A 576716-nucleotide genomic window follows, 5' to 3' on the forward strand; every position below is an offset into this window, starting at 1 on the left:
AGGGTTCTTGTCCAACTGGGAGAGGGAGACGACGAGTTGCGTGTCGTCGGCATAATTAACTATTTTTATCCCATAGCGGGTAACCACGTCCTCCAACGGGGCCATGTATACATTAAACAGGGTGGGACTGAGCGAGGACCCCTGGGGCACACCACGCGTGAGCGGGAGGGGGTCTGATCGGGAGTTACCGTCCCACACCTGAAATGAGCGTCCCGTGAGGAAGGATTTGATCCAAGCATGTGCGGTGTCCACAACTCCTGCCTTAGCCAGTCGGTGGAGCAGAACACGGTGGTCCACAGTGTCGAATGCGGCACTGAGGTCCAGGAGGATCACTGCCACTGATCCTCCTGAGTCCAGGATACACCTAGCCTCCTCGATGACGGAGAGGAGAGCGGTGTCTGTGCCATGGCCTGGCCGGAATCCGGTTTGTGACTGCCGTAGTATTTTATTCGACTCGAGGAATTGGGAGAGTCGCACATTGACCAGTTTCTCCGCCAGTTTGCTGAGACAGGGGAGAAGCGAAATGGGTCTGTAATTGGCCAAGTCGTCCGGGTTGAGGTTGGATTTTTTCAGCAGGGCCTTGACGACTGCGCCCTTCCAGGAGGAAGGCACTATGCCTTGGGCCAGGGAGGTGTTTATGAGATCCCTAATGATAGGTGAGGTGCTGCGAGACACCGTTTTTAAGAATCTGACGGGTGCTGGGTCCAGGGGGGATCCACTTCTCATTCTGGCCAGCGTGTTAGTAACCTCATCGAGGGAGACTTCTCTAAAGGAGGACAGCCGCGGGCTGGTAGAGTGGGCGTCAAACTCCACCGGGATGGGGGGGCTGATAGGGGGGAGGGATTCCAAGATCCGCGTGATTTTGGAGTCAAAGAATGAGGCTAAGTCCTTACATCTGTCCGGTGGGGGGGGAGAGGCTGCGGGAGCAGAGGGGATGTTGAGTAGTTCCTTAACTATCAGAAAGGATTCCTTAGTAGAGTTGGACGCGTTTTTAATTCTATTATCATAAAAGGAGGACTTGGCTAGTTTGATGGCCGATTTATAGCGTCTGACTGCTGTGTTGTAAGTGTCTTTTTTACTATGCAGCCAGTCTTTCCTCCACGATCTTTCCGCTTTTTTACATTCCTTGCGGAGGTCACGGAGTTCCGGGGTGTACCAAGGGGCATGGCCTATTGGCCTGTCTTTGATCTCCCGGTTTTTTAGGGGAATGAGGCTATCAAGGGAGGCGTGGAGCCAGCCTCTTACTTGGGTGTCGGCCTCGGACGGGTCAGTCGAAAGGCTCGGGGTAGAAGATTCCAGCGCTGTAGCCCAGTCCCCAGTTGAGAGTTTGGCCCACGATCTGTTCATGGAGAAGGTGGGGGCTTTATGGGGTTTCCTGATAGCACCAGGAATGTTGAAAGTGACAACAAAGTTGTCCGTCCATGGGAGAGGTTTGGAGTTGGTGAATTGGAGGGAAGGGATGTTTGAGAACACCGGGTCGAGGAGATGTCCTTTGACATGTGTAGGACCTGAGTTGGCCAGAAGAATGTCGTGGGACGCTAGGTCGTTGATGAGGTCGACGGCGCCTGTGTCCAATGGGTCATCAAAGTGAATGTTGAGGTCCCCAGTTAGGATAAAGTTTGATGAGAGGTGGGCTGAGGAGGACACAATTTCTAGAAGGGAGGCTGCGAAGGGGGCGGAGTGGCCCGGAGGCCGGTAAACCAGAAGGCCTGAGAGGGAGCTGGTTGGAGTAAGCTGAAAGGTGAAGAGACAGCTCTCTGCGTCCGGGGTTGTTGTTGTGTTAATACGTCCGGATAGGTGTTCCCTGAAAATGATGGCGATTCCACCTCCTCTACCTAAAGGGCGAGGTTGGGACAGGATGATAAAGCCGGGAGGGGAGAGCCGCTACCATGTCAGCATTGGAATGGCCCGTAATCCAGGTTTCTGTCAGGAAGAGTATGTCCAGGTTTAGGTCTTCAATCAGGTGATTAATCTGCAGGGCATGCTTCGGGAGCGATCTGCAATTGATTGTCGCCATTTTGATGACCGGCGATGGGATCGGGGATTTGGGGAGATGAAGCATCATCGGTTTGCAGATGGTGCAGCTGACGTAGGGGGTGTTAGGGTCATGCTGGCCGTGGCATGCACTGGTTTTCTTGGGTCTGAGGCTGAGTAGCTCCTTGCGGGAGTAGCTCAATTTTGTGGATGACGAACCTGGCATAGAGTCTGGCCCTAGGCCCGGTCGTGCGCGGACGGGCGCAGACGGGCTTGCCTTAGGCGCGCCTTCGGCGCGCAGACGGCGCTCCCGCTGCGCTCGTCCGCTGCGCGTCCTATGGTTGCACATTTTATGGGTGGGGAAAGGGGCGTGGCCTCACTTCCTCGCCGGGAATGGCGGTGCAATGCCGATTTTTCGATCGTTTGGGTCGGTGCAGCGAAGGAGTCGCTGTTCAGGGGCGTCTCTACCCGCTGGAGGAGCTATCAGCTGGGTGAGTGCAGAGTTAAAATCACAACAGGATTATGGGTGACACACAAGTGAAAAGTACAATTTTTAAAAATGAGCGTCTCCCGGCTTCCGCCTCAGGAGATTAGCAGTTTCTGGCTTGTTGTCGCTGATAGCAGCGCTTAAATAGTGTGGCGGGTGGGCGTGGCCTCAAAGTGGGCGTGGCCTCACTTCCTCGCCGGGAATGGCGGTGCAATGCCGATTTTTCGATCGTTTGGGTCGGTGCAGCGAAGGAGTCGCTGTTCAGGGGCGTCTCTACCCGCTGGAGGAGCTATCAGCTGGGTGAGTGCAGAGTTAAAATCACAGCAGGATTATGGGTGACACACAAGTGAAAAGTACAATTTTTAAAAATGAGCGTCTCCCGGCTTCCGCCTCAGGAGATTAGCAGTTTAGCAGTTTCTGCTAATTTGGAGGGTAGAGTTGGATGGTGGATTTGGATGTAGGATTTGGATTTGGAGGGTGGAGATGGAGATGGAGATGGAGGGTGGAGTTGGAGGGTGGAGTTGGCTTTTGATTTGGAGGGTGGAGTTGGAGTTGGAGGGTGGAGTTGGAGGGTGGATTTGGAGGGTGGAGTTGGAGGGTGGATTTGGAGGGATGATTTGAAGGGTGGAGTTGGAGGGATGATTTGGAGGGTGGAGTTGGAAGGATGATTTGAAGGGTGGAGTTGGAGGGTGGAGTTGGGGGTGGAGTTGGATTTGGAGGGTGGATTTGGAGGGTAGAGTTGGATGGTGGATTTGGATTTGGATGTAGGATTTGGATGGTGGAGTTGGAGGGTGGCGTTAGAGGGTAGAGTTGGAGGGTGGAGTTGCATTTTGAGTTTGAGGGTGGAGTTGGAGTTGGAGGGTGGAGTTGGAGTTGGAGGGTGGGGTTGGAGGCTGGATTTGGATTTGGAGGGTGGAGTTGGAGGGTGGAGCTGGAGGGTGGATTTGGAGGGTGGAGTTGGAGGGTGGAGTGAGTTGGAGGGTGGATTTGGAGGGTTGTTTTGCAGGTGGAGTTGGAGTTGGAGGGTGGAGTTGGAGGGTGGAGTTGGAGGATGGAGTTGGATGGAGGAGTTGGAGTTGGAGGGTGGAGTTTGAGTGTGGAGTTGGAGTTGGAGGGTGGAGTTGGATGGTGGATTTGTATTTGGATGTAGGATTTGGAGTTGGATGGTGTTTTTGGATGGTGGAGTTTGATGGTGGAGTTGGAGTTGGATGGTGGATTTGGAGGGTGGAGTTGGATGGTGGAGTTTGAGGGTGGATTTGGAGGTTGTGGTTGAATTTTGAGGGTGTATTTGGATTTGGTTTTTGAGGTTGGATTTGGATGGTGGAGTTTGAGGGTGGATTTGGAGGGTGGATTTGCAGGGTGGATTTGGAGGCTGGAGTTGGAGGCTGGAGTTGGAGGCTGGCGTTGGAGGCTGGAGTTGGAGGCAGGAGTTGGAGGCTGGAGTTGGAGGCTGGAGTTGGAGGCTGGAGTTGGAGGCTGGAGTTGGAGGCTGGAGTTGGATTTGGAGGGTGGAGTTGAATTTGGAGGTTGGATTTGGATTTGGAGGGTAGAGTTGGATGGTGGATTTGGATGTAGGATTTTGATTTGGATGGTGTAGTTGGAGGGTGTAGTTGGAGGGTGGAGTTGGAGGGTGGAGTTGGCTTTTGATTTGGAGGGTGGAGTTGGAGTTAGAGGGTGGAGTTGGAGAGTGGAGTTGTAGGGTGGATTTGGAGGGTGGAGTTGCATGTTGAGTTTGAGGGCGGAGTTGGAGGGTGGAGTTGGAGGGTGGAGTTGGAGTTGGAGTGTGGAGTTGGAGGCTGGATTTGGAGGGTGGAGTTGAAGGGTGGAGTTGGATGGTGGATTTGGATGGTGGATTTGGAGGGTGGATTTGGAGGGCGGAGTTGGAGGGTGGATTTGGAGGGATGATTTGGAGGGTGGAGTTGGGGGGATGATTTCGAGGGTGCAGTTTGAGGGTGGATTTGGAGGCTGGAGTTGGAGGCTGGAGTTGGAGGCTGGAGTTGGATTTGGAGGGTGTAGTTGGATTTGGAGGGTGGAGTTGGGAATGGATTTGGAGGGAGGATTTTGAGGGTGGATTTTGAGGGTGGATTTTGAGGGTGTAGTTAGAGTGTGGATTTTGAGGGTGGATTTAGAGGGTGGAGTTGGAGGGTGGAGTTGGAGGGTGGATTTGGAGTTGGAGGGTGGAGTTGGAGGGTGGATTTGGAGGGTGGAGTTGGATGTGGAGTTGGAGTTGGAGGGTGGAGTTGGAGGGTGGCGTTGGAGTTGGAGGGTGGAGTTGGAGGGTGGAGTTGTAGGGTGGATTTGGAGGGTGGAGTTCCATGTTGAGTTTGAGAGCGGAGTTGGATGGAGTTGGAGGGTGGAGTTAGAGTTGGAGTGTGGAGTTGGAGGCTGGATTTGGAGGGTGGAGTTGGAGGGTGGAGTTGGATGGCGGATTTTGAGGGTGGATTTGGAGGGCGGAGTTGGAGGGTGGAGTTGGAGGGATGATTTGGAGGGTGGAGTTGGAGGGATGAGTTGGAGGGTGGAGTTGGAGGGTGGAGTTGGAGGGTGGAGTTGGAGGGTGGAGTTGGGAGGTGGAGTTGGATTTGGAGGGTAGAGTTGGATGGTGGATTTGGATTTGGATGTAGGATTTAGATGGTGGAGTTGGAGGGTGGAGTTGGAGGGTGGAGGATGGTGTTGGATGGTGGGTTTGGATGGTGGAGTTGGAGGGTGGAGTTGGAGGGTAGAGTTGGATGGTGGATTTGTATTTGGATGTAGGATTTGGAGTTGGATGGTGTTTTTGGGTGGTGGAGTTTGATGGTGGAGTTGGAGTTGGATGGTGGATTTGGAGGGTGGAGTTGTATGGTGGAGTTTGAGGGTGTATTTGGATTTTGAGGGTGGATTTGGATTTTGAGGGTGTATTTTAATTTGGTTTTTGAGGGTGGATTTGGAGGGTGGAGTTTGAGGGTGGAGTTTGAGGGTGGGGTTGGAGGGTGGATTTTGAGGGTGGATTTAGAGGGTGTAGTTGTAGGGTGGAGTTGGAGGGTGAATTTGGATATGGAGTTGGAGGGTGGAGTTGGAGGGTGGATTAGGAGGGTGGAGTTGGATGTGGAGTTGGAGGGTGGAGTTGGAGTGTGGCGTTGGAGTTGGAAGGTGGAGTTTGAGGTTGTAGTTGTAGTTGGAGGGTGGAGTTGGAGGGTGGAGTTGGAGGGTGGAGTTGGAGGGTGGAGTGGGAGGGTGGAGTGGGAGTCTGTAGTTGTAGTTTGCAGGTGGATTTGGAGGGTGGATTTGGAGGCTGGGGTTGTAGTTGTAGGGTGGATTGGTAGGGTGTATTTGGATGTTGGAGTTGGAGGGTGGAGTTGGATGGTGGAGTTGGAGGGTGGAGTTGGATGGTGTATTTGGAGGGTGGTGTTGGAGGGTAGATTTGTAGTTGGAGGGTGGAGTTGGAATGTGGACTTGGAGTGTTGAGTTGGAATGTGGATTTGGAGTGTTGAGTTGGAGGGTGTAGTTGGATGGTGGAATTAGAGGGTGTAGTTGGAGGGTGGATTTAGAGGGGGTAGTAGTACTTGGATTGTGGATTTGGATGGTGGATTTGGAGGGTGGATTTTGAGGGTGGAGTTGGAGTGTGGAGTTGGAGGGTCGTTTTGGAGTGTGGAGTTGGAGGGTGGATTAGGAGGGAGGGTTTGGAGGGTGGAGTTGGAGGGTGGTGTTGGAGGGTTGTTTTGGAGTTCGAGGGTGGAGTTTGATCGAGTGGTGGCGGATCGAGTGGTGGCGGATCGAGTGTTGGCAGATCTATTGGTGGCGGATCGAGTGGTGGGCGGGTAGAGTGGTGGGCGGGTAGAGTGGTGGGTGGGTAGAGTGGTGGCGCTAGAGTGGTGGCGCTAGAGTGGTGGCGCTAGAGTGTGGGCGCATAGAGTGGTGGTGCATAGGGAGGTGGCGGATAGAGTGGTGGCGGATAGAGAGGTGGCGGAGAGAGTGGTGGCGGATAGAGTGGTAGAGTGTTGGTGGAGAGAGTGGTAGAGTGGTGGCGGTAGAAGGCTGTACTGTGTGTGAGAGAGAGAGTGCGTGTGTGAGAGAGAGAGTGTGTGTGAGAGAGAGAGTGTGTGTCTGAGAGAGAGAGAGAGAGTGTGTGTGAGAGAGAGAGTGTGTGTGTGTGTGTGAGAGAGTGTGTGTGTGTGAGAGAGTGTGTGTGTGAGAGAGAATGTGAGAGAGAGAGTGTGAGAGAGAATGATAGTGTGAGAGAGAGTGTGAGAGACAGAGTGTGTAAGAGAGAGAGTGTGTAAGAGAGAGAGTGTGTAAGAGAGAGTGTGTAAGAGAGAGAGTGTGTAGTCGAGAGAGTGTGTAGGAGAGAGTGTGTGAGTGAGGTGGAGAGAGAGAGTGAGGTAGTGAGGTAGAGAGAGAGAGTGAGGTAGTGAGGTAGTGAGATAGAGAGAGAGTGGGGGAGTGAGGTAGTGAGATAGAGAGAGAGTGAGGTAGTGAGGTAGTGAGATAGAGAGAGTGAGGTTGTGAGGTAGTGAGAGAGAGAGTGAGGTAGATAGAGAGTGAGGTAGTGAGGTAGTGAGAGAGAGTGAGGAAGAGTGAGGTTGTGAGGTAGTGAGATAGAGAGAGAGAGTGAGGTAGTGAGAGAGCGAGAGAGAGAGAGTCAGGTAGTGAGAGAGAGAGAGTGAGGTAGTGAGAGAGAGAGTGAGGTAGTGAGCGATAGAAAGAGATAGTGAGGTAGTGCGATAGAGAGGTAGTGAGATAGTGAGAGAGTGAGGTAGTGAGATAGAGAGAGTGAGGTAGAGAGAGTGAGGTAGTGATAGAGAGAGTGAGGTAGTGAGAGAGAGAGAGAGAGAGAGTGAGGTAGAGAGAGAGAGAGAGAGAGAGAGAGAGAGAGAGAGAGAAAGAGATTGAGTTAGTGAGGTAGTGAGATAGAGAGAGTGAGGTAGGCTGAACGAGATAGAGAGAGAGTGAGGTAGTGAGAGAGAGAGAGAGAGAGAGTGAGATAGTGAGGTAGTGAGGGAGAGTGAGGTTGTGATGTAGTGAGAGAGAGAGAGTGAGTTAGTGAGGTAGATAGAGTGAGGTAGTGAGAGAGAGAGAGAGGTAGTGAGAGAGAGTGAGGTAGTGAGGGAGAGTGAGGTTGTGAGGTAGTGAGATAGAGAGAGAGAGTGAGGTAGTGAGAGAGAGAGTGAGGTAGTGAGAGAGAGAGTGAGGTAGTGAGAGAGAGAGTGGGGTAGTGAGCAATAGAGAGAGATAGTGAGGTATTGAGATAGGGAGGTAGTGAGGTAGTGAGATAGTGAGGTAGTGAGGTAGTGAGATAGTGAGATAGAGAGAGTGAGGTAGGCCGAACGAGATAGAGAGAGAGTGAGGTAGTGAGAGAGAGAGGGAGGCAGTGAGGTAGTGAGGGAGAGTGAGGTTGTGAGAGCGAGAGAGTGAGTTAGGGAGGTAGATAGAGAGAGTGAGGTAGTGAGAGTGAGGTAGTGATAGAGAGAGTGAGGTAGTGAGAGAGAGTGAGTTAGTGAGGTAGATAGAGAGAGTGAGGTAGTGAGAGAGAGAGAGAGGGAGTGAGGTAGTGAGAGAGAGTGAGGTAGTGAGGGAGAGTGAGGTTGTGAGGTAGTGAGAGAGAGAGTGAGTTAGGGAGGTAGATAAACAGAGTGAGGTAGTGAGGTAGTGAGAGTGAGGTGGTGATAGAGAGAGTGAGGTAGATAGAGAGAGTGAGGTAGTGAGAGAGAGAGAGTGAGGTGGTGAGGGAGAGTGAGGTAGTGAGGGAGAGTGAGGTTGTGAGGTAGTGAGATAGAGAGAGAGAGAGAGTGAGGTGGTGAGAGAGAGAGTGAGGTAGAGAGAGAGAGAGTGAGATAGTGAGAGAGAGAGTGAGGTAGATGGCAGGCATGTTTAAATAAAGTTACTGGGGTCTGACCTTAACAAAGGAGGCGAATGTATTCTCTTGGAACACGGAAAATGTTAAATATATACTTTTATAAATGTTTTAAATTGTGATTTTAAGTAAAAAAATAGATTGAGCTGAGAGAGTACCGTCTGTTCCTCAGGCTGACTCGTCGTTCTTTTGAAAGTTGAACAAGCTGCTTTTGAAGGACAGGCAACGCTGGGAGGAGGGCTGATTCTGAGGAGCACGTGAAGTGGCTGGTGGGAAATGTCATGCCTCTCGAAGTACAAACTCTGGCATTGCGCAGAGGGGGGCGGGGGAGAGCATTCCTTTGAAGTGTGAAGCTCTCGGCATTGCTGTGGCAGGTCTGATGCAATGATGCGAGGCGGCTCGGGGAGCAAATGGCAAGCGCGTGCACGGGCACATGCACTGTGCGTAATCCGCCTGCCAAAGCCCTCCTGGTAAGCTTTCCTGTTGCATCTCTATATGTCTCGACATCTGCAATGCGCAAGCGCATTGGCAAAGGTCGAGACCTAAAAAATTAATGCTTCAATCAGGCCACACAAAAGAAGATTTTGAGGTGCTGACAGAAATTCTTTGGAACAGTTTAGGTTATTATGATGGGTTTGTAGACATTTTTACTTTCCTTTTTGATTAATAGTGTTTTGAGGCAGCAATAGCAATGCAATTTCACTACAGTACCAGTTTATAAAAGTTACGATGCAACCGCTTAGCTTCACACAGAGGAATGAAAAATAATAAGCCGAGCAGAATTACCTTTGCATTTTGGTCGTAGATCAGTCCCATTCATCAAATACATGGCAGGCCCAGTCGTTGTGCACCCTCTGGGCGGTCAGACTTATCGACCTCCACTCCTGGGTAGTATGGAGTTAGAGAGGGATATGATGCTGGAAAGACTGGCACAGTTATCAAGCCATATCATACATGAAGGTACTCACAGAGATCTAAGAGCTATCCTGGCTGAAGAAGAGTGACATACCCTGAAACCGGTCCCAGGATGCTTGTTTCCGGTCCAGGGAGGACCTGGCCTGGCAGTTTGGCCTGGACTGTTCCCATTAGCATATGGCTGGGTCTAAACTGGGGTGGTGTAGTGGGCAAAAGAATGATGGATTTAATCCAGATCTTTTGACTGGGGAGAATGTTTGCATTGCCAGCATTCCGTCCATCATTTGTTTGCTGTAAAACATGCAAAAGTCGCAACCAATGGCGGTGACTCATTCTTCCAAACCCTAGCTACATCGCGCTTAGCCAATATGAGGCGCAGAAACAGCAAATGGCGCTTATATCTATTGCCACCCAATCCCTCGGCTATATGAAGCCTAAACAATCAAGGCAAAAGGTGAATATCCCATCCCAGGACCGCCGAGAGGCACGCAGCAACCACTCTCCAAAACTGCGATATGGACGCATACTGCCATGTTGTGTGGAAGAAGTTGCCCTCAGCTGCCCCACAGCCCAGGCATCTAGGGGACGCTATCAGCCCCGCCCGCCATATCCTACACCCGGTGAACTATACTCGATGCAGGTATTTGAATTGGATCAGCCGCAAGCGGGCAGCTATCACTGCACCACGTGGGGATTCGAGCGCCTCCACCCAGTCATCCTCGTCAAGGGGTCCCAGGTCCAACTGCCAGGCCTCCTGTGTTTTATGTAGTGTAGGGGGGGTGTTATTTATGAGCGTGCGATAAATCTTAGTTACTTTGTGATCCCCTAGGTCTCCCATAAAGATCTTGGCCTCGATGGGATTGAATTCAGTTATGGCATCTTGTTGCGTCAAATATGGGGAGAGGGCATGTCGTAGTTGTAAATACCTGTAAAATTGTGTATGGGGCCTATTGAATTCTGTCCGAAGTTCTTGATAACACTTCAGGCAACCTTCATGCATAACTGCACCCACTGTATCAATACCAATGGACTCTGAAACCCGGATAGCTGTATCACTTGGGATAACTGACCATTGTTCCACACGGGGGTTTCCCTCGTCAGTTTATCCCACCAGCCCATCTCACGCAGCGCCCGTTTCCACCTGAATATTTTCTATCCATCTTTCTATACTGTTGATTATTTGCTCCGTCTTCCTATATGCACATTAATTTAGCCAATAATTCTTAACTTCTATCTTCCATGCTTTATTTCCTTCTTCTCTCGTGCATCTCTCTTTGATTCCTCATTTTGTCCGTTTGCATTTTAATTTGATTCTTTCCAACTTCCCCTTGTATTTCTTATTCAAATTTCATTAATATCCTTTCTCGTTCTCTATTAACTAGCTTGTCCCCTTTCTAATCTGTATGTCCCATGTCATTCTCTTAACTTGCAGAAGTTATTTATGAGCTTCTTTCTGAGAAGCTACAGGTCTCAACTCATGGTTTAGGGGACCCATGAAGAACAAATCATTTAATGAGACAAAACTTCAGTCGCCCAGTTGAAACCCCCGCTTGACATGCCACTCAAAGCAGAGAGGGTCAATAACGAACAGTTAAATCACTCAATGTGAGACACCTGAAACAGCCCAGTGGAAATTCCTGCTCAAGCTGCTAGACTGCGGGCTTCATCACTTTTCCAATGGTTACACAGAATTTTGATTCTGATTTTTACTGAGAGTTTGTGACTGTTGGTTAGCGGGTGTTTAATGAAGAGACTTGTAAATGTTTCAGGCAAGTTAACTGTTTAACAGAGAAGTTACTTAGGAATGCTTCATAGGAGGCATGTTTTGACTGTTCCACAAAATATTTTAACGGTTCAGTGTTCGAACTATTTACAGATATTGACTGACATCGGGATAGCCTTACACTATATGACAAGTTTTGTTGACTGTCTTGTGGTAAGATTTGACATGAATTTAGAGTGTTTCATGCGGTTTGTATCTGATGGGTTTTGTCCTTTTTTTTTAATAAAGTCTGTGACAGTTTTGTTTTGTGTCCCCTTCACAGAGAGTTGTTATCATTTGAAATAGTGGTTGGTTCCCTTGTGTTTTAAACCCTTTTGCATATGGTGCGCAGAGTTGATTTGTGGTTATTTTACGGTAGCTGTTAATGTGGGGTCTTAAGTAAAACAAGTGACTCATTCAGAACGTAGTTGCCACCTTCCTTAGAGGCAAATACTGGTCATTTGATAGTTTTAAAATTCTGGAAGGGCTAAGAGCTGGGAATTAATCCTGCATGATTTTGTGGAAAACTCTTTGTATTCTTTTTAGGTCTCGGCTAGCCGCGCGGAAGCGCGTCTCCGCCGAGAACCTTTTGTCGGCGTGTGTGCTTCCCAGGAGACAATCCTGGCCGCGCACATCGCCTTGGAGGCGATTTCAAACTGACACGCGCATGCGAACGAGCGCTGTGGCCAGGCGCTGTCTCCTGGGAAGCTCAAAACACCATACACGCATGCGCATACACACACTGACACACACACAAGCGCCCACGCACGAACATACATACAGAGACACCCACCCCCCGCACACATACACACACGCGCGCACACACACGAGTGCACCCCCGCTCTCCCCCGCCGTCGCACACATGCATACACACACAAGCACACACACACACAAGTGCACCGAGCCCCCCCCCCGCCCTTTTCAACTTACCAGGTCAATTTTGAGGGACTCCGCTCTCCTTCTGGCGTCGTGAGACGCTTTCACTCCGCCTGCCTTCTCTTCCGGTCCGGACGCAGCCCCGCCCCCGTCACAGGCGACTTTGCCTGACTTCCGGTGAGGCTGCGTAGAAAATAATGCTGGGCTCGTGAGTAACAGTGACTTCCTTGTTTATGTTATTGTTTGGGAACATCTGTCTTGTACAGGAGAACAATAGCCTTGGATTGTAACAGCCATCTTGTGGTAGGTATACATTGTACTGAGTCTATCTTAGAGCTTGAGGGGGTGGGGTGGAGGGAGGCACAAGAGATGTGTTCATGTTTAAATGTTGTGTTGTTACTAACTTTTTCAGTATTGATGCCGTGACTATGAAATTGCCAATACAAACTTACACTTAAAAAAATATAAATTGTGAACGAACCTCAATGCAATGTTTGTATTATTCGATGACATTTCTCTTTAAAGAGAATGTGCTTAATGCTTCCTCTCTCTCGTGCCGATGTATTTTGTCACGGGTAGGCATGTCCATGTGCACAATGTCCCTGGACTCGACCCTTCCCCGTGGCGCCCTGTCAAACACGCGCTTATAGGCTGGTCTCGAGCCATCACAGAGTCTGTTTATGGTTTCTCATTACCATGTTCGTATTTCCCATTTTGGTTTAACATTGTAAAGCACTTCACTGGCCGCTGAATTTCGCACGGATTTATTTTGCCGTTTCGTGAGGCTGATGTGTATTTCAGTGCCTAGTTTACAGGTGGATTTATTTTCAGTTTGCTGTTTTATGGATGCATGAAGTCTGTGCTGCAACTGGAACAGAATGACTGTGGGGAACCTAAAATAGGGGCACTGCGGAGGTGGAGTTAAGCTAGGCAAGGAAGAGTGGGAAGAGATGCATTCTGTGTTAGGCAACCTAGCGTCTAATGTCTGTACTTATATATGAATTATTTTTATATACTCTGCTCCAAAGGAAACTGGCAATTAGAAAAGCAATATTAAACTGTCCTGGCATATTTTACTTTCTCATAAAGACCACATTTGACAAAACCCATAACTTTGCTCAACATAAATACTCATGCCGGATATAAATAAACTTGAATACAGATGTGAGCATACAAAAGTAAAAAAAGAAGCACTACATGCATACATAAATGTATACCTCCGCAGATTAACTGATAAACTGCCTCATTGTTCCTTTTATCCACTGCTCCATCTGGGGATGAGATGTGTAATTCCTTACAACTGTGCCGAGCCCAAAAACAACCTATTGAAAATGAATGAATTACCTGTCAACTATGAAAATGTCGAGAGTCCAGTCCATAATGTGGCAATATGAACACCTCTAGTTAACAATGCAGCACATCGACACAAACAGGAGGAAATAGCCCCATCAACCCCCTGCTGCCAACCAGCTGCTCAGTAAAATTCACACAATGCGTGTGAGGGACTGCCATGATTGCCGAGGGCAGCCTGGGTCTCTGTATCGGGGACAGTGGCGGGGGAAGCTGCTGGCACCAGCCAAGAACGCTGTTCCCAAGCAATACTACCTACCGGAACGGGAACCTGCGCGTTCCCACAGCATTCGAGCGCTGGACGTGTGTCCGCTTTAGTCTGATTCACACAAAGTCAGCTAATTCCGGAAATGGTAGGCGCACGCTGACGCCGTGTAGATGGTCAGATGGCCTCATTTCATGGTGAACTATCCAGTTGACAGGGGCTCTCTAAAGGAAATTACGACTTTCATAGTGAGGAGGGGGCCCATTTCTCCTGTTAGCGCTGCGCCAAGAAATCCTACAAGTGGGGAAGAAGATGTGGCCTAATGGCCAGGGCTGCCCACTTCAGAGCTGGGGAAACAGGTTCGAGTTTTGGCGACGGCTCAACATCCTGTGATTCTGAGTGAATCACTTAATCTCCCTGTGCCTACTAAAAAAAGCATTGGCATAGCCAATAGGTCTCGCCTTTGGGACCTTATAAGTGTTTAGCCTGAGCTATTGGTTTTGCCAATGTGTTTAGGGTATGTTGTAGAGCAGTATGGCTGCTGTGCAGCATGTTGAAAAGGTACAATAAAAAAGAGTTATAATCTTTTTTGTTACCTTATATATACCATGTACAACTGGACGTCCCTCCTAGAAAATCAGAGTTAACATAAAAAATGTGTTCTAGCGTTTTTGTTCTTTTCTGAATGCAAGCAGTGTAAAAATACAAGTTATCCAGTCGAAAGGATGGCCATGAAGCTCTGCCCTTGTTGAGGGTCAAACACAAAAAGAGGACTGACCCAAAGCCCACAATATGTATATATCTGAATTTACTTGAGACCGTAGGTCTTTGACAACAAACAACAAAAGCTGCCTTACGCACGACCTTAAAAGGAAAGTATGGAGTGGGATTGGGATTTCTACGAGTATGCAACACACGCTCAGGAAAGGATTCTACCAAAGTTTGTGGGTCTCATTCTTAAGCAAATGAATAAATCTGCATACAAAAATTTATTACATCACGTGTCTGTACAGTTAGTTATTTTGAAAATTCTCAGCACTAATGAGCGCTGTTCATGCCTTGGAGAGCCTTGCTCTGTCTCTGCTGCACCTTGATGTGCAGAGAGCATGACTTACCATGTGCAGTGAAACATTGCCTGAATTATGGTGGTAGCGTGTGTGAGGTGAGGTGTACATTATACAGGTTATGGTGTACAGATAATTCCAAACTCTTTAGTATTTTCCGTTTTCTGAAATGTCCTTTGTTTAGAGATTTCAATTTGTTATATTGAACTAAATACGCAGGCCCATGCCCCTTTCTTTCAGTGTTTTATTACTTTGCTTTTCTGTGGAATTCGCCGCTCTAAGTAGCAGACATCTGATAATGCTGGTGTTTTGTAAATATGCGGCGCTGCAAGCAGCATTCTAGTGAAAAATGGGACTGTTATCATTGGTAATATAAATAATTCCATACGTAGAAATACAAGCATTTGCAATGCAATAGGTCTCGCATTTTCCGCGAGTTTGAGCTATTGGCATTGGAAATGACAATGCCTTTTATTTATGTTTTGGTTTTTAAAACATAAATAAAAGGCATTGTCATTTACAATGCCAATAGCTCAAACTTGTATTTAAAAGCAGTCCCAGCTCGAGGCGCACATGCACTCCTGTGTTGTGAGTGCCTCCCGGGTTACATGCGCTCTGACACTATGGAGTCTCAAGGCGAGAGCGGCATGTCCTGTGCCCTGCCCCAGCACAGTCAGTGTGTGTTTGTGTGTATGTGATGTGAGAGTGTGTGTGTATGGGTGTGTGAGAAAGCGCAAGAGAGTATGTGTCTGTGTGCATACCCAGAGGCGCACACTGCACCAGTGAACGCGCCTCTCCTTTTAAATATCCCCGCACAGAGCGAGAGCAGAAATCACGGAATTGTATGCAAGTTTACTTCTATTCTGGTCATGCACTGACTGCTCCGTCAGCATTTTTTTTAAAACGCATCTGTTGTGCAGGCTGTACGACAAACCCGATTTGCTAACAAGCAGTAGAGCAAAAATGCTTACCTTAGCTTACAAGATCACGACCCGCGTTTGTTTTCGGCATTCGCACATTTTAACGTGGTATTAAATTTAGAAGCAGATAGCTCCTTCCTTTCAACATACTGCTGCGTGATGCTGCTGGGTGCTAGGAGACGGCAGACAGGCGGTAAGTCTGCACAAATCAATTGTTAACGCATCCACAAATAACTATTGTAGCAATCGCAGTATGGCGCACTTTACTTTCAAACATATTCATCTAAAGCGCAGCATACCACCACTGCTACAAAAATAAATACACATTTTTTTGGCCTACAATTTATAGACTTTTGGTGCAATTGGTGTTGCAATATTAAGCAATGCCAATAGCTCAAACTTAATTAACCCGAGACCTATTGCATTGTAAATGCTTGTTTAAACATGTCAAGCTAGCCAATGCTTCCTTGAGTAACCGTTTAGGGGTAGTTTAAACAGCTCATAAATACAGTTGCATAGACATCTTGTTCACTTGATGTATTAAGTTTATATTTTCAAGCGGGAAACATACCAGTTATTAGTTATTATAAATTGTCCCCATTTTCTTTTAGATCTTGCATGCGCTCTGGCTTGTGAGAGATACTGTATGCAATCAAGGGGCTTGCAGCCCGCTCACTGCTTTCCATTGGTTGGATTAATAGTCACTATCATTTTCTTTCTTCTTATTGGTAAGTATATGCGTGCTTCACTTCCTCTTAATGCATTTCTTTCTTCTCTGATGCACGGACCTAGTACTAATTAATTCAGTTTCCTACCGCTGATCCTGCTCAGATTAAGGTACTTTTTTCCATTTTGCATCCCCTTCATTGTTGATTCATCCCTCCCCCGTCGTTGCTTGCCCATCTTCTAACCCTCTTCAAAGCTTGATCTGCCCAGTACCCTCTCCCTCATCGCTGCTTGCCCTGTCTCGATGCTTGTTTGCTCGATGCATAAATTGACTAGAATTTTAACTTTTGATATGAAACTGTAAACTTTTTTTTTACTTTCCCTTCATTGTTGCTTCTTCCCTCCTCTGTCCTTGCTTGCCCGCCTCCTCCCTCTTCGCTGCTTGATCCACCACACACTATGCCCCTAATCGCTGCTTACCCCCTTCTTGCTTGCCCCGTCTCACAACCCCATCGCTGCCTGTTTAATAAGTTGACTAGAATTCTTATTCTCAATACAACTCGGTTTATTTGTGTTAATTACCCATTGTTGCATGCCCGTCCACGAACCCCCTCCTGCTTCGCTGGTGGCTCGTCCTTACACTCCCTCCCTCATTACTGGTTGCCCCCTCAATCCATCATTGCTTGCCCTATCTCGCTCCCCTTGTCGCTGCCTGTTCAATAAGTTGACTAGAATTTGTATTTACTGGCCCATGAACTGCTAAAACAAGCATTGGCAAAGCCAATAGTCTCACCTATGTGAGAGCTATTGGTTTGGTCAATATGTTTAGTCGTTTTGTACAGCAGTGTGACTTCTGTACAGCATGGCTAAAAGTTATGGAAAAACAGCGCTGTGCTGCATTATAGCACTATGAAAAAAGCACTTAGATACGGTTAGCGCCGGCTGAGTTATAACTTTTTTTCTTTCAGCCGTGCTCCTATACTTCATGCCTAAAAGACACTAAATAGCTCTTGTATAGGCGAGACCTATTGGCTTTGCCAATGCGTGTTTCTTTATACCTGGATATAATCATTCACCAGCTATGTCAAGAAACTTGCAAGGGGGCAACCATATTGCATAGAGGGGGCGAGTGTCTATTTCACGTGAATATACTTCTTTTACACAGGAATTGTATTTACTTCACATGCCCCAAAGGATTGTAAAATGTGCAAGGTGGGTGTAATTGACACATATATTGCGACGTTCGTCGTGGCCCTGAGGAGCAGTGAAGTTTGATAGGTCTACTGCTGGGACGACCAAACAGATTCAGACCACACGTTAATGCTGGTGTGGGCCGGAAGACCATGAGCGATCTTCGCCTGTTAATTTATCACCTCTGGCTACGCCTGGCCAGGGCATGATGCATTGTATGTGAGCCCTTCCGGGCCATGACTCCGAGTTCTACTCTCGCGGGACTTGGGTCACTACATCCCTTCCCAAATCGGTATCAAACTAAAACATTAATAAAAAGTTCAACAAAGTTTCTGAGTCTTTGGCTGGGTGTTGGGTTCGGTCTTAGGTTGTAGCGCCCAGGGTTGAGTCAGCACCTTGTGCCAGAGTCCAGCAGGGGCGTCCCAGTCGGGGCTCCATGCCCGTCAGACGTGGATGAGGATGGTTCGACGCTTCCTCCTGCCCTTGTTCCGGTGGGTGGGTAGATAGGTTTTCCTCAACCCAGGCTCTTCCTGCTTCGTTGTCTCCATAAGTAATCGCTTCCTGTTCTTGATAGTTGACTTTATGGAACCATGATATGTTCCTGGTGACCACTTCGGTTCCACGCTTGGCAGTGATGGCGGTTCCATTCATTTACTCGCTGTACTGTCCAGGTCCCTGGCTCATAGGTCGTCCTGAACTTCCCACCTAGACGGCAGTTCCGGATCAGCACGGAACTCCTGAGGGTGATGACCCGTGGTTTGGCACTCCTCCTACCGCTGGCCCGTTCGTTGTTTTGGGCTCGTCGCAATTGAGCGTCAACTGGCTTACAGGGAGGTGGAGCCAAGGTTTCAGACACTGTGATGGTATCACGTCAATGCCCAGCAAGCATCAAGGACCACGGGACCTTTGGGTCGTACAATGCGGGGTGTTGCGGTACTCCCGCAGGAACTGTTGCAAAGTTATTTCCGGGTTGGTTTGCTCTGATGTGGCAATACGTAGGATTTTGTTCAGTGTGTGCATAAAGCGCTCTGCTTCCCTGTTTGCCTGTGACCATTGCAGGGTAATTCGGTGGTGACGTATGCCCAGTGATGCAAGCAAGTCTTTGAACTCACCCCCTTGAAATGGCGGGCCATTGTCTGTTTTTAACTCGTTTGGTAGGCCAAACAGTGCAAACGTTTTTTCAAGCACCAGTGCGATGTGTGAGAATGACGTGGAGTTTAATACTTCAACCACCGGATATTTAGAGTAGCTGTCAACGATTACTGCTGTCACTCTCCCATCCGGGAGGCTCCCAAAATCGAGGATTACTCTTGACCAGGGCACGGAGGGGTGTTCTTCCATGATTATTGGTACTGGTGGTTCTTGGCTGCTCGTGAGCTAGTAGGGGCGGCAGTTTTGTACTAGGGTATATATGGCTGCTTCTAACCACACCTTCTCCTACATGCGTAACTTCATCCGCACCGTCCCTTGGCGGCCTTCATAGGCTAGTGCGGTTACTCTTTCCTGGAGGCTCGGTGAGATCATGATTGAGGATCCCTTAGCACTAGGCCTTCCTCTGCCGTGCTCAGCTCATCTCGCACTCTCCACAACTTTTCGAGGCATGATCTCTAAGACTCGCACCTGCCGTTGGTATCCCGTAGGAAGTTTTCCCATGATCCTTTGTGAATTGATCTTTGGTAAGAACTGGGTTGTCTGCTCTAATGTCTTTGGTGCTAAGGGTGCGGGGGCACGCTCCTTTTGACACCATGTCAACGTGTTCCTCTGTTTGCATTTTGCTGTCAGCATCCTCCTTTCGTGGGTCTGGCGGGTGCCAATAGAGGAAATCTGCTGGATTATTTACCCCTGCGCGATACACCAGATCCATGCGGTAGTGCTGCAGTTGTATCGCCCATCTCTCGATCCTCCGTGGTGAATGCAGGGCGGTGCCTCAGAAGAGTGCGACGAGTGATTGATGATCTGTGACTATCCGAAACGGGTGCCCACTGATGTATAGGTGGAAATGGTTGCATGCCCATTTAATCGCCAGCGCCTCACGTTCGATTTGTGAGTAGCTCGCCTCTGTGGCTGTGAGAGCTTTACTTGCGAATGTGAGAGGCGCCCACTTGCCTGGCTCCATCTCCTGCATGAGGACAGCTCCGAGGCCTACAGGACTTGCGTCAATCAGCAGCTCCGTGGCTCATGTGGCGTTGAAGTAAACAATCGTGGTCTTACTGAGCAGAGTCTCTTTGACTTCCTCCTCTTCTTCTTGACCGCACCTCCATATTGCGTCTTTCTTGGTGAGGGCTCGCAAGGGTTCGGCTATGGTTGCTAGGTTGAGTATAAACCACCCACAGTACGTGGCCATCTCCAGGAAGCTCCTCACTTCCGATACTGTGGTGGGTGCTGGTGCTTGGTGTATGGCATCTCATTTCCACGGGTCCACTTGGATTCCGTATTGGCTGAAGGCATATCCGAAGAATTCTACAGAATTATGAAAAAACAGACACTTGTTCTTATGCAGTGTTATGCCGTGGTCTGACAGCCGTCGGAGGGTTGCGCGAAGGTGCCGGTGATGTTCATCAATGGTTGAGGAATTGAGCAGACTGTCGTTTCTGACATTTAGTACTCCTTGGAGACCGGACAAGAATTCCCTGACAGCATCTTGGAATATTTTGGCGGCCAACGAGATCCCAAAGTTTAGCTTTTTACATCGGCACAGTCCAATATGAGTTGAGAAGGTTATTATATACCGGCTTTCTTCGGCTAGTTTTAGTTGCTGATATCCTGCGTTCAAGTCTAACTTGGAGAACCACGAGATCCGTTTAGGTCGGCTATTATGTCATCAACCGTTGGTGTGATGTGCTGTTCTCGTTTGATTGGGTAGGCGCATGTCTATCCATAGTCTTATTTTGCCAGGAGGTTTGGGTTTTTCAGCTATAACCAAACTATTGGTATCAAACTAAAACATTAATAAAAAGTTCAACAAGGTTTCTGAGTCGTTGGCTGGGTGTTGGGTTCAGTCTTAGGTTGTAGTGCCCAGGGTTGAGTTGGCACCTTGTGCCAGAGTCTAACAGGGGCGTCCCAGTCGTGGCACGGTGCCTGTCGGACATGGATGAGGATGGTTCGACGCTTCCTCCTGCCCTCTTTCCTGTGGGTAGGTATATAGGTTTTCCTCAACCCAGGCTCCTCCTGCTTCGTTGTCTCCATAAGTAGTCGCTTTCTGTTATTGATAGTTGACTTTATGGAACCATGATATGTTCCTGGTGACCACTTCGGTTCCACGCTTGGCAGTGATGGCGGTTACATTCATTTACTCGCCGTACTGTCCAGGTCCCTGGCTCATAGGTCGTTCTGAAATTCCCACCTGGGCGGCGATTCTGGATCAACACAGAACTCTTGGGGGCGATGACCCGTGGTTTGACACTCCTCCTACGGCTGGCCCATTTGTTGTTTTGGGCTTGTCGTAATTGAGCGTCAACAAGCTCATAGGGAGGTGGAGCCCAGGTTTCAAACACCGTGATGGTATCACGCCAATGCCCAGAAAGCATCAAGGACCACAGGGACCTTTGGATCATACAATGCGGGGTGTCGAGATACTCCCGCAGGAACTGTTCCAAAGCTACTTCTGGGTCGGTTTGCTCTGATGTGGCAATGCGTAGGATTTTGTTTTGTGTGCACATAAAGCGCTCCGCTTTCCCATTTGCTTGTGGCCATTGCGGGGTAATTCAGTGGTGACGTATGCCCAGTGATGCAAGAAAGTCTTTGAACTCGCCCCCTTGAAATGGCGGGCCATTGTCTGTTTTTAACTCGTTTGGTAGGCCAAGCAGTGCAAAACTTTTTTCAAGCACCGGTGCAATGTGTGAGAATGACGTGGAGTTTACTACTTCAACCACCGGATATTTGGAGTAGCTGTCAACGATTACTGCTGTCACTCTCCCCTCCGGGAGGCTCCCAAAATCAAGGTTTACTCTTGACCAGGGCACGGAGGGGGGGTTCTTCCATGATTATTGGTACTGATGGTTCTTGGCTGCTCGTGAGCTGGCAAGGGCGGTAGTTTTGTACTAGGGTATATACGGCCACTTCTAGCCACAGAAACCACACCTTCTCCCACATGCGTGACTTCATCCGCACCGTCCCTTGGCGGCCCTCATGGGCTTGTGCGGTTACTCTTTCCTGGAGGCTCAGTGGGACAACATTTCGGGATCCGCTTAGCACAGAGGTCTTCAAACTTTTTTGCTCTGAGCCCCCCTAAGGAAAATGTTTTGAAGTCGGGCCGCCCTCCAAAACTTTATGGCAAGACTTGGGCGAGCGGAAGTGGTTAAGCTGAGCAAAGCCGAATGTGGGGCTCTCATGTGTTATGAAGCCAAGGGTGCGACAGTGACCAAGGTGCCTGCTACCTGAAAGAAATGTAATTGGGTGCAATTGGTTAATCACCAAATGTAAGCCTGCTTGGAACCCAGTGTAAGCCTTTATTGATGGAGTCACTGGAAGTTTCATGATGACAAGTGACATAAAGGTGTTGGATTCTGGATAGTATAATTTTAATGGATACTTATAGAAAGGCTTGCACTAGGTACAGTCTGATTACCTATTACTAAAGACATGCTTAGAAAGCCCTCATTTTCTCATAAACACTAAACCCAGAGCCACTGGAATTGTAGGATTCTGTGGCGTTTTTCACATAATTATGGATTTTCCACCTTTGCCACATAAACCATCACCTGGTGCAGAAGCTGCAGATTTTTAGAAATAAAATATATCTAGCTCAAAAGGATCAGAAGTTACTAAAATGTGGTGCAGTGTTCCCACTTAGTGGAATGCCCTTCACAAAGGTTAACTGGCCACCTTTCACCTGCTTATTTCTGTATTTGTTAAACTGGTACTAATGAGGTAAATTATTTGACTAAATAGTATTATTTATAAAAAGTACAAAATAATGAAATAATAGTGTCAGAAAATATGCCGCATTACGTGCATTTTCTTCTTGTCTAGTTTTGTCAAAACTGCAGCATAATTTGGTGCTCCCCTGTCACTTAATTACCGTAGCTGTGACTAAACCATTCTGCAGCACCATATCTTATACTGTGTATACAGTTTTAAAATAATGATTTACATATTCACATTCTCAGTGCTTTATGTTAGAGGAGGGGACCTGTAACACTATATATACACATACATTCCCTTTTCCCCACTGCGCCCACCAGGATTCAATTCGGTGACTGTTTGACCTCACACCGACCTCTGCAATTGCATTAACAAATTGAGGTCTCATAAGTATTAATTATTCTTCATTTCAGATGTGTGTTATTTTATCTGCACTTACCTCCAAATGAAAAAGCAGAACAAAATAGTTAAAAAAATGTTGTTCTTTTTAATCGTGTCTTTGAGCCTGCCTTGCACTTCAGCTGCTGTTTGTAAATGAAGACAGCTTGGAAACGCAGTAAATCAACAAATTCGTGCTTCCAGGCTATCTTCATTTACAACTTCTTACTGAGGCATTCGCGCCCCCCTGGGAACAATGCCACGGCCCCCCCAGGGGGGCGCGCCCCACAATTTGAAGACCTCTGCCTTAGCACTAGGCCTTCCTCTGCAGTGCTCAGCTCGTCTCGCACTCTCCACAACTTTTCAAGGCATGATCGCTCAGATTAGCACCAGCTGTTGGCATCCCATAGGAAGTTTTCCCACAATCCTTTGTGTATTGATCCTATCACTTTGGTAATAACTGGGTCATCTTTGGTTGCTGCTTTAATATCTTCGGTGGTAAGGGTGCGGGGCACGCTCCTTTTGACACCATGTTAACGTATTCCTCTGTTTCCATTTCGCTGTCAGTATCCTCCTTTCGTGGGTCTGGCGGGTGCCGAGAGAGGAAATCTGCTGGATTCTTTGCCCCTGAGCGATACTCCAGATTCATCTGGTAGTGCTGCAGTTGTATTGCCCATCTCTCGATCCTCGGTGGTGAATGCAGGGCGGTGCCTCAGAAGAGTGTGACGAGTGGTTGATGATCTGTGACTATCCGAAACGGGTGCCCACTGACGTATAGGTAGAAATGGTTGCATGCCCATTTAATCGCCTGCGCCTCACGTTCGATTTGTGAATACCTCGCCTCTGTGGCTGTGAGAGCTTTACTTGAGAACGTGAGGGGCGCCCACTTGCACGACTCCACCTCCTGCATGAGGACAGCTCCGAAGCCTACAGGACTTGCGTCAACCAGCAGCTCCGTGGCTCATGTGGCGTTGAAGTAAACCATTGTGGTCTTACTGAGCAGAGTCTCTTTGACTTTCTCCTCTTCTTCTTGACTGCACCTCCATATTGCGTCTTTCTTGATGAGGGCTCGCAAGGGTTCGGCTATGGTTGCCAGGTTGAGTATGAACCGCCCACAGGATGTGGCCATCCCCAGGAAGTTCCTCACTTCAGATACTGTGAAGGGTGCCGGTGCTTGGTGTATGGCATGGCATTTCCGTGGTTCCCCTTGGATTCCGTATCGGCTGAAGGCATATCCGAAGAATTCTACAGAATTATGAAAGAACAGACACTTGTTCTTATGCAGTGTTATGCCGTGGTCTGAAAGCCGCCGGAGGGTTGCGCGAAGGTGCCGGTGATGTTCATCAATGGTCGAGGAATGGATCAGAATGTGGTCTCTGACATTTAGTACTCCTTGGAGACCGGACAAGACTTCCCTGACAACATCTTGGAATATTTCGGTGGCTGACGAGATCCCAAAGTTTAGCTGTTTATATCGGCACAGTATTTATCAAAAAGGGGGGAAGAGGCTATGGATAGGGCTTTTCTAATAGGCCCAGCGTACTTACCCAAATAACAGTGGACCAAAGGAGTGGTACACAGTTCCTAGGTGAAGTAATAGTCACCTAAAACCACCTAGACGGGGAGTGTCTGATGGAGAAAGTGAAACAGGGGTTGTGTCAATAGAGGAGGAGGGGAATTCCTCCTTGTGGAACTAGGGCTCTCACACACCCAGCAAGCTAGGTGTCATGCTTCATCATTTGAGCCTGCTCCTCGTTGGGCCGGCGCTGCAATGCCCAACGGGCACCCTTAAAGGGGCTCTTTTTCGGAGATCTTTTGTTCCTTGCCGTAAGGGTGCAGTGGGGGTGAGGGGGCCTAGTCTGATGTAGATGTAGGTGTAGTGGATTAAATAGGTTAAGGATTACTCGGTGATACTTTATTCATATGGGTACCTTACGTAGGGTAAAAAATAGAAGGAGGGTAGTGTGTTCTCTGTGTTAGGTGCAGGAACCTCTACTCTACTCCTTAGTGGCCGACATGTTTCTCGCCATAATGTTGTCTAGGGGAGATCTAAGGCGATTCTTCAGGACCGTGCAAAAAGGTAAGTGAAAAAATAATAACTATCTACAAAATGGCGTGGAAAGTATAGGAGTTATACTTGCCGCCTTCAAAATACACCTAGGGCAGTCCTCCTAGGGGAATGAGACCACCTAAAGTGGGGAAAGGATTGGCCTCATCTGATGCAGCGGTGTAGAGACACGCAACAGTAGTGTCCCTGTTCCGAAGTTCGGAACTGCTTTCACGACCTACCCCTACCGCTGCTCCTCAGGGTCCCGCGCAGTCCCATATGAGTTGAGAAGGTTGTTATATACCGGCTTTCTTCTGCTAGCTTTAGTTGCTGATATCCTGCGTTCAAGTCTAACTTGGAGAACCACGAGATCCATTTAGGTCGGCTTTTAGGTCATCGACCGTTGGTGTGATGTGCCTTTCTCGTTTGATTGGGTAGGTGCATGTCTATGCATAGTCTTATTTTGCCTGTCTGTTTGGGTTTTTCAGCTATAACCATGGCGAGGCCCAGGGTGTCAGGCCAGTGACCTTTTCAATCACCCCTTGTTGTTCTAGATTGCTTAGCTCTTGTTCTATTAGAGGTCACAAGTGGAAGGGGATATGTCTGTGACGAAGCGCTACTAGTTTATTGCTCTGTCAATGTGTAACATGACTGGCAGTCTCTTCAGGCATCCTAGTCCTGTGAAGAGATGTGGGAACATCTCAAGAATTTCCTCTGTTTGTAGTGCTTTAACTGTGTGGGTGAAGGTGACTAAACCCAGATCTTCTGCTGTGTGACTACCTACCAGGATGTCAGCTTTTCTGTTGACCACGTGGAATGTTGTGGTAATCTCTTGGTCTGTGGGCTTTACACGGATGGTCATTTTGCCTTTCAGGGGTAGAGGTGTTTGGCTCCCATATGTTAGTATTTTGACGTGGGATGGAGTTAACTAGGGTCGTGGTCTTATTTGTTTGTACTACTGGTTGCCCATCACATTAATGGATGCGAAGGTGTCAATGAGAGCTGTTACACAGGATCCTGCAATGTCTATGACGCATGTGGGTTGCGGATGTTGCTTGCATTTTAGGTCACTGGTGAATGTTATGAGGTAGCACTAATTTTCTTCCTCAGTGGAGGAGTCTTCCAGGCGGTGCCATTGTTGTGTCTTGACCGACATGGAGATCTCCGAGTCTTCGAGCAATAATTGCCTCACTGACCTGGATGGTGGTCTTCCTCTCGTTCCTCAGTCCACCTCTGCATGCGATTGCAAAGTGGTTGTGGGTGCCACACTCTGAACATGTTCGCCCTTGTGCTGGGCCTTCATTTGGGGGGTGCTCGTCTCGGCCGCATATCCACACGGTGGCCCTGGTGTGATCTTTGTCTGTTGTCTGCCTCGGTTCCCTCTGCCTTGCGCCCGTAGTGTGTCTGCTCATTCTGTTTTAATGGCGACTGGTTTCTCTGGTTGCTGAGTGATGCCAATGTTCATCTCTGTCGCCCTCGCGTCTGATAAGTCATGTGATTGCGCCATGCCGAGGATGTCTTCCTGCGGGATCTCGGGTTGGCGGAGGACGAGGGTACCAAGTGTCTTGTTCCGGCACCCAGCGGTGTAACACAGGCCCCTGCAGCCCCGGCGGTGCGGGGGGGTCTCACCCTCCAGGGGGCTCCGTCAGCACCACACTTCTGCTGGGGAGCTCTAGATTGAGTCCGGAGGGGGGCCCTTCACATACCCTGCAGGGGGGCCCCCTCAAGGTTCGTTACGCCACTGCCGGCACCCTTGTGTGACTTGTGCTGAGGTGCCGGGTTTTTAGGAACCCGGTGGTGACCGGGGATAACACCCGAAGACCTCTGAGTTCTCCCTTGTTCCAGACCACAGAAACAATGAGTCTTCTAGTCGCAGTCAGAGATCAAGTTTTATTGGTAGCTACCAAGTAACACGTGTCCTAGAAGCACGACAAACACGGACTGGGAGACGCTCCACTTATACTTAACTGAAGTATTTGAAGATCGGTGACGTCGCTAGAAGACTCGTCTATCGTTTCGCTCTACCAAGGATCACTGGGTCCAAAACAAGGCGATAGTCAGGGCAGCAGTCCTTCGTAGCCGTCGGGACGCGGGGAACCTCGCAGCAAAGACCTTCGGAACCACGTCGACATACAGGGGTCGCTGAAGTGGCTGGCCGTCCTCCGGAATTTTCACACGAAGCTCCTCACGAACATCTGGCTTGGACCGTCGCCGCTTGATATCGCCCGAGTTGGGCGCCAACTGAGGTGCCGGGTTTTTAGGAACCCGGTGGTGCCAGGGGATAACACCCGAAGACCTCTGAGTTCTCCCTTGTTCCGGACCACAGAAACAATGAGTCTTCTAGTCGCAGTCAGAGATCAAGTTTTATTGGTAGCTACCAAGTAACACGTGTCCTAGAAGCACGACAAACACGGGTCATGTATTCTCAGGAGACTGTTCGTGTTCGTTTTTACAGAACCAGCCTTCTCCTTTTATACAGAAATAATGGCTTCGAGCAAGAATTCTTGAGTTTATGATATGGCTATAAACATATTTCTGCAATAATACAAAGTGCGGAGTCATGTAAGCAAGCCCACATTTTAGATGTCCAGTTCGTGATGGATTACCCAGCAAGATCCGGGACTCCCATCAGATATCGATGAAACACCAATAAAGGCAGGTACCACCCAGTCATAAAACTGGCCATAAACAAGGAATATGGACAGGTGCATGTTTGTAGAAAGCATGTTCTGTATGGGGTGAATGGTTTGTGGAATGTTATGCATTGATGCTATCGTATTCGGCCACTGGGCGAGGAGCTGCCCAAACAGGTTTGGCTTAAGGCCATGGAGTCAGTTGGGACAGGTCAGGGGGAAGTCAGGGAAGGTGGACGTGTCCCTTTGGATCAAGCTCGACCTTTAATTGACTTAACATGAGGGCAAGACGTAAGATGGATGCCGTTCACAAAATGGAGTCTAAGGGATTGGGACGGAAACTACGATTTAGGGGTGTTGGCAACCCTCGATTGTGACGCAAATACATAGGAATGATGTCCTAATCATTATCGGTTCATGGACACCAAAATCGTCATGGTACGTTGATATTTTGTGACACGGGTATTGGACCTCGATATTGGGATAACAACAGGGTCCAGATTTTCAGAACCACAGTGCTCTTACTTTTTTGTTCTGATCGTCAGCCGTGCATGTGCTGGCTACCTCCCTCAGACATGTATGAAATACGTCCATAGATTCTCCTTCCCTTTGGCGCGCTTGTCGAAGTTTGAATCTTTCATAGTCTGGGTTTAGTTGTGGGTCAAAGTGTGCATCAAGAGCCCTGATGGCGGCATTATAATCTTTGGCAGCCCCTGTGTTTGGCAGGTGTGCAAATAGTTTGTATATTTCTTCCCCTGCAAAATGTAATAACAGGGACTTTTTTACGGTGTCATAGGTCTCTTGCGTTGCTGTGAAATAGTGATTCAGAAGGTCAATCCAGATCTTCCACCTTGGGGAGGCAGTGGCAGGATCTACCAGCTCGCTGAAGGGGGCTAGATGGTTAATTTGTATGCTGTGTGGTCGGTTGTATAGGCGGGTGGCCAGCTTGCTGAGCGGGTGGCAGAGCCTGGTGTGGGCCTGCTTGTTGCGCGCTGTTTGTCATTCTTTACTATGCCTGTTTTCTCCTTTTGGCAGGGAGTGGCCTGGTCTCCTTCCTGCTGGGTTGAGATTGAATTTCCCCAAGACTGTGGCTAGACGCTTATCTGTGGTAGGTGTTTCAACTGTGTTTCTTGCTTGGAGGTGTGGTACCATTCCCAGGGCCTGCTATGTTGTGCTTGTCTGGTGGAAGTTGCTGGGCACTGAGCGCTGACTGAGGGAACGTGTGCGAGGGCTCGGTGAAGTGGGTGGGCCGCTGTACTTATGCAGACCTCCGCGCGGACGCCGTGGAGGAACCAGCCGTTGATGGGCCCGGCGTACATTGATTTCTGCACCAAGGGAACCTACTGCTGGGTGGCCAAAACAGATTCAGACCACACGTGAATGCTGGTGTGGGCCGGAAGACCATGAGTGATCTTCGCCTGTTAATTTATTACCATTGGCCACGCCTGGCCAAAGCATGATACATTGTATGTGAGCCCTTCCAGGCCATGCCTCAGAGTTCCACTCTTGCGGGACTCAGGTCACTACAACATAAACTTTTTGCATCTTTCATACCAGCACTGTGACGATTACAGCAGTCAGCTTTCAATTCAGAAATCAGGAATGCGAGTTTTTATTTGTATTTATAAACCCTTACTTGAATATATATATGTCTAGATATTTTTCTTTTGCAGGACAAGAGCAACAAAATTGCAACAAAAATCCCCACACAAAAAAACTGTCCTGCTGTGGCCGCAGTTAATTATGAGTGTCTTGGTGAAGTGCAACCCCAGCATATACCTATTTACACAAGTACCTCAAGTACAAGTAGTTACAAATGTATCACACATGGCTAATGATCACACCTCATAAACTCCCAACACCAGGGCACCAGATTTTATCTGAGGCCCTAATTATCCCATCAGACCACCGGGCACACATAATTAAAGTCCTATGATCGACCCGATTAAATATAATATGTGCTTTCCATATTGCAATTACAATATGCTTGATATACATCGCGCTGCCCACGTTCTCTTCTGACTTTATCACAGGAAATACATTTAAATAAATAAGGAGATACCACCAAAATATGCATGCACACAATACATTCAGATTCCTGGGGGTATCGGAATAGGAATCTGAATTTACCGGGGTTGATAAATACTACCACACCCATATCCGTATTCTGGTCCTAATTCGGACCCAGCCAGAGCTCCTGTGCCGAGGGAAGGTGTGGCACCGTGACGGGGGGGGCTGCATAAATCAAGCATCGCGCCCCCTCAACTGTCGCCTGTAGACGTGGCAGCTCCTCTTACGAAAGTTCTAGAATCCCCCCGAGCTTTGCTCGTTTCCCACTCAACAAAACTTCCTCATCAGTACTTTCCACGGAGGACACGGATTGGTCGAAAAGCCCTCCTTGGTCCCACCCGAGTGCAGCGATTGGTGAGGGAAGGTGCTAGCTCCCACCTCTTGACTAGAGGTGAATGGTGTTGGCGTAGCGGAATTCCTCGGGTTGTACGCTACAGTTACGTATATGTTTATAGAATGTCTCTGTGAAAATGTAATTGGCTCCTATATCTAGCAATCGATTTTGGACAGTTGGGATTGGGCCTCGGTAAAAACAGGGAGTAATCATAACGTAATAAGAGGCTTCTCAGACCTCCAAATAGGCGAGGGATGGAAAAACGTTTACCACGCCCTCTCCGTTTTGATTGGTTGTAAGGGAGCAGAGGGACGAGCGTCTAGACAAACAGGAGTAGTGGGCCGGTTCCTGTAGGTGGGATCTTATTTGGGCCCGCCTATTCTCCCGTGCGATTGGCGTAATTGGGGCTAAGTCTGGTTCTTATTGGCGAAGAGGCGTGCTAGGCTCAACCGGTGGGCGGGTCGTGTCTCTGCCCCGTATTCCCCAGGCCTCAGATTTTAGTCTTTTCAGTGCCCGATATTAGAGACGCCTGACCCCGCAGTGATGGCTCGACCAGCCCCGGCGCTGCCCGTTCTCCTGCTGCTGACGCTGCTGGGAGCCACGAAGGGAGAAGGCCCGGAGCCAGAGTCAGTGAATCTTGGTAAGTAAGAGTGGGGGTCTGACCATCCTTGAAGTTGACTGTCCAAGCGGGTAGGAGGTGGGGGGTTTAACTGACCAACTGGCAGTGACCGGCTGCCACAAGGGGGTTGCTGGTCAAGATTGAGACTGCCAAGGTGGCGCTTTCTTCGGAGCAGCTGACAAAAGCAAATTGGGGTGACTTTGTATTGTCAGCTGGGGTGACTTTGTATTGTCAGCTCGGGTGACTGTATTGTCAGCTGGGGTGACTTTGTATTGTCAGCTGGGGTGACTTTGTATTATCAGCTGGGGTGACTTTGTATTGTCAAGCTGGGGTGACTTTGTATTATCAGCTGGGGTGACTTTGTATTGCCAAGCTGGGGTGACTTTGTATTGTCAAGCTGGGGTGACTTTGTATTGTCAGCTGGGGTGACTTTGTATTGTCAAGCTGGGGTGACTGTATTGTCAGCTGGGGTGACTTAGTATTGTCAGCTGGGGTGACTTTGTATTGTCAGCTGGGGTGACTTTGTAATGTCAGCTGGGGTGACTTTGTATTGTCAGCTGGGGTGACTTTGTATTATCAGCTGGGGTGACTTTGTATTGCCAAGCTGGGGTGACTTTGTATTGCCAAGCTGGGGTGACTTTGTATTGTCAGCTGGGGTGACTGTATTGTCAGCTGGGGTGATTGTAATGTCAGCTGGGGTGACTTTGTATTGTCAGCTGGGGTGACTTTGTATTGTCAAGCTGGGGTGACTTTGTATTGTCAAGCTGGGGTGACTTTGTATTGTCAGCTGGGGTAACTGTATTGTCAGCTGGGGTGATTGTAATGTCAGCTGGGGTGACTTGCTCGGGTCATGGGGTGATGATCGACAGGCCGTGTGAGAAACTAAGTTATATTTGTGCAGAGTGTGTCTGTGACTGATCAAGTGGGCTCGCTGTCCATGGAAGGAGGAGCACAGGGTATCTTTGGGAGACTCCTTGCCCCAGAGTACACGTTTGCTGATGGGGAGTGCCAGCACTCTCCTATTAAACTATAGGAGAAATGCTGAGAGGTGCCAGTACATGCCCTTCTAAATGAAAGAAGTGCAGGTACTGAGTACCTGCCCACTTAAAGCGCTGCCAACCTACACACTTTAAAGGTCGATGTGAGAGGAGGTGGTCTAGGGAGCGAGACAGCGGCATGCATCCCACTGAGAGTCGAAGAGACAGCCCAGGCATGGAGTGAGATGCGCAGACAGCCGGGGACTATCTTGAGGGAGGGGGAGATGGCAGACGCCCTATGCATGGAGGAAGCTTTGCGTGAGCAGTGTTGGAGAGAGCAGACGTCATTGGGAGGGAGAGAACTACATCTCTCAAGGAGGATGGGAGAAGGGACGGAGTTTAGGATGGTTCGAGAAAGGGAGAGCGAGCTAAAGAGAGCAGCCGGCCTAGCGTCGAGCACTGTATAGGGAGTCTAGGCAGAGACAAAACTAAGCATTGCATGAAAAGAGGAATGTGGCTACCGGCATTCTGAAAATAAAGAGAGCAGGAAAGTTCGGTCTAAAAAAGTGAAAGCGGGGGAGGGGTAGCGTGAAGCCTGCGTCGCCTTATGTAGAAAGTGCCCATGACCATATTAAACAAATACATGCTAATTATCCAGTCGGTGCTTGGCCTAAACACCTGGAGGCATCCCGACCGCCTGAGCCTATATTGGACATTCCTGCCCCCGGGGCCACGGAATTCTAAATCAAATAAAGAGGCGGGCAGTTGCTGCCAGCTACCCTAGAGGACGAGAGGGCTGAGCACCACAGCACAGAGGGACGAGGGAGAGGTGGGGAGAGATAATTAAGCACTTCATAAGGAAAGAGAAGTCGGGAGTCCGCTGGCAACCCTCGAGCTAAGGAATGTAGGGGCGAGAGAGCAGAGAGCCCATGGCAGGGGAGAGGGCCAGAGAGCGCACACGCAGCTACTCCAGGGGGTTAAGCACTGTATCTCACCGTGGGAAGTGAGAGAATTAAGCATCACGTTTGGGAGGGATGAGAGAGGAGACAACCAACTGTGCTCTTGCGCGAATGGTCTAATGTTAGGATTTTTGCGTAACACACACAATACAATTGGCGGAACAGAAATCCCAATGACGCCTACCCTCTGTCCTATGCAGCGAGATAACTAGGGAGCACCAGATGGGGAGAAACTTACAGCTAGCTACCCTAGGAGCTAAACATTGTAACCCTATGGCTCCAGGCAGTACACACTGTAGGCAGCCAGAGAGCCATGCATCAAATGGAGAAAGAGAAGCGGTGACAGCTCTCCTAAAGAGCTAAGCATTGTTTGAAACCCCATGGGGCGAAAGAGGTTCACACCCTATGGAGTGAACAGACTGCCAGCTACCCCAAAGGAGTGGGCGAGCTAAACACCAGATGGGGAGAGAGAACAGCTAGCCAGGTACTGTAAGAAGACAGCACTGTTTGAACCTGGGAGTCTTCTCAATGCCCAGGGTGACATGCTGGCCATGTGGTGGCCAGGGAGGGTCATTTAAAGTCCTCTTGCATGTGGACCCCTTCATGACCACAAACCGTTAGACCTCTTCACCAACCTTGAGGTCCTTGCAGTTTGCCCTGTTCAGGCCTTTACACAAGTCACAGCAAGGTTTTACAGGTACCAGGATGGCAACACTTCTTAACATACACCATAGGCTTTCTAAACCCCCCCGCCTTTAAGCCTCTATCTGACTTTGGCTGTTTGTGAACTCCACCACCCTCCTACCAGACAATCATAGCAGAAGGAATTCTTCAGTTTCTATCATCGTTAGTGGCTGCCTGCCTCTGTGCCAAGATGGAACGCATACTGTACTTCGCCACCTTTGTCCCCATCATTGAAGGCACCATTCCACTAATGTGGGTCACAGTTCTGCAAGCACCACTGACATGCTGGACCTCTGGGGTAACAATCCAACCTTTTCATGGTCCTACTACTAAGGCCATCACTCTTGCCTTGCATCTCCGTCACTGCTTGCACTGGTGGTAATTAATCTGCTGGCGCAATATTGCCATCTTGGCAAATGGTTGTTGGAGCTGCTTCCATCCCAAACCCTTCTGAGGTGCACCCTGTTGCAGGTGCATCCTGTTCCAGCTGCATGGGAAGTTGGTAGCGGAAGGGAATGGAAATAGAGTGCAGCAGGTAGATTTTTTTAGAGCCGTTGAGCTGGAGACAGAGCCACACTTCCAGTGCCTCACCACACAGAAACATGAAGGCCCTTTCTGCATCTCCTGCTTCCAGACACCCCACTGATGCAAGAGCATATCACCAACAGCAAGGATTCTTAATCTGGACAGACATTCAGTGGGCTTATTTCTCTATCAGAGCAGTAAGTGGGGATATGTGGGCAGAGCCATCCACAGAGACGGAAAGGCATACTGATTTTGTTGGAATAGCGTACAGCATGATTTAATTTCTTCTATGACCTTTTACGAGCAGAAACATCAATAGTTGTGAGAAACTTTAGTGGAGCTTTAAGGTGCATTTTATATGGTCTTCCGCCCGCTCTTTTTTACGATGATTATGTGGCGGGTACGTATACTTTCGTGTGAATATTTCATTTGCAGTGCATGTGGTATTGGTTATGTTGGCTTTATTGTAGAAGGGCATGCTTGCTCTTATTTTGTCTCAACATATAATAAACTTTTACCTATTATCAGATTTACATGCTGTATCCCAGAACTCTGCCAGTGGTGGTACGGGGAACTGTGGGTTTCAGTGTTGCTCTACATCTCATGAAGGAAGTTAATCGAGATATGTGGACCACCGTCCAAGAAACACGTATCTCCTTTGCTTTTATTTGTGTACCCGTGGATCTGTAGGAAGGTGGCTTAATCAGAGTGGATGTGATTGGTACTGTTTAAAGTTTTTTCAGGTGCTAGCTGGGCCCTGCTCCTTTTGTTGGTGACGCATAGAAACTTTAAGGTAATTTTGGCCTGCAACAAAAGCCATTGATGACTTATGAGTTGGAGGGAGGGGGAGTGCCCAGTAGGGTGTCTGCTGTGGTCTACTGGAAAAACAAACATTGGCAAAACAATAGTGTAGAAATGGTATCACCTATAGTATTGATTTTGGTTTGATTGTATTCAAATATGTGTTTTTAGAAAACTTCAGAAGTACAAAAAATGCGGTTTATTTGTGCTTTCCTTATTCTGAAATATTTGAGAAGTTCATTTACAGACATTTAAATTTTGTTGTGTGCTAGAAAAAAGTATTTCCTTTCACCCCATTATGTAAATGTAAATGTAATGTAAATGTGTTGGACTTGTAAAGCGCACAGCTGCCCGTAAGCGTCCCGGCGCTGAAGACCGCTGGGGAACCCGTCCTGGCTTTCCCTGTGAGATGGTCCCTTCTGGGTATCTCCAAGGTGAAACCAGGCATCCCCGGCGTTTGTGAGGGGCCGTTGTGGAGATGAGGCAAGCTTAATGCCCAGAGTTGCCGAGTGTGATCCCTGGTTAGAGTAGGCACCGAGGTGAGAATTGTCAAGTCCGCTGACCCTGGTCCACGACCCTGCCGCGTCGGTAATTGAACCCTGGTCCCAGGCTGTTCTCAGCTTCCGGGTCTGCTGCCTCTAACCAGTGAGCCACACCACTCCACAGGCTGTTTGCTCAGCCTACATAGAGAAAATGCAGAGTGTGTATGACTGGTTTGGTCAGCCCCAGTGGGCCGACCCAACAGTTCGGGCCCAAGGCATTGGGCAAGCCACTTGTCCCGACCCGCCCACTCACCCGCCCGCCCCAACCAAGCATACCCTTCTGCTTTCTTGCAGCGCGAGAAGCAGAACCATAAAATGTTTTTTAAAATACCATTTTATGTTTCTGCTTCTTGCTTTGCGAAAAAACAGTGGGCGACGCTCCTCTGCCCTAATGCAGGAGCCGCCCCTGCTTTTAACACCACTTTTAGGAATTCCTTGCGTTTACCTCAAGATGGTTTCACGAAATGCCAAACAAACAGGCTGTGAGACTAGAGCTGGGAAAATAAAATTGTGGCACACGCATGTTGACCCTCCTCACCCCTGACCCACGAGTGTGAGGAGTAAACTTGTACACTATATCTCGTTTGTCACCAAGCGGCTTCTCTGAGCCCACCCTATCCATTCCGCCCTCGAGCAGCCCCGATAAAATGCGCCACAAACAGTAAATACAACCCCTGGCGGCTTCACCTGTCTTCTCAATTCAGTACAAATTACTACATTGGCCCGACAAGTTAGGCAAGAGTTGCCAAGGTAAATACCCAGAGGGGCTGCGACCGAGGCTGTTCCTTGGCGGTGCCTTGCCCGTTCCCTGCAGACACTCACCCCGCCGCCGTCACCCATGCGGTGTGTGTCTCCAGGGGTCGGCCATGTATACTCTCCCCACCCCGCGAGGGCAGGTGCCCCTCCCTCAGGGACTCGTGTCTGGGGCTCTCATTGCCCCGCCCGTGCCCCCACTTACAGGGGGAATTAAGCAGGTGCTCCAAGCCTTTCAGCTGCTGCCCCCAGACCTCCATGAAGCCCGTAAACACCAGTTTTTGTGTCTTTTCAGTTGTCTCGGACGAGTATACCCCCCCACCCCCAAGACTGCTACAGAATAAACCCCGTTAAATACTCTTGTGCACACTCCAGCCCTACTAGTGCTCCCAGGTACTGCCACATACTTACCCCCTTGAACCCCAAGGGGTCCCAGTGTGCCCATTGAATACTCCAGGCCCTGATGCATACTCCACTACATTTAAAACTTTCAGGAATGGGTAATACTTCTCGTTCTAGAGTACTCTCAGGTACTCTAACGTACTCTGCTCCAGAGATTCATAGTGCTGTCCTTTGAGTACTCTGACACCGTTGCATAATCTGCCCTATCGCATACTCTGAGGTGCATACTCCAACACAAGTACTCGAAGGCACCGCACCGGTGCATGCTGCTCTCCATTTAATACTCTCGGGCATTGTTACATACTCCTGCCCAGTGAATACTCTCTGGCATTGCTATGTAGTTCTCCCCATTGATAAACTGAGGCATGTTTCAAACTACTAAGTACTCCGAGTCTTGGCACATACTCCAACCCATTGAGTACCCAGGGGCATCGGGTTCATATTCCTCCTCTGTGAATACTCCCCGGCACTGGTACACACTCTGCCCCTTTAAATACTCTACTGTGCCAGTACATACTAGGCACCATTATATACTCGGCCTATTGAATACTTCAAGGAACTCATACGTACTCCGCCACATTGAATGTTCTCAGGCACTGGTACATACTCTGTTCCATTTAATACTCTGAGACAGCATCACACTCAGCCCACTCAGTAATCTAGGACACCAGAACGCCTTCCTCGCCATTGAAAACTCAGAGGCACCGTTACATTTCAGATGTCAGTTTTTTATTGTGTATGCTCCATATAATGTTACAGTACAGATGAGCTAATGAAAAGTATCAAGTACAACTCACAATAGTGAAAACCACAATGGCAGGATCCCGAGTGTGTGCGTCTCTCTCTCTCTCTCATTGGACATGCCCGGGCACTGGGGCCTACTTGAACCCACCGGATACACTGTAGCACCATTACATACTTCAATGCCTGCCCATTGAATACTCTCAGATGCTAATAGATTATTGAGCGCACTCTGGCACTGCCACATACTCCTGCCCATTGAATACTCTCAGATGCTAATAGATTATTGAGCGCACTCTGGCACTGCTACATACTCCTGCCCATTGAATACTCTCAGATGCTAATAGATTATTGAGCGCACTCTGGCACTGCTACATACTCCTGCCCATTGAATACTCTCAGATGCCAGTAGATTATTGAGCGCACTCTGGCACTGCTACATACTCCTGCCCATTGAATACTCTCAGATGCCAGTCGATTATTGAGCGCACTCTGGTACTGCCACATACTCCTGCCCATTGAATACTCTCTAATGCCAGTAGATTATTGAGCGCTCTCAGGCACTGCTACATACTCCTGCCCATTGAATACTCTCTAATGCCAGTAGATTATTGAGCGCACCCTGGCACTGCTACATACTCCTGCCCATTGAATACTCTCAGATGCCAGTAGATTATTGAGCGCACTCTGGCACTGCCACATACTCCTGCCCATTGAATACTCTCTAATGCCAGTAGATTATTGAGCGCACTCTGGCACTGCTACATACTCCTGCCCATTGAATACTCTCTAATGCCAGTAGATTATTGAGCGCACTCTGGCACTGCTACATACTCCTGCCCATTGAATACTCTCAGATGCCAGTAGATTATTGAGCGCACTCTGGCACTGCCACATACTCCTGCCCATTGAATACTCTCTAATGCCAGTAGATTATTGAGCGCTCTCAGGCACTGCTACATACTCCGGCCCATTGAATACTCTCAGATGCTAATAGATTATTGAGCGCACTCTGGCACTGCCACATACTCCTGCCCATTGAATACTCTCTAATGCCAGTAGATTATTGAGCGCTCTCAGGCACTGCTACATACTCCTGCCCATTGAATACTCTCAGATGCTAATAGATTATTGAGCGCACTCTGGCACTGCCACATACTCCTGCCCATTGAATACTCTCTAATGCCAGTAGATTATTGAGCGCTCTCAGGCACTGCTACATACTCCTGCCCATTGAATACTCTTAGATCGCAGTAGATTAAGCGTTCTCTGGCACTGCTACACACACATCGGCCAATTGAATACTCTCAGATGCCATTAGATTATTGAGCGCTGTCGGGCACTTCTACATACTCCTGCCCATTTAATACTCTCAGATCGCAGTAGATTAAGTGTTCTCGGGCACTGCTACACACTCCTGCCCACTGAATACTCTCAGATGCTAATAGATTATTGAGCGGTCTCGGGCACAGCTACATACTCCTGCCCATTGAATACTCTCAGATGCTAGTAGATTATTGAGCGCTGTCGGGCACTTCTACATACTCCTGCCCATTGAATACTCTCAGAACTCAGTAGATTAAGCGCTCTCGGGCGCTGCTATACACACATCTGCCCACTGAATACTCTCAGATGCCAGTAGATTATTGATTGATCTCGGGCACTACTGCACAACCCCTGCCCATTGAATACTCTCAGATGCTGTAGAATATTGACTGCACTCTGGCACTGCTACACACTCCTGCCCATTGAATACTCTCAGATGCTAATAGATTATTGAGCGCACTCTGGCACTGCTACATACTCCTGCCCATTGAATACTCTCAGATGCTAATAGATTATTGAGCGCACTCTGGCACTGCTACATACTCCTGCCCATTGAATACTCTCTAATGCCAGTAGATTATTGAGCGCACTCTGGCACTGCTACATACTCCTGCCCATTGAATACTCTCAGATGCCAGTCGATTATTGAGGGCACTCTGGTACTGCCACATACTCCTGCCCATTGAATACTCTCTAATGCCAGTAGATTATTGAGCGCTCTCAGGCACTGCTACATACTCCTGCCCATTGAATACTCTCTAATGCCAGTAGATTATTGAGCGCACCCTGGCACTGCTACATACTCCTGCCCATTGAATACTCTCAGATGCCAGTAGATTATTGAGCGCACTCTGGCACTGCCACATACTCCTGCCCATTGAATACTCTCTAATGCCAGTAGATTATTGAGCGCACTCTGGCACTGCTACATACTCCTGCCCATTGAATACTCTCTAATGCCAGTAGATTATTGAGCGCACTCTGGCACTGCTACATACTCCTGCCCATTGAATACTCTCAGATGCCGGTAGATTATTGAGCGCACTCTGGCACTGCCACATACTCCTGCCCATTGAATACTCTCTAATGCCAGTAGATTATTGAGCGCTCTCAGGCACTGCTACATACTCCGGCCCATTGAATACTCTCAGATGCTAATAGATTATTGAGCGCACTCTGGCACTGCCACATACTCCTGCCCATTGAATACTCTCTAATGCCAGTAGATTATTGAGCGCTCTCAGGCACTGCTACATACTCCTGCCCATTGAATACTCTCAGATGCTAATAGATTATTGAGCGCACTCTGGCACTGCCACATACTCCTGCCCATTGAATACTCTCTAATGCCAGTAGATTATTGAGCGCTCTCAGGCACTGCTACATACTCCTGCCCATTGAATACTCTTAGATCGCAGTAGATTAAGCGTTCTCTGGCACTGCTACACACACATCGGCCAATTGAATACTCTCAGATGCCATTAGATTATTGAGCGCTGTCGGGCACTTCTACATACTCCTGCCCATTTAATACTCTCAGATCGCAGTAGATTAAGTGTTCTCGGGCACTGCTACACACTCCTGCCCACTGAATACTCTCAGATGCTAATAGATTATTGAGCGGTCTCGGGCACAGCTACATACTCCTGCCCATTGAATACTCTCAGATGCTAGTAGATTATTGAGCGCTGTCGGGCACTTCTACATACTCCTGCCCATTGAATACTCTCAGAACTCAGTAGATTAAGCGCTCTCGGGCGCTGCTATACACACATCTGCCCACTGAATACTCTCAGATGCCAGTAGATTATTGATTGATCTCGGGCACTACTGCACAACCCCTGCCCGTTGAATACTCTCAGATGCTGTAGAATATTGACTGCACTCTGGCACTGCTGCACACTCCTGCCCACAGAATACTCTCAGATGCCAGTAGATTATTGATTGATCTCGGGCACTACTGCACAACCCCTGCCCATTGAATACTCTCAGATGCTGTAGAATATTGACTGCACTCTGGCACTTCTAAACACTCCTACCCACGGAATACTCTCAGATGCTAATAGATTATTGAGCGGTCTCGGGCACTGCTACAAACTCGTGCCCATTGAATACTCTCAGATGCTGTAGAATATTGAAGGCACTCTGGCACTGCTACACACTCCTGCCCACGGAATACTCTCAGATGCTAGTAGATTATTGAGCGCTGTCGGGCACTTCTGCATACTCCTGCCCATTGAATATACTCTGATACCAGTAGATTATTGAGCGCTCTTAGGCACTGCTACAAACGCCTACCCACGGAATACTCTCAGATGCCAGTAGATTATTAAGCGCTGTCGGGCACTGCCACATACTCCTGCCCATTGAATACTCTCTAATGCCAGTAGATTATTGAGCGCTCTCAGGCACTGCTACATACTCCTGACCATTGAATACTCTCTGATGCCAGTAGATTATTGAGCGCACTCTGGCACTGCTACATACTCCTGCCCATTGAATACTCTCAGAACTCAGTAGATTAAGCGCTCTCGGGCGCTGCTATACACACATCTGCCCACTGAATACTCTCAGATGCCAGTAGATTATTGATTGATCTCGGGCACTACTGCACAACCCCTGCCCATTGAATACTCTCAGATGCTGTAGAATATTGACTGCACTCTGGCACTGCTACACACTCCTGCCCACGGAATACTCTCAGATGCTAGTAGATTATTGAGCGCTGTCGGGCACTTCTGCATACTCCTGCCCATTGAATATACTCTGATACCAGTAGATTATTGAGCGCTCTTAGCCACTGCTACAAACGCCTACCCACGGAATACTCTCAGATGCCAGTAGATTATTAAGCGCTGTCGGGCACTGCCACATACTCCTGCCCATTGAATACTCTCTAATGCCAGTAGATTATTGAGCGCTCTCAGGCACTGCTACATACTCCTGACCATTGAATACTCTCTGATGCCAGTAGATTATTGAGCGCTCTCAGGCACTGCTACATACTCCTGCCCATTGAATACTCTCTAATGCCAGTAGATTATTGAGCGCTCTCAGGCACTGCTACATACTCATGCCCATTGAATATACTCTGATACCAGTAGATTATTGAGCGCTCTTAGGCACTGCTACAAACGCCTACCCACGGAATACTCCCAGATGCCAGTAGATTATTAAGCGCTGTCGGGCACTGCCACATACTCCTGCCCATTGAATACTCTCTAATGCCAGTAGATTATTGAGCGCTCTCAGGCACTGCTACATACTCCTGACCATTGAATACTCTCTGATGCCAGTAGATTATTGAGCGCTCTCGGGCACTGCTACACACTCCTGCTCACAGAATACTCTCAGATGCTAGTAGATTATTGAGCGCAGTCGGCACTTCTGCATACTCCTGCCCATTGAATATACTCTGATACCAGTAGATTATTGACCGCACTCTGGCACTGCTATAAACGCCTGCCCACGGAATACTCTCAGATGCCAGTAGATTATTGAGCGCTGTCGGGCACTGCCACATACTCCTGCCCATTGAATACTCTCTAATGCCAGTAGATTATTGAGCGCTCTCAGGCACTGCGACATACTCCTGCCCATTGAATACTCTCTGGTGCCAGTAGATTATTGACTGCACTCTGGCACTGCTATAAACGCCTGCCCACGGAATACTCTCAGATGCCAGTAGATTATTGAGCACTGTCGGGCACTGCCACATACTCATGCCCATTGAGTACTCTCTAATGCCAGTAGATTATTGAGCTCTCTCAGGCACTGCTACACACACATCTGCCCATTGAATACTCTCATAAACTGTAGATTATTGACCGCACTCTGGCACTGCTACATACCCCTGCCCACAGAATACTCTAAGATGCTAGTAGATTATTGATCGCTGTCGGGCACGTCTACATACTCCTGGCCATTGAATACACTCTGATGCCAGTAGATTATTGAGCGCTCTCAGGCACTGCTACAAACGCCTACCCACGGAATCCTCTCAGATGCCAGTAGATTATTAAGCACTGTCGGGCACTGCCACATACTCCTGCCCATTGAATACTCTCTAATGCCAGTAGATTATTGAGCGCTCTCGGGCACTGCTACATTCTCCTGCCCATTGAATACTTTCAGATCGCAGTAGATTAAACGCTCTCGGGCACTGCTACACACTCCTGCCCACTGAATACTCTCAGATGCCAGGAGATTATTAAACGCTTTCGGGCACTGCTACATACTCCTGCCCATTGAATACTCTCAGATGCCAGTGAATTATTGCACGCTCTCGGGCACTGCTACATACTCCTGCTCACTGAATACACTTAGAAGCCAGTAGGTTATTGATCACTCCCAGGCACAGCTACAAACGCCTGCCAATTGAGTACTCCCAGATGATTTTTCACACTCCAACACACCGGCTACTCCCACTCCCATGTAAATGCTGCAAGCACCGGAAATGGCTCTCCAGCTGTGGCAGCTGCTGCGGATTACTTGTCGAGGGCTTTGTCAGAATGGAAACAAAAGTTTTTCTTTCAAATGGATCCTATGTTTCGACCACAAGCACATTTGTATTTGCATGTTTCTGTCTTGACATCTGTCCCCTGTTCCTTTTGCATGTGACGTCAGTATTGCAGGGAGTGGATGGCCATAGTCCAGTCGTGGTCCTGGGCACTCAGTCTCCTGGAAACAGCACCTTGTGATTAACGGAGGGGTGGCATTGATTGCTGCCAAGATGGCTGCCCGGTGAGGAGCTCCGTCCGGGAGCTCCGGGTCAGTGTTTCCTGTTTTGGCCCTTAAACCCCTCTTTCCCGGAACTTTCTAAGGTTTCCGGACAGCGGACTCGTAGAGGACTTTGCCGATGCCCTGTGGAGCCGCTGGGTTCTGATATTGGCGAGTCTGGCCCGGGTCTCTCCCGAGGCCATCTCCTACCCAAGAACTTTGAACATGATGGCCGCGGGGAGGGAGATCTGAAACCTGGCTCCTGGGATCGGGCTCACTTCAGCAGAGATTGCCCACTTGAATACCGCCTACCAAAACCCAACCCGCCCGCAACACATCGCAACGCTACTCACTGACGAGAAGAGGCCGGAGACGGCTTCGAGGCAGTCTGCAGTGCCGGGCATAATTCGTCCTACGGCTCCACCAAAATGGCGGCCAGCGCGATGCCCACACGATCGGAAGCTGCTCCCGGGAGGTAGGGTTGCCGGCTGCTCGCTGATTCCTAGCAGAGCCTCCCGCTAACATTTCTGGGCGGGGGGGCGCATAACTGGCCCCTAGTGCGGCGGCGGCTCCCCCTCGCACCACCCTCCTTGCAACTTCGCTGGACCTAAGATGGCGGCCGCCAGTGACTGCAGAGTGAAGATTGGAGCCACGCGGGGCCTGCTCTTAACCTGCCTGGGCTTCCTGTGGTCTCCCCCTTTGATTTCCTCGCCTGATTCCTGGTTGTCCCCCAGATTGGGACTGTGTTCTTTACAGGGCCCAGCAATACCTGCCTGACCTGCCTTCAGCCCCGAACAGCCTTCGGTAGAGCAACCTCCAAGGGGTGGGCCGTGCTTTGGGGGACCCTGGCCCTCGCGCCCCACAACACCAGTGATTGCTATTGTATGGCACAGGACTCCTGATCAGACCCACTACCCCTGTCGGGCGCCTGCTGCCCGTGGTTGAGTCCGGTCACCGATACACTGCGAAGACCTGAGGATCCTTTTGCCACTGGATTGTTTTGGTTTTTACTGAAACTTATTTCTATCCAAGTTTGGTTCCCTGGCTCACATCTGCAATCATAGACCACAGACTCTCATGGACTTCTTTACCTTTTCTTTTATCCTGGTCGACATTTTACTGCTGCTCTCGGCCGTTTTTCTCCGGACCCCGACCCGCCATCTTGTCCATTCCCTCGTCTTGTACCCTTCTCCCTCGTTTCCCCCTTGACGATCCTCAAATGTGTCTGCCCTTTTCTGTGTACTCTCTACCACTCCTACATGACTCTTAGAGTATATCCGTTCGTAGCCCTTCCTTATGTATATAGAGATAACTCTAATCACTAGTATATGCGGTAGACCTTTGTACTATCTACCATTCCTATGTGACTCTTAGAGTATATCCATTCGTATCCCTTCCCTATGTATATAGAGATAACTCTAATCACTAGTATATGTAGTAGACCGCTGTGCTCTCTACCATTCCTGTGACCCTTAGAGTACTTCCAGTCATATCCCTTCCCTATGTATATAGAGATATCTCTAATCACTAGTATATGCAGTAGACCGTTGTGCTCTCTACCATTCCTATGTGACTCTTAGAGTATATCCATTTGTATCCCTTCCCTATTTATATAGAGATAACTCTAATCACTAGTATATGCAGTAGACCTTTGTACTCTCTACCATTCCTATGTGACTCTTAGAGTATATCCATTTGTATCCCTTCCTTATGTATATAGAGATAACTCTAATCACTAGTATATGCAGTAGACCTTTGTACTTTTTACCATTCCTATGTGACTCTTAGAGTATATCCAGTCATATCCCTTCCCTATGTATATAGAGATAACTCTAATCACTAGTATATGCAGTAGACCGTTGTGCTCTCTACCATTCCTATGTGACTCTTAGAGTATATCCATTTGTATCCCTTCCCTATGTATATAGAGATAACTCTAATCACTAGTTTATGCGGTTGACCTTTGTACTACCTACCATTCCTATGTGACTCTTAGAGTATATCCATTTGTATCTCCTCCTTGTGTGACTTTACATCTTGTACATTTGCAATTTTTTCTGTTTGTATCCTTTATGTAACGCATGTAATCCTAAGTCCTTATGTTCTCAACTGGTTCTTATGTAAAGCGCTCTGACACCTTCGGGTAAAGTTCGCGCTATATAAAATCGCATAAATAAATAAATAAAAATAAATGTCATTACTCGATCCACGGGCAGCAGTTGTGTTTAGCTCTTGTAGGGTGGCCAGTCTCCCTTCACCCTCCTTGTCCCAGGTAACACCTTTGTTTGAAGGCACAGCTCTTAGCAGAGTGCTCGGCTTGAGTAACATCTGCCAATGAGAGGAGCATTGGTCTAGGGGTTTAGAGGCCTGAGTTGCACAGCTATGACCCTCTTTTGTCCTCCCCACCCTGGGAGGGCAGCGACTGCGAGTGGGCAATGGTTGGGAAGATACATCTATCCAATTCTTTACCGACTCCTAGGTATTTCCAGACCAAGAAGGAGCAGTTTTCTTTCGGTAGGGCTGAGGCAGTAGATGTTACACTTCAGAGTGTCAAACAAAAGTATGGTTTGGCAGCTGTTCACACAGTGAGACGCATTATTTACTAGTAAATGAATTGAACTCTGAAACAGCCTAAATGGGGGCTTTACCGCCTGACTCAGAGCTGATGGTTCTAAATGGGGGCTTTGCCACCTGGCTCATAGATGATGGTTCTAAATGGGGGCTTTACCCCCTGGCTCAGAGCTGATGGTTCTAAATGGGGGCTTTACCGCCTGGCTCAGAGCTGATGGTTCTAAATGGGGGCTTTACCGCCTGGTTCAGAGCTGATGGTTTTAAATGGGGGCTTTACAGCCTGGCTCAGAGTTGATGGTTCTAAATGGGGGCTTTACCCCCTGGCTCAGAGCTGATGGTTCTAAATGGGGGATTTACCCCCTGGCTCAGAGCTGATGGTTCTAAATGGGGGCTTTACCCCCTGGCTCAGAGCTGATGGTTCTAAATGTGGGATTTACCGCCTGGCTCAGAGCTGATGGTTTAAATGGGGGCTTTACCGCCTGGCTCAGAGCTGATGGTTCTAAATGGGGGCTTTACCGCCTGGCTCAGAGCTGATGGTTCTAAATGGGGGCTTTACCGCCTGGCTCAGAGCTGATGGTTCTAAATGGGGGCTTTACCACCTGGCTCATAGATGATGGTTCTAAATGGGGGCTTTACCCCCTGGCTCAGAGCTGATGGTTCTAAATGGGGGCTTTACCGCCTGGCTCAGAGCTGACGGTTCTAAATGGGGGCTTTACCGCCTGGCTCAGAGCTGATGGTTTTAAATGGGGGCTTTACAGCCTGGCTCAGAGTTGATGGTTCTAAATGGGGGCTTTACCCCCTTGCTCAGAGCTGATGGTTCTAAATGGGGGCTTTACCGCCTGGCTCAGAGCTGATGGTTCTAAATTGGGGCTTTACCGCCTGGCTCAGAGCTGATTGTTCTAAATGGGGGCTTTACCGCCTGGCTCAGAGCTGATTGTTCTAAATGGGGGCTTTACCGCCTGGCTCAGAGCTGATGGTTCTAAATGGGGGCTTTACCGCCTGGCTCAGAGTTGATAGTTCTAAATGGGGGCTTTACAGCCTGGCTCAGAGTTGATGGTTCTAAATGGGGGCTTTACCCCCTTGCTCAGAGCTGATGGTTCTAAATGGGGGCTTTACCGCCTGGCTCAGAGCTGATGGTTCTAAATGGGGGCTTTACCGCCTGGCTCAGAGCTGATGGTTCTAAATTGGGGCTTTACCGCCTGGCTCAGAGCTGATTGTTCTAAATGGGGGCTTTACCGCCTGGCTCAGAGCTGATGGTTCAAAGTGGGGGCTTTACCGCCTGGCTCAGAGCTGATGGTTCTAAATGGGGGCTTTACCCCCTGGCTCAGAGCTAATGGTTCTAAATGGGGGCTTTACCGCCTGGCTCAGAGTTGATGGTTCTAAATGGAGGCTTTACCGCCTGGCTCAGAGCTGATGGTTCTAAATGGGGGCTTTACCGCCTGGCTCAGAGCTGATGGTTTTAAATGGGGGCTTTACAGCCTGGCTCAGAGTTGATGGTTCTAAATGGGGGCTTTACCCCCTGGCTCAGAGCTGATGGTTCTAAATGGGGGCTTTACCGCCTGGCTCAGAGCTGATGGTTCTAAATGGGGGCTTTACCACCTGGCTCATAGATGATGGTTCTAAATGGGGGCTTTACCGCCTGGCTCAGAGCTGATGGTTCTAAATGGGGGCTTTACCACCTGGCTCATAGATGATGGTTCTAAATGGGGGCTTTACCGCCTGGCTCAGAGCTGATTGTTCTAAATGGGGGCTTTACTGCCTGGCTCAGAGCTGATGGTTCTAAATTGGGGCTTTACCGCCTGGCTCAGAGCTGATGGTTCTAAATGGGGGCTTTACCGCCTGGCTCAGAGCTGATGGTTCTAAATGGGGGCTTTACCACCTGGCTCATAGATGATGGTTCTAAATGGGGGCTTTACCCCCTGGCTCAGAGCTGATGGTTCTAAATGGGGGCTTTACCGCCTGGCTCAGAGCTGATGGTTTTAAATGGGGGCTTTACAGCCTGGCTCAGAGTTGATGGTTCTAAATGGGGGCTTTACCCCCTGGCTCAGAGCTGATGGTTCTAAATGGGGGCTTTACCGCCTGGCTCAGAGCTGATGGTTCTAAATGGGGGCTTTACCACCTGGCTCATAGATGATGGTTCTAAATGGGGGCTTTACCGCCTGGCTCAGAGCTGATTGTTCTAAATGGGGGCTTTACCGCCTGGCTCAGAGCTGATGGTTCTAAATTGGGGCTTTACCGCCTGGCTCAGAGCTGATGGTTCTAAATGGGGGCTTTACCGCCTGGCTCAGAGCTGATGGTTCTAAATGGGGGCTTTACCACCTGGCTCATAGATGATGGTTCTAAATGGGGGCTTTACCCCCTGGCTCAGAGCTGATGGTTCTAAATGGGGGCTTTACCGCCTGGCTCAGAGCTGATGGTTCTAAATGGGGGCTTTACCACCTGGCTCATAGATGATGGTTCTAAATGGGGGCTTTACCCCCTGGCTCAGAGCTGATGGTTCTAAATGGGGGCTTTACCGCCTGGCTCAGAGCTGATGGTTCTAAATGGGGGCTTTACCGCCTGGCTCAGAGCTGATGGTTTTAAATGGGGGCTTTACAGCCTGGCTCAGAGTTGATGGTTCTAAATGGGGGCTTTACCCCCTTGCTCAGAGCTGATGGTTCTAAATGGGGGCTTTACCGCCTGGCTCAGAGCTGATGGTTCTAAATTGGGGCTTTACCGCCTGGCTCAGAGCTGATTGTTCTAAATGGGGGCTTTACCGCCTGGCTCAGAGCTGATTGTTCTAAATGGGGGCTTTACCGCCTGGCTCAGAGCTGATGGTTCTAAATGGGGGCTTTACCGCCTGGCTCAGAGTTGATAGTTCTAAATGGGGGCTTTACAGCCTGGCTCAGAGTTGATGGTTCTAAATGGGGGCTTTACCCCCTTGCTCAGAGCTGATGGTTCTAAATGGGGGCTTTACCGCCTGGCTCAGAGCTGATGGTTCTAAATGGGGGCTTTACCGCCTGGCTCAGAGCTGATGGTTCTAAATTGGGGCTTTACCGCCTGGCTCAGAGCTGATTGTTCTAAATGGGGGCTTTACCGCCTGGCTCAGAGCTGATGGTTCAAAGTGGGGGCTTTACCGCCTGGCTCAGAGCTGATGGTTCTAAATGGGGGCTTTACCCCCTGGCTCAGAGCTAATGGTTCTAAATGGGGGCTTTACCGCCTGGCTCATAGATGATGGTTCTAAATGGGGGCTTTACCCCCTGGCTCAGAGCTGATGGTTCTAAATGGGGGCTTTACCGCCTGGCTCAGAGCTGATGGTTCTAAATGGGGTCTTTACCGCCTGGCTCAGAGCTGATGGTTTTAAATGGGGGCTTTACAGCCTGGCTCAGAGTTGATGGTTCTAAATGGGGGCTTTACCCCCTTGCTCAGAGCTGATGGTTCTAAATGGGGGCTTTACCGCCTGGCTCAGAGCTGATGGTTCTAAATTGGGGCTTTACCGCCTGGCTCAGAGCTGATTGTTCTAAATGGGGGCTTTACCGCCTGGCTCAGAGCTGATTGTTCTAAATGGGGGCTTTACCGCCTGGCTCAGAGCTGATGGTTCTAAATGGGGGCTTTACCGCCTGGCTCAGAGTTGATAGTTCTAAATGGGGGCTTTACAGCCTGGCTCAGAGTTGATGGTTCTAAATGGGGGCTTTACCCCCTTGCTCAGAGCTGATGGTTCTAAATGGGGGCTTTACCGCCTGGCTCAGAGCTGATGGTTCTAAATGGGGGCTTTACCGCCTGGCTCAGAGCTGATAGTTCTAAATTGGGGCTTTACCGCCTGGCTCAGAGCTGATTGTTCTAAATGGGGGCTTTACCGCCTGGCTCAGAGCTGATGGTTCAAAGTGGGGGCTTTACCGCCTGGCTCAGAGCTGATGGTTCTAAATGGGGGCTTTACCCCCTGGCTCAGAGCTAATGGTTCTAAATGGGGGCTTTACCGCCTGGCTCAGAGGTGATGGTTCTAAATGGGGGCTTTACCGCCTGGCTCAGAGCTGATGGTTCTAAATGGGGGCTTTACCGCCTGGCTCAGAGCTGATGGTTCAAAATGGGGGCTTTACCGCCTGGCTCAGAGCTGATGGTTCAAAATGGGGGCTTTACCGCCTGGCTCAGAGCTGATGGTTCAAAATGGGGGCTTTACCCCCTGGCTCAGAGCGGATGGTTCTAAATGTGGGCTTTACCGCCTGGCTCAGAGCTGATGTTCTAAATGGGGTCTTTACCGCCTGGCTCAGAGCTGATGGTTCTAAATGGGGGCTTTACCCCCTGGCTCAGAGCTGATGGTTCTAAATGGGGCTTTACCGCCTGGCTCAGAGCTGATGGTTCAAAATGGGGGCTTTACTGCCTGGCTCAGAGCTGATGGTTCTAAATGGGGGCTTTACCGCCTGGCTCAGAGCTGATGGTTCTTACCAGTGGCTTCATCAACCTCCTTTTTGGATGCATCCTCCATACAGGGGACCAAGTAAAGCAGATGAGGGTCGGGTGGGTGTCATCAGACATGCAGGAGCAAGGAACGTTTTTCCGAAGTGGATGCCCAGGAAAGGATTAAATTACAGAAACAATAATGCTGCTTGTTGTTCCATCAGAAATGCCTTCCGGCAGGAGGAAACAGTGAGGGTATGCTAGGGTATAACAAGGTGGCAACTGGATCGGGCACTTGTGGCTCGCGGCACAGGCTGTTGACCAGCAGTGACGGCCTGAGGTCTTAGTTCGATGGAGTGCAATGGGCTGAGACATCAAGCCATCACTGCTGGTCAACTGTGTGTGCAGCGAACTTGCCCAGTTTAAAAAACATGTTCCTCCTGCTTTTAACACTGGTTCAGTGCTGTCCATTTAATAGCAACAGTGTTTAAAGCAGGAGGAACATATTTTTAAACTGGGCAAGTGAGTACAAGTGAATGGATCTTGCACAGTGTTCAGGTGAAATCTTAACCTCGAAACATGTATCCAAATTGGACCACATAAGACACATGGGCGCCTCCTCCACGTGGGCAGAGGAGTGCCGCCTCACTGCTTTCTCGCAGTGCAAGTAGCAGAAACATAAAATGGTATTATGAATACCATTTTATGTTTCTGCTTCTCGCACTGCGAGAAAGCCGTAGGGTTTGGTTGGGGGCGGGCGGGTGGGCGGCCCTGTTACAGGCAGGGGAGAAGTGACTTGGCCACTGTTGTGGGCGCTGACAGTTTGGTCGGCCCCAGGGCCGACCAAACCAGTCATAGGCACTCTCCTGTTTTCTCCATGTAGTCTGAATGCAGCCTGCATGGAGAAAACGACCTTCCCATAGATGCCTGTGCGGTCGGCTTCCCAGCCAATCACAGCGCTGCAATTGCAGCTTCGTGATTGGCTTAGGGGAGGAGAAGAAGGCTGCAGGAGAAGTAGGCTGTCTGCGAGGAGCAGAGAGGGAAGACGCGACGCGGGAACGGTGGTGAATATAAGTTTTAATTATATTTTTTTTTTATTAAACCCCTTGCTTGGCGGTTTGAGCTGGACTGTTCGCATGAGGAACAGGGCAAGACTGATTTGCATATGACTAGGCCCAAACTGGGTGGTTTGGTGAGCAAAAGAACGATCGATTTAACCCAGATCTCTTGACTAGGGATGAATGCTTGATTTACTCTGCATTCAGTCCATAATTTTTTGCTGTAGCACTGCATTTGTTTTGCAGCATGCCCTAAAACTGAGATCTGAGGTGGCTATACAAAGCTCAATATTGTATATCAGCCTGAGCTTCACCTATTGGACGAATGCAATATAGCAAAAACATCTTAGTTATATAAGAAAGTCAAAGAACAGTATCAACCTTCATGATGTCCATTGCTCAGAAGCAGCGAAGCATGGGTTATAGATTTCCTAGTGCCAGGATACCCTCCCGGATTGTGCATAATATGTTAAGTTACTGGTTCGGTACGTACATTGACACCAAACCTTCTGGCGACTGGCCATGGATGGTCCAAGGCTCTTATGCGACTGGCATAGTCTTTTTTGGCTCTGCGGCCCAGAGCTTGTATTGGGTGAAGAGTAGTGGAGACCACTTAATGTTTTCATCTACAAGTCTTGCAGGCGAGTGGGGAGAATGAACAATCCAAGGAAGGGGTGGGTACACTGGATAACTTGTTGACTTTGCTACTGCCAGCAAATTTGCGCCATTTTACTCATTGCTACACCATTATGCGCTTTGGACATGTTCTGGCAGAAATAGTCCAAGGAAGAACATGGTGGAGGCAGTGCTGTTATGAGTACTGCGTAATGAGGGCAGGCATGGTCCAGTGGTCAGCTGATGGCTCTCAGTTCTTCATATTGGCAGTCCTTGATACACTGTCGTAGTCCAATATGAGGGCCATCAATGAGCAGGACCACTTTCAGCTTTGCACACGGCTACTCACTAAATCATCCATATTCCCAGCTTTCTAGTGTTAAACATCACCAGGATGGTGAATGGTGGGCAATGTCTGTATGGTCGCAAGATCTGGTGGCATTGGGTGGAATAAATGGTATGGTGTCCCTGGGAGAAATATGGCCCTCCAGAGCTGCTGCTGGGGCTGACGGTAGGGCTGGGTGTGCATGAGGGCAGGGATGGTTTAGCCTGCAGAGATATAGCTACTGCTGGATACATTGGAAAAGTGCATCTCGCAGGCAACAGCCAGTTAAGGACATGGCCAATCCATCTTGGACATTCGTTAATGCGACTTTCATGATAAAATAGGAGTTTGTCTCTTTCATTCAGTGACTGTTGTCAAGATGGGGAATGTTCTTTTCAGGATACAACACAAAGGAGTAGCTGCCTGGCATCACCCTGGTGAGGAGCTAGTTGGTATATCTAAAGCACACTTTAAGAGGGGGTTGTGATTCTTCTGTCGAAAGGCTTGAAAGATTGTGCCGGGGAGTATGTGTTTGCAAGTAACCTCCAGGCCCTGTGGCGGAAGAAAATAGGAAAAAAATGAACATGGATTTCTGCTCTTGCTATGAGAGTTTTGGTGGGTGAGGGGCTGGCCGGAGTAGGGACTGGCCTGCTGGTGGTCCAGACCAACTGGCCCTACCATAGTTGCCCATGGGGTGCAGCTGGGTCATCCATGGGTACCCCGAGCAGGAATGGTGTCTTGGAGCTCTCTGGTTCCATTCACTTGTAAGTAAGTGATGCTGATATGTTACACATTGATGTACTGTTAGAAGAATGTCAAATAGGGCAAAACAGACTTTTTCTGGCCATCGGAACCTTCCCTGGGTGGATGTAAATATAAATCTGATCATGTCCTAAAGAATTCTGGAAAGAAATGACATGTAAACCCTGCCATGATTGTTGTTTGATTCAAAGTAAAGACAGCTACGGCCTGCTGTGAATACCGGCACATTTTTGTTTGACTTTTTTTTAGGGTATGTGTTTTTTTTTTTATGTCAGCTGGGTACCGGAGTGAGCGCACTATGCACTCCTTCCTCTGCAGTCATTCACTGTACATTTGCATGTGGTCACAATAGGGACACACCAGGCCTTTCAGGCTTCGGTAGTTTACTGTCCTGTGTTCGTATTGCTGATTTGTTGACTCTTGTGCTGTTAGTGAAGTTTTTTTTATGATCTGCTTTGTATAACTATTCTGGCTCACAGTAATGTCATGTTGTGTCATTTGTGTTGAGCGCTGCGAAGAGGCGTGAAGTCTCCCTGCAGAAAGCGCGCCAAAGTGTGTGTTCAAACGGTGATCCCTCGGACTGGGCACTCTCCAGAGTCCCACCATGGAGAGGTGTCCCGTGCATGTTTTAAGCCCGGTAGAGCGGGTTTACAGGGCGAGGGCTGGGCAGGGGCGTCCTCTGTGCTGACACACACACGGGGCGGAAGCGAGTCTGAGATGTGGGAACAGGAAGTGGCTGTGCGTGTTGGACACGCTCTCGGAAGGCCTGCCAAGGATGGAGATCGCTTGTCTCTGGGGGAACACTCCGCAGCTGAAGGAAAGCTGGGCCTCGGCTTCTTCCCACACACTAGCAGTATCACTCTGTGACTACTGCAGCTGCTGCAAGCCTCGGGGGCACCGACTGCTGCTGAGAAAAGAACGCGTCCACCGACCCCACGCTTGCTCTGCTTTACGAATAAGCGCGTAGAAGCGACACATGTGGTGTACACTGGTTTCTAAAACCAGGAAGAGATGTGTGTGACAGTGAAGTTTGAGCTTTCCTGTAGTAATGCTCCTGTGCGTGTACCTTCTCTGTAACCCGTAATAGAAGTACACTTTCAGGGGTCTGGGGTACGGGTCTGTGGGAGATTGGGGTGTCAGCCTGACAGCAGCAGAATTCTCGGGGTTTCATGACCGAGAAGGTCATTCACGGCAGTTTTTTTCTTTCCAGTCTGGGATTTGTAGTGCTGCCAATCCCATTGTAGAGTCAGGACTGCAAGTCCCATAATGCACGATGCAAAGAAAAAACCTGCTCTAGATGAGCCACTCACGCATGGAACACGGAACTTGAGAGGTCTGTGAGTGGTCTGTCGGCGTGGAGAGTGGACGCTATTAAGAGAAAGGCGAACCAGCGGTGCCACCTTAGTTTACTGGCACGGTGAGTGGACGCAGGGAGGAGAAAGTGCATTTAGAGGGCATATCCGCATGCTGAACGAGTGGATACCTGCTTGGTTGATGTGCAGGCCTTCTTGATGGGTGCTTATATAGGGCGAGCAAATGCCATGCTTTAACAGGATGTGCCAACATGATCTGTAGACTGGGCAAATGGATACCAGCTTGGTGTATGGTGTAAGTGGATGACACCTTGGTTCAAGGGTAGGTTGTACCATTGCAGGCTTAGTTGTCCGATTAGTTGACGGGATGGTCATTGGGATCCCAACTCAATGCCAGCAGTTGAAATGCAGGTAGAGGCTATGTACATGGTCACTGGGCTGGACCTGGGATTAACACCATCGTTGATGTGCAGGCCCAGTTGATGCCTGAGTGACTGAATACCAGCTGCCAATGGGTGAAGTAGGGTACTGTGAGTGCGGCGGTGGTTGATGGACTGGTCTGTAGAATTTCTGCTTGGCATGCTGATCGTTGATGGGCAAGATCTGTGCACAATGGCCCAGCTGAGGGGATTTCTGCTTAGTTGGCATGCAGGAGTGAGTGCCAGTCAGGGGCGGCTCCTCCACAATGGCGAAGGAGTGTCGTCCCACTGGCTCTAAGCCAGCAGGTGAAAAATAGAATGATGTTCTATCCTCTTTTTATTTTTCATTTGCCTGCTCTGAGCCAGCCTATGCAGGGAGGGCAGGACTGCTGTATGGGAGGGGGGAGGAGGAGTGCTGTGTGCACTTTTAAGTGCACATGTGTGTTTGGCCGGCCGCCTCAGGCCGGCAAAACACACATGCAAAGTTGGATTTCTCCAACTCGGTTGAATTGAACAACCAAGCTGGAGAAACCCCACAAACTCCCTGAGCGGAGCGTTTTTTCAGCCCGCTCAGGCCAATCCCAGCGCTGCTCACATAGCACGAGAACAGCAAGGGGATTCTACAGGGAGTCTGTCCCAGTGTCTGCTGGGAGCAGGAAGAGCACAGGAGGCGGGGGGCGGCCGCAGCTTAAAGTAAATACTGTAAAAAATATATATATTAACCTCCCCATCCCCTGTGCTCCCCTCCCCTGCACTCCTTCCACCTGCCCCACCTCCTTTGTTTATGGCGGCCGCCATTGGTATCAGCTTGGTAGATGGGCAAGAACAGTGCATACCAGGCAGCTGGGCAGTGGGTGAACAGACTAAGGCGGCAAGTGGATGCTTGCTTGGTGATCTCTGACTGTGATAAAATGATGATAATTCAGGCCTCAAAAAATCATAAAAACGTTACTAGACCTGCGGCTCTAGTGACTTGAATAATCTAGTTGACCTATCTGTAATGTACTTTACCCATAAACTGGCCTCACGATGTCATCCTTTCAGTAAAGCATTTCTCTGTTCTAAAAAAATCTTATTTGGTTTGATTTAATAGACTAAACGTGTGCTCCATGCATAATAAGAATCTAGCCCCCTTATAGGGTACACATGACCCCTGACTTGTCTCTTAGTTCGCTAATAGCATCCCCATCAAGGCAGGGACAGTAATGTTTCTCAGTTCACCTTAAAAACTCGCTTTTAATAAATATATTACTAAAGCATGAAGTAGTAGTGTTCTGTCATTTACAGACAGCATATGTTCCATTGGACTGGCCAAACGTTCCCACTAATGTGCAGTTTTACTTCTAAATCTGTACAGTGTATACACAATCTGGCCCGTAACGAGGGGGAGACCCCATTGTGTTGTAACTTGAGTGGGATCCTGTTTCTTGTGTTAGGTATGTACTGGATTGTCCTTGATACTAGTACCCTTTTCTAACAAAACAAGCTGGAGAAAAGGCATACAAGTGGATATGGTGTTTGTGTGTATGTGCCCGCTATGTGTGTACAATGTATGATCTAAGAATGTAGGGAATCGTGATCCCTGGTCTTGAAGAAAGTAGTGAACCCCGTGTGGGGCCATTGGCTGAAACATGTCGACCTATTAGATGCAGGAATCATGAAGACTCTGAGGCATCAAACACATTTTTTAATCATCGTGTTACCTTCATATTTAAATAAAGGTATCTTCTTAGTGAGGGTACTTGATATTTTTAACTTGTATCTTTATGTGGGTCGTACTCCTCTATAGAGGCTCCCAGTTACCTCTTTGGTGAAGCCGACCCATCACTAGAGAATGCGGTGGTGAGGTAGGATGGCCGATGGTGAAGCATGGCTCACAGGGGGTGTGTGACTCAGGCCATAAGAGTTTTGATTAGGGTCCTACATTGACCACATAAAGGAATAATTAAGGTCTTGAGGTCTCACAAAAATGGTGAATCTCCCAATATGGACATGTCTGTGTCTTATTTGCCTTACCATGTTTTGTGGTATATGTTAAGCCTCCACCCCCTGGGAGCTCTTGGTTTTTATCCTGGATCTCACCCCTTGGATGGTGTGCCTTTCGTCACTCTACCATGGGTGTTTCTGTGTGAACAGTGGGCCCAGGACTCTCTCCCCGCACAACTTGAGTCCTGTGCCTCTCCACTGAGGTATGCACAGTTCGGACTAATGACTCGTATTGAAGGCCTCTGTGCACTGGGTGTCCTAGTGTGTCTGAACCTTGGCTATGAGTGTGAACAGCGGGAAGTCGAGGACCCCTCCTCTACCCACACCTCACCTTAGGTCTTGTGCCTCTCCGCTGAGGTATGCACAGGTAGAACTGATGATTCATAATGCAGGCCTCTGCACAATGCGGGTCATAGTGTGCCTGAACCGTAGGTATGAGTGTGAACAGCGGGAGGTCAAGGACACCTCTCCCACCTCACCTTGGGTCTTGTGTCTCTCCGCTGAGATATGCACAGGGAGGTCTGATGCCTCGTATGGCTGGCCTCTGCACAATGGTCGCCATAGGTTTGTGTGTGATCAGAAACCCCCTCGCCTGTGGAGCAGCAGTGTCTGAGGGCCAGGCTATGACTAGCACCCTAAGGCTGCTGTATGTCCAGCATCCAACAATAAATATACTTCTTAAAAGACACCTATGCTAGTAATACACATAGGTTGTTTAAGCCATTGAAACAACATAGAAAGGGCTGTTCCTGCCACCCACCTCCCCCTCCTCCTCTCCATAGGTATTGTAAAAGTTGTTCCAAATAGATTAGGATTAAAAGTGAATGTACACGTTTTTGTATTTTATTTATGAAATAGTAACATATAGTGAATAGACTTTATTACGTGCTGAAACGAAATTATGAAATTATTTTACCTCCCTGTTTTCATATTGTAGGGGATACATGACGTATAACTTATGCAAACTGTCCTTGTAGCAATGCTTACTACCTTATTTATCTTCTCACTACGTACTGTTTTGGAGTAGATGACCACTAAAGCAAATTAAAGGGATCTTAAGCTATCTGCCCAGGATTACACAATGTAGTCAAGTGAGGATGCCAGGAATGTGCACAGTATCTCACTGTACAGAAGTGACAGAGTTCACCGGCTGAGGTGGCTGAAGTTTATCATCAGTCTCCTGAAAAAATTTTAAATTCACAAAGTATTGTGCCTGCCTGAGGTGCAGTCCTTGCAGCTGTGACTCAGAAGGGATGTTCACTTAGGAGCAGAGTTGTCCTACTGTAGTTTAATTTGGATATTTCCTTTTTAGGGTCTGGCCACAGGCAGTTTTAGCTGTCTGGCTAGACCCTCGTGTCACCACAACCTTCTGTAAACAGAAAGGGACTTTGGGACATTCCTCTTGAGCCATTGGCTGTAGAGTTTGAAGTGCTGCTTTCAAGCCTTCCTACGCCTGTAAGTAGGTCTGGCTTTAAAATGCTAATCCATCCAAAGCCGAGCATGTACACGCACGTGCATGCTTGTAGTACCAACATGTAGTACTGCCACTGCCTGTGCTCGTGGTGTTTGGCTCCACAGCAGTTTCAGTAATGCAGGGCTCTGTTTTATTGGACATCTGTTCCCTAACTTGGGATTTCAGAAGTGATAGATGCACAGCTTTGAGTTCTTGTTCAACATGTTCCAGTAAATGGAAGACTAATTAGATCTTCCTATGCGTTTGACCGATTATTTAGCGCACACTGGACTGTCTGTTATCTTGCTTCCCCGTTTCTCCCACGATGCCTCTCTCTTGCAGCTATAGGTGTACACAAAAAATGATAGTTTGTATTTGAATTAGAATGTGTCCAATTTCTGAACACGTAAGCTGATGTTTGAGCAAAAAGGGGCGAATTTCCAAAATTATATTTAGATTGGAGATAAATCATGCAGAGTTGGGGAGACGTCTTGCTAATATTAATACCTTGGTGGCAGTGAAATTGCAGCTATGGCTGTTATCTACTACCTGTGTAGAGGCATTGCACATTGATTCATCCTTTTAGGTTTAGTCTGTGCTTACGAAATCTATTGTAATGAAAAAATAAATCCTAAAAATGGCTTAGACCCTGCCCATTACTTTCATTTGGCTGACTCCCACCTTGCTCACGGTTCCTGTCTTCCTTATGGTCAGCAGATTCTCCTACCCTCCGAATTCTCCTAGGTTTCAGAGTCTTAGTCCAAGCCGTGGAGCTTGGACCATGTACGTTGCTTCCTGTGGCCAATGGCCTTTCACTGACCGCAGGTGTGCCTTTTTAAAAATTGTACATCCTGATTATTCCTCTCTCACTGGCTTTCTCTGTTACCTCTCTTTTAACCTCACACATTTCCCCCCTGGGTGCATCTCCTTCTGACTTGGTGTGCAGGAGGGGTGGGAGGATCCCCCTCCACCAAATAGCTTGGTGCAACCTAGGGATGTCTCTTCCAATGCGGTGGAGTGAGGAGCCTGGAGACATTATGGTGCCTTATCAGGATGGACGCTCCCCATCCATAACATTTTAGAATACCTGCGTCCTCCTATGCTTACTAACTGTCAACAAAGAGACTCACAAAACACTATATGTGAGGATGCGACTAGAGGGGAGCTACTCAAAATAAATAGCCTTATGCAGCTATCTTCCAGGTGTCTAGTAAGTACTCCAGGGCCACTGCAGTTTCTGAAGCGCCCCTCTGACCAGTTGTGCTTTTCAAGTTGGGGCGACTTCAAAGAGAAGCCTTTGAAGTGCACAGAGACCCTACCCTGGCTCCAGACTCACTACAGAGGGGTATGCAGTCTTTTGTATGTGGACAGGTCACAGCCTATTCAGGTTTAAGTGAGGCAGTACTCCGCTCCACCTCCCCTGCCTCCCACCACCCCATCATGTCAGTGGCCCATTAAGGCCCATCAAGTCACACCTATGCTCCCATTGTGTTGGCTGTTTAGAGGGAATGCACAAAGCCCAGCTGTCACCCACACCCCCCAGGCATGCCTTCAGAGACCGGCAGCAGACACCAAATGGCTAAAGTAAGAAAATGCCAACTTCTTCTAAAAGTAAAAACAAAAACAATTGTTTGTCTTTACTTTCTAAAGGTGCCATTTTTAGAATTATAATTTTAAATCCGACTTCATCATAAATTATGATTTTAAATTTTGATTCTTGAGACACCAAAATTGGGGTCCAGTCTCTTCCCAATTGGAAATTTCACTTCTCGATGGTGACCTTGCCCTACAGCTTCCTACTGAGACTTATTGGACCGCTCGACTTGCCGCTTATTTAATCTGCAATGCGCTTCAACCTATGCAACCATTATTTATAAACTGCATGGCCATATTTGAGTGGTATTGCCCATTGTGTATCATTATTTCATGATTCCAAGATGATTACTGTTTTTGGAAGCATTTATGTTGCCTCCTGGATAAGTACATCAGTGATACACTATACACTTTAGCATTCAAAGATGGGTGACCAGTGTGATATGTACTGAGTGACCATCTTAGAATGATATTTTGCTAAATGTATCATTGTTTTTACTGCTCCAAGATTGCCTACATTAAACGTGGCAACAATGTTGGAATGTACAGTAATAATACACTGTGTATACAATACCAATGCAAGATGCTGTCTGCTTCAATGTTTAATTTTATTTTTGAATTTTAATCATGTGCTCAACAAATTTAGATTGTCATTTTTTTCTACTTTATTTTAATTTATTGTTGTATGCTTTATAGGTCTCGCATATGCAGCGCTTGTACTGTCTCTTCAAGACATGCAATATTCAGGATATGGGCATGAAGCTCCGCCCACCTTTCGGCCATCTTGTTAATAGGCTTCTGTCACTGTCCTTTCTAAATGGTGGCTTTTCATTAATCAATAGGCTTAGTAGTCCCTCCTTAGTACCGCCTTTTCTCTTTGTTTAATTTTCCATGAGGACACCCTCTGTTACACGTGTTGTTACTCCGTATGTTTTAATTACAGCCTCCGAGATTTTCTTACATGGCTTTCTCCTGCCTGATGTTGCAGGCAGTACACGTTCTCCCGCAACACCTTTTTATAATGTACCCAGCTCTGCACTGCTTGGCTAACATAATGGCAGTCCGCCTTTATTTTGTTATTTGCTGCTTCAAATGCAGCTGCATGCCTTTTTTTCTATTTATTTACTTTTGTAAGCCACGCTTTCGCCTTAAACATTTTAAGCTAAAGCGCGGGGTCCACGATTGCTTCAAAAGTGAAGAAATAGAAAAATCATTTTTTTTCTATATCTTTACTTTCGAAGCAATTGCAGTGCCTACACTTTAGCTTAAGGGGCTAGATGTAGGTAAACTACATTTACCGATTCTAAAATACCGAATTTTACCGATTCGGTATTTTAGAATGAGTAAATGCTATGTAGGTAATTACTCGGTAAGTATTACTGAATCGGTGCGATTCGGTATTTACCCAATCGGTAAATACCGATTCGATAATTCCCATTCATTCCTGTGGGCCTGTAGGCCCATAGACGTCACAGGAAGTACACCAAAGGTGGGACGTTGATGCCCACCTGGGGTACGGAAAAAAAAGAAAAGACTACGATTCCGGACCCAACCACTAGACCGCGGAATAATGCACAGCATAGTGAATCCAGAAAGATCTTTACGCTGCAAAACTACACCGACAGGTAAGAAACTATTCGTTTCGGCCTTTACCGACCGGTATTAGAGTTGCTACATCTGGCCCATGATGTTTGAAGCTAAAGTGTGAGAGTCGTTATTGATTTGTAATGCAGTAGCCCTCGCATAACTGAAAGTTTGAAATATTGGCGTTTCATTATTATTAGCAGTGCCAATAGCTCAAACTTTCACTAATGTGAGAACCTATTGCATTGCAAATGTTTGTTAAGTTTGTGTGTCTCTCTTATTGTGACTGGTTAATGCAGTAATGAGTCAATTGGTGTATAAATGGATGAGTGACGGACTGAAGAGGCACTTTGAGTTTTAAGCCAGATTTATTGGCATTGGGAATGGGTATTGCTTACGCTGTCTTTAAAAACAGGGAGCAACCTGTATGCAAATCAGCCTTGCTCCAGTATGAACAGTTCAATCACCAAATCTACTTTGAGCAGGGACAAAAGCATCCCAGACCGGTGTCAGCTTTTCATGGTTTTCATAGATTGAGTGCTGCGGCCCAGTGAATTGTAAGTCCCATGTGCGGGCATACCTGTGGCGCTTAGGACGTCACAGTGAGGAACACAAAAGGGTAACAGATGGAATGCCTGAAGTAACCTCAAATACGCGTAATTAGTCAGCCTCATTCCAACCCAAAGGCTTGATTTGGTTGTCTGTTTTCTCCTTGCACCATTACAGCCAGAGAGCTGGATATAAATCAATACATCGGATTCTAAACTGCGAACAGATGTCCCACAATCAGGGTGGCTCCCGGGATTCCCACGGCTCCTTTACTATCAAGCTGCTGGGTCCCGGTGATTTCTACAATTCTTATATTTGGCCGCGCCTTCGGCAGTGGCCGCAGTTCTGTGCATCTAGGAGTGGGCGGCCATGGCTTAGCTCAGCTGCCACCTGTAAAGCGCTGTGCAGGAACCAGCTCCCATCAACATCAGACGCGCCCCGAGTCCCTGAACAGCTTCAGGAAGACGCTCAAGACCTCACTCCCCCCTCCCCCCTTTATTGGCTAGTCACCCTCACAGGTGAGTAGCGCGCTTACAATTGCCCTGATGATTGATTGACTGTGCTATCTCGCACATCATGTAGGTTCGTTAAAAATGTCAAGACACTACAACTCCCACAAAACACTGAGAAGAGGACAGTCCTGGTTGGAAGGTGTTTGTCCTTGCGAGGTGCCCTGGTCACCCCAGCTGTGGCAGCTGCTGTTTACCCTCTTGTCGTGGGAGGTTTGTTCACGACACCAGGGCGCGATGTGTACTTTGGTTGAAAGCGCTTGGATGCAGCTGCGCACAGGCGGTGTGGCCCTCGGAAGCCTTGCACCCGGAGACGCCCGCCGGCCCTAAAATGAAGCCCCGAGAACGCCCTGCGGGCCCGAAAGAGGGCGCAGCCGGCGCTGGGCAACCTTCTGCTCTCTAGTAATTCTTGACCTGGGCACAGGATGGATTTGAACGCGATGTGTGTGTTTTCCTCGGGGCGCGGGCCTCTCTGGGTGAATGGCCGCAGTCAGCGAACAGAGAGGCGCTATGTTAGGAACGTGTAAAATATTTCGGATGTTGTATAAGAGGCCTGTGAGTCTCCGAGCTCGTCCTCGCGGCCCCAGAGACGGGAGTGTGAGCCCGGGCGCACAACAGAGCCGGCACTGTGAGGGAGGTGGATGTTGGCGCGGGGTTGTTTGCAGCAGGCGCTGTCCGAAGATGGCGGCCCTGGCCCTGTGTCCAGGCCTCCAGCCGGTGAGGTGATTGAATCCCAGTGCACGTGGGCGAGGCTGGAGGTCAAGGGAGGCCGCGAGAGTCAGTGCCTGGAGAAGAAGACCCTTCCTTCACTTGAGCTGCGCGCAGTCCAGCAGTTCTCCCAGACCTCTGCTGCGTGTGACTCTGGGCCTGGTGTCAAGAGCGACTCAGCATTTCATCACAGCCCTCGTGCTTTGGAGAAGAGGCCCCTTCCTTCAGTCCAGCAGTGCCTCCAGACCTCTGGTACGTGGAACTGGGCCTGATGTCAAGAGCGCAGCAGCGACTCAGCATTTCAACACAGCCCTCGGTGCCAGGTGGCCAGCGAGTTATGCTGAAAGAGCATCACATGATTGTTTGGACTTCCTGGTCATATCTGTAGCGTTCTAGTGTTTCTCGGGTCTCGGCCGAGACCCGGAAACACCACCACACAATGTATCACCTTCTGGCCAGGCGTGGCCAGAAGGCTTTAAATAAACGGACGGTCGTCGCTCGTGGCTTCCGGTCCAACCATCCAGCTAACTGTGTGCGTGTGTCATTCTGTTGTCCGATTATCCCCAGGCCCACTTACCGGTTTGCTCAAGGTGTCCCCAGCTCCCCTACACTGGCGACGAGGGTGGTGCGAGGCTGCGTGGTGGCCTGAACCCGGACTGCGGAGCGGGGATATCGCTGACGGACCCGGCGTGGTCCTGTCGCCGCGTGGTGCCTGCCGTTTTCTCTTCGGCGGAGCGGTGGCTGGCGGCGTGGTGTCCGGTAAGCAGCGTGAGCTGAGCTGCGTGGGGACCGGAGTGCACTGGGAGGCCGCAGGAGAGAGCAGAGTGATCCCGGCTGCCGCTGCACGAGGTGTGCGCATGCGCGGTGCCGCTGAGGCCGCGCTCTGGGAGGAAGCACGTGGGGAGGCCCCGGCTGTGACAAGAGGCAGTGCAGTGTTCGGGTGGCAGCGATGTGGAGCGCCGCGGAGGGTGTACGGCGCTGTGTGACGGCGTGAAGTGCCAAGCAGACCCTGCATATATAAAGAAAAAAATAAAAAAAAAAATAAGACTGAAATCAACAAGCACTGGCTAGTGCAAATCGAAACTGCACAAGATACACAAATAAAAGGGGCAGTGTATTCACGCAAGCGGTGGTTAAAGGAGTAAAGGGGTCAGAAAATTGAGTGGAGGCAAACAGGGAGGAACATTGGTCATTTGGACTGTGGTGGAGCATAACACCCAGCAGGGCACAACATGCCTGACCAACCCGGTGCAGCCAATGCGGGTGGAGCACAGCAAGCAGTTGCCCCTGCACAGGGAGTGGGGCCAGCAGGTCAGCAGGTGGTAGGGGCTGTGGTCCAGCAATCACCCCATGCCCAAATAAACCCCATTCCTCCATTCAGTGAGTTAATAGACCCCGGCACAGCAGCGATACGCTGGGGGGTGTGGCTAAGTCGCCTGAACAACTACTTCACAGCGACGAGGGAAAAGGACAATGAGGTTAAGAGATCTCTGTTGTTACATTTTGGTGGAGATGAACTGTACAAGCTATTTTTACACTTGCCTAATACGGGAGCAGCTACAGACTATGATGGTGCCGTCCAAGCACTAAATGTGCACTTTGATCCGCAGTTGAACCCCCATTTTGAAAGATTCAAATTCAGACAGTCAAGGCAAAGGGAAGGGGAATCTATGGATGCGTTCTATGCACGGCTGAGGGAGCTCCTAAGCACATGCCCGGATGACGATCAGGATAAGGAGGTAACGGCGCAGCTCATACAGGGGTGCAGAAACAAACACCTAAGAACATTGATATTAAGGCAGCCACGCATAACACTGGACGAAATACTACTGCTAGCCCGGTCACACGAGCTATCGGACGTGCGAGCCGCAGCGATGGAGTCAGCCATCAATCCGTCAACCAGCTCGGAGGTAACAGTCAAGACCGAGAGGGTCGATGCAGTACGGATGTCTAACCGAGGGAGCAGAGGAAGATGGCCGACCAGGACACAGAGGCGATCACAATGTGGCTCCTGTGGATATGAAGAGCACAATCGAGACAGCTGCCCAGCACGTGGCAAAACGTGTGACAAGTGTGGAGGAAGTAACCACTTTGCTAGTGTGTGCAGAGGAGGGGCAAGAGGATCATCTCGAGGACGAAGACCGGAAGGAAAGAAATCAATAACTAAGGCAGTTCGGCAGCTGGCAGTAGAGGACACGAGAGACGATCACTCGATAAGAGGGAACAGAACACCAGCTCGTCACCCGACACGTCTGGATGACTCATCAACAGAAGATGAGGAGGAATGTTACTACGTCTCCTTTGTGAATGAGCTCAAACGGCGTCGTCGGCCCCAACCAAAGTGCCAGATCAAGATTGATGGGTCGGCGGTAACAGGAGTTATAGACACCGGAGCAACGATAAATGTAATGGGCATCCAACATTACAATGCATTGAGACCAAAACCCCAGCTAGTACCGTCAAAAGCACGAATCCTCACCTATGGAAGCACGATGCCACTACCAGTAAAAGGGAAGATGACAGTGCAAGTCAGAGCAGAGGATCAGGAACTAACGACGACATTTCATGTGATTGACAGGGAAGCAGACCTGTTAGTCGGCAGTCACACGGCAGAAGACCTCAAGTTAATTGTCTTTGCGAACGCAGTCAAAGAACTACATACGGAAGAAATCCTCCAGTTATTCCCGTCACTGTTCCAAGGATTAGGGACCATCAAGAGGCCCCCAGTCAAACTGCATATTGACAAGGCGATCCAACCAATTGCTTTACGGCACAGAAGGATACCGTTTCATCTTCGGGCGGCAGTGGAGAAAGAGTTAGCCAAGCTAGAGGAACAAGGAGTAATTGAAAAAGTGTCGGGACCAACGCCATGGGTGTCACCGATGGTGATTGCCGAGAAACCGAAACAACCAGGGCAGATTCGGATATGTATAGACATGAGGATGCCGAACAAAGCAATTAAAAGAGAGAGACATCTTACCCCTACAGTAGATGACATATTGACTGACTTGAATGGAGCGCAATGGTTCTCCAAATTAGATCTCAATGCGGGGTATCATCAGTTGAAGTTGGCGGAAGAAAGCCGATACATCACAACGTTTTCCACACATCTGGGCCTGAGAAGGTATAAGAGGCTCAATTTTGGAATCACGTCAGCCGCTGAAATATTTCAGAACACTATCAGAGAAATTCTATCAGGACTCAGCGGAGTACTAAATGTCAGCGATGACATACTCATCCATGCCAAGACCAGCGAGGAACATCATCGAAGATTAAAGGCGACACTGAGAAGACTGGCGGAGTTTGGCGTCACGCTGCATAAAGAGAAATGTCAGTTTTTCAAGCAGTCGATAGAATTCTTTGGGTACGTGTTCGGAACGGAAGGAGTGAGAGTTGATCCCCGGAAGTCGACTGCCATTAAAAATGCTCCAGCACCGACAACTGCGTCGGAAGTGAGAAGCTTCATGGGGATGGCGCAATACTGCGCCAGGTTTATACCACAACTTGCTACTATAGCTGAACCACTGCGAAACCTGACGAAAAAAGAGAACCCGTGGAAGTGGTCACAGACGGAAGAGGATGCGTTCAACAAGATCAAGGCAGCGCTGCAGGACAGCACGACGATGGCATACTTTGACACCGCACGTCAAACGGAAATACTGGTGGATGCCAGCCCAGTAGGACTAGGGGCGTTATTGACACAAGAAGCAGAACCTGGAGTATGGGTGCCATTGGCGTTTGCAAGCAAAGCCCTCACAGCTACAGAGGCTAGATACTCACAGATCGAGAGAGAAGCGTTAGCTGTGAAGTGGGCGTGTAATCACTTTCACTTGTACATCACGGGACAGCCATTCAGAATGATCACCGATCATCAGCCCCTAGTACCGCTGTTCAAAGGTACGGCTCCACATCCCCCGCCAAGAATCGAGAGATGGGCAATTCAGGTTCAACACTATCAAATGGATTTGATTTATAGACCCGGAGCCAAGAATCCGGCAGACTTTTTGTCAAGACATCCCCAGATCGAAAGTAGTGAGAAAGTGGATCAGGAAACAAAGACAGAGGACTATGTAGACATGGTAGCCCAGCTGTCGTGCCCCCAAGCCCTAGCACCTGAAGAAATTGTGGGTCAGTATGCCGAAGATGCGGTCATCATGAGAGTCCAGGCCGCTATGGACACTGGGTCGTGGGAAAATTTCCTGAGGAACGTGAGTAACTGGGACGAAACGGATCGGAATCGGCTGTCCCAATTCTGGAAGATACACCATGAGCTAAGCAGAGCGAGTAATGGTCTAATACTGAGAGGAATGAGAGTAGTGATTCCCCGCACTCTTCAAGATAGAGCGACAAGATTAGCTCATGAAGGACATCAAGGTACGAAACGGATGAAGGCTAGAATGCGCGAGAAGGTGTGGTTTCCTTACATGGAAGACAAAGTGGATGACCTGGTAAAGAACTGTCGTGCCTGTCAACTAACCAGTCTTCAAGAAGTGCCGGCGCCCATCGTAACGGAGGAACCGCCCCCAGCACCCTGGACTTGGGTCAGTCTAGATTTTGGGAGCTTCCCGGATGGGAGAGTGACAGTAGTATTGGTTGACAGTTACACTAAATACCCAGTGGTAGAAGTTGCTCAATCCACAAGTTTCATGAACATACAACCGATACTTAGTAAGGTATTTGCGATGTTTGGTATCCCGCAGGTACTGAAAACAGATAATGGACCCCCATTTCAAGGACATGAGTTCAGAGAATTTCTGCAAGGTCTAGGGATAACACATAGGAGAATCACACCCCAATGGCCTCAAGCCAACGGGGAGGCAGAGCGTTTCATGAGGACTGTGAATAAGACTCTGAGAATTGCGCTTGTAGAGGGGACTGATCCCGAAGCAGCATTGCAACTATTCCTGAGGGAATACCGGAGCACCCCACATGGTACCACCCAGAGATCTCCGTGGGCACTAATGTTTGTAGGGCACAGACATGATTTGTTGCCAACAGCGGAGAACTGGAAGCAAGCGCCATACTCGCCAGAGTTGACTCACAATAGGAGGAGGATTACGAACGAGAAGGCAAGCAACAAGAGGAGGGCGCGGGATAGAACCTTGGCGCCAGGTGATGAAGTGCTAGTGAGAACGCGTCGCCCCGGAGGAAAGTTTAGGACTCCCTGGTTTAACGACTCTCTCCGGGCTGAGAAATCTAACTGTAAAAAACTGGAGCGCAGATGGCGTTCCAACTATGACCCCTCCCATAAAATTGAATACAAGTCCGCCCTTAAAATGTATCATGCGGCCTGCGATACTGCCAGAGCTGACTTTGCGAACAGCACCATTCTAACAGCGCAAAATAGACCCAAAGCCCTATTCAAAATAGTCAAGGAGCTCTCGGGTGCTTCTTCGGTTCCCAAGGATCCCTGTTTAGACACTGCTCAGTGTAATGTCTTAGCCAACTTCTTTCTCGCAAAAATTGATAAGATTTATGCTGCTTTTGACCTCACCTCTGCCTCCTCCACTCACTCTGCTCAAGATTCATGTAACTCCTCGCCTGATATCATCCCCGGTTCACTGCTCACTGCCTCCCCACTTCTTGCTTGGGATCCGATCTCCCCTGCGCTGCTAAATAAGTATCTTCAAGACATCAAATCTGGTTCCCCCATGGACCCTATGCCCCCTCAAATTTTGCGCTCCTTGGACCCAGTTTCCCTTCACATTATTTTAGATGTCTTGAATGCTTCCCTGACAGAAGCGACGGTTCCAAACGAATGGAAACACGCAATGGTGGTCCCTCTATTAAAAAAGGCAAATGCAGACCCAGACAACCCCTCCAATTTTCGCCCTATTTCTTTGCTCCCTTGCTTTTCCAAGATTTTGGAGAAACATGTTAATTTTTTACTTAACTCCTTTGTCGAATCCTCCAATTTTCTTCATGGCTCCCAATCCGGGTTCCGGGCGGGTTTTTCCACGGAAACCACCCTTCTGGGCGTGTCAGAGACCATCAGGCGCCAAGTGGATAAGGGGGAGACGGTGGCACTCATTCTGCTTGATTTGAGTGCAGCATTCGACACCGTCTCCCATTCCATCTTACTGTCCACGCTGGAGGGAGTTGGCGTCGGTGGTACCGCCCTGGCCTGGATTGCTAATTTTCTTTCTGACCGCACGTTCCAAGTTTTTTCCTCCACTTCTGTTTCATCTGTTTTTTCCTCCACTCACGGTGTCCCCCAAGGGTCTATTCTTAGTCCCCTTTTCTTTAACCTGTATGTGAGGCCGCTTGCTTTTTTAGCGGAACAGGCTGGCCTCACAATTTATTCGTATGCCGATGACACTCAAGTCATCTACTCCCTCTCTACCAATAAAAATCTCCCCTCGTCTTCTCTTAAATCCGGGCTAAAACAAATATCGGATTGGATGCTGAAGCACAAGTTAAAATTAAATGGGGACAAGACAGAACTCCTCCTGTTTGGCCCAGACACCTCACTCTGGGGCCCACACCATTGGCCATCGGAGATGGGTCCTGTACCCAATCCATCAGAGTCTGCACGCAATCTTGGGGTGCTCTTTGATAGCCAGCTTACCTTCAAGCAGCACGCTGTGAAAGTCTCCGCCACCTGTACCACCATCATCAGGTGGCTAAGAAAAATCACATGGATGCTACCGGCGGACACCTTGAGGACTGTAGTCCAGGCTCTTGTCATCTCCCGCCTGGACTATGGGAACATCCTTCTCTTGGGCGCCGCAAAGGAGGTTACCAGGAAGTACCAGGTGGTGCAGAATATGGCAGTTCGCCTCATCTGCCACCTCCCTGCTAGATCCCCGGTTACTCCCCATATGCGGAAATTGCACTGGTTGCGTATCGAGAACAGAGTTAAGTTTAAAGCACTCTGCTATATGCATAAAATCATGACTGGTAAGGCCCCCCATTATCTGTCTGCCTTAGTGCACCATTACGTTCCTCCCCGGACACTCAGGTCTTCTACGCAGAACAAGTACATGATTCCTCGCACCAACAGAGCCAAAATGGGGGGACGTTCGTTTGCCCTATTGGCCCCTTCCTTATGGAATGCCCTGCCTCAACTGTTGCGCTCCGAATCTTGCTTCCTTACTTTCCGTAAGGGAATTAAAACCTGGCTTTTTAACTCCTGATCCCCATTGTTTATTATTTTCTCTTACTTTCTCTGACCGCCTAGTCTGCCTCAGCGCCGGGAAACCTTCGGGTAGCTGCGCGCTTAACAAATGTAATTATAAATAAATAAAAATAAAATAAATATGAAGTGGAGCCATGGACAGTCAAAGCTACGAAAGGTACAGCCGTGACTGCACAGAAAAATGGTGAAGAAATCACCAGGAATGTGTCTTGGTTTAAACGAATTCCCTCCAGTGACAGTAATGAAGGAAATGATGACCCTGCGACTGAGTCGAACAACCAATCAGACGACGGCCAGAAATCTTGTGATGGGGAGGATAATACCACCAGTCCACCATCCCCAGATACGAGAGCGCCCAGTCCTAAGGTCACCCGCGGACGAAGCTACCACCATCTCAGACCAAACCCCAGACCGAATCGGATGCTGGCGGACTTTGTGTGTTGACTCTGCAATGCTGAAGAAAAGAACATTCAGTTGAAATCTGACTTGGTCAGGGATGTAGCGTTCTAGTGTTTCTCGGGTCTCGGCCGAGACCCGGAAACACCACCACACAATGTATCACCTTCTGGCCAGGCGTGGCCAGAAGGCTTTAAATAAACGGACGGTCGTCGCTCGTGGCTTCCGGTCCAACCATCCAGCTAACTGTGTGCGTGTGTCATTCTGTTGTCCGATTATCCCCAGGCCCACTTACCGGTTTGCTCAAGGTGTCCCCAGCTCCCCTACAATATCTGTTCGTTCAATTTGGAGGAAACATTTCTCCCAATGAGGTTGTTTGTTGTGCAACAGGCGGAAGTTTAATCAACACTAAACCACTCGACAGCATTATATAATTGTGCAAATCACTAACTTTCCCCTTGTTTTACTTCCCTGATTTACCCCTGAAGCTATGAGCACTTGGAAACAAGCTCCCGCGCAAAGGACATAAATAACTGAATATTTACTGTCGGAATTTAAGACAGGAAACTCAATGCTAGCTTCATCAGACACTGTAACTTCGAGACCAGTCTCTTGCACTGGTGGTGCCGCCGAGGCGTGGGCTGTAAGACGGAAGGTGTGTGTGTGTGTGTGTGTTTATTTATTTTTATATTTTACCACTTACGATAACAAGCACCCATATAATGGGCCTGGGGTTGTGACAGAGCACATTGGAGGCTACAGCGCCATGGGATTCTGAACTCAGTGTTCAAGTTCGGGTATTTGTATAGCGCACTGCTCACCCAGAGGGTCTCAAGGCGCTTGGGGAAGGGGTACATTATTTGTCAAATAGCCAGGTTTTAAGATCTTTTCTGAAGGAGATGTGGTTTTGAGTAAGGCGGAGGTGAGTGGGGAGTGAGTTCCAGGTCTTGGCGGCAAGGAAGGAGAAGGATCTGCCGCCCATGGTGGATTTTCGGATGCGCGGGACAGCGGCAAGGGCTTGATTGGACGATCTTAGTTGGCGGGGGGGTTTGTAGAAGGACAGGCGAGTGTTGAGGCATTCGGGTCCTAGATTGTAGAGGGCCTTGTGTGCGTGGGTGAGAAGGCGGAATGTAATTCTTTTGTTGACGGGAAGCCAGTGGAGGTCTTTAAGGTGTCCGGTGATGTGATCTTGGCGAGGGAACTCAGACACTTAGAAGAGGCCGGCCTGGGGGTGTGACCAGAGCACAAACGGTCCACAGTGGGCCTGCCATTGAGTCCGCAGACTGGAGCACAGACGAGGATATAGTGGCCAGCCTAGTGTTGTGGCCACAGGCCAGAGCACAGATGACCATACACTGGCCAGCCTGGTGTTGGCTTTATGTGCACGAACACAAATGCAGCGAGGGCTGGTCTTTTTCTGATAACTAAAAGATGATTGGCACAATAATCAAAGACCATGAGGAGATTCTTGCACGAGTACGCCCTCTAAACGATCAAAACTTGAGGCTCCATTGAAGGATTTTAACCAGCATCATATACTCATCTCTCTTTCAGGAAAGCCCTGAAAACACACCTGTATGTTAAACCACCCTGCTGATCTGGCTTGAGCCCACGCGAAATAAGTTTCCAGTCATAAGCGCTACGAGGCCTCCGGGTAGATAGCGCTATACAAGTGTAGTTTCATTCATTCATTAAAGGGATGATGATGATCATTTACAGTAGAGGATCCTTTGGGATATGTGAAAACGTCTGGAGGTTTATACTTGAGACAAATGGAGATTTCCTAAAAAAACGTGTTGGAGAAGAGATTTCTGTTAATTAGTCCTGAAGAAGGTGGTTATTATAAAGTGTTTTCACCGAAACACGTCAACTACATTTGAATACATGATCTGCGGTGCACTGGTAGTCCCTATATATTAACCTGAATCATGGAGACTTAGGGACAACAAATTGTAGAAGTATGACTTTGGAAAGACCAAATCTATGGTACTTGAATATGCTTCCATCGCTATTTAGCATATGTGTATGTGTTGCTGATGTGTATATTTTTATATACATATGTGCTTCTAAATGATAATCTTTAGTTACCAACACTAAAAATCCTATGTGTTTTTCTACTTTCTGTGGTATTTTTCTATTTGTTGTGGTATTCAGCAGTGGTTGCTTTTGAATGGGTAAAAGTAGTCTGAATGATTGCAGTTTTAAATTGAGCCCTGAGGAGCTTTCAGCTGTTTGTATACACAACCGTATCCTCTTGGTATGTGGGGTTTACTTGCTTTTACCAAGTCTACTGTTGTGACCACAGCACAGGCGAGCATACGGTGGCCGGCCCGGGGTTGTGACCACAGGCCTGAGCACAGACGAGCATACAGTGGTCGGCCTGGTGGTGTGACCACAGGCCTGAGCACAGATAAGAATACAGTGGCCGGCCTGGTGGTGTAACCACAGGCCTGAGCACAGACAAGCATACAGTGGTCGGCCTGGTGGTGTGACCACAGGCCTGAGCACAGACGAGCATACAGTGACCAGCTTGGTGGTGTGACCATAGGCCTGAGCACAGATGAGAATACAGTGGCCGGCCTGGTGGTGTAACCACCGGCCTGAGCACAGACAAGCATACAGTGGTCAGCCTGGTGGTGTGACCATAGGCCTGAGCACAGACGAGCATACAGTGACCAGCTTGGTGGTGTGACCATAGGCCTGAGCACAGATGAGAATACAGTGGCCGGACTGGTGGTGTAACCACAGGCCTGAGCACAGACAAGCATACAGTGGTCGGCCTGGTGGTGTAACCACAGGCCTGAGCACAGACGAGCATACAGTGGTCGGCCTGGTGGTGTAAACACAGGCCTGAGCACAGACGAACATACAGTGGCCAGCTTGGTGGTGTGACCATAGGCCTGAGCACAGATGAGATGGTCCATGGCTGCTCTTCAATTAAAGGGGTTGTGCTTGGAGAAGAGCATGAGGGCAGTGAATGGCAGGACACGCTCAGATAAGCAGGGAGAATTAATGTTTAACAACGGAAGATTTGGTAGTCGTATCAGCTACATTATAGTTGATGTGGAGATGTGGCCGGTTATATCAGATATGGTGATAGTGAGTAGGCCGGAAAGCGACCATAACCCCTTGATTTTGACATTCAATGATAGTAGCTTTAGTGGTTTTCCCCTAAGTGAAGTAGCAACAGTTCAGGAGAGGGTGATTATTTGTAATGACCAAAGAAGGGTCAGGTGGCCTAAGATAGTTACTAATGAAAGGACTCAGTCCGATATTCGGAATATGGTCTTAGGCTCCATGTCAAAACTTAATGGCTGTGTAACACAAGTGGACCTTAATGATCAAATTCTAGGTATCCACAATGAGCTTTTTGGGGGCCTCAAAAAGTATTTTATTAAATGCCTTTCAAATAATAAGGATAAAGTGCTGAGACCCAGTTCATGGTTTAACAATGTTTGTAAGCAGGCCCAACAAGCCCTCGTGGTAGCTATTAAATCCAGATCTCCTGATACTATTAAAAGCTGTAGGGCAAGTTATAAAGCAGCACAGTTCGATGCAAAGAAATCGTGGGATGAAGACCGCTGGAGGGAGTTGCTACAGGCATGTGATGGTCGCAACATGACCCAATTTTGGCACCTTCTCAAATGGGGGAAGTGCCCGCAACTACAGAAACCCACTAACCATGTTGAGCCTCCGCATTGGGTCAGCTACTTTGAAAACCAATTTAAGATGCTGGATGGGAATGCCAAGGTTGTTCTGCCCCCTAGATGTGATGCTCCGTTGGTATTTACACACAGTGAGGTTGAGTCCGTGTTGAAAATGATTCCAAGTGGAAAAGCCCCTGGGCCCGACAGCATCCCTGCAGACCTTTTTAAGCACGAGCCTGCTATATCGGCCCCATATATCATGTACTAGCTAATACCCTAGCTAGTGGCGCATCGGTCCCAGATTCTTGGTTCGGAGCGGAGATCTTACCGATCTATAAGAAAGGCGACCGCTCTGCTCCGGCCAATTATCGTACGATTAGCCTAATAGACGCGTTGCAGAAAATATTTGCCCGCCTAGTACTCGGGAGAATCCAGAGTTGTATGACCGAAGAAGATATCTTAACCCCCCTCCAGGCACGCTTTCGGTCACATTGAGGGACCCTGGATCAGGCCTTCCGTTTTGTACTCTTGTATTGGAAAGAGGTATTTTTTGGGGGGGACATGCTCTTTGCGGCCTTTGTAGATCTAAGATCCGCTTTCGACCTTGTGCCAAGGGCAAAATTATGGGAAGTACTCTTGAGGCAGGGGATGCCTAAGGAGCTGGTTGCAATTTTAGTCAAACTTCATGAGCGTACCTATGCACAGGTCTGCTGGGGTAAACCTGGGGAGGTAACCGATAGGTTTGAGGTAGGCAAAGGAGTCAGACAGGGGTGCGTGTTGGCTCCCACCTTATTTTCTTTATTTATTAATGGCGTGGTCCATTATTTTGCTAATCACCGACTGACGCCCCAATGCTCGCTGGCATGAAAGTCCCACTGCTCACGTTCGCGGACGTCACGCTGCTTATATCCAAGACGAGACAGGGATTACAACTAGCACTGTCTCGTTTTGAGGTGTTTTGCCGCGAACATGAGCTGGAGGTCAATGTGGGAAAAACCAAGTTTATGGTGCTCCATGGGTCTAGGCCGGTTAGAGCAAGAGTCTTTATGGGTGGTGATCTCCTGGAGCAAACATCAGTTTTAACGTATCTGGGAGTTACCGATTGTGACAAAATGAGCTGGAAGCAAAACTAAGAGGGTCTCGTCCCAGTTAGGCAGTTCCTTGACAGCAACCTTCCTTGACATTAAGGACGATCCCCGCCTGGAAGAGTACTAGGAAACTATTACAAAGCCACTAGATCGTAAACTGTACCACCAGTTTAGAGTAGGCTCACTACCTCTACACTAGTTAACCAGTAGATGGAATCCTGCTAGCAGTGATAAATGTGTATTTTGTATAGATCACATCGAAACCACCGATCACTTTTTATTTGTCTGTCCTGCATACCACCAACCTAGGCATGTATGGATTAAACCTGTGTGTAGGCTTATGGGCACAAGCTCGGCACAGGTGGCAAGTAGAATTTTGAGGAATGACACTACTAAAGTAATTGTAATCAGCGTTGCAAAATTTCTGAGCTGGGCATGGGTCCTTCAGTTAAAAAAGTTAGGGCCCAGCTTATAGGCTGAGTGATGTTATGGTTACCGGACCCAGGGAGTTAGAGTTAGTGGAGCACAATAGTAGGTTTTGTGGCTCATATTGAGATTCTAAACCAGATTGTTTTTAAATATGTCTAAGTCTATTGCCTATTGTACATTTAATCCTATTTTTAGCTTATTTTAAATATTTAAGTGCCAGTGTAGTTCTGGTTTTTAGAAAGACTTTTGTATATGTTGTTATTTATGCTGTTTGGATTATGAATTATTGTTTTAGAATGTCTTTTATGATGAAGAATCGCAATAAAGACTTTTTTGACTTGAATACAGTGGTCAGCCTAGTGGTGTAACCACAGGCCTGAGCACAGACGAGCATACAGTGGCCGGCCTGGTGGTGTAACCACAGGCCTGACACAGACGAGCATACAGTGGCCAGCCTGGTGGTGTAACCACAGGCCTGACACAGACGAGCATACAGTGGCCGGCCTGGTGGTGTAACCACAGGCCTGACACAGACGAGCATACAGTGGCCAGCTTGGTGGTGTGACCATAGGCCTGAGCACAGACGAGCATACAGTGGCCGGCCTGGTGGTGTAACCACAGACCTGAGCACAGACGAGCATACAGTGGCCAGCTTGGAGGTGTGACCATAGGCCTGAGCACAGACGAGCATACAGTGGCCGGCCGGGTGTTGTGACCACAGGCTTGAGAACAGACAAGCATACAGTGGCCCACCTGGTGTTGTGACCACAGGCCTGAGCACAGACGAGAATACAGTGGCCAGCCCGGTGTTGTGACCACAGGTCTTAGTACAGACGAGCATACAGTGGCCAGCTTGGTGGTGTGACCATAGGCCTGAGCACAGACGAGAATACAGTGGCCAGCTTGGTGGTGTGACCATAGGCCTGAGCACAGACGAGAATACAGTGGCCAGCTTGGTGGTGTGACCATAGGCTTGAGCACAGACAAGCATACATTGGCCAGCTTGGTGGTGTGACCATAGGCCTGTGCACAGACGGGAATACAGTGGCCAGCCCGGTGTTGTGACCACAGGCTTGAGCACAGACGAGCATACAGTGGCCAGCTTGGTGGTGTGACCATAGGCCTGAGCACATACGAGCATACAGTGGCCGGCCTGGTGTTGTGACCACAGGCCTGAGCCCATACGAGCATACAGTGGCCGGCCTGGTGGTGTAACCACAGACCTGAGCACAGACGAGCATACAGTGGCCAGCTTGGAGGTGTGACCATAGGCCTGAGCACAGACGAGCATACAGTGGCCGGCCGGGTGTTGTGACCACAGGCTTGAGAACAGACAAGCATACAGTGGCCCACCTGGTGTTGTGACCACAGGCCTGAGCACAGACGAGAATACAGTGGCCAGCCCGGTGTTGTGACCACAGGTCTGAGTACAGACGAGCATACAGTGGCCAGCTTGGTGGTGTGACCATAGGCCTGAGCACAGACGAGAATACAGTGGCCAGCTTGGTGGTGTGACCATAGGCCTGAGCACAGACGAGAATACAGTGGCCAGCTTGGTGGTGTGACCATAGGCTTGAGCACAGACAAGCATACAGTGGCCATCTTGGTGGTGTGACCATAAGCCTGAGCACAGACGAGCATACAGTGGCCGGCCTGGTGTGGTGGCGTAACCACGGGCCATATCACAGACAAGCGTAGAATGGCTTAATGTTTTGGTGACCACATCGTCAGTGCCCTGGCTAGCGTGGTGCAAGATTTGTTTGACTAGACGTTTTGCTTTCTTTCTACCTAGATGTGGAATAGCAAGGGTGCCTTGGGTCCTATTGCTAGCAAGAAAAAATGCCCTGTTACCCCCACTGTTGAGTAGTAAAATCTAGCCACAATTGTTGCGTATTGGGCCACTGAACCCGGCCAAGACCCTCCATAATAATAGATGCCTACACCTGCTTGCAGGCCCTGATGATAGATGCCCCCTGCCCCACATCTACTTGCTTGCTGCCCGCGCCATTCAACTGATGGATGTCCCCTGCCCCACATCTGCTTATCTCCATCTCGCTCTGTTCCACTGATCGATGCCCCCTGCACACATCTGCTTGCCTCCAGCCAGTGGCGGTGCGTCCATTGGGGCGTTCGGGCGTTGCCCCACCAACCAATGCGCACCGCCATCAGAAACTTCACCAGCCGCAATAGGGGAAAATGGGGGTGGGTCTATATCTGATCGGGTAACTGGCGCGCATGTTTGCTTTCGGGCTGGTCATTTTTCTGACCAGCCCGAACATGCGCAGTAGCCTCCCCCTTGGGAGACCGAGGGTTGCCTCATGCCGCAGCCCCCGGTCTCCGAATGGGGCAGGGAGTTACGCTGCTCCACAGCCAATCCTAGCGCTGCTGGAGCAGTGTCACGTCACTGCATCAGTATGGCTGAGAGAGTGATGTCGGACTCGTGGCTGAACGGACCTGAAGGGCGCAAACAGGACCTCGGGTGCCTGCTCGTTGCGTGGTCAGGAGAGCCAGCCTTGTTGCTGATCGGAGGAGGGGGCTACTACCTGCAGTCACTGGCCTCACTGACATGCAGCAGCAGATGTCGGCTGCGAGTGTTTAGCTCGTTGCAAAGGCACTTGAAAACAGCCAGAGGAGCGTCCTTGGAAAGACAAGTGTAGATGTGCAGTGTTAAAAAAAAAAGCGTTTGCGATCTGAAGAGTATCTCTGGCCCATCATGTGGCTGCTGTCTGGTTGCAGCATGTTTCTAAAAAAGAATCGGCAGTCCTAAAAGGTATTCATGGACAAACTCAAAAGTGGAAGCAAGCCGGTATTTCAAGAGCTGTATTTTTGGCACCACTAAGACAGAGCGGACGTTATTTATGTTCCTGGATAGGCCCTGTCGGAGCAGCTTTAAAATATGGCACGCTCTGTTTCATGGGAGAGCGCCACGCAGAGCAGGTTTGTTTCTTTTGTTTCTTTTATTGGATGGACGGCAAGTCAAACTCATGTCATTTTTAATCTCTGTGTGTGGATGCATGAATGAATGATGTATGGATGCAGGGTGGGTGGGTGGATGGATGGGTGGATGCATGAATGATGTATGGATGGATGCATGCATGATGGGTGGATGCATGATGGATGGGTGGATGGATGGGTGGGTGCATGAATGAATGATGTATGGATGCAGGATGGGTGGGTGGATGTATGTATGAATGATGTATGGATGCATGCATGCATGATGGGTGGATGCATGATGGATGGATGGGTGGATGCATGAATGAATGATGTATGGATGCATGAATGAATGATGTATGGATGCAGGGTGGGTGGGTGGATAGATGGGTGGATGCATGAATGATGTATGGATGCATGAATGAATGATGTATGGATGCAGGGTGGGTGGGTGGATAGATGGGTGGATGCATGAATGATGTATGGATGGTTGCAAGGTGGTTCGGGCTCGCTCGTTGCGCTCGATCGCTTCGGTGCAATATGCAAATTAGTTTACGCCCCACCACTTTCAAATGTCACCAGCCGCCCCTGCCTCCAGCCTTCACTGTTCTACTGATGATAGATGCCCCCTGCCCCACATCTGCTTGCCTCAGCCCGCTTCGTTCCACTGATGAGAGATGCCCCCTGCCACATCTGCTTGCCTCAGCCCGCTTCGTTCCACTGATGAGAGATGCCCTCTGCCCACATCTGCTTGCCTCCATTGTTCGATGTTCCCCTGATGAGAGATGCCCCCTGCCCACGTCTGCTTGCCTCCTGCCCGCTCTGTCAAACGCCTCGCCCTCCTCTCCATTGGTCCCCCTCGTCTCAGCACCTGCGAGTCTGTCACCGAGCTCCGACCCTACCTCTGTATTGATGGGGGCCCGCTGCATGCCGCGACGGGCTGCGCTGCCACCCTGGGGCGTCTGTGGAGGTGCAGGAATGTGGCAGCCACGAGCAGGGGCTGCCCCTGGAATGCGCCCTGTGGGCGAGAAGCCGAGCGTCTGCCTGGGCTGGGAAGAGGGGGGTGGGGGGCATACCAGTACTCGGATCCCCACTCAGCCCCATCCCGTTTTAAAAAATAATTTACCAGCATTTCAACGCCCCCTGGGCTCATGCCCCGAATTCAGAAGCGCCCAGGGCAGACATGAGTTACTGGTTACGTTGGAGCTCGTTCGTGTATATCGGACCACGTGAGCTGTACGAGGTGCTTGCTTCTGGTGGGGGCTTTGGGTTGAGTTGTGTTCGTGGACTGGCCCACGGCGTGGGGTCAGGTTGTGATCTGTAGTCCCACTGTCGTTGGTTTCTTGAGTACATGGCGTGCTCTTCGGCGCCCACCTTTCCCTGTCTGTGTTGGGTCGGGGGCACCTGTCCCTGCCTCTTTGTCTTGAATGATGACTCAGTCTCACAAGTAACCCGTGTTTCTCTCCGAGTGTCGGTTTCCTTGTTTATACTGCCCCCTTCTTGGGGGATGTGGTCTGCGCCGGTGTCAGCATGTTTCCCTCCCTGCAGTGTCAGGGTTTATTTTCCGATTTTATTTATTATTTATTTATGCGTTTTTATATAGCGCGGACTTTACCCGAAGGTGTCAGAGCGCTTCACAATAGGAACACAACTGATACATGAGAACATTACAAGTGAGCAAAATACAAAAGCAAACGTTACATTAAATGAAGCAAAAATGGCAATCGTGAGCCAACAAAATACAAGAGGTAGCAAACGGTGCATTACAAAAGTAACAAGCATTTACAATGCAACGGTTTCGCCTTTGGAGAAGTTAGAGCTATTGGCATTGTAAATGACAAAATTTGTATTTATGTGTTGGTTTTGAAAACAGATAAATAAATGGCATTGTCATTTACATTGCCAATAGCTTAATCTCTCGCAAATGTGAGAACTATTGTACCCTACGGACGAGCTCAGCAGACGGCAATTACTACCACCCACACACACACCCAGAGCCAGACACACACGCCCAGAGCCAGACACACACGCCCAGAGCCAGACACACACGCCCAGAGCCAGACACACACGCCCAGAGCCAGCCACACCCCCCCAGAGCCAGCCACACACACTCAGAGCCAGCCACACACACTCAGAGCCAGCCACACACACTCAGAGCCAGCCACACACACTCAGAGCCACACACACACCCAGAGCCCCACACACACCCAGAGCCCCCCCCCCACACACACAACCAGAGCAGTCACATACACACACCCACTGGAGCAGTCACACACACACACACTGGAGCAGTCACACACACACACACACACACACTGGAGCAGTCACATACACACACACACACACTCTGGAGCAGTCACAAACACACACACACACACACACACACACTCTGGAGCAGTCACATACACACACACCCTGGAGCAGTCACACACACACACACACACACCCAGGAGCAGTCACACACACACACCCAGGAGCAGTCACACACACACTCTGGAGCAGTCACATGCACGCACACACTGGAGCAGTCACACACGAACACACACACACTGGAGCAGTCACACACGAACACACACACACTGGAGCAGTCACATATACACACACACACACACACACACTCTGGAGCAGTCACATACACACACTCTGGAGCAGTCACATACACACACACACACACACACACACACACTCTGGAGCAGTCACATACACACACACACACACACACACTCTGGAGCAGTCACATACACACACCCTGGAGCAGTCACACACACACACACCCAGGAGCAGTCACACACACACACACACACACACTCTGGAGCAGTCACATACACACACTCTGGAGCAGTCACATACACACACAAACACTCTGGAGCAGTCACATACACACACACACACTCTGGAGCAGTCACATACACACACCCTGGAGCAGTCACACACACACACACACCCAGGAGCAGTCACACACACACACACACACACACACTCTGGAGCAGTCACATGCACGCACACACTGGAGCAGTCACACACGCACACACTGGAGCAGTCACACACGCACACACTCGGGTTCACTCATGCGTAGACAGCGGGTGAGATCGTTGGTGTTTTCAAATATAGAAGAATGGGCAAAATGGAAGACTTTACTGAATGTGAATCTTTCCTAGTACTGATAAGATCCGTGAAATGTGTTTCCCTTCACTTAGAATTTCCTGCTCATTTCTTTTGCAAGCTCACGCTCAGACTTCCATCTTCTCGAGGTTGACACACTGACTGCCATAAACTAGATAATAATAGCAGCATTCGTTAGGTCTAGTGCTTATAGAAATAGTAGAAGTGCTATATAAAAAACATGAAAGTAGTGTGGTCACACAGCGGAGAAGGTGGACTGTGTGCATCGATGGGCTGGCGCTACCAGTACAGGATGAGCTACAGGACAAATTGCAGGCACCTAGTAAAGCGCACATCTAGAGAAGAACTTTAAATGAGTTTGTGACTTAGGGCGGATACTAAAAGGGAACGGGCGCCCGAGGGAAAATTCATGTGAGACGAGTACTTACACAGTGTTTATTTCTGATAGATACATCTGCCGTGTGGATTCTTCACCTTGTGAATACCCCTTGCGTCAGCAACATTCGGAAATTCTTTTTTCGTAGCCTCGCGCCGACGTGGACTCCTGACGTCATAGAGACACGACCTCGCTCGCGACTCCGCTGACGTCACCGACGCCTATAACAGGCCCACGCCGGCGTGATGACATCAGTTCCCTTTTTTCCGCGTCGTCGACGCTAACGGTTTCGGGATACTCTGTAGCCTTAGTACATTGTTACTTCGTTTCTTCGATTCTCTATTCTCAGATATTTCTGTTCTGTTGTCATGTCGACAAAGAAGACCGGGTTTAAGCCTTGCAGAGAATGCGGGAAGATGATGTCCGTTACGGACCCTCACCAAGACTGTATCTGGTGTTTAAGCTCGGATCATGACGTCGAGGATTGTTCATCTTGTCAAAAGATGAATCCGAAGGCTCTTCGTGAGAGGGAATCTAAACTTCTTGTTGCCAAACTTAAAGCAAGTAAGGTTAAAAGATCCTCAAAGCATCCGAAGAAGTCGAGGTCGAGATCCAGGTCAAGGTCTCGAGAGGCGTCGGCCTCGAAGTCATCATCTGGTCATGCTTCCGGTTCCCACAAGAAGCATAAGAAGAGGAGACACGGATCACGTCATCATTCCAGATCAAAGTCTCCCAAAAGGATGAAGTCGAAGGTGATTCCTCCTCATGAGCCGGTAGGTGAGGCTTCACCTTCGGAGTCGGTGGTCCATTCTCCGACTCCTGTTCCAGATCCGACTCCGTCTCCGGCTCCGTCTCCGGCTCCATCTCCGGCTCCGGAAGACGCCGATGGAGTTCCTGTTGAGGAAGGGGCTTCGAATCCTGTTGAGGAAACAGATTCTAATGTACCTCGTGGTCAGCCTGAGCATCCACCATTCCCGACTCCAGGTCAGGACCCTTCTGCGTTTTTAAACGCGATGTATGGTGTTTTCTCGAGGTCGTGGTACCCCTCTGGAGCACCTTCGGGTCCCATGGGTCCAATGGCTTTCAATTTGGGTGTTCCACACTCGTATGCTCCGGCACCCTTCATGCCGTATATGCCGGCTCCGACTCCGTTGTGGCAGTACCAAGCTCCACCGAGGTCGACGCCGGTGTCGACGCCGGCTCGGCCGAAGTCGACGACTCCGGTCCCGGCGTCACCGACTCCCTTGGATTCTATGGGGCAGCCTTCCAAGCCCTCGGATTCGATTCCGAAGTCGGCTCCGGCGCCGTCGAATTCGGCGTTGGATTCGACTGCACTTCGAGTCAAAATGAGGTCTCGTAGAGAGGCTCAACAGCTTCTGGAGGAGCAGAGAGTTAATGATTCATCTTCTGAGGTGGAAGAAGGTGAATTGGAAGGGGATTGTTTCGAAGACCTGGCGGATGCTAGTGGTCTTGAGTTTTCACCGGAGTGGTCTTTGCCTTCTGGACCTGATGCTCCCTCCAGAGATGTCCAACCTTATCATGTTGTCATGAAGAAGGCAGCAGGACTTTTAGGTCTGACTTTGCCCTCTGTCGAGTTTAAATCGAATTTGTTGACAGAGGTTCTCCATTCTCCTAGTTCATCAGTGAAACCTTTGCTCCCATTTAACGATGCCTTAAAGGATCCTATAATGGAAGTTTGGAAAAAGCCTTTTTCTGCTCCTGCAGTTGCAAAAAGTGTGGCTAGGAGGTATAGAGTGGCTCCTGAGGATCCTGCTTTCTTATCTTCGCATCCTTCCCCTGAAAGTTTGGTAATTCAGGCCGCTTGCTCTAAGAAGTCTGTTGGGGCTTTTCCGCAGGTGCCTGGCGACAAAGAGGCAAAGAAACAAGATCAGGTCGCGAAGAAGATTTTTTCTTCGTCCAGCATGGCTTTGAAGTCTTCTAACGCCACTTGCCTCATGGGAAGGTACATCCATGCTCTTATGGACTCTATAAGTTCTTTGGTCCCTAAGGTTCCTGAAGCTAGTAGAAAGGACTTTGAAGAGGCTTTATCTGACACTCAGGCAGCGGCTCGTCAGGTCATCCAAAGTGGACTTGATACAACAGATTCTGTGGCAAGAATTATGGGCACGGCGGTTGCCACGAGGCGTTCAGCCTGGTTGAAGTCATCTGACTTCTCAGCTGATGTGCAGTCTGCATTATTGGATTTGCCTTTCGATGGCGAGGGGCTTTTTGGAAAGAAGGCAGACGCGGCCTTGGAGAGATTCAAGGACAGCAGGGCAACTGCTAGATCTCTGGGCCTTCAGGTCAGGGGTTCTACGACCAGGAAGTTTAGAGGGTTTGGTCGCTCTTCCTTTCGGTCGTATAGACCCGCTCAGCAGCAGCAGCAACAACAGCAGCAGCAGAATACCTTGTATAGGTCTTACAGAGGGAAACAGAGATCACGTCAGGTCTCTTCCTCCTCCACCTCCTCCAACCCCCCAGCCACAGAAAAGCAGCCCTAGATCCGCCATTCAGGATCATGTGGGTCCAGTGGGGGGCCGGCTTACCTACTTTCTACGAGATTGGGAATCGGTTACATCAGATCTTTGGGTTCTCAATCTCGTAGAAAATGGGTATGCCCTTCCCTTTCGGGAATTCCCTCCCAATTACCCTCCTTGCCAGGGATATTGCTCAGAGGAACATCTGTTACTCCTACAGGAGGAAGTCCAAACACTTTTGAGAAAAGGTGCGATAGAGGTGGTTCCAGAGCAGGAAAGGGGTCAGGGATGCTACTCCCGGTATTTCCTGATTCCCAAGAAGGATGGCAGGCTTCGTCCGATCCTGGATCTCAGGATCTTGAATTTTTATCTGAAGCAGGAGAAATTCAAGATGCTCACCCTTGCTCAGGTTCTTCAGGCTCTGCTGGAAGAAGACTGGATGGTGTCACTCGACTTGCAGGATGCGTACTTTCACATCCCAATCCTGAAGTCGCACAGGAGGTATCAAGTCAAGTCAAAAAGCTTTATTTCGATAAAAATTCATTATCATAAAAGCAGAACAGCATAAAAAATTACAATTTAAGTTTTACTTTTAAAAAGAAGAATTCTGTATCTCTGGTCCAAGCAAAAAGTTTCTAGAATTAGTTGCTCAGTATTGCATAGCCAGTTAATTTTAAAATAATGAAAAGTTAAAACATTGCTAGAGTATTTTTTTCTAAAAAGAATTAAACAGATTGTTTTAGCTTTTTGGCTCGGATAGCCCAAGCCCAAGATAAAAATTTGGCTAGGGCACACACATAGGGTACATAACTGTCCGAAACAAGAATCCTAATTGCCACATCATGGCTCCTAGTTCCCAGCTGACGGCACAGGAGGTATCTCCGTTTTACGGTTGGGTCACAACATTACCAGTTTGCGGTCCTTCCGTTTGGACTTACTACTGCACCTCGGGTCTTCACCAAGGTGATGGCAGTGGTGGCGGCGCATCTCAGAAGATCGGGGATTCCGGTATTCCCGTATCTGGACGATTGGCTGATCAAAGCGGAGTCGTCAGAGGTTGTGCTTCATCATCTGCAGGAGACAACCCAGTTGTTGTACAGGTTGGGTTTTTCAATAAATGTACCCAAGTCTCACCTGGTGCCCTCCCAGCGCAACCTGTTCATAGGTGCAGTACTGGACACAACCGTATGTCGTGCATTCCCTCCCCCTCAAAGGATTCGCGACATACGGGAGACGATTCCTTTATTTTACAATGGAGCGGTTGTTCCAGTCCTGAAGGTCCTTCGCCTGCTCGGTCTGATGGCTTCATGCATTCTGTTGGTCAACCATGCACGCTGGCACATGAGGGCGCTCCAGTGGTGCCTCCGCAAGCAGTGGTATCAGCACAGCGGAGATCTCAGGGAGTCAGTGAGGATCTCCAGAGAAGCTGCAGCGGATCTGTATTGGTGGGGCGTGGAAGGCAATCTGTCCCAAGGAAAGCCTTTTCAACTTCCCCCATCGGTGGCCACGGTGATATCGGATGCATCCACTCTCGGGTGGGGTGCTCATCTGGGGGATCTGGAGGTCAAGGGCCTTTGGTCTCCAGAGGAAAGGTTGCTTCACATCAACCTTCTAGAATTGCGGGCGATACGTTTGGCGCTCAAGGCCTTCCTCCCTTCCCTTCGCGGTCAGTCTGTTCAGGTCCTAACGGACAACACGACCGCGATGTGGTACATCAACAAGCAGGGAGGAGTGGGGTCGCAGTGTCTCTGCAGAGAGGCTCTGCGTCTCTGGTCCTGGGCTCAGGACCATCAGATTTGTCTAATGGCGAATCATCTGGCCGGGGTGTTGAACGTTCGTGCAGACAGTCTCATTCGGCAGTTCTCTGCCGACCACGAGTGGAGGCTTCACCCGGAGGTGGTTCACGACATCTTTCGATGTGGGGGACTCCTCGGGTGGACCTGTTCGCCACTCACGAGAATGCGCACTGCCTGTCTTTCTGCAGTCTCCAGTATCCGATGCAAGGAGCCTTGGGGGATGCGTTTCAGTTGAGTTGGAAAGGTCAACTCCTTTACGCGTTTCCCCCCATACCCTTGATTCCTCGGGTTCTGAGGAAGATTCGCCTAGACCGGGCCCAAGTCATATTGGTCGCCCCGGATTGGCCAAGAAGGGTGTGGTATACAGATCTTCTCCACCTCTCCTCTCACCCGCCGCTCCGTCTCCCTCACAGGGCAGACCTCCTCTCTCAGATGGAGGGGCAGGTTCTACACCCCCACCTCCAGACATTGCACCTTCATGCCTGGAGATTGAGCGGGGCAACCTGATTTCCTTTTCCCTCCCGCCTGACGTTGTGGATGTCATCTTGTCAGCCAGGCGTGACTCCACTAAGTCCGTCTATTCTTATAGATGGGCGAAATTTGTCTCGTGGTGTGGGGAAAGGTCTATTGATCCTTTGAAGGCCCATTTATCTCACGTTCTCCAGTTTGCCCTTTCTCTGGCGCAACAGGGTCTTGCCGTTGCTACAGTGAAGGGCTATCTTTCTGCGCTGTCAGCTTTTCTCTGTTTGCCTGACCAGCCTTCTCTTTTTAAGTCACCTGTGGTTTTAAGGTTCTTAAAGGGCCTTATTAATAAGTTTCCTCCTGTCCCTTTTATTGTGCCTCAGTGGGACTTGAATCTGGTCTTGACCTTTTTGATGGGTGCTCCTTTCGAGCCTCTCCACAAATGTCCCTTGAGGCTTCTTACCCTTAAAACAGTTTTCCTCGTTGCAATAACCTCGGCAAGGAGGGTAAGCGAGCTTCAAGCTCTTTGTCACAAGCCCCCTTTCTTGTCCATACATGCTGATCGAATGGTTCTCAGGACCAGGGCTGCTTTTCTGCCTAAGGTGGTAACTCCCTTCCACCTAGGACAGTCCATTACTTTACCTTCCTTCTATCCTCCCCCTCACCCTTCTAAGGAGGAAGAGAGACTGCACCGTCTGGACCCTAAGAGGGCGGTGTCCTTTTACTTGGACAGATCCAAGGACTTTCGTTTGGAGGACCAGCTCTTCGTTGGATTTGCTGGCTGCAAGAAAGGAAGAGCGGTCCATAAAAGAACTTTATCGAGATGGATCGTCCTCTGCATAAAGATCTGCTACTCTTTGGCCGGTAAGGAACCACCAGAGGGTATAAGGGCTCATTCAACTAGAGCTAAATCTTCGACCTCTGCATTGGCTAGAGGTGTGCCTGTTGAGGATATTTGTAGAGCGGCAACTTGGTCTTCCCTCCACACTTTCGCGAAGCATTACTGCTTGGATTCCGAGGTGAGGAGGGACGGTCATTTTGCACGCTCTGTCCTTCAGGATTTCCTGGTCTAGAAGAGTGGACGCCCTCCTCCGGGAGTGGGGACTGCTGTGGGACTCTATTCACAAGGTGAGGAATCCACACGGCAGATGTATCTATCAGAAGAACAAGTTACTTACCTTCGGTAACGCTTTTTCTGGTAGATACTATATCTGCCTGTGGATTCCTCACTGACCCACCCGCCTCCCCGTTGTCCACTCTTCTTTGCCAGAGTTACTGTATTGTAATGTATATATATTTTGTTGTCAAGGAAATGTTACAATTTCTTTCCTGCTTTTGCTTAACACTGTGTGTTTTGCCTTGATTATTGTGTACTATGTATACTTGTATATTTCTACTGTCATTGGTCCGTCCGTGTGCCTCGATGGCACGGAAAAAAGGGCGGAACAGATGTCATCACGCCGGCGTGGGCCTGTTATAGGCGTCGGTGACGTCCGCGGAGTCGCGAGCGAGGTCGTGTCTCTATGACGTCAGGAGTCCACGTCGGCGCGAGGCTACGAAAAAAGAATTTCCGAATGTTGCTGACGCAAGGGGTATTCACAAGGTGAGGAATCCACAGGCAGATATAGTATCTACCAGAAAAAGCGTTACCGAAGGTAAGTAACTTGTTCTTTACAAACGTTTTTCTCTAGATTACCAGTTTACCACCCTCTTTTCACGTCTTTTCTTAAACCGTGCGAAGCGCCTAAACTTACAAATCTTGATAAAAGCCTGGCACGCAGGGGCCATATTACTCAGTCATGCTCGAGGGCCCCCTGCATCGCCTTAAGTGACATCATCGATTTGTCAAATAAATCCGGTGGATGAAACGCTCACTGCGACATCTTCGCGCAACCTGCAGCCCACAGACTTAAATCACAGCGAGACTGTCAGTCTAACATTCTTCTTCCAAAAGTGGACATGATCGTTCACTTCAGTAACAGCAACACTTTTGACATGCAGTGCTACGAAACTCCAGTTTTGTATTTCCAAACGCTACCCTACATTTTCTTAAAGCTTCACTAGGCGCCGACACCGTAGAACACCGTTCATCCGCTTTAAAAAAAAAAAAAATTCTTTACAACTACTCCCTCAATACGGCATGTGCCCCACGTCACGTGCACTGCGCGGGAATCGCCGTCACCCAATAATTGTTCAAGGGGCAAGGCTTTACTCAATTTTACTCGAAAAGCAGGGATGGATAATGAAGGGAAAGTCCTCTGGAATGCGACTACTCTGCAAGTAGTAAGAAACCACAAACTTCTATCGACGCTCCGCGGTGAACCCCACAATGCTGCAGAAATGACATCAGGGGAGCTAGGGAGGGACAGTGTACACCGGGCGGGAGTCATTACATTGCAACAGACTTTCGGACAGCGGGAGGCACACGGACAGCGGGAGGGGGGCGGGCAGGCACACAGACAGCGGGAGGGGGCGGGAACGGGGACACGAACAGCGGGGGGGCAGGAACGGGAAGACGGACAGCGGGAGGGGGGTGCGGGAACACACGGAAAGCACTCACCTGGACCTGGACTTCCTCCGGCGGCGGTCGGCCGCGGAATGACGAAAATAAACCTCGACGAACAGAAAAATAAACCCCGCCCACCGCCGCACTGACGTGTCCAAAGGGGCAGGATTAGTAAAAATGGCCGGAACGCCCCCGAATCTACTCCGCAATTGACGGACAGATCTCTGTTCCAATGGCTAGCCTCCATTTATGGAGCTAGCCAATGGGAAACAGAGGCGGGACGAACATCCATACTGTTAACAAAAGTTTTCGCCTGGGCGGAGCACTGCGTGCTACGGCCAGGTCGAAACCTAAAAAGGAGGAAAAAGTGACGTGTGCAGGTTACAAAAGTGTACAAAATAAACATAGAGGTATAATACTGCAATATATGGAGGACACTCAAGCACAAGAACAGGCACTGGTAGCACTTGTGCAGGTATCGAAAACAAACAAATGTAAGAGGTAGAAAACAGTGTGTTACAAGAGAAAGTGACGGGTGCATGTTACACACGAGTCCCAAACACATGTAGAAGGATAATACTGCAATAAATGGCAGACTCTCAAACCACAAGAACACACTGGGAAGACACTTCCATAGTCATGTAAAGTAAATTTTTCAATAATTGAAGGGCTTCCTTCAGATAATAGAGAGGGCATGGATTACATTTGGAAGTGTCTTTGAAGGAGGAGAACTTTGAGGTCAGTTTTGAAGGCTTGGGAGGAAGTGGTGGTCCGGAGCTGAGGCGGAAGTGAGTTCCAGATTCTCACTGCGCTGCCTGAAAAGGATTGGTATTCCGAACAACAGTTCAGGAGACAAATAATAAATCACAATGTCAAAAACAATACATTTCGATTTATAGAAAAAAGGCAGAAAATGAAGAGAAAAAGAGAAAGAAGGAATAAAAGGCAGGGAGACACAGAATAAAAACTGTCAACAAAGAATTAAAAAAGTTATCACAAATTCATTATAAATAGTGCGCTCAGAAGAATAAGGGCTGGTTTATACAACAATACATAACATACAAACAAAACCAAACATGTGGCAAACAATAAATATGTTCCAAAGAAAGGTACAACATATACAAAACTCATGTGTCCACTACAATTTATGAGCCACAGATACGTCGACGGCGTTTCAACGGCTGTTAAAAGTTGCGGTCATCATCAGGACAGGAATAATTCATAGAGCGACAAAGTTATTTAAAATCCAGGCCAAAGCTATCACGTTCTAATCACGTATGCTTACAGAAACTCCACGGTTGATATATTAAAAAGTGATTGCAACATCCCAAAAGAATTTTTTTTAGGGGGATTATAACTTGAATACTTCGTATAAAATATGTCAGGAGAAAAAGGAATTCAGTCCTCCTTCGGGGGCTTTTCAATCAGGAGCCCGTCTTAACGACCAGCGGCAGGTCTGAAAAATCCTGCGGCGTGGTTACTTCAATGGAAAATTCGAATTTGTGATAACTTTTTTAATTCTTTGTTGACAGTTTTTATTCTGTGTCTCCCTGCCTTTTATTCCTTCTTTCTCTTTTTCTCTTCATTTTCTGCCTTTTTTCTATAAATCGAAATTTATTGTTTTTGACATTGATTTATTATTTGTCTCCTGAACTGTTGTTCGGAATACCTATTTACTGCCCCTGGTTCAGGTTGGTGGGTTGCCTCTGTGGTTGTGAATGAAAAGGATTGGGCCATCGATCTTTCGCTCTTGAAAGTGGGAGGTTCAAGCAGTAGATTTTCCGCATTTCGTGATGGTCTACTCTAGAGCCTCCAGAGAGTTTCAGTTTATTCGCCAGGTAGCGCGAAGAGGAGGAGTGCAAGGCTTTGTGGGTGATGCAGGCAGTCTTGTAGATAGCTCTAGCCTCGATGGGAAGCCAGCGGAGGGAGGATAACATGGGAGTGATGTGGTCGCTTCTTTTGGCCCCATAAATGAAACGAGCTGCTGAATGTAGAACAGACTTAAGGGGGGATAGGTGGGATTTGGGGAGGCCAGTCAGAAGAGAATTGCAGTAGTCCAGTCTGGAGAGGACCAGCGATTGGACCAGGGTTTTAAGGTCATGCTCCGGGAAGAAGCGACGAATCCCCCAAAGAAGGCGCAGTTGGTATCGGGCAGACTTTGCAATTGAATTAATGTGGGAGAGTAGATTGAGTTTTGTGTCGAGTATGACACCAAGGGATTTTGCGCTGTCGACAATGATGGGTTTATTGTTCAGCAGATTAATCTGGTCCATCCCTGATTGAACCGGGGGAGGAGAAAGTGAGGAGGAGAGGAGGAGGAATTCAGTTTTGGAGGGGTTCAGAATCAGTTGATGTGTTGACATCCAGTTATGAATGGAGTCGAGGGTAGAGCTTAGGACAGAGAGATCGTGAGTGGAGGCAACCTTGAGGTAGATTTGAGTGTTGTCAGCGTAGAGATGATAGTTGACCCCAGATTTACTTAGGAGATTTCCCAGAGGTTCCAAATAGAGATTGAACAATGTGGGTGCAAGAATAGAGCCTTGGGGAACACCTCGACCCACCGCCAAAGGAGGTGAAAGACTGTCCGCTATTTTGATAATGATAATTTGGGATCTATCAGAAAGGAAAGAAGCAAACCATTTAAGCACAGTCCCCTCCATGCCCATTCTCTGTTGAAGAGTGTTGGAAACCGGCTATTTCGGGTAGGCTAAAGCTGACGCCAAAGCCAGGCCGAAACCACCATTCCAGTCAGGGCAAGGGAGTCACACGCCAAGATAACCCCTGCTCACCCTCTAGGTAGCATGGCGCGAGCAGTCTAGGCTAAACTCGGAGGCGATGTGTAAAGCATTTGCGTCAGCGCACGACAGCAACAACATTCTAGGCACACCACAAAAGAGACTCCACACAAGGTTATATTAAAATAACTTTTGTATTGTCAAAACATATCAGATAGAAATCACACATGTACATTGTGCCAACTGGCACGGCAATATTCACAAGGGATTATTTACAAGACAGGGCCACAAGGGCCACTGTCTGAATCAACACTTTGCAGATATAGAAATACTTGTCAGAAATTAGAATAAAAGTATATACACTTCACTGTAACACAAAGTAACAGTTATAGATCACATCCAGTAACTACTGGGGACAGGTAAGTACCACCTACGCAACCCTAAACCCCTTAGGAGACTGTCGCGCAGGGGACCAGGACCTCACTAGGACCACCTGTACTAAAAGAACAACCACCTAAGTATCACACAGCATTTAGGGGTCTAAGAAAGAACACATTACCCATGATGTATGAAACACATTCAGAGGAGTAGTAAAGGAAAACCACCTAAGTATCACACAGCGTTTAGGGGTCTAAGAAAGAACACATTACCCATGATGCATAGATATACATTCAGAGGAGTAGTAAAGAGAAACACATAATGTATAAACCTACACATTCAGCGGTGTTAAGAATAAAGCACATGATGCAATAAAATTACATTCAGAGGTACCAGAATAATACAGTAGCGCAAACGTCACATGATGTCTAAAACATTCAGAGGTGCAGGAATAACACATAATGCAAGAAAATACATTCAGAGGTGCAGTAACCATACAATTGCGCAAAACCTCCATAAGCCACCCCCTGTGGCAGTCCCTAGGCCAACTGGCCTTGTTGGGGCTAGAACGCCCTGAGTCTCAATGTCAGGGCCTAAACGATGCAGGGGCCCACTACTTGCTGGGCCCCTGGGAACACTCACAAGGGCCTAAACGCTGCAGCTGGCACTAAGTGCTGCGCAGCTGGGAAGGCCGGGCACCACTGTGCCCTCGCTGTCCCACACAGGGACTCTCCTGAAATTGCGCCTAAACGGTGCAGCTGCCCACTAATTGCTGGGCAGCTGGAGAATCATCAACACTGCGCCAGGGCCCTGACTGGCCCTCAGGCGCAAACTGCGCCACGCTGGAGCCCCACAGGCTCTACAACCAGCTAGGTCCACGTAGGAGCCACACAGGCTCTGGTATTACACACGCCCAACGTTGGAGCCACACAGGCTCTGGGCATCACATGCCCCTCATGAGGGAGCCACACAGGCTCTGCAGGCAATGCCCCCTCCTGTTGGAGCCACACAGGCTCTGCGTCACGTTGGGGCGACCCGCTGCCAACCGGGGCCGCCCTTGAAGCCCTCGGGGCTTCCTACTGACGATACACGCGCTCGCACTACTGGGGGCGGGGAGTCCCTCTCGGGGGACTCAGAACACAATGCCCCACGATGCAACCGCTGGGCTGGCCGCCCAATGCCCCATAGCCTTTCTGGGGCTTCATCCTACGTTGGGGCGACCCGCTGCCAACTGGGGCCGCCCTTCCCGTACCACCATCTCTGCGTGGGAGCGGTCCACTGCCATTCGGGACCGCTCTGGACCTTGTGCCCCCCACCGGCACCGCCAGCAGCATCACGGAGCCCCCCAGCCCTCTCACTCACCGGGCTGTCTTCGGCGGGGCTCCTCTGCTGGGCTCTCCTTCGCCGGCGCTGCTCTCGCCGCCTCTTCTCCTCGGGGCTCCCTCAGCCGAGAGGAGCCCCGCAAACGGCCGCCATCTCCCGCGCCTTCTCCTTTCTTCTCCCCGGACTGCGGGGGCGGGTCTTCCGGCCGGCCGCGCCGAGATTGGCCGGCCGGCCGACCACTTCCGGGTCGCTGCGGGCCGCACAGCGGCCCTCCTCCTTAGGCAGGCAGGCGGGGGCGGATTCCTTTTACGGGCCAGATGCCGGGTGGGCACCGGCCATGGGAAATAAAGAGCTTCCAAGCGCTAGGGAAAATGAGCAGAGCGCTACCAGCGCTATAATCGAAAATAAAGCGCTCCTAAGCGCTATTGTCCCAGCAAAGCGCTCACAGGCGCTAAAGAGGAGAAACACAGCGCTCCCAGCACTAGAAGGGCAATAAAGCGCTCTCTCAGCGCTAGATGCAGATGAAGCGCTCCCTCAGCGCTACAGGGACAAGTCCAGCAAAGTCCTTCAGGGGATACAGCAAAGTCCCTCCAGGGTAAAGCAAAGTCCCCCATCCTTCCAGGACAGGCAGAGGGGTCCCCCAGAAGTCCAGGCATCCAGGGGCTGGGCAGCGCCCGCCCCTGGTAGATTCCAGTCCGAAGTAAGAACAAGACAAGAACCTTTTGGAAGGGGCACAGCCCCTTCTTCTACACAGAAAAGGCTTTGAAGTCTTTTGAAGTCTTTGTGTAAGCGAGCCCTAAGCCCTGGGTGTATCTGGTTTCCCTCTCCTGTCAGCCTCAGGTCAGAGGTGACAGTGGGTTATCAGGAGGGAGAGCCATCAGGGGTGGGCCGACAGGCACAGCCTGGTTCCACCAGACGCTCTTTCCTCCCCTCCCTAACAGCAGATGGGGGCCTTTCATCTACGGCTGACTCAGACCCCCTCCTCCAGGGCCCTGCAGACCCCGTCCTACTCACCAGACAGTCCATCCACCAGCAGGCCCAGGCATTCCTGGGCCAGGCCCATCAGCCAATCACGTGCCAGCAGACTCACGACACAAATATGCCAACTTCTAAAAGTGGCGCGTCTGGACTAGACACAGCCATGCCGCATATACCATTATGCAGCATTCACTCTCACGAGTTCACACATATCAAACTCAACCCTGCACTCCCCACGCATCAGGAATCTACCATGGGCATACATATTCCCCATTCATTCCTATGGGAGGGCAGGTCGCTCACTACATATACACAGAGAGCACACGCACTTTACACTGTACCACAGTGAAAAAGTGCGCAGAGGCCTAAAATCACCAATCCAGGTTCCAAAAACAGGCTAGGAAAAAGCAAAAAGTCACGGGGTGAACCTGCCCAAAGGACCGGGTCCAACACATCCCCCTTCCAGCCAAAACGCAGGGTAGACTAATCACTACACTGATGGCCTTCACTGCTTTGGGCGACAAAAACCACGGACACGGGCCTGCACGGCAGGGCCACCTTCCAGTTTTTTCGCCACTCTGAACCCACATAGATTTCCCTCAACAACAGCTCTCTGGCACCACTAGGATACCCCACTGGTACACACTAGTCATCCACAGCCAGGACCAGGCCCTAGGCCATCCAAATGTCACAGGTCCTAACCAATCCACAGAGTGGGGGCAGAAGCCCCTGGCACACAATAGCCAATCTCCACTCTCTCTCTCAGGGTAGCTACACTACCACTGATCCTACAACCTAGGGACCACACCCTCAGGCTGACTAGAGGTCATGGCAAGAATGCCCGATCCTACCTCTACTCCACCAATGTTAGAACTGGGGGTCTCTAGTTGGCAGAGGTAAGTACCTTAGACCAAGTAGGGACCCTTGCTTCCAGTCAGGGTGAAGGAATAACCCTCACAGGGAAGCACTCACCAGAACACAACTCTCCTACCAGATCAGGACCTCACTCCGTCACTGGTCTACCACCAGGAAACTATTTCACTTCTGAGGTACAAAGCACACAGCACAGTCCCTCTTCAAGCAGGTGGGGGGACACAGCACACAGCAAAGTCCCCTTTCCTCTACCTTAGTGGAAACAACAAACTGCAGGCGGGCCCCAGAACACACAGCAAGGGCAGCCCCCTCGGTCTCTTCAGCTGATTCACTTTGGTAGAGTTCCTCTTGACCTAGAAGTTTCCTAATCTCCCAACCTAGGATTTACACCCTTAAGTTTCACCGGGGTCAGAAGTACACCGTCCTTCTGCACCCCCTTCCAGTTCCATGATTACAGGCCTAGTATGTCTCAGGCTAGACAAAGCACACGCCAGCGGCGTATCAGCGACACACTCTCCTCCCACCGGGGTCAGAAGTAAGGACACCGTCCCTCTGCACCCCCCTCCAGAGTTCTGCACCCTCCCACCTGGGAGCGGTACCCCTGGAAGCCAACAACCGGTCAGGACACCGACTACAGATGCCCTTCCCTCCAGGTCAGGCTGAACCTGAACCTGGCCTCCCCCCCTCCTCGGGGAACAACCTCCAGAGGCCCCAAAAAAATGGTCAAGCACTCTAGACGGTCAAATGCTCAGCGAACCAGGACTTCTGCACCTTCCACTCAGGAGCGGTACTGCCCAACACTAGGACCGCCGGAGTTCTGGTTACAGACACTCCCCGTCCTCTAGACCCAGGAAGATCCTCTTCAAATGACTTGTAAGTACAGCCTAGGCCCCTGACCTGGCGCTCCCTTAGGGAACCCTCCAGGCCCTGAGACAGGGTTTCGGGCCAACGTGGGACACCCCGTCCCACACTCACTCCACCTCCACCGAGACAGGACGCGAGCCCCTAAACCCCTACCATACTTATGGGACCTAGCTGGGCTACACATGAACCTCTTCACCTACACAGGATCATCAGATACACAAGCCACTAGTGTTAGAATCACTCCCTAATGTCTCTGCACGACATCCAGCACACCGCCAGACATCCACCTCACGTGCAAGCTCCTTAAAAAAACTCACACAACTCCTCCAGTTCAACACAGCACTCATCCACACATTCCCCCTCCAGACTGGTGAGACAGTTCCTCACTGCCTCTGACTCTCAACCTGTCACCCTCTTACTGAGCACCAGGCACCATACTCTGGGAAATGGGAATAGGAAATCGCGCACTGGACACATTTACGCTGCCACCACTGGATCCTACCATGCTGGGGAACCCAGACACACACACACTACACTCAGGGAATAACCACCCTCCTGAGCAAGCAATTTCTCCTCCACACTCCCTCTCTTCCATCTACCCACACAGGGACAGGAATAGGGATTGGACTCTGGACCCAGCAAGGGATTCCTAACCTATGGGAACCTCCCCTATCTACTGGCGTCCCGCCCTGTCATTTTCTCTCATCTGCCACTAAACATAAAGCGCAGGAACACCATCTGAAAATGACACTTTTGAGGAAAAACAAAATCAGAAACAATAATCCCAAATATGTGACTATCTGAAAAACGCAGAGTTTTTGTAATGTAGCCAGCTGTCGCTATGGCACTGGGCAAACGCAAGTCCAAATCCACACCGCTGACCCACCAATGTTAGAAACCGGCTATTTCGGGTAGGCTAAGGCTGACGCCAAAGCCAGGCCGAAACCACCATTCCAGTCAGGGCAAGGAAGTCACACGCCAAGATAACCCCTGCTCACCCTCTAGGTAGCATGGCGCGAGCAGTCTAGGCTAAACTCGGAGGCGATGTGTAAAGCATTTGCGTCAGCGCACGACAGCAACAACATTCTAGGCACACCACAAAAGAGACTCCACACAAGGTTATATTAAAATAACTTTTGTATTGTCAAAACATATCAGATAGAAATCACACATGTACATTGTGCCAACTGGCACGGCAATATTCACAAGGGATTATTTACAAGACAGGGCCACATGGGCCACTGTCTGAATCAACACTTTGCAGATATAGAAATACTTGTCAGAAATTAGAATAAAAGTATATAAACTTCACTGTAACACAAAGTAACAGTTATAGATCACATCCAGTAACTACTGGGGACAGGTAAGTACCACCTACGCAACCCTAAACCCCTTAGGAGACTGTCGCGCAGGGGACCAGGACCTCACTAGGACCACCTGTACTAAAAGAACAACCCCCTAAGTATCACACAGCATTTAGGGGTCTAAGAAAGAACACATTACCCATGATGTATGAAACACATTCAGAGGAGTAGTAAAGGAAAACCACCTAGGTATCACACAGCGTTTAGGGGTCTAAGAAAGAACACATTACCCATGATGCATAGATATACATTCAGAGGAGTAGTAAAGAGAAACACATAATGTATAAACCTACACATTCAGCGGTGTTAAGAATAAAGCACATGATGCAATAAAATTACATTCAGAGGTACCAGAATAATACAGTAGCGCAAACGTCACATGATGTCTAAAACATTCAGAGGTGCAGGAATAACACATAATGCAAGAAAATACATTCAGAGGTGCAGTAACCATACAATTGCGCAAAACCTCCATAAGCCACCCCCTGTGGCAGTCCCTAGGCCAACTGGCCTTGTTGGGGCTAGAACGCCCTGAGTCTCAATGTCAGGGCCTAAACGATGCAGGGGCCCACTACTTGCTGGGCCCCTGGGAACACTCACAAGGGCCTAAACGCTGCAGCTGGCACTAAGTGCTGCGCAGCTGGGAAGGCCGGGCACCACTGTGCCCTCGCTGTCCCACACAGGGACTCTCTCCTGAAATTGCGCCTAAACGGTGCAGCTGCCCACTAATTGCTGGGCAGCTGGAGAATCATCAACACTGCGCCAGGGCCCTCACTGGCCCTCAGGCGCAAACTGCGCCACGCTGGAGCCCCACAGGCTCTACAACCAGCTAGGTCCACGTTGGAGCCACACAGGCTCTGGTATTACACACGCCCAACGTTGGAGCCACACAGGCTCTGGGCATCACATGCCCCTCATGAGGGAGCCACACAGGCTCTGCGTCACGTTGGGGCGACCCGCTGCCAACCGGGGCCGCCCTTGAAGCCCTCGGGGCTTCCTAATGACGATACACGCGCTCGCACTACTGGGGGCGGGGAGTCCCTCTCGGGGGACTCAGAACACAATGCCCCACGATGCGACCGCTGGGCTGGCCGCCCAATGCCCCATAGCCTTTCTGGGGCTTCATCCTACGTTGGGGCGACCCGCTGCCAACTGGGGCCGCCCTTCCCGTACCACCATCTCTGCGTGGGAGCGGTCCACTGCCATTCGGGACCGCTCTGGACCTTGTGCCCCCCACCGGCACCGCCAGCAGCATCACGGTGCCCCCCAGCCCTCTCACTCACCGGGCTGTCTTCGGCGGGGCTCCTCTGCTGGGCTCTCCTTCGCCGGCGCTGCTCTCGCCGCCTCTTCTCCTCGGGGCTCCCTCAGCCGAGAGGAGCCCCGCAAACGGCCGCCATCTCCCGCGCCTTCTCCTTTCTTCTCCCCGGACTGCGGGGGCGGGTCTTCCGGCCGGCCGCGCTGAGATTGGCCGGCCGGCCGACCACTTCCGGGTCGCTGCGGGCAGCGCAGCGGCCCTCCTCCTTAGGCAGGCAGGCGGGGGCGGATTCCTTTTACGGGCCAGATGCCGGGTGGGCACCGGCCATGGGAAATAAAGAGCTTCCAAGCGCTAGGGAAAATGAGCAGAGCGCTACCAGCGCTATAATCGAAAATAAAGCGCTCCTAAGCGCTATTGTCCCAGCAAAGCGCTCACAGGCGCTAAAGAGGAGAAACACAGCGCTCCCAGCGCTAGAAGGGCAATAAAGTGCTCTCTCAGCGCTAGATGCAGATGAAGCGCTCCCTCAGCGCTAGAGGGACAAGTCCAGCAAAGTCCTTCAGGGGATACAGCAAAGTCCCTCCAGGGTAAAGCAAAGTCCCCCATCCTTCCAGGACAGGCAGAGGGGTCCCCCAGAAGTCCAGGCATCCAGGGGCTGGGCAGCGCCCGCCCCTGGTAGATTCCAGTCCGAAGTAAGAACAAGACAAGAACCTTTTGGAAGGGGCACAGCCCCTTCTTCTACACAGAAAAGGCTTTGAAGTCTTTTTCAAAACGGTATTTATTAAAAGTTCAAGCAGATCAAGTGTACAGCACCCCAAGAGCAGGGGAACACGACAAGATGCAAAGTACAGTAGAAAATACGTATGGCTCAAACTTTCGATTAACCCCTACCCGCCCCTGTAACCCCCCCCACAATCCCAACAGTACCAACTACCCACCCCTAATCCCACCCTAACCCGATGCACGTGATCACAATTAGCTGCAGAAGACAAGAGAAAACACGCCAGGTGTCTTGGAGCTATCTTGGCCCCGAGGCATTCAGTCATCAGGCAGACCATCATCCGTTACAGTGGGAGGATCTAATGTCAGGTCTCTGTAGTCTGCCCACCGCTTCCAGATCTTGTAATGTTTCCGAGGGCAGCCCCTGGCCTCAAATACCGGCTTTTCCAGCCCCATGAGGAAGTCTAAGCCCGCCTTCCAGGCGCCAAGTGGGGGGGCACGGTCACTCTTCCAGGCCCTCGCCAGGTCTCTCTTGGCCACAACAAGGCCCAACAGAAGGAGATGGCGCTTATAGACGTTACCACCCACTTGTTCGAGGACATGAAGAAGACCCAACCTAGGTGTACGAGGTAGCTCCCACCCCAGCACCTCCGACAGGCAGTCCCACACCCCACCCCAGAACCGGACCAGGCCCACACACGACCACACAGTATGCACCAATGTGCCCCTCTCGGCCGACAGCGCAGGCAATCCGGGGAAGCAATAAGGCCCGCCCTCCACAGTCTCTCCCTGGTGTAATAGGCCCGATGTAGGTATTTAAATTGTATGAATCTCAACCGCACTGCAATAGCCGCACCCCGGGGGGATTCCAGCGCCTCTCTCCAATCATCCTCATCCAGCGGTCCAACATCCACCTCCCAGGCGGCCTTCAACGACACCAGAGAAGAGGAGCAGTGAGTGACCAGCGATTGGTAGATTTTCGAGACTTTTTTATCCCCAAGGTCACCCATGAACAGCTTAGCCTCGACGGGGCTGAAGTCTGGAAGCTGGTCCAGCTCCACTAGGCTCGGCGCCAGCGCATGACGAAGCTGTAGGTACTTAAAAAACTGGGTCTTGGGCATCGCAAACTCACCGCTGAGCACTTCAAAGGACTTAAGGGTAGTTCCGGTAAGTACGTGACCAAGCGACGAGATCCCTATGGAGTCCCAGCCACCAAACCCTTGCAAAGAAGCCAGCGCCGGGAGCCGCCCGTTATGCCACAGCGGAGTTTCGGCCGTCAGCCGTCCCCACCAACCCATTCGACGTAGTGCCTGCCTCCAAATCAGGAAGACCACTTGTGTCGCATGCGGCAGCGACTTCCGCCGCCCCGCTGAATACAAGAGGGTATGGAGCGTGGCATCACCCATCAGAAAATGTTCCAGGGCATACGCTGGGTCATCGCGGCCACCGTACCACCACTCATTCAAGACCAGCAAATGAGAGGCTTGATAATAGGACAATATGTCAGACGTCGCGAGGCCTCCACAGTACGTGGACAAAAAGCAGGTCCGCAGTGCCACCCTAGAAGCACCCCCAGCCCACAAAAACCGGCCTAATAGGGAGTTCACACGCCGGAACCACTGTGGGTCCACTCTGTATGGATGGTTCTGTAATTGGTACAGTAGTCTAGGGAGGGCCACCATCTTAAAAATAGCAGATCTGCCATAGATATTCAGAGGCATGCGTGACCATGTCTTAACGTCGGATTGAACCCTGTCCCACACCGGTTGTATGTTACGCTCCCAGGCAACAGCGGCAGACTCCGACAGGAAGACTCCGAGATACTTCAGGCCACCAACCGCCACCTGCAGTTCCACCGCCCAAGGAGACACTTCGCGTCGGCCCCCCAGCATCCAGAGGGTCGATTTGCGAGGGTTAAGGTACAGTCCCGAGACCTCCCCAAACACACGCATTATCTCCAAGATACGCGGACCCGAACGATCCAGGTCCGTCAAAAAGAAAAGAACATCATCCGCATACAGTGCGATCCTGTCCGTGAGGCTCGCACTCCACACAAAGCCACGAAGCTGTGCATCAATGCGCACCCAGGCCGCCAGCGGCTCCATGACTAGCGCAAAGAGATATGGGGACAGGGGGCACCCCTGCCGGGTCCCCCTAGCAATCGGGAATTTCTCCGAAATGGCGCCCGAGACACGCACCGAGGCTGTGATGTCGGTGTACAGCAGTCGGACATACGAGACAAAGACTGGGCCTAAGTTGAGACGCGGCAACAGAGCAAAGAGGTATGCCCAACTGACAGAATCAAACGCTCTGTCGATGTCCGCCAGTAAGAGCGCCGCCCGCTCCCCAGTCGCCCCTATCGCACCAATCGCCACCTGCGCCCGTCTGATGTTGTGCCTTGTCGCCCTGCCCGGCATAAAGCCCGCTTGATCCGGGTGGACCAGATCCGTCACATACGGGAGAAGGCGATTCGCCAACGCCTTAGCCAATAATTTGGCCTCAAAATTAATAAGAGAAATCGGGCGATACGACTCGTGTCTGTCAGGGGGCCTGCCCGGTTTCAGGAACACCACTATTTCAGCCTGACGCCAGTCGGCCGGCAAGCAACCAACCTCTCGCGCCGCCTCCAAAGCCCTCCGATAGTGTGGTCCCAGCTGCAAATGAAATTTCTTGAAAAATTCACTAGGGAAGCCACTCGGTCCCGGCGCCTTGCCTGTGTTAAGCTGTCCCAGCGCGTCGCCCAGTTCCTCCGCCGACAGGGGAAGGTCAAGGGCTGTCCTAGCCTCCTCCGACAACGCCCGGGGGGGCAGGTCAGCTATGAATTTGTCAATCGCCTCCGGTGGGAGACAATCACGCGAAGCGTACTGTACCCTATAATAGTCGGCAAAACTCGCCGCAAGCGCAGCAGGGTCCGTCATAGCAATCCCCTCCCTGTCCGTAAGTCCCGGCAGAGAGATCGGCTGTAGAGTTCGCTGACACAGGCGGTGGAGCATAGTGCACGATTTGTCACCCCACTGGTACACCCGACTGCGCGTGGCCAGCCAGGCCTGACGAGCCTCGTCCAGCAGGATCGAAGCATAGGAACGCTGCGCCTGAAGAAGTAGCCGAAGCGCCACATCCCCTGCATTGTCACCACACTGTCCTTCCAAAGTTCTCACCGCCGCCGCAGCCGCCACAGTGGCCTCCCGACGCCCCCGACGGGCAGCAGCACACCAGGCGATGTCCACACCCCGCAGCGTGGGTTTCATGGCCTCCCAGACCGTCACACTGTCCATGCCGTTGGTCAAATTCTCCCGCCAATATTGGGCTATCGCACCGCGCAAGTGGGTCGTATATTCTGCCCGTTGGAGATGCCACGAGGACATCCGCCAACGGAACGGCTGATGGGGTTTACACAGTGCAATCTGCACTGCGACCGGGGAATGATCTGACAATCCACGAGGCTGGATCACGGCCTGCTGCACCCTATCGAGGAAGGCCCCGGGGACAAACACACAGTCTATCCGGGAAAAGGAGCCATGCACCGCCGACACAAACGTGTACTCACGCGTCCTGGCATGCAGATGTCGCCATGCATCCACCCAACCGAGCCCATCACTCATAGCTCTCAGACGCGTAGGGGCAGGCGCCCCCGCGGCCACTTGCAGTCTCCGCCTGTCCAGAGTCAAATCCATTACATCATTCCAGTCACCCCCTATGACAGCTAGGCAGTCCGGAATATCGGCCCACAATTCAAACAGGCGCTCCGCTAGAGACCACTGCAGGGGAGGGGGAGCATACACACTGCCGAACACCACAGGTTCCACTCCAATCATGCCCTTGACAAACACAAACCGACCCTGGGGATCAAGCCAATGGCGCTCGTGAACATAAGATAAGCGTCGATGGATAAGGACAGCCGCCCCTCTCGACCCCCTGGTAAAACCTGCATGGAACACCTGGGTATAACCAAAACGTTGTAGACTCAGCACCTTCGTTCCTAACATGTGTGTTTCTTGCAGCAACATGACATCTGCCGAGTCCCTCTTACCCCAGCGCAGCACTGCCCCCCTTTTAATTTTGTCCAGCATGCCCCTGACATTCCAGCTGAGAATCCTCATGGAGCCACTAACAGGCGCCGCTCCTGAAGAATCACCCATAGTCTCGGTGGGAGAGCATCTGGAAATCCCCGGACCCAGCCCAAGCACCCAGTAGTACAAAAACCACAGCAGCAAAGATCACGTGCATCCCCAACCAACCACCCCGCATCCCCCCCCACCCGAACACCCACACAACATCCTCAACAACCAAACCCCTGCCTATCCCCCCTCCCCCACCCCTATACCTCAGGAAACAGTGAAGTACCTGTCGCGGCATAAAGAGCCCCGGGCCCAAAACAGAGCGCCCAAAGCCCCCCAGGCCAATGGATCCCCTCACACACCCCAACTATCAGTACCTCCCCTTGGGGCCCCCCTCGAACATGGGAGGAATGGGCCGCCCATGGGTCAGCACCCCGAACCCCGTTACGCACATGTGGTCCACCGCATAAGCGCAGCGGGACAGAACAACCTTAAACAACACGCCCACCCCCTGTGGGACCAGCCACGGCCCAGGCCACCCTACACCACACACCAGCCCATCAACCAGTAGTGTCACCCCTACGGCCACCAGCCCAGGCTAGAAACGAAGGACATGCATGAGACAGGAGAGGGCCCTACAACCCTCAGGACCCAGTCCCAGACTGAGCAGTGTCTGACTGTGCACCATCCAGTAGGCCACCCCCGGATCGGGAGCGTCGTCGCGACCTAGACTTCCGGCGTCTCCTGCTCCCGTTGGAAGATTCGCCCCTCTCCGGCGATGACCCACGCGATGCTCCGGAGTTCAGGCCCGGCTGGGCATTCGGACGGATCCTGACAGTCTCATCTGTCCATTGAAAAACCGCCTCCGGAGTGTCAAAGAAGTGGGTCTTGGAATGAAACACAACACGCAGACGTGCAGGGTACAACAGCGAATACTGAATTTTCAGTCCACGCAACTTGGCTTTCGCATCCTGGAAGGATCGGCGCTGCTGCTGCACCAGCCTGGTATAGTCCGGAAAGATCATTATCCTGTGACCCTCAAACGATAAGTCCTCCTTTGCCCTTGCTTCCCTAAGGATCACATCCCGGTCATGAAAATTGAGGATCTTAGCGATGACCGGACGCGGTCGCTCCCCCGCCGGTGGCTTCTGCGCCAAGGCTCTATGGGCACGCTCCACCACAAAGCAGCGTGATAAAGCGTCCGGGGGAAGCCAGCTCTCCAACCAGTGCGCCAAGAATGAATCCATGGACCCCTTCTCACAATCCTCCGGAAAGCCCACAAAGCGCAGATTATTCCTTCGCGCCCTCCCCTCCGCATCCTCGACACGGAGCGCCAGCCCTTTTTGGATCCTGGCCATGTCTTCCACCTTCTTTTTCAGGGCCACCACATCGTCCTCCACTCCAGTAATCCGAGTCTCGGTTTCGGTGATGCGGGCCACAGCATTGCGGAGATCCTGGCGCAGCAGCATGACATCGGCGCCAACAGCCCCAATCTTGGCATCAAGCATGTCTCTGGACTGCGTAATGGCGGCCATCAGGGCCGCATTATCAGGACCTGCGCCCTGGCCCCCACCGGAAGCCCCGGATCCTCCACTGGGCCCCGTGAATTTATCAATTGTCCCTTGCTTGGCGGACCCAGTGCCGCCCCCTCCTCTCGTCATGGTTAGCGGCAAGGAAAATGGCCACACTGCCCCAGTGGTGGGCCCCTCGTTGACAGCAATGCAGTAGGTATGGCCACGCAGGGGGGCCAGGGAAACTCCGTCGGGGATCAGATGCCGTCTCCAGTGAGCACCCCCAGCACACCAACACCGCAGCCCAGCTCCAGGCGGCAAGCCCCAGCGGGAATGCCTGGCAGGATAGTCACGGCACTAGGGAAGGGCTTCCAGGATCTCAGACTGGACCTTACCCAGAACCCACGAGCCGGGACGCGCAGAGGAAGGTCTCAGGAATCGGGGACGTCCAGCCCCGACGACCGCCCGGCCACTCCACACCCCACCCGAGTCACAAAGCAGCGGCCAATGCAGAGCAGACACTCCGGACCACCGGAGGAGAGGAGGAGGGGGGGGGGGCACTCACAGTTCGTCTCAGGCTACCTGTAGGAGACCTCCACGTACATCCGGGCAGCAGGCTTGTCCCTCCAGGCACCATCCAAGTCCGACGCGGCGTGTAGAGCACTAGGACTCCATCTGCTCCGGGCCCACTTCTCAGTCCAGGAGCCAGGGAAGGCACCACCCGGCCAAGGCCCACCAAATTCGAGGCCCCGGCGTCCCCAGGGCCAGGCAGGCAGCAAGGACACTCCAGCGCCCCAGAAACCGAGGTAGGATCCAGCGGGGACTCCCTCCGTCGTCTCACCGGCCCCAATCAGTCCAGGGAGCAGGGCCGAGGAGTCGCGCCTCAGAGCGCACGCTATGTGGAGATTACCAGGCCACCGGGCAACGGGGCGCGATCCACGACCAAGTCCCTCAGGGTCCCTCCGGATGATGCCAGCGGTCACCGCTCACAACAGGTGCCGTACCGACCCCAGGAGCCAGCCTCCACGACCCCCAGTCACGCAGACACAGACCGGCCCGGGGTCGCAAAACTCGAGGCCCCGGTCCCTCGGGGTCCACACAGGCCGCGGCGCCCCCAGACCGCCCCAGGAGCACCCCAGGGGCAGCCTCCGAAGACTCAGGCACTCCCAGCGGTCCCCGTGGGCTCCGGCGCCGATGCTGCTGGGTGAGGGTTCCCCCGACCGGCTCAACCACTGGCCGACGGTCTCGGGTCTCGAAAATCGAGGCCCCGGCTCCACTCGTGGGCAGTAGGCCGCGTCGCGTCGCCAGCAAGTGCGGGTCGCCGGAGCAGCTGATGAAGCGGGGCGGCACACCGGACAGGTCACGGTGCCACCCGGAACACTGCTAGCTCAGGTAGGGCAGTTTGCGGGGCTCGGGGGCCAGGATAATAGTCGGATAACGTGTGGGCCGGCGGGAGCTCCTCTAAGCTGCGACCGCCATCGATGCCCTCCAAGCCACGCCCCCCGGCTTTGAAGTCTTTTGAAGTCTTTGTGTAAGCGAGCCCTAAGCCCTGGGTGTATCTGGTTTCCCTCTCCTGTCAGCCTCAGGTCAGAGGTGACCGTGGGTTATCAGGAGGGAGAGCCATCAGGGGTGGGCCGACAGGCACAGCCTGGTTCCACCAGACGCTCTTTCCTCCCCTCCCTAACAGCAGATGGGGGCCTTTCATCTACGGCTGACTCAGACCCCCTCCTCCAGGGCCCTGCAGACCCCGTCCTACTCACCAGACAGTCCATCCACCAGCAGGCCCAGGCATTCCTGGGCCAGGCCCATCAGCCAATCACGTGCCAGCAGACTCACGACACAAATATGCCAACTTCTAAAAGTGGCGCTTCTGGACTAGACACATCCATGCCGCATATACCATTATGCAGCATTCACTCTCACGAGTTCACACATATCAAACTCAACCCTGCACTCCCCACGCATCAGGAATCTACCATGGGCATACATATTCCCCATTCATTCCTATGGGAGGGCAGGTCGCTCACTACATATACACAGAGAGCACACGCACTTTACACTGTACCACAGTGAAAAAGTGCGCAGAGGCCTAAAATCACCAATCCAGGTTCCAAAAACAGGCTAGGAAAAAGCAAAAAGTCACGGGGTGAACCTGCCCAAAGGACCGGGTCCAACAAAGAGTGTTGAGGAGGGTGTTGTGATTAACAGTGTCAAAGGCTGCCGAAAGGTCAAGGAGAATTAGAAGACAAGACCCCCCCGATTCTAGTATTCGCAGCGCGTCATCGATCACTTGCAGCAGGGCAGTTTCAGTGCTGCAGTTTTGGATGAAGCCGGACTGAAAATTGTCAAGAAGATCATTGTCCTTGATATGACGAGAGAGTTGTTTCGCAACACATCTTTCTGTGATCTTTGCAAGAAAGGGTAAGTTAGTGATGGGGCGGAAGTTGTTGAGGTCATTCGCATCCGCAGTGGGTTTTTTAAGCAGAGGGGTGACCTGCCCAGTTTTGAAGGGAACAGGAAGGTAGCCTTGACAGAGGGAGAGGTTGACCAGAGTGGTCCAATAGGGAAGAGAAAGGGTGTAGAAGTCAATGGCAATGGCACTAGGGATGGAGTCGAGCGAGTGGTTGGAGGGCTTTGTTTCGAGGATGCACTTGAGGAGGACATCTTCAGAGATGGGGTCGAAGTTCTGCCAGATGGCTAGTGATTTGCGCTCCTCTGGAGGGGTAGGATGAGCGACCTGAACCACAAGTGATTTCACTTTTTCGTCAAAGAACACAGCGAAATCAGCAGCTTTCTTTGTAGAATACTCCAATTTGGAGGTTGGGGGAGAGTAGTTAGAATTCTTGATGAGATCAAATAGTTTTTTGGGTCTATTTTTGGCTGATTCAAGGAGGGTTCTGAAGTGTGATGCTTTCCCAAGGAAGATGTGCTTGTGGTACTTGGATCTTGCTGAACGAAGCGTGGCCAAATTATCGGTGGAGGGTGCTTGCCTCCATTGTTTCTCCAGGAGTCTTAGGTGCTTCCTTTCTTCATATAGGGATTTGCTGAACCAGGGTGCTGAGGAAATGGGCCTTTTCTTTTTGCTTTGGAGAGGAGCGACGCTATTGATCTCGACTGCAAGGACTGAGAGGCATTGTGAGGTGAGATCGTCAATATCTAGGTTCGGGTCTAGCCTTGGAAGTGACAGCAAAGCTGATTCCCAGAGGGAAACAGTATCAATATTTTTAGCGTCACGGAACCAGGCGGTAGCCCTCTTAGGTTGGCCAAGAGTAGTAGAGTGTGCTAGGAGAAGAGAGAATGGAATGAGGAGGTGGTCAGACCAGTCTACGTGAATAGGGGTAGCGATAGAAAGCATGCCTGCTTTAGAAATAACAAGGTCCAGGATTGAGCCCTTAGAGTGTGTTGATTCTGTGCAGTGTTGGGTAAGATCGTTTGTAGAGAGGAAGGAGGCCAGCAAGTTCGCGGAAGAGTCTTGCAGGGAGCCCCAGTGGAGATTGACGTCACCCACAAAGGTCTAATTGTCACTTTGTGCGTATTGGTCGCTGATGAAGTCAGTGAGTTCCTCCATAAACGAAGGGCCGCTGCCAGGTGGGCGGTATATGACATGGAATCTAAGGGGTGAGCGGTGGTGTAGTTGAAGCTCAAGAGATAGACATTCAAAAGTGCGGAAGGTGCTGATGGGAAAAGCCTTGAGTTGAAGGGAGTTTCTAAAGATGAATGTGTCTTCGACCCTCTGACCGCGTCATTATCACCCCGACAGTCTCCTTAGCTGCCTCCCTGTCTGGGTGTCGGGGCCCGTGCGATGGTGGGTCGTGTTATTTCCCTTCATATCCCAGTCGTAGAGTCTGTGTTAATATTTCCCTGTCCCACGGTGTCCTTGCTCCAGCGTGTTACTATGTTTTCTAATACTTGTGTGTCAGAGCCAGTGTTTCGTTCCCAGTCTGTGACTGTCTCACATTTGTGAATGCCCCTTCTGATACCTGTGTCTCGGAGCCAGTGTTCCTTTCCTTGTCTGTGACTGTCTCACATCTGTGACCATGTCTTCTAATACCTGAGTCTCGGAGCCAGTGTTTTGTTCCCTGTCTGTTCCCGTATCTTGTAATAGCTGTCTCAGAGCCAGTGTTTCTTTCCCTGTCTAAGACCATCTCACGTCTGTGACCTTTTCTTCTAATACCTGTGTCTCAGAGCCAGTGTTACGTTCCCTGTCTGTGACAACCTCACGGTCTGTGGCCGTGTCTTTAATACCTGTGTCGCAGAACCAGTGTTTCATTCCCTGTCTGTGACCGCCTCGCGGTCTGTGACCTGTCTTCTAATATTTGTATCTCAGAGCCAGTGTTTCTTTCCGTCTGTCATCGTCTCACGTCTGTGACCGTGTCTTCTATTACATGTGTCTCTGAGCCAGTGTTTTGTTCCCTGTCTGTGACCGTGTCTTCTAATACGTGCCTCAGAGCTAGTGTTTCTTTCCCTGTCTGTGACCGTCTCACATCTGTGTCTTCTAATGTCTGTGTCTCAGAGCCAGTGTTTCATTCCCTGTCTGTGACCATCTCACATCTGTGACTGTCTTCTAATACCTGTGTCTCAGGGCCAGTGTTTCGGTCCCTGTCTGTTACCGTGTCTTCTAAATACCTGTGTTTCAGAGCCAGTGTTTCGTTCCCTGTCTGTTACCGCCTCATGGTCTGTGACCGTGTCTTCTAATACCTGTGCCTTAGAGCTAGTGTTTCGTTCCCTGTCTGTGACCGCCTCAAGGTCTGTGACCGTGTCTTCTAATACCTGTGCCTTAGAGCTAGTGTTTCGATCCCTGTCTGTGACCGCCTCAAGGTCTGTGACCGTGTCTTCTAATAACTGTTTCTCAAAGCCAGTGTTTCGTTCCCTGTCTGTGATGTCTCACATCTGTGACTGTGTCTTCTAAACATGTGTCTCAGAGGCAGTGTTTCTATCCCTATCTGTGACCACCTCACTGATGTGACCGTGTCTTCCATTAGGTGTGTGACAATGGGAATTTCTACCCCATAAGCATTGGAATGGATTAGGGATAGGTGCAGTTCACTGGGACACTGTTCATGCTGTTTCCACTAAATATCAAAAATGCCCCCAACCTGATGAGCTTCCGGAGGCTCGTAAAGACATGGCTGTTCGATCAGTGAACTCTACTATTGTGGTCCTGCTAGCTCACACATGCGCCGAGACACCTTAGGGTAATTGTTTGCGCAATAAAAATCTCAAAAAAAAAAAAATATAAATAGTTGAGTTCCACAATTTGTAGCAAAAGTTGTGCAGACTTCAGGTGATGTTTCCTCACCTATGGGAAACTGTTTTCCATGCAGGTACCAGCCCTGGTCACATAACACTCCTTTGAGTACTTTGTGGAGCCCTTCCTTCCTTGGTCATGAAGAACTTTGAACTGAAACAAAGTGGGCTTGTTTTATCCCATTTCATACACATTTTTTGGAGTATTGTTTTCAGAGTTGTCGCCGTACGTTACAGAATGTGTCTCGGAGTCAATGTTTGCTTTGCCTTGTCTCCATGTCCCTGGGTTTGTGTCTTCCTGTAACTGTATTTCTGTGTCAGTGTTTGCATTGCCTTCTTCTCGTGCCTCAGTTCCAGTGCTTGCGATCTTGTCTTCATGTATCTTAGTGTCAGGATTTGCTGTGCCCTTACGCATGTGTCACTGTCCTAGTGTCTGTGACTGTCTCCGTGTCACTGTCCTATATTCTGTGGCTGTACCTTCATGTGTCCTGTTTTAGATTCATACTTCCTCTTTCATTCCTGTTGCATGGTGTAACAGCGTGGGTGGCAGGCAGTAGCCACATGGAAGCTTGGCTTGGAGTGGGCTCGAGGGACCGAAGAGGACCCCGAGCTTAGCCAGCACCAGGCATCTAGCTCGAGCCTTCAGTGAGCTGCACACTTCATATGCACTAGATTTATTAGTGTCAAAATAGTGTCGGATGCTTTCATTTTGCTGCGGCATCATCTCCCATTCAGTTGCACCTCTCGACATTCTGATGAATTTGCACATAGTTCTTCAGATGCACCTGCGAATTCACCTCAAATACTTATTCTTGCTTGGTGAGTTCCTCAAATACTGATTCTTGCATGGTGAGTTCCTCAAATTCACCTCAAATACAGATTCTTGCTTAGTGAGTTCCTCAAATTCACCTCAAATACAGATTCTTGCTTAGTGAGTTCCTCAAATTCACCTCGAATACAGATTCTTGCTTAGTGAGTTCCTCAAATTCACCTCGAATACAGATTCTTGCTTAGTGAGTTCCTCAAATTCACCTCAAATACAGATTCTTGCTTAGTGAGTTCCTCAAATTCACCTCAAATACAGATTCTTGCTTAGTGAGTTCCTCAAATACAGATTCTTGCTTAGTGAGTTCCTCAAATTCACCTCAAATACAGATTCTTGCTTAGTGAGTTCCTCAAATTCACCTCGAATACAGATTCTTGCTTAGTGAGTTCCTCAAATTCACTTCAAATGCAGATTTTTGTCTTTTGGAGTAGTGAATTTCTCAAATCATTTTAACACTAGCTATTTCAGCTCAGGAATCGCTAAAAAAATAGTTAAAATAGCTCCCACAATAGCAATCCTTTTGTAGAGCTACAGCTACTATTGGGAACAACGTAATAAATTCCAAATCATCTAATTTGAAGAAATTTTAAACTACTTCTGGATTCAGATTAAACAAACATCGGAGAGTAATAATACTTGGATGAAAACAGTTGTGTTAATTTCACATCGTTTGGTGAATGGCGACTTCTTAAGGTCTCTGACAGAAGACACTTTTGTTCAAATTCACTACAAATACTGATTCCTGTGTTTTCATCTTGGAAGTTCCTGGATTCACCGTAAACTTTGCTGTATCAGCTCAGATATCACTCTATAGATAGTGTTAAATAAGACTTTGTTAGTACTCTTAATGACGGAATTAGTCATTTTCGTCAGCTTTACTTCAAATACAATCTATTTTTTTCACCAAAGTAAATTCATGAAATTATACTAAATTCAGTTATTCAGCCTAAATAGCACCCCAGAGACGGTTACATTAACTCTCACAGTAAGGATCCTCATGTAATGCAACTGGTGCTATGTAAAGCGCTCTGATACCCGATTCGGGTCAAGTTCGCGCTATAAAAAACTGTAAAATAAAAAATAAAATAAAATTAAAAAAATTGGTTAGGCTGCTATAAGGAGAAACTGCTTATTTATTTGGAATAAAAAAAATTATGAATGAATAAATGGTGGGACATATAAAGCACACAGCTACTGCTAAAGTGTCCTGGTGCTAGACTCGAGACAGGTAGACCGACTTAGACCATGAACAGTTGGGTTTTCAGATGTTTACGAAAGGTATTAATATCCTGGATACTTCTCAGGGATTCCAATGTCTTGTTGCTGGTACTGAGCAGGCAGAGCCGACCCATTTTTTCCCCGTTTGGTGTGAGGGCTACACAGCAGAAAAGATAAGTGAGATCTCAGGGATCTATTAAGACAGTAGGGGATCATTCCGTCCTGAGTGTATTTAGGGCCAGTCCTGTAGAAGGCTGCATGTGCTATTGTAAGTCCTTTAAAGATAGCTCTCTTCTTCACTGGCAGCCAATGTAAATGGTTGCGGTAGTGAGATAATGAGGAGTATTTAGGCAGGTTAAACAGGAGGTGTATGGCCATTACTGTAATATTTGAAGTTTTTTTATCAGGTAATCCGGCAAATAGAGGTACAGGATATTAGTGTAGTAAAGTCTCAACAGAATCAGAGCTTGGACCACGGTTTTCTGAGCATCCCAGGCAGAACATTTTAAAATGCCTTTCAACATCTTGAAATCCAGCAAGAGGCTTTAATTATAGCTGAGATCTGGGGGCTTGAAGGATAGTTTAGCATCTATAAGAACTCCCAGGTTCCTGGTCGTTTCAGTAGGGGGGTTATCGAGGAGGCAGTACTGTTGGTGGGCCAGCCAGTGGACCAGCCTAGCAGAGGATTATTACCAAATAATTGAATCTCTGTTTTATTAGGGTTGCAGTGTAGGGCATTGGCCCCCAGCCATCCCATTACAGCTGATACGCAGTGTTTATTGTAGGTCAATGAGATTTGTGTGCCATCCGCATATGAGATAACACAGATGCCAAAAGAGTCCATAAGATGCGCTAGTGGGGTCATCTAGATGTTGAATAGTGTGGGGCTCAGGGCAGGGCCCTGAGGCACTCCATACTTACGTTTTTAGCATCAAAGTGGTAGAGTTTAAGCCAAACTGCCTGTTCCCCATCTTCCAGAAAGGAACTCCAACAGGTCCATGCCTTCCTCTCTACTCCAATACAGTCTTCCTGTCTCCTGACGGGCACGGTCTTGCTAAAAGCCTGTTGAATATTAAAAGCCGTCTCTGGGCTTCTCTTTGACAGCTGCTGTTGTTTGTTCTTTGTTGTCTGTGGCACTCTAGCCTCGGGTTGGTAATTGTTCGCTGGACAACCAGGCACCTACGCAGTTGTGACGTGACACATCTGTCTCCTTTGCTTTTATCTGCCGCAGTAAACATCGGGGAGTGGTTTCTGTTGCGCATTGCACTTGCTCGAAGTGAGCCTGCACCCAGTGCAATGCGGTGAGCCCGCTCACTGTCACCAACTCCCCTACCCTATGCTCCCCGCTGAGCCTGTGTTTTGACACCGAAGGCATCGAGGTGCCGGCTGTTTGTGTGTAAAATGAAGGCTCGCTCGCTTCCTTTAACAAGCACAAAACAAGCACGGCCGCGGAAGTGAAAGCGATATATATTAGTAACCTGATCCACAACCAGCTGCCAGCCTTCTCGCCCCTGCTCGCTCCCGAGACCCAAAGGCAATGGGAGTGAACGTTTAGAGGAAAGGCGGGACATGCACCCGTCTTTGGCCATTTGTGTGCTTTCATTATTGAAAGCCACACGCAAAGGCCAATGGAATGTGTGGGAGGAGTCCGACCCACACGGAGAAGTCTCTGGGAAGTCTGGAGTGATTCCAAGGGGCCCTCTCCTAGGGCAGCGTGTGTGTGCTGTGCTAGGCTTGATCTAAAAAACAACTTTGTTGTTCCAGTATATCAGATCCACCATTTTCAGCTCATTGACCTTCTTTCACGAAAACACCATATCCTGTTCTGCAACCTCTTTGTGTACCCTCCATGGAGTAGTTGATGCACTGGTGTGTATGTGGTGCATTGGAAGATGTGAAATTGGTTCTGTTGAGGTCTTGGTTGTCCATCTGGCCTAAATAGTTTTCCTTTGCGTATTTAGTGCATTGTATGCAGTTTGGTGATTTGTGGCATGCGTCCCGTTCCTGGTTTCCTGAAAGCATGCTGGAGGGCTCTCTGATGATGTGTTCCGAGAGTGTTGCGGCATGCGCAGATTTGGAGCGGGCCGTTTTATTTTTAAGTTTAAGGATGCAGATTTTTACAGTAAACACCCGCCGTTAATAGAAAATTTTCGCTATAAACAGTGGTGTAGAAAAGGACACAGGGGAGTGGAAAGAACCATTATTTAGCTTTACACTCGTACATGCACACATACATTCTGGGTGAAAAAAGATATGATGGATACATTTGATTATATGTGGTTTCGTTTCTTACCTGTGCATGATAAATTTGACAATTATTATGGTGTTATTTTCCAAATGTACTTTTTGTAGGTAAACACATGCCTACTTTGGAAGAGCAGGCGGATAGCGTATGATGGGGCTTAATATGGGGCTGTTGTCATGCAAAGGCCTGTGATACTGCACCCAGTGCTGGACGTGACGTCATGTTCTGCACTCCTGTAGAAGTCCGGGGGTGGTGCACCCAGTGCTGGGCGTGATAGGGCTCAAACGTGTTGCTGACCTCCTACAGAAGCCCAGTGTGCTGCACCCAGTGCGGGCGTCATAGGGCTCAAACATGGTGCTGCCATCCTATAGAAGCACAAAGTGCTACACCCAGTGCTGGGCGTGGTAGGGCTCAAACATTTTGCTGCCATCCTACAGAAGGCCAGGGTATTGCACCCAGTGCTGGGCATCATAAGGCTCAAACATGGGGCTCTGCGCTCCTGCAGAAGGCCGGAATATTGCACCAAGTGCTACCTGTGGTAGGCCTTAAAAATGGTGCTGCTGCACTTAGTGCTGAGTTTGATATGGCTGAAACCTTGTGTCCTGTGCTCCTGATAAAGCTCTGGGTGCTGCACCACGTGCTGGTCGGTATAGTGCTCAAACCTGGTTTCCTGTGTTCCTGCAGAAGGCCAGGATACTGCACGCAGTGCCTGGCGTGATATTGCTCGAGCGTGGTGCTGCCATTCTGCAGAAGGCCAGGATGCTGCACCCAGTGCAGGGGTGATAGGGCTCAAACGTGGTGTCTTGCACTCCTGCAAAAGGCCAGGATATTGCACCCAGTGCTGGATGTGATATGGCTCAAACGTGGTACTTCTCTCTTGCAGAAGGCCAGTAGGGATGTGTTAGTGTTCAAATATAGTGCTCCTCTCCTGTAGAAGGCCAGTATGCTGCACCAGTGATAGACGTAATAGGGCTCAAATGTGGTGCTGCCCTCCTGCAGAAGGCCAGGATGGTTCACCCAGTGCTGGGTGTGATTGGGCCCAAATGTGATGCTGTCCTCAAGCTGAAGACCAGGATGCTGCACACAGTGCTGGGCGTGATAGGGCTCAAACATGGTGTTCTGTGCTCCTCCCAGGATGCTGAACTCCGTGCTGGCTGTGATAGGGCTCAAACGTGGTGCTGCCCTCTTGCAGAACGACTGGGAGGAGCGAACTCTACTAAGTGAAAAGCTACGAGGTACCTTTTGGAGTATGTGTGACTATAAAGGACATCATTCCCCTCCTTGACCAGGAAGCCGGTATCCCCTAAAATCTAGGGTTAATAGATCTACACCCCAACTCAAGTAGGACTGACCTGGGTTTATTCAGTTTTTTAGCACTAAACAAATCAGCAATGTGGCAGCTTTAGTGTATTTTGGGATCCTTGGTCCTGAAGAATGCCCCAGTCCCGTTGTGGCTACACAGTAGGGCAGAAACACGTTACCCTAAAGAGAACCGGTTTGAGCTATTGTCCTTCGTATATGATGTCGCCTTGGTTTTTAACATACCTGTAGTCCCCATTTAATAAAGGTAATACACTGTGGAAACACAAGGTATTTTTAATGCCTCAATCTGGATCCTGTCTTTGTCGAGTAGCTTTTTATCGAAGAACTACCTCCTGGCATTGCCTGATCAGGGTGGGTGGTGAGAGGGTACCAATGATGAAGCGTGACACAAATATGTGTGTGAGGTTTCCTTTTCCATAAGAATGGACTTCCCTTCCCTTGGGACTTATACAGCAAGTCTGTGACTTCCAAATTGGACTTTCACTTGTTTTCCCAAATAGGAAAACAGTCAATTATCTTCCGCCTACAGTTATACTCCCTTCTTATTATTAGTGGTTGATGTGTGTCTCAGGGGGACATGCAGTAGCTTGACCGCCACCCTCCTGTCCCCCCTCCCCCCCCGACCCCCCCATCCACTCCACTTGTAAGTTATGAGTTCTAACCATGGCATTAGGTTTTGCATCTGCAGACCTTGCAAGAGCAGGTCAAGTTGTCATTGATTCCAGTTCTGCTGAAGTGTTCCTGAAATGGACTGGATAGGCGCCTGTTGGCAATTAAATGGGGGTCTCTGAAAATGGTCTTCAGTTTCAAGGCCACGGAACATTGGTTTTAAGTCTGTAATTTATGATTATTGTGATGATATTTGGACCGCTCAACACCTTGATAATTTATTTATTTTTTAAGTTGGGTATATTTTCTTCCCCATATGTATTTGGGTACCTCCTCTGCTAAGAGGACATGCGAGGGACAGTGAGTGTTTTATCCCTTGTCTTCAGATTAGCATCATGTGATGCGTTTTTCCCATAATGTCCATGACTTTGAAAGCTTAGTCGTGTCTTTGTTGGAGTCAGTAACAGGTAGCGAGGACCGGGCTGTTTGTCTTGTAAGACTAGCATCCCAGCATCGATCTGTGTATTAAACCGGAAGCTGTCAGTGTGCAGCCCACAGCATAGGGAGCGCTGGGCGTGTCCTTTATTTAGGTGGTGAGCGGCTCCATCTCACGTAGTGCTTCTGCAGCGCTTACGGCACTCGAGCTCTGCCCACCTCAAATGTCGGACTTTCTATCAAAGTTTTATCCATAGGATCATCTCATTTGCTGTCATTGCTGAACTAGAAAAGTTGCAATTGTCATTGATTAGAGTGTGTAAACCTAAGATTTGCTCGAGTGTTACCCAATGTTTTTTGAAAATCACAAAAGTATTTACTACTTCAGGCCCAGCATTATATCTTTGACTAGGCGAAGTACCGTCCAGGCCAACCGGCAGTCAGTAGAAGCAGCTTCTGGCACATGGTTTGCTTTCATTGAAGCTCATCAGAGAAGCACGCTGGCCTAGACACAGTGGGGCACACTGTGTAAGCCCAGACCATGTGCTCACAGGCTTAGAGTGCAACGTAATTTATACAAAACTAAGTTGTGAAACTGACTACTCCCCTGTCTTTAGCTGGCGAACTGGTCCTTTCCACAGCATGTACAACATGAGTGATGGGCTGTGCCCCCCTCTTTCGACATTTGTAAGCTGCCAAGATTTTTCATTCCTAAGCAGCTTTCCTGTACATTCATCATGCCTGAGCTTTCAGTATTTAATACTTTTAAATCCACTGGGTCAATGACTTGCTACTTGTGCAAAGTGAATAAAATCTGTTCATCTGAAACCTGGATTTAATAGGTTTCTGTTCTAGGCACTACAAATCAATTTTGTTATTCTTATGCATCCTGTGTTTTTGCTGGGGCGTCGAGGCAATGGTTACATTGCTGTACAACGTATTAATGCCAGAGTACTGGGGCAAGCTGTGATTGCTCTCCATATGAAGATGCTGTTAAGTCTCTGCTCTGTCCACCTGACTGATGCTGCAGTCACAAAATCTCCTGGAGACGCATTCTCTTTTGCTAGCTATCAAGCGTTGCCTAAATGTTTTGTCTGAGGAGTGGACTCCTCCTTGCTTCAAGTAACTTGACCAGCAGCTCGGAGCCCCTTGCTTTTTCCCTAATTGTATTGCTTTTTAAAGCAGGTCGCATTAGTAATAATGTTTCCGACTATGAGAATGAGATTTTGGCATGTGTTTGTGTGGCATATTTACCACAAAGATGAGAGGGGGCAGCCTAAGTGGAATAGTTAAAGTAGGACTAGCACAGGCTCCTTGTCACTGTCGAGATGCTGAACTGGCAGCTTGTGGCAGACAAAAAGACTAGGTTAGGGCAGGGATGAACTGCGTAGCTAAACTGGTGGTTTAACTGCACCATCTCGCGTAGAACACTGACTGTGCTGGCTCTCATGGATGGGGACAGTGCAGGTAACTGGAGGGTTAAGACAGGTTGGAGGATGTGTGGGCAGGGTGAGATGTTGTCCATAAATTGACTTGCGCTGGCCACTGTGAGCCCCAACATGTACCATGAATTCATACTCTGTTATGTTAGTCAGTTAAACTTCCAACCTGCCCTAAAGCAGATGCAAAATAATTGATTTGCGACTCATGCCATGCCGTGTACAAGCATTCGATTCTTGATCGAATACTCACTCGCTCTGTCAAGCCTTCCAGATACTTGGGTAGTATTATTCAGTGACCAGCCAAATCCCACCGTGAACATTTTGTCGGCCAATCCATCGTCAGATGAAGTCCTGTCCTCTTGATACTTTGATTTGGCCTGACTTGTTGAATCTTTACCTCTTGCTCTCCCAAGCCGGTACACTTGTTTGTATGCCTATGAGCAAATATCTGTATCTTTCCTCTTTCGGCTTTTCTGCCTTTACTACAAAGCGATCTGCATTGTAGGACTTCACTTCCCAACCAATATATTCAAATATTACTTACCACACTTCACAGCTGTCAGGAACCAGATTATCATCATTCCTCTGATCTCTGCTCAGGGCATCAATTTCACCACTAATGCTGTTGGGTTTCGGAGTAGTGCGCTACTTGCAGAAAAGTGTTTTGACGCCTCGTCAGGGATAGTAAACACTATATACATACAATTGCAATTCTGCGAGAACGCCTTTATATATATATATATATATATATATATATATATATATATATATATATATATATATAGATATATATATATATATAATCAAAACAAAACCCTTTCAGGCATATATATATATATATACAATTCTGTGAGAACGCCTTTATATATATATATATATATATATATATATATATATATATATATATATATATATATATATATACATATTTATATATATATATATAAAATTAAAGATGTAGCTTTTTAAAAAAAACAACTGTGTGCTGTTCTGGGAATCCTTTGTCAATGCCGAATCCACCACCACCGCTAGTCTGAATTCAATGTCCTCACAAAAATATTCTTGGATTAAGACTGTTTTGAGAAGCAGCAACCAGGACCTTAACAGAACCCCTGGTGCACAATCTGATTCTTACCATCTTCGGAGATGATTTAGCCAGCACACCTGAAGACAACAGTTGCCGTTACAATCAATGGTTGCTCTCAGATTCATGCATATGAGGAGAGCAGTTAGCTGAGGAGTGCTTCTCTACCACAAAGTAAAATGTGATTCATCCCAGTCCATGGATAGCCAATGAGCTGCCTACATTCCAGAGGGCCACAATGAAATCATGAAGCTACAAAGTAAACCCGAAGTGCCACAGCCTACCGCTGTCCACCAAAAATATCCCAACTCCTTTATTAATGTACATGACTAGGCAGAGGTGTTGTTGCTCGGCAGTTTAAAGAAGCATGCTCTCGCCTTATAGAAAAGAGGCCCATGGCTGATGCTCTTGTACCAGTTTCAGAACTACTGCAAATATTCATTTCTCATCCATGTTTCCAGAGCCGTATGCTACACTGAATAATTTCCTTGAACTCCTAAATACTTTAGGTACACTTAAATTTAGTTTCACCCATTATCTGGCAGAGAACTGCTACTGTAAAGGAGACTGTGGTCTGTGGGAATCATCAACAAGGATGAATGTGCACTGTTAATACTGCTGGACCTCTCAATAGCGCACCCACGGCTGCCTACAACGGTTAGTGTATAGATTCAGTGTACAGAGTATATGACGCAGAGTTAGTCAAGCATTATCTACTGCCTTCATTTTTAATGTTTAGACTCCTTTCTGTGATGCCCGAGAGAACCAGGGATCTAATTTCATATCTGTGCATAGGATATACATCTTTGGTTGTCTGTCTGTCCCCTCAGAACATCCACTATAGTATCTTGGAAGCCTATTACGTGAACCAGTCTAGGATGAATGCGTATAAATCCTCTCTGAATATAAGAAAGAAATTGTTGTTTTCAGTGGTGCTGGGCTATGAAATCGCGCCAGCTGTTGCAAATACTCAGTGGTGTGGAATTTAATAAAATATCTACTTGTCCATGGGGCAGGTTGCTTCATAAATCTACTTGTCCTGTAACAAAATTCACTTGTCCCTGTGGTGCCATGTAGTGCAGCAATAAATCATGGCAGCAGTCTCATTATATAGGAGCCCAGATATAGCCTCTCGGATTATGCCAGGGCTCATACCATAGTAGTGTTTGAATACTTGCAACCCCCTTATGTTGTTACGTTTCCGCAGATCTACATACTGGGGCTGAAGGTAGTGGTAAGCAATAGTTAAAAGGGGTTAGAATGCCCTTTTGAGTCTGTGCAAACCTGCAAACTTGCATGTTTTAAGGGGTTTCAACAACTCTTCTGTAATCTTTTCCTATGCTAAGAAATGTTGGAAATTTACTCCTGACAACGGCAGACGTAAACCATCCAGAGTTGGGAAAAAAGTGGTTGGAGGGAAAGCAAACTTGCAAACACTTAGATTTGTGCATGAGCAAATATACACATGCATATTTGTTCATGCTAAAATGCAGGTCACAAATATTTTCTAGGAGTACTATTTCTTGTCCTACTTCTGAAAATTCTTGGAAATTCACGAACGCCATATAGCTGCACTTAATGCAAGGGACATACACCATGGGTGCACTTTTGAGACTTCCTTTAATAAGTGGGCCCCTAATTTGGTCTGGCGTTGACCGTGACCTTTTGTGTTTATTAAAATTCTGTCTCTCTCTCTGTATCGGCTGGCTTCACTGTGAGTGACTACATTTTGCTCTTTATCGAGGAGCATATTGCCACACAACGTAGTTTTGTATAGTGTCAGTACTTACTGTGGCAGTGTGTGCTTTTTGAGACCAAAAAACAATTATTGCTTTTGCCAATGTTTGTTATAATGGTTAGGGACCGGCAGCTCCCACACGGATATGGTTTTACAAAAACCATACAAATAAAGTAGATATACTAACAAAACTAAAAAGCTGACCACCAATTCCAGACCTACTGGCTTTACCAGTGCTTGTTTATTTTTGTTTCCCATAATCTTATTGAAATCGATTACACTGATTTTCCATTATGAATATTTTTGGGAAATATTAGCATGCACCAACACGTTACTAAATGATGCTGCAAAGAAATGGTACCTGAAATTTTACCGTAGTTTAGCTAAATGTTTTTTTTTCCTGATTCCATTTTTTAATGAACATTTTATTTTGAAAGCAAAGAATTATCAATCTTGTTTTTAAGCTTCTGCAAATATCTGCATCAAATCAGAGAGTGTTCTGGGAGAAATATACATAGCCTCATATTGCTAAACTTTGAAAAAGTGTGTACACATTTTTATACTGGAATCGCTGCTAGTAGTGCAGTCGTAGTTTACAACATTTACTTAAAGCGCTCACCCTAATAATAAAGGCTTTCAATTAATGAACCATAAATACAAGTTTGAACAGCATTAACATATAGGCAAAAATATTACTGCCATAACGTGGTACAGCAAGCTGGCAGCCAAAGGGTTTGTGCTGCAAGGGGTTCGGCCTACATGTCCCAAGGACAAAATACACATGAAAACTTGTTGCCCTTGACCCCAAACAATATATCCACATCCCTGCATACTGTTATTTGATTAAATTAATTACCTTTTCACTCTGCTTTAAATTGGTGTTTTGTGGCTTTAATTGAGGATCTAGCATTTGAATCTATTTAACATCGGGTTTGGCATGAATTGTGTTTTTCACTTGGGCTATGATAGTTTCCTTTTTGAAGCACGCACACTTCTCAGGCAGACAACCTTTTGCAGGTATTGGAACACCGTTCTTAGTTTAATTCAAGGCTGTTGGACTTGACTGTTCCCACAGGAGGTGATGCATCTACATGAGCATTGGGTTTTCGTATACCTCCTGTGGTCCGGCAGTCAGCATTTTATTGACTCAGTGACTTCCAGGTACCATCCAAAGCTGTCCCGTGTGACCACTCTGCTATGAGAGTTCCCACTGTTCATTCGGCCCCCTCTACTGACCTTAAAAGGGTAAGCTCATCTTCGGAGCTTTTGATTCTTGGAGCTACACTTTGGGGGGGCACGCCTGAAGAATCAATGCAAGGAAACCCTTTGTGGCACTTGCCTTTTCAAAAGCACCTGTTGTGTGCACAATCCTCTGGGATCTGACCCGGATACCTTGGAAGCGCTGCCTTTTAATGTGCCAGAATGAGGGAGGGACTGCTGGGAAGCTTGGTGTGTTGTTTGATCGCCTTACAGGTAGTGTTGCCGAAAGGCCTTTATCTTCGAGCAGGCATTGTCTGTCCCTCTGACTGGCTTCCACTACCCTCAGTGTTAGCTCTATAGTCACTTTAGGATGATAGAGTGAGTGCCTGCCTATATCTGGTTGAACCCTCTTAGATGTGTCCATCTGTTGTTGCATCAGTCACTGTATGAGGTCATGCTGTGTTGGATGTGGTGCTGGAACAAGTTTCAGAGTGTGGGCACTGCCATCAATTTTACATCACTGAAAGCATAAAGATTGTGAAAAATCCAAGCATCACACAAAAATACAAGTGTAGCAAATGAGGCACTTCAGTTCAGCACGAGTGTGGTAGGGTCAGTAGCTGGTGGTATACTTTGAAGCAGACTTTCACAAACATATTACTAAAGCATGGTGTGGTAATGCACGGTCATTTGCAGACACATTTTCCATTGAAATTGTCACTAAATTTACACAGTATAGCGGATAAGATTATACAGTGCGCAAATAATAATGTATGGAAATTGCATTTCAGTGAATATTTATCATTTGCTCAATGCCAAGTAAGGTATTTTCCTTTTGATCTTATTAACATCTTTTTTTACATCACAGTTCAGAGAAAGTGCTTCATTTCAGCTTTCGTAACTGCTGATATATTTTGAAATATTTGCACATTTCATTTACAGGCATTTAACTTTTGTTGTGCATTAGAAAATATTGACATCCTATATATAGCCTTTCTTTTCGCAGTCTCTCTACCCCAGGAAGACTATCAGTTAAACAGTTCATGTTGCAAAATACTCTCACTCCACAGTCCCAGAAAGAGAAGTAAAAACCAATTCCCAATGGTAAAAGAATAAGCAGTAATTTGCCAAAATATATAATTTGACATTTGAATTTTGTGACGAGATAAAAAAGCTAAATCTGAAGGCATCTTTATTGTTTATTCACCTTCTGAACTCCATCGTGGTTAACTTCTAGCACCCATGGCTGTTGCTATGGGAGGGAACACTTTGAATAGCCCTCAAATTGTAAGTGTGTGTTAGATCTTGACCCCCTCAAGAGGAGTCTAGTGTGATAGTCCAAAAACTGTGTGTAGTATGGTACAGGTTCTTTTCTTGGTGATCACTGCCCTGTGCTGTTACGTGCATTGTCGTAGCTAAGGTGCTAGGGGCCTTGGTGCAAGCAAGGAAATTGTCCTCATTGCCTACTACAACCCTTTGAGTGGCCCTCTCAGACCCCTGACCCGGTGCCACTGCACTCGCAGCACTGATGATAGTGGTGTCCCATGGCAATCTGTGCACGTGCACGAAGGGGTTTAGAAAGGTTTCTCTTGCGAGAGACACATGTATAGTGAGGAGGTCAAGGGTCATTCCTTGGAAGGTTAGGCAGGAGCATGTGTGCTTTGATGGGGCAGAAGCATCTTTGATGGAAGGCCCAGCCTGTGATGGGGATAAAAAAATCTGGCTCTTGGGGGTCACAAACTGTTCTCAAGCAGTGGAATCATTGCCACATTGGGCTGCATGTGTTGAGTGCACAGTCTGACATCTTTGCCCCTGTCCTAGAGAGCTCTCCTTGCTGTGAGGTCTAGTGCCAGGCTGAGCCCCCGCTCCAGAGGTTTCACAGTTTCTTGTCCAGGCCCCTGGCTGTCATGGAAGAGGTTGAGGAGAGAGAAGTCTCCTGCCCTGTCATTTTAGGTTGTCTTTGCCGCGCCTCCAGACGGGCCTCTACTTGGCATCTGAATGCTCTTTGATCATTTGGTTTTTCATTCATTTTCCGTCATTTGAGCTCGTTATTTTTTAACCTGCCTCGCTGGCCTCAGGAAGCTGAGTGCAGAGAGACAGGGGCCCCTCTGTGCGAGCTCCTCTCACACCACCCCTTTGACACTAGTTAATGTAACATTCCTCACACATGCCACGAAATATTCCTCCGCCATGCTGGCATTCCTCGCACTTGCCACGTAACATCCCTCCGTCATGCTGACATTCCTCGCACGTGGCACGTCACACAAGGGTAGCGCTTTCACCGTCGCGCGCTCGCTGGCCTATCACATCCGGTTCACGCTGGCATCCCTCGTGCGCGCTGCCATAACACCAGGCAGCCTTATTCAGGACGGACACTCTAACCTGCTGTCTCCTTTGTCCCCACAGAGAAGCTGCTTGTCCTCACAGCCGCCACCGAGGAGACCGAGGGCTACCAGCGCTTCCTGCGGACCGCCAAGTTCTTCAACTACACGGTCAAGGTGCGTCCACGCCGGCTGATGCAGCCTCTCGCGAGACTCCTGTTGTGTCTGTACTGTACTGCATTAGAAAGCGGGGGTGGGGCGGGATTCACGGCAGCTGTGCGCATAGTTGCTGTAAAGGGGAATCAAAAATTTGCTAGCATTCGCGACAAGAATTTTCAATTCTATTAAGGACACGGAGGCGAGGATTATGCTTCTCAATCTTTACTGCATAAAACACAGCAGCCAATGAAAATGTATATTTTCAGTAAACATTAACCACAAAACTTCATTACCCATGAACACCCATGAGTATAGGCACGCCCCCACAGTCCATAAGAACCCCTTGCGTGCTCCCATCATCCTCTTTCTTTGAGGCGAAACAAGTCCAACAAAACTTGAACGGTCACAATCCTCCAACGTGGAAGAACATCATCAGGCAGAACATCCTGAACTCCGGAGTCGATCAGTCCGACTTCTTGTCAGATCCTGAAATAAAGGAAATAACACCACCGTAATCCTTGCATAAAAGGGTGGGTAAGCTTAATACATACAGTACATTAAGCCGGGTGGGATAATCCTCGCCTCCGTGTCCTTAATAGAATTGAAAATTCTTGTCGCGAATGCTAGCAAATTTTTGATTCTATTACAGGACCGGAGGCTTCAGATTATGCTAGTTTAACGCAGATTAAATACCACAGAAGTAATATCTCCCACCGGCTTGTAATATAACGTCTTAAACGTTGAATCAGAGGACCAATCTGCACAATGCATAATATCTTGGATACTGGATCCTAAACCATATGACTTGGACGCCATCGCGCCTCTAACTGAATGAGCACCAAAAACATTTGTATCAACACCTGCTTCCTTCATAATGAACCGAAGCCATCTAGCAATAGTGGCAGCCGCCACTGGTTTAAAGGGCTTTTGAATAGCAATCAATAATTGTGAACAGCCCTGCGGCCGCAAGGCCTTTGTACATTCCTCGTAGGTCTTCAAACAATGGACCACACATAGTTTTTCATTGTCAGGAAAAGCATTATAAGATATATGTCTAGACATTGTTTTAGTACGACCTGTAATATGAAAAGAGACCCCTTCCGGGGTAAACACTCTACCTGTAACGTCGAGCGCTCTGACGTCTGAAGATCTTCTGCAAGAGGATAGACAAAGCAACATGGCTAATTTAGCCCACAATTGCTTCCTGGACAGGAGAGAATTAACCGGCCATCTGTCGAGCAAAGAAATCACAACTGAGACATCCCACAAACCCGTATACTTGGGTTTGGGAGGGTTAGCCACCCTGATGCCTTTCAACAACTTACAAACAACCGGATGCATGCCTACTGGTTTACCATCCACCAGGGCATGCCCCGCCAAGATGGCTGAGCGAAAGTTGTTGACCGAACGATACGCTAGGCCACCCGCCACCTTCTCGGATAGAAAGTTCAAAACTTGGGGTAACTCTGCCCCCACGGGATCCAGACGTCGTCCCACGCACCAATCCACCCAGTTCTTCCAGGCAGCGGAGTATCGCTTCCTGGTGGAAGGTGCCCAAGCCTGCTTGATAAAGTCTGCAGTCTTGTCCGAAATTCCTGGCATTTGCCACTGTTCCCTGAAAGCCTCCATGCCATCAGGGATAACCTGCCCTCCAACAGCAACGGGTGCTGTTCCTGACGAGGGCCCTGCAACAACCACTTCAAATCCGGCAGCAGCCGGGGGCGGTCGCAGCTCCACTGCAACAACTTGGGAAACCACGCTTGTGATGTCCACCACGGAGTCACCATGACAATCTCCGCCGCTTGCCGTATCACATGAGTCATTACTCTGGGAATCAACAGGAAGGGGGGAAATGCATATTGGGTCCCCACCGACCAATCCTGGAGAACCGCGTCCGTTGCCGCCGCCATCGGATCCGGTCTCCAGCTGAAGAACCGGGGAAGCTGATATGTCAACCTGGATGCGAACAGGTCCGTCCGAAACGGACCCCAAACTGCCTGCAACCAGAGGAAGACCTGGGGAAGCAGCTTCCAGTCGCTGTAATCCCTCAAGTGTCTGGAATGCCAGTCCGCCACTTGGTTGGCCTGACCCGGTATGTACTCCGCTATGACTGATATCTGGTTCTGCAGACAGTAATGCCAAAACTCTTTGGCCATTTGGACAAGAAGAGACGACCTCGTGCCGCCCAACTTGTTGATATACCTCACTGCGGACACATTGTCCATTCGCAGGAGGATGCAACATGATGTCTGCTTCGGGGATAACGTGCGGACCGCGAACGATCCTGCCAGTAACTCCAAACAGTTTATGTGAAGTTCGAGATCCTGTGACGACCACCTGCCGCCTGTGGAAACATCTCCACAGCGCGCGCCCCAGCCCCATCTGCTGGCGTCCGACTCGATTATCACATCTGGTCGCGACCCGAAGATCGCCCTGCCGTTCCAGGCATCCACGTGGCCTAGCCACCATTGGAGTTCGTGCCGAACCTCGTCCGTAAGCGGAACCGAGTCCGTATACGAGAGACCCTTCTGAAGATGTCTGATCTTCAGCCGTTGGAGGGCTCTGTAGTGTAAAGGACCTGGAAATATCGCCTGGATAGATGACGCCAGGACTCCTACAATCCTGGCCAGGGTCCTGAGCGTGACCGAATGACTGTCCAGCAATTTCGTGATCTCTTTCTTCAGCTCCCTCAATTTCGCCTGCGGAAGACGCAGCTGTGCCGTGAGGGAGTTGATCGTGAACCCCAGAAAATCCATCACCTGAGACGGGACCATCACGGATTTCTTCAGATTGATCACAAATCCTAAGCGGTGCAACAGTGAAGTAGTCATGGTCAGCTGTTGCTGCAAGACCGACCTGTCCTGTGCCATGATCAGGACGTCGTCTAGATAAATGATCAGACGCACTCCCCTCTCTCTGAGAAAGGCGACCACTGGTTTCATGACCTTGGTGAAGCACCAGGGAGCCGAGGAGAGACCGAAAGGGAGGGCCAGGTACTCGTACCAACGGCCGTCCCAAAGAAATTGCAGGAACCTGCGATGTGGCGGAAAAATCGGAATAGAAAGATACGCATCTTTCAAGTCCAACCGCACCATCCAGTCTCCTTCCTGCAACAAGTCTGCTAACATGTGAATACCCTCCATTTTGAAATGGTTGTATAGCAGATACTGATTGAACTCTTTGAGGTTGAGCACTAGTCTGTTGCCACCACCTTTCTTTTGAACGATAAAAACATTGCTGGAGAAGCCGCGAGGACTTCGCTGACACTGAGCTATCGCGCCCTTCCTCAGCAAATCTGCCACCTCTGCGTCTATGAAACTGTGATCTAGTTGGGAAAAACGGAGAGGGGGCGGAGGGGACGCTTGCGCCGGGTGAGAATAGAATTCCAGATGGAACCCCTGAATGGTCTGCAAAACCCAAGCATCCTGAGTCAACATCTGCCAGTGTACAAGACAATGCTGTGTGCGACCCCCCAAAGGAAGAAGAGACACATCCATGACACTCACCGGAACTTTGGTGGGCCTTGAAATTCGCCCTGTTGTTTCCCGACTGGAAACGGCCTCTGTTGAATCCTTTTCTGGAAGGGTAGAAGGTGCCTCCGCGGGTTGAGTCCCACTCGCCCCGGCCTCGTCCAAAATCACCTCTCTGGGAGCCTCTCTGGAAGCCTCGGCCTGACGAGCGACCCCCGCCTCGCCCGGCCCTGTTGAAAACACCCTGCGTGAGTGCTCGCTTGATCCCACTCTGGGCCTTGTCTAATGCGGTGAAGGTACCAACATATTTGGTGACATCCTTAACGAAGCGGTCACCGAAGAGACAACCACCAGCCAGAGGACCCGGCTCCGCCTCCGCCAGCTCTGTCAAATTGCCATCCATGCGTAACAGCAAGGACTTGCGCCTCTCCGAAGAGACTGCGCAGTTCGCGTTGCCCAGAAAGCAAATCGCGCGCTGAGTCCATTCAGCCAAGATGTCAGGGTCTACAGGAGTCGCCCCTTCCTTGGCCGCAAGGGCCATCTCCAAGATCTTGGCCAGGGGCCCAATGACGTCAAGCATCTTGTCCTGACAGCCCCGCCAGGCCCAGTCAAGCCCTCTTTTGGGATCTTTTGAAAACTTTTTCAAGAAGGTCAGCATACTGGCGTCAATCTCCGGAGTGTCGGCAACACTGTCCGGTATATCTGGACGTGGGCACTCCGACCGCAGCCGGTTGCGTACCTCCCTCGTGAAGCTCTTGCGGAGGTGATCGTGAATATACTCTGAAACCTCCGTAGGCGGGACCCAGTCCGAAGAGCGAGGGTGGATTATGTCCGAAGGGTCAAAATGGAAGGCCCTGGGTGTCTTGACCTCCTCCGCCTTGGAGGCCGGCTTAGCTTTCTTAGGGGGTAGAGGCTGCTCCTCCGACGAATCAGTGCCCGTACTGGTATCAGTGTAGGAAGAGGTGGTATCTGTGTCCACCACTACTTGGCGCTTACTCTTCGCCTTGCCCCCAGATCGTGGCTGGGTAGGAACGTCTCGATCCTGCAAGGAAGCCATGGACTGGGCGTGAGGCCACAAGTGGCGGTCGTCCGAAACTGCAGTAGAAGTAGAGGGAGTAGGTCGTTTCTGCTTCTTATGCTTGCCATAGCCGTGGCGCTTGGCAAAGCCCTCTAATTGCTTTTTAATGGGGCGTAGGGCCACTGCAAGTGCTTGCTGCACGGTCTGGGGGACTTTCGCGTCCATGGCTCTATTCACGGAAGCCTGGACCGAGGCATCCAGTGCTTCCACAATATTATCCTCCAGGACTGCATCCTGCTGTCCCTCTGACGTCTCCTCCCCTTCTGCCTGTTCCTCATCTGGGTACTTAGCCCAATTTTCCATGGTGCTACTTGTTCAACAAGGGAATAAACCCTGGCAGAAATGGGGGTGGTGGGGGGGGTCAGCCCACTGCACACAAACAATAAACCTGGAAACTATACCCAAACCCCCTCAGCAATGCTGTATCCAATAGGGCCAGTGACCCAGGTCCACAAAATACAGCGAGCGTGTGCACACTCAGGACCTCGTTTTCTTACTGCCAGGGCAGGCGGTCAGACGAGAGGCTAGCCGGTGTGTGAAAACGCGCAAAACGCGCGTTCCTGTCAGCCTGGGAGACGTGCCGAGGCGCGCCGCCCAAAACGCTACCAAATCCTACTAAAAGGAAGCCCAAATGGTCAGCGTTTTTGGGCGCGCGCGTCGGCCGTGAGCCACCCGGCCTGTACGCAGGGCGTATGAGGGAGCCTCTGCGCGCCCTCAGGCTGCCGGTAACGGGCCCATCTGCGAGACGCGGCGGCCCCTCGCCGGTCAAAGACCGTGACGATCGCGCCGAAGCGCACACGCTCCCCAGCGGAAGCTGCCCCAGTAAAGACGGCCCCACAGCGAACGCGCAGAGAGGTGAGAGCACCCTTCGCGCGTATTCGCCAAAACAGAGAATAAACACCGATTAACACACCACCAGAGATCACACCTGCGTCCTCAATCAGGGAGCGGACTGAGCCGCTGTAATCAAAACAATAGCAAACACATAAGCTAGTAGAATGAACTCCCAAAGCACCCCCAACAGGCAAGCAGAGTGAGGGAACAGGGAAGGTGCACTTAACTCTGGCTTGTGAGCAGCAAAGAAAGAGGATGATGGGAGCACGCAAGGGGTTCTTATGGACTGTGGGGGCGTGCCTATACACAACCTCAACATAATCTCCTACGCCAACGACACCCAGCTGATCCTCTCCCTGACCAACGACCCCGCCACCGCCAGAGCCAACCTGCACGAAGGGATGAGAGATGTAGCCGAATGGATGACGACCAGCCGCCTGAAACTGAACTCGGACAAGACGGAGGTCCTCATCCTGGGCTCCTCGCCCTCCGCCTGGGACGACTCCTGGTGGCCCCCCGCCCTGGGCACCGCACCCAAACCGACGGACCACGCACGCAACCTGGGCTTCATCCTGGACTCCTCCCTCTCCATGACCAGACAAGTAAACGCCGTCTCCTCGTCTTGCTTCAACATCCTGCGCATGCTACGTAAGATCTTCCGGTGGATCCCCACCGAGACGCGGCAGACGGTCACCCAGGCCCTCGTCACCAGCCGACTGGACTACGGCAACGCCCTCTACGCCGGAACCACGGCCAAGCTCCAGAAGAGACTCCAGCGGATCCAGAACGCCTCGGCCAGACTCATCCTCGACATCCCCCGACGCAACCACATCTCCGGACACCTGAGAGATCTGCACTGGCTACCGGTCAACAAGAGAATCACCTTCCGTCTCCTCACCCACGCGCACAAAGCCCTACACGACCAAGGCCCGAGCTACCTCAACAACCGGATCAACTTCTACACTCCCAAGCGCCTCCTCAGATCAACCAACCACGCCCTCGCCGCCGTCCCCCGCATCCGAAGAGCGACTACAGGAGGAAGGTCCTTCTCCTACCTGGCCGCCAAGACCTGGAACTCACTCCCGACCGACCTGCGCCTGACCCAAGACCACCTCTCCTTCAGGAAGAAGCTCAAGACCTGGCTGTTCGAGCAGTAACGGCACCCCCCCCCCCACCCAGCGCCTTGAGACCCTACGGGTGAGTAGTGCGCTCTATAAATGACCTGATTGATTGATTGATTGGGTGTTCATGGGTAATGAAGTTTTGTGGTTAATGTTTACTGAAAATATACATTTTCATTGGCTGCTGTGTTTTATGCAGTAAAGATTGAGAAGCATAATCTGAAGCCTCCGGTCCTGTAATAGAATCGTATTGTGTCTAGCCATACCTGTCATTAGGCAGAGCGTGTAGGGGGTGGCTACACCGGCTCTTTGGGGCCAAGTCTTCCCTTGGGTTGTAATATTGGGCTCAACCAGTGCTTTAAATCGGCAGGTACTGTCCGGTACGTAGTACCAGCACTTTTTTTTTATTTTGAGGAGGAGAGTACCGTCACTTCTCAAGAGAAATGCAATACCTTTAATTGGAGCGTAAAAAATACACAAAAAGATAAAAAGAAAACAGATCACATAATCCAAAATCACCAGTGATTAGATACATATAGGGGTACAATGGCACAGATCCAAAAGGAACTGACCCAATATGCAGCGACTTTACAACTTACAGTCTATGACAGGGAAATGTACAGTCAGACAAATCCTCATAAACGGGAAGCAATATCGGCATATCTACAATTCCCCAGAGCGCAATAGTATTGATAGGGATAGAATCTTTACTGGTTCCAAGAGCTCATCACCTAGTGGAGCGCGCATAGCATGGCTAGTCCTAAAGAAATGAAATCGCGTTAGCACAGAAGGCACAGCTGTTCCAGAGCTTACCTCCTCCTATTTAGGTACCTGCCCGTTTTTAAATAGATCACCCATTTTATGTATTCGTAAACTGTTCAGCGAACAAAGAGTCCCTCGCTCTGAGCTGAGAGTGAACCACTGACACCACTTAACTCGCAAATGGGCCGAAATAAGTGAGCGCTGGCATGCATCTTAAGGAGTACATGCCAGGTATGAACTATAGAGTTTACCGAGTCAAGAACACCGCAGCGTCTGATAGGCGATTTAGTAAACAAGCATTTGCAATGCAATAAGTCTCGCATTAGGAAAGTTTGAGCTATTGGTCTTGTAAATGACAATTTTTTAATTTGTGTTGGTTTTAAAAATAGCTAAATTAATAGATTTGTCATTTACAATGCCAGTAGTTATAGCTTTTGTAAATGTGACACCTATAGCATTTGTAATGCAACATGTTTTGTATTTACGAGACTTAGATGTATTGATATTACAAATAACAATGGCTTTTCATTTTTTAAAATAATTAATACTTAAAGAAAAGTGATTGTAATTTATAATGTCAATAGCTTAAACTTTTGTAAATAACTTTTGTGAAGATTATGTTCAGTGTATATTATTGTGACGAAAATTCAAGAACAGAAGCGAAATATTAACATCTTTTTGTGACATTTGTAATAAAGCTTGAAACATTGAGAGAACATATTTGAACCAGTTGTTGTTGAATGGTTGCACAAATTGATGCTGTGATGGCGCGAAGTGATGTTGTGGTGGCGACGAGTGATGCTGTGGCGCTCAGTGATGCTGTGGTAGCGCATAGTGATGTTGTGGTGCCCCTGAGTGATGCTGTGGAGGCCGTGAGTGATGCTGTGGAGGCCGTGAGTGATGCTGTGGAGGCCGTGAGGGATGCTGTGGAGGCCGCGAGTGATGCTGTGGAGGCCGCAAGTGATGCTGTGGAGGCCTTGACTGATGCTGTGGAGGCCCTGAGTGATGCTGTGGAGGCCCTGAGTGATGCTGTGGAGGCCCTGAGTGATGCTGTGGAGGCCCTGAGTGATGCTGTGGAGGCCCTGAGTGAATCTGTGGAGGCGCTGAGTGGTGCTGTGGAGGTGCTGAGTGGTGCTGTGGTGGTGCTGAGTGGTGCTGTGGTGGTGCTGAGTGGTGCTGTGGTGGTGCTGAGTGGTGCTGTGGTGGTGCTGAGTGATAATGTGGTGGTGCTGAGTGATAATGTGGTGGTGCTGAGTGGTGCTGTGGTGGTGCTGAGTGGTGCTGTGGTGGTTCTGAGTGATGCTGTGGTGGTGCTGAGTGGTGCCGAGTGATGCTGGGGTGGTGCCGAGTGATGCTGTGGTGGTGCCGAGTGGTGCTGTGGTGGTGCCGAGTGATGCTGTGGTGGTGCTGAGTGATGCTGTGGTGGTGCTGAGTGGTGCTGTGGTGGTGCTGAGTGATGCTGTGGTGGTGCTGAGTGGTGCTGTGGTGGTGCTGAGTGGTGCTGTGGTGGTGCTGAGTGATAATATGTTGGTGCTGAGTGGTGCTGTGGTGGTGCTGAGTGGTGCTGTGGTGGTCCTGAGTGATAATGTGGTGGTGTCTTATTGCCAGAAAAATTTCACAGAGGTGAAGTAACAGCTTACTCTCATCCATTATTAAAAACTGCCACGTCCAAATATGGGCAGGAAATAAAGCCTTTCACGCAGACCAGCCTCATCTCATCGTGCATGGTTAAGAATGCATGTTAGCACGTAAAGCAATACTACACTGACGTGCTGTGTAGAGTGAAAAGGCCTCAGAAAGTGCTTATAACTCATACAACATAGACTCATGACATGAATATCACGGTCAGTGCTGCATTTATATCCAGGTGCCACATGTCAGCCCGTTCAATAACAGTTCCCATGACATGTTACTTTCAGCGCATAGAAGCCTCGGCATTCATGCGCTCTATAAATACATGACTTGCTTACTTACATGTGAGATTAAATGACTTGTGCCGAGGTGCATATTCATAAAACCGCACAATCTAGCTTGTCGGAAAAGAGACGCTCCATTTACTGATGCCATCCCATGCAAAAAAACAAAACATGTTTGTTACAAAGCATTACTGAGGTACAACTATAAGCTTGATGCTGGAATCCACTGCAGTGCCACGTTGCTAATGTATAGAGTGTTAGTGTGTCATGCGAAAAGTTGTGGATGGCCACGATTGAGAGCTCTGAACTCCGTGCAAATGTTTACAGTGACTGTTAGTTGTAGTAAAAGGGCCAGTAATACATGCTTATCCAGATGCAAGGAGAACAAGAACATTGCCGAAAGAAAACAAGAACATCGCCGAAAGAAATAATGAAAAGCAGCCGGGAAATGCGCATTCCTTTGTACTGTGAAGCAGGGGGCGGGGGAGCAGATCCCTTTGAAGTGAAGCTCGCGGCCGTGAAAGTGAAAGCGGGATGTAATTAGGGGGGGAGGAGAAGTCAGGCCGAGCGCGCACTGCGCACGCTGAGAAAGCAACAGATGCCTGTGGGAGGGAGGCTGATGGCTTTGATGTGGACGCGCTTTCTGCACGAGTGCACCACACGAACTGTCCAAAATCCGCAATGGTTTAAGACCTTGGTTTGCCCACTATACTCTCGTGTATTATCCCTTGCGGGATATAATAGTTGAAACCTAAAAAGCGTGGTAAGGGGTCCAGGCTAGCCGCCACCTTTTCAATCTGGAGGTGAGGTAAATCATACAGGCCATGAACCCAACAATGGGCATGCGAAGCCTGCGCTATCCTGTAATAAAGTTCTAAATCTGGAGCTCCCAGACCGCCCGCAGCATATGGCAAAGTGAGGATATCTAAAGCTATTCGCGGAGTCTTGCCCACCACAGCCAGCCTATTCATCAGAACATATGCTGAGGCACCACCTGCCTCCAAAGTTCATAAGTATAGGCAGCAGGGACGTTACATCATAGTCTCCCTTGTCTCTCTCACCTGAGCTGTCTGAGGGATCATGGGGGTGAACTGTGGATTTTGACATGGGCAGGTTCATAGTAAAGGACAGGCTGCCTCGGAGTTCGATTGCAAGTTTTTTTTAAATACCTGCAGCTGTGTGATTGGTTATGGTCTAATCAAGGTCCACTGGGAAGTGTCTTTGACGGGCAGGTCTTTGTAATAGTTAAGAAGAGATTATCTACAGTGGAAGCCATTTTTAAAGAAATGCTTGAGTCAGTTCTCACTTGGGTTTCGGCTGGGGTTTTCCTTGAGAGGGAAGAGCTTATTCAATTATGTCCTAAATTCACACTCTTCTGCAGGGCACGGATATTATCAGAACCCAATTTGCTATTTTTTTGGCTGTACCACACACCAGTGCTTTTAAATAGCTGGCTCCCCAAAGCTAGTATGAATCGTAACAGATGTCAGCTTCACCCAAAACGCTGGAATTTTCAAAGCTGGGTGAATTATTGACTCAAAGGCTGAAGCCAGAAGTGGATGGGAAGCTACATTTGTTGACCAATACCGTGCTATGGAACTGGTGCACCTAGAACTGGCTGCATTCTGTCTGTTGGGGTCCTTGGTGCCATGTGTGCTAGCTAATAGGAGGAAGGCCTCAACACCTCCCTCCACCGGCGCATGGCACGACAGATGTAAACAAGAAGACGGCCAGAAAAGATGGCACTATTGTAGAGTGGGTGCAACTGATACATAGACACCACATGGCAATGTGTGACTATAATTGCCAGCTCGTGATGGCCTTTAATCGTTAGTGACTTTTATCGGGGTGATGCCTTGATTACACACAGCACATGTCACCATGAATGCTAAGCTCATATGAGCTGATGGAGCTTACTATATTTGATACATAAATTGCTGTCTGTGTTGGATTATCATGCCATTTTTAATTATGCCTTTAGCTTTTGTTTTCTGTTTTTGCAATCCGTGATTAAATTATGACAAACTTGTCTTGTCTGCCGATGGTGGGTGAGATTAAGGGGAAAGGTGGTAACTACATTACTTACTGTAAACTTTTGGTGTTAACATTTGTAATCTCCGTTTACCTCGTGAGACAGAGGTGCCAGCAGAGAACCCTCTGTTCTGATAGATACATCTGCCGTGTGGATTCCTCACCTTGTGAATATCCTCTTGCGTCAGCAACATTCGGAAATTCTTTTCGTAGCCTCGCGCCGACGTGGACTTGGACGTCATAGAGACACGGCATCGCACGCGACTCCGCTGACGTCACCGACGCCTATAATAGGCCCACGCCGGCGTGATGACATCAGTTCCCTTTTTTCCGCGTCGTCGACGCTAACGGTTGTCCGAAATCTCAGTAGCCAACTGGTACTTTGTTGCCTTTTTGTTGCAATTTTCTGGTTCTTTGTATCCTGTCTCTTCGACGATGTCTTCAAAGAAGACCGGCTTCAAGCCCTGCAGGGAGTGCGGTAAAATGATGTCTATTACCGACCCGCACAATGACTGCATCTGGTGTTTAAGTTCTGACCATGATGTAGATGGTTGTTCCTCATGTCGGAAGATGAACCCGAAGGCCCCGAGGGAAAGAGAGACCAAACTCCTGGTGGCAAAGCTAAAGGCTGGAAAAGAGAAATCGTCGAGATCTCGTTCTCGAAGGGCGAGGTCGAGGACGAAGTCGAGGTCTGGATCTCGAGAAGGATCATCTTTGAGGTCGGTTTCGGATCATGCTTCGAAGTCGAAGAAGAAGCATAAGAAGAGGAGACATGAGTCACGACGTCGTTCCGGTAAGGAGTCGGGCTCGAGGTCGAGGTCACCGAAGAAGGTACGTTCTAAGGTGGTTACTCTAGATGTCTCTGAACCTGAAGGTGTGGCCTCACCTTCGGAGTCGCGTGTACAATCTCCGACTCCGGCTCCGAATCCGTCTCCGGCGCCGTCCCGAGAAGAGAAAGAGGTTCAGGAGGATGTGGATTCCGCACCTGTCGAGGAGCCGAATCCGAACACTCCTCAAGACCAGCCTGAAGGTTTTCAGCCGCCCTTTCCAACCCCAGGCCAGGACCCATCAGCGTTTCTGAACGCTATGTATGGCGTCTTCTCAAGCGCATGGTACCCCTCTGGTGCACCTTCGGGTCCCATGGGTCCTCTGGCTTTCAATTTAGGAGTTCCTCACTCCTATCCTCCTGCTCCGTTTATGCCTTATATGCCGGCTCCGACGCCGCCTTGGCAGTTTCCGGCTCTGCCGAGACCGTCGACGCCGATTCCGACGTCGCCCGCTCCAATTCGTCCTCGAGGACATCCCACTGAACCATCGGATTCGATACCGACGTCGATCCCGAATCCGTCGGAGCCGATGGTGGATCCGGCTGCGAAGCGTGTGAAAGAGAGGTCCAGAAGGAGGCTCAACGCCTTTTGGAGGAGCGAAGGTACTTGGATTCACATTCTGATGTGGAAGAAGGTGAATTGGAGGAGGACTGTTTTGAGGAGTTGGCTGACGCAGGAAGCCTGGATTTCTCTCCAGAGTGGGAGTTGCCCTCAGGCTCTGGTACTCCTTCTAAGGATGTACAACCTTACCATTTGGTTATGAGGAAGGCTGCTGATCTTCTTCAGTTAACCTTGCCAACTGTGGAATTTAAATCCAATATTCTCACTGAGGTTTTGCATTCTCCAAATTCAGTGGTGGAACCTTTGCTTCCATTTAATGATGCCTTGACGGAACCCATTTTAGAGGTGTGGAAGAAACCACTATCAGCTCCTGCGGTTTCTAAGAGTGTGGCGAGAAGGTACAGGGTTGCACCTGAGGACCCTGCTTTTTTGACCTCTCATCCTTCGCCGTAGAGCTTGGTCATTCAAGCAGCCTGTTCTAAAAAGAATGTAAGTGCCTTTCTCCAGGTTCCATGTGAAAAGGAGGCAAAGAAACAGGATCAGGTTGCTAAAAAGACCTTCTCCTCTGCAAGTATGGCATTGAAGTCGACAAATGCCACTTGTCTGATGGGGAGATATGTACATTCCCTTATGGATTCTTTGCGTGTTCTTGCTCCTAAGGTTCCTGATGCCAACAGGAAGGACTTTGAGGAGGTGATCTCAGATGCACAAGCAGCAGCTCGCCAAGTTATACAAAGTGGTCTGGACACTGCGGAATCTGTGGCGCGTGGAGAGATTGCATGTAACATTCCTAGGCAATAATAACAATGAAATAAGAGAAAGGTTGTATAGAAAATGGACATACAAAAATACACTATGAAAAAGCTTATGTTTTAATGTACATTTAAGTTATAATCATAATTCATAAAAACAAGTTACACAATAATTATTACACTAAAAAAGGTTAAAACATTATAATCTGAGACAATAATTAGACAACTTAAAAACATGTAATCATATAGTGGCAATTAGTAACTCGACGCGCGTTTCGGCGTTAGAAAAACGCCTTCTTCAGGAGCCACAAATGATGCTGAAATATATAGAAAAATAAAAGACCATATCAAATTTTATTCTAACAAATTATAATTAATCAATTGCATTTCACATAATTGCATGTTCATTAACTAAGAAAACATCTCCTTAGTAAACAACCTTTCTTCACAATTATTCTAATATACATGTTTTATACATATAAACCAGTACAAGGTATAACATTATTTTGGAGCAGCCACATTATTAATTCATATAGTGGAGGGAGAATTATTAATTCAATGATAGGTGGTAATGAACTTATTACAATGTTTCAGACCAGATAGAAATCCAACAGTACTAGGAAATTATTAGGCTTGTTCGTGCTCACCTTATATAAAGATTAGTTGTATAAAATAGCAATTTTTCTGATACTGACACAGATGTGTCCCACTAAGCCGTATTTCCAAAATAATGCGTTTTACATCTAAAGGATACAAACGGAACACATATTTAATTTTAAATGTTCCATAGTAATCTCTCAAATCCGTCGTATCAAATCCTATCTAGAGTGAACCTTACTTACCTAACCAAGCGTAGTAGCTAAGTCACTCAAGGGGGTTCGAATGTTCAAGTTTATTTGAAATGGAATAAAACGTTGCACGATTTAAAATATGATGTGGTCACAGCTTTTATCGTGTTGTTGCAAGATATAGGATATTATATCTATCAACCTAAAATAATAACGTATACATTTACTCAAAAGGAATAAAATAGAATAAGTATAGAAAAAAGTCATTAGTTATGCTTTTTAATGAAACACATCTAACTAGCATGCGGAGTCTACAGATACTTAGAGTTTACCGTTTTCCTACCCTACGGTTTAAACAATTATTTAGGTTGCGTCCATGTTATAATAATTTATAAATGTGGGGCATTATCTATCACAAACTAATATGCCCGTCTCTACACTGACACAGATAAAAGAGTAATGTTTGTAGCTAGAACGATATTTTCCAATAAACTGCGTTCCAATGTGCACCTTAATATTAGTCAATCCCGATTCGATGGTGGCTACCTTTCTTAATATCGGCAATACGCGACAATTAAAACATGCGAGCCAAATACAACAACGATCTGAAGGTTAATGCGCCCTTCTATTGGCTACACATAGAAGTGCATTCTAAATATTAGAAACACTTACCGAGCGCATAGCCGCTTATATCGTGTAGAGGCGTTTAAACGGAGATTTCCTGTTAACAGTTAACTCTTTATAAGATGACCCATCTAGACGAAACTGAAATTAGGAAAATTAGTCTTAAAAACTAGAGTGATTCGTAAACTATTCAAGTAATGCAGTTTAACCAAACTGCAACGTTGTCTACTCCAATTCGGTCCAACGGGTAGAGGCTCACCTTAATTACGGCAAAATGCGGCGGAAAAACGGCGTCCAAACCAAGGATAGTTGTTGGCGCCAGACGGCTCAAAACGGATGTAACAAACGAGCAAACGTCCGGTACGGTGTTTAAATAGCCGGTACATACACGTCACTTGAGTCAGCACCTGAAAGCTCTTAAAGGTATATTAACCCATAAGCAAGATTGTAGCTAGACCTTTTTCTACTAGCCTAGAAAGCTTAATAGACAGCTAATATGGATGATAGAGACGTGTGAAAGGTATCGAGGCTACCTATATCATAGAAAAATAAACTAATTGAAGAAAAATTAAAATTAAATAATCAGATCAGAATGTTTATACATTAAAGACTCTGTGGCGCGTATCATGGGCACTGCTGTCGCCACTAGAAGGTCAGCTTGGCTAAAATCCTCGGACTTTTCAGCGGATGTTCAAGCGACTTTATTAGATCTTCCTTTTGATGGGTCTGGCCTCTTTGGGAAGAAGGCTGATGCAGCCCGTGAGAGATTTAAAGACAGTAGGGCAACCGCTAAATCTTTAGGTCTTCAGATAAGAGGCTCTTCGACCAACAAGAGATTCAGGGGTTTTGGTCGCTCTTCCTTTCGAAATTACCGACAAGGTCAACAGCAGCAGCAACAACAGCAGCAGCAGCAAAATTCCATTTACAGATCATACAGGGGAAAGCAGAGGGCACGTCCTCGTGGACGTCAAGCCTCCTCCTCCTCCACTTCCTCCAACCCCCCTGTCCCAGAAAAGCAGTCCTAGATCCGCCATTCAGGATCATGTGGGTCCGGTGGGGGGTCGGCTTACCCATTTTCTACAGGATTGGGAATCGGTTACATCAGATCTTTGGGTTCTCAATCTTGTAGAAAATGGGTATGCCCTTCCCTTTCGGGAATTCCCTCCCAATTACCCGCCTTGCCAAGGTTTTTGCACCGAGGAACATCTGTTGCTTCTACAGGAGGAAGTGCAGACTCTGTTAAGAAAGGGTGCGATAGAGGTGGTCCCAGAGCAGGAAAGGGGTCAGGGATGCTACTCCCGGTATTTCCTGATTCCCAAGAAAGATGGCAGACTTCGTCCAATCCTGGATCTCAGGATCTTGAATCTCTATCTGAAGCAGGAGAAATTCAAGATGCTCACCCTTGCTCAGGTTCTTCAAGCACTGCTAGAAGAAGACTGGATGGTGTCACTCGACTTGCAGGATGCGTACTTTCACATCCCAATCCTGAAGTCGCACAGGAGGTATCTCCGTTTTACGGTGGGATCGCAGCACTATCAGTTTGCGGTCCTTCCGTTTGGACTTACTACTGCGCCTCGAGTCTTTACCAAGGTGATGGCGGTGGTGGCAGCACATCTCAGAAGGTCGGGGATTCCAGTATTCACTTATTTGGACGACTGGCTGATCAAAGCAGAGTCGTCGGAGAGAGTGCTCCATCATCTGCGGGAGACAACCCAGTTGTTGTACAGGTTGGGTTTTTCGATAAATGTACCCAAGTCTCACCTGGTGCCCTCCCAGCACAACCTGTTCATAGGTGCCGTACTGGACACTACTGTATGTCGTGCATTCCCTCCTCCTCAAAGGATTCGCGACATACAGGAAATGATTCCTTTATTTTACAATGGAGCGGTCGTTCCAGTCCTGAAGGTCCTTCGCCTGCTCGGTCTGATGGCTTCATGCATTCTGTTGGTCAACCATGCACGCTGGCACATGAGGGCGCTCCAGTGGTGCCTCCGCAGGCAGTGGTATCAACACAACGGAGATCTCAGGGAGTCAGTGAGGATCTCCAGAGAAGCTGCGGCGGATCTGTCTTACTGGGAAGGGACCATGCACACGAATCCGGCAGCACGCTGAAAATGCCCGTTACTTACTGAAGAATTTCTGATGGTCCCATAATACCACAACATTTGAATATACAAAAAAACCAAACAAGACGCTACTGGGGATATATCAGATTACCCTTGATATTATCCTTGCGACACAGATGGGAACACCGTTAAATGCTGTACATTAGAGGAAAAAACTGAGAAGTCAGACTAAATACTAAAGGAACTAGGAGAGAGGATTTTGAATGTGCTTTCATTGATGTATCTCTGTTCAAGCGACGCAAGCTCTATTTAATACAGCTCAACTGACCTTAGAGCCCTGAAGAAGTCACAGTGGTGACGAAACGCGTTGGCTGCTAGCAATTTTTTGAATCTTCAACATGCTTGTTCATGAATAAAAAGTCCTCCTTCACAACTCTCAAGACTTGGACCTCACTTCTTCTTGGAAAGCGTTTATCCTGTATATTAGTAAATACTATTGCATATTTTAGCAAGAAATATAATTTATGTATAATTTTCCTTGTGCGGGTCTCTTTGTTATTCTCATTGTATGTGATGTTCTGCATCACGTTTAAGGGGGTGTTTACGGGTCACGCCCTCGACCTACACGCACAGGCTTTTGAGTACTAGATACAAGACGAAATATAGTGGAATAGTGTGCAGGCAGTAAATAGCTCTGACCCAATCTTGTTGTGTTATTTGGGCGTGGAAGGCAACCTGTCTCAGGGGAAGCCTTTTCAGCTGCCTCCTCCGGTGGCCACAGTAATATCGGATGCATCCACTCTAGGGTGGGGTGCTCATCTGGGGGATCTGGAGGTCAAGGGTCTTTGGTCTCCAGAGGAAAGGTTGTTTCACAGCAACCTTCTAGAATTGCGGGCGATACGTTTGGCGCTCAAGGCCTTCCTCCCTTCCCTTCGCGGTTGTTCGGTCCAGGTCCTGACGGACAACACGACCGCAATGTGGTACATCAACAAACAGGGAGGAGTGGGGTCGCAGTGTCTCTGCAGAGAGGCTCTGCGCCTCTGGTCCTGGGTTCAGGACCATCAGATTTGTCTGATGGCAAATCATCTGGCCGGGGTTCTGAACGTTCGTGCAGACAGTCTCAGTCGGCAATTTTCAGCCGCCACGAGTGGAGGCTTCACCCAGAGGTTGTTCGTCACGTCTTTCGGACGTGGGGGACTTCTCAGGTGGACCTGTTCGCCACTCGCGAGAATGCTCACTGCCTGTCATTCTGCAGTCTCCAGTATCCGTTGCAGGGAGCCTTGGGGGACGCGTTTCAGTTGAGTTGGGGAAATCAACTCCTTTACGCGTTTCCCCCCCATACCTTTGATTCCTCAGGTTCTGAGGAAGATTCGCCAAGACCGGGCCCAAGTCATATTGGTCGCCCCGGACTGGCTAAGAAGGGTGTGGTATACAGATCTTCTCCACCTCTCCTCTCACCCGCCGCACCGTCTCCCTCTCAGGGTAGACCTCCTCTCTCAGATGGAGGGGCAGGTTCTACACCCCCACCTCCAGACATTGCACCTTCATGCCTGGAGATTGAACGGGGCAACCTGAATTCCTTTTCTCTCCCGCCTGATGTGGTGGATGTCATCTTGTCAGCCAGGCGTGACTCCACTAAGTCCATCTATTCTTATAGATGGTCAAAATTTGTTACTTGGTGTGGAGGGAATTCTATTGACCCTTTGAGAGCCCATTTGTCTGATGTTCTCCAGTTTGCCCTTTCTTTGGCACGGCAAGGGCTTGCTGTTGCCACAGTGAAGGGTTATCTTTCTGCGCTGTCGGCATTTCTCTGTTTGCCTGACCAGCCATCTCTTTTTAAGTCGCCTGTAGTTTTACGGTTTTTGAAGGGCCTCACAAATAAGTTCCCTCCTACTCCTTTTATTGTGCCTCAATGGGACTTAAATCTTGTCTTGACCTTTTTGATGGGTGCTCCCTTTGAGCCTCTTCACAAATGTCCTTTGAGGCTTTTGACTCTTAAGGCAGTCTTCCTCGTTGCAATAACCTCTGCAAGGAGGGTAAGTGAGCTTCAGGCTCTTAGTTCCAAGCCCCCTTTCTTGACCATTCATGCTGATCGAATGGTTCTTAGGACCAGGGCTGCTTTTCTTCCAGAGGTGGTTACTCCTTTCCACCTTGGTCAATCCATTACCCTCCCTACCTTTTATCCTCCCCCACACGCTTCCAAGGAGGAGGAGAGGTTACACCGTCTGGACCCTAAGAGGGCGGTGTCTTTTTACTTGGACAGAACTAAAGACTGTCGTTTGGATGATCAGCTCTTCGTTGGGTTTGCTGGCTGCAAAAGAGGAAGAGCGGTCCACAAAAGAACCTTGTCAAGATGGATCGTACTATGTATAAAGATCTGCTACTCTTTGGCCGGTAAGGAACCACCAGAGGGTATAAAGGCTCATTCTAAAAGGGCTAAGTCTTCAACCTCGGCATTGGCTAGAGGTGTTCCTGTAGAGGATATTTGCAGAGCCGCGACTTGGTCTTCCCTCCACACTTTCGCGAAGCATTACTGCTTGGATTCCGAGGTGAGGAGGGACGGCCACTTCGCGCGCTCTGTCCTCCAGGATTTCCTGGTTTAGAAGAGTGGACACCCTCCTCCGGGAGTGGGGACTGCTTTGGGACTCTATTCACAAGGTGAGGAATCCACACGGCAGATGTATCTATCAGAAGAACAAGTTACTTACCGTCGGTAACGCTTTTTCTGATAGATACAATATCGGCCTGTGGATTCCTTACTGTAATGTAATGTATATTTATTTTGTTGTCAAGGAAATGTTTCAATTGCTTTCCTGCATTTGCTTTACACTGTGTGTTTTGCCTTGACTATTGTGTACTGTGTATAATTTGTATATATCTACTGTCATTGGTCGGTCCGTGTGCCTCGAAGGCACGGAAAAAAGGGCGGAACTTATGTCATCACGCCGGGGCGGGCCTATTATAGGCGTCGGTGACGTCAGCGGAGTAGCGTGCGATGCCGTGTCTCTATGACGTCCAAGTCCACGTCGGCGCAAGGCTACGAAAAGAATTTCCGAATGTTGCTGACGCAAGGGGATATTCACAAGGTGAGGAATCCACAGGCAGATATTGTATCTACCAGAAAAAGCGTTACCGAAGGTAAGTAACTTGTTCATCTGTTAATCGCCCTTTACCTCATGTGAAGGAGGTGCAGCCAGAGAATCCTCTTATTTGTACATAACCCTTCACCTTGGGTGGTGGAGTTGCTACAAGAGAACACTCATAACAGCTGTTAATCTACGTTTACCTCTTATGACGAAGGTGCCACTAGAGAACCCTCTTATCTGTTAATCGCCCTTCACCTCATGTGGGGGAGATATGCCACTAGTGAACCCTCTTCACACCTATTAATTGCCATCTACATTGTGTGGCGGAGGTGCCACCAGAGAACCCTCTTATCTGTTAATCGCCCTTTACCTCATGTGATGGAGGTGCCACCAGTGAACCTTCTAATTTGAAGGAGACCACCGGATCTGATAGAGACATCCAGCCGCAGATTCCTTAATTTAGAATATCCCCAGGCGTCAGACTGGATCCGGAAATGTTTTGCAGCAGAACCTCTGCTTGCCGGGGGACGGCGCCACACGACCCCGCCCAGATGTCGTCCACGTACGTGACGTCAGCGAGGTCATATAAGTCCCTCCCGGTGCGCTGACGTCAGTTTCCTTCCTTTCCGCGTGCAACGCGGATCCAGAGTGAGCGGTTTCTCTGGCCTGTTTTCAGGCCTCCTTTTCGACGCTTCACATCAGGAACAGTGTGCAATGCCTTCAGGCTTTAACACTTGTAATTCCTGTTCGCAGCAGATGTCCGCGACCGACCTGCATCTTATTTGTATGTAGTATCTGAAAGAGACACGTTAGTGATAGATTCCTTACCTTAGAATATCCCCAGGCGTCCGACTGGATCCGGAAATTTTTGCGTAGCAATACCCCTGCGCGTCAGTAGGCGTCGTCTGCGGCGCCGCGTCCGTCGTCGGCGTCGTTAGTGCCGGAATGACGTCATCGGAGTACTTAGACGCCGCCCATGCTCGCTGACGTCAGTTCTTCTTTTTTCCGCACCAGCTAGCGCAGATCCGGAGAAGCTCTACCCCTAGTCATTTTTTGACTAAACTTTTTGATCTTTTTCGATCCTTTCTTTCTTGAGTCCTCGACTCTATCGGTGCCGGTAGGGATGCCCGGGTTCAAGCCCTGTTCGAAGTGCGACCGACTAATGTCGGTTACGGACCCCCATCGCCGGTGCCTGAAGTGCTTAGGCCTCGACCACGACGACCGCACCTGCTCCGACTGCCGGGCCCTGACGTCGAAGGCTAGGCGGGAGCGGTCCCGCAAGCGGCTCGAGCTCCGGCAGTCGGCCCCGTGCCGTTCCAGGTCCCTGTCCCACGGGAGGTCGAGGGACCGGTCGCGGGGTCGGAGTCCTCGCAGCTCCGGGAGTGGACATCGGTCGTCGGGATCCAAGTCCTCAGGTAAGAGGCATGAGAGGTCGGAGCGGCATCATCGCTCCTCCGACCCACCCCGACGCTCGCACGATGCGGCCGGGGGTTCGGGCGACACCGCCCACGCGGCTCCGCGAGAGTCGCCGCCTGCCCCACACCTTCGGGTCCCTGGGCACGGCGCGACGCCGGAGGAGGTCGAGCGGTACCTCATGGCCATGAAGTCCCTCCCTCCTCGGCCGGGCCCCACGGCGCCTCCGGGCCCAGCGGTCCCGGCTGGAGGCCCTAGCGGGTCGGGCGCTTCGGCCCCGACGCCGCCGGGTGCTTCGGCCCCGGCGCCGCCGGCGACTTCGGTCCCGGCGCCGCGGGACCTCACCGGACCCGCTTCCGGATCCGGGTCGTCGCCGGTCGACCTCACAACCTCACCGGCGCCATTGTGGACGCAGTCCCCAATCTTCCCTTCGGTCCGACTCTGGCGCCGGAACGGATGGTGCTGGCACCGCCCCTGACAGGAAACCCTTTGTCCAGGCCTCCCTCGCTGGAAGGACTCCCAGCAGCAGGAGGTCAGACTCGTGTCTCAGTGGCAGCATCCATTTTGTGGAGCTGAGGCTGTGTTTAACTTTAACCGGGGTTACAGCTACCAACATGTCTTCTCCCTCTAGAGGGGTGGAAGGCTACCCCCGTCGCCAGAACTGGCGAGGGGGTAGTATTCCAAAGCGTATGACACCTTACACGACATGTTTAGATAATGTCAAACCAAAGTTACCATAACCGCGAGAATTATAAGGCACTTAAAAGTATATGGTCTGACGCTATCATGGGAACGGCTAAGGGATAGATCCCGAAGGCCGCAGACAGGCTCAGCTCATGCCAGAGCACCATCTCACACGATTCCAAGCACTCTGCCTTCAGGATTGTTAAGGCCTGCCATAGGAGTGACTGATAGGAGATCTGTGTGCCCATTTTAGGTTTAGATATAGGTATACTATATCTAAAGCAGGGGTGATTACACCACCTTGCCCCAGCTGTCAAGCAGCCAGTTGTGTCTGTTTTGGATGGCCAGCCAGGGGTGGCATAATACATGCTGCAGCCCCTGGTAGGCCCTGTGTGCACCTATGCCCTGGGTACCTAAGGTACACTGTACAGGGGCTGATAAGGTGACTCAGTATCCAATTAGGTATGTACCTAGGGTACATGGAATCCATTTTACAGAGAGAGCAGTGGGCCTGGGGTCCTGAATAGCAGGGCCCCAGGTCAACTAAGTCGAAAAACCAGCAAAACACCAGGCAAAAAGTTGGGGGCAACCATAGTCAGATATCCACCTTCCTACACCGAAGTCTCGGCGGGAGCGCCGTATGAAGCTTCTCTTGGCACGACTGTCCTGGTCGGAGTCGTCTCGTCCCCGGCCTCTTTATTGCCGGCAGGTCCCTCTACTGTCCGGTTCCGCCGTCGATCGTTCTCTGGGGCCCGGGCCGTCGCTCACCACTTGGTAAGTTGAGGCGCATGTCGCCGAGGTCTTCGACCTCCCTTTCTTCTGTTGTCAGGGGCACTGGTTTCCGGAACATTGCGGACATGCGCTCCTGACAGTCGCCCCCCCCCCCATCTGCCCTTTCCGGGTTTGGGGGTGACTCGGGCCCAAATGGAGGCATATGCCACATCTTTGCAGGCATCCCTTGGGTTCTCTCCCGTTCCTGGGACGTCCTCGGGCCTCCACTTCTTGTGGGATCCTCGACGGACTCGCCGGTGGGTTCACCCCCGGTGCCAATTGAGCCTTTGCCCCCCAGGAACGTCAGAGATGTGGTGTCGATAGGGCGCGGGCTGGTTGGGTCCCCCGCTATGGTCCATATGGAGTCGTCAGGGTGTGGCCCAGCTGGGTCTCCCTTTACGATCCAAGGTGCTTCTGCCACGCCGCGTATCCCCACTGGGCTCCCAGTGGCGTCGCAGGTGGTGGCCAGTGCTCATAGCCCTGCCTTGAGCACACCCCGGCCTTCAGGGTAGGCGGCTGCCTTTCCGGAGCCGGGGTCGACGCTGTTTCGGCACCATAGGCTCGCCTCCCCGGCTCCGCTTCCGCTTCTTTCTCTGGAGTCGGAGCCTGTCATGGTTGAGGCAGAGGCGGTGCCGGAGCGGCGCCGAAAGCTTGCCTCTCCGGTACCCTCTCCGTCTTCGGAAGGGGGGCTTGTCGTGGTTTCGGCGCCGACGGCGCAGATTCGGCCCCGGATGCATCCGAGTCGGTGACCGACGAGGCACGATCGGCAACAGCACACGTCGTTTTGGCTCCGTGTTGATGCCAGGTTGTGGACTCTTCTCTGGAGGCCTCTGGAGAGAGTTCAGCATCGCCCTCATGTCCGCGACGCTGGAGGTATTCTTGCCAGTGCCCCCCTTGGAATTTGTGGAGCCTCCTCAGGAGCTCCCAGATCCGGCAGGCTCTTCGCCTCCCCAGGAGCCCCATCAGGATCCTCATTCTTCAATGGGGCTCCCTTCCATGGGGCATTGGTCACACCCTCAGTGTCTTGGGAGGGTCAGCTTACAACTCGCCCCCACTGATGAGCTGTTGTCCCCTCCGCGGAGGGCTACCAAGGCTAGTGTGGCTTTTCTGAGAGTGGTCTCATTGGCCACTCGCATTTTAAACATGCAACCCCCTTCTGCCCCCTTGTCTGTGGACCCCTTGAGGTCCTTCACCGTGGGTCCGGTAATGTGGAGCCGCTTCTCCCCTTTGAGGCTTCCCTTTATAATGCACTTTTGGGTACCTGGGTTCGGCCTGCTTCAGGTGACCCGGTGGCTCGTTCAGTTTTCCACTGCCACCGCCCAGCTCCACATGATCCTGTTTGTCTTTTTGTGCACCCTGATGCACAGGGGTTTGTTTTACAGACTGCCTTTCCTTCCCTGCCCCCATTAACGCTTCCTCCCTCTCGGGAGTCCAGATGGCTTGAGTCATGGGGTAGGAACATCTTTGCATCCACTAGTGCAGCCCTTCGGTCTTAAAATACATTGTGTATTTTGGCTCGGGCTACCTCTGCCCTGTGGGACTTTGTTTTCTGCCACCTCTGAAGGTGCTCGCATTGATCTCCTTCACCTCCTCCGGGATGTCTGCGACCTTCCCGAATTCACAATCCACTCAGCCTTAGATACTGCGGATTTTTTAGGCTGCGCATTGGCGGGTTCTATTGCCTGGAGGCGTTATGCTTGGTTGTGAGATAACATCTTCCCTGAAAATATCTGGGAGCGACTGGTTGACTTACCCTTTGATGGGGTTTTGCTGTTTGATGCTCACACCGAAGTGGCGGTTCACCGGCTCCTTGCAGGGTTTCGTCCTCCCACTTAGGTCTTCTTAGGCCACTCTTCCATGGTGGTACTTTTTCAGTTCACATCCTTTAGATGCGCTCTGTGTTTAACATGGGCAGTGAGCCTTACGTCTTCTTTTTCTGTGGTCAAGGGTAATTACCCTTTCATTGGCATCCCTTGGATGCTTTTTGCTTTGAGCTGACTGTTGGCCTGCTGTGGCAGTGTTCCACAGGTTACTGTGTCTGGTCCTCTGACTGTGGTATTGAGCCGGTGGCTCAGCTCGGTAATGTCATAGGGCTCGGAACTCATGTTCACGGGTTCGGTTAGTTACTGCGCTCTATTGGCTTGGCTTTATTGCCTTGCATACTCCATGTGGGGTAATTGTATGCTATTATATACCTCTGCTTAACTCACCCGGCCCTGGATTGCCTGGGGGCTCCATGTGTCCCTTGGTGGTCCGTTGTACGGTGTTCTCTGTTTTTCCCTGGTGTCATCTTCTATACGCCATGGGTTATCCTTCCTGTTGCCTGTTCAACCTCCTTGGGAGGTTTTATGATCTCCTCTTCTAAGCAGCACCTGCCTGCCCTTACTGTGCTAGGTATGATCCGGTATGGACCTGTTTCATGCTCCTGGCTAGTTCTGCCTCTACATGTTTATATGTTATACATTTATGTATACATGCCGGTTGCCATGGTATTCCTCTTTCTGCGTCGCCACCTCTTTCGAGGCTGCGAGGTCTGGACCTATGTCTCCATGTGTGTGGGAGCTTTCTGAGTTGTTTGCACGTTGCCCATAGAGTTTCTCCTTGCTTCCACTCACTGGGGTGATTTCCCAGTTTGGCAAATGCTCCCTTTTTGGTGTTCGATACTGTACTTGTCTTTCTGGAGTGTTTGGTCTCGGACTCTGACACTCTTTCCACGATTCTTTCCAACTTGCCTCCTACTATTGTAAAAGCTACGCCTGCGGGACAGCTCTTCTGCTGGCAGTGGTCCTTGGCTACTACCTGCAAGTCTATCTTGTGGGTTGTTTCTCACATTGGCATTATACTGCCCTGTTGTGCACTCTTATACTTTTTTGTGTCCGCCCCTTTAAGGCCTCTATGGCCGTTTGCCTGCTGCATGTTTCTACCTGCTTCAGCTGGTTTAAAACTGCTGCTATTCACCCCTGTTTTTCCTTTTTGGGATTGGGTGTGCACTTGGTGTGTTTCTTGTCCTCCCTGCTATTCCCAACACATTGCTCGGGTTCTAGCTCTTGCCTTTGGGCTCTTGGCACCGGCTCCTTCAGCCTTCCTTCTATAGGCTAGTCTGTTAGGCTCTGGTTGCTTCTCTTCAGGTTCGACCATGGGTCGGTGTAATCAATCAATCAATCAGAGTACTTGTAAAGCGCGCTACCCGTGAGGGTCTCATGGCACTGTGGGGGTGGGGGGGGGGGCTACTGCTACTGCTCGAAGAGCCAGGTCTTGAGGAGTCTTCTGAAGGCGAGTAGGTCTTGGGTCTGGCATATGTGGGTAGGGAGGTTGTTCCAGGTCTTGTCGGCGAGGTAGGAGAAGGATCTGCCGCCGGAGGTCGTACGTTGGATGCGGGGGACAGCGGCGAGGGCGAGGCTGGCGGAGTGGAGCTGGCGGGTGGGGGTGTAGAAGCTTGAGTTTGCTGTTCAGGTAGGCTGGTCCGGGTTGTGGAGTGCTTTGTGTGCGTGGGTGTGGAGATTGAAGGTGATCCTCTTGTCGACGGGGAGCCAGTGTAGGTCTCTCAGGTGGGGGGTGATGTGGCTGCGGCGGGGGACGTTGACGATCAGTCGGGAGGAGGCACTTTGGATGCGTTGTAGTCGTCGTAGGTATTTGGCTGGGATTCCTGCGTAGAATGCGTTGCCGTAGTCCAGTCTTGTGCTGACGAGGGCCTGTGTCACCGTTCTTCTTGTTTCGGTCGGGATCCACTTGTAGATCCTGCGGAGGGTGTTGTAGCAGGAGGAGGAGATAGCGTTGAGCTGCTTAGACATGGAGAGGGAGGAGTCGAGGATGAATCCTAGGTTGTGTGCATGGTCAGTGGGTGTTGGTGCTGTTCCCAGTGTGGTCGGCCACCAGGAGTCATCCCAAGCTGAGGGGATGGGTCCGAGGATGAGGACCTCCGTCTTGTCCGAGTTCAGCTTCAGACGGCTGCTCCTCATACAGTCGGCGACGGCCTTCATTCCCTCGTGGAGGTTGGATTTGGCGGTGTTTGGGTCCTTCGTGAGAGAGAGGATGAGCTGGGTGTCGTCGGCATAGGAGATGATGTTGAGGTTGTGATGGCGGGCCACTTGTGCGAGGGGGGCCATGTAGACGTTGAACAGCGTCGGGCTGAGAGATGAGCCCTGGGGGACGCCGCAGATGATGTCGGTGGCTTCGGATCGGAAGGGTGGGAGGCGGATGCTCTGGGTTCTGTCGGAGAGATAGGACATGGTCCAGTCAAGAGCCTTCTCTTGGATTCCGGCTTCTAGGAGGCGTGTCTTTAGAGTGCGATGGCAGGCCGTGTCGAAGGCGGCTGACAGGTCCAGGAGGATGAGGGCTGATGTTTCACCGTTGTCTAGTTGGCGCCTGATGTCGTCTGTGGCGGCGATGAGGGCTGTCTCGGTGCTGTGGTTTCGTCTGAATCCGGACTGGGACGGGTCCAAGATGTTGTTGTCTTCCAGGTGGTGGGCCAATTGCATGTTGACGATTTTCTCGATGACCTTTGCCGGGAACGGGAGCAGGGAGATGGGCCGGAAGTTTTTGAGGTCCTTGGGGTCTGCCTTGGGCTTCTTGAGGAGGGCGTTGATTTCGGCGTGCTTCCAGCTTTCCGGAAATGTTGCTGTTTTGAAGGAGATGTTGATGACCTTCCGTAGTTGGGGTGCGATGGCTGCATCTGCTTTGTTGAATAAGTGGTGTGGGCACGGGTCTGACTGAGATCCTGAGTGGATGGAGTTCATGACCATGCGTGTCTCGTCGTCGTTGACGTTGGACCCGGAGGTCAGGTGGTTGGCGCTGGTAGTGTTCACAAGGGAGGTGGAGTCTGGCGTAGTCGGGGTGGTCGTGGTGTTGAAGCTGTTGTGGATGTCAGCGATCTTGCGGTGGAAGAAGATGGCTAGTGAGTCACACAGTTCTTGGGAGGGCGGGATGTCGTAGGCGTTAGTGCTGGGGTTGGAGAGTTCCTTTACGATGCTGAAGAGCTCCTTGCTGTCGTGTGCGTTGTTCTCCAAGCGGTCTTTGAAGGAGGATCTCTTGGCTAATCTGATGAGGTGGTGATGTCTGTGGTTGGCGTCCTTGTGGGCTGCAAGGTTGTCCGGTGTGCGTTCGTGGAGCCATATCTTCTCCAGTTTCCGGGATGCGCGTTTGGAGGTCTGGAGCTCGTCGGTGAACCAGGTGGCTCTCTTGCTGGCGTGGCTGGTGGAGGTTTCTTGAGCGGGGCGAGGGTGTTGGCGCAGTCGTCGATCCACTGTCTGAGGGTGCATGCTGCGGCGTATGGGTTGGTGGGGTTGGCGGGTGGGTTCTGGGCGAGGGTGCTGATCAGCTGGTCTTCGGTGACTTTGCTCCAGCAGCGGCGAGGCAGCTGTTGGGTGCGGTGGTGCATGGTTGGTTTCTTGAAGGTGAAATGGATGCAGTGGTGGTCGGTCCAGTGGAGTTCGGTGGTGTGGTCGAAGGCGACGTAGGTGCCTGTGGAGAAGACGGGTTCCAGCGTGTGGCCGGCGGCGTGCGTGGGTGCGGTGACGAGTTGTCTGAGGCCAAGGTTGGCGAGGTTGTCGATGAGGGTGGCGGAGTTGGCGTCGTTGTTGTTCTCGAGGTGGAAGTTCAGGTCCCTGAGGAGGATATAGTCCGTGGAGGCGAGTGCGTGGATGCTGGCGAGGTCGGCGATGGAGTCGCTAAACTGAGCCCGGGGTCCGGGGGGTCTGTACTCATCGTGTGCCATTTAGCGGAGAGTGGTCCATCTTCCTCTCTTTCTCTTTCTCTCTTTCTTTGTTAGGGTACCTGGCTCATGCCGTTCTACCTGTCATTTTTATACGGGTATGGTCTAGCGCTATTCTGGCATTTCTAGGATGTCTACCATCCCGTTATTTCTGCTCTTCTGAGCTGCTTGGGTTGCTGTCTGGCTGTTCCGCCACAGCCTCCCCCTTTAACCGTCACTCTGTTGCCGGATCAGATGCTTGGTGCTTTCTGTTATCTCTCGCAGACCCACCTCCCCTTTGAGGTATTACTGTGGTATCTATTCTTAGTTAAGGAATCTGCGGCTAGATGTCTCTATCAGATGTACGAGTTACTTACATTCGGTAACCATGTATCTGGTAGAGACGTTGTCTAGCGGCAGATTCCTTAACGCCCACCCAGCCTCCCCGTTCTGCGAGGACCTTGCCGAGTGGTGTTCTCCACTGGCCTCTTCAGTTACCATTGGGTTATCTCTCAAGTGAGTTCAGATTGTTGCACCCCCCTGAGTGTTTCCATATACAGTTAACTTCTGCTGAGGGGCTTCTTTCCTGTAATATGGTGCCTTTTGAGTCACGAGGAGATTCGTTTTCCTCTCCAGTTACCTTCCCTTCCTTCCGTCTTCTCTATTAACTCGGGGTCCTGGTCTCCTCTTGGTCATCCTCTTTGGGGGGTCGGTTGTGCTCTGTTTCTAACCTCCTTTATTATAGGGGAAAGGCCAGTCTTTTCATACCTTCCTACAGTGGACTGTTCTTCTTTCTGTGCTCCGTCTTACTTGACGGCACAGTTCTACATGGCAATATCAGTCTATTTCTGTCTGTTGAGATGTTCTTCCCTTGTTGCACTCGGGAAGGGTCTTCACTTTGCTTGCGGGGCTCTTTCACACAGCTTTTCACTTGTAGACAGTGCCTAATTCTGTCTTTTATGATGGTGTCTTGCACCATCCTTCTCCTTTATCCACAGATTGTTTGCATCCCTTGCACACTGTTCCCACACTTTCACAGTTTTTTGTTGGTGGCTCCGCGTTGTGTAGCGGAAAAGTTTCTCCGAAGAAAACTGACATCAGTGCGCCGGGAGGGACTTATATGACCTCGCTGACGTCACGTACATGGACGATGTAAGGGTGGAGTCGTGTGGCGCTGTCCCCCGGCGCGAAGAGGTGCTGCTGCAAAACATTTCCAGATCCAGTCTGACGCCTGGGGATATTTTAAGTTAAGGAATCTGGGGCTAGACAACGTCTCTATCAGATACATCATTCCCGAAGGTAAGTAACTCGCACTTATAGATTCCTTACCTTAGAATGACCACCAGGCGTCAGACTGGATCTGGAGAAAATTTTTATTAGCAGTACGCCTGCGCGTTGATAGGTGGTGTCGGTCAACTCTGTGTTTATCGTCGGCGTCATGGTCGCCGGAACAACGTCGTGGTGTCTACTTAGACGCCGCCCCTGCGCACCGACGTCATGTTCTTTCTTCTTCCACGCCAGTCAGCGCAGATCTGGCGAAAGCGTGCCCCTTTGTCGCTTTTTGACTAACCTTTATGACTTTTGTCAACGTCTTTTTGAGTCTATCGACTCCTGGTAGCCCTAGGGATTTCTCAGCGTCGGACCGGCTTCAAGCCTTGTGACTCCTGTCACAAATTGATGTCCGTCACGGATCTACACCTCGTATGCCTCTGGTGTCTGGAGCGCGACCATGACCCGAAATGGTCGTGCTCTGACTGACAGGCCATGAATCTTAATTCTTTGCGGGAGCGGTCCCGAAAGCTCTTGGAGGCCCAGCAGTCCACTTCATGCTGTTCGAGCTCCAGGTTGAGGGGAAGGTCACTGGACCGGTCGTGGAGCCATCACCATTCGTCATCGAAGTCTTCGCACTCCTCGGGTAAGTCGAAGAACTAGAAGAAGGCGAAGAAGCATAGTCGCTCTTCGCCTTCTCCCTGTCCGTCGGCTGACGTGACGCTGGACCCGGAGCATCATCGCTCTCCGGCACCCTCATCTGAGCCCCGTGGCCCGGCTCCGTGCTTCCCTCTCTTTCCCGGAGTCAGGGCGTCCCCTACCCAGCTTCGCCAGTTTAACGAAGCGCTACATAGCATCTTTGGGCAGCCTGACTCCGCAGGTGCGCCTTTGGGCCCCATGGACTCGGCTGAGGGCCCTAGGCCTTTGATGCCGACGGCTCCGGCGCCGCAGGGCTCCCATGGATCCCGGCCTAGGTACAGATTACTGTTGGTCGACCTCACGGTACCTTCCTCGGCGCCGATTCCAGTCACGACGCCCCCGATGCCGGATGTGCCCCCAACCGGCGTTGACCCCAGCCTGACCCTTGATATAAACACAACGCCGGACTGACGTCGACCGACGTCCGTACTGACGTCGGAGGGTACTTTTGTCCCACTGTAAATTCCTGGCGTTCCCACTGTAAATTCCTGGCGTTCCCTACCACCCTGAGCAAGAGGAGGGTGAGGAAGACTGGGAGGGGTCTGTTGACCCTCTAGCAGACCAACTTTAGGAGCCGGACTGGCGAGAGGAGTTGGGTGATGCCAGTGGTCTTTATACCTCCCCAGACTTTGGTATTCTTTCTCACACCCCTACTGTGGCTATGGAGAAGGGAGCTTCCTACGCCTTGGGCCCGTGCTTCCTACGGTGGCTGTCTGGACTAACGTCCTGACTAAGGTCCTTCAGCCGGCAGCAACTTCTTGAGAGCCCCAGCTGCCTTTTAATGAGGCCCTCACTGACATCCTTCTGGGCACTTGGTCAAAGTCCAGCACAGGGGCCCCTATGGACAGGATGATACGCCAACGCCCGGCAGCGGGCGACCCACTTTTCCTCTCCCAACACCGTACCCCAGAGAGCTTGGTGGTCCAAGCCTCATCATCAAAGGGCGCATTTCCTACTGCTCATCTTGATAGGGAATCCAAGAGGTTGGACCATCTTGGGAAGAAGATGTTTTCTTCTGCCAGCTTAGGACTGCGGTCAGTGAACACCGCATGTCTCTTGGGCTGTTACACACACACACACTGTGTGGGATATGGTTGTGCAAGTGCTGCTGCAGTGCCCAGAGGAGGCCCGGGCCGTGCTCATCCGCGCTGTTGCTGCGGGTCAAGACGCAGCAAAGTTCACCATCCGGTGTGGGCCGGATACCGCCGACTCGCTGGATAGAACGGTTTCCACGTCGGTAGCCCTGAGACGCTATGCCTGGTTGAGAACGTCTGGCTTCTCGGGGGATGTCCAATCTACACTTTTGGACATGCCCTTTGATGGCCATCGCCTGTTTGGTGACAAGGCAGACAATGCGATCAAGCGTTTCAAGGACTCTAGGGCTATGGCCAGGTCCTTCGGCCTCGCAGCAACTTCTCGCCCCATGCAGTTTGTCTTTAGCCCCTTTCGTGGCTACGGAAGGGGTGCCCCACCATGTTCCACCCAGAGCCACAAGGCAGCGCAAGCTACTCAGCCTCTGCGTGGCCGGGGACGTGGGACCCAGCATTGTGGGTTTGGGGGCCAGCGGGCGGACTAGTCCACCAACGCCCCCCCCTGCAGCAGCCTCCAAGCCTTCTTAGTCTGACTTTTCAGGGCGACCAGTTACCAGTGGGCAGCAGGATCCTCTATTACCTCCCCCACTGGCACAAAGTCACGTTGAACAGATGGGTTTTGCAGATATTCCGAAGGGGTTACTCCCTCCCCTTCAAGACAACCCCTCTCTCCATGCCACCAACACTCCATCCCATGTCGGAGGATCATTTGCCCCTTCTCCTCCAGGAAGTTACGGCTCTTATGGCCAAGGGAGCTATCGAACGTGTCCCTGTGCCAGAAGTAGGTTGTGGTGGCTACTTCCTGGTACCCCAGAAGGACACAGGCCTGCGTCCTATCTTAGACCTCTGGGACGTCAACCGCTTCCTCTGGAAGGAGAAGTTCAAGATGTTAACCTTGGCTCAGGTCTTGTGTGCCCTCGACCCTGGAGACTGGATGGTAGCATTGGACTTGCAGGACGCTTACTTTCACATCCCTGTCTTGTCTTCCCACCGGCGTTACCTACGGTTCACGGTAGGTCACAAGCATTTTCAGTTTTCTGTGCTCCCCTTTGGCCTTACCACTGCCCCTCTGGTGTTCATGAAAGTGTTGGCGGTGGTCGCAGCTCATCTACGTAGATCAGGGGTTCCAGTCTTCCCCCTATCTCAACGACTGGCTGTTGAAGGCTGGCTTGCCACAGGCTGTCGTCTCCCACCTCCAGACTACGGCGGACATCCTGCATTCGCTGGGGTTCACAGTCAATGTGCCGAAGTTGCACCTCATTCAATCCCAGAAGCTCTTTTTCATCGGAGCGGTTCTGCACACAGCGCAGTTTTGGGTCTATCCTCCCAAGCAGCGAGTCCGGGATATTCGGGCTATGATACCAATGTTTCAGTCTCTATCCTGGATTTCGGTGAATGACTCTAAGGCTGCTGGGCCTCATGGCCTCCTGCATGTGGATCATGCCAGATGGCATATGAGGGCTCTGCAGTGGGCCATGAAGTTCCAGTGGACCCAGCACCAGGGGAATCTTTCCGATGTCGTCCAGATCTCGGAGGGAACTGCAAGTCAGTTGCAGTGGTGGCTCACGAACCAGGACTGGGTCAACGGTAGATCTCTCTCCCTTCCCCAACCAGAGTTCACAGTAGTGATGGATGCATCACTCCTGGGATGGGGCGGCCATATGGGAGAGGAGGAGATCAGATGCCTCTGGTCTCCGGCGGAGTCTGGGCCCCACATCAACCTTCTGGAGCTCTGGGTGATTCGTCTTACACTGAAGGCATTCCTTCCTGCTGTTAAAGGAAGTGTAGTGCAGGTGTTCACAGACAACACCACCACCATGTGGTACTGCAACAAACAGGGCGAGGTGGGGTCGTGGACCCTAAGTGAAGAGGCTCTTCGCCTTTGACATGGCTGAAAAATCAGGGCATATCTCTGGTCGTTCAACACCTGGCAGGTTCCCTGAACGCCAGGGCAGACAAACTCAGCCGCTGGTGCATGATGGATCACAAATGGCGTCTTCACTCAGAGGTGGTGCAAGGTCTCTTTCAGCAGTGGGGAGAGCCTTGGTTAGATCTATTCACCACCGAAGTGTCAGCAGTTCTGCATATCGGAGTTTCCAAGGTGGCACTCGCTTGGCGACGCCTTTCGTCACAAGTGGAATTGCGGCCTCCTGTACGCCTTTCCGCCTATACCACTTTTGCCCAGAGTGCTGAAGAAGATCAAGCACGACCGGGCCCAACCCATTCTTGTGGCTCCGGACTGGGCACGAAGAGTCTGGTACCCCAAGGTCTTGAGCATGGCCATCGATCCTCCGATGAGACTGCCTTTTTGGGAGGATCTTCTGTCGCAGCAGTAGTGTATGGTCCTCCGCCCATACCTGTCCAGCCGCCACCTCCTTGTGTGGAGATTGGGCAGCGACAGTTGACAGCTTTCGCCCTTCCTCCCGAAGTCTATAATGTCATCTTGGCAGCCAGGCATCCCTCCACTAAAGCGATATACGCATGTAGATGGAACAAATTTGTGGCATGTTGCACAGCAAAGACTGTGGATCCCCTTTCTGCCCCTCTTTCAGATGTTCTCCTCTTCATTCTTTTTTTGGCCCAGCAGGGCTCTGCTCTGGGCACTCTTAAAGGCCAGCTTTCGTCCATTCGGCCTTTCTTTGCCTTCCTGATCAGCCTTTTCTATTCAAGTCCCCTGTTGTTAACAGATTTCTAAAGGGCATTACTCATCTCTTTCCTCTTTCTCCTTTCGTAATGCCCCAGTGGGACTTGAATCTTGTCCTTACTTATCTTGTGTGTGCTCCCTTTGAGCCCCTACATAATTGTCCTCTTCATCTCCTTACTTCGAAGACTGCCTTCTTGCTAGCCATCACCTCTGCTCGAAGGGTGGGCGAGCTTCAAGCGTTCTCTTCCGAACCTCCCTTTCTTGCAGTCCATCCGGACAAAGTGGTCCTACGTACTAGGCCCTCTTTTCTGTCCAAAGTGGTTACCTCTTTCCACATAGGTCAGACCATCACATTGCCCACCTTCTTCCCGCCTCCACACCCTTCCAAAGAGGAGGAGAGACTCCACCATCTGGACCCAAAACGTGCAATGTCTTTCTATCTTGACTGCACTAAAGACTTCTGAGTGGACGATCAACTATGTTATAATCAAAAGAGAGAGTAAGGGATTGTCCACTAACAAGTGAGACCAGGATAACTCCTATTCCCCTGAGGCGAATATTTTTGAAACAAAAGAAGGAGTATCCCCTACAGAATATAAGAAAAATAGTCTGGAGGGTAGACTTTTTGGCAAATAAGGAAAAAATTTATCCTTTTATTTAAAACCCCTCACTCACCAGCCTAGCGGTGACATGCTTCATCATCGGGGTCCACCCTGGTGGCCTAGGGTCACCAGGGTGTGCTTCGACACCTGAACTACAGTGGAGCGGGTTGACATGTTTCTACCAAGGGGCTAGTGCCCGGTATTCCTCAGGACCAAAAAACAGGAAGACGGAAGGTGTGGGCCCCCTAAAAGGCACACCCTATCCTGATCCCCTGTAGACCCACTTGCAAGTTGCTAGGGGTGTATGTGCTCAACTGAATAAGTGAGCAAACAGTAAAAAGTGAAAAAGAGACTTAAATAAGAGCTCTTAGGTGCTTCATCGGGCAGGGCGTAGGCTCTTCACAGCAGGAAAACATATTAGTTGGCTGGTGAAGCGGTTAAACTGTAACCTACTGCCATGGTTACCTTCCGTGTTCCTGTTTTTTGGTCCTGAGGAATACCGGGCACTAGCCCCTTGGTAGAAACATGTCGACCAATACACACCAACACATATAGAGATGACTCGGTCGTAACTTGCCTACCAGCATCTCGCCACTATTTACTTTTTAACATTGTTCAGTTGCTCCACAATAAAGTGATATTTTTGAGTTAAACCAGGACAATTTTTAACATATTTTTCTTTGCACTTACAGTCACAACCCGCTCCACTGTAGTTCAGGTGTCGAAGCACACCCTGGTGACGCTAGGCCACCAGGGTGGACCCCGATGAGGAAGCATGTCACCGCTAGGCTGGTGAGTGAGGGGTTTTAAATAAAAGGATAAATTTTTTCCTTATTTGCCAAAAAGTCTACCCTCCAGACTATTTTTCTTATATTCTGTAGGGGATACTCCTTCTTTTGTTTCAAAAATGGACGATCAACTAGTCATGGATTATGTAGGCGCCAAGAAAGGTCGGGTAGTGCACTAACGTACCATCTCTCGATGGGTCATCCTATGCGTTAAGATCTGCTATTCTTTGGCTAAAAAGAAACCTCCAGTTGGACTGCTCCCCTTCTCTACCAAGGCGACGACAGCCACTATTGCTTTGGGACGTGGAGTTCCCTTACTTGACATCTGCCAGACAGCCACGTGGGCTTCTTTGCACAAGTTTACAAAGCATTACTGCCTGGACAACCAAGTCCGGAGAGACAGCTTTTTTGGCCGTTCTCCTGGACTTCCTGGTGTGACCTTGGTTCGCAGACCCACCTCAGGGGTTTGTATTGCTAGGGTATCTATTCTAAGTTAAGGAATTTATAACTAATGGTCTCTTTCAGATGAAAAAGTTACTCACCTTCAGTAAAGTTAGTTATAGACTCCTTACCGCCCCACCCATCCTCTCCGTTTTGCAAACTGACTTCTAGGGATAGGAACTCCCTTACAGGGCCTTAGTTTTGTGCACCAGTGGATAGTATCTTGCATGGCTCTGCACGTCTGGCTTGGAACGTCGTGTCAGAACTGACTTCAGCGCACAGGGGCGGCCTCTAAGTAGTCACCACAACGTCATCCCGGCGACCACAATGCCGACGACTGATACAGAGTCGACCGACGCCACCCACCGATGCACAGGAGTACTGCTAAGAAAAAATGTCTCTGGATCCAGTCTGACCCCTGTGGGTAATTCTAAGGTAAGGAATCTATAACTAATGTATGTCTCTTACAGATACATTGAGGTGCTGCCAGAGAACCCTCTTATCTGTTAATCTCAGTTTACCTCATGTGATGGAGGTGCCACCAGAGAGTCCTCTGAACAGCTGTTAATTGTCCTTTAACTTTGTGTGGGGAAGGTGCCACCAGAGAGCCCTCTGCGCCGTGACTTCAGCTACCATCTGTAGGAGAGTGGGGTCTGCAATCCTATGGTCACCCCAGATTTTTGCTTTTTGCTTCACTGGTTTACGGCTTTCCCTGGCTGTGGGCCTGCTAAGAAGACCCACAGCCTAGCTGTTCTCTCTCTAAATTGACTTCCATGTACTTTAGGTGCATTTACCAATTGGTACTGGGCCACCTTATCAGTCCCTGTACAGTGTACCTTAGGTACCCAGGGCATAGGTGTACCCAGGGCCTACCAGGGGCTGAAGCATGTATTATGCCACCCCTGGCTGGCCATCTAAACAGACACAACTGGCTGGTAAGACAGCTGGGGCAAGGTGGTGTATCACCCTTTGCTATAGATATAGTATACCTATATCTAACCCCAAAATGGACACATATATTCCTATCAGTCACTCCTATGGCAGGCCTTATCAATCCTGAAGGCAGAGTGCTTGGAATTATGTGAGATGGTGCTCTAGCATGAGCTGAGCCTGTCTACAGCTTGCGGAACCAAGTCCTTATAGCTGTTCCATGATAACGCTATACCATATACTCTTAAGTGCATTATAATCCTCACGGTTGAATGCTAACTCTGGTATAACATTATCAAAACATGTCGAGTAAGGTGTCATACGAATTGGAATACTACCCCCTCGCCAAATATGGCGACGGGGGTAGCATTCCACCCTTCTAGAGGGACACGACATGTATGTAACTGTGAACCCCGGTTAAAGTTAACGCGAGCCTCAGCATCACAAAATGGATGCTGCCACCACAGACACAAGTCTGACCTCCTGCTGCTGGGAGTCCTTCCAGTGAGGGAGGCCTGGACAAAGGGTTTCCTGCCTTGGGAGGTGCTAGCACCACCCCAGACAGGATTTTGTGTATTGAGGTAGGGAGGCCTGAAAGGAATGAGACTTGCCTGGGGCACACAAGGTGCCCTGTGCATACACCGGTTCAAACCAGTTGCTGGGGCACTCCAGCCCCAGCTCTGGCGCGAAACCAGACAAAGGATAGTGAGTGTAACCACCCCCCTTCCTGGTCCCACCCATGGGAGGGACCTAGTCACTAGTGCAGCCCCCTTTAGGAGAATAAAGGTAGGAGCTGGTCCCATTCCAAATTAGATTATCCTGAACTACTCTACAAGAAGAAACTCCGGACTTAGACGTTCTGCTCCACAGAAGACTGAAGAATCTCCCTTGTGGGCAAGGAGTGTCCACCATCAAGCGTCCTAGCGGTTCACTTTGTCGTCCTTCCTGCCGGAACCAGACCTCAGAGCCCGACGAGACCCGGATTCCCAGACCTCTCCGACCTCTACCCACATCTGCAGCACAGCTGAGACCCGTGGGTGCGACGAGACACGTGGGACCGGCCATCTTGAAGAAACTGCACTTCGCTTCCAGCACGACTTCAGAGGCATCCTTGAGAAAGTGCTTTGGGGATTGAGAAGCCCCAGCCCCGAGCAGCTCCTGCACCAAAGACCAGCCCTCCAGCATCCACGAGATCTGCGTGGGGCCCTTTTGCTTGATTGCTGCTCGACGCGTTGTCTGGTCACTTGCCGGCTGGCTAGTGGCCTCCTAGACGACGATCCTTGAAATCTTCACTGCTGGCCTGGTTGCTCCAGACTGGCCCTTGCTTCCTTCCAAAAGAGAAGTACCCCGGACCCTCCTGGTCCGCACCAGACGCCATTTCCACTCACCGCGTGGGTTGCCTTTGCCAAGGCCTGTTGACTCCAAATCCGGATCCGACACCGCCGACAGCGAAAGCCTGCGTGGGACAGCTCGTGCCTCCATCCTGGTCGTCAAAGACACCTCCTGGTCCACGTGGCTGCAGAGACAAGCGTCCACTCTTCACCTGATCGCGACGACAGCATCTGGTTCCTTCCTGGTTCCACACCGGTCACTGGCTAGTGACTTTGAACACTGTCCCCTCTGCTTTCAGGTCCTCTTCTTCCTCGATCCACCCTTGGATCGCACCGGACATCTTCCTCCTGGTCGCCTGCAGCATCTTTCTTCAAGGCACCATAGACTTCGACGCGGAAACCCGACACACTTTGACACCTATGCACCCGCAGCCCGTGGGTGAGGTAACGAGCATTTCGGGGCTCAAGGGTAGATTAACTCTCCTAGTGTCCAGATCTCCAGTCGTTTCAGTCCTAGATAGTAAAGACTGTCTGTACTTACCTTTTTTTCGTAAACTGTACTGTCCATTGACTTTGTTCCGCATCTCGCGTGTGAGTTCACACTCTGCACACGCGTCCCGTGGGCCTCCTATTACTTACCTGAGGTTAGGATAGTGTAGTCCCAGCGAACCTACAGCCTCTGGACAGCTCTATTCCTTCTATCGATTTCCTTATACCATTTACTAAGTATATGGTTTGTCGTGCCCCTAGGGCACCATTGTAATTTTATGCAACTTATCGTATTTTTCCTAAGAGATTTTCCTGTGCTTAGCCCTCTGATCTCATAAAGAGTTCAGAGGTGTTTGTTATTAATAAAATATATTGTTTATTTTCATAACAACCTGTGTGGTGTCCTTTCATCTGGTATTCCAGGGGTTATATGTGGTAAAACAGCTGGCTTCACATGCCAAAAGAGTTTAGCCTAAGACTGCTTTGTCCAGACTACCATTAGGATAGCTGGTCTATAAGGTTGACTTACAACCAATCACCATAAGGGTTGTTTGGACTGATACAAGGTGATCACTAGAACTAGTGAGCATCATATATCAGGCCAACTTCTCACACCATCCCCCAGCCCAGGGTACATTTTTCAATCCTAGACCTCATGCTGAGGAGGCGGTAAGCTGCAGTTCGCTCGTAATCCCCAAAGCAGACCAGGCAGACGCTGCAGCATGAATGAAGAGGACAAATACTGGCCGTAAAGCAGAAGAAAGAGGTGCTGAATTAGAGGACTAGTGTCGCAGGATGGACCAAGAGCAGCAGGTGCTGGAGATGTCCGTACCTGTTACCTTCAACTCACCCTCTTGACCTGCATCACTGCCTCGGGGTCAGACAAAACATGCGGTACCTTCAGAGAGGAGTCAGAGGAGAGGGTAAAACATGCAGTACCTTCAGAGGAGGTAGAGGAGACGTTAACATACGCGGTACCTTCAGAGGAGGCAAAGGAGAGGTTAACGCACCCAGCACCTTCAGTGGAGGCAGAGGAAAGGGTAACACACAGTACCTTTAGAGAGAAGGCAGAGGAGAGGGTAACACACACGCTACCTTCAGAGGATAGGTTAACACATGCAGTACCTTCAGAGCGGAGGGCAGAGGATTGGGTAATGCATGTGGTACCTTCAGAGGAGGCAGAGGAGAGGGTAACTCATGCAGTACTTTCAGAGGAGGCAGAGGAGAGGGTAACGCCTGCGGTACCTTCAGAGGAGGCAGGGGAGAGGGTAACGCATGCAGTACCTTTAGAGAGGAGGCAGAGGAGAGGGTAACACACGTGGTACCGTCAGAGGAGAGGGTAACACACGCTGTACTTTCAAAGGAGGCAGAGGAGAGGGTAACACGCGGTGTCTTCAGCGAGGAGGACAGAGGAGAGAGTAACACATGCGGTACCTTAAGAGGAGGCAGAGGAGAGGGTAACATGCAGTACCTTCAGAGGAGAGGGTAACACACGCGACGCCTTCAGGGACGAGGTAGAGGAGCGGGTGAGCTAAGATGTAGATGTTAGCTCCAGCACCTGTGACCTTGAACTCACCCTCATGACCTTCATCACTGCCTCAGGTTCAGACAACACACACAGGACCTTCAGAGGAGAGGGTAAGGCACGCAGTTCCTTGGGAGAATAGGCAGAGGAGAGGGTGTCCTGCAGCTAAGATTGAATTGTCGATACAAAAGGGGATGATGGACGGAGCGTTTGTACAAATCAAACACTCACCCCAGTCAACTGATCTAGGTTTAATCCATCACCATTCTTTAGTTCACTCAGCCACCCCAGTTCAGACATGGCTATATGCAAATCAGTCTGACCCTGTGCCTCCTGGGAACAGTCCAGCCCGAACTGCCAAGCCATGTCTTCCCTGGACCGGAAATAAGCATCCTGGGACCGGTTTCGGATTCATAATCCTCATCAGCCAGGCTATCTTGAATCCAGTGGCCAAGTGAGCAAGGGACTCACGTCTGAGCATACCCTGCCAACTTAGGGCGAACAAAGCGATACAAAAGGGGATGATGGACGGAGCGTTTGTACAAATCAAACACTCACCCCAGTCAACTGATCTAGGTTTAATCCATCACCATTCTTTAGTTCACTGAGCCACCCCAGTTGAGACATGGCTATATGCAAATCAGTCTGACCCTGTGCCTCCTTGGAACAGTCCAGCCCGAACTGCCAAGCCATGTCTTCCCTGGACCGGAAACAAGCATCCTGGGACCGGTTTCGGATTCATAATCCTCATCAGCCAGGCTATCTTGAATCAAGTGGCCAAGTGAACAAGGGACTCACGTCTGAGCATACCCTGCCACACTTAGGGCGAACAAAGCGATACAAAAGGGGATGATGTACGGAGCATTTGTACAAATCAAACACTCACCCCCAGTCAACTGATCTGGGTTTAATCCATCACCATTCTTTAGTTCACTCAGCCACCCCAGTTCAGACATGGCCATATGCAAATCAGTCTGACCCTGTGCCTCCTGGGAACAGTCCAGCCCGAACTGCCAAGCCATATCTTCCCTGGACCGGAAACAAGCATCCTGGGACCGGTTTCGGATTCATAATCCTCATCAGCCAGGCTATCTTGAATCCAGTGGCCAAATGAACAAGAGACTGACGTCTGAGCATACCCTGCCACACTTAGGGCGAACAAAGCGATACAAAAGGGGATGATGGACGGAGCGTTTGTACAAATCAAACACTCACCCCCAGTCAACTGATCTGGGTTTAATCCATCACCATTCTTTAGTTCACTCAGCCACCCCAGTTATTAATCCGAAACCGGTCCCAGGATGCTTGTTTCCGGTCCAGGGAAGACCTGGTTTTGCAGTTCGGGCGGGACTGTTCCCATAAGGCACAGGGTCAGACTGATTTGCATATGGCCATGTCTGAACTGGGGTGGCTGAGTGAACTAAAGAATGGTGATGGATTAAACCCAGATCAGTTGACTGGGGGTGAGTGTTTGATTTGTTCAAACGCTCCGTCCATCATCCCCTTTTGTATCGCTTTGTTCGCCCTAAGTGTGGCAGGGTATGCTCAGACGTGAGTCCCTTGTTCACTTGGCCACTGGATTCAAGATAGCCTGGCTGATGAGGATTATGAATCCGAAACCTGTCCCAGGATGCTTGTTTCCGGTCCAGGGAAGACGTGGCTTGGCAGTTCGGGCTGGACTGTTCCCATAACGCACAGGGTCAGACTGATTTGCATATGGCCATGTCTGATCTGGGGTGGCTGAGTGAACTAAAGAATGGTGATGGATTAAACCCAGATCAGTTGACTGGGGGTGCATGTTTGATTTGTTCAAACGCTCCGTCCATCATCCCCTTTTGTATCGATAAGATTGAATTGTCAGCACCTGTGACCTTGAGTCCTCTCATGACCTGCATCACTGCTTCTGGTTCAGACAACATACGCGGTACCTTCAGAGAGGAGGGCATGGGAGAGGGTGTCCTGAGCTAAGATGGAGAGGTCAGCACCAGCACCTGTGACCTTCAACTCATCCTCATGATCTACATCTCACAACAGAAGATCTAATCCTAGTTAAGTTCAAGGCCCTGAACCACAACACAACAAGAGAAATGACAATAGCAACATGGAAACCCAGCAGGATAGCCCAAATGATTATGACAGAAAAGGCCCAATTTGCGAAATGGGGGAATCAATGTACATGAACCCGAAGAGGAAAAAGATCCACACATGCTAACTGGCAGACCCAGCAACAGAAAAACATAGTCGCAGAGAAAGTCCATTTTAAGAGGCACAACTGAAATTGCCTATCCTAAACCATTCTCCAACTCGGGAATACATTTATCGCTCTGCAACAGGTCGTAAACTCATTAAATGAGGAAAAGGTGAGTTGTACACATATGATCAGGATGGAGCAGTAACAACCCTGTCGGGGCAGCCATCAAACTGCTCCTAGCACAAAGATTCAATGGGCCTGTGAGTAGAACAAACCAGATCATAAAAATAATTTCATGAAATGTTTATGGGCTGAAAACCACCCTACAGAACAGAGCCGCCTTTGAATTTTTACAGACTGGGGACCTGCTGTGTCTTCAGGAAACCTGGCTACTTGCCCCTTTGTTTATACCAGGATTCAAGGAATTTAAACACCGATCAAAAAAGTATGATGTATTCGGAACGCCACCAGGAGGCCTATCCATATACGTAATCTTGGGTAAAAATATAACATCAGCAAAATCCCCAATAAGCTCGGACATGGTCCATGCATTACACTTGGAAGCCCTAAAACTGAATGGGTGCCCAATAACGATCCTACTTTTGAACAGTACTTCAAATGCAAAGACAGCCCGAGACATGGCAAGATGAGGGAACTGGTCGACACACTGGAAGAACTGTTCAGCAACTACCTGAATTGTGGGATAATAATGGTCGGCAACTTCAACACTCACAACTTGGGAATAGAAACAGAAACCCTACCACCTAGGGACTGCGCAGGTAATTTGCTTAATACATCCCTAAGCACTTACAGACTGAGGTCTGTACAAGAGGCATAAGTCGCTAACTTCACTACAATTAAAGATTGCGAGGGAAAACCCAAATCAACCATTGATCACATTTGTATGAGCTACTGCCTTCAAGAACAAGTGGTAGAAACTAGTACAGCAGACCAGCCATTTCCTCCCACTGTTCACAGCTATTTCCCTGCAAACGGTTAGCCTTAAACACATTATTCCCCAGGGCGCATCTAATGGGGAGGAAATACACACGCCCCTAAGTCGACTAAAGTGGAATAAAATCAACACGTCTGGCCTGGCAGCCTGGAAAAACAATTGGCCAATACTCAACATTGACTACATTGAGGGGAACATACCCGCAAAATGGTCAAAACCGGTGCCGGAGTTGTACCACCTTCTGCTAGGCACAAAACCAACCATCGGTCAGAATCCAAAGAAAGGGTGTGCTGCCAATATCAGCCAAGGTGTAAAAAAAAATTCAACTAAGCAAGAAGGCATTGAGACAAGCCAACCGCAACTACAAATGTGCGCGATATTAAGCAGGATTCCAAAAACGGCTAACAGCCAGGAACACTCCTAGAAGAAACATGGAACTTCTAAAGGCAACAAAAAGATTCCCCATGGCTGCACATCCACAGTTTTTAATGCCAAATAGACCAGCAGAATTTTAGCTATACATCAACATGCTGTCCGGGCACGGCATGACCGGCGAAACGGAGTTACAAGTCACACATGGATCAACCATATGAAAACACTCTAATGCAAGTCTTCTTACAATACCCTTCCAGACTATCAATAACGATCATTTACAAGCACCAGCCCGCACAATGTCACTGGTAACAAAATCGGGGCAAATCAATAATCACAGAAGAAACAAGCGAACCTCTTGTTGTGCACAACCATGTGCTAATAATATTAAAGAACATCAGAAGCAACAGAGACCCGGGGTCCAACGGCCCACCTGGACACCTATTCAAAGAATACCACGTATTCTGGGCAACTGTATTCACCCCGTTATACAAGTTATGTGTGATTACCTCAACAATCCTCAAAGCCTAGAAAGGTTCCCTACTACAACCAATCCATAAAAAAAAGGTGACACTGGAGATCCAACCAACTACAGGATGATAGCCCTTATGGATATCGAGGCAAAGGCATATGCAAGTCTTCTCATACAGGTTCTACAAAACTGGGCTAATGAGGATGGAATACTACCAGTCTACCAATCTATCTTCAGGGCGGGAGCATCAACATTGGATAACATTCTAACTCTAGCCTACCTGATAGAATAGTCCACCCTGGAAAAACAGCGCCCCCTTTTTGCTTGCTTCATTGACTACTCTTCAGCGTTTGACTGTGTCAATAGGAATTTACTCTGGCAAAATTATAAAACTGGGGGATCCCCAACTCCGCTGCTCTACGCCATCATTGCCCTCTACACCAGAACCTGGGCACGCGTCAAACTAAACCGGAACACAGAAACAAAGAAGGTATATATGGACCGAGGGCTGAAACAAGGTTGCGTATTGGCACCTTTATTTTTTAACTTATATACTGCTTACAGCTTTACGGTTAGCATCCAAAATTGGGCGGACCAGACTGTTTAATGCAGTATGCTGATGACATCGTCTTAATGGACCACACGAAGACTGGCCTGCAAAGATCACTGGACGCATTAAGTACCTACAATGATGCAAATGAATGACAGCAAATGCTAGTAAAACAAAGGTAGTGATCTTTGGAAAATGTTACCAAACTCAAATATCAATGGAAAATGGGTAAACTGAAAATAAGTACAACAACTAAGTATAATTATCTGGGGGTTCGGATCACGACAATGGCAAGCCGGCAGCACATATTGCATCTATAGAATCAAAAGCCAAGGCTGTGACGTACGCCCTCTGCAAACTCAACTCCAAATTGTGCAGCCTGACAACCGAGCCAATCCGAAAGGTTATAAATGCCAAGTTACTTCCCTCAATTTCCTAAGGGCAATTAGTCTTTGCTGTGGCACTAATTAACATCATGGAATCTGCCAATTGCCGAGCATTTAAACAGATTTTCCTGATACCTGCCCATGCCCGGAATGCTTTAATACGGCTGGAATTTGGTATGAGCAAACAATCCTACGAACACTGGGCAATCGATCATCGGTTATTACTGAAATACATGTACAGACCACCCAAACACAATGAAAGCAACCCTGAAAGAAATTTTCACAAAAGGCAAATATCCTTGGGCAGACGCCCTGTCTCCTGCCCTCACTGAACTGCACCTTGATTTGTCCAATTGGGGTTATTTTATTCATCAATCGGTATCTCTAAAAAACATTTTAAGGAAACAAGATTGTTATCCAAGCGAGCTAACTTGGGGGTCATAGAGTTCTTTAGCAGCAACATCGGGATTTTAGCCAGCTCCTACGAGGACAAACTGGGGCAGTCATCTCTTGAATCAGCTCTGAACAAATCAATACTAAAGCAAATTCTGTCAGTCAGACTAATGGTCATGCCAATAAAAGACATAAACATTCGCTGGAAATCCCTTGAGGGGGTCACCTCTTGCAGATTGTGTCATCAGTACGAGGAGTCTTTGGCCCTCCTTGTTTGTATCTGCCTCAACTGAGTCACGGAAGCTACACTTTATTACAACCTTTGTTTTAAAATACGGCATCCTTACCTGCCTCTCGCTGGCAATGCATCCGCAAGGATGCATTTGTCCAGCTGGAGACCAATAGCGATCAGTTTGGGGGGAAGGACGGACCAGAGGGTGCACGAGCTTTTCTTGCTGGATTCGTATGCGCGAACGCGCACGTCGCCTCCGTCCACGCGTGTGCACACAGCCAGCCACCACACGCGCGCTGCTTACTTTCACTTTACATCCCCCCACCAGTCATCGGATCTTTTTACACATGCATGCATACATACACACAGACACACGCGCGCACACACAGACACACTCGCACACACACACACACACACGCGCGCGCGCATGTCCCTCCCCCCCCCCCCCTCCCTCACACCCCACTCACCGAGTTCTTTTCGTGTGTCCCTCTCTCCTTGGGCAGGCAGCGGCAGGCAGCGGGTTATCCTCAGCAGCAGGCGGGGCTCTCCACGAGCACGGGAGCCCCGCTAGCTGACACGCAAATCTTCCGGCAATCTTCCGGCTGACGGGCACAGGAGCGCTTCAGCACAGGAGCGCGGGGTAGGCTCCCGTCTGCTTCCTGTCTTTTTTGCGGCCCCGCCCCCGTCCCAACACAGGTTGCCTGGCTTCCTGTACAAGCCGGGCTGCGGCGGTGAGTTTTTATTGTACTTGTTTTTCTTGCTTTTAGTTGATAGAGGTGTAATCCTAACGGGTTCTGAGATGCCCATTAAAAAAAAAAAAAGGTTTTGTTCATTTTGCCTTGTGATTTGCAATGATAGACTGGCCGTAATTGGGAGGCGTCTTCAAAACTCAACCAGTAACTTGTGGACTCTTAGACCATACGTTCAAGCTATGATCGTGTTTATTTACTTTTTAACATTTTGTGATGCTTCTAGGCCCCTCTGATAACTTTTTGCTGATTGGCCTATTTGTTTGTGAATATATTTTTAGTTGCTTTATAAAGTATTAATTACCTTCAACTTTCCTACGTAATGCTCATACCTGACTTTGGAACAGCAAAGTGTTTGACTAGCCTCTGTGCGTGGATTTGGGAGATTCAATTCCAGATAGTCTATATTAGAAGAAGGGCAGTTCTCTTCAGGGGTTCAACGTGCAAGCGAAGACATTGGAGATTAAGCCTAATTTGTGGTGGGACCCTATGGCGCTTTGTGCTAGTTGGACTCCTCAGATGTTTTCCAGCTTGTGTGGTAAATAAATAATTAATTACCGGTACTATTTTTCTATGCATTAACTTAAAACAGATAGCTCAATAAATAAGAGGCAGGATCCGTGGAATCTGAGTCGAACAGGCTTTAATTAGATGGCTCGAGCCTAAAGACCATGAAGTGGCATGCAATGGAATGGAATGGCAGCTGCAACGTTTCATTAACATTACATAGTATATATAGTAAAACAGGATAATTGCATTACATACAGTAGGCGTAACAAGTGACAAACGTAAGATAAGAACATATGGGTGTACAAAGAAGGCGTGCACAGGGCGTGCACGGAGACATGTGATGAAAACGTCACAGAAGTGTCATAAATGGGTGGATACATGGAGGGGGCTGTGGAAAAGTAAATTTTGCCATGTTCTGTGTCCCTACGCCTCATCCATCATATGTTATGTGTGCATGACCAATATGCATATGTTACTCCCCATGTCCGATTAATGACGCAATTACAGTTGTGTCCACCTCTAGTATGCTAGTTTCCAGTCCTCGTGAATACTACGAATATCAGGCCTATGTAAAGCTATGTTGCCACGTTTCCCAGTGTGCACGTTATTTCATTGTAAAGTCCCCGTTTCTAGGCCTCAAAAGGGCCTGGACACCAGATTCAGCTCCTGTCTCCTGAAGCCTCGCTGAGGAGCGATACAGCCCCCACCTGTATCCTCGACCCTTCACCTACTTCCTGCCTCGCAGTGCCCGGCCCAGCCTGGCTCAGTCTCTGAGTCTGCCAAAACTATGTTATGATTCCAGTTATCAGTTCAGTCCTCCTCCTCTGCATTCCTAAGCTACTGAACTGCATCAATAGTTTCCGTCATTGTCTAGCCTTCACGTCTCTACGTTAGAGAAATACTGCATTTAATGGTCATTTAATATTCTTCATCACGCACTACATGTAGAATAATGCATGGTCCAGTCTTAGAATCAAGTTAGCCTTTCCCCTTCTGACTTCTAGTTTATATCAACATGTTCTCTAAACATCAGATACTAGATAGGGTTTAGGTACATGTCGCTCCGACCCTCCAGACTTCAGTCTCTGCTCCTAGCACAGAGTTCATAGCCCCCAGCTTCTCCTAGTGATACGTCATTGCTAGTTTGCGCGCACCACTAGGTTAGAGGTCCCGGCTCCTTAGGTAGCCCCCTCCATGGTTTCCGCCCCATTCATGACATATTCTGTTACGTCTGCACCACATGTCTATGTATACGCCCAGTTACACCTCTTTTTACCCTTATCTTTCGCGACTGCTACGCGTCACCCCTTCTGCTCCACCCACTGCTACGCCTACTGCAATGTAATGCTATGTGTTTGCGTTATGTATATATGCTCATGTATTGTTATTAAAAGGCAGCGCGCTCATCCCAGATCCAGCCCCAGCAGCTGCTGGGCCCTGTCATCCTATTCCTATGCAGGTTGTCCTGATCCTGTCCTTATGCTGTATTAAACCTGCAAAACTCCTACTACCTCGAATCTTGACTCTTATTTATTGAGCTATCTGTTATGATATATGTCTAGTCAAAAATAGGGTATTATTTATTTATTTACCACATAATGGCGCCCGAATAGGGACTTGCCCTTTCCCCACGCGTCGGCGAAGCCACGCCGACCCCCTGACCCTCTGCAGTCGTGACGGAACTCTTCTGCGCAGTGGCAGATATTTCTGCTCAAGTATCCCTCAGGCCCACGGAGGAGACGGAGGAGGCGGTCCAGCATCCAGACGAGACGGTGGAGGAACGCGGCGAGTCCCGACCAGAGCCCAAGCCAAGAGTCCAAGGTCCGAGGTATCCGGAGGTCCACCCGTAACTGAAGTCCGAAGTCCGAAGTTCGTCGTCCGTCGTCGTAGCAGTCCAGTCCAGTCTGAGGCTTTCCGTTCTTGCTGCCCGGTGAGTACCGTTACTGGGTACTCTGGTATCTAGACAGGGTCAATCTAATTGACTCTGGTCTGTGGGTTGGTGGTACACAGTCCCACAAACGAAGTGTCCACTTCGGTGGATGCGGGTCCTGACGTGTCTCTTTATGAGACCGGTAAGTTTCGTACTGTTTCAGCAGTGCATCTAGTTTCTGTTCTAGTCAGTTTCTGTTCTCGAGAAAATTTATGTGTTCTGTTCTCAGTATTTCCAGGTAGTATTCTGTTCGAACTGTTATTTTAAATGTTTTTCATGTATTTTAATGTCGTGGTATGAATGGGGAATAAGTATCGTGTTCATTGTGTATTGTATTGTGTCTAGATTACAGTTCAGTCATGCCCATATTTTCCAAGTTACGTCAGTTAAAAACTAGAAAGGGTCTGCTGGAAGCAGCAGTTCCCGTCCCGCCGAGGGACAGTCCAGGTCACTTTATGTATCAGAAACATGGCATAAGCGCCATATTGTATCTAGATTTATGGGTAGAGTATACCAAACAGTTAGAAGAAAAGTATAGATGGCCCGTATCGGGTACATGGGATGCCGAATGCATCATGCGAGTAGAAGAAGCATTATGGAAAAAGAAAGCCAGACAGTCACAGAAAGATGCCATCGAGTTATGGCGCAAAGAAGCTCATAAAAGAACCGAAAAAGAAATCAGAAAGTCAGAATTAAGTAGAGAATCCTTAGAGCGAGCCCAAGAAAAAGAATTAATCGAGATAGGTGAACAAGTCAAAGCCGAACAGTCAGACAGACAGAGGCATGCCCTTATTAAGGGTATGTACCCTCTTCTTGCCGAGGGCTTGCCAAAAGCGACCCCAGAGGCATCCAGTAATTTCCCGCCACCATTAGTTCCGACCACGCTACGTCACAAACAGACCGCAGCTGATATTTTCATTTCGTCCTATCTGGACGACACAGTCCCTGAATATGCAAATCCTGTTCGCGCTCCGCCAGTCCCAGTAAATCAGGCACATCCTGCTTCTCCAGACACCGGGGCACCCCATGCAGTACCTGCTACGGTACCCCCGGTCCAGCCAGCATTTCAATTTCCCGCTCCGCCACGAAGAATATCAGTCGACGATTCTAGTCTAGGGGCCGCAGGAGGAGGTCCTCCTCAAACCCCGCCGCCACGCAAGCGTTTATCAGCACTCGAATTACATGCTCAAGCATCACAGCGTACTCCCAAGAGTAATAAGTCTGTTGCAGAAATCAGGCAAGCCCTTGGCGAATGTGCCTATGACCCAGTCCCAGGCGAGAATAATATGGTTTTATATTCAGTACGCATAAGGAGGGTGACCGAGTATCTAGTCACCCTACCCAATATGAAAGAAGATCTAGACAGAATATATCGTTTCATCCGTACAGGGGATGATCCAGAAAGTATTAGTGATGCCATGTCTCAAAGGAAAGCTGAGATCCAGCGTATGATATTAAAGTTTTTAATTAACTGTCTAATAAGAGAACAAGATTACCCGTCTAAAGATCCGGCCGAAATGAAAACCCTGACAAAGTGGAGTGATAATATAGCCGAGGGTAAGCACAATACCATTAGTGCCATGGAGAGTATGTACAAGAAAATCCGTAGAGAAATAATAAAGATACACGAACAACGTAAAGCAGCACAAGTAAGCGAGAAAGGAGAGGTAGAGGACGAGAATACCGCCAGGATAGCGTATGTAGGATCTAGATTTCCAGATCGCCATTTACGCCTAGAACACAAGTCAATTTTCCATCATTCAGCACCAGAACAAGGTTCCCTAGAACAAGTGTTCCAAGCTACCGATCACATTCTGAAATCACGAATCGGTTACAGTGAATTAAGTACCATGCATGAACAAGAACTAGCCCGATCAGCAGTCCGATGGATTACTGATTCTACCACTTTTCCAGACGGAATAGTGGCACAAATGTTTCTGAAATTGCCCCCAGCCGAGCAACGACTGGTGGGTATGTATATGATCCAGCACCTCATTACTTTGTATGAGGGTCAACACTCTGATCCAGGTCCGTTACACGATGTCCTGAACGAGTTACTCCAGTATAGATGGAAAGGTTTAGGTACCGATTTAATTAGCGTCATTCTAGAGCAGCGCCACAAATATAGAACGTTTCTGAACCCGCATTTTGTTCATGTCTCACCCCCAGAAAGTAAACTATTTTACATGGAGAGACAGAACCCGTTACGAGAAGTGCATCCAGTTAAGACAGAGGACGGTGAAATGCAACGAGTGTTTGTTTACACCCCGATTACAAAGATGGAACTCCTCGAAATGAAGAAATTAATTCCCTGTCATGACAAAGATCCAGCAGGGTTCCATAGAGAATTAAAAGACATGCTCCGTATGGGAGAATACACTTACCCAGATATCATTAAAATGTTAAAGGTCCTGTTGCCCGCAGGGGTGTATGAAAAGCGAAAGGAAAAAGAATGGGAGGTAGGAGAGAAAAAGATCGATTGGGCAGTTCTAGAAGCTGAAGACAAGGCACGAGTACCAGGTACCGGTCTAGGAGAGAAATGTAAAGAATTACCAGAATTATTAATACAAGTTCTACCCAGATTATTGACAACTAGAAAAGAAGACTGGGATGCAATCTCAGCCTGTAAACAGAAGCAAGATGAGGATATTAGTGATTTTTATTCTAGATTTGAGAAATGCTTTAGCATCAATAGTGGCCTCAAGACAAGTAGTGAGTCATACCCTCACCTTTTTGTTACTAAATTAGTCGAGAATTCAAGCCCACAAATTAAAAATCGAGTTTTAAAAGTCGAAAGTACCTGGCAAGCTAATACTCCGTCCCAGATGCTCCAGATGCTCCAGTACCACCAGAATAGAATCAGGGAAGAGCAAGAACACGAGAGAAAACGTATGAAAGACACGAAAATGAAAGTACTAGTTGCACAATCCGTTCCTCAGGACAGTCAGAAGAGGGGTCCGCATCAAGCCAGTCATCCTGCGGCTCCCGTTAAAGGGAACTGCAACTATTGTAAACAGCCAGGTCATTTTGTAAATGAGTGTGCAGTTCTGAAACACAATATAGCTACTGGTAAGACAAAAGAAAGACCACGTCCGCCTAGACAAGAACAAGTTTCACAGATTCCTCAGCTACAGAATGCACCACAGACAGTTACAGCACCGCAGCCTATTGCTGCAACACAGCACGTTACATCGCAGATGTACCAGTATGCACAGTCTGAGTATCCAGAATATCAGCAGTATTCATGAAACAGCCTAGAGAGGGAGGTAGGCTTGCCTCTCATCGAGATACCTGTAGATCAAGAAGGTCCCTATGTTCACAGTCGAGTATTAGGGAAAGACAGAACGTTTTTGATTGATACAGGGGCAAGTAGGACCACAATTAGTCATGCCGAAGTTCCAGGGGCTCCGCTCTCAGGCTCAAGAAATGTTTCCCTTGGATTTTCAGGAAAGCCTATCGTAAATGAGATTTCAAAGCCAGTTACTCTAGAAGTAGGTCCATTGTCCCGTACTACTGATCTGTTACTTACTAAATCATGTCCAGAAAATCTATTAGGCATTAAAACACTGAAAGAGTTAGGTGCAGTTATATGCTGTTCCCCAGAGGGAATACGATTGTTCCTACGTGACTTTAAGGGTCACTATGTATTACGAGATTTTGATTCAAGACTGTCTAATGTTCCACAGCATTTATGGGCGCAAGGTCCAACTGATGTAGGTTATATGCAAATCACACCCTATCGTGTGACTCTCAAACCAGGTGTAGTGTTACCACGAATCAGACAGTACAGATTGCCACCCGAGGCTGTAGCAGCCTTATCCAAAATTATTGACGAGCTCATCGCTCAAGGAGTAGTTGTAGAAACTGACTCCAATGTATGTAACTCTCCGATCATTCCAGTCATGAAACGTACTGATCCTAATGCACCCCCAGTATATCGATTAGTGATTGATTTACGAGAGCTTAATAAATGTATTATTCCGCAGTACCCAGTTGTCCCAGACATCTCTTCCCTATTGACAGCCATTGATTCCGAAGCCATGTTCTTCACTGTCATAGACCTCAAGAACGCATTTTTTAGTGTTCCCATCCATCCAGACAGCCAGTTCCTTTTCGGATTTTGTTTAAATGGAAGGAGCTATATGTTTACACGAGCTCCTCAAGGTTTCACAGAAAGTCCTAGTATTTACAGTCAAGCACTTAAGAGACAACTTGATAACATTCACATGCCAACTGACACTGCCCTGCTCCAGTATGTCGATGATCTACTGATCACAGCCCGTTCTGAACGTGACTGCGAGCGAGCATCCCTTACAGTTTTGTATTTCCTAGCCGAGATGGGGCACAAGGTGTCCCCTTCTAAGCTTCAATTCTGTGTCCAGCAAGTGATCTACTTAGGACACTTACTGTCCAAGAGGGGTAGGCAGTTGACACCAGACCGCATCCAGTTGATAGCGAGTCTTCCTCAGCCCAAGACCCAGAAGGAGGTACGTGCTTTTATCGGCCTTACTTCTTATTGCAGACAATGGATTCCTCAGTATGCATTTCTAGCCAAGCCACTGATACGGTTAACGACACAGGAGGCAGCCGTATCGACTGTCCTCCCTTGGACATCTGAACATACACTGAGTTTCAACGAGTTAAAGAAAGCTTTATGCCAAGCTCCAGTTCTAGCGACACCGAACTACAGTAAGCCTTTTACACTTTTTGTCACTGAACGTGAAGGTACAGCATTATCTGTTCTTACACAAGATCAAGCAGGACAATACAAGCCTTGTGCTTATTTTTCTAGCACATTAGATCCTGTAGCCCAGGCTCTGCCTGCGTGCCTCAAGTCAGTTGCAGCCACAGCACTAGCTATCAGACAAAGTGATTCCATAGTCTTAGGACATACCTTGACAGTACAAGTTCCACATTCCGTGGAAGTTCTTTTAAACCGAACACAAACTCAGCACTTGACAATTGCACGTTTAACAGGTTACGAATTGACACTGTTCCAGCCACACATAGATATCAGACGCTGCAACGTCCTGAACCCTGCTACACTGTTACCATCAGCTAATTCAAATTCTGCCACACATGACTGTGTGGAAGTAGTTAACATTACGACAAAGCCAAGACAAGATCTGACAGATATTCCGTTACCAGATCCCGACCTGACACTTTATGTGGATGGTTCATGTATGAGAACAAGTACAGGAGAACTAGTTGCCGCGTATGCAGTGACTACTGACACCGAAGTTATTGAGACACACCGTATTGACACCCTGTCCGCTCAAGCAGCAGAGCTAGTTGCTCTGACACAAGCCTGCATACACGCCAAGAACCTGAAAGTTAATGTTTACACAGATTCACGCTACGCATTTGGAGTTGTACACGACTTCGGAGTGCTCTGGCAGGAGAGAGGTTTCATGACTTCTCATGGAACCAAGATTCAGCATGGTCTCCTTATTCAAGCTCTGTTAGATGCCATACGTTTACCGACATCTATCGCTATCATGAAATGCAAAGCACATACGAAAGTTACTGACATTATTTCCCAAGGTAACGATCTAGCAGATCGCACAGCCAAGCTTACAGCACAGACTCCAGACATTCAAGTTAACATGACACATACTCCAGATCTGACTACATGCATGACAGTTAAGGACCCTACACAAGATGTCATAGATATCCAGTTACATGCTACTCCCGATGAAATCAAGAAATGGTCCGAACAAGGAGGGGTCCAGACAGATCAAGGATGGGTAACGAAGGGTAGAGCCACATGGTTTCTCCCCGACTCTATGGTTCAAGTCATCATTAATACCGCACATAGTCCAGCACATTTAGGAGAAAAAGCTATGTTAGATAGTATCCAGAACATTTGGTTTAACAAGCATTTACGAGCTGCAGCCAAGCAGAAAGTCCGTACCTGTATGATATGTTGTCAGTTTAATCCAGGTAAAAGTGTCCCGGTGGAACAAGGTGGATTCCAGCCCCCTGACCACCCTTTTGAAGTCCTCCAGATGGATTATATTCAGATGGAGCGATGTCGAGGTTTCAAGTATGTCCTTGTAGTTGTATGCGCTTTGTCCAGATGGACAGAAGCATATCCAGTCCCAGATTACACAGCCGCGACCACTGCCAAGCAGTTGGTTCGTGAGTTTTTCCCTCGATATGGACTCCCTAGAGTCGTATATTCTGATAACGGTCAGCCATTCTCATCCGAACTCATGAAGCATGTTTCCCTGTTGTTAGGGTACCAGTGGAAGTTCCATTGTGTACGCCATCCTGAAGCAGCTGGTCTAGTCGAGAGACATAATCAGACTCTGAAAATCCGAATTGCCAAAGTATGCAAAGAAAAAGGTGTGGACTGGCTAGTAGCTCTGCCAGTTGCTTTATTTTATATGCGCATGGTCGCACATTCCAGATCAGGTCTGTCTCCGTATGAGGTCGTTTTCGGCCGCCCCCCAAATATGTGGGGTACTCCTAGACCCCGAAGTATTACTGATGTTTCATGTAATATGCTGACAGATTACCTAGCTTCCTTGATGTCTGCCCTCAACTCATGTCGTTCACAGGTTGCCGCCGCATTTCCAGACAATACCGAGGTGGCACCGCATGAAATCGCTCCAGGATCCATGGTGATGGTCCGTAACTTCGACAGATCAAGTCCGCTGGAGCCACGTTGGAAGGAGCCCCGTCAGGTCCTCCTCACCACCCGTACAGCCGTGAAGTTGGAAGGACGCAAGGGCTGGGTGCACCTTTCTCATGTTAAACTTTTTAAAGGACTGAAACCCGTCTTTAAGAACATTTCCCAGGATTCGAAGGGTTGCCAAAATATTGCTCTCAAGGACTGTCCCGCAAAAGACATTGCTACAACCCCTCCCCTGTTAGAGAAAACTCCGCAACAGGAGTATAAACAGAAACTACGGTCTAGTAAAATAAGTCAGTCAGTTTGATTGTCTAAGTCCTCCCCTAGGTGAAACGGTTAGACTGTTTCTGACATGTATAAAATAGACCCCCATAGTGAGAGAGTCAGTCAAAACTCAATTCGATGTATCGTTTTTCTATGTTTCATATTATTTCTCAGCATTATGATTTCCTGCACTAGTTACGCATTTTATCTGTGTTTTCCAGTTCCTCATGTAAATAAGTCTTCTAATGCTACAGTAGAGCACACGTTTAGTGATCTGCCTCCTCACGAGCTGTCTTACCGCCTCGCTATGCGTAATAACTCATTTATCCGCATGTTGCATTATTCACATCAAACCAGCAATGCCACTAATTGTTGGGTGTGTGGTCGACTCCCCCCTTTCCAGACCCCAAAGGGAGTTCTGCCACTTTTTCCTTATCCATTTTCACATAATGGTTCGTGTGGAGCATGGTCCACGTTAACGTCATCCTCAACAGATATGTCTTTTCTTAACAGTACATGTTTCCCAGACAAGCAAGGTCTCCCTCACCGAACAGGTTTAGATCTAGAAAATGAAGCGTATAATTTAGGTAATTATTCGTCGAATTTCATGGTCCTGAATGTTCAGTCTGATACTACTCCAGACTTACCCGCTATTTCAGTACTACCCGTCAAAGGCGAATTATGTGTCCGAAATAATGGTTCCATACATGTAGGACATAGTGATTGTACTACTGTTGTCAAGTATAGTGACAGTGGGAAATCTATTTTCAAAGCTTCACGTCATTCATATTTTATTTGTGGTCAGACCGCATATATTCGTCTGCCCCTCGATTGGGAGGGAACCTGTTACATTGCCTTCCTACTGCCACCTGTTTTTCTAGCCCCACCTGACTACCATAGGAATTCCTTCCTAGTACATACTAGACACAAGAGAAACCTCCCGATTGTCGATTATACTGAAACTGCTGCAGAGCAATTCATTGATATTGATAAAGGTGTTTTCCCTTATTTAGGCACAGTTGTAAATAGTAAGCTAATTCGTAGATTAACAAGAACCCTCGAAGCTGTAGTAAGTGAGACTGCCTCCGCTCTAGGTAATTTAACTGAAGAGCAATCTGCTATGAGATTTGTCGTTTTACAGAATCGTCTCGTCCTTGACGTCATACTGGCCGATAGGGGCGGGGCCTGTAGAGTCATCGGATCTAGTTGCTGCATTTTCATTCCAAATAACGCGCCGTCTGTTTATTCAGCTATAACCAGACTCCATAAAATTGCCCATCTGTTACACCAGGATCCAGGCACCTGGACATGGTCCGGTTGGTTCTGGAATATAATTTCTGCATGGGGATGGAAAATATTGTCCTTTCTAGGTATTGCAGTAGCGATCATATTCAGCTGCTGCCTCTGTATACAATGTGGCCCTGCGATTTGCGGCATTTGTGCTACCTCTTGTATTCCTAGTCCCAAGCCCCGTTCTAAATCCCGTTCCAGGATAATTCGAGACGAGCAAATGATACTGTATGAAATGATAGATGGTATCATGAATATTGATGTTTCCTGATGGAAACGTAGTGACAAGGAGGGAATGTGGAAAAGTAAATTTTGCCATGTTCTGTGTCCCTACGCCTCATCCATCATATGTTATGTGTGCATGACCAATATGCATATGTTACTCCCCATGTCCGATTAATGACGCAATTACAGTTGTGTCCACCTCTAGTATGCTAGTTTCCAGTCCTCGTGAATACTACGAATATCAGGCCTATGTAAAGCTATGTTGCCACGTTTCCCAGTGTGCACGTTATTTCATTGTAAAGTCCCCGTTTCTAGGCCTCAAAAGGGCCTGGACACCAGATTCAGCTCCTGTCTCCTGAAGCCTCGCTGAGGAGCGATACAGCCCCCACCTGTATCCTCGACCCTTCACTTACTTCCTGCCTCGCAGTGCCCGGCCCAGCCTGGCTCAGTCTCTGAGTCTGCCAAAACTATGTTATGATTCCAGTTATCAGTTCAGTCCTCCTCCTCTGCATTCCTAAGCTACTGAACTGCATCAATAGTTTCCGTCATTGTCTAGCCTTCACGTCTCTACGTTAGAGAAATACTGCATTTAATGGTCATTTAATATTCTTCATCACGCACTACATGTAGAATAATGCATGGTCCAGTCTTAGAATCAAGTTAGCCTTTCCCCTTCTGACTTCTAGTTTATATCAACATGTTCTCTAAACATCAGATACTAGATAGGGTTTAGGTACATGTCGCTCCGACCCTCCAGACTTCAGTCTCTGCTCCTAGCACAGAGTTCATAGCCCCCAGCTTCTCCTAGTGATACGTCATTGCTAGTTTGCGCGCACCACTAGGTTAGAGGTCCCGGCTCCTTAGGTAGCCCCCTCCATGGTTTCCGCCCCATTCATGACATATTCTGTTACGTCTGCACCACATGTCTATGTATACGCCCAGTTACACCTCTTTTTACCCTTATCTTTCGCGACTGCTACGCGTCACCCCTTCTGCTCCACCCACTGCTACGCCTACTGCAATGTAATGCTATGTGTTTGCGTTATGTATATATGCTCATGTATTGTTATTAAAAGGCAGCGCGCTCATCCCAGATCCAGCCCCAGCAGCTGCTGGGCCCTGTCATCCTATTCCTATGCAGGTTGTCCTGATCCTGTCCTTATGCTGTATTAAACCTGCAAAACTCCTACTACCTCGAATCTTGACTCTTATTTATTGAGCTATCTGTTATGATATATGTCTAGTCAAAAATAGGGTATTATTTATTTATTTACCACAGGGCTACCTGGGCAGCTGGAACCTTTAACCTACTGGTGCGCGCAAACGGGCCATGACGTGTAACTGGGGAGAGCTGGGGGCTCTGACTTCTGCACTAGAAGAGGAGACTGAAGTCTGGGATGTCAGGACGACATGTACCTATAGCATATCTGGTATCTCGTGTTTGGAGTACATGTTGATTGAATCTAAAAGTTATCCGGGCAAAGGCTACTTGACACTAAGGCTGGTGCATGCATATATTCTACATGTATTGCGTGTGCTATGAATCTTCTATGGATACTAATTCAGTAATTCTCTTGCATGGAGACAGGAAGACTAGACTATAGCTGAAGATGTTTATGCGGTTCGTTAGCTTAGGAATGTGAAGCCGGGGAGCTGAACTGATAACTAGAGGCATAACATATTCTTGGCAGACAGGCAGGCAGGCCAGGCCGGGCACCGCGCTGTTTGGCAGAAAGTAAGCGAAGGGTCAGGGATGCGGGAGGGGCTGTATCGCTCCTCGGAGTGGTTTCAGGAGACTGGAGCTCGAATCTGGCGTTCGGGCCCTAAGAGGCCTAGAAACGGGGACAACTCGATGAATTAACGTGCACAATATAAAACGTTGGCAACATAGGCCTAATACTCGTTGCTTTCACGAGGACTGGATAACTGGCATACTAACGTTGGACACAACAATAATTGCGTCTTTATTCGATCAAGAGGGATATATGCATATCGATCATGCACATATAACATATAATGGGGAACACGTAGGGACACATGACAAGGCAAAATTCAATTTTCCTCACTTGATTGGATGGCTGAGAGTTTTTTTCAATAGTGAATTGGGGAAGTTGTCTTCATACGAGGGGGCTTTGAGGCGAATGAGTTCTACATGGTCTGAAATTAGAGCTTTGAAGGAGGTCTGTTTTTGTCACTCACGGGTACTGTAGGTTAGCGATGCCATTCTTCATGGAGTGGTCTTAGCGTCTAGTCAGTGTACACCACATAAAGGGACTGTAGTGTTGTGGTGTATTTAGGGATAAAATAAGGCAGGAGACCCTCATGGGCTCATAGTATTTGCTGTTTTGTGGTTTATAGATGGGTATGTGCAGATTCAGCAGGTTGACTCGTTTGTTGAAGTTTTCATGGCACTGGTGTATGAACGGTTCTGTTTTCTTGGGTGCTTGGGTTGAATGTAGTAGTAAACCTATGTTGTGTAACTAAAAGTTTACGGTGATGAGCCGTTCCTTTCTGAGAATCGCTTCTTAGTTGTTAGGACTCCAAACGTGGGGCATAGAGGGGAAAGACTATTAAGTCATGAAACAAGGTGGATACCTGTTCATTTGTAGTTTTATTGAACATTCTTCCCTACTAGTTTGGCACCACGGATGTGATCTAGTGCCGGTTCCTTACTGTTATGTTAATAGTAAGCCACGAAGGCAGCTTGCTAGCTAATAAAGGACAGTATACTGATGTGTCTTACTGATGTTGGACTGTAACAGCATTTAGTTTTTTCGTTGTCCATGCCCATATTCAGTGTCTAAACTAGTACTGAACAGCTATACCCACTTCTAGGGGTATAGACTCGTGCCTGACAGTTGATGAGTAACCCTTCTTTCGAGATGACAGTCTTACCTAAGGGGAAATGCCTCCTTCATGTCCGGAACAAATGCCACCCACACTGTTCCCACTTCATTGTTTGGCCTAAATTTTGTTACATTCAAAAGATTCCTGTCCAGCCGGACAGCATAATATAGATCTAATCTTATTTCTATATTTATTCTTGGTTCTTGTTATGGTCCACTGTGTTAATAGCATATTGATACCCAAGGTCCCTGACCAATCCTATTGGGTTCCCTTGTCTTTAAATAATACACCCACTCTGAACTGAGCAGTCCACAAGACAACCCTACTCTGTCATGGGGTCGATAAGAGACCTAATCTACTTTACGCTTCTCTCTTGGCTAAGTGCAATGGGCAATTTGTATGGTTGAAATGAAACACAAGTTTTCATGGTGGGTAAACTTTAGAAAGTTAGAACCTGTCAGCTTTTCGGGTGCTAAGAGAACAGTACAGCCGACTGGGTCTAGTTATGCCTGCTAAGTTTGACGCTTTGCACAACTTCTCTCGATAAAAAAGCCAAAGTATGTGTGTATCTATTCCGACCGTTCAACGACTCTAACAACAAATGCTCCAAACACTTATTCTGGTGATTTCAAGATCCAGATACGAGCTTAATCATAATGGCAGCCGGTCATTCATTTGCATTGCACATTTCTCAGGGATCCTTTGTGCTGTCCCGGACAGAATAAAATGAAGTCTTGGTCGTATACCATCAGGTGGGTAGGTAAGTCAATCAATCGGGGTTTATAGAGCGCGCTAAGGTCTGAAGGCGGGGGGGGGGGGAAGGGGTGGGAAGCTCCGGCTCAGTCGTTTTTGGGTCTCGCTGGTAATGCATCCAAAGGATGCATGTGTCCAGCTGGAGACGTATAGTTATCGGTCTGGGGGGAAGGACGACAAGAGGGTGTACGAGCTTTTTTCCTAGATTCGCGTGCGCGAACGCGCACGTTCCGTCCTGCGCCGCGCCGTGCACTTCCCTCCCATACTCCCAGCCTAACGCGCATGCATGCACACAGACACACACACGCGCGCACATGCACTTACACAGACACGCAGGCACCCAGACAGGCAACACCCCCACAGTCACACACACACACGCATACACACAGACTCCAAGACACATACACACACGCACGCATGCTCACACACATACACAGCCCGCCGCCGCACGCGCGCGCGCACACACACATGTCCCCCGCCCTCGCAGCCCAGCAAGAAGGCGAAGCCCCACTCACCGGCAGCAGGACTCTTCCTCCCTTCTTCGGCACCGGGGCGGGCGCAGGGTAGGCTCCTGCCTGCTCCGGTGCTCCAAACAATCGCAGCTCTTCCGTGGGAGGCGGGGTAGGCTCCCGCCCTCCTACTTCCTGTTTCCGGTTTCCCGCCCGGCCTGCCTGACTTCCTGGTCGCAGGCCGGCGGCGTTGCGTGGACTTGGTGGAGTCGAGTTTACTGAAAATTCAACATGCACCTTTGTTGTTGCTTCGTTCCTTCTATTCATTGTTTTTGTGTTTTGGTGTCCTTCCCAGCAGAGAAGAGAGCTTACTATTGCATTGCATTTTCAAGACCTGGATTTGATTAGTATGGCCTGTAGCATGTGCCTTACTGGAGTTTGGCCTCTATCTTCGTGTATCTTCTTGAATCTCCTAGATTTCTTTGGGCTGGGATTCAGTAAGGATTTTCAACGTTTTATAAGATAAAATTGCTCAAATAATTGGGAACATCCCTGCAGAAAGCCAAAATTCTAAACTTGGAGGTTTTCGTAAGGGTACGTTAGCAGATGCTTTAAAGGATTTGGTTTCAGGAACCCCTTACTCAAACTGTAGGGATTTTTGAATTGGGCCTGTTGCTCCTCTTCCAAACATCATAGCTACTTTGATTCCTACTAACTTTTTCTCCCTCACTCTAGTACAAGATTGGTCTTTTTCCAGGATATTTGCAATAATAGAAGCATCTGCCTCCATCTTCTCAACAGGCAAACTGTCCTCAATCTCCATTGTACGCCTGACGAGTAAAGCATGGGTTTTTTGTTGTTTCTCTCCAAATGAGAAGCAATGTAATCTGTAACTCCATGTGGGGCCTTCACTTGGGGAATTCTCACCAATCTTCACTTCTTCTATCAATCAATCAATCAATCAAAGACATTTATAGAGCGCACTACTTACCCGGAGGGTCTCAAGGCGCTTGGGGGGGGGGGGGTGCTGCTACTGCTCGAACAGCCAGGTCTTTCTATTCCACTACATCCACTGATGCTACTTATAAAGCTTACTCTCTGTGCTTTACCAAGAAGCTTGTTCCTTTATTTTTCAAATGTTTCCTTTTTTAGATGCTTCCGTTGCGCTTCTGGGATGCCATCTAAGTCATGTAAATACAAAACATATTGCATTACAAATGCTATAGGTATCACATTTGCGAAAGTTATAACTATTGGCATTGTAAATGGCAAAGCTATTAATTTAGCTATTTAAAAAAAAAAAAACATAAATAAAAACTTTGCCATTTACAATACCAATAGCTCAAACTTTTCTAATGCGAGACCCATTGCATTGCAAATGCTTGTTAACTTAGAGATCCCCATGGAACTGGCCAGATTAGCGAAATTTGCACGTCAATTTAAAAAACTTGTAAGCAAAGATTGAGCCTTGGTCTGAAGGCAGAACACAGGCCCAAATCAGAAAGCATATATCAAATTTTATGGATTCCTATTTTTTGCCCTATGTAACTGTTTGAAATGTATTAAATGAAACGATACAATGTTGTTTTTATTAATGACCACAGAAAGTGCGCGGAAGAACACACGATGCGCGGTCTTTTGTAACAATTTGTATCAATTGAAACAATAAATGTATTTACATATACCTGCATCACTTCCCCTGGTTCAGACAACACATGAGGTACCTTCAGAGAGGAGGCAGAAGAGAGGGTAACATATGTGGCACCTTCGGAGAGGAGGACAGAAGAGAGGGTAACACATGCGGAACCTTCAGAGAGGAGGACAGAAGAGAGAGTAACACATGCGGTACCTTCAGAGAGGAGGGCAGAAGAGAGGGTAACACATGCGGTACCTTCAGAGAGGAGGCAGAAGAGAGGGTAACACATGCCGTACCTTCAGAGAGGAGGCAGAAGAGAGGGTAACATATGTGGCACCTTCAGAGAGGAGGACAGAAGAGAGGATAACACATGCGGTACCTTCAGAGAGGAGGACAGAAGAGAGAGTAACACATGCGGTACCTTCAGAGAGGAGGGCAGAAGAGAGGTTACCACGTGCGGTACCTTCAGAGAGGAGGCAGAGGAGAGGGTGACACATGCGGTACCTTCAGAGAGGAGGCAGAAGAGAGGGTAACATATGTGGTACCTTCAGAGAGGAGGACAGAAGAGAGGGTAACACATGCGGTACCTTCAGAGAGGAGGACAGAAGAGAGAGTAACACATGCGGTACCTTCAGAGAGGAGGGCAGAAGAGAGGGTAACACATGTGGTACCTTCAGAGAGGAGGACAGAAGAGAGGGTAACACATGCGGTACCTTCAGAGAGGAGGGCAGAAGAGAGAGTAACACATGCGGTACCATCAGAGAGGAGGGCAGAAGAGAGGGTAACACATGCGGTACCTTCAGAGAGGAGGACAGAAGAGAGAGTAACACATGCGGTAACTTCAGAGAGGAGGACAGAAGAGAGAGTAACACATGCAGTACCTTCAGAGAGGAGGGCAGAAGAGAGGGTAACACATGTAGTACCTTCAGAGAGGAGGGCAGAGGAGAGAGTGTCCTGCAACTAAAATGGAGATGTCAGCACCAGCACATGTGACCTTGAACTCTCCCTCATGACCTGCATCACTGCCTCCGGTTCAGACAACACACACGGGTCCTTCAGAGAGGAGGGCAGAAGAGAGGTTAACACATGCGGTACCTTCAGAGAGGAGGCAGAAGAGAGGGTAACACATGCAGTACCTTCAGAGAGGAGGCAGAGGACAGGGTGACACATGCGGTACATTCAGAGAGGAGGCAGAGGAGAGGGTAACACATGCTGTACCTTCAGAGAGGAGGGCAGAAGAGAGGTTACCACATGCGGTACCTTCAGAGAGAAGGGCAGAAGAGAGGGTAACACATGCGGTACCTTCAGAGAGGAGGCAGAGGAGAGGGTAACACATGCTGTACCTTCAGAGAGGAGGGCAGAAGAGAGGGTAACACATGCGGTACCTTCAGAGAGGAGGCAGAGGAGAGGGTGACACATGCGGTACCTTCAGAGAGAAGGGCAGAAGATAGGGTAACACATGCGGTACCTTCAGAGAGGAGGCAGAAGAGAGGGTAACACATGCGGTACCTTCAGAGAGGAGGACAGAAGAGAGAGTAACACATGCGGTACCTTCAGAGAGGAGGCAGAAGAGAAGGTAACACATGCGGTACCTTCAGAGAGGAGGGCAGAAGAGAGGGTAACACATGCGGTACCTTCAGAGAGGAGGGCAGAAGAGAGGGTAACCCATGCGGTACCTTCAGAGAGGAGGCAGAAGAGAGGGTAGCACATGCGGTACCTTCAGAGAGGAGGGCAGAAGAGAGGGTAACACATGCGGTACCTTCAGAGAGGAGGCAGAGGAGAGGGTAACACATGCTGTACCTTCAGAGAGGAGGGCAGAAGAGAGGGTAACACATGCGGTACCTTCAGAGAGGAGGGCAGAAGAGAGGGTAACACATGCCGTACCTTCAGAGAGGAGGGCAGAAGAGAGGGTAACACATGCCGTACCTTCAGAGAGGAGGACAGAAGAGAGGGTAACACATGCGGTACCTTCAGAGAGGAGGCAGAGGAGAGGGTGACACATGCGGTACCTTCAGAGAGAAGGGCAGAATAGAGGGTAACACATGCGGTACCTTCAGAGAGGAGGCAGAGGAGAGGTTGACACATGCGGTACATTCAGAGAGGAGGCAGAGGAGAGGGTAACACATGCTGTACCTTCAGAGAGGAGGGCAGAAGAGAGGTTACCACATGCGGTACCTTCAAAGAGAAGGGCAGAAGAGAGGGTAACACATGCGGTACCTTCAGAGAGAAGGGCAGAAGAGAGGGTAACACATGCGGTACCTTCAGAGAGGAGGCAGAGGAGAGGGTGACACATGCGGTACCTTCAGAGAGAAGGGCAGAAGAGAGGGTAACACATGCAGTACCTTCAGAGAGGAGGCAGAGGAGAGGGTGACACATGCGGTACATTCAGAGAGGAGGCAGAGGAGAGGGTAACACATGCTGTACCTTCAGAGAGGAGGGCAGAAGAGAGGTTACCACATGCGGTACCTTCAGAGAGAAGGGCAGAAGAGAGGGTAACACATGCGGTACCTTCATAGAGGAGGCAGAGGAGAGGGTAACACATGCTGTACCTTCAGAGAGGAGGGCAGAAGAGAGGGTAACACATGCGGTACCTTCAGAGAGGAGGCAGAGGAGAGGGTGACACATGCGGTACCTTCAGAGAGAAGGGCAGAAGAGAGGGTAACACATGCGGTACCTTCAGAGAGGAGGCAGAAGAGAGGGTAACACATGCGGTACCTTCAGAGAGGAGGACAGAAGAGAGAGTAACACATGCGGTACCTTCAGAGCGGAGGACAGAAGAGAGAGTAACACATGCGGTACCTTCAGAGAGGAGGCAGAAGAGAGGGTAACACATGCGGTACCTTCAGAGAGGAGGGCAGAAGAGAGGGTAACACATGAGGTACCTTCAGAGAGGAGGGCAGAAGAGAGGGTAACACATGCGGTACCTTCAGAGAGGAGGCAGAAGAGAGGGTAGCACATGCGGTACCTTCAGAGAGGCAGAGGAGAGGGTAACACATGCTGTACCTTCAGAGAGGAGGGCAGAAGAGAGGGTAACACGGTACCTTCAGAGAGGAGGGCAGAAGAGAGGGTAACACATGCCGTACCTTCAGAGAGGAGGGCAGAAGAGAGGGTAACACATGCCGTACCTTCAGAGAGGAGGGCAGAAGAGAGGGTAACACATCAGGTACCTTCAGAGATGAGGCAGAAGAGAGGGTAACACATGTGGTACCTTCAGAGAGGAGGCAGAGGAGAGGGTGACACATACGGTACCTTCAGAGAGAAGGGCAGAATAGAGGGTGACACATGCGGTACCTTCAGAGAGAAGGGCAGAATAGAGGGTAACACATGCGGTACCTTCAGAGAGGAGGCAGAGGAGAGGGTGACACATGCGGTACATTCAGAGATGAGGCAGAGGAGAGGGTAACACATGCCGTACCTTCAGAGAGGAGGCAGAAGAGAGGGTAACACATGCGGTACCTTCAGAGAGAAGGGCAGAAGAGAGGGTAACACATGCGGTACCTTCAGAGAGGAGGCAGAAGAGAGGGTAACACATGCGGTACCTTCAGAGAGGAGGACAGAAGAGAGAGTAACACATGCGGTACCTTCAGAGAGGAGGCAGAAGAGAGGGTAGCACATGCGGTACCTTCAGAGAGGAGGCAGAAGAGAGGGTAACACATGCGGTACCTTCAGAGAGGAGGGCAGAAGAGAGGGTAACACATGCGGTACCTTCAGAGAGGAGGGCAGAAGAGAGGGTAACACATGCGGTACCTTCAGAGAGGAGGGCAGAAGAGAGGGTAACACATGCGGTACCTTCAGAGAGGAGGGCAGTAGAGAGGGTAACACATGCGGTACCTTCAGAGAGGAGGCAGAGGAGAGGGTAACACATGCGGTACCTTCAGAGAGGAGGGCAGAAGAGAGGGTAACACATGCGGTACCTTCAGAGAGGAGGCAGAGGAGAGGGTAACACATGCGGTACCTTCAGAGAGGAGGGCAGAAGAGAGGGTAACACATGCGGTACCTTCAGAGAGGAGGGCAGAAGAGAGGGTAACACATGCGGTACCTTCAGAGAGGAGGGCAGAAGAGAGGGTAACACATGCGGTACCTTCAGAGAGGAGGCAGAGGAGAGGGTAACACATGCGGTACCTTCAGAGAGGAGGGCAGAAGAGAGGGTAACACATGCGGTACCTTCAGAGAGGAGGCAGAAGAGAGGGTAACACATGCGGTACCTTCAGAGAGGAGGCAGAGGAGAGGGTAACACATGCTGTACCTTCAGAGAGGAGGGCAGAAGAGAGGGTAACACATGCGGTACCTTCAGAGAGGAGGCAGAGGAGAGGGTGACACATGCGGTACCTTCAGAGAGAAGGGCAGAATAGAGGGTGACACATGCGGTACCTTCAGAGAGGAGGGCAGAAGAGAGGTTACCACATGCGGTACCTTCAGAGAGGAGGGCAGAAGAGAGGTTACCACATGCGGTACCTTCAGAGAGGAGGCAGAAGAGAGGGTAACACATGCGGTACCTTCAGAGAGAAGGGCAGAAGAGAGGGTAACACATGCGGTACCTTCAGAGAGGAGGCAGAGGAGAGGGTGACACATGCGGTACCTTCAGAGAGGAGGCAGAGGAGAGGGTAACACATGCGGTACCTTCAGAGAGGAGGGCTGAAGAGAGGTTACCACATGCGGTACCTTCAGAGAGGAGGCAGAAGAGAGGGTAACACATGCGGTACCTTCAGAGAGAAGGGCAGAAGAGAGGGTAACACATGCGGTACCTTCAGAGAGGAGGCAGAGGAGAGGGTGACACATGCGGTACCTTCAGAGAGGAGGCAGAGGAGAGGGTAACACATGCGGTACCTTCAGAGAGGAGGGCAGAAGAGAGGTTACCACATGCGGTACCTTCAGAGAGGAGGCAGAAGAGAGGGTAACACATGCGGTACCTTCAGAGAGAAGGGCAGAAGAGAGGGTAACACATGCGGTACCTTCAGAGAGGAGGCAGAGGAGAGGGTGACACATGCGGTACCTTCAGAGAGGAGGCAGAGGAGAGAGTGACACATGCGGTACCTTCAGAGAGAAGGGCAGAATAGAGGGTGACACATGCGGTACCTTCAGAGAGAAGGGCAGAATAGAGGGTAACACATGCGGTACCTTCAGAGAGGAGGCAGAGGAGAGGGTGACACATGCGGTACATTCAGAGAGGAGAGCAGAAGAGAGGTTACCGCATGCGGTACCTTCAGAGAGGAGGCAGAAGAGAGGGTAACACATGCGGTACCTTCAGAGAGGAGGGCAGAAGAGAGGGTAACACATGCGGTACCTTCAGAGAGGAGGCAGAGGAGAGGGTGACACATGCGGTACCTTCAGAGAGAAGGGCAGAATAGAGGGTGACACATGCGGTACCTTCAGAGAGAAGGGCAGAATAGAGGGTAACACATGCGGTACCTTCAGAGAGGAGGCAGAGGAGAGGGTGACACATGCAGTACATTCAGAGAGGAGGCAGAGGAGAGGGTAACACATGCCGTACCTTCAGAGAGGAGGCAGAAGAGAGGGTAACACATGCGGTACCTTCAGAGAGGAGGCAGAAGAGAGGGTAACACATGCGGTACCTTCAGAGAGAAGGGCAGAAGAGAGGGTAACACATGCGGTACCTTCAGAGAGGAGGCAGAAGAGAGGGTAACACATGCGGTACCTTCAGAGAGGAGGACAGAAGAGAGAGTAACACATGCGGTACCTTCAGAGAGGAGGCAGAAGAGAGAGTAGCACATGCGGTACCTTCAGAGAGGAGGCAGAAGAGAGGGTAACACATGCGGTACCTTCAGAGAGGAGGGCAGAAGAGAGGGTAACACATGCGGTACCTTCAGAGAGGAGGGCAGAAGAGAGGGTAACACATGCAGTACCTTCAGAGAGGAGGGCAGTAGAGAGGGTAACACATGCGGTACCTTCAGAGAGGAGGCAGAGGAGAGGGTAACACATGCGGTACCTTCAGAGAGGAGGGCAGAAGAGAGGGTAACACATGCGGTACCTTCAGAGAGGAGGCAGAGGAGAGGGTAACACATGCGGTACCTTCAGAGAGGAGGGCAGAAGAGAGGGTAACACATGCGGTACCTTCAGAGAGGAGGGCAGAAGAGAGGGTAACACATGCGGTACCTTCAGAGAGGAGGGCAGAAGAGACAGAGGGTAACACATGCTGTACCTTCAGAGAGGAGGGCAGAAGAGAGGGTAACACATGCGGTACCTTCAGAGAGGAGGCAGAGGAGAGGGTGACACATGCGGTACCTTCAGAGAGAAGGGCAGAATAGAGGGTGACACATGCGGTACCTTCAGAGAGAAGGGCAGAATAGAGGGTAACACATGCGGTACCTTCAGAGAGGAGGCAGAGGAGAGGGTGACACATGCGGTACATTCAGAGAGGAGGCAGAGGAGAGGGTAACACATGCCGTACCTTCAGAGAGGAGGCAGAGGAGAGGGTAACACATGCGGTACCTTCAGAGAGGAGGGCAGAAGAGAGGTTACCACATGCGGTACCTTCAGAGAGGAGGGCAGAAGAGAGGTTACCACATGCGGTACCTTCAGAGAGGAGGCAGAAGAGAGGGTAACACATGCGGTACCTTCAGAGAGAAGGGCAGAAGAGAGGGTAACACATGCGGTACCTTCAGAGAGGAGGCAGAGGAGAGGGTGACACATGCGGTACCTTCAGAGAGGAGGCAGAGGAGAGGGTAACACATGCGGTACCTTCAGAGAGGAGGGCAGAAGAGAGGTTACCACATGCGGTACCTTCAGAGAGGAGGCAGAAGAGAGGGTAACACATGCGGTACCTTCAGAGAGAAGGGCAGAAGAGAGGGTAACACATGCGGTACCTTCAGAGAGGAGGCAGAGGAGAGGGTGACACATGCGGTACCTTCAGAGAGGAGGCAGAGGAGAGGGTGACACATGCGGTACCTTCAGAGAGAAGAGCAGAATAGAGGGTGACACATGCGGTACCTTCAGAGAGAAGGGCAGAATAGAGGGTAACACATGCGGTACCTTCAGAGAGGAGGCAGAGGAGAGGGTAACACATGCGGTACCTTCAGAGAGGAGGGCAGAAGAGAGGGTAACACATGTGGTACCTTCAGAGAGGAGGACAGAATAGAGAGTAACACATGCGGTACCTTCAGAGAGGAGGCAGAGGAGAGGGTGACACATGCGGTACATTCAGAGAGGAGGCAGAGGAGAGGGTAACACATGCCGTACCTTCAGAGAGGAGGGCAGAAGAGAGGGTAACACATGCGGTACCTTCAGAGAGGATTCAGAGGAGAGGGTGACACATGCGGTACCTTCAGAGAGGAGGCAGAGGAGAGGGTAACACATGCGGTACCTTCAGAGAGGAGGCAGAGGAGAGGGTGACACATGCGGTACCTTCAGAGATGAGGCAGAAGAGAGAGTAACACATGCGGTACCTTCAGAGAGGAGGCAGAGGAGAGGGTGACACATGCGGTACCTTCAGAGAGAAGGGCAGAATAGAGGGTGACACATGCGGTACCTTCAGAGAGGAGGCAGAGGAGAGGGTGACACATGCGGTACCTTCAGAGAGGAGGCAGAGGAGAGGGTGACACATGCGGTACCTTCAGAGATGAGGCAGAAGAGAGAGTAACACATGCGGTACCTTCAGAGAGGAGGCAGAGGAGAGGGTGACACATGCGGTACCTTCAGAGAGAAGGGCAGAATAGAGGGTGACACATGCGGTACCTTCAGAGAGGAGGCAGAGGAGAGGGTGACACATGCGGTACCTTCAGAGAGGAGGCAGAGGAGAGGGTAACACATGCCGTACCTTCAGAGAGGAGGCAGAAGAGAGGGTGACACATGCGGTACCTTCAGAGAGGAGGCAGAGGAGAGGGTGACACATGCGGTACCTTCAGAGAGGAGGCAGAGGAGAGGGTAACACATGCCGTACCTTCAGAGAGGAGGCAGAAGAGAGGGTGACACATGCGGTACCTTCAGAGAGGAGGCAGAGGAGAGGGTGACACATGCGGTACCTTCAGAGAGGAGGCAGAGGAGAGGGTGACACATGCGGTACCTTCAGAGAGGAGGCAGAGGAGAGGGTGACACATGCGGTACCTTCAGAGAGAAGGGCAGAATAGAGGGTGACACATGCGGTACCTTCAGAGAGGAGGCAGAAGAGAGGGTGACACATGCGGTACCTTCAGAGAGGAGGCAGAGGAGAGGGTGACACATGCGGTACCTTCAGAGAGGAGGCAGAGGAGAGGGTAACACATGCCGTACCTTCAGAGAGGAGGCAGAAGAGAGGGTGACACATGCGGTACCTTCAGAGAGGAGGCAGAGGAGAGGGTGACACATGCGGTACCTTCAGAGAGGAGGCAGAGGAGAGGGTGACACATGCGGTACCTTCAGAGAGGAGGCAGAGGAGAGGGTGACACATGCGGTACCTTCAGAGATGAGGCAGAAGAGAGAGTAACACATGCGGTACCTTCAGAGAGGAGGCAGAGGAGAGGGTGACACATGCGGTACCTTCAGAGAGAAGGGCAGAATAGAGGGTGACACATGCGGTACCTTCAGAGAGAAGGGCAGAATAGAGGGTGACACATGCGGTACCTTCAGAGAGGAGGCAGAGGAGAGGGTGACACATGCGGTACCTTCAGAGAGGAGGCAGAGGAGAGGGTAACACATGCCGTACCTTCAGAGAGGAGGCAGAAGAGAGGGTGACACATGCGGTACCTTCAGAGAGGAGGCAGAGGAGAGGGTGACACATGCGGTACCTTCAGAGAGGAGGCAGAGGAGAGGGTAACACATGCCGTACCTTCAGAGAGGAGGCAGAAGAGAGGGTGACACATGCGGTACCTTCAGAGAGGAGGCAGAGGAGAGGGTGACACATGCGGTACCTTCAGAGAGGAGGCAGAGGAGAGGGTGACACATGCGGTACCTTCAGAGAGGAGGCAGAAGAGAGGGTGAGCTAAGATGGAGATGTCTGAGAGGAAGGAACGTAAGAATTTAGGGAGAGGTGCGAGGGGACACGGGAAAGGAATTAAATAAACCTGGATAGACCAGGAGGAGGGAGACAGAACCAGGGCCGGAAGTGACGGTGAGGAGGAGGAGGAGGAGGAAGATGATGATGATAATGATGATGGTACAATTACAAAACAAAGGTGCGGTGATCGGATTGAGGTGGTGGGAAGGAAGGGTGATAGTAAAGTGGCAGAGTTTAGAGTAGGGCAACTGGAGGTGACGATGGAGAAAGATTTAGTAATATAAAGCAGAAAGCTACCTGGGGAGGGGATGAGAGTGAAGAAGGATGAAAGCCAAGACTGGGAGTACCAGAGGTCTGAGGATGAGGGCAGGTTGGAAATAAAGAGGGAAAGGGCAGGTTGTATGGAGAGCGATAGAGGTAAAGAGAGCACGGGAGGTGGTCTGCAGCAGCGGAAATGGAGTAAAGCTGGCGAGAGCTGCAGTGCAAGGAATGGGGAAGGAAGTAAAGATTGTTCACGGGGCAGAAACCACAGGAATGAAACTGGCAGAGGAAGTAAGGATGGGAAGAGTGCAGGAGAAGGGGCAGAAGAGAGAGAGATGGAGTAGTTATTTTTATCATTTTTCTCAGAGTGCATCTGGTTCCACGAGCAGTGATGTGTGGCCGGGTCAGCCAGTCCGGGTCACTGCACTGGTCTGGGCGGTGGGAAAGCGTTGCTGCTCTTGCCACCAGCTTAGAAAGTGCTATCCGCACACTCAAAAGCAATGAGGTCCAAGTCAGTTGGAGTTCAGGTTGAAACTGATAGGACGTCCCAAAGGCTGCCTATCTGACGCACTGAGGGCGGTGCAGGTCTAAGGCACTTGCTCCGTTGCAGGGTAGAGTTCCCTCTTCTATGTGTCTGAAACCCAAGTCTTTCCTATAGGAATGAGCCAGCTGACCCAGTATTCCTCTTTTGAAAGCAGTCCTACCGTCAGAGGACCTGAGAGCTTGGCAGGCTTCCGTTCTCACGAAGGGGCGTACTGGGACACTGACGTGCCCATTGCCAGTGTCTCATCGGAGACGGAGTGGATATCACAGCCTTCACTTGTGACTTTTTCAGTCACTTAGGAGTTTGAAATGGGACATGCAGTCCAATGCAAAGATAAACCGGGGGGGGGGGGGGGGAATAATTTGCAAAGCCATTTGGCACCGGTTAACGTTGATGTGGTCATCTGACTTATATGTGCATAAATGTATTGTATTTTATTTTTATTTGGGTCATTTATAAAGCGCACTGTCCCTCCGCGGGTATCCTGGTGCTGTATTACGCATCTACAGGCACATCATGTTGGAAAGGAAGTGTGTTAGTTATCTTCAGCAGCATGGCCAGTGAAGTGTTTTGAGCATGTTCTACTAGTTTCAGAAGATCCATGTTTTAAGTCTCTTCCTGAAGTGTAATAGTTCCCCCGACTGACTCACGGTTATTGGGAGTTCTTTTCATAATCGAGCTGCCTCGGTCATGAATGCTCTTCCTTCAAATCTGGTTTTGTTGAACCTGGACAAGCTTGCCAGATTGACTGATGAGGACCCTAGATTTCTTTTGGGGGCATGCCAGTTACATCTATTTTGTAGGGGAGCCGGCGCAAGGCCATGGCGTGCCTTAAACACAATACAGAGTGATTTAAACAGTATTCTCTGTACCAAAAGGAGCTAATGGAGTGCCTTCAGGGATTGGGATGCAGAGGACCTGCGAGGTCTATTAAGGGCCAACTTGGCTGCCACCGTTTGTACTCTCTGTAATCTCTTGATGAGGGAGTTTGGACCTCCTAATAGCAGGGCGTTGCAATAATCCAACTGGCTCAGGATTACACTTCTACCACTAAAGCTCTGGACGAAATGGGGCGCATTGTGAGTATCTTAAGCAATGCTCTGAATGGCCAATGCATATTTAAAAGGGTAGGCAAGTGGTCTTGCAGTTGACCTTCTGACTGCCGATGAATGTAGACCATGTTTTTATTAATTCCAAGTTTACCAGTTTTCCACTGCAGCGTACCATTTTCTTGCAGGCATGTCATACTCCTACCAGTAGCTAGTGGGCTTTGCAGGGTGGAATACCATTTCGGTGTAAATAGTTTGTTACCTAATTGTGGGTATTTAACTAAATCTTAATATGTTATTAAATTAATACTTTGTGCAAATGCATTTTGTTTTTTGGAAATTCTTTTTTATAATAAGTGCAATCAATTAGGTGATTTAAATAAAATGAATACAAAAATGCTAGAGTCCTTCGGTTTCCTCAATATATAAAGTAAGCAATTTTATGTAATAATTGCCGTTTTGTGAATAACGAAATTCAGTAAATAAAGCAAACTATTCCCTTAAGACTTGATAACTACCAAAGACCAGAGCTCAGGGACGCATCTACTTACTAATAATAGCAATGTATTTATTCATTTAAATGACCTCTGCGCACTTCAAGAATCGGGGCTCAGTATTTTATTGAAGGGCTTGGGCCCACCACACTGGCCTCGGGGGGAGGGGGTGGGGGGTGCTTAGGAGATGGGCGAGTGATATTTTGTCTGATGGAGGGGATACAATTGATATTTTATCGATTGATGATTTATCCGTCATTAAATGCTCCTTGCAGAATACTTCAGTGTTTCAGAACAGAAAGACGATTGTAAGCGAGATGAAGTTAAGAAGTGTAAGACAGTAAGCAAGAGGAAAACTGGTAAAATAGCAACTAGTATGCCGCATTCCAGTTACAGCGATTTAGAGGAAATGCGCGGTTTCCTCTCTTCATTGTACAACAGGACTGCATGCGTTGCTGCATGCCATAATCAGTAGGTTGCTGAAAGAGGCTTAGCTCAATCAGGTCTGCAGCTGATAGACTCGTTGAGTCAGCCTTCATCAAAAAGCAATCTGTGGCGAAGAAGGCTCAAGCCAGGTCTGCTGGGACCATCTTCGCTTCCTTCTGTACTTGAAAGGCGCTGCTATTTGAGTGCTGTTGTAAGGCTGGTATATCCCTCTGTCCACCTCTTCCAAGGATTTCCCACCGGCTCCCTAGTTGAATGAAGATGTGGTTGACACTGCTATAGTTTGTGGGTTGGTTTGTAGCTGTGAAGACCAGTACACTCTGGGTTTAGTGCATACTATCAAGGTTAGCCGATGTGCCAAAGGCAGCCAATGTAAAGTTTGGAGAGCCGTAGTGCTGTGCTTTTACAGGCCCACAGATGGTTTTGTATGAGCTGAAATTGTTTAATGTCTTCTTCCGGACAACTGTGTACTTGCTGCTTCAATTGCCGAAGCATAACAGAACCAGCAAGCAAAGTCCACTTTGTGAAGGAAGCGTAACCTTATTGTGGTTCAGTTTATGAAGATGGAGGTGTGTGCTCCTCGTCACAGCATTCACTTGTGGTGGACAATGATGACTCGGTGGACAATTCACTCTTTAAGCTGGCCATGAAATCTACTAATTTATATCCTAGAACTACGACTTTGAATGAGGGGGACGATGGGTGGTGCATGCTGAGCACTGATTTCATCTGAATAGCCAATGCCCAGGTTCAAGGGATCCCTATGCTTTGCTGATTGCTGTCGTGAATGTCCTAGAATTGGACGTTGTGAGATTGTGGGTATGGAGGGACTGGTTTTGTATTGACCTGATAGAAATTAGAATTTACTTGGATGCTCTTTCTGGAGATCCATTGATACCAGGCAGCATTCTCATACTGTACTGATTTGCGCCAGACAGGTTAAGGATTCCTATCTTCCAAAAAGTGTATACCGCCATTAGCATAGCAAGCCAGTACGCAACATGGGCTGTCATTTCAGCCAGGTGCCCCAAACCCATACTGTTTCGAAGTATTTTCCAGCGACTTCCCAGCATGGTTTCTAATGCAGACCCATGTGTTCGGGATTTGAAAGTGAATGTGAGACAACAGACATAAACACAACAATTTACATACGCACCACATTATTTCCATGTGAGGATCTCTGCTTTGGACGCTGTTGAGTGAAGTGTGATTGGCACAGAGTTTTCAGCATAAATCAGGAAAGGGAATCCGTTCACTTGGTGAGCTTGAAAACAAAAACATAAAATAGTATGTATTGCAGTGAACACCTATACAAATCTGGTTGTAAGAATGCATGGATGAGGGTACAGAGGAGGTTCTTAGTAAGGGATAAATCTACTTTATGCTGAGTTTGTCCTTCTTTAATTTGTGCTTGTTGCATTCGTGGGTCGAAACCTCTTCATGCTGGGCTTGTTCGGGGCCCCTTTCTCATATTTTCTTCGTGTGGATTGTTCTTTTGGCCTGGTCCAGAATTGGCATCATCTTTGGTTGGTCAGTGGATGATGGAAAATTGGGCTTGCTGGCTAGGGGCATTTTAGGCATGGTATGCCGGCCTGTTACCAGCATTAGTCCTAGTCTTCCGATTGCTTGTTTAAACAACTATTTCCAAGAGGTTGCTTAAGAGCATGTTTTTAGGTGTGGCCCTATCAGATGATTTTTTAGAGTTCTGGAGCCGTAGTCTTGTTCTTGGATGAATTACTACTGCGTTTTTGTCACCTGAAATTGTGTTGGCAATTTCTGCATGTGTTGGTCAACCTGATGTCCCTGGTTGGAATGCTGTCTGGATCCAGTTCCTATGAATGACCTGCCCCTTAGTGGATCCAGTTCCTATGAATGACCTGCCCCTTAGATCTGTACTTCTATGTAGTATAGGCCTAATGTAGGTTTATTGGGAGACTTGGGGCTGTAGACTGTTGCAGTAGTCCAGAGGTGCTTTAATCAGACCTCTTCTCATAATGCACATGGCAATTGGTGTAAAAATGCACCTTGTTGGTTTTTCCTCTTCTGACTTTGGTGATGGGTGATTCCGAGTGTTGTTGGCCCTCAAACTGTTCTAGACTTGGCCTCGGTGATGCCCGCCATCAGAATTAATTTTGGAGCCATTCAGAATAGCTGCCCTCGTCCAATAGCTGTTATGTTTCAGACACTTAGTGTTTGGGTCTAGATGCCCAGCATTCATTTCACGATCTTGGTTTTGACCACAGGCCTCTGAAATAGAAGCTAATGCTGCTTTCTAATAAACACAGATGGGCACAGGGAATTAAAAAAAATCTTGATCTTCATTAATAATCATAAACACACCATGTATTTACCCACAAAAGGATCCTCGAACACAGAAGGCAAATCTCCTCCAATTAACCACTCCCACAGTTAACTGCTAGACGCTAACCTCCTCAAAGAAGAGACAGTGTGGATTTGGTGTTGCCATCCCCTTCGCTTCATTCAGAATAGGGTTTTCCTACCCTGGTGACTCTCACTGCTCTCCTTCATCCAGTGGTGCTGGCTATTCCTTGGCAAAGATTGATGTCTGCTGGACTCTATTTGAGGGCAATCACCATCTTGAGCAGAAGGAACTACTGGTGTTGCCTTTGATTCTCTTCTCTGGGAGTCCATTGAGACAAGTGAACAAAGAGTAGATGAACTGCTTCATGATTGGCTGAAGCATTTCTATGATAAAAAAGGTTACTCTGGTTGGGTCAAGCTTTCCATTTGTGGCCCCTATGTGGGAAACATCTGGGACTTCTGGGCCAAGTAAAGAACAGATTATCTTGACAACGAGGAGCCCTGCATACTTTTATTGGCTAGACCTATTGACAGGAGCTAAACCTTTGCTATCTACATCATTTCCTGTTGGGCAAAGGCCTGAATTCTTGACACTTCTTACTTCCATGACCTGTGGGAAGCAAGAAGCCTGACCTCACTGTAAGGAAATGAGCTGCCCCTGGAGGATGTGCAACGTGGCCTAGCTTGCAGTTGTTGTGCGTAGAGGACTTCTCAAGGCACTGAGGCAGCCCATGAGCCACATCATCTGTTGCAGGATATGTAGAGATGCTTCCTGCCCTGTACAGTTGCAGTGATTTACTAGTCCACACTTGACCAAGATGGCCCTAGAAAATTATTGCCTTCACACACCAGGCTTGGTATTTGTCCCACCGCCTAGAGCCACAAGATGCCTGCAGCCCACCCAGCCTGGAGGAAGCAAGACCACATAAAAGAACCACCTAGCTCATGGCTCTGTGTGGTCTCTGCTTCTCCTTCTACCATTGTAACAGTAGTGTGTCCCTAGTACTGGTGATAAAAACCAGAACTCACATACTTAATACTGTCCACTGTTTCACTCCGTGCCCCAAGAAAAGATTTCATATGTGCCACATCTGTACACTTGCCTGAATAATCCTACACTCCTTATTCCACTGCCCTGTGTTTGGGAGAGATAGCCCTACAATTATAATGCATACTTTGGACCTTCAGCCTGTCCGTCCTTCCCCTACCTGCTCTGCACCAGCTCATACCAAGAGGAATAATAGTCCATGTAAATCCTGACACACTACATATGGAATTAGATATGGTATATACCGCACTTACTTATAGTAGTTTCAGTAATAAATCTTTCCTGAACATTCATTCACTTTTGATACCCTGTTATTGCTGTTTGACTCCGTATTTCTACAGTGAAGTGCCGTTCAATATTTTACAGTGTTTAGGTCTTTTTAAATTGTAATGCTACAGTCTCGTTTGTTTTTGCACCTATAACCGAGAAGGAAAGCACATCTCAAACCCTAGGCTTCACCTTCCTGGGCCTAGCACATTAAGGGATTCTGTTTACTTGAGTGGATCCTGTTTGTACACTTGGCTCACTTAAAGTAACATTTGTTTCCTTGTAGACTCTTGGCCTGGGAGAGGATTGGAAAGGTGGAGACGTGGCTCGCACTGTGGGAGGCGGCCAGAAGGTGCGCTGGTTGAAACAGGAGCTGAAGAAGCACGAGGACCAGGAGGATCTCCTCATACTGTTTGTGGACAGGTGAGTCTTTGTTTCTTTCTCCCCAATACGATTACTTAATGAAGCAATAATGGTTGATTGATGGAAGAGAGAAGGAAGGAAGCATTGTATTGTAATTGCTTTATGTAGCGTTTACTGTCTTTGATTAGGCACTAAAGTGCTTTATGGTGGGTAGCACCATATTCCGTAATCCAATGGTACAGTGGTTATTAATTATTATTGTAGATTTGTTGGTAATTGGGGTAGTCCTGTGCTTTCATGAAACTGAAGCTTTTTCACCAGTTTCTAGCAGTGGATTAAGTTAATAGGAGGTAAGTCTACCTATTTGAGTAAGTTCATGCAAGTGGAAAAAATGGGTTAAGTAAATAAGGCAGAAGAGTTTAGATATTGTGAGACAGTAGCCAGATGTTACACAGAAGGAGAGATTGTGATTTATGTGAGTGGAAGTCTAGATAGGTTGGAAGAGGTTAGGAATTAGAGACATTGGTTACTTTATGATTTGCAATGAGGTTATGATTTACTGAAATATAGTAGAGACTAAGGCGGCAGACGTGATGGACTAGGGTGCACTCAGAGGCATTAATGCCGGCAGAGGACAGAAGTGTACCATAAATAATTTTATTAGACGGGTCATTGCTCCTTCTGTGCTACCTTCTCACGGTCTCTAACCCTTGATTCTACACCATCCTCACTAGAATATATCCCCATCCCAAGTATCACTCCATGTAGGTTTCATGTCCAACGAGTGGAAAGTATGGGCACCACCAATGAGCAGACTGTGTAGGTGTCTGTAGTGAGTGTATTGGAAAGGAATCTCCCAACATGAGGACTGTATAGGTGCCATCAATGAGTGGGCAGTGTAGGAGTCTGCAGTGAATAGATAATAGCGGTGCTTCTAATAGACTACTAGCTGCAGATTCCTCACCCTTTGAGGATTCCAGTGCGTCAGACTGGATCCCGAAACTTTTCAGCAGTACCTCAAATTGAGTGTTACTGAAGGTAAGTAACTTGTTCTTTCCAGCAAGTCGAAGGTATAGGTGCATTTAGCAAGTGTACAGAGTAGGTAGGTGCCTCCTAATGAATGTATAGTATAGGTGTCTACAAGGAATGGATAACGTAGATGCCTTCCGTGACTGGACTGTAAAGGTGCCTCCAGAGACAGGAACACACAGAAAAAAGGGAGGTCCCCTGACTAATCCAATGTGGGACGAGGGGCAAAATACACAGAAAGTTAAAGACTCCCAATCAGAAAAAGGCTAATGTCCACAAACTAAACACAAACATATGAATTACAATGGATTAGGATAATCATATAAAATGCCCAATAGATTAAAATAAATGCTCCACTGTGAAAAACAACATAAAAAATATGGAAACAGAAAAACAAAGAGAAATGTAACTAACACATTAAAATATCTTCTTCATTTTATTCAGGTACAATATACACATAATCTCATATATATCAGAGACACAATAAATAAAATCACAATAAAATCACATTTGCTTGTACAGTTATGACATTCGAGACCAACTGGAATAGTATGGATATCACTTCTCACGACTGGTTCCTTAACCAACTTTATATAATCATTTGAAAAGTTTCAAGAAACCAACAAGAGACGGCGGTCCACATATGGAGCAGGGAGACCGGATCCTTTTCAAATGATTATATAAAGTTTCTTTACAGGAGGACATCCCTTGTATCCTATATGCCGTTCATATAAGCTGAATTGAAAGTGGGCCGGCGGCTATAGAGATTGGTTGCCTCATTTTAATTGTGCCAACCTCGGACCTCTTATTAAATACCGGTGGCTCCAACGTACAATGTGGGACCCTTATTGTCACGATCTGAGGTTAAGGAACCAGTCGTAAGAAGTGATATCCATACTATTCCAGTTGGTTCCCGATGAATGTAACGTTTGAAACCTTAATCAAGATTCGCACTTGGTATCTTGTGAATGAATTTTAGTTTGAGAATTTGTCCTGAGAAAGGTGTTTTTATTCCTAAAATACGAAATGCTGCGTCGACTTCTACTTCTCGAATGTCATAACTGTACGAGCAAATGTGATTTTATTGTGATTTTATTTATTGTGTCTCTGATATATATGAGATTCTGTGTATATTGTACCTGAATAAAATGAAGAAGATATTTTAATGTATTAGTTAAATTTCTCTTTGTTTTTCTGTTTCCATATTTTTTATGTTGTTTTTCACAGTGGAGCATTTATTTTAATCTATTGGGCATTTTATATGATTATCCTAATTCATTGTAATTCATATGTTTGTGTTTAGTTTGTGGACATTAGCCTTTTTCTGATTGGGAGTCTTTAACTTTCTGTGCCTCCAGAGACAGGACAGTGGCAGTGCCTCCAGAGGTCCGGCGCCTTGGCAGTGCTGGGAGCCTTCTGGCGCCTTAGCAGTGCCGGAAGCTTTCCGGCGGCTGGGCAGTGCCGGGATCCTTCCGGCCCCTGGGAAGTGCCAGGATCCTTCTGGCGCCTTGGCTGTGCCGGGATCCTTCCGGCCCCTCGGAAGTGCCAGGATCCTTCTGGCGCCTTGGCTGTGCCGGGATCCTTCTGGCGCCTTGGCTGTGCCGGGATCCTTCCGGCGCCTGGGCAGTGCCAGGATCCTTCCGGCGCCTGGGCTGTGCTGGGAGCCTCCACTGAATGGATACTCTCTAGATGCCTTCTGTGAGGGGCCCGTATCTGTGCCCGCTGGTTTGTCTCAAGGTAATGGAGAGGTGCTTGTATTCAACAGAGGGGAAGGGCTGCTCCCAGGTTCTTGGTTTTTAGAAACCTCCTTCATAGTTTGTGAGTTCATATTGAGAGCCCTTTAGTTAGGGTTTGCTTCCTTTAGATTCGTTCACCATGTAGTCTATAAGTATGACCGAGAGTCCACTGCGACACACTAGCAAGGATTACCAGCGGTTGCATGTCAACACCCAATCCAAAGAGATGCTTTTCACCATTACATGCTTTGTGTAAGGGCGAAGGTTCTCTTTAGGCAGTACAACTTCCGTGTCCAATATAACCCTGCAGTAAAGTTGGCTGCCCATTGGTCCCTTTTCCTTTTGAAAAGGGCAGTACTTTGGTTGTCTCAGACTTCTGGGCCAAACAAAGTGTGTGGGATAAATGCACGCTCCCTTGAATCCCCAAGATTCGGCAGAACCGGCGACCATTCACTGCTTTGGGTAGGACTTTTTTTGATTCCAGATATTTTCGTGTTTTTTGTGACAAGTAAGTCAGCAGTTGGTGCTTTAGCCCACAGGGGTGACAAGCCTTGCACCCACGCCCATTGGAACAGGTGAGCAGACATATCATAGCAAGGCTGATTTATTGTATAATTTTTTATCTAACACTTGTGTGTCATTGTCTGGAGATTTAAAGGGCTCTTTAAACAATCTAAGATAAACAGTCACTCTAGTTGGATTAGGAGCATAGTCCTAGGATAACCTTAACCAGAGATCATTGTTATTGAAAACATGCTATGGAAAGGCAAAAATGGAACACCTGGGTCACAGGAATGTGCTAGTAACTTATGGGTCGCTGTTTGTTTTTATTTTCTTGTTAAAAAAAAATTGGTGAACATAGAACTTTCCTCTGAAAAACAAAACCATGATTGAGGGGGATGCTTAAAATAATCTCAGCTTCTGTTATAACTCTTGGCTGCACTCCGGTCCTGCAGTGTTTGCTCACTATGCCACGATAAACAAGGTACCAAGCATATGGATATCAATCTATTTCAGTCACAACTGATAAACTTCATGCACTCTGCACAAGAACCAGAGCAACTCTACACATGTCAGCCTTGTTGGGTCTCTGTGAGGTGCAGCCTGAGTCCAAGGTTGTAGCAGGTTGCTAGGGGGCCTATATCTGAACATACCTGTTGCACTGAAAAACCCCAAAGATGTTGGACAGAATACTTGAATTACTCTCAGCCACTGGTAATCACTCTGGGCTGCATTCAATTCAACCCTTTTATCACTCATTGTGGCACTTCAGACATAGACCTATGCAAATCAGTCCCAGCTGTATTTAAGTTTCTAACCCTTGCCAGCTCATTGAGCAAGGTATTTCTGCTTGTCATCGCCACCTCAGCTAAGTCCAGTCTCCAAAGAGAGTAATGAGGTGATTTAGATGAAGTACAATAGAATTGTGGTCCTGGGACATCAGTAGTAAACGACTGTACTCACACAAGATACTGCCCACTATCTCCGGATTAATTGAGAATCTCAAGCGGAAGCCTGGCATCTCCCAGTTGTTTATAGGTTTGGGATGGACATGAACGAAATATGCATAGATACCTGGAGTAATGAGTGAGTGTCCTGAAAATGACTCCAGGGGGTAGAAGAGTTGAATGAATACCTCAAGCCTGTAGAGTTCAGCATCTTTCAGTTTTCAGAACACACACAGTCGTCTTATGGTGATTATCAGTAAGATAAAAAATAGGATATTGTGTATTAATCAGTCTTTGGAAGAAGAACAGGCATTAGCAAAGATAGTAGTTCTAACGCTGGCTAGCTGCAATGTAAAAAAAATAATGTTTTTTTGTTTTTGTTTGCAAAGAGATACAACGCGCAAAAAAAAGTGTTGCCCAGCGACTTTTTCACTGAAGTGCACTCATTAAGAGACGGTTGCGCACTTGTAACAAGGCAGATTTCTACTGGTCAGGGTACAATACAACCAATGGATGTAGTGGGCTGACCTGATGCCCAATGCTATGTGTTTTGTGGGTAGAAGTGAAATGTGAATGGCCCTTGAACAGACCAGTGAATGGAAGCCTTTGGAATGTATATAAATATTTTTATTATAATTGTTTTATAAACCTAAGGAGGTAATTAGACTACCGTTGTCTCTTGACCAGACCTAAACATGCAGAAGTGATTTCTTGTGTGTAAGAATCCTATTCAGGATTGTGCAGCTATTGAGCTTTACTTCTCCATCTGCAATCTGTTGTCTGACTTGAGTAGCATTCCTTAAGGCCAAGAGGTCCACCAATTCAGGCCTTAAAACCAGTTGTGGTGACTGCATTTAACACATCTTTAGGCTCACTCTTTGCGGTGTACAAAGGCCAGTTTAGGGCTTGTTAAATGCTAGTATTCTTGGCAGAGCAGTGAAACGGGTACTCCAGGATTTCCATAGGAGTCTGCTTGCAACTGTACCAGCCTCTGCTTTATAATCCATTTAAATCCTTACATAAAGTCATCTGGTCCCCTTCTAATATTCTTTTACTGGAGGACAACAACCACAACTGATGAACGTCTTCATTACAACTCCATTCTTCCAACCTCTACTTTCTGCAACACTCCACATCCCTTTCCATACAGGCTGCCCACAATTCAGCACACTTTTCCAACTGAACTGGTTGACAAGAGTAGCCACACACTTTCTTTGTCAGCCCTTCCCTCTTTATGCTTTTTAGTCGGAATGCGTTTTCGGTTCCTTTGCATCGCAGAGGCCTGTGTCGTTGTAGGGGTTTTCGGCATAATGGATCCAATCTAGCTGTGGTCAGTAACCCTGTTTTGCATTTTTAATGTTTTGTTTACATATTTGTGAACATTCAATGCTATTTTGATTTCTCTTTGTTTCTTCTAGCTATGACGTCATCTTTGCGGCCAGTCCGACTGAACTGATCTGGAAATTCTTGCAGTTCAACCAAAAGGTCATCTTTTCAGCAGAGGGTTTCTGTTGGCCGGAGTGGTCACTGGCAGAAAAATATCCCCCTGTTAACTTTGGGAAGCGCTTTCTGAACTCTGGAGGTAACTGATGCATCTGGTATTTGGGTCTTACCTTGGTTCTTGAGCATGGTTGCATGTTTCTTGAGCCGTGTGGCAAAGTTTGATTGAATGGGGATTCCTCTCCAGTACTTTTGCCTCTGGGTGTTAGAACAACCTTTTTAATGTGAAAAATTATTCCACTATTACCCCCTAATTCTCTGTTTCGCTGTACTTGTGTTAAACCAAGACATAGCCATGGGATTTGCGCCTTAATATAGAAAATGTGATTAAAGAATGGGGTTGACAAAAAAATTGTACTGACAAATGAGATTAACGAAGGTGACATGGCCCTGCTGATGGGATTTATAAGTAAAAAGGGCTGCTTAAAAGATTTATAGAGTGGTATCGCAAGGGGTGCACAGGAGGAGGAAAAGGAAGGCCGAATAGGATAAGCAGAAAAGAGAATAGAGGAAGGGCAGCAAAAAAGGTTAAAGGGGGTTGGTGAGAGCCGGGACCTAAAGAGTGAAGGGCAAATTAGATTATCGTACATGGCTAGAAAGGGAGTGGGATTCTGAGAAGAATGAGGATGCGATTAGGAGAATGCACATAAGATAAACTGAGGGATCTTATGGGAGAAGGGAGGAATAGAAAAGTTAGGGAAACACCAAGGGAGACTGGTGATGGCAAAGTCAGAGTGAAAGAGGAAAAAACAGGACACTTTCAGTTTTGAGACTCGCCCTTTATTAAGTAGACCTCAGTAGAGGATATCTTGTAAATAGACTGTCACTTTATTAGAGATTATTAAAAAAAAAAAATAGGGTCCAGAACAATAAACGTGGGGGTAATGGCCATGCCTACCCACCCCCACATTATTCTTGTTCCCTCTGTTCCGTACTTGTTAGTGGAATCCTAGAAGTGGAGTTAAGCTGTAGCCCACTCATGCCTCAGCGGTCATTTAGTGAGGAAGCAGTTGCAGTAAGATTATCATTTAAATCAATTCCCAATACTGAAGGGTGGGGGCATGTTATGGGTTTGTAAGTTATCCACAGGGATGCAAAGAAGGCTCCTAAGAATGTCAACTATGTGTATGTGCTTGAGCTCCAGAAAAGGAGCTTGCACACTCGCCTTACCTGATCACTAGACGGATGAGTTGATCATTGTGAGCATTGTTTTGTGCCTCTTATCTTTAAAACCCTATTGTTTTCACTTTACTTGGTCCTAGGGTTTATTGGTTATGCTCCATACATCAGCAACATTGTTCAGCAGTGGAAGTATAAGGATGATGATGATGACCAACTCTTCTATACCAAAGTCTACCTTGATCCCGTCCTACGGGTGAGTAACAGAACTCGTTGCTTGTTTTTTGGAGCGCATAGTGTTACTGTATATAGTCCTCTTTTGTTCCTTTTATTCTTCATTGTACTACAGGTTCCAGTTGTGAAATTCCTGACTCATTTTGAACTACAGCCATGAAAGCACTTTAGTCCTGGCACCAAAGTCTCCCCTTCAGTTGGTCTGAATGTAAACTGTTTGTAATTTACTTTTCATCAACTCTCTGTGCAATCAGATAGCCCTATTTTAACCCCTGCTTATTTGTAACTCCTCTTTGGTTGTGTTTCTGAATCTTGAAATTGCAGATTTTTGGGGATTCTTTTATTTGTTTTTTACACCCTTCTCATTTAGATTCTAAAATGTAAATGTACACCTGTCTGTATAATATATATCCCTGCACATTTCTCACCTTAAGAATACTGGAGTTTATATGCCATTCCCCAACACTTGACTCCTCATCAGAGAAGATCCCAATGCTGAAAAAGATAAGACTGCAGTTTCTGTGCTATCAATCAATGTAGCGCAGGTTGAGGCATTCTTGCTGGCAATGTTGGTAGTTCCTCAATGTTTTCTGACGAAAGGGACTAGTGTAGGAACACATGTGAGGTCTAATTTAAAGTGTGTCTGATAAGACTTTTGGCCAAACAAGAACCTAAGAGCTTATTAATTTTTTTAATGGGTCGAGGTGATATCTTTTCCTCTTTGATTTTAAATACGTTTTGATCCTTCTACAAAAAAATCACAAAAGCTTACGAAAATGTGGCAAACCGCCATAAGTAATGCAATGAGTTTCACTGACTGAATTAAAATGTGCCAAACACGACCCGAGTGTCACAATAAAACCAAGCATTTGCAATGCAATGGGTCTTGCAGTTATGCAAGTTTGAGCTTTGACATTGCAAATAACAATGACTTTTATTTTTGTTTTTGTTTTAAAAACATAAATAAAAGGCATTGTCATTTACAATGCCAATAGCTTAAACTTGCGTAACTGCAAGACCTATTGCATTGCAAATGCTTGTTTGGATATGCCTCCGGACTAACCCCGACATGGCAGTTTTTGGAGGCACTATGAGAGATCTTCTTTGCACCGAGAGCATCACATCGCTCCCATGGATCCAATCTATAAAATGCCTGTTACTACTTAAACTTCCTTGGCATTTGGCTCTGCACTGACACATTAAATGCCAGGGACTGCTTTGTAGTTAAGACTAGAATATGTAAATCTATTGAGACCTAGAACCTGGAGCCCTTTCTATTCTCGTCCAGAGGCAATATGCATCTCTCCAGTACAAAAAGCCTTGTCTGGAGTCTAGGGGAATGATTCAGATCTCAGAGGATCGGTTACTCCGGCACAGTGGTGACGGATATCCTGTCCGTCGAAATATAATCCCATAGGTTACAATGGGATTTATACTTTGGCGGACGGGATATCCGGCACCTCATTCAAGCCCCCAGTATCCTTCCATACCGGATCACTTTACGGTAGCCTTAGATTAGGACTTCTGCCTGTTGGTGACAGGTTGTAAAAGCGGTAATGCCACATCTCGATCTAGAGCCTGCCTGTGTAAGGTTGATGGGAATTAAACTAGGTTACCATTTTCACTAGTCTGTTACACAAGAAAGAGGAGTTTTGCTATTATTAGGGCTTTTAATGTAAGATCTATGAGGAAGCCTTGTGCGCCCTGTTATTCAGCTGATATTCCTAATATCTTTTTAGAATTTTCACATACCGACTGAAAAGTCAACAGTTGTAAAATAAAGTTATTAATTTCTAAATTGCAAATTTGAAACACTCGTACAGAAAGTAGATTTGAATCGCTTCTGGCAGTGTTTGAAAAGTTCTGTACTGAATTCAAACTTGTTAACATTCGTTAGTCAAGTGTATCAATAATATTATTTGTGTTTTAAATGTTCTTTTGATTGCTTTACATATGCTGTTGGATTGATGCAATGGTTTTATGTCATTATAATCCAAATAAACCAAAAAAAGTATATGAGAAATTGATTATGTTCTGTACCATCCGTAAAACCAAAAGTCTTTTCTACCAAGAAAGAATAGAAAACTCCACGAGCTCCAGTAAGGAATCTTTTATCATTTTAAAAGAACTCCTCAAAGTCCCTGACCCGGGACCCAGAGATCCCCCAGACCCTAAAACTGATGAGGAGAAATGCCACAAGCTAGCGGAATTCTTCAAGGAGAAAATCCAAATGATCCTCGACTCCATTCCATCCACGACTTCGAGCGAGGGAAAAGATACAAGCACACCTCTCACCCCCCCATGTCTCACTTCCTGGGAACAGGTGACAGCTAAAGAAGTAGAAGACACGATGCAAGTCATCAAAAGCGGATCACCCAGAGATCCTGCCCCTTTACGTATCCTCAAAAGGGTAGCACCCACGATCACCCCCCTCCTCACCGACCTTATCAATAACTCTCTCCAATCAGGAGTTGTCCCCCCCAGCTGGAAATCGGCAGTTGTCAAGGCATTACTAAAAAAACCTTCCCTTGACCCTGCCGACCTGGCAAACTACAGACCTATTTCCCTCCTCCCGGGAACGAGTAAAATCGCGGAAAAACTGGTGAACAGGAAGCTTTCACAATTTTTGGAGAACAACAACTGTCTTAAAAGCTCACAGACGGGATTCCGCCCCGGGCAAGGTACCGACATCGCCCTTCTCATGGCAGTGGAGGAGGCCAGAGCACTTTTAGACGAAGGGGGATCAGTGGCAGTGATCCTCCTCGATCTTAGCGCGGCCTTCGACACCGTCAACCATCAGCTCCTTATCCAACGACTTAGGAGCGTCGGCGTCGGAGGAATGGCTTTGTCCTGGATAGCGTCCTTTCTGAGTCAGCGCTCCTTTCAAATCTGGGAGAATAACACCTGCTCCTCCGACATCCCCCTCCAATGTGGCGTGCCTCAGGGCTCCTCCCTGAGCCCCACATTATTTAACATCTACATGTCCCCCTTGGAGGAGGTTGTAATTCCGTTCGGAGTGAGCATCGTCAGCTATGCGGACGACACCCAGTTAGTGGTATCCCTCTCGCACCCTAAACAACAACCTGCAGACCTTTACAACTGTCTCACGCAGATACAAGGGTGGATGAACAGATCGTCTCTGAAGCTCAACGGAGCAAAGACTGACATTCTCCTCCTTGGTCAGAAGGGACCCACTTCACTCCAAAACATCTGGCCCCCCTGCTTAGGCCCTCTCCCGGATTCGAAACCAGAGGTGAAGAGCCTGGGCGTCTGGCTCGACAAAGAGCTATCATTCACAACACAGGCACAAAAGGTTGCCGGGATGTGTTTTGGGCTGCTCAGGTCAATTCGGAAGATCCTGCCCTTACTCCCTCTCAACTCCCAAAAACTTCTGATTCAAGGCCTGATTCTCTCCAGGCTGGACTTTAGCAACTCCATTTATCTTGGGGCCCCGGAGGCAACCCTGAACAAACTTCAAAGGGTCCAAAACACAGCAGCCCGGATCCTCACTAACACCCCCGCCAGAGTCTCGGCCAAACCAGCTCTGAAGCGCCTCCATTGGCTCCCGGTGAGAGAACGGGTAAAGTTCAAAGCCCTCTGCCTGGCACACAGGCTGACCCAAAATACTGGCCCCTCAGGACTAAAAAAATTTATCAAATCCTATAAAGCCCCCAGATCCCTCCGATCCGATCAGGAACATCTAATCGTCATCCCTAGAGTCAGAAAGGCTCGAACTGGAGGCAGGCGCTTCTCGGTCCATACCGCACGCCTCTGGAATGCCCTCCCTTACCATCTGAGAACTGAACCTATCTACTTAAGGTTCAGGAAGCTACTGAAAACTCACCTCTTCCCTTAAACTTCCCTCTCCCCCCCGCTGACCCGCCAGGGGTACTGATCCTAGCGCTGGGATACCCACGGGTGACTACGCGCTCTATAAAATTAAATAATAATAATAATAATAATAATAACTTTAGCCATAGTCTCCCTTATTATTCTGTTTATATGCCAGGCCTAGTGCTCTTGTAATGTATGTATTTCCGCTCTGCAGCAGCCTCACATTGAAGCTTTTTTACCGCTGTGTGTAATGCTCCTTGTATGTTCTCGTCTTTTCTCTTGATTTTATGAACAAACACGTTTTGCTTCTGTCTCTTACTTGGGTTTGTTCCTTGTCCTATTGATAGTACAAGACTGCTTCACCCCTTGTGGCGAGGTCCTTGTTATGATATTCAAAATATAAAAATGTACAGAGTAAGACCTTGATGATGAGGTTCATGTGTGGTCTAGGCAGGCAGGACATCCACCAAAGCGCTGTATTTTATCAGTGAGAACAAATGTCCTGGGGCGGTTTTGGAAGCCAGGACATCCAACAAACTGCTGTGGTCCAGCAGCCGGAAGGGATTTTCTGAGGTGGCTTTGGCAGCTAGAAGTTCCACCGAAGCACTTTACTCTAGCAGTAACAAGGTTTTCTCTGAGTACTTTCAGCAGCTAGGACGTCCACAAAGCACTTTATCCTAGCAGTAACAAGATTTTCTCTGAGTACTTTCAGCAGCCAGGACATCAACAAAGCACATTACTCAAGCAGTAAGTAAAGATTTTCTGGAGCTAAATTGGCAGCCAGGACAGCCACTAAAGTGCTTTACTGAATCGGTAAGAAGAGATTTTCAGAGCTGGTCCTGGCAACCGGGACATTCACCAAAGCGTTTTACTTTAATGATATCAAGAAGTTCTCTCTGAGTGCTTTCAGCAGCCTGCACATCCACCAGAAGCGCTTTACTCCAGTGGTAATAAAATGTATTCTTGGGGGATATCGGAGCCAGGGCAGCCAGTAAAGTGCTTTACTCTAGCAGTAGGAAGAGATTCCCTGACGTAATGTTGATGCCCCTTCCCACACCTAGGAATAGAAAAATAAAATGAGAATAACCTTCAATTATTATCATTTTATTTTTCCTCTTCACTGCTCTCAAAGCAGAGGGGCGGCACTCCTCCACCTTAGCGGAGGAGCCGCCACTGTCATTAACACCCTCACTACATTTAATATTAAAGAATGAAAAATAATTTAAGCTACGGTTGCCTTTTAAAAAACATGCAAGAGACATTTTAGGATGATAGCTGATTACACCTGCTTGGGATCAGGCATTTTAGGGGACACGAAAATAGGAGCTACATGTTTCCCCTTTTTTTGAGAATGCCCAAAGTCTTGTTTGCTTGGCTTCCTCTTGGGCAGTTCTTTCATATGAACTGCCAGGCCTAAGGCAATCAATGGTCACTCAAAATGTATATGTACAACTGAGGTGAATAATGTTCTACCCTTTTTGTGGACACTTGCATGTGCCTACTTACATTTTGCGCATGTGTATCTCAACTTCTGCCTAGAATATTTTGATTGGTAATTTATTCTCAAGAGCTGGAAGTGGGAGAGAAATGGGCGTAATAAGTTACCACCTTTGACACTCTGTCTACTCTCAGCCAAGCGTTCTGCAATAAAATGGCTATTTTCTTTTAAAGCAAGGTTCACTTGATCTATAACGACCTCATCAACACCCAAGCTAGCGCGCTTAGCATTAACAGCACAGCGCAGCAGGATAAGACTGGGCCTGCTCAGTTAGTCCATTTTCGGTCACTCTCCCAGAAAGAGGTTAATATTCTCATTCTATCTATAAAGTCTGGCTCCGCTAATTACCCTTGCCTGCCATCAAGTATGCATTTAACATCTCGCCAAATCAGTGCTCAGTTAACCCCTCTCTTAAATCAAGTTATAGAGTCCGGCATTTACCCCGCCGTATGGAAAAGAGCTTGCATCAGGCTGATCCTGAAAAAGCCTGCCCTTGACCCCACTGATACAAAAAACTATTGTCTAATCTCAGGGTTGCCAATGGCAGCCAAGATTCTGGAAAAAGCGGTGAACAAGGAGCGAACCCTATATCTCAAAGCCAGTAATCTGCTCAATCCGACACTGCACGGTTTTAGGCCATGCCACTCCACAGAGACGGCCGTGATAATGGCGACAGAGGAGGTATGGAAAGTGATGGACAAGGGTGGCAGAGCCGTCCTCGTTCTCTTAGACCGATCTGCAGCATTTGACACCGTGAACCACACGGTGTTATTGCAGCGGCTGAAGGACGTGGGAATCGAGGAAACGGCTTTGGCCCTCCTCTCCTCCTTCCTAACAGCCAGGGAGCAGAATATAGTCTGGGACAACATGCAGTCCGACACCTTCCATCGCCCGTGTGGAGTGCTGCAGGGTTCCGCTCTGTCCCCCATGCTTTTCAACGTTTGTCACCCCTCTGGCCAACCTTGTTAGAAAGCACGGATTCTCATTGGTCTCTCATGCCGATGACTCACAGCTCATAATATCGGTTGCAGAACAACCACTGATCTTGGCCAACAGCTTCCACGCCTGTCTGGCAGATATTATGAGCTGGATGAGCCAACACTTTCTTAACATTAACACGGAGAAAACCGAGGTACTGGAGTTTGGGAAAGGTCCCTCACTATGGAATAAAACCTGGTGGCCAATACAGGCAGGTTATTGCCCCTCCCCCACCACCAAGGTTGGGAACCTTGGTGTGATCTTTGACAATTAACTCAACTTTTCAACCCAGGTAAACCGGCTAACCTCCTCCTGTTTCTACTTATTGCAAAGTCTTCGTAAGATCTTACCACTTATCTCACAGGAGCTTCAAAAAACGGTTGTGGTGGGGCTCTTCCTCTCAAAACTAGTCTATTGCAAGGCCTTGTTTACAGGTATTGACATGTCGCAGAAAATCAAACTTCAGTCTCTGCAAAATAAGGCGGCTTGACTACTGCTGAACATACTAAAGGCTCACCCCACCTCGGCAGCCATAAGGTCACTTCACTGGCTCCTTATTCAGCAACGAGTCGAATTCAAGTCCCTCTGTATGGTACACAAAGCTCTTTATGGAGCCGGGTCAGCTGAGATCCAAAGGCTGTTCTCATGGTACTCTCCCTCCAGAACCCTCAGATCCTCTAGCTTGGGCCTTGTTAACATCCCGAAAATACGAAGAGCTAAGTGGGGTAGCTGGAGCTTATCGTACTGCGTGACAAACCTCTGGAACCAAATTCCGATCAGCTTGCGACTTCAACACAATCGGATGCTTTTCAGAAAATCGCTGAAGACCCGGTTTCCTGGTAAACTAAACCTCTGAGGCTACAGCATAGCTCTTCCCTGCTCACACTCAGCGCCATGACGCCTCCGCATTCGAGCGCTTTAGAAGCTACTATCCTATCCTATCCCTACTCCCATCCCCCCGAATATACCAGTGGTCTTTTTGGCAGCCAAGTTAAACTTATGGAACTGAGGCAGGTAGGCAAAGTTACCTCTTGATTGCTCAGGTGGCTGTGCATTCGTCTGAGATACTTTTTCCAATGTTTGCACAGACATTGTAGGGGCACTTTCCTTAACATTTGTGGACCGTGCCTGTGAAAGTTTATTGTATATACTTAATAAGGGCGTCTAGATCACCCTTTTTTTACTACACTTACGCATGTAAATAGGCAGTCAGATTTATTGAATGTCTTTTTAGAAGCAGTGTCTCATCTCACCACTGATAACATATTTCTTTTTCCGTCCTTCAGGAAAAATACAGCATTACTTTGGATCACAGGGCGAGAATCTTTCAGAACTTGAACGGTGCAATTGGTAAGTGTATGAATGTTTTAAAAACAATTCTCCATCTCCTCCCTAACTGAAAACCATTCATACTCAGTAGGAAAAGAACTGCTTATGAAAGAAAATGTGATCTGAGTTACCAAAATGTATTTTCCTACTCCAGAAACTGCTGGTTGCTTTGTAGTCTTTCCTCTACTTAAAGTATAGGAGAGTTGCATGGATGGCTACTAACAACATTGTCGTTGTGCTGTTCCTAGTGTTGCCAGATTATTCAATGTCAACCAGACACCGTGCTTCCAGTCTTTGTGATCCAGTTACCAAATGAATATTTGGTCAGTTGTGTTCTTGGCTGGGGTCATTTGAACCAACTGGTCAACACCAGAAATGTATAATTTGTTAAAGGAAAGCCAGGGGCTTGAAGAGGGTGTCCAGGTATATGGAATTGTCTTGTATTGTATAAGCCATTCTCCACATTTTTGTTGCTCAAAGTGACCTCCTTGTACCATTTCACACCCAAAAAGTGGCAGGGCAGCACTTCCAGAATGGATGATGGACCAGACACCAGATCAGATTTAATACTGCACTGAGGGGCTTTTTGGTATGGGTCGTAATTGGCAGGAAGATTTTCACTCTACAATTGCAGGGACCTATAAAGATTACAAACTAAACTCTCCTTTCTTAAGTGTGGGTTATTTAGTACTCTTGGGTTTGTATTTGTTTATTATGAGCAGTGTTGAGATGGGAATGTCCCCTGCATGGTATGCAGGCATGTACCACTGGTCTGAAAGACCCAACTGCATGTGAAACACATCCTCACTATTTGTTGGCCCTGCACACACACTGTGTATTCACTGTGGCCTATACCTGTCCAAGGAAATGATAGGAGGAGTGGTGGCCCCAAAAGAAAACAGAGGGTGGACTGGCGGGAAAGCCTCAGAAGTGCAGTGTCCTTTCCTTAATACTATAAACATTGAATTCAGACAGACAGGAATGAGGCCTCAATTAGTAATGAATCCTTGAAGGTTTTCTTTTTTAAATCTTTTTTGAATCATTATAATTTAAAAACCATCTCTTGAATTGGAGTAGTCATTAAAATCATGGACTTAAGTTTGTGTGAACAACAAAGACAAAGCCAACATGTGTTTCATGACATAAGTCCCTAGGGCTTCGAGAATATTTCGGATTCGGACATCTGGTAATCCTCCCTCTAATGCTGAATTTCAAGCATTAACAGCCATATAGGGATTACAGTCAAGATCCTGTCGAATAGTTTTTAGGTAGTCAAACAACCAAGTGTAAAGGTATGATAACCTCAGCAAAGAGGCATGATCATGTACTGCATCTATCCCGGATTCATCACATAGAGGTGTGGTGGCAGTGTATCAAATTTTGTGAATTCGTAATCCTGGCTAGACATTTTTCCTGTGTCCGAGAGAAATGCAGTCTACTGAACATACTTGTATAAAGTTCAGCTTTAGTGTGATCTCCAGTACCTTGTGCTGACAATCTATGTATGTGTTGAGTCCGTGTGTACATAATATATATTGTGCTATTACACAACAGTGAGACTGTTAGCACTGAGAGTAAAGGTACTAGGACCAGTGGGATCCATTGTGGATGGCACTAGCGATAGCACGGTATAGATAGAGCTTCCCTGGACAGCGGATGTGTATAAACAGCATTCCTGCGACTGAAAGATGATGAAACGGCTACCATTCAAAATTCAATTCAATCCTTTGAGCAAGGGGCTTCTAATTACATTATCCTGACCACTGCTATTTGGTGGATGGATAAGGAGAATTATATGCCAACAGTTACTGCTGAAGGTGAGGAGGATTACCTACCTTTTGTCTTTCCTTGAAGGCACCTGGTTGTCATCAGCCCTTCTGAAGTAGCCGAGCCTTCTCACATCATTTAAAAATATATCTTGTTCGAGGCATGTGGGCTGCTGAATTCATATCTGTGCATAGAGCGCCGCCTAGTGTTAGGTCCGGATGATTGCACATTATTGTCCTGGAAGAGTCTTCGAAGTATCACGAGATAGGTGGCTCCTCCCTTGGACTACAGTGCGCATGGGCATCCTCAGATTTGTTTTTTTTCCGCCATTGGGTTCGGATGTGCCAGCACTCCAAGTTCGTAATCAACAAAAACTTTTCTAAAGGCCAAAAGGCCTTCGGATCCGTCGGTATTGTTAAGCGTTCGGTACTGATACACTTTTTAAACATCTGTTGCACTCCGGTCGTCGAATCGGGCCATGAGGCCTTCTCGACACCACGTGGACCGACCGTCGATGGAACGAAGTCCATTCAAATACTGCCCGCAGTGCAACTCCAAGTTCCTGCACACAGATAAGCATCCAGTGTGCAACAAATGCCTATCTCCAGATCACAATGAAGATAGTTGCCTAGCCTGTGCCCAGTTCCGGTCGAAAAAGACTATCCGGAATCGACAGGCAGCGAGGCAAGAAATGCAGAGTTCGGCGCCAGAGCCCGATAATATCTTCGACGATGAGGAAGACCTAGCCAGCGCCGAAGACTCGGATCAAGACGAAGAACAATACTCGGAGCGCGACTCCGAATATTACCTCGAAGAGGAGGAACAAATCGTCAATCTCTAGGAATATGATCAAGACATCGTAGCTGTCGGAGACGACTCCGATGACGACGAGGGGCGAACCGTGAGTACACCGCCCCATATAGACACTACACCAATATCAGAGACTCAGGTCGAGGCATCGCCAACAGGCCTTAGCCAATATCAACATTCTCGTTCTATAGCCCCACCATACCGCCCGGCTAAGAACATACAAAAAGAGCCCTCTGAGACACGACATACGACACCGGTTCCATCGAAACCGAAACTCGTCGACAACACCGTCTTCGGTCCGAACGTCGTCGAACCGAAGGTGATTAAGCCAAAGGGCGTCGACCCAAATGCCACAGTTCCAATACAACCTTCGAAGCCAAAGACCGTCGAGACGACATCGAAGACAAAAGCCGTCGAGCTCGAAGTCAAAAGCCGCAGAGTCAACCTCGAGGCCAAAGCACGTCGAATCGACCCCCAAAACAAAGAACGTCGAATCGAGCAAATCAGGCTCAACTATCGACAAAGGGAAAAAAACGGTCGACGAAAGCAAAAGGCCTACGCCCAAAACAAATGTCGAACTGAAAGTGAAACCTAAGGTGGACCAAAGCAAATCAGTCGAGACGAAGCCCATCGATCCGAAAAGGGGCATCGAGCCAAAACCGCAGGCTCCGAAAACACCTCTACCGCATAAAGACACTGCCGAACCGACCAAACCGCTCGGTCCGAAGAAGGTGCTAAAGCCTGCCAAAGACGTCCAACCGACAAAAGCTGTCGAAAAACATCAAAAACCGATCCAACCACCGAAATCAGTCGAACCCATTAAAGGCATCGACCCGAAAAAAGTCAAACCAAAGGCTACGGCACCAAGACCAAAAACTGTGGAAGAAGAGATTATCCATCCAGACCCCTCCACAGAAGACCAGTCAAAACTATATATTGACCCAAAAACTGGTAAAGTGACTGTTTACACAAAAAAGAAAAGACCTCTGCCAACTGAAGACTTTTCTAGAATTCCACTCAAGAAAAAGAGAGACTGTGCTACCTCTCCTATACTTTTTGAACCTATCACTCCAGCTATGCCTATTACTCCACATGCCTCAAACTCACCTGCACGCTCTGACTACAACCCAGATGAAGATCAGGATGCAGATGTGGGGTTTGGTTATCCACAAAACCCATATGGAGACCCCAACTCACAACCATGGGGTGGGGGAGGAGAACCAGACACTGAAGGGACTCTGCCCATTACAGACCCTGCAGTATATACAACTAACCCATCACCCACATAAGATACAGTGGCCTTTAACTCTCTACTAAATAGAGCAGCAAGCTACCGTAATGTAGATATGCATTCTGATGCTATTGAAGAAGATTTTCTCTTTGATACATTAACAACATCTGAGAGACATGTAAAAACACTCCCCATGTTAAAGGGCGTCTTAAAGCACGCAAATGACATCTTTAAGGAGACTGCTAGGGCACGGGTCATAAACCCTAGAATCGAACAGAAATATAGGGCTGCACCTATAGATCCTACATACATCAAGGGGCAACTACCCCTAGACTCCCTAGTGGTATCCAACGCACTTAAGCGTGCAAATTCACAGACTACTGGAGAGGCTGCTCCTCCAGACAAGGAGTCTTGCACCGTCCAATGTCACAGGACCATATAACGCTGCTAATGCAGGAGGTCACCAGTATGCTTCAAAAGGGGGCCATAGAACCAGTCCCACTACAACATCAAGGAACAGGATTATACTCACTATACTTCCTTATTCCAAAGAAAGACAGGTCTCTCAGACCAATATTGGACCTCAGGCCCCTCAACCTGTACATCTTGTCAGAGCATTTTCACATGCTCACTCTCCAGCAAGACTTACCATTGCTTCGCCTGGGAGACTTCCTAGCAACTCTAGACCTCAAGGACGCATACTTTCATATACCAATACACCCTGCTCACAGAAAGTATCTAAGGTTCACCATTCAAGGACCGCACTACCAGTTCAAAGTCCTACCATTTGGTGTCACAACAGCTCCACGAGTGTTCACCAAATGTCTAGCTACAGTGGCGGCACATCTCAGGAGGCAACACATCCATGTGTACCCATATCTGGACGATTGGCTAATACACGCGCCATCAGCCCAGCTATGTGCCGACCACATGTCAAAGACCATCCATCTCCTGCACAGTTTAGGCTTCTCGCTAAACTACCCAAAATCACATCTGCAACCCTCCCACGTCCAACAGTACCTGGGAGCAACAATAGATACACTGGCAGCAAAAGCATATCCCAATGCAGCACGGATCAACGGATTGCAAACGTTGATCCAAAGGTTCAGACCCCAACACTCATTACCAGCTCGAGTGTTTATGCAACTAATAGGCATGATGGCCTCGTGCATACTCATAGTCCCTCATGCCAGGCTACATATGCGTCCGCTCCAAGAGTGCCTAGCAAGGCAGTGGAACCAGTCTCAGGGGCGATTACAGGACCTAGTGTTGGTGACCAGTCGGGAGTACAACTCTCTGCATTGGTGGAATCCACAAAACCTTTGCAAAGGACGACTGTTCCAAGAGCCTGTCCCACAAATAGTGTTAACCGCGGATGCATCCCTACTAGGCTGGGGAGCCCATGTCCTACACTACACTGTACAGGGACTCTGGACTGTACAACAAAACAAAATGCACATCAACCTACTGGAGTTGATGGCCATCTTTCTAGCCCTAAAAGCTTTCAAGACACACTTATGCAACAAAGCTGTGTTGATCCGGACGGACAACATGACAGCGATGTATTACATTAAAAAACAGGGAGGAACACACTTACCACAGCTGTCGCACCTAGCTCAAGCAATGTGGAAATGGGCCATTCAGAGGAACATGTTTCTCATGGCGGAGCACCTCCCAGGCAAAGACAATCAAGTTGCCGACCTGCTCAGCAGGCACAGCCAACAGATGCACAAATGGGAAATTCACCCCAGGGTGCTCCAACCATTCTTCCGGAAGTGGGGACACCCGGAGATAGATCTGTTTGCCACAAGCGAAAACGCAAAATGCCAGTACTTTGCCGCCAGGTTCCCACATCCGCAGTCGCAGGGCAATGCGATTTGGATGAACTGGTCAGGCAAATTTGCGTACGCTTTTCCCCCAGCTCCGTTAATACCGCTAGTGGCACGCAAAATGCGCCAACATTCGCTGACGCTGATCCTAGTTGCTCCCACATGGGCGAGGCAACCATGATACACAACGTTCCTAGAACTGTCAGTGGTGCCTCATCAAAGACTGCGACTCACACTCAATCTTCTCACTCAGAGCCATGAAGAAATCCAACACCCAGACCGGCAACAGCTGAACCTGGCGATCTGGCTCCTGAAATCCTAGAGTTTGGATACCTAAACTTGCCCCCAGACTGCATGAATATTATCAAAGAGGCAAGAAAACCCACTACCAGAGCATGTTATGCAGCTAAGTGGAAACGTTTTGTCATTTACTGTAGTAACAAGGACATTAACCCACTTGATGCTTCTACTCAAAACATCATTTGCTATCTCTTGCACCTGCAATGTTGCAATTTAGCCTATTTATCCATCAGGATACATTTGGCGGCGTTAGCAGCATATCTTCAAAACAGGCAACACCTTTCACTATTTAGGGTGCCAGCAATTAAAGCGTTTATGGAAGGAATTAAACGCGTAATTCCTCCAAGACACCCACCTTCACCCGTCTGGAATCTGAACATTGTTTTAACCAGACTTATGGTGCCACCTTTTGAACCACTACACTCATGCGAACTACAATTTCTTACTTGGAAGGTGGCTTTCCTTATTGTCATTACTTCGCTTCAAAGAGTTAGCGAGCTGCAAGCTCTAACTATTCAAGAGCCATTCATTCAAGTACATGCAAATAGAGTAGTTCTCAGAACAAACCCTAAATTCATGCCAAAGGTGGTATCCCATTTCCATATAAATCAAACCATAGAACTGCCAATGTTCTTTCAAAATCCACAGATAGTAGCTGAAAGGGCCTTGCATACTCTAGATGTCAAGAGAGCTCTGCTATACTATATAGATAGAACTAAGGCATTTCGAAAGACAAAACAGTTGTTTGTTGCTTTCTCACCGCAACACAAAGGCAACCCCATTTCAAAATCAGGTATAGCCAGATGGATCGTTAAGTGCATCCAAATATGTTACTTAAAGGCAAAACGCACCTTAACAGTTCCCCCTAGGGGGCATTCCACATGCAAGCTAGGGGCATCCATGGCTTTCCTGGGAAATATTCCTTTACACGAAATTTGTAGAGCAGCCACATGGTCAACCACACATACATTTACCAAACACTATTGTGTAAATGTACATTCAAAACAGCAAGCTGCTGTAGGACAGGCTGTTCTCAAAACTCTTTTCCAGACTGCTGCAGCTGACACAGGTAGCCACCGCTAGAGGAGATACTGCTATACATTCTATGCACAGATATGAATTCAGCAGTCCACATGCCTCGAACGGAATATGCTACTTACCAGTATGCATCTGTTCTTGGCATGTAGGGCTGCTGACATTCATATTGCCCACCCGCCTCCCCGGTGCCTGTCGCAGCTGCAGCATTCACTCTTTGCATGGACATCTCTTACTGTACTATACTCCATCTCTGCCACAATGGCGAAAAACAATCTGAGGATGGAGAGGATGCCCATGCGCACTGTAGTTCAAGGGAGGAGCCACCTATCTCGTGATACTTCGAAGACTCTTCCAGGACAACAATGTGCAATCATCCGGACCCAACACTAGGCGGCGATCTATGCACAGATATGAATGTCAGCAGCCCTACATGCCAAGAACAGATGCATACTGGTAAGTAGCATATTCCTTATTGTCTTTTTTAAACATTTACATTCAATAGAATTTCAGAGAACCAAAGGTAACAGGAAAGAGAGCGTCAACACAGAAGTATTCACAGCAATTAGATGTCTGGGTCATCCAACGTAATATTCAGGAAGAACCCATAAACGAAGCCGCACTCGCTCCGTGGATTAAGGAATGGCTGTTAGTAATGTGGAGTGAGGGGGGCCACCTGTGTCCGACAGGGACAAGGCTAGGCACCTATACAGCATGCTGTTTTATATGGACACACGGGTAGGTGATGGTGAGGCAGTGGGTTGAGGGGTCCTCCATGGGGTCATTCGTGTTTGACAGAGCAGCTTGGAGTTCGATCCGCAGATTATTCCAGTTGGCCGAAGTGGGGTATTTATGTATGCCCCTCACCTCCTGTCTGTGCACAGCTAAATTCTCGGCTCTGGTCCCCATAGAGTATCCCCATTTAGAAATCGTAGTGGAAACCGGTGACTTCCATCTGCAAGTGATCAGACACCTAGCAAGCAGAAGACCTAAATTAATAAAACGAGAAGTCAACCTATTTTTCTTGGTTTACGAAACGTGGTCAAAAGAAGAAAATCTCCCACGTATGCAATCAAGTGTGTCCTGTCCATCTTACCAGGCAAGCGGCGACACCTGCCAGGACTGGTGAAAGTATGGCACACTCAGAACATGTTTAAGAAGTCTGCATCAGGTAAGTAGCGGGGACATGCTGCGTCTGTACGGTGAAAAAAGTGTTTATCTTGTGAAGAGTGAGGTAGGCCCTGTGTGTTCTGTAGTACTATTGTATGAGCCTGAATCGGGAATTGCAGGACACCAGGGCAGGGTATGCCAGTATGGAGCGCCATTCATTGTCTGTGCAGGGGCGGTCAGATTCGGTCTCCCAGTGGAGATGCAAGGACATGGCGCTGCATGTGCCCCAAAGGACCTGGCAAGCAAGCATGTTAAGTGGCAGCCATTTCCCAGGGTATGCAGGTATTGGATGGTGATATGCATTTAATGTTCCTGCTGCAGGTCCCCCCAGTGTATGCTTAATGCCCTTATGAGGGAATTAAAGCTTAGAAATTGGTCTGGAGTGAGCCCATCATTGACTATTGGGTTATCCCGGGGGAGGAGAGTACTTTCACTATACAGGTTGCCTATTGAGTGAAGTCCCACCTTATGCCAGGGGTCACCTCTGTCAAGGAAGTGACTGAAATCTCACGTGGTGTGCCCAGGACAGCCAGCGCCAGAGCGATGGCAGCACTGCTTTAGTGAGAAGAAGACCACGTCTTCTTGTGCACTCTCACTTGTCTGTTTGTTCACGAGGGTCGAGTTTTTTTTTGATTCTACACCTTTTCTAATTTGTTGCAATAGAGGGCAAAATAAGAAGGCCCATTATATTTAGTAGAAGTTCCATATTAGCCTACCACTCTCTTATCTTCCTCAAAATAGACCTTTCCAATTCTCACCTCTTTAACTGCAGAGAATCACCAAGCGATTGCTCCTCTTCGTTCGCGGGTAAAGGAAACCCAGAAGAACAACTCAGGTTTAAATAATGCTACGTGTCTTCGGATTGGTTATCCAGGCCTATTCTTGCTTTGCAACATTTACATGTGCTGACTCTGCCTCTAATGAACCAGGAAGTTATTATTTTTGTAGGTTTTTGTAGATTTACATGTGCTGACTTTGCCGCTAATGAACCAGGAAGTTATTCTTTTTGTAGGTAGATTTTATTATTATTTTAACCCGGAAATACTGATACCGGGATTTCTGACTCTCTTTGATTGTGTACAGATATTTTAATTTTATCGAAGAATGTTTTGAAGTAGACATAGAACATCCTTGGTATCACGCAAGCATAAAATGGACATTTCACAATTGAGCTAAGGAACCAATTGCAAAACTACGACAAGGGTTCCAATAATGATCCTACCTTCTGGGACAATTAGTCTGCCAGGGGGTGGGACTCTATTTTTGTGTATTTTTGGAAGGGTATACAACATTGGTATTCTAGGTTTATCTGCGTTCGAAAAGTCTGCCTCATGTTTGGTAATCCAATCCTGGATTAATGCATCCTCCATCATTGATTTGATCTTAGTTGTTAATCACAGGGTGGGGTCGGTTTCCAAGATTTCATAACAGCTCCATCCGATAAAAGGTGTTGACCATGATTCTGTCCATAACCACTATAGCTCCCCCTTTGCCTGCTGGTTTAATAACCAGCTCAGTATTCTTTTTCAGAGTCTCAAGGGCACGGGTTTCATTCCTATTGAGGTTATGGAAGACCTTATTGGTGTTGCATCCAATGTCATCCACCTCCTTGAGGACTGCCTGCTCAAATGTCAATACCTTGCATGGTAAAGACGTTGATGGAGGAACAAAGGTAGATTTATTCCTTAGTCCTGCATTTTGATCTCCTTGTATGGAGATATCCTAATATTTAAACAAGGCCTGTAAGTTAATATGACTAAATAATTGTTCCAGTTCTGTGCGTAAGGTGAACAGATGACTTCTGAGAATGGGGACAAACCCCGGTCCTTTGGATAATACCTCAATTTCAGTTTCTGTAAGGGTGGTTGAAGTCAGGTTCACTACTATGGTGGATCCTTGCTCGTAGGTGGAGTTGGTTCCTTTCCTTTGCTCCTAATGATCATCTGGGTTGGTCGCTTCAATGTCCTGCCGAGTGGCTAATGTATTTAAATGCCTGGGTGTCTGCTTGTGGACTTTTTGTCTCTCTCTCCTTCTGTATGAAAAAGGGGGGCCCTGGTTGAACGGAAACCTTTGCTGCATTGGTGGAAACGGTTGGGGCCAGTACCCAAAGGGCATCATGGGTAGGCTACTTGATGGATCTGGTAGTATGCTCTAGGTGGACCGCTTGACCCACCCTCATAACTGCTTCTACTACTTCTGTCATCTCCTAGCTGAACATCCAGTCTAAGGGTGTGGGTTTGTATCTAGATAGACATCTCTGGGGTAGAGGAGTTTGAGGTTCTTCATAGTGTTTGTCAGTTGTATATGGAAACACCTTCTCATGGCTGAATTTTTGTGCATCCTTCCTTAGTTTAGTAAGTTTGGATTTTGTCAATTACTCCCTATTCTGAGATTGATCTGTGTTAATCTCGTCCAATTTCCTTTTAAATACAGAAATATGTACGGAGGACATAAGGTTATTCTCGCTGGTTTGAATTTCAATAAGTAGTAAATCTGCTATTTTCTTAGCTGTCAATAATCGGTACCAGCAGTCTTTTGTACATTTCCAAGCTATAAATGACCAGTTTTTCTGAATTACTTGTTTTTCAAAAATTTGCGGGGCTCAATAGTGACAATCCTCTAGGACCAGCATTCTTCCTCCGATATTCAGTCATAAATGCTCCATGTAATAAAGCTCTTATCTGTTCCTTTTTAATGGCAGTCAATGGCTCCCAATCGTTTCTCCCCATAAAGGTTTGTGAAATCAGTTTCTGATCAAAGGGATGGGCCCGGGAATTTCTGCTATTGCGGCCTCATCAAATGATAACTCATTACCTCCCTCCATTGTGACCACAGAGTAACATATCTCCATGTTCTGGGGTTAACCAAGGGTTCAGTATAGTCAGTGTAGAATCTCTCTTAGATTCTCCCAACTTTAGACTCTGTCTCAGTGTGTAGTATGCCTCAATATGTTCCCACAACCAACGGCTGTACTCCCATCCAAACTAGCAACCCTGGAGGATATCCAAGGTAGGGAACTAGAGGCTATGGGGCCTCAAGGGTGAGCTGGCCTCCAAACACAATGTCTTTAACACAGCAAAGCCACCCGAGATTATTTTTTGCTTATCATATATCCCTTCGGTTTCTACCTCAAACAATCTACTACTGGACATGCACATAAATGTTATGGGATGTCCTCACACAGCACCAAGTGGCATGCTTCATCATGGGTCTCCCAACGCTCTCCAAAAACCCGGTTTGATGGAGCGCGGGCCTACACCTGAAATCAGTGGGCCACTGCCCGATGTCCATTATCTGCCAACAACCATAATAAGTAGATGTGCAATTCACTCTCTTGCGTCACATCACTTCCACCTCTCCCGCATGTGCAGCTGATGCAGGTCACTCCTCTGGGTCCAGCCACCTTCTGAAGGTCCTCAAGTCCTCATATATACTTTAACCATGTTCCAGGCCTTCTCCATTTGAGGTCCATACGCTGGGGCCTAAAATTAACCTCCTCCTGCTCAACACCCAACATACCAGCATAGTCTTCCATGCCCCTTCTAATCAGTTGGCTCCTTTCTGGTACTGAAAACTGTAAATAATGCAAAATTTAAAGTGTTTCTTAAGTGCTTGTCCTCTCCATACACTCATTTCTATTTGTGACATCACAATTTCCATAATTGTTGCGTACATAAGCAGTTGTGTCCTGTTGTACGTTCAGTAGGTATGAACAGCTCGTCTTATAGAAATGCGGTTTGTTCTCCCACAAATATGCGAATAATGAATTTAGTGTCCAGGAAGAGTGCAAGGCAGCAGTGACAACTTCTCTCATGGTGCTTCAGAAGCACAAATGTAGTCTGCTGTGAAGGCCCAACACAAAAAGGTGAGGAGGAGAACCAAGGCCTTTCCACGCCGCTGAGGTAAAGAGCACCGACGCACACCTCTGAAGGGCAGGAGAAAGTGTGGGGTGGGATGTGCTTCAACTGAGTGTCTTATGCTACAAGAGCAAACCTTAAACCCATGGGAACCTGGGCACATAATGATTCTTACAAAACCGTGGTTCTCATTGGTAAGCAAACATGATAGACCATCACGCTTGCTCCTTAACACAAAAGGTTGTTTATCCACATTTTGTTTCCAACATAGGCCATTCAGAGGTCTCATCGTCCCCAAAGTCCTGATGAGGCCCTCACACCCGGACACAGGGATTGTAACACCATTGTCAATATTAAGTAACAAACACCCCATCAAGTATTGCCAATAGACTATTATAAACTCAGAAGCTGTTTCTTATAAAAACACACAAACCCTTTTTTGTCTCGCAACTGATTTGTTGTTAATGTCAGTGTTGGTTGTATGTTTCCCCCCAGGGGACACAATGCACTTTTTTTAGACTTTGTGTTAAGTTCTGTTACATGTTAAGATGTGTTAGGGAGCAAGTGTGATTGGCTTTAACGTTTGCTTGATACTGCATTGATTGCATTAGGTGATTTCTTTTTTTTATATTTATAAACCACTGTAGAGTGGAACACTCAAAAGGCTGTAATGTGCAGTTGACACCCAGTGGTTTCTCAGGACCTCTGACCACGGCCATGCCCTGTTGCTACTGAAGTCATTTGAAATTGAACAGGTGACGCATACATCAGCGCAAGCAGCTGCTGCCCTCGACTGCTCCTAGCCCAGTGCCAAGTTGTCGAGCCACACAGAACAGCATCAAATGTGTATGTTTTATTTGTTAGTAAACAGTGTCTGCTTTCTGTGTTTCTTATATGTATCCCTCCGGTTCTTTTTAGATGAAGTGGTCTTGAAATTTGAAAAAGCACGCGTAAGAGCAAGGAACGTGGCCTACGACACTCTCCCGGTCATCATCCACGGAAATGGGCCCACTAAAGTAAGTGAAGCCTTCCAACACCAAAAACAGTTTGCTAACACAATGTCCAAAGTGAAGCAGATGGGCCTAACCGCCTCGCAGGACGAAAAGCTGCATCATAGATCTAGAAAGGTACTGTCCATCTCACCACAGGCAACCAATCACAGTTCAGAGCCGCTAGAGAAGAAGTCTTACTGTCTGAGATGGGTAGATAAATACGCATGGGCCTCATTGAATAACCTGCGACAGCACCGAGGCCACCTCCATGCAGACTGTCCCATGCCTTCAATCCTATTTTTTTTCACTGTCTGTATATGCATGCAAATAATCTGGTGGGTTAGGTAAAGAAACAGTAAAATGATGTTGCATGCAGGGCAGAGCATGAGAGGGATGAGATGTGGGCAAGCAGAAGAACTGCTGATCATGGAACTTGGAAGCCTGAGTTTTAATCCCGGCTTTTGCATTTAACCAAACACTCACCGGCCTTCTGGGCAGTTACCTTTTATGTCTCTGTACCCTATTGAAACTTGTGGAACTGAACTACAAAAAGCATGCTGTCGGCCTTTATTCCAATAGTTCCTCCCCCCTCTCTCTTGCTACCTTTCTCATCACATCCTGGCTTCTGTGGTCCGGTCACAAACAGAGCCCCCCACAGTGTACGGTTGTATGGTCAGCTTGACATGCTAATACTGGAATACAATGTTTTCTTTATTTGTCTGTTGGTCCTGGGAGTCTGGGCTGTACAGGGCCAGATTTGCAGGACTTCATTGCAAGGCGTGTAATGTTCAGTAGGAGTACAGCATATGAACTAATTGCTTGACTTGCTAAACAATGGATTTTGAATTTATCAAGTTCGACCAAGGCTGCAATTTCTGGTCAAGGGTGAAATGTTTTGTCCAGCAGTTTCCCAAAAAAAGGACTCCTACTTGAGCATATAAAGCTTCAGGTGTATGTTGCCAGTCCTTCGGCGTGGCTCTTTTGTGCTTGTGTTTAATAGTATGCGTCAGTGCACTGAGTTTATTTGACAGACAATGGTCTAGAACGGTTGCCCCACCCTCCTACCAACCCCTATCTGGAGGGGTCTGTCCCTCAGTTTTATCACCTGAGCGTCTGTGGAAACTGCAGTGTTCCAGACAGGTACTCCTGTATTTCAGAGATGCGTCATTTCCAAGCAGTGTCTATCCAAAAGCAAATTAGTTGCCTCTTTGTATAGTCTTTTGTTCCTTATTGTCTGTATTTTTTGCATGTAAAAGCATCAATATGCAGCCTTATATTGTATTAAGTTTGTATTGTTTCATTTGTATTATGGCGTAGCCAGACGAGGGAAAACATGTGACTGCTGAACTATGTATGCACCATACCATTTGGCGGTCAATTGTGCACCAATATTTATAGATGGCCGGGCAGCACAGAAGCTAAACCAAGGCAGATAGTATACGGTGCAGCACACGCAATGTCAGATTTGACTGGGCACACCTATGTGGACATATCACAGAGCAGCAACATGTCCTGATTTGATGCATATAAATTGGAGTGTGAAAAGACCTCCTACATGGGTCTCACATGCCTGTGCACAGTAATGTGTATATATATCTTAGTGTCTGACACGGGATGTTCAAATAGACCAGATACACAGACGTATACAGACTATGGCATGTGATATATCCAGTTATACCAGGTTCGCTGATATGTACAGCTCACAGGTCTGCAACTGCACGTCTTATTTAACTGACTTTACCAATGCATACAGATAGCAGTTTAACACATGAAAAACGCCTTTAGATCAGCCATGCCTGCATCTAGACATCACAGCACGCAATGTCCACTGGCATCAAGGGTTGGAGTCTGCAGGTTGATATTTGATTTGCGTGTCGGAAGGAGCCTCACTCCAGACAAAAGGCAGTTTTGGGTAATATTTGGCATCAGTCTCTCATATTTGCTTCCAGGGAACTTCATCATTCTTGTGTTGTGCCACCGATACCTTCTCTGGAGTTTTTACATTGCCACCTCTGTGCCTCCCAAGCTTTTTGTGGTTAATCCTTTTGAAACTACAATGACTCTGGCCATTTATGTTGCGTTGTTTCACACTAAAAGTGGTAACACTCAGTCATCGAACTGCTCTTCCTGATCCTCTTGGTTCTTCCGAACTTAGTCAAAATATAGGAATAGTTCAAAGTTTCTGCAACAATTGTTAAATCTCTGATTGATTAAAGATTTGCTTCATTTCATGTGTTCACGTTTATTTCGTTCTTTTGTGTTATACTTATTTTTACTACAAGATCTGTTTCAATATCCAATTCAATTAAAAATAATTTATCTGACCAAAGGAAAATGAATTTTATAATGATCTCAATCAATATAATACTAATATCAAATTCCCAAAGATGACTAGAAAACCACTGATGTTAATTCAATGAGAGTATACCCTTTTTAATAAGAAATTCACTATTGCAAATCTGTCGAAATGTACTGCTTGAAACACCAGTTTGGATCTAAGAACTGTGCATTAAAGAGGAATGATCAAAGGATTACCATGTAATCAGAAACAAATGTACAAGAACATTTTATCAGAAGAAGCAACATTTAAGAAAAACAAACTAATTTATTCAACGATATCCAGAGAGAGGGTACAATGATAAGACTCTAGAAAACAAAAAGAGCAATGATAAAATCGGAATGCAAGGAGCCTGTTAGACCTCACAAGAAGTCGCCTATATAGCAAAATATTCTACAGCTTCTAAAAAAAAGTCTAAGAAATTGCTCTGCATTACTCGGAAATTAAGTCTTAAGACATTGTTTTTCAGAAATGAGGTCTTAAGACATTGTTTTACTTTACTCGGAAATGATCAAGCAAGACAAGAAAATAAAAGAGCCCTTTCCAGTACAAAAATGTAAATACAAGACAGCGAAACCTTATGGTGAAATTAATACAAGAGGAATGAGTAAAAACAAATCTGGGTGTAACAAACAACAAACTTTGACTAAGAGGAATATAGGAAAATATCCCTGATAGACTTGTAACTATTTAATATTGTATAATAAGGGAATACTATAAAAGAAAATTCCTGCATATCAAAATGATCGAAAATAAGTCTAGTTTAACTGGGATTGTTATTTTGTGGTACATGTTATTAAATTCCCTTGTGTACCATAGTGTGTAGGACAAATAACTCTTGGGGCAACAAACATGGTGGTACAAACACAAATCAAACATCAGATTCCTAACAGACTGTTAGACCTGTCTGGCCCTTTGCGTAGTCCCTCCAATTTATTATTTATTTTGTTCCCTTTTTGCCCCTCATAACCTTATTCATTTTTGTGTCCACTAGATTTTTCAAGGTGTTGGTCTAGGGGATAGGTGCTCTTTCGCCCTCATAGTTTTTCACCTCAGGCCTAGAAGCCTTTCCTGACAGGAATTTCTTTGGAGTCACAAAATGGTGGCTACCAACTGTCACAACTGACATACCTGGAACCTGTCCCATAGGATAGAGTAGGGCATTCCAGAACCTTCTGGTCCCTTCTGGACCTCTGAGGGTCAGCCTATATAAGGCGGAATGCTGGTCAGCCATTTTGTCTTACCAGAGAGAGTCAGCTGGAGGACAGGCTGTAGCAGAAGGTGGGGGTAGGATAGTCAAAGGGTTGACCTCCTAGTCGAAGGACGCTGCCTTATTGATTCACCACCCTTCCTCCCCTGGGTTACGTGACTTGTTCCCGCTGCGTAGGATTACAGGAGACCCTGGGCGCCTGACCAACCCCTAGCCTTGAAGTACGGGGGTGTGAGAAGGAGAAGGAGACTGCGGCGCTGTGTAGCGCAGTCCTCTGCCTAGTTGGAAAGACTTTAGAAAGACTCTTGCTGAGTGTTGCTAAGAAGAAGAAGGGTTAATCTTTGTGGCCCCCTCGATTAGCTCCTCAACTGAATTCTGCCCGTGGTTGCCCGTGATTTCCCCTGGCGACATAGTTAACCGGAATCCCTTCTCCTACCTGTAGTGGCAGACTGCTGACTGTGAAGAGCAGCTGACTAAGTGGGGAGGACGGGGTCCGGGTGATTGGAGCAGCGGGCACTGAGGGAGCAGAAGCGGAAAGAAAGCGATCTTGCCTATTTCTGAGCCAGCGTGAGGTGACCAGCGCAAGCCTGGTGGCGTGGCCGCCGGTTCTGAAAGGAGAGGAGTGGAGGAATAGTGAGGTAATCGTTCCCCTGGGTTGCGCAGCCCTGGTGGGATTTCCACCAGTCCCGGAGTGGGTGGAGCGGAAGGGGAGGCGCCGTCGGAAGAGCGCGGCCTCCAGTGGGGAGACACTGCACCCCCGCGCATGCCCGGTGGAGCTGACTGACTCTGAGAGGCGGAGTCGGCCGGAACAGAGGACGCGGTTCGGAGCGGCTCCTGTCAGCGGAGGCGAGCCCCTGTCTGCACCAGCCCGGAGATCGAGTGGCTGGGTAGGTGGGAAGCGCACAGTTGTTCCTTGAAAGAGGGGAAAAGTCATTGCCGTTCCTTACCGCGCCAGCACTGGGATCGAGTAGCTGGCTGGGCGGGAGGTAGCGGATCAAGCCGCTGCCGGTTGGAACTCAGGTGGAGCCCTCCTGACCGCTTAGCCCCCTTGAGACTTTGGCCTTATAGTCTCTACTGGAAAGTAAGGAGAGTGTGGGATGGGGGGAAGACTAATCGCCCCAAGGGACTGAGAAGTGGTACTCCATAGGAAATCTTCCTGTGTGGGGAAAAGTTAATCCTTGTGCATGAGCACGTATTCCAGTCCTACTGTCCGTTTTTCCCCTCCCGACTAGGATCCAGTAACTGAGTATTGACACAATGAGGTAATCCTCGTGAAGTTAAGATCCAGGAAAGAACAGCCACTGAACCCGAATCTGGGGGGGTTAGAGCTAACCGTTAAAGTAGTGTGAAAAGTAATTCTTGACTAGGAAATGTAAAGTCCTTTTTGGGGTTACAGCCGCATATGTAAATCTAATGTATCTACTGCCATTCTCCACTGGCTGTGTACATTTCTTTTTGGTTAAAGGAGGGGTGAGGTTGATGTTGGATCCTGAGTAAACGTGTGAAACCTTTTTCGAGGAGTGTCGTCGCTGCTCGCAGGGAACTACTGTAAAGTGACATAATTTGGCAACTTTGAAAATCTTAATAATTTCATGAGTAAATGTAATGTACTGAACTGTGATTTCTGAAGACAAGAGAGCAGAGAATATTTTTATAAAACAGCTCGTATTTTTCCAAATATTGGTGTAGCGTCATTTTTGAGTGGAATTGTATTGAGTTACCGCTGGGTGGTGTGCAACCTTTACACATGTGCCTCTATTTAGTGACTGTCTTACCCTAGGCCAGGCTACCCTAGGTGACCTGACAACTCTAGGTCCAACATATTGGTGTCTAGCGGTGGGATATTGACTGTGGTTGCAACTACTCTGCGGTAATTGAGTGTAATCCACTAACCTACACCTGGAGTTTTCTCCTAGCGGCCCTCCTAATTTTTATTTTTGCTTTTTCCAAATTTATTCCTGAAGGTGGAGGTAGCTTCAGGTTGCCCTTGCAACTCTATTCTTTTTGTGTGCTTAACCTTGTGTTGCCTGTTGCAAAATGGAATTTGCACTAGAAAAACTGGACACTTATTCATTGGCCCAGCTAAAAGATTTCTGTCAACAATTGGGAGTGTTCTTTAAGCGTGGTGCCAAGAAGGGGGAACTCCAGACTAGTTTGAGGGCTTGGGTGGAAGCGCGCAATGAGGGGGGAACGGTGGAAGAGGAGGAATCGGACAGAGGTACTGTCATTGATAGGACTGCGGAATGTCCCCCGGGGGTGGGTGAGATGTCAATCAGCCCCAAGGCAACCTCACGGGAGGGCAGCAGTGTGTCATCGAGAGGGTTGTCAGAAACCGAGTTAGCTGACAGGAGAGAGGATAGACTGTTAAGGTGGGAAATAGCAAAAATGGAGTTGGAAGAAAAGAGGGAGGGGAGGAGATTAGAACAGGAGAAGGAAGAGCGGAGAATGGCTCATGAATTCAAACTAAAAGAGTTAGAACTCCAGGCCCTGCAACGGGGACTCTTTCCAATTCCAAATGGTGGCAGCGAAACCAGAGAACCAACCAGGGAGTCCAGACCCTACCTACCTAAGGATATAATTGCCAGCTATAGTCAGGGAGATGACATAGCCAAGTGGCTGGCAGCCTTTGAGGTCTCCTTAAGAGCCCATGGGATCCAGGAGAAGCACTGGGGGGGTGGGTTGTACAAGTACATGCCTCCTACCGGTAGGGACACTTTGCTAGCCTTAGATCCGGAGGAGCAGACCAACTACCCCACCATGAAGCTAGCATTGATCAGGAAGTTTGGATTAACCTCAGAAAAGTATCGCCAGAAGTTCAGGGGAGCCACAAGTTAAGCACCCAGAACTGGGTGGACTTCCTAGATTATGCGAGGAAGGCATTGGAGGGCTGGGTACAGGGCAGTGAGGTGAAGGATTATGAGGGGTTGTATAATCTTTTTTTGAAAGAGCATCTACTCGAGAAATGTTTTCCCGAGCTGCGCCAACACCTGGTGGACAGCAAGCTGACTAATCCCCGGAAGCTTGCAGAGGAGGCGGACATCTGGGCAAGTACCCGGGTGTCCTCAAAGGGGACTGGAGGGGATTCCCAAAAGGCCGGACAGGGCGCCCCTCAGAAGAAGGAGGGGGAGATAAAAAGCGGGAGTTCTCTAAAGGTCCCCAAAACAGTTTCCAGGGAAAGGGAACAGGTTTCACCCCTAAGGCTAACCCGCCCAGAAACCCTCATCCTGGCCAAAGCCAGCAGCCAAGGGTTGTCCACTGCTTCGAGTCTGGTGGTGTTGGACATTATAAGGGAGATGTCAGATGCCCAAAGAGACCACCCCCTCCCACCGGAGGAAAAGCCCCGGGAGTAGCTAGTGTAGCGCTCGGGGAGGAGTTGCCCTTAGATAAGGGGGGTGAGTGGGCGGGTGTCACCTTAGTGTCCCTGGGAGAACGGGAGATGGTTCCTAAGATCCAGGTGCCCCCAAATACTGCTAAGTATGGTCAATGGATCACCATCAATGGCCAGAGAGGGGAGGCTCTGAGAGATACAGGAGCCAGTATGACTATGGTGAGAAGTCAACTGGTGTCTCCAGAGCAGGTGGTTCCCAATGTACTCCACCCCGCCGCGATGGCTGACGGCAGAATGGGCCACTATCCCGTGGCTGAGGTTCCCTTTGAGTGGGAAGGGGTTGCAGGTTCACTTCGAGTTGCCGTAAGCCCTGCCGTGCCAGTTGATTGTCTGCTGGGGAATGATATGGAGCACAACCCTTGGAGAGAGGTGGAATACCGGACGCACTCTGCGATGCTGGGTACACCTGACTGGGCCTGTGTGGGCACAAGGTCTGCGACTGCCCGGAGAGGGAGTTCGCTTGGGTTGGAGCCTGGAACAAAGGCCCAACCCGCTGCCAAAAAGGGACAGACCCGAAGACAGGAAGAGCCTGCTTCGGCTTCCACTCCCCATGTGACAGATCGGCCACCTGCGGTGGTGGACCAGGAGTCCGTGGAGGGGGAAGTAGTCTCTCTGGAGGACCTACCCATCCCTGCTGAGTGGCATGTGGAGGGGGGGCCTACTAGAGAGGAATTCTGTAAGGGGCAGAGGGAGTGCCCTACCCTGGAGGGACTGAGGCGACAGGCTGAAGCCCAGGCAGCAGGTGATGTTACGGGACACTACCATATTTACTGGGAGGATGGACTCCTCTACAGTGAACCCAAGGTACCCTTACCTGGTTCATCAAGGGCCTTGGTAGTCCCGCAACAATACCGAGCCTTTCTGCTGGAATTGGCTCATGCAATACCCTTGACAGGACACTTAGGTCAGGACAAGACCTTTGCTCGGCTTGTCCCCCACTTTTACTGGCCTCAGATGAAAGTGGCGTCCAACACTTACTGTCGGACATGTGTATCCTGCCAGGCCAGTGGGAAAACAGGGGTGAAGCTGAAAGCTCCCCTGGAACCACTTCCAGTCGTTAGCACCCCCTTTGAAAGGGTGGGCATCGACATTGTAGGGCCATTGGATCCACCAACAACAGCTGGTCACAGGTTCATCCTGGTTCTGGTGGATCATGCCACACGGTACCCAGAGGCAATTCCTCTGAGGACTGTCACTGCACCTGTGGTGGCTAGGGCCCTGATGGGGATCTTTACCCGAGTGGGTTTTCCCAAGGAAGTTGTGTCCGACAGGGGGACCAACTTTATGTCAGCGTACATGCGGGCAATGTGGAAGGAGTGTGGAGTGACCTACCGGTTCACCACTCCCTATCACCCCCAGTCCAATGGACTGGTCGAGAGGTTCAACAAGACCTTGAAGGGCATGATCAGAAGTCTGCCTGAAAGTCTGCGGAGGAAATGGGACGTCCTCTTACCCTGTTTGCTATTCTCCTACAGGGAAGTGCCACAGAAGGGAGTGGGCTTCAGCCCCTTCGAACTTCTGTATGGGCACCCTGTACGCGGTCCTCTCCGCCTGGTGAAGGATGGTTGGGAAAAGTCTCCCAGGAAACCCCCCCGGGATGTGGTGAGCTACATGCTGGCCTTCAGGAGCCAAATGGCGAAGTTGTGGAAGCAAGCTTCTGACAACTTGGAGGCCAGCCAGGCAGTCATGAAAGAGTGGTATGACCACAATGCTCACCAGGTGGAATTGGAGCCTGGCCAACAAGTGTGGGTGATGGAGCCTGGAGAGCTTAGTGCCCTCCAGGATCGCTGGACAGGCCCCTTTGAGGTGTTGGAGAAGAAGGGTAAGGCCACATACCTGGTGGACCTTAAGACCCCACGACAGCCCCTACGGGTGCTTCATGCCAACCGACTCAAACCCCACCATGAGAGGCCCGAGGTCATCTTAATGATGGTGACTGATGGGGGAGAGGAAGCGGAAAGTGAACCTCTCCCAGACTTGTTCTCGTCTCAAGAAAAGAATGGGTCAGTGGACGGAGTGATTCTCTCTCCCACCCTAACTCCTGAACAGCGGGAAGACTGTCGCCAGATACTGGAGCAGTACTCTACGTTGTTCTCCCTTGTCCCGGGAAGGACTCACCTGTGTACCCATGATGTGGACACAGGGGACAGCCCACCAGTGAAGTCAAAGACCTACCGGCTGTCCGACAAGGTGAAGGCTAGCATCCATGGAGAGGTTGCCAAGATGCTAGAGCTAGGAGTTATAGAACCTTCCAACAGCCCCTGGTCCAGCCCGGTGGTGCTAGTGCCAAAAGCCGCTCCACCAGGCACCACGCCAGAACTGAGGTTCTGTGTGGATTACCGGGGACTGAACTCAGTTACAAAAACTGATGCCCATCCGATCCCTAGGGCGGATGAGTTAATTGACCTGCTAGGAGCTGCCCAATACCTAAGTACCTTTGACCTCACTTCAGGGTACTGGCAGATCTCCTTGACAGATGGAGCAAAGGAAAGGTCAGCCTTCTCCACGCCTGAGGGACACTTCCAATTTTGTGTGATGCCCTTTGGGCTCAAAAACGCCCCTGCCACTTTTCAGCGGCTGGTGAATCAGGTCCTCTCCGGAATGGAGGGTTTCTCCGCTGCCTATCTGGATGACATTGCTGTCTTCAGTAGCAGTTGGGAGGACCATTTGCAACATTTGCAAGCAGTTCTCCAGACCCTGAAACAAGCTGGATTGACAATCAAGGCCAGCAAATGTCAGATTGGGCAGGGTTCGGTTGTGTACCTTGGACACTTGGTGGGCAGGGGGACAGTGCAGCCCCTGCAGGCAAAGATTGAGGCAATCATGGCCTGGGAACCCCCCAAGACACAGACTGAGGTCCGAGCTTTCCTGGGTCTCACAGGCTACTACCGTCGCTTTGTGAAGGGGTATGGCACTATTGTAGCGCCCCTCACAGAGCTCACCTCAAAGAAACAACCTCGACGGGTAGTTTGGACGGAGGCTTGTCAGCAAGCCTTTGTAAAGTTAAAGCAGGCAATGTGTGCAGCACCGGTCCTGAGGGCCCCAGACTTCTCCAAGGAGTTCATTGTCCAGACAGATGCATCAGAACATGGCATTGGGGCAGTGTTATCGCAACTGAATGAAGAGGGCCTGGATCAGCCTGTGGTTTTCCTATCTAGGAGACTGCTTCCCCGGGAACAGAAGTGGAGTGCAATTGAGAGGGAAGCTTTTGCGGTGGTGTGGGCTCTGAAGAAGCTGCGGCCATACCTGTTTGGCTCACACTTCCTGGTTCAGACTGACCACCGACCCCTTCGTTGGCTAATGCAGATGAAGGGGGAGAATCCCAAGTTGCTGAGATGGTCCATCTCCCTACAGGGAATGGACTTCCGGGTGGAACATCGGCCTGGAGTGGACCATGCCAATGCAGACGGTCTCTCCAGGTATTTCCGCCTTAGTGATGAGGACTCCCAAGGGGTTGGGTAGCTCTCCCCACTTTCAGCTGGGGGGGGACGCGTGTTAGACCTGTCTGGCCCTTTGCGTATTCCCTCCAATTTATTATTTATTTTGTTCCCTTTTTGCCCCTCATAACCTTATTCATTTTTGTGTCCACTAGATTTTTCAAGGTGTTGGTCTAGGGGATAGGTGCTCTTTCGCCCTCATAGTTTTTCACCTCAGGCCTAGAGGCCTTTCCTGACAGAAATTTCTTTGGAGTCACAAAATGGTGGCTACCAACTGTCACAACTGACATACCTGGAACCTGTCCCATAGGATAGAGTAGGGCATTCCAGAACCTTCTGGTCCCTTCTGGACCTCTGAGGGTCAGCCTATATAAGGCGGAATGCTGGTCAGCCATTTTGTCTTACCAGAGAGAGTCAGCTGGAGGACAGGCTGTAGCAGAAGGTGGGGGTAGGATAGTCAAAGGGTTGACCTCCTAGTCTAAGGACGCTGCCTTATTGATTCACCACCCTTCCTCCCCTGGGTTACGTGACTTGTTCCCGCTGCGTAGGATTACAGGAGACCCTGGGCGCCTGACCAACCCATAGCCTTGAAGTACAGGGGTGTGAGAAGGAGAAGGAGACTGCGGCGCTGTGTCGCGCAGTCCTCTGCCTAGTTGGAAAGACTTTAGAAAGACTCTTGCTGAGTGTTGCTAAGAAGAAGAAGGGTTAATCTTTGTGGCCCCCTCGATTAGCTCCTCAACTGAATTCTGCCCGTGGTTGCCCGTGATTTCCCCTGGGGACATAGTTAACCGGAATCCCTTCTCCTACCTGTAGTGGCAGACTGCTGACTGTGAAGAGCAGCTGACTAAGTGGGGAGGACGGGGTCCGGGTGATTGGAGCAGCGGGCACTGAGGGAGCAGAAGTGGAAAGAAAGCGATCTTGCCTATTTCTGAGCCAGCGTGAGGTGACCAGCGCAAGCCTGGTGGCGTGGCCGCCGGTTCTGAAAGGAGAGGAGTGGAGGAATAGTGAGGTAATCGTTCCCCTGGGTTGCGCAGCCCTGGTGGGATTTCCACCGGTCCCGGAGTGGGTGGAGCGGAAGGGGAGGCGCCGTCGGAAGAGCGCGGCCTCCAGTGGGGAGACACTGCACCCCCGCGCATGCCCGGTGGAGCTGACTGACTCTGAGAGGCGGAGTCGGCCGGACTAATCGCCCCAAAGGCCTGAGAAGTGGTACTCCATAGGAAATCTTCCTGTGTGGGGAAAAGTTAATCCTTGTGCATGAGCACGTATTCCAGTCCTACTGTCCGTTTTTCCCCTCCCGACTAGGATCCAGTAACTGAGTATTGACACAATGAGGTAATCCTCGTGAAGTTAAGATCCAGGAAAGAACAGCCACTGAACCCGAATCTGGGGGGGTTAGAGCTAACCGTTAAAGTAGTGTGAAAAGTAATTCTTGACTAGGAAATGTAAAGTCCTTTTTGGGGTTACAGCCGCATATGTAAATCTAATGTATCTATTGCCATTCTCCACTGGCTGTGTACATTTCTTTTTGGTTAAAGGAGGGGTGACTTTGATGTTGGATCCTGAGTAAACGTGTGAAACCTTTTTCGAGGAGTGTCGTCACTGCTCGCAGGGAACTACTGTAAAGTGACATAATTTGGCAACTTTGAAAATCTTAATAATTTCATGAGTAAATGTAATGTGCTGAACTGTGATTTCTGAAGACAAGAGAGCAGAGAATATTTATATAAAACAGCTCGTATTTTTCCAAATATTGGTGTAGCGTCATTTTTGAGTGGAATTGTATTGAGTTACCGCTGGGTGGTGTGCAACCTTTACACATGTGCCTCTATTTAGTGACTGGCTTACCCTAGGCCAGGCTACCCTAGGTGACCTGACAACTCTAGGTCCAACACAGACCATCACAGATTGGCAGACATTGTGATGAGCAATGTGATAAGATAGCACAGATTCAATTTCAGATAATAGATCAAGTACCACAATTTACCAACAACAGTATCCAGAGGATCATCAATATTAAGCAGATAAGGTCTCTGAATAACTGGACATGTTGACTCCTAGGCTGTCTTAATGAAACAGAACGTCTTCCAAGTTATTTTATTTTAAATAGGACAATTGATACATTATTGAACATGAGGAAAATCTACATGAAATGAAGAATGTTTTCTTTCACATGAAACAAAGAAAGGAATAAATGCATAAGAATTGAGTGAAATATTTTAATTAGGTAGGAATTAAATGAAACTTCTCATACTTGAATTTAGAATATTATACAAACACATACATAGGATCTGAAAAACATTAAGAAATATTTGACAAGAAGGGGTATTACACTAGATGAACAAAAGTTTGGAAGATTGATATTCTTTTTACTTTTTGTTGAAGATGGAGAAATACTCTATATGTAGAGAGATGTGATTGCTAACTAAGACAGACAATCAGTGAAAAAGCCAATAGGTCTCGCCTATATCAGATCTATTGTTTTTAAGTCAGGTTGCAGAGAAGCGTGCGCTGTGGGCAACATGGCTCAAAGGCAAGAAATGCAAAGAGCTATGACACGGTCGGTGTTGCCCACATGATTGAGGTTTTTTAAGTCAGGTTGCACAGTAGCCCACACTGCTGTGCAATATGTTAAAAAAAAAAAGCAGGGGGAAACGGAGACCAACACAAGGGGTTAGGGGCAGGGAACAACAATAACCAGCAGCAATAGGAGGGGGAGGGTGGAAAAGAAAATAAGATAGGTGCGGAAAAGGAGGAGGGAGCACGGGGTTGGGAGAAGAAATAGTACCTCAATCACAGTGGGAGCAGCGAACAGGCACTAATTAAGTTGAATAGATCGTGACTTGGTCCATGCTCCAAAGAAAGGAATGGAAGTGAGGTTTGGCCTCCGCTGGCCAGTTGGGAGGCTGTAATGAAGAGTGGGCAGTCTCCAAGCCCTTTATTGTAAACAATAGTGCCTGCTGTCCACACAACCTAAAGAGGCAGATTGCTTCCAACTGTTCTTTGGCCCTCCGATATTAGATCTCTGCAGAGCTCCAACAGAAGAGGCAGACAGTAAAAGGCAGGTGGCTTCTAAGGCTCTGCACACATCAACTTCAACTGAAGGCTTGCACAGCTTTATTATAGATTATATTCGTCAACAGTGTGGTTGTTGCTAATCTGAGACGAGGCACCAAACTAGTATTTTTTTCCAATAGGAAACGTTTATTCTTATACACAAGTGTAATTTACGGAATGAACGTCACCTGTCCTGCTTTCCCATCGCCCCCAGATTTCATTTCTTTTTTTACCCTTTAGCTAGGATCATATGCGAGATGAATGAGTGGTCCCAAAAACTGCATTACCCTCCAGTTTTCCCTGAATGATGAATGGAGCTCGGTAGAAATAACTGTAACAACGGATGTGCATTAAAAGTGACATTCGTTCAAAGCGAAGGTTTGGTCCTGAACTCACATGCAACCATGGTAAGGAAACCGCTACAGAATGGGGAACGCAAATAGGAAAAACAATTATTCACAGTCACATTAAATTATTTCTGTCCCTTATCCAAATGAGTATACTGAGTTCCCTTCCCCCTTTTCCTGGTCCTCACCATAGGAGAAACTGCATTCATGATTATGCCACCATGACCACCCATGCTTGCATCTGTCCCACTCAACGTGTCTGGTTGATCTCTGTGCCCTTTTTGCAGGTGTTCAAGCCTTCCAAGCTCCCCTGTCTGTACCTGCCTCCTAGAATAGACCGCGCTTTTAAGATTCTCCTAAAACTTAGAGGATGGACATAGAAACACGCCCAAATAGAAATGTACTAATCTAAGTCAAGTCGATGAATACTTGAGGCAAGTGTTTGGATGGCAGGGACCCTTACTGTACTTTCAGCTACCGGGTAGACTAAAAGCGCCAGCGTATCAGTGCACATTTGTGAAATATTTTCCAAGCAGACCACAGACTAAGATCTTGAACAGATATAATACTGCCAACGCTGGTCTACTGTATGATGGCAATACTACTAATTGGGCCATCAAATTCTCCAGAGCAGGCAGTTGAATTTACCTACAGGTCACATTTTAACAAAAGCTGTGCGGCCAGCGCCTTACAGTCAAGAACTATATTGCCAAAGATTGTTATTTCAACAGTATTATGCAGTACTCTGTCCCTGATTCAGGCTTGGGTGTGTTTGTATCACACTCTGATTCATTTAAATACTAAACCCACTAGGTACCAGCATCATAAGGTGTAGAATTAAAATCTTAATTTAAAATCTAACTAGGCACAATAAATTATGCAAAGGACTTTCTCATCCCCATTGAACACACAACATTACTGCAAACAAATATGGAACGTGGATAGGCAAAAGCAATGGATAAGGCATCTTGTTATAAATAATAAATAGCGTTTGGTATTACTTGTGTGACTGTACGCGTTGCCCCAACAGTCAGAGAAACAAAATGCCACAATGAAGTAACATCTTGGGCTACAATAATATGGGAGGTGGGGCAATTCCCCTTTCCAGAGCAGACTGCATCCGCAGAGTTAACGTGTACCGTCTCAAAAAGAAGAATGTTATGAAAAAGAGTGAACAAATATGACATCTGAGTTTTAAGTGTTTTATCTTAAAATACATTCACCGCTAAATATTACACAGTAGTTACTTCTGACAAAGGGTGAGTTTTTTTATTGCATCTTTAAGAAAGTGTATGTATGTGTACAACTTTAACGGTAAACACACAAGCTGTAAGCCCAACATGTCCGAAGAGCAAAATAAAACCAGCATCTGCACTGTAACAGGTCTCGCATTGCTGTGAGTTTGAGCTATTGTCATTGTAAATGACAATGCCTTTTGTTTTGGTTTTCAAAACATAATAAAAGGCATTGTCATTTACAATGACAATAGCTTAAACCCTTACAAGTACAAGACCTATTGCATTCCAAATGATTGAAGGCATCGCTGAGTTGCCCCTTTCTGTCTCCCAATGCCTCTGAAGAGCTCCCCGTTTGCTATGAGTTAAACAAGCCGGTTGTAACCACTGCACACAAGAGACTCTCCTGCCCTTTTGCAGTAAGAGAAACTCATTAAAGAAAATAGTGCTTACAAACTAAAGAAGACATACCGTGTAACAACCTAAGTGAAAGGGCCAGGCCTCATGGGAGGTTACAAATGAAGACAAAGCGGTACTAAGGAGGGACAAACATGCCTAATAACGAATCAGAAGCCAGCATTTCCGAAGGACAATGACACAAGCCAAGGACAAATATGAGCAGAGAGTGGGCAGGCTTTAAGTACATACTCCAATACAGCATGGCACGCAGAGCAGCTAACGCGTTGCCCAGGCTCGACCTAAAAAGGAAAATGCGACAGAGAATAGTAAATAGCAGTGTCTCTATTGACAGGTTAAAGCATATGAACAGAACACACTTCATGATTCAAAGAAGATAAAAATCAGCAATTAAATTGTTGCCATTTGAGCAAAGTGAATGCATCAAAGAACACGTTTCCTCTTATGTAGCATATGCAACCGAACAAAAGGGCTACTTGGTGTCCTAGCATCAAACGCTAATGACAAGGTAAATGGAACCATGTGGCCCTCCTCAAAACGCAATGGTCTTGGGCAGCCCATCCAAGCAGTGGCAAAGCATTAGAAGTAGATGAAAAACAATGTCTGAAGTGCACTGAACCCCAGTCCACTCTCCATCTGTACGCTTTTGTGTTACTTTTTTAAAGAATTGGTAACATGAGGTATTCCAAAAAGCTAAAGATCTCTATAACCAAACCTAAACCTCAATGGCATTAGCCAGTTACTTAAAATGCCAACAATTCCAATGGCTGCTCTTCTATTTGTATAAAGATGGTATGATTGTGTGTTAACACCATGGCTACTTATTTCATTAAGAAGATATGTGGAGTGCTGTGACATTGTGTCAATGTGACATCAGATTAACATTTTACAATTGGTCTACAATCTCGGCTGTGATGAGACTTTAATAAACCTGTAGATTGGTTGTTAATAAATCACATGTGACATCCGGAAGAAACACACCCTGGAACTTATCTTTTTAAACAGCTAAAACATTGAAGCGATTTAAAATGTTAATTTTTTATCCTAAGCCATAACCTTACCAAATAGGAATCTATCAGCCCCAATAATGCATAAATGAACATTATCAAGCTTAAAATAAATGACACTAAGTCTGGATTCAGCAACATATGTTTTGAGAAATATCCGTGAGATACTAGAGGAGAGAGATTCTAGATTCTAGATTTAGAATCTGCATTTTACATTCAGTAGAGAACCCTGAACCTAGGGTGTGGGCAATATGAGGTCAGGAAGGTGATGACATGACCAACAACCATTGGAATAGCCAATAGGCCTTTGGGGACCTTCTAAATGTTTAGCTTTACAGCACATTATCCTGGGTGCTGTGCCGCCAGGGATTGAAGAGCCATACAAATACTACACACTGGGTCATGCAGTGTGATTCCGGAATGCATGCTTTCCTTAGGAAACATTTATAGACACGTCTCAAGGCTTTTTAATGCACAGACAGAAAGACAAGCGCCTCGGTGCAAGTCAACAGCACTCTAACATTCTGTGTGAGACTGCATAATTAGAGTATTGAACAGCCTATGAAAGAAAGCAATGAGGTACTTCCAATGTCTGAGACATCACATCCCTCCTCCCCCAGACCTCTATTTACCAGGCACCCTTCTCTAGAGTTTTTTCATTGAAAACACTGATCACACCATCCGTTTACCAGATCTACTACAGATTGTGTGCATCATGGTCAACCAACACCAAATATCAAAGGGTTTGCCGTTGTTAGAATACTGTGTCCTAAATGGTATCTAGAAAAACAAATTCCCATTGGAATTAATTGACAATCTAACCCAGTGGAAGTATATTGTTTTCATATTTAATATTTAGGCACAATATTTAAGTCAGGCAAGGTTTCTGCATAACATTATGATAACCAGCTGTGTGCGTTTTTAATATAGGAGATAATGCATCCACTGGCACTGATGCACTAAGTCTAAAAGGCGCATTTACATACTCAACTGCTGTATGGAAATATTACCAAGATTACTAACCGTGATTTACTATCGCACACCCACAGATCATCCAAACCCCTAAGAATTACAAAATGGACCACTAAGTGGAAGGTTACAAGGGCAAGGCCAAACATTCACCATCTAGGGCTGCAGGCTGACTAAGACAGCAGACTAGAGAACAAAGGCCAGGTCAACCCAGAGTACCCTTCTCTTCTGGAGTGGGCTCATGGTGTGGCTGTGCGGTCTGTATGGAACACTGGCAGAAAAGAGAATCGATGTGGGAAGCAACTTGTGAACTGCTGCACATTTGTAATCCCAACACACAACAACAGAGTGCGACTGGCAAGCACAACCCTTGTGTTAACTATGATTCAAAGCTAGAACTGCAAACACACTACCAGCGTTAAACCTCGCCATGCCAGGCCATGAATCACCAGCTCAACAGCCTCAAAACGGATTTAGAATTTACACTTTTTTGTGACAATATATGGAATTCCTGGAGTCTTAATCATAGTCTCTGTTTTGTACTTTGATATTGAATTAGATTACATGATCGCCAATAATATAGAAATGTAATTACACACAGGTAAAAATCTTATAAAATTAGCACCTGTATTTGGATGTCTACTGTTGCCAGACAGGCTCTTTTACATGTCAGGGAGAGTGAAAGAGCGAATACCTCAGTGGCAGACAACCCAGACTGCCGATAATTCATTCTAAATGTGAATGTGGACTGGTTTCCAGTACAATTTTCCAGCAAGGGCTGATTGGTATTATGATGGGGGTTTGGAGGGGGGATATAATACCTACTCTGAATAGGTGGCAATGCTTCATGCATACAAAGACAACATGGACAATGGGAGGGGGCGAGAAGAAAGGCAACAGAAAGTACGTTTGGCGGGGGGAGGAAGAAAGTCAACACGAACAACGTAAGGGAGGCAGGAACATAGGGAAGAGAACAACTGGAGAGGGCGGGAGCAAAGTGATCACAGACTATGGAAGCGGGGGTGGCAGCAAAGTGAAACACAACCGGAAAGTTACTAAACAAGCCGAGGCAAAAGAATTCGTAGTACACGGACCAAAAAATATGGCCCATATGGAAATGATCCATGTAGCAGGGGCAGTCACCATGGTGGGAACTGAGCAGCCACAAAATGGGACAACAGTACTCTATTCACCAACGAAAACTATGGTATTTGTAACGGCGGACCAAGCAACCAGTGAAAAGCGATGGGTGTGTAGTGGGTATGTTCAAACTCCCATGAGGGATTATAGCATGCCTCGCAGAGCAGCACATGCTGGAGTTCTGGACTTTTTGGTTCCGTCCAGAGGTGTCAGGGATAACACCCGAAGACCCCGGAGTTCTACCTGTCTCGGTGCACAAATAAACAGAAACACGGGCTTCTCGATGGTGGCGTCAAAGACCAAAGGTTTATTACTGCAGGGACACAGAAGTCACAGAAACTACACACGGGCAGTGTCTAGGAGCCTGTTCGATTTGTACAACGAGGGTTGCTCCTTATATATTGAATATTGGGCTTCAGGCAAAATTCTTTACATGTTAGCACGTTCCAAAACCTTTGTATCTTAAACAATAAATATTTGGCGTTGCACAGGAATCGTCAGCAATATCTGATGCCAAAACATTACGAACGAGGGGTTCCCACTATTCCATCATAATCCCATGTCAACTTTTCATTCAAGACCCGGACCGCCTCATTGTAAATTTCGTTACCTCCCCCTAATAAAGGCCCAGAAGGAAAGGAGCAGAGCCAGATGCAGAAGATAGAAAAGTAGGATAAGAGATGTTTGTGGGTCGTAAATGGGCAAGGCTACCAGATTCGGCCGCCTAATCATGATCAGGCCAACGAACACGAGAACCAGTATAGCAGGACTGGCCTCAGGCAGTGGAGGCAACTTCTGTCGAGTCATGCGGCCATGGCGTGTTCTGTTCTAAGGTGCACGTGTCGCTAGCAAGGTGAATCTCCGGCTAAAGCCTACGTGTCCTTAGGTGCTAGAGGTCACTGCGTGTCCATTATCTACGTGAGGGCAAGAAACACAAAATGGCTTCCGTGATCTAAGATGGATGCCATGGGTAGATCAGAAATGTGTTCATAACAGGAGTGCTCTTGCTCGTAGCATAGCGAAAACACCAGGATATGCTAAATGGATCATTTGCGGTTCACTGATACCAAAATTATGTATTTACGACAATGTTGAAAACACGGGTTCAAATTGTCACGGAACCTCAGACCCTCCTTTTGCCCTTACGTAGGCAATTACTCTATGTCCGAGTCTATCTCTATGCTCATCAGGTTAGTGACATGTTGTTGCATCATCATTCTTTCTCGCGCCTTTTCTCCGAACGCAGGTGGTTTTCTGAAACATGTTGCAGCACAAAGACTACACAAAGCGGGACCACACCGGATAATCAGGCAGCATGAGAACAGAAATACTAGGATGACACCAATGACCATCAGAACCTTCCATCCCCACGCTGATACCAGAGTCCAAAACCACTCCATGAAGGACCAGTTTCCCTTGTCTACGTGTATAGAGTCGGAAATCTTGTGTAGCTTAGAGATCGCTTCATAGACTGTTGGAGCATTATTGGGAATAAAAACACAGCAGCTTGATTGGATCATTCTGCATACCCCACCTCGATCGGCAAGTATTACGTCTAGAACCATACGGTTCTGCAACGTCATGAGACGATCCGCCTGAAGCTCAGCTGTCAAGTTACTAAGGGCACCAGCAGTTTCTGTAATAGTGGATTCAACTACCCGTGTTAGCTGACGTAGATTTCTACTATTGGCCATAGGCCCCCAAAACGGAAGGAAACCTTTGAAGAAGTCTCCAGCTTCCTGACCAGCGGTATCTTCCTTGCTGAAGACACCTCTTGCTACTCTGGTCTTGTGATAATCTGAAGAAGCAGTGTATGTCGGAGGCAACAATCGAGCAATATAACATGAACCTGAGAAGTCAGCAGGCAGCCATGTATATGCTCTGTCATGACAGATGAAGTAAGTACCCCTAGCAGTAAGGAAGGCAGGGGAAGAGTTAGACGGAAACACGTAAGTCTCAACGCACTCACTCCTCCCTAGCTGAGCTCTCGGATTTCTCCCATTTCCTTGCAAACAGACCTGACCTCGGTGAGGCACGACCCAGACTGGAGTGGAGCTTTTACGCTTGCTTTCTCCCAAACTAAGGCGATACTCTGTAGAGTTCCAACTCAAATATACCCGTAATTCATCTCTAGGGTAAGATGGAGTATTATTGACGTCTTTAATCATGTCAATAATTCCCTGGACTAAAGCTTTGTTGGCTGAGTTGTATTTAGTGGAACGTGGTGGACGCGGAGGATAGGTCTCAAGGGCATAGGCAAAGATGGTCTGAAAGGCCTGAAATGATCCATTATAGCTGAAAGGCAAGACTAGATAGGGAATGCCTTTATCCATAGTGTGGGGTATCAAGCCACACACCCAGCAGTCTGTAGTATTAACTACCAGTTGGTGTTGATGCAAGAGCTGTACAAATGTATTGTTAATAAATTCTGAGCGTCGAGTTTGTTCGTGTTCAGGAAACGAGTGAAAAGAATGCATAGAAGAAACAGTAGAAGTAGCAGGATCAAGGGGAGGTACTGTAGTTACCGGCATAAAAATCAAATGCGCACCAAAGACGATTCCACCCACCAACGTTATCAAAACAATTAAAAACGTAACTGCACATTGCATTAGAAAGCATTTGCTGTGAAGTATTCTGTACAGTCTATTTCTGCGAACATAAATTACATTCTGTCGTTGCAGCTCAGGAAGCTCCATCTTCTACAATCCGCTCGCGACCACTGATGATGTGTACGTAGATGAAAATGCCTCTATCAGCCCTGGGAGTTCCCAGAACTAACAGAAAGATCGACCTTGTGTCTGACCCCCGCAGATTCAACTAGGCACACAGCCACGACCCTACGGCTACCCAGACGGCAAGGCAATTTTTAAAAAAACAAAACAATAGCAAACTTCCTGGCTGGAGGCAATGTATCAAAAAAAAAATTCAAATGTGAAAATAGGCAGTTTCCTGCTTTATTTGTCCATATTGCGAGATCGTAAATTGTATCTCAGTTTTGCAGGAGCTGTCTGATCTGGAAACAATGTATTTTCAGCCGACGTTGCAATGTTCACGTTCGCAGATGGCAAATGTTCTGGGTTCAAAAGAGCAATTTCAGGAGGGGAGCCAGAGTTTGATGTATCAGTGATCAGTTCTGTATCGCTAAAAGGGATGAAACTGGGTATTTGTTCTGCTTCAGAGGCACCGATTCCTTTCTTCACCCAGTTGTCGTAAGGAAGTGGCAGGGGCACACGTTTGACGTGTGTCGTGTGTATCCAATTCTTCCGTCCGGCCACACGAATAGCAGTTCTCGTCGTCAATAACACCTGGAAGGGGCCAACGAATCTGGGCTGAAGATTTTTCGTTCTTGCTAAATTTCTAATGACGACTTGATCCCCAGGTTTCAGCTGATGACCTGGACTCTCCGGTGGCTTTGGCAATGCATCGAAAACCTGTTGGTGAATAAGGCTCAATTTAGCAGTCAAGTCGAAAAGGTAATCAATCAACATTGGATATTCCAGCTGTCTAAATTCTTTTGGCCTAGGCACCCCCCAAACATTGGCGGGACGACCAAAAACTATTTCGTATGGACTAAGCCCTACTCTAGAATGTACAGTTGCTCTTGTTGATAGAATGTACAGTTGCTCTTGTTGATAACAAAGCCAAGGGTAGTGCATCTGGCCAGGACAAACCTGTGGATGCCTGTATTTTAGCGAGTTTCAGCTTGAGGGTGCCATTGTAACCCTCAACTAAACCAGCAGACTGGGGATGGTTCGCACTGTGGAACTTTTGTTTAATCCCTAAACCGGCACACACACTCTGCATAACTTTCCCTACGAACTCACTTCCGTTATCTGACCATACAATCCGTGGCATGCCATACCTAGGGAAGTATTCCTTGAGAAGAATTTTGGCAGTGGACAAAGCAGTATTGTCCTTCAGTGGATATGCTTCGATCCATCTGGAGAAAGCACAAACTACCACTAGGACGTACTTTAGATTGTTGCAACGATCCATGTGAATGAAGTCTAACTGAATCACTTCAAAGGGGCAAGAAGGAGGAGCGAAGTGACCTGCAGGTGTGGGGATTCCCTTGCCAGGATTATGCATCAGGCATACCATACAATTTCTCACCACTCTCTCTGCACACTTACTAATCCCATCATTCTTCCAGACTGAAGCCAACATCTTACAAATCCCTTTAGAACTGATATGCGCTGCTCCATGTGCCATCGTTACTACTGCAAGCACATACGCATCAGGCAACATCCAACGCTGTTGTTCCGACAAGTCAATCCAACACCCACTCGAGTCCAATTTACCCGTGCTCTCTTTCCATGCAAGTTTTTCCTCCTCAGTCGCCTCTTTCTGAATTTCTTTCACGCTTTCCACTGTGTCCTCACACATTCCAGACTCAGAAATCCATCTTGCAGACTTTGCAACATACATTCTACTCATCATATTTCTAGCTGTCTGTTTAGCAGTCTCATCAGCAAAAGCATTCCCACGACCAACGTCATCCGTGATTGCTTTATGAGCGCTGCACTTCACAATCGCAACTTCAGTCGGCAAGGTTAGAGATTCCAACAAGTCATTAACTAGCTGACCATGTTGAATCTTAGTCCCATGGGACGTAATGAAACCTCTCTCTTTCCACAAACGGCCAACACTATGGGCCACGCCGAACGCGTACTGACTATCTGTGAACACATTCACTCTCTTTCCCTTAGCTAAAACACACGCTCTCGTTAGCGCAATTAATTCCGCAGCTTGGGCAGAATTCTGACTCACTCTTGCAGTCTCCACAATCGTACTCAAAGTCGTTACTGCATAGGCAGCAGTTACATCACCATTCTCCAATTTAAAACAAGACCCATCAACATACAACGTGCCATCCGGATCTGACAACGGAGTGTCTTTAAGATCAATTCGTCCTTTTGTCTCTTCCTCGGTTCTAAAGCAACAGTCATGTGGTTCGGAATCACTCGACTCTTGACTAGTCGGCAACAATGTTGCTGGATTCAATACATTGCATCTTTTGATCTGAATATGACTCGCTAGCAGTGTCAGCTCATAGCCAGATAATCTAGCACTGGTAAGGTGTTGCGTCTTAGTTCGGTTCATGAGTGTGTCCACAGCATGAGGAACCATAACCACTAGCATGTTGTTCATGACCAAACCAGCAGATTGTCGAATGGAAGCCGCAGCTGCCGCTGTAGCTCTCAAACAACTAGGCAACGCTCTAGCTACCGGATCTAATATTGATGAAAAATACGCACAAGGGCGTTGTTTATCACCAAATTTCTGTGTCAGAACACTCAACGCGCAACCTTCTCTCTCGTGAACATAGAGCGTAAATGGCTTACTGTAGTCAGGAGTACCCAACACAGGAGCTGAACACAGTGCATTTCGTAACTCAGAAAAACTCTCCTGACATTCAGCAGACCATGGCACTGGACTCGGAACATTTTTCCCAGTCAAAGCTACCAACGGTTTTGCCAAAAGAGAAAAATTTGGGATCCACTGCCTACAGTATGAGGTAATACCTAAAAAGGCACGTACTTCTCTCTGTGTGCTAGGAACATTCATCTGTGTAATTGCTTTTATTCTCTCTGGGGTCAACTTCCTTCCCTCCTTTGACAAGAGATGACCTAGGTAGGTCACTTCTTGGCAACAATATTGCATTTTCGAAGGTGACACCCTGTGATTCAAATTAGACAAATGATGCAATAACGAAATTGTAGCTGTTTTGCAAGTTTCCTTGTCATCGGCAGCTACTAGAAGATCATCTACATACTGCACTAAAGCAGAACCAGGAGGAAGTACAAAGGAATCTAACTGACTTTTTAATGCCTGACTGTAAATGGACGGACTCTCACAATACCCTTGTGGAGCACGTTTAAACCTGAAGCTTCGACCTCCTAAAGAGAAGCCGAAAATATCCCTGCTTTCCTTGGCTATCGGAATGCTGAAAAAGGCATTCTTCAAGTCGATAACTGAAAACCATGTGGCTGTAGCAGGAATCAACGTTAACAATGCAGTTATGTCTGGAACTACCGGGAACTGTGGAATCACAATCTTGTTAACCTCCCTAAGATCTATGACAAACCTATATACTGGAGGTTTTGAAGGATCTGTACGTTTCAGAATTGGCAAGACAGGACTGTTACAGACATTCCCTCTAGTTTCTTCTACTACACCTTTCTCGATCAAATCTTGCACAATTAATAAAAGTGCGCGTTCACCTTCACTAGAGATTCTGTATTGTGGAATTCGTGGAAATTTTACATTCGCTTTTAAAGTAACTACATATGGTGGGATTTCTAAAAGACCTACATCATTAGGACCAGTCGCCCAAAGAGTATCAGGGAGAGAACGCAGCTCTGGTGGGAGTGCATCCATCGACAAGTACATTGGAGAGGTGATTCTTTTACCCAACGTAAGCTGTACTCCTTCCGGAGAGCAGTACAATGTCGCATATAGGCGTTTTAACAAGTCTAAACCAAGCAGATTTTCATTACAACCTGTCGTCAAAATCAAGGGAGCTTTCAATTGACGGGGTCCAACAGAAATAGACAAAGGACCAGATACGGGGTTGTAAACAGGGGCGCCTGAAAAACCTACTGAAACATTTGTTAAGCCAGACAAAGGTGCGCCAGGGAGTTTCTCATGTATGATAGAACTTTTTGCTGCACCAGTATCCAACAGAAACGGTTCGACTACACCTGATGCTGCTACTGCGACATAAGGCCCACTCTGATCTACTGGAACTGATACTACTCCCTCTCTTTGTCCTTGGCTGTCCTAGTACTCTTTTTGCTGAAACCCTTCATCAGTTTCACAATAGTCTTCAACATGATACTGCTGAGATCTATTTTGCTGGGCAGACTGACTATTTCGCTGATCAAAATGGTTAGAAGGGCGATCGTTCGTTTGTGGAGGCATAGCACCTCGTCCTCGACCCCTAGAATTTTGCATATAACCACCACGACCTCTCTGAGCTGCCGCAGCATTATTCTGCGCTAAGACTGGACACTCACTCTTATAATGGCCTTCCTTCTTACAGTATGCACACTGGTTCCACTGGTATTGCGGTCTCTGAGAACCATAATCTGTCCTTTGATATGAACCTTGCTGCGTATTAGTCTGATTCGTGCGAGGCGGATATGCTTGCTGTAAAAGAACTTTAGTTTTTAAATCTTTTGTCTTCTTCTCTGATTTTTCCTTCTCCTCTTTATCCCTATTTTCATAGTACTGGGCAGTCGCAAGTATTTGCGCAGTCGTAGAGACAGCCCACGCACTCTCGGAATCTTTCAATTTATTACTAAGTTCGGGCAACAAATTGTGTACAAATTTATCGACGAATAGTCTCTGTACTCCTTCTGTGCTCATATCCTGACCACTATGATCCACAAAAGTCTCTTCGAACCTTGTGAAAAAGTCGGAAACACTTTCGTCCTTCTTTTGCCTGCATGCGGACAACTTGTCCCAGTTAACGCGCAATGCCGGCATCAGAGTCTTCATTAATTCAATTATTCTACCGGGTAAATTAGCAATTAGAGGTTCGGGTTTGGAACCACCTATTTGCTGACCATCCGCTGCAATTATAGCTGCCCAATCACCACCTAGGGCAACTGGATGATTCTCTTTACGAATTTTAGCCCAAATTGGTTGCGGAACTACATTCCCAAATAACATGTCAATGTCCGCTAGATTCATCACACAAGCCTCAACTGTCTGTGCTAACTCCTTGTAATATCCGGCTGGATTTTTACGCGGATCAGGCAAGGCCTGCTTTACTGCTAATACTTCAGCTCGTTTCCACGGAATGTGTATCCACACTCTCTGGAATTGGGCCGGAGCGGCAACAATACCATTCGGTACATCAGCTTGCACAGCTTTGCGCCAAATTGGAGGAACCTCCCTCATTGGATATTGGCGATTCTGCTTCGTACTACGTTTTTCTAACTCCCTCGGTGAACGAAGGGATGGGTCATTCCTATAACTTAAAATCAGGTCCATCGCTTCTTTTATATTTTGACCAACTATCATACCTGCAGCAAACTCTTTCTGAACATTAATTAATTCTTCTAGATTTGATTCAGAGTCATCCTCTTCCAATTCCTTACGTAAAAGGAAGCACATTTCATCGAACACATATCGTTGTGTCGGTTCTTTCCATTGCATAAATGTATCTAATACATCGCTAGTACTATATCTTCCACTTTTTAAAATCCATCTAAGAGCTGTGGAATCTAATATTCCTCGTTCTTCAGTACTGGGAAGCTGACTACGTCTCTGCACAAAATCAGAGGTAGGAGTCTTAATCAGAGTTTTATAGAAGGGAGATAGAATATTAGAGACAGAATCAGTGATTCTCTGACGAACAGAAAGCGGAGTCATAACACTAGCAGAAGCAGAGAATAAAGTAGCAGTTGGGACAGATAGAACAGGAACAGTAGGAGTAGCGGGCAAAGTAGCCTGTGAACTAGCAGGTGTAAGCGATACAGGTATAGGTAAAGAAGCCGGCAACCCTGGAAGAGGGGGTGCCGAAGGAACATTAATATTGACCACGGGAGGTACAGGAGCTTGATTCAGGGGAGCAGGAGCACCAGGTTGTCCAGCAACCGGTAATTGAACATTCGGTAAAGGTGGAGCCGTAGCACCCTGTGCATACGGTGGGGGTGACCGTAACAAGTAAGACAACAGAGGATCGTTTTCAGGGTCCTCTACTATCTTAGCTGAACTTGATGGCAAGGCAGGATAGCACTTGTCTATCGCTAAATTACGCTCTCTGTTGGCCACCTCCATTGCTTTCTCAGACTCGTTGAGTTGCAGCTGCTTAGCAGACTGTTCTAAAGTCAACTCTTGCTCTTTCTGTTCTTTCTTCAACTTTTTAATTTCTCTCTGTTTAGATTCTTTTCGCCAATAACGAAGAGAATCAAACATTGCCGGCCGGGCTTTCTTCTTGAACAATTTAGTTTCTAAATTATCAAGAACTTGGGGTTCAAAACTACCATGCAGTGGCCAACTAAGGACACCGTCTTTCTGCGTATATCGGACCCATACCTCATTATAAGATATAGGACCCACTCCAAACTTACAATACAGATCATAAAGAGGAGTCCCAATCGGAGGAACCAGACATGAGTCCTCTAACCGGGAATCACTGTTGCAACCAAAACACGACAACATACAATTTTTCCGACTTACCATTTTATAACCCGGAACACAGAACAAACAAAAACACGAACAAAGGTGCGCACCCGAACCAAGAACTTAGGCCTACCAAAGCGAACAAATGTATCGATACCCAAACTAAACCAAATGATTATCGTAACTAGAACAACCAGTGATAATCTTACGAAACCAAACCAAACCAGGAACTAAAAAAGGATTTTATCCTAACAGGAACAACCCTTACGAAGTAACCAACTAGCAACCACTTAATACTTAACTGAGGCACTGAAGACGTCACCAAGGAGAAACCCGTCTCGTCTCGCCGTACTAAGGACTGCACCTCGGGTCCAAGACAGGGCGACGGTCAAGGCAACGGACCACTGCAGCCGTCTGAACGGGAACCCTCGTGGAAGAGAACGTCGGGCCACTTTTGCGATATGCCGGGATCGATGAAGTGGGGCGCCTCCCTCAGGAATCTTCACACGAAGCTTCTCGAACTCTTCAGGCTTTTGGACCGGTACCGAATGACGTCGCCCCACGTTGGGCGCCAATTGGAGTTCTGGACTTTTTGGTTCCGTCCAGAGGTGTCAGGGATAACACCCGAAGACCCCGGAGTTCTACCTGTCTCGGTGCACAAATAAACAGAAACACGGGCTTCTCGATGGTGGCGTCAAAGACCAAAGGTTTATTACTGCAGGGACACAGAAGTCACAGAAACTACACACGGGCAGTGTCTAGGAGCCTGTTCGATTTGTACAACGAGGGTTGCTCCTTATATATTGAATATTGGGCTTCAGGCAAAATTCTTTACATGTTAGCACGTTCCAAAACCTTTGTATCTTAAACAATAAATATTTGGCGTTGCACAGGAATCGTCAGCAATATCTGATGCCAAAACATTACGAACGAGGGGTTCCCACTATTCCATCATAATCCCATGTCAACTTTTCATTCAAGACCCGGACCGCCTCATTGTAAATTTCGTTACCTCCCCCTAATAAAGGCCCAGAAGGAAAGGAGCAGAGCCAGATGCAGAAGATAGAAAAGTAGGATAAGAGATGTTTGTGGGTCGTAAATGGGCAAGGCTACCAGATTCGGCCGCCTAATCATGATCAGGCCAACGAACACGAGAACCAGTATAGCAGGACTGGCCTCAGGCAGTGGAGGCAACTTCTGTCGAGTCATGCGGCCATGGCGTGTTCTGTTCTAAGGTGCACGTGTCGCTAGCAAGGTGAATCTCCGGCTAAAGCCTACGTGTCCTTAGGTGCTAGAGGTCACTGCGTGTCCATTGTCTACGTGAGGGCAAGAAACACAAAATGGCTTCCGTGATCTAAGATGGATGCCATGGGTAGATCAGAAATGTGTTCATAACAGGAGTGCTCTTGCTCGTAGCATAGCGAAAACACCAGGATATGCTAAATGGATCATTTGCGGTTCACTGATACCAAAATTATGTATTTACGACAATGTTGAAAACACGGGTTCAAATTGTCACGGAACCTCAATGCGCGCTACCTCTAAGCTCGACCTAAAAACGATATCCTCACTAGAGATGAAACTAGTAAAATCAGGTAGTTATGAAGCTTTTCTACTCTTGCCTACAGAAAGTGAGCTAAGCCTTTAAAATGAACATTATGCTGGAAATGCTTCCAGGTGAAAATCACAAACGATGCTTCCATAATGAAGAAAACTGGGAACAGGTTATAAAAAGACTCACTTCAAAGACTTCCAAAAACCAGCAAAGTATTGTGATTGTATAATTAGACTGTTGGTAATACATTGAAGAAATGTGTGATGGGTTGTTGTTTAGAGGTAAACAATGAAAGAATGCCCGTTTCTTGCAAGAAAGTAAATGTATTCTGTTGAGCTTTAGCTATCACGTACTTGGAGCGAGAAGATATGAACAGATAATTATCCTTGATGACTGACATTTTCCGAAATACATGGATTATTGAAATGTCCAGCATAGTAAAACCAGTGTAATATAAAAGCATACAATAATTATGAACATATGAAATAAAGTGAATGTTGAATCAATCAGTGATTTAAGGGATAAAAAAAAACTTGCAATTTTTAACACTAATTTTCGATTTTCTTTAAGTTTGAGGGGACAAAAGTTGTTCAGCCAGACAACTTTGGAAAACATTTAACTCTTCTAGTTATTTGGATTGAGATACCCTTGTGGTTTGGCTATATAGAGTTTGGATGTGCTTTTTCAATTCTGAATAATATTGGATTATGATTAGTTTGCGATTGGAGTAGGAAAAGCTTGACTATGCATTTATACTTGTGAATAATATTAAATTATGATGCCCTTGCGGTTGGAGTAGGAAGAGCTTGGATTTGCATCTACCAGTTGTAAATAATATTGCATTGCGATACTATTGTAGTTGGGGTAGGAAGGTCTTGGATATGCATCTGCTTTTGTGAATCATACTGGATTATGATACCAATGCAGTGGTGGTAGACAGAGTTCGGATATGTGTCTGTAGTTTTCAGTAATATTGGATTACAATACCCTTGTGGTTGGAGTAGAAAGAGCTGGGCCATGCATCTCCAAATTTTTTTTTTCAGAACAACATTTTATTAGATTTTGGTAGTTGATAGACTACAAAGAAACACCGCTCCCTAAGAGTCAGAGAGGCAGTGTGCACATAACAGTATCGTTTTCAAACATATTCAATCAACTTTCCCCCAGTATCCCACCCTCCATAGTCCCACCCGGTGCCCACCCTCCACCCCGCACGGTGTCTACATTGTCCAACTAGAGGAGCCTAGCAATCTCAATAGCTGCGTGTGGACCAGTTCACCCATAGTCAGTATGTACGCTATCTGCGTCGGCGGCTCGTGGCGCTGGGGGGGGTCCAGCAGAAGGCCCCTGTAGTCCGCCCATCTCTTCCAGATCTGAAAATGTTTTTTGGGACAACCCCTGGCCTCAAATATCGGACGTTCTAGCCCCATGTTAAAGTCCATGCCCCGTTTCCACACCTCCAACAACGGGGCTCTAGGAGCCTTCCAGGCCCGGGCTATATCTCTTTTTGCCACTGTGAGGCCCAGGAGAAGCAGATGACGTTTGTATATATTTCCCCCCACTTGTTCCATGACATGGAGGAGACCCAATTTCGGCGAGCGGGGGAGCTCCCAGCCCAGCACCTCCTCTAGGCAATCCCACACTCCGGTCCAGAATCTCTGCAGTTTCACACACTCCCACACCGTATGGAAAAAGGAGCCTGTTGCACTTCCACACCTCAGGCACTCCGGGGAGGCTATTAGCCCCGCCTTCCACAGTCGTTCCCTCGTATAGTACGCCCTATGTAGGTACTTAAACTGAATGAAGCACAAGCGCACCGCAATCGCTGCTCCCCTAGGGGCCTCCAGGGCTTCTCTCCAGTCCTCTTCTTCCAAGCTCCCCACCTCTCCCTCCCAGACCGACCGCAAATTATCAAGGGAAGGGGAGCAGTGGGTAACTAGCGTTTGATATATGTTAGATATTTTTTTGGTTTCTAATTCCCCCATGAATAACTTAGCTTCCAGGGGGCTGAACTCTGGCAAAGAAGTCAAGCCCGCTATTGCAGGGGTCAGGGCGTGTCGGAGCTGTAAGTATCTAAAGAATTGAGATTGGGGCATACCATATTCATCCCGCAGAGCCTGAAAGGACTTAAGGACCGGGCCCTTCATGACGTGGCCCAGCGCCGAGACGCCGATAGCATCCCAGCCATCAAAACCTAGCAGGGAAGCCAGAGCCGGCAACCTCCCATTGTGCCACAGCGGGGTCTCCCCCGTCAGTCTGTTCCACCATCCCATACGTCGGAGCGCGTCGCGCCACACCCGGAAGACTGTCTGAGTGACCACTGGGAGCCTTTTCCGGAGGACCGCCGAGTATAAGATTGTATGGAGCGTGTTTGGGTCCATTAGATATCTCTCTAGAGCATAGGTCGGGTCGCCCCGATCCCCGTACCACCATTCGTTGAGGACCAGTAGGTGGGACGCTTGATAATAGGACTGGACATCGGACGTGGCCAGCCCCCCACAGTAGGTCGAGAGGAAGCAGGTGCGGAGTGCCACCCTCACTGCCCCCCCCAGTCCACAAGAACCGACCCAATGCCGAGTTCACTTGTCTAAACCACTGCGGTGAAATAGGGTACGGGTGGTTTTGAAGCTGGTACAGAATACGGGGTAGAGCTACCATCTTAAAGATGGCCGAGCGTCCATAGACATTCAAGGGCATTCTGGACCAAATTTGCATGTCCGACCGTATTCTATCCCACACGGGTAGCACATTGCGGGACCACGACACCCCCGGCACATCTGTCAAAAAGACGCCTAGATATGTAAGGCCTCCCGCCGCCTCTTGAAGGGCCGAAGCCCAAGGACCTAGGACTCCGTTGTCCCCCAGGACCCACAATATCGATTTCTGCACATTTAGCGTGAGACCAGACACCTCGCCGAAGATACGCATTATATCAAGGACCCTAGGACCCGATCTGTTCAGGTTCGTAAGAAAGAAAAGAACATCATCGGCATAAAGCGCGATTCTGTCGGACGGACCCCCCACCCATTCCACGCCGCGCAGCTGCGCGTCTATCCTCACCCAAGCCGCCAGCGGCTCCATTGCCAGGGCAAAAAGGTAAGGCGAAAGAGGGCATCCCTGCCGGGTACCTCGGCCTATAAGGAATGAGCTGGAGACTGCCCCCGCCACCCTCTCCGCCGCCGTCAGGTCTGTATATAGTAAATGAATGTAGGACAGGAAACGCGGGCCCAGATTGAGACGGAGAAGAAGCGCCCGTAGATACGACCAACTCAGTGAGTCGAATGCCCTATCTATATCTGCAAGCAGAAGGGCCGCCGGGATGTCTGCCGCCCGCGCCGCCTCCACCACTAACTGCGCGCGTCGAATGTTATGCCTCGTCGCTCTGTGGGGCATGAAGCTGGCTTGGTCCGGATGGACCAAGTCCGTGATGTAGGGGAGAAGGCGGTTTGCTAATGCCTTTGCTAAGATTTTCGCTTCAAAGTTAGGCAATGAGATCGGACGGTACGACTCAGGGCGTTCCGGCGGCATCCCAGGCTTGCAAAAGACCACCACCTCTGCGTGTCGCCAGTCTGCCGGCAGCCTCCCACAGTCCCTGGCCGCCTCCAGAGCCTTCCTGTAGCGCATCCCTAATTGGAGATGAAACGTTTTCATAAATTCGCATGGGAAGCCGTTAGGCCCAGGGGCCTTCCCAGGATTCAGCTCACCCAGAGCCTCTCCCAGCTCCTCAGCCGACAACGGGAGGTCCAGTTGGGCACGACCTTCATCCGAGAGCGCCCGGGGCGGGAGATCCGCTAGAAATCTGTCGACCTCTTCCGCCGTGAGGGACTCCCGGGGGGCGTATTGTGTCGCATAATATTGAGCAAAGGTCTCAGCCAGGGCCTCAGGGGCCGTTATAGGGTCACCCGTTTCGTCTCGGAGTCCCGGCAGGGACTGGGCCTGAAAGGTATTTTGGCACAGTCTGTACAGCATCGTGCTGGATTTGTCCCCCCATTGATAAATTCTACTCTGTGTAGCCAGCCAGAATTGACGGGCCTCATCTAACAATAAGGAGGCGTATGTCTGCTGAAGATAAAGTAACTGCCCCACTGCCTCGCCGCTCCCCTCCGACGTACATTCCGCCTCTCGGCTATGAACCTGGCTTGCCGCCTCGGCGATGGCCATCCTGCGGGCCCTACGATTCGCTGCGCACCACGCAATGTCTACGCCACGAAGCACCGGCTTCAGGGCTTCCCACAGGGTCATGGCATCAGTATCCGGGCCATCATTCTCTGTCAAGTAATGCGCTATAGCCTCCCTCATGTGTGAATGGTAGTCATTGCGTTGTAGATGCCACGTGGAGAGGCGCCAACGAAACTGCTGTCGCTTCGTACCGAAGAGCAGCGTCAACGATACCGGGGAGTGATCCGACAGACCCCTCGGAAGTATGGAGGTAGAGTCCACCCTCCCTATCCAGGGCCGAGGGAGGAAGAGGTAGTCAAGGCGAGAAAAGGATTTATGGACTGCAGAGACAAACGTGAATTCGCGACTACATGCATGCTGATATCGCCAGGCGTCCACCCAACCCATCCCCTGCACCATTCTGCTCAATTTGGTGGTGGCCTCAGGCAACTGACCCCCCCCGGGCCTATAGCGGTCCAGCCTCCCATTCATCACGTCATTCCAGTCACCGCCCACTATCGTCAAAGCATGTGGGACTTCAGCCCAAACATCAAACAGTCGTTCTATCAGGGCTTCTTGCAGCGGGGGTGGAGCATACACACTGCCGAACACCATGGGCTCATCTCCCACCGTTCCCTTGACCAACGCAAACCTGCCATGCACATCCAGCCATTGTGTCTCGTGCGTATACGGTACTCTACGGTGTATCAAAATTGCAACACCTCTGGACCCCCTTGCAAACCCAGCATGGAACACCTGTTCATATCCGTATCTACGTAGGCTAAGGGCTTTGGTGCCCATAAGGTGCGTCTCTTGTAGAAGTAGTACATCCGCCTTTTCTTTCTTCCCCATTCGTAAAACCGCACTGTTGTAATGTAACATACCTTGTTCATCCTCCCTGTGCTTTCCCCCTGCTGTCCTACTTGGCCCTTGATGATGTCATTGGAATGTTGGGTGGCTTAATGAGCAAGCAGTTGTCAGTTGGCTTGAAGGGCTGAGCAGTGGAACTGCTCCTGGTGGGGTCTCCTGTCTATCTCTTCACAATCCCAAGATCTGAAGATGAAATAAAGTTATGATCCTAAATATACATACAGACTATGGATCTTTCTTCATTGTAACACTGGCGACGTTGTAAAAGAACCTGCGTGCTACTTATATGGATTTGGACTTTGGACTTTCAAGAAACTAAAGGATTTTGAACTTGGTTTTGAATTTAAAGAAACCTGGCACCGCAAAGACCCCACCAGTGACCATGTCATCGGTCGCCCTATTCATGTAAGTGCCAGTTTCTATGTCTTTGACAGTACTGCTTTCCTGTAACTTACTATGAGCTGTTTGGAAAGATGGAAAACTATATTTAATGCTGAGGATGATGTGAAAACAGCGTGTAGTTTTCATTACTTGCCTGCTTCACCTACCGGATTTATCAGCCCTTGTTTGAGTACACAAAGCGAATCTGGAGTTTGACTCTCTGTTTAAAAATTTGATGATCTGCCTGCAATTTTTGACCCTGTAACTGACGTGTGGAGTGACGATAAGAAAACTAACTTCTTGTCATGTTTTGGATGTCTGCAGGACCATCAGAACCAAACCTCTATGCCATCGCAATGTTTTAACTGCCAATTACTGTTTAATCGCTTCGCAATTGTTTTGGCTGATTTATGTATAGAACAGTTTATTTGAAAGGTCGTGCTGCCACCTACTGAATTCAATGAACATTTTATTCGCTGGAAATGACAAACGAGTGTTTATTTTGGAAGGGATTATGACTAAAATTTGTAGTTTAGATAACCACTCCTGTGCTAATGGTTGACATGTCATGGATATGAGCACGAAATAATTGTCATCGTTTTCACTTTTAAATGATTTTCAAGCGTAGAAATGGGCACGAAGAAATTGTCATTGTTTTCACTTTAATACTTTTCAAACGTGGAAATGGGCACGGAGGAATTATCATCGTTTTCACATATAATGCTTTTGAAATATTAACGGTTATACTTACAGTTACTGAGCACGCCTCCTCCTCGCGCTACTTTCACTGGCTCTAACTCCTCTCGCGCTGCTCTGTTTTGCCCACACTCAACCATTGTTTCCTTGGCCTCACGCATCACGCTCTATTACCCTTCGTTCTTCATGACTTGCCGGTTTTGCGCTATGACGTCACCACGCATAGTTGTCATATGCACTTCATCTTGGTTTCTATAGTTACCGGCTCAACGTAGGAAGCGAGATTAAAGCATCTAATATTTTTTGATCGGCAGAAATGAATTCTTTTTGGCAGAAGCGACATGTAGCTCATTTTATGGATTTGCTTATAACGATTTGCAGCACACTTCTGGTGAGGTACTTCACTTGAACTTTTCAAAAGGTACTGTTTACTTGTTTCTCAACACTGTTGTGGAATAGCTCGGGAGCATGAATCGAGCTCCGGTGTTTGAGACTATTTATGGGCCAGGATGGTCAACACTTGTGAAAGAGAATGTTTTCTTAATTTCGGAAATGCTCAAGTTTAATATTGTTGGGAAGCATCGCAATTCTTTATGTGCATTGTTGTTGCAGACAATTCTCAATTTTATTTCTTTCTTTTGTTTTTGTGCTGTGCATGAAGTGGTTGTAAGATCTTTCTTTATCCTGCCGTTTTTGTTTATGTATGGAAAAGGGAAGTGTGTGTGCGTGTGTGGTGCCTGTGGTGTATGCGAAAGTGTTAGTACATATGTTTAAGGTTATTGTATGCTGCATGTTGTTGTGCGGTAAGTGTTGGACTGTGCATGACGGGTACGCACAAGAGAAGTAGATACTTTTTGTAGCTTCTCTCATTTGCTTCTGGTTTTACCCTTTGGATTTGGTTTTTACCTCCTATGAGGTGTGGTATTTAAGGTTTTGCTTGAGAGTCTGGAAGTTTTGTACTCTCATTTGGTTGTGGGTAACCTAGTTGGTTGCCCCATAGGCAATGTGCCGTTTTCTTGGTTGTGGGTGACAACATAAGTATGTCACCCCATTAGTTTTTCTAGGTTTTGTCGAGAGTCAGGGTGTTCTGTGCTCTCATTTGGGTTGTGGGTAACCTAGTTGGTTGCCCCATTGGCTATGTGCCGTTTTCTTGGTTGTGGGTGACAACTTAAGTATGTCACCCCATTAGTCTTTCATGGTTTTTGGGAGGTGTTTTCCCCAAAGGGTGGTAATTTGCCCTACATAATATGTTTTTAGGTTTTTGGGAGGTGTTTTTCCCAATAGGGAGGTGATTTGCCCTTACAATTTGTTTCTGTGTTTTTGGGAGGTATGTTTTCCCAATAGGGGTGTGATTTGCCCTTTACAGAAGTGTTTCTCCTAAATTTTGTATTTTCCTATGGGAAGGAGGTGGGGTGAGTATGGTTTGCCTCCGTTGTTGGGTCTGTAAAATCTAGTCCCTGTCTTCATTTAAATGTGTTTGGAGTGTTGGAAGATTTAGTTCTTTGTTGCTGAATCGCTGTGTTATTTGGCTCTTTGGTTCTTAATCTTCTTTACATTCTCTTTGTGCTTTTTCATCTTCGCACTTTTACTTTCTTGTGAATTATTTTGCTTGTGTACTTATAATTCATTTATTGATTTTGATAAAAGGGGGATGTGTTGTAATGTAACATACCTTGTTCATCCTCCCTGTGCTTTCCCCCGGCTGTCCTACTTGGCCCTTGATGATGTCATTGGAATGTTGGGTGGCTTAATGAGCAAGCAGTTGTCAGTTGGCTTGAAGGGCTGAGCAGTGGAACTGCTCCTGGTGGGGTCTCCTGTCTATCTCTTCACAATCCCAAGATCTGAAGATGAAATAAAGTTATGATCCTAAATATACATACAGACTATGGATCTTTCTTCATTGTAACACGCACCCCTTTTAATTTTGTCAAGCATCCCTCTCACATTCCAGCTCAAAATGCGTAGTGAAGCTCGCAGGGGGTCCGCCCCCTGTCCATCAGCCGCCATCAACAGGCCAGAGCTTCAATCTGTCGGGCATCAGAGGCCACACACACAAACATACAATCCTCCAGGCTCCCGTATACACCGTGCATAAACTAGTCCTACCAACCCCCTCAACACCTCCCCTATCCCCCCCAACCCCCACCCACCACCCCCCACCCACCACCCCGCCAACCCTCCCCTGCCCTAAACTGTGCCAACAACCCCCCCTCCAACCCCCCACCCCATACCTCAGCAACTTTGAAGTACCTGTCGCGGTGCAGGCGATCTCGATTCTCCAAAGGGAGGCCCGAGACCCACTACGCCAATGGATCCCACCCAACTACCCACTAAGTGTCGAACAACCCCCCACCCTACACGTGGGAACGAATTCCGGGAGTAGGCCCGCTCTCTCATGAGCGTCTCCCGACCCATGATCCACCCACAAACAGTCATTCATATAGTTACAGTGCACATGGCATGTCCGTGATCAGCATCTGCCCTTCCGTCGCCGTCATGGTGCTTCATCAACCCCTCGGGCCCGCAACATTAGCCAAGGACAATGCGGTAGAAGCTCTCAAGACTTCAAGGGGGAAGAGTCCGCCGCTTCAGCTTCCTCCGCCGTCTCTTCCTGGGGAGGTGGGCGCTTCTGGGAGCGCGACCTCCAGTTGCTCCTGCTGCGTGATCTGCGAGGCGTCTTCTGGGGCCCCGTCGTGGATGACGAATCCGAGCCCCTCCTCGGAGGGGTATGCACCTTGACACGCACCGTTTCGTCTGTCCACTCAAACACTTCCTCAGGAGAGTTAAAAAATTGGGTGCGAGATTGAAAGACCACTCTCAGGCGGGCCGGATAGAGCAGGGCATATGGAATTTTCAGTTCTCGCAGGCGTGCTTTTGCTGCAGTGAAGGATTGCCTTTGCTGTTGGACCAGTTTGGTGTAGTCCGGAAAAATCATGATTTTATGATTGTCAAACATGAGAGGGTCCTTGGCGCGAGCTTGTCGTAAGATGGTGTCCCTATCATGATAGTTGAGCAGTTTAGCGATCACAGAACGGGGACGGGCGCCCGTAGGTGGCTTCGGAAGAAGTGCACGATGTGCCCGCTCTATGACGAAGCAGCGCGACAGGGAGTCCGGTGGAAGCCATCCCTCTAGCCACTGAGTCAGAAAGGCCTCCGTGTTTCCCTTCTCACAGTCCTCCGGAAAGCCCACAAAGCACAAGTTGTTCCGTCTGGCCCGTCCTTCCGCGTCTTCCACCCGCAGCGCGAGACCCTTTTGGATCCCCTCCATGGCGGCCACCTTCTTCTTGAGGATCACTACGTCGTCTTCTACCTCCGTGATCCTGGTTTCAGTTTCGGTGATACGGGCGACCGCGTTGCGCAGATCCTGTCGAAGCAGGGTTACATCGGCTCCGACCGCCCCTATCTTTGCATCCAGCATGTCCCTCGATTGCGTAATTGCGGCCATCAGTGCCGCATTATCTGGTCCTGAGCCCTGGTGACCTCCGGGGGCCCCGGCACCCCCACTCGGCCCTGCGAATTTATCAATTGGGCCCTGCTTTGACGTGCCCCCGCTGTTGCCTCCTCTCGTCCTTGCGCACGCGGGGCACTACGACCGTCTGCAAGGGAAGCCGGGGCTCAGAGGCAGCCCCCACCGGCCACGTACTGTCCAAGGACCGGCGCCCCCAACTGGCCCGAATTGGTCCGTGGTACCACTCTTACTCAGTCCAGGTTACTGTGCCAATGGAGTTGTGCCTCGCCACCATACACCCAAGAGTCAAGCTAATGTATCGGGGCAACGTGTTTGAAGTAGCGTGTCAATAGGGGGCCATCCCCTCTGCCCCAGGGGCCACCGGAGGCGGCTCAGGCCTCCCACCGCGCCTCCTTGTGCAAAGTCCACGGCGCCCTCGGGGTCCCGCCGCCAGCTAATTATCACACAGCCGCTCGTGGGGATTTCTCCTCCCAGCCAGTATCTCTCCCTGCGGTCCGGCACGACCGCCGAGCTATGGGACGCACGCCACAGGCACTCCGGCACCCAGGCCCCAGAGAGCCAGTTTCAAAATCGTTGGATGAAGCAGAGAGGGGGGTGGGGAAGGGAGGCGAAAGTGCGGCCGTCCCCTAATGCTCCAAGACCTCCGTGCCCTGCGGCCCGAAATCACCGCCGAATAGGACCGGGTGCGGCCACAGGAGCTTCCCCTCCCCCACCAGGCCGTACACCACACGGCCACCCCTTACCTCGCCACAGTCGCTGGCCGGGCTCCGGTCTCGCCTCCTGCAAGCCGCCGATCACGCTCCTGCACTGGCCGTTCAGCCCCTGGGAGAATCAGCTAATCCCCGGCGGCAGCTCCACAGCTCTCGCGGTGGGGGCGGCACCTCTCGCCACTGCGCTCCCGGCATCTCCTCACTTCCGGGCGGGCCGCCCTCAAAGCTAGTCCCCGGCGTCTGAGCTCGGTGCAGGCCTCACTACCGTCTCGGCTCCACGCGGCTGTAGGAGGCCGAAATTAAGCCGCCGGGGCTCCCAAATCGCCGTCGGGGCGTCCCCTCCAGTGCCTGCGGACAGCCACACACTTTTGGGCGGATTCGGGTCGGGACTACGCAGGATATCTTGAAGGATATCTAATCGGCGGGACGGAGCTCGCTCAAGCCACGTCCGCCATGCTTGCCGTCTTGGTCACGCCATGCATCTCCAATTTTGAATATCAGATTAAGATACCCATTAGACTTACATCTCCAGCTGTGATTAACATTGGACAATGATGCCTCTATGGCGGAAGTAGAAAGAGCTTGGGTATGATCTCCAGTAGTGAATGATATTGGATAACGATACCCTTGCAGTTGTGGTAGAAAGACTTCGGATATGCGGCTCCAGTTTTCTATAATACTGGATTAGAATATACCCCTTTAGTTGGAGTAGGAAATGCTTGGATACGTATCTCCTGTTGTGGATAGTACTGATTTACTGTAACCTTGTAGTTGGGGGAGGAAGTTCTTGAATATGCCGCTTCAATTGTGAATGGTACTGGATTACGATACCCTTGTGTTTGGAGTGGAAAGAGCTTGGATAAGCAACTTCAAATATGAATAATATTGGGTTATGATACCCTTGTGGTTTGGATATTGAGTATTCAGATATACATCTCCGATTGGAAATAATATGAACTAAGCTTGAGTGTGTAGAAAAAATAGAAATCTCAATCGGGATTAGGACGTCCCAGGTAATTGCAGTTTCTTTGTCTCCTGTAACTCTGCCGGGAGTTGAGCCCAGCTTCAGTCTGGCACTGCAGTGTGATTGCGCTTCCGTCATTTCCAACCGGTGACGGAAGCAGATCTTTGGTGTCTACTTTTATTACGGTCTCACTTGTAATCCAGAAAACAGATGCAAGGCTGTTGTAATCCGTGTGGCAAAACTTGCATTTGTGTGGCGCACATGAAGTCTGATTAGCCTGGGTGCACCGTTTTGTACAGAGGGTGGCGCAGACCAATGGCTCTCCAGTTGGACCAGGTAGGCCGAGGTGTATCTGCTTGGACTGGATACACTGATGTATGTAGATTGCATTAGACTGGAAGAGCACAAGCATTATATGTATCCATTATGCATGCCTATAAAGTGCTGTGTTCACCCCCAATGAAGGTCTCTCAACGCTTTTCAGTATGATCTCAAAGCCATGAGATTTCTCAAGAGGCCAGCGGGTGAAGCTTGCCTGTCCTGTCACCTAGCCACGTGCTCAGGTGTTTGTGAAACGCCAGCAGGTTGTTTTCTATCTTCAGAAAAGGCTGAAGGGTGTTCCAGAGCTTAGAACCAGGCGCTGAGACTCTACTGTTCCCTCTGGTCTATATGGATGCCGGTATAGCAAACACCAACCTGTCGTTGGGACTCGTGCGACTCTGGGCGATGGAGGGAAAACTATTAGCCAAAAAACGAGGACATTGTGGCAGATCCAGTCTAAATGTCCGCTTGCCTGCTGATGGGTAGCCAGTACAGCGTTTTGAATATGTGTGGACACGGACTTCACGAAAAGTCCTACACCAATCAGATTCCAGAAATTAAAATGCGAGTAAATCTAGCCTTTCATGCCCACCCAAAATAGATCTGGGCTGGCGCAGCTAAGAAAGCATTTTAAGATGAAAAAAAACAGTTGTTGTCACCAGCTCAGGCGGGAAACCAAAAAAGTAGGTGTGGGCGGAACTTGTAGAGTTTCATTCCATGGACTTGCATAAAAATTCAGCTGAGTTCTGCCAACGGGTGGAAAATATGTACTTTGGGCTGCAAGTTAGCCAAGTAGCGGAAACTCCCCATGCAGTGTGCATGAGCGCACAGCCATTCAAGTTGATTTTGCTGCCCCTTGAGTAGATAATCTACTCGAGCAGCAGCAAATCTACTCGAGAAGCAGTCCACTGACCGTGACCGCCCGCGTTATAAAATGGTGCTAGCGGATGCCAAATCACGCTCGCGCTTGTATTTCTGAAGCCTTGCGGGTACAAAAAATTCCTCCATGGGGCGATTAGCAGAATTTTGCCGGAACTCCAAATTCTGCCAATTTCCACCCCTATTAAAAAGCTCAGGGCAGATGTTCAGATGACCCAGTGCCGCCAAGTACTCCGGAAGGACCCTGCACGTCTGGATGGTGCAGGGTGATGATCACATGCACCAGCTGTCACCAGAGCTCAAAGTCCCCAGTTTTTACACCAAAAAAAAACAATCAAGGGCCACATCCAGCAGCACATTGTTCAGGTGTCTGCAGTTGTAGCTGGTCGCTGGCTGATAAGGTAACTCAGGTGGTTTATGCCCCTTCTGCTGACATCTTTGTGCAGCAGTGCAACCCGCACATCATCAATTTAAGCTAGATAGCTCCTACTACGATGAAGAATGTATTGACAGGGGGACAGGATTTGGAGGCAATGTGTTTTCTTCCCTTAAACGCATAGGTTCCAGTGTCATCAAGGGACCCCTGAGGTTAATACACCTGTTTCAGAGATGCACGTGTCACAAGCTTCAGTTCCTAATAAGCCCAGTGAGTTAACGCATCTGCCCTAGAATTGTAGGAGTAATTTGCAGGTCACGGATTAAAATCCCAGCAGACGCCTCATAAACTCACTGAAACGGAGAGTACGGTGCCTGTTACGCATATCACTACTGAGAGGCAACGAGCAGCGCTTTCAAGGGTTTTATAAAAACTGTTTATTATACTGTGCGAGTGCGAGGCCTTGAAAAAAAGCCCTGGTTATGTCGCTGCGGGAATATTCATCAGTAAAAATAAGGAGGGTGTGGTTTACAGAAGCGTATACACACACACACACACACACACACATTGAAGGATACGCAGGGCTTTAAGTTGGGGAAAAAAACTGGTGGTGCTCTAAAAGGGGTGTGGCAAATTTCTTAAAGGGGTGTGGCATATCCACGTAGGGGGCGTGGTCGAAATCAAGATAACTAGCATTGTGTGCAGGCCATCAGACTCACCGCAGGAGGTAGAGCCAGCATTGTGGCAGGCAGGCACAGCCCTATTGAGACCCAGGTGCTACTCCTCCCATTACTCTACATGCAGATGGGTCTATTCAGCCTTGTGCTGACTCAATCTGAAAGAAATAGGTTAGTATTAGATTCCTTACCTTAGAATATCCCCAGGCGTCAGACTGGATCCGGAAATTTTTGCGTAGCAATACCCTTGCGCGTCGGTAGGCGTCGTCTGCGGCTCCGTGTCCGTCGTCGGCATTATGGGCGCCGGAATGACGTCGCCGGAGTACTTAGACGCCGCCCTCGTGCGCTGACGTCAGTTCTTCTTTTTTCCGCGCCAGCAAGCGCCGATCCGGAAAAAGTGGTACCCTTAGTCAATTTTTAACTAAACTTTTTCGTTCATTTTTGATCTATTTCGAAGTCTGTACAACTCCGACGGTGCCGGTAGGGATGCCCGGGTTCAAACCCTGCGCCGACTGCGACCGACTGATGTCGGTCACCGACCCCCATCACGGGTGTCTTCATTGCCTGGCCTCGACCACGACGACAAGGCCTGTTTCGACTGTCGAGCCCTGACGTCTAAGGCTAGGCGGGAGCGGTCCCGCAAGCGGCTCGAGCTCCGGCAGTCGGCCCCGCGCCGCTCGAGGTCCCGGTCCGCGAGGAGGTCGAGGGACCGGTCGCGGGGTCGGAGCCACCATGGCTCCGGGAGTCATCCGCGGTCTTCAGGCTCCTCAGGTAAGCATAAGAAGTCGAAGAGACGTCATCGCTTTTCCGACTCCCTCCGACGCTGATGGGAGATTTCTACTTCTATGACCCGGCCCCATCCTTTGGTCCTGAGTATCAGGAGATGGGTGGTGAGGGGGATTGGGAGGGATCTGAAGACCCTCTGGCACGGGAGTGTCAGTCTTACCAGGACTGGTCAGGAGAGCTAGGGAACGCCAGTGGTCTGGATACCTCGCCAGACATTGGCTTTGTCTCTCCTCCCACCGTGGCTACTGAGGAGGGGGCTGCTTATAGTGTGGTGTTGACACGGGCAGCCAAAGCCTTACACCTTGAGCTCCCCGTCGCGGCCGTAAAGACTAACCTCCTCACTGAGGTCCTTAAACCACAGTCAAGCTCGGCCGAGCCCCTGCTGCCGGTTAATGAGACCTTGTCTGACGTTCTTCTGGGCACCTGGTCCAGGCCCGCTACAGGTCAGCCTGTAGATAGGAACGTGGCCAGACGCCACCGCCCGGCTCCGGGCGACCCTGCTTTCCTGTCCACCAAGCCCACCCCCGAGAGCCTGGTCATCCAGGCCTCTAACTCCCAGACCGCATTCCCGGCGCCCCCCCCCCGATTGGGAATCCAAGAGGTATGAGCAGTACGGGAAGAAGATATTCTCGTCCGTCATTTTGGGATTGCGGTCAGTCAACACCGCATGCCTCTTGGGCCGCTACACCCACTCTCTGTGGGACACGGTTGTGGACGTGCTGCCACAATGTCCGGAGGAGGTCCGGATTAAACTTGCCCAAGCCCTTGCGGAGCGTCGAGATGCGACACGGTACTCCATCCGGTGTGGGCTGGACACCACGGACTCACTGGGCAGAGCGATGGCAACGACGGTGGCGATTCGTCGCCACGCCTGGTTGAGGTCCGCCAATCTAGCGCCGAGACACCCAAGGGTAATTGTTCGCGCTCTATAAATGTCAGAAAATAAATAAATAAATAAACTTCTCGGCTGATGTCCAGAACACTCTTATGGACATGCCGTTTGATGGCCGTCGCCTCTTTGGCGACAAGGCAGACCATGCGCTTGAGCGCTTTAAGGACTCCTCTCGGCCCCGTGCCAGCAAATGGGTGCTTTTTGCTCCTTTCGTGGCCAAGGAAGGGGCGCCCCCACACAAGCTGCCAGCCACGCACCGCAGTCTAATATCCAACGTGGTGGCGGCCGTGGAATCCGCCGTGGTGGCGGTCGGGGACAACGGTGCGGCCAGTCCACACCTGCCCCTGCAGCATCCGCCTCAAAACCTTCCTAGTCCGAGCTTTCAGGCCCATGTGATGCCAGTGGGGGGGCAGGGTTCGCCATCATCACCTCCACTGCGCACTATTACATCGGACAGGTGGGTGCTGCAAATCGTCCGAAGGGGCTACTCCCTCCCCTTCAAGGCGACCCCTCCAGCCATGCCACCGCAGTACCACCGCGTGTCGGGGGATCACTTGACACTTCTCAGAGAGGAAGTTACGGCCCTCTTGGCCAAGGGGTCATCGAGCACGTTCCTGGGCCAGAAGTAGGGTGTGGTTGTTACTCCCACTACTTTCTGGTACCCAAGAAGGGTATAGGGGGCCTACGCCCTATCTTGGACCTGCGGAACGTCAACGGCTTCCTCCAGCAGGAGACGTTCAAGATGCTGACATTAGCTCAGGTCCTAGCTGCCCTGGACCCGGGAGACTGGATGGTAGCGTTGGACTTGCAGGACGCTTATTTTCATATCCCTGTCCTGCCGGCCCACCGGCATTACCTGCGGTTCAGGGTAGGCCACGAGCACTTTCAGTTTACCGTGCTCCCCTTCGGCCTTACCAGCGCCCCACGGGTGTTCACGAAAGTGATGGTGGTGGTCGCAGCTCATCTGCGCAGGTTATGGGTCTCAGTCTTCCTCTACCTCGACGACTGGTTGTTGAATGCGGGCTCGCCCCAGGCAGTCGTCCGCCACCTCCAGACTACGGCCGACCTCCTGCACCTGCTGGGGTTCTCCATCAATGTGCCGAAGTCACACCTGTGTCCCTCTCAGAAGCTCCTCTTCATTGGAGCGGTTCTAGACTCGGCGCAGTTTCGGGTTTATCCTCCCGAACAGCGGGTTCGGGATATTCAGGCTCTGATTCCGATCTTTCAGCCTTTATCCCGAGTCTCGGTCAGGTTGACGCTGCGGCTTCTGGGGCTGATGGCCTCCTGCATCCTTCTGGTGCATCACGCCCGGTGGCGGATGCGGGCTCTGCAGTGGGACCTGAAGTTTCAGTGGGCCCATCATCAGGGCAACTTGGCCGACCATGTCTTGATCTCGGAGGGCACTGCACAACAGTTGCAGTGGTGGCTCACGGACCGCGATTGGGTCAGCGGCGATCCCTCTACCTACCCCAACCGGAGCACGTAGTTGTGACGGACGCGTCCCTCCCAGGGCTGGGGGGGCCACATGAGAGAGGCGGAGATCAGAGGCCTCTGGTCTCCGGCGGAGTACCAGCTCCACATCAACCTTCTGGAGCTGCGGGCGTTCTGGCTTGCACTGAAGACATTCCTCCCCTCTGTCCGGGGGAGTGTAGTGCAGGTGTTCACGGACAACACCACCGCCATGTGGTACTGCAACAAACATGGCGGGGTGGGGTCGTGGAACCTATGCCAGGAGGCCCTGCGCCTCTGGCAGTGGCTGGAACATCAGGGCGTGACCCTGGTGGTTCCACACCTGGCAGGTTCTCTTAACGCCAGGGCGGACGAACTCAGCCGTCGGTGCATGATGGATCACAAATGGCGTCTGAACTCGGACGTGGCGCAAGGCCTCTTTCAGCAGTGGGGAGAGCCTTGGTAAGATCGATTCGCCACCGAAGAGAACGCGCAATGTCATCAGCTCTGCGCGTTGGAATTTCCAAGGCGGCATTCGCTCGGCTACGCTTTTCGTCGCGAGTGGAGCTGCGGTCTGTTGAACGCCTTTCCGCCTATACCACTTCTGCCCAGAGTGCTGAAGAAGATCAGGCGCGACCGGGCCCAAGTTATCCTTGTGGCTCCAGACCTGGCACGAAGGTACTGGTATCCATAGCTACTCAGTATGTCTGTCGATCCCCCGCTTCGTCTGCCTCTTCAGGAGGACCTTCTGTTGCAGCAGCAGGGGACGGTCCTCCACCCGAACCTGTCCAGTCTCCACCTCCATGCTTGGAGATTGAGCGGCGACAGTTAAGGCCATTTGACTTGCCTCCTATAGTTTGTACTGTGATTCTGGCAGCCAGGCGTCCCTCCACAAAGTCGGTATACGCCTGCAGGTGGAACAAATTTGTGGCATGGTGCACAGCAAAGGCTGTGGATCCTCTCTCTGCACCCCTTTCTGAGGTTCTCCTCTTCCTTCTTTCTCTTGCCCAGCAGGGCTCTGCTCTGGGCACTATCAAGGGCTACCTTTCTGCCCTTTCAGCCTTCTTGAGGCTACCTGATCAGCCACCTTTGTTCAAGTCCCCCATTGTAAATAGGTTTTTGAAGGGCATCACACACATGTTTCCTCCTGTTCCATTTGTGATGCCCCAGTGGGACTTGAACCTTGTTCTTACTTTTTTAATGTGCGCTCCATTCGAGCCACTACATAACTGTCTTCTCCGCCTTCTTACTCTGAAGACTGCTTTCCTGGTTGCCATCACCTCTGCCAGGAGGGTGAGTGAGCTCCAGGCTCTTTCCTCTAAACCTCCCTTCCCTTCTGTCCATCCGGACAAAATTGTGTTGCGGACAAGACCCTCTTTCCTGCCCAAGGTAGTCACAGCCTTCCACATCGGGCAGTCCATCACTTTGCCCACCTTCTTTCAGCCTCCGCATCCCTCGAAAGAGGAAGAGAGGCTCCGCCGTCTGGACCCAAAACGTGCACTCTCCTTCTATTTGGATCGCACTCGCCAGTTCCGGGTGGATGACCAACTCTTCGTTGGTTACGTAGGCGCTAAGAAAAGTCGGGCGGTGCACAAGCGGACCATCTCTCGGTGGGTCATCTTGTGCATCAAAGTATGCTACTCCTTGGCTAAAAAGGAGCCTCCTGTTGGGCTGAGGGCCCATTCCACTCAGGCCACGGTGGATACTACTGCCCTGGGCCGGGGAGTCCCCTTGCAGGACATATGTCAGGCAGCTACGTGGGCCTCGCTGCACACGTTTGCAAGACACTACTGCCTGGACAGCCAAGTCCGGAGGGATGGCTTCTTTGGCCGTTCCGTCCTCCAGGACTTTCTGGTGTGATTATTGGTTCGCAGACCCACCACCGGGGTTGGTATTGCTGGGGTATCTATTCTAAGGTAAGGAATCTAATACTAACCTGTTTCTTTCTGATGCACAAGTTACTTACCTTCGGTAACGATATATCTGTAAGAAACAGTAGTTAGTATTAGATTCCTTACCGACTCACCCATCCTCCCCGTTCTGCGAACCGATATCTAGGGTTAAGGTCATCCCCTTTCAGGGCCCTAGTTTCATGGCACCAGTGTTGGTTTTTATCATGGCTCTGCGTTTCTGGCGCGGAAAAGCTGTGTATAAGAACTGACGTCAGCGCCCGAGGGCGGCGTCTAAGTACTCCGGCGACGTCATTCCGACGCCCACGACGCCGACGGCGGATGCGGAGCCGCAGACAACGCCTACCGACGCGCAAGGGTAGTGCTACGCAAAAATTTCCGGATCCAGTCTGATGCCTGGGGATATTCTAATGTAAGGAATCTAATACTAACTACTGTTTCTTACATACATATATTTACCGAATGTAAGTAACTTGTGCGTCAGCCTCCTGGAGCCGCCCCAGCCCCTGTCACTCACAAACCAGACAGTCAATACACAACCAGGCAGAGGCACACAGAAAGGTTGAACAGGAAAATAGCCACTTTCTAAACGTGCTATTTCCAAACTTAGAATTTAAAAAACATCTTCACTAAAGGATGTGTTATTAAATTCTGAGTTCAGGTATACCAGATTCCATATGTCTATCTTGCCGATATGGGAAGATATGCAGGTAAACATGTTACACAACATTCCCCATGTTATCCTGTGGGCAAGATAGCCTTTCAATAATGAAAACGAAATTGGCAGTATTTCACTATCAAGACATGTTACCCACACTAGTAACACCAAAAAAAAACCTGACGTCTGGTCACCCTGCCTTTGACCTGCGAAAATAGAGCCCCCTAGAGCCCTCTTTCGAGGCCCCCCCAAAAAACTGGGGGGTCTCAGACCCCCCCCCCCCCACACTTAAAGCCCTGAGCATACGGTAAAAACTAGAAACAATCCAGCAAACGTTTTACAAGGCTTTTCCTCGACTAATAAAATAATTTTTTGTTTCATTGACCTCGGAAGGATGACACGCTGTTTGCTCCCAATGGAATTCCAACGTGCGACCCGCAGGTTGCACACAGATGTCGGAAGTAAGGTGCATTAGCCCGATGAGCTGTCTCAGCTGAGGTGTGAGCCTGTATATTGCGGGTGTTTGGCGTCTGCAATGGGTGCATTCCTTCACTGAGCTGTCTGTCCCGCTGGTATTAGATCGTGTGATCTGCCAGCGACACTCCGATATGTTCAGCAGGCGCATGGCTCCGCTGAGCTGTCTGCGATGCACCATTTGGGCACGCTGTGCTAAAGAGCCTGTTCTTTCATGGCGGTGGGCGTGGGGACAGGCGGTATGAGGTGGTGGCTTATGGGAGAAAGCTCCAGACACTTCCAGAAGAGCGCTTCCAGCTGTGATGACAAAGCCGCGAGGAGGGAGACCCTGGAATCCTTTCCAGATGTCTGCAGTAGGCAGCGCCAGCCCTGTACCGCGGCTCCCCTCCCAGCCTCGCCTGCAGCGACAGCCAGGGCCCGGGGCCAGGCTCGCAGCTGCCTCCCACCCCCGGCCCTTCTAGCACATTCCTTGCCGCCTCGGTCCATCTAGCACATTCCTTGCCGCCGTGGTTGCGGTGTATTATCCGGTACCGTGCGTTGCTCCGGTGTCCTGATGTTTGCAGGCGGGTTTGCAGGCCCCGTGCTTGTAGACTCTCCGGGGCTCCGGTTCTTGCTGCTGTTTTTGTTTATTTTAAGCCCAAAGGCCGCGTTTTTCCTCTGCAGCGCACTGCTGTGTCCGGCATTCGGGGTTTTCAGCAGTCCTGGCACAATGCGTAAAATGTTATTCCCCCCTGTGGTGCTTCTGATGCACAGAAATAATTTGTTGAGCCTTCTGCTGTTATGTGATGCCTTCTGGTGTGCGGGGCTCGCAGCCCACGCAGTTAATTAACCCTTTGTGGGTTCTCCGCGAAGCGCTCATTGTAGCGAGTGGACTGGGTGGGATCCCTAGGACTGGCTGGTGGTGAGGCCAGCCTCTGTGCCGTGAAGTGCGGCGTTAATATTGGCTTAAAAAGGCTGACTATTGGTTTGGCCGGAAGCCACTATTCAGAGGCGCAACTAGTTACAAGAGACAAATTTCGGGGGGGGGGGGGGGGGGGGGGGGGGAGCTAGTAAAAATTTCGAGGGGGGGGGGCTGATTCTTCCAGCAATGTGCAGAGTGGAGATGCAGGGGCTCTAAGAAGGGGTGAAAACACAACAAAGCCTCGTTAGCAGGTAAATGGTCTTTTAAAGACCTGTGAAGTACTCGGGTACACGGCTGTGTGTGTGCCCGGGGAGCGGTCTCAGCCCGGGCGGACACGCACAAGGTGGGGGCCTTTGAGCCCAATGGGTGTTGCGTGCCTGCCACTCTTCCACCCTATCGAACTGCCCGTCGGCCAACCCTTTTTTTAGTTCTAAATCTGCCTGGTGTATTCTTAAAACAAAGGCTCCATTGTCTGGTTCACGACTCTCATGAGACAGGTTTTCACCACAACCCTGCCAGAGCTGGGTATCCGACAACACACATTTTAGGTACGGTGTGGTCCAGTTCACTTTAAAAAGTTCCTGCCACCTGCTTCGTACTGTTGTTTCCTTCAGCGCCACTTCTAAGACTAGCCTACCAGAAGCGCGAGACGACCGGCCTGCCTTGCGCGTACCTCAAGGATGGTTCCCATGTTTGGCAGTGTGACTGTTAACCGGATTCACATGCTGTTCATTCCATCATCTACCGGTTGACTCCGGAATTCTCTCTTGTAGGGGATTTTGTGGCTGGCATCGAACATATGATGTCCTGTCCATCCCCTCTGACACTCTGTCCATCCCCTCTGCCAATCTGTCCATCCCCCTGACAATCTGTCCATCCCCCCTGCCAATCTGTCCATCCCCTCTGCCAATCTGTCCATGCCCCGCCAATCTGTCGATCTCCCCAGCCAATCTGTCTATGCCCTCTGACAATCTGTCTATCCCCTCGGACAATCTGTCCATCCCCCCTGACAATCAGACTCGTGCTCTAGAAGCCCTTCTGCGGGGTCGCTATCTTCAAGGTATTTTTTCTACCTTTGGGGCTGACTACACAGCCAGGAAGCCACTCTAGTTGGCACAGAAGAAAGGAAAAGTTTCTAGCAGGAGGTTTTTTTCCCTTCTGAAAACTATAAACCACGTGAACAACTGGACTAAGTCAGTGTTACCACTTCCCCAGCCAAGGCATCTTGCTCGACTGGAGTAGGTCAAGGAAACCACAACCCTGGCAATGACACCAGAAGGACATTGTAATCACAGACAAGCATGACCTATTGCCCTGACTGGACATTGTCAGAGTAATCACGACGACCGCAATTGCACAAGTCCAAAAGTGTCATGACCACTTTAAACATTCTGACCTGTCCACACGCATGCCTTGCCTCGATTCCACATGGTCATTATAGCCAAAATATCAGTCACATGTAACAAAATGGTTACTTACCTGTAAGGGTAGTTTTGAAGCTTGAAGAATTTTCTGGATTCACATGCTGTGCGTTATTTCAATATCTAGTGGTTAGGTATGGAACTCTCCTCTTGAATAGTAGTCTTTTTTTTCCTTTCCCCCTATTTTAGGTCTCGCCTGAGCCAGCGCATGCGCCTGATTTGGCGAGACATTTAGTGAGTGTGCTTTAAAAAGAGACCGCCGCTTTTTGCGTGGCATAGAGCATGCGGTTACGCGTACGTTTACGAGCAGAGACGCCATCTGGCTTTCCTCTCTCGTCTGGTGCGCGCACACAACTCGCCAGACGTGGCGCAGCAGCTGCTTTTACAAGCAGAGCCCCCGCGCGCGTACACCACTCACGTGCTTTTTAAAATTTTCTTTTAGCGCGCGCTCACACAACTTCTGGGCTTGTTTACGTTTTCGAGAAAGTCTAGTCCAACAGCAGCACCCGGTTTGGCTCCCAGTTTGTGCTGCAGCCCTTTTCTTATGTGTATAGACGAGCACGTGTCTCTTGCTCCTCTATGCTCCCTGATGTGCCTCACCCTATACTCGTCACAGATATACCTCATCGATGAGTGGCACCGCCGACGAGCCTCACCTCAAACTCCTCGTGATGTGCCCCACTTTGAACTCCTCACAGAAGCGACTCTCCATGAGTTTTTCACTCCGTTAGAGCTGCGCCCACAATGGGTTAACTTCCACCTCACAGACGTGCCTCACCTTTAGCTCCTCACCTTCGCTTCATCACAAAAGTGCCTAATTTAGAGCTGCGCACACCATGGCCTCGCGCTGTGCTCCTCCCACAAGTGCCTCCTATTGAGTTCCGCCCAGAGGAGCCTCACTTTGAGTTCTTCACAGAAGTGCCTCACTTGAAGCACCACACACAATGACGTCACATGGTGCTCCTGACAGAAGCGTGCTGTCGACCCTGTACCCCAGTACCTCACCTGACTTGTTGCCTTCCTCATACCTGCAGTGTGCACATTTACACATATGCATATCATATGCCAAGCTCCATACTGGCCATGTCCTTTTCCTGGTGGGGTGGGGATGGGGTTGGAGGGGATGGGCGGAGGTCTTGGACTCTCGTTTACTAGATCTCTGGCCGTCCCCAAATACATCCTTTCATTACCACGTTTCCAGGTTGTGCACCTGCTCCACGGTCTTTCAGTCCCACTTGTTTCACCTGTGGCTGGAGCTTTCGAAACCCCCGAGTTAACTTACTGCGTTTGTCCTGCGTGGACTTATCATTCACCTGTTCTTGGCCCACTAAGCCTTGAACCCCTGATTTACTTGCTGTTCGATCTCCTGGACCAATCGGTTCTTCTGCTGCTGGTGTAGCCTGGGTCTCTCTGCGTTCAGTGTTTACTGGTTACTCATGATATACGGGCCCACCCGTTCTCTTGCTGCTCGGCACCCCGAGCCCACCCTTTTACCATCTCACACTCCCTTGGGCGTCTCTTGCACCATTGTTTGTGCATCATGCGCCCGCTGTCTATCTGCTGCTTGCAATCCCCACTTGTTAACCATGTGTTCGCGCTCTGTGGCTTACACCACCCTCACCACTGCGCTATGTCATAGGTCACGGCTGTCCTAATTCCATGTTACAGGCTCCTCATCGTTAGCTGCTTCCACCCCTGTTAAAATCAGGTCCCCGAGCCCTGCCAGGTGCGTTTCAAGCAATATGCATTTTACACTCAATGAAAACTTTTCTTCTTTACATTGGTTCTGGAAAGTGTGAAATTCTTTCCCTGTTACATTATTTTGTAACTCTGTTAACTTACCACTACTAGGATCGTTCACTTCAGCTTGTTTTGTGCTTGAGGGCCCAAGAGGACTCCAAGCTGATCCGGAGCCAGGCTAACCGGTGCATAAGCTAAGCTCAAGGCTTCAATGGTTCGCCCTACTCTAGACAATACATGTGGTGCAATCAAGAGACTGAACATTTTTTTCACCGCAGTTTACACAGTTTTTCCTTAATGCTGGTCTGCATTTTCTCCTTCTGCTGTTTTTACCTTGTGACAGTTTTTGGGTGAAAGACTTATGAAAACAATAAGTTAACTTGGAAAGCTCCACATTTCTGAAAAGTAGACACAATTCTGAGTTCAGCCTGCCTGGGGTCATTTGTGTTGCTCGCGCATTGTTTTCCCATAGAAACTAATCGTTGAAATAAAAAATAGGGAAATTAATTTATGCACCTAAAACCGATCTACAAAAGTGACATAACAATTACAACCATCAAACTCTTCCGGTTGCACAGAAACTTAGTGATTTTTGGTTGGCCATAAACACACTATACCCAGAGCTATTAACTAAGCTACAGCTTATAGTGATTTGTTTACATTGTGTTTCGAACATGCATCAAATCATAAGGTAAAATCTAATTAATAAATGATGGGTGTGAAGGAAAGCTATGCATTTTTGAAATATGGCCAATAATCTGAGTTTACAAATAGGTGTTATTAGTACCACTCTAAAGTTAAGGTATCGATAATATCAGGTGTTTCTGAGGTCATTTTACAAACCACCTTCTTTCTTGCATGCTGACTTGCATTTGGAAGAAAAATGTAAATACATTTGGTAGATAACAAATGTCCTATTATACCTAGGCCCCGATGTAGGTAAAATAGATTTACCGATTTTAAATTACCGAATCATACCGATTCGGTAATTAAAAATCGGTAAATCTAAGGGGTCGAGATGTAGGAACATCCAGATGTTCCTGCTACCGAATCGGTAAAAATCGGTATTTACCGATTCAGTAAATACCGACCGGTAATGTCCCATTCATTCCTATGGGCTTTGAAGCCCATAGGAATGAATGGGGCATTACCGGTCGGTATTTACAGATTCGGTAAATACCGATTTTGACAAGGGTGCAGGGGGTGTCACCTTGACACCCTCTAGCACCCCCAAAAAAGATTCGGGGGCCATGTGGCAGGCATACCTGCCCTAAGGGCAGGTCTGCCTGTCATATGGCACAGGTGTGCATGCACACATGTGCATGCACACCGGAATCGGTTTTTTACCATGAAGTTGGATTTCATGGTAAAATACCGATTCTGTAAGGCTTGTGGGACTCAGAAGAGTCCCACCTACATCTCATTGTTACCGAATCGGTAAAAAATACCGATTCGGTATTTTACAGATTCGGTAAATTTACCGATCGGTAAATTTTCCGAATCTGTAAAATACCTGGACCTACATACCATTTTGTGAATCTCGGTCGGTAACGGCCGAAAATACCGATTTTCGTCCGTTACCGACCGACCTACATCCGGCCCCGAGTTCCCAAACTTCTGATAAAAAATGGTGCCCCATATGTGCAAGTACGCCTATTGCATGGGAAAGGCAGCTTTTTCACAATCTGAAGACTGTTAACTAACTTTTTGTTGGCACCGAAATATAGCAGCACAATTCCATAGTCTAGCCTAGTGATGTTCGAAGACTGCACAGTGATTCTTTGAGTTGAGAAAGGTCGGAGTCAGATCATTACCCTCAAACATTTGAGTAGACCAAAGCGCAATCTTATTCATTTGGTGGTCCAGAGTGAGCTTAGGACCTAGTCAGTTCACCAGTTATCATTTACTGAGCGAACTATAACTTGTGCCCCCAGCATGCACTGCTTATGAACTCACATATCACATTATTCATGACATGTTCAATGATATCACTTTTGGCATCTCAAATGACATCATTGATGACAGCATTGATGACATGTTCACAAACACACCCAAACAAGCACACTTACTTTGGGGAACTCCACGACTTTCTAAAAGGTAAAGTTGACAACAGCATATGAGGCCATAGGCATTTTGCAGCAGACTTCGAAACAGGAAACCGCCTATAAAAATAGTTTTCATGCAAGAAGGTATCCCTTCCTGCATGAAAACAATCCTGCCTTTAATGCAGGTACCCTTGCACCACTGTGTGCGTGTGCCTGAGTTGACGATAGGCTGCACTGTGGGCACCAGCGCAAGTGGAGGACAATAATCTGCCATAACTCAATAGATATGGAGCATTTCTGCCCTCTCCCTTTCATGCAGTGCAGCACAGCAAGGTGTCTTGCTGCATTGCTTGCATGGAAAAGTCACAAATCCGGCCTCCGAGTATTGCTGCGAAGCTCTGGTTCAGGTGTTCAGGTGGCTTCTGGTATTAGGGGGTACTAAAATATAGCAAGAGTAATAACAAACATAGACAAGCATTTGCAATACAACAGGTCTCGCATTTACGCAAGTTTGAGATATTGGCATTGTAAATGACAATGCCTTTTATTTATGTTTTGGTTTTTGTAACATAAATAAAACGCATTGTTATTTACTATGCCAGTAGCTTAAACTCGCGTAAATGCGAGACCTATTGCATTGCAAATGCTTGTTTGTTGTCGGGTGTTGATGGTCCTCACCATTTCATGCTTAATCCAGTCTCTCCTGACGTCAGACTCCATCCTTTGAAGTCTCCATGCGTTGTCACCTTTTTCAGATTCCTTTTTTCCCGGCGATAGTCTGTTTAATGGCCTGTGGGCTTCCTCTCAGGGGCAGCTCGTCCTCCCGTTCTGAACCACCTATGGAACAGCTCACTGATCACTGGCATCTTCCTGAAACAGGCAATGCTTCTAACTCTCTTGAAAAAGCCCAATGCTGACCCGGCAGAACCCAATAAGTACCGCCCAATCTCTCTCCTTCCAGTAACGGCTAAGATGCTGGAAAAATTGGTTCAACTTCATCTAAGCAAATTCATTCACAAATGCGGCACGTTACATGAAACGCAGTCCGGTTTTTGTGCAGGATTCAGCACAGAGACAGCTCTGCTGGAGGTGGCTGAGTCTTTAAGAAAGGCGGTGGACGGGGGAGCATCAGCCATGCTGGTGCTGCTGGACTTTTTCACTGGCTTCGATACGGTGGATCACTCGATTCTACTGGCCAGACTCTAATATGCGGGGATGGAAGGGACAGCGCTGGCTTGGAATGAGTCTTATCTTCGTGACCGCACACAAAGAGTCACTCTCCATCCTCTTAAGTTAGAAGCCAAACCTTTATGCTGTGGGGTCCCACAGGGATCGGCACTGAGCCCTCTACTGTTCAACGTCTATCTGGCTCCACTTTTTTCCGCTCATTGCGAAATGGGGAATAAAAAACATTTCCTATGCAGTTGACACTCAGATGTTTTTTTCCTTAAAGGACCAATCTGCTACTTTCTTCGCCAGATTTACGGGATGCCTGAGAGATATCTTCTGCTAGATGAATAACAGCAAATAAAAGCTGAATGCAGAGAAAACGGAGGTCCACCCCACCGGCCGCAGGACTATGGTGGCCGGAGGAAATGGGGCTCCCCCTCCCCAACCCCTCCCTTAATCGTGGCAAAAAACTTGGGAGTAAAATGCGAATCCAACATGACTTTCTCAACCTAAGTATGCGTTGTGAGAAGTTGGCCTGGCATATGCTGTCCACTATTCTAGTGGGCACCTTGCACCAGTCCAAAGGACCTTTATTGATGGTAGGTTTAAAGACAACCTTTATAGAAAGCTATCCTAGTGGTAGCTTTGGAGAGCAGCCTTCAGGCTAAGTCTTGAAGGAATATAAAGCAGCTTGTTTTACCAGTCAGACCCCCAAGGATATAGCGGCATGGATTCGCAAATTTAGCGGCATAAATATGGAAATTTAGCGGCACAAATATGGAAATTTAGCAGCATTTTTGCGGCACTTTATTTTACTCATAATCATTCATTTTCAGCCTTAAATCAATGGAAACTGTTTTAGCAGAGTATTCCACTTTGAATAGGCAACCTGGAATATGGAATCGAAGAAGCAGCCCACAGGCAGGTGAAGGCTGTTATCCCTTGGAATTGCAATTCTTCATCAGAAATCGCGAAATCCTGGAGGGTCTGTTTATTGGCTCTTCCAGAGAGGACGAAAGTTGCTGTTGTCATTTGAATTATACATTTGTGTTAGTTTGTCATTTCCTCTTAACTCACTTCAGAAGAAAAAAACTGCTACAGATAAATATTTTAGGTGAAAACCTTTAGATAGAAAATATCGTGTTTGTCTGGGTGCGCTTTGCAATCGATACTTCAATAAAAATAATGTAGTTGGTAACATTGGAATTATGTGATATGGTGAATAAATAGTTGAGAGTTGTATCGAATATATTGAAAGTAATTTGGATAAGGATAGGTAGTTTGCTTATGAATTGGTCAATGAATACTGCATAGATTAGTAGAAATAGTGTGTGTGTGTGAGAGGATTTTTTTTAAATAAAAGCAATCATCATTGACATATAAATACATTAATAACACACACTTGGAAATATTTAAATCTCCTACTGCCCCTAAGCAAACTGTTCACTATTCAGTAACCTGGGATCTGCTCTTAGCCATCTAAATACATGCATCACAAGTACATTCCCGAAAGCCCTGTACCAGGCCAGCCACATTGCATACATTTTTGTGTGATGATCCAATGTCAGTTAAAGTATGGTTCTGGATTGACGTAGGAAGGGGTCAATTTTGGGTGGGATTCAAAGGCAGGGGTCATGATCAAAGGGACGTATAAGTAACCTTTTAGACCAGAAACAAATATAACCCACTAATTTGACTACATGGAAAAAGGCGTCCTCCAAATTGTTTACAATGTCCTACTAACTTCACAATTATGCTATACAAATACAGATATCATAGGGCAATCCTAGCATCTCTACTCATACTGTCCCAACAGGTTTTCAAATTGCTTTCCTACAAAAATCTGATACCATTTATATGCTAAGACTTAGGCTTCAATATGAGAAGTCGTGGCTTCCTCACTTACTCAAACTTTGTAGAAGTGGACCTGTGGCTAAAGTTTTATACCTCCGTTGCATGTATGTTTAATGGAACAATCTGGTTGCATTCCCACGTTGACACATTTAATTTGAAATCTCTACAAAAAATCGTCCTCTCTCACCTCCGTTGAGGTAGTCCTGGTAACAGAATCAATACTCAGTCTTTCTGCACGTTGCCAATCGTCCTCTCTCACCTCCGTTGAATTAGGTGGTGGTCTTGGTAACGTAATCAATACTCAGTCTTTCTGCACATTACCAACTCCGTTTCGGAAAAGCAGGCTTTCCAGAACTGTTGCCTTGTGCAGCCCCGAGTGTCTCCACTGGGACTATGCGTTATAGTCGGGCAGTGCTCAAGGGGCCTCATCAGAGGTCAGAGCACCAGGGTGCCAGTGTCGTAACCTCTCTTCCTGCTGCTCCTTCCTGAGCACCACAACATACAAGTGGCACGTCCAGAAAATACAGCTTCTGCCCATTGCATCGCTGGCTGAGGCCTGCGCCCCATCTGTAATCGTCCTGCCGGTGGTGGGCCACAGAGAGGAAGGAAAGATCCAAAAACGCTGGTGCTGATAGATAAGAAGTGATCTCCCTTTACAGAGGTCGAATGTAATGTAACAGGTGTCCTGGTAATCCTTTTCTCGTGTAAACGCTGATGAGGCAGAACCTTAGCTCAGACTCCTTTTCAGACCCCCCAGGATATAGCGGCTTTTGTAAAAATTCCGCGATTTCTACAAAAGTGCCGATTTCGCTGGCACTTTTGTAAAAATCGCGGCATTTTTACAAAAGTGCCGATTTTGCGGCAAACCGCGAAATCGCGAAATCCTGGAGGGTCTGACCAGTCTATAATCTCGTGAATGACCAAATGAAAGGAGAACCACACCAGGTATGTATATATATATATATATATATATATATATATATATATATATAACATATAACATATATGTATTTATTCTAAACACATCCCTCTAGTCTCTTTTTGAGACTAGAGCCAACAGTACATTCAGTAAACTTAATTAGCACACAGTAAATTAGCACAATATACGTTGAGCCTTAGGGGCGTACCAAACCATATATTAAGAAAGTGGTATAAGAACCACGACTGACATAGAGACCAGACTTAGAGCCTTTAGAACCGCTGGGGCCACCAGGAACCACCCAAGGTAGTGACATAGGTGACCCATGGGGGACACATGCAGTGTCTGAACACAGCCTCGAATCACCATTAACTTCTATGGGGAAAGTCACATTTGGAATTTTAAAGATTAAAGACACTTAGAAGAGTACTTGGAGCAAACCCCTTTAGAACTAGGAGGTTCTAGAGTCAACACCCACGGAGCACTGGAGTACTCTAGTTACCTCACCCAGGGAAGCTGGGTGCATAAGTGTCTTTTCGTGTCGGGTTTCGTCATCTATTTCAATGGCGATCTGCTGCAAAGTGCTGCTGGCGACCAAGTGGAAAGTGTCCGGGTGGATCCAAGCCTGGATCAAGGAAGAGAAAAACCTGAAAGCAGAGGGGACAGAGTCTGGGTCAATTTCCAGTGACCAGGAAGGTGATGAGCAGATGCCCACCGATGTCGGGTGCTTGCAGGTGAAGAAGGTGAAGCTTGACTCTTCAGCCACGAGGATCAGGAGGCATTGACGACGACCAGGTGCTGGATTCGAGCTGTCTCACAAAGGATGTCAAGTGCTGCGGTGTCGGTTTCCGGATTGGACCCAACAAGCCTTGGCAACAGCAACCAACGCAGAAAGCAGATATTGGCTTCGGTGCAGAACAGCAAGGTCTGATGGACTCGCCACTCGGTGGGGAGTCAGGTCACATCTGGATCAAACAGGGAAGCCCAAAAGAAAGAAGAGTTACCTTCGTGGGGACCCACCAGTCGACGGACCAGGGATTGCGAAGGGGCCTCGAGTGGAAATGCTAGAAGTGGGCTCACGGAACACTCGTGGAGTGTAGTCCCACAATCTTCGGTGCAGATGGTGCTCAGGGCTTGAACTACAAGTAGCCTAATGCACAACTTCGGGAAAGCTCAGGAAGTTGATGCACTAGCAAATGTGCACAGGTTCCAGGTGTTCCGGTCCCACGTCACTCGTGAGGCTGCGGGTCTCAGCTTTGCTGGGATTTCGGGTCGGCCTCTGAGAAGTCTGGAAGTCTGTGTCCTGAGTCGCAAATACTTCGGAGTCCGGTGGCAGCTTCGAAAATGCAGACCGGCAAGATGCTTCTTTGGTGCCTGTTTGAACAGGGGAGTCACTCCTTGACCCCAAGGGAGATTCTTCCGTCATCTAGTCTTGTAGAATGTCGAAGTTCCAGGATTCAGCGTCAGAGTTTCGTCCAGGTATAATCTAAAGTCCTGTTACCAGGGGTCCCTTACTTATACTGAAGAAAGGGGTTGGACATACTCTGGGGACCCACCTATGGGAAGATCTGGGAAGAGGGGTGGCTGCACCCCTTTCCCTTTGTCCAGTTACGCGCCAGAGCAGGGGCTGAGTGACCCTGCAACCGGGATGAACTGGGGTATGCACAGGGACACCAAGTGTGCCCCCAGCACTGTGTAAAAAGCATTCTCTGAATGCACCCACCCAGCCCCAATACACTCAAGCCTGTCTGGGAGGTGGTTACACCTCCCTGTGACAGGAAACCTATTGTCCAGGCCTCCCCTGCCGGAGTTTCGTCCAGCAGCAGGAGGTCAGACCTGTGTCTGTGGCTGCAGCATCCCTTTTGTAATGCTAGGATTATTTTAAACTATTACCGGTTATGTTAGTGTGTACATGTCTCTCCCTCTAGAAGGGTGGAATTCTTCCCCCGCTGCCAGGACTGGCGGGGGAGTAGGAATCCAAAGTGTTTGACACCAACACAACATGTTTCCATGCAGCCATTCCAAAGTTAGCATTTACAGCGAGGTTATAATGCACTCAAGAGTATATGGTCTGGCTGCATCACAGAACAGCCTCAGAGAATAGGCTCTGAAAGCTGCAGAGGGGCCCAGCTCATGCTTGGGCACCCTCTCACACAGAACCAAGCACTCTGCCTTCAGGATTGATAAGGCCTGCCATAGGAGTGACTTATAGGTTTATATGTGTCAGTGATTAAAGGTAGATATAGGTAACTATATCTTAGGGGTGCATGCACCACCTTACCCAGGCTGCAGTTGTAGACCTGTGGTGCCATTTTGGAAGGCTTCCCAGGGGTGGCATAATACATGCTTCAGCCCCTGGTAGGCTTCTGGGGTACCTATGCCCTTATTTCATAAGGTACCATATACTAGGGACTCACAAGGGTAATCCAGTAACCAATCTGGAGTGTACCTAAAGTACATACAATCATTTTAGAGAGGAAACAGCTAGTCTGGGGTCCTGGTTAGCAGGGACCCAGCCAGACTAAAGTCGAGAAAGAGTGAAACACCAGCAAAAAGTGGGGGTAACCATAGTAAGCAGATCCTACTCTCCTACAAAGCGCTGCGAGGCCTCAGGGTAGTTACTCGCTATATAAGTTTAATTTTCATTTCATTTCACATGTGTCACTGCTTCCTCTTGCTTCGTCATAATGAGAAGTCAGAGGAAATGTTTTCACGTACTTCCATAGAGCTGCCGCGGATCCGTTGTCCACGCAACTATGACATCAAGGCTGGACTATGCGAATAGTCTCTATCTAGGGCTGCCGGCATATCTGATCAAGAGATTGCAGATGGTGCAAAATGCGGCTGAGAGATTAATCAGTAGAGTACCTTTCAGACAACACATCTCTCCACACATTAAACCGCTCCACTGGTTGCCTGTAGCAAAACAAATAGAATTCAAGGCCCTTACGGTAGCCTTTAGAGCCCTAAGAGGTAGCTGTCCCAGTTACATAAGGAAACGTATTGGCCCTTATCAACAAAAACGTTCCCTAAGATCTAACGACTGGAATCTGCTGTGCGTACCTCAATTTGCGAAGTCACGCATTGGAGCAAGATCTTTTACAGTAGTGAGGACCAGACAATGGAACTCCCTCCCGAATAAACTTCACCATATCCAATCTGATCTGGAGTTCAGGAAAGCGCTAAAGACATAGCTATTCAGCCAAGTCTAGATTCCCTCCACTCTATCTCCATTGCTTGACTGCGTTAGCGCCGGGACACCTTTTACGAGGTAGCTGTCGTGCTTTATAAAATGTATTATTATTATTTGAGTTGCGGAGTGTCAACCCACAAAAAAAAAAAGACCCAAGCCAGAGCTGAAAAATTAAATGGTAATAAAGTTTAGGTATTACCATTTTTTTTTCACCGACCAACCCGTCCCAAACTGAGTGTCAGGACGGAGTAGCCACTGATGCTGGATGGCAGCTGGGAGCTCTGTCCTGAAGTTTAAAATGTGCATGTCTCTTTCCCGGCCATCTTGCGACGGAAAAGCAGACCTGCGCAGTTTAAACCTCTGTAGCCCAGCTATCTAAGAGAGTGTTTCGTTCTTCCCCTGCATGTCCTGGCTTTGCTAATCTCAAGCCCTCCGTGTTTTCGGTTTGAATTCTGTGCAGTTTTGTGGTATCAGCCTTGTGGTCTCTCAGCAACCAGAGATTGCACACCCACTGTTTGCTAAGATACAGAAGGAGATTGGTCCATGTTGTCCGTGGTCACTGAGGGCCAAAGCTCGTAATAGACCGTTGGCCAGGATGCAGCCGGAGATGGGTCGATGTTGCCCATGGTTACTGTGGCCAAAGCTCGTAACAGGTTGTTGGCCAGGACACAGCGGAGCTGGGTCCATGAAACCCATAGTCACTGATGGCCAAAACTTCTAATAGGCTGTTCGCTAGGATAAAGTCGGAGATGAGTCCATGTTGTAAATAACAAGAAATAAACTAGGAGGTCTTAATTAAATGAAGGAAAACGACCACAATAAGTTGACCAACACTTCTATCACAACTAACGGTGAGGGTCCATCAGTGATGAAAGAGTCCTATCAGCCCACCCATTTGGCGGAACCTCGTCATCTAGGACCTTATCAGCAGGTGTTCATCTGGCCAAGCTCAGTTGTATTTGCTCGGTGCCAACAGTTCCCATGCTGAAAGAAGATGAGTCCTCACTGCGAGTGGTACTGATAGGGTGCAGTGCTCAAGAAAAAAGTGCATAATTAAAATGGCGGTCAGGGTAGAAAAAATTATTTAATGGTATCTCCCTGGACGCCAGGTTAAAACAGATGTGGCAACAGTGTGAAAATATCATTGTCAAGGAAGCATCTATAAATAGGCCAACATGTTTCTGCCTTTCGTGTATCGTTTTACAGGCATTCGTCAGGGCCAAGCTGTGAAAATAGGCTACTGCAACATCTAATTAAATTCTCATTATGGAAAATTTAAAGAAAACAAAACAAGCTATAAAGCATGGTATGGGATGGTAAGTCTTAGTCGTGTGGCTGAGTCAGCCACCCTACCGTCTCCGATCTGGCCACCATGCAAGGTACAATCCTTTCCTGGAAAATATAATGACAGAGAAAGACAGAACACACTGATATCGCATCCATTGTACAATTGTGAATATCAACATGTTGTGAAAGTCAAAATTCTAGTGGTCTGCAAACACTTCTACTGACTGCACTAACGGGAGCCAGACTATATCATGACTAAAGGAAAGTCAAAAACTAGATAATCTAGTGAATCAAGTAATTTTGAAAAAGGATAACAACTCACCCAACTCTGTGTGGGAGTCAAGCCTCACCTCACCCGGCAACGGCTCGGATAGAGAGGCCCCGCTCTACGAGACATACAGAGAAAGACAATTTTGGCAATCATAAATGTCATACTCAATGTATCTGTTGTGGTGTAAACACACCCACATAAAACTTGGTTTTAACTCTGACCGATTTATAAACCCAAACTAAACAATGGCGCGAAAAAGGCAAGGGAGTCATTCGACTGGGACATCAAATGTAACGTGCCTCAGATCTAAGTTAAAGCTGATAAAAAGCTCTTTGCAAATGCCATTTAATCGCTACAAATCTATCAAGCAGGTTTTCTTAACTTGATTGCAAATTCAGCTAAGAGTTGCTACAAGTCTATCAAGCAGATTTACTTAACTTGATTGTAAGTTCAGCTAAGGGGAGAAGGGAGTGAAAAGCTCTCCTCTTCCTCTTCCGCTTTTTTTAGAATACAAAGTGGTTGTAAAATGCAGGGAAATTTCTTATTTATGCTCATCTGAGCAGCTAGTGTAGTCAGCAAGAAGTCAATAACCCTGCATACCTGATACTAACACCAGGACTAAGACCAGAGATGCCAAAAAGGATTCCCTTACCTGTCCGTCGGTACCTCGGTGTGGGTTCCAGAACCGAAAGGGAGGCGCCGACGGACAGGAGGCCGGAAGTATATATACCCACGTTGATTGGGTGATTGATAGTTAGTAGTCTACACCTGTGGGAAGACGGATGCGTCTGCGACGCGTATCTACGTCTCCCGGCTCGGCGTAGAAGCAGTGTAGCCGCACATTTATGATTGCCAAAATTGTCTTTCTCTGTATGTCTCGTAGAGCGGGGCCTCTCTATCCGAGCCGTTGCCGGGTGAGGTGAGGCTTGACTCCCACTCAGAGTTGGGTGAGTTGTTATCCTTTTTCAAAATTACTTGATTCACTAGATTATCTAGTTTTTGACTTTCCTTTAGTCATGATATAGTCTGGCTCCCGTTAGTGCAGTCAGTAGAAGTGTTTGCAGACCACTAGAATTTTGACTTTCACAACATGTTGATATTCACAATTGTACAATGGATGCGATATCAGTGTGTTCTGTCTTTCTCTGTCATTATATTTTCCAGGAAAGGATTGTACCTTGCATGGTGGCCAGATCGGAGACGGTAGGGTGGCTGACTCAGCCACACGACTAAGACTTACCATCCCATACCATGCTTTATAGCTTGTTTTGTTTTCTTTAAATTTTCCATAATGAGAATTTAATTAGATGTTGCAGTAGCCTATTTTCACAGCTTGGCCCTGACGAATGCCTGTAAAACGATACACGAAAGGCAGAAACATGTTGGCCTATTTATAGATGCTTCCTTGACAGTGATATTTTCACACTGTTGCCACATCTGTTTTAACCTGGCGTCCAGGGAGATACCATTAAATAATTTTTTCTACCCTGACCGCCATTTTAATTATGCACTTTTTTCTTGAGCACTGCACCCTATCAGTACCACTCGCAGTGAGGACTCATCTTCTTTCAGCATGGGAACTGTTGGCACCGAGCAAATACAACTGAGCTTGGCCAGATGAACACCTGCTGATAAGGTCCTAGATGACGAGGTTCCGCCAAATGGGTGGGCTGATAGGACTCTCATCACTGATGGACCCTCACCGTTAGTTGTGATAGAAGTGTTGGTCAACTTATTGTGGTCGTTTTCCTTCATTTAATTAAGACCTCCTAGTTTATTTCTTGTTATTTACGTTCTCAGTAGGGGTTTTTGACTAGGCGAGGTCGGTAAATATTGTCCCCTTGACCCTCAAAATACAGTTGTTTCTTCATGAGTCCATGTTGCCCACGGTCACTCTTGGCCAAAGCTCGTAATAGGCCGTTGGCCAGGATACAGCTGGAGATGGGTCCATGTTTCCCACAGTCACTCATGGCCAAAGCTCGTAATAGGCTGTTTGCTAGGATACAGCGGAGATGGTTCCTTGTTGCCCACGGTCACTGATGGCCAAAGCTTGTAGTAGGCTGTTCGCTAGGATGCAGCTGAAGATGGGTCCACATTGCCCATGGTCACTGAGGGCCAAAGCTCGTAATAGGCTGTTTGCTAGGATACAGCGGAGATGGGTCCATGTTGCCAACGGACACTGATGGCCAAAGCTCGTAATAGGCTGTTTGCTAAGATGCAGCCAGAGATGGGTCCATGTTGTCCATGGGGCATCAGCAAGTGTGATACTTACCAGACGTGTGTGGGCTCAATTCGCACTAGCAGGGGTACAAGCTGTGCGCTGGCCCTGGCACGTAAGCTGAGCCCTGCCCCACTTGCACCCATCCAGTGGTGGTTCTTCCGCCCGACAGACTCACGGCCGAGCCTTGCTTCCATTGTAAAGGCTTCATAGCGGGTGTACAGCGGCCCACTCACCAGGTGCTGTCGCCCGGGGTACGGATCCCGGCTCTTTCCCATTGGCGCCGCTTTGGAGCTATGTCCTTACCTATTACGTCATTACAAACAATGGGCAAACCCAAATAATCCGTAGGACCTGGGTAGTGTATGAAAAGAGACACAAGTGGTCCAAACGGAAAAGAACAATTCTTCAAGAGAACTACTTAACGACTTTGTTAGGACTTATTTAAAACCAAGCAAAAGCAAACAAAATAGATTTAGATTTAAATTTTTCATTATTATATTTTAGCAATTTGGTATTAAGTTGAAAGATTAATTGCATAAAAACTTTGAATGCAATTAAAGAACACTTTTGAGCAGTTGCGCCAAGATAGGTGCAAGTGGAAAGGTGGTGGATGAAGTGCTCGTGAATTAGATAAAGAAGAATGAGCGGAACAGTTAGAAACCATTCTCTAGATGTATCTAAGTCTAGAACCTCTCTGAGAATTGTTAACACATTTCATATAATCCATATTGAGTTATTGATTTCACATTGTTGTCTAAACACTTGATAACCCGGGTCTAGGGTAAAGGCCAATACCACCCACCGTAACTCTGATCTCCCTCTCCCTTCCCTGCCCCACATTCTCCTGGACCCCAAGCTACCTAACTCTCTTCTTAAAAATAATGCCGAATGGCTTAACTTCCAGCCAGTCACTGAAAGAGACGTCTTCAACATCATCACCAAACTTGAGCCTTCCTCCCACTCCAAAGACCCACTCCCCTCCAATCTTGTCCAAAACCTCAAACACATCATCACCCCTTCCTGGACCGCGATTATCAACACCTCCCTTGCCACCGGCTGTGTCCCCTCTTCCTTGCAACTTGGACAAATCACCCCCATTATCAAAAATCACTGGCGGACCCAAATGACCTCCACAATCTCCGTCCCATCTCCAACCTTCCCCTTCTCTCTAAAGCCCTGGAAAAATGCGTACTTCTCCAACTAGACAGACACATTGAACACTTTAACTTACTTGACCCCTTCCAATCTGGCTTTAGGAGAGGATGCAGTACGGAAACCGCCATGCTCAATATTGTAGACGACATCCACCACTCACTCGACAATGGCGAATCTAGACTTCTGATCCTCTTAGATCTCTCCGCAGCGTTTGATACTGTTAATCACTCTGCTCCACTTAATGTTCTTAGAGATAGATTCGGCCTAAATGGTATGACACACAAATGGTTTGTCTCTTACCTTCAACACCGCACTCAACAAATCAAAGTCCATAACTGCCTATCTAACCCTACCCCCACCTCCTTAGGAGTTCCGCAAGGATCTATCCTCTCTCCCTCTCTTTAACCTCTTCATGGAACCCCTTACACTTATTCTCAAACAAGCCGGGATCAACTACCATCTCTACACCGGCGACACCCAACTCTACTATAAGATTAAAACTCATGCCGACATCATTCACCTCAACAACACCCTCATCAAGATTCAAGCCTGGTTCCACATGAACCACCTGAAACTTAACCCCCAAAAAAAAAAAATTATTCTTTTTTCCCCAAAAAACAACCAGCTCCCCATTCAGAACTGGATCACAGACCTTAATGCCCTCAACTGCTCCTTATCCCTGCCCGCCTCAGTCAAATCACTAGGGATCTCCCTTGACAACCTCCTCATCCTCAAGGTCCACATCGACAATTCTGCCAAAGGGGCCATCTTCACTTTCCGCCACCTTAAGAAAATCAAGCCCTTCATCCCAAGAGACGACTTCAAACTAGCTGTCCAATCCCTTGTCCTCTCTCGAATTGACTACGGCAATGCCATTCTTACTGGAATTCCCAAGATCCACCTAGCACCTCTAAAATATGTTCTCTACCTTGCAGCAAGGCTTATCATTGACTGCAAACGATGCGACCACATTTCCCCTGCCCTCAAAACCCTTAAATGGCTCCCCATTGAAGGTAGGTCCACTTACAAAACGGCCTGCATTACACAGAAAACTCTCCATCAGAACACACCATCCTACCTCACTAACAAACTTAGTAAAGCCGGCTGCTCCCGATCCCTGAGAAGCACTAACTCCTTCCTTCTTATCCCCCCCTACTGAAAAAGAAAACCACTCAGTCTCGATCCTTTTCCGGCAATGCTCCCTGCATATGGAATGCCCTTCCCACTAACCTTTGATGCAATCCTTCCTATTCTAGCTTCAAAAAAGAACTCAAACTACATCTCCTCAATAAATACTGGGGACCCTAACCCCTTTCTGCTCCCCTACACCAGCCACTTCTGTCCGACCGTAGATGCTTCCGCGCCCCCCCTCCCCCCGTGACCAGCCCTACCCGTCCTTCCTCTCATCACATCCCCTCCCTGTCTACCACCCTCGTATTCCCCTGCACCCCCGTCCGTCGTCAACCCTCAGCCCTCATCATCCCTCTCCAACCCCCTACACTTACTGCCCTGCCCTCCCTTTCCTTATCAACTTAACTGACCACTATCTTCCCTTTCCTGACTGCCCTATTTTCCCAGCGCTCTTCTTAATCTTGTGCCTTATGTAATTATAATTATCACTTTCTCCACAGTATGATGTTTTTTGTCTTCCCATATTTATCTTCCTGAAGTCCCCCATATGTTGACTTATATGTTGTGTATATACTATACTGTTATGTTTTTGGGGTCCCTGTTTTTTTGACCGTCTAGCTCACAAAATGTAAAGCGCTCTGATGCCCCCGGGTCCAGCCAGCGCTATATAAAACCTCTAAAATAAAAAATAAAGAAAGGGGTCTTCTTCAGGGCAGAAATGGGAGCTGCCTCTGAGGCCTCAGAGGTTGCTCCACTTCCGACATATCTACCATACTCGCATGTACTGCAACTTCGTTAAGTAGTTTATCTTGAAGAATTGTTATTTCCCTTGCCTATTACGTGGCAGCCGAGCCCTCGGAGCCCCCGGACGGTGCATACTTTGATACAAGTTGGTCTACTGTCTCTGACTGAGACCTTTCCAGCTGCAGCTCCGCCCGTTCATCTTTTATATGTGTTTAACCCTGGAGCCGTTTCTACAGCCTGCAGCTAGCGATTAACGTCTTCCTTCCAAAGCTCGGAGAATAGCGCCACCTAGCGGAAATATTAGAGGTCGGTGAGACCAAAAGGGATGCAGTCCAACAACGCATGTTTGTGCGCCCTCTGCTTGCCTTTTTAGGGCTCGCCTGCTGATGCGCTTCAGCGCATAGCTGGCGAAGCTCTATAGGGGCTTATCCAGTGTTTATCCACTGGCGATTCCACTGGCGATTCCTTCAAGTGCATGTGCTTTTTAGGTCATTGCGCTTGCGCAAGCCCTAAAAAGCGCGTGCACAATGCCACCAGCCGCCTGCCTGCCTGCCTCGCATTACCACATCAAAGGCAGCCCTCCGAGCGCATTTCTCACCCCCTAATTACTCACGGCCGGCCGGCAGGCACATCAAAGGCTGCTGCTGCCGTGACTCGCATTTCTCCTCCCTCCTCCCCTATCACTGCCCAGGCCGGCCGTACTTTCTCTTTACAAGGGCGCCCATTCCTGAATCACTTGAAATCTCTCCACATTATTTGCATTTTGTTAATTAAAAAAATTAACTTCAACACAGCGTTGCACATTTTTCTCGACTTCGGAAGGATGAGTCCCAATCTCATTTGTACAAAGTGTTGTAATGGGATTATTGGAGAGTTAGAGAAACGTGCTCACAAGTTACATTTTTATGCAAATCATCTGAGTAAATAAACAATAGCATGGTGCCGTTTGCGTCCTTGACTTGATCTGGTTTTTATTTTTATTTTGCTATTATTCTCACAAAGGCTAAGAAGGTCTGCCTACTTTAGTATTAAGTGCTATACGTCGCATAAGCAACAGCTAACCATTCACTCACCCACGCAACGCCACTCACCCATGCAACGCCACTCACCCACGCAACGCCACTCACCCACGCAACGCCACTCACCCACGCAACGCCACTCACACACGCAACGCCACTCACACACGCAACGCCACTCACACTCGCAACGCCACTCACACACGCAACGCCACTCACACACGCAACGCCACTCACACACGCAACGCCACACACGCAACGCCACACACACACGCAACGCCACTCACACATGCAACGCCACTCACACATGCAACGCCACTCAGCCACGCAACGCCACTCAGCCACGCAACGCCACTCAGCCACGCAACGCCACTCAGCCACGCAACGCCACTCAGCCACGCAACGCCACTCAGCCACGCAACGCCACTCAGCCACGCAACGCCACTCAGCCACGCAACGCCACTCACACACGCAACGCCACTCACACACGCAACGCCACTCACACACGCAACGCCACTCACACACGCAACGCCACTCACACACGCAACGCCACACACACATGCAACGCCACTCACACATGCAACGCCACTCACACATGCAACGCCACTCACACACGCAACGCCACTCACACACGCAACGCCACTCAACCACGCAACGCCACTCACCCACGCAACGCCACTCTCCCACGCAACGCCACTCACCCACGCAACGCCACTCACCCACGCAACGCCACTCACCCACGCAACGCCACTCACCCACGCAACGCCACTCACCCACGCAACGCCACTCACCCACGCAACGCCACTCACCCACGCAACGCCACTCACCCACGCAACGCCACACACACACGCAACGCCACACACACGCAACGCCACACACACGCAACGCCACTCACACACGCAACGCCACTCACACACGCAACGCCACTCACACACGCAACGCCACTCACCCACGCAACGCCACTCACCCACGCAACGCCACTCACCCACGCAACGCCACTCACCCACGCAACGCCACTCACCCACGCAACGCCACTCACCCACGCAACGCCACTCACCCACGCAACGCCACTCACCCACGCAACGCCACTCACCCACGCAACGCCACTCACCCACGCAACGCCACTCACCCACGCAACGCCACTCACCCACGCAACGCCACACACACACGCAACGCCACACACACACACACGCAACGCCACACACACACGCAACGCCACACACCCACGCAACGCCACTCACCCACGCAACGCCACACACCCACGCAACGCCACTCACCCACGCAACGCCACTCACCCACGCAACGCCACTCACCCACGCAACGCCACTCAGCCACGCAACGCCGCTCAGCCAAGCAACGCCGCTCAGCCACGCAACGCCGCTCAGCCACGCAACGCCGCTCAGCCACGCAACGCCACTCACCCACGCAACGCCACTCACCCACGCAACGCCACTCATCCACGCAACGCCACTCATCCACGCAACGCCACTCATCTATATGCAAAACGAAAAATGTCAAACTCTTCTATTGCGAGACCTATTGCATTTTCAATGCTTGTTTATATGGTTTATTTATTTTATGCGTTTTTGTATAGCGCGTACTTTACACGAAGGTGTCAGAGCGCTTCACAATAGGAACAGAACTGATAAATGAGGAGAACATTACAAGTGAACAAATTACAAAAGCAACCGTTAAGTTACATGAGGCAAAAATGACAATTGTGAGCAAACAAAATACAAGAGGTAGCAAACGGTGCATTACAGGAGGAAAAAGTGACATATGTGCAGGTTACAAAAGCGTACAAAGTACAAGTAGAGGTATAGTGCTGCAATATATGGCAGACACTCAAACACAAAAACAAATGTTACGTAGGCAGTGGTGGCACTTGTGCAAGAATCTAAAGCAAACAAAATGTAAGAGGTAGCAAATAGTGTGTTACAAGAGAAAAGTGGCTTGTGCATGTTACAAACGAGTACCAAACAGAGGTAGAAGGATAATACTGCAATAAATGGCAGAACACACTGGGAAGGCACTTCCATAGTCATGGAGAAAAGGATTCTCTATAATGGAGGGTCTTCCTTCAGATAATAGAGAGGGTGTGAATTACATTTGGAAGTGTCTTTGAAGGAGGAGAACTTTGAGGTCAGTTTTGAAGGCCTGGGAGGAGGTGGTGGTCCAGAGCTGAGGCAGAAGGGAGTTCCAGATTCACACTGCGTTGCCTGAAAAGGATTGGGCCATCGATCTTTCCTTGAATAATGCCCCCAAGTCCCAGAGCAAGGAGCCCCATGGCAGATTGCTGCGTCGCGGTGCCAGTGTTCTGAGCTCCGAAGAAGGACCTTCCTGTTGGTGCAGTGGGGCACTCGTGGGGTGGCCGTCAGTACGGCTGATGCTGTTGACCGATGCACAGAGGCCGGGGTAAAGTAGTGCGCGTGACCCTGCTGGGCTAATTAAAGTCCATTGCTGATTGAGAGGCAAGCATTCTGTGCTGATTGAGAGGCAAGCATTCTGAGAAGGCAGGTTAATAAAGAGGTAGGAACAGGGCTTTAAGTGGGATGAAAAACCTGGGAGGTCTTTCAAAGGGGCGTGGTCAATGTAATTAAGGGCGTGGCTTAAAACCACATAAAATAAAAATCTCTTCTTAGCATAGTGTGCCCCCCACCCCCTTCCCCACACCCCACTGGTATTTTGCTGTTTGGTATTTTGCTATTTCTGTCATTGCATCCAGATCGTAACGTCATACCTACAACAAATAAGAGCTATTGGGCTTTGTCAATGGTTGTTAGATGCATAAGATAAATAAGCAGCAACTATAGCTTGCTATATAATAATGAAAAAACTTCCACTTATAGCCCTGGTGACATTACAACAATGTTGCTGCTCCTCATTTTCAAGAAGAAAAGGGCAATACATAGAGAAAATTACTCTCTTTAATGGATTTCCCTTCCCCCTACACGCTCACCTGGCATGACGTCATGCCGTAAGGTCTCCACTAGTGAGAAGTGAGCAGTGTGAGCAGCGCCCATCGATGTGCCTACTGTCACTGCAGTCCAGAAAAAAAAGGACCGCCTGTGCCAGGGCTCAAAACAGAGCCCGATAGAGACCTGTTTCAAGGCCCCCTTTAAAAAACTGCTGATGTTCAGCACCGTTGAGACCCGGACCACTTAAAGCCCTGGGTAGAAAGGTAGTGTAGGAGTTCAGTTCCATCTGAAGAGGATGTGCGAGGGAATTGTCCCGATGGTAGGTGGGATAGCATTTCAGGTTTTAAGGGCGGCGCCAAAGAAGGATTGCTTTAGAGTTCTTGGGGATAAACCATTCAGGATGCCTGTGTTGTTTCTCCCATGGCTATTCCGGGTTCTGGGGATATTTTGGCTCCAATGTACAGCCTTTGTTTTCGCAGGTGGTAAATTGTGTGGGGGTGGGGGACAGGGTGAAGCCTGGTCTGAGGGTGGCAGGGGTCCAGGCAGGCTCGCCTGTGGCTGAGGCAGTGCTCCGTGATGCAGGAAGGGGTCAGGTGGGGTGCCGCCTGTGTCTGCCCGCAGCCTCTGCCCTGGCATTGAGTGGGTTTACCTGGGCTTGCATCTGGTAAAACCTGGCCCCTTGTCGCATCTGGTAATTTGACGCGAGAGAACAGCGGGCCATATGGGTAGCATTCTTTTAATAGTGCCTCACACTCCTAGGGTTACTGAATGGCCGAGATCCCATCTGTTCCCTGCTTAGAGCAGAGTCAAGTCACAAAGGGGGTCACAGGGGTGGTTGTTGGACCTCATAAGATGCTGCAGCGCTCAGTTTCACAGTTCCCAGTCATCATACAGACAAAGGACTCCCAGTTTAAAGATGCTCAGTGCTATTTCTGCTGTGAAATGGACCGTAGTGCACACAGAGTCTAAACTGGATGGCGTGGACCCTGAAACCTTGTCTCTTTCTTCCACAGCTGCAGTTAAACTACCTGGGCAACTATGTGCCGAATGCCTGGACGTATGAGGGCGGCTGCGAGATCTGCGGCGACGGGCTGTTGGATATGTCCGGAGTGGAGGTATGAGTAGCGGATGGGTGGACTCCCACTCACAGTGTGGAAGCGGCTCAGAGTCCTAGTGCATGCCTTCATCCACCCTGCTTGGTTTCTTACTTACGCCACCACTGCATTTTCCAATGGAACCCTGTGTAACATCCTAGCTAGGGCCAACCTGCCTTCCGTGCTTTTTCATACCATACACTGGTGCAAGGGTGGCTCCCACACTACCCCTGGCAATACCGTACACTGCCTCATCCTGCCCGGAGGTATCTCTGCATGCCACACACTGCAGTACTGGATGTACACATGGCCAGGGAATCATAACATCAACTGGTACATTGCAAATCAGGCCTCATTGTCAATGTATATAAACACACACCAATACTGCACAATGGCCTTGCTTGCTAACGTGCTGCAAACCTGTGCATCGTCCCAGCTTGAGTAAACATGGGTCACCTGTTACGCTTTGCAGACCTCCACCTCCACCTCACATCACTGATCTTTGATACCTGAGAGCCCCTTCCGGGTTGTAATTACCATCCCCATCATCACATTAAGTGATGGGCAGCCCATTGCAACTGGGCATTAAGCTCTAGTTGGTCATTAGCAGCCATCTCAAAGTTGATTCACAGACCCATACAAATGATAATGAAGCTGCCAACCCCACCCCTCCCCGCAGGAGTGCTAGCAAGTCCGGCATCACCCTACTTCTAGTTCATCTTGCGGCTGGTGACTATGATGTCCATTTGGGGCCCTTGTTTTCTTTGGAAGGTGGGAGAGAAAGAGGGGGGGACAGCTACTGACTGAACAAGTGTGTTATTATTTGGTCCTGTGTAGTGACCAGTCTTTCTTTGCTCTCTTGTTGCAGGAGGACATGCTTCCCCAGGTGCTCTTTGGGGTCTTCATTGAGCAGCCCACGCCGTTCTTGCCCGAGTTCCTGGAACGGCTCATGACCCTGGACTACCCACCCAGCAAACTGCAACTCTTCATTCACAACAGTGTAGGTATCTGGTGGGCGGCTTCATCTTCGGCACCTTAACTTGTATCAGGTCATATAATACGGCCCTTCCAAACGACTGAGCATTGAGAGCCATGAAACCTGTTACTGATCCATGCCATCGAAGAATTGTGAATCTCGAGGTGTGCTGTTCCTAGCAGAAGGAAGGAAAATGGGTTTGGAGACCCAAATGGAAAGGGGAATATCTCCTGTAAGGAGCAAGGGCCCTCACACACCCCGGGTGGTGTCATGCTTCATCATAGGGCAGCTCCTCGTTGGGCCGGCACTGCAATGCCCAACGGGCCCCACAGGGGGGCTCTTTGCCGGAGATCTTTTCCCCATGGTTTTAGCCGTAGATAAAGTGGGTGTGTGTGGGAACCGTGTTGTATGTACAAGAGTGAGTAGAGTATGGGGTGGATACGTTTAAAAATAACTGAGAACTAGCTGTATTAACTTTATTTAGCTGGTTTCATGTCATGATTAAAACCTGTGATATTTGCATAAAGAGATTATAATGGTCTCATCAAGTGTTATGAGTCAGGATAATGGTCAACATGTTTCATGCCCTATGTGTCATAAGGATCGTGGCATTTCATCAGGACCTAGATACCCTACTTGCTACTCATAGATGGGTGGCACTTATATATGTGTAAAGAAATTATAACCATACCCTCACCAAAATTCACCAACTGCAACAAGGTTCCTACGGAGTAGGGACCATAGTTACTGGGGAAAGGGCCGGTGCTCCGGAGTTTCGGGACGCTCACTGGGGTTATGACCCACTCATCAGTGGTGGTTGCACTCCGTGACTGACCTACCCTCCGTGGATCAGGAGTCCTGTGACTCTGGAGCTCTGGCCCGTCCCCACTGTAACTACGTTCCCTACTCAAGAGGAGGAGTGCTGGTGTCCAGAGGGTTAGTGGAAATTCAGTCGTGATTGAGGTAGGCTGGTCCTAGGTCGTGGAGGGCTTTGTAGGTGTGCGTGAGGATCTTGAATTGGCATCTCTTCTAGATGGGGAGCCAGTGGGGGTCTCTCAGGGGGTGGGGGGCAATGTGGGTTCGTTTGGGGAGGTTAAGGATAAACATCTTTTTCTTTAGATCCTGCCATGAATTATCACTGGTCCCCTGACATTGAGGGATAATTCATCACAGGCAGTGAATCAGTCAAGTTGATGCAGTGCAGGATAGGCAGGGTTGCTGGTAAGTAACTGATACTGCATGCAGTGTTACGTAGAATGATGCACGTGCTGTCATGAAATATACCCTGCTGCCTTACAAGGTGAGATCATTCATAATATCTTCTGAATCAGTAGAAGGGACCAAGGTGGATAACCAATGTTAAAGATCAGAACCGCCATCCTACCTGTCTGATACCTTCTGGCCTACGACTGATGCTCCATGAAGATCTCCCCATGATTTGTCTTCTATTTGTTGTCCGGGCCCGACCTCTGGCTAGTAGTGTAATGTGGATTATAGTCTCCGCAGGGGCCACAGGCCAGAAGCAACACTCATTCATGTTTATTTCAGACATATAAAAATTAATCCATAAAGCATAGAAATATAACAAAGAAATACAATTAGACATCTAAAAATGTATGTACAGTTCCAAAGAAGCACTGAGTGTTGCCCGAAATTGACTCTGACAGCAACACAATGGAGCACAAGAACCTAATGCTGTTTGAAAGATAAAATGAAGACCATGTTAACATCCTACAATCTCTGCCAATTTCTTCTTTTTCTAGCTCTCGTTTACGCTCCATGGATTGTTGGCCCTATTACACATCCACTGTTCCTGTATGTTCCGCATTGAGGAATTCTCAAGAGTATAACATCTGCCTTTCTCATAGTATTTTGGCGAGAGGTGCATCGAAAATTAAGAACCCCACTGTAATCATCGCAGACACCAGTGTCAGTTACTATGAAGACCGCGCCACTTTACAGAGAGAGTAAAAAAGCTGAATGTCGTCAGAAAAAAAATATATGGTACTTCCACCACCACACTAACGACAGTTTATGCTACTAGTCTCTGGGTACATTATGCAAGAGAAAACATGGAGGGCCTTAAATCCTTCACAGAAGATCTACAGGGACACAATAGGCAGGATTTTGACAAGATGGTGCATGATGCTAATCTTGTCCTAAATCAAGTAATCAGTGGCGCTACTGATTCGGCAGAGCTAGCAACATGTGACTGTTTCCATAGCCTTACTCTGCATCTCTCTTCCTGGTTACGCTTGACCTCCTTAAAACTTGATACACAACCGAAAATTCTGATTGTTGCATTTTCAGCTCTTCATTGTTCAGGAGACACACTGATGAAGTAATGCTGAGGAAGAAGGATGAGGCTGAGACCCTAAAAGCAGTGGGTTTTGTTGAGAAGAAGAAATTCTTCAAGTTACACTTAGGCCCAGAGACCTCTGTTATTATCCTTGGAGGGTTCAGTCCCATCGCTGATCCCATTAACCACACCAACAACCTTATCAACAGTGCCAAAATACCCTTAGCAAAAGAGAGGATCTAAGGGCAAATCATCTCCAATTCAGCCACCCAATTCTTCAGGGCGATAGCTCACCAGTGGTCACCGATAACTTCTACCTTCTTCCTTGTCCGGTAACCACTCCAGTAGGAGGAGCAATATTGAGGCACTGGGTAGAGTGTGGTAGGATTGTAAATGGGTACTCATGGTTGTAACGAATGGGTACTCTCAACGTTTCAAGGCCCCTTCACTGCCTAATTTACCAAAATCTGCTTCAAAACCCCAATTACAATGCAAGAGTAACTGGGACGACAAACTATGCATGTCAATGACTGCAAGGCAGTTTCTTACGTGGTGGAGCAAGAGGGCAAATCTACTTCAAGGAGTCCCTTTCCAACAGGAATATCCAACTCTAATTATTGCGACTTGCTTCTCTTTCAGGATGATGCGCTTACCCATGAGCTCCGTCTGTACACGGCAATCGATCAGAGAGGGAGACCCCTTCACATCCGTTCCCAAGGGCCCATGGTACTGCACCGAGCCTGCAAGGTTTTCCTAACATCTTTGACAATGGGAAACATTCTTATTCAAATAGGCAACAGGACCACCATGCACTACCCAAACAAGCACGGGTAATGCGATCCAGCCCTATATCACTGGATTTGCAGAGGATCTGGTTGTGGGCCATGGCCAGGCGCCTTTCAGTGAAGGCAATACAGTTACCAGGAAGACAGAACCAAGCCTGCTTTATGAGGAAATCATAAATGAGGCCTAGACAAAATTCTTAATCAAATCTTTGTAGACAGGAGCTTTCTAAAGGTGTCTTCGCAACATTTCAAAACAAAAAAGGCCAAGCTTTTCGCTTCCAGAACCAGGTTCATTGGGTTGTGGTAAATAAATAATTAATTACCGGTACTATTTTTCTATGCATTCAATAAAACAGATAGCTCAATAAATAAGAGGCAGGATCCGGGATATCTGAGTTTAACAGGCTTTAATCAGGCATAAGGGAAGGGACAGGATCGGAACAGCCTGAAATAGAATGGCACGAGTGGCAGCTGCAACGTCTCATTAACAGTACATAGTATATATAGGAAAACATTATAATTGCATTGATTACAGTAGGCGTAACAAGTGACAAACGTAAGATAAGAATACATGGGCGGAAAAAGAAGGCGTGTACAAAGACATGTGATGAGAACGTCACAGAAGTGTCATAAATGGGTGGATACATGGAGGGGGCTACCTGGGCAGCTGGAACCTTTAACCTAGTGGTGCGCGCAAACGGACCATGACGTGTAACTGGGGAGAGCTGGGGGGCTCTGACTTCTGCACTAGAAGAGGAGACGAAAGTCTGAGATTTCAGGACGACATGTACCTATAGCATATCTGGTATCTTGTGTTTGGAGTACATGTTGATAGAATCTAAAAGTTATCAGGGCAAAGGCTACTTGACACTAAGGCTGGTGCATGCATATATTCTACATGTATTGCGTGTGCTGTGAATCTTCTATGGATATTAATTCAGTAATTCACTTGCATGGAGACAGGAAGACTAGACTATAGCTGAAGCTGTTTATGCGGTTCGTTAACTTAGGAATGTGAAGACGAAGAGCTGAACTGATAACTAGAGGCATAACATATTCTTGGCAGACAGGCAGGCAGAGCCAGGCCGGGCACCACGCTGCGCGGCAGGAAGTAAGTGAAGGGTCAGGGATGCAGGTGGGGGCTGCATCGCTCCTCGGAGTGAATTCAGGAGACTGGAGCTTGAATCTGGTGTTCAGGCCCTTTGAGGCCTGGAAACGGGGACAATGCGGTGAATTAACGTGCACAATGTAAAACGTTGGCAACATAGGCCTAATACTCGTTGCTTTCACGAGAACTGGAAACTGGCATACTAACGTTGGACACAACTACAATTGCGTCTTTAATCGATCATAGGGGGATATATGCATATCGATCATGCACATATAACATAGGATGGGGAACACGTAGGCACATATGACAAGGCAAAATTCAATTTTCCTCATTCCCTCCTTGTGCCCTACGTTTCCATCAGGAAACATCAATATTCATGATACCATCTATCTGTTCATAGAGCATCATTTGCTCGTCTCGAATTGTCTTGGAACGGGACTTTGGACTTGGAATACAAGAGGTAGCACACAAGCCGCAAATCGCAGGGCCACATTGTAAACATAGGCAACAACTGAATATGATCATTACTACTATACCTAAGAATGACAATACTTTCCATCCCCAGGCAGATATTATACTCCAGAGCCAACCGGACCATGTCCAGGTGCCTGGATTCTGGTGTAACTGATGGGCTATTTTATGAAGTCTGGTTATAGCTGAATAAACAGACGGTGCGTTATTAGGAATGAAAATGCAGCAACTAGATCCGATGACTCTACAAGCTCCTCCCCTATCGGCCAGTATGACGTCAAGGACGAGACGATTTTGGAGCACGACAAATCTCATAGCAGATTGCTCTTCAGTTAAGTTACCTAGAGCGGAAGTAGTCTCATTCACTACTGCTTCAAGAGTTCTGGTTAGCCTACGTATTAACTTACTATTCTGGACAGGACCTATGAAGAAAAAGAAACCTTTATTGAAGTCTTGATACTGTTCTAATGCAGTTTCAGTTTGATCGACAATTGGGGACTCGGTCTCCCTTCTATGTCTAACGTGTACTAGATGTGTGTTTCTGTGATAATCGGATGGGGCTAGGAAAACTGGTGGCAGTAGGAAAGCAATGTAACATGTTCCATCCCAATCTTGGGGCAGACGTACATATGCGGTCTGACCACATACAAAATACGAATGACGTGAGGCTTTGAAAGTAGATTTCCCACTGTCACTATACTCGACCACAGTAGTACAATCACTATGTCCTACATGTACTGAACCATTCTTTCTGACACATAATTCGCCTTTCACTGGTAGAACTGTAATAGCAGGCAAATCTGGAGTAGTCTCGGACTGAACATTCAAAACCATGAAATTCGAGGAATAATTACCTAGATCATATACTTCATTTTCTAGATCTAACCCTGTTCTATGGGAAAGACCTTCTTTGTCTGGGAAACATGTTCTATTCAGAAGGGACATATCGTTTGAGGATGACGTTAACGTGGACCATGCTCCACACGAACCATTGTGTGAAAATGGATAAGGAAAGAGTGGCAGAACTCCCTTCGGTGTCTGGAAAGGGGGGAGTCGACCACACACCCAACAATTAGTGGCATTGCTGGTCTGGTGTGAATAGTGTAACATTCGGATAAAAGTATTGTTGCGCATGGCAAGACGATAGGATAACTCGTGAGGAGGCAGTTCACTAAAAGTGTGCTCTACTGTAACATTAGAAAACATATGTACATGTGAATCAATAGGAGGAAAATAGATATATAAAACATAACTTATGCCTGTAATCGTAAGACTCAGAAATAACAAAAGTAATAGAGTAATAATGCATCGACTTAGAAGATTCTTTCGATAACGTATTCTCTTAGAGTTTCGACTAACTCTCTCACTATGCGGGTCTATCTCATACATGTCAGGAACCTGTCTAACCGTTTCACCCGAGAGGGACTTAGACAATTAAACTGGCTGACTTACTAGACCGTAATTTTTCTTTATACTCCTGCTGCGGAGTTTTCTCTAACAGGGGAAGTTTAGAGTCAGTATCTGGGCAGTCCTTAAGAACGGGGCAGTCCTTGAAAAAAGTCTTTGGGTGGAGTCCATGAAATCGCTTCACATGACTGGAATGCAGCCACCCTTTACGACCCTCGACCTTGATTGCCGTCCTTGTTGTCATCAGAACGAGTCTTGGTTCTTTCCATCGGGGCTGCAGCGGACTTGAACGATCAAAATTTCTAACCAGAACGAGGTCGCCTGGTATGACCTTGTGCGGTTTCACTTGGGTGTTGTCTGGAAAAGCAGCGGCGACCTGTGAACGACAAGAGAGTAGTGCAGACATCAAGGAAGCCAGGTAATCTGTCAGCATATTACTGTCAACATCTGTAATTGTACGTGGTCTAGGTGTACCCCACATGTTTGGGGGACGACCAAAAACTACCTCATAAGGAGACAGACCTGAACGGGAGTGAGCGACCATTCTCATGTAAAAAAGGGCGACTGGCAGTGCTACCATCCAATCTACGCCTTTCTCTGCTCATACCTTGGCAATGCGGATTTTCAGGGTCTGATTATGTCTCTCTACGAGGCCAGCTGCCTCGGGATGTCGTACACAATGGAACTTCCACTGGTACCCTAACAGAAGAGATACTTGTTTCATGAGTTCGGATGAGAATGGCTGGCCGTTATCTGAATACACGACCCTAGGTAAACCATAGCGGGGGAAAAACTCACGAACCAACTGCCTGGCAGTGGTCGCGGCAGTGTAATCTGGGACTGGATATGCTTCTGTCCATCTGGACAAAGCGCATACAACTACGAGGACATACTTGAAACCTCGACATCGATCCATCTGAATATAATCCATCTGGAGGACTTCAAAAGGGTGGTCAGGAGGATGGAATCCACCTTGTTCCACCGGGACACCTTTACCTGGATTGAACTGACAACAGATCATGCAGGTACGCACTTTCTGCTTGGCTGCTGCTCGTAAATGCTTGTTAAACCAAAGGTTCTGAATACTGTCTAACATGGCTTTTTCTCCTAAGTGTGCTGGACTATGTGCGGTGTTAATAATGACTTGAACCATAGAGTCGGGGAGAAACCAAGTGGCTTTTCCCTTCGTCAACCATCCCTGATCTGTCTGGACCCCTCCTTGTTCAGACCATTTCTTGATTTCGTCTGGGGTAGCATGTAACTGTATATCTAGTACGTCTTGTGTAGGGTCCTTAACTGTCATACAAGTCGTCTGAACTGGAACGTCTGTCTGTGTCGTGTTAACTGGAATGTCTGGAGTCTGAGCTGTAAGCTTGGCTGTTCGATCTGCCAGGTCGTTACCCTGGGAAATGATGTCAGTGACTTTCGTATGTGCCTTGCACTTCATGATAGCGATAGCTGTCGGTAAATGTATTGCATCTAACAGAGCTTGAATGAGGGGGCCATGCTGAATCTTGGTTCCATGAGAAGTCATGAAACCTCTTTCTTGCCAGAGTACTCCAAAGTCGTGTACGACTCCGAATGCATAACGTAAATCTGTGTATATATTTACTTTCAGGTTCTTAGCTCGTATGCAGGCTTGAGTCAGAGCGACGAGCTCTGCTGCTTGAGCAGACAGGGTGTCAATACGATGTGTTTCTATAACTTCAGTTTCAGTAGTCACTGCATACGCGGCTACTAGTTCTCCTATACTTGTCCTCATACATGAACCATCCACATAAAGTGTCAGGTCTGGATCAGGTAATGCAATGTCTGTCAAGTCTTGTCTTGGCTTTGTCATGGTGTTAACAACTTCCACACAGTCATGTGTGGCAGGATTCGAAGTAACTGAGGGTAACAGTGTAGCGGGATTTAAAATGTTGCAGCGTCTGATTTCTATGTGTGGCTGAAACAATGTCAGTTCATAACCTGTTAATCGTGCAATTGTCAAGTGCTGTGTCTGTGTTCGGTTTAAAAGAACTTCCACGGAGTGTGGAACTTGTACTGTCAGGGAGTGTCCTAACACTATGGAATCACTTTGTCTGATAGCTAGAGCTGTGGCTGCAACGGACTTGAGGCACGCAGGCAGAGCCTGGGCCACCGGATCTAATGTGCTAGAGAAATAAGCACAGGGCTTGTATTGTCCTGCTTGATCTTGTGTGAGAACAGATAATGCAGTACCATCACGTTCAGTGACAAAAAGTGTAAAAGGCTTACTGTAGTTTGGTGTTGCTAGAACAGGTGCTTGGCATAAAGCTTTCTTTAACTCATTAAAAACAAGTGTATGTTCCTGGGTCCAAGGGAGGACAGTCGATGTGGCTGCCTCCTGTGTCGTTAACTGTATCAGTGGCTTGGCTAGATATGCATACTGAGGAATCCATTGTCTGCAGTAAGAAGTGAGGCCGATAAAAGCTCGTACCTCCTTCTGTGTCTTGGGCTGTGGAAGATGTGCTATTAACTGGATACGGTCTGGTGTCAACTGCCTACCCCACTTGGACAGTAAGTGTCCAAGGTAGACCACTTGCTGGACACAGAATTGCAGTTTCGAAGGGGACACCTTGTGCCCCATCTCGGCTAGAAAATACAAGACTGTAAGTGACGCACGTTCGCAGTCACGTTCAGAACGGGCTGTGATCAATAGATCATCGACATACTGGAGTAGGGCAGTGTCAGTCGGCATATGAATATTGTCTAGTTGTCTTTTAAGTGCTTGACTGTAAATGCTAGGACTTTCTGTGAAACCTTGAGGAGCTCGTGTGAATTTATAGCTCCTTCCATTTAAACAGAATCCGAAAAGGAATTGGCTGTCTGGATGAATGGGAACACTAAAGAATGCGTTCTTGAGATCTATAACAGTAAAAAACGTAGCTTCGGAATCAATGGCAGTCAATAGGGAAGAAATATCTGGAACCACTGGGTACTGGGGTATGATACATTTATTAAGTTCTCGAAGGTCAATCACTAATCGATAAACTGGAGGTGCATTGGGATCAGTACGTTTTAAATTCGGAATGATAGGAGAATTACATACATTGGAGTCAGTTTCTACAACTACTCCTTGAGCAATGAGCTCGTCAATAATTTTTGATAAGGCTGCTACAGCCTCAGGTGGCAATTTGTACTGTCGGATTCGTGGTAATACAACACCTTGCTTCAGAGTGACACGATAGGGTGTAATGTGCATACAACCTACATCAGTTGGACCTTGCGCCCATAAATGCTGTGGTACATTCAATAATCTTGGATCAAAATCACGTAACACATAATGACCTTTAAAATCTCGTAAGAACAGTCTCACTCCTTCTGGGGAGCAGCATATAACTGCTCCTAATTCTTTCAGTGTCTTTATGCCTAGTAAATTTTCTGGACATGATTTCGTGAGTAACAAGTCTGTAGTTCGGGACAATGGACCGACTTCTAGGGTAACTGGTTTCGATATTTCATTAACAATAGGCTTTCCTGAAAATCCAAGGGAAACATTTCTAGAGCCTGAGAGTGGAGCCCCTGGAACCTCGTCATGACTGATGGTAGTCCTACTTGCCCCTGTATCAATCAGAAACTTTCTGTCTTTCCCTAATACTTGACTGTATACATAGGGACCCTCTTGATCTACAGGAATCTCGATGAGAGGCAAGCCAACCTCCCTCTCTAGGCTGTTTCATGAATACGGCTGATAATCTGGATACTCTGACTGTGCATACTGGTACATCTGCTGGGTAACGTGTTGTGTGGCAGCGATAGGCTGCGGTACTGTAACTGTCTGTTGTGCGTTCTGCGGTGGCTGGGAAGTCTGTGAAACTTGTTCTTGTCTAGGTGGACGTGGTCTCTCTTTTGTCTTACCAGTAGCTATGTTGTGTTTCAGAACTGCACATTCGTTTATATAATGACCTGGCTGTTTACAGTAATTGCATGTCCCTTTAACAGGAGCTGTAGAATGACTAGCTTGACTCGGACCCCTCTTCTGACTGTCTTGTGGAACAGACTGTGCAACTAGTACTTTCATTTTCGTGTCTTTCATACGTCTTCTTTCATGTTCCTGCTCCTCCCTGATTCTGTTCTGGTGGTATTGTAGCATCTGGAGCATTTGTGACGGAGTATTAGCTTGCCAGGTACTTTCGACCTTCAGTACTCGATTTTTAACTTGTGGTAAAGAATTCTCAACTAGTTTGGTAACAAAAAGATGTGGATACGATTCACTACTTGTTTTCAGACCACTATTAATAATGAAACATTTCTCAAATCTAGAATAAAAATCACTAGTATCTTCGTCTTGTTTCTGTTTACAGGCTGAGATAGCATCCCAGTCTTCCTTTTTCGTGGCTAGTAATCTTGGCAAGACTTGTATTAACAATTCGGGCAATGCTTTAGCTTTATCCCCAAGACCGGTACCTGGAACTCGTGTGTTATCTTCAGTCTCTAAGGCGGTCCAATCTATCTTTTTCTCTCCCACCTCCCATTCTTTTTCTTTGAGTTTTTCATATATGCCCGCAGGCAACAGGACCTTTAACATTTTAATGATATCAGGATACGTGTATTCTCCCATACGGAGCATGTCCTTTAATTCACGATGGAACCCTGCTGGATCCTTATCGTGACAGGGTATTAACTTTTTCATTTCTAGAAGTTCTATTTTCGTGATAGGGGTGTAAACAAATACTCGTTCTAGATCACCCCCCTCTCCCTTAACTGGATGAACTTCTCGCAACGGATTCTGTCTGTCTATGTAGAATGATTTTCTTTCTGGGGGTGGAACAGGAACAAAATTGTGAGACAACGGACCATCCCGTTGTCAAAATGGTAATGTTCAGCACCCTTTCACTGTGAACCCGCTATGGTTCTCTTCAGGTAAATCCATAAACAATAATAATCCAATTCACTGTTTTTGTTTCAAGATTCTCATATTTATTGATTTCATTTCATCATTTTGATTATTTGCGTTATTTTCACGACATTTGGTATTGACATTTCCCATTTACCCAATGCATTTCGGGTCTATAGTGACCCTTCTTCCGGGGTCTCTGTCAGAAAAATCAAGAAAACTGCAATCAATGTCACAGCCATCTCAGTGTGTACAACTGTTATTTAAGTAAACATTTTAGCATTCTAGTGCATGCAAAAATTCTGCGTCTTCACAAATTATATAACATTCAACCCTAGCCCATTAGGTGAATGCCTCACAGTAATACGCTCTGTATCTTAAGGGATTACGTCCCCGAAAACGACCGTCAAAATTGAATCAAGTTACCAACTCAACTCTAAAAGTGTTCTGTTAAACACTGTGTCCAGCCTGATGTACTTGCTCTAAATAAAGAATAAGCAAACAAAAAATCCAAAAGTTTCTAGCGCATAACAAACAAACATCCTACTCTTCGTTCTTACTTACTCGGAAATGTGCCTGTCTTCAGATTTTCAAAATATCGACCAATCCGCTACTAGCTCACATAGGAGGAACGACTTTAAGCTGCGTGCTGCACTGTGATTGGATACACAAGCGGTCACGTGACCGCCATCACGGACTCGATATCAGCCCTCATCTAATTCAAAAACTGGTTAATGCGTGTAGTTCACTGAATGTAATAAGGCTAAACAGTCTAAAGGGTTGGTCTCTCAAAGTGAAAATACGGAGATTACGATGTATTTATGAATTACTAACTGCTGTACGCGCTATATCACAAACTATATGTGTATGTTCATAACACACTCTAATGAACAGGAACAAAATGTGGATTCAGGAACGTTCTGTATTTGTGGCGCTGTTCTAAAATGACACTAATTAAATCGGTACCTAGACCTTTCCATCTGTTTAGGAGTAACTCGTTCAGTACATCATACAAAGGACCTGGATCAGAATGCTGATCCTCATACAGTGTAATGAGGTGCTGGATCATATACATACCCACCAGACGCTGCTCGGCTGGGGGCAGTTTCAGAAACGTTTGGGCCACTATTTCATCTGGAAACGTGGCAGAATCACTAGTCCATCGAACAGCTGATCGGGCTAGTTCTTGTTCATGCATGGTACTAAGTTCACTATAACCTATTCGTAGTTTCAGAATTTTATCAGTAACCTGGAATACTTGTTCAAGAGAACACTGTTCTGGTACAGGAGGAGGAAAAGCTTTCTTGTAATCTAAACGTGAATGTCGGTCGGAAAGTCTAGTTCTACCTACATACGCTATTCTGTCGGGATTCTCGCTGTCTACCTCTTCACTTGAAGAGTCATTCTCTTTCTCGGTTGCTCTTTTTGCTTCCTCCTTCTGGTGTATACTTATAATTTCCTTACGAATTTTCCTGTACATACTTTCTATACTACCTTGTGTCTTGTGTTTTCCCTCGGCTATATTGTCACTCCACCTAGTCAGGGCTTTCATCTCGTCTTTGTCTTTATCAGGATAGTCCTGTTCTCTTATTAAACAGTTAATCATAAATTGCAAAATCATACTTTGAATCTCGACCTTTCTGTGTGCCATAGCTTCGTGAATACTTTCTGAATGCTCCCCTGTACGGATAAAATGATATATTCTGTCTAGATGTTCTTTCATGTCAGGCAGGGAGGCCAAAAAGTTGGCAACCCTTCTTAAACGTACTGAGTATAATATCATGTGACCTTCGCCTGGAACTGAATCATATATGCAGTCAGTAAGGTGTCGCTTGAGTTCTGCGTATGTAGTCACTTTTGGCGTACGCTGTAACGCTGCGTCTCTCAGCGTCATTCGTTTTACTTGAGGCGGGGTGGTAGGAGCACCTCCCCCCGCTGCTCCTGAACTGGAATCGTCAGTTAATACTGAACGTGCTGGTAAAGTAACTGGCAAGACACGTGGTGTGGACTGGTCCGGGGGTACTGGCACATTAACGGGATCCCCGGGACCAGTGGCTGGAGGAACAGGAATTACATTATTAACAGGGTGCTGGGGGTGAGCAGGCGGAATAGGATTTGCATATTCTGGGACTGTATCGTCCAAATAGGACGAAAGAAAAATTTCAGCTGCAGTCGGTTTATGACGTAGCTTAATCGGGACCAATGGTGGCGGTAAATTACAGGGTGCTTCCGGGGTTGCCTTCGGCAAGCCCTCGGCAAGAAGAGGATACATACCTTTAATAAGGGCATTTCTCTGTCTGTCTGACTGTTCTGCTCTAACTCGTTCACCTTCTTCTAGAAGTTCCCTTTCTTGGGCTTTTTCTGAGGATTCCCTACTTAATTCTGCTTTTCTGAATTCTTTTTCGGTTCTCCTATGAGATTCTTTGCGCCATAACTCGATGGCATCTTTCTGGGACTGTCTGGCTTTATTTTTCCATAATGCTTCTTCTACTCGCATGATGCACTCGGCATCCCATGTACCTGATACAGGCCATCTATATTTCTCTTCAAGATTCTTTGTATAAACCACCATAAGTCTAGGTATAATATGGCATCTAAGCCATGCTTGTGATACATAAAATGTCCAGGACTGTCCCTAGGAGGGACAGGAACTGCTTCTTCGAGTAACCCTTTTCTGGTTTTTATCTGACGTAACTTTGAAAACAGAGGCATTTCGGAGTTGTACTTGAACTGAACACAATACACAATAATCACAGTAATGAAATGGCAAACAAATCACTCATACCACGACATAGAAATACATTAATAACAGTTCGAACAGAATGATACACTGAAAACATAACACTTGAATTTCTCGAGAACGGACTTACTAGAATTACTGGATGCACTGCTAAAACAGTACAGAACATACCGGTCTCATAAAGAGACACGTCATACCGTATCCACCTAGGTGAATACTTCGGACTGGATCTGTGTACCCAAACCCATCGGACCAGGGACAAACTAATGAACCTGTCTAGATACTTCCCCCGCAACGGTACTCACCGGGAAGCAGAATTGAAGGCCTCGGACTGGACTGGACTGCTACGACGTCTGGTTACTACGCATGCGCTTCGAACTTCGGACTTCAGAAACAGGTGGGCCTCCGGATACCTCGGACCTTGCTCTCTCGGCTTGGGCTCTGGTCGGGACGAACCGCATTCCTCACCGCCTCGTCTGGATGCCGGACCGCAGTCTCCGTCTCCTCCGTGGGCCTGAGGGAGACTTGATGAAGCAGAAATATCTGCACGTGCACGGTAGAGTTCCGTCACGGCTGCAGAAGGGTCAGGGGGCCTGCGTTACATCGCCGGCGCGTGGGGAAGGGGCTCGTTCCTATTCGGGCGCCATTATGTGGTAAATAAATAATTAATTACCGGTACTATTTTTCTATGCATTCAATAAAACAGATAGCTCAATAAATAAGAGGCAGGATCCGGGATATCTGAGTTTAACAGGCTTTAATCAGGCATAAGGGAAGGGACAGGATCGGAACAGCCTGAAATAGAATGGCACGAGTGGCAGCTGCAACGTCTCATTAACAGTACATAGTATATATAGGAAAACATTATAATTGCATTGAATACAGTAGGCGTAACAAGTGACAAACGTAAGATAAGAATACATGGGCGTAAAAAGAAGGCGTGTACAAAGACATGTGATGAGAACGTCACAGAAGTGTCATAAATGGGTGGATACATGGAGGGGGCTACCTGGGCAGCTGGAACCTTTAACCTAGTGGTGCGCGCAAACGGACCATGACGTGTAACTGGGGAGAGCTGGGGGGCTCTGACTTCTGCACTAGAAGAGGAGACGAAAGTCTGAGATTTCAGGACGACATGTACCTATAGCATATCTGGTATCTTGTGTTTGGAGTACATGTTGATAGAATCTAAAAGTTATCAGGGCAAAGGCTACTTGACACTAAGGCTGGTGCATGCATATATTCTACATGTATTGCGTGTGCTGTGAATCTTCTATGGATATTAATTCAGTAATTCACTTGCATGGAGACAGGAAGACTAGACTATAGCTGAAGCTGTTTATGCGGTTCGTTAACTTAGGAATGTGAAGACGAAGAGCTGAACTGATAACTAGAGGCATAACATATTCTTGGCAGGCAGGCAGAGCCAGGCCGGGCACCGCGCTGCGCGGCAGGAAGTAAGTGAAGGGTCAGGGATGCAGGTGGGGGCTGCATCGCTCCTCGGAGTGAATTCAGGAGACTGGAGCTTGAATCTGGTGTTCAGGCCCTTTGAGGCCTGGAAACGGGGACAATGCGGTGAATTAACGTGCACAATGTAAAACGTTGGCAACATAGGCCTAATACTCGTTGCTTTCACGAGAACTGGAAACTGGCATACTAACGTTGGACACAACTACAATTGCGTCTTTAATCGATCATAGGGGGATATATGCATATCGATCATGCACATATAACATAGGATGGGGAACACGTAGGCACATATGACAAGGCAAAATTCAATTTTCCTCAGGGTAGTGCCTTTTCAATGAACTTAATGTCTGTCCACCGATTCCATTGACGCCCACAGTCACTCTGAAACTCCAGAATTGCCAAGCAGTGATCCTTGTTGCTCCAGATTGACAGAGGCAGCAGATGGATCCAAATCTTAAACACGTCTTTCAAACCAGACATAAGGTTGCCATGCAAACTGAGCCTGGGGACCAGATCACAGTGTCGGTTATTCCAGCTGAGCTGCACATTCCTGAAGTTGGCAGCATGGCTACTGAGATCAGACAGGCATCTGAGTCTTCCAAAGTAATGCATGAATATATATTCTGAAAGAAGCCAAAAATCCTACCGACTAGGGCTTGATGTTACTCAAATGGGAGAAGTTTTGCTTATGGTGCACAATCTGGTCACCCACCAAGAGGATGTCATTCTTCCAAACCTTTTTTGTCTGGCTCACTAAGAGCTGCAGTTCTCTTCTATTAAAGTACATCTCAGTGCTATTTCAGCTTACAGGAAAGGTACAAATCGGTCTTCTTTATAAAAAACTCTTGTCATCAAAGACTTTTTAGAAGGAGTGAAGAACGTTTATCCTCTTGTATTGAGAACAGTTACTCCTTGAGAGTTCAATTCGATTTTATCTGAATTGACAGGCCTGTTTTGTGAACCAATTCTACAGATGTAATTGCCGCTTCTTTCCTGGAAGACCTCCTTTTGAATAGTTATAACCTTAGCTTGTAGAGGACGTGAAATTCAAGCCCTCTCATCTATTGGGCCTTCTACTGTTTTTATTCAAATAGGGTGGTGATGACACCTCACTCTTCCTTGCTCCTGAATGTAGTATCAGAGGTCTGTTGCACCCAGTCCATCACTCTTCCAGTATTCTTTGGCGACTGAATTCTTTAACGCTCTCTGGACATTAGAAAAGTTCTTTATTCCTATATAGAGGAAAGCAAGTCTATACAACTCCTAATTTAGGATGTCCACTGGACTGCATGCTTTATAACTTGTCTCCCGGCTCTACTACTGTCATCTGTTTTCTTATTGGCCAACTCCAGGGCCAGCTCACCCTAACCTCCTATGTACTTATTTTCTTAGCGAGTGGCACCAGATGAGACACTAGAAGCGTTATACAGGCTATAATGTACATTTGACCTAACAATACCTGTGCCTCCTATTTGTACCTCTTCTGTTCCCTTTTATACGTCTCTCACAACTACCTCAGCGAACGTCCACATACTTGTACTTCACCGAACTCCATATGTTATCCATATTGTTCTGTTCTTTCTTTTCATACTTATTGTAATTCATTGTTGATTGTTGATCACCAACTGTACCGTACTTCACAACTGGTGATATGAAACCTTATATACATACACAAATATGGTATTCTGACGATATGTACCATTGGTCCATCACTTTCAATTGGACTTTGGAGCATACTCTCTGTATTCTCTAACTCTAACCCTTTACTATTTTGACATTGCTTAAGTTCCTCCCAATATCCTCCATTCCCAACACACTTTGTTACTTTAAAAACAAACCTTTTGGACTGCTTGTTGATTAACCATGGATGGTGCATATTCTCTGCTACGTACCACACACAGGTGTTTCTTGTAAATATGATGTGTACCCAAATCATTGGATTCCCGTTTCCCATCCCCCAAACAGTGATCCCTTTTCTGCCCAATGCACACCGCATAACTTTCTACCCTGACTAATTCCAACAGTCTTCAGAAAGCCCCAGGTCTGCACGCTGGAAAGGGCGAAAACACATTGGCTGATGTGTTTTCTTTGAAACCTGTCTCGGCCTTCGAGCCAGCAAACTTTATTTGACAATAAAGCTGTGGTTTTGGAACACAACAATGTTGCATCAGATATATGTGGCTCCTTGCGAAGTATGATCAGAGGTATTACTAATCTGATTGGACCGCTAATTTTCTTAATGACAACTCTTAATTAACAATAGTCACATTTGCCAAGGTTAGGCCACGTCAAAACCGTTCATTCCTTGTTGGATTGTGGCCTGTATTCCCATGTTATCAACTGGCAAATAAACCTGTACCAGGGAGACACAGCGCACATTCTACTAGAGGGAATTAGCTGCAGCAGTCTAGCTGCTAAACCTGAATCTTTCAGATATATGTAGAGTGGCTGCTTGGAAAACAGTCCACACTTGAACATGGCGCTATGTCCTCGATTTAGATATGAACGCCAACCCTAGTTTTGGTCATTCTGCTCTGAGGAACCTGTATAGTAAATCTCGATATTGAGGTTCCTGCAGATTTTTTTTCTCCTTTTAGATATAGTTGTTACTACACATGTCCTAGACTAGAGCATTGAGGACTGTAAGTTTAAAAAAAAAATTTTATACTGTAAGGACTGTAAGGTTTTTAAAAAAAAAACTTTATGCTAAAGTTAATAACTATCAATGAAAATCCTACAATGTAGAAGAAGTGGTCCCCTGTTGTTCTGCATTCTGCAAATCTTCCTTGAAGTCATGAACGGCCCGGCCTTCTCCTGGGCTTCTTTTTGATCATCTGGAATAAAAAGCTTGGAAATACATTCCTATTCAGGACTATTCACTTAAGAAAGAACTGAGTGTGAGGCAACTGCCATAAACAAGACATAATGGGCAGTGGAAGCTACTAGAGCCTCAAAAGGACCAGATACTTTTTCAACTCTTAGAACTTTTCCTCATTACTTAGTCATGTACTCAACAGTTTCTATTATATGTGCTGCAATGTAGTTTTGAGAAGGATTTTTAAATATTTTCAGCAAACTAAAGTTTTTGCCTGTGATGGGTGTTCCACAACCTTTTCTACTTATGGATAATATACATATACGCTGAGGTGAATTATTCTAATTTCTATTACTTCAGCACCGGGACTTAAAGTAAGAAGTATTCTAATATTACTGTAATCCCCTCCTTTGCACTCTGATCTAATATTCGTAATTTTTTTCTTTTCTTTTGTTTCAGGAGGTCTACCATGAACCACACATCCAGGCCTTCTGGGAAAGACATAAGCATAAATTTCCCAGCATTAAAATGGTTGGGCCAGAGGAGGCGTTGACCCAGGGGGAGGCTCGTGACATGGCAATGTAAGTACGACTGTTATCTGGATGGTGGCAGAAGTGTTACCATATTAGGTGGAAGTATGGGAGATCATACGTTTCTCCATTGCTTCGGTGAGGTTGGGGAAGGGCCAGGAGTGAGGCCCTACACTGAAAACTATCAGAAAGATGCAGAGAAGTGTGGCTTTCAACCCAACACAACCCGAAAGAGGGCCTAGTAGGCCTCTGTGTCTTCTTAGATGGCGATGAAGCATGTCACCAAGGAGTGTCTGGAGTCTTTGTGGAGCGCCTTGGTGGAGACGAGGCATTGTACAGCGGAGCATCCGGCAGTGGTTCAAGGATAGACTTTTACAATATCGGTTTGTGGCGATGCGACGTTAAACAGAAAAGACACGATATCAAGGAACTGCTATGAGAAGTGTAATTAAAGATCGAAACAGGCATTACCTCCTTAAAGACCGTGCAGTAAGCCTGTGAGAAGGCAAGTGACGAACAAACCTGACTGATATGCTGGAGTTTTCGACAATGAAGAATACCAACCAGAGAAGAGCCGGGCATGCGGCTTGCTGCAGAGAAGAGTGTTTGTTTGTTCGAGATGCCAAACGCTGCGATGTCCATGGTACCATGTCCTAAACCATGATTATCCAGCTGATATTGCAACTGCCTGGTTGTAAACTACATAAGTGATTTAGTCTTGTGTGTGCTTCTGTGGTACTACATAATCTTCTGTCATCTTTTTATATCCTCTAACCAGCTAAATTCTTCTATCACTCATTTCTTCAGGAGTATTTTTGGCACAAGGAAAATAAATGTACATTAATTTCTTTCACTCAGTAACCTTTGTCCTGATATTATTGTACCAAGGCGCTGGGCCAGAGCACAGAGGAATTCTGCTTATAGATTTCATTCAGCGTCAATTCTGGATGTAGTGTCTGAAGTCAACGGTCAGTGCTGCCAATGGCCCAGAGGAAGCGGTGGTCCAGAAGCCTGTCTCTGTGGGTCCAAAGCGACTGAACGCCCCTTGTGGGTGGAAGCTCCGAGTGGTGTGAGGGGGAAGAGAAACTGTATTTGTGACCTGTTGAGTCGACAGAAGGTCTTCAATCTCAAGGTTGGAGTCAGAACTCTCTTTGGAGGATAAAGCCTCCTGGTAGGTGACCGCAGGCTCAGGATGATGTTCTCCCTCGAGGTCCTGGGTGCAGAAGAGGTCTGGGGTATCTTTGCCACTCCTGCGTGACATCTCGAGTCTACGGGCCTGGCGGTTTCGAAGAGTCTTTTTTGACCGGGTGACCAGCATGCATCGAAATAGACCTTGTAGTGCTTAGGTGAGAGGCAAATATTACAGACTAGGTGGAGATCGACCCAGGAGTGTTTCGATGACACTGAGAGAAGTATCAAAAAGATATCCGTTCCACTGCAGGTGACGCATGGTGAGAGCGGACCAAATGGAAGGGAATGAGGCCCCAACGAGCGCGGCCCCACCATGGTCTGGAGTCAACCGGAGACAACAAGGAGAAATGTCCTGGACCGAACTGAAGACGTCAACCCTATATGAGAGAAAGGGAAATGCAATTGAATACAATGCAAATGGAGTGAGAGGACCGTGAAAGATCGAACAGAACACAACCGCGTCGATCTGAAACACAGGAGCACATGTCCGAACCAGACGGTGGAAAGAAAACAATCTAACAATGTGCATTGCAAGCAAGAGGTGGAGTGCCAGTACCTCATGGCTCGAAAAGAATTATTCGAAGAAAAACAAACAGCTGTACATACCCCTGCCATCTAGTGTTGGGCACACATCCGGGCCCAACACTAGATGGCAGGGGTATGCACAGCATGTCAATCTGAAACAAAGAGATGCTTACAACGTAAGAAATTGATACTGATATGAGGGATTGTCATATGTCTTCTGAAATCTTTATAATCTCAATAGTGACTATTCATTTGAGTTGTGTATCGAAGGGAGTGGATTTGCAGAGGATCCCTTTTGGAATCGGGACCTGAATTATTTAATTCGAAACTTGACAAGGCTCAGAGTTTGTAAAAAGACTGTGTTTGTCTCCGCATATTACGTCAGTGTGCAAGATCATATGTACCTAAGACAGGAAATTCACTTTTCTCTAGAAGACAGGAAACACACTTTTCTCTAGAAGACAGGAAATTAACGTTTCTCCAGAAGACAGTTCTAGATGTAAGATCCTTTCTAAAAATCCATACAAACGCCTCCCTTTTTTTAGCAGCAACAATGGCAGGTTGACTATTTGAGTGGTCTGTACCCAAACGTGTTTAGCGTCTTCTCTATCAAATCTCCTGCTGCCCTCGATCCTTGTGATGTGGTGAGGGCTGAGGGGGGGAGATGTTACGGTGTTCATCACCCACCTGACACTTGAGGAGATGTAACTGTGCAATGCTTCATTTAGAGAAGAATGTGTCCTCCAGATGGACCCCCTCTTTAAGATCTTGTCTTCAGTACTTGCATAAGTTACAAAGTTCTACCTTGTCCTGTGACACAGCAGGCCTTTCCCCGGTGCCTTTGCCCGTTCAAGGGCAAAGAGTCTGCCACATTGGCATAGAAAAGAAGATTTCATAGGCTGGCTATTGGCAGTGTGAACAGTGGTTCAGTGGCAGGGCCTCCAGCCTGTAATTGAGACCCTTAAAGTTTTTGTTTACAGTGTGGGCCTAGATCGATTGTTACTCTAATGCAAGTGATTTAGATTAACTATATGTAGTGCCTATAAAGACAAAATGAGTTAAATATGTGGAAATTATTTTATTTTCTGGACACAGCAGCTAACATTTTCTCATCAACATTACTTGTTGTTTGCAGGGACATCTGTCGCCAGGATACCACGTGTGATTTTTACTTTAGTGTAGACGCAGAGGTTGTCATCACAAACCCAGATATCCTGAAGGTCCTTATAGCGGAGAACCGGTAAGTGCTGTCTGATGCTTTACAGCATGAAAACTGCTGTGTTTGCATACCTTTGTAGGAGTTCAAACAAAAAGTATAACTAAGATTGCAACACTAGTTGTGTGTGTTTTTTAAAAATTGTATTGGGCAGGTAATATCGTGAGATGCAGCTCGTGTTGGAAGTCTGCATATATTTGTAAAATGGTGAATGTTTGAATTGAAACTTGAATATTTGTATACTTCAAAGATGGCTTACTTGAATGTGATGGAATTGGCCATCTAGTGTAAGCTGTAGGCAGACTAGAGAGACCATGGCATGGATGGGACACCTGCAGTGCTTAATTTGAGCCAGTGGTTTCCGGTGCTCCACACCGGCACTTAATTGTCAACACCGGCACATATTACAGTCTGCCACATGGTGGCGATGTTTCTCTAATTTAGAAACCGTTGTTTTCAATTAAATATACATTACAATGACCAATACCTGCTGCTTAAGCCATTCCTATAGCTTTGGGGACCTAGAATAGTCTGAATTGTCACACTTGCAGAAGGGTGATGGTTAGTAGTTGTGTTGGTAGTGTCATTGGCAATGCTGGCAGGGACAATGGGTGGTGCAAGCTGCAGTGGCCTCCTGAGGAGGGCCCTGGCACATATCCTTTTACAAATTAAGCATTGGGCACATGGAAGGCGTCAGGAAATGACAGAACCCAATTAGGGGTAGAGGGTTGTGAAAGGAACAATCCTCAGATGTGGGTCTTTTCTGTAGTTGTGACAAGACCTGCCAGCTTTTAGTGTCTGCATTCATTTAAGGAAGAAAGAGACCCGGAGAGGAACTTTTTAAACTTCCTTCTGGTCTGTGCACTGGTCAGTGTTTACACTGTGGGTAAGTGAAAAGCTCATATATTACAGCTACTTGGCTATTCCTTGATTCAGACCCGAGAAGGTCCAATATTCCTAGAGCGCTTGAAAACTGTACTGAGTTAAGACCAAGTTTGGGGCATTGATGGAGGCTTTTAAAAGCAAACAAATGAGCCAGGCTCCTTTTAGCTTTACTTAAAAAAAAAAAGATGGAGTGAGGAGCATCATGCCACGGAGCATCCAGCGCAGCGACTGTGAGGCGTTTCCCGTCAACACCTAAAAGACACCATTGTTAATGATCTTTTGTTTTTGTTCAATCTTTCCTCTCCCTACAGGAAGGTTATTGCACCAATGATTTCACGACACGGGAAGCTGTGGTCCAACTTCTGGGGTGCTTTGAGCCCGGAGGGATATTATGCGCGCTCAGAGGATTACGTTGATATCGTGCAAGGCAAGCGCCTGTAAGTCTTTTTTCTTTCTTTTTTCTTCTTCTGTGTCATGCATAGCCTGGGCTTTTTTCTTTTTCCTATATCCCTGTAAGAACCCATATGTTGTAAAAATAATGACACTATTTCTTTGGCCCATCAAACGAGGATAAACCAGACCACACAGGTCCCTTTTTGAGACATGAGCAATAGAAGCAGACAAGGCAGCCATACATAAACCCATCACTGGCCAATATGACTTGGTCAGTACTGTTATATGTTTACCAGGCTGTAATGCACTACAGTGATGCCAGGTGTTATTAAACCCGCATCCCAGATAGAGCTCTGTTGAAGACTTCTCTTTTCAGTAGTGTAGACTCCCATGTGGGAAATGCAATGATCTGATCTTTATGGTGCTGCACATTCAAGTACCATGAAGTGGCCATTGTTAGTCCTTACTCGCCTACAGGACTTTTAATGCGTAAAGACACCCACCAGCTCACATCACAGTGCTTTTTTTATGCATTTCGCTTCAGACTTACTGGTTATACCTGAAGAAGGAACTGTGTGGTTTCCAAATCGGATGTACCTTTGCACTTGCATTTTTGTTTGCTATTTCAGGGCAGCCATTTTATATAGTAACATTGTTTTTAAAAGTCTATTCTGTGAAGTGAAGGATAAACTAAACATCCTGTTCAGCGGTCTCTGATTTATTTTGGCTACTGCCAGGCGGGCATTGGTGATAATTCGCAAATCACCAGTGTGTGTTTCTCTCTTCCATCTTGCCTTAGTGGTGTGTGGAATGTTCCGTACATCACACACGTGTACCTGATCAGAGGAGTGACCCTCAGACAAGAGCTGCAGGAGAAGAATATTTTCACCACGGAGCTGATGGACCCGGACATGGCTTTTTGTAGGAACGTGCGTGAAAAGGTGAGTGCCACGAAGCTCTGAGAGAGTTTTTGCTGCTTTCTAAAGGACCACATCTTTTTTTTGACAGATCTGTCCCAGTTTTCAGGCAAGAACTGGGTAAGATCTCGAAATGGCGAGATCTGCTGAATGTTCTAAGACCCCAAATCTTTATCCTATATAGAACAAACTGGCTTGATTCCAAAATAGGGCTTGCATCAAGGCTTGGTGAAGCTACAGTTGTCTGCGCATATACATTTTTTTCTGTCTTTCTTGAGTAAATCATTATGAACTTTGAGGCAAGCATGCGCGGTATTGCTTATGACAAGACATAAGTGAAGCCTTCTGGACAAGGTAGGAGAAGCCAGTAAGTATTTGCCCTTCTTGACCGCCATAAGTATTTCAGGCCAGACAACTAGGAACATAGTTGTAGAAAACAAGTGGGCACTTTGTGGTTGTCGGTCTTTGACTTTCAGGTCAAGATAAAGGAACCTGAGCCCTTCCTCTACACAGGATACCACTATGAGCTGAGTTGGTTCCTTTATTCGCTAATGCTTCTTACCGGAAGTCAAATCAGCTGATAGGGTATCCAGGCACTTGCAGGTCCAGGAGGCTTATTCGAACAGCCAGGTCTTGAAGGCCATTTGGAATACCGGAAGTGAGATAATTGACTGGGGGTGCGTGGGGAGGCTGTTCCAGGTCTTTGCTGCAATGTGGGAGAAGGTGCGTCCTCCACTTCTGCTTCGGTAGATGCGGGGAGTGTGGGTAAATGAAAGGGAGGCAGAGTATAGTCTTCTCGACGGTTGGTGGAAGTTCCGGCAGTGGTTAATGTAGGCAGGTCCTTGGTTGTGTAGAGCATTGTGTGCGTGGGTCAGCAGGTTGAATTGGCATCTCTTCTGTACAGGGAGTCAGTGGAGTTTCCTGAGGTGGGGGTGTGATGTGAATTCGTCGGGGAAGGCTGAGGATGAGTCTGGTTGCGTCATTCTGTATGGTTGGAAGTTTCTGTAGGAGGTGTGCGGTGATTTCTACGTAGAGGGCATTGCCGTAGTCCAGTCGGCTGGTGATGAGGGCTTCTGTCAAGGTGCATCTCGCGTGAAGGTGCTGCCATTTAAAGATCTCATGTAGCATGCTCAGAGTGGGGAAGCAGGCGGAAGAGACAGTGTTGATCTGTGATTTCATGGTGAGCCTGTTGTCTATGATGATTCGAAGGTTTCTGGCGTGGTTGGAGGGAGAGGGTGTGGGTCCTATGTCTGGTGGCCACCAGGAGTCATTCCATGTGCTGCTGCTGTTACAAAGTTCAGTACTTCCGCCTTGTCTGTGTTCAGCTGCAGGCATTTGTGGAAGCTGATTCTGGTGGTGGCGGGGTTGTCTGTGAGTGAGAGGATGAGTTGGGTGTCTGCGTAGGAAATTATGTTGAGACCACGGGTTCTGACGATGTTGGCCAGTGGGGGTTATATATGGGTTGAAGAGCATGGGGCTGAGGGGTAAGCCTTAGGAGACACCACATGTGATCTTCTTGGGTTCAGAGGTGAAAGGTGGGAGGTTGATCCTCTGGGTTCTTCCGATGAGGAAGGAGATGATCAATCTGAGCATGTCCCCTTGGAAGCGGTGTAGTCTTTCCATAAGTGTTTGGTGAGATACTGTGTTGAAGGCTGCCGAGAGGGCCAGAAGGATCAAAGCTGCTTTTTGTCCTCGGTCGTGAAGGGTTTTAATGTCGTTGGTGATTGCTGCTGAAGCCGGATTGGGAGGCATCTACTAGCTAATTCTGCTCCAGGTGTGTCATGAGTTGATTCTTGATGATCCTTTCTAGTACCTTCGCTGGGAATGGGAGCAGGGCGATTGGCCAGTAGTTTTTGAGTTTGCTGAGATCGGCGGAGGGTTTTGTGAGTAGTGGTCTGACTTTGGTGTGTTTTTAGGCATCGGCAAATGTTGCGGTGGTGATAGAGGTGTTGAGTAGGGTGGGGAGTTCCTGGCCTATCCTTTGGTTTCCAAGGTTGAAGATGTGGTGCGGGCATGGATCTTTGGGGGTTCCTGTGTGGATGGATTTCATGGTGGAGGTGTTGTCCTGGGTCGAGAGGATATTCCAGGTGGTCAGTGTGTAGTTTTTGTTGGTTACGGTGGTGGCGTATCTTTCAAGGAAGTCCGTAGGTATGGGTTGGGGATCGAACTTGCATATGCAAGTTGGTGTTTTTGTTCAGGTGGTGTCTGTGGTGTGTTTGGGGTAAGGCGGGTCGGTGGGCTGGTGTGTGTGCAGTGGCAGGTGGCGTGGCAGTGGGTGCAGGTGAAAGGTCGTATCGTGAAGCGTGGGTCAGCGCGGTGGCAGTTTGTTGCAGTGTCATGGGTGTAGCACTCAACAATGGTGTATCTTCATGTGGCGGGAGGGCCAGGGGTTGTGGCCTTGGGCGTGGTCCACGCACGGACAAGCGCAGACGGGCTTGCCTTTGGCACCCAGCAGCGTGGTCTCACTGTGGTCTGCATTGAGTAGGTCCTGGGGTGGGTGGGGCTCTGTTGGCGGGAAGAACGGTTAGTGGAAAACCCAGTCTGGAAAACCTCAGCGGGAAAACTAGGGCAGCTGCGGTGTCCCTAGATCAGTCTGGAACAAGCAGGAACTGGAGGCCACATGTGATTTATCACCATCAAAAGATGGCGAATTGCATTCTCCACATCGGGTTCTAACTGTGTAAAATGGAGCTCATTTTACACATTCATTGATTCATGCAGTGAACCCTTAATTTGTTGAGCAATCTTAAGGCACACACATTCCTGTTTTTCATGGCTTCACTATCCTATCCAAAAACGTATTGTCCATGTAGGAGCCCTATGTTGTCAGTATACCTGTGCATGATCCATACGCTTTTATCTGCTTCGGTTACCATTATTGTACCTTGTAAACGTGCACGATGGTGACTGCAACGTTTAAAGGTGGTGCATTCTACATTGATTGTATGTTCCCTAACTTCAGGAAGCCAATGTTTATTCTACAGTCTACATGTTGTTAAGTCTGTCCTTCCGGGTCTGGATATTCCCTCTGATGAAATAAGACTTGGTACCGGCAATAGTGTTTTGTTTCTTTCTTTTCCCTTTCAGGGAATCTTCATGTACATCACTAACCAAGAGGAATTTGGAAGGATTGTATCAGCTGCCCGATATAACATTACCCGGCTCCACAACGACCTGTGGCAAATAATTGAAAACCCCATGGTGAGTGCTGGTCACAAGGCCTTATGAAGAGAAGAGACCTAAGTTATAAGGAGTTTAGGAGTAGGGTTTCGAGGGGGGGGGGTCATTTGCTGAGTGTAAGAATATAGTAGGAACTGAAGTAAGGTAGGTGTTTGCTTGAATTCTATAGACTCAAGGTTAGACAAGGGAAGATGGTGTCAGAGCTGTGGAAGAGTCATTTTGCAGCTAGAAACATTTTGTTCCTTGTCTCTCAACCTGGACCTCTCCTTCCTGGCATTGCAATTCCTGCATCACCGCGGAATCTAGGAGCTGGATAGTACAGGCTATTCAAAGGACCTATTCATGGCAAATGGAACTTTGGAGGTTAAGCCAAGATCTCTTTCAACTAGAGGGAAGCGGCAACCTTAGCTTTTGTAATGTATCCATTAATGATATTTGGTAAGCAGCGACATGGACATCAACACATGCATCTGCACGGCATTCGCGTCTGGTCATTGCAGCATCAGAGGAATCTGAAGCAGAACAGCAATGTCAAGGAATCGGTTTACCACTACTCGTAAAAAAAGCAACTAAAAAAAACTCCACTAAAGAGAAGAAACACTGCAAAATCTGCACAGCATGTGAATCTAGGAGAGCTTCCTGGCTGCAAAAGAACATTTACTTACCTGTAACAATTGTTTTGCAGCTTGAAACAATTCAAAATTCCCATGTAGCCCAGGTTCAATTGTAACTGCCCTGAATCTCCATGGTAGGATGAAGAGAAGTTAAAGACGAAAATATGTACAAAGATATATATGAAGGAGAAGATTTGGTCTAACGACTCAAACGGGTGCCTTTGGGGCCTGGGGACCAACGTTTGGATCCTGTCCTCAGTGCTAGACTCAATATTGTGTGAGCATTGGCAGATCACTTAATCTCCCTCTGCATGAATGTGTTTGTATAATCCCCACTTGATGTACACAGTCTTGTAGATTGTCTCCCTACCCCTCACGTGATCTACAGTGCTCTGTTTCTTCACAGCTAGGTTTGCTGTATATAAATACCAATACATATATACATTCTTACATTAAAAAAGGGTCAAATAGAAGTCCGGTCTTGGGGCATTGTAGACTTATGGTGGACGTCATTGTGAGTCACACTGTCTCCACACTGGTCGACGCCCAAAGTTAATAAAAACATTACAATTAAACATAGTTACTCAACCACTAGATGGTGCAATAATGCCAGCATGTAAATCTCGAAGAGGTTTAAGCTGCAAAACCATTGTTCCAGGTGAGTAACTGGTTTCATGGATGGGAACGGTACATTTAGGGAAAGCAGTGTTAATGTGAAGAAAATGGTTGTACTATGGCAAGACCAGAGTCGCGGCAAGGACTTATCATGCCAGGAAAGAGATATCCAGGTTGAGGGCAGGGTAAAAGGGGTGCCTGAATAATAGAGCCACACTCAAAATAAAAAGATAACGTTCAGTTATTATCATTTTCTTTTTTCTTTTGCACTGCTCCCAGAGCAGTGGGGCGTTGCTCCTCTGCCTTAGCGAATGAGCCGCTGTTGCACACGAGCACTATTTTACGGGCATGTGAGTTGTACTACAAGGCGAGAAGCTGATGAAAGCATGTAAAATATATCTTTATAATTTTTGTTTTCACAGGACTGGAAAGAGAAATACATTCATGAGAACTACTCCAAGATATTTGACAGCAATTATTTCGAACAGGTAAAGAACATGCATTTTTATTTGCAGCCTTGTAGGATGTCTGCCGTGGGTGCTGGTGTACGAATGAACTGTTTCGCAGTTGTTGGCTAATCTCTTGCACAGAGGCGTGTAAATGTCTTTATTTGTATGCTTGCTGATCTCGTTTCAGGGTAGTATATTCAGTGTTAAATAGAAACCGTAGCAAACTATTAACATTGTTACATGATTTTTTGTCATTGTTTTCGGAATAACCAGTGCACTTCTGTAGAAGAAATGCTCAATTAAATTTCTTACCAAACTGCAGGGAACGTTAAGCAGCTATGAGAGTGGGGTGCAGAGCTACAGGGAGAGGTGGCTGGAAGTGCACCAACATATCACTGAATTAATAACAGAAAGGGGGTTAGGTAGGAGGAGCAAGTAAACTTAAATCCAAATCTAGTTATTCATCATGGATATGTTCAGTAAATTCAAAAATAATGAACCTTGGAACGTTGTTAATAAAAGGTCTTATTTGTGTATCACTTGAAAACAGCCAGTCAAAAATTTAATATGTGCTGTTTTTATGTATTCTCCTGTTTCTATTCTAAAAGGAAATAGAAGATAGCCTTATTTAAAGTAAATTAAGTCTGTCACTTTAAGACATTTGAGCTGTAGAGATGTGTAGTGACAGCCTCACTAGATTTGATTTTACATGGAAGGAAAATCGCTGTTGTGTCCACACACGGGCTATTTGTTTTGTTCTTGTCCTGCATTGTCTCTGCCTCAGAATGCCCTTTGAGAGAATTATAATTGGGCATACTTAAATAAAAAGAAAAACACTCTGTTGGTCAAAAGAACATTCCCAAGAGTTGGGTTCCTTATGCAATGACATCACACTTTTAGGGTTCTATGTGAAATTGACAAAAAGACAAACTTTAGGAAAGAGGTTTTGTTGACCCTTTTTTGTCAAATCGGTTTTCATAAATGTTTCACCTTGAATGGCATTCACCAGGTTGACAAAACCAAACTAGTCATGTTGGTAAAAATTCTAAAGACTTCTATTTTCTTCCCGCTCCTCCAAACCTTTGATTTTCATTTAAGGGGGATTACCACACTGTAGCTCAGCATTTTAAACCCCACAGCTCTTAAAGTGTCCCACTTCGTCCCCCATTTACCCTTTGTGCCATTGAGTTCTTTAGAAAAAAAAAGAATAATACCACGAAGGTGGGTGCGGTATACCTTACTCCCATTTCACATCCTCCCACCTCCCCAACACCACCGTCTTACTCTCTATACTGCCAGTTATGTCTCTGAAACAGCGCTACCTCTTGTCTCTTTGAGACATCTTTCACCAAAAATTATAGTGTGCAACTGTCACCTCCCAAGAGGACAGGTTTTAAACCTGGTAAGGACTGTCACAAGCTAATATCTTTGACAGGCCATCATTTAGTTTTCCTATGGTGCATGGGGTCGAGACACGAGGCCAAGGCCTGCAGTGACTGAGTGTCGATGAACCTGAAGGCCATATGAGAAACTCTGTCGCCAAGCAACAGAAAACTTCTCCTCGAGTTCGGTCCAAGGCTAATGGTCGGTCTCAGATTTGTTCCTGGTCCAGCAGTCAAGCCTGAGGTTGTTCGTTATTGCACTCTAAATCTTCAGGTTAGTCGAAGAAAAAATGTAATAAATCCAAGTGGTCTCTGGCCCTTCCTGACACTCATGCACTCCTTATAAGGCAAGGGTGTCACCATACTTCCAAATCTCGTTTCTGAAGGCAGTCGACCCGAAGCCTATCCTGAAACTTGCCAAGGCCCAACCAGAGTATGTGAAAGAGACATTTAGTTCTAGATTCCTTACCTTCGAATTACCCCCAGGTGTCAGGCTGGAGCTGGAGAATTTTTGCTTAGTAGTACCCCTACGCGTCGGTGGGTGGCGTATGTCAACTCCGCGTGGTTGCCAGTATGACTTCATGGTGCCTACTTAGACACCACCCCTGCGCTCTGACATCAGTTCTTTCTTTTTCCACGCCAGCCTAGCGCAGATTCGGAGAGAGCTACCCCTTACTCACTTTTCGACTAAACGTTTTCGATGTTTTGTCAACTTCTTTTTCTAGGCTTCGACGCCTGGTGCGTGAGGGATGTCCCAACGCCAGACCAGGTCCAAGCCTTCAACGCCTGTCACAAGCTGACAGACCCGCACCTCGTGTGCCTTTGGTGTCTGTCCCTTGACTCGAAGTCGTGCTCTGACTGCTGGGCCATAAATCCAAAGTCTTTGCAGGAGCGGTCCCGAAAGCTCTTGGAGGCCTGGCCTGTGTTGCTCCCGGTCTTGTTCGAGAGGAAGGTCTCAAGGCTGCTCCCGGAATCCCCACACCCGTCGCACTCTAAGTCTTCAAGGTCTTCTGGTATGTCAAAGCTCAAAAGGAGGCGAAGAAGTACCGGCGCTCTTCGCTTTCTCCCTGTCGGTCGGCTGACGTGTCGCGGGACCCGGAGCGTCGTTGCTCTAAGGCTCCGTCTCCAGTGCCTCCTTCACGGACGACTCTGTGCCTCCCCCCCCATTTCCGGGAGCCAGAGCGTCCCCTGCCCAACTTTGAAATTTCTATGAGGCCCTCCATCTTATCTTTGGGCAGCCTGACTCTGCATGTCCTATGATAGAACCCATCTTTTTGGGGGAAAGGCAGATTCGGCCCTTGTGAGGTTCAAGGAATCCTAAGCTACGGCCAGATCCTTGGGCCTCTCCTCTCCTCCAAGTGGCCAGCTTACCTTTTGCCCCTTTCGAGGCAACGGAAGGGGTTCCCAGCCGCATCAGCCCTATCCCAGCCACCGCCCTGCGGGGGTTGCCCAAGCTGTGCGGGGACGTGGGCACGGTTCATTCCGACCTAGGAATGGAAGTCAGATGTCATCAACCACCCTGCCCTCGGCAGCGGCAGCCTCCAATCACTCCTAGTCTGAATCTACAAGACCACACCACTCCAGTTGGCTGTAGTGTCCGTCATCATCTCTACTCTGGAGATCCATAACATCGGACAAGTGGGTCTTGCAGATCATTCAGGAGGGCTATTCTCTGCCTTTCCTTTCTTTTCTTCCTCCCATTCTGCCAAATCAGGAATGGCTGATGGATGATTATCTGAAATTGCCCCAGGAGGAAGTTACAGCTCTCTTGGCCAACGGAGCTATAGAAAGGGTCCCCGTTGTAGAAGTAGGCAGTGGCTGTTATTCCTGCCACTTTCTGATTCAGAAGAAGAACAAAGGGTTGCGGCCCACTTGAGGTCTTCGGACCGTCCATCTCTTCTTCAAGAAAGAGAAGTTCAAGATGCTCACTGTAGCTCAGGTCTTGTTTGCCCTAGACCAAGATGACTGGATGGTAGCATTGGACCTGCAGGATGCGTATTTTAACATACGCATCCTACCGGGCCACAGGCGTTACCTGCGGTTCAAGGTAGGCGGCAAGCACTCTCACTTTACCGTCCTCCCCTTCGGCCTTATCAGTGCCCCTCGGGTGTTCACCAAGGTGATGGCAGTGGTCGCAGCTCATTTGCACAGGTTAGGGGTGTCAGTCTTCCCCTACTTCGACGACTGGCTGTTGAAGGCGTCCTCACCCCAGGCTGTCATCTCCCACCTTCAGACTACGGCAGACCTCCTGCATTCGCAGTGCAGTTTGGGGCCTATCCTCCCGAGCAGCGAGTCCAGGATATTCAGGTTAGGATTCCGATGTTTCAGCCTCTATCCTGGATTTTGGTGAGACTGACTCTGAGGCTGTTGGGCCTCACGGCCTCCTGCATCCTGTTGGTAAAGCATGCCAGGTGGCCTATGCAGGCTTTACAGTGAGACCTGAAGTTCCTGTGGACACAGCATTGAGGAAATCTCACCAACATGGTGCAGATCTCAGAAGGAACTGCAAGAGATCTGCAGTGGTGGTTCACGAACTGCGATTGGGTCAACGACAGACCCCTCTCCCTTCCCCACCAGATCTCACGGTCGTGACAGATGCATCACTTCTGGGATTGGGAAGCCATATGGGAGAGGTGGCGATCAGGGGACACTGGTCTCCGGCAGAGTAAGGGCTCCACAATTTGTTGGAGCTTCGGGTGCTTAAATTGGGTTTAAAAGAATTTCTTCGCTCTGTCAAGGGGAAGTTAGTGCAGGTGTTCACGAACAACACAACCGCTATGTGGTACTGCACCAAACAGGGCAGGGTGGGGTTGTGGACCCTTGGTCAAGAGGCCCTGCATCTCTGGACATGGCTGGAACAGCAGGGCATTACCCTGTTGGTTCAACACATGACAGGTTCTCTGAATGCCAGGGCAGACAAACTCAACCGTCGATGCCTATCGGATCAGGAATGGCGTCTCCAGTCGGAGGTGGCGAAAGGTCTCTTTCAGCAGTAGGGAGACCCTTGGTTAGATTTGTTCGCCTCCGAAGAGAATGCGCAGTGTCAGCAATACTGTGCTCTGGAGTTTCCTAGGCGACTATCGCTCAGCGACCCTTTTCGCCGCGAGGGGAGCTCAGGCCTGCTGTACGACTTTCCGCCCATACCACTCCTGCCCAGGGTTCTGAAGAATATCAGGAGCAACCGGGCCCAAGTCATCCTTGTGACTTCGGACTGTGCAAGGAGAGTTTGGTATCCAGAGATTCAGAAGATGAGTATTGATCCTCTGATCAGGCTGCCCCTTCGGAAGGATCTTCTGTCGCAGCAGTGGATGGTTCTCCATCGAACCTGTCAACTCTGTGCCTCCATGCGTGGTGATTGATCGGCGGCAGTTTATGGCTTTTGATCTTCCTCCCGAAATCTGTAAACTTATTTTGGCGGCCAGGCGGTCCTCCACTAAGACAGTATACACCTGCTGTTGGCAGAAATGTGTATTATACTGTACATAAAGGTCTATTGACCCTCTTTCTGATCCTCTTTCCACTGTTCTTTTATTCATTCTAGCCCATGCCCAACATAGCTTTGCTTTGGGAACTTTCAAGGGTTATCTTTCTGCTCTGTCTGCTTTTTTGTGGCTGCCAGACCAACCCTCTCTCGTCAAGTCTCCAACTGTAAATAGGTTTTTAAAGGGGCTGGCACACTTGTTTCCGCTCACGCCCTTTGTTATGCCGCAGTGGGACCGTCATTTTTTTCTTACTTATGTGCGCTCCCTTTGAGCCTTTACACAACTGTCCCCTCTGGCTGCTTACCATCAAGACAGCCTTTTTAGAGGTGATTACATCTGCCCGGAGGATGAGTGAGTTGCAGGCGTTGTCTTGTACACCCCCGACTTGATGTCTTTTCTGGACAAAGTGGTGCTGTGCACCTGTGCTTTTTTACCTAAAGTTGTGAACCCAATCCATATGGGTCAATCAATCACGCTGCCCACCTTCTTTGCTCCCCTGCATCCCTCTAAGGAAGAGGAGCGTCTCCACCGACTGCACCCAAAAAGAGCGTTGTTTCTACCTTCAACGTACAAAAGAGTTCCTGGTGGAAGACCAACTGTTTGTGCGGTATGTGGGTGCTAAGAAGGGGAGAGGAGTGCAGTGCAGAAAAGGACCATCTGTTGCTGGGTCTTACTCTGCATTAAGATCTGCTATATCCTGGCCAAGAAGCAGCCCTCTGAGGAATTAAGGGCCCATTCCATCAGGGGAAAGGCTGCGACTACAGCCTAGGCTCAGGGTGTCCCAGTCCTTGACATTTGTCAGGTGGCAACGTGGGCTTCCTTGCACATGTTTGCCAAGCACTACTCCCTGGACAGTCGAGTCCGAAGGGATGGGCATTTTGCCCATTTGGTCCTGCAAGACTTCCTAGTGTAAGGGATTGGTCCGCAACCCACCCCGGGATGGTATGGCTTGGGTATGTAATTCAAAGGTAATGAATCAGCAGCTAGAAGTCTCTATCAGATGAACATGTTACTTACCTTTGGTAATGCATTATCTGGTAGAGACTCTATCTAGCTGCAGATTCCTTACAGGCTCACCCATGCCTCCCTCCTTTGCATACTGATTGTGTTAGGGCTAGGATCACTCCCCTTTTTCAGGGCAATAGTTTTGCACACGACTACCTCAGTTACTTCTTGACTCTGGACTTCTGGTGTGGAAAAAAACAAAAGGTACTGACGTCCGTGTGCCTGGGTGGCGCCTAAATAGGTACTGCGACGTCATAACCAACGCCGACGTCACGCTGAGCCGAATGGAACCAGCCGACTGCCACACATGCGCTCCGCAAAAGTTTCCAGATCCAACCTGACACCTGGGAAATTCAAAGGTAAGGAAACTGCAGCTAGATAGTCTCTCTCAGGTAATGCGTTACCGAAGGTAAGTAACTTGCTCTTTAATAGATGCATAGGCAAGGACATCCTGCTGAACGAAGAGATGGAGGTGACCATAGTGCCACAGACAGGCTGTCAGTGAGTCTAAGGTGGCAAGGCTAATTGTAAGGTCCGACAGGAAAGAAGGATGGATTTGGCCTTTTATACCCACAAGCTCACGTTCAGCATCAAGTCACAAGAATAAAATGGACTTTCCTTTGACTGTCTTGCAGATACTTTAGTATGCATGTAAAGTGCATATCTCAACCCAGGGGTATATGTGTGCCCGCGCACTCCCCTGTATGCTCTCTGCATGTTTCTACAAGTCACTCTTTGATTTGCAGTGTTCTGACCTGTGTTTTTTTCTATTTTTCCTGTGTTAGCCCTGCCCCGATGTTTACTGGTTTCCCATCTTCACAGAGAAGATGTGCGACGAACTGGTGGAAGAAGTGGAGCACTTTGGACAGTGGTCTGGCGGGAAGAATGAGGTGAGTACAGATGATACAAGGTGATGGAAGCCCTCTAATTGATAATGGATGACAGCTTTTGTTAAATCCACGCTTTCATTTTCCAATACCTTTACATATGTAAACTAATCTTCACAAGCTCCCACACCACTCTTTCTTTGCTCCTGCCAGTTCGTATGTCTGTTGATGGAGCCGGAGAAACTATCTAAGTGTCCTTATTGCCTCAGGTTGACGTTTAGCATCCTGTACAGATGTGTTACCCAGTGGATGACGTGCCGATGTTTGGTGCATTGGAAAAGTCCATGCAATATTTAAAGATGCCTCTAAATTCTGTATTTATCTTGCCACATTTGCAGCACTTCAGTGACAGAGGTCAAATGTCAGGCTGTCTTTAGACAATTTGCTGCTTATGTTTTTAGGTTTCGCCTGGCGATCCGCTGCGCAGCAGCGTTCGCGCAGGCAAATTCTTTTGAGAACAGGGTATGTGACTTTGTCCCGCCTCTCTGTTCCATTGGCTAGCTCCATAAATGGAGGCTAGCCATTGGAAGAGAGAGGCGTCCGTCATTGTCCGAGGCGATTCATGGCCGTTCCGCAGATTCTTTCCCTCTCCGCAACGTCATGAAGACGTGGCCACTGTGGGCGTGTACTTTTTTTTTTTTTTTTTTTACACCGATGTTTGTCTTCATTATTAACTTTGTCCCTGTCCTGCGTGGCTGTATCCTGACCACCTTCGCGCTGTCTGTCCCCCCTCCCACTATCCTTGTCTTTGTTCCCGCCCCCCCCTCGCAGATCACTTTTCCAGCTCTTCCAGGCCCCTCGTTGTTTCTTGATGACAACGCTTCCCTTAGGTGTCCGCCGGAGGGGAAGGGGGGTCATGCAGCTCCTCCGGCGGCTGTGCGGGCCTCTGGGCCGGAGTGGAGGGAGGTCGCCAACAGAGAGGAGTTGCCGCATCAGAGCGTCGGCAGAGCACGGCGGTGACCGGGGAATTCTGTGGTGAGTGCAGCAGTGCGGAGCTCGCTTGCACCCGATCCTCTGCCCCCCCCCTCTCCTACCGGCACCCCACGGCCATATAATTACTTCTGTTGATGTATATTGTGCTCCGAGGTTGCCTGGGCATTCACCCCGTGATTACATAACCCCGTTTCCTGGCTGTTGAACCTTCACTGGCATTCAACACTGTTAATCTGTTTTGTCTCTTGTCTGACCCCTTCAACTGCCAGCTCGCTGATTTCAACACGTTGAAATCCCGGTTCCTTCCATTCTTGCTTTGAGGAGTCGCTGCTCTGTGGCGGAGCTCGCTTGCACCCGATCCTCTGCCCCCACCCCTCCTACCGGCACCCCACAGCCGTATAATTACTTCTGTTGACGTATATTGTGCTCCGAGGTTGCCTGGGCATTCACCCCGTGATTACATAACCCCGTTTCCTGGCTGTTGAACCTTCACTGGCATTCAACACTGTTAATCTGTTTTGTCTCTTGTCTGACCCTTTCAACTGCCAGCTCGCTGATTTCAACACGTTTAAATCCCGGTTCCTTCCATACTTGCTTTGAGGATTCGCTGCTCTGTGGAAGTCTCTGGCTGCCTCTCCCCTCCACCTTTAATAAATCTTGACATCTCATTTTTCACTCTGCTTGGATGAAATGTCATCTCTAAACCAATTATCCTTTGCTAAAATAGCCCTTTGCCCTTGTTTGAGATTTGATTAGCTTCTGCTTAACTCACAATTGCTTGAAGTGAGTGCGAGGAAGCTGCACTGAGATGCAATAAAGCAAATTCAAAATGCTAGGGTAATAACAAGCATGCTTCCTGCAGATGCACCAGGATTAATCCTACTAGTTGGGACTCTGATATTACAAAAACAAGAACCTGCCGTTTTCTGAAGACTCAGGTTTCTGCGCCTGTCATTCACACTCAGAGCTGCAGGGATGGTGCAGTTCTGAGACTGTTCTCTGTGTGATTAAAGAATGCCAACAAGACGTCAAAAACCTCCTTTTCATACAGTGTACAAAACCACAAAAAAGGCTGTGTTGCACGCTGCAGACAATTTAAAGGAAAGCAAAGGGCAGCCAAGCAGGCACTAAAGCAAAATTTACAAGCCTGTAATAAATATTGCATGAACTAAAATGTTCAATCTCATCACATCCAGTCCAGGAGAAAAGACTGCACATGACTGAGCATGAGCACAGCTGTGCTGATGGCTCCCACAATTCGGGAGCACGTCTTTCAAATGCTGTATGATGTCACTGTACTATTTCATTCTTAACAGTAGTAGTACACATAGCTGCCAAGATTGAATTTTATTGGTGTGATGGAGTAGTCTCAGTGTGTGTGTGTGTGTGGGGCTCTGTGTGTGTGTGTGGGGCCTTTCTGTGCGTGTGTGTGTGTGGGGCTCTCTGTGCGTGTGTGTGGGGGGGCTCTCTGCGTGTGTGTGGGGGGCGCTGTGTTGTGTGTGTGGGGGGCGCTGTGTGTGTGTGGGGGGGCGCTGTGTGTGTGTGGCTCTGTGTGGGGGGCTTTCTGTGTGAGTCTCTGTGTGTGAGTCTATGTGTGTGTGTGTGTGTGTGTGGGTGCAAATGCAATAGGTCTCGCATTTGCAAGAGATTAAGCTATTGGCATTGTAAATGGCAATGCCATTTATTTATCTGTTTTTAAAACCAACACATAAATACAAAATTTTTCATTTACAATGCCTATAGCTCTAACATTTACAAAGGCGAAACCGTTGCATTGTAAATGCTTGTTTAACATGGGGATTGATGTTTACAAACTCCTCTCGCTCTGCAGTTCGAGAAAGAAAAGTAGAGTGAATTATGTGACAATTGTTCACTCACTTGTTATGAGAGGGAAGGCTGCAGGATGTCCATTTTTTTAACACACAACAAACAAACAGTAAATACCTGTAAATGAACTGTACACATTCAACAGTTAGGAAAGAAAACATTAAACCCACTTCTTTGTAATTCTGATGTGTGATGGAAACCAACATTTGAATAGGATTAAAACAAGTCAAGACACCTTACTTGATGGAGCACAAATGATAAATATTCACTGAATCCCGATTTCCACACATTATTATTGTGTGCAGTATAGTTTTATAATTAAAAGTGTATATCTGTGCAAATGTAATGCCCATTTCAATGAAAATGTATTGTCTGAATGTGACGGCGTGCTACCACACAGTGCTTAAATTACATTAAAAATATGCCCGCCTCATTGCCCATTAGAGCTGGGTAAGTCAAGAAATGTTGTCGTTATAAAAATTAGGTTGTGGTGCTAAGTTCCCAGTTCACATTGGGTTTCTCAGGCAGTGGGAAAATATTGTGTGGATGATGCCAAAAGGTGCAACCCTTCCAGAGGAGTAGGAGAGTAAAGAACCATCTTTTGAATTGTCTCGTCTGCATTGTAACGGAAGGGCAGGCTGGAAAAACCCAATCGGAGAGTCAGAATTTATTAAATGACCTCCTGGAATGCAACAAAGCAGAGCCAAAAAATAGGACTTTATAGGCCCAGAACTGCTTAACCCCTTTCAAGTTTCTTGAACTAAAACCCATATTTTAGACATTGTTGACTTTGGCTCAGAGGAGTCCTGATGCACACTTAGAAGACATTCACAAGCTCCTGCCAGCAGCCAATAGCAATAGTAATATACGCTGAAAACTGATATGTGTACAAGTCGCACATCTTCTGAGCGATCGTGATCAGGAAGCAGACCGACTGACCCTGCCGTCAGATCTGCAAGAATGGGTGATTCAAGAGGCAACCGATTGTTGTCCAAAACGTGGACATTGTCCAAAGTATACCTCCTGGTTGGGCGCTGTGAAGCAGCTCCCAGGCGATGATCTTCAAGCCCAAGCTCATAAGCGATGTGGAATGACTACGGTTACTCTGCCCCCACTCCCCCCAAACCACATATGGTTCTCAAATCTAATACATTTGGCAGTGGAACCTTATTGGACATTGCCGCTGCCAGAAGATCTTCCTTCTTATGGCAGGATCGGATCAGACCCTGTACCTGAAGCTCTGTCCTGTCATCAATACTGCAACCTCATAGCAGATACGCTCTATATAATTAACGCTCCTATAGAACCTCATACTCGAAACAGGGCAGGAGCAAATCTATGAAGTTCTTTAATTTGGGGCCCTGAAAGTAACAATGACCTGTAGGTTTGCTTCTTTAGGTAAAATGTCATACAAACTCGTTTTCTGTATTCAACAAGGTTTCCTTGTCAGTGGACTTAAAAGTGCCTGCCAGAGGAAATATTTCAAGCTAGTAGCTACCGAACTAAGTTGTGTTCCTCTTTTTTGGGTCGAGGACTGACGGCTGGCTTGCCAGCCGGAAGTCGGAGAATTATTGATGTTCAGTACGGCAGTTTAACCCGCCTCTCTGCTCTGTCACTCCTCCATTGGCTGGCTTCCTAAACGGAGGCCAGCCATTGGAGGAGAGAGGTGTCCCTCTAAAGAAGCTCCGTCTCTTTCGGATTCGGGGGCGGTCTCGCTCTGTTGGTTTCTCTTTTAATCCACGCCCCCGAATCCGTGACTTCTAAATCTTCTAAATCTTCTAAATCTTTCGTAGATTCTCTGCAAGGACCGGCCTGGACTGTGTTCCTTCTGACACCAGGTATTATACTGCTATCCTCGCCACATTTGTATTCCTTGCTAGTAATGATCGACAATTTCGCAGACCGGGAGGAGGGCTCTTGCTCAGTCTTTAATACTTTGTTGAGCGTGTATCTCGCTAACAGTCAGCTCTTCGGCGCCTGGTAGTTGATACAAATCAGCATAGTGCTGCGAAAAGCCCATTCAAGTTAGTGGATAGTTAGCACTTCCTTGTGTACGCTGAGAAATACCCTATTGTCAGCGGAGGGTGAAAACTTTCTCGTGCGGCTTCATCTCGCGCTAAAATCTAATAGTAATATACATGGCATCAGCTGATCTTCAGTCTTTCTCCGTGACATGCCTGTGCTGCGCTAGTCACGAGATGCGGATGTGGGGGCAGTGGAATGCCTTCAGTGGGGCTCCGATAGGCTGCTGTATATGACGTGCCCCAGACAAACATCTGGGCTGGCGACATTTGGATGTTCGTGTTAGGATTTCTGTTGACAGGACAGGTGACGCTTTTTTTTGTTTACAGGTAATCGTGTAATGTGAAACAAAAGGTGGGCGAGCTAACAAATTAACAGGGTGGCCGACCACTGTTCTGATTGGCTCGTAGAACCCATACCCGAACCGAGGCCTGAAAATGTTTGTCATGTAAATCATAGTACAAACACTACTTAAAATATGATTTGTCTCTTAAAAATGTGAAAAACCCAGTTTTCTTTAACACGTGAACGCGTTGACAATGATATGTCACATTATAGCACTGCACTGAAAAGTAGTGTAAACGAGTAAACATACGAAAGAGGTGCAATTAAGTATGCTTATTCAGTAATATCACCACATCAGTTAAGTGTTGTCCTGGTCTCCCCTATTCGTCGCAGCAACTGTCAAGTGACAGCACTCACGCTCCAACTATGTGAAATGCACCCGTGGCAATCGTTGCACGAGCAACTTAAAAAACAACGCATCTTCCACCTTTTTTTTTTAACATAATATACATAGAATAGGGATGTAACCTAACAATAAGCGTGCACATGTGGCAGTACAAAAATGGAATAATTGCACTATAGGAGCAATAACTATAACCACACGCTTTATACATATCCAAAAAAACATAAGGAAAACTAGTGCCGAATGAAATGTAAGTTACACAGAATAAGCAGACAAATACACAGGTTTCCTTCTGATCTTTTTTCCTCCATCACTAACATCTTCACTACTCTCCATGCAAAGATTCTGTGCATCCTCAGTGGAATTTCGTAACGATTCCCTTTTTCCAAAATGGTCAGTCAGATCGTTCTCTCTTTCCCTATCTTCAATTTGAAACTCTGTGTCATTACTATAATTATCATTCACATTGGAGGAAGTTTTGGAATATACGCGTTTTTCTTCCCTAAGGATAGTGATGCAATGGAGATTCCAAACCTTACCATCACTCAACTTCACAGCATTTTTTTAGAACCTCTACTACATCAAATGGTCCCAAAAATTTACTCAGCTATTTTTTTATTCTCCAAGGCTTCTTAGCCTTAAAAGACATTACTATCATGACCTTATTACCCAACCGCACATGCTCTTGTATCTATTTATTTATTTTATGTATGTAAGTTTTATATAGCGCTAGCTAGCCCCGTAGGTGTCAAAGCACTTTATATGGTTGTGATAGAATACAGTAATGCAGGCATGAAATGAACATATGAGTCAGTAGGTCAATAGACAAATGGTACCCAGTGTGTGTGCTGAGAAGTGCTGTGTGCTGTAGAGTGCTGTGTGCTGTAGAGTGCTGTGTGCTGAGAAGTGCTGTGTGCTGAGAAGTGCTGTGTGCTGTAGAGTGCTGTGTGCTGTAGAGTGCTGTTGAGTGCAGAGTGCTGTGTGCAGTTGAGTGCAGAGTGCTGTGTGCAGTTGAGTGCAGAGTGCTGTGTGCAGTTGAGTGCAGAGTGCTGTGTGCAGTTGAGTGCAGAGTGCAGTTGAGTGCAGTTGAGTGCAGAGTGCAGTTGAGTGCAGAGTGCAGTTGAGTGCAGAGTGCAGTTGAGTGCAGAGTGCTGTGTGCTGTAGAGTGCTGTTGAGTGCAGAGTGCTTTGTGCTGTTGAGTGCAGAGTGCTGTGTGCAGTTGAGTGCAGAGTGTTGTGTGCAGTTGAGTGCAGTGTGCTGTAGAGTGCTGTTGAGTGCAGAGTGCTGTTGAGTGCAGAGTGCTTTGTGCTGTTGAGTGCAGAGTGCTGTGTGCAGTTGAGTGCAGAGTGCTGTGTGCAGTTGAGTGCAGAGTGCTGTGTGCAGTTGAGTGCTGTGTGCAGTTGAGTGCTGTGTGCAGTTGAGTGCTGTGTGCAGTTGAGTGCTGTGTGCAGTTGAGTGCTGTGTGCAGTCGAGTGCTGTGTGCAGTTGAGTGCAGAGTGCTGTGTGCTGTAGAGTGCTGTGTGCTGTAGAGTGCTGTTGAGTGCAGAGTGCTGTTGAGTGCAGAGTGCTGCTGAGTGCAGAGTGCTGCTGAGTGCAGAGTGCTGCTGAGTTCTGTGTGCTGTAGAGTTCTGTGTGCTGTTGAGTGCAGTGTGCTGTAGAGTGCTGTGTGCTGTTGAGTGCAGTGTGCTGTGTGCTGTTGAGTGCAGTGTACTGTTGAGTGTAGTGTGCTGTGTGCTGTTGAGTGCTGTGTGCTGTTGAGTGCTGTGTGCTGTTGAGTGCAGAGTGCTGTGTGCTGTTGAGTGCAGAGTGTTGTGTGCTGTTGAGTGCAGAGTGCTGTGTGCTGTTGAGTGCTGTAGAGTGCTGTGTGCTGTGTGCTGTTGAGAGCAGTGTGCTGTTGATTGCAGTGTGCTGTGTGCTGTTGAGTGCAGTGTGCTGTTGAGTGTAGTGTGCTGTGTGCTGTTGAGTGCTGTGTGCTGTTGAGTGCTGTGTGCTGTTGAGTGCAGAGTGCTGTGTGCTGTTGAGTGCAGAGTGTTGTGTGCTGTTGAGTGCAGAGTGCTGTGTGCTGTTGAGTGCAGAGTGTTGTGTGCTGTTGAGTGCAGAGTGCTGTGTGCTGTTGAGTGCTGTAGAGTGCTGTGTGCTGTTGAGAGCAGTGTGCTGTTGATTGCAGTGTGCTGTGTGCTGTTGAGTGCAGTGTGCTGTTGAGTGCAGTGTGCTGTGTGCTGTTGATTGCAGTGTGCTGTTGAGTGCATAGTGCTGTGTGCTGTTGAGTGCATAGTGCTGTGTGCTGTTGAGTGCATAGTGCTGTGTGCTGTTGAGTGCATAGTGCTGTGTGCTGTTGAGTGCATAGTGCTGTGTGCTGTTGAGTGCATAGTGCTGTGTGCTGTTGAGTGCATAGTGCTGTGTGCTGTTGGTGCAGAGTGCTGTTGAGTGTGTCTGTGAGGGTGGCTCTGTGTAGGGTGTAGCTATTGGCATTGTAAATGACAATGCCATTTATTTAACGATTAAGCTATTGGCAATGTAAATGACAATGCCATTGATGATTAAAAAAAAAAATGTCATGAGCAATGCCAATAGCTCTACCTTTAATGATGCCGAGACCATTGCATTGTAAATGCTTGTTAATACTTCTACCTGAATTACCCCAAATGTAAAAATGCGCAATTTGCAGTGGATTCTCTTTAATGTCGATTTTCCCAGCAGATTTTGTTTAAGCGCTGACAAGAGCTTGCCTACAAGAGCTTGAATGTAAAATACAGCTTTTGGGACCTGTGACTTTTTCGCCATCTTGACTAACCTGCACCAAATTTTCCACAATCACGTTTCAGTGTGCAAATACATTTCAGGCAGGTTCATCAAAAAGAGACGAAGTAATAAGCAATTGAAAGTGGCTTAAATTCAAAATGAAAATGAACTATTGCTACGCAGTTTGTGTTGTCCATATACAATAAGACTGTATTGACCATTGAACCTCAGTGACATTTTTATGAGATCGCTTTGGGGATGGTTTGGGCTCTAATGGTAACCAGTGGTTTCAGTTGCTGATTATAGCTGTGTGTGACCCTCTGTACCTTTAGAACCTGAGCTAACACATACAGCATAGGGGGGGGGGGATCTTCATTTCTCCCTTTCCAATACTTATTAAAGTAACTCTTATACTTGGGTTACTTATGCTCCTATGACTGTGTAAACCTGTGTATTGCAGTACTTAGAAGCACACAACTCTTTTTTTTATCTTATTCTTGGTTTACAAAAGATCTCCATTCATACTATTCCTGTTCGAACATATATCTAGCTTTATTTACAAATATTGTACTTATAGACCATTAAAAATAGACCACAACCAGTGGTGAAGTTTGGTGGGCTCTCCACTCTCAAAGTTAATTGGGATACATCTGTCATACCCCGCCACGGTCCCTACAGAATTGGATTACCCCTTACAGTGAACAGAGAACTCAACACGTTAATCTCGGATACAAATTCATACTGATCCCAGAGTAGTATTGTTGGATAATTGAGGGAAGGTGACACAAAAACTGTCGGAAGATGTGGAGCATTGGATTAAACTTCCGTTATCCCTCATTGGGCCGTTTTCCATATTGAAAATGGTATTACTACCACGGTTTTTATTTCTATTTCAAAATATCCCAATGATACTGCCAAAGGTTATGTTTGACAAGTGGTGTTGTCTACTGATAAAACTGGCCTAGGTAGGGAAACAACCAAGAGTTTGTTGGTAAGTCCTCACCCTGCTATATGATATGGGGGGCTGAGTGCTCCAGAACTCGAATTGGACTACAGAGCTGCGCGGAGTATATTTGCACATTACTGGGTACAGGGCCCTCACAATTTGCCACACATATCGAAAGGGATGCCTCGGACCCGTATACCCTCCCTCAGACACTGTTCCGCAATCCAACGAGACGTCGTAGCGAATTCAACTCACTGGGTGTTAAGGAGTAATTTACTCCTTAACACCCAGTGAGTTGAATTGTAATACACCATCGGCCTTAACCAGGTATCATTATTACAGAGCTGGACACACGCTGCATGCCTTCATGGGGGAGACTATGATGGAACCTCCTGATATGCCACCTCTGTCCTCCTTGTTACAGGTACAAACCCCTGCTAAACTGACCATGAAGTTTTACACAGTTGCCCAGGAAGCACGCAGACCCGATCTGGCAAAAGCGCATCAGGATTGGCAGCAAGAATAAGAAAGGCCCATTAGCGATATTGCTGCTCACATATGAAGACTATTCTCTGAATGGGAGAAAAAGATGGACTCGTTTTAAGTATATAAACCGAGTTTATTGTACCCCAGTACGATTGTAGCTTTATGGCCTGCGTGATTCTTCAAGATGCCAGCGCTGTGGTGAGGATGAGGCTGGGTTCATGCATGTTGCTTGGCAGTGCTCTGGTGTGGGATATTCCATGAGCTGGAAGTCCTTACGGGAGAAACATTGGTGCCTGACCCGATGCTGGCACTGTTGGGTTATGATCTTGGCATCAATAAAGAGATTAGGCACTTGGTTGCTATTGGGCTCCTGTTGGCTAGACGCAGGGTGGCAATGAGTTGGGCTCGGGGACATGTCCGACTTTACAGAACTGGCATGCAAATATTGTTTATTGTAATACACAGTCAGATGCATATAAGGACTTGGTTCCCTCTCAGAACAGGCCTAGGAACTACTGGAGCTCTTACCAAACTTATTTAATAGGTAAAGAGACAGGTACAATTGAAAATGATACAGGCTCGGAATTTGAGAATGTTTGAAAATTGCCTATTACATGTTTGAAGGGGAAGATTCCATATATGTGTTTAAAAATGGACTGTGTTACTATAAAGCCATGAGGTGTGTGCTCTGTGGACTGTAGTCCTTGGGACACTTAGATATGATGTTTTAACTGCCTTGCAATACTACGCTGTCATAGAAGTTGGCCAAATCAAGATAGAGACTGTGGTCTTTGGAGCCTTGTGGGGCGTCAGTGTGACCTCAATATAAGACAAATGTTGGAAGCTTGTGGCAACAATTGTAGACTTGTGATTAAGGGGGAATCCCAGTTGGAATTTCTGTTGTTTGTGAATTTTCTAATAAATAAATTAATAAAATAAAAAATAGACCTCGAGGTGCCAGAGAGCCAGGCAGAAAGATGGCTGCTGCACAGCAAGGCTCTGCTGGCCGATAAATTACTCTGGCACTGATCTGTGGTGTCTGTGTGCACATTGACGACGCATGGACCTGAGGCATTTTCAAACTTTCTGACAGTATTGAGGGCACTTGTACTCTGTCTACTCATGGTGCCTGGTCAAGAATTGACTACTGGCTGCTTCCCCGAGACACTCTTACCTGGACCACGAATGCCGCTCACCTCTTTCTTACCTTATCTGACCATGCTCCTGTCTTGCTGGAGATTCTCCCCACAAGCCTTCAACTGGAGACTACCTCCAAATGCCCTCCGTGATGCCGTCTTTCAAAGACAAAATCCGGGTGGTGATACTTGATTTTTATTCCCACTCCGAGAGTTCAGTTACCTCCCCGTCCCTGCTATGGGAGACATTTAAGGTTGTAATTCCTAGTGCCTATATAGCGATACAATCCTGTATACTCGAGGCGATACGTGCGCAACTTGCCACATGAAGAGCCTGACCTCTTCACGGTGCGAAATATGCGCACTCTTACTGCCCTTGGGCATAAATTATCCGCCTGTGAAGAGGAAGCCCTTTGGTAAACTCATTGCCTCCACAAGGAGCCAGCAGCCATGCGTCTCTACGGATAAGGCAAGCGTTCTGGCAAGACGCTGGCGAGCCTGCTCCGTAAGCCATGGGCCAGAACTTTTGTGGCAGAGCTCGTTGATGACCAGCAAGTAAGTCACACACAATCTAACGAGTTGGTCCAGATCATGACATCGTTCTACTCTCCGTTTCACCTAGCTTCTGTTCAACAAATGAAGATCTTCTCACTAGGCTCCAGGTTCTGAAGAATACTGCTGCCAGGCTAGTGCTGAATCTCCCGTCGGGATCCCCTTCAGCACCCAACTTGAGACTTCTTCACTGGCTTCCTGTTAGGAAGCAGACTCGTTTCAAGATTCTCTGCCGAACGCATAAGAACATGTACGGCAGTGGTCCTGATTACTGGAAAAAGAAGCTCAGTTGGTACCGGCCTTGCAGGGCTCTGAGGTTCAGCAACAAATCTCTTCTAACACCCCTCAAAATTTGTGCCATAAGAAAGGGAGGCAGATCTTTTTCCTTTCTCGCTCCCACTCTTTGGAATAAACTGCCTCTACACTTACGTATTATCTCTGACCACAATCGTTTTCGCAGGGAGCTAAAAACATGGCTGTTTGACAATTAATTGACTCTCCTGGTCCAAACCACCGCCTGAGTATTCCGCAAGCGCCATGAGACTTCCGGGTGATATGTGCGCTAAATAAATATTCCTGATTTGATTTGATTTGATTAGTCCTGTTGTGACTGCTCTGGAGCCTACCTTGACATGCTTTGGCTTTTCTGGCTCGACCATGCACACCGTATGTAACTTAATGCCATCTTTATGGTGGAAGAGATAACACAGGTGATTCAGAGCCTTTCCGGAGATAAGGCGCTGGGCCTGGATGAGCTCACTACGTCCTTCTACAAGGAAAATGCCTCGCTTCTCGTCTCTCATGTACTGGCAGTGTATGAGGATTCTCTTTCCTAGGGCCGGTTAGCGCCATCTCTACGGGAAGCAGTCATAGTTACTACACTGAAGCCCAATAAACCTGCCAATAGTTGCAGCTCATATAGACCGCTTTCGATGATGAATATTGTTAACAAGATACTTGCTAAAGAAGAGTGGGGGGGGGCAACTCCGCTGGCAGATTTGTTTCTACTCTGTGCTCTACTTGGAGTGCAATGTCAGGCAAAACTCTGCCATTCGCCAGCGGAGCGGCGTTTCCTGGCGCAAGCCCGCTCCCCTACACATGATGAGCACATAACAAGGCATGGCATGATTCACGTGCCACGGAAGGAGGCGACCTGATGCTCTAGCGGTGCACTCTGCCTGAGCCTGAAAGCCACGCACGTAAGATAGGCGGCTGAAGGCCCGGGCTGCAGAGTGGAGCTGAACTGAAGACCGGGCCAGGACGGGGCCCTCACTGGTCACCGCTGCAGCGGGTGTGGTGAGTTGGTAGTGCCACCAGGCTTCAGGGGGGACCGGCGCCTGCGTTGCTATCGCTGCTGTTTGGGGTCACGGCACAGCCGGGTTGGGCGTTGTCTGTGTACCCAGTACCTATGTCTTCAGATCTGGCTTGCAGTTGCAATGCGACCTCAACAGTCTGAAAGGGGGGCCTGAATAAAACAAGCATTGGAAATGCAATAGGTCTCGCAGCATTAGAGTTAGTGCTTTTAGAATTGTTTATGGGTTTTTGTGTAAATCTTTAGCATTTTTGTTTCCTGTAGCCAATGCTAAAGAATTAAAAAAAAAAGCCATAAACATTTCTAAAAGCTCTAACTCAAATGCTCCGAGACCTATTGCACTGTGTGAGGGTGAGGGGTTGAGGGTGAGTGAGGGTGAGTGAGGGTGAGGGTGGGTGAGGGTGAGTGAGGGTGAGTGAGGGGTTGAGGGTGAGTGAGGGTGAGGGGTTGAGGGTGAGTGAGAGCGAGGGTGAGTGAGGGTGAGTGAGGGTGAGTGAGAGTGAGGGTGAGTGAGGGTGAGAGTGAGTGAGGGTGAGGGTGAGTGAGGGTGAGTGAGGGTGGGTGAGGGTGGGTGAGGGTGAGTGAGGGTGAGTGAGGGTGAGGGTGAGTGAGGGTGAGGGGTTGATGTTGAGGGGTTGAGGGTGAGAGGGTGAGTGAGGGGTTGAGGGTGAGTGAGGGTGAGGGTGAGTTAGGGTGAGGGGTTGAGGGTGAGTGAGGGTGAGGGGTTGAGGGTGAGTGAGGATGAGTGAGAGTGAGGGTGAGTGAGGGGTTGAGGGTGAGTGTACAGCCTGCTTCAATAACCACGTTTTCAGGTAGTTTCTAAACTTCACACTTCCATACAGGGAGAGAAACGAAACAATTCAGAAATATTCAGAATATTGGAAGAGCGGAAACTGTGGAGGCTGGGAGGGAGGGGGGAGGCGGGGTTCGAAAAATGGTAGACATTGTGAGAATTGGCAGAGTACTACAGAGAATGAGAAAAATAAATTGTGGGCGTGGAGGGTAATTGAAGAGCGCAATCGGAGAGGCAAAGAAATAATGACTAGAACTAAAGCGACCAAAGGAATTAAAATGAACGGATTAAACAGATATGAAATAAGTGCATCCATTGCATGTGCTTGTACTATCAAATTAACTGTGCAGTTCTACGCTGTTCCCCTGTAAACACTTGTAAAGCACGCAAAGTCCTTCTTAGATTTAAAGATTTACTTCTCAGCACGAGCTTTTCTTGGTCGCAGTTTTCGATTTTCTGTATATTCTGATATTTCGATCCATTAGCTATTTCTGGGAGAGTCCAACAACATATGACCGGCTGTGAAAGGAAAGTAAAAGTTAAAGAGACAGAAAAGCACGAGACACGGAGAGAATTTCGCGTGAACTAAATCCCGCGGGATCCGAGTTTAAGAGGGCCTGCACGAGGAGAGCGAGCCGAGCCGTTCCATCTGAATGGAAACACTTCTGCAGTGCTCTGAAGCTGGCTATAAATATTTGAAAACATCAAAGGCGGTTGTGTTAAATTAAAAATGCTGTCGCACAGATAGGAACTAGCCGCGGGGGCTGCCAGCTCCGACATGTGAGCCTGGGATCAGACACAAAGAGGCAGAGCAGCAGCAAGGCAAGAAGAGAGCCGGGGAGTGAGCGAGAGAGAGAGCGACAGCAGAGGGGAGAGCAACGGAGAGACGTGGGGAGAGACCAGGGGTGAGGGGATACAGCAGGGGGGGGGGGGGTGAGGGGATACAGCGGGGGAGGCAGTCACAGCACGCTAGGAAGAGAATAGACTCAGAGCTTCATATTGTCTGTTTGGTCACGGATTAGCAGCGTAAACTGTGAATAATCACGTTTTTATCGAAAAAACAGTGGTGTGGAAAAATGTATATTTACGACTTGGCTCTGATTTTAACATGGCCATAGCAAATAGTTAAGGCAGCACAGTATCCCATGCTTTCTAGCGGCAGGCAGGCAGGGGAGGAGAGGAGGAGGGGGGAGGAGAGTAGGGGAGGCACGGCCTAGCGGCCGTGCAATCAAGTAGTGAGGGGGCGGAGCTGGGGGAGGGTGCGAGAGAGAGTAGGCAAGGCTAGCGGCAGGCAGGCAGGGGAGGAGAGGAGGAGGGGGGAGGAGAGTAGGGGAGGCACGGCCTAGCGGCCGTGCAATCAAGTAGTGAGGGGGCGGAGCTGGGGGAGGCTGTGGAAGAGAGTAGGCAAGGCGACACGGCGGGAGGGGGCGGAGAGGGTAAACAAAGACGGACATGCACGCGCCCGTGACTTTTAAGGTCAATGCGCATGCGCATAAGCTTAATGCGCATGCGCATTGACCTTAAAAGTCACGGGCACTGCAAGGAATCGCCACGATTCCTTGCAGTGTGGATAAAGAGTGGATGAGCCCCTATAGTCTCGCTTGCTCGATGCGCATGCGCATCGACAGGCGAGACCTAAAAATACTTGGCCTTCAGAGGGTTTGAATCGAAAGGCGATCTATAAATGGTCATGTTTCTCGTGTTTTCTGCAAGCAGAATCCATGAGCAATAGTCTTTACACAGACCGTTTTTGTGCACGTGCTCATACGTTTCATGCATGTTAGTGACATTACAGATGCCAAAGATTTTAAAGTATGAGTGTGTGTGCAAGAATTTAAACAGCTGTTTAATAAGTTGTATTAACCCTGCACCTGTGCCAGCAGACTTGTGCATTATGTGCCTGTGCTAGGAAGCGTGATCCATTAGCATAATATATATTTGAGTTTGCAGCTCCATCTAGTGTCATTTTCACTATATACCTATTTACTTTCTACGTATGTCAACTGACATTAATTCCGGTGCTTCAACATGAACACTTCAACTCGTGAGAAAAAGATTTTCGGTGGTCGAGCAATACTTCGCCGATCGCGGAACTCTGGAATTGGGCATCGTTTTTCTGTCGCTCCACAGATCTCCGCCCAGGCCTATTGCTAAACTGATTGCCAATCACCTCCTTCCTCTATTACGTGACATTGTCTGATTGTCTGGCCGGACCAGTCAGGATTCATGCCTGGCCGTTCGACCCCCCATAACCTCCACACGATGTTCGCCCTCGTGCACTCTACAGTAGGGGTGGGCGGAATTTGTGTGTCGCGCTACGCAAAGCTCCACGAAATTGTTGTAAAAAATATCCGCGAGCACGCAGTGTTCTGCGATCATGCGGAATTTCTTGTTCTGCCCGTTCGCAATGCTTTTTTCCTAATCGCGAATGCTGTTTGCGTCCTCGGGGGGAATTATCTTGAGAACACACATTTTGAAAGCGCGAACAAGCACGAAATTCCGCAAAGCAGCGGATCGCAGAATTTTTGGCAAGTCTGCGTTCTCCACAGAACACGAAAGAACCCAAATTCCGCGAGCAGAACTGAATATACCGCCCAGGCCCACTCTATAGACGCCCAACTGTAAGCGGTTGCAGTGCTACTAGACGCCACTAAGGCGTTTGTTTCCTAGAATGACTATTTCTATTTCGCCTACTCCCATGCTCTCTATCAGTCCTCGGGTTTCTACGCTTGATCGGCTTCCTCTACGCATCCCCAATGGCACGCCTCCGCCTCAGTGGGGTCACCTCTGCCCCTTTTTCAATTACTATAGGGACCAGGTACGGCTGTCCCCAATCTTAATTGCAATAACAAAGGATCCAGTACCTAGCTGCTCGACTACGCCAACATCATGACCGTAGGGGCCTGAACTTTACTTCCAGGGGGATACTATTATTTTTGTACGCAGACGACATCACACGCTACAGCTAGAACCCCAAACACATCTGGTCTCTATTATTCAAGAGTTTCTGCGATTTGACAGCTACTCGGGAATCCATATTTATTGGTCAAAATTCATACTCTTTCCCCTCACTTCTAGCATGAGTCTGTTCGAACCTTAATACCTGCTACAGTGAACCACCAAGCCGATTTGTTACTCTGAAATATGGTTAAGCAGACAAATGCCAAGCCCTACACAACAATACGGTCCTCGTGCCCCCTCCTATTCTGCATGCTCTAGACCACTTACTAACCAATCCTTTTCATCGTAAACTGGTCCCCCACCTTTATACCACAATGCTGGAGAAGGTGCCGGTGTGCGTGCCTTCAGCCCGAACTGCTTGGGAACGTGACACAACCCGCCCTTTCTCTGGCACAATGGATGTTATGTTATGTTATGTTACTGGGGGTTTTGTAAAGCGCTCAGCTGCTCATAGAGCGTCCCGGCGCTATAGATCCTCACACAAATACCAGCAACTAACAACAACAGCCATGCGGCACCAAACAACACAGGCGGCTTACAGAGCGAAGAGATAGGTTTTGAGTCCCTTTCTAAAAGCAAACAAATTAGAGCACGTTCGCAGCGTCAAGGGCAGAGTGTTCCAGAGACGGGGGGCAAGGTAGCTGAAAGAGCGGCCTCCACACCGCACACGTCTAACTGACGGCACGATGGCATTGGCCAGGGCAGCCGACCTCAAGGGTCTAGATGGTAGATAGAAATTGACCCTTTTCTGCAAATAACCAGCGCCGAAATTGTGGAGCGCCTTAAAGGCTATAGTTAAGGCCTTAGTTAAGGCCTATATACTGGATATACTGCTGCGGGCAAACCCCAGCCCTGTCGCCCAATTACAGACTGCGCCTCATCCACTTTAAATTCCTGTACAAACTCTATCGCACACCTGTTCAACTGCATCGCATGGGATTCGTTGCGGATGCACGCTGTGTGCGGTGTGCCGACCCCCAGGCTACGTTCCGCCACCTCGCCTGGGACTGCCCTAATGTAGCAAGCTGCTGGACCAATATTTTCAGGGAGGTGGCCCTAATGACCGGTCATCTCCCGCCGGATATGTAAAGGACATTCACGCTGAAACTCGACGCCTCATTGCCTGGCTAGCTCCTGGCTAAGCAACGGGTGGCCATCCCTTGGGAAAGATGGCTGGTGCCTAAAGATGTAGGCTGGCTACGGGATGCTGCGTACTGCCAGGAGCGCATAAGACATATTGGGAGCTTATTCTAGCACGGTACCGACCAAAGGATATCTGGGGACCTCTGGTGCTATATTTTGGTCTTCTATGAGGGGATATCCACTAAAGCGAATTTGCCTGGCATGGAGGCTATCTCTCTGCCCTACAGTGACCCTCATTAAGCCCCAGATCTGAGGATTAGGCCGACCCCCCTGTCCCGACTCATGGGCCTGACGTGTGCGAGATATTCGGTACTACTCAATTGTGATGCTCCACTCTTTATGGTGTTTCCTCGCCTTTTTTCTACTAAAAGGGATAGTGATTTGATATGTGAGGCATGAATATTTCCCCTCCCTTTTTCTATTCCTTTCATTTTATTCCTCTGGCATTACCTTGTTTGTTGTTTCTTTTCGAAATGTCAATAAATAAAAATTAAAACAAAACTATCCTTTAGGATTATAGTTCTTTTCACAACATTTGAATGCACAGGGCATTAGTCGATGCCTGTTTATGCAAATCTGAGGTATGTTTTTTCCAAAATTGCTCTTTATTTGCATTTACAGTTTTGAATACTTTTTCCATGGACAGTTATCTAGCCCATGCCAGTTTGAAGTAGGAACAGTTGGACATCTTTGGTTGTACTCCCTTCGTCTTTACCGCAGCGTGGGGTATTCTACACAGGGTCCAGGATAGGAGATTCTGGGATTTTCCTTGTTTGATGATAGTGTCAGTATTCCACAGGGAGGAAGAAGAGCTCATGTACAAATAAGTAACAAAACCATATAAACCACTGACCCTATGCACACACCTTTCTGGAGTTTTGCGCTTTGTTGGAACCCCTCCAATTTTCAAATCTGAGGCATGTTATATGTAAACAAGGAGTACTGTACTTTTTTCTTCTACTAATTTTCCATTCTATGATTATTTCTTCCTTACTAGTCCTTTTAGTACTCCATCAGTCTTCTTTCTGGATATAGTTTTGGCCATTATATCAGTTGAAAGCATTATTATGACGTATACAAGGACTTAGTCACCCCATCATTGCTCTCATCATGACGATTAGCTTCTTAGTTGTGTGGCACTTTTGTAAAGTCTAAGTACAGTATAATTAAAAAAAAATATGTTAATGATGATGATCAAAAAGAGTTGTGCGTTCCTTTGTAATGTATAATGCAAATTTAGCCAACCCAAACCATAAGCACATGAGTAACACAATCGTAAGAGCTACTTAACTGTATTGAACTGTATAATGTTTTTTTCCCTAACAATTAGGACCAGCGTCTTGCCGGAGGGTATGAAAATGTCCCGACTGTCGACATCCACATGAACCAAGTTGATTTTCAGAGGGAGTGGCTCAAGTTCCTGTTGGATTACATTGCTCCAGTGACAGAAAAGCTGTATCCAGGCTATTACACCAAGGTAAGGATGTGTTTGTTAACAGTAAGGAGCCGCCCTGCACTGCGATATATTTCTGCACATGAGAAATGCAAAAGACACGTTGTAGGCTTGTCTGCTAAACGCGGACAGTGCCGTCTGGTGAATATTAAGGACAATATTGTCAGGTGACCATTGTCATCTGAGGAGTATACAAAGGGCTCAGGGTGGAGATGCGACCAGAATTGGGCAGATATTGTCCATGGTAAGTGCTGCGGCATCTGTGTAGTGATGCTGCAAAGCACCTGCCTGAAAAGGTGTCTACATTTAGGAGCAGATGTACTTCGTAGCATTTCAGGGAAACATACAGCTTTTGGACCAAGTACCGCGTTACTCTCTTCCCTCTTGACCAATTCTCACATATCTTTACTAAGATACATTGATGTGGATGTATCAATAGTTTTTTGCTTTTGTATTGATATACCTGATACAAGGCCAATTTATAAGTTGTCTGAAAAACTATGTCTATGGCTGCACGCTATAATATCTGTGTACCAGTATCCGTGTTACGTGGAACAGTGCGTGATCTTGTGTGACCTTGTGCGAAGTTCATATAGTTCCCATGTATAGTTCATGTTAGTGTTGTAAGGTAGATTCCTGCATCTCTCCCTGACATTGGCATAAAGTCATGGATGGTTTACCATCACAGACTGTTCAGACTCCTCAGTTAAATATGGCAGTTCAGATTTTGACTGAACTAAAGATTTTGACTAAACTAAAAAAAAAAGAATATTGAATAAATGCCCAATTTGGTTTACTTGCATTAATTTTTTCTGTAGCAAAGAACGTTCAGATGGGACTTAAAATGGAAAATGCTAATTCTGCACCCCCCCCCCCCAATAACTTTGTCCATTCTGAGCTCTGATACAAATAGTCTTAGGTAGACAGACCAAGCCACTGCGAATTTTAATACAATTTCATTAAACGAAGCGAATAGCGTTCTAAAAAATAATTCACTGTTTATTTGGAGGAACCACCTCGCCCATAATAAGAAAGTTGCCGGTGGTAATGCATATGCATATAGTGACTTCTTAAAATTCACTTACCATTTTATGTACAAGAAAGATTTCACTTGAATGAAAAATGGTATGACATTGCTTCCTTTAATTAAACTCTTCTGTTTTCTCCTGTAAAAATGTCTCCCAGGCTCAGGCGCTCCTGAACTTTGTGGTCAGATACCGACCTGATGAACAACCATTCCTACGACCCCATCATGATTCGTCAACGTTTACGATAAATATAGCTCTCAACAACAAGGAAAAAGACTACGAGGTTGGTATCTTCACTGTAGTCATCGATCCCTTTTACACCAGATTCCTAGCCTCTACTGGTGGCTTGCTGTGATGCTTAGCCTTTTGCAACCAAAATCCTGATCGTTTTCCAAATTAAAATGTTTGTAGCATGTGTTGCTGTAGATACACCTGCTCTCCTCTCCGGAAAATTCAGAACAGCAGATTCTGCAACACTTGCAAGCAGAATTGGGTGCTAGACAAAAAAGACTCTGCATCTGCCCATAAACTGGCAAAATCACAACAAAGCTATCGCCAACACTGGTTGGGACATTGCCCTGCAAAAGAAAGCCAACTTTTTACTAGGCTCTCGATGCGGTGCTGGAACCGGCCCTGAAAAAGAAGCTCAAAGATAAAGGGACCTTCCCGTTCACTTTGCTCCCTCTACCCCTCCTTTCACATCCTTTCCTCGTATTACCTTTCATTTTCCACCTCAGCCTTATCCTCCACTTCCTTATTCATCAACCAGACTTTAAACGCCAGTGTGTTCACCTCCCTTGCTGATTCACGCAGCCCCTACAACAAGGACAATCCTGATGACCCCTCCAGGGTTCTAGGCGAAGGAAAGTATCCATGGGAAGACTACACTACACCCCCCCCCCTGGGTACCCAGACCTCTACTCATCTAACCACACCCCACTCCCGGACGACGACACTACCTCCTACCATGAGGTCATTGAAAGGGCTGCCCAGTACCGCAAGGTCGACCTTCATGGTGTACATTAAAAGGATGAATTTGGTAGAACCCCTTTCCAAAACAGAACATACTGTTCACTGCTTACCCATGCCAAAGGGTATGTTAACATCAGGTACAGAACTCTTGAAGGAACCTGAAAAAAATCCCAAGTAGTAACCCCAAGGGTAGAGCACACATCTAATGCCTCGCCTAATAGCACCTCCTTACATTAGGGGGCATGTGGAACCAGACTCACTAGTGGTCAACTCTGCAACCTCTCAAGGGATGGGGTAGTTTGAGGGAGCCGCTCCCTAGCCCAATAAGGAGAGTAAAAAGTTGGCTACAGTGGGAAATCTGGTAGCGGCAGGTGCCTCTAACCATTGGCATATTGTCAATTCAGTAGGCCTTTTAGCAAGGTATGACAGGGCCCAAATGAAGGACTTGCTACAGCATCCCCCACCCAAATATCACCATAGAGGAGAGAAATTTGTCACAGAGCAAGACCACTATTAATGCAACTATTTGTTGTGCCCTAAGCATTGCTGTTACAGCAGCCCGTAGGGTCAATACCAATAACCTTATACAACACCATGCATGGCTACGCACTTCGGGGTTCAAACCCAAAGTTAAGCTGCATCTACTGAACCTGCACTTTCTTGTGATTCACAGGTTGACTAGATGTAGGAAAAGATTAAAAAAGGATACTGATACAGCAAAATGGGTTCCCTGCAAATCTCATACCAAACATGCCACCCCGTCCTTCGTACTTCAGCATAGAACTTCTATTCCTTCCTCCAAAAAGGGGCCACTGAGCCAGTTCCCTTGTAACACAAGAGAAAAGGGGCCTACTCCCTCTACTTCCTCATTCCTAAGAAAGACTACTCCTTCAGGTAAATCCTCAACCTCGGGCCCCTCAGCTGATACATCCTGTCGAAACACTTCCACAAGACGTCATCCCTCTGCTGCAGCAGGATGACTTATGCCAGTATTGAATCTAATAGATCCCAATACATCGAGCCCACCGATGCTACCTGCGCTTTGTGGTAAATGGCAATCATTACCAGTTTAAAGACCTGCCTTTCGGCATTACTTCAGCACAAAGGGTCTTCACCAAGTACCTAGTGGTGGTTGCCACACACCTAAGACTGGGAGGCATCCACATCTTCCCCTATCTAGATGACTGGCTGCTCAAGAGCTCTAGCAAGCTTCAATGCTTCGCCTCTCTCTCACAGTCTAGGATTTACCATCATCACCAAATCAAATCTAGTTCCTCTACAGATTCAAGCCTTCATAGGGTTAGCCCTAAACTCACTTACAGGCAAAGCCTACCCCAGTCAACAAAGGGTCTCTGCTTTTCAGCAGCTTATCACTCTTTTTCACCTGAATCATCCTCTCCCAGTCAGAACAGTAATGCACCACCTGGGCATGGTGGCATCCTGCATCGCCATAATGCCCCATGACAGACTACACATGCTCCCGTTTCAATAGTGCCTTTCAGCCCAGTGGTTCCAAGCGGAGGGTCGCATGGAGGATCTAGTGTTGGCGATGGCTAGTGTGCATTGCTCTGTGCAGTGGTGGAATAGCAATGACCTATTTCAGGGCCGCCCTTTTCAAGACCCAATACAGCAGTTGTCCATTACCATGTACACATAACAACTTGGATTGGGGGCCACACTTCAATCACACAGCAGTACAGGCATTGTGGACCCCGCAACACCAGGAATACCAACTACCTCGAGCTCTCAGGATTCCAACTTGCCCTCAAAGCCATTCTCCCACAGATTCATGGCAAGGTAGTATTAATCTGAACAGACAACATAGCCGAGGTACTACCTACAAAAGCAATGCAAAACCTACTCACTCTGCCACTCTCAACTATCTCAATTTGCTTTTGGACACCTTGCCATCGCATTCACCTCAAACAATCAATCGGTATTTAAAAAACAGGGCTAATCGCTCAATAGGGTTTTCAGGCGCTTGCAGGCCCCTGAGGCTTATTAGAACAGCCAGGACTTGGGGGCCATTCGGAATTCCGGAAGTGAGCTTATGGTGTCTGCATGTGCGTGGGGAGACTGTTCCAAGTCTTTGCAGCGATGTGGGAGAAAGAGCATCCTCCACTTCTTCTTCGATAGATCTGTGGAGTATGGGCAAGTAAAAAGGAGGCGAAGCGTCGTCTTATCAATGGTTAATGTAGGCGGGTCCTTGGTTGTGTAGAGCCTTGTGTGCGTGGGTCAGCAGCTGATGGAGGAGTATCTGATGGCAGAGTGTCTTTTGGGGGTGGACAACGAACTAGCAAACCTGCTCAGCAGGGCTCACCAACAAGTCCACGAATGGGAACTCAATCCTGTTGTTCTCCATATTTACTTCTGTCGCTGGGGGACTACTCTCAATTCCAAAACATCACATCCTCTACTGTTTCTACATTCTCTGTGACATACACATAATTACATCATCTGGATGCCATTCACAGGCCATGTACAATACACCATGGATGAACTGATAAGGGATATCTCTCGATACTTTTCTGCCTCTCCCGCTTCTTCTACTAGTGATGTACAACATGCAGCAAACATCCCAAACACTCATCCTAGTTGGCCAGACAGCACTGTTACTTGGCTCTGCTTTTCATCAACCTTCACAAAAAGCTTACCAACAGGCTGAACCTTCTCACCCAGATCCCAAACAGCTCAACCTAGCGATTTGACACAAGGTCCTAGAATTTGGATACCTACAGCCCCCACAGGAGTGCATTGACATGCTAAAGGAAGCCTGCAGACTGACTACATGAGCATGGTTTGCAGCCAAGTGGAAAAGATTTGTTAATTACTGTATCTCAAAGCACCTGGATCCCCTAAAAGCATCAATCCAAGGTATTATTTACTTCCTCCTTCATCTAAAGATTCTGGGTTTGCGTACACCTCCATTTGACTTCACTTAGCAGTCATATCCACTTGTATGCAGAACAGAGAACACTCTTCCCGTTTTTGCATACCAGTTGTGAAACCTTTTATTGAACTTCTTAAGAGTCCTCTCCAAAGGGTGCCTCCAGCCTGAGTAGAATCTCAATATAGTAGTTTCTATACTCATGGGGCCCTCTATCAAGCCCCTATATTCCTACCCGCTCCAGTATATTTTCTGGAAAGTAGCATTTCTAGCCGCAGTAACTTCCCTCAGCTGCAAATGAATGAATTGCAAGCCCGCTACAGGAACCTTACGTTCAGGTTTGCAACCAAAGGGCGGCAATGCTTTATACTAACCCTAAGTTTTTGCTAAGGTGATTTTTCCATTTCACCTTAACCAAACTATAGAACTTCCATTCTATTTCCCAAATCCAGAAATAGTGGCAGATAGAGCCCTCCACGCTTTTGATGTCAAACAGGCTCTCATTTACTACATTGACAGAACTAAACCTTTTCGCAAGACAGACGAGCTGTTTGTATCCTTTAGCAACCACCAGAAAGGTCAGCCTATTTCAAAAGCAGCAATTGCTAGGTGGATAGTGAAGGGCATCCAGACTTGCTACCAACAAGCAAAACAAGTTTCTCTACACGTAAGAAGGCTGCTACCATGGCCTTCCTTGGCAATAGTCTACTAGCTGACATCTGCAAAGCAGCTACCTGATCAACCCTGCATACATTTACTGAAACACTACTGTGTGGATATTCGGCTTAGATAGCAAGCTGTAGTTGGTCAAACAGTCCTACAGACTCTGTTACAGACATCTACCCCATCCACACGCTAACTACCACTTAGAGGTACTGCTTTACATGGTATGCAGAGCATGTGTACCTACAGCAACACGCTATGAACAAAAAATGTTACTTACCCAGTAAGCATCTGTTCGTAGCATGTAATGCTGTAAATTCTCATGTGCCCTCCCTCCTTCGCAGAGCTTTCAGGTTGCAGATCTCTTCTGCCTATACACAAACCTTTAATATTTCACATGTGCACCATGCTCTTTCAACCCCTCCATCCTACTCTCACCTGCCGGTCGAAAAACAATCTAACATGGAGTCCGTGCCATGCGCTATGCCAGCCTAAGGAGGAGGCTCGACAAACCTTGTGACGCAAAAGACTTCTTCGAACAGAAACAACGTATAAGCGTCAGAGGCCAACACTAGGTGGCAGGGTATGCAGAGCATGTGAATCTACAGCACTATACACTACGCACAGGATGTTTACATTTAAGTAACATTTGAGGCTAGCATGATAATTCCTTAGTGTTGGACTTTTCTGGAGTTCACTGTAAACCTTTTACTTGCAGCGCCCCAAGTGGCAGACAGTTTTGTCCAGGTTCACTAACTATTCTGTTGAATTATTGTTTTTTAATTTTGATTTAAAGAGTCATAAAAACACCACTTTATTATTTGTTTTTTGTTAAAATACAAGACAAACATGACTAAAATGATTATAAAAGTTACTAGTTAATTAGCTGAAGACAAGGTAACTCACAAAGTGAGACCTGTATCACAAATTTCATATTGTATTCTGTTCAATCTAGATACAATTGGAACGTTGCCTTTTAACTCACTATCTTAACCATCATTGCCCTCAGCCATAGATTTATGCGTGTAAGTTGAAACTGTGTTCATGCTGAATCGTTAATGGTCATTTTAGGAAAGTAACTGATTTACACAGGCCTTCTAGGCCAACTGCTGTTATTAAGTCCAATACAGCTGCTTTACAGTACCTAATACTCATTCTAAACAGTATTAACCTTTTACACTTTCAACTGTATTAGGTGCTAGCCATTTTGTTCATACTCTGCTAATCTTGGAAGGTTGCCATAGTTATTCCTCAGTATTTTTTTAGTTTTCTCCACTGTGATAGGAGGACACGTAGACATGCTGTTTATGAAGATGCCAATATTTTTCATGTATTCTTCATATTTCTGGTAATTTTTGTCATTTTGTGCTTATTGTCTGATGCAGTTTGGAATTGAAATAGCTTTGAAAGTCTTTTAATTCTTTGTAGAATCATTCTCATTAGAAATGTAGAATCTGGTTCATTCCTTGGTGGAGAACCCAAGTGAAGGCAAAAAGATCACCCTTCTGGCTAGTCTGTATTTTAACAGAGAAGGATAGTCAGTGTCCTGGTCCTAGATTTGCTGATTTCAACAGTTTCAGGATGAACAGTTAATGAATGACACTGTAATTTTCTTTAGACACAAAGTACTACTTCTTGAGTAGATTTCTTCAATGTGACAATTTTTAAGGTCCGGTTCGAAAGGCTGAACACGATTAATTCTTGGAGATGGTAAATAGGTAGTTATGTGGGATCCATCACACAGATTGCCCCTTGAACTCTGTGCACTCATCACGCTAGTCTTTTATATAACCTTTACACTGAGTGTGACCTAAGTAACACATTCTTTAGCACATTTTCATGCATTCAGAGTGATGCACACATCAGCTTGACTTAGTGTGAAAGCTTGTGGAGTCTGGTTATGGCAATCTTTCCCAGATTAACAATTTGTAAATTTGTGAATTGGTATTGATAAAATGTGAGCAAGTCTCAACATTGAGCAGCCCACAGCTTAACTCCATCAGCAACATTTGTCATGACAGAAGTGAGGATAGGGAGAAGTGAAGTAATTACAGTAATTTGGCCCAGTGCTCACACATGGTGCACTCACTGTCATATCTCTACTCCTCTGTGTATTGCTGTTAATGGAAGTAAGGGTATGGTGGCCCCAGTTCTTGTTATGAATCTATACTGAACTGAAATTTAATAGAGCTTACCTTATTAAGTTTCCAGTTTGATTGTGTAGATAGCGGGCTCTTTATATAGTACACCAAAAAGAGGGGATAGTGTGGCCGAGCAACCTTAGGTTTATCAGAGAGGAGTGTTAGACTTTTGCTGCATGCACACAGTCTATAAATTATACACACCACTCAAAAAGGAGGTTGCACTGATATATATAAAAATAACGTATCTTTATACGAATTGAGGCACCAAGATAATCCCAATCAGGTAAGTATGTTTCGAGTTGTAAATATTTACAGTTTTTAAAAGTCCACACTTAGTGCAAATTCGGGAGTGGTGATATTAGCCTATGGAGGGAAGACAGATACTACTTAGCGACCTACAGGACCAATCTTTCGGACTTCTATGGGGCAGGGTTCAAGGCAGCACCAATAGGTCACCTCGGGCAGCACTGGGGAGGCCGGGTGCAGAGGTGCAATACAGCGTCAGGTGCCCCATTGAAGGTAATGGGGATCGGTCAGGACAAAAAGAGGCTACAAGTCTGGACCGGGGGACCAGTCCAGCTGAATCAACAAGAGGGCTCCGGTCTCATGATTCTTGGGGACGTGGGGGCACCTTTGGACCTCTTCTCCTCGGGCTGGGGAAGCCGGGTGCAGATATGTCCTAAGGCAGCTCTGCTGCTCCACGGGAGTACTTGGGTGAAGGCTGGTAGTCCTCCCAGGCTTTTAGAGGCACAGGTACAGGACGAGTCGTCTTTGGCACAATTGTCCAGGACAGCAAGCAGGCCACCAGGGTTGGCACCAAGTCAAATGCTGGTCTTCTGTTCTTGCTTTTGCGACTCTTCAGTGTCCGTCTTCTTCTTTCAGGTTGTCAGGATTTGATTTCCTAGTGCCAGGGGCTCCCCTAAATACTAGATTTAAGGGTGTTAGGGAAGTGTAGAGAACTTACCTCTGGGGTCACTACGTCCCCTAGACCACTTCCTGTGGGAAGTAGGCAGAAGCCTGTCTCAGAGTTCCTATTTCTGTCATCACAAAGATGGTAGCCCACCTTAGGGAATGAACTAGCCTGATGGTGAACATGCCTCTCTGACTACCAATTTTCCCGCTAGTCAAGGCTAAATGGGCACTGGTAAGGGTGGGGTGGTATCACCTTTGAGAGAAGCGAGATCTACATACCAAAGGCTGTTTTGAAGCTCCCTACCTTGGAATGCTAATTTACAGGTCATCCTCCTGTAGGGGTTGTAAAACATCCTGTACCGGAGAAGGCGTTGTTCCTGACATCTTTAATAATACAAAATGTTGATACCCAACAGCTTTGGGTTCAGTGAAGCCATCATGTAGCTGGGGAACTTGTTTTACACCAGTTACAACACAAGTCCTGTGCACACGGTATAATGAGTTAATCATGCAGGTTTTTTTTAGATGAAGAATAAAGACCGCAAATCATAAGTAATGAGACAAGGTAGACACATGTGAATAGTTTCTTTCAGATGTATTAGGCCTTCCTGTTCTAGAAGGGTGATTTTAACACAAAAAGCAACCAGCCGACACGTGTTTCGTCAAGCGAGCCATTCGCTCGTGACTCTTCAGGGCTGTAGGCGGTGTGAGTGTAACAGGTTTAGGTAGCCGGTGTTAATTCCAACCCGGCATAAACAGGTAAAATGACAGGGATTATTGGTGAAAGTTCACAGGAAAGTAGAACAACGGGCGGGTACATCCGTCGTTAGTTGGGCAATCTGGATGCAGATACCGATGTGGATGGAACCGTGGTGTTTCTCAACAGTGTAGATGCCGGGTTGGAATTAACACCGGCTACCTAAACCTGTTACACTCACACCGCCTACAGCCCTGAAGAGTCATGAGCGCATGGCTCGCTTGACGAAACACGTGTCGGCTGGTTGTTTTTTGTGTTGAAATCACCCTTCCAGAACAGGAAGGCCTAATAAATCTAAAAGAAACTATTCACATGTGTCTACCTTGTCTCATTACTTATGATTTGCGCTCTTTATTCTTCATCTAAAAAACAACCTGCATGATTAACTCATTATATCGTGTGCACAGGACTTGTGTTGTATCTATTGTGTTGGGCCCTTGCCAACCCCTACAGAGGTTTTCGGGTCTCCTTTGCCCGTGTTGCACCGTTCTTATCTTTTTGTTTTTACCCTTACTCACCGTTACCAGCATAGGTGCCACCATTTCTTGTACACTTTAAAACCCTACACGGTACCCACAGCTTGTTTTACACCAGTGTCAAGCACATGTATTTAAAATGGCTTCCCTAGTCACTTTCGTGGCCAGTAATTAAACTGGCCAGCACAGGGGCATATCTGCTCATGCAGATAAGTCCACACATGTAGTATAGTGCACTCTGCCTTAGGGCTATGAGGTCTGCTGTGGGGGTGACTGATCTATATAGCATGCAGTGTCTGAAGGTGTGGCACACAGGGATGTGTGCTATGTTGTGTTTTCACTTTTGTCTGCACCAAGACACACCGCCTGCAATGGCAGACTGCATGAGATAGGGGAGGGGTCCCTTAGGGTGGCACAATATATGCTGCAGCCCTTGAGGACCCTCCTTAGTACCCTTGCCCTAGGTACCTGGGGTACCATTTACTAGGGACTTACAGGGGTGCTAAAGGTATTGTCAATTGGGGGAACAATTGTACAGTTTTAGAGAAAGCGATCTGGCACTGGGGACCTGGATAGCAGGAACCCAATGCACTTTTGGTCAAATTTATATCAAATACCAGGCAAAAATTGGGGGTGACCATGTCGAAAAGGGCACTTTCCTACACCTTGCAATTCCAATTGTTTTTAAAAAGCTATCAAATTTAAATCCAGAATTTTATAGGTTCATCCAGCACGTTTTTAACAATTCTCATAATCGCTGTTTTAAGCCCATACAACATAGGTAATCACCCAAGGGAAAATTTCAAGAACATGGAAAAAAGCTTCAAGCTAATATACCTGTGATAAGATTCCAAGCAGGCTGCCATTGTTCGACAGACTGTAGGGGCAAAGTCAAAATTTAGGAACCACGTGCTGGCAAAAATGGATTTAATATAATGACCAATTTTTGGGAAATTTTAATTTACAGAGGAATTTGAAAATGTAATAAAGGAATTACTATTGAATATAAATACCATATGCCTAGCATGTTTTAGGTGCCTCCATACACTTTCTTACATTAAAAATGTGTTTCGGTAGAGCATAGTCTGGGAATTAATTTGTGTGAATGTTAAGATTTTGGCCAGGGTTAGTTTGCTGCAGTATTCATCCATGTACTCACCCCAAAGTAATTTAACCTCAACACTCAGGAAATAAGTTGTAATAATATGTTTCAGATAGGGTTGTGGGTCGAAATGTCTTACTGGTCGATGTGACATTATTGGGTTTTGGAAGGAAATGAGATTTGATTCATTTATGTATTTATTTTTCAGGGTGGTGGGTGCCGTTTCCTTCGATACAACTGTACAGTGGAATCGCCCAGGAAAGGCTGGTCCCTAATGCACCCGGGCCGCCTGACTCACTATCACGAGGGCCTTCCGACCACAAGTGGCACGCGCTATATAATGGTCTCCTTCGTGGACCCCTAACAGATCTGGACACAGGAAAGGGGTCAGGAAGAAAGGGAGGGGGCAACAATGGGAAGCGTTTTTTTATAACTGGCCATCAAAACACTGTGACTGTTGAGCTACACAATTGTCAGCTAGCAAGGTGACCAATGGCACGCAGGCATCTTCAAGATTCGGATGGGTCAACCTTTTTCGGGAAGGCCACACTGATGGCATAAGGTATCGAAATCCAGCATTGGTCTAATGGAAGGAACGTCTTCACCGGATCGTTGACTTGTGCCTTCTCAATTCATGTCCAATGGATGTGACCGTTCTGCAATAGAAGAATGAGCGCTTCCTTACAAGGATGTTTCCGAACCTACGTGGCCATTACCATTGTGGATGAGAAGGACAAACATGCTTTCGTTCAATGATGCCGCCATTCATACGTCAGTAACTATGATCAATATGTATGAGTAAGACCAGCATATTTTCTTACAAAGATGTTTTCCTCCATGCCTCAGTGGCCCATGATCATGATGGATGAGATAAAGGACCTTGTTCTTTTTTATCTCCATACATGCCGCAGTTGCTGTGATCACCATGAGTAAGGACAAGATGCTTTATTACCAGGATAGCCGCATCTCTGTGCGGTGATGTATTGCACCCTGGATCCCTCGTTTGGCCCTTGCATTGAAGCCCCCCCTTTTCATCTGCCTCCCCTTTTGATCTACTTGACGCAAGTTCCTGGAACCTTGAGGCTCATTACATCCAGACCTCTGAACTGTCTAATGAAGCAGGGGCTTTACGAAGTCACATAGCAGTGGTCTCATCTAGTCCATTGCCTCTGTATGACCTCGGATGCGCCGCGGGGCCTCTTCACAACCCTCTGCTGAAACCAATAATGAGTCCCTTTTCCTCTCCTGTATTTGGAGTATTGACCTATAAAGCATGTTGTCTTCCTGTCTAGCTCAGACTTTTGAATGTAGACTCTTGCTTGAGATCTGTGAGGGCCTACACACTGCTTGTTCCCAAGCCTCCTGGTGGTGTCTGGTTTTCAAACTCCATGGGGCCTGGATCCATCTTGCAGTTGAGCATTGCGGCAGACAAACTGGTAGCAAGGAAAAGAGCAAAATTATTACAGAAACCTAGTGTGAAGGGAATAATGCAATGATTACGTACATGTCTGATTAGAATCAGTCTTGCGTAGGAGGACTTTGATTTTGTTGATATTTGATTTCTTATTTTTGATTTCAGAAGCACAATTTTCTTTATTTCCCAGTTCTTCAGACGCCAGCATTTAGAGCATCTTAAGTAATTTATCCTTGAAATCAGGTGAAGACCATTAAAAAAAGTTTTCTATTTTTATTGTGTGCAACCTGTCGATCTTACCTCCACTGGTCTTTTAAGAATCCCTGGCTAACCATTGTCTTTAACCGATTGTCTCTTCTTATTGACCACTGTTTTAGGAATATGTATTCTTGTGTTGGTTATTGATGGGTCCTGTTTTCTTGTGTGTGTACTATAAGTGCTTTCTGTAATTTCTCATGAAGTGAATTATGCCCTCTCAGGCTCAATTAACAATGTCCACTCATAGAGGAAATTCCCACTTGGCTTTCTGACTTTCAGTGTTGAAAATCTCCCACACAACTTGTTCTGGTTTCCATTGTTTAACAACAGGTTAAATACTGGGAACCTGGTGGTACATCTGTGCAGTAATCAACGCAGGACACCGATCAGCATCGACCCCGATAAAAAGAAAGACTTGATGTTTTATCACCTGCCTTTTTCCTAAGTACCTCATTGAACTAGCAGAGTTCTATTGAAACCCACTAAGCATGTACATTGATGCTGCACTTCTGCCCATTTACAGATGCCTACAAACAGCCCTTCATTGTCCTGCAGATTCTGAGGGCAGATATAGTACACCTTGGCAGCCACGCTGCACAGGCTGCCATAGATTAGGGCAGGGAAGCGGCACAGACGCCAACATCGGAAATCAGGTTGCAGAACAGTGAAGGCGAGATTCAACTAAAAGGGCAAAGTGGGAAGAGTAAAAGTGGCAGAGGGACAAGACATGGGCTATAGGGTGTGCCCCTGCACCGACTGGGAGCAGAGGGATTGGCAGCGTTGTCACCCATTCAATAAACAACCACAAACCTGCTGCGGAAACCAGAAGCCTGTATCCATTGACTCCCTCAAACCATCTCAAGAGTTCCACTAGAGAGGGTGCTGATGAAAATGCTACTTTAACCTCGGTTTCTCACTTTTCTTTTCAGTGACATAATCTCATTTTTCTTTTGAAAGCTGATTTCATGATCCTGCTGTAAGCCTAATTTGATATGGGGGTTTATTTGCATTCTTGCTTAAGTGTGCCCTACTTAAACTCTAACCCTGAAGCGCAAGATCAGAGAGCTCCAAGGAAAGCCCTGCTTTAGCTGGGGACGATCCTTGGGGTGGCAGCTTGTGCCCTGGGAATCCTGTTCTGCTGATGGTATGGTTTTGTATGGTAGCTTCGTCGCTGGTTTTTATCCTTCCTGTCTTTCCTCATTTCTGTTCCGAAGCCCTGGCTGAAGAGGGCTGCCAGGCTTCAAGTCTGTCATGGTAGACCCAGTCTTATGAAAGAGTGGTCAGTGATTGTGAGATGGTTGCAGGGCATGCTATGCCCTGTAATGCGGGCTCTGGGAACATTTGTACAGCTTGTTGTACCACCAATGGTGAGGTCTTCATATTCTGACATTGAATTTGGATCAGAAGAGGCGCAGGTCTGGATTTGTGTTGCATTGTGTGCTGTTGCCATGGTAACTTGTGGGTTCCTTTGTAGTCTGGTTGCTTCTCTGTTGCTCGTGGACTTGGCCTAAGCCAAGGAAGAGGATGGCCATTTTGCCTTTGGATGACCAGCATCTGGACTAAGATATGACTTACAAACTAGAACATTCATGGATCAAATAAATCGTTGATCCATGCCTCGCACACACAGCCCAAAGGCAGATTCATTACAGCCTGCAATAAGGACATTGTGAAGATGGTGTTGTGTATGTCAACTGCTCACCTTAGAATGGAGTCACGCAAACACTGCCCGGGTTGAAAAGAAGAACGGTCTGATTTTGTGCCCTATCCAGGTCTCTGATGACCCCATAGAAAGCTTCTAGGTTCGAGCTAGGTCAAAGCAATGATCAGTTCACTGTGATTCGTTTTGATGCAGGAGCTCCATGGAGTTCACAAAGTGCATGGGTATGAATGCCCAGATTGCAAACCCTCTCTCAGACCTTGAGCAGTTCAAGAAAATCTTAGCAAGTTCTCACCCGCCCCACCCTTATTGTGATTGCTTTATATGACAGGTATAATTACGGTGTTTCCCCAGGGGAATGGTTTTCCACCAGAACCATGTTAACACATGTGTGTACGACTACCCTAAGTTAAGACAACAATTATGCCACAGCGTGATGCAACATGCATTGCTGCTGGCCATTCTCTAGTTAAACATGATCAGAAGCAGTTGATTTTGCTGAGTGAGATACAGTCTCACTACAAGATTATGCCTTTAGGGACCTGAAAATAGGCCTTGTGTTCTGGTCAGATATCGGCAAGGACCTTTTTGAATCGTCTCAGTCTGCGTGCCTGCTGCAGTTTGATGGTCTCCTTTGCATAACCTCTGATTGAAACTGGTTGTCATTTCTGTGGAAGACGGTGCCATATTGTAGACCTGCAAATGTTGACACATCCTCAGCTGATACATTCCTTCTGGTGGCAAAGAGTCCCCTTCATTACCTGATGTTCTTCAGATCACTCATTGTTTGATGTTGGCAACCAGGTCATCCATTAAGGAGTGTTTTACCAGATCCATTATCTGGTGGAACTATTCAAAGCTATCGCTTCAGCTTCTGTGTACACCATCTATATTGACTGCTGGATTCTGACAACAGCTTTGGTAGACTTCAAGAACTCTTTAATGTAAATTAACTTATTCTGTTTTAGCCAGCAATCTGCTGTAGGTACGGTTTTGGTAGCCACTGTTAGGTGATAGCCCATGCTACGATCAGAAGACAGAGTACTTAGACTTGCTTTGTGAAATCATGCGGTGTCCTCAGCGGCCTGCCTTCCAATCCCTTACTAGATCCAGAATACGCCTGTCTCTGTCCTCCGACGATTTGCTAAATGATAGTTGGTGTCTGGAGAATGTTGAATGTCCCCCTCATGTATTAGTAGATTTAAAAAGGCTGCACTCTGTGCAGTCACTGCCTCCACCTTATAGGTTGCTAGTGAGTCTCTGACCTTGTGGTGCTTTGGTGTTAATGGTTAGCAGGCACCTTGGTGATCATGTGAGTTAGCCGGTCATTTTCATGCTGCTGGCTCAGTTGCTTGATCTCCCATGACATCCATGCATTAGGCAAAACTTTCCAAAAAGTGCAATAAAGAAATGACTGGGCTCCTCCTGAGCAGTTGACTAACCAGTCCGATCGTTGGAACTTTTCTGTGGCGCCATCATGAGGGGTGAAATGGGACTATGAATGAACTTTAGTGTCAAGATCTTTCCTCTGGGCCTAAACAACAATATGCTGAGTCTGAACATTTCTATTCATGTCCCCGCGGGCCAGGTTGTCTTTGCCAGTAGGGCTTGGGATCTGATGTCCACAGTTTTCTTCTCAGTTGAAAGGCGCTATGCAAATTGAAATTATCCTTCTTGTCCAATGATGCTGAGGCTGGATTAGTTGGACCTGCGTTCATACGCCTGGTTAGTTACATCTGGTGTGTGCACAATACACCTTAGCAATTCATTTCTGGGATATCCTCATGAGTCCTGTTGCTTATACAAAACTCTGCAGCAAGATCATATTTTTTGAAAATGATATATTAACACAATGAAAAAAATCTCAAATGAACCTTATGCAAGTCTTCCGCACACCAAAGAAGTAATCAAAATTATTAATTTATTATGTGCTATTTTCAGTATGCTGCTCTTCTGAGAGCATACTTTCTGTCAATTGCACCAAATGAATTGTTCTGTGCTTTAGTAAACTGCAGGTATAAGTATATGGTACACAAACCTAAATGGCAATTCTTTTCTGTCAGTTGGTTTTAGTTGTCATCTGGTAAATGGAGCAGAACCAGGGGCATCATTTGAGGCTCAAACAGATGGGCCTTCAGTTTACCAGGTTCGATTCCGTTCAGCTTCTTGCTATCGCAAAAGCCACTTCGCTGTGGATGTAATTCTGTGACTGCATTTGCACCGTGGCTGTATGGCATGCTGTAAACTGCCACCATCAAATGTTGGCACCCAAATTACTAGTGTCTCTGATGCTGGGAGTTTGATCTCAATTCCTTAGGGATACTTGCAAGGCTTTCTGTGATGACCGGCATGGTGGTCTTCCATGAAGGTGGCTCCACTAAATGTAGTATCCTGAATTGAGCAGCTGGACTGACATTTTCTGCGTCATCCTCACCACCTTAGGGCAGACTTGGTGGAGGCTTCACCATTGGGTCCAGTAGTCTCTACAAACGTTAATATAAATCACATGAGAATGGTGAACAGGACATGAATATTTTTATGAAAGTTAACTCTCTAAATCTGACCTGAAATACCCACACTATGCGGTCAGTGGTGTTTTTGAGATGTGATCCATGTTTTCGGCGCCCTGGTGTTGGTTGTTTCCACTTCCCTAATTATGAATGTCCAGCCCCTCACTGCTATCCTCATTTGCAGTTTGGCTGGAAATTTAATCTGCCACTTGTGGATTTTCTTTGGGCCACACAGTGCAGTCATAGCAGGAGAAATGATGATTTAATCTCCTAACGTTATACCCTTCGATCAAGTAAATGATGCTGTCTGTTGTTGAACTTTCTACTGCCTCTTGTCTTTTGACACCATGCAAAACACACCTGTTACCCCAAAACATGTTTCTGCAAATGCCCTACCACTGTCAATGGTTTTGGAGGGATTTAAAAAAATATTTCCTTTTCGAAGTATGTTGGCTGCTTTTGTACAAATTGCATTAAATTATTTGCAAATCTGGGTGACTGAGTACCTTTTTAGATACTTTTTACATAAAGATGGAATCTTGTAAAACAATGGCTTTGTGTGTTTGTTTCTCTTAGAACGTTTATGCTGCTCAGCAGTAATTTTGGGATACCCTTCTCAAACCTAAAGTCATGGGCATACCTGCTACACATTGAATATTTTTACAGTACACAGCACATTTTATTTTTCAACTGCAAGTGTTCTCTGTCTCGGACTCTTCATTACCCCCTCATGGGTCCTCCCCGTCCCAGTCCTAACAACGTGAGGCAGTCCTGCCACCACCCAGCCAATCACAACGCCAGTATTTCTTTACTACATAAGCCCCGCCCACCTACCGCCATGCCTGTTTTTTTCTGCTCCGACGGCTGTCGGAACGCTGGTGCTCCCGGTTCCGGTCCCTGGATCCAGTTTCCCTTGGTGGCGGTTCCGTGAGTTTTTCATCTGTGTTTTCATTGAAACTGTTGTTTTCATGTTGTATTGCACGGCTCGGCCGCTCCGGTTTCCGGTCACCGGGCTCCTGTTCTGGGGTCAGGTACGCTCCCCGCTCATGTGCTGGGCTGGGGCGGGGAGTTTTAATGGTGTCCTGTCCTCGGGTCGTTCCGGCGCTGCTGCACTATCGCAGCGTCTGGCCCCCGCGGCCATTCTCTTTTTGACTTGTGGCTGTGGGTGGAGACGTCAGGGCTGCCCTCTTTTATTTCATTGTTCAACACACCTTTGCGTGATTGGTTGATTGGGGGCAGTATTTATTGGAGGTTGCTGGGCACTTCCTTTGTTGTGGTGATTTCCTGTTTGGTTGCTTCTGGGTTTTTGTCACCATGAGTGAGGGGGCTTCTTCTCCTGTGCCGGCTAAGGCTGTTTCCAAGCAGCATAATGTTCAGGATCTACAGGAGGACGACGTCTTGCAGATTTCTAGAGCTGATTTGCGTGACTTGATTGATTCTGCGGTCCAGTCTGCGCTGCTTGAGCCTGCGGCTAAGCGGGCTAAGGATGATGAGGATGAACTGGACAATTCCCCTAAGGGAAAGTACATCCAGGGCAAGGTTTTTTCGGACATGCTGGTGCATATTCGAGAGGTGCTTGGGTTTGACCCTAAAACCCTGTCTGAAGATGGGTTTTACGCACAGTATAGTTCCTCTGTGGTGGATGACCTCCCCTTCCATGATGTCCTGAAGGATATCCTCACGAAAGAGTGGCTGGAGGTGGATAAGCAGGGTATTCCGCGATTCCTGGGGAAGCGATATCGCCTGGCGGACTTTGATTCCCAGTTTCCTGCGATTCCGAAGGTCAATTCTCTTTTGTCTTCTATGGCTTCCTCCTCTTCCTCTTTATCTTCGGAGGAGGCTTCCCTGTCTGATCCGGTGGAGCGTAAGGTGGAATCTGCACTCAAGCGTTCTTATGCCGCTTCTCACTTTGGGGTGCGTGCTAGCACTTATGCGGCCTATGCGTCACAGGTCCTGCTCAAGGATTTCGAGAGGCTGTTTGACTGTCTTCAGGATCATGGGGACCCTACTCCTGTGTTGGCTCAAATGGAGGTTTTGGCGCAATTCCTGTCAGATGTCACTTTTGATTCCTTGTGGGCTTTCTCCTCGGCTGCTGGGGCGGCGGTGGCTGGGAGGAGGTCTCTGTGGACTAAGCCATGGCGTCTTGATGCTGCTCAGAAGTCTTTGGTCCATAAACTGCCTTTTGAGGGTCCTCGTCTCTTTGGGGATGCCTTGAATTCGATGGTGCAGCGCTCTGCGGAGGAGAAGAAGTTGTTGAAGCCTTTTCAGCCTGCTCCTAAGAAAAGGTCTTTTTTCCAGAAGCAGGGGTTTCAGGGGGTTTTGTCCTCTCAGCCCTTTCGTGGTCGGGCCCGTGGTCGGGGGGCCGCGTTCCATTATAAATCCCGGCCTCATCAGCAACAGCAGCAGCAGCTGCCGCAGCCTCCCTCTGGTGCTGGACAAAAGTGACTATGCCGCTGTGGGGGCTCGTCTCCATTTGTTTCTGGACCGTTGGTCAGCTCTGATCTCCGATCAATGGGTCTTGGATGTCATCAGGTGGGGTTACCGGATTCCCTTCCGAGGCCCTCCCCCTCTGGATTGTCTTCTGGTTACCCCATTGTCAAGGGACCCCGTGCGGCGGTCTGCCATGTTGTACGGCGTCGCCATGTTGTTCCAGAAAGGGGCGGTGGTGCCGGTTCCAGTGGAGGAAGTGGGCCTGGGGTTCTATTCCCGTCTGTTTCTGGTTCCAAAGCCCGATGGTTCCTTACGCCCCATTTTGAATCTTCGTTCCCTGAACAAGTTGGTGAGGTTGGATCATTTTCGGATGGTCACGTTGCAGTCCGTCATTCCCCTCATCCAGGAGGGAGATTTTTTGGCTTCCCTGGACTTGGAGGACGCCTATTTTCATGTTCCGGTCCATCCTGCCAGTCAGCGGTTCCTGAGGTTTGTGGTCCAGGGGATGCATTACCAGTTTCGGGTTCTGCCGTTCGGCCTCTCCACTGCTCCCAGGACTTTTACCAAGGTATTGGCTCCTGCTGTGGGGGTTTTGCAACATCAGGGTTTCTCCGTGTTTCCCTATATTGATGATTGTTTGGTCTCTGCTTCCTCTTTCCCTCAGGCTCTTCTGGCGGTGGAGGCTACGTTGTCCCTGTTCCGGGAGCTGGGGTTCAAGGTGAATTTGGCCAAGTCTCATCTGGATCCTGTTCAGAGACTTCAGTTCATCGGGGGTCTGTTCGACACCTCTCTGGGGGCGGTGTTTCTCCCTCCTGTTCGGGTCCTTTCCTTACAGACTCTGCTGCGGGATCTGTTGAGTCGTCCCTCTGCCCCTGCTCGTGTTTGGTTGCGGGTCCAGGGGTTGATGGCTGCGACCACTGCTGTCGTTCCGTGGGCTCGCCTCCATCTCAAGCCCTTGGTGACTCATCTGTTTGCTCGGTGGGACCCCTCCCGGGCGGATTACGAGACTCTGATTCCCCTCTCTCCTGCTCTGGTTCGGGACTTGGATTGGTGGCTTTGCACTCCCAACCTGGAGAAGGGGGTGCGGTTTTGTCTTCCTCCTCCCCTTTTGTTGACGACGGATGCCAGTCTCTGGGGTTGGGGGGCCACTTTGGGGTCCTTGGAAGCCAAGGGTCGGTGGTCTCAGGGGGACAGCACCCGTTCCTCGAACTGGCGGGAGTTGGCGGCTGTCTGGGAGGCGGTGCAGTTCTTTCGGGTTCCTCTCCTGGGGGCGAATCTGTTGGTTCGTACCGACAACCAGGTGGCTCGTTGTTACTTGAACCGTCAGGGGGGGACCAGGTGCGCGTCTCTGAACATGTTGGCCTCCATGATTTGTGCTTGGGCGGAATCTCATCTGTTGGCCTTGAGGGCGGTGTACATTCCGGGACGGTTGAATTTTCATGCGGACGCTTTGAGCCGCGACCTTCCATCTTCTGTTCTGTACCATCTCTCTCTTCCTCTGTTCCTGTCCCTTTGCCTTCGGTTCGGGACTCCTTGGATCGATCTTTTTGCGTCCCCTCACAACTCTCTCCTGCCCCGGTTTTGTTCGGAGGTGCTGTGTCCTCAGGCTTGGGCGGTGGATGCTCTTTCGATTCCCTGGCCTTCGGGCCTTCTGTATGCATTCCCTCCCATTCCCCTCCTCCCGAGGGTGCTGCAGAAGATTCGGATGGAGAAGGTTTCGGTCCTGTTGATTGCTCCTTTCTGGCCTCGCCGCATTTGGTTTCCTCTCCTGCTGAAGCTGGCGGAGGGTCGGTTTGTCCGGCTTCCTTTGTGTCCATCTCCTCTTCAGTTTCCACTCCTGTCTCTGCCTTGTCTTCGTCGTTTGCAGCTGACGGCTTGGCTCTTGAGCGGTTGACTTTGGAGTCTTTGGGTTGTTCTTCGGTGGTGGCTCGTGACATCCAGTTGTCTCGCCGCCCTTCGACCCTTAAGTGCTATGGGCGCCATTGGGGTTCTTTTGTTTCTTGGTGTTCTTCTCATGGGGTGGATCCTGTACTGGGGGTTCCTACTTCTGTGTTGGAGTTTCTCCGGGATGGTTTTTTGAAAGGCCTTTCCCCTTCCACGTTGTCTGCTCAGTGGGCGGCGGTTCGTGCTTGTCGGGGTCCTGGGGCCTCCTTGGAGGGTGTTGCTCCTTTGGTTAGTCGGCTTCTTCGGAGCTTTCGGCTTAGTCGGCCGGTTTCTCCTGTTCTCATTCCTTCTTGGGATTTGCCTACTGTTTTGCGTGGTCTGCAGTTGCCCCCTTTTGAGCCTTTGATGGAGGCAGATTTGTTGTGGCTGTCCGCTAAGGTGGCTTTCCTGTTGGCCATTACCTCCGCTCGCAGGTTGGGTGAGTTGGGTGCCTTGCTCGTTTCGTTTCCCTATTTGCAGTTCCTTCCGGATCGGGTCATTTTGCGGCTTGATCCGGCTTTTCTGCCTAAGGTTTCTTCGAGTTTTCATTTGCAGCAGGAGGTGATTCTTCCTGATTTGCCTGCTGAGGGGGATTCCCTTGTTCCCCCTTCTTTGGATGTTCGCAGGGCTCTCCAGATTTACGTCCAACGTTCCCTGGGGTTCCGGAGTTCTCCTGCCCTGTTTGTCTCCTGTGGGGGTGTGGCTAAAGGGAAGAAGGTTTCCACTTCCACGATCAGTCGGTGGGTCCGTTTGGCGGTCTGTCAATCTTACAAGTCTTTGGATTTGCCTCCTCCGTCTCATGTACAAGGTCGGTCGACGCGTTCTGTGTCTGCTTCCTGGGCTGAGGCGGCGGGGGTCTCTATCCAGGAGATTTGTAGGGCGGCCACCTGGCAGTCTCATCACACATTTGTGCGACATTATCGGCTTGATGTTTTACATGCCTCTGCTGACAGTTTTTCTGTTGGCGTCTTGAACGCTGTTGTTCATTGATCTTTTATTGATTAAAGTTTTGTACTCTGCATGGATCCCTGGTGTCCTGCGTGTTTTCTTTGTTGGTTCTCTGCTTGTGAGTTCCTCACGTTGTTAGGACTGGGACGGGGAGGACCCATGAGGGGGTAATGTCTTATTACTTACCGGTAATCTTCATTACCCCGATTAGGGTCCTCCCCGTCCCAGTCCTCTTCCCTCCCACCCTCCCGCTGTGTTTGTGTCGGAGTCTTGTTGATAACAGGCATGGCGGTAGGTGGGCGGGGCTTATGTAGTAAAGAAATACTGGCGTTGTGATTGGCTGGGTGGAGGCAGGACTGCCTCACGTTGTTAGGACTGGGACGGGGAGGACCCTAATCGGGGTAATGAAGATTACCGGTAAGTAATAAGACATTTATGTTCTCATGTTTATGATTTAGAAGATAACTTTGAGAACTTGTGTTACAGGTAAGTATCTGTCTGTAGAATGTGTGGCTGTAAATAAACATGCTTTACATACTGCTGATATCTAGTGTTGGGCTCATACATTGGCAGAAGGTTTTCTCAAAGAGGCTTCGACTCATGGGATACTGAGTGACTCCTCCTTATTGCACAATGCACACGGGCACCAACTCCACCTTTAGATATTGTTTTTTCTGCTATCGGGTTGATACATGTTTATCTACGGCTTTGAGGCTAACCCAGTTGCTCGTGCAGCAACTCCAGACTATGCTTTAGTTCTTCAGTTCCTGTGAAAGACAACAATCATGTTTTGATGTCTCCACTTCATACACAAACGATGGCTCCAGTAACACGAATGGAATCATGGTGTGCATAGAACTAAACCCTTGATATCCCAGCTCTTTACAATGAAAGAATAAATAAAGGCAAAGATGGTAATAAGCAAAGGTGAATAAACAATGAAAAACAAACTGTTAAGAAATAAAGATAACATGCAAATGGTTACCCAGTAACATAAAAAAAAGAAACAAATGAACGTGCACGGCAAGAATACCCTGATGAACTTGGAATTCTCAAATACACTTCATCACTAGAAACTCTTGTGCGATCACACACTGTATCAACCTTATCATCTGGGAACAGTGCTACTCTATCCTTGTTCCAGACACTGCTATTGTTGGTACGCACCATATAGGATATTACACGTACAACACACACTGGACAAAAGTACCTAGACTCTCCCTTCTCCATATGTCCAGGTTTCTTTATCCTCACCCAACAACCCTGTCTCACCCAAATGCCATAATCACCTTTCCTTTGGTAAGCAGCTTGGACTTTCCTTCTAACATCAACTACCTTTTCCAACCGGAAGGATCAATCGTGTGATGCTCCATCTAATTCTTTTTCAATTTGTTATGTTATGTTAAGTTATGTTAACCAGCATTTATAACGTGCGCGGCTACTCGGAAGTGTCCAGGTGTGAAAACCTGTACAGAGGAGAGTGGAAGTGAGAGTCGCGGCTAAAAGACTAATCAAAAAGCAAGGTTTTTAACTGCTTTTTGAACAGCCTAAGGTCTTGGTTGTTCCTGAGCTCAAAAGGCAGGCTGTTCCAAGCTGCCCTTACAGAGAGGGAGCTACCTCCCATTCTGGCGAGGCGGTGGCAAGGCATAGCAGCAAGACATTGTCTGGATGGCGTGTAGAACTCGAAGTGCCTCCTGAGGTATAGAGGTCCTGATTTATAGAGGGCACAATGGGCAATGGTCAGTGCCTTAAACAGAATGCGCTGGTCAACCGGAAGCCAATGCAAATCACAAAGAGAATGCTTAATGCTGAAACTACCCAGTAGAATTCTAGCGGCCGCATTCTGAATGATCTGTAGCTTTTTAAGCTGATAGAGGGGAATGCTGATGTAGAGAGAATTGGCATAGTCTAGCCGCGAAAGAATGAGAGCGTGGGTCACCATTTCTTTAGCCGTTTTAGGCCGTAGCGGCAGAAATTTCTTAAGGAGTTTCAGCGTGCTGAAGCACACTCCCGCCAATTTATTAATCTGTGTTAGGAATCTGAGGTCCTCGCCAAACCATACCCCCAGATTTTTAGCTGGGCTACCCATGGTTTTCGGCATAGGGTAGCCCTCGGGCCACAGGTCATCACTAAAATTCTGCGGGAAGGACCCATAGAGGAGAACCTCAGTCTTATCCTTGTTACATTTAAGTTGGGACTGCACTAACCATTTAAAAACCTCCGTCAGGCTGTTTTTAGCTGAGTCCAGAGATACCTCACCTTTTTTCCATGTAAAGAGCAGCTGGGTATCATCAACGTAGGCTATGATTTTTGCACCCAGCCCTTCCGCCAGAAAAATCAGTGGAGTCACATAAACATTGAAGAGTAATGGGCTTCAAGTTGAGCCCTGTGGAACATGCATAGTAATACTTCTTTGAGTGGATGAAAAGGGCGGCAGCCACACTTGCTGTGTTCTATTAGACAAAAAGGATTCAATCCTGTTCCACACCTGGCCTGAGATTCCAATGTTGGACAGACGGACAAGTAACTGACGATGAGGTACCATATCAAATGCGGCAGAGAGGTCCAGTAATACCCGGCCGCTCTGCCGCCAGAATCACAGCATTCCCTAATAGCCTCCGTCATCTCGACCAGAGCAGTCTTTGTACTGTATGAGGCCCTAGCCACAGCCGGGAGGAGTGAGATTGGTCGATAACTGGCCAAAATGTCGGGGTTAGATTAGGGTTTTTTAGCAGGGGGAGTAGTTTAGCCTGTTTCAATTCATTGGGCACCGTGGCTGATTGCAGAGGCAGGTTGATGATGTTATTGACTTCGGGATTAACTAGCTCCGCCACAGCTGCCAGCTGCCTGGCAAGGCAGGGATCTGCTGGGGAGCCTGATTTAAGCGACTTGAGAATGGCCAGAGTATCCGGCAAAGGAATGGGCGAAAACACTGACAAGGAAGCGTGGGCGGGACTCCGGATTTCTCCCCCGCAGCACAAAAGGTGTAAGGCCAGTTGTTACATTCGACATTGACTGCATAGACCACAGCAATTAACTGATAGCTTCCTCAAGTTCAACTTGTTGAGAAAGGCAAGCTGCAATTGATCCTTCAAGGGCGGTGTAAACTTTCCACTAACTCATTGCTCCTGGTATGATATAATGAAGTGTATGACTTATTCCGTATTCAGATAAGAAGCAATTAATTTGCCCCAGTATTGGAACTTTCATAGATTCCCATGCTTTTGTATCATTCCCCCTCGTCGGAATGGGAGTCTCTGTAATAAAAAATACCATAGTAGTAGGTACAAAAGAGAAAGGAAAGGCCTAGGCCTCATTCCCTTTTGTAACATATCAGCCTCTTTTTGTAAAAGAGACCAAATCTTAGGCATCTGCCAATCAGAAGAGCCTCACCCCTGGAACCTTCCTGAAGGAACCTTAGAGCCTCAGATTTTCTACCGCACGTTGTGCTAGGGAGTCTCCATTGAGCTCTGCTCTATTTCAACTCTTTCAAGTAGATTTCTACAGTTTTTTCTTCAGGATTTCTTCAGTTTTACTTCCAAAATCTCTCCTTTTCTTAAGGATGTCTGAAGTTGAGAAACAGAAAGCCCTTTTCAAGCCCTGTTCCACCTGTGGAAAGAAAAGACTGTTTGTGGAGGACAAACACAAGGATTGCATTTACTGCCTTTATCCGGATCACAAGGCGGAGGACTGCAAAATTCGTCGCACTCTCTCCACCAAGACCTTGAGAGATCGTGCTGGAAGACTGCTTACATGGCTACAGAGGCAGAAGGTGAGGAAACATGGAGTTTCCAGTGATGAGGAGGAATCTTCTTCATTTGCTTCCTCAAAAAGGTCAGTGAAAAGGGGTAGAGGTTCCCCATCTTCCTCTGTTGGGCGCCCCTCAAAGGCTTCAAAAAAGACCCCCAGAGAGTCTGATAGCCGGGGTTCAGGAAGTTCCCCCCACCGCAGTGGGAAGGATAAGGCAGAACTGGTTTCGCCTCCTAAGGGTGAGAAGACAGACCCAGCCTTCAAAAAACCCTCCTCACATTCTTCAGAGAGGAGTTCTAAGTCCTCTACGACGAAGACATCGTCGCCGGTGGGCCCGTCGACGAAGAAAATGAAGCCCAAACTCCAGTTGGTCCCGTCGACGGGCTCGTCGGCGGGAGAATCGTCGACGAAGACTTCGTCGTCGAAGAAGGTATCGTCGACGGCAGTGTCGACGGGAGATGTGCCGACGACATCGTCGACGAAGACGTCGTCGACGGTTGCATTAACATCGTCGACGAGGAAACCATCATCGTCGACGGCGGTGACGACGATGGCGTCGTCGACGGTATTGACGACGGTGGTGTCGTCGAGTGCATCGACGACGACAACAATATCTACAACGTCGGCGGGCTCGTCGACGGCGGTGTCGACGACGACATCGGTAATTCCAATATCGTCGGCGAGGATATCTCCGGCGTCGACGGAACCATCGACGATACTGGCTACGGAGAGACGAGTGACGGTTTCTATAACGAGAATCACTCCTGAGATGACATCCCCGAGAAGGGTGGCCCCTTTACCACCAACTTTGTTGTTGGACCAGGGAGAATCTGAGGAAGACGGACAGGATGCTTATGACTATGCCAATAGCCCGTCTCAGCTACTGATCAAGAGTCAAGAGACATATTCAGAAGGGGCATATGACCAAGGGGATGGAGAATATCATCACATGGCCCACTCTAAGGGTTATGTGCAACAAGACATGACTTTGGTTCCCACAACATTCCTGCATGACCTCCACAAGATGTTGCAGGACTATTAATCAAGAGCAGAAAGACCAACACCACGTAGGTCTGCTCCTTCGACACCAGTGAGGAACCCCTCATCTGTAGTCACTCCGGTACTTCCGATACAGACGCCACCTCAACCTCTTCGGCCGGTGCCTCAGGCTCCGTCAGAGCCAGCCGATGACCCGGATGGGGATGGCGATGATGATCAATCATCCAATGATAACCAAGAGTCGGATCATGATGGGGATGAATATGATGACTACGTCATCCCAGACCAAGCTTCGCCTCATCCAGACTTGGTGGACTCACCTCCTGCTGACATCGGCAGTTTTCACCAGCTGATGGAACGTGCAGCCGGGAGATTTAAGCTGGTAATGCCCACTCAAACCACGGACTGTTTCTTGTATGATTTCAAGGAAACACACCGCAAGACGACAAGGTCGATTCCAATTGTGGATCATTTGTGGGAGGAAGGTTTGAAAGCTATGAAAAACCCAGCGACGGTGGTCCCTGTACTACCGCGTCTAGATAAGAAGTATAAAGCACCAGATGATGGACCTGCAGCGCTGATGGGCCATCCAAAACCTGACTCTGTCATCTCACAGGCAGCACAGAGGAAGTCGCGGAACCCCTCTGCTCCTTTAACGGCCCCTCCTGACAAGGATGGACGACGACTGGATAACACGGGCAAGCGGTTTTCATCGATGGCTAGCCTGTTCATACGTGCCGCCAATGCTTTGGCGATATTAGGACGATATGATCACCAATTATGGTGTGATGTAGCTCCATATCTGGAACAGCTTCCACCTGAGTCAGTGGCGGAAGCGAAGAAGACTTTACAAGAGGGTGAGGCGGTCTCTATGGAAATTATAGACTGTGCCATGGACATTGCCACGACGTCCTTTCGGGCGTTGGCAGGAGCGGCAGTGTTAAGACGCCAAGGGTGGCTGAAGGCGACTTGGTTTAGACCGGAAATTCAGAACAAGGTCCTTGATCTGCCCTTTGATGGCGAAGCCCTATTCGGGAAATTGATAGATGATACTCTTCAAGAGATCAAAAAAGACACAGAAACAGCCAGGTCTCTAGGTACCCTCCAGTATCGCAAATCTCCCTTCAGAGGTTCGAGAGGCAGAGGAGGTGGTTATAGAGGTTCATACCAACAACAGCAACAACGCTATTCTTCGAACAGCTCAGGATACCAGCAGAATCGCCAGTCATACCAGCAAAGGCAAGGCCAATCTTCGGGTTATTCGAGGCCTTACAATAAGGGCAAGCAGGCTGCCCGTGGACGGGACACGTCCAAGCGCCAATAGCGGCCTCCTGGCTCTGCCTACTGTTCCCTACTCCAAGAAATCACTAGTTGGAGGCAGGGTGTCAAAATTCCTTCAAAATTGGTCCAAAATAACATCGGACCGTTGGGTGATCAACATCATAAGGCGAGGACATACTTTGGAATTTATGGAAGTCCCTCCACCCAGGCCCCCGGCAGCCGTTCCATCAAAACATCTGCGTCTCCTAAGGCTCGAAGTACAACACATGCTCCGCAAAGGGGCGATAGAGCCGGTCCCCTCCAAACAACAGGGCCAAGGTTTCTATTCCAGGTTCTTCCTGGTGAGAAAGACGCCTGAGAAATGGCGCCCCATCTTAGACCTCAGGGAGCTAAAAACCTATCTCGTCTCCCTATCCTTCCGGATGGTATCCCTACAGGATATATTGAAGATGATCAGCCCGGGGGATTTCATGACCACGCTCGATCTGGAGGACGCGTATTTCCATGTCCCGATTCACCCAGCACACAGAAGGTTCCTACGCTTCACAGTTAACGGGAGAGGTGTGGCGCCGTGGCCAGGGCGACTGACGCTGGAATCTGGGGACCACAGTTCGATCCCCGGCTCCAGCGGCAGGTTAGCCCAGCACCATGTGACTCTGGGCAATAGCTTGCTTAATCTTCCCGACGGCCCCCAGCGCCTAGAGACCCTTACGGGTGATTGTGCGCCTTAATCTTCCCGACGGCCCCCAGCGCCTAGAGACCCTTACGGGTGATTGTGCGCTATACAAATGTGGACTTTACTTTACTTTACAGTAGCCAAGAGCCATTTTCAGTTCAGGGTTCTGCCGTTCGGACTTCGCTCTGCCCCAAGGATTTTCACGAAGGTGCTGGCACCGGTGGCAGCATTTCTGCGAAGGAACCACTTCCAGGTCTTCCCTTATCTGGACGATTGGTTACTGAAGGCCCCATCCAGAAGGTTAGCGCAGGACGCTGTGCAGGCTTGCACCAATCTGTTCCAGAATCTGGGGCTCACTTTGAACAGAGAAAAATCCACGCTGATGCCCTCAAGAAGAGCACGGTTCCTAGGAGCAGTGTTAGATTCAAAGCTCTCGAGGGCGTTTCCTACTCAAGAGAGGATAGAGAAACTGAAACGTTTGGCACGAAACCTTCGGGTAAAAAGGTGTCTTTCTGTACGCAGTTACAAGTCACTGCTAGGGGTGATGTCATCATGCATTCCCTTAATTCCACACTGCAGACTGCGGATGCGTCCCCTGCAGGAACAACTGGACCTCCAATGGAAACAAGTGCACGGATCGTTCGAGGACAAGGTGGTTGTCACTCGGGAGATGAAGGAGGCAGTGATTTGGTGGTCACATCACGAAAATTTGTGCCAAGGTCTATCCTTCGCAAGCGTACCATCGCCTCAAATACTAACGACGGATGCGTCATTGGAGGGATGGGGAGCAGTGATGCAGGATCTGCAGGTCAGCGGCCATTGGTCTCCTCGCGAGCAAAAACTGCATATCAATTTGTTGGAGCTGAGAGCGATCAGGCTAGCTCTTCAAGCTTTTCTTCCGCGACTCCAGGGTTCACAAGTGCTCATCAGGACGGACAACACCACAGCTATGCATTATGTGAACAAAGAAGGAGGAACAAGATCACTCCTCTTGTCGAGAGAAGCTCAACAGATATGGGAATGGTCAATTCTTCAGAGAATTTCACTAAAGGCGGAGCACTTACCAGGAGTGCTGAACGAAGGCGCCGACAGACTGAGCAGGTTATCCTCAGTCAGTCACGAGTGGGAACTAAAACAGCAGGTTCTGGATCTACTATTTCAAACATGGGGCACACCAGAGGTGGACCTATTTGCAACTCCAACCAACAAGAAATGCCGGTTATACGCCAGCAGGTTCCACCATCAAGACTCATTGGGCAATGCCCTGTCGATAGCCTGGACGGGGAGGTTTCTTTATGCGTTTCCACCAATTCCCCTGATTCCACGCCTCATCAGGAAGATGAAGACGGAACCATGCAAAATACTCCTAATAGCCCCAGCATGGCCGAGACAATTTTGGTTCACAGAACTACATCTGCTGTCGCTAGTTCCTCCATTCCTTCTGGAGGAGGTTCCGGATCTTCTGACAATGTCCGGAGGACAGGTTTGGCATCCAGACCCAAAATCATTACACCTGACTGCCTGGCTCCTGACCAGCGAGAATTCATGAATGTCCCTCTTTCCAAGGAGATCAAGGACATCCTTTCCCAGGCAAGATCACCTTCAACAAACAAGACATACAGATTAAAATGGAAAAGGTTTTGTATTTGGTGTAAAAAGGAAAAGGTTGATCCTTTTACCTCAAAACCTCATCAACTCCTGCCTTATCTGCTCTCGCTAGCAAAGTCCAATCTGACCCATTCTACGATCAAGGTCCATTTGGCAGCAATTTCAAGATTCAGAAGATCTGACTCTGGTCCTTCATTATGGTCTTCAAGAATCGTCAAACAATTCCTCAAAGGCCTGTTCAGGGTCTATCCACCAGTGAGACCTCCTCCTCCAACTTGGCATTTAAACTTGGTCCTGGCTCAACTGATGAAGGAACCATTTGAGCCGATTCATCGCTCAGACTTGAAATACTTGTCATGGAAATTGGCTCTACTCTTAGCCCTGACATCGGCTAGGCGAGTGGGGGAGTTGCAGGCTCTTACTATCCAAGAGCCGTTTTTACAGTTCAAACGGAACACGGTCATCTTGCGGACGAACCCAAGATTCATTCCTAAAGTTCCTACAGACTTTCACTTAAATGAACCAGTAATTCTAAAGACATTTTTTCCAAACCCAGTCACTCCAGCGGAGAAGACATTGCACACTCTGGATGTACAACGATGTCTAAAATTTTACTTAGACCGTACCAAGGAATTTAGAAAGACTTCGCAATTGTTCATTGCCTTTGGTGGTCCAAGCAAAGGTCTTCCTCTGTCCAAACAGGGGATCTCTAGATGGATTTCGAGTGCTATTCTACATTGCCACAACATAGCAGGAAAACCTCTGGTGGGCAGGATACGTGCTCACTCAACGAGATCAGTGGCATCCTCAACGGCCCTCTTTGCGGGGGTACATATAAAGGACATTTGCAGGGCTGCTACCTGGAGCAGCGTGCAGTCTTTCACTAAGCATTACTGCTTAGAGTCATCGCAGCAGGATGATGCGGCGGTGGGCCAGGCTGTCCTGAGGAACCTCTTTAAGTGATTGGTGAGCTTTCCTTTCTATCCCACCTTCCTTTGGTAACACATTTTGTGATTTCATTTCTAATGTTATGAGGTACTTATTTACAAAATGTGTTTATGATGGTTTACTGCTTGCTATTCTGATACAAAAGCATGGGAATCTATGAAAGTTCCAATACTGGGGCAAGAAAACAAGTTACTTACCTGTAACTTTGGTTCCCCAGTATTGGTAACTTTCATAGATTCCCATGCGCCCACCCACCTCCCCGGGGAAAGCTCAGCCTTCAGCAAGTAGGGTGTCTAGCACACAACGGCTACGAAAATCTGAGGCTCTGAGTTTCCTTCAGGAAGGTTCCAGGGGTGAGGCTCTTCTGATTGGCTGATGCCTAAGATTTGGTCTCTTTTACAAAAAGAGGCTGATATGTTACAAAAGGGAATGAGGCCTAGGCCTTTCCTTTCTCTTTTGTACCTACTACTATGGTATTTTTTATTACAGAGACTCCCATTCCGACGACGGGGAATGATACAAAAGCATGGGAATCTATGAAAGTTACCAATACTGGGGAACCAAAGTTACAGGTAAGTAACTTGTTTTCTTCTTCAAAGACCAACTACGTGCTATTATCTGTTTCCAATTTGTTGACATAACCTTCCTTTCTTGAGCACACCTTGTAGGAGTTCAGTAATACTTTGCATCTCAATATTGTTGACAAAAGTTCAAGCCACTTAGACATATAGTCAATCAACAAAAAAGCATATTAAACCTCACCCAGGAGACTTTTAATGGGCCAGCAATGTCAAAACCCAACTTGGACCAGTGAGACATGTCAGATTCCACTGGAATTACTGGTGACGATTTTGTGGTTTGGCTTTCACCACTTAGAACACACTTTTCACAATCATGCGCAAAGTACTCCACAGATTTTTCAACCCCATGCCACCAAAAATCTTCATGAACTCTTCGTTCCATTGCTGGAATTCCCAAATGCCCCTCCTCAAGTTAATTGGTACCACCAACTGCTTGATTCTTCTCACCAAACCTTTTTCACACGTCAATTGAGCTTCTAATTGCAAGTAGGGACCCCATTCCAAACCCAGGCGCTTAGCATCCAGCCAATCACTACTCACCCAAATCCTCACTTGAGACAAAACAGTATCACATTCAAGAGCACCTCTATATTGTTGCTCAGAAATTGCACCACTCATCATTGCCAACATTTGGTGCACAGTATACACTACATCTTCATTCTCCTCACTACGATCTTCAGTATTCAGTGGCGTTCTGGACAGATAATCTGCTACCACATTCCTTTTGCCAGGCATATAATCCACGCAATAGTGGTACTCCTGCAAACAGTATTGCCATTTGGCAACCCTAGGCGTAGTACTAACACCTTCTTTTTTATTAAATAAATGCAATGGGGGTTTGTGGTCCATGCATGATACAATTTAAACACCACAGACAAATGTCCTAAAATGCGGAGTACTCCATCACAATGGCATAGCTTCCTTCTCAATGGTGGAATAGGTTAACTCTGACCCTGGAAGTGCTGTAATGCAATCACCTCTTCCATACCATCTTTTCTGTTCAGTAACAACACGACCCCAACCATCGTTACTGGCATCGATGATAATGATATTGGAATCAAGAGGGTGAAACGGCTTTAAAGGGAGAGCCCCCTACAATATCTGACTTGATATTCTCTACCTAACATTGGCACACCCCACCCCAAACATGCACACTTCCATTTTTATGAAGGTTTCTTAATGGTGTAGTCTTGGGCAAAGTGAAGAACAGATTTGAACGCATACTCCTTTAAACCCAAATAAGATTAAGCTACTCTTTATTCTTGGGAAACGGAGCTTCCTTGATGGCCTTCAAGGTTTTAACTTTCGGTTGAACACCCTTGGCATTTATGTGGTATTCCACCCCGCTCACTTCAAACATACATTTACCTGAAAGGGACTTCTATCCACAGGGTCCTTATCCTGGAATTATCCCCAGGCGTCAGACTGGATCTGGAATTTTTATGTGAGCGGAACCCCATGGATGCCAGTAGGTGGCGTCATCTGGGTCCATATGGCGTCTTCATGGCATCCACACCGGAAGTGATATGCATGACACCTAGATAGCTTTTATCCCAGTGCGCTGACATCAGTTCTTTACTTTCCACACCAGTCACCGCAGACCCGGGTAGACCCCCAGTCACTTTTTGACTGACCTTTTTTTGACCCTTTTGTCAAAGATGTATGTGACCTTGTCTCCTGGTGTGGCAGGGATGTCCACGAGGCAGGCTGATTTCAAGCCCTATGATACCTGTCACCGGCAGATGACGGTGACGGAGCCTCACCTCGCCTGCCTTTGGTGTCTCGAGCCAGGACCGGTGTAGATTGTCACGTCATGTACCCAAAAGCCTTGAGGGAGCGGTCCCTCAGGCTTCTTGCAGCTCGATGTGCGACGCCATGACCGTCTCGATCCCAGTTGAGAGGAAGGTCCTGGGATCGGTCACAAAGCCATTTCACGTGCTCATCTTCGAAGTCACCTGGGCATTCAGTTAAGTCCCACAAGCATAAGAAAAATATGTTCTTTGACTTCTCTCCATCCTTTACAGCCATTCAACGAGGGAGCATTGGCATTCAAGGCCTGGAACTGTGGTTTAGCTTGGGTCATCTCCAGGCTTCCCCGAGTTTCTGGGAGCCCGAGCTATCCCTATCCAACTTAGTGAATTTTAGGAGGTCATGCATGTCATATTTGGATGGCCTGTTCCTGCTGGAGCACCTTTGGGCCCTGTGGATATAGGAGGGTCCCCTACTGGTCTTTCACCAGCAGGTTCGCCTGTGGTCAGTTGCGTCCCTTGGATCCATGGATGGATGGATGGATGGATCCAGACCGGTCGTGCCACTCTGACCTTCCCCCGGAGCCGCAGTCCCCATTATTATCCCTGACTCGGACATGGAGCTTGGTGGGCGTCATCCCATGCTGACTGGAGGCTGACTGGAGGCATTCCACCCAGGTCGGTGCCTGTGCCCTGTTTTTTGGGCTAGGACTTGGGGATGATTGGGAGGGGCCAAAGGACCCTGATGAGTACCAGCCCCTAGATGACACCTAGTGTGAGGATGTGGCTGATGCCAGTAGACTTCATACATCTCCAGATACTGGCTTGGTCTCTCCTCCTACCGTGGCTATAGAGGAGAGAGCTTCATTTGCCATGGTGATGAGGAGAGCGACCGAGGTCCTGGACCTTCAGCTACCCTCCATGGCTGTCAAGATGCACCTCTTGACAGAAATCCTTCAGATGGGAATCACCGCATCCAAACTGCTTGCCTCGTTGATGAAGCATTCACGGATTTCCTATTCGGTACTTGGTCCAAAGCCTGCACATGGGTTCCTATGAATAGGACAATTACCATCGCCAGGGGACCCCAATTTCCTCACCCAGCATCCTGCACGGGGGAGCTTGGTGGTCCAAGCCTCTACTTACAGAGTATATCCTGGTGCATTCCCTACCACTCCACTGGACAGGAAATCTATGAGGCTGGATGCTTTGAGAAAGAAAATAGTTTCTTCCACCATGGCACTCCGGTCGGTGAACACTGCGTGCCTTTTGGGCTAAAACACCTACTCGCTCTGGGACTCAGTTGAGCAGATGCTGCCTATGGTCTTGGAGAAGGCCCAAGCTATTGCTGAAGGGAGAGTCGCAGCTAAGTTTGTCATACTCTGCGGGCTGGAGATGACCCACTACCTAGCCAGAGCAGAATCATTGTTGGTGGACCTTAGGCAATGCCTGGTTGAGAAGAACTGGATTTTCGGTGGATGTCCAGACCTCCCTTATGAACATGCCCTTCGATGTCCTTCTGAATACTCCCTGTCTCTTCAGAGACAAGGCGGACTCAGCGCATGAGCGGTTAAAGGACAGCAGCAATATGGTCAGGTCTTGGGGCCTTTTCATAGCCTGCTCCAACATCAGTCCGCCATTCTCTCCTTTAGTGGCCACTGAAAAGACTTCCCGCTATGTCTCTAGCAGCCCAGCCACCATGGCCCGCAGGCTTCCCAGCCCTTTTCTGGTCGAGGATGCAGTACCCACAGACCTCGTGGGTCAGGTAGCCAGAGATTTGGCCAGTCCCCCTCTCCTCCCCGTGCAGCCACAGCCTCCAAGCCTCTTTAGTTTGCCCTCCAACCCTCATGGCATCCAGTGGGAGGCAGGATACACTTTCACCTGCACCACTGGAGGTCTAGAACCCCGGGGTTCTACAGATTGTCCGAAGGAGCTACACCCTCCCCTTTGTGACTACCCCTTGACCCAGGCCACCCTCTTGCAACAGGCTGATGGAGGACCACATCTCATTGCAATACCAGGAAGTGATTGCTATCTTTGCCAAGGGAGCCATAGAGAGGCATCAGAAGTAGGCTCTGGTTGTTATTTCAGCTACTTTATGGTGCCCAAAAAGGGCAGAGGCCTTAGCCCTATCCTAGACATGCACCCTTTGAAATTCTTCCTGAAAATGGAGAAATTCAAAATGGTTAAACTCGTTCAAGTCCGGTCTGCCCTTGAGCCGGGAGACTGGATGGTAGCGTTGAACTTGCTGGACACACACACATCCACATTCCCATCCTGCCTAACCACAGATGTTACCTGCGGTCCACGGCAGGCCATGAGCACTTTCAGTTTGCTGTGCTCCCCTTTGTACTTACCAGCACGCCTTGGGTGTTCACCAAGGTGATAGTGGTAGGTGCAGCTCATCTGCGGAGATCGGGAGCACCAGTCTTCCCCTATATCGACGACTAGCTGTTAAAGTAGAGCTCGCCTTATGAGGTCGTCTCCCACTGCTCCACTACAGTTGACCTCCTGCACTCATTGGGGTTAACTAGCAGTGTGCCAAAGTCACGCCTTATGCCTTCTCAGACGCTCCCTTTAATCAGAGCTGTTCAGAACACTGTGCAGTTTCTGACTTTCCCTCCCAAACAGCCAGACCAGGATATTCAGACTACCATACTTACATTTCAGCCTCTATCCTGGGTTTTGGTGAGACTGACTCTGAGGCTGTTGGGCATCATGACCTCCTACGTCCTGCTAGTGACACATGCCCGTTGGCATATGCCAGCTCTGCAGTGGGACCTGAAGTTCTGGTTGGTGCAGCATTGATTCCGACATGGTCCAGATCTCTGAGGGCTCTGTAAAAGATCTGCAGTGGTATCTTACGGACCGAGATTGGGTCAGTGGCAGACTCCTCTCCCTTCCCCATCCAGATCTGAAGGTAGTAACAGATGCATCACTCCTGGGAGGAGGTGACCATCTGGGAGAGATAGAGATCAGAGGACTGATCTCCAGCGGATTCCAGACTGCACATCAACTTGTTGGATCTCCGTGTGATCCATTTGGCATTGAAAGCCTTTCTACCCTCCAAGGGGGATAGAGCATTTGTTCACAGAAAAAAACATTGGCATGTGGTACTGCAACAAACTGGGTGGGGTGGGGTGGGGTGGAGTCACAAAGCCACTGTCAGAAGGCTCTGTGCCTCTGGACATGGCTGAGATGTCAAGGCATTTCCCTGGTGGTTCAAAAACTGGTGGACTCTCTGAACGCTAGGGCAGACTATCTCAGCCGCAGATGCCTAGGGATCACAAATGTGGTGCAAGGTCTCTTTCAGTAGTGGGGGGGAGCCTTGGTTAGATCTGTTCGCCACAGCCAAGAATGTGCAATGTCGGCAGTTCTGCTTGTGGAGTTTCCAAGGCGTCTCTCACTCTGAGACGATTTTCATCTCTAGTAGAGCTTCGGCCTTTTGACGTCTTTCCGCCAATACCATTTCTACCCAGAAACTCAGATGAGGAATTACCAGACCCAAGTCATCCTTGTGGCTCCGGACTGGGATTGGAGAGTTTGGTAACCCTAGCTGTTGAGCAGGTCCATCGGTCCTCCGATAAGGTTTCCCTGTTGAGGGGATCTTCTGTCACAGCAGCAGGGGAGGGTTCTCCCCCTAGAACCTGTCAAAGCTCTGCCGTCATGTGTGGAGATTGACAGCTTTCGACCTTGCGCCCGAAGTCTGTAATGTTATCTTGTCCCTTCACCAAGACGGTATACGTTGGCCGTTGGAACAAGTTTGTAGCATGGTGTATGGTCAAACAAGTTGTCCCTTTATCTGCGCTCCTTTCACAAGTTTTTTTGTTTATCCGTACCCTGCCCTTTCTGTGGCTGCCAGATCACTCCTCTGTGTTTAAGTCCCCTATTGCAAATGGGTTCCTTAAAGTCTGCAGCATGTTTCCCCCTGCTCCCTTTGTTATGCTTCAATGTGACCTTAACTTGGTACTTACCTTTCTAATATGCGCTCCCTTTGAGCTGCTTCATACCTGCCTTCTTAGGCTCCTCACCATCAAGATGGCCTTTCTGGTGGCAATTACATCTTCCCGGAGGTACCGTGAACCGCAGGCAATGTCATATCAGCTTTCGTACATCTTTTTTTTCCCCGAGATAGACTGGTCCTTTGGACTTGAGCATCCTTCTTGCAGAAGGTGATCACCCCATTCCACATAGGCTAGTGCATCATCTTGCTTACCTTTTACGCTCTGCCTCACCCCGCTAGGGAAGAGGAGAGACTCCACCAGTTGAAACCAAAAAGAGCATTGTTGTTCTATCTTGACCATACAAAACTGTTCCGGGTGGACGATCAACTCTTTGTCGGGTATGTCAGACCCAAGAAAAGGAGGGCTGTGCAGAAACTAACCATCTCCCAGTGGATTGTGCTCTGTATTAAGCTACGCTATGCACTGGCGAAGAAGCAACCCCCAAGGGCCTGTGTGCTCCTTTCACCAGAGCAAAGGCTGCAACCACTGTATTCGCTTGTGGCGCTCCGGTCCTGGACATCTGCTCGGGCAGCATTGTGTTCACCAAGTACTGCTTGGACAGTCCGGTTAGTCAGGATGGGCACTTTGCCCTTTCGGTCCTGCAGGACGTGCTGCTCTAAATAGAGTTCACAGACCCTCCTCTGTGGAGGTATTTCTTGGGTATCTATTCTAAGGTTGGGAATCTGCGGCTAGGAGTCTCTATTAGATGCTCAAGTTGCATACCTTCTGTAATACTTTATCTAGCTGCTGATTCCTTACCGACCCACCCATCCTCTCCTCTCTGCAAACTGACTTTCTAGGTGCAGGGCTATTCCCTTTTCAGGGCCCTAGTTCCACATACCAGAGGTCAGTGTTCTTCGTGGCTCCACTCTTCTGGTGTGGAATGTTGCAAAAAGAAACGGACTTCAGCGTGCTGAAGTGGCTCCTATATGGGCATGGCGCATGTCACTTTTGGCATGGATGACAACGTCACATGGAGTCAAACTACGCCACATATCAGTGAGCAGGGGTACTTCTCACGAAAAAATTCCAGGTCCAGTCTGATGCCTGGGGATAATTCGAAGGTAAGGAATCTATGGCTAGATAATCTAACAGATAAGGCATTACTGAAGCGAAGTAACTTTTCTTTAGCATGTTATGTTAAACCTCTTTCTCTCAACACAGACAACACATTTGTGAGTCTGTTTGCTTGTTCTTTTACATTGCCCCCAATCGGCAGACTATCATCCTGGAAATATAGCACCCCTTTGTAATCCTGGAACATTAACCTCATGAGCCTTTGAAAAACTGAAGACACCGATGCCCGGCCGAAGAGCATGAGTTTGTAATGAAATGCGCCAACAGGGGTGAGGAATGAGGTAAGATGTCTAGATGGCTGATAGTATTATCTGATAGAGACTTCTACCTGCAGATTCCTTAACTTTTGAATTCTCCCCAGGCGCCAGACTGGATCTGGAAATTTTTCAGCAGTACCTCGGTGCTCCAGGGGACGGCGTTGTACGACTCCTTGATGATGTCGACTCCAGTTGTGACGTTAGTGGAGTCATATAAGTCCCCTCCGGCACGCGTATGTCAGTTTCTTCTTGTCTGCGCTGTAACGCGGATCCGGAGAATCAGTTCCTCAGGCTGTTTGCCGGCCTACTTCAACAGTTTCTGTCAGTTGGAAACTGTGCTTTTTTCTCATGATTTTAGGCTTTAAGCATCGAGAGTCTTGTACTCAACAAATGTTGGTAATGGACCTGCATTCCGTTTGTATGTGGTGCTTAGGGGAACAAAGAAAAACCAAAGGTGATGATGGACGGAGCGTTGACAATACAGACACTCACCCCCAGTCAACTGATCTGGGTTTAATCCATCACCGTTCTTTAGCTCACTCCGCCACCCCAGTTCAGACATGGCCATATGCAAATCAGTCTGACCCTGTGCCTCATGGGAACAGTCCAGCCCGAAATGCCAAGCCATGTCTTCCCTGGACCGGAATCAAGCTTCCCAGGACCGGTTTCTGGCATTACAGCCGTCTTCAGCCGGGCTTGCTTGACTCCAGTGGCAAAGTGAGCAAGGGACTCACGTCTGAGCATACCCTGCCAACTTAGGGTGAACAAAGAAAAACCAAAGGTGATGATGGACGGAGCGTTGACAATACAAACACTCACCCCCAGTCAACTGATCTGGGTTTAATCCATCACCGTTCTTTAGCTCACTCCGCCACCCCAGTTCAGACATGGCCATATGCAAATCAGTGTGACCCTGTGCCTTATGGGAACAGTCCAGCCCGAACTGCCAAGCCATGTCTTCCCTGGACCGGAATCAAGCTTCCCAGGACCGGTTTCTGGCATTACAGCCCAGCCGGGCTTGCTTGACTCCAGTGGCAAAGTGAGCAAGGGACTCACGTCTGAGCATACCCTGCCAACTTAAGGCGAACAAAGAAAAACCAAAGGTGATGATGGACGGAGCGTTGACAATACAAACACTCACCCCCAGTCAACTGATCTGGGTTTAATCCATCACTGTTCTTTAGCTCACTCCGCCACCCCAGTTCAGACATGGCCATATGCAAATCAGTCTGGCCCTGTGCCTCATGGGAACAGTCCAGCCCGAAATGCCAAGCCATGTCTTCCCTGGACTGGAATCAAGCTTCCCAGGACCGGTTTCTGACATTACAGCCGTCTTCAGCCGGGCTTGCTTGACTCCAGTGGCAAAGTGAGCAAGGGACTCACATCTGAGCATACCCTGCCAACTTAGGGCGAACAAAGAAAAACCAAAGGTGATGATGGACGGAGCGTTGACAATACAAACACTCACCCCCAGTCAACTGATCTGGGTTTAATCCATCACTGTTCTTTAGCTCTCTCCGCCACCCCAGTTCAGACATGGCCATATGCAAATCAGTCTGACCCTGTGCCTCATGGGAACAGTCCAGCCCGAACTGCCAAGCCATGTCTTCCCTGGACCGGAATCAAGCTTCCCAGGACCGGTTTCTGGCATTACAACTCCATAACTCCGAAGATTGCTGCTCCTGCCAGAAGCTGAAGCCGAAGGTACTCAAAGAACGCTGTATGAAACTCCTGGCAGGGCGGCTGTTGCTGTCTTCAGATACTTCACAATGGCCTTGGTCTTCTTCTCATTTGGAGGTCCATTCACCAGGCTGTTGCTGGATCCACTCACGGGGACGTCGCTGTTCATCGACTTCCCAAGGTAAGCGCAGGCGTTTGAAGTCACGCCATCCCTACTTTGCCGCCTGGAGATTCTGTCTCCCATGGCTCCTCCTCATCGCGGAGGCTGTTCACGACTCCTCCCCAAGCCATCTTTCTGGGAGCCGGGTCATCGATGGATACGGCGGTGGGTTCGTCCTCGGTGTCAGTTGGGCCTTCTGAGTCGGGTCGGCGCCGGGCGACTTCACTAATGCACCGGTGCACAGCCCTTCAGGATTTCCACCTTCGGCGTCCATACTTGATCAGTCAATTCCGACATTGATATTGGCGGCGCCGATCAAAGTCATTTTTCCTCTTCCTCTTGACATTGAGGCATCGCAGTCTTGGCGTCGGGTGTGGAATCGATAGTCAATTGAGGGAAATGTTGTTTTTCTGCTGCCCTCTGGTGGTGGTGATACGGAGGAGTCTGGGCTATTACAACCTATTTCTGAGACAATTCTCCTCTTATGGAGGAGAATTGAATATCTGCTCTTGGTGAGGCTAGTGGGCTGGAGTCTTCCCCAGCCTCGGGGCTACATTCCCTCCTAGTCTTGCTACTGAGGGCAGTTACTCTTTTGCAGATATGTTAAGGAGAGTGGCTATGTTTTTGGAATGATCTCTTCCTACGGTGGAGAAGTCCACTGATCCCCTGATTGATGCCCTTTATCAAGGTCAGACAGGTGTGGAGCCTGTTGTCCCTTATCGTCAGGCCCTGTACGACATATTGGTTGGCCCTTGGGCTAAGCCCGATAAAAGGGGGGGGGGAGGTCTCAGTGGAACGATCTATTTGTTGCAGGCAGATGCCTGCTCCTGGAGATCCAGCTTGTATCCTCAGGCATCCTACCTCTTGTAGTTTGGTAGTTCAACCTTCTTCCGCCTCACAGAAATGGATTCTCTACCTAATGTTCCATCGCATAGAGATTCTAGGATACAAGATTTGTGGGGCAAACCTATTTTTTCCTCAAATAGTTCTGCTTTACGGTCCACTAACACTTCTTGTGTTCTTGAGTGTTTTTCTCACGCGCTGTGGGATTACTTGCAGACTATGTTGCCATCACTTCTGGATGATCTAATCTTGAACCGCTGATTCGGGATGGCCAACAGGCAGCTAAGCTGATTATTAGATGTGGCATGGATACTACTGATTCGGTTTTTCAGAGGCTGTCTCGGCAGCTTTGGTCAATATGCTCTTTGATGTTGCCCATCTTTTTAGTGCACAGGCAGACTTGGCTTTACCACGTTTCTGTGATAGACGAGGTGGAACAGAGTCCTAAATTTCTCTTTTTCTAATTATATACGTCTTAGATTTTGTTCCCTATAGTAGGTTTGTATGGGGGATATTAATGTTTTGTTCATTAGTGTTTCAATACTGTCTTTGACAGATTATGTGGTACAAGGATACCGAATGCATGTTTTTTCCCTTTCATTTTTTCCTCTGATGAAGGGGTTCATGCTCAAGAGGTCATTTGCTTGTGATGTTTCTTCTGATTAGGAGGTTTACCTATGTCACATGCTTCTTTGGAAACCGTTTGGTATTCTGGTATGCATTAAATTTGACTGTCAGTATCTCTTATAGGGACATCTTGCTTATGCCCTTCGTTAAACCTTTTATACAGAGAGTATGCTTATTCTTTGCAACTACTCTCCTCTCGATTCAATTTTGACTAGGTTTCTGGCTTGACCAAGGTTTCCAAAAGGACATACATTTTTGATCGGTCTTTCATTGGATTGCAGTCCTTTTCGCTAGTTTTAGCGCGTGCACTTTTCCTTGAGTTTAGGTGGTGCACGGATTGCTTCTGATTTAGGTGGTTTTTGCAAAGGTTATGTTGCCCTTTGGGACTGCGCCTCTGGCCTGGTCGCCCCCTCTGCCTACCTGCTGCCCGCTGCCTACCTGCTTCTCTGCCGCTGCCCCAGACGCCGCAGGGCCGCCCTCCAAGCCTCTGCCTCCTGTTTTTCCCGCCGCTGCCCCAGACGCCGCACGGCCGCCCACCAAGCCCGACTTCATTTTCCCGCCGCTGCCAGCCCGCGGCCCCGCCCCCCCGCCAGCCGATTGGTCGGCCCGCTCCCGCCTCCCCGCAGACCCTCCCTACCGGCTCCCTTCTTATGACGCCCCCGGAGCGACCGCGCAGCAGGAGCACCGATTGAGCGCTGAAGGTGCGCCAAAGGTAAGCCCGTCTGCGCCCGGCCCGCGCCCAGTGCCAGGACCCCTGGCCCCCACCGCCGGAAGCCGACCCGACGGACCTACGACGCCACCGAACTCAACGCACTCAACACCGGCCGATCCCCGGGCTGCTACCGAGCCACACCGAGACGCACCCACGGACCCTTCAGCTGCCACTCCTGCAAGTTCACCTGCAACCGGACCCACAGCACACCAGCACCCATCAAGCCGACCACCAGCAACACCCACCTGAAGTGCATCCTGCTCAACACCCGCTCCGTCCACAGACACGCCGTCGAGCTCTGGAACCTGCTCGACACCACAGACCCAGACGTCACCTTCCTCACGGAAACCTGGATGAACGTCTCCTCAGCGCCCGACATCGCCATCCCAGAGGGCTACAAGATCACCCGGAGAGACCGCGCCAACCAGACAGGAGGAGGCATCGCCATCATCCACAGGAACACCATCCGCATCACAACCAACACCGACGACACCCTCGCACCCGCCGAACACCTGCACTTCCAGATCCACGTCAACCCCAAGACCACCCTCAGAGGCACCCTCATCTACAGACCCCCAGGACCACGCACACAATTCAGCGAAGACATCGCCGACTTCATCAGCCCGCACGCCCTCCCCTCCGCTGACTACATCCTCCTCGGGGACCTCAACTTCCACCTGGAGAACAACAACGACCGCAACACCACCACCCTGCTGGACAACCTCGCCAACCTCGGACTCAAGCAGCTGGTGACCACCCCCACCCACTACGCCGGACACACGCTCGACCCGGTCTTCTCTTCCAGCAAGGACATCGCCTTCAGCCACGCCACGGGACTCCACTGGACGGACCACAGCTGCGTACACTTCAGCTTCAGAAGGACCACGCGCCACCATCACCAGCAACAGGCTCCCCGCAGAAGCTGGAACAAGATCACTGCAGACCAGCTCGATACTTCCCTGAGCAAGAACCCTCCGACCAGCACAACGAACCCCAGCCAAGCGGCCACCAACCTCACGAAATGGATCAGCGACTGCGCAGATGACCTCGCCCCGCTGAAGACCCCGCCGAACAGACCCGGCAGCAAGAAAGCCCCATGGTTTAACGACGAACTCAAGAGCTCCAAGAAGAACTGCAGAGCACTCGAGAAAACCTGGCGCAGAGACCCAACACCGGACAACATGACTGCCCTCAAGCTCGCCACCCGAAAACACCACCAGCTGATCCACGCCACCAAGAAAACCGCATTCAAGGAACGACTGGACAACAACGCACACAACAGCAAGGAACTCTTCAACATCGTGAAAGAGCTCTCCAACCCCAACGCCGGAAACAACGACATCACCCCTTCGCAAGACCTCTGCAAATCCCTCGCCTCCTACTTCCACAACAAGATCGCGGACATACACAACAGCTTCAGCACTCAACCGACGCACGCCACGTCCGAACCACCGCCCCCCACCACCACCCTCCGCGCCTGGACCCCGATCAGCACCGAAGACACCATCCGCACGATGAACTCCATCCACTCCGGATCTCCGACAGACCCCTGCCCTCACCACGTCTTCAACAAGGACGACGCTGTCATCGCACCCCACCTGCGGGACATCATCAACACCTCCTTCGACATCGCAACCTTCCCGGAGAGCTGGAAGCACGCCGAACTCAGCGCTCTACTCAAGAAACCATCAGCAGACCCAACCGACCTCAAGAACTACCGCCCCATCTCGCTGCTCCCGTTTCCTGCAAAAGTCATCGAGAAGACCGTCAACAAGCAACTGGCCGCCTTCCTCGAGACGAACGGCTCCCTCAACCTCTCGCAGTCTGGCTTCCGGGCCAACCACAGCACCGAGACCGCCCTGATCGCAGCCACCGATGACATCCGAGCCCTGCTCGACAACGGAGAAACAGCGGCCCTCATCCTCCTGGACTTCTCCGCGGCCTTCGACACTGTCTGCCACCGTACCCTAGTACAGTGCCTCAGCAACGTCGGAATCCAGGAGAAGGCACTGGAGTGGATCACCTCCTTCCTCGCCGGAAGGACACAGAGAGTCCGCCTCCCCCCGTTCAGATCGGAAGCCACCGAAGTCATCTGCGGCGTTCCTCAAGGCTCCTCGCTCAGCCCAACACTCTTCAACGTCTACATGAGCCCCCTCGCAGCCATCGCACGCCAGCACAACCTGAACATCATCTCCTACGCCGACGACACCCAGCTGATCCTCTCCCTCACCAACGACCCCGCCACCGCCAGAGCCAACCTGCACGAAGGGATGACAGACGTAGCCAAATGGATGTCGAACAGCCGCCTGAAACTGAACTCAGACAAGACGGAAGTCCTCATCCTGGGATCCTCACCCTCCGCCTGGGACGACTCCTGGTGGCCCCCCGCCCTGGGCAGCGCACCCAAACCAACAGACCACGCACGCAACCTGGGCTTCATCCTGGACTCCTCCCTCTCCATGACCAGACAAGTCAACGCCGTCTCCTCGTCATGCTTCAACATCCTGCGCATGCTACGTAAGATCTTCCGATGGATCCCCACCGAGACCAGGAAGACGGTCACCCAGGCTCTCGTCACCAGCCGTCTGGACTACGGCAACTCCCTCTACGCTGGAACCATCGCCAAACTCCAGAAGAGACTCCAGCGGATCCAGAACACCTCAGCACGACTCATCCTGGACATCCCCCGCCGCAGCCACATCTCCGGACACCTGAGAGACCTGCACTGGCTCCCGGTCAACAAGAGAATCACCTTCCGGCTCCTCACCCACGCACACAAAGCCCTACACAACCAAGGACCAGGATACCTCAACAGCCGCCTCATCTTCTACGCTCCCAAACGCCAGCTTCAATCGATCAGGCACGCCTTCGCCGCCGTCCCCCGCATCCGAAGAGCAACCACAGGAGGAAGGTCCTTCTCCTACCTGGCTGCCAAGACTTGGAACTCCCTTCCGACCCACCTCCACCTGACCCAGGACCACCTCGCCTTCAGGAAGCAGCTCAAGACCTGGCTGTTCGAGCAGTAGCGGACCCCCCCCCCCCCCCCAGCGCCTTGAGACCCTCCGGGTGAGTAGTGCGCTATATAAATGCTATGATTGATTGATTGATTGATTGGTTATGCAGGCGTTACCACATGGGCATTCCTTCTCTGTGCATGGGCTTTTGTTCCCTTAATATGTATTTCTCTTTCTTGTAGATAAATGACAGGTTCAAGGTCTCTGTTTTTTGTTCTTCAGAATTATTATCTTGCTAATGGTTTTCCTCCAGTTCTGGAAGTTATATTGTTATCCTACTTTTATTCTTCGAACATGGTTGTTCCGTGAACACTGCGTGTAGTGTTATCTGGGATGCAGTGTCAGAATATCTTAACCCTAAGGGGTTATCTTTTACAGCTATGTCTGGCATTTTATGGGAGGATTTCTTCTTTTCTTAAAGAGAATGTTCCCTTCTATGGTTCTTCTCTTTCTTAAGAACATCCTGACATTTCCTTCCCATATTCTTTGATATGCTGGTGTAGTTACACGTTTCCTGTCAGGAGGTTGGATGTCCTCTGTCTCCTTGAGGACATTTTCTTCCTCTAATCAGCAATTGCTCTTTTTGTGGCTTGTAGCCCTTTTAGGGTTGACATTTTAAGAGTATGGTCTGTTGCTTCTTGTGTTCTTAAAGATATATATATATATATATATATATATATCCCCGTCTGAGTTACAGTCTGAATTCGGAATGCGTTTGACACGGTTGATCATGCCATCCTTCTCGACCGTGTCAGCGCAGCCGGCATTAGGGGGTTAGCACTATCCTGGCTGAAGTCCTTCCTTCAGGGTAGGTCCCAGGCAGTCCAGCTTGCTGGCTTTTCCGCCCCTCCCCGCCCTCTGGTGTGTGGGGTCCCCCAAGGTTCCTCCCTTTCCCCTCTTCTTTTCAATCTCTACATCTTTCCTCTTATTTTTTCTCTCCGTGAGCTGGGGGTCTCCGTGTATAACTACGCTGATGACCTCCAGCTCATCTTCGATCTCTCCACTCCCGACTCTTCTTCCTTTTTCAGTTCCACTTTAACTTTTATTTCGGACTGGATGATCACGAACCACCTCAAATGAAACCCCGACAAGACGGAGCTTGTCCTCACTGGTGGTCCCTCTAATCCCTGGTCCCCTTCTTACTGGCCCCTCTCTCTTGGCACTCCCCCTACTCCAGTTCCCACTGTCCGTACTTTAGGCCTCAAGGTCAGCAGTGACCTTTCCATTCATTCCCAAGTTAGTGCTGTAATCTCATCCTGTTTCCTATCCCTCCGCCTCATTCGTAAGATATCCCGCTTCTTTTCCACTGACGCCCTCAAATCCATCATTTCAGCCCTCATTACCTCCCGTCTCGACTACGGGAATGCCCTCTATTCCGGCATCCCCGGCTACGAAATGCGCCGGCTTCAGGCCATCCAGAACCAGGCCGCCCGGCTCATCTTTCATCTTCCCAAATTTTCCCACATCACGCCTGTCCTCAAGTCCCTTCACTGGCTTCCTGTACGCTTTCGTTCTTCTTTCAAATTAGCTTGCCTAGCCTTTTTAGCCTTCACCCACTCTGCCCCTCTGTTTATTGTTTCTTTGATCACTCCCTACACCCCCTCTCGCACTCTTCGTTCGTCCTCTCAACTTCTTCTTCAAGTCCCCTGCTACCGTAAAGCTCGCATTGGCGGCACCCGTTTCTCGGTGCTGGCCCCTCAGTATTGGAATAGTCTTCCATTCTCTATCCGATCAATTCCCACCTACCCGGCTTTCCGAAAAGCACTAAAAACCTTTCTTTTTCTTCAGGGCTTCCCTGGTTAGTCCCATTGTCTGCAGTGCCGAACCCGATTTTTTTTCCCCTTCCCTTCCCTTTCGCCCCCCCCCTCCCTCCTCTCCCCCTTACCCCCCAGCACCAGGAAGCCGTTTGGCCACAGTGCGCTTAACTAAATTCCTTTTTTAATTCTTTTCTATCTAGTATTATTGCTGTCATATTTTCCAACTGGATACCTCTTTTTGAGATTTCTATGGGTTGGGTTGTTCTTCATTTTGACTTATTGGGCCAAGTGTGATCGTAAGTGTTTGCTGTTGGCAAGGTTTAATTTTCCTGTGTTTTCTTTTAGGCTTATAGTACCAACAGCCTCTCGGGATACTTATCGGCAGTCAGCATTATATTAATGCTTAGTCACCCAGGGGGAGTTATTGAGGGTGTGATTTCCTTTCTTTTTGTTTCCATTTCTTTTTCAGTTGTATAGGTATCCTAGTCTAGTTTGACAGTTACATTTTATCTATACGGAGCATGGTGTATGCACAGGTGTAATGAATCTGTGTTTTGCATATAGATATAGCTCTGCTGCACAATAAGGCAGGATATGTATTATATTTTTTCAATTTTTACTATGAGTTGCAGTTTGCTTCTCTTGACTGTAAGTTTTATCTGTGGGTGTTCACGAAAGTAATGGTGGTGGCTGCCGCTCATCTGCGCAGATCAGGAGGTTCCAGTCTTCCCCTATCTAGATGACTGGCTGTTAAAGGCGAGATCACCCCAGGCTGTTGCCTCCCACCTCCAGACTATGGCGGACCTCCTGCAATCGCTGGGGTTCACTATCAACGTGCCAAAGTCACACCTGACTCACTCTCAGAAGCTCCTTTTCATCAGAGCGGTTCTGGATACGGAGCAGTTTTGGGTTTATCCTCCCAACCAGCGAGTCCGGGATATTCGGGCTATGATACCAATGTTTCAGCCTCTATCCCGGATTTCTGCGAGAATGACCCTGAGGCTGCTAGGCCTCATGGCCTCCTGCAAACTGCTGATAGATCATGCCAGGTGGCATATGCGGGCTGTGCAGTGGGACCTGAAGCTCCAGTGGGCGCAGCATCTGGGCAATCTTTCCGACGCTGTCCAGATCTCGGAGGGGGCTGCACGTCAATTGCAGTGGCGGTTAATGAGCCAAGATTGGGTCAGCGGCAGATCCCTCTCCCTTCCCCAACCAGAACTAACAGTGGTGACCGATGCATCAGTCCTGGGATGGGGCGGCCACATGGAAGAGGCGGAAATCAAAGGACTCTGGTCTCCCGTGGAGTCCAGCCTCCACATCAACCTTCTGGAGCTCCGGGCCATTCGTCTGGCACTGAAGGCATTCCTTCCCTCTATCAAAGGAAGTGTAGTGCAGATGTTCACAGACAACACCACCACCATATGGTACTGCAACAAACGGGGCGGGTGGGGTCGTGGACCCTATGTCAAGAGGCTCTTCGCCTTTGGACAGGGCTGGAACATGAGGGCATGTCCCTAGTGGTTCAACACCTGGCAGGTTCTCTGAACGCCAGGGCGGATGAGCTCAGCTGTTTGTGCGTGATGGATCACAAATATCTTCACTCGGAGGTGGTGCAAGGTCTCTTTCAACAGTGGGAAGAGCCTTGGTTAGATCTGTTCGCCACCGAAGAAAACGCGCACTGTCAGCAGTTCTGCACCCAGGAATTTCCAAGGCGGAACTTGCTCGGCAATGCTTTTCGTTGCAAGTGGAGTTGCAGCCTCCTGTACGCCTTTCCACCTGTACCACTTCTGCCCCGAGTGCTGAAGAAGATCAAGCGTGACTGGGCCCAAGTCATTCTTGTAGCACTTGACTGGGCACACAGAGTCTGGTACCTCGAGCTCCTTAGTATGGCCTTCGATCCTCCAAACAGACTGCCTCTTCTGGAGGATCTTCTGTTGCAGCAGCAGGGGACGGTCCTCCACCCGAACCTGTCCAGCCTCCCCCTCCTTGCGTGGAGATAGAGCGTCAGCAGTTGACAGCTTTTGACCTTCCACCTGAAGTCTGTAATGTCATCTTGGCAGCCAGGCGTCCCTCCACCAAGTCTGTGTACGCCTGTAGATGGAAAAAGTTTGTGGCATGGTGCACAGCAAAGGCTGTGGATCCCCTGTATGCCCCCTCTTTCGGAGGTACTCTCGTTCATTCTTTCTCTAGCCCAGCAGGGCTCTGCCCTGGGTACACTTAACCCCTTCCGTGCTCGTGGCGGAACCACTCCGTCACGAGCCACGGACGTGCTGACGGAGTGGTTCCGTCACGGTGCTGCTGCCCCGCCCACGCTGCAGGAATTCCGCGCCTGCGCGGCAGTTTTATTGAGCGGGTAGGGCCGTGACGAAACCACTCCTTCACAAGCATAGCGCGCCTGTGGCTCGTGACGGAGTGGTTCCCTCACGAGCATGGCGGCGCCGCACGGCCCCCCTCCTACCCAGCGCCGCGGCGGAATTACCGCCGCGGCAAGGGGTTAAAGGCTACCTTTCGGCCATATCTGCCTTTCTTCGCCTTCTTGATCAACTATCTCTTTTCAAGTCCCCTTTTGTAAATAGATTTCTGAAGGGCATTACTCATCTCTTTCCTCCTTCTCCTTTTGTAATGCCCCAGTGGGACATGAACCTTGTCTTGACATTCCTTATGTGCGCTCCCTTTGAACCGCTACATAACTGCCCTATCAGGCTCCTTACTCTGCAGATTGTCTTACTTATTACCATTACCTCTGCTCGCAGAGTGAGTGAATTTCAAACTCTATCCTCAAAACCTCCTTTTCTTGCTGTTCATCCGGACCAAGTAGTCCTTCGCACACGAGCCTCTTTTCCAAAAGTGGTTTCCTCGTTCCACATAGGACAAATCATCACTCTACCCACTTTTTTCGCACCTCCGCATCCCTCCAAAGAGGAGGAGAGACTCCACTGACTGAACCCAAAATGTGCTGTCTTTCTATCTAGACGACACAAAAGATTTCCGGGTGGACGATCAACTCTTCGTTTGCTATGTGGGCGCCACCGACCGACGCGCAGGGGTACTGCTAAAGAAAAACCTCCAGATCCAGTCTGACGCCTGGGGGTAAATCTAAAGGTAAGGAATCTATAACTAATGTATGTCTCTTACAGATACATTGTTACCGAAGGTAAGTAACTTGTTCGTCTGTAGTTTTCCATCACACAGCAGATGTCACACCACATGCTAAATCAGCTTCTGCTTTTCATATGGTGTCATTACATACAACTTGAATGAGGGCTTTACCTCCTCAAAGCATCTTCAACATTCAGTGTAAAATCCCATTGTTTCGGATTGCAGCACGTATCCTGGTCCTGAAAATCCTCACCCTTTTGGGCCTGACAGCCTTTTGTAGCCTCCTGGAACTCTACACTAGGTGGACAATTAGGTTTCTCCAATGGTGCCTCCGGTATCAAAGGCCCTAGCATCAGGGTATTCTCTCATATCTGATGAAGCCTTCTAGCCACAGATTCCTTATCTTCAAATTATCCACAGGTGTCAGGCAGGATCTGAATATTTTTTGTGAGCAGGTTCCCTGCACACCAGTAGATGGCGTTGTTCAGCTCTGTGTGTCATCTTCCGCGCCAGAAGTGACATGCGCAATGACTAAATAGGCGCCACCCCAGGGCGCTGACATCTGTTCTTTTCTTTTTGCGCAGATCCGGAGAAAGCTACCCCCAGTCATTTTTGGACTGACTCTTCTTAGTCATTTTTTTTAGATCTTTTCTGCTGGTGTGGCAGGTGTGTCAACTAGGAAGGCTGGCTTCAAGCCGTGCGGCATCTGTCACTGACAGATGTCAGTTTCCGGACCTGCATCTTGTTTGCCTCAAGCGCAACCACAACACAAAGACCTGCGTCGACTGCAATACCATGCACGCCAAAGCCTTAAGGGAGCATGTAGTGTCTTGCGAGTTAGCACTGACGGAACCCTTTTGGCTACTGATGGACTCCATTGAGCTGTGATGTAAGTGTTAGAGAGGAATGCAATTAAGGCTGGTTTTGAATGTTATTTGCAGTTACACGCAGAAGACGTGTGTGACATAGTTTATTGGTGGGTACCCATCCTGGGAAGGATGCTACAGTGGCAACAAGATAGGTGTAAGTAACCCAAAGATTGACAGTGCTCTCTGAGAGAGTTTGCCGCGGTCCAGGTAAACTGCTTGTGCTTACCACATTTGCCATCGTCGAAGTACAGAATTGGTGCTTAATGCATGTTTAGTCAAAGCACAGCTCCAGCCGCTGTGAAACATTTGAAGATAACAAAGACATGCAGAGAATATACACGTTGTTGGCTGAGAACCTGCTAGTACGGTCATGTATAAAGGTACCACGCAGCCATGCAAGTAGAAGTCCTACATTATACTGAGTGTTAATACTGATAGGTTAAGTGAAAAAAAAGAACCACACAGTATAGTTATAAAAATATGTATTCGTTATAAACACTCACTAACACATTGCAATTTCAACTCCCCAGAGTCATAATCACAATACACACAATACTTCAGTAATAGAATACGTAAGTAGCACAAACACACAGTGGTCTATAGGGGGAGACCAAACCGTATACAAATAAAGTGGAATGCGAACCTTGATTGAAGTTGAATCTGGCCTGGGAACACTTGGAAGATCCAGGGACCCAAAGAATCACAAATGTACCCAGGAACGACACGGATGCCGTGTGCAGAGTGGAAACACGACCGCATGCTCAATACAAGTCAATGGGGTAGTTGCAATTGCAGTTTTAAAGAAGGACCCTTCCCAGAGGACACTGAAGGAACCCAGTGGAAGATGGATGGTTGGAGAGTCACCTCACCTGTGGATACCCCAGGGACCAGGATACCTACACCAGGGAAGCCGGGTGCATAGGTGTGAAGTGATGTCGGGAACTGCCGTAGACCACAATGGAGGACTTCAACAAAGATTTTGCTGGCGAAGAAGGTGAAAGAGTCTGCTGGAATCCAAGGGTGGGTTCAGGAAGAGAGGTACCTGCAAGTAGAGGGGACAGTCTATGCCATTCAGGAGGGAGCAGGAGGCACGGGAGACGAATGCCCATCGATGTCTGAAGATGCAGGAGAGCGGCCGTGACCTTGATGCTGCAGCTGTGCGGACCAGGCAATGCTGTGGAAGACCAGGAGCCGTTCATGTCCTGTCCCGTGTTGGATGGCAAGAGCCAGGGGGTCACTGTTTGGTGAGAGCACCAATGAACAAGTTACTTACCTTCGGTAACGATATATCTGTAAGAAACAGTAGTTAGTATTAGATTCCTTACCTTAGAATATCCCCAGGCGTCAGTCTGGATCCGGAAACTTTTGCGTAGCAGTACCCCTGCGCGTCGGTAGGCGTCGTCTGCAGGCGTCCCCTGCGGCTCCGCGTCGTCGGCGTCGTGCGCCGTGATGACGTCGCTGGAGTATATAGACGCCGCCTCCGCGCGCTGACGTCAGTTCTTTGCACACAGCTTTTCCGCGCCAGAACACGCAGAGCCATGTGAGAACTAACACTGGTGCCATTTGAAACTAGGGCCCTGAAAGGGATGTCCTTAACCCTAGGTATCAGTTCGCAGAACGGGGAGGATGGGTGGGGCGGTAAGGAATCTAATACTAACTACTGTTTCTTACAGATATATCGTTACCGAAGGTAAGTAACTTGTTCATCTGAAAGAAACAGGTTAGTATTAGATTCCTTACCTTAGAATAGATACCCCAGCAATACCAACCCCGGTGGTGGGACTGCGAACCAATACAAACCTACACCAGAAAGTCCTGGAGGACCGAACGGCCAAAGAAGCCATCCCTCCGGACTTGACTGTCCAGGCAGTAATGCCTCGCAAAGGTGTGCAGCGAGGCCCACGTAGCCGCCTGGCAAATGTCCTGCAAAGGGACTCCCCGGCCCAGGGCAGTAGTAGCCGCCGTGGCCCGAGTGGAATGGGCCCTCAGCCCAACAGGAGGCTCCTTCCGAGCCAAAGAGTAGCATGCTGTGATGCACAGGACGACCCACCGAGAGATGGTTGGTTCGTTTCTGTACCGCCCTTCCCTTCTTCTCGCCCACGTAGCCAACAAACAGTTGGTCATCCACCCGGAACTGGCGTGTGCGATCCATATAGAATGAAAGCGCACGTTTTGGGTCCAGACGATGGAGCCGCTCCTCATCTTTTGAAGGATGCGGAGGCGGGAAGAAGGAGGGTAAGGTGATGGACTGCCCGATGTGAAAAGCAGAAACTACTTTGGGCAGGAAAGAAGGCCTAGTCCTAAGAACCACCTTATCAGGATGAACAGACAAGAAAGGAGGTTTTACAGAAAGAGCCTGGAGCTCACTCACTCTCCTGGCAGAGGTGATGGCAACCAGGAAGGCCGTCTTTAAAGTGAGAAGACGGAGAGGACAGGAATGAAGTGGCTCAAAGGGAGCACACATCAGGAATGTCAGAACCAGGTTCAAGTCCCACTGAGGCATCACGAACGGAGCAGGTGGATACATGTGCGTGATGCCTTTCAAGAATCTTAATACAATAGGGGACTTGAATAAAGATGGCTGATCAGGTAGCCTTAAGAAGGCGGAAAGGGCAGAAAGATAGCCCTTGATAGTGCCCAGAGCAGAGCCCTGCTGGGCAAGGGAAAGAAGGAAGAGGAGAACCTCAGAAAGAGGGGCAGAAAGGGGATCCACAGCCTTTGCTGTGCACCATGCCACAAATCTGTTCCACCGGCAGGCGTATACCGACTTTGTGGAGGGACGCCTGGCTGCCAGAATTACATCACAGACTTCAGGAGGCAAGTCAAATGGCCTCAACTGTCGCCGCTCAATCTCCAAGCATGGAGGTGGAGACTGGACAGGTTCGGGTGGAGGACCGTCCCCTGCTGCTGCGACAGAAGGTCCTCCTGAAGGGGCAGGCGGATCGAGGGACCGACTGTCATGCTGAGTAGCTCGGGATACCAGTACCTTCGAGCCCAGTCCGGAGCCACAAGGATAACTTGGGCCCGGTCGCGCCTGATCTTCTTCAGCACTCTGGGCAGAAGTGGTATAGGCGGAAAGGCGTACAACAGACCGCAACTCCACTCGCGCCGAAAGGCGTCGCCGAGCGAGTGCAGTCTTGGAAACTCCAACGCGCAGAACTGATGACATTGCGCGTTCTCTTCTGTGGCGAATAGATCTAACCAAGGCTCTCCCTATTGCTGAAAGAGGCCTTTCGCCACGTCCGAGTTCAGACGCCATTCGTGATCCACCGAGCACCGACGGCTGAGTTCGTCCGCCCTGGCATTCAGAGAACCTGCCAGGTGTTGAACCGTCAGAGTCACGCCCTGACGTTCCAGCCATTGCCAGAGGCGCAGAGCCTCCTGGCAAAGGGTCCAAGACCCCACACCGCCCTGTTTGTTGCAGTACCACATGGCGGTGGTGTTGTCCGTGAACACCTGCACTACACTCCCGCTGACAAAGGGGAGGAATGCCTTCAGTGCTAGGCGAATCGCCCGCAGCTCCAACATGTTGATATGGAGCCGGGACTCCGCCGGAGACCAGATGCCTCTGATCTCCGCCTCTCCCAAGTGGCCTCCCCAGCCCTGGAGGGAGCGTCCGTCACAACTACGTGCTCCGGTTGGGGAAGGGAGAGGGATCTGCCTCTGACCCAATCGCGGTCTGTAAGCCACCACTGCAACTGTCTCGCAGTGCCCTCCGAGATCAGGACATGGTCGGACAGGTTGCCCTGATGCTGGGCCCACTGAAACTTCAGGTCCCACTGCAGAGCCCGCATCCGCCACCTGGCGTGATGCACCAGTAGGATGCAGGAAGCCATCAGCCCCAGAAGCCGCAGCGTCAACCTGACCGAAACCCGGGATAACGGCTGAAAGATGGGAATCAGAGCCTGAATATCCCGGACCCGCCGTTCCGGAGGATAAACCCGAAACTGCGCCGAGTCGAGAACCGCTCCGATGAAAAGGAGCTTTTGAGAGGGACACAGGTGTGATTTCGGCACATTGATGGAAAACCCCAGCTCGTGCAGGAGGTCTGCCGTCATCTGAAGGTGGTGGACGACTGTTTGGGGCGAGCCCGCCTTCAACAACCAGTCGTCGAGGTAGGGGAAGACTGAAACCCCTAACCGGCGCAGATGAGCTGCGACCACCGCCATCACTTTCGTGAACACCCGTGGGGCGCTGGTAAGGCCGAATGGGAGCACGATAAACTGAAAGTGCTCGTGGCCTACCGTGAACCGCAGGTAACGCCGGTGGGCCGGCAGGACGGGGATGTGAAAATACGCATCCTGCAAGTCCAACGCTACCATCCAGTCTTGTGGGTCTAGAGCAGCCAAGACCTGAGCCAAAGTCAACATCTTGAACTTCTCCTTCCGGAGGAAGCCGTTGACGTCCCGGAGGTCCAAGATAGGACGGAGGCCCCCTTTGTCCTTCTTGGGCACCAGAAAGTAGTGGGAGTAGCAACCACACCCTACTTCTGGCCCAGGAACGCGCTCGATGGCCCCCTTGGCCAAGAGGGCCGTAACTTCCTCCTGCAGAAGTGTCAAGTGGTCCCCCGACACACGGTGGTTCTGCGGTGGCATGGCTGGAGGAGTGGACTCGAAGGGGAGGGAGTAGCCCCTTCGGACGAGCTGCAGCACCCACCTGTCCGATGTAATCGTGCGCCAGCGGGAGTGGTGATGGCGAACCCTGCCACCCACTGGCGTCACATGGGCCCGAAAGCTCGGACTAGGAGGATTTGGAGGCCGCTGCGGGGGGAGGTGTGGACTGACCTCGCCGCTGCCCTCTACCGCCACCACGGCGGAATCCACGGCCGCCACCGCGCTGGGGAGCGTTCTGCGGCGCGTGGCTGGCAGCACGCGTGGGACCGCCCCTTCCTTGGCCACGAAAGGGGCGAAACGAACCCGGTTGCTGGCGCTGGGTCGAAAGACCCAAGGACTTGGCCGTGACCCTGGAGTCCTTGAAGCGCTCAAGCGCGCTGTCCGCCTTGTCACCGAACAGGCGACTGCCATCGAAAGGCATGTCCATGAGGGCAGTCTGGACATCCGGCGAGAAGTTGGCGGATCTCAGCCAAGCATGGCGACGAATCGCCACCGTCGTGGACATAGCCCGTCCCAGCGAGTCGGTCGTGTCAAGACCACACCTTATCGAATACCTCGCCACGTCCCGGCCTTCAACCAAGGCCTGGCCGAGCTTGTCCCGCACCTCCTGCGGGCACTGCGGCAGACACTCCGCGACCGTGTCCCACAGAGAGTGGGTGTAGCGGCCCAAGAGGCATGCGGTATTACAAGACCGCAGTCCAGCACTCAAAGACGAGAAGACCTTCTTGCCAAATTGGTCATATCGCTTCGATTCCCGATCGGGCGGAGCCGTCGGGAATGCGGACTGGGAAGTGGAGGCCTGGATCACCAGACTCTACGGGGAGGGATGGGTGGAAAGGAAGGCAGGGTCGTCCAAACACGGACGGTGACGCCTGGCAACGTTCCGGTCAACCGGTGCACCGGAAGCGGGCCTGGACCAGGTGCCCAACAGGACATCCGTCAGGGCCTCATTAAATGGTAGCAGAGGCTCCTGTGGGCACGATTGCGGTTTAAACACTTCGGTGAGGATGTTAGGTTTCACCTTAGCGACGGGGAGCTCAAGGCGCAAGGCCTTGGCAGCCCTCATCAGGACCACCGAATAGGCAGCCCCCGCCTCCGACGCCACAGGGGAAGGCGAGACAAACCCAGGGTTGGGCGACTCGTCCAGACCACTGGCCTCACCTAAGTCACCGACCCAGTCAACATCATACTGACAGGCTCGTGACAAAGGGTCCTCAGACCCCTCCCAACCCTCACCATATTCGTCCTCGTCGCCATAGCTCGAGTCGACGATATAAACCGGTTCCTCGGAGCCAATGGGCCCCAACGGCGCCGGACTCGGCGTCGGACGACGCCGGTCCGACTCCGCGTCAGGAGTCAGAGAGGGATCGGGGGTGGCGCCGCGCGGCGCCGGGGACCTGACGCCGGCCGGAACCAACGGCGGAGTCACGGCGCCGCGCGGAGGCGGCACCACGGGTTGCCCCAATGGAATCGGCGCCGGAGAGGCCGGAGGACCAGCCGGCGACGACCCTGAAGGGCCCAGCGGCGCCGGAGCCGCCGGCGGCGCCGGGGCCGGAGCACTCGGCGGCGTCGGGGCAGGCGCACCCGAACCGCTCGGGCTCCCAGACGGGACCGACGGGCCCGCAGGTGCCGTAGGCCCCGCCGGAGGAGACATCGCCCTCATAGCCATGAGGAATGCCTCAATCTCCTCGCGCGACGCGCCTTCCCCAGGGACCGACGGGTATGGGGCAGACAGCGTCGGCGACCCACGCGGGGCCGCGGGGGTGGGGCCACCCGAACCCCCGGCCGCATCACGCGGGCGTCGGGGGGAGTCGGGGGTACGATGACGACGCCCCGACTTCTTGCGCTTACCTGATGAACCGGAGGAATGGTGGCGACTCCCGGAGCGCTCATGGCGGCTCCGCGATCGCTCCCTCGACCGCTCCCTCGACCTCCGACCGGACCGGGACCGCTCTCGACGCGGGGCCGACACTCTGAGTTCGAGCAGCTTGCGGGACCGCTCCCGTCTAGCTTTACCTGTCAAGGCCCGGCAGTCGACGCAGGACTCGACGTCGTGGTCCGCGCCCAGACACCGGAGGCAGAGTCGATGGTGGTCGGTGACCAACATCATTCGGTCGCACCCGTCGCAACTCTTAAACCCGGGCATCCTACCGGCACCTTGAAGAAAGAGTTAAATTTAACAAAACTTGGTCAAAAGACCGGAGTACTGCTCTTCGGATCTGCGCTAACTGGCGCGGAAAAAAGAAGAACTGACGTCAGCGCGCGGAGGCGGCGTCTATATACTCCAGCGACGTCATCACGACGCCGACGACGCGGAGCCGCAGGGGACGCCTGCAGACGACGCCTACCGACGCGCAGGGGTACTGCTACGCAAAAGTTTCCGGATCCAGACTGACGCCTGGGGATATTCTAAGGTAAGGAATCTAATACTAACCTGTTTCTTTCAGATAAGCCTTGCAGGGGCTACAAACGTGGCAAACGAAAAAGGTGCAGTGTCGGGACCAGCAAGGTCCAAGGGACTCCACAAGTGTGGTGAGTCAGAGTAGGCCCGAGCAAGCAGGGAAGCCAACTGGTGCCAAAGAAGACCCTCAAGAGGACCCACAGGCCGGAGGCACATGAGTCGTATGAGGACCTCTAACAGCCCACCAATGATGCAGGCCCACGGTGCAGAGGATACGGTGAGGATGAAGATCTTGGTAGCAAGAGATACTGGAGGCTGGAGCTTCTTGGAGCCCGAAGATCTTGGAGAAGAGTAAACAAGACTTGGCAATGGCAAGTCAACGCAGTGCACAGGGTTAGTGCTCCAGCGGTTCCGACAAGGGATACTTGCTTCACACTTGCTATAAAGACAGTGCAGGCTTCGAGGGAGTTGCGGAATCAACACCTGTGTTGCTGAACCTTTCAGAGTCCGTGGGAGTTCTTGATCAGCAGACCTGTCTGCTACGTTGTGGTGGCTGCAGATGCAGGGGAGTCACTCCTTCTCTCCAAGGGAGATTCCTTTGAGTGTCTTTGATGCCCACAAGCCTGGAGAAGAACCTGATCAGAGCACAGGTACAGACAACTAAAAAGACTGGCAGGACGAAGAGACCAGGAGCAGCAGGGGTCTTTCAGATGCAGTCTTGGTCCCCAATGCGAAGTCCAACGAAGTCCAAAGTGCCCAGATGGTTGAAGATGAAGTGGTTTCGGATCTGAATCTTGTCCCACTACGAATCTAAATAGCCTCCCTCAGGTAAGCCCTTGAGTACCCTAGGGAAAGGGTTGGCAGTGGGGAGGATATTCCCATGTCCTTTGTCCAGTTTCTCACCAGAGTGGGAGCCAACGGCTCCCTGAACTGGTTCCAACTGGAGTATGCCAGGAGGGCACCAAATGTGCCCTTCAAAGCAGTCTAGTGGCGCTGGTAAGCGCCCCAACACCAGCCCAATACACTAAACCCTTTCTGGGAGGTGGTCACACCTCCCTGTGACAGGACACCTATTGTCCTGCCTTCCCTTGTGTGAGCTTGGCTCAGCAGCAGGAGGGCAGAATCGTGTCTGTGGTCGGCAGCAGCCATAGCTTGCTATCAGACTTTGGAAGACTGGTAGCGGGAGCACCGAGGACCTCCTGGAGGAGCCCCACAGTGCATGGAATCATACCTCCAACACTGTTTATGGTGTTGAGGTATGATTCCAACAAGGTTGATACCAAACATGCCAGGGTTTGTTACAGTCAGTTTAGAGTTAGCCATAGTGTAATGACACATGCTACTCTATGTATCATAATGTCTGATGCACTTACAACGCCTGTAGAATGGACTCCGGGGCTTGTAGGGGAGCCCTCTCTCTTATAACCAAGCAGCCTGCCTTTAGGATTGAAAGGTCTGCTTTAGGGTGACTTATAAGTTTTAACTGTAGTGACTTCAGATATAAGAAAACGTAGATCTGTCGTAAGTGGTGCTAGCACCAGCTTAACACAGGCTGCCATGGCAGGCCTGTAGTCACAATTTGAGTGGTCTCCCATGGGTGGCATAATACATGCAGCAGCCCAGGGGAGAGCCCTGGTGTACCTAAGCCCTAGGTACCTTAGTACCATATACTAGGGACTTACAAGGGTACACCAGTAGCCAATCTGGGGGGTACCCAAGTAACTCACCATGGTCCAATTTAGGGAGGATGCACATAGATTGGGGTCCTGATTAGCAGGATACCAATCAGAAAACAGAATGACACCAGCAAAAAGTGGGAGTAACCATGAAAGCGGATCCTACTTTCTTACAGACCCAAATAATAATAATAAAAACATTTATAAAGCGCCTGGTTACACTATAATCAGTGTGTCCCCGCGCTATGAATGCAGTAAAAAAGAAGGCAGATATTCAAGCAATCAGCGTCAAGTAGAGATCGGAAGACACAGATTCAAAGTTAGTTCTTCGGGAAAAGGCGAGTTTTGAGTTTCATACGGAACCTTGTTTCCGAAGGCTCCATCCGGAGTTCAATGGGAAGTTCATTCCACTGTTTGCAGGCTAGGTATCTAAAGGAGCGACCTCCCATCCGCGCTTTATGAATGTGAGGAACATGGAATTGCATACTTCCAAGAGATCTCAAGATGCCTTTAGGACGGTAAATGGTCAGCAAATTTTGAAGATATGCAGGGCCTTTGCCCTGTGCAATACGGTGAGCCATGCACATAGTTTTAAACCGAATACGTTCCCGTATGGGGAGCCAGTGTAGAGTAGCTAAGTGAGTTATTGCAAGTAAGGAGAATGCCTATCATCAGTACCAACCTGCACTAAAGAGTCACAGAGTCGAACGTTCTACCTGCCTTTCCTTCTCATCTGCATATCCCCTTCACTCTCTCCACGTCTCTCTTTCCTTCGAAAATCTTTATTTCGGGCCCCTTTCTTCTTCTCTTGCCTGTTTTACTTGTCCTTACTCTTTCTGATCCTATGTTATGCTTTTCATTCCTTTCACCCCAATTGTCTCTCACCCATTTCTTCTCCACCATTCCTCCCTTATTTCCTTCTCTTGCCATGCCCCTCCCACTGCCATCCATCCCAGAGAGTTGACTCAGTGCCAGGCTCCAGGCGGGAGGCTCTGTTAGTGATAAATTCGGAAAGGATAGCCTCTAATATAACTGCAACTACTACTGCAGGGCAGACTGGTCCCCCTCCCACCTTTGCCACTGCACCAACTTCACCACAGAGAGCTATACCCCTGGCATAGACAGGCTGGGCAGGGGCCAGTGGGCATCAGAAGAGACAACATTGTTGTAGAGTTGGCAGAACAGCAAGTTGCAATGATTTTAAGATAACGGTGTGTAAAGAAATGTTAGGTCCTTTACTATTGCTTTGTGAGGTCCCTTTGTTATGGTGCCAAATCAATTCCCCTGGGCAGTGTTTCCAAAGGCATTTGCCTAGTGATGACCTCATATTGCAGACACCTCTGCTGGTCCACGCATCATTCCTGTGCACCCAGTGGGCCCTTAGTTGAGTATTGGATTGACTGAAAGGGCTCTTACCAGCGCCATCTGGTCTAAAGGTTTAGGTGTAAGGCAGTCGCGAGGTCAAAGAAACCGGCTGTGACAGCTGGGCCGGGGAAGTAAGGACTCTACAGGCTGCGATTGTCATATAACCAATTTATTATCAGGTAAGTGAGCTTGCCCGTGGGCAGAGATTTGTACAGGTCTAAACAGTCCTCCTGCCGTTGGTTCGTCTGGTCTTGGGCTTTATACTCAAGGGTCCCCGTCTTCTCTCTCTGGGGCTTCTCGGCTCCGGTTGCAGTCAGGGAGGAAAGAAACATACAACAGCCTCGTTAGTGGCGGACCGAGAGTAAAGGCATGAGAGAGGGAAGGGGGAGTGAGGGATCACCAGGGTTCCACCACCTTGTAGCTTAGGGTCGGTCTGAACGTGTGTCTGGGGAACGTGAGGCTTCCTGTGACCACCCTCGTACTACCCCGTCCCACCCCGTGTGGCGAATAACCCTTGAAGACGCCCTCGTACCTTGTTTAGCCACACTTCTCCCCTGGAAGTGTGGCAGGGCGGCTCGTGGGTCCGTGGGCCTCCTGGCTTGTCGTGGCTCTCCTCCGGCAATCCCAGCGGTAGCGCGTCTTCCCTTCCGTCTTCTTCGGTGTTGGCGTTCTCCTCGTGGGTCGGCGTCTTCCCAGCAGATTCCGCGCTGGTAGAATCACCCGGCACTTCCTTAACCGCCTCCGGATCCGCTGATAGGACTGTGGCAGATGACGAGGACTCTCCTGATTGGCGGAACGTCGGAATCGTCAGGGGACTCCCCCCTGACGTCACTAAAGGAAGGGCCAACAGCGGAGTCAGCGAAGGCAGCGCTGAATCACTCCAGGCAACGTCAAAGGAATCATGCGGACGGGGCAGAAACGGACACAAGTTAGCAGGTACGCTCCGTCCATCCAGGACAGGGACCTCGTCCTCGTGACACCGGCATAGACGCAAAAAAAGTTAACTTTCGTTTTGCCACTGGCCCAAAACCTTTTCATCACCGGTTTTCCTTTCAGTCATATTTCCAACTCTTTCTTACACAATATTTTTGCCAGACTAGCAGCAGCCAAAAAACTGCATCCATGTCTGGAAACGCTGGCTGCCAAGCAACTTGCAAGTTATCTGGAAGAGATTAGCATCCTTGCATTTTTCACCTGGGTTTGCACCCACATCCCAGCATCAAGTCTGCACTGATCCTGGACCAGGTGAGGTCTATGCATGGCGATGGCGCTACTGCGTCAGCAGTCCTGGTGGATCTTCCCACGATGGTCCGTGAAGCATTGATTCAGCATCTCCCTAGGTTTGGCAATAGGGTGACTGTGTTGTAATGGGGCGAGTCACTGCTAGCAGGATGCTTTCAGACTTTCACTCCCTCCTTCTTATCAGGCAAGTCGGTCCTTCTGTGTAGAGTGCCCGGGTCGCTTTCCCATCACCTATAGTCAGAGCCACTGGAATTATGCCACAGGAGAGGGCCAAATTATGCGGCAGGGTTGAGTAAATTATGCAGCAAGAAAATGCAAATTATATAGCATAACGCGGCACATTTTGTAATAATAGTACTTCATTATTTCACCATTTTAAAACTTGGTAACACTTTCTGGGCATTAGTTGCATTACATTAGTACCAATTTAACACCCAAATATAGCAAATACCAACAGAAAGGTGACCAGTCCAGCTTTCCAAATGACCTTCCACTGCGCGGCAAAATGTGTTGCATTTTTAGTAACTTTTGAACCGTCTGAGCTAGAAACAAACTTTTTCTCCTAAATTCTGCGTATTATCTAGTGTGGACTTCCATCTCGATGACTGGGAATGATTCAAACATGTGAATCTATGAAAGATACCAATACTGGATAACCACAGTTACAGGTAAGTAACTTATTTTCTTATCTAGTACTGGAGTCTTTTTTTTTGATTTTCAAAACCTTTATTGAGAAGATTCAAAACAAACAAAGTACAGTTTGCATCAGATCAGATCGACATACACAGTAAGCTCCCAGTCAAGCATCATAACTGAAAAGACATTCCGTCCTGCAAAAATCAAATTCTGTGCGACATAGTAATAACAGCTGAGTTACCCAGCTTGTCCCTCCCCCAAAAGGAGGTGTGGGCGCAGCTGCAGCGATAGTGGCCAGCGCAGCGGACTAGGGAGGCAAAGGAATAAAGAGAAGCGGTTATTGAACAGCACCGGTGGCCGCCGCGGGCGGGGTGCCGGCGGGGAGCACAGGAGAGGCAGCACGACTTAAAGGAGCACGGGAGTGGAGATATGTCATCAAGGGTCCCCATATGTCTTATAGGACGAGACCTCGCGGGTAGCAGGTCCCGAAATTCCGACAGCAAAGTCTGGCACCTCGAAGCGTCCTCCAGTCAATTATCAAATTTAGGCGCCGGTCTGCGACCCCAGCACATGGCCACACTGCGCCTGGCCAGGACTATTCCAGTGGCCCTGCTCATAGTTCTCAACATTTATGTCCATCCACTGTTGGGTCCGAGTAGATCTTTTGGATGCAGGGCCGAGGGCCGTCTCCTATACCAGTGGTGCACAGCTCACCATCTAGCTAGAAAGGAAGGCTTCCATGTCTCCAGAGAGACCAAGGAGTTGCTTTGCGGTTGTTCAGAGGATGGGCCACTGCTTTCTTAGGCTCAATACCAGAAAAACTAAGGTGTTTGTCTCGGGTGCCAACATTAATCGCTAGATGAGCAAGTGGCCCCACCCCCTGCACGGGCATGGCACAGACGCCTGCCTTGAAAGCTAAATTCCTGGGAGTCTTGGGACAAGAGAGGCATCTCTGAAGACCCCAATAAATGCAGTTTCTAGCTACTTTTTTCTGTGCTCAGACTTTTGATGTTAAATTCTCTCAAAATATTGTAAATATTGAATTTGTATTATTTAATTTATCAATTTGCAACGACTCATGATGACGGGATTTTCTTCCCCCTAAGTATGTGGGGTTTTACAATATGCTTTGAAGTAGTGAGACTACATGGTGAAATTGATTATATTGAACTAAGTGAAGATTTATAAACAGAAATTACTAAATGAAATTTATGAAAGAAATAGTTGCAAAAATGAGTTTGTTACTAATTCAGTAGTTACTCATTTAGGAGCGATCCCTAATAGTTGTAGAATTAATTTGTATGCCTGTGAAAGTTAACAGCAAAGGTGATTGCACCCAAAGTATATGAAATTATTTTGGTATAGTTTTGTTTTTTAAATAAATATTTTTATTGAATCTTTTCCATATTTAGCAAGACACATCAAATTCATATTTAGTATTTTGGTATAGTTGAGTGCACAACTGTAAATTCATTTATCCTGGAAATCCAACAGGCTTGCAACCCTTCTGCACACCTAGGTAAAAAACAGAAGCCAGGTCTCATATAATTTCCCTAGGTTTCTGGAATTATCTTTTTGGTTGATAAGTCTTTAATATTGACTTGTCCATTAGTACCACCAGTGTAATGGCTTTTCCATGTATTGCTGAAGCAATTGAACATTTTCTCATTCATCCAAATTCCTTTACAAATTGTTTCATTCATATAACGCCAAACTCCTTCAGAACAATTTTTACTTAAATTGCATTGGACCTCTAGACCCATCTCTTTTGTTTATAGAGCCTGTGTCCTCTGGATTACTCAACTTTGCCTATATTGCCTTGCCATCAACACCGGCCTTTCGTACCCTATTTTCTATGTTCAATCTCTTGAATAAACTTTTCCCTCATCTTCTTTTAAAACAAAGACTACTTTCTCTTTCAAAGAAACCTTATCTGGATCCTAATGACTCCTCAAACATCAGGCCAATTTCCTTGCCTATATTTCTCTAAAACAAATCCTAGAACATAATGCTTTTTCTCAACTTATACCTGTGTAAACAGGTGCTCCATTGCAACAGTGATGGGGTATCCTGTCCGTCAAACTCAAGGTCTGCCTACCCGATTTTGATTCTGTCGAACTGCAAGTTTTACATTGATGAAGTAAAATTTACTTCATTTGTGTAAAAATTTCTCCAATTGGCCAACTAAGTAGGGTGCATCAGAGGTAAGCCATCCGACCGTGAGCCCTATTCAAGAGTGGACGGTCAGATCAATATTTTTTTTACTGCCCATCACTGCCAGCTGTATTCTGGCAGTGAGGCTTAGTAAAGAAAGAAAAGCAAAATTAACTCCACACCCTGGGATTTTGTGCGGGGCATTCCTTTTTTTTTTATTCTTCAAAAACAAATTCTCATTTTAAGAGTTTGCTTTTGAAAAATAAAAAACTTTGCCATTTGTCATGTTTGACAGAGCTGTCCGTCAACCTTTTCCTACACTGACAGGAACCTGGCAATGTATAGAGATGTCCACGGGCCCAGTGGACATCTCTAAATTTGGCGGGGCGGAGTAAAGCCAGGGTGGCAGACAAAGTCACCGGCCACCTTGTCTGCCTTTAATCGGTCTTTAATCTGGCTGCTTAAATCAGGCCCTCTGTCTCGCATGTCATAGTGGGAGAAACACAATGGTTCTTAGTACCTCGATAAGTGCCAGCCAGTGGGTAGACTACTTGCAAGCATTTGTCCCACCACCTCATCGTGTTTGATTGCCAGTAGTATGCCTTGAATCCTGAGGCTGGGGCAACTTTCCAAGCCGGCACTGCCAATGTTTGTGAATTCCAAAAAGTAAATTTGCATTTATTCAAGAAATACTTCTAAGGGTACAGATTTGCTACTTTTTGGTAATCAGGCTTGTATATATAGTTAAGCTCCTGTTCCAAAATGAAAAAGTTAAAACTTCTTAGTGAAACAACTAGGAAAACCAACACAGACATAGCAGACCGGACACAGGGTTCCCAGACCAACTACCAAGCCAAGGAATCATTTATTAGGGGGTGTCCCTCCCAAAACACGCCTCCCACCCAAAGCTGTGCCCCTGCTGCCAGCATCAATCCTCCACCCGTCTCCATATTTTATTCCTTTGCTATCTATTATTTCTACTCATAGTTTGGAATCTTATTTTTATGCTGATGTTTCAAAAAACAGCATTTCTTTTTCCTTTTTCTCTGCTCTTCAGGAACGTGCCTCGTCTTGCTCACTGGTAATACTGATAATTGAGGCTTGGAAGAGTTCATATTTCTAGACATTACTTTTTCTCTCCTGAAAACATGGGTGCTCTGCTCAGTTCCTCCCTAGACTCTGCTGCTCAGACTGCCTGTGCTGTAAAAACTTGTCACTTCCAAATTCAAACATCCTTAAAATCAAAACATTCATCAGTTTCGCATCCTTGAAAGTTCTACGGCAAAAGCTGGTGTTCTTATTTCAACCCTCTTTGTATGTGGATTTCCCAAACACATTGAAGTCCCATTCCAGTCCACTCAGAATGCTTGTGTAAGTCTTTGTTTACTTACTCACCTCCCTTGTCTTCTTGTGTCAGCTTCAGTGGTTACCCTTTCCTTCACAGTGCAAATTGGATTATCTGTGCACTGTCTTTAAATGTGATCATTATTTAGCTCCTCCATAGACCCCTCTGCAAACCCCAACAATCTCCAGAACTACCACCCCTTCTCGCTGCTCCTATTTCTGGTCAAAGCCCTGGAGAAGGCCACCAACCTCCAACTCACTGAACAACTTACTTTGCCCGCCTAATCAGGTTTCAGAGCCCCAGAGACAGACATGTGCACCCTACTTGACAGAGGAAAATCATCTACCCCGATCCTTCTAGACATCTCTGCAGTCTTTGATGCACTCTTCCACCACCTATTCATCGGCAGACTACACCAGATCTGAATCAAAGATGACACGCTCAGATGGATGGCGCCGTTTGCCACGGGTCGCACTCAAAAGCGTCTGCCTCCCTCCCTTCACCTCACAGCCCAAGTGCACCATCTGCAGTGTCCCTCAAGGCTCATCCCTCTACCTTACCCCCTTCAACATCTAAATGATGCCTTTAGCAGACTTAGTTAGAGCCTACGAACTCAACATCATCTCTTACGCCGACAACACCCAGCTCATCCTCTCGCTTTCAGCAGACCCCACCAGGATGAAAGCTAACTTCTACAACTGCATGAGGAGTGTCACAGCTGGGATGAAGGACAACTGCCTGAAGCTCAACATGGACAAGACTAAAGTGCTGGTCTGAGGCAGACACACTGCTCTCTTGAACAACTCCTGGTGGACATCGAAACTCGGCTCAACACCCATGCCGAAAGACCATGCCCGCAACCTCGGCATCATCCTAGACAGTGGACTCTCCGTGAAACGACAGATCAACACCATCTCAGCCTGCTTCCTCACACTCCGAAGAATCTTCAAGTAGCTACCCATCAACGCCAGGAAATCAGTGACGCAGGCCCTCATCTCCGGCTGGCTCTACTACCCGCAATGCACTCTATGCAGTAACCACCAATGAACTCGTGAAAAGACTCCAGACAATGCAGAACACAGCAGCCAGACTGATCCTCAAGCTGCCAAAAAGGACCCCATCACTCCGCACTCGAGACCTCTACTGCCTCCACATCCAGAACAGATGACATTTTCAAGTGCCTGACACACGCCTACAAAGCCCTCCATGACCGAGGACCTGTATACATGAACCACCACCTGGCTTTCCACCTACCACCCAGAAACCTCTGTGCTGGCCAAGTCGTCCTCTCCCAGACACCACACATCTGTCGTGCCACACCGGAGGACGTTCCTTCTCCCACATCGCCGCCAAAGCCTGGATTGCTCTCCCCATCCATCTCTGGACTGCACCATCTCTGACAGACATCAGGAAGGGACGCAAGAGCTGGCTCTTCGACTAAGACCTGCAGCACAGCGCCTGGATACCCTCACGGGTGAGAAGCCGGGCTTTACAAAAATTGATTGATTGATTTGTGTCCTGCTTGATTTCCCCTTACATTCCTAGCAGAGCACTGAGCTCTGCCATTTCATCCATCATCTCTACGCCCCTTCCCGTGTTCCTCAACCCATTTTCATTCTTTTAAGCTGCCCGCTCCTTGTCTTTGGAACCAACTTCTTTTTCCAGTAGGATCCACTCTTCCAGTAGAACTTTAAACCAGGGTACGGAGGACCACTTTCCTCCTGGCTTCTATCGGACTGTGCCAGGCTGTTGCTGTAGTTTTCTTTACATTCATTTCCTACTGTTTTCTTTTGCATGTTTAGGCACTTTTGGGTAATCGCAGTATAAGAAATCAAATACATAATTGCTCGTATTGCCTCGGTCTCTTGTTCCCCTAGAGCATCACATCCACAGACTACCTGCTGTTGTCTTAGTAAGACCATTCCGGGATCCAGTTTTGCATGTCTGGTGGGCACTACACCGACAGTGGCAAGCAGTTACCCTTCCTGGGTCAGGAATATCCCTTTTCGCTTTCCCTACAATTGTCCCCCAGCGCGGTCCTGTGATGAGGAGGTGTTCAAAGCTTTGGACTTTGTCTCCCTCAAACACAGGGCCCCCTAGAGTGAGACACAGAAGCTTGTTTGCCTGAATGGTCCATGCCCCCCTCATCAAAGTTCACAGCCCAGGGACCTCTTCCTCATGTTGGGTGACAGCACCAGGCTGGTGTAGGTCAGTCAGATTCCCTATGCACAGTATGCTGCCTGGTTTCAGATTTGAACTGAAAGTCCCTTTTTAAGTCTTCTACTATAATGTGGGTTTTTGTGTTTACACAACACACAATACTTCAACAAGAAAATAACAGTAGCTCGGGAAGAGAAAAGGTTATGGGAATTGAGAAGGGGGTATAAGTGGAAAGCACAAGACATTAATGAGACTAGGTGGGTAATGCGTAGCGTCACCGTAAGGGAGTGAGCTCATGTTGGCGAAATAAAGGGAAATAGGTTGTAATTGAAGAGATAGGACATTTGGAAGCAGGGCTGAAAGCTGGTCTGGGTATTCTTTGTAGGGCAGCCACACCTGTTAAAAAGGGCCTTTACATGAAAGCCATTGATGGCATCCTGATGTGCAAGCCAGGCATGATGGCAGAGGTGTGTTAGGGCATTATGGAGATTGGTTTGTGATGTAATAAGTGTCCATGTTACAATCTCCCCATCCTATGTTAAGTGGCTATGATGGACTAGTGTTAATGGGTGCAATGGCAAAAGCCTACGATGTGTTCATGTATGCAATGGAAAAAGCATACGATGTGTTAATGGGTGCTATGGAAAAAGCCTGCGATGTGTTCATGGGTGCCATGGAAAAAGGCTGCGATGTGTTAATGGGTGCAATGGAAAAAGGCTGCGATGTGTTAATGGGTGCAATGGAAAAAGGCTGCGATGTGTTAATGGGTGCAATGGAAAAAGGCTGCGATGTGTTAATGGGTGCAATGGAAAAAGGCTGCGATGTGTTAATGGGTGCAATGGAAAAAGGCTGCGATGTGTTCATGGGTGCAATGGAAAAAGCCTGCGATGTGTTCATGGGTGCAATGGAAAAAGCCTGCGATGTGTTAATGGGTGCAATGGAAAAAGCCTGCGATGTGTTCATGGGTGCAATGGAAAAAGGCTGCGATGTGTTAATGGGTGCAATGGAAAAAGCCTGCGATGTGTTCATGGGTGCAATGGAAAAAGCCTATGATGTGTTAATGGGTGCAATGGAAAAAGCCTATGATGTGTTAATGGGTGCAATGGAAAAAGGCTGCGATGTGTTAATGGGTGCAATGGAAAAAGCCTATGATGTGCTAATGGGTGCAATGGAAAAAGCCTATGATGTGTTAATGGGTGCAATGGAAAAAGCCTATGATGTGTTAATGGGTGCAATGGAAAAAGCCTATGATGTGTCAATGGGTGCAATGGAAAAAGCCTATGATGTGTTAATGGGTGCAATGGAAAAAGGCTGCGATGTGTTAATGGGTGCAATGGAAAAAGGCTGCGATGTGTTAATGGGTGCAATGGAAAAAGCCTATGATGTGTTAATGGGTGCAATGGAAAAAGCCTATGATGTGTTAATGGGTGCAATGGAAAAAGCCTATGATGTGTTAGTGGGTGCAATGGAAAAAGGATGCGATGTGTTCATGGGTGCAATGGAAAAAGTCTGCGATGTGCTAATGGGTGCAATGGAAAAAGCCTATGATGTGTTAATGGGTGCAATGGAAAAAGCCGATGTGTAAATGGGTGCAATGGAAAAAGCCTATGATGTGTTAATAGGTGCAATGGAAAAACCCTACGATGTGCTAATGGGTGCAATGGAAAAAGCCTATGATGTGTTAATGGGTGCAATGGAAAAAGCCGATGTGTAAATGGGTGCAATGGAAAAAGCCTATGATGTGTTAATGGGTGCAATGGAAAAAGCCTATGATGTGTTAATGGGTGCAATGGAAAAAGTCGATGTGTAAATGGGTGCAATGGAAAAAGCCTACGATGTGTTAATGGGTGCAATGGAAAAAGCCTACGATGTGTTAATGGGTGCAATGGAAAAAGCCTACGATGTGTTAATGGGTGCAATGGAAAAAGCCTATGATGTGTTAATGGGTGCAATGGAAAAAGCCTATGATGTGTTAATGGGTGCAATGGAAAAAGCCGATGTGTAAATGGGTGCAATGGAAAAAGCCTACGATGTGTTAATGGGTGCAATGGAAAAAGCCTACGATGTGTTAATGGGTGCAATGGAAAAGCCTATGATGTGTTAATGGGTGCAATGGAAAAAGCCGATGTGTAAATGGGTGCAATGGAAAAAGCCTACGATGTGTTAATGGGTGCAATGGAAAAAGCCTACGATGTGTAAATGGGTGCAATGGAAAAAGTCTATGATGTGTTAATGGGTGCAGTGGAAAAAGCCGATGTGTAAATGGGTGCAATGGAAAAAGCCTACGATGTGTTAATGGGTGCAATGGAAAAAGCATACGATGGGTTAATGGGCGCAATGGAAAAAGCCTACGATGTGTTAATGGGTGCAATGGAAACTTACCTTAGCGAATGGGCGGGACATGCCCAGTGAGAAGAGTGGAAAGTGAACCTGATGTGCTCTCTGGCATGACGGGCACTGGCTATCATGAGCCAGTGTTATCTCACAGGATATGAGGTGCTGAGCAGAATGTACATTACGCACCTACCTGAGCATCATGGCGACTGGATGGGATATGTTCAAGGCCGCAATGGCAACTGGTAATGATATTCTAACCGGATTTAATTGAAAGTGGTGATGATGTACTAACTATGCATAATGCACCTTCCAGGGCATGCTAAGGTGGTACTGAGGAAAGGGGCCACCATGTGCTTACTGGGAACAACAGGCTCTTCCACACTGCACATAACGACACATGGTACCGTAACTTGGCAAGACGGGAACTGATCAGGATGTGTCGCTACCTTGGCATAAGGGAAACTGTCCATGGTTGGTAGTTTGTTGGAAACTATTCATGGTTTGCGAACTGAGCATGTGGTATCCTGGCTATTATGCCCCTAGTGGACTTAACTAACAAGCATTGGCAAAGCCAAAAGGTCTCGGCAATGTGAGAGTTTTTGTCGTTGTCAATGCCTTTTAGCCATGTTCTATAGCAGCTCGGCTGCTGTTCAATGTGGATGAAAGTCCTTGAAAAATGTGCTGTCTAGCCGAGACTGAAGAAGTCATATACAGTAACAACATGCAACTCCAATAAACCACAATGTAGCAACTGCAGAAAAAAGTGAAGAAGGAACATGCGATGAAAGAGTTAAGCAGGCTTTAAAAAACACTCACAGAACAGTCCTCTGATCCTTCGGATCTGTCTCTTCATGCAAGGAAGGGCGGGGCTTGCAAAGTTCGTGTAAAAAGCGGCAACAACAGAAAGAGACTTGAAACAGTTGTGACACAAAGTGGCCACTGAGATTATGCTATTGAATATTACATTCTTTAGAAGTATTTTTTTTTTTATGACAGCTGTGCTTTCATAAAGATGCCGCCCTACCTGCTGGGCAGCACTTGTAGGCTTTTAACTATTTCTTTTTCATAAAATTCTCCAGAATTACTAAGATTTTGCATTTTTAAAAGACTGAGAAGAAGATCGTACCTACAAAGAAAGCACAATATTTTTAAAACGGTACATGAACTGTAAAAAAAGATATATTTTTAGTTGCTACGGGTGCTCATTAAAACACACATTATAATAGTTCACATTATATTTTCAGTGATCCTTGCAGGTGACTTGTAAACACCAGTTCGTGGCTGAGCGCAGAGGGTGGCCATAGTAAGCATTATCAAAACTGCGTGGAGCAGTACTTATTATTAGTGCATTCCCGCATAATTATTACTGTCAATTGTGTGAAAAGCAGCACTCACATTAAATGTGGTAAAAATGACGAAAAGAAAGCGGGGCCTGTTGGATGTGCTCCTCCGCGGTTTCGGATCAGTAGAGTGGTGCCACTCAGCAAAATGCTGAACGCCTCTTCAGGGTTATTAAGTGCCATATAAATCCTCATACCATATTATTTCTGTACCATTTGCTAGTTGACTACACACCTACCTTACCCTAGACGGACAACATAGAGGGCTCCAGAGGGACTAGCTGAAAACAGGAACCGCACTGTTGGTAACACCAACTAAGCTCATATGTAACTTCTTTTTGCAAGGACATATAAAGTCCACCTAGAATTCCTAACTGTAAAGCGAATGTACCTTTTCTGTGAAAAAATAATAAAAATAACTTGAATAAAAAAAAAAAAATAACGCAAGGTTTTACCCGCACTTTCAATAATATCCACTGGGTGGCGCTTTGTGACTGTTAATACATATTGCAGTTCAAAAAGATTCTGTGAGAAGGCTACTTGGGCATATTAATGAAAAACATAGATAATTATAGTCAGTTCTCAATCAAACAGTGTCTGTGACGAAATAAAATAACTCGTGCTTTGGAGCATCAGCTCTTTGAATTTTCAGCTTTTTAGGTCGAGCCTGGGCAGTGCATGCGCTTCTCTGCTAGCCATGCTGTATTGGAGTATGGATTTGAAGCTCCGCCCACATATTTCACTGGCTTGTGTCATTGTCCGTCCTAAATGCTGGCTTCTGATATGTGAATAGGCTTGTTAGTCCCTCCTTAGTACCGCCTTATCTTCATTTGTAACCTCCCATGAGGATGGCCCTACTACAACTGTTGTTACATGGTATGTCTTATTTAGTCTGTAAGCACTATTTTCTTTCATGAGTTTCTCCTGCTGCAGGCACGGCATGTTTTCCTGTACCATTCAGCATGCCATGCGCGCTTTGACTTTCCAAACAGCCTGGGACAATGGCGGCCTCTTCTTTGAAGTGAAATAGGTCTTGCATTTACAAGAGTTTGAGCTATTCGCATTGTAAATGACAATGCCTTTTGTTTTTGTGTTAAAAATCAAAACAGATAAATAAAAGGCATTGTCATTTACAATGCCAATAGCTTAAACTCTCGCAAATGGGAGACCTATTGCATTGTAAATGCTTGTTAGTGGAAGCTGTCCAGGAAAACATGAGTAAACAAGCATTGGCATAGCCAATAGTCTTGCCTTTGGGACCTTATAAGTATTTAGTTATGCAGCACAATATCCTTGGTGCAACAACATCAACTGTTGCATGGCTAAACACTTATAAGGTCCCAAAGGCGAGACCTATGGCCAAAGCCAATGCTTGTTAGCTGTGGCCTGAAGAGAGCTCGGTGTGGTCTGTTCTTTAAGACCTGGCTTTGCTGTGTGGTCTGCAGTGGGTCTTTGCCAGCAGGCACCCACATGCACACAGGATTCCCTTGATGGAATCGCAAGCACGCAGAGAGGTAGGACATTAATCTTGGAATTTTCATGTGGCTATGAGTGTACTGCACCCAGTGAGACAGACAATCTGGCCCCCCACTGGTATATCTTCCCTTTAGTCAAATGCAAACTATGTGTTCTGCTCAAAGAAAACTTATCAGCATGATTGGTATTGAAGTGGAACGTCACAGGCTCCAGCTAGCAGATCAAGGTTAAGACCCCAGCTCACGGCTTAGCATTGCCAAGATGCAACAAAAAGAACTGTTGTAAACGCAAGTTGCTGTAGGTCAGATTCAGCCAGCTTGCAGAGCATGCAAGGAAGCGATGAAGGCAAGCATTGTCAGTTGTTGAACACAATGCTATCACCAGGGGAGGCTCTAGGCTCATGGCAGCCCTGAGCAGGGAGCGTAGGTAGGGGGCCCCCGGAAGAGGGGTTCTGGGCGGGGCGGAGCGCAGAGGCCAGTCAAGAGGGGGGGTCAGGGTGTTTGGAAGTGGAACAGAGCCGGAGGCCGCCAAATCGCCGCCAGGGGCTGCCACGCAAATATGTATCCATCCTCAGAGGTTTATTATATTAAGCATATATATTGCTGCGGTGGCCCCTGGGGTTTGGTGGCCTGTGCAGGTGCACAGCTTGCACATGCCTAAGGCCGCCCCTGCTACCAGATGTTCATAACAAACAGCCAGTCACCAATTTAGGGACTAATAAAATGGTGGCCTTCAGGTGCAGATACAGTTGACTTTCATACTGCACACAGACCCCCAAAACAGAAGCAAGTTGTAGCTCACAGGATGATAAGTAAACAGTACCCACGTGCGCAGTGAGGCAAATCACAGGCTGAACCTAGATGGGTGTAACAGACAACTATGGGAGCAGCAAATTAATTTACGGGCGGTAGCCATTCACAAAAACAAAAAGCATTGCCGAATGCAACTGAGTTCATAAACTGAAGAAGGCGGGCCAGGTTTATAGGGTAAGAGCTCAAAATGTACAACCATATTCTCGAGATATTCTGTAGCATTACGGGCCAGAATCTTAACTGGATGAGCACACGAAGGTAAAACCCGATGCAGAGTCTTGTGGGGGTTACACAGGAAGACTGGTGCCAGAGTGCGGGGTAAGTGAGTTGCAAATGAGAAGGCGGGCCAAGATGAGAACCTGTGGCTTGCAGGTAAGTCACCACACATACTTCTACACCGGTGGCACACTCACTAACTGAACTCCACTGCCACTGCTGACTGACAGAGATGAGGGCCTGCGACAACTTCCATTTACCCCCATACTCACCTCTGCAGTAGGCGCAGTTCTCAACCGAGCCATTTTACTTAAATGGTAACCGATCATTGGCTTGAAACAAACTCTCGCTCACTACAGACATGTATGCAGGTGCTGTCACCCACCAAGGTGTCTTGCTGACAGGTAGTACCTTCGGCCGCCACCCCGAAGCCCATCACCCACCACACAATAGTATGCACGCACACTGCAAATGAATGCTAGTCCAATTCACGCTTTTGCTGAGATGTGAACGCCTGGCGAGCAGACTACATAGATTAAGGGCAGTAACAGGCATGCCCTGTGACGCCACCCTTATGATCTGTAGCGCTACACACAAGCACATACATTGATTAGAAATGACTATTATCAGGATAATAATGGAGAGGTGACAGATTGTAGGTATAGGGAGTGAGCGGTCAAGGGATCGAAAAGAACAGGAGGAAACGAGGGAGCGAAAAAGAGGCTGGGGAGGTGGGGGCACAGGAGAGTGCATGGACACCGCTCCTGTCTCCTCAGCAGAGCTCCAGACGCTGTTACTGATCCCTTCAGCATGCCTGCGAGAGACAGCCGTGACAGCGGCGCAGGTGGGACCTATATCTGGATGGCGGACCCTAATGGGCATCTCGGCGAAGTGTGTCAGGCGAACTATAACAGGTTGATTCCTGAGCGCTAGAGTCGAGCAGCAAGCGCCGCGGCGCAGGACAGCTCCTAGAACACGCACAGTGACTCCAAACTACGAGCGGGTGAGTACGACAGTGTGTAATGAACCTACATATGCTTTGTAGGAGCAGTTTGGAATCACCGCATGGCTGTACAAGCTCCCGTCACATACCTGTCGGCGCCTGGTCATCGGTATGAGCGCTAAACACAACAACGTCATACAATAATTAACACCAAGAGAACAGTGCGCCTGAGAGCATCGCTGCAGAAATCTGGGGGCAACGTCTTTCCAAGGTAACCTGGTCTGCAAGCACCCCGCAGTGGAAGTTTAGGATGGAGTTCTGTCAGTTACTCGCCTGGGAGCCAGAGAGCGAGGAAAGGAAAGAGCGGCAGATTTATAAGAAAAGCTTTAGCTGATGAAGGAACAAGCGCGGCCACGCAGCCGCGAAAGGAATGCGGGTTATGCACCCGGCCATGCTGCTACTCGCGCAACATGGACGTCAGGCTGTCAATCAAAACAAGAAGCGGGGGGAAAAAAAAGGAGACGGAGAGGGCGGAGTGAGTTCCCGGCGAGGAGAGAGGCGCGCGCTTGGGAGAGCAGTCTGCTAATTTTCAAGCACTGCACTCGCTCTTGTGGTGCGCCCCTGCTCGTTCCCACAAGGTGGATGCTGCCACAAGCACGAGTGTGTGCTTGAAAATGAGCAGAGCGACGGCTAAAGGCCCTCCTATGCAGCGCATGCGAGCTGCATAGGCGAGATGTAAAATGACCAGGACACTGGAATACAGAAATAGGTTGCCAGTAAGCAACAGGAGGCTCAAACAGATACAGCACTGTACGATTTCACACATGCTGTTCTGTAGAGGAAACTTTCATGTTATGGATGGCACTTCCTGCAGAGATCGGTCTCTTTCCCCAGCATACGTTTTACTTAATTCCATCATCTTTCCTAGTTGTGAAAGTGAGTTTATTGAACTGGGTTTTTGGGTTCTAGAAACAGCGGTCAATAGCACTAAGTTTCTTTGTCATGTTAAATCGACTGTTTGTACTACAATAGAATGTGGAAGCATTTCATCTAGTTTCATTTATGTTAAAGCAAAATACATCAAAGCGGTCAGCAAGTCAATTTTATATACATTATAAGTAGAAACATTTTGCAAGAATTAAGGCATTTCAGAGTATTAAATAAGTGCAGGAATGAGACATTCCAAGATGGCGGCTACACTCGCTTTCGGTCTGCTAGTCCGTTATCTGTGTCTGCAAGGGGGAAGGAACGGCACTCGAGTGCAGTTGCTGAGTCCTAAGAGTATTGTGGGTTTTAGAACAGGTGAGTGTCAAGTTAATGTAAGGGCAGCAGCTGCTGGCACACCTTGTACAACAACCATCTGTAAGGGTAGCTGAGGAACCGTGTGAACCCTGAGGAGGTAGGGACTGAGCTTAGTACCATCCACAGTTCAGAATTGTATCATGCACATCGACTCAGAGGAGCAGCAGCATGTGTGTTCACATAAGATCAAGATTTACAGCCCTGTTTACAGTGGAACTTGGAGAGACTGAAAATATGATCACTCATGTAAAGTGCTCCCAATTAAAGAAAAAAGTAGTTCCGAAACCAGTTGCTAAATGGGAAGCAGTGGGTGTATAGTAGTAATTGGTCTATGCTCTCGGGCAGGGCTAAACACAGGAAGAGGCATGACGCATGCATGCCATGGACAAATGGGGAGAAAGAATAGGAGAGTTACAATGGAGCCAGCAAATGGGAAGCCTGTGGGCGGGTTGAAGCCCACAAAGTATATAGAACCCGTCTCAAAGAGACGCACAAGCGCTGCCTAGCGGAGACCTAAAAACTGAGCATGATGTTCCAAATAGGCACAATGGCAACTGGCCCGACTGTGCTCATCAGGCAGACACTCCCAGGTGGCATAAAATGAAAATATGTGCAAAAGTAATATTGATGTTTCCATACAAAGCATTTCAAAGTCAGTAATGCACCTTACCCAAGGTAATATGTCTCATTTAGATGATTATATTGCCAGAGACATCTAGAACAATGATTTTACCTTACATTGCACAACTGTTCTTGAGCAATCACTCTTGTGAACGCTTCTAGAACACGTGAAGGGCGGGCTTAGGCAGGCCAGATCCAATATCTTATTTTTAAGAATAATATCTATATGAATAATTTCATTTAGCCTATTAATACATAATTGTATTTAAGTTGATACCTGAAAAATCTGGAATGGACCTACATGTGTCGGAACACATGCTTGTACGTACGTCACCTAATGTGTTTGCGATTTTTTAAGATCCCCATTGGCTAGAATAGGGAAGTACAATGTCGGTCCAGGATGGCCAAATCAAATTGAGCGTTTCAGGATAATTGCTATGCAAAGAAGTGTAATATTGATCCATTGTATTTAAAAAAAGTTGATTTTTTTTGTAGTATTTTAACTGATAAACATGCACTCATACTGGGATGCCTGCCGCATTTTAGCAAATTAAGCGGCCAAATATAGCAAAACATTACACCCGCAGGTAACTATCAGCATTATAATACGCATATATGTTAACATATACCTGTATGTAGGGAAAACAAAACCTTTTTTCTATCTGCTCAGTTGTTGTCCTGGAAAGTACGAAAGACAGCATGGAGAGTCACCCATTGTATTTAAATGTATCATACATGCATATCCTAAAAGTTTGGCATTGAACTCGCCATCTCCGGGCTAGGACATGTGAATTCCCAGGGGCTTCATACTTGCTTTGAAGTTGGTATTGATATGTAGAACTTTTTTTTTTACAATTTTGTTAATATAAAAAGTGATAATCTGGCGGCAGGTTACCCCAGCACCACGTGCCTCTGGGCAATAGCTTGCTTAATCTTCCCGACGGCCCCCAGCGCCTAGAGACCCTAACGGGTGATTGTGCGCTATACAAATGTGGATTATTATTATTATTATAATGACTCAAAGGCAGCGATTTCCTGTTTTTGACGGGTTGAGTAAGTCGAATACATTTTGGATACTTGGGGAAGAGGGGTATAAGAAATGCCTCTGAGAGACCCTTCAACACAACCAAAGAGTTCTTTACTCACTATCATCACATCTAATGCACTGGTGAAAAGGATGATCGTTTTGTCGTTCTTGTAACTATGTCTCAATCAAGAAGCAAGCGGACACAATTATTTTTAAATGTATTGTTTTTTTTAAAAGAGAAAAATGGCAACCATTCAAATACAAAAAGTAATAACTTCAGACACAAATGTACAAAATAAATAGTTACAGTCAGCCTGCTGCCTTTTCAGGGTTGAAAATATAACCCATTCTCCATTAACACAGAAGCGTGGTTGGCACAGGGTGTGGGGGTAGGGGTCTGAATACACTTAAATAGAAACGTCTTCCAAATAAACCTAAATAGACTTTCAAATAAAAGGGAGCAATAGAATGTGCTTCTTTTTTTAAAAAAAGGTAACCAAGTGCAGCCATATAAGTGATGGTCTCTGATGAACTAAATATATCCCTTTGTACTGAAGCACCACGTTTATGATAAAACAAGATATCAGAAATTACACGTTTCCGCCATCTTTGGGAACTCCAGGTGCATTGTGGGCATTCCAAGACATCGTTTAATCTGGAACTCTGGGTGGCGTCAGCTCCAGTCACAAGATGGCCTCCACAATATTACCGTCTTATGCTACGGCTTCAAGCAGGTACTTAAAAGGAGACGGACCACAGTTCTTAGTTCAGCTGTAGCATCTCCTCTCTACCTCACTGAATGCAGATTTTTGGGCTACAGAAAGGAGGACCTAAGGAGGTGCTTAGACTTTTAAAGCAATGGCAGCCATCTTGGACAAAATGGGCCTTCTTGTGCAAAGAATAGGAAAAGAACTGACTGGACAGAGAATGCTCCAGCCTTCAAGAGTCTATCCCACTCACCAACCCAGTCTCTAATATAAGATCTAGGGTCCCGGGTGGGCTTGGGGTGGATCTGGGAGCTGACACAGCCTTTCTGCCCCTTCTGTTTATGCAAATATTCAGACTTTGACCAACAAGGAGGCGAGGGATTCCGTGACCAGAATGTTTCCTTCACCAGCTCAAAAAAGCCAACGAGAAGCAAGGACTTGGGCTCGGAGCCAAAATACACAAAGCTTTGTTTGCAGTTACCCTTTAAAGGGACACATTCCACACACCTTACAGTTCTTGAGCAAAGGACATCCAGATTATCCACAAGACAGCAGTGAGCATCCCAGTACACTACCAAGATGAAAAGATCCATTTAAAAACTCCCAACATCGCGGCTTAACAAAGCCATTGTCTTTCCGCAGAGGCACACCTTCCTGGGCGCGATTTGAGATCCTCCTAGAAATGTGAAGGAAACAGTGAAGAAAACACAAAATCATCAACAAGTTTCAAGGCAGTTGTGTTGCTCAAGCCCTCTTCCTCAGTCCTGACTGGGCATCCTGGCATTGAAGCAAGGCAGTCAACAACCTTGATGATACAGTTCCTATGTTGGAGGTTGGCAGTGAGGTATGCTGGGCCTCGCCGAGGCAGGTTGGCAGATGAGGACACAGTAATGCCCAGGATTTAGGTCTGCAGAGGATCCCAACAGCTCGTCCCATACAGAAGCTGGCAGCTCCCTGGAGCTTTCTTTAACCCATCGGAGCTGCCAGTGTGCTTCCAGCCTCCATCAACCTATGAAAATCATGCACCTGTGGGAACGTGGTACCAGCTCTGAAGTCTTAACCACACATACGCCGCAAAGTATTACATTGATTAGTGCTTTAAAATACACGTCCATAGCAACAAAAACGCCAACAGAAAGCTTTTATCCTTCAAAGAAATGCCACAAAACCAACAAACAGTTCACTAAAAACACAATATTGATGAATGTGTGTTTGCGCATTTGTACGTGTGCTTGTGGGGGGGGGGGGGGCTGTCTTCTGTCCCTTCCCCCCAGGGTGCAATAAATTCTTCATTAAATGATCCAACATGCAGGACAAAATTGTTCCCTTCCTGACTTGGCCACCTAATGGGCTCACAGTCCCTCTAGGACCTTTCCACTTGCTCGGCTTTCTCCCGGGAGTGCGTTTGCAGATGCCTGGCAAGTAACACTGTGGTTCCGTTTGCACACTTTCTCGGTCTCATTTCTTCAACTGGGACTTGCAGTGGTGTCAGCTGAGGTAGCACTTTTCGCAGATGTTGATCGGCTGAGAATTGTATGCAAGGGCTAGTAGAGGTACTTCTCTTGCCAGCCAGCTGGTCACCCGAGTTTAGAGAGAAGTTTTCGAGCATCACAGTAATGTCAGACATAGACTTTTAGGTACGGGCGGATGCAGATCAAGAGACTATTCAATTGGCGTGGACTTGTCCACGAAGGTTGGAATTGTAATGTAACCGTGCAGTCAACAATGAACCACTTCCACGATGTGTTCTTTCAATACCCACTTGCCTTTCTTACGCACCTCTCTCGCCAACTCCACTCTGTCAAGAACGCTCAGCGACAGCGCTTGATCGATTCAACATGAGGAGCCTTAATGTCTCGCAGGGGCAAAGCATTACGTAGAGTAGCACTTCTTCTTGGGATCGTAGGGCCTGGCGAGCGGAATGTGCCGCGCCGCCTGCAAGACGCGGTAACGTTCCCTCAGGTTCCGCCGCCGGACATGCTCGTTGGTGATCTCTTGCACATACTTAGAAGGAAACCAACCCTTCAGGCCATCCGACAGCCGGATACCCTCATACCATCCTGGAAGAAAGAAGGAAAACAACAAGAGATGTAATTAAGTAGAAGGTTTTTTATTCATTCTTGGTGATAGAACAGCACTTTAATGTTTAAAAAAAGAAATAGGCATTTGTTATAATTAGGGCTCCTGGTTTTATGGTATTTCTTTTTTACATTTCTGTCTGTATTTATCCATATTTATTATGGGTTTTGTAAAAAAAAAAATTACGCTGAAAATTGTATATTTCTACATTTATTTAACCAATAAATATACAGTCATGCTTGAATGCCTACAAGATTTCAGTTAAATGAACACCCGCAGAAGATAAATCAATGCACTTATATGAAAATATGCACATTTCAGTATCAGTTTGTTGCATATCTACTGCTGATGAAGCCTCTTTAATAAAAATCCTTTCTTTTTTACCCCCTTACCTATCAAGCCACGCAGTTATTGACCTGGCACTCATGGCAAAGTGTACTTAGAATCACTCAAAAAGCACCCAATTTCCATTTTTATCCACATTTAAAAATAAACCGATACGAAAATAAATGTTTTTCTGTCTGTATTTACCTATAAAAATCAGTAAAAACGAAAAAGAGAGAGCGTTAATTATAATGCGGACCTAGCTTACCTAGAATATTTTATTGAATCAGTAGCATCTCCAACACGCTGTGCTCTTGATAGAATGTTAAGTTTAGATGAACCAGGGTGGGGAGGTCATAACCAATTAGTTAAGACAGCGATGAGTAAGGGGAGGTAACCCCAATTCCCATAATGTGCCCTGATGTTCTGTGTTCAGTAAGGCTCACCTTCTCTTGATAGATATATATATATATATATATATATATATATAACGATCTATCTATCTCTATATCTATCTATCTCTCTATATCTATCTATCTATATCTATCTATCTATATCTATCTATCTATCTCTCTATATCTATATCTCTATATCTATATATCTATCTATATATATCTCTGTATCTATCTCTGTATCTATCTATCTATCTATCTATCTATCTATCTATCTATCTATCTATCTATCTATATATTACCTACTGGCGGTCGCCAGTAGGTATATATAGTTAGGATTTTTTCTCTATGGGTTTTTTGAAAATTCTATGTCTAATAACTTTGGCGTTTGTGGACGGAATTGGCTGAAATTTTCAGGACAATGGCACATTTTGTTTCTGAGCAGCCCTTGAAAATTTGGGGGGGGTTCGTCAAGGGGGGGCTGAGAAAAAAGGGGGGTCCCAAAACGTGTTTTTAACATTGAGTTTTCCATAGGGCGGTTGGCCTCACTTTTAGCCCGAACGGCTGAATGGATTTGCACGAAACTTGGCAAAATTGTAGGGACTGGTAGCCCGATGTGCCTTTTGTAGGTCTCAATATATGTGCTACAGTGGATTTTGAGAAATTAACGTTTAAAAAAAGATATATATCTGTAACAGCGGACCGGGCAGCGCTCCAGGACGCGTACTTTTCGCGCAACGGAGCTTTGTGAAGCGAAGCTGATTGGTTCTCTGGCGTCTGTCAACATTCCAAACAGTCCGTAGCGGCCGCCATCTTGTCTCTCGGTAGGATCGAGAGACAAGAGGAGGCCAAAGCGAAGGGGCAAATGACCATAAGGGGGAATAGTAGATCCTCGCTGACCCCCTACGTTTGATGTGGAGGTTTTAAAAGGGCCCCGCGGGGCAAAAAAAAAAACAAAATAATAATAATCGAACGGCTGAATGGATTTGCACGAAACTTGGCAAAATATTAGGGACTGGTAGCCCGATGTGCCTTTGCTAGGTCTCAATATATGTGCTCCAGTGGATTTTGAGAAATTAACGTTAAAAAAAAGATATATATCTGTAACAGCGCTCCGCTTCGCGTACTTTTCGCGTTACGGAGCTTTGCGAAGCTGATTGGTTCTCCAGCGTCTGTCAACATTCCAAACAGTCCGTAGCGGCCGCCATCTTGTCTCTCGGTAGGATTGAGAGACAAGAGGAGGCCAAAGCGAAGGGGGAAATGACCATAAGGGGGCATAGTAGATCCTTCCTGACCTCTTAGGTTTGATGTACCATTTTGCCAAGTTTGGTGTAATTCCGTTCAGCCATTCAGGCTGTAGACGTATGTAAATGTCCTATGGAAAATTGCATGGGGAAAACACATTTGAAAGTGTTGAAATTTAGAACCAATTAAAATGTTACTTTGGTTTTGTATTTGTGTGTGATGAAAGTTAATTGGTTATGTATATATGTCAAATGAGAGGAAACCACAGCCATTTTGTGATACTACTGTCTGAGGTACATTTGTGAGGAATTTTTGGTGGTGAATTTCTGGTGTTTGATTTACACAGTACTAACACTTCTGCTACTTTTAAAAAGGTGAGTTGTTAATTTGTAAGGGGAACTATGTTGTACACTTGAAGATAATTTGAAAAATGTTTTCTGTTATTTATTTGCAGTCCTTCTGTTATACTAAATACTTGATAAAGTTAGTTTTATATTATGTATTACTAAAAACGATAAATGAAAGTGATTATTTTTTTCTGCAATTTACAGCAAGCAATTTCAAAATAAAATGGCTCACAATGAAGAGACCGTGGCAATTTCTTTTGAATTGTCCACTACATTGATTGAAATTGAGAGCACCAATAATGAAATATTGTCACAAGGAGGACATGACTTGTATGATTCCATTAGATTGATTGAAATGGACAGCACCAAGAATGAAATATTGTCACAAGGAGATGACTTGAATGATTCCACTACATTGATTGAAATTGAGAGCACCAATAATGAAATATTGTCACAAGGAGGAGATGACTTGTATGATTCCATTAGATTGATTGAAATGGACAGCACCAATAATGAAATATTGTCACAAGGAGGAGATGACTTGAATGATTCCACTGCATTGATTGAAATTGAGAGCACCAATAATGAAATATTGTCACGAGGAGATGACTTGAATGATTCCACTACATTGATTGAAATTGACAGCACCAATAATGAAATATTGTCACAAGGAGGAGATGACTTGAATGATTTTTTTGATCAATCTCTTGATGGCGAATTTATCGAGTGTTTGGAGACCATAGAGTTACAAGAATCATCATTGGAGACTTTTAATGAGGACATTGCTGATGAGGACATGTTACTAGTTCTTTCAAATTTAGAAAATTCTGAAGAATAAATTTATATTTAGAAATCAAAAATTGTTTGAGACATTATTCATTTTTATTTTTAATTTATGAGGTTGTAGCGAAGTGATTGTAGTATAAAATGAGACTTATAGTATAGAGTGCAACATTTTTATGTTACATGGTAAGTTTACTCATATTTACTTCCCTTCTGCCACTATATTATCTCCAATGTGTATTTGACATCTCTTCTTCATCTCCGGCCTCCTTTCTCTCACTGTGTGTCTCCGATGCATCTTATCGCTGCTATTTTGTGTAATTACAGAAGAGAGTAAAATAAAATAGTTCGGAACGTGAAAAGGGGGCAAAGTAGAGTACTCCTCACCCCCTAGGCCTTTTTAGGCGGTCCCAAAAGGATCAGTTTCTGCTTTCCTGAGAGATTATGGTATGAGTTCCATATACCACAATAACTTGCATTACAACATGCAAGATATCTATCTCCTATTACCAACTTTTGGAGATATTCGCGCTAAGCGCGAATATCTCCAAAAAGTAACACCTGCCCTGAGCAGTTCTTAGCCATGTTATCCAATGGGAGGTGGATAACATGGCTAAGAGCATTAGCTCGGTAATGCATGAATATCGCTGAGTTTTTAGCGATATTCATGCATTGCGGCCGTTTATTATCGCATTTGCGATAAACCTTGATAATAGCAAGGTTTATCTTCGATAATTTCGGACGATGCTTAGTGGTAAAAAATTGGTTGGTAAGCATCGTTAGCGATAAATATCGCTTAACTTTGGTAATATGCCCCAACGTCTGTTAACGTTCGATTCGAAGGAAATGAGGAAGTGTTGAAAAACATTGTCTGCGCCATCTTGCCTTTTTTGAAATGCCACACTTTTGTCGTGCACGGCAGCCATTTTAGATGTCTTGACCAGACCCACTCTCTGCACGCTGTCGATTCGTAGCATGGCTCCTCACCCACGCAAGCATCTTCCGTAGGCACTGGTCACCACCGCTCTCTGTCTTATGCATGGGCAATAAACCTCCCCCCATCTGCGCTGCTCTTCCCTGAGAATCACACTCTGTGCCCGCCCGACACCTCCCTTTCGCCCTATTCACTACCGCACCCTCTGACACTCCTCTTTCTCTGTGTCCGATTGTCCAGGCTATCAGCTAGCCCTGCAGATGTAGTTTATGGCCCCAGCTGTAAAGAATCACCCCTCTTCAAAGGAGTTATAGTAGATCAAGGCCCACACCCGATGAGATCCGTCACACCACACGTGTTCCTACTATCTGAAAACCATCCTGTATTGTGATTGGGGAGGGGACCGAGCCTGAAGCGGAAGATTCCAGGAATGACTCTTTGTACATCAAAGTTTTTACAATTATGTGTCACATTAAAAATATATAGCACTCCAACAAAGTAGTAGGAATATAAAACTTTAATAACATATAAATATATACAAGAAAACAAAAACAGTAAAAACATTTAAACAACAAAGAGACCGTGGCAATTTCTTTTGAATTATCCAATAGATTTATTGAAATTGACAGCACCAATAATGAAATATTCTTGTCAGTAGCGGTCTGTTGTGCGAATAGTTCCAAGGCAGCAGAACGCGCTGAAATCTAGATGGCACGAAAGTGATGTCTAGTAAGTTGCCGCCCAGCAAAAAACGGCGTGGGGCGCCGCGGGGGTGAGTGAGTCCAGTAGGCACCACAGCTATTCTTACCGGCATTGCAGAATTACTGCTGGGGACAATGCCTGTGCTGTAGCAGGGTCACAGCAGAAACAAAAAGGATTCTGTTGAAGATGTTGTTGGTTTTCAATTTGAAAACAGTTCTGGTGTCAACTGCTATGCTAATGTAGTGGTTAATGTTTTGTTTTCTCTAGAAAATGTAAAAGAGGGGGAGGCAGTCCAAAGTTCCGTTAAAAGGGCAAAGGAAAGGATCGGTGGTTTGAACTATCAGTCAAAAAGGGGAGGGGGTGCAATAATTTTTCCTACCGGGTCACACTGTGCTTTCACCGGAAGTGAGGTCTGCAGGATTCTAGTAATTCAAAGTGAGGCTGGCGCCAGCATGGGAGCGCCGACGTCCCGCGGATACAGTTTCGTCACTCCACGGGCGATCATGGCAGTCATTCCCCATCGGGGGTCGGAGACTCCCGCGGCTCCTCTAGAATCTTCAAGGTCGTGGAGGACTACGGTGGTGGAGTCAACCAGTGACCGGGCCATTTCTTTATGCTGGGCCCGCTCTTGCCAGGTCGACCGCCATTTTGAGAGTTCGGCAGCTACCGGCGATCGCGGGGTCACATGAGCGGACGGGCTCCACCCTGCCGGGCGAGACGTTGCAGCATGGCCACAGTGGAAGAACCCTTTTCCGGGCGCCTGGAGCGCTGAGGGTGCAGCTGGGAAGCCTCCACCTGGGGAGGCGGGAGAGGCCTGTTCGCACCGTCTCTCCCTCCCAGTGCACCCCACGGCGTCTCGCTTGAGATTTGTTATGGCCGGACCAGGCGATGAGGACGAGGGGGGGGGGGGTCGGAGGCATGTGCAAGACATCCCCCCCCCAGTGTTGTCGCAGCCATTATAAAAGAAAGAAGTGTCCCGTCCGTCTTCGGGCCGGGCTTCCGGTGGATGTCGGCCGGACGCCCCTGGCTCTGGCCCCATGAACGGGTTTCTTGGTTTATCGGCTGCAGCCGGATCCCGTCGGCCTCGGCCCCCCGACCGTTGGTGGTCGGACCGGAAGAGCATGTGGCGGGACTACCTGCAACTCTCAAGGGCCACCGCGGCCGGACTGGGAGAGAGAGGGGAGGGTCGAGGAGACATTCCCCCCCCCTGCAACTGTTCAGCGTTGTAAAGGCAATCCCCTGGCCGGGTCCCGCTGGCCTCGGCCTCTCCTCCGGCTACACCCTACGTTAGGATCTCCTGGCCGAGGCGTGGCAGCAGGACCTGCCTTATATGGGCTGCTCCCGGCTGGGCGTAGCCGGAACCCTGCCCCACCTTGGAAGTTTCCAGAGTGGGGGTGGATGTTCTACTGACTTGCATTTTCCCTAGTCTATCGATTTTTTTGGCGTGGCAGGCGGTGGGACAGCGAGGGGTGATTTGGTTTCTCTTACTGTTTTTCTGGTCTCTCACCACTGGCATATTTTAACGTTTTCTTGTTTCTAGGACATTAATAGGTTTTATCATTACGTTATGTTATCGTTTCTTTGTTCGTTGTTTAATAAAAGTTCATGTTCATCAGTGGCCTACTGATTTTCGTTTTCCTATTTTTTTCTTTCCAGGTTGTTTCATGGTAAAGTTTCTGTTAACAGGATACAGTGATCACTTCGTTATTATTGCATATGTCCTTTTCACTAGGGGTGCTCTCTGGTCGGGCCAGATGACGTATCTCTAGTAAATGGTCCGGGTGAAAAAGGTGCATCAATCAGTGGGGAGTAGATAGGCATGACAGATTACAACGGGGGAGAAAGGTCCGCATTACGTACCCTTTCACTACTTGCAAAGATTTTCCTACGTTTATTTGCAAACAGGGAATACCTCCAAAAAGAACTAATTCCCAAACAGTCAATGTTCGGACAATCAATCAATCAATGAGGAATGAAATAGGTACGACGTGTTAAAGGCTTGCGTTACCTACCCTTCACTATCTGCAAAGGGAGAGAGAATATTCCTATTCTTCCTCGTTTGCAGGTAGAGAAGATCCTTAAGAGAATTAACTTCGAACAATTCAATGCTCGATTGAAACAATCAACAAGGGGTACTGTGAACACAAATGAACGCCGCTTATATACATACGCATTGCTATTTTCAACAGGTTGTTCCTAATGTTTCTATTTTAGCGAGGTCAAAAAGAGATCCCATTAGTGGCCTACTGATTTTGCTCGATTCCTTTTGTTTTTTTACACGATTTTTCGCTATCTGCAAAGACTAAACAGAGTATTGCGACTCTGTGCTTGTTTGTAAATAGAGAATGAACCAAAGAGAACAATCAATCAAATGGAGAGAGAAGCAGGCACGACGGATTACAAAGGGGGCAAAGGGCTGCGTTAACTACCCTTCACTATCAGCAAAGAGAGAGTACTCCTAATAGAAATGAGGGGTGGGGGGCAGCATTCAAAGCAGATCAGTGTGCATAAACACGAAAATGTTTTTACTTACCACGTACTTGACATTCGACAGCTTATGATATTTGCTATTAAAAAACCATTGAAATTCACTGAAAAAACCATAGGTTATAGACCATATATAGTTAGGAATTAGCATTTACAAAACCTTGAAAATTCACTGAAAAAACCATAGGTTATACACCATATATAGTTAGGAATTAGCATTTAAAAAACCTTATTTTACTCACACAAAACCATTGAAATTCCATATATAGTTAGTTGCACTAACTATATATCGCGCACCCGCAATCCACTGCTGATCATGTCACATATTACATCATTCATGACATGGTCAGTGACATCACTGATGACATCACTGATGACATCTCAAATGACATCACTGATGAGATCACTGATGACATCATCCAGTGACTGTGTGTTTCTGTAAAGTTTAAATATGTTTTACATATTGAAGAATGAGTAGATGTATAAGTGTCTGGACGAAGGATTTAGTAGGTGCATGACTGAATGTATGAGTGAGTGATTAAATGTGTCTCACTGAGTGCATGGGTTAGTGACTAAACTGTCTTAATTTGTGCATCATTATGTCTGTTGTTCTGTAAACTGCTGCATGTGTTGATCAGTAGCTATATGATTAACTATATGGGTTATTGATTGATTGTCCAAGTATTTGTATAGGAGACTGAGTGTGTGTGTGGCTGGCTGGGAGGTGTGTGACTCTGTGCAGATCAATGTGTACTTGTATCAATGATTGTATAAGAAAGTAAGTATGTGTTAGTATATGTTTGAAAATGTAAGGTGCTCTATGTTTAACTGTATAGACAAGAAAATGGAAGTGTGATTGATTCTTTACAGGACTGACTAGGTGTGTGAGTAACTCCATGGATGAGTGGCAGAGTGTAAGTGTCTGTATAGGTGTATGAGTGCATATGATAGTGTTGTAAAGATGAGTGATTGTATGTATGAATGATTGTATGGGTGAATGAGTGAATGTGTGTGTAGACGTAGGAATCAGTGAGTACGTATGTAGTAACTAGTATTGGTGTGTCAATGGTTTCAAAAATTATACTCTGTATTTAACACTGGGTGAAACAAAGGTTATATTAAAACGTGAGGAGATGCATTGTATTGTCACATGAATGATATCATCAGTGATGTGGTCATTGATGTCAAATGAGATGTCATCAGTGATCTCATCAGTGATGTCATTTGAGATGTCATCAGTGATGTCATCAGTGATGTCACTGACCATGTCATGAATGATGTAATATGTGACATGATCAGCAGTGGATTGCGGGTGCGCGATATATAGTTAGTGCAACTAACTATATATGGAATTTCAATGGTTTTGTGTGAGTAAAATAAGGTTTTTTAAATGCTAATTCCTAACTATATATGGTGTATAACCTATGGTTTTTTCAGTGAATTTTCAATGTTTTGTAAATGCTAATTCCTAACTATATATGGTCTATAACCTATGGTTTTTTCAGTGAATATATATATATATATATACATATCTCCCTATAGAGTGTTTGCTCTGCATACTGCAACTCAGCCATATATGGGTGTGTGAAAGTCTTAAGTTTAAAGAAGAGATTAGTTCAGCTTCCAATAAAATCTCAGATTCCCGTCCTTCAGCAAAAAGCCATACGTTGTTATCGTAAATTCGACCTGTGCACACTGTGCGTGGTCGTCGAAGCCATGAACAGCCGAGTTGAAAACACTTGGAGGTGTATGTGGCCTCTCTTTCTGGTTCCTCTGTTTTGGTCCTGGTTCCTCTTTTCTCTGGCCACACGTGAGAGAACCGAGAGTGCACTCCACTTTTGAAATAACTTGTGGGGAACAGAGAGCAGACAGAAATCACAGTCAAGATGGGGACACACATGCATTCTGGCCTCAAGCTTAGTTTAGCAATATGGAAGTCCTACAGAGAGGGACCATGTGTGTTTTACTGAAGTGCACAGCCTTTTCGGTCACACAAGCAGAAAGGCTCACACAAACAAGCCCTGTGTGTGTCCGCCAAGCCTCGCCCATGGGTTTGCGTGAAGTGGGATGCAGCATTCAGCGTAAACGTGCCTCTCAGACACTCTCCTCCAGTACTTCAGGCCAGCTAATGCCCGCGTTAGTGGAAAGTTCAAGACCCTCTCCAGAGAAAAGGATGTGGGAAACTAGAGCAGAAACTCTAACCACTGGGCCATAAGTCTGGAAAGTGTTTGTTTCCACTGAGTGGCTCTCCAGCCAGACAGCAGATCACACGAGACAGTTGTGATCTCGGTAACAGGAAACCTGCTCAGGGATTTACCCCTGTGCTCACAAAAGTTGGTAGACTGCTGTTCCTGTGGCTCAATCTGAGCAAAGTGACCAAATGGCTCCATGTCACATGATGCAGGGTTCCATGATCTGAGCATTTATTTAAAAAACAAAAAACAAAAAAAAAACTAAAGATATTTTGGGATTTATAACATTGTAGCACTCCAGCGGGTAAATTAGACTACTCTTCCTAGCCTGCGGTTACTTGTGATGGACACGTAGAAAAATGGAAACTAGTGGCACGAAGTCACATGAGTACCCTACACATACTTTGTAACTCTTCCATGTACAATCGCAGGCACAACTAAAGGTCATAGGGACATCCTAGTTTGACCGTTACCTACACTAGTACAACCCCCCACTCCCATATACCAGTCCCATCAAACACCCTGTGCCCACTTACCTTCTGTGGTCTTACGGATGACGTTGATGATGTCGGTGGGCTCCAGGCTGAGCTCGTCCGCCTGCACGGCAGTGTAGGGTTCCACACACTGCACCTGAGGACAGTCTGCAAGAAGCGAAGAACATGAAACCCAGCTGAAGTCAAGCACTGCAGCTTCGTCAAACACAGATCAAGCATTATTCCTCAAGTGAAGCAGCAAAGGGAAGATGGCCACCCTCCCCCAACCACCAATCAGGCACTGGAGAGCAGGCCCACACATGCAATAATACAAAGCGGCTCTTTCGAGGCTGTAGTGACAGTATCTTCAAACTCTTCGTTTAAAGAGTCCTCAACGCCCTTGCACGCTCCATTAACGATGTGTCTGATGTACCCCTCTTCTCTGCCTATGCCCCGCATACCACTTTAATCTCACTCTTTCAATTACCCTTGCCCCACCCCAAGGTTTCTTCAGAAGCCATACAGTCTGCAGAGCATTTATTACTAGTGCCCCATGCCATACATTCATTCATTGGTTCATGTGGTGCCTAGAGCTGGCATCTACGTGCAGTCAACACTTGCCCCAGTCTTCGTAGATGGTCTCGTCGCTGGACTCGATCTGGTCTTTCTTGTTGGGGAAGGCACCCATCCACCGGTGCATGTCTGACCTGCAGGGTCCGGAGAGAGAGACAGGGATGTGCTCAAATCAAACACAGGGCACATTTTTATTCACTTCTTTGACTCCTATCAGTATCTCATCCTGTCCAGGTTAAAGTTCAAGCAAACTGCCCCCAAAGTATTACCTGGTACATACAGTGGCAACTGATGCATGTTCAGCCGGAGTCCCTTTCACTTCAGGCCTCTTAAGGGTCTCGCTACTTTTTTCCACTCGGAGGAGGGAAGAACCTATTGCTCAGAGTTGAAAGTGGACATACTCATGCAGTGCACCCTTCGAAGTCTGAGCAAAGCCTCTGCGAACGTTCCATCAGGGTAATCGTACTTTAAGTAACATGTCACTCCTATGCCATCTACTAGGAAGACTGACATGCTAGCAGGAAGTCACACCTCTGACCAGGAAGGACACACTACACAAGGCCAGCATCCAGAGCTATAAAGTAACAGTCTCACCATAGAATGTTGAGTAATTTGTACCTTGAACTCTCGTCATACAGTAGCAATGACTATGACACAACCATGCTTTCTTTTCTCATGCGTTCCTTAACAATGGGGGCGGAACAATGAATTAATCTGAACCACGCAATCCATTTACAACGCAAGTCGTTGGACTTAGGAATAGCAATTTACTATTTCAACTCCAGTCCCCGCAGGAGTAGGGAAAGCTTTGGACTTTAAAGTCCAATGCCACTTTACCTCATGCATGTCATTGTAGCGACTTGCGTTGTAAATGAAATGCGTGGTTCAGACTTGTTTGTTGTTCCATCCACATTGCAAAGGCAACACGTTGTTCGGCGGTCATGGTATTTGCTATTTCCCAGTAGCCACATCTCACCTCCCTGCATGGCTTGACCCTTTTTTGCAGCCTCCCATACTTAAATCTTGAATTTGGCTGACTCTGCTGTATCTTTCGGACACTCTCCGGCTCTGAACTGCTTCTTTCTCGAGCCACAGCAAAGCTACGCACCCCTACGGCAACAGTAACGCTAAGCCTTCCTTCTTTCTCGTGGGTATTAATCCAAACACAGGGAGTCACCTTTGTCCAATATTCAATGATGCCAATTTATACCACTCCCAGGTAACATGGAAATGGAGCCAGTGTTTTCTGCTATCCCCGAGGGCCAAGTACTTCTCAACCAAAGCTCATCCTCCTGTTACTGGTATGGGACAAACAACATATGCTGTTTGTTGTAATGGTCCTTTTAAGGAATTCCTCAATTATTTTTTTTATAGGTTTATAATGTGTTAAAATGCTCAGAGTCTGCTTAAAGGGAGCACTTTGACACAATAAAATAACACTTGTGCATTAACGCTAGCCAAGTTTAACTTTGTGTAGAACACCATATTTTTTTATTTTATAATATATTTTCTTGGGTTTTGAACTTTAGCACAGCAAGGTATACATCTCATCAATTATCACAGTTCACTTTCACAGATCTTACATGAATACATTCCCAGTTATAATCTCTTTAGTGTGTGATCCTATGTTCATCATATATGTTTTGCTGATGTTTCCATAACAGTTATGTCAGGTTGTTTGTGTAGAACACTAAAACTTGGTGTTTTTATCACAGCAAAAAAAAAGCCTGTCTGCCTGGGGCCACTTAGAATTTTCTGTGCATGTTGCTAATGTCGTGTTTTTCCACTCATGGGCTGGAGCAGTTGCTGCTATGGCGGCCTCATCGGCTGCTGAGATATTCTATTTAGGGTGAAGCCTGCATCGTCTAGAGGCATCATGACCCAGTAGGCCGCCGTATAAGAGACGCACAACTTGTAACACTGCGCTTCGCTCTCCACCCCCTGCGATGACACTTACTGAGTTGGAGCCTTGAACAGCCGGTCACAGGTCTTCCCCTGGTGGTTCTCCAGCAGCGTCAAGAAGAAGCCATTTTCCACTGCGGCACCATGGGCGTAATCCGTGCACCCCTGGACCTGCACCAGAGAACGGTGTGCATAGTCTACCACCACGTGTCGCTCGGAGCTAGGAAAAGAAGAAACAAGAGGGAGTCATTCGCAAGTCACGTACCCCTTCACCCAGCAGACTCTTCAAATCTACCGGCTGCACTCCACAGGTTGAAAAGTGTCATAGGAGAACTTGGGGATTCACTGGGGCAAATGTTCGTGTAATGCCATCAGAGCTGGGTCGGAATCGACCATACGTATGGTGCCCTTTGCCGGCTGACTTTTCACTATTGTCTACAGGGAGCCAGAGCTGGCATTCAGTTAAAGGGGCCATCCACTGAATGATGTCACAATACATCTAAAAGCCCATGGTGACATCGAACAAAGCAACATTCGAGAACGTCTATTGTTGGCGACTGTTAGCAGTGCCAGACAGCATAAAGAGAAGTATTTGTTTTCTTTCACCAGATGGCACCTTTAGTAAGACCTAGGCAGATGACTGGAGCATCACTACTCACTACTCTGCACTCACTACTCTGCACTCACTACTCTGCACTCACTACTCTGCACTCACTACTCACTACTCTGCACTCACTACTCACTACTCTGCACTCACTACTCACTACTCTGCACTCACTACTCTGCACTCACTACTCACTACTCTGCACTCACTACTCACTACTCTGCACTCACTACTCACCACTAACTACTCACTACTCTGCACTCTCTACTCTGCACTAACCACTCACTACTCTGCACTCACTACTCTGCACTCTGCACTCACTACTCTGCACTCACTACTCTGCACTCACTACTCTGCACTCACTACTCTGCACTCACTACTCTGCACTCACTACTCTGCACTCACTACTCTGCACTCACTACTCTGCACTCACTACTCTGCACTCACTACTCTGCACTCACTACTCTGCACTCACTACTCTGCACTCACTACTCTGCACTCACTACTCTGCACTCACTACTCTGCACTCACTTCTCACTACTCCGCACTCACTACTCACTACTCCGCACTCACTACTCACTACTCTGCACTCACTACTCACTACTCTGCACTCACTACTCACTACTCTGCACTCACTACTCTGCACTCACTTCTCACTACTCTGCACTCACTTCTCACTACTCTGCACTCACTTCTCACTACTCTGCACTCACTTCTCACTACTCTGCACTCACTTCTCACTACTCTGCACTCACTTCTCACTACTCTGCACTCACTTCTCACTACTCTTCACTCTGCACTCACTACTCTGCACTCACTACTCTGCACTCACTACTCTGCACTCACTACTCTGCACTCACTACTCTGCACTCACTTCTCACTACTCTGCACTCACTTCTCACTACTCTGCACTCACTTCTCACTACTCTGCACTCACTTCTCACTACTCTGCACTCACTTCTCACTACTCTGCACTCACTTCTCACTACTCTGCACTCACTTCTCACTACTCTGCACTCACTTCTCACTACTCTGCACTCACTTCTCACTACTCTTCACTCTGCACTCACTACTCTGCACTCACTACTCTGCACTCACTACTCTGCACTCACTACTCTGCACTCACTACTCTGCACTCACTACTCTGCACTCACTACTCTGCACTCACTACTCTGCACTCACTTCTCACTACTCTGCACTCACTTCTCACTACTCTGCACTCACTTCTCACTACTCTGCACTCACTTCTCACTACTCTGCACTCACTTCTCACTACTCCGCACTCACTACTCTGCACTCACTACTCTGCACTCACTACTCTGCACTCACTACTCTGCACTCACTACTCTGCACTCACTACTCTGCACTCACTTCTCACTACTCTGCACTCACTTCTCACTACTCTGCACTCACTTCTCACTACTCTGCACTCACTTCTCACTACTCTGCACTCACTTCTCACTACTCTGCACTCACTTCTCACTACTCTGCACTCACTACTCTGCACTCACTACTCTGCACTCACTACTCTGCACTCACTACTCTGCACTCACTACTCTGCACTCACTACTCTGCACTCACTACTCTGCACTCACTACTCTGCACTCACTTCTCACTACTCTGCACTCACTTCTCACTACTCTGCACTCACTTCTCACTACTCTGCACTCACTTCTCACTACTCTGCACTCACTTCTCACTACTCTGCACTCACTTCTCACTACTCTGCACTCACTTCTCACTACTCTGCACTCACTTCTCACTACTCTGCACTCACTTCTCACTACTCTGCACTCACTACTCACTACTCTTCACTCTGCACTCACTACTCTGCACTCACTACTCTGCACTCACTACTCTGCACTCACTACTCTGCACTCACTACTCTGCACTCACTACTCTGCACTCACTACTCTGCACTCACTACTCTGCACTCACTACTCTGCACTCACTACTCTGCACTCACTACTCTGCACTCACTACTCTGCACTCACTACTCTGCACTCACTACTCTGCACTCACTTCTCTGCACTCACTTCTCTGCACTCACTTCTCTGCACTCACTTCTCTGCACTCACTTCTCTGCACTCACTTCTCTGCACTCACTTCTCTGCACTCACTTCTCTGCACCCACCCCATCGGTATTACAATGAAAGATGTATTTCCACCCTGTTATATATGTTATGAGGACACCGTTCATGTGCCAACTCCTATAAGATACCTTTTAATATGCGAGAATGTGCTGCATTGCTATATACTTATAAGGTCCCAAAGACGAGACCGATTGCCTTGCAAATGCTTGTTTAACAGTGTCACTGTAAGGTCCACTCACACAATTGTCCACAGAGTTAAAAACTGTCAAGTTTCCACAACAATACTTCACTAAAAAACGTTTCAATCATGCACTCCGGACTGCCCCGGGTACCAACGCCAACTGGAGGAGCTTAGAAGTCTCAAGAGAGAGACGAAGAGCTATAATACAAGGCCCCTTCCTGCTCATGAAGGTTGCCCATGAGGGCAACCAGCGCTTCTTACGGGCTGCTTTACACTGTAGCCAACCGAGGGGTGGCCCAAATGATAGAGACGTGACCAACTGCAACACTGCACACTCGCTACTCCTACTGAACGCACTCACTCACACTCACCCCTCTCACTGAGGGATAACTTGGACTCAAAAACTAGTCCGCATTCCTTCAAATGGGGCGGGGGCGCGTAGGTGAATGGAAAGTAGTCTGATCTGAACTCCTCACATGCCCAGTGTCCCGGCTAGGTGGAGGGACATTAGTGACCTACAACCTCACAGGACCAGCCGCCTCGGCCAATCGCGGTTCTCACTGAGAAGGGCGAAGAACCTACAAAAAAACCCGACATGGTCTCTGCTTCGCTTCAAGTTAACCGCTTCACAAACTAACTCACCCACTAAAAGCTCCGGTTGTTAGCTGAAGTTAGCACGCAACCCCTTGTGACATTGCTCGCGCACTCTGCAGCAGTCCCGTCAGCGGCATAACAGGTGCAAATTAAATTTAATTTTTTTTTAAAAACACGCTCGCGGCTCTTACCTAAAAGCATATGGGCATACAGCTAACTTAAGCGCTGCCGCTGGCTTCCACTGACGCAGGAGTCCTCAACAGGAAGGTGGCTGAAACGAGCCGCCCAACACAAGAGTGTCTCTGTCTGTAAAAGGCCCGGCTGAAATCAATACATTAAGCACGGAATGCGCACACACAGACATCCTCGCTGACCACCAGCCTACGAGGGAGAAAGTTCGTTCCTCCGCATTCAAGAAAGTGGTGAGCAGGGAAACGCCAAAAGGCTGGAGAGAGGCGGGGAACGCAGAAAAGAGGTGGAGAGCCGTATGCACATATCAAAAATAAACTAGGAGATACAAAACATCAGCAATGAGAGCATGTCAAGCCATTTAACAGCAAGCACGATAAGAAGCCACGGGCAGTGAGAAGGGAGACGCTAATGCATCAGACTGACTTTTCGATGCAACCACTTCTTGATCGGGATTGGAAGGGGAAAGAATGTTGGAGTAAATGATGAACCTGGAGTACAAGCAGTTCTTAGGTGTGGCGTACGGACTGCACATCTGGAACTTAGTGCTCCACTAAAAGACACGTATCAGGGCAGTGGGAGTGCACACACCGATTATCGCTAACATATAGAATTACAAAGGATTAACAGTGAAGGACGTAGATGTTTTCCACAGAGGTTCAGACTTACATCAAACAGCCAATGAGAGCGCAAAGCTCAAATGGTGTATATTGGCACTCTAGATCCTGCAGTGAAAAACATTTGCTTTTTTCACTTTTGCCCACTTACAATTTTATGTTCTATATAAAATCGCCCATACATAATATGACCTAACCTGCCACAGCGGTGGAAGCCTGCAAGCCCCTTTAGCTGCGTTGTCCCCTCGGACTGTACAGTATTGACATATAAGGCTGCTGCTGTTGACTCTGCGGGGCCGCGCGCTCTCCGGCGGGGCTGCCCTGCTGCTGCGGTTGTCCTCGTGGTAGGCGCCCACGTGGGACGTGCTCGTGATGCCTTGGCGGGGCTTGCTGGGCTTGCTTGTGTGCTTCCCAGAGAGACAGGAGATTGGGAACGCGCGCGCGCGGCCGGCTCCGATCGCTTTTCTGAGAGTGCGCGTGCCAGTCTCCTGTCTCCTGGGAAGCAGACCCGGCAACTATAGTATTGCGCCTGCGCGATGCGCATATGGCTTCGCCATATGCATCGCAGGCGCGAGACCTAAAAACGAAGGAACACATGCTCACTAATTTATAACCCTACTTGAATTGAGAAGCTACCACGGTCCAGAGCTTCGAGCATAGTTCCTTCACCCTTCAATACATTAGGAATTAAAGTCTCGACCTAGGATCCCTGGACCTGTTGTTTCTGTTTAGCGCCGACAGTATGAATCAATTCAGTGGCCTCAGGTCCAAGATGGGCTGGAGGGAGCCATCCTTTAGGTTGAGAAGTCCAGCGAGTAGACACCTTTGCCTTACAGGTGTGGCGACCAAGCCTTATTACGCCCTTTTGGATGAGTGTTTGAATCTATTCTTCGATGAGAGTGAGACTGTCCGGTTATGATGTGGTGGAATGGCCGCAAAGTTGAGAAGGTGTAATTCTAAGCAGTAACCCAGCTAAAGTATCGCTAGCACCCATCGGTCTGTGGTGATGGCCTGCCTGCGAGGATAGAAATCTTTCAGTCCAACTCGGCAGGTGCTGTGTGATGGGGAGTGGTGTCTGAGAGCCAGTGCTTTGGAGCGGTTACCCCAATAAGCCTCCCTTTGGTATGCTCTGCCTGCCTTGGACTTGTGAAAGACCTGCTGCTGGCCCTGGTAGGTTTGCACCTGACATGGGGATGTGGTCTTTGCCCGGCCCCTGGTTTATTGTCTGTACCCTTTGGAGTTGCAGACTCCAGGGCGCCAATGGACTTTGTGATCGTGGTGCACTGATTTTTCTTTTTCAGCATCCACTTGGGACCCAAATAGCTGTTCCTTGTCAAAATGGATATTAAGGAGGTGGTGTTGGCCATCCGGTTTGAACCCCGGGATATAAAATCATGTGTGGCGGTGGAGCAGAATTCCAATGTTTACGCTGCTGGAGGAAGCATCTGCAGCATCGAGTCTGCAGCAGATGATCCTGCTCATATCTCCTCATCGACTAGCTCTTCCCACTCTTTCTGTAGATCTCAAGGATGTGCCGCACCAAAGCCTGCATCTCTTCCTAGTGAAATCTGTTGTATTTCACCAGCAAGCCGACTGAATTGGTGATATGCCATTGGGTGGTTGCACCAACACCCAAACTAGCATCGACAAGGCGCTTACTCTCCTTGTGCGGTTGGGAGATGGTGGGTGTATCCCGTACTTTAGCGAGGTTTGCATCCTTGCTATGTTTACCACCAAGGAGTCTGGGACATCCTGGCCAAGGACGTAAAGTGGGTTGTTGAGAGAAGCCTTAAATTTCCCTTGCCTTATCGGGGTCTCTGGAAGTGTCTGGGGTCGACATGGGCTTACCCTTGAGCATGGGGTGAAACTAAATAGTACTTTCTGTCTTGGAGGGGGACTCAACCAAAAAGTCATTGTCGTCTTGTAAGACAGGCATCTCAACATCATGGTGGTGGGTCGCGCTGTGTGGCATGGCATGATATGCAGTGGTAGCATCTGGCAGGGATGGCTTGCAGGAAAGGATTTCAGAACTGGGCATCTGCAGAGTTGACATTGTCGTACCCACCCCTTGCCCCAACAGGCCAGTCATAAGGGCCTCCCTCTCCATTAATAACTGGACCAGAATCAGAGTGCACTGACCTGTCAGGGTACTCTGGTGGTGGATGGGGACAGGAGTATGAGTGTGGTGGTGGTAGTGGTGATTGCCTGTGTGCGGGAAGATTGGGTGGAGTGCCTTGTCCCTGTTCCTTTTGGGCACTGGCTGTCACTGTGTCGCATGCAAACTCCTCCTCGACGGTCGCCCTCCATTTCTTAGGAATAAAGGGGAGTGATGTTGACTGCTTTCCTGGAGGTGGATTACCAGTAAACTTGCCAGACTCTGGGTGTATAAAGAGCTGCTGTTCCCTGATAGCCTCAGATTCCTCAGTTTCGAAGTGGTCCTCTGCGTCAACTAAGCACTCTGTGTCGAAGGTGCTCTGGCTGCACATGTCGTCTCTGCATCGAGAGGTTTCGGTGTCCCTTGGACCAGCGGGGGTAGATGGCTGTCGGGACTCCATGCCCTTTACTGGGAATTTGCTGGGCTCTTAAGCCTTCTCTTGATTCCAACCAGAGTCCGGGGCTAGACTCCAATGGGAGCTGCATCGGAGTGGGCGCTTTACTGAGAGGCGTTTCTTCCCCTGAACTTGTTGTGTTGGAGCAGTAGTCACGGTCCTCTAAATCTTCTAGGTTCAGGGCCCAGCTGGTGACGACGCTGAGAGTTCCACGTCTTCTTTTTCTTCCCTGGAAGCGCTCTAGGACAACGTCTCTGGGCTAGGCACTGGCAGGCCTGTTGGAAGGACGCGCTTCCTCCTCCTGGATGCCGATAGAACCCTGTTCACCAAAAACGTCAGGCTCAGGGGACGACAGCTGCTGAATTTTCGAGTGCGCCCAGCACTTTTCACTTTAGTACCCCTTCTTATTCCGAAAGGCAAGGCAAAACTCAGGAGGAGGTGTACTGTGAGGTAGAGAGAAAGGTTGCAAACACAGTGCTGGTCAATCCAGGGGAGCTACGCATTGCACCTTGGACACAGTTGGAAGAGGTTGTATTCCAGCACCCCTTCCTGTTTCCATCGGGAGTAATGTCCGAGATTAACACTAAATAGCAGGAGTAAGCAGACCAGGTGTATCTACAGCCACACATGCTACGAACACATTGTTTCCAGCTCAGACAGAACAAAAGTTACTATAAACAGGGCAGCACGTGTTGCTGCGCAGTGGAATGCCCTTCGCAAAGTTTGACAGGTTCGCGTCTCAGTTGCGTATTCCTGATATGGATTATGCGAAATCTTGCCCCGACAGTGCTGCCATGTAAAAATTACAAAATGTTCAAGTAATGTGCCACATCATTTGCCTTTTCTTAATGCATAATTTAGTGAACTGTGCTGCATAATATGAACCCCACCCCATAGCATCCTTCCAGTGGCCCGGCCCAAATGGACAAAGGTCAACAGTAAGCCTGGTGCCACCTACCTCTTTCTGTGCGTGATCAGCAGGAAGTCATTGAAAAGGAAGAAGTAGACGGGCGTAAACTTGGGTTTGATGCCAAAGAGGCTGCCCTTCTGGATGACTTCCAACAGCTCCCCCTGCTTCTCCAGGTAGCGGGCCTGGGAGATGATTGGCACGGCCTGCAAGAGATGTGGGTGTTCAGTAAATAGCGAACAGAACGCGCCATTATGTAATGTGAGTTTGTAGAGCGCGCTAATCACCAGGGAGGGTCTTCAAGGCGCTGACATGCTGAAAATGACAGCGATCCTATCATGCACAATCATGTCTACGCCTCCCAGTACAATTTGTACAACAATGTTTGCAACCCAGCGCTAGGAGCAGACAAAAGTGACCAAAAAACCCATCAGTTTTGCTATTTCCACTGCTGACCAATTTCAGAGGGTGAGGGAAAAATGCAGAGATAACAGAGAAATCTGAGCACTGGAACGTGATGCGGATCGGATATCAGGGCAAATATACAGGAGCAGACGTGCATTACACCAGGGGTCCAGGAGGAAAGGCTACCTTTAACGCTATTTTTGCATTGCAAGCATCTGCCCGCTAAGTTCAAGTGGCAGCGTGGTTTATTTTAGTACTTTTATTCTTTTCATTTATCTTCTATATGTGTGTTGTGTTTTTGTGTCTGTGACATTGTGGAGGGGCAAGTGGACAGATGAGTAGGTGAAGACAAGACTGAGTCAGTGGGAGGATGAATGGATGCACGAGTGCACGGATGAGTGACAGAGTGCACGCATGATGACGTGAGTGCCTAAACTCTCTAGTGACGGAAGAGGCGCTTTCATTTACAAGTCATACCTACTGGCAAAGCCAACGCGTGCCATAGATAACTTAACAATTTCATATTCGAAAAACAACATCACGTCACACACAGGGCCCGGTCCGTCAACTCCATTCAACAATTAAAAACGTGTTTTGCTAATTTGTGGGGCTTACTGGTGCGATGTATTTGTTTTAAAAAATAACTAATTATAAGTAATTTGGAGGCTTAATATGAAACTACAAAACGGACTGTTTATTCCCACTGAGCCACTAGGTGGCGCCAAAGGCCAAGTATTGCTACTTCCTCTGGGTCGCCATCTATTAGTTATGTCTAATCTGTGACAGTAGTTTCTAGTTTATAAATTCTGCCCAGATCCGAAACAAAAACTGCAATGTTTCAGAAGAAGTGTACTGCTCATTCCCGGATTCGAATTTTTGCGTAACACCCTAGACCCTACAACCAGTAGGCTCTCAAATCATTTTTAAGGGGTTAACAATGAATGCTTCAAAGTTACAAACATTGTAAAACGGACCCGATGCGCACGAGTGTTCTATACCTTTATTCACGTTCGATCGATTATGTGGGCCGATTCAGAAGCTTTACAGCACGCAGAGTGTTGTACTCACTGACTTTATATGAACTCAAGGAAAACAAGCATTTGCAATGCAATAGGTCTCGCATTTACGAGAGTTTGAGCGATTGACACTATAAATAACAATGCCTTTTATTTATGTGTTGGTTTTAAAACAGATAAATAAAAGGCATTGTCATTTACGATGTCAATAGCTTTAACTCAAGCAAATGCGAGACCTGTTACATTGCAAAGAGCTATAAAAAAAATTTTTTAAAGCGTTAGGACAAAGCTATTTGAGAAAATAGTGCTCAAGGGCTGTAATTAAAGCCTACTGAGTAACAACACATGTACCCAGGGCCGGTTCTAGGGCGGTGCGATTGGTGCCACCGCACCGGGCGCTGACTTGGGGTGGGGGCGTCATTTTGACAATTAATATTATCAGGTTAAAAAAAGCACCAACCTGCTGGCGTGTTCCTGGCCTCCAGCAATTTTTGTAGGCATCAATTAAAACACCAAGATAACTCTGGTGATTTATCGTGTGCCAGGAAAGAGACCGGAGGTTTAGTTTTGACTCATCCAAAGGGAGCGCAGAGGATTAAAATGCCTACTACTAAGAACGTGTACCAAGCAGATAAAGTGCATGTAATGTAAATAGGTCAGTGGGTTACTGCTTCTGTAAGTGAGCTCCTTTTGTTACTTTTCGTTTGTAAGTCAAAATCGTGATTTAGAACATTGAGCTATTAACTGTAAACATCAAGGTATATGTTAGAGCTGTTTGTTTTTTTGCCCAGTCTTTCATTATCCTAATCTTGCCAAAAGGATTTGTTTGGGTGGAAAACTATTCTTGTTATTAAAGAGAACCCCTAACAATAGTGTTAAATTTTACATTCTGAATTTGTGCTTTTCCAGAATAAGGACTCTTAACCCGTTGGCTGCTGCCGTAGTCCAACGGTCGTCGCTGGTAGTGCTGCGCACGTCCGTTGGCCGACGCTGCCCCACCCGTTTTTTGAGCATTCAGCACTGGAGCTGAACGTTCGACGCAGCCAACGGGTAAACTATATTGTCTATCATTATAAAGGACATGTTACTCCTACACTACACCCTGTAGTCCTGTCCTTATGAATGTCTCTGTGCAATGTGTGTGATGTAAAGTGCTCTGACACATTACACTAATATGAGTGGTGCTATAAAACTAAATGAATCCGAGAGACAGTGGTTCTGGAGATTTGAGGAGCACTGTTAAAGGGTGTTGGTGAGGGAATCCGTGGCAGAGGTGTACATTGGGGGGGGGCACCAACAGATATTGTCGCACAGGGCGTCACCAGCGCTAAAGCCGGCCCTGCATGTAACAGGGGTGCTGCCCTGGGAGGTTACAAAATGGGACAAGGAGGTATTAAGGAGGGACTAACAAGCCTATTGACAAATGAACAACCACAGATTACTAAGGACAATGACACAAGGCAAGGATAAATATGGGCGAGAGTGGAGGGAGCTTTAAGTCCCTACCTGAATTCAGCATGCCTCTCAGAGCAGCGCATGCGCTGCCCCGGCTCGACCTGAAAATGTAGTGTATTTGTATAGCGCACGAATCGACCCCAGCTGGGGTATCTCGGCGCTTGTACGCATACCGCTGTGGAACCCTTCCTGGCTTTTCCCTGTGAAGTGCCCACTCCTGGGCACCCCCGAGGTGAAGCCAGGCATCCCAGCGTTGTTGGGGCCGTTGTGGAGATTAAGCAAGCTATTGCCCAGAGTTGCAGAGTGGGACTCCATGATTGGAATAGGCACCGAGGCGAGAATTATGATTTTTCATACTGCAAATGTTGCCTTTAAATACTGTGCCTAATGGGAAGTGGTAAACAAACTTAATCACCCGCTGCTCAGAGCGCCAATAGTGATCAAAGCACCCTGGAGAGGGCTTTAACCATTAATTACCTGCATCGAAATCAGGCATTGGTGCCAAAGGCAACTCTCCATAATGAGGCAAAGGGCAATTAGCCACTCTTAACGTCCGGTAGCAGGGGGAAAAAAACGCTATTAACACCCATCCCCTTACTCTTCCAAACACAAGACTCACAGGTCCAGTGTTCCTGACAGCTGGGTCACTGATTCATGCTCTCACAGAATTTAGACTGTAGGCAAATAACATTAGTGAACACCATCCTTCTAACATTCTGATTGGATGAGCAAATCCCAAGATTCCATACAGGGGCCAATCAAATGTGTCTACAAGAGACCTGTCGACCCCATTACATAATTTGGTCTTTTACTTCCACGTGGCTCGTGACTCTGTGTTTGGGAGGTGTTCATGGACAGGACAGAACTCCACTGCCAGGGTCTGCCCCGGAACCCTCGCTTGGCGCTAGATGCTTCTCGACATCTCATTGGCACATTCGCCCCACCTACCTTCATTTTGTCGAATTCGATCTTCTTGGTGATGTGGATGAGCTCTTCCATCTGCTTCATTCGCCCCACCTCACTGTTGCACTCCTCGATGATCTGCGGGGCAGATGGAGAAAGATGTATAAACCATGGGATGCAGGTAGAGGATGCGTAGAAGGATAGTGTTCAATCAGGTGGGAGGACCAGCACTCCTGCACTCACCTGGCTTTAACCAGCTCTTTTTAAGACTGGATATCTTCTCCCTACCCCTAAAACTCTCTCGGTGTTCCAGCCTGGGTCCCCAAAACTCCTTGCGGTGCACCTCTAGTCAACTCATGAGCCAAGAGTCCAACAACTATGTGTAATATCAGTGAAAGGTTCACGCAAGAACTGACTGGGATGCTATCATTGGTCAGCACTGCAACATAGAGCTCAGTGCTTGCTCTGTTGGCCAAGACTTTGGACAAATGTCCACTGGTCTTCTTTATGAATGGTGAACTCTTTAGCCTAAAGACCATGAGAAATGCGTCCAACTGGTCAACTTTAAGCCCAGGACGATGGAGACACAGCTGTAAGCCACTACGTTAGCCAACGGGGTGCACTGAAATAGACAAAGCTTCTCCCTAGATGCCAAAAAAACTGCACCGCCGTAGGCCAGTCCTTACTTCCAGAGTGCACCGGAACAATATCCTTGTTCTCACCTCTAGCTCAATATCCTTTGTGGGGTAACAGGACCTGCCACCCCTTTAGTTCTTGTATACACACAGGAGACTCCCAAAGGGGCTAAGGTTTTCATTCAATCCTCTGTTCTATTTCAGCGGCATGCTTGTACATCACCAGAATCACTCGATGCGAGAAGCACTCCCTGTAGTTTTACTCGCCCTAATGAAATTCAATAGCACGAATAATCTACTTAAAATAAAGAAATCTGCACCTACACGTTTAATCCCTCAAGAATTTTGTACAAATCCAAAGTGGGAGCACCCCATTTGGGCACCATTCATAAAGTGCTGCTGTTCTTACTAGATCTCTGATCTCCTTCTAAAAAACATGCTCTAAGCAAAAGCAGGGCTCGAAAAATCCAAAAAATGGTACTAGTCCTGTAGGACTAGTACCTTAAAAAAGGTCCTCGACCTAACTGCAACCTACTTGACCTCCGTCTCTGAAAGCGGAGCAAATGTGACAAGATAAGATTTAAAGGCATCTTTATTGCTCATTAACTTTGTGAGCAATACAAATGTCTTTAAATCTTATCTTGTCACATTTGTTCCGTTTTCACAGACAGAGGACAAAATTTGGATTGTTTTCCTACTCGCTAGAATGGGCGAGTAGGACCTAAAAACAGTTCGACCGTGTTAAATTTAGCTCGACTATGCGAGCGGTCGAGTGGAATTTTCGAGCCCTGAAAAGGTCCTCACTTGACCACAAACTGGCTTTAAAAGATCAGTTGGTCACAGCACCTAGATCCTTCCACTCAACTGCAAAATCTTAAAGTGTATTCTGACCTCAGCCACTAACCCCAGGGCGCTTTTCTTAAATCCTAAATTTAACCTCAAACCTCAGTTTTTCTTGCTTCAGGCACTGATCCCTGGTCCAAATGAATTACTTTGTTTCTGTCGCTTATAAATCCTAACTGTATTCTACCATCAAACACGCGCAATAAACTGTATCTCCGGCTTCTCTCGGATATAAACCCCACCAGAGAATGTTCATTTCTGAGATCACAGCTCCCCAGTTAGAATCCTTCGAGTCATAAATTCTTGGGCATTGTCTGAAGTAAGGGAAAGACCGAAATAACAATGAAGGGAGGTAGAGTAAAAAGATAGGATTCCTACTCCACAGGCACTGATAAATAAACAAGAAGAATCCTACTTCCAGTGTGCACCACAAGGATGGGGAACACTCAGTGTTGTGTAAAATACCCCTCACACACCAACAGGCCCCTTGGTGTCATGCTTCATCATCGGGGTCTTCGCACCCCGCTACAGGGATGCGGCACGCTACGACCTGCGACTACGCGGGAGCGTTGACAAGAATTGACTATGTGTGGTGTGTGTTGAGTGCATGTGAGGGGATTAATGTGAGTGAAGGGTGTAGTGAAAAATTAAAAAGTACCTGGCTAGTGGGTGGTGCGAAAAAACTTTATTCCGTACCCCTAGCTGGTGCTATTAAAAAGATGTGCAAAAAAGCGAGGTTAGTTGTCTTAATTAGGGACAAAACCTCTGGTGTGCGTCGACATGTTTCGGAACTGGTGTTCCTTCTTCAGGACGGGGCACAACTTTCCAACCCTACTCACGTATTCCTATAAAAAAGTGTTATCTTAATTATCTTTTTACTAAAAAGTGATAACAATCTCACGAAGGCTAACAATGTGCCTACAGCGGTATCTTTGGTTCATGCAATTGCATGCCTCATGGTCACTGTTGTATATTGCGTCATGAGCATATCCAGAACATCAAGGTAGGTAGGTGGATCCACAATGAAATCCGCCTAAATTGGCCTCCTTCTACCACCCTGTGCTGCTCCACCCTGTGCTGCTCCAGCACAGGGTGGTAGAAGGAGGCCAATTTAGGCGGATTTCATTGTGGATCCACCTACCTACCTTGATGTTCTGGATATGCTCATGACGCAATATACAACAGTGACCATGAGGCATGCAATTGCATGAACCAAAGATACCGCTGTAGGCACATTGTTAGCCTTCGTGAGATTGTTATCACTTTTTAGTAAAAAGATAATTAAGATAACACTTTTTTATAGGAATACGTGAGTAGGGTTGGGAAGTTGTGCCCCGTCCTGAAGAAGGAACACCAGTTCCGAAACATGTCGACGCACACCAGAGGTTTTGTCCCTAATTAAGACAACTAACCTCGCTTTTTTGCACATCTTTTTAATAGCACCAGCTAGGGGTACGGAATAAAGTTTTTTCGCACCACCCACTAGCCAGGTACTTTTTAATTTTTCACTACACCCTTCACTCACATTAATCCCCTCACATGCACTCAACACACACCACACATAGTCAATTCTTGTCAACGCTCCCGCGTAGTCGCAGGTCGTAGCGTGCCGCATCCCTTTAGCGGGGTGCGAAGACCCCGATGATGAAGCATGACACCAAGGGGCCTGTTGGTGTGTGAGGGGTATTTTACACAACACTGAGTGTTCCCCATCCTTGTGGTGCACACTGGAAGTAGGATTCTTCTTGTTTATTTATTTGTAAGGGAAAGACCGTCAATCATAACTGTTGTACACATTCTAGTGTTTGTTCTAAAACCTGACCCTCCTCAACTTTAGCTCTCTTTCTTCATAAATCATGAACTTTATTCTACCCTCAAACACTCATTACCAGCGCAAGCTCCATCATTCATCAGCTCTGAAGCTTGTTCTACTTTGGACTTCTCTCACTTATACATCCCTGGAATTCCATGTGGTTGTGTACCATGACTCTGTGTCCTAGAACAGAATTTGAGGGTATGAACTTTCACGCTTGAAACATTTTTGTTTTTAGCAAACAAAGAAAATTTGTTCTTTTAAAAACTCCCCTCAGAGTTTACTCTACTCTCGGATATTGATCACTGGCCGTAACTTCTATCTCACTCAGTTTTAGTTCCATCAACTTGCTGGACACTTAGACCTCAGTGCTAGGTTCACAGTTCTAATACTCGAAGTATCGTGAAAGCTTACACACCGATACCCTTTAGTTTTCCCTAGGTTGCTGCCTCCTACGCTTCTCGGCCTTGTTCTCACCTTCGATACGGAATCCAGCGCCTTCAATGCATTCTGCTCCTGGACTGACCCTTCCTCCGTCCTCTTCAGTATGTTCTGCGTCCAGAAGAAAAACAGCTCAAATTAATGAACTTCTAAATGTAAAACGACCCATATTCCATCCTTTCCCAGCATGCTTTGGTGCTTTAACGAAGAAACATTCAGCAACATACAATACATTCATCCTGGATGTAGGGGTGGTGGGTGGAGGTGCACACCCTAGTGACGCGTGCTTTTGAACATAGATTGTTGCTAGGTAGCAGACAGATTTATGAATAAATGGAGACTGAGAAGGAGATTATTGATCCAAAAATAAGTAGAAACACAAGTTTGGGTATAATAATTACAAAACAACTACAACCCTAGTGAGACAGCAGAAACGGCCCTCACAATGAATACCAGTTCAAAAGCAGATTTACGTATATTTGCAATTTAATTTTTTTTTTTTTAATGAAGAATTACAAATAACATTACCGTACATACTCATTTTATCCAACTATCCCTCCTGCATTCAATAATTTTTTTAAAAAGCTGGACTTCTATAGTCGGCTCATCTGTGCTAATGTAGGCATGCCCTACGATCAATTCTACACTGGTGCACTGCGGTCGTGACGGACCTTTTAAGGTTTACTGTCACTTTTACGTAGATTAGTTTGTACATTTTAGGTGTTAACTTGATCAATAAATATTTTTCAAATATCACAATAAATAAAAAATACTTTGCATATGGGTGAACAGTGATGCAAAATAGTTTTTTCTTTCAAATGTTCTTCCAGAAAACCTTTTCTCGAGCATTCGCCTACTAAAAGTGGGGGGTGTTTCCCACCAAAACATGCTCTTCTGTCAGATTCTTTTCTTGCACCTCAAATTTTGCGACCTTTGCAAAATTTTATGAAGGTTGCAAAGTTTCAAAAATCTTTGTGAAATCTGCAGAGCAGAATCTTTGATTCTGTACTCACTACTAACACTAGGATGAAACATGACTTTACACTGCTGATCAATTGTTAGAAGTTGACGCGTTTTGTTGCTTTCTTGCAACATGCTTCCTCAACTTCTCTTGCGCTTTTCAGACCCTCCTTTCCTTGCCCTTATCCGGTTCCTTTTGACTGCAGCCCTTTATGCTTTTTTTTATTTGGAGAGTGGTTTAGGGCAAAATAAAAAAGGTCATATCAAAAGTAAAATCAAAAGGTCTGGGCTAGACATAACGTGTTCCAGAACAGTGAAGACATTTTAAGATATCCCAAATTATGTATAGCCCTGGTGTCTCAAGGGAGTGGAGTTAGGGGAAAAGAAACTCAGTACTTTTTATTCAAACTTCTGGAGAATTTCAACAAGAAATGTGGGCTACAACCTTACAAATATAATTTGAAGACCTGATGGGAGTTCACAGCATTGCACAGGGTTTAGGAGTGGCACCCCCGGAAACTGCTTCATACCGATGACTAAGCGCTCAAGCGCTTTAGGGGACAGCTGGTAGGCTGTACAGTAGACTGTGCTTGGATGGAAGAGGGCTGAATTGCAGTGTCGTCCGTGGGAAGCCTTTTGGCGATGCGCACGACTGTCTAGGGTGGTCCCCTTACTCGGACACTGATCGACGTGCGGACCAGTGTGGTCCTCTTACCCGGACACTGGTCGACGTGCGGACCAGGGTGGTCCTCTTACCCGGACACTGGTCGACATGCGGACCAGGGTGGTCCTCTTACCCGGACACTGGTCGACGTGCGGACCAGGGTGGTCCTCTTACCTGGACACTGGTTGACATGCTGACCAGGGTGGTCCTCTTACCCGGACACTGGTCGATGTGCGGACCAGGGTGGTCCTCTTACCTGGACACTGGTCGACATGCTGACCAGGGTGGTCCTCTTACCCGGACATGGGTTGACGTGCTGACCAGTGTGGTCCTCTTACCCGGACACTGGTCAACGTGCTGACCAAGGTGGTCCTCTTACCCGGACACTGGTCGGCGTGCTTGAGTGAACAGCGGGGCAAGTGGTTGAGGGATAAATGGAATAAGCGCGAGATTAACTAGAACTGGATGACCAAGCACGGTTACCTCGATCAGCATTTTTATCCGTGTGATCCTCTGGAAGGGAAGCAGCAGGAAGGACATGAATGGCAGACGCTGACACTGCGGGAGCTCCTGCAGGCGGGTGATCACCGTCGCGAACTGCACATTCCGCTCCCTGCAAAAGACACAGACTTTACAAGCTGGACCGGCATAGCCTTACATTCAGAACTGAGGTCTCATGTTCACTGATTGGCAAGGACTAAAATCAACCTCCCCGCAAATGTATATCAAATTACTAACCCTGTGGTTGGTGCATTAACCCCTGGAGCTATCTCATTAGCAATCTGAGTAAAAAAGACATGGGGCCTCAGCCTGGTTCTTGACCCCAATCTCACCAGAGACCATGGAAGGATGCCAGCACAGCTGGTGAAGCAGGGTAGGAACCTGGGACTGGCATGGTGGCATTTCACCCCAGGGAATGAACCACTCCTCTGAAATGGCCTCACCTTAGCAGCAGGGGGCAGTATATGAAGTACAGAAACTTAGACTGTATATGGACCAAAAATAAAAGTGGTGGAGGGAAAAGAAACATGATGTTTGACATAAGACTCACAAAAATGAAATGGTGTTTGGGGTCAGCCAAGGCAGAGCTGGAGAGTAAGTAAGGCAAACTAGTGGGCTGATGACAGTGAGCTCACTCCATAAACAAGCATTGGCAAAACCAATATGTCTGGAGTTGGCGGCCAGCATTTTGTCCTTGCCAATGCTTGCTTTGGCATTGTGTTTTTTTTTAATCTTATTTTTGAGGAGCTGCAGGGCCCATACAAACATAACAAAGAAACCCTGTTTCAAAGCAATTTTCTTTTGGTCTCAAAAAGGACAATTTGCCATTACAGTTCCTAGTACTGAAGGGAACTGCTTTGTGTGGAAGTTCTTTCTGTGAAAGGGAGGAATGATGTCAATCAGTGAAGAAAGCCAATAGTGGAAGTGGGCTGACCCATTGCTCTATGATGTATGCCTTAATGGATGGAACAAAAATGTGAATGACAACAAAAGGGCAATGGATGAAGAGGTGTTGATGAAAGACACTATAAGTACATCATATATTTACAATTTTAGTAAAATCAAATGGTCTGGGATAAAGCCAGACCTAGAAACTTAGGGAAGAAAACACATTCACTTGGAGGAAATATGTCAAAAATCTGGGAACTCCACTCTTTTCCTTTCCCACTCACACACACACACACAACAGGAAAGGAGAAAACTAAGGAAACAGTTAAGACAGCTTGAGAGCTGATGGTTTCTGATGTCCCAGCATGATCCTGTCCTCCTCCTCCTCCTCCTCACCACACTCAGTTTCTTTTGAGATCTCGTTGCAGTTGGGTCTATGCACACTATACAGGTCTGCGTGTTCACCGCAATTCTGGATGCTCCCACTACAGTGATGTTCTCTGTAGAAGGCCCCACACATCCAAAGATGTAGGTTCTCAAATAACTTTAGTCTTATCTAATGTGCAGTTTGCTCACCTGGGGCCACATTACATGGCAGGCAGGTGCAGTCAGTGACTGCACCCGCCTGCTAGGAGATGTCTGGGGTGTCCATGGGACCCTCTTTCCCTCCCACCCGAGGGCTGCCATCAGGGGGCACACCGACAGTGCCCCACCTTTTAGGTGGCGTACTGTTAGTTCACTTCCTGGGGGCTTCTTTGCATCTGCGCCCACGTCGATGATATGGCGCAAAAGCATCCCCTCATTTGCATGGTGCACGCCCCATGCAAATGAGGGCACGCCCCCTTGAAGATAGCACTCGTACCTTATGTGTGCCAGTGCTTTACAGAAGGGGCTGCACACCTGTCTGTGGCGCCTTCTGCAATACCAAAGTGCCTCGGGGGCGCACAAAGCAGGCGCAAGTACCAGTTGCACCCCTGGGTCACTTTATGTAATACGGCCCCTGATAATTACGGTTTGCGCAGGTTTCAGACTTCAGAAAGACTGATAATGTGAGATGTACATATGTTTTCTCTCTTCAGTGGTTTGCACAATAGAAGTTCATGAGTTTGTCTGCCTGGTTTGCAGCATGTTGAGCTGGTGACAAAGCAGGCAGGTAAAAACTCCAGGGATGCACAGGTCGTGAAAGGCGCTGTAATCCCATTTTGTGCCCACAACAGGATTAGTGTTCTGCTTGTAACCAGGGCCTATGTCAAATACCTAACATAAAAGGTATTCTTGATGTTACACTCACATTTACACACACTTTTGTGCAACAGGTGTGTTACCACACCAAGTCCACTTTCTTGACTTTGAACTGGTAACCCCTAGGTTCCGCAGACTACTGCAGCACATATCAAACCTCTTGAGCTATCAATCACATTGGGGTTGGGGCCTGAAACCTGCAAGTGCCAAAGGCATCAATGATCCAGACGGAGGCGCTACGATTCAACCCATTCCTAACACCCCTCTACTGTCCAACCACAGCCACTCAGTCACTGTCCTTGTTCACATGGGCTACCAAACTGAAACATAATACGGTGGGTGGTGGCGGGCCACTGAATGCCTTGCGGATGCCCCTGGTACATCAGGTGGCTCTGCAGAGCTGGCTAGTGGAACAAGCATTTGCAAAGCCAAAAGATCTAACTTGTTGATCTCATGGCTTTGCCAATGGTTTTTGGCTGTGCTGTACCAGCATCAATCCGTAGGCGTGTGCGTGACTAGTGACATATACAATCATGCATATAGAGCATTCACAATGACACAGACACTAATTTTTTTCTTTTATTCACCAATCCAAGATGGCAGAAGCCAGTTGGATAGGTAAATATAATATATTTTCTTAGCGTGAAAGCTCTTTTGGCCATGCGCAGTGGCCCAGCAGCAAATGGCTGCTGCACCTGCCCCAAAAAATAAATAAGTTAAAATAAAAATAAAAATGAAAGGACTATAATGGTGATGAACAGGCAATGGGGAGTGAACCGTCGGGGGCTCTTGGGGGTTTGGGAATAAATTAATGAAGGTGCTTAAAAGCATTTTCTGTACTGCAGAGTGGCTCAGCAGCAAATGGCAGCTGCAGGGCTATTCAAAATGAAAATAAAAGTATTTTTTAAGGACGGCAAGGGGTAGTGCAGCATCGAAGAGCAGGTGAAGGGGAAGCAAAGTGTTTTTTGAGCGGAGGAGAAGCAACATGAGGGAGAGTGCAGGAAAAAACGTGCAGTCTAATAGAGTGATTAATGAAAAAGAAAAAAGTAGTTCCCTGTTTTGATCAGTGGGAGGATACAAGTCAGACAATCCAATAAATGGTAGAGGGGCTCTGCTCCTGGGAACAGACAAACACCAAAAGATGAATGCCAGCCATCGAATAACCAACAAGCAAATGAGAGTGACAATTAAGCCAGCCAATGGTACGAGTGGGCGGGCTCTAAGCCCATTGGAACTTTTTGGTATAATCCACAAGATAGTTTCGTCTCCCAGACACCTGAATGGTGTTTGGCAGGCGAGACCTAAAAGGATTTTGTGGCGATACCTACATTTCCCTAGACATTGGAGTGCTTGCATAACGTAAAACGTTTCTCAAGCTCTTTTTGTACAATACACTGAGACCTCGCAGTTGACAAAGATTTGAGGGCTTTGAGAATGTGGTTTACTTTTTAAATGATCGTTTTTCTTCTTATGCTTCTCTATTCTAGACAGCCAGAGGAACTCGCAATCTGTACACAAATCCGCCTTTCACAGTATTCCTGAAAGGCAAAAAAAATCGAGATAAAAAAATGACCTCATATGTGCAACTAACAGCTTGACGGCATCTTTTTTGTTCAGATTCAGCGTTTGTATCTTCACTGCCAAATTATAATTTGAGAAGTGCCTCAGTTTCCATGGCAACCCAGTGATCACCATGGCAACGGCAGTGCTGCAAAAAAGCAGCGTGTTCAATGGCACGTAGGTGCAGTACCTGGGTAGGTGACCTCAAGATGCTTTCTGGGAATGCACCCAGAATACTAATTTAGCCTGAAAAGCCCTTTAGATGAATGGTTTTTGTATATTATTATATATTAATGTATATTACAATAAATACTTTAATCTACTCCACCTTGGTCTGTACCTGCTTTACAACATGGGGTAATCCTCCTGCCCCATTACCGGATGGGAGGTGGGAGACCGGATGTGAGACTCTGAGAACAGGAAGTGAAGCCTAAAGATTCCAGAGGATTTCCTCACAGGACTCTGGAAGGTCTAAAGTGTGGCACAGTCCAAATTTGCAATACAGGTGTTTTTATGATACAAATTCTGATTTCATCATAGTTCCCTGATGATTTTGGACAATTTGTAAATATTCCATGGAATTTGGAAATTCAACTCAATGCAGCAAACACGCGTGCGCTGTTAGCTAACAAACATGGTAAAGGGGCGGAACCAAATACTCTGGAATTAGGACACAGAGAGGCTGATGAAAAATCTGCGCAAAATGCTTACGCGTCAGGGAGGCGGAGACTTCGCGAAGGGTAGAGAAAGATGTGCAGAACCTATACATTATATATTTTGAAAAACTTGTTTCCAAGCATACGAGAAACTAAATAAAAGTAAGTAAAGTTACTACAGTTCAATATAATGTTCTCATTATTTTTACCACTGGCCACAGAAATATTAGTATGACTTTTCACTGTCCCTTCAGCAAATCTTATTTTCACATCTGCTGTAAAAGGAAGTATTTCCACAGATTTCCACTTATTTTTCAGCAGATTTTGACAGCCCTTGCCTAATGGTCTTGTCTAGTACTATGTAAAAACCATCAAGCAGCAGCTCACTGCTCGCAACAATTGCTTATTTTCTAGAGTTAGCTCACCGGTTGAGAACAAAAATACTACCCTGATCGAAGAAGTGGAATCCATGTATGTAAATCGGGCTAAGGATTTTTTGTTTTTGATCAAAAGAAAACTGAGCAAGGTTTCCTCGAGCAAATGTGAAACACCCAGTTTTGTGCACCCAAAATATTTCAAACAAAATGTATCTCTTGCTCAAGAATTGATTCACTTTTGCCACAAATCATTTTGTTTTGAATTACTTTCTGTTGAAGTAATTACCTGTACACTTTTTTTAGTACTTCATGCATTTTTAACGCAATCTAATGTTTCTTAAATTTTTTTTTTTTTTGCTACGTGTCAACATTTTTTGTTCATAAATCTATTCATAACAAGTCAAATCAATCTGAACTATAAAGCGACTGCGTTGAAGTGGTGTGTAATGATGGTCAGCTGCCCATTTACTTTGATTTTCAAATTGTTTCGGGAAAAGGAGAGAACAAAACGTGCCCAGCCTTGACCAAATAGAAAGATCACCCAACCTTGTCCATGTACATTATTGTTAATGTTAATTATTTATAAAGCAAGCGCTTGCCTGTACGAGAAGAGAGGACATCGCGCACCAATGGGTTAGATGTTAAATTATGACCTGTCAAAAGAAATGTCTCGAGTAGTTTTCTTAAAGGCTAAATGATTGGTCTCTACTCTTAGGACCACTGGCAGGGCGTTCCATTCCCTGGTGGCAAAAACTGGATGGAAACGGCTGCCATTATGTTCCCTTTTATAGTGAGGACTGGCCATTTTAGCGCGAGATGGAACGGAGCAATCTATTTTGTGTATCGACTTGAAATTTGGATAGGATATTAATCAGTCCAAACTTAAGGAAACCCCAGTGGGGGAAAAAAACTTTTTTGAATAGAACTCTCCATTCAATTGGCAGCGGATGCATTCGGGCCACACATGCTGAAATATGGGTGCAACTTTGGAGGCAGCGGGCCCCCCTGCGGCTAGATTCTGGATCAGCTGCATTGCTACTAACAGTCCTCCTGGTGAGCCTACATGAAGCGCATTCCAGTAGTCTATTCGCGATAGAACTGAAGCCTGAAACCAGCCGCGGCCCGTGCAGGTAAGAGCAGTGAGGCCAGGTGAGGGGGGATTTTGACAGACAATGAAGAGGGAAATATAAGTATTTAAATTTCACTTGTCATCGTCCGTCGAAAGCCCCCTCCACCAGCCCCACTGCTCTTACCTGCACGGGCCGCGGCTGCCTGAAATACTGCCTTTGATATGGTAGGGGCAAGAAAAGGTAGGCTTTTCTCATTTGCTTTAAATGAAGGAAACAGGAAGCGACAACTTTGCTGACATGGGGTTTAATAGTAAAGGACTAAAAACAAAGAAGGAAGTGAAGAGGTACAATAAGTCGTGGACTCAGTCTCCTCTACAAGTTATGAAAAAACAACACGAGTCGAATCTTAATTCCCAAAAACTGTGTTATCCTTACAAAAAGTGACTAAACCCAGGAGAAATACTCGGTTTCCAGCAAGGGAGAGACAAAGTGTTCTAAAATAACCCTCACCCACCAAAAGGTCCCTTGGTGGCATACTTCATCATCGGGTTAGGGGTAGGCTTCGAAACATGTAGACCCAGGAGGAAACTGCCCATTACAGCACTTTTTCCTCCTTTTCACCACTGTTATTAATATCAGCTATAGGGAGTATTAAAGTTTAGTTTCCCATGCAGCCAGGTATTTTTTTAACTCACTTATCTCTTGACTCTTCCACTCTCACATCAAACACATAATTTCACTTCACATATAAGTGCTCCCACGTCTCCGTAGGTTGTAGCACGCCCCATCCAGCAGCGGGCGGGAAGAACCCGATGATGAAGAATGCCACCAAGGGACCTTTTGGTGGGTGAGGGTTATTTTAGAACACATGTCGTCTCTCCCATGCTAGAAAACGAGTATTTCTCCTGGGTTTAGTCACTTTTTGTAAGGATAACACGTTTTTTTAAAATTAAGAGTGGACTGTACTGGGATTGGAGTGGAAACAAGATCGGATTGCCACGAACCATTGGCCAAAACCTTCTTGAGGCCTCCTGAAGGAGAATGTCTGCTCTGTCTAGATTCAGCTTTAAATAATTTTGTCCACCCTAAGCGTGGAAGGGTATACTCAGATGTGAGTCCCTTGCTCATTGCACCATCAGGATTCAAGCAAGCCGGGCCGAAGACGCCTGAAATGGCAGAAACCGGTCCCCGGAAGCTTGTTTCCTTCCCAGTGTAAGAATTGGCTTTTGTAGTCTGGTCTGCCCTGTTCCCATGATGCACTGGGCCAGGGACAGACTAATTTGCATATAGCCAGGTTCTGAAACTGGGATGGTGCAATGAGCTAAAAAACGGTGTTGGATCTAGCCCTGATCTCTTGACTGGGTGAGAGTACTCTGCTTAATTCAGAGACTCTGTCCATCACCACCCCTTGTTGTAAATAATTTTGTCCACCCTAAGCGTGGAAGGGTATACTCAGATGTGAGTCCCTTGCTCATTGCACCATCAGGATTCAAGCAAGCCAGGCCGAAGACGCCTGAAATGGCAGAAACCGGTCCCCGGAAGCTTGTTTCCTTCCCAGTGTAAGAATTGGCTTTTGTAGTCTGGTCTGCCCTGTTCCCATGATGCACTGGGCCAGGGACAGACTAATTTGCATACAGCCAGGTTCTGAAACTGGGATGGTGCAATGAGCTAAAAAACGGGGTTGGATCTAGCCCTGATCTCTTGACTGGGTGAGAGTACTATGCTTAATTCAGAGACTCTGTCCATCACCACCCCTTGTTGTAAATAAATTAGATTCAGCTTTAAAGCATTCTCTTCGTCTGATGGAGCAGGGCAGGAAGACAGTTTGATGAGTTTTCCTTCACCGAACCATGGCCATATTGAGGTTGAGGTGAATGATAAGTTCAGCTGGGACCGTCCAACCATCAATGGAACTGGACGCGAGCAGCGAGACTGGCCACCCTTGTTCTAAAGCTGACCGGCAATGAGCACAACACTGCAGCAGAAGATCACCAGGGCAGACGCGGTTGTTTGGAAGCATTGGGGCCCGGTCTTCCATGAATCAGAACACAAGCATCCCAGGACCGCCTTCGCCTTAGTTATGGGCTTATCAGCCGAGTATAGCTTGGTTCCAGTGATACAGTAAGTATGGGGCTCACATCTGGGTGTATCCATGTCACTTAGGGCGGTACATGAAACACACAGAAGGTGAGAGGAATGCTTGCAATTTGTCTGACCACTGGGAATCACTCGGGGTAGCATCCCAACAGAGCGTTATTTTGCTCACCACGCCACCTCAGTTTGGATCCAGCCATATGCAAATCAGTCTTGACCCTGTGCCTCATGGGAAAAGTCCAGCCCAAACTGCCAGGGCCTCCCTGAACTGGAAAACAGGCATCCTGGCACCGGTTTCGACCGAATTGGGGCTCGTCAGTCGGGAATAGCTTGGTTCAAGTGATACAGTGAGTAAGGGTCTCACATCTGGGTGTACCCATGTCACTTAGGGCGGTACATGAAACACACAGAAGGGAGAAATGCTTGCAATTTGTCTGACCACTGGCAATCACTCGGGGTAGCATCCCAACCCATCATTCTTTTGCTCACCATGCCACCTAGGATTGGACCCAGCCATATGCAAATCAGTCTTGACCCTGCTCCTCATGGGAACAGTCCAGCTCAAACTGCCAGGGTCTCCCTGAACTGGAACACAAGCATCCTGGGACCGGTTTCACCCGAATTTGGAGCTCGTCAGTGGGGGAATAGCTTGGTCACAGTGGCACAGTGAGCAGAAGAGTTACGCATGTGCATACCCTAACCACTTAGGACAGTACATAAAGAATGAGTTGCATATCTAACCACTGACCAAGCTATAGTCCGGGGTTAGACACACAGCAAGCATTCTCCCATCAATTGTGTGTTTGGTGTACCGGAGCCAACAGATAGGCTGCCCAGCCTTGTAGCAGAGTTTGTCTCCCAATGACACAAAACTATCTCTCAATTGTCCCCATAGAAGAGGTTTGGCATATGCCATATGCCCGCCAGGCCAGGCCAATCCGCATTCCGGAGTTAACTACCAACAAAATGGAGATACATCTCCCAGTCGTCCAGATAGAAGGAGTACAACAAAGGGTGGCACAAGGGTTTTGCGTCTCGCGAGAGGCCTGCAAAAAAGTACCCGATGGGTACAGTTATAGTGGCAGATATTTTTTCTGCAAAAAAAAAATTGGGTAGCCTCCGAAAATCTGGGATAATGGAAGAGACTTTCATTAAAGAATCTAGTAGGCGGAGGTGCTGCAACTCATTCTTACATGAGGGAGCTGTACGTCTTCTCCTGGTACACCTGGTTCCGCACGTAGTCGATGTACACCAGGAAGCTGTGCTGGGCGTGGTGGTAGATGATGTCACAGATGTCGGTGATGTACAGGCTCTCATCCACCCGCTCCTCCAGGTCCTTCAGAAATCTGCACACGGGGAACGCAAGAGCTAGCATTAGAAAGACAAATATTGGAACTATGCAATTAGATCTGAACATTGATGCAGAAAAAAACACAAGATTATTTTAGCTCTAGGTGCTTTCATAACAGAGGCAAGTAGTGCCCACCTCAACCGCACTCATAGGCGGAGGCCGGTGGGCTAACTTTCAAACGTGTAACGTACAAAGGGATGGCCCGTCCTCACAGATGAACTAGGTGTCGCAGATGACACAGAGTTAAGACAGGGCACCACATTTGAAGAAACAAACCTAGTTTAAAAAAAATACCACAACAAAAAAAGCTGGGCCACCAATTTCATGGTTGAAGGTCTCAGGTACAAGCAGCTAGGCTAAGGCCACCTCTGGAGCTGCAGGAGACACACAGATCTCTGCACTGAGGCATGCAGCAGGACAGTACACATCACCTCTGGAGTGGCCTCTCCAAAGCTGGGGGTAAGAAGGGTCACCATATCCGGCACACTCTGTGCTTACCTTGCACGTGGCATCATCATACACGGGGAACAAGAAAGAGCCTGGGATGGGTTATCGACTGTGTAAACAAAGACAATTCCAGACCCAACCACTAGATGGCGGAATAATGCACAGCATGTGAATCCAGAAAAGGCTTCATGCTGCAAAACATGTGTATTTGTAGCGCACGGTCAGCTGTAGGCATCTTGGCGCTTAACAACAGATGTTTATGGTTACCCAACTCAATGGAACCAAAGGGTACCACCCGAGGCAGGAAAAGCCGCCCTTAGAGCCCTAGCGACAGCAGAACGACCTGTGCGTTTCCACCTTCTACTACTGGACAGACGGATGCGGGGTCCAAACCCTGCTTTTTCCTAAGTCTAGATATCCGGTATATGGTGTCTTACCTTCACCTGCTGATCTACTCTAGGACCATACTGTACAAGGTGTGTCCCGCCTGCGCGCAGGAGCTGACCTTTCAACCCGCTGCGTCAGGCTAGAACAGGCCACTATTGCTCCCATCCATGGTCCAAGCTTCTTGGAGGCTCCATACACAACGGGTGGGGAATCCAAGCATTGTGTCCAAAAATCTTTTGCATCTTCATGATAAATCTAATATTCATCCATCTGATTTTTCCAGTGAATTTCACTTGGTTATAATTTACCTCCATTTTCAGAGCTGCCGTCATGTTTTGGACATGAATGTTACAACTATCAGTGCACAGATCACATACTTCTATTTTATAGGTCACCTGTTCTCTTTTAAGCCGGATATTTTGAAAACCATTGAAGTTTTTACCCTTTTTGCTAAGGAAGGCAAATGAAGCCAAGTGTGAACCTCCAAACAAATATATATTCAACTTTCATTTATTGTGGCAGCCACTGACCGAAAGGCCCCCTACAGGAGTAAATGGAAAATACACTTACACACCCACATTATGGCAACCAGACTGATTTTATAAAAACGTTTGAAAAAAACTTGGGAGCAACTTTTGAGGACAGTTTGGCGAAGCTCAGTCTGGAAGAAAAGTTACAGGCTCTGAAAATTGTTCCTTACTACAGAAGTCAGTCATAAGCTGAACTAAAGGGGATATAGTCCCTCTGGACAACTCAGAAGCTGCCACTGGAAATGGCATCTGTGAGCAATATGCTGCTTTCTAAATAGAGACCTCGTGACTTCAGCCCCTCTATTCTGTCAACTTTCTCTTTGTTGCCTCGATGAACCCTTTAACTGGTCCCTTTAGTAACTGTCTAAGATTAGGGCAACTGCTTTGCATCAAAAAAGGGGGGCCACTGTCTGGTGCCCACCTGAAAGGGGAAACATCCTTTATGACGCAACTTTTACCACGTAGTGCCTTTACAACACAGGTTTTTCAACGCATGTCATTACAACAAATTGCGCTGGGGGGGCGCTCTAGGATAGGTAATAGTTTAATTTACTATCCAACACCTTCCCTACTATCCACGGGGACTGGAGTTGGAATAGTAAATTAAACTATTCACTATCCAGCACCCCCCAAAATCTGCGTTGTAAAGGCATGCGTAGTAAAAGCATGCGTTGTAACAACGTACATTCATCTTTGTGCGGGTTTACAGGCGATTTCCAGCTTCCCCGCTGCCAGCATGGATGCTTGGAACGCTTTTGATTGATAAAGTGATACATTCTATTATTGAGGCACTCACTATATAGTGCAAGCACACAGGGCAATAGGTGAGGCCAAATTAATATACTTGGGCTATTGCACTGTGTAGAAGGCATAAGTCTAGGATTATTAGTGACCTACATGCAGCACCTAAGAAATATCTAAACTATTGCATGTACGTATGTTTTCCAGACCTGTCTTGGTGCAGAGCGGCTAACCCTCGTAAGAAGCAGTAAACTGGGGGTGCCAGGAGTTGGCGGGCTGATGTTTCATGCACACGTCAACATATATTCAAAACATAGCCTATTAACATACTACATCCGGTCAATGCTGTGCCCGCCGCCCTGGGCTGACCTTTCGCTGACCTCCTTGACCTTGAGGATGTTGGAGAAGAGGATCTTCTTCTCCCGGATGATGATGGTGTCGTCCAGGTCCCTGCAGTCCACGAAGTGTTCGGTGAGGACCGACAGCGAACGCAGGTAGGAGGCTTCGGAGGTCAGGACCTCAAACATGCTCTGCAACGAGGAGGGGACAACATGGTATGAGGGATCCAGACATGCTAGCGGGTGATATTCAGTAGCTGGAGCGTGGCTCCCATGATCATTCGTCTTTGAGCGAGTAACAGAAAGTGGATACTCAAGCGGCAGTTCGACCCAATAAGACTATAACGCCTTTGTAAGATTTTGAGTCTCACTTAACTCTTTTCAACCCACACGATACCTTTTCTAGTTCAAATTCTACTACCTCAACGTGCACGTTTTAGGGGAATTAGAAACGTTCTCCTTTACATTTCAGACGGCTCATAAATTTAACAACCTTCTCAGAGGTGATGCTTCCTCCATTTTAGGGTGTAACATAACCTTTGGTTTGAAAGACAAATACCCACCTGGTAATCCCGTCCATGGCAACAAGGTTGACTTTAATACTCATTAAGGAAAACCTACATGCCTGCCATGCAATTGTGGTACCTGCCCAAAGTTACCGGAAGAAAGAATTGGTAATATAGGCAGGGGTGTGGAATTTTATAAACTGTCTATGTGCCAAGGGACAAGATGCTTCAGAAATCTACTTGTCCGGCCAAAGAATCAACTTGTCCCTTTTCATGCCATGCAGTGAGGTGTCACATTATAGCAGAGTTCTGCAGGAGAGTATGCGGATATTATATGAGATTATTCTAGTATTATATCAGGGGTTGAATTTCCACAAGCCTATGATTTTCTCCAAATGTTTCAAGTCTATGTACAGGGGCTCCAAGTAGGTGGTAAGGGTTAGTTCTAGGGCTGAATGGCCTATGAGCCTGTGCACACCCAACAAATTGCATGTTGCAGGGTATTCGCCTACTCTGCTACACGCTTTTTCCACGCTAGGAAAGGTTGGAATTTTACTTTTGACAAAGGCAGGAGCAGAACTTTTTCCAGAGAGGAGAAATAAGGAGGGCGTAAAATAAAAAGTGAATTTGCAATCACAAAGCAGATTTTGACATGAGCAACTATATTATAGTATGTTTATGTGTAGAGCACATGTTCACCCTAGGGTCTCTAGGCACTGAAATAACGTTTATTGTTACCAGTCTCAATGGTACACTCCTTATTGACCTTGGAAGGATGAAAGGCTAGGTAGACCTCTCAGGATTCAAACCTGTGCCCATGCATACTTGTTTGCTAGGAGAATTATTTCCAGGCATACTTCAATAAACGTTTCCGAATTCATGAAAATCATTATTCTGCACCAATGCAAGTACATCCTATCAGTGGGTGCACGTTTGTGTCTTTCTTTAAAAGTTAGCCCCCAACTTATTTTCATGTTGCTCATTATGGTTTTACACCGATTCTCCCCCTTTTTAATAATATTGACATGCTTCAAGCACATCATTTTGCTAAAACATGCCTCAGAATATTGGTATCTGAAGTTCAGTTCAGCAAAACACCTTTTTTTCAAGTTTCAATTCTTTATGTGCACATTTTATATTTAAAGCAAACATCGACAATCTTGCTTTCCTTTCAGGCTTCTGCATATAATCTGGAAATATTCTGTGAGCACTATAAGTAGTAAAAAATTGCATTTTCTGCAAACTTGTGTATGTGTTTTTTGTGCAGACCCTTTGCCAGTAATGCAAACTGAGCTCACAGCATTGCCATACAGCGCCTGCCCTACTCTGCTGTGCATTAATGAATCATAAATACAAGTTTGAACCATTTACGCATATAAATACAAATCTTGCTTTAGTGGCAACAACCCTTTCACAGATCAGTACAATAAACTGGCAGCCAAAAGGTTTGTGATTCAGGGGGCTTGGCCTACTTGTCAATCGAACATAGTGAACATGAAAACTTGTCCTGGAACCCACAAAAATGTGTCCTGGGCGTGGAGCGATAGGAATTCCACACCCCTGGATAGGGCTTCTAGTCAAGACACCATCCGCAAATTACAGATCCAAGAATAGCGTTGCGCTTCAGTGAATCTACCCAAGGGTTTCCTCCTGAAGTGCATGTGAACACCACTCTCAAAAAAATCTGCCTTCCACATTACAATTCTCCATGGTCTCCCTCCCTTTCTCTCACAAACATTAGCCTCAGAGGTTACAACCCCATACTTACAGCCGGTGCCACCCAGGCTTCAACTCCCTCTGGGACATGGAGTTGATCGGGCTTGGACACAAATACAAGCTTTTCAGGGCCAAAAAAGAGTGGGACCAACAAGAATAGGTTTCCAGGTTGGGGCACACTCTGCAATGGTTGTCCCACATATCTTGAGTGTAGAAAACATAAACCCCATGCTGGGGGGCTGCCATCTCTTCAAACTCAAAGGTACTTCTTCATTGTAGATTGGTTTCCAGGTCATTGGCATGGATGAGTTTGAACACCGTTATCAGCTGTGCTTGTTTCTAGTTTTTGATGAAGAGATTTTTAAATAGATCTCAGGAATGCCATTTTACTGATTTTTAGATACGCGAGTGGTGGGTTTCTTTGATATTCTCTCTCTCTCTCTCTCTCTCTCTCTCACTCTCTCACTCTCTCACTCTCTCACTCTCTCACCATACTCAAATTGTATTATCACCCGAGGCTCTACTATGGGACACTCCACAACAGATGACATTATATTGTGACTCTCAGATCATATGTTCTGGCTCGACCGATGGATCTTTGATGGACGCAAAGCCAAAACATTGCAGTGGACCCAAATCTATGGCCTCTGCCTTCTCCTTGGTCTAAAATGATGTGCCCACATCTTCCAGGCCATAAAAACTTAAAATGGGTACCATCTACACCATGCACTGACTTAAAGAGTCTCAGCTGGACCATCAAAATGCTCCTTGGTCAGGCCCTGTGCTACCTCACTATTGCACGCATGCTGTACCAGCTGACCAGACACCGAAGCAGAGACTGCCATTTCCAGCTCGTCGCCCACCACTCTAGGTTCAATCACTTTCATGGGGCAGCTCCTCCCACCTGGAATTTTTTTTATTGTTCTCTTTCCCTTAAAGATGATGTTTGCCTTTTCTGGACTCCGGTTCTCGCGATTATCCTCAGATTCCCCATGCATATAGGTGGTCTCGCCTCATCGTGCTGGCACAATTAATTAGTTAATTTGCTCTCAGAAATCATTTGTAAATGAACATGAATCGTGACTTTGTGTTCTTGCCTACGGTCAGCTTACCACTGCTCTTAAGCCAGGTCTGCACCCTAGAACTAGCTGTACATGCATGCAATCCATCTTTGTTTGACGCGTGTCTCCAGATATTGTGCACCGGTGTCATTAAACACGGACTGTACACAAGGGCAGGGCAGTCGCAGTTACCTCTTGCATTTTGCGCTCATCTAAGCTCATCTGATCCAAGATCCCACTTTCCCGGACAGCGGGCAGCTCCTGCCACAGGGTGTTCTGTGGGGTGATGGACCTCCGGCTCCTGGGCGAGTTACCGCCATAGTCTGAGGAGGTGGGTGACCTCTCGTAGTTGACATCGAAACTGGTGATGCTGCTGTTTCGGGGCACCGTCTGCCGCTTGATCTCCTTCCGAATGACCGCCTGCCTATATGTTTGGTACAAGGGTTCTGAAAGAAAAAAGAAAAAAAGTGAACATCTCAGTAATTTGCAAGACACAAAGGAGCCTACAGATGCATGCCTTGCCATTACTACTGTTGAGATATGACACAGCTCTGCAGAAGCATCTCACTTCCAAACTTCTGCCCATTGGCCTGAGCACAGTAACAACAGACTTCAAACCAGACCTACAGCACAAACATCAGTTGCTTAAAAATAACAACTCCAGATGTATAGAGCAGCATAGCTCTGCCAGATTATAATATTGACACAGGTAATCATGCATAAAAAGTGAATTATAAATTGGAACATCCAGAGATATAGGGGGTTGTGACACAACCAACAACCTCTGATGCTAGGATTGTTTTTTACCCAAGGCAAAAGGATAATATGCTGCTCAGGAATTCTATTTTTCCTCACTTAAAAGCCATATTTTAAGCCTCCTGTAGCAATCTGCAGCTTTCTTAAGGCCAAGTGTGAAGCCATTAGACAGCTGCCTACAAATAGCAATGGAAATTAAGCCAGCGCCAAAACCCTCAGACCACAAATTCAAACTTAGTGCTGGCTTCAATGGGTCAACCAAGCTCTGTCTGGGCCGTAATTTTCATTTCTTCTTCCAAGCATGTGATATCTTCCTACACAAGAGTTCTGGAACAGTTGTCTGCTCAGAAAAGCCACTCACAAGAGTACACGCCTACAGTGGCATCTGAATGAGATCTCTTATTGAGCTATTAAGCCCCTTTTATACACCAGATCTATCAAGAGACCAAAGATTTTGGGACACTCTCTTTGAGGTAGAGCTGTCCCTGGATAGGAGATGTTCATTGCATCACACCCACCACAAGGGTGCAACACTGACACACAGTAAGACTGAATCCCATAGGTAACCAGTAAAGGCATCTGTGGTATAGCTGAGTTCAACAGTCTCTTAAGACAGAAGTGGACCGGATTATTTGACTACCAGAACTCAACCTCCGTAAAAGTCCACGAGAGAGCTAGTCGGTACAAGTACGGCACCTGCTTCCATAACTAAGATCTCTCTACTACTGATGCACCATGCCAAGAAACTTGCGCTACCTGTTCTCTTGATTCTTACTACTGCAAGACACACTGTTGTAATCCATCACGCCTATAAACCTACCATCCTGCAGGCGGGACTCCCAGTCGATGGATTTCGGAGAGGTTATAGCAGGAAAGCTAAAATGGATTTAAATAGACAAAAGTTAATTATTATTGTAGCTTGACATATCTAACAAAAATAATGCATACTGCAGCATTAAGTTGGGTGAGACAGTAAGTGCTGCCTTACAAAATAAATCCCACCGTGGGCACCACTTATTAAAGAAATCTTGCTTTAAAATCCTATATATGTCATGTTTCTTTTAGGGCTACTCCAACCTTATGCAAATAACCTTCCTATAAATTTTAGAACAGTACGGACTGAGTGACTTATAAACAGCTACTCTGATGTTTAAAAGAACTGTATTACTAACATCGAAATGAAATCACTATTCAGTTTTTAAGAGATAACCTACATCCGACACCACTGTTAATCGGGTAAATTTGATCCTTCAAGGGCAATTTATTACTTACAACACTGGGAAGTTCTATTCGGTCTATCAAAAAAATAAACAAACATGCCCATAGAAGGAAAACGTAGAAATTTAAATTAATGTTGCTATTGAGATTATATATATAATTATACATATATATATAATTATGTCTCCTTGGGCGTTCTCCTCACAAGTACCAAACCCAGCGGAATACGATCGAAAAACTGCAACAATTCTCCTGGTCAGGTATTCGTTTTTTATTTATTAGATTTCTTTGTTTTTGATCAAGGCATTCAAAAAAATCCTTTGTCCATCTAAAAGGATGGACCGAAGCGTTTTGGCGGGGTTGCCTTCTGATTTCTGTAATTTTTTATTGTATGTAAAAAAAATATATATTTACATGGAGCACGGAGTATACATGAGTGGAGGGAAGAGAGGAGAAGAGAAAAGGGCAAAAGGAGGAAAAAAGAGAAGGGCGCCCGGGGGGGGGGGGGGGGGGGGAGGGGCTGAAAAAAAGGGGGAGGAGGCTGTTGGCCACGTTGTTCCATGGCTTGTTCGAGTGTCAGGTTCAAAGTTCAGTTTCCAGGTCCATCTGGTAGTCGTCTCCTGTTACCCCTTCAGCGAGGCACAAATGGTGTCCTAGGCCCACGCCCCGGACGAAAAAGGGGGGATAGTGGATAGAAGTTGAGAAAGAAAGGGTGGAGGAGCCTTGCGTATTAGTTTCTTTTCGTTGGCGCGTGGATCTGCAGGGTGCGACCTTCTGCGGTGGTTGTTGGTCTTGCCTATGGGGGTTTCTGCGAGGATAGGTAGAGGTCAAGGGGTTCCCACATGTCCGCCTGCCTGTGAGTTTTCGGCGCGTGTTTCGCTGTGATGTTGTCTGCCCCCCTTAGGAACGTGACCCAGTTTAGCCATACCTTGGGTGCAGCCTTTGAGGTGTCCTTCCAGTTACTTAGGACTATTTTGACTGCAGCCGTCAGCAGTAGGTCGATGAGGTCACGTTCCTCTTTCGTTGTGATGGTCGGGGATGTGAAACCTAGGGCTAGGCTCGGGAAATCTATGTGTATAGCTACTCCAGTGATCTCTTTGATAAGTATCCCAATTCTATCCCAGAACCCCTTGATCCTGGGGCAGTTGATTAGCAGGTGTTCTAGGTCTCCCTTCTCTCTGTCACAGTTCCAGCATGTGTCGCTCTCTCAGATCCCCAAGGCGGCCAGGCGGGCCGGTGTCCAGTATGCCTTATGTACTAGCCAGTATTTGGTCTGGTTTAGCGTTGCAGTTATTTTTTTCCTAGAAGTTGATCTCCATAGTTCCGCTTTCTCGGTCTCGCTAAGTTCTTTTCCTGCTGCACCCCCCCATAAATCTGTAAGCTTGTCATTGAGTTTCGTCTTTTGGGGGCGGAGTGTTTTGTAGAGGTGTGCTACTTGGTGTCCTAGTGTGTTGAGACTGGTTGCCAGTTGTGTGATTGATGATGTCCGGTTGTGAAGGTTCGCCTTCCTGATTGCTATTTTGATTTTCAGGATGTTGTAGAGCTCTATGGCATGTAAGTTGTGGGTTTCCTTGAGGGTGTCAAATGTTATGTACTCGCCTTGCTTTTGCAGGTCTTGGGCAGTGGATATGCCATGTTTATACCATTCGTGCATGTCTAGAACCCTGCCCATGTATCTTAGCTTAGGGTTGTACCAGATGGATTCTGATTGGCCCCCTTTAATGCTTGTTGTTAGGAGTTTGTCAACACTTAGGAGCGCTAACTTTGTGTTCTTTAGGACTGGGTTATCCTTGGCTGCTGGGTGTCGGGTGGCGGTGAGTAGGGCTATGGGGTTCATGCCTTTTAGTAGTCCACGCTCGAGTGTGAGCCATGCTGGGGTGTAGTCCTGTCTTTGGTCTAGCCAGTGTAGCCCCTGTCTGGCTATGCAGGCTACCTGGAATCGTTTGAAATTAGTTATGTTTAGCCCACCCTGGTCTTTTGAGAGTCTAAGCTTGTGCAGGCTTATTCTGGGCTTTTTCCCTCTCCACAAGAAGTTATTCAGTATTTTGTCTAGTCTCTTGTGGAAGTCTTCTGTGTTGGTGAGTGGGAGCATGGTTAGCATGTAGTTGACCATCGGTGTGAGCATCATTTTTATTGCTTCTACTCTTCCCCACCATGTTGTAAATCTTGGGGACCACCCCTCTACTTTATCTTTGATTTTCTGGATTGTTGCTTGTTCATTATGTTCTAGTGTCGTTCTTAGGTCTCTCTCAAAAAGGATGCCTAGGTATTTTATGGGCTTCTGTTGCCAGGTTAGCCCAGACGTTCCTAGTACTGTTCTTGTCGTGTGGACGTTTAAAGGTTTGCACTCAGATTTGTCTGTGTTGAGTTTGTACCCCGATACCTGCGCATATTTCTCGATAGTGTCAGTCAGTGCCCTGATTGATCTTTCTGGGTCTTCCGTGACTATTAGTACGTCATCGGCGTATGCTGCTAGCTTGAATGTTTCTCCTCCTATTGGTATCCCCGCTATGTCTTTGTTTGTTCTTATCATTGTGAGGAGTGGTTCTATAGCTAATAGGAAGAGTGCTGGTGAGAGAGGGCAGCCTTGTCTTGTTCCCCTGCCTAGGTGTAGTGTGTCTGATGTACCACCATTGACCACCACCCGCGCTTTGGGGTTGTTGTATAGAGCCATCACCATCCCTCTGTAGTTTGGCCCTAACCCGAATTTCTCCATGCACTGGTCTAGAAAGGGCCATGAAACCCTGTAGAAAGCCTTCTCGGCGTCCAGGGCAATCATGACAGCTGCGTTGTTGCTTCGGGATGAGTGGTTGATTATGTGGCATAGTAGTCTGGTATTGTCATGGGACATACGGTTTTTGATGTAGCCCACCTGAGAGTTGTGTATCAGTTTGGGTAGGTACGCATTGAGTCTGTTGACTAGTATCTTTGCGTAAATCTTGCCGTCTACGTTTATGAGGGAGATCGGTCTGAAGTTCTTCGCCTCATTCGTGTCCTTCCCTTCCTTGGGTATCACAATTATGTTTGCCTCCGCCATTGAGGGAGTCATACGTCCAGTCTGGACACACTCCGTGAATACTTGTTTCAGTGTATGATTTAGAATGGGCAGGTATTGCTTATAAAAGGCAGCTGTGAAGCCAGCCGGGCCTGGTGCCTTATTGTCTTTGAGGTTTGCCGTGGCTTTCCCTATCTCATCCTCTGTTATGGGCTGCTCTAGGATGTCGCGCTCTCGGTCTGATAGTGTAGGTGTGGTTATGCTCCCTAGCAGCTCCTTTCCCCCATCCTTCTTGAGAGTGTCATCCCTGGTGTACAGCTCCTCATAGAAGGCTCTGAATACCTCTAGGATGTCCTTGTTTGCGGTCTGGGACTTGCTGTGTCTGTCTTTGATTGCGTCTATTGTGTGCTGTTTCTGTTTCCCTTTCAGGTATGACGCTAGGTTTTTCCCTGCCTTGTTTGCCGTGCAGAGGTTGATAGACTTGTATTTGTTAATCCAGGTCCCTGCCCTCTCACTCAGTATTCTGTTAAGTTCATACTTCCGTTTGGTGAGGTTCGTGAGTGTGTTGCTATCTTCCATTTTGGCTATGTGACTGCTCTCCAGCACCTTAATCTCTTTCTCTAGATCTTCAATTCTCTTGTTCCTTTTTCTGTTCATCCTGCCCTTAATGGTCATTACCGTGCCCCTGATGGTGGCCTTTAGGGCGTCCCATAGTACTTCCCTGTTTGTCTCTGATGTGTCGTTTATTAGAAGGTATTCCTTTATTGCCTCTTCTATCTCAGCCTTTGCTGCGGGGTGCTGGAGTAGGCTGTCATCGAATCTCCATCTGCGGGATGGCTTTTCGTTGTGCTTGCCTGATAGGGTTAGGCTTATGTGTGCGTGGTCTGATACTGATCTGGGGCCTATCTCCGTGTGGTCTATGAGGTGGGTGTGTGTTTCTGACATTAGGATATAGTCTATCCGGCTGTATGAGTTGTGTGGGTTGGAATAGAATGTGTATTCTCTGGCGCCCGGGTTGCTTAGGCGCCATGGGTCTTTCAGTCTTAACTTGGAGCATAGATTCTTTAGGATGCTAGGGTTAGTTGCTGACTGGCTGGGTCTGTGTGGGTGTTTGTCAATGGATGCATCGAGAACTTGGTTCATATCTCCCGCGACGATCAGTAGGTCGTCAAGCGGTAGGGTATGCAGTTGTGCTCCTACCCCTTCCCAGAATTGTTTGTCCTCGCAGTTGGGGCCATATATGTTTGCCACGTGGAACGTCTCTCCCGCTCTTCTAAGTGTGGTCACAATTGTTCTTCCTTGGGTGTCTGCCTGTGAGTCTACCACTACTATGTTGGACTTTCTGCTGATAATTGTTACCACCCCGTTCTTTTTGTTCTGCGCAGGTGATCCCACTACCTCCACTATCCAGTTTGCGCTTATGCGTCTGATGTCTGCTGCTTCCAGTCTCGTTTCTTGGAGCACATATATGTCACTCTTTTGTTTCCTAAGGTGTTCAAGTATCTTCCGCCTTTTCACTGGGCTGTTAAGACCCTTGACGTTTAGGGACACTATCTTAATATCGGCCGTGATGCTGCTCTGATTGCTGCTCTGGTTGTTGTGTGTCATTTGTGCATCTCTGTATTTCGCGGCTTGTGTGACCCCTCTTTGCGCGCTTCCCGCGTCCGCGATGTGTGTGGATCTGTGGCTCTACGCCTGTGCATGCCTTTGCTGCTCCAAGGTGTGGGTGTATAGAGAGAAAAGTAGTAGGAAAAGAGAAAGTGATAGTAAGTAGACCCATGTACATGCTTCCCGCACCCCCCCGACCCCTCCTCCCTCTCCTCCCCCTTCCTGCCCTCCCCCCGCCCTCCCATACTTGCTGATTGGGTGTGCGACGACAAAGTTCCTCTGCCCCGCATCTTCCCTGAGGTAGAGTTTGTTCTTCCTTGGTGTAGCCATGAGGTAGTTGAAAAAAGAAGAAAAGCGCAACAAGCCCAGTCTGCATCCTTTTCCGTGGATCGCCAGGTGGCTTGGTCTGTGAGGTGGTGAAACTACTGGCGTGCCTTGCTGTGTCTTTGGGTTTGTTCGGTTTTGTTTGTCCTGAGCCTGATGAGGTATATATGTTGTTTTGTCCTTTGGTCCGTAATGTACCTTATTCCAGATGACCGTTCTCGTTAGGTGAGGCACTCCTTTTTGCTGCCCCGGGGTTCTTGGTTTGCTCCATCTCTTCTACTTGCGGTCCTCGCAGATAGTTCCTTAGGTCCCCCGGACACTCGAAAAACATTGTCTTCCATTTGTCTGTTACTTTAAACCGGGCGGGTGCAACGAAGCTGAAAGTGGCGCCTCTTTTGCGCAGGTTTTCTCTGAGGGCCAGAAATCCCTTTCTCAGCTCTACTGTTGGCTTTGAGTAGTCTTGGGTCAGCACAATTTTACTACCCTCCCACGTGAGGTTTTGATTTTTCCTGGCATAGGCGAAGATAGCGTCTGTTTGGCTTGATCTGAGCGGGTTACATATTATTGCCCTTGGCCCCTTGCCTGTCGTTGGTTTTCCTGCTGGTACCCTGTATGCCTTTTGCACTTCGAAGCCTCTCTCAAAGGTGATGCCTGTGAGGAGGGGGATCATCTCCTCTAGCATGGCCGCACATGAGCCCACCTTGTCTTCTGCCCCTTCTGGTACACCTAGGATCCTTACGTTGCCTCTTCTTGCCCTGTCATCCTTCTCCGCTAGCTGCTTTTGTATGTTTTTAGTGGCTTTCTGCAGCTCCGCTATGGCTTTGGTGTTTCCGTTTGTGTCATCCTCCACTGAGCTTATTCGGCTCTCAGCTGCCTCCATTCTTGTGTTTGTGCTGTGGAGGTCTGCTCTTATGGCCGCCAGCTCGAGCTTCATGTTCTCCACCTTGAGTTTCGTCTCCTTCGCCACAGCGTTGCCTTCGTTTATTTTTCTTAGGATGGTCTCAAGGGTGACTGCTTCGCCTCTGTTCTTTAGTGGGGATCCCTGGTTGTCTATTTTTGTTTCTTTCTGGTCGGCCACCGTCTTCCCTTCGTTGCTTGCCATTGACCCGATGCCCCTTCTGGATAGAATGTTGTCTAGCCGCCCTTCTGCTTGGGCTCCTTTTGGTAGATTTGTATCTTTTGCCGCCGGTGTGTGAGTGCTTTGGATTCTGTATCTGCTGGGCTCTCTGATGTGCCTCGTTCTCGTCTTTGCCTTTGGCCCTGCCAGCGTGTTTTTTTGTCTCGTTCGCAGCTGTTTGGCCGCGTGGTTTTGCTCTGCTGGCGTTCTGTGTCTGGCGTCTTTCTCCGACGGGCTGTTGCTGGCACGGTTATGGCGGTCTCGTTGTATGGTGGGGTTATGCGGCGGTCCTGATTAGCATCAGCTGGTGTTTAGGTTGCTTTTGGCGTGCTTCTGTATGCTCTCTTGCCTGGGGGTCTTACTTGCGGCCCGTGTCTTCTGCTCATTATTTTTTTTTCCACATATATAACCCCTCAGTTCCACTTCTCCCCCCTTGTTTTGCGGCGTTTGTGCGCTTTCCGCTGCTTATTGCTTATTGAGGGGGGTGGATTGCTCTCCGCTTTCCTGCTAGCAGACTGTGGCTTCCTGTGTGCTTCGCCCCTTTCGGACGCGGTTGTTCGTATGGCCTTCCTGCTTCCCTGATTGTGTCTCGCCCAACCTAGGCGCGCGTCTCTCCTGCCGGGTCAGCACTGTCGGGCACCTTCCTGTGTGGCTTGAGCATCACTCGGTGCTGTCTCGGTAGTCGGCTGTAGTTGCTCCGCCTTACCCCCGTTGCGCTGTTGCCTGCGGTGTTCTCGGCCGGATCTGGGGGCTCAGGATCGCTCCGCTGGCCCTCGGTGCTTACTTCTCCGCCCGGCTGTGCATCCGGTTGCATCCGGTTGCGTCGTCTTCCGCTTCCGGCCCGTCACTTCCTGCTTCAGTCGGTGAAGACTTCCGGTGATGGCGCTCTTACGAGCAGCGACTTCCGGTCCCCTTTACTTGGGTTTGGCGGGCCCTCCTCTCGATAGGCTTACCGTCGAGCGGGCCCCTCCGTCGCCGCCTGCCTATGTCTCTGCTCGCTGTGCACGTACCGCTTGTCCGCTTCAGCACCTCCTCCCTGGGAGTTTAGATGGCCCCTTGTTCAGCAAACTTTCCTTTTTCAATCACTGCCTTCAAACGCCAGGCAGTGGAGCCCGAGAGGTATGATGTCCTCTAGCTGCTTCTTTGTCCGGTGCCGTCCTTGCGGGGTTGTCTATGTCTCAGGGCGCCATCTTGTCTCTCCGTTGTTGCTGCTCAGTAGCGGGCGGCAGGGCTGATATCTCCATGCTATCGCTGTTCGCCTCTCTTGCTCGTTCTATTCCTTGCTGCCCAGGGTTTCCCCCATCCGTTCCTGTGATCTGTGGCTGGTTTCGGCTCGTTTGGCTCGTTTGGCGGGGTTGGTTAGCCTCAGGGTTGCGGAGCCGACGGAATTAGACGACTGTCCGCATTGCCGTCCAAGCCACGCCCCCGGCGGGGTTGCCTTCTACTGGGTATATATATATATATTTCCTGGCTTGCCAAATCCTCGACAGAAACACCAGGCATGGACCTCTTAGCGACCTCCAAAGAAAATCCAAACAACTCCAATATTGCAGTAAACAGTGCAAGGATTTATTTTTCCGATTCATCCATTATTGTTCGAGCATAGTGCCTGCCATTATTTATTTATATATATATATATATATATATATATATATATATATATATATACATACATATACATATACACATACATATACACAATTCACTCTTTCCAGAGTGAATAAACAGGACGAACTCACGTGCTCCAAGTTTTTGCACTTTTTTTAAACCTTCAGTTGGATGTTATGGCAGGCAGACACAGATCTACGTGTTTCGGAAGCCCTCTCCCTTGCTCACGACAGCCCTCTCCCTTGCTCACGTCGTGAGCAAGGGAGAGGGCAATGATGGGATTATTGTTTAAGGATAGATATATATATCACTTTGTACCTTTTGGAATATTCTTTCACTTATGCACTTTTTTATATACACTTATTGCACTTTAATTTTCGCTGCTATAATGCATTGATTTGCACATGTACATATAATATTTGAGATGATTAATCGAGCCCCCTTTTCTTGATGGTTTATTGATTGTTTACATCCTATGATATTTGGGGTTTTAATAACCATCTTGATGTGGCAGTAGGGTTCTTACTTGGATTTAACCAGGAATTGTAGTGTCTTTATGTACCATGAGCTAAAAAGCTAAAAAAGACTAACAGCGTTAGTATGTTTTCACTATTTGTTACACATGTGGCACTGGTGATCACCACTAGGGGGAGGTGATGTCATCACCATAAGCATATAAAAAAGCATCATTATTCTTAACATGTTGCAGCGTGAACAAGGGCTTTTTAGCTCGAAACGCGTCGCTGGTTCTGTTTTGGTAATAAAACATCTTTTGCTGACTTCGTTGGTCCGTTCCTCATTTCTGCTGGCGTGGAAGCGGTGTCTGCGAGCGCAGAGCGTGCTGAGGAGGAGCTTTGATTTTATATATATATATATATATATATATATATATATATATATATCTTAAACAATAATCCCATCATTGACGGGAAACATGTTTACAATTACGTCTTAACGAATGCTCTTAAGACAAAGGCGTTACAATGAAAATGTCTTAAACACAAACATCTGCTGCTAAAAAGCATCTTTGAAAAATCCCACTTTCGACATCACTCTATGATAATTCCTGCCAGGCTCGTCACTGCAGTCCTCCCGCTTTGGTTCTCTCTGCAAGTCTAGCATACATGTTTGAAGACTTTTTATTCTTTCTATTCGGTCCTTGTAAGGTGTGCGCCTTATGGGACCTAGGCCTATGTTCGGTTAACTACTGCATGCCTATTTGCAGAAATGCAATAGCTACTCATAAGTAACGTATGCGTGTCATGATGTTGTGATACCTGCACATATGTGTCGCATTAATATTCAATGAAGCCTTCCACCTTAAAACCAGACCTAATATGTTGAGGGTTTTAAAAAAGTAGAGAATATATATATATATATTTTTAAATAAACCATTTTTTATTCATTTGTTTGGTTTTATTTTAGAAACATCCCTAAATTGAATTGCATTTACCTTGTTCCTCCTTTGCCAGCCCACATGGTTGCCTCCTTCTGCATACGCAGGTCTTCTTTAGCAAGGCTCTCTCTGTGTACTCTCCCTCATCATAAGAGCAGCTTCTATGTACCTCTGTAGGTCCCCTTCTTCAAACTCCAATTATTCCTTGAAAAGGACCTGCCCCTATAGTTTTATTCAGGAATATCCTGCACCCTTGGGTTCTGGCCCACATGAGCCACTTAACCGGACAATAACGTATGACTTCCAATGCGCTAGCGTGCCAATGGAAAGGAATCTTATCAAAATAAATTGGGGTTGCGGGGGCTATTCAACACTTAAAAATATGAACGGTACTGACCTGTCCGTCTCTGAAGCGCCATCGAAATCCTGCCTCGTGGGTTGACTGGAGTGGGGTTCACATTCTCCTGAAATCAGAACAGGCATTGCACAAATTATCTTTAAATGTTTACACACATACATATAGAATCAAACATATGCATATTCGCACACAATCGGCATAAAGGAAGAGTGCGTGATGAGCAGCGCCATGAAACGGCTTTGAGGTTTCAGTGGCACGGTGACCTGAAGCCTCGGCTTGTGTTACCCTGTAATATGTGTCGTGATTTACTCCATGTCTGGGATTGCACAACAGTTGCTTGTGTATTTTCAGCGCACTGCAAATGGTTGTACAGCCATAATTAGACACACATCAGCTGACTTGTCCAGGTTACGCAGATGATGACATTGCGGAGTAAACAAGCACACTCACCCAGGCGAGCAGCTGAAATGTGATTCACAGGCCCATGGCAACAAGTGAGGGTAATGCTGACACAGGGACGAATACATGACAAGCAATCCCATGGACACCTTCTGAGGTCATTGGCCCAGACCATCAAGGAGAACATTATGCTGCAGTCCGTTGAGGAGGTAAAACCTGTATGGCGAAGTTAGCACGCATCGCACTAAGAAAACAGTGGCCTGAAATCTGCCCTCACAGTGATTAAACCAATTATTCTGCAGGCCAGAATCTGCTGACACCAACAATAAACCAAATAACATGCAGCGTGAAATCTCCAGACACCAACAATAAACCAAAGAACCTGCAGAGGGGAATCTGCTAATACCAACAATAAACCAAAGAACCTTCAGAGTGGAATCTGCCAACAGCAACAATAAACCAAAGAACCTGCAGAGTGGAATCTGCTAATACCAACAATAAACCAAAGAACCTTCAGAGTGGAATCTGCCAACAGCAACAATAAACCAAAGAACCTGCAGAGTGGAATCTGCTGACACCAACAATAAACCAAAGAACCTGCAGAGTGGAATCTGCTAATACCAACAATAAACCAAAGAACCTGCAGAGTGGAATCTGCTGACACCAAAAATAAACCAAAGAACATGCAGCGTGAAATCTCCAGACACCAACAATAAACCAAAGAACCTGCAGAGGGGAATCTGCTAATACCAACAATAAACCAAAGAACCTGCAGAGGGGAATCAGCTAATACCAACAATAAACCAAAGAACCTGCAGAGTGGAATCTGCTAATACCAACAATAAACCAAAGAACCTGCAGAGGGGAATCTGCTAATACCAACAATAAACCAAAGAACCTGCAGAGGGGAATCTGCTAATACCAACAATAAACCAAAGAACCTGCAGAGTGGAATCTGCTAATACCAACAATAAACCAAAGAACCTGTGGAGTGGAATCTGCTGACAAACAATAAACCAAAGACCCTGCAGTGTGGAATCTGCTGATGCCAACAATAGACCAAGGATTCTGCATGCCGGAATCTGCTGTTACCAACAATCAACCAGGAATTCTGCTGTCTAGGATCATCCGTTATCAACATTAATCCCTTACCCTGCAGCTTGGAATCTGCTTTTACTGATAATAGTGGTACAAAAGGGAGTGGTGATGGATTGAACCCAGATCTGTTGACTGGGTGTGAGTGTTTGATTGGTTCAGATGCTCCGTCCATCACCACCCCCTTTTGTACCGCTTTGTTCGCCATAAGTTGGCAGGGTATGCTCAGACGTGAGTCCCTTGCTCACTTTGCCACTGGATTCAAGCAAGCCTGGCTGAAGACTGCTGTAATGCCAGAAACCGGTCTTAGGAAGCTTGTTTCCGGTCCAGGGAAGGCATGGCTTGGCAGTTCGGGCTGGACTGTTCCCATGAGGCACAGGGTCAGACTGATTGGCATATGGCCATGACTGAACTGGGGTGGCAGAGTGGGCTAAAAAACAGTGATAATAAGCCTGAAATGTATCTATTCCTAGTATTCAACCAGCAAGTGTTACCTGCTTCCGGGAATCTGCGGTTGCCAACAAAAAGGCTATGAACCTGCGGCTTGGAATCTGATGTTATCTACCATAACCACAAGAACAGCTATCTGGAATCTGCTGTTACCACCATTAACCTGCAGCCTGGAATCTACTACTTCCAATATTAAGTGAGGCACCTGCTGTACCCAACATTAATCCTGTATTAAAATAGTTAACAAAGCCTTCATTGTTCTGTCATCAACTATAAAATAAGGAGTTTGCAGCGTTCAATCTGCTATAACCAGTATTAAACCAGGAACCAGAAGTCTAGAAAATCGTCTTGCTGTGCATTTGTCTGTTGCTAGTGCCGATTTGTTAAAAGATCCACCTTAGACCACCGAAAGTGCAGTCGGCTCCCTTTTAAACAAAACGGGGTCATCAACTCTTGACCACTGATGCCTCAAATCCCGAAGGACCACCAATCTACCTACCTAGGTTAACAATTGGGATCAACAACAAACCTTCATGAGATGCAGTGGGTGCTGGAAGGCAAAGGTCGTGGTGGGGGATTGGAAAAAAAATAAGGTTTACCTGCTGGTTGCCAGCCGCTGCCTTTCCTCCATCCTCTCTGTTTTCCTGGCTCCTGGCAGCTCCCAGACGCCCATAGCCAATCACAACGCTGCTATCACCAACATGTCAGCAACATTGTGATTGGTCTGAGCAGCCTGGTTAGGCGCTCAGACCGGGACTCGGAGCCTGTGCATGTTCTCCATCCAGCCCGTGCAATACAGCCGGGTGGTGAACGTGCTTAGTGCTGCACAACGTTTTGGCCGGCCCAAGACGGTCGGCCAAACTGTCATAAGCACTTATGGTGCATCAACCAGTCCTCCCACTGACGCGAGCCAAGCCCGCCCTAACCAGGCTCCATTATAATAAAAATAAAATTATAATAATGTTCTGTTATTATCATTTTATTTTTCCTTTGCAATGCTCATAGAACAGTGGGGCGACGCTCCTCCGCCTTAGCATCAGAGCCGGAGCCGATGAGGAGATGAAAAAAGAGGATAAGACCTTGAGTGAAAAATGGAGAGCTTTTGGAGGGATCGCTGTGCTGCATTCATGCCCAGGACGCGGAAGCATGCCATCATTAATGATCACAAGGGATACCTGCACTTGTGGAGCACAACCCTGCATGCTCACCCAAAGAATTTACCTTAATCTAGGACCTGGTGGCCCCAAATCACTACAGAGCATTATTATTTATTTATTTTAACCTCTTCCGTGCTCCTCATGGAACCACGCCGTCATGAGACACGGGTGGCAAGTGCTTATGACGGCGTGGTTCCGTCATGCTGCGCTGATTCCCCACCAGTGCGGGGGAATTGATGAGCGGGCGTGATCATGACGGAACCACGCCGTCATGAGCACACGCCGCACGTGTCTCACGACGGCGCGGTTCGGTCGTGAGCACGGAAGCGCTGCGCTCACCCCCCTGCGCCGTGGCGGAATTCCTGCCGCAGCGAAGTGGTTAACAACTTGTAGAGCGCACAAATACCCGCAGGTGTCTCAGCGCTCGGCATCCCAGCATGTCCTGTTTTTCGTAACTAGATTGATATTATCAGAGCAAGGCTACCACCAAAAATTCTTACTGTTGCCTCCTATGCCGGAGAAAGACATCACTGCAAGGACATATGGCTTTCATTCCCCTGGGCTCAGCTAGAATGAGTGAAGAAGCTTAAACAATCAACCCTTCCAACAAATAGTTCAAAAACAAAGGCGAGCGGCATTGTAATGTAATGTAATGTAATGTAAGGCGTTTTTATAAAGCGCGTGGTTACCAGAAGGCATCCCAGCGCTGCGATAGAGTCAGACTCGAGAGGGAAAAGGAGAGAAGCGACTTCCTCCCCTCCCCCCATACGCTGTGTCATCAACTTCATCCACACATCCGTCCCCCAGAAATCTCCGACTAACCTCATATTCGCAGTTCAACAAGCCATGATGAAGATGAAAACTTAGTACCCAATATTTCTGACCATTGTCGAAACGACTGGTCTTTCTATTGCTATTATGCCTACAAGAACAACTGTTATCTTACATGAAAACGCTGTGCCCATCAACATATGAATATATAGATGGAAACATTCCCTACATGAGATATAATAAGAATATTTAATAGATCTAGGACCTTACCATTATGTCTATGCAATACTAAATTATATGAACAGTATATATAAAAAAAATTAAAATTGAAGGTTGAATGAATAAGTATGACCGAGTAATAGGGTTGTTTCGTCATTCAATACGAAAGCACCTTTTAATGAATCTGTTTGATATAATTATTAAAATGCATATTTATGATGAATTTCTAATTCCCTTTTTGATATAAATAAATAGACGCTATTGCTCATTATGATCTGGGTTTTTGTATTTATACTTTAATGCCCCCATTCTATGTTGTTACCTAAGTATTTTCTCATACAACCTCATAGGCAGTCATCAAGCAGAATCCTAGGAAGGCAAACTTGAATGTTGGGACCCTTATGCATCACAAAAGTCTTGGACTCCATGGTATGCACACAACTCTCCTACCGCTTGGAAACGAAGAACCTGTAGTGTACCTTTCAGTCACTGAAAACACTACTACCATGCGAAAGAAATCCCGCTTCTCGAAGCCAGACAGGCGCACTCATTCTACTGAATCTCCAGTAACATTTAAGGATAAAGAACACACATTGTCGACTGAGTGTCTTAAAGCTTGTGTTGGTATTCTATGGACATCCTTGCCAAGTGCATAGCTTTTCTCTAACTAAACAGGTTCAAGTTCTTTCATCTCTAAACCCACCTCCTTCAATTGTAGTGTTCCCCAAGATTCCGCCCTCTCGCCCATCCTCTTTAGTTCGACACGCTTCTGAGGACCAGCATACTGGAAGCAAACCACATGGGATCTCACTTACTGGCCAACGATACCCAGGTCTACTTTAGGCTGGAAGAAGGGATGGAATATACCATCATGTGGCCAGAGCAGTCAGAACACTGGTGTCTTGGTTACTGGCACAGTTGAACCTTCCATTTTCTGTTCATCTAGCCTGAAACCTTGGGTCCACCACCAACAAGAAGAGGTGTCATTTGGATGTAATCTTTGGTGGTAAACGCCCCCTTCCTTTTTCAAACCAATTCTACTGAAAAATGCATTCTTACAGCTTTATTGGATATTGTGTTTTCGACAAACACCTAACAGAATTGCCCTGACATTAGCAAAGGTAATCGCTAGACTTGTTTAATGCAAAGTCACTCACGCCTTACTGAGAACCCTCTTCTGGTTTCTAGGACTACCAGATCGGGCACCGTAGCTCATCTTTGCACGAGCCACCGGGATCATATCAAGCTGGCTCTGAACCCCCCCCCCCCCCCATGGCTTCTTCTGAAGCCACAATCTCAGTTCAATACCACTTGCATCATTCATAGGGCAACTCACAGCCACACTCTAGAATCCCACTTGAAGATATTCCGGGCCCTATAAAACATCCAGATACGTAAGGTTGCAATGAGAAATAAATTAGCTATCCCACCAGCCATATTCAAGACACGTAGAGAAGCTCCATACATGATCAGGGGCCTTCCTGCTGAATACCCTCCCTGTACATGCGTGACTTGAAGGGGATTTCCTCAAGTTCCACAAAGGAAAGAAGACCCACTTCTCCAGAATGCCTCGGACTAGGAGCCACTGACTAAATCTAGATCCACTAAAACACAGTCACCAAGACCTCAACTCCAAGACACACTACAGCTGCACAGACACGCAAAATGACACGCAATACCAGCCGGGCAACCAGGTGGATGGTGCTTCGACATCTTCTCGATCCTCCATCAAGTGTTCAACAACCGGCCTCAAAGTGGTCTTAAATGGATACACGGCCACCTAATCTCACTTCTTCTAGGCTAACCCTCCCATCTTGCAGACCTAAGGTTATCTAGTTCTCTTATACTGTGCATTTTCTGGCAAATTGAGAATTTAACATCTCTGGACCTCACAGTTCTCTGGTGCTGTGGGAGCTGCATCCTTTGTTCAAGGTGCTTTGAGAAGACTACCAGCTCTCTGCAGCACTTTACAAAAACTATAAATAAATGAATAGAAATCATTCTCTTCTGGGGGAGGAATGTGGTGCAAGCAGGTTCCCTGGTAGATTTTTAGAAGATTAAATGGCTTCCTTTGCTGTCCCTTTACACTCAAACGCAGAGCAGTTTCCTATTTTTACTCCAGAGATACGTGCAAAGCAGCTATCCTCCAAACCCAGGCCAAGCCCAAAACAATCGTCGGCACCAGGAAGTCAATCAGGATGTATACGTCAAGCCGTCACGACTGTGGTATGGACTTTCATTCGGTGTGATTAGCAATGGTTGTTTACATGCACTGGCATCAGGAAATGACATTGAGATTGGAATGTCTACAAACAATAGGACCTGAAAGGACCAGACAAACGCCTTAAATACAGGAATGGGATTGGAAGAGGAAGATTAGCACCGCCCCATTTCAGCGAGAGGAGCACCTTAGGCTTCGATCAAAGGTAAGCGGGGAAGAACCACAAACTATAATGCAATTTGTCCACACAATCTGGTACTGGTTAGAATTTACGTTTTCTGCATAAGCGTAGAACTTACTACCACTACTATGGCATCTTAGCCCATTGCCTTTCTGGGAGCCCTCGATCGATGGCGTCTGCTGGAGTTTGGTCATTTTAGGATCGCAGAGTCTGTAAAATATGTAGTTCAGATGTGCTTTGTGTAGGTCAGTGTGGAAGTAAATGTTCCTCTTCTAGAGAGGCAGCTTGTGAGAGACTTACAAATCCTACCAGGTAGTTCCAGGTTCCCGGGGTACAGGAAAGATTTGAAAGGTATGCGTTTTCCAGTTGGGTTCTCCTTCGACATGGATGGCTATCTGAGATCTTGCGTTCTAAAACCACATATTGTGGCTGTCAGTTGGAACACTGTCTCAATTCAGGTCTACGATCACCAACAAGGCACCTATACGCAATGTTTTTGAATAGTTAATACTGCTTTTGGAGACTCTGGTGTGGGTCTGCACTCTCGCTCCAGGCACAAGCAGCTGTCTGGAACCTCCCTGGGGCGTATGCATGTGTGGGTGCACTCTCACAGCACCGGTCTCCAGTCTGTATTAGGAAGCGGTCTCTGGTTGCCTTAAGGAAGCTGTCTCTAGCTGCCTCAGAATGGAGTATCACTTTAGTTGTTGGTTGCGTCAGGGGATGGAATGTTAGTCCAGTTGTCTCTTGGTTGATTCCAGATGCTATATCATTTCAGGTGTGTCTCAAGTGTCCAGATGGAGTCTCTCGAGAGGCTGCAGGTGATCTGTAATGTGTCAGATGGAAGATAGGTCTGTACAGAATCAAGATGTAGTTTCACCGGGGACTCTAGACAGGTTGGAGTCCTTTTCACTTGGGTGATTGGTGGTAATGGTATCTCTTGGTTATATCTCTATAGTGAAATCACAAGTTAAAGTGGAAATCTATCATTTCTTGCACCATCATTTGCTGCCTCATGTACTGTTTTAATTTTATTGGAATGTATCTTTATATATTATATATTGTTTTTAGAACATCTCGGTGCCCTCCTGAAGAAGGCGGTTCAACGCCAAAACGCGCGTAGAAATTGTCACCGTTTCTACTTACATTGTTGAACATCTTTGTCAGATTTTTGTTGATGTACATTCATATGTTTTTTTTTTAAAATATGTTTTAAGAACCATGTGGTGGCTGGATAAAGTTGTAATTTTTACACTGTCTTTTTTTTAAATGATTATTTTTGTTCTTTAGGTCTCTTTTTTAATACTAAAAATAAAAAAAACATTTTTATTATAATTGTATAGTTTGTCAGTATTTCGAGGCAGTTGTTCATCCATTTGTAAGTACAACTTGATTTCAGACAGGTTTCTAGAAGCCTCTCAGAACTATATCCAGCCAGCTGCCATGGCCAGCAGTCTTTCTCCAGCACCTCACCTCCCTCCTAGAGGTTTCAGACTGAAGTTCTCGCTGCGCTATTTCCAGGATGCATGGATCTCGAGTCTCACGTCAGCTCTCTCCAGGGCTGTACTCCTGCGAAGCGGGCCCCACCCCGGCTGAGTTCCCACCCTATCTCCAGGGCCTTGAGGGATCTGCTCAGTCATGTTTTGACTCAGCAACACCCATGGAGGGCCTGAGAAACAGGTCTACAGACCCACTGCAGTGTCAAACCAGGGCCTTAAGAGGCCACTAGGATCATAGCCGCTACAACGGGTCCCACTTTGGGCCCAGTCAAAAACACAGCAGAAAGGAGCTTGATTGGCCAACAAGAGTCAAGATGCTGGTTCAGAATTCCAGCAAGTGTTTCGTATTCCAGTTAGTTAATGATTATAGTCCACTGCCGAGGGCTATACCAGTTGTTACATGCCCTGTACCAGAGTTACAGGCGTATCTCGGGGGTGACTGCATGCAACAGAGGAGAGAAGGCCTGTAATGCTATTAATAATGAGGGAGACATGGGAAGAAAAAGTAGGGGGAAAACATTGAAATACTGGAGCAATATCATACCTGCCAGCTCACACGGTGCTACCGTGTGTCACACGATTTCGGCTGACATCACACGGTGGCAGAGAAAACGAGCTGAAAACCACTATAAACAGTAGATTTTCGGCTTGTTTTCAGGGGCTGTAAGCAGCCAATGTCCATAAAAGATGTGAGAACACCCCAGGACATCAGGGATGGCCCTGTAAACCTTCGGTTTTTTTCAGGTGTGGGGGGGGGGGGGGCAGAGTGCTTCTTAGCTTTTGGTACCAGACCCCACCCCCTCTAAGGCCCGTCCCCTCCTCCCACTGTGAAAATATTTTGTAATTGGCAGGTACACAATAGTAGATATGAGCCTGCATTTACCCTCTGCCGATGCTTGGGCTTTGTTGGCACTCTAGAGGGGGGTCAAGGCAACAAACTCACAGGTAGAGACAAGCTGGACCTGGCTCAGCCATGAAATCAAAATATAAGCTATGCTGATCCACACCCACAAAGCCCTACACAACCAAGGACCAACATACATCAACCACAGCCTGAACTTCCACCAACCCTCCAGACTACTGCGCTCCGCCTCCCTCGCTCACACTCCCCGAAGTTCCTTCTCCTACCTTGAAAGACCTCCCCCTTCACCTCCAGACCTCATTCTGTCTATTGGAATTGAGGAAAGGACTCAAAATCTCGCTGCTCAACTGATTCGTCCTTAGCAGCGGCGTTCTCAGCGGCCTGGATAATTATCCGCGCTTTACAAGTCCTATTTGATCGATTGGGCACGTGCCCACGTTAAATAGTTGAAATACAGTGTAGTAGACAAATTCAATGTAATGAGGGTGCTTATAAGGTATGGATGTTTCTTTTGAGAACTTTACGGAAGATTATAAGGCCTTGAGGGTTGTTCAATAATGTAACATGTAGCTATGAGCCACTCACAGGAGGTTTAACTCACAATAGGGTTGAAAGCATGGCTCTAAGATTATATACCATGTCACTCATCACAGGAATGTGTGAAGTGCATTTTAGCAAACTATGGAGGGTTGTCCATAGGGACTAGTCAAAGAGGGCTCATCAGTGGTTAATGCATACCGTCAACCTTTTGATTTAAAATTGTTGGTCATGTGAAGATTTTAAGAGGGTGAACATGTTAAGATAAATAGTGTACACATTTTTTGAAGGAGGGTGTTTAAGGTTTAAAAATGGGTGACCACATTAGACACCATGGAATCAATTTGTCCGTTAAGTGTGTGAATGCCAGTAAAAATAGGGTTACATCCACTAAGGGCCTGATTCTGATGCGGTTAGGAAGGCCTTCTAATGACATTTGCTCCTTCCAAATCGGATCAGGAACGTGTCTTCCCGACCCAGTGCCCAATTATAATGCGTTTAGGAACATATGCTCCCATTGAAGTCAATGGGAGTCGAACCAAATCGTATCTGGAAGCATCCGGATGCATTGTACTCCGTCGGTCGGACTCTCCCGATCCGAGTGGGTTGGAAACCATTTCCAAGCCGATTCGTTCGGGAAGCATTTCCAAACCGATTCGGTTGGGAAGCTTTCCAACCCGCATCAGAATCAGGCCCTAAATGTACATGCCTTGACAGATATGTTATTTATCCAACATGTTGTCAAACGTTATGTTCATTATCACATGATCGGAGATATTCAATTGGCATCAGGTGTAGCATGTTGGATTACTTTAAGTCCACAAACCCTATAGGATGCTGTCATTTACTGAATGATGCCAGCAGTGATGTCATCCTATATATAATTTGAGTTCTCCTAAGTTAAGTCATCAATGATGTCATTTAACATTTCATGACTGATGTAATATGCGAGATCATAAGCAGTGCATGGCGGGCGCACTAGTTCTAGTTAGCTCAGTAAACTATAACTCGTACTTGGTTTGTAAATGCAAGTTTATATCTCATTTAGTTCCTTAACTAAAATGTCACTTTAACCTTTTTTATCCAGTGAATTTCTAGGTCTTTTGATCATATTAAAAATTGAGCATACGCCCAACCACCTCAGGCATCTGTCGCGCACAACCAAAGGCTGTACGCAGCCAAGGGTTGGCCACAGGGCCTGGCCTTGTAACCAAGCCAACACGTACAGCCAACGCCCACTGCATACAGCCTTGGGCTCTCCATAGCCAGACTTTGCTACCGGTCCTGCACCTTACCCTCCATGCGCAGGTGGTGCAGTCAACACACGCTGCTCACGTCCTTCGCGCCCAACCCTCATTCTCCTTTTTTGTTTACATTTTTCCAGGTACCACAGTACTACGTGGTACCCAACACACAACCTTCAATCCAATGGCACAACGGTACCCTGCAAGCTTCTTTGGGGACACTGTACCATACCGCTGTATCATGGGTTTGAAGCTTGAACAGGAGCTCTTGTGCGAGTAACGCGGTACCTCACAGGAGGGCCGCGATGGGTCTCGCTAGAGTGCTGCGGCAAACGCGGCCTGAAATGTTTCTCATTTTAAGCTCTGGGAAGGGTGGGTGTGGTCCATGTGGATCCCCACCCCACGAGTGATTGAGTGTAAAAAAAAAACGACCCTGCCCCCTTTTAAAAAAAATATATATTTTTTTCAGGGCATGGGTACCAAGTTCTCGAGTCTTGTAATGGCAGCTGCAACCCTTTTCTCACAGTTGCATCCAGTTTGCACAGTACCACAGTACTGAAATGGTCAACAGGAGAAAAAGATCCCTCAGTCCATCATAAGGTCATTAGTTTTAATTTTCGGTACTGTGGGACTCCCGCTGGACCAATTGTCCAGATACACCAAACTTTGTTGGGGCAATAACTCCTTCATGTCCAGATCTGGCAGAGGGAGAAGGCACTTTGAGCAGAGGCGGGTGGTGAGACAGCAGCGGAAGACAGGAGAGCTCCAGTATGGTGTCCGTCATCTATAGTCCTAGGTTTAGTGAGTATGACTATGCAAAACTGCACTTATGTCTCATGGGTACAGTTTCCATAACGTATCAACGACAAAGGAACTGACATTATACATCATCGCGGATCTTAACCTGCTCAATTTCAAAGAGGCAAAATATCCGCTGTGGGGGCTTCTGAAGGCAATCTTAGTGTCTCTTTGTGTTTTATTGCATAGTGGGCAGTATTGAATTATTACATGTGCCGGACGTATTTTTTAAATGCGTGTTTATGTATTGCTCAAGAGAAACGGGGGAACCCTACTCACTAAGGAACCAGGGTAATAGTTATATAGGAAAAACAGTGGTACCTGTGGAATGATATATTATCAGGTTATGATACATAAGCACAATCGTAATATAGAGGGTTAGATAATGGCAGAGCGCGAAGGGACTACTAACACACCGGTTATGTATTGCGTCATTTTCTGCTTTGCCATGCAAGGGAGATGAATGTGAAAGACGTACTTTGCAGATCATATATCTCCACGCCTTTTAGAATGCACTGCAATTTGTACTTCAGCTTTTGCTGCTAAGGGAATGATGTGTTTGCGTCAGATCCTCCAATGATGAAGTGACACTACTTTCCATGTTTATTAGATCTCCTCTTGTTGTTTAAGGACTTTTCTGCAGATTTTTATAGCACGAACTTAGGCCAAGGCGTGGAGTTTTTTACAACAGAACCAGACTATTGTATACAATTACCCATTGCTAGGTGTAGGGATTTTTTTTTTTTTGCAGAGTTTTATATAGCGCGAACTAGAACCGAACCGAATCAGTTATCAGAGCGCTTTACATAGCACCAGTTACGTTACATGAGGACACACTTTCATTTTAGGCACGGGGAGATTAAGTGATTTGCCCAGAATCACAGGGGGTTTTGGCGTCGTTACCGAGACTCAAACCCAGATCCCCAGGTCCGAGGTTGAGCGCCTTAGCCGTTAGGCCAACCCCTCTCCTCAAGGGGAGAGGGGTTGGCCTGCCCGGAATCACATTCATATTGGGTGGCTTGCCCGGAATCACAGGATGTTGAGCCGAGGCTGGGATTTAAACGTGGTTCCCCATGGTCAAAGATGGTGGCAAATCTAGCCACTAGGCCACATCTCTTTCCCAGTGACTTGTTTTCTACTTCTTGAGCCAAAGGGGTGCCGCTTGGGTGACCAGTGCTGGCAGGTGGTCCTATGTAAACTTAGCATGCACTGGGCAAGCAACAGTCTTGGAGTCTACAATAGACACTCATCGATTGGTCTTTTCCATGACCCACCCACTTCATGGGTGTGGTTATCGTGCTGACCAAGCTGGGCTTTTCGTCGCCACAGCCTGTTCATACGGTGGCCCTACCTGCACATACAGGAGGGTAAGGCACACATCAAGAAAGAAATGTACCTCCTCTCACCTTAAACATTGAAATTTGAACGTGTGTACGTGGCCTCAGAAACCATAAGCATGGATAAATATGCAAATTTTGGACAGAATACGTAAAACAGACTACTAAATGTGCTAATGAGTCTACAGACTTGTCAAATGGTTTATGGACCAGAAGAAAACACGATGAAGAAAAGCAACAGAGATGTGGGTGCGTGGTGCACCAAGGGACAGAACTGGCACACGCCGGGCATCTCTGCCAGCCGGGCAGGGTGTAGCAAATGCAAGGCATGGCCAAATACATGTATTTAATTGGAGGGGTTTAAAAGCAGAACTTCAGTCCCAAAGGGTAAGCAGGTGATCAAAATGAGATGACACGGAGGCGTGCAGATATGTTTGGAGTAAGAACTGAGGATAGTAGGTGCAAAAAAATACACAGGTGACCAGACGCCTAGCGTCGCGGAGACGAGAGGGATGAAGGGCGCGGTCCAGGGTGGTAGGAAGGTTTCGCAGAAGTGGGTTTGAGGTGGTTCAGGAACTGAACCAATGAGGAAGCAAGCCTGAAGTGCCAGGGGTGGGGATCCCAGACCCCGACCCATGTGCAGAAAAAGCCTGCGGGTGGGTGCATTTGTTGCGAGTCTTGAATTTTCAGCTCCCCGAAAGGTTATTTGAATTTTAATTAATTTATTACAGTAATTTTATCCAAAGCTTTGAGGACAAGAATAAAACAGTACACACGTTTAGTAGAAATAAAAAGAAACCTCGGTCAGTCACGTGACTCGAGGTTGGTTAAGTGGTTAAGAAAGGCTCGGAGTAAGTGTTAGAAACTAGATAGGGTGGGTGAACCCCTTGTAGGAACTCAGGGTTGCTTCCATAGTGTAGAACTTAGAAAAACTAAGGGGTGAAGGCAGGAGGCAGCACAGGGAACACACAGAAGAGGAAGTGGCAGAACAGGTCAGGTGGAGACATGCAAGGAAGCCTGGGACATAAGAGGGCGGAGTCTCATTCTGTCCTTGGTTGCTTATATGAGGGGCTTCCCTATATGAGGGACTCCCTTATATGAGGGGCTTCCTTATATGAGGGGCTCCCTTGGCTCTTGCACCCCTAGACGCACTACGCCTGGAAACAGCTTCTTTCAGGGCAGAGGACATGCGCTCTTGTATGTACTTTGCATGAAGACAGCAGTGGCTGCATTAACAAGGACTCCCGTTTCCTGCAGCCTTCCCTACAACGATTAACCCTGGGTGGAGTTCACAGAGTTGCTGTACGCGAAGTACAAAAAAAACTTTGTTGCTCTACGCTGAGCTCCGCAAGCGGTGGAGTACAGTAGAAAAATGCTATTCGCGGTGATTGCACAGTGCTGGATGCTTGTCCGCACTGTGCAATCATTGCGAACAGCACCATGCACAGCGCAAGCTTACCTTTTATGCTGCTTGAGTAGATTTTTACTTGAGCTGCAGCTTTCTCAACACGAACAGGCAGTTTCTCAACGTGAGCGGTCGTGAGCATACGCAACCACTCACAATGAGAAACCTGACCCCCCCCGCGTTGAGGAGAAATTTCGCAGGGAGGTTTATTTTCCACGTTCACCAACTTTATTATTATTATTACTGAGTTTTATAACGCGCCTGGTTACCCTTGGGCATTCCCGCGCTCATCCAGAAAGAAACGCTAGAACAAAAAAACAGCAAGAGTTAGGCGGGAAACAAGTGGGTTTTTAAAAGTTTACGGAAGCGCAGGGTGCTCGTTTCCAGACGCAGGTGCAGGGGGAGGGAATTCCATAATGTCGCCACATGTTGGCGATCGCAAACGAGGAAAAATCTCACTGATAGGTGGATGTTCCTCGTTCGTGCTCGCTAAATTGACATTGGTGAACACCAGCGAGGAAAAAAACTCAAAATGTGGCTCTAGTTGCGCTTCTGGTGGGCATGGACAAGAGCCATGCCCAGAAACACTGGGGTAGGATAAGTGGACGCTTGGTGCAAGGGTTGGGGCTGCAGGATACGGCCTGGGGCCCCACCTAGTGGTAGGTGGGCATGGACAAGGGCTATACCCCGCAGCACTGTGGGAGAGGTGTAGATTCTCGGTGCAAGGGTTGGGACTCCAGGACACTGCCTGAAGTGCCACCCAATGGTAGAAGGGCATGGACAAGAGCCATGCCCAGCAGCACTCACAGAGAGGCAATGAACTCTGGGTGCCAGGGTTGGGACAGCAGGATATGACTTGAGGATCCACCTAGTGGTAGGTAGGCGTAAACAAAAGCCATGTCGATCAGGGAATGGGGCTCAGAAGGAGTGGGTTGATCAGTCGCCCAGGAAGGAGCAGTGGGTACGGTCATAGCTAGAGAGCGAGGGATGTGGTGGAGTGGCCCATGGGGTAAGGGGAGTGCATGAAAGTCGTGGCAGAAGAGAATACCCTGAGCCCATAGCTTGCTGGAAACGGCGTCATAAAGGTCAGGAACATGAAAGAATTTGACTGGCTGAGAAGATGTGACAATGTTCCTCTAGTAACCATTTTGTAGTTCATGAACCTTGCTCCAGAAAACATTTACTGGCAGAGGTCGAAGTGGGCGGGATCTGTGGGGCATGACGTGTCCATGATTATTTAAATTTAACAAAAACAGTCCCCTCTACTTTTTGTTAAAAGGTGACTTTCCCGGGGGGAGGGGTAATTCCGACAGTCGAGATGCTCAGCTGAAGTGGAAGGGACTCTCCTGTACTGTGAAGCGGGAGGAGGAACGGGCAACTAAAGAAGAAACAAGCCTTCCTTGCGAGGGCGTTTTCTACCTTCAGGAAACGTAAATGTGTGCAATTGGTTAATCAGCAAATGTAAAGGCTGCTTAGCGGTCAGTATAGGCTTTTATTGCTTGATGTTTCAAGATGACAAAGATTTATTCTTTTGAGGACGTATTGTGAGGGTGTTAATAAACACAAAATAACTGACTGTCTCTTATGCGGGACGAACATTAACAGAGTACCGTAAGGTGGAAAATAATAAAGTTAACTCCTTCTATGCTGGTGACGGAACCACTCCCGTCACCAGCCACGGGTGGGCTGTGCTAATGACGGAGTGGTTCCGTCACGGCCCAGCTGCCGCGCTTGCGCGGCATTGATTTCACGCCTGCGCGGCGCGTTCTATTAGGCGGGCGGGGCCATGACGGAACCACTCCGTCATTAGCACAGCCCACCCGTGGCTGGTGACGGAGTGGTTCCGTCACCAGCATGTCGGTGCCGTGCGGCCCCCCCTTACCCCCCAGCGTAGCGGCGGAATTACCGCCGCGGCCAAGGGGTTAAAGGACGAAAGCCCTCACCCACCCATTGGGTGGCATGCTTCATCATCGGGGCCCTCCTGGCACCATCCCAAAAGGGTCCTATGGTACAAGCGACTACCCAATAAATCAAATTATTTAGGGCACTTCGGGGGAATGTTTTGATGGCTGTAATACTATGCCACTTAACGGACTCTCAAAAGTGTAGTCTTTCCCACGATGCGCGGAGAGGTTAATGAGCAGCGGGCAGAAACTCAAGCCGGGTTGTGACCAACATACTCTCACACTGGGCAATGCCACAATATAGGAATACTTGTAGGGTTCTATATCGCTGACAACGCGAGCGAGTACCCGACGACACATTGCTATCAACAGCTGCGGGTTGTATTACATTTCAATGTTTTTACACTATACATTCATTTAAAGCAGAGAGGGTGTTTATAGTCCTGAGGAATGCCGTTGACACCTTGATAAAGGGTAAAAAAAAAAAAGTGCAGAAACATGTCGACCTTCATTTAGTGGGTAGAAATATTCCCCATTTTCCCTTTTAATAACACCCCTGGGGGATTCAAACAAAACAATATTTCTACCCAGTAAGAGTTTTTTAATCATTTCATTAAATGGTATTTCCTCTCTGCACATAGTCTTCACTTTTGAGAGACTTTATGAGCGGCTTAGCATTACAGCCATCCAAGCATCCCCCTAAGGCCAGAGTAAAGGTTATTACACTGTGTTAGGAGAGGGTTTGGTTCATGATTACATGGTGTGAGCTGAGGGCTTGGTTTAGGATCTCACAGTATATGAGGGTTTGCTTCGTGATTACACTGTTGGAAGAGGGCTTGGTACCGGATTACATGGTACTGGGTGAGGGCAGCGTCCTTGATTACATGGTGTCATGTGTGGCCTCGGGTCACACAGTGTTAGGTGTGGGTTTGGTTCCTGATTACGTGGTGTGAGGTTTGGCCTCCGTTTCCGTTTACACGGTGTTAGGTAGAATCTTGGTTCCTTATTACAATGTAAGGTGAGAGCTATCTCCCTAGTTACACTGGTGGGTAAGGGTTTAATTCCTTATTACAATGTGAGGTGAGAGCCATCTCCCTAGTTACACTGGTGGGTAAGGGTTTAATTCCTTATTACAATGTAAGGTGAGAGCTATCTCCCTAGTTACACTGGTGGGTAAGGGTTTAATTCCTTATTACAATGTGAGGTGAGAGCCATCTCCCTGATTACACTGGTGGGTAAGGGCTTAGGGCCATATGCATGAAGCCATTTTCCAGGGCAGATTCTCAGAATCTGCCAGTTTGCGAATTGGAAAAAGCCTTTTAGGATGAGTCATCCCAAAAGGCCATCGCAAAATAGAGAATTGCAAAATTTGCGATTCTCTATTTTGCTAATGCTATTAAGGAATTTCAAATTGCGATTCTTAAATGCAATTCTTGTAGCTCCAGAAATTTGCTATTTGGCCTTAAGGAATTGCAAATTACCACCAACTTCAAGTTGGTGGTAATTTGCAATTTTCTGTAAAAAAGCACTTTTTTGATTTTTTAAAAGTGCCATATGTCGCACACATGCATATTTCAAGGGTGCAACAGGGTGTTCTTTTTTAACCCATGCAACCGTGAAATTGCATTCTCAATTTGCGATTCTCTAATTGGTAATCGCAAATTGAGAATGTCTTCCCATTCATTCCTATGGGCATCCTAGACCATATGAACGAATGTGAACTTATTCCTTATTTGCAAATCTCAATTTGCGATTCGCAAATAAGGAATATGTAGGATTCGCAAAATATTTGCAAATCCTACATACATTGCATTTTGCAATTCTCTAAGTGCAATTCGCTAAAAAATTGCAATTTGAGAATCGCAAAACTCTTTTTTGATACATATGGCCCATAATTCCTTATTACAATGTGAGGTGAGAGCCATCTCCCTGTTTACACTGGTAGGTCAGGGCATGGTTCCTTATTACAATGTGAGGTGAGAGCCATCTCCCTGATTACACTGGCAGGCTTAATTTGTAAAAAAAAAATGAATTGCCGGGGCTGAAAATGTTGCCAAGGAGGCTGCAACCCACTTCTACCTCCGGTGTGCCCAAATTTCAACACCCGCACTGCCCCAGTCTCTATCCTGTAACCAAGCTCTGCTGTCTGTCCCCTAAGACATGTGTTTTACTTCTTTACCTACACCGACAGATGAGTGCGAAAGCAAAATGTACACCAAATGAAAATGCTTTTTTATAACATATTAACCAGTGCGGTCTGACTGGGTTTGTTGCAGGTCAGGAGGCTGCTTGAGCACAGCAGGTCATGTCACTGCTAGTGCTGCCTGTAATTAGTTTGATCCAGTTATGATGAAGGCATAGGCATCCACTGCTCAGCTTGCAGTGACCCTGCATGCACAGCACAAGCACTGTCCCGAGCCGCAATGCCTGTGAGATGCGAGTATGGCTGTTGCACCTACTGGGCTCAAGCACACTCAGCAATTAGCATGCTTGGAGGCAGCGCACGGAAACTGCAGGTGACCCCATAGCGCACAAAAGTTGCGGTGGGCCACCGCCACATCAAGCACGTTGAGGATAGTAGCAATGCAGCGCTGAAGGCCCCCACTACAATTATCCAATGGGAGGCTTAGGCTTAGGCAGTGGCAGGGTGCAGCAGACTCTGGGAATAGAATGCAAGCTATTCGTTAATGATGACTTCTTAGATTCATGACAGGCATGACGACATCATCACTAAAGTGATAATACACAATCATGCCTGCCTGAACAGATGTAGGCCTGCCTATGAAAATATACCAGCCCGTCACCATGCAAGGTATGTGATTCTTTTATTTTAAATTGGGCAATTAATATTGAGACCACCACCTGCAGGACCAGAAATCGTAGCCCCGGCCCTGAAAAAGAAGTGCCGGTGCTGAGCACCTGCTCAAATTAAGCACTGCGGGCATGGTTCCTTATTACAATGTGAGGTGAAAGGCATCTCCCCGATTACACTGGTGGGTAAGGGCTCAGTTCCTTATTACAATGTGAGGTGAGAACCATCTCCCCGATTACATTGGTGGGTAAGGGCTTAGTTCCTTATTACAATGTGAGGTGAGAACCATCTCCCCGATTACATTGGTGGGTAAGGGCTTAGTTCCTTATTACAATGTGAGGCGAGAGCCATCTCCCCGATTACACTGCTGGGTGAGGGGTCAGTTCCTCATTAGACTGTGAGCTGAAGGCTCACTTTTGGGTTACGCTCTAGTTACTCAAAACTCTGGCCATTGCAATACTGTGTAGTGAGGGCTCTGCCCAGAAGACCAAAGAGGGTTCAACCACTGGTTACACTACGGTTTCCTTCCAGGTGTGCAGAGCATTTTACACTGCTTCATTTTAGACAATACAGAGCAGTTTACACTGGCTGCTTCCTTGCAAAAGTACAAAGCGGTTTACGCGCTTCCTTCCGACAGAGTGGTTTACGCTGCTTCCTGTCAGACGTACAGAGCAGTTTATGCTGCTTCTTTCTGACGGACAGAGTGGTTTACGCTGCTTCATTTTAGACAATACAGAGCAGTTTACACTGGCTGCTTCCTTGCAAAAGTACAAAGCGGTTTACGCGCTTCCTTCCGACAGAGTGGTTTACGCTGCTTCCTGTCAGACGTACAGAGCAGTTTATGCTGCTTCTTTCTGACGGACAGAGTGGTTTACGCTGGTTTCTGCCAGACGGACCGAAGGAATTACGCTGCTTCCTAAAAGACGTACAGAGTGGTTTACCCTGCTTCCTTTGAGATGTTGAGTGGTTTACGCGGCTTCCTTTCAGTTGCAGAGTGGTTTACGCAGCTTCCTTTCCGCTGTATAGTAGTTTACGCGGCTTCCTTTCAGATGTAGAGTGGTTTACGCGGCTTCCTTTCAGATGCAGAGTGGTTTACGCTGCTTCCTTTCAGATGCAGAGTGCTTTACGCAGCTTCCTTTCAGATGCAGAGTGGTTTATGCAGCTTCCTTTCCGCTGTATAGTAGTTTACGCTGTTTCCTTTCAGATGTATAGTGGTTTAAGCGGCTTCCTTTCAGATGCAGAGTGGTTTACGCTGCTTCCTTTCAGATGCAGAGTGGTTTACGCAGCTTCCTTTCAGATGCAGAGTGGTTTACGCAGTTTCCTTTCCGCTGTATAGTAGTTTACGCTGTTTCCTTTCAGATGTAGAGTGGTTTACGTGGCTTCCTTTCAGTTGCAGAGTGGTTTACGCAGCTTCCTTTCCGCTGTATAGTAGTTTACGCGGCTTCCTTTCAGATGTAGAATGGTTTACGCGGCTTCCTTTCAGTTGCAGAGTGGTTTACGCAGCTTCCTTTCCGATGTAGACTGGTTTACACTGCTTCCTTCCGTCAGACAGAGGGGTTTTACGCTGCTTCCTTTCAGATGCAGAGTGGTTTACGCAGCTTCCTTTCAGATGCAGAGTGGTTTACGCAGCTTCCTTTCAGATGCAGAGTGGTTTACGCAGTTTCCTTTCCGCTGTATAGTAGTTTACGCTGTTTCCTTTCAGATGTAGAGTGGTTTACGCGGCTTCCTTTCAGTTGCAGAGTGGTTTACGCAGCTTCCTTTCCGCTGTATAGTAGTTTACGCGGCTTCCTTTCAGATGTAGAATGGTTTACGCGGCTTCCTTTCAGTTGCAGAGTGGTTTACGCAGCTTCCTTTCCGATGTAGACTGGTTTACACTGCTTCCTTCCGTCAGACAGAGTGGTTTACGCTGCTTCCTTTCAGATGCAGAGTGGTTTACGCAGCTTCCTTTCAGATGCAGAGTGGTTTACGCAGTTTCCTTTCCGCTGTATAGTAGTTTACGCTGTTTCCTTTCAGATGTAGAGTGGTTTACGCGGCTTCCTTTCAGTTGCAGAGTGGTTTACGCAGCTTCCTTTCCGCTGTATAGTAGTTTACGCTGTTTCCTTTCAGATGTATAGTGGTTTAAGCGGCTTCCTTTCAGATGCCGAGTGGTTTACGCTGCTTCCTTTCAGATGCAGAGTGGTTTACGCTGCTTCCTTTCAGATGCAGAGTGGTTTACGCAGCTTCCTTTCTGCTGTATAGTAGTTTACGCTGTTTCCTTTTAGATGTATAGTGGTTTAAGCGGCTTCCTTTCAGATGCAGAGTGGTTTACGCTGCTTCCTTTCAGATGCAGAGTGGTTTACGCAGCTTCCTTTCAGATGCAGAGTGGTTTACGCAGCTTCCTTTCCGATGTATAGTGGTTTACCCTGCTTCCTTTGAGATGTTGAGTGGTTTACCCTGCTTCCTTTGAGATGTTGAGTGGTTTACGCTGCTTCCTTTGAGATGTTGAGTGGTTTACGCTGCTTCCTTTCCGATGTAGAGTGGTTTACGCTGTTTCCTTTCAGATGTATAGTGGTTTACGCTGTTTCCTTTCAGATGTATAGTGGTTTACGCTGCTTCCTTTGAGATGTTGAGTGGTTTACGCTGCTTCCTTTGAGATGTTGAGTGTTTTACGCTGCTTCCTTTCCGATGTAGAGTGGTTTACGCTGCTTCCTTTCCGATGTAGAGTGGTTTACGCTGTTTCCTTTCAGATGTATAGTGGTTTACGCTGTTTCCTTTCAGATGTATAGTGGTTTAAGCGGCTTCCTTTCAGATGCAGAGTGGTTTACGCTGCTTCCTTTCAGATGCAGAGTGGTTTACGCTGCTTCCTTTCAGATGCAGAGTGGTTTACGCAGCTTCCTTTCAGATGCAGAGTGGTTTACGCAGCTTCCTTTCCGATGTATAGTGGTTTACGCTGCTTCCTTTGAGATGTATAGTGGTTTACCCTGCTTCCTTTGAGATGTTGAGTGGTTTACACTGCTTCCTTTGAGAAGTTGAGTGGTTTACGCTGCTTCCTTTTCGATGTAGAGTGGTTTACGCTGTTTCCTTTCAGATGTATAGTAGTTTACGCTGCTTCCTTTGAGATGTTGAGTGGTTTACGCTGCTTCCTTTGAGATGTTGAGTGGTTTACGCGGCTTCCTTTCAGTTGCAGAGTGGTTTACGCAGCTTCCTTTCCGCTGTATAGTAGTTTACGCGGCTTCCTTTCAGATGTAGAGTGGTTTCCGCAGCTTCCTTTCAGATGCAGAGTGGTTTACGCTGCTTCCTTTCAGATGCAGAGTGGTTTACGCAGCTTCCTTTCAGATGCAGAGTGGTTTATGCAGCTTCCTTTCCGCTGTATAGTAGTTTACGCTGTTTCCTTTCAGATGTATAGTGGTTTAAGCGGCTTCCTTTCAGATGCAGAGTGGTTTACGCTGCTTCCTTTCAGATGCAGAGTGGTTTACGCAGCTTCCTTTCAGATGCAGAGTGGTTTACGCAGTTTCCTTTCCGCTGTATAGTAGTTTACGCTGTTTCCTTTCAGATGTAGAGTGGTTTACGTGGCTTCCTTTCAGTTGCAGAGTGGTTTACGCAGCTTCCTTTCCGCTGTATAGTAGTTTACGCGGCTTCCTTTCAGATGCAGAGTGGTTTACGCTGCTTCCTTTCAGATGCAGAGTGGTTTACGCAGCTTCCTTTCAGATGCAGAGTGGTTTACGCAGCTTCCTTTCCGATGTATAGTGGTTTACCCTGCTTCCTTTGAGATGTTGAGTGGTTTACCCTGCTTCCTTTGAGATGTTGAGTGGTTTACGCTGCTTCCTTTGAGATGTTGAGTGGTTTACGCTGCTTCCTTTCAGATGCAGAGTGGTTTACGCTGCTTCCTTTCAGATGCAGAGTGGTTTACGCAGCTTCCTTTCAGATGCAGAGTGGTTTACGCAGCTTCCTTTCCGATGTATAGTGGTTTACGCTGCTTCCTTTGAGATGTATAGTGGTTTACCCTGCTTCCTTTGAGATGTTGAGTGGTTTACACTGCTTCCTTTGAGAAGTTGAGTGGTTTACGCTGCTTCCTTTCCGATGTAGAGTGGTTTACGCTGTTTCCTTTCAGATGTATAGTGGTTTACGCTGCTTCCTTTGAGATGTTGAGTGGTTTACGCTGCTTCCTTTGAGATGTTGAGTGTTTTACGCTGCTTCCTTTCCGATGTAGAGTGGTTTACGCTGTTTCCTTTCAGATGTATAGTGGTTTACGCTGTTTCCTTTCAGATGTATAGTGGTTTAAGCGGCTTCCTTTCAGATGCAGAGTGGTTTACGCTGCTTCCTTTCAGATGCAGAGTGGTTTACGCTGCTTCCTTTCAGATGCAGAGTGGTTTACGCAGCTTCCTTTCAGATGCAGAGTGGTTTACGCAGCTTCCTTTCCGATGTATAGTGGTTTACGCTGCTTCCTTTGAGATGTATAGTGGTTTACCCTGCTTCCTTTGAGATGTTGAGTGGTTTACACTGCTTCCTTTGAGAAGTTGAGTGGTTTACGCTGCTTCCTTTTCGATGTAGAGTGGTTTACGCTGTTTCCTTTCAGATGTATAGTGGTTTACGCTGTTTCCTTTCAGATGTATAGTGGTTTACGCTGCTTCCTTTGAGATGTTGAGTGGTTTACGCTGCTTCCTTTGAGATGTTGAGTGGTTTACGCGGCTTCCTTTCAGTTGCAGAGTGGTTTACGCAGCTTCCTTTCCGCTGTATAGTAGTTTACGCGGCTTCCTTTCAGATGTAGAGTGGTTTCCGCGGCTTCCTTTCAGATGCAGAGTGGTTTACGCTGCTTCCTTTCAGATGCAGAGTGGTTTACGCAGCTTCCTTTCAGATGCAGAGTGGTTTATGCAGCTTCCTTTCCGCTGTATAGTAGTTTACGCTGTTTCCTTTCAGATGTATAGTGGTTTAAGCGGCTTCCTTTCAGATGCAGAGTGGTTTACGCTGCTTCCTTTCAGATGCAGAGTGGTTTACGCAGCTTCCTTTCAGATGCAGAGTGGTTTACGCAGTTTCCTTTCCGCTGTATAGTAGTTTACGCTGTTTCCTTTCAGATGTAGAGTGGTTTACGTGGCTTCCTTTCAGTTGCAGAGTGGTTTACGCAGCTTCCTTTCCGCTGTATAGTAGTTTACGCGGCTTCCTTTCAGATGTAGAATGGTTTACGCGGCTTCCTTTCAGTTGCAGAGTGGTTTACGCAGCTTCCTTTCCGATGTAGACTGGTTTACACTGCTTCCATCCGTCAGACAGAGGGGTTTTACGCTGCTTCCTTTCAGATGCAGAGTGGTTTACGCAGCTTCCTTTCAGATGCAGAGTGGTTTACGCAGTTTCCTTTCCGCTGTATAGTAGTTTACGCTGTTTCCTTTCAGATGTAGAGTGGTTTACGCGGCTTCCTTTCAGTTGCAGAGTGGTTTACGCAGCTTCCTTTCCGCTGTATAGTAGTTTACGCGGCTTCCTTTCAGATGTAGAATGGTTTACGCGGCTTCCTTTCAGTTGCAGAGTGGTTTACGCAGCTTCCTTTCCGATGTAGACTGGTTTACACTGCTTCCTTCCGTCAGACAGAGTGGTTTACGCTGCTTCCTTTCAGATGCAGAGTGGTTTACGCAGTTTCCTTTCCGCTGTATAGTAGTTTACGCTGTTTCCTTTCAGATGTATAGTGGTTTAAGCGGCTTCCTTTCAGATGCAGAGTGGTTTACGCTGCTTCCTTTCAGATGCAGAGTGGTTTACGCAGCTTCCTTTCAGATGCAGAGTGGTTTACGCAGTTTCCTTTCTGCTGTATAGTAGTTTACGCTGTTTCCTTTCAGATGTAGAGTGGTTTACGCGGCTTCCTTTCAGTTGCAGAGTGGTTTACGCAGCTTCCTTTCCGCTGTATAGTAGTTTACGCGGCTTCCTTTCAGATGTAGAATGGTTTACGCAGCTTCCTTTCAGATGCAGAGTGGTTTACGCTGCTTCCTTTCAGATGCAGAGTGGTTTACGCAGCTTCCTTTCAGATGCAGAGTGGTTTACGCAGCTTCCTTTCCGCTGTATAGTAGTTTACGCTGTTTCCTTTCAGATGTATAGTGGTTTAAGCGGCTTCCTTTCAGATGCAGAGTGGTTTACGCTGCTTCCTTTCAGATGCAGAGTGGTTTACGCAGCTTCCTTTCAGATGCAGAGTGGTTTACGCAGCTTCCTTTCTGATGTATAGTGGTTTACCCTGCTTCCTTTGAGATGTTGAGTGGTTTACCCTGCTTCCTTTGAGCTGTTGAGTGGTTTACGCTGCTTCCTTTGAGATGTTGAGTGGTTTACGCTGCTTCCTTTCCGATGTAGAGTGGTTTACGCTGTTTCCTTTCAGATGTATAGTGGTTTATGCTGTTTCCTTTCAGATGTATAGTGGTTTACGCTGCTTCCTTTGAGATGTTGAGTGGTTTACGCTGCTTCCTTTGAGATGTTGAGTGGTTTACGCGGCTTCCTTTCCGATGTAGAGTGGTTTACGTTGTTTCCTTTCAGATGTATAGTGGTTTACGCTGTTTCCTTTCAGATGTATAGTGGTTTACGCTGCTTCCTTTGAGATGTTGAGTGGTTTACGCTGCTTCCTTTGAGATGTTGAGTGGTTTACGCTGCTTCCTTTCCGATGTAGAGTGGTTTACGTTGTTTCCTTTCAGATGTATAGTGGTTTACGCTGTTTCCTTTCAGATGTATAGTGGTTTAAGCGGCTTCCTTTCAGATGCAGAGTGGTTTACGCTGCTTCCTTTCAGATGCAGAGTGGTTTACGCAGCTTCCTTTCAGATGCAGAGTGGTTTACGCAGCTTCCTTTCCGCTGTATAGTAGTTTACGCTGTTTCCTTTCAGATGTAGAGTGGTTTACGCGGCTTCGTTTCAGTTGAAGAGTGGTTTACGCAGCTTCCTTTCCGATGTAGAGTGGTTTACGCTGTTTCTTTTCAGATGTAGAATGGTTTACGCGGCTTCCTTTCAGTTGCAGAGTGGTTTACGCAGCTTCCTTTCCGATGTAGACTGGTTTACACTGCTTCCTTCCGTCAGACAGAGGGGTTTTACGCTGCTTCCTTCTGAGCAGACAGTGGTTTACGCTGCTGCAGCTCTGGGTCATGTACTGAGCGAAGATCGGCGAGCCACAGAAGGCTCGAGCCCGATGCCTGGCTCTGCTGATCTTGGGCCCTCGAGCCAAAAACGAGCCGACTCTTCATGTGGTTTCTGCATCGTTTGGGGGGGGGGGATATGAATATTCGTAACTTCATGTGGATAACCTATCACTTTTAACAAATGTCACTCTGCGCAGTGATACTGTCCAAAGCTCTATACGTTTTTATTTTTTTATTTTGAAGACTCCTTATGATAATTTAACGTTCCGATTCCTACACAATTGACACGCTACATATGCTGGCGGCTCGGCTGGTGTTGTGGCTCTCAGAGCCGGGCCCGACCCTTGGCTCGCCCACCTCTAGCACAGAGGTATCTCTCGGTGTACAGAGGTGAGCCGCCTAACTGTTTCCTCGACTTTCCTGGCACCGCGACAGGGATTTACCGGTAGGAACACCACCTCCACCCCGCAGAAGGCAGCTAGTCGGGGCCCGGCCGCATGCCTCGGCACCTGCATGGGGCGTCACCTGCAGGAATGAGACAGACGTGCAGGAATGAGACAGACATGCAGGAATGAGACAGACGTGCAGGAATGAGACAGACGTGCAGAGCTCTGCTCTCGAGGCACGTCAGGTGGGAGCAGCTCATCCACGCTTTGCATTCTGGTACTTGCAGTCCTAAGTCAGCCCCTCGCACCTGGCAAGGGTCGAGGGGTGACACCCCGCCAAAGCGAAGGTTGCATTTCAATAAAATGGATTTGTAAACAAGTAGGTTTCTGCTTTATTCATCAGACTAGGTACCCCGATTTCTACAAGCACTCAACGCAGACATCTGTATGCAGCCTTCAGGTCATAAAGGTGTAGCAAAAGGGGCCGACTCAGCCTTTCATCCTCCTGAGGCGAGATTACTAAATCCAATCCTTTCAGAATTCCTGCTTCAAGGATCAGCCGGGATTCGTGGGCCAGCTTTCATTAAGAAATGCCAAGGAACTCACCTCAAATAACATTTTGCACTAGGTGGTGTATGGTAAAACAAAAACCTGTAAGTTGTTCGCACGTAGGGAGAAAGTGCAGGCAACCAAATCCTTTTCATATTTAGGAGTAGTCCTCGAGGGAGGGGGACACTGGGGTCCGGCCATTAGGAGTAGGACCTTGTCCTTCAAAAAAGCGACTGCAGCACTTATGGCTTTTTCACGAAAGATGGGCAAAAGACCCCCTGAAATTTTACTTAAAATATATTTGGCCAAATGTGTTAGTACGGCCATATATGGTGCTGGTGTTTGGGGTATCCAAGACACCAGGGAAATACAAATAGTAGAAAATGCTTTTCTAAGGTTTATTTTAGCTGTACCTTTTAGTTTATCTGTGTATAATTGTCACGCTGAGTTGGGAGTTCGTCATATCAGTGATTTGATAGCGATGCAACCACTGCTACTTTGGCACAGGGTTTGGACGGCAGCTGACTTGGAGCTGAACAGAGAGATTATCCGTGATGTTATGGCCCTGGATAAATCAAACAAAATAGCATGGCTAACCTATATCCAAAAGTTTTGTCAAGATATGGGGAAACCTGAGTTCTTTTCTGTACCAGAGGGGCTATGCAAGATCAGGAGGAAAGAACATTTGTTAGTACAATCTGGAATCCCTGCGGCTCGGGGTTGAGCTCAATAAGGGCTCGGTCGTGCGGCACCAAATGTCGCTAGTATCTGGTAATATGCAACCCTATTTGAACTGGTGTACTAAGGGTTTTGATAGGTTTTTACTTACAAGGTTTAGATTCGACATCTTTTTTCGCCTTGTTTTCATTTCCAAAAATTAATGATTGGACCAAAATACTCTGTAAGTGCCCATGTGATGGGGTGGCCGAACAATCAACCCTTCATGTGATTTGCTTTTGTGGATTTTATTCTAAAGAGAGAGCCCGATGGATTAAACCTTTTCTGAAAAATAGCGGAACATGGTATCAGTGCCACCCAGCATTACTGTATCTTCAGTTGTTACATGATGAACTATGTGTGGCCACTATGGTCTGTTTTCTAAAGAGTGTATTCAGAAAAAGGAAAAGTTTAATGTGTTCTTAAATTTACTGTATATACTGTTAATTCTTAAACGTAATGATTTATATGTGATAAATTCTGCATTTTTATGCACAATACGTACTGATTCTTTGTGTTGCTGCTTTTATGATTTTAAAATGTTGCTAAAATCGAATAAAGCTTTTCTACTACTACTACAAGCACTCAACGCAGACATCTGTATGCAGCCTTCAGGTCATAAAGGTGTAGCAAAGGGTCCGACTCAGCCTTTCATCCTCCTGAGGCGAGATTACTAAATCCAATCCTTTCAGAATTCCTGCTTCAAGGATCAGCCGGGATTCGTGGGCCAGCTTTCATTAAGAAATGCCAAGGAACTCACCTCAAATAACATTTTGCACTAGGTGTATGCAAATTAAAAATTTGGAAATGACAAACCGAATAACAGTTGGATACATTTCAAGATGTTGATACTTTTACAGTTTTGGGTTTGAAATTTCAACTGGTCATTCCGAATATTCAATCGCATTTTAGACATTCGGAATGAGGCAAATGGAATTGGCCAATCAGAATTCAAACGTTTGGATTTGGCTCTTCCGATTGGTCGGTGGGAATTCACACATTTGGTTTACATTTTCTAACAGTCGATTGGACTTTCAACATTTGGAGCATGACATTTCTAGTAGCCAGTGGGCATGCATGTTCGGGTTTAGACGTTTTACTTATTTTTTTTATTTCTTATTTATGCAGTGTCCCGAGCAGCAGAAGTGGCCAAGGGCGTTCTTGCTCTTTGCGTTAGAACAGAGTAGTTACAAAATAGAGCCTAGAGGTGGGTGGGCCCCTGAAATCTCGATACATGCTCGAACCAGACGTCTGGCTCCCACTGAGCTCAAGGTCGCTTGGACCCTCGAGCCCAAAACGGGTCGAGCTTTCAAGCGGCTTCTGCCTGCCACCCAGGCTGCAATCTCACGCGCCAAGAAGAAAAGACAAAACATTATAGCCTTCCGTGTAAAAAAAAGCAGAGATGGAAAAGGATACAAATCTGGAGGATGAATTGCACAATGTGAAACCAGAAAAGCAGGGATCATGCCCGGCTTACCCACTTGACTAAACTGTGTGATCCTATGCAAATATTTCGCCACGCCTCATTTTTCTTCTTGATTAAAAACGAGAGCTCCTTGACGTGTGAATTCAGGGTGGGCGCTGTACAAAAAAACCCTTCTCTTTGATTTAATAGACTACAATTTTTTCTCTATCTAAAATCTATAACATATATGCATGTAGTGTGCAGGTAGGGTGCTTATGACACCTGGCGTGCCTCTTAAGTCACTAATGCCGCTGTCATCAGGTCGGGGGAGGCACGGATGATCCTAAGTTCATGTCTAGAAACTAGAAGTGGGCGAGCAAGTGAAAGCTAAAGCCAGACTCAAGCAGGCCCGGACTGGCCGTTGCGGGCACTGGGCAATTCCCCGGTCGGCCGCAAGGGTGGGGGCCGTTTTTGGGCCCCTGGGGGCCGTTTCTGTGACAGGGCCCTTTTTGCAGCAAAGCTGCAAAATCGGCCCTGTAACAAATTCGGCGGAAAAGCAGCCCTGGTAAAGAGCTTGGTGGCCCCCCCGGGGCCGGCCGAGCACTTTGCCAGGGCCGGTTTTGGTTCCCAGTCCGGCCCTGGACTCAAGCCGAAGCCTGGCCCGGCTCAGCTCGACTTCCTGTGGGAACCTCGAGCCCATAACGAGCCGAGCTTTCATGTGGCTTCTGCCTGCTTCCCTCCGTCTACCTGGGATGTGGCGTTAAGGTGAGAGTTGCTGACTATGGAACTGGGGAACCATTTGAGTCTCGGTGTCGGGTCAGTATCCTGTGATTCTAAACAAATCACACAATCTCCCTGTGCCTATAAACAATGAATGTGACCGTGTGTAATTTAACTGGTGCTCATATAAACTGCTCGGAGTTTGCATTATATTTAAAAATTGCACTAGGAGGTAAAAACAAAGCCTTAACATAAGGAAAGTCAAACAGATATCCATTTATTGGCTGATTTGTATTAAGTAAAACCAGAACACCTGGATAAATCGCAGCTTTCCCATTTAAATTGTGTGTTCTTAGGCAAAAATTTCACCAAAACTCATTTCTTCATTACTGTACATGAAAGCACTTTCAGACATGTGAGTTCAGAATACCAGTTGTACAAAATTATCACTTTTAATAAGTACTTCTCCGTGCAGTGTTATTATGTGCCTTATTAATGTCAAAGCTTCAACATGTTAAAGAATACACTTTTTTGAATTTTGAAGAGGCTTTCTCATATTTTACGTGATGTTTGTTATATGAATTACATAGCATATATTTTCAGTGCTCGGCTCGTGCACGGGCTCTAAGATCCGAGCCAGACCCTTGGCTTGGCTCTGCTTTCACTGCTAATTTGAGACTCAATCAGACCGCATAGAATATTCCACTCATCCCGTTTGGGGATGTCCCCTTAACCGGATGATTTCCGTTACGACTGTAGATTTTACATTCAGAAACTGCTACAATTTGCCTTGAAGAAGCCCTGGCCTGCTGGCCTTTGGGTGAAACACGTGTCGGCTCTCTATGCTTTTATTTGCAATCAAATGAAGAAGACAAGACTAAAGCAACATAGTATTCTAATTCATGTATCCACCGCGCCAACTCCAGAATTTGGGATTTTGTCACCTGGAGATTATATGAATTCACTGTGGGCACAAATTTATTAAACGTGTGAAAACTCCCTACTAATTTGTTGGCTCGCCGGAGTGATAAAGAAATACACTTTTTTGAATTTTGAGGGGACTTACATTTTTATTTTAAGAAATTTGGTGGAAGATTTACACGCCAACTATTTTCATAGCTCGTCCCGGGCTCTTAGAGCCAAGCCAGGCCCTCGGCTCACCTCTAGCTCGGATCTCTATCTTAAATCTCTCCTCTAGTAGAACGCGCACACCACGGACCCTTTATGTCGAGTGTACACTGGGTATCACCCAGTGAAGCGTGCAAGCACCAATACTGAGGAGCAAACCAGGACGACAACTGGAGACAGCACGTGCGTTTGTAATAATAATGCACGTGGTCCAGGTCTGGGTGTCGTAGTAACATAATATAGCACCCCAGGGAATGAGAGGTACTAAGACCCACTGGTTGAGGTTACCAGACGACTTAATGTTACTTGGGAAGGCAGGTCTTCAGTGGAGAAGTGTGGCTCAATGGTTAGAGCGGCAGACCCTGATGCAGAGGTCTAGCCCGGGACCAGGGTTCAATTCCCCGCCTCGGCGGGTCTTGGGCTCAATTTCCATGGACCTGATAATTCTCGCCTCGGTGCCTATTCCAATCATGGAGTCCCACTCTGCAACTCTGGGCAATAGCTTGCTTAATCTCCACAAAGGCCCCCACAACGCTAAGGATGCCTGACCTCCACCTTGGGGGTTCCCAGGAGTGGACACCTCACAGGGAAAGCCAGGATGGGATCCACAGCGGTATTCGTACAAGCGCCTTGAGACCCTTGCGGTTGAGTAGTGCGCTATACAAGTATCAATTTACATTTTACATTTTCAGTGAAGTGGAAGTGAGGGCCAGGTTGAAGCCCCGCCAAAACCCTCCAGAAGGGATGCACTGGCAGCCCTATGGTGAGCCTTACTGCAATCTATTGAAGTAAACACCAAGACACACAATATAGGGATGTGTGACTGTGAACATCTTCCAGCTTAGTTGGCTTCCATTAGAGTAACAAGCATTGGAAATGCAATAGGTCTCGCAGCATTAGAGTTAGTGCATTTAGAATTGTTTATGGGTTTTTTGTTGTAAATCTTTTGCATTTTTATTTTTTTTTGCCAATGCTAAAGAATTACAAATCAAAAAAGCAATAAACAATTGTAAAAGCTGTAACTAAAAATCCTACGAGACCTATTGCACTGTGTGAGGGTGAGGTGTTGAGGGTGAGAGGGTGGGGGTGAGTGAGGAGTTGAGTGTGAGTGAGGTGTTGAGGGTGAGTGAGGTGTTGAGGGTGAGTGAGGTGTTGAGGGTGAGTGAGGTGTTGAGGGTGAGTGAGAGTGAGAGTGAGTGAGGGTGAGGGTGAGGGAGGGTTATTGCGAGTTAGGATGAGGGGTTGAGGGTGGGTGATGGTGAGGGTGAGGTGTTGAGGGTGAGTGAGGATGAGTGAGGGTGAGTGAGGGTGAGTGAGGGTGAGTGAGGGTGAGTGAGGGTGAGTGAGGGTGAGTGAGGGTGAGTGAGGGTGAGTGAGGGTGAGTGAGGGTGAGTGAGGGTGAGTGAGGGTGAGTGAGGGTGAGTGAGGGTGAGTGAGGGTGAGTGAGAGTGAGTGAGGGTGAGGTGTTGAGGGTGAGTTGTTGAGGTTGAGGTTTTGAAGGTGAGGTGTTGAGGGTGAGGTGTTGAGGGTGAGGTGTTGAGGGTGAGGTGTTGAGGGTGATTGAGTGTGAGTTAGTGAGGGTGAGGTGTTGAGTGTTAGTGATGGTGAGGTGTTGAGGGTGAGTGAGGGTGAGGGTGAGTGAGGGGGAGGGGGAGGCGTTGAGGATGAGTGAGGTGTTTAGGGTGAAGTGTTGAGGGTGTGGGTGAGGAATTGAGGGTGAGGGAGGGTGAGTGTGGGTGAATTGTTGAGGGTGAGTGATTGAGGGTGAGGTGTTGAGGCTGAAGGAAGGAGGAGCGTGACTGCATAGATTGGCCCTGGAGTGTGGGGGCTGTGGGAGTCTGGGGAAGGAGGAGCGTGACCACCTAGATTGGCACTGGAGTGTGGGGGCTTTGAGAGTCTGGGGAAGGAGGAGCGTGACTGCATAGATTGGCCCTGGAGTGTGGGGGCTGTGAGAGTCTGGGGAAGGAGGAGCATGACCACCTAGATTGGCACTGGAGTGTGGGGGCTGTGAGAGTCTGGGGAAGGAGGAGCGTGACTGCATAGATTGGCCCTGGAGTGTGGGGGCTGTGGGAGTCTGGGGAAGGAGGAGCGTGACCACCTAGATTGGCACTGGAGTGTGGGGGCTTTGAGAGTCTGGGGAAGGAGGAGCGTGACTGCATAGATTGGCCCTGGAGTGTGGGGGCTGTGAGAGTCTGGGGAAGGAGGAGCATGACCACCTAGATTGGCACTGGAGTGTGGGGGCTGTGAGAGTCTGGGGAAGGAGGAGCGTGACTGCATAGATTGGCACTGGAGTGTGGGGGCTGTGAGAGTCTGGGGAAGGAGGAGCGTGACTGCATAGATTGGCACTGGAGTGTGGGGGCTGTGAGAGTCTGGGGAAGGAGGAGCATGACCACCTAGATTGGCACTGGAGTGTGGGGGCTGTGAGAGTCTGGGGAAGGAGGAGCGTGACTGCATAGATTGGCCCTGGAGTGTGGGGGCTGTGGGAGTCTGGGGAAGGAGGAGCGTGACCACCTAGATTGGCACTGGAGTGTGGGGGCTTTGAGAGTCTGGGGAAGGAGGAGCGTGACTGCATAGATTGGCCCTGGAGTGTGGGGGCTGTGAGAGTCTGGGGAAGGAGGAGCATGACCACCTAGATTGGCACTGGAGTGTGGGGGCTGTGAGAGTCTGGGGAAGGAGGAGCGTGACTGCATAGATTGGCACTGGAGTGTGGGGGCTGTGAGAGTCTGGGGAAGGAGGAGCGTGACTGCATAGATTGGCACTGGAGTGTGGGGGCTGTGAGAGTCTGGTGAAGGAGGAGCGTGACTGCATAGATTGGCACTGGAGTGTGGGGGCTGTGAGAGTCTGGGGAAGGAGGAGTGTGGTGGCTGTGAGTTTCTGGGGAAGGAGAAGTGTGACTGCACAGATTGGCACTGGAGTGTGGGGGGCTGTGAGTGTCTGGGGAAGGAGAAGCGTTACTGCACAGTATGAGACTGGAGGGTAGGCAGCCTGGGAGTGCCTGGGGAAGGAGTAGCATGACTGCACAAAATCAGACTGTAGGGTGGGGGGGATGTGAGTGGTTGGGGATAGAGCAGTATGATGTCACAATACGAGACTGGAGATTACAGGGCCAGGGAGTAAGAGGATGCAATACAAGAGTTGAATGAGAATTTAGAAGTGAAATGGCACAGCATGAGACTGGAGGATGAGGGGTCTGTGAGTGCCTGGGGACGGAGGTGTGTGACTGCACCGGTATTAGACTGGAGGGTGGGGGGGCGTGTGAGTACCTGTGGATGGAGGGGTGTGATGGCACAGCATGAGACTGGAGGATGAGGGGTCTGTGAGTGCCTGGGGACGGAGGTGTGTGACTGCACCGGTATTAGACTGGAGGGTGGGGGGGCGTGTGAGTACCTGTGGATGGAGGGGTGTGATGGCACAGCATGAGACTGGAGGTTGGGGGACTGGGAGTGTCCAGTGTTGGAGGGAATGATGACACTGTATGAGAATGGAGAGTTGGGGCCTGAAAGTATCTTAGGATAGAGGCGTGGGGTGGCACAGTGTGGGGAGCTTTAGCGCCTGCAAGGATGGTGAAGTACGAAGTCACAGTAAGAGTCTGGAGGGTCAGGGGCCAGGGAGTTTCTGAGGAAGGTGGGTGTGACGTCGTAGTGCCATATTGGAGGGTGAGATGCTTGGGCACCTCCAGAGACGGCGGAGCGTGATGCACAACATGAGTCTTGAGGGTGAAGACCTGGGAGTGTCCTGGGATGGAAGAGTGCAATGGTACAGTATGTTCATGGGGGGTGCGTGGGGGGAGGGGCGTGGGAGTGTCTTTGAGTGGAGGGGTGTAATGTTGCAGTACAAGCCTGGAGGGGGAGAGTATTGGGCGCCCATAGGGATGGAGGAGTGTGCTGTCACAGCATGAGCCTGGAGGGTGAGGGGCTGCATAAATAATCACCTGGCCAATGCTGGTTTGTCTTGAAGCCTGCACGTTGAAAAGAAGTGTATCCTTTTGATTGGCGATTTTAATGCATTCCATAAAGAAACAAAGAATTTAGCTAAATGCAAGTTAACGTGCAAACCAATTTGGGACAACTTTAAGTTCCCTCTCGCTTACTCCCAAACGTTGACACGTATGGCCGAGCTCTAATGACCACTGTTTGCGGTGTGAGCACAGCCCCGCAACTGAGGAGCAGGGAGAACGAAGACTAGCATTCGGAGCAGTGGCAGCAAAAGGATGTATGCAGCCTACCCCTGCTGAGCACCTTCTCATATAACTGTACGTGTGCAAGGGGACAGTATAGTACATGGCGGGACGACGCATAAAAAGATACCGAAAGGCGACGGCACACTCTCCTGTGCAATGCCCCATTCCCTAGGAAATACCAGTGAAGCCATTAAACTGCTGGAAACTCCCCAGAGAAAGTATTTTCACCAGGGCAGATATGCACTGCACAGGAAGTGTTGGATGCGGCCACAGGACACTACGCACCACTGACACAGAGTTATACAGGTCGGGTGGCTTTGGTCTGCGGAAGGTTAATCCCCAGCATCGGTCCCTGTTGCTTGTTTCACACTGTTCTACCTGCTGCTTCAGGACGCCGATCGCCAAAGTGGTCGGTGAAGAGAGAGGAGCCAGTTAATGTAGAAGGGACGCACGCAGCAGCTCGGCATGCTGTGAAAGCCAGCATCACTCCGCAAGAAAAGACAGATGGCAGAGAAGTGCAATAGACAAGAAAGGGTGGAGGGGGCAGGGGAGGAGGGGTCCGGGGAGGAGGGAAGGGCCAGAGGGACTTGATGGGAGTGGTGGGGGGAGGGGGAGGGTATAGAGAGGGAGAGGAGGAGAGACAGGACAGGGGGAAGCAGCAGAGACACGGCGGGTAAAATAAACAAACAAGCCTTTCACCGTAACACGGCTGGCAGGGGAGGGGGCGGAGAGGGGAGAGGTGCGACACGGCAGTAGGAGGAGGAGGGGGGAGGAGAGTAGGGGAGGCACGGCCTAGCGGCAGGCAGGCAGGGGAGGAGAGGAGGAGGGGGGAGGAGAGTAGGGGAGGCACGGCCTAGCGGCCGTGCAATCAAGTAGTGAGGGGGCGGAGCTGGGGGAGGCTGTGTGAGAGAGTAGGCAAGGCAGGCGGCTGGGGGCATGTGCACGCGCTTTTAAGCTCAATGCACATGCGCATTGAGCTTAAAAGTCACGGGCACTGCAAGGAATCGCCACGATTCCTTGCAAGTTAGATAAAGTCTGGATGAGCCCCTATAGTCTCGCTTGCTCGATGCGCATGCGCATCGACAGGCGAGACCTAAAAATGATATTTCTGTGTTGGAAATGATCTTATTATGAGACTGAACCTTGGATGCGCGCGGACAATGATGAACTGGAAAACTGCAAACTTCGCAAAGAAAATGAGGAACCGCAATATCCTCTGGTGATAAAAACACTGCACACTGCCAGTGGTGAATTGAGTTCATTCAAGAAGGGAGTGGCTACCTAAAAACTTGCTTAAATATTGCTCAACAGGACAGCACATTACCGATAAGGAAACTACTGCCCAGCGTCTAGTTGAAGTGCCCATGTTCTCTGCATGAGATGCCCTGGGCCTATTTCCACTGAACCACGTACATCCAAATGATGGCATGCTTAACTAGTTAGACTGGGTGTCGTGTACGGATACCACACAGAAAAGCGGAACCTTGTCTATGTGGTACGGTGAGTGTGCACGTGTTGCACTGGAAGTGCGCCTATCAGACTAGTCCAGGGATTCGGGTCACCCAGGAGTAATTCTGGTTGCTTTCCAAAACTTTCTAGCCAATACCGGTTGAGAAGAGGCATCTGCGATCCCAGTTGCAAACCAACCCCCAGATGCATCAAAGTTATGTTTTGCGAGTACTTAATAGCGAATTTTAAGGATTCGCTATTAAAGACTCGCAAAACGGGATGCATGTAGGAATCGCAATATTATTTACGATTCCTACTGATTCCTAATTTGCAATTAGCTAATTGCTAATTGCAAATAAGGAATGGCTTTCCCATTCATTCCTAAGGGCCTAAAGGCCCATAGAAATGAATGGGGAGTCATTCCTTATTTGCGATTAGCAATTAGCTAATCGCAAATATGCCGCAATTTCAAGGGTGCCAGGGTGTCCAAAGGACACCCTGTTGCACCCCTGAAATGGTAATGTTCACTGGTGTTGCGCACACACATGTCCCAAGGACATGTGTGTGTGTAACATACAACTTAGAAAAATGCACTAAAGTGCATATTTCTTAGTTTTTGCTATTTACCACGTAGTTTGACTTCGCGGTAAATAGCGCCCCCAAATTGCGAATTCGCAATCTTGGAATGGTTCATGCATTGTATTTAAGGAATCGCAAATTGCGATTCCTTAAATGCAATCGCAATTTGAGAACTCGCAATTATTTGCGAATTCTTAAATTGCGAGTGCATGAACCCTTGATGCATCTCAAATGCCATTTTTGCGGGCGCAAACGGCCGAATTTTGCGATTCGCACCGTTTGCGCTCGCAAAAATGCTTGATGCATCTACCTATTAGTTCCTTAACTTTAAATCCCAGCGAGTTAAGGTGAGGGTGCGGACACCCCGGTTCAACAATTTCCCAAGGTCCAGCAAAATGACACCTTGAGGTTTTTGCTCTCCTTTTCCACCAACACCAAACGATTGTTGATCCCAGCTCGTGGAGTCTAGCTTGATGCCTAAAGGATGGAATGTTTGAATAAATCTCAGCCACTGGTAATCATGTTTGGCCACATTCCTATTCAGAGATTTTCAGCTCATCTGCTGTATCGTAGGCTTGGACCAGCCATATGCAAATCAGTAGTCTTTGAGCCAACCCACAAGGGTCGATCCGGACAGAACTGCAAGCCCAGGCGCACCCTGAAGAAACCCCAGAAAAGTTTGCGTGTGTTGAAGCGGGTGCAAGTCTGATTTGCAGGCGACTGGCCCCAGTCTGTTTGCACAGAAAGCAAAAACAATGGACTGGAATACAGCTCGAATTGCAAATTCCAGTGGCTGAGATTAATTCAAGTATTTCCTCCATTCTTTTTTTTCAATTTCTTGCAACCTGGTGGCCTCTTGTGGCCATTTATGGTGGCGCCATAAGGCAGCTGCCTGCAGTGCAATTAATGTAGCAGTGACCCGGGGCACAGAGGGGTTAAGAAGGAGACCTGTGCACACATCTTACGAAAGCAAGTTGTGCTCCACAGCACACTTACCCAGCCTCAACCTCTGTGGCCACAGGCCCGATCCTATGCAATGTCACACCTTATAGGAAGGGACTTTATTGAATTGAATTTAAAATTTATATTGTGCTCGAATGCCCAAAGGCGTCTAGGCGCTACAGCGGAGGAATATGTCAGAAATGAGAAATGATTAAAGATTTATAGTGAAAAAAGCCCAGTTTTTCAAAGCCTTTCTGAACAATAGTAATGTTGGGCAATTTTTTATGGGTAAAGGAAGTGAATTCCACAATTTAACAGTGTTAACAAGGAAACTACTACCTCCCCAGCAAACTCTCCTGACCCTTGGGAAGGGATAATATGTGTAGTGTCATGAATGGGTGGGCCTATGATGTTGGAAGTTGTAGGGTCAGAATCGTTCATTTTTCTCAAGCAGTTGGGCCACAGTAAGCTTGAAAGAACTGACATTTTTTTCACCAGTTTAGTTACACTTCTAGATAATATATACTGGTGCAGAAAGACAGACAAAATCCTCTTCCAACAATTTCTGAAAGTTGTACATAATTCAAAGAAAATATCTAGTTTCCATCAGCACTCTCATGCTGTAAATTACCTTAATATTTCAGGTCCCCACTCACAAACATTTAATGGACAAATACAGAAAAAACACACTTAGAGTTCTATTCTCTTTACCCACATGGGATTTGACAAATCTAACAAACACAAACCATGTGCCACCAGTCAAAGTACTTGGGTATAAACGGGGTACCTGTAGAGGTGTCGTCCAAAGACGAGTCATCCAAGTCCTCTTTCTGTTCCTTTGAAGACGAGTACGAAGATGGCCGCTCCCGGAAGCATTTCATAGCATGATGGCGACGAAGCTGAGTGCGAGTCCTCGATGGCTCCTCCTCCTCTTCCAAAGTGTCCTGCTCCAGCTGCTTCTTAAGGGAGCCTTTCCGAAAGAAGGGCAAGGGGGCCAGTGAGCTCCGGGGTGGCTTACGGGGAGCCTTGGGGGGAACAGCTGGAGGGAGAGCCTCATTTTCAAGTGAGGTCTGTGACCCAAGTTTGCTCTTCCTGGGGGGTTTAGGGACTGGTGCTGGTTCGAACAGTGGCTCCTGCACGGTGTCGGACACAGGAGTCGAGTCCGAAGACCCACATTCGTAATCCCCTGTGGTGGGCGCGCCAGCTTCGTCCTCGCTAAAACTCCTGTCAGACATGGACCGGTAGTAGGTTAGGACAACATTGCCCGTACTTGAGCCTTCTGGAGGTATCCCATTGTGGTGGCCATTGGTCATGCCAGGGGCCTTCAAGCCGTTGGCCATGCCAGTGGCATTTGGTAGGTTCTGACGGTTCATAGGGTAGCTCCCAAAGGGCTTCTTGTTGGGTAGTGCCATACTTGCCTTAGGAGTCCTATTTTTGGTGTCCGGGATGACGCCGGCCACGTTCCCGTTCACATCTTCTGAAGAATCACGTTTCGCGACTTCCTGGTCCTCTCTGTTGACAACAAAAACCTGGTGAAAGGGTGGCGAGTCGTCCGCAGAAGAAGAGGAGTCCGAAAGGGTAGCAGCCTCGTCTTCCCTATCGACTACCTGTACTTTTGACTCAGGAACCCACACCATCACCATGCCTGGCCTTTTGGCATGGCAACTGCAGGGGCAGTCTCTCTGGCAAACCGGCACAGTCTGCATGTTGGCATGCTTGCCTTCTGAACCATCCACGAGGGGCGAGAGAGGCTGGTCTTCTCTTAGTTCTGCAAAAATCAAAAAATGGGAGAAAATAATGAAGTACTGGACAATACAATGCTGCACATTTTGAAATTTGAGATAGCAAAACAGACCATTCTACAACAACCATAACTGGTGACGTCAGTAACAAGGTATTTGCTATAATGCTGGTTTCACCCTTTACATACAACATATTTTTTAGGTCTCACCTGGTGTTAGCAGCACACATGCGCTGCCCTTGTCATGTGAGGGCCTTTTGGAATCAATACGTTTTCAGCAGTTAGATGTGCACGCGTACGGATGGACAGAAGATGTGCACGCGCTCGTCAACGTCACCCTGCTGCTGGCATGGCAGCGCTCCCTCCTGGCTGGTTCAATGGACAATTAGATCGGGAAAGGGATCAGTCCTTAGAGTCATCATAGTTTATAAAAGTGCCAAGTAAAGTGCTATATGCCATGCTTATTATAAAATGTAGAGTTCTTAGGCAGCACGAAGGCTGAGTCGTATTATCAATGTCTTTTATCAATGTGACCGGAAGATCCAGCCGACTGACTTCGTTATATGTCTACCTCCCCTAAAATGACACTTTTGTAGTTAAAACTTTTCATTTCAGACGCAAATATCGATTTAGGGCAAAAATAAAACATTTATTAAGGCATTTTTCCTGCTGAGTACTACACCAATTAGTTTCTATTCAGAATCAAAGGGTTATTAGCTGGTAGGTGCTGGCTTATTCTTGTTTCAATGCTTACTGGGGCCAGTATATGTTGTCCCAGGACGTATCTATGGTCCGGTGAAAGCTGTGAGGATCTTATGATTAACCCTTTCCATGCTGATGACGGAACCGCTCCGTCATCAGCCGCGGTGGCGCTGTGCTGATGAAGGAGCGGTTCCGTCATGGCCCGCCCGACGCGCCTGCGGGGCGCTGATTTTGTGCCTGCGCAGCGCGTTCTATTAAGCTGGCGGGGCCATGACGGAACCGTTCCGTCATGAGCACAGCTCAACAACGGCTGGTGACGGAGCGGTTCCGTCACCAGCATGGGCCCGCCGCGCGGCCACCCCTCCCCCTTAGTGCTGCGGCGGAATAGCCGCCGCAGCGATGTGGTTAAAGTGACAGTGCATTCAAATGTAAACATAAGTATTACAATTTCGCTATATAAGTTACACTTTTAAAAACTTGAATTTAAGTATGTGCAGAGAGTGCTAATCGCTGGTGCAGGGCTTTCTGGGGTTATGTGCACGCGCTCGTCAGCGTCACCCTGCTGCTGGCATGGCAGCGCCCCTCCTGGCTGGTTCAATGGACAATTAGGTCGGCAAAGTGATCAGTGCTTAGAGTCATCATTGTTTAAACAAGCATTGAAAATGCAACAGGTCTCACCTTTTATTAAGTTAAAGCCATTTGCTTTGCTATACAATACCATTAGCAAAGCAAATGGCTTTAACTTAATTAAAGGCAAGACCTATTGCATTTTCAATGCGTGTTATCATAGCAGACGTTTCTTGAACAAGTGCAGCGCATTGAAGAGGGTCGTGTCTGGAGTTCTGTTGAGACCAGATTACAGAATCAAGGGACCAGATTGCTGGGATAGGACAACACAGAATAAATACTGCTTTTTCACATATTAACACTATTTATATTTACAATCTCATCTGAAGTGAGTTGCTCAGAATCACATGACTCTTTCAATCAAGTAAACACAAGATGATGGACGGAGCGCTGAAACTTTTTTAGACACTCACCCCCAGTCACAGATCTGGGTTGAATCCATCATCGTTCTTTAGCTCACTTTGCCACCCCAGTTCAGACACAGCTATATGGAAATCAGTCTAAACCCTGTGCCTCGTGGGAACAGTCCAGCCCGAACTGCCAAGCCATGTCTTCCCTGGACCGGAACCAAGCATCTTGGGACTGGTTTCGGCTAACATCCCTCATCAGCCAGGCTAGCTTGAATCCAGTGGCAAAGTGAGCAAGGGGTGAATGGGGTGATTGTCTGAAAAGTTTTAGCGCTCTAGCCATCATCTCCTTGTGTTTGCTTTGTTCGCCCTAAATTGGCAGGGCCAGCCACCCCTTGCTCACTTTGCCACTGGGTTCAAGCTAGCCTGGCTGATGAGGTCTGTAAGCCCGAAACCGGTCCCTCCCCCTCTGACGGTGCCTGCACCCCCCTCTCCCTGGCGGTGCCTGCACCCCCCTCTCCTGACGGTGCCTGCACGACGGTGCCTGCACCACCCTCTCCGCTGACGGTGCCTGCATGTCCCCCTGGTGCGGCCCTGGCGTCTCGCCTCCTGCTCCTGCTGCTCATGGAGCGTGGTGCCTTTGTGCGACGGCCTGGTGTGGCCCCGAGGTGAGGCTGCTGCGAGCAGGAGCCGCTGGTCGCAAGCGCGACTCCCGTGCCTGCCCCTGATGCCGCTCCTGTGCCCCGTGTGGTGCTCTGCCGGTCCGCGCGTCGCCGCCTCTCTTCACCTGGCCGAGTGTCGGCCAAGCGCGGGTGGGACAGCGCACATGGAGGCAGCATCCAGCGCTGCGCACCCAGTGGCGTTAAAGTGGAGGCCTGGATTGGCCCGCAAATCGGCCCGCCCACTTCCGGCCAGCAATTCCTCACGCATCTGGAGGAAAACTCGGGAACCACGTGGGGGGAAGATTTGAAGAGCACCGTGCCCTGCCTAGGAGTGAATACAACAAGCCACACTCAGCAGAAGCACTCGGGGAAAGTGAAACTGAGGGAATACACCCCAACACCAGAATATAGCGCCACAGGACAGTAGTTCTTCATTCAGGGCTGCCATTACCCTACCACTGTCATTGGTACCTCGGACACAATGAGGTGCAGCGCTCGTCCAAGGTTTCATCTGTTACAGCGTTGTGGGCACGTCACCCATCCCAAGACAGGAAGGCAGTTCCTTTGGCAGTACGCCGGACCGACGGTCTAGGGTGCGTGTACACGAGACATGTCGCAAATTCCCCCCATTGAGCCCTTCATAGTCGAAGGATCCCCGTCATCCCTGGCGCCCAAATGGAAGGATTGGGTCGACCGCCTAAAGATATTCTTTGAAGCTACTAAAGTACACAAAGAACAGAAGAGAGCAATGCTGCTCCACTTAGGAGGGAAAGACATTCACAATATTGCCAAAACACTCGTGGAGGCGACGCCAAAGAATCACCACACCTTAATAAATGCCCTAAATGCTCACTTTGAGCCCATGGCCAACCAGGACTACGAAAAATTCATTTTTCGTCAGGCCCGGCAACTTCCGGATGAGTCCCTGGACACCTACCATGCCCGGCTAAAAAATCTGGCCTCAACGTGTGGGTTCCAGGATGAAACGGAGGAGATAAGAGGGCAAATTATTCAAGGATGTGCTTCTGCCAAGCTTAGGGAACGAATCCTTGAGGAATCGGGAAAACCTTTGGCAGAGATTTTAACTCTTGGACGCACCAAAGAGCTATCCAAGGCTCGGGCAGCTCACATGGAGGCAGCCCTCCAAGTACCAGTAAAGACTGAACCGGTCAATGCAGTCACCACCAAACCCGCGTCGAGAGGGAACAGAAAAGGCCCACGCGGTGCCGCGGCAGCGCCTGCCACCACCTGTGGATACTGTGGCGGAACACCCCATCCCTCTGCGGACTGTCCCGCAAAAGGAAAGAGATGCTCAGGTTGTGGGTGATTCAATCACTTTGAAAAAGTGTGTAGAGCCAAGAAATTCTGCAAGCCACGACCAAGGGTCAACGCGGTGAGGGAGGATGACAAATCGCCAAGTGACATGGACGATGATGAAGAGGAAGAGAGGGTAGTGCACAAGGTGCACATGATTGGGACCACGACCCGCAAAGCACAGCGCCTGCCCAAATGCCATCTTCATGTGGGGGACCAAGAGATCACTGCAGTGGTTGACACTGGGGTCACTATTAACATCATGGCAGCTGCCCTCCATTGTACATTACGACCCACACCTCCGCTTCAGCCCTCCGCAATTGTGGTGTTCGCATATGGACAGGACACTCCGCTGAAGATCCTAGGGTGGTTTAAAACGGCATTGACGCATGGAAACCAGAAAATCCACACCAACATCTACGTCACGGAGGATGGTCAAGGCATGCTCCTAGGATGCCGTGCTGCAGAGGACCTGGGGATTGTATCCTTCTCTTTCAGCGTGCATCAAGAATCCATACAACATCTCCTGGAGGAATTCGCAGAGGTGTTTGAAGGGATTGGCAGGTTCAAAGGGAAAGAAATACACCTGCATGTAAACCCCACCGTCCAACCGGTGGCCTTACGGCATCGGAGAATTGCCTTCCATCTGAGACTCCAAGTGGAACAAGAACTAAAGAAACTTGAGGCTGCTGGGATAATTGAAAAGGTGACGGGACCCACTCCATGGGTCTCACCCATTGTGGTCACTCGGAAGCCCAAGCAGCCAGGGGCGGTGCGCATCTGTGTCGACATGCGCCTCCCGAATGCCGCCATAAAGCGCGAGCGGCACATCACCCCTACCATTGATGACCTCATTGGAGAAATGGCAGGGGCCTGCTGGTTCTCCAAGCTCGACTTACGATCCGGATACCATCAACTGGTTCTCGATGAAGCGTCACGCAACATAACCACATTCTCCACCCATGTGGGACTGAGACGCTACACCCGGCTAAGTTTCGGAGTATCCAGCGCTGCCGAGGTGTTTCAACATGTCATACAAGAGTTGATTGCTGATATTCCAGGAGTCATCAACGTCAGTGATGACATAATGATCCATGCCAAGTCCTTACCCGAACACAATGTCCGTCTCACCCAAGTACTCCGAAGGCTGCGCGAAGCTGGTCTGACGCTCAATCGTGAGAAATGTGAATTTTTGAGAACCATGCTGCAATTCTTTGGATATACCTTTTCCACGGAAGGCGTCAACCCAGATCCTGAGAAAGTGCGTGACATCAAGAGCGCCGTTGCCCCAGCCAGTGTGACCGAGGTCCGAAGTTTTTTGGGGATGGTCAACTACTGCGGTAGATTCATCAAGGACTTGACATCGCTCACAGCGCCGCTCCGAGAACTGACTAAGGACTCTGTCCCTTGGGAATGAGGCCCTCTTCAGGAAAAAGCCTTCAAAAACATCAAAAATGACCTGTCGGAAGAGACTACTCTAGCTTTTTTTGATCCGGAGAAGATGACCCAAATTGCGGTGGATGCTGGCCCGGTGGGTCTGGGTGCTGTCCTGCTACAGAAGCGATGACTGGAGGAAGACTGGGCACCAGTGGCGTTTGCAAGCCGGTCTTTAACGGTGACCGAGCAAAGATACTCTGAGATAGAGAAAGAGGCTATCGCCATTCACTGGGGGTGTCGCCACTTTCACCTCTATGTATACGGAAAACCGTTCACCGTCACGACAGATCACAAGCCATTGGTGGCCCTCTTCGCTGTGACGTCTAGTCAACCTCCGCCGAGGATCGAAAAGTGGATGCTCCAACTGAAGGACTACAACTGCCGTGTGGAGTATCAGCCGGGGTCCGCAACCCGGCGGATTATCTGTCCAGACACCCTCGAGAAGCCACAGACAAGGAAAACGAGGATGCCGCGGACACGGAGGAATATGTTCGATACATCACTGCCAGATCCTGTCCCATTCCCCTGTCGATGCAGAGCTTAGCAGAAGCCACGGCACAGGATGAGTGTCTCCAGCGGGCTAGAAGAATTCTACAGCAAGGGAACTGGCACAAAGCTAAGGAAGAGTGGAAGATCTTGACCATTCCGACTCAAAAGATAATGGAAAGCTTGCATCATGTGAAGGACGAACTCACTGAAGATCCCACGGGTTGTTTGCTGCGAGGGCATCGTCTGGTTATACCCACTGCGCTCACTACCAGGTGTGTGCAACTTGCCCATGTCGGCTATCAAGGCATGGTCAAGACTAAATCACGTCTTCGTTCCAAGGTCTGGTTTCCACTCATGGATGATCTGGTAGAGAGCATGGTGCGGTCCTGTCCAGCCTGCCAAGTCACCGGAGACTTACCTCACCCTGCCCCGATCATACCTGAACCTCGCCCGCAGTCTCCCTTGCCTGTGTGAGCATGGATTTTGGCAGTCTTCCAGATGGCCGGCACACCTTAGTGGCCATCGATGACTATTCAAAATACCCGGAAGTGGAGATTGTTGGGACTCTCAGTGCCAGTGAGGTAATACCCAAGATCGAGAAGATAATGGCCACCCATGGGTTGATAAAGGAACTACGGACCGATAATGGACCACCGTTTCACGGACAAGAACTGTCTGAATTCCTCACCAGTCTTGGAATACAGCACCGTCGAATCACGCCCCGTTGGCCTCAAGCTAATGGTGAGGCCGAACGGTTCATGAGGACTCTCAATAAAGTCATACGAATTGCCCATGACAAAGGACAATCCATTGAATTCGCCATTTTCACCTTCCTGCGTAGCTAACGGCCGACCCCTCACACCACCACTGGGGTGGCCCCTGCCCACCTACTGATGGGTCGGGTCGTCATGGACACCATACCTCATCATCCTTCGTGGCAACCAGAGATGCCCGATGATTGCCGGATTGACACGAGGCGGAAGAAAGTTCATGCTCAGGTGAGCCATCGCCGCAATGCTCAAGAAAGCCTGATCAAGGAAGGTGACCTGGTCCTGTTGAGAAATAGATGCCAAGGGGGAAAGTTCCAACTCCCTTATGAAAAGTTGCCCTGGACTGTGTTGAGTGTCAAGGGAACCCGAGTTGTTGCGACTCGAGGAAGAGAGACTGTGACTCAAAATATTTCCCACTTCAAACTATTTCACGCCACGGCAATGGACCCTACTGCGATTTCAATGGACCTTGCTGCGACTTCCAGTGCTCCCACCGTCATGAGTGGCCCCAGTGAGGACCCTGACTTGAGCAATGTCGGAGTTGGTGAAGCTGAGGCGGAGGTGAGCACTAACGCCCCCGCCGTGTTGGACTCTCCACCACCTGAAGAGGCTCCAGAGGCGGCTGATCCCTTGCTGCCTGGTCGAGGTAAATGTAAAATGTAAATTGATACTTGTATAGCGCACTACTCACCCGTAAGGGTCTCAAGGCGCTTGTACGAATACCGCTGTGGAACCCATCCTGGCTTTCCCTGTGAGGTGTCCACTCCTGGGCATCCCAAAGGTGGAGGCCAGGCATCCTTAGCGTTGTGGGGGCCACTGTGGAGATTAAGCAAGCTATTGCCCAGAGTTGCAGAGTGGGACTCCATGATTGGAATAGGCACCGAGGCGAGAATTATCAGGTCCGTGGAATTTTGAGCCCAAGACCCGCCGAGGCGGGGAATTGAACCCTGGTCCCGGGCTAGACCTCTGCATCAGGGTCTGCCGCTCTAACCATTGAGCCACACTTCTGGTCTGTCCACTGGTCTGTCCCAATACAACTTGCGGAGAAATCCTGCACCCTCATCACGACTGCGAGGCTATGTAATGTAAGACTGTTCCTTATTAATTATTTTGTTCACTGAATGCCCCTGCTGCAGAGGTGGGGAAACGATTTCCCCTGGGACAATCAGAAGTTTGGTAACTGATAGAGCAAATGCATAATGTTATGTTGTTTAAAACCTTGTTGGGGAGGAATGTAATGTCCCGATATGTGATGGCGTGACTACGTCGTGACGAAGTGATACACGCATGGGCTAGTTAATAAAAGAGCAGGAGCACGTCCACGTTGGGCAGTTGGTGACGGAGACAGCGACTTGCAATTACACCTCACATAAGGCTCCTGTGACTAGCAGGGCTATCCCTCGGGTTACACAGGTCGAACACCTCCGGGCTCCAGTCCGCAGCAGGACTCTTGTGGGGTCCACAGACCTCGGCGTCAAAGTAGGAAAACTATCGCTCCGATTACAGAGACCTTAAAGGGCCAGAGCCCGCACAGGGGAGCTTTCTTTCAGGGGGCACAGAGGTCACTAAGGCCATGATGGGGATGCATATATGTTTACATAGCGCTTCGACCGCAGCACTGCATCTTATCGAATTATAACAAACAGGAGTTACCATTATGCAATTCAGCGCCTAAAAACAATGAAAGGCCAAGTCACCGTGCGGCCTGGCACTAACCTACTGAGCACTGTTAGTAGGGTCAAGACCAGCGGTCTGAGGGCCGTGCACCGGTCTGGGGTCCAATCAAGAACCAGTTTCGCTGGGTTACCTGCATTGGAAGCTGTGATGACCAAAGTGCACACAGATCTCCGAAGCATGCACATTAACCCACTGAGCCCTGTACGGGCAGGCCGAAAGCAGATCTCTGGAGCGGGTGTAGTATCACCAGGAGGGGCTTATACTAGCGCCTTTGCAGAGGGCACACTACCTCATTGAGCTACGCTAGGCACCGAAATCAGCTACAGGTGCAGCACGAGGCGCAGACCCTACCAAGCTTTCAGACCAGCTTAGCCAGAAAAAACATATCTACATATATTTATTTTTTTAAAGAGCCCACTTTTTTACTCTAAACTTGTATGGTTCAGAATGCACTCATTTGATACACTTTGCAGTCCCAGCAGAAATAAAAGTACGCCCGGGCGAAATGTTCATAACGTCGGCGAATCTCACATTAATTCCCACATTTCGCCTTATGCTTTTTACGCGAAACTCGCGCTTATACGCTATTAGCCCACGTCACGAAATTGCAAGGCTATTCAGGTGCGGGTAAAAATTCTACTGTGGGAGCCTAGAAACAACCTGAAAAGAACACAAGCTTTCGCTTTTTGCTCGAAACGTGTCCTTGTGTGCAAGAACGCATTGTGCGCTAAAATATAGCACTAAAAGCCAGGCTTACATTTTTCGTAATTTTCCCAAACATCTGCGGAGTATGCAAAAGTAAATTATGAAAATGTGCACACTCCTAGATGAAAGGAGTTACTTAATAAATAGACTCACCTGTGTGCGAAAGATCGTCTATGAAAAAGGGCAGGGCATGTCCAGGGTCCGGGAGAAAGTCAGTCAATCAGATGAGAGAAATTGCAAATTTTACTAAAATCCCTAAAATATCCCCTAGAAGACCAGCCCTCCTTTCACCCCACAGCCAGCTGTCCCTCATACAGGCCCCAACATACTCTCAAGCACGAGCCAACATACTCCACAGACCTTCCCACGCAGGGGCGTGGCTTACTCCGTTAGATTCAGGAGGGTGAGACAGAGTTCCCAACCATCACTGCCAATGCAAGTGGGTGAAAATAGTGGGTGAAAATAGTCATAAATGTAGGCACCACATAAGAGCCATCCGCTCCTTTGTTTATTCTTGGCCTGGTTTGAGTAAGATGGAAGAGGAGGGGTGGGTGTGTAAAGCTCTAGTAAGTATGTGTCTGCCCTATGAGGGCTGCTAATCCAAGTGAAAACCCGGCCACGGACACTGATAGCCCGACTGGTGGCCCTTGGACACACACCAGAATCAATGTTTTAGGGGGAGTGTCACACCCCAACCCCCTGGAGCTACGCCACTGTTCATACTGGCCTACAGACCACAACATAACCCAAGATCCCCGGTCAGCCTTGGAGGCACCCCTCAATATCACACATGTTTCCTCTCTCCTGACACTCCCTCCCCACCCCTGTTGACAGCCTTTACTGCATTACCTAGGGTAAATCGAGTGTGCATGCAGTCTACGCCCTGCTCTTGGCTCAGACCCATGGCCGGTGGCCTACCTCACTCAACCCTACACTACACCGTCACCGAAACATTGTACACCTACTTCAGTGCTTTTTCTGAGTCGCCTCAGACCCTCTGGGCGCAAAGAAATACAAAGACAGAGCCGTAGACCAAGTAAAGTCAGTGGTTGAGTAGTGGGCATGGCAACGACAAGGGTGGATGGACCGCAGGGTGATCTTCCATCAATATCGACATAGCATCTGAAAACCAAGCTTCCACACAACATAAGGCAGCAGCCCACCACCATTAATCATAAACCACAACGGAAGGCCAATATGCGATCAACTGTTAGAAAACAGAAAGTGTGACTTACTCAACGCTGCACTTGTAGTCGAGTGTCGGGTTGTAGCTGTAGATCAGAACTGTTTTTCTTATCAAAAGCTGGGTTGTAAGTCGGCTGAAATATACTTGGAAGTAGTTTGGTCGACTTATTGCTGTGGAATACCTTTATACCTATTGACTGATAGGGTTGTACTTGTCGATGACGAGGGTTGTAGTTGACAGTAAGTGGCCTAGTCGTACTCGTCCTCGCGTGGATGCCTTACACCGGTTGTCGAGCTGTAGGGAGGTCTGTACTAGTCATTGAACCGCAGGGCTGTGCTTGGCGTCGAGAAGGCGGATTGTGGTGGGTCCAGAGTATGTGATCTAATAGGAGCTGTTGTCCAGCTTTGGTGCCAAGGAAACAGTAGTATTTCTTGAGTGGGAAGATGGTAATTGTTGTAGAATGCTATAGTGACGCTTCTCACTCAGCACAGCATTGTACTTGTCAGGTGTTGTATTTTTCAACGCTCGTGGTTGTATCCGTTAAATGACAAGGCTGTTGTTACCAAACATGGAGTGGCATGTGCCAAGCTGCAAGGTTGTATGTGTTGTATGGGACTGTGGTATTTGAGAGTCGTGGCAGCTTCCTTTAAGTGGTAGATTACTACTAAACCAGCGGGACCTGGATCTGGTAAGAAGCAGGGCAGTTGAGCACTGTGGTTGTATCAAGGTTCCACCTCAGTATTGCATTGGTAACTGTTGAGCGGAATATCTGTACTTGTCAAGCATAATGATTGTGCGCGTTAAGCACCAGGGTTGTACTAGTGCTGTGTTTCTGTGGCATCTGATAAGGGGGCAAGGTAGTTCTGGTTGAGTGTTCTGGTTGTGTCCCTTGAGAGGTAAGGTTCTACTTGATGAGCTTCGCATTTGTATCCTTTGAGAGTCAGGGTAGTTTTGTATCTTGTCAAGCAGCGTAATTGGATGCCTCAGTTGTATTTGTTACGCTGCAGGTCCTACTTGTTGAGTGTGGTGGCTGCATGCATCCGTTGCCAGGGTTCTTCTACTTGTTAAACATCCCATTAAGCAGGAAGGTTCTAGTTTTTAAATTCCACTGTTCTATCCATTATGTGTCCAACACTGCAATTGTCTCCGTTAAAGTACAGTGTTCTACTGCCACGGTTGCTCTGTTAAGTAGCACGGTTCACTCTTTGAAAATTGCGGTGTATCCGTTATGCAACGTAGTTCTTTTCCAACTTTGTGGCGTATCCGTTAATCAGCAGATTTCTACTCCTGGAACATTGTATATGTCCCTGGTAAACCGCAGGGTACTACTCCTCGAACGTTGAGTATATCCGCTAAACCGCAAAGTTCTACTCCTCGAGTGCCGCAGGGTTCTTCTCTTGGAACGTTGAGTGCCGCAGGGTTGTCTTCGAACGTTGAGTGCCGCAGGGTTCTACTCTTCGAACGTTGAGTGCATCCACTTAAGCCGCAGGGTTCTACTCTTGGAACGTGGAGTGCCGCAGGGTTCTACTCTTCGAACGTTGAGTGCATCCACTTAAGCCGCAGGGTTCTACTCTTGGAACGTGGAGTGCCGCAGGGTTCTACTCTTCGAACGTCAAGGTTCTACTCCTCGAACATCGCGTGTACCCGTTGTGCAGCGGGCTCTCCGTCCTCAGGCCCCCGGATTCCTCCTCTCCCAGCCGCGCTCGCCTCGCCCTGCTCCGGCCTCTCCCAGTCCCTGCCGCCGCCGCCGCTCCTGCCGCGTCCCGCCGCCTGCACGGATCGGGTTCCCTCTGACCTCACTGCTTTGGATTTGTTGCTCCGCAGGAAAGCATGTGCCGGGCGGGCCGCTGCCCTTTCTGGGCGCGCAGCCGGCCGCCAGTGGGGATACCGCACCCTTGGCTCCGGCACAACTCTTACGAACGTTTGCCAAGGCTAGCGGGCAAATGTCAAAGGAGGCGGGCGGCGCAGGGTGGGCCGAAAACAAGGGCGCGCTGCACAGACGACGAGAACTATGCATGCGCCTGGAAGCGGCGGGAGCAGCTGCGCAGCGCTTGGCAGGCACTTTGGCCAACATGGCCGGCACTGGCCGGCACTGGCTTGCACTGTGTTCAACATGTGACGTCTTTGGCCTGGCGGGGCCTGCACTATGTTCAACATGTGACGTCTTTGGCCGGCACTGTGGCCAACCTGTGACGTCATTGGCTGCTGTGGCCAATATGCCCTGGCCGGGCCTGCTCTCAGGCCTCGCCTGGTGAAGGCGATTGCACTCACGATCTTGCAAGAAACAGGTGCCCAGGCACGGCTAGTGTGTGATCTTCGGCTGACCCTTCCTCAGTGTGCCACACGGCTGTCTGTGCCACAGGGGTTCCATACCAACTGGCCCTGCATGCCTCGGCTGTGTGACAGGTTGGCTGACAGCGTGGCAATGACCGGGTTTGTGAGTGAATGTGGCGTGTGCGGGGTGTGTCCCTGCTCCTGGAGAGCAGCGCTCTGCGCTGGGAGGTCTGAAGATGCTCAGATGCCCGTGGTGGATGCAAAAACAACAGTTGTTGGACAGAATGCAGAACAATGTCATACATTCACCCCAGTACAGAGATCTGGGCCAAAATCCATCGTTTTTTTCTCACCATGCCATTGCAGTTTGAACCCAGCCGTATGTAAATCAGTCTTGACCCTGTGCCCCATGGGAACAGTCCAGCCCTAACTGCCAAGCCAGGTCCTCCTTGGACTGGAAGCAAGCATCCTAGGACCTGTTTCGGGCTTTCAGCCCTCATCAGCCAGAATAGCTTGATTCCAGTGGCTCACTACGCCACTGGAGTCAAGCTATCCTGGCTGATAGCCAGAAACCGGTCCTAGGATGCTTTATTCCAGTCCAAGGAAGACATGGCTTGGCAGTTCGGGCTGGACTATTCCCATGAGGCACAGGGTCAAGACTGATTTGCACATGGCCATGTCTGAACTGGTGTGGCGTGGTGAGCAAAATAACAATGGATTAAACCCATATCTGTGACTGGGAGTGAATGTTTTGCCAATGTGCAACATTCCGTCCATCATCTTGTGTGTTTTGTGGTGGATGCGTGGGCATTCTTTTTTTTAATTTCACCCGTGGGCATTCTTAAACCTCTTAACCGAATACCTGGTGTTTTGTAATAAAGCTAAACCTTACTAGAGCAGCAATTAAAGCTGGTGGCAAGAGCCCGCCTGCTACCACTCCTGGTAGGACTTTGGGCTTCCAGATAGAGATAGGCCTATCTTTCACCAAACCCACCCCTGCACAAAGCGGAAGCGAGGCCTTAAACACAAGACATCAAACAGGGCCATGTACCCACACCAACACATCCCGGATACTCTGTGTAATTGGGTATCGACAAGCCCCCAACAACAGCCAAAACAACACAAACAAAAAACAGGGCGCAATGGATGGGGGGCACATGCAGTGTCTTACAGGAGCAACCTGTATCTTCAAGGCACTGTGTCCCCAACAGGCCCTACCACTAGGAAACAACGTACAATCACAACAGTACACAAAGCATGGATACAACAGAGCACAGCAAATCCATATAGTTGGATATCAACAAGCTCACAACTACATGCTCGAAAAATAGGCACTCACACAACAGCACACATTGAACAAATGCGCAGCACCCTACAGATGCACCCAACAGGAATTCCCACTAGGAAACCAACACCCAACTGTACACATTAGGCAGAACACTGAACACATGTGCAACACAACTCAGGTATGCCATATAAATGGTTATCAAGATCATAACTTTATGTATGACAATAAACAACAAGGGCATACAGCACCGTCTACTGAAAAACAACCTGCTGCCACAACAGTATACATTACACAGACCACTAAGTTTACACACAAAACAACTCAGACATTCCATAAGGCTGGCTATCTCTGAGCTCTCAGCAGTATTAAGCAATCATACCCCCAACCGAACATATTAGTCACAGTGTTAGTTAGACCTGGCCCTCTCTGCATGGTCACCACCCCCAGACTTTGCCTTCACCCCTCCTGTTTTGCAGAGTTTATTTCTGCTGGCTTTATGACTCTGTACACTTTACCACTGCTAACCTGTGCTAAATTGCTTGTGATGTCTCCTTAAAACACGATAAAATTGTCTTACCCCTGATTCGTACAATTAATTTACCCGTAAGTCCCTAGTAAATGGTACTTCATGTACCATGGGCATGTAAATAAAATACTACTAGTGGGCCTGCAACACTCATTGTGCGACCCACTAGAGTAGGACTTTAAAACATGTCTCAGGCCATCCACTACAGGTTGTAGTGAGATTTTAAACTTCCTTTTCGACCTGGAAACTTAAACTTTTTGCCAGCCCTAAACGTTCCTTTTTAACACTTACAAGTCACCCCTAAGGTAGGCCCTAACATCTCATAGGGCAGGGTGAATGGTATTGAAAAAGTAGGACATATGCACTTAAGTTTTACATGTCCTGGCAGTGAAAAAAATCCTAACGTTGTATTTCACTTTTGTAAGGCCTACCTCACCCATTGATTAACACTGGGTTACCTTATTAAATTTGAGAAGTGCTAACTTTGGAGGGGGAGCAGATAGAGTTATGCTGTTTAGATTCAAATGATTATTCATTTAAAAGCATCTTAAATGATAAAGTCGGATTTCAAGTCACAATTGTGAAAATTGCACTTTTAGAAAGTTGGCATTTTTTATACCATTTGTTCCTTCATTCATTATCCTAGTTCACATGACTGTGGCTGGCTCTGATGTTGGGGGTTGGGTGATACTGAAAAACAAAAGAAGGAGTATTACCCGACGTAAGGGCTGGAGGTTTTTCGAAGCTGGAATAATTATTCCTTTTCTAAAAAAACCCTCACTCACCACCTAGTGGTGACATGCTTCATCATCGGGGTCCAACCTGGCGGCCTAGCGTCACCAGGGTGTGCTTCGACACCTGTAATACAGTGGAGCAGGTTGTGAGTTGTAGGTGCCAAATAAGTGATGTTAAAAATTGTCCTGGTTTAACTTTGAAAAAGTGAGTTTTATTAAAAAGCAACTGGACAATAATAAAAAATAGTGCGAGATACTGGAAGGGGAGTTATGACCTACGTATCTCTGTATGTGTTATAGTGCATTGGTCAACATGTTTCAACCTTATGGGAAGGTTCCCGGTATTCATCAGGACCAAGGAGATGGACGGTATGAGTCCCCTAAAAGACTCACCCTATCCTAAATCCTTTCAATGCCAATGTCAAAATTGTACCAAAAGCGGATGCTCTCAAAAATAAGGAGCATGGGCAAAAACCTGTGGAGAGAGAAAATAAATGGGCGTCAGGCGCAAAACATTCTTACTGGCCTGTTACGTTGTGCAGACTCTCAGTGCTTACATACTGCATGCCACAGTAGTGTTTAGAATGACCTCGAAAGATGATGAGCGTGATGATATCGTGTGCGTGAACGCTTATTATTAAAGCCAAAAGATTTATATATCAATGATAATAGGTGCGTGCAAATTTGCATGCAATAATGCTATTGTTATTCGCAAATTCCAATGGTAGGAGGAATTTCGTTGTTAGGTCGCAAATCTATCTTGATGCGCAATAATATTTCATAACGGCCACCCAGTGGTAGTCCATCATAATTATAATGCAGGTAACGGACATACAAGACTGACAAACAGGTAACATAGAGGAGGTCTCGTATACTGCATGGCAGAGAGCAGGCTTACTATCTGTAGTATTGTATTGTGCTTCGGCGGGCAGGGGGTAGGCACATCACGCGGTACAACGTATTCTGAGTGAAGAAATATTATGCCCGCGATTAGTTTTACAAATGATGCCCAATGCCGTGGAGCGGTAAAGTCTGGCTGCATAGGAAAGGATACGTGGCATCTCCCATGCTCGTATCTCGATTTAGTGGGGATTTGTACTTACAGTTATCTGGCGTGGCGAGAGGCCCATAACCTACTTCTACCTTCCACTGCTCGGCTACAAATGCCGCGCGGTCCGGTACCAGTGATAACTGGAGAGCACTTCCGGGTGCGGTCACGTGGGAGCCGCGTCACCGGCTGGGCTGGGTCTGACTACGGCAAGCCGGGAGGGCCGTTGGTTGCCAAGGAAATGGGACGCTAAAGCATTCGCGCTTGTTTTGGAAAGTAATAGAATTGGCCAAGCAAATGCGCTATGGATCAGAGGGCCAGCACCTAGCGATATTGGGCAAGGTGCTTGGAGAAATCCAACACTACTGTGTTAAACCAAAGAGGAAGGGGTGAGGGGGGTTTTCATTGTTACAGTGAGTGATAGATGGCGTTTTAAGTGAGCAGAGACTGTGGTGAGAATGTCACATAGTCTCAGTTATGGGATGAGTGTCTAGATGAGCATGATTGATTAAGGCTTTGAAGCCTAGGGGGTGTTAATAATGAATCTCATCCGTGGCAAAGGGTGATCAATGAGATTAATCGGGAGCCCTAATAGAGGGATGTTATTCTCAGGGGAAGACAAAATTCACTTAAGCACAGAAGCCCACGGAATATTATCGTTCAAGCCAATCTTATGGGTCGAAAGTCTATAGATCCATCGCTCCTCTTTTTCAAAGAGGCGTGATTGTGTGTTGGGGCCTGGTTGCAATTGTTCAATCACTGTCCACCTCATGTCATTTGGAGTGTGGTGGGCTGTGAGAAAGTGATCAGTCAGTTTTGTGATATTTTTCTTGCAGCGTATCGTGCTTCTATGCTCACAGATGCGCTGTTTTATCTTGCGGGTTGTCATTCCTATATAGGGTTTTCCACAGGTGCATGTGATCAGGTAGACAACATTGCTGCTATTGCAGTTGGTGTGGGATCTTTGTTCCCAGACCCTGCCCTCTTCTAGATTTAGAGTTTTGGTGTTGTCAGTGAGGTGGCAGACACTGCAATCACCACATCGTGAGTGTCCCATCACTGGGGGGAGGCCCCATATCTGTGTAAGAGTGGGATTGTTGTTCATGGTCGTGTTCCTGGGTCTGGTGTTGACCAAGCTGTCTTTTAAGCTCTGCGCTCGTCTGTATGAAAACAGAGGTTTTTCCCATTTGAAATTTCCTGAGTTTACCATGGACCAGTGTTTATTGATGCTTCTGCTGACTTGGTTCGAAATTGCGTTGTAGGTAGTCACGCATGTCAGTGGAGTAGTTTCTTTGTTCTTTGTTGTTTCCTCCAGTAGGGCTTGTCTCGGTTGATTCCTCGCTCTTTTTTGGCACTTGTGAATGATCTTGGATGGATAACAACGGTTTATTAGTTTCGTGGTGAGATCTTCTGCCTGGCTTTTAAAGTCTGTCAGTTTGCTACAATTTCTTCGTAGACGTAAATATTGGCCGTAAGGCAGATTTTCCCTCAGGGGTCGCGGATGGAAGCTTTCATACCTTAATAGATTGTTTTTGGCTGTTGGTTTAAAATAGGTTTTAGTTGTTAAAGTGTCATTTTCCCTTTGGATTTGTATGTCCAAGAAAACCATTTTCTCCTTGTCAGCGCTATGGGTAAAGTGTAAATTGGGGTCGCGATTGTTGAGCCAGGCTATGAACGCCATTAGTGTTTCTTGTGGGCCTTGCCAAATTGCTAGAACATCATCAATATATCTTCGCCAGAATTTGATGTTTTCAAAATAGGGGTTGTCCGGCGATAAGATATGTTTTTGCTCCAAAGTCAAAAACATAGAGCCCCGCCACGCTCGGGGCAAAAACACTGCCCATGGATGTGCCCTCTATTTGGAGGTATAGAGATCCTTCATATTCGAAAAAGTTCCTTTTCAGGGCTAGGGTGGCACATTTGATGATGAATTCTTTGGGCGTGCGGTAGTCCCAAGTGGTTTCTTCCAGTGTTTTCTTTAGTACATCAATGGTTGCTTCCTGAGGTATATTGGTATAGAGGCTTTCAATGTCAAAGCTCACTATGATGGTATTTTCCTCCATTTTGATGTTCTCCAGTAGTGTTAGTAGATTTTTCGTATCCTTAAGGTATGTGGATGTCCCTTGTACAATAGTTTTCAGGAAAAAGTCACAGAACCTCGATAGGGGTTCCAATAGTGAACCTATACCGGATACTATGGGTCTTCCGGGGGGGGGGGGGAAGCCAAAATACCATATTTTTATGTGGTACCCAAGATGCACAAAAACAAACTGCCCCCCCCGGAAGACCCATAGTATCCGGTATAGGTTCACTATTGGAACCCCTATCGAGGTTCTGTGACTTTTTCCTGAAAACTATTGTACAAGGGACATCCACATACCTTAAGGATACGAAAAATCTACTAACACTACTGGAGAACATCAAAATGGAGGAAAATACCATCATAGTGAGCTTTGACATTGAAAGCCTCTATACCAATATACCTCAGGAAGCAACCATTGATGTACTAAAGAAAACACTGGAAGAAACCACTTGGGACTACCGCACGCCCAAAGAATTCATCATCAAATGTGCCACCCTAGCCCTGAAAAGGAACTTTTTCGAATATGAAGGATCTCTATACCTCCAAATAGGGGGCACATCCATGGGCAGTGTTTTTGCCCCGAGCGTGGCGGGGCTCTATGTTTTTGACTTTGAGCAAAAACATATCTTATCGCCAGACAACCCCTATTTTGAAAACATCAAATTCTGGCGAAGATATATTGATGATGTTCTAGCAATTTGGCAAGGCCCACAAGAAACACTAATGGCGTTCATAGCCTGGCTCAACAATCGCGACCCCAATTTAAACTTTACCCATAGCGCTGACAAAGAGAAAATGGTTTTCTTGGACATACAAATCCAAAGGGAAAATGACACTTTAACAACTAAAACCTATTTAAACCAACAGCCAAAAACAATCTATTAAGGTATGAAAGCTTCCATCCGCGACCCCGGAGGGAAAATCTGCCTTACGGCCAATATTTACGTCTACGAAGAAATTGTAGCAAACTGACAGACTTTAAAAGCCAGGCAGAAGATCTCACCACGAAACTAATAAACCGTGGTTATCCATCCAAGATCATTCACAAGTGCCAAAAAAGAGCGAGGAATCAACCGAGACAAGCCCTACTGGAGGAAACAACAAAGAAACTACTCCACTGACATGCGTGACTACCTACAACGCAATTTCGAAACAAGTCAGCAGAAGCATCAATAAACACTGGTCCATAGTAAACTCAGGAAATTTCAAATGGGAAAAACCTCTGTTTTCATACAGACGAGCGCAGAGCTTAAAAGACAGCTTGGTCAACACCAGACCCAGGAACACGACCATGAACAACAATCCCACTCTTACACAGATATGGGGCCTCCCCCCAGTGATGGGACACTCACGATGTGGTGATTGCAGTGTCTGCCACCTCACTGACAACACCAAAACTCTAAATCTAGAAGAGGGCAGGGTCTGGGAACAAAGATCCCACACCAACTGCAATAGCAGCAATGTTGTCTACCTGATCACATGCACCTGTGGAAAGCCCTATATAGGAATGACAACCCACAAGATAAAACAGCGCATCTGTGAGCATAGAAGCACGATACGCTGCAAGAAAAATATCACAAAACTGACTGATCACTTTCTCACAGCCCACCACACTCCAAATGACATGAGGTGGACAGTGATTAAACAATTGCAACCAGGCCCCAACACACAATCACGCCTCTTTGAAAAAGAGCAGCGATGGATCTATAGACTTTCGACCCATAAGATTGGCTTGAACGATAATATTCCGTGGGCTTCTGTGCTTAAATGAATTTTGTCTTCCCCTGAGAATAACATCCATCTATTAGGGCTCCCGATTAATCTCATTGATCACCCTTTGCCACGGATGAGATTCATTATTAACACCCCCTAGGCTTCAAAGCCTTAATCAATCATGCTCATCTAGACACTCATCCCATAACTGAGACTATGTGACATTCTCACCACAGTCTCTGCTCACTTAAAACGCCATCTATCACTCACTGTAACAATAAAAAAAACCTCACCCCTTCCTCTTTGGTTTAACACAGTAGTGTTGGATTTCTCCAAGCACCTCGCCCAATATCGCTAGGTGCTGGCCCTCTGATCCATAGCGCATTTGCTTGGCCAATTCTATTACTTTCCAAAACAAGCGCGAATGCTTTAGCGTCCCATTTCCTTGGCAACCAACGGCCCTCCCGGCTTGCGGTAGTCAGATCCAGCCCAGCCGGTGACGCGGCTCCCACGTGACCGCACCCGGAAGCGCTCTCCAGTTATCACTGGCACCGGACCGCGCGGCATTTGTAGCCGAGCAGCGGAAGGTAGAAGTAGGTTATGGGCCTCTCGCCACGCCAGATAACTGTAAGTACAAATCCCCACTAAATCGAGATACGAGCATGGGAGATGCCACGTATCCTTTCCTATGCAGCCAGACTTTACCGCTCCACGGCATTGGGCATCATTTGTAAAACTAATCGCGGGCATAATATTTCTTCACTCAGAATACGTTGTACCGCGTGATGTGCCAACCCCCTGCCCGCCGAAGCACAATACAATACTACAGATAGTAAGCCTGCTCTCTGCCATGCAGTATACGAGACCTCCTCTATGTTACCTGTTTGTCAGTCTTGTATGTCCGTTACCTGCATTATAATTATGATGGACTACCACTGGGTGGCCGTTATGAAATATTATTGCGCATCAAGATAGATTTGCGACCGAACAACGAAATTCCTCCTAAGCGTTCACGCACACGATATCATCACGCTCATCATCTTTCGAGGTCATTCTAAACACTACTGTGGCATGCAGTATGTAAGCACTGAGAGTCTGCACGACGTAACAGGCCAGTAAGAATGTTTTGCGCCTGACACCCATTTATTTTCTCTCTCCACAGGTTTTTGCCCATGCTCCTTATTTTTGAGAGCATTCGCTTTTGGTACAATTTTGCCATTGGCATTGAAAGGATTTAGGATAGGGTGAGTCTTTTAGGGGACTCATACCGTCCATCTCCTTGGTCCTGATGAATACCGGGAACCTTCCCATAAGGTTGAAACATGTTGACCAATGCACTATAACACATACAGAGATACGTAGGTCATAACTCCCCTTTCAGTATCTCGCACTATTTTTTATTATTGTCCAGTTGCTTTTTAATAAAACTCACTTTTTCAAAGTTAAACCAGGACAATTTTTAACATCACTTTTTTTGCACCTACAACTCACAACCTGCTCCACTGTATTACAGGTGTCGAAGCACACCCTGGTGACGCTAGGCCGCCAGGGTGGACCCCGATGATGAAGCATGTCACCACTAGGTGGTGAGTGAGGGTTTTTTTAGAAAAGGAATCATTATTCCAGCTTCGAAAAACCTCCAGCCCTTACGTCGGGTAATACTCCTTTTGTTTTTCAATATCCTTGACCAGGGGAATAGGAGTATTCCTCGTCCACCCAAAGTGGACACAATCCCTTACTCTCCCCTTTGTTTCCCTAGGTTGGGTGATACTGCCACACAGTGAGATAAATAGGGATTATTTCTGGACAGCAATAAGATCACTAAAGCGCCACACAGATCTCTGCAAAATAACATGACAGAGGATCACATCTGCCGCCACCCAAGACATTCTGTGACAAAAACCTAGACTCAAAGATAGTTTTTCACTTCTGCCATGTGATTGTCTACATACACTGTACCAGGTGTGTGTGTTTTTTTTCTGTTACTTCACTGTACGGTATCACACCCTGAAAAGGTTTCCCAAAAACCAGCCAAGTTTTCCAAAATCCTTCTGCCAAGTCTACCCTAGCTCAGTGACTGCCCTAGCACAAATTATCATTTTACAACGTGGACATTTCAGATTTGCCCTTTTTATAGCATTACTTTTCCAGCTTCCAAAAGGCCTTCATGTTATATTAAAAACAGTTTTCTCATTCTTTTCTCTCAAGCTTATGACTTATTTATTCCACACGTTATAGCTCTCATCCCTTTGTTCCTAGTGTAGTCTCTGCAGTTTTTGTCTCCTCGGTTCTGTCATTTCCTTCCCACTACAGTCTGTTTCCTAAGTGCTGTCTCTCGCCACTTTCTCCTCAGTGCCGCCTATTATTTGCCGCATCACTGTTGTCTCTCACTCGTTTTGCGCTAGAAATGTCTATCATTCTCTTCTTCCCTAGACTGTCCCTTGTTATTGTCACCCCTAAACACCGCTTCTCATCCTTTTCTCTCTAGTGTTGTCTCTCTTAGATATTTGCCCTAACAATCGGTTTGTCTCACTCCTGTCACTTTATCTCCCCAATGTCATCTCTCTTTTTCCCTGTAGTGCGGACTTATTATTTTCCCCTCTGTGAGATCTCCCCCAATGTGGGTACTAACTTCTTTCAATCCTATGCAACCTCTCTTCTCACCGGGTAGGCCTTTTTCCTAATCAATACCCACACGTTAGTTAGTACCCAGTTACCGTCGCATTCAGTTCTCCCTGCTTCTGGTACAATCTGCCCACACCCAGCAGTTGCTCTCTGCAATTGTATGCCCTTTGGCCTTTCCATCCTCCCATCGATGCTCAGATTTCTCTTTCTCCTGCTATACTCGGCGTCCTCTCAGCTTCTTTAACAGGGCTGGCTGCTGAGGAGGCGGTCAGAGCCTACTTGTTTTGTCTCTTTGCTGAGCTCCAGGGACCTTTTCATTATTCTAATTTTTTGTTAAATCTAATGTCTGATCCTTGGGCAACCTTAAAAGCGTATCCTTAAAAGCGTAAATCTAAAAACATGGCAGCTCTTCACGTGACTTGCCCTTACAGACATACTTCTCACAGGATGATATGGACAGGCGTATCTTCATGCAGCTTTACCACAAATTAACCTTGAATTTATTGCTACTTTATTGCAATTTGTGCTTTGAAGTTACTAAAATATTTAACGTGCAAGTCACACTGAATTTAAAAAAACATGTTCTGGAGTTCTTATAAAACACTACATGAAATATCGAATTATTGCGCTGTACTGTATTGTAGTTTATCATAAGATAAATAATAGGCTTTGTGGGCATTTGATAATAAGCTAAAGGGACATTTGTAAGAGTCGCCACAACCTCGACATTGTATTAGAATCATAAACACTCTACTATTTATACGTTTTTCATTTTACATATAAAATCACAACCTGTTATTTACAATTGGTTGAAATCACACTGCGCAGGAACGAGGTTATTCCGGTGAATTATGAAAAACCTTTCCCAGCTATGAAATCCTGCTGGTGAATTTTTCAGTTGGAAACCACTGCTCTCGGTGTGATAACAAGAACAAAACATGGATGTGAAGATAACAACGTATGCATAAGAGCCCAGTTCTGTATTGCTTCCTGGTTTCCTCCCATACTCAGGGTTGCAGAGTCCCTGTTTCTAAATGTACTCTAACTTTGTCTTCAAATTTAAAATTCTCTTGCTTTTGAAACTTTTATACAGGTCTGGACTGGGAACTCAAAGCAGCCTAGGCAATTTTGCCGGATCAGGCCCCCTCCCCCTTTTGGGGGGCAGTACAAGTGTGAAGAACTGCTGCTTTTGTTACTGGGGGGGGCAATATTGCAGCCTTGCTGCAAACCCAGCCCTCACCGTTGTAAAACCGGCCCAACCCTTCCAGCCTCCATCATGCGTGCAGATGCTTGCATCTGAGCATTCGCTCAACAAGTGTGCTGCCCATGACTGGCATGTTCACTGGGCACAGAAAGTACCAGGTGCCACCAGCGGGGGCATCAAAGAGCCCCATATTGCAGATGGGAATTACAAATACAGCTCTTTTGCCCAGGTATGGGGTGGGCCCAAGGGTGTGATACATTTTTTGACTGTGGCATCGATTATCTTTACGCCATCCCGGTAAAGCCCAAACACAATGGATCTTAACCCCTTCCATGCTGCCGCAATTCTGCTCCTGTGCTGGACATTCCAAGTGCGGGTGTGGTCATGACGGCCCCCAGCCGTCATCAGCACACGAGCACTGTAGTGCATGGCGGCTGGGGGCCGTCATCAGCATGCAAGGGGTTAAAGTGCCCAGTTTCTCCTTTCTCAAGTGAGCTAAACATACCTTTCAACAACAAGCACTGGCAAAGCCAAAACATTTCCCCTATGAAACCTACCGGCTTTGCCAATGATTTTAGAAATACGTTACAGTATATATATTGCATATTTAACATAAGGAAATACTTTAAATTTGTTGACATTAGTAAACTCATTGCTTTAGTGCAATTTTGTATTATATTTTGAATTGATTTTACTAAGTATTGGCACAGCCAAGAGGTCTAGTCTCCAAAAGGGGGTAGCTATTGGATTTTCTGATGCCTGCATGGTACATGTGGGCTGAGCCGTATTTATATGTCAGGGTGAGTGCTGGTTGTGGGAGGGCGTTCATAACGGCGCTCCGGATTGAAGGCAGAAGGCAGTGTGAGTCAGTGAACCATATCAGTGTTCAGATTACATGCTCATCCAGTCCTTGGCCTCTCTCCAGTGAGCACACACATATGGTCACATATATACCATTTATAATTACTAAATCTAATTAATTAGAACAAAATCATAGTTGTTAGTCGTTTACAGCAAGCTGCAAACAAGCACTCACAAAGCCAACACCGGTCGGGCTTGTTTTAGCCATATGGTGGATGTTGGGAGATATATCGGGGTGCTATAGCAGAGAACCCACAAACTAGAACGTAAATGCTGGTCAGCGGCATGCTGTGGCATAGCACTGTAGTTCACACGTTTTAAGTCACACCCTTACTGAGGCCTCTTCCTTTAGAGCCCCCCCCCCACCCACCTTTTTCATCTCACTTAAAGAACTTTGGTCCATACAAGGCTTTTGCCTACAAACATCTAGAAGCGGTCTCGTAGGAAAGACCTAAAACTGTGGAGTCCTTGGCGTCAAATCAAAAACTTGCAGAGAAGAAAGAAGAAGAAATCGATTTGCTCATCTGCAGCCCTCACTCTGCAGACTCCAGGAGAGGCCCGGAGCACAGACGGTGATACCTGTCACTGGATCGAGGTGTGCTCTTCAGAGAAAGAAAGCCGAGGGTCAGACCTGCACTGCGACACCCTAGGCCCCGATTGTAGGACATGGGGCTCTTGGTGTCACAGTTGGAAACTACTGCCCTCCGTACAAAAACAAGAACCAACCATGAACCAGCATGAGAGAAGCACCAGGATTGGTTAATGGAATTGGCTCGAGCACTCTGAGCCGAGGGACCGGGCGAGGAGGACATCAGACATACAGCAAGCAAGGTAAGTGACCTATTTTTTTCATATTCGTAGCCACTCGCCTTGCCTGCATGCACGCACTTACCCACCTCTCTACTGCCCGGCCCACCAATATATCCAGCTGCCAGCCACCTCTGTGTAGCCAGGCAGACAGCCTGAGGGCCCAGAATTTAGTTGGCATCCATAGAGGTCCCAGGGCAGTTCTGAATTGATGGGTGGGAGAGTGCTGCAGCCGACCAGGTGACACGCGGGAGAGGGTGTGCAGTAGGAAGAGACACAGTTTGTGGATACACATGAGGAGCTGGGTTACACGGCTCATTTTGCACCAGAGTGGGAGATGCCTCTAAACCGAGTTAACCCACAACTGTTTCTTTTACCCAAAGCATGAGGCAGGGCAGATAAGCTAAAAAAAAGAAGTGGGGGAGCACTAACCAATTTAGGCAGTAGGCAAGTGACGTCATTGTGCGTGACATCGCAAGTGGCATCACAGGAAGTGACATCACAAACCCATAGTTCACAGGAAGTGACGTCACATGACATCAGATCTTAACACCTCATACATATGTTTAGCAGTTCTAACATGAGTTATGTTATGTTAATGACATTTATAAAGCGCGTCGATTACCCGGAGGTGTCCTGGCACTAGCTAGATCTCCTAATGGCTGAGAACGGGAAAACAGATTTATTGGGACCAAATTATTGGGAAAAGAGCCAAGTTTTTAGGCCCTTCCTGAAGGACAAAAGATCAGTTGAGTGAGTGCAGTACGGGGTTTAACAAGTGAAATTTAGCATAGGGTTGTGCAAAAAAAGTGACAACCGCGACACAAAATCTGGGTCTCAACTTATACTTTTTTTTTTAACTCTGCCAAAAAAACATTGGCAGCAGGGAGACATGCGGCACTAAATCGGTTCTACTTAGTTGGTAGAAGAGTCTGCATTTTAAAATATCTTTTGGGGTTAGGGTACCTGCTGCAGAGATCGTTGCCCAGTAAATCTCAGGTGATAATACTAGTGGTAAGGTAACTCTGGAGGTTAACACAGTGTTGGAGAGATCTGTGTTTTGTCTACCCCCGGTTTTTAATCTAGAGGGTTAATGTGTCTCCTGCAAAGCACTTCATGTAATATGCAGACAACAGATTTCTATTGTATGTAGCTAGTTAAGTGGGCTATTGCTTTGAACACAAATGATCCTTTTGTTACTTATAGTTCATAAATTGCTGTAATCCTCCAATATACCGTAGAGAGCTATGGAGGGCATGTGTCTCCTGCACCTTGTAACCGCACTGTCTTATGTGACACATCCTACACATTGATTTGCACACATATGATTTATTGTCAATGTGCAATGTTTACCTATGATGTAAAGCGCTCCGACATCCTGCATTGGGATGCATAGCACTATAAAAGAAAATCAAACAAAACGGTGCCATTTAAATTGTTATTTGTGTAAATACTGGGACAGACCAACACATCTGACATTCTTACAGTGCACGCATGCATCTTATATACAGGGACTGAACAAAGGCAAAAGCATGCCTCTTAAGTACCTGTGAAGTGACAAGCTGTGTGTCTTTGTTTCTCCTCAATTGCATTTAGCTGAGTGGCTCCAGGTAGCTCCCAGCCAGGAGACTTGAACAAAAACGGAGGGCCGATGGCCCCTTGACTTCAGCCTTTGACTTGGGCAGTAGCAACTTAAAATAAGAAAGCCCCCTCCCTGCCTGCACCTTGATGCTCAGAAGAAAAGCAGACAACCTACAGGGGTTGCTGAAAGTGTCTCTGTGTCTGAAACCTACACCAGCAGTTAAGGATTACCAAATAGGCCTATGGGCCTCACTCCTTTTTGGGACCGAGTGCATACATGCCAACATTTCAGAAGAGCAAAGAGGGAGATTTTAAAAACAAAATCGGGAGAATGGGGCCTTGAATCGGGTTACTGGCCTGTATGGGCTTTGGAAGTGGCTGCTGCAGGATTGGACATTTGAAACGCAAATGCACGTTTTTTTCTTACCTTGCAGAAGCATGGAGCGCAATGGCAGGCAGAGAGAGGGTGATGCAAGTGCACTGGCCTGGCAGGTTGCTGGCAGTGCATGCAACCCCGCCCCACACCCCTGTGTGACAAACCGGGCTGAAACAGCTTCCTGTGCACACACAGCCGCCCCCTCTCCCCCCCCCAGTACTTCACAGGTCGTTAAAAGAGCATTCCCTTCTTAATGACGCTTTGTTGGTTTTTCACCCCTTCTAGAGCCCCTGCATGGCCACTCTTTGCTGGAAGAATCAGCACTTTACACAATTCCAAGCCCTGTCAGCTGAAACCCCGAGGAATCGGGTTTTTGCTTGCAGGAATCGGGAGGCGGGAGACTAGCCTTCAAATCGGTAGTCTCACGCCTGAATCGGGAGGGTTGGCATGTCTGCGAGTGGCAACTGTTGGTGTTGGTAAAATTAAAAATGTATTAGAATAAAATTTGCGAGGGCTTCCCAAAATTTCGACTGCCTACGGGCCTCGACGGGGTTTAATCCGGCACTGTACACCGGGACGAATTCAGCATATTTTAGCGGGGCCCAAAGTCTTGGCAAAGTGGACGGCGTCCACCCAGTGAAAATAATGAAGGAACGCCGTCTGCCCGAATGTACCCTCTACTTGTGCCCTGGCACGGGGCAAATACATTGCAATTAAATACACACCTTTTAGGAATGGAAGTAAACACCCAGCGACCTATACAAATGAGATTGTAAACATAGTTATATAACAGGCTGTAGCACACACCAATATAATAAAACCGCGTAGAAGAGGCCGGTCTGACAGGCACGATAGCAAAGCCACAACCAACCAGAACAGATGGAAATCTATGTACAGTTTAAAGGTACAGGCCTGACGACAAGACACGCACCATATTCAACATCTACCACAAACAGGAGCACTACAGAGTAAAAAACCACACATGAAAACAGTTGCACCGCCACCACACAACCTGCTGCAAAAACTGTTCTTTTGGGTTCAGGTGTGTGTGGGGTTGCTTGTGTGCTCCTGAGCACTTCCAAGCACTATGAAAGAGCATGCGTGTGATCAGCAATGGCAGCAACAAGAGATTAACAGTCACCTGCACGGAGGAAAGGGGGTGCTAATGTCACCCCCTCCGGAGACAGGCAGCCCCCCACAGAGCCTGGCTGCTGGGTGCACGCGACACTGCTCCCAACCCCCCTCCCAGCCCCCGTGCCTCGTCCCACGTGCGCCGTTCTGTCTTCACTGCCTCAGAAGCCACGAGTCACCGCCCACCCGCTGCCAGCTGATGCCAACCCTGGCTCCCTGCGGTGCCAGCCTCCCGCGCCTTGCTGTTACTGGCTTCCTTCACCCTGGTCATGTAGCTGCGTGCAGAAACAATATGGCGGCGGTTTCCACAAGCACCTGTGCAGTGACGACACTCACAGGTCCACACAGGGTGGCGGCACGTCTAAACCGCCGAGGTCAGGTTGACACAAGAGCGGTGCGTGCAGAGGGTTAGAAACTTGAGATGTGGACAGTGGACCCAAGAAACATGTGCAGCACCCCTACCGTAAATTACCAACACTTTTCGAATACAGAGCAATCTTGTGTGCGAATCCCCAAATGTGCCCCCTGCCCAGAAGCACCTCCCCTGCCGAGGGGATACGCAACAGCAAAACTGGATTGAAGCTGCACCACTAATAAACAAATGTCCAAAAGACATTAGGAAATCATGATTCAATAGAAAGAATGGCTGCCAATATGAAGTATTTATATTTTTTTCTTCTTTATTGTTCTGTTCCATCAGCCAACGCGTTTCGTCCATTCACAAGAGGACTTCTTCAGGGCACTGTAAGGCAGCAAACCAAATAGTGGTCTTCCAACCTGGTTGAGGGTACTATCCTGTATATATGTCATTCACTGACATCTGTTCAGTACTTCAAAGTGATAAAACAAGCAAAACTATACAAATCGATTGACGAAATCCAATGCCCAAAAAGTAGACGTCAATGCAACACGTGGGTAAGTAGCCATGTGTTGGGCGTGCAGGTTCAAATAAGACTGGTAATTGCAAACACAACAGTGATGGACAGAATGTGGATCAATGTCACACATTCACCCCAGTCCAAAGATCTGGGCCCAAATCCATCGTTTTTCCACTCCACACCACCCTGGGTTAGACAATGGCGATATGCAAATCAGCGCTGACCCTGTGCCCCATGGGTACAGTCCAGTCCGAACTACAAAAGCCATGTCCTTCCCAGAACGGAAACAAGCATCCGAGGACCGGCCCGGTTTCGAGGTAACACCTCTCATCAGCCCGGCTAGCTTGATTCCAGTGGTGTGGAGTGCCTGGGACTCACGTCTGAGCATCCCCAGTACACTTAGAGCGGTAATTGCAAACACAACAGTGATGGACAGAATGTGGATCAATGTCACACATTCACCCCAGTCCAAAGATCTGGGCCCAAATCCATCGTTTTTCCACTCCACACCACCCTGGGTTAGACAATGGCGATATGCAAATCAGCGCTGACCCTGTGCCCCATGGGTACAGTCCAGTCCGAACTACAAAAGCCATGTCCTTCCCAGAACGGAAACAAGCATCCGAGGACCGGCCCGGTTTCGAGGTAACACCTCTCATCAGCCCGGCTAGCTTGATTCCAGTGGTGTGGAGTGCCTGGGACTCACGTCTGAGCATCCCCAGTACACTTAGAGCGGTAATTGCAAACACAACAGTGATGGACAGAATGTGGATCCATGTCACACATTCACCCCAGTCCAAAGATCTGGGCCCAAATCCATCGTTTTTCCACTCCACACCACCCTGGGTTAGACAATGGCGATATGCAAATCAGCGCTGACCCTGTGCCCCATGGGAACAGTCCAGTCCGAACTACAAAAGCCATGTCCTTCCCAGAACGGAAACAAGCATCCGAGGACCGGCCCGGTTTCGAGGTAACACCTCTCATCAGCCCGGCTAGCTTGATTCCAGTGGTGTGGAGTGCCTGGGACTCACGTCTGAGCATCCCCAGTACACTTAGAGCGGTAAATGCAAACACAACAGTGATGGACAGAATGTGGATCAATGTCACACATTCACCCCAGTCCAAAGATCTGGGCCCAAATCCATCGTTTTTCCACTCCACACCACCCTGGGTTAGACAATGGCGATATGCAAATCAGCGCTGACCCTGTGCCCCATGGGAACAGTCCAGTCCGAACTACAAAAGCCATGTCCTTCCCAGAACGGAAACAAGCATCCGAGGACCGGCCCGGTTTCGAGGTAACACCTCTCATCAGCCCGGCTAGCTTGATTCCAGTGGTGTGGTGTTTGCAGGTACCGCTCTAAGTGTACTGGGGATGCTCAGACGTGAGTCCCAGGCACTCCACACCACTGGAATCAAGCTAGCCGGGCTGATGAGGTGTCACCTCGAAACCGGGCCGGTCCTCGGATGCTTGTTTCCGTTCTGGGAAGGACATGGCTTTTGTAGTTCGGACTGGACTGTTCCCATGGGGCACAGGGTCAGCGCTGATTTGCATATCGTCATTGTCTAATCCAGGGTGGTGTGGAGTGGAAAAACGATGGATTTGGGCCGAGATCTTTGGACTGGGGTGAATGTGTGACATTGATCCACATTCTGTCCATCATTGTTGTGTTTGCAGGTACCGCTCTAAGTGTACTGGGGATGCTCAGACGTGAGTCCCAGGCACTCCACACCACTGGAATCAAGCTAGCCGGGCTGATGAGAGGTGTTACCTCGAAACCGGGCCGGTCCTCGGATGCTTGTTTCCGTTCTGGGAAGGACATGGCTTTTGTAGTTCGGACTGGACTGTTCCCATGGGGCACAGGGTCAGCGCTGATTTGCATATCGCCATTGTCTAATCCAGGGTGGTGTGGAGTGGAAAAACGATGGATTTGGGCCCAGATCTTTGGACTGGGGTGAATGTGTGACATTGATCCACATTCTGCCCTTCATTGTTGTGTTTGCAGGTACCGCTCTAAGTGTACTGGGGATGCTCAGACGTGAGTCCCAGGCACTCCACACCACTGGAATCAAGCTAGCCGGGCTGATGAGAGGTGTTACCTCGAAACCGGGCCGGTCCTCGGATGCTTGTTTCCGTTCTGGGAAGGACATGGCTTTTGTAGTTCGGACTGGACTGTTCCCATGGGGCACAGGGTCAGCGCTGATTTGCATATCACCATTGTCTAATCCAGGGTGGTGTGGAGTGAAAAAACGATGGATTTGGGCCCAGATCTTTGGACTGGGGTGAATGTGTGACATTGATCCACATTCTGTCCATCACTGTTGTGTTTGCAATTACCGCTCTAAGTGTACTGGGGATGCTCAGACGTGAGTCCCAGGCACTCCACACCACTGGAATCAAGCTAGCCGGGCTGATGAGAGGTGTTACCTCGAAACCGGGCCGGTCCTCGGATGCTTGTTTCCGTTCTGGGAAGGACATGGCTTTTGTAGTTCGGACTGGACTGTTCCCATGGGGCACAGGGTCAGCGCTGATTTGCATATCGCCATTGTCTAACCCAGGGTGGTGTGGAGTGGAAAAACGATGGATTTGGGCCCAGATCTTTGGACTGGGGTGAATGTGTGACATTGATCCACATTCTGTCCATCATTGTTGTGTTTGCAGGTTCAAATAAGACTAGCACATATTGATGGAGACTATCCACCTTGTCATGTGCACTTCAGATTAAGTGCTTCTCAGCGTGATTCGTTGAATCAGTCTCACACTCTAGAATGGAGTCTCACACTCTAGAATGGAGCCTAATTCATAGATGAGCGGATTTGGCCCATTTCACAGGGTCACCCACTGGGGGATGGTCCCTCACTCTGGAATGGGGTCTCACACTCTAGAATGGATTCTCACACTCTAGAATGGAGTCTCACACCCAGGAATGGAGTCTCACACTCTGGAATGGAGTCTCACACTCTGGAATGGAGTCTCACACTCTGGAATGGAGTCTCACACTCTGGAATGGAGTCTCACACTCTGGAATGGAGCCTCATTCATAGATGAGCGGATTTGGCCCATTTCACAGGGTCACCCACTGGGGGATGGTCCCTCACTCTGGAATGGGGTCTCACACTCTAGAATGGATTCTCACACTCTAGAATGGAGTCTCACACCCAGGAATGGAGTCTCACACTCTGGAATGGAGTCTCACACTCTGGAATGGAGTCTCACACTCTGGAATGGAGTCTCACACTCTGGAATGGAGTCTCACACTCTGGAATGGAGCCTCATTCATAGATGAGCGGATTTGGCCCATTTCACAGGGTCACCCACTGGGGGATGGTCCCTCACTCTGGAATGGGGTCTCACACTCTAGAATGGATTCTCACACTCTAGAATGGAGTCTCACACCCAGGAATGGGGTCTCACACCCAGGAATGGGGTCTCACACCCAGGAATGGGGTCTCACACCCAGGAATGGGGTCTCACACCCAGGAATGGGGTCTCACACCCAGGAATGGGGTCTCACACTCTGGAATGGGGTCTCACACTCTGGAATGGGGTCTCACACTCTGGAATGGGGTCTCACACTCTGGAATGGGGTCTCACACTCTGGAATGGGGTCTCACACTCTGGAATGGGGTCTCACACTCTGGAATGGGGTCTCACACTCTGGAATGGGGTCTCACACTCTGGAATGGGGTCTCACACTCTGGAATGGGGTCTCACACTCTGGAATGGGGTCTCATTCCTAGATGAGCGGATTTGGCCCTTGTCGCAGAGTCTCCCACTGGGGTCGGTCCCTCACTTTAGAATGGACTCTCACTCTAGAATGGAGCCTCACTCATAGTGGAGTGGATTCTGCCCTTGTCGCAGGGTCTCGCATTGGGTGACGGTCTCACACTCTGGAATGGAGTCTCACACTCTGGAATGGAGTCTCACACTCTGGAATGGAGCCTCATTCATAGATGAGCGGATTTGGCCCATTTCACAGGGTCACCCACTGGGGGATGGTCCCTCACTCTGGAATGGGGTCTCACACTCTAGAATGGATTCTCACACTCTAGAATGGAGTCTCACACCCAGGAATGGGGTCTCACACCCAGGAATGGGGTCTCACACCCAGGAATGGGGTCTCACACTCTGGAATGGGGTCTCACACTCTGGAATGGGGTCTCACACTCTGGAATGGGGTCTCACACTCTGGAATGGGGTCTCACACTCTGGAATGGGGTCTCACACTCTGGAATGGGGTCTCACACTCTGGAATGGGGTCTCACACTCTGGAATGGGGTCTCACACTCTGGAATGGGGTCTCACACTCTGGAATGGGGTCTCACACTCTGGAATGGGGTCTCACACTCTGGAATGGGGTCTCACACTCTGGAATGGGGTCTCACACTCTGGAATGGGGTCTCATTCCTAGATGAGCGGATTTGGCCCTTGTCGCAGAGTCTCCCACTGGGGTCGGTCCCTCACTTTAGAATGGACTCTCACTCTAGAATGGAGCCTCACTCATAGTGGAGTGGATTCTGCCCTTGTCGCAGGGTCTCGCATTGGGTGACGGTCTCACACTCTAGAATGGAGTCTCACACTCTAGAATAGAGTCTCTCTCACAGAGGAGTGGATTTGACCTTTTTTTGCAGGGTCTCCCACTGGGGGATGGTCTCACAATTTAGAATGGAGCCTCATTCAAAGAAGAGCGGACTTCGCCCTCGTCGCAGCGTCTTCCCGTGGGGGACAGTCTCACACTCTAGAATGGAGCCTCATTCAAAGAAGAGTGGACTTCGCCCTCGTCGCAGCGTCTTCCCGTGGGGGACAGTCTCACACTCTAGAATGGAGCCTCATTCAAAGAAGAGTGGACTTCGCCCTCGTCGCAGCGTCTTCCCGTGGGGGACAGTCTCACACTCTAGAATGGAGCCTCATTCAAAGAAGAGTGGACTTCGCCCTCGTTGCAGCGTCTTCCCCTGCAGGACAGTCTCACACTCTAGAATGGAGTCTCACACTTTAGAAAGGAGCCTCCCTCATAGAAGAGTGGATTCGGCCCTTGTCGCAAGTTCTCCCACTGCATGGTTGACGGTCTCACACTCTAGAATGGAGCCTCTCCCGAAGACGGAAACCTTGCACCTTAGAGCACAGTGTCACTCAAATGATTTGACTCAAACGATAAGGGTTTCACTCGGAGCGCAGCCTCACCAAGAGAGGGTTAGTTTTTAACCTTACAGCGTGGTCTCACACTTTAGAATGGAGCCTCACACTTTAGAATAGAGCATCATTCGAAGAAGAGTGGACTTCGCCCTCGTCGCAGCGTATTCCCCCGGGGGACAGTCTCACACTTTAGATAGGAGTCTCGCACTTTAGAAAGGAGCCTCTCTCACAGAAGAGCAGATTCAGCCCTTGTCGCGGGGTCTCCCACTGAGGGACGGTCTCACACTCATGAATGGAGTCTAACACTCTAGAATTGATGCTCTCCCAAAGACTGCAAGCCTTGCACGTTAGAGCACAGTCTCACTCAAATTATTTGACTCAAAAGATAAAGGTTTCACTCGGAGCGCAGCCTCACCAAGAGATGGTTAGTTTTTAGGTCCCGCCTAAGCCATCGTGTTAGCGATGCTTTGGCGAGATATTAAGTGGGGACTTTCAAAAATGCTCTCAAAGGCTTTTCCAGGCGGATTGCCTACAGTGCATGAGTGTGGCGCGTGCACATCGCACACCATTTGGCAGCCTGTGAACCTCTCTCCACACTCATGCTGGTTTGCTTGCAGCCAGCATCAGACTTCAAACACTTCAAAGGAATCCACTCCCCGCCCCCGCCGTTTCTGGCTTTGCTCGCTGAAGGCTGTCATGCCCAAGATCACACCGACTGTCAGTTGCTGCAGCAGTGTCTTTCACTTTCACAGCCGGCAGCTTTGATGATGTTTTGTTTACCATGTGCCAGAGCCTGTAATAAACAGCAGCAGCTGGCAGGCACCGTAAGGGGCAGAGCGGCGCACACAATTAAACTTCGTTTATTCACAAACCATTTGCCATCCGCTGCAGTTTACCCTAACGTTATATACTTTTAGCTAGAGTATGCCAACCAGTTTTACAATATCGGTTTTTTTTCTTCATTAGAGCGTGAGGGAAACGCTTTAACTTTTGCCAATGCTTTGACTATCTAAAACTACAAAGAATAAAATAAATAACCGTGCTCTCGTGCCTCTCCTTTCTTGCACGCACCAGTGCTCTCTTTGCTTTCAGTGGCTCTCTGTCCTTTCACTGCCTCCCCCCCCTTGCTAGTCAGTTCCAGCACTTGTTTCCTTCTCTACCTCCATTCGCACACCACCTCTCACTCTTGTTACACCCCCCTTCCACACACCTATACCACTCAGTGCCACATAATTATATGCTACATAATTACACTGCGCTCAACGCAACATACACTCCAAATACCACTCAGTGCCACATAGTTACACTGCACTCAATGTAACGTACACTCCAAATACCACTCTGTGCCACATAATTACACGCAACATAATTACACTGCACTCAATGCAACGTACACTACAAATCCCACTCAGTGCCACATAACTACACGCCAGATAATTACACAGCACTCAATGCAACATACACCTCAAATACCACTCAGTGCCACATAATTACACAGCACTCAATGCAACATACACTCCAAATTCCACTCAGTGCCACATAGTTACATGCCACATAATTACACTGCACTCAATGCAACATACACTCCAAATACCACTCAGTGCCACATAATTACACGCCACATAATTACACTCTACTGAATGCAACACACACTCCACACAATACCACTCAGTGCCACATAATTACAGGCCACACAATTACACTCTACGGAAAACAACATACACTCCTCATAATAACACTCAGTGCCACATAATTATATGCTACATAATTACAATGCAACATACACTCCAAACAATACCACTCAGTGCCACATAGTTACACGCCACACAATTACACTCTACTGAATAGAACATACACTCCTCATAATACCACTCAGTGCCACATAATTATATGCTACATAATTACACTGCGCTCAACGCAACATACACTCTAAATATCACTTAGTGCCACATAATTACACGCCACATAATTACAGTGCACTCAATGCAACATACACTCCAAATACCACTCAGTGCCACATAATTACACGCCACATAATTACACTCTACTGAATGCAACACACACTCCACACAATACCACTCAGTGCCACATAATTATATGCTACATAATTACACTGCACTCAATGCAACATACACTCCAAACAATACCACTCAGTGCCACATAATTACGTGCCACATAATTACACGCCACACAATTACACTCTACTGAATACAACATACACTCCACACAATACCACTCAGTGCCACATAATTATATGCTACATAATTACAATGCAACATACACTCCAAACAATACCACTCAGTGCCACATAATTACATGCCACATAATTACACTATCTATCGCCCACCCTCTATCGCCCTCACTCTATCTATCCATCCCCCCAATCTATCTATCCATCGCCCCCACTCTATAGCCCTCCCTCTATCTACCTATCGCCCTCCCTCCCTCTATCGCCCTCCCTCTATCTATCGCCCTCCCTCTATCTATCGCCCTCCCTCTATCTATCGCCCTCCATCTATCGCCCTCCATCTATCTATCTATCGCCCTCCATCTATCTATCTATCACTCTCCATCTATCTATCTATCGCCCTCCATCTATCTATCTATCGCCCTCCCTCTATCTATCTATCGCCCTCCCTCTATCTATCTATCGCCCTCCCTCTATCTATCTATCGCCCTCCCTCTATCTATCTATCGCCCTCCCTTCATCTATCTATTGCATCACCACAGCATCACTCAGCACCACCACAGCATCACTCAGGGGCGCCACAACATCACTATGTGCTAACACAGCATCACTTAACGCCACAGCATCACTCGTCGCCACACAACATAACTCAGCGCCACCACAGCATCAATTTGTGCAACCATTCAACAACAACTGGTTCAAATATGTTTTCTCAATGTTTCAAGCTTTATTACAAATGTCACAAAAAGAAGTTAATATTTCACTTCTGTTCTTGGATTTTCGTCGCAATAAAATACACTGAACATAATCTTTACCAAAGTTATTTACAAAAGTTTAAGCTATTGCCATTATATATTACAATAACTTTTATTTAAGTATTAATTATTTAAAAAAATTAAAAGCCATTTTTATTTGTAATATCAATACATCTAAGTCACGTAAATACAACACATATTGCATTACAAATGCTATAGGTGTTACATTTGCGAAAGTTATAACTATTGGCATTGTAAATGACAAACCTATTAATTTCGCTATTTTCAAAAACAACGCATAAATAAAAAAATTGTCATTTACAATACCAATAGCTCAAACTTTCTTACTGCGAGACCTATTGCATTGCAAATGCTTGTTAACCTTACAGCGTTGTGTGTTCCATTCTTTCGCAAGTCTGGCACCTCTGAGCACTGCTTGACCTCAGCCAGTCTTACAGGCCACAATGGCTTCCAAAAAGCTTCAGACCATTGGATCACGAGTTTACTTCGAAGACTCACATTTTTGGATCCAAAGCTCAACAGCTTCTCTTCGGTGAGATCCTGGCACTGGACAGGTGTGTGCCTGAGGCAGCTCTGCGTCAGGTAAGTGAGGACGACTGCTGCGCATGCGCGGACTGAGGAATGGAATCTAAAGGAAGGAAATGGCGGGCGGGCCCCTCACTGCGTGCATGTCACTCGAGCACGGATGATCCAGACCAGGCAGCCTCTTTTCGGACTGCCAAACAGGAGATGTTTTCCCCAAAACAATATCAACACATCTGCTGAGCCGCTTCCTGCAGGCAATGATGCGTGGAAGCGTTATTGTGGCAAACGCAGGCCTGCGAGGCGAAGGAGTTCTTCTGGGCTGTGTGGAACCGCCGGGCTCAGAGGGGTGGCTATGAGAAGCTCTGCTGAGCTCTGGAGGTCTCAGAGAAGTTCTGTCAGGCTCTGTGCGGGGCTGACCGACACGTCCCCGCAGGAGACCATCATAAGAGGGCGGCCCCCGTAGTGCCACAGGATGGCATACTGGGCAGCCTAGTGTTCCGAGACCCCTTTAGGGTCCCGCTCGTCACTTCCGGCCGGGGTGGGGGGCGGGGAGAGGTATAAATTCCTCCCCCGCCCAC

General features: G+C 47.9%; 2 protein-coding genes across 5 annotated transcripts in view; one reads left to right on the plus strand and one right to left on the minus strand.

The window, feature by feature from the left end:
- The first annotated feature begins 29857 nt into the window (after positions 1–29857).
- PLOD3 (procollagen-lysine,2-oxoglutarate 5-dioxygenase 3) lies at positions 29858–377753 on the plus strand. The gene is made up of 19 exons (XM_078669457.1): positions 29858–30202; positions 124628–124719; positions 203469–203605; positions 209177–209340; positions 210521–210633; positions 218208–218271; positions 231168–231265; positions 305143–305244; positions 306092–306223; positions 324615–324736; positions 327537–327641; positions 328814–328939; positions 329695–329836; positions 332900–333013; positions 334644–334709; positions 341325–341429; positions 360298–360444; positions 361606–361731; positions 371570–377753. The coding sequence occupies exons 1-19, from the start codon at positions 30106–30108 to the stop codon at positions 371723–371725; spliced, it is 2208 nt and encodes a 735-aa protein (XP_078525583.1). The 5' UTR covers positions 29858–30105; the 3' UTR covers positions 371726–377753.
- A 62316-nt stretch (positions 377754–440069) lies between these two features.
- Positions 440070–576716, minus strand: part of ARHGEF15 (Rho guanine nucleotide exchange factor 15) — a 415996-nt gene continuing 279349 nt past the window's right edge. For all 4 annotated transcript variants that reach the window (XM_078670671.1, XM_078670670.1, XM_078670672.1 and 1 more), the window contains 14 exons: positions 537514–538494; positions 498754–498820; positions 488911–488966; positions 487527–487780; positions 484083–484243; positions 481451–481603; positions 472353–472482; positions 470282–470356; positions 466559–466651; positions 462786–462940; positions 455056–455220; positions 453147–453232; positions 452589–452693; positions 440070–442627 (listed from right to left, as the gene is read on the minus strand). In XM_078670671.1, the coding sequence (XP_078526797.1) occupies positions 442440–442627; positions 452589–452693; positions 453147–453232; positions 455056–455220; positions 462786–462940; positions 466559–466651; positions 470282–470356; positions 472353–472482; positions 481451–481603; positions 484083–484243; positions 487527–487780; positions 488911–488966; positions 498754–498820; positions 537514–538494 (2669 nt within the window). In that variant the 3' untranslated portion in view covers positions 440070–442439. The remainder of the gene's footprint in view (positions 442628–452588; positions 452694–453146; positions 453233–455055; positions 455221–462785; positions 462941–466558; positions 466652–470281; positions 470357–472352; positions 472483–481450; positions 481604–484082; positions 484244–487526; positions 487781–488910; positions 488967–498753; positions 498821–537513; positions 538495–576716) is intronic.

Source organism: Lissotriton helveticus, chromosome 12 (assembly GCF_964261635.1).
Source record: "Lissotriton helveticus chromosome 12, aLisHel1.1, whole genome shotgun sequence".
Taxonomy (NCBI): Eukaryota; Metazoa; Chordata; class Amphibia; order Caudata; family Salamandridae; genus Lissotriton; species Lissotriton helveticus.

What these genes read in the sequence shown, in the direction of transcription:
- PLOD3 (XM_078669457.1), top strand. Translation starts at nt 30,106, where the DNA reads ATGGCTCGACCAGCCCCGGCGCTGCCCGTTCTCCTGCTGCTGACGCTG. An exon ending in ACGGAAATGGGCCCACTAAA is followed by an intron (nt 231,266 to 305,142) that starts GTAAGTGAAGCC and finishes TTTCTTCCACAG; the next exon opens with CTGCAGTTAAACTACCTGGG. An exon ending in GTAGGAACGTGCGTGAAAAG is followed by an intron (nt 329,837 to 332,899) that starts GTGAGTGCCACG and finishes TTTCCCTTTCAG; the next exon opens with GGAATCTTCATGTACATCAC.